General features: G+C 46.2%; 2 protein-coding genes and 3 long non-coding RNA genes across 9 annotated transcripts in view; 4 read left to right on the forward strand and 1 right to left on the reverse strand.

Annotated features, from left to right (window-relative positions):
* Window positions 1-6,226, forward strand: part of LOC310900771 (uncharacterized protein) — a 332,787-nt gene extending 326,561 nt beyond the window's left edge. For both annotated transcript variants that reach the window (XR_014585372.1, XM_083839210.1), the window contains one exon: window positions 1-6,226. This exon is cut by the window's left edge and continues 3,307 nt beyond it. The gene's annotated coding sequence lies outside the window, so the exon portion shown is untranslated.
* Window positions 6,227-40,835: 34,609 nt separating this feature from the next.
* Window positions 40,836-44,157, reverse strand: LOC310900161. Its single transcript, XR_014584879.1, has 3 exons — window positions 43,927-44,157; window positions 42,891-43,117; window positions 40,836-42,762 (listed from the first exon to the last, which is right to left on the reverse strand). It is a non-coding gene; the product is annotated as an uncharacterized lncRNA (long non-coding RNA).
* A 72-nt stretch (window positions 44,158-44,229) lies between these two features.
* Window positions 44,230-51,608, forward strand: LOC310900160. Its single transcript, XR_014584878.1, has 3 exons — window positions 44,230-44,351; window positions 44,950-45,036; window positions 49,711-51,608. It is a non-coding gene; the product is annotated as an uncharacterized lncRNA (long non-coding RNA).
* Window positions 51,609-75,450: 23,842 nt separating this feature from the next.
* LOC310899834 lies at window positions 75,451-102,762 on the forward strand. Its single transcript, XR_014584704.1, has 3 exons — window positions 75,451-76,004; window positions 100,743-100,898; window positions 102,071-102,762. It is a non-coding gene; the product is annotated as an uncharacterized lncRNA (long non-coding RNA).
* A 51,371-nt stretch (window positions 102,763-154,133) lies between these two features.
* MDGA2 (MAM domain containing glycosylphosphatidylinositol anchor 2) lies at window positions 154,134-486,421 on the forward strand. Of its 4 annotated transcripts, XM_083839870.1 has the most exons (18): window positions 154,134-154,199; window positions 191,141-191,464; window positions 253,087-253,226; window positions 280,488-280,662; window positions 314,506-314,702; window positions 318,413-318,545; window positions 334,582-334,851; window positions 352,679-353,008; window positions 365,887-366,180; window positions 407,761-408,030; window positions 430,362-430,510; window positions 451,278-451,455; window positions 458,653-458,673; window positions 464,011-464,166; window positions 465,197-465,355; window positions 472,064-472,194; window positions 477,787-477,892; window positions 478,320-486,416. In XM_083839870.1, the coding sequence occupies exons 2-18, from the start codon at window positions 191,419-191,421 to the stop codon at window positions 478,406-478,408; spliced, it is 2,844 nt and encodes a 947-aa protein (XP_083695996.1). In that variant the 5' UTR covers window positions 154,134-154,199; window positions 191,141-191,418; the 3' UTR covers window positions 478,409-486,416. The 4 variants fall into 4 exon arrangements, with proteins under 4 accessions (XP_083695996.1, XP_083695997.1, XP_083695999.1 ...); XM_083839871.1 differs by lacking the exons at window positions 154,134-154,199; window positions 191,141-191,464 and adding an exon at window positions 238,515-238,886; XM_083839873.1 differs by lacking the exons at window positions 154,134-154,199; window positions 191,141-191,464; window positions 253,087-253,226; window positions 280,488-280,662 and adding an exon at window positions 300,687-300,722 and having other exon boundaries at window positions 478,320-486,421.
* Window positions 486,422-487,587: the final 1,166 nt, after the last annotated feature.

Below are 487,587 nucleotides of genomic sequence, written 5' to 3' on the forward strand. Positions count from 1 at the left end.
ATCTTTATTTCTTGGCTGAGGTCAGCTGTGGCTGATTCACTGTGGAAGAGATGCCCGCGATATCTCAGGACTAATTCATAAATCACAGCAAGTGCCAGTTCCAGGCATGGATGGAAAATCAAGAGTGCTGTGGCAGAAAAGATAATGTGAGGATATAACAAAAGAAAGTTTACATAAAATGGGATAAAAATGCATGTCCTGGGGAAAATCCAGCAGTAGAGTCAGAAGCCACACAGAGAAATGTTGGTCTGGAGACATGAATTTCTGGTTCAAAATTAAGGCGATGAGCTATGTATCCTCTAGAAAACAGGCAAAATGCCTCATGTACTGCAGTGAACTCTAAGTGATCTTAAGATAATCCCCCCAGTTGGTGAATTCATTACAGATTTTTTTGTTTACTTCTGCAGACAAAACATGAGAAGGGTATATGGGGTTGGTTAGACACAAATTTTGAAAGGTAGTTATGGACAACCATTCAAACCAAAGCCAGCTGGCCATATCTGCAGGCTTATATATGCAATATATAATATTTTAAATAAATATTTTACGTAGTAAAATATATAAAATATCTCCAGATATTGCTTCATGACATCAAACTCCAGTCTCCAAAGCGAGGTCGTTGTTTGCTAAAGAAAGGTACACGTTTGAGGCACAAACCATGAAAACAGTGACAGCAGATGCATTGCTATCTTTCAGAATAATAAAACAATAGATTGAAATGAGATATACCAGACAATAAATATTCAAATATTTAAATTAATATTTAATATTAATAAGTGCGACGGGCTGTAATTATGTATAAGGCAGTACCAATTTATCAATCTGGTCCGTGTAAGTCATTTCCTAGCCAGTAGCTGATTTTTTCCCTTGTGGTTTTATGACTCCATGTGATATAACAGGTTTTCCTAGCACAGCTTATGGAAAAAGGCACTGGGGGTCAGAACATCATGTCAAAACACTTTGACTCTACTTCCATATTCAGAATAACATGCTTACACTAAAAATAGAAATAGCAGAAACTCAGCAGAAACTCAACATAACATCTTTGTATCTACAGAGTCTTAGAAAACAGTCAGAAGACCAGATCATCTAGTATGTCCTCGTACCCTAAAACAAGATCAGCCTTTTTTAGACTGAGAGTTAGTGCACTGAAAGACATTTCCAGCCTGTCCTTAATTACATACATTCACTGTCTCCTCCCACCACAAACTATGCTTCCACCTGTGCATGAGTCAGGACCAGTAGATAAAAAAATACAAAAAATGTGAAAACCAGCAATGGAAAGGCACAAGTCGGGGGGACACCCATGTGTCTTACCCAACAGCTAAAAGCTGCCATCTGTCGAAGCATGAAACTGAGACATGTTTGTCAAAGTGTTTATACACTTCTGAATGCAATAGCTTTTGGTCCTTTAATGGTCTTTCTAGAGGGGCAGTGGTAGGAGACAGCTTGTGCTGGAGATCTTCTGTTCTGGTGGTCTAGCAAACCATAGGAATTAATTCTGTTTTAGATAAGATATACCATGCTTCACTAAAATGGCGGTATCTCACAATTCCCTGTTACATGCCGCTCCTGCTATTTATCCACTCTCCCAAAAATATTTCATTGCAATTGCTCAGGACTTTGAGGACAAAGGCTTGGGTCCTTCTCTGTTGTTGGTTATCTTGGAAAGTTGTTAGTTTGCTCATACATAAAATGGAGCGAACACTTCTCACCGGTGCAGCTCATAATGAGGATTACGATGAAATGACGTGGAAACGGGAATAAGACGGAAGGAGGGATCTTACAGTAAATTTCCCTTTCTGTTCTAGACATAGGAGAGCAAAAGAGAAGCAGGGCAGCTCAGCCTGCTATATGCAAAAGCTGGAAGACATCAGATCTGTCTGTCAGTTTTAGGACCTTTTCTGCATGATTCCCATAGTCTGCAGTAATAAGAAGAGCCACCAGCAGCACTTGCATCTATTCTGGGCAGTGAATTCTTACGCATATATCACATCTAGTTATTTTTTCCAGCATTTTTAGATGGTTCAGCAGATTTACAGATTTATCATCTTCATAACATTCTTATACAACTTTCCAAAGCTACAGAAACCAATAGCAACATTTGATGGCCGTGAAATCATATTTATGGGATCCATTAAAAATACCGTATTGGTAGTTAAATCTGGAACCTGACATAAGTGATGAAAGTATATTGGAGAAGTCCCTGTGGAGCAGCATATGTGGGCTCATGCTCGTAGCATCAGGAAGCATCTGTCACAAATTTCAGCCCTCCCATGCAGATCTAATCTGGCATTAGTGATCAGGATCCAAGGCACATCCAAGGAAGAGTGTGCAAAGATGGGCTCCTAAATGAGTGGTTGTATTCCCACTGTACCAGCAGGCTTTGACTTGCATATTATCTAGGGACGGTACTGCAGGTCAGAATGGTCTTTCCAAGCCAGAAGGGAGGCTGTCTCAGAGTGCCCAGCAAAGTGGATGTCCTCAAGCAGAGTTTGATGATGACATTCCCCGTGGCCGTGGCCATGTCCTGTGCAGCCACACTGCCATTGGCAGGACATGGGTTCCCCATGTGAGACTCCCCAGGGCTTACAAAGCACCCCGCAGGCTCCTATCGAGTCCAGTGACCACTGGCAGGACAGTCAGTCATTTTAAGGAGGATTTCACAGCCAAATGACCTCCCAGCATCAGTCTCAGCCATACAACTGCACAGCTGCAGCTCTACAAAAATGCCTTCTTGTTTGTAGGATCGCAGAGGACTTTCCTGTAGATTATGTTTTCTGTTGGATCAGATCCAAAAGAAAGTGCTGTACATATTGATCTGCAGTAGGCTGCAGCAGTCATCTTTAAATATGGCATAAGCACTTTTTTATCTTCTAAAGCTTCTGTTTTAGTGATTCCTCAGATAATCAGAAAGCCCATGTCACTAAGACAAGGGCTCCCTACCTTATTTGCTGCTTCCTGGGAGCCAGAGGCCCCCACATATGGAACTAAACTTACCAGTCAGAGCGACCTCCAGAATGACCTTTCGTTGCCTCTTAGAGGTCATTCTTAGACCTCTGCATTCACAAAATCTTGGAAAGCTGGAGGATGGAACCAGTCCTTCAAAATCTCCCAGCCCACCCTCTGAGCTGGGACTGATGCAGGGATACCTTTTTGTCAGAGAAGTCCTTCCTTTAACAAAAGTGCAAAGGAAGGAGATCTACTGATGTCTTCCACGGAGGCTCACAGCAGGTCCTCTCCTGATGGGCTCCTATTTCCCTGATGGCACAAAGCAAATGGCTCTATGACCTGATTCCTTTCTGCACTTTGCTGAGGAGCCACAGCAGGGAGAAGTTTCTGTTTTACTGTAATCACTGCTCTTATTCCCCCTTGCTCTAGTTGGGAAGTTGCTGGCTTTCTAAACTATCCAACCCTGGGCAGCAATTTCCTGGGCTATTAGCTCTGGTAGCAAACATCTCACTTGTTTTCCTGGGGTCGAGTCAGAATATGCTTTCAAAGCACTTGCCAAGCACTTTTAGTGGTACCAGATACAGAGCTGGTCCCCTGTCTGCAGACACCAGGCAAAAGGCTGCTTGTGGCCACTGCACATCTTTGCTTTTGGCCACAGAGCACCGACACTGCCACAGCATAGGCTGCCAGAGGCTTCTGGACTTCATTCTCACAACACTCTTGCCCTTGGGGGAATCAGCAGTATCAAAGCCTTTCATCTTGGCAGGAACACCCCAAAACTTGCCCTTTACAAACTGTGCTCTGTGGCAGAGCCATCCTCCCTGCAGCACCAGGGATGGGTTTGTGCGCCGCATAGTCCATACATGGAACATGCGAAATGCTGGGAATCCATTAATAGGATGAATCAGTCCTAGTGAGTGGGTCCTTCACACATCGTGGACTAGTTATTTCATTAATTAAAGAGTGGTGAGTTAATGGCACCTACTTCCTCTTCTTTCTGAACCTGTTTCTTACCAACATGCTGTTTGAAGTGGATATATTCTCCATATATTTGTATTAACCTCCAGGACAAATCCTTCTAGAAAGTATTCAAAAACATTAGCAAGGGACTGAACACCAATATGTTTGCTTTCCCCTTATCTATATGTTTCTGAATCCTTTACATTGCTAATGTGCTTTTAATTTATTTTGCTTGCTTTGTTGGGCTGCAGCTCGTCCTTTTGTTCCCTGACAATAACGTCAGCTCAAAATTCCAGCGCCTCCCTTGGCCTCTGCCAGGTATTGACATTTTCCTCACCTCCTCAATTATTAACCACGTTACTGTTGCACCAAATCAAGGTCTTAGACCTTTCATGCGATGCCCTGACAAGAAATGTCCACTTAATTCTAGACTAAATAGCAGCCGGGGTTGAGCCTGGTGGTACCTCCCATCCACGCACAGAAGCTGAAGTGTCTGCAGCCTGGAAAAAGCTTTATTACTGTATATCAGCCTCAGAGCTCAATTTGAGCACCAAAGCTCACACATTTTATGATACTGCATATTGTCTCTACTAAAATCTCATTATATCTTTGTAGTTACCTCATCCCACTGCGGAATAATGTGTGGTGTTAATGGCACGGCAATGGTAATAAAATGTCCCTACAATGATTTAAAGCAAAAACAATCCCCCTTCCAAAAAGCCTTCTAACTGGCACTTACTTTTATGATGGACTGCTCATTCACTTATTAAACATTTATTGTTTCCTCAATAAAAGTAATCTTAGATGTATTCAATTATTAATATAAATAAGGCACAAAATTGGAAACAGCAGCAATCTCATTTTCTTTTTTGCATTAATCTTCTCTCTTATTCAACCATCACAAGAAGAGAAGGAAAAAGAATCATTCAGACCGACTGAAAAACAAATACAGTCAGCATGAGAAAAGCAAAATTCTTATCTATGTCTGTGTCAGGGAAGAAAAAAAAAAAGGAAAAAAAAAGAGAAAAAAAAAGAACTCCTTGGAAACCTAAAATATTTCCAAATATGTGATGGGGTATTGTCAGCTGGTGTGGCTAGCCTGAAAATAACTCATGAAAACTAAGACTGCCACCACTGTTCAGCAAGGACTGTACAGTTGGAATGCAAAATAGGAGTGAGACAGCTCAATACTGTATGTCTATAAACACACACATGCCCACGTATGTATTTATGCCGATGACACCAAGCTTGGTGGTGCAGTTGGCATGACGGAAGGAAAGGATGCCATCCACAGGGAGCTGCACAGGCTTGCGATGTGGGCTCCATGAACCTCACAGAGTTACACAAGGCCAAGTGCAAGGTGCTGCACGAGGGTCAGGGCAATCCCAGACATGAGGACAGACTGGGGGATGGATGGATTGAGAGCAGCCCTGTGGAGAGGGCCTCCAGAGGAGGCCACAAGGTTGCTCAGAGGGCTGAAGCCCCTCTCCTATGGAGACAGGCTGAGGGAGCTGGGGGTGTTCGGCCTGGAGAAGAGAAGGCCCTGGGGAGACCTTACAGCGGCCTGCCAGTGCCTAAAGGGGCTGCAGGAAAGCTGGGGAGGGACTCTGTGTCAGGGGGTGTGGTGATGGGACAAGGGGTGATGGCTTTAAATGAAAAGAGGGTAATTTAGATTAGATATAAGGAGGAAATTCTTCCCTCAGAGGGTGGTGAGGCCCTGGCACAGGCTGCCCCATCCCTGGCAGTGCCCAAGGCCAGGCTGGATGGGGCTGGGGGCCCTGCCATGGCAAGGGGCTGGAATTAGATGGGCTGTAAGGTCCCTTCCAGCCCAAACCATTCTGTGATTCTATCATTCTCTCTGTATTACATCCTCATGCATGCACATTTTGGGCACTGAAACAGGCTCCCCAAGGCGGTGGTAATGGCACTGAGCCTGCCAGAGTTCAAGAAACATTCGGATAATGCTCTCAGACATAGGGTTTGAGTTTTGGGTGCTGTTGTGTGGAAATAGGAGTTGGTCTTGGTGATCCTGTGTACACACAGATGTATTTAATCATAGAATCATAGAACAGAATCTAGAATCATAAAGGTTGGAAGAGACCTTCCAGACCGTCTGGTCTAACTGTCTCCCTGCCACCAATGTCACCCACCAAACCACGTCCCTAAGCACCACGTCCAACCTTTCCTTGAACACCCCCAGGGACGGTGACTCCACCACCTCCCTGGGCAACCTGTCCCAACGCCTGACTGCTCTTTCTGAGAAGAAATGTCTCCTCACTTCCAACCTGAACCTCCCCTGGCACAACTTGAGGCCGTTCCCCACACCTTCCTTTCAGGTAGTTGTAGAAAGCAATAAGGTCCTGATCCTTCTCTCCAGACTAAATAAGTCTGAAGTGTTTGGATGTTAGCACAGCGTTGGCTTTATGTTATAATTTCTTGCACACAGCCTGGATGTTTAGAAATTTAATTTCATATAAATCCCTTTGGATCACTATTTATGCGCTCACAGCAAGTGTTATGGGATTCGTACCTATCAGCACGTCTCCAGGCACCAGCTGAAGCAGCATCTGTGTCCACCCAGCCTGAGGTGAACACAGAACCCTTCAGGTTGGCTTTGTCCATGGCAATGAAGGAGGAGCGAAGTTCCCATTGACAGCCAACTGGTGGATTTGAAACAGGTTTACAGACAGTTGCTCCTATGAGATGATTTTATATTTTTTTGTCATTAGAGTTTTTACTGCATTTTATTAGTGACATCCTGCAAAGCAATAGCTTTGTGATCCTGGTGCAGCATCAAGGTAATCTAAGTTATAAATTGTAAGTTCTGAGTCTTGTACTAGGCAAATATTCAGGTTTTATTTGAATCTTTTCAGGCTCTTTGCCTAGATTTTACTGTGATTTGGTGGTTTGAAGTGAACTTTTACCCCAAAAGTAGCTAGAATAAAATTGTTTTACATTTAAGTAGAAAAAGCTATTTGTTCATGATTTGCCCTCTGCATTCTTCCTTCCATTTTCCAAAAGTTTCTTACAAAGAAAGGTACTTGGAGTATAAGAAAAGAAAAATGTCTTCCAGCTCTAATATTTCTGAAGTACTCAAACTGAGAAGAAACAGTGCAATATGAGAAACAAAAAGTAAAAGGTCATGGGCTTTTTTTTTTTCCTTTCCTTTTTTTTTTTCTAAGTAGCTGCATGCCAGAGAATGTTGTCATCATATGGAAACTGCTGAATTAAATGAAAAATTGTCCTTTAGTTGGCAACTGAAGATAGAAAATGAACCAACATGGAAACCCAGTGATTTTCACTGTTCTAAGTATCTTGTAAATCTGTCCTCATTTACTTTGAGGTAAAAAATAATAAGTAGGAAGCGAATATGCAGATAGTTAAACAAGATGGCTGAAAAAATAATAGATTTGTCAGAAGCTAGGAGCCATGTAAAGTAATAAAAAATTATAAGCTGCTCTGAGATTTCACTGATTTTTTAAATTTGAAAATTTTGCTTAAACAAACAAAGATTATATTCTATAGCAATTAGAAAATAGCTTTAAAATACAGAGGGGTTGTGAAAACTATCTTCTTTTTTTTTTTTTTTTTCCCCTGCTGGTGTTAGCTGCTAACCGTCAAATTCCTTCTCAGATTCTTACATTGAAGTAAATGATCACAGCCATACTTATTAAGCACCTGCATAAAGAGCCAGAACTAGCATTTTATTTCACTAGCATTACATTAATTATGGGGTAAAGTCTCTCTTACTTCCAAATCAGACATCAGTTCATCAGGATTTAACCAAGTATTTAATTTTACACATTGTGAATAAACCCGTGAGTCAATGTAATTACTTGACAGCCATGAAAAACCAATATACCCTTCTGGTAAACCTGGGCCTCATTTACTGTTGCAGACCAGACTGAAAGTACAATGAACTCCTCAAAAAAAATGCCCACACCACATTTTGAGATAAAACCTGGAAGTTTTACGTATCACATCTTAAAGATTTGGTTGATAAATATTATGTATGTATAAAAAATATTTACAGCTACCTAGCAGAAGTAATGGCACTGTGAAAGCAGAAAGGATAGTAAAGACCAGCATTGTTTTTCCATATAAACCAGGTGGTTTGCAAACCTGTGGGAGCTCTCTAGGATATAGCATGACTACTATTTTTATTTTTTTTTCTTCCTACAGGGAGACAGCTCAGTGACACAAACCATAAAAGCAGCATCATGTGTCAGCTTCACCATTATATCCTGTCTTTAGAGGAAAGACACCATCAGTCCCAGCTGAAAGGGCTGCCCAGGCAGGTCGATAATGTGCAGGATGTGACCCTGCACAGCGCCTGGCATGTATGGATAGAGCAAAAGGAGCAGCCCCTGAACTCGGGAGTGCATCAGCATTCAGAAAGGACAAATCCAAAATTACCCAAACCACTAAAATTGCTCCCTGTGTGCTCATGGTCATTTACTCTATTAATGATCAAATGGTTACAAGCACCCAGTTGTGGCGATTACACTGGTAAATATACCCTTCTTGGCCTGCAGTGATTTACACATTGCCAGTAGCACATAGAATATCTATGGCTGACTATTATCATTCTCATTTTGCCACTATTTTATCAGCATTTGTGTATCATTGTATCACCTTTTTTTGACAAGTCCATATGCAGGTGGAGATGCAAAAAGGGGAAAAGAAATGGAAAAGATAAAAATCTGTTGAAGTCAAATTGAGTTTTTATATTAGAATTGACTTAATCAGATGCATCCTCTATAAGTATTGGGGGAGGAAAAAAACTGGTGGAATGGAAAGTACAACTTTAGCTATGTATGGTCACCTTGTTCAGAATTTAGAAAAAGAAGATCAGAAATTAATGAAAACAGTTTTGAATGCGGAAAATGCACCATACATCATAGCTGTGAATTGTGAACACATTTGCTATTGCACTGTGTGCACAAAGGTTCCTCATTCCCTACAAATGTTTCCATTGTCACTAAGAATATACTTAGCTTGTAAGCTAAGGAATATCCCAAATTTCAGAATAATGTACTTTCAGAATAATGTACTTAGATGCAGAGAGGGGCGTAAAGAAGCAGGTCATTAAAAAAAAAAGTTTCAGTTATGAACAGCAATATTTGTAACAGTTTAAAATTATTATCAATGGATGGATTGCTTTGGCATCAAAGACACTGGACTTAGAGGAGACCACCAGAACAGGGATCACAACGCAATACACATTACATGTGAAGTCTGGAGTCACTCCCCAGTTAGCCTATTGCTTGAAACAACTGAAGAATGTGCAGAGGGAGATGGGCTAAGGTTCCTCTCAAGAGAATTTAGTATCCAAGCAGGAGGGAGCATTTTGCTTTAACCAAAAAAAAATAAAAAATGTTTATTTAGTATCTGCTCCATAGAAGTTACATATCACTTGATTTCATTTTGCAATAGATAATTTTATTATTTATTAATATTATTTTTTTAATCATCAGTCATGGCCTTGGAGTTGAGTACATTTTGAAGTGGTGATGAAATTCTTCATAAAGACAGAAAATCTCTCCTTATCAAATTGCCAGCACCAATTGGATTACCCTCTCTTCAAACATGTCAGGACACTTGACAAATCTGGAGGCACAGCACACCCTGATTGGCTTTGAAGGAAGTATTCTCTGGGGAACGAGTGCTCTATGGGGTGCAATATTTTGAGGGTGAAAAAATTTCACAAAGCTTTTCTTTTTTTCCTATGCTAGAACGTGATCGTTTCCTTTCTTTACATGAGTCAGGTATTTGTGAAGGTGCAGCTGATGGCTGGCTCACGCTGGGTTATGAAATGATTAAAACAGCCTTGATTCTTTGGGCAATGGTCAACCAGCAAAAAAGCATGAAACTCATGGAGCTTGCATTAAATTGCAGCTATAAAAAAGGTAAGATATTGGAATCAGTATTTTTAAGCATTCTTTGGAATGAAATAATAATCTATTTCAATGACATAGCAGGACTGTTTGAAGATGTAGTGGACCTGTATATTTTCGTTAACACTGTCATCAAGTGTTTCAAATCATACGAACAAGGCTGGAGAGACCAGTTCGGTGTAATTGAATTCAAGCAAAGCCTATACTCTGAAGAGGCTGATTTCAGGCATGGCAGGAGAAGAGTAAAGCTATGGAATATTTGTCTAATGGGTTTTCAAGGAAATGCTGGTTAGGCTGTTCTTCAAGGATGAGAGAAGACTGAAGGCAAAATGTATTGCCCAGTATTGATTGTTTGACTGATAGTTCAGCACAAAGAATCAAAGCACATTAAAATAGTTACAAAACTGAGCAATACCTGTGTTAGGGAAATAACAGAGGAGTGTGAAATGTTTCTTTATTACAGCTGAGGAAAAATGTACTTTGTTTCTTAGTGTAATTAGTTCAACAGATTATGTCTTAGTAACAAAAGAATCAATGTCTTTGTCTGGTCTTCATTTAGGAAGAAAAACAGACAAGCTGCGATCCACCTTCCCAAATATCAGTATGATTTTATTTATTTTCCAGTTTGTGACAGTCTGCAGAGGCAAACAGTCCTGTCTGAAGTTAAAAAAAATAAAAATCAAAATGAGCAATCCAGTCTTACACTACCAGATGATGCTAAATTCCCAATGAAGAATATTGTATCCATTTTTTCAGACCTCCTTCATGATATCCTTGACTAAAAATACCAGAAATTATGGTCTGAATCTTCTTCTCTATGTTTTTATCCATAAATAGTTATAAAAAATTTCTCACCCATCAAATAGAAAGGTGTGTTGCTATGGTATGCTAAATATATATTTAAGCCCCTGAGCTGCGTTTATAGTAACTTAAGCATGAGGCAAGTTTCCCAGCAGTTTGTGTTGCTGAATGGACAGGAAGATATGGTCAGGATGTCCATCAGGAGGGAGCGTGGAGACTAACGACCTAGTTTAATTAAAATCCAAGCAAGTATTTTGGTCAGGACTTGGGATAAGGCCTGAATGAACCTAGAAAAGAACTGGATAGAAAAATACATGTGTTGCAGCACGAGAAATTCTTAGATACAGATTTTACAAAAAGCTTTATTAATATTTACATTTACCTGGGCAAGGAGATAAGAAAAAAGCAACATATAATACATGTCTTTCCCGTGTGAATAACAGCCTAAATTCTGAGGTGTGAGTGGTAGCCAGCAATGATCTCAGGGACACTCAAAACACAGCAGCAAGCTGTTCCCTGCCTAGCCTGGATCAGAAGTTCAAAGGACAGGGGAGAAAAAGAAGACTTCCAGCCCTAGCATTCAGCAGGACCACACTATCCCCTCCATGCAGAGGTCAGTGGGAAGCGAGCACAGTCTGCAACACATCATTTAAATCACGATTTTGGTCTTCGTTCCCACCAGCAATGTCCTCACGTGCTTAGTTACCTCATTTTCACTAACAAGGAAAAGAGCTTTACAGCAAACAGCAGTGCAGAGGCAGGGCCTGGGGAACCTTTGTCCTGCAGAGGTGCAGAGGAAGAACACAGCCCCACAGCCAGGCAACTGAGTAGGTTTTGAGTTTCGTTCTGAGGAGCAAAGAGAAGTTAAACAAGCAAACAAACAAACAGCTTAATGCTTCTGCTGATATAAATTCTGATCCAGAGGCGCACCATAATTGTTTTAATTTGTGCAAGGCAATCTGCTATTTTTGATTGTTTCATTGGTAGGACTCGGGTAGATGGTAGACCAGACCTCCATCTAGACTATGGATGATATAAAATAATGCAACTTCAGCTGATTTATTGCTAGTAAGAGTATGAGCACTGGAAAGAAAGTTGTTCTTCTTCCTCATTATATAAAATACTGATTTTTTATAATACATAAAACAGCTTTTATAGGTATCGACTGAGAAAGGACTAGCACGCAGGACATCAGGTTAGTTCTGTTTTGTACTTTATTTTGCAGTTGTGGGTGGGAAGCCCAATAAAGAACATGAGGAAACGCATGCCAAAGGTACCTCAGAAGGACGTCTGGTCCATCGCTCTCTGTCCTTCTCACCTCCAGCAGGACTGACTCTCTCTACATCTTTCCTGACAGATACACACTGGATATTTTTCCTGGTAATCAGTGCTGGAAGTTCTACCACTTCTCCAGGCAATTTTTGAGGAATGATTTCCATCCTGCCACTAGACTGCTTTTCTAGTGTTTAGAAATATACTATGTTTGTCTAGCTGAAGAAGGGGTAAATGACAACCTCTTTCTCCAGGGATTTAAGCAGTATATATATACATATATATATATATATATACATACACACACTTGGGTGGGATTTCCTTCCTTATGTTTGATTTTAAGAATAACAGCTGTTCTTACATGAAATTCAGCACTGAATGAGCCATCCAGATAATCTACCGAGAGCAGTCCTCAAAGCCCCAGCATTGCCTTTGCACCCTGCTCAGCTCTTTCGTGGAGGTTGCTGGTGGGTGCCTGGTCTCCATCCCTTAAGTGTAGTCCCCTAGAGAGGGGTATTAGTTTGCCTCTAAGGTTTGGGTCTATGAGCCGACCTTCGGGATCTTTCTCTCCTTCTCCACGGTAGAGCATCTAGACCCTCTGGGAACCCTCAATAGGCACTTCACAAAAATCTTGATTTTGAGTGTATCAGGCATCCTTGTTGCCAGGGATGCTGATGAAGTTTTGCTAGCTTAATCAGCTGAAGATCTGGCATGGATCCTGTAAGATTTGGAACAAAGCCACACTTCTTCACCTGCCTTTGGGTTTGCAGAACCTTCGTGTCTCTTTCTGTAACTGCCTTTCACTGAGTGCAGACAGCCCCGCGCAACAGAAGTGAACATTATCATTCAGATTGAAAAATTTCAGCCATGCAATGTGATTTATTGCTTTAATTCTCCCACAAACTGAAGATTTTCTGTTCTATTTGGAAAAAGAAGGATCCAATTTGTTCCGAGAAGAAAGTGTAACTGGAGGACTGTAGTTCTAGCTGAAAAACTGTAGGAACCAGCAGTTTGAGTTTGCACCATCCAGAGCAAATGCAAGACTCTATTGAGAGAACTTGTACCTCCAAAAACTTGTTATGTCCATATCATAAAACATGCCTCAGGAGATGCTTTCCATCCGGCCTGTCCCTGGCAATTGGGCTGCATGACCATGGTCACACAAGAAAGCAATGATGTATCGTCATTCCCTTGCCTGTGGCTCTTGGTGTCTGTGGCACAAACGGGCATCCATAGCTTTACTTACCGTGAGGAATACACCCGGAGCTGGATGGTTCTCATTGAGAGCAGTACAGGAGAATTACCAGTTCACTAAGGGCTGGCTTCCAGCAGCCATGAGAGGTGGGGTGAGGCAGCAGGACTACAAAACAGCTGGGAATCCTGGTCACTCACAGGCCACTACACATAAACCAATCTCTTTATTAATATTATAGTGAATAGGTAATATGGAATAAACACTCGGTACACACAGAGACTTTTGGTGAGTAGCATTTCCTTGGCAAATGGCACTATCAAACTTCCCAAGAACTTCCCCAGCTGATTATCTGATCTCTTACTGCAATGATTCTAGCAGCTGTCAAAATCAAACATAAAGGGGCTTTAAACCACCTTTTTAAAGACTGAAAAGCATTTTCATAGATTTAAGAGTCCTTCAAACCCAATTATCGAATCAAAATGCAGTTGCAGCCACTCTTAACATCTCTTCAGAAGTATAAAAACATCCTTGTATAACTAATCACTCATCAGCTTGCATAGTAAACCCTTTCCCAGCGTGTGCTTTACAACAGCCTGTATGAATTAAAAATAAAACGCGGTCCTTAGCATTCACCTATAGCCACAAAGAAGGCTATAATATTCCCCCAGCTGCAAAAACATGGGCCCTGATCCCACAAGCCCCACAAGCGGGAAACTCTCAACAGATGAAGTCAAACGAGACTTTGTCTGCACGCCCACAGGCTGCAAGCCCCATCAGCAGGTGTGGAGAGATATATAGGAATGAATACATACATCAATAGGTGTGTGTAAGTGTATATTTATATATGCGTGCATGTATATACACATTAATAAGTAGGCAGCTTACACTATGATGTGATTAGCAACCATGCGGGTACTTACTAAGAAAGCTTATGTTTTTTTGATGCTAGATTCCCAGCTTGGAGAGGCCAGACAGGTCCCTCCTCGCAGAGCTGGAAACCTGGTTTAAAAGCTAGAACAAGCTGCAACTAATACCATTTTTAATAGCCTAGCTTCCCTGCTGTCAGTACAGCTCCACGGATTTACACCGTTTGATGCTGCCATCCCCTGAATGCTTACTCTAGGGAAAAGCCTTAGCATATTTCACATGTTTATTGCTGTCATATATTACCACAAGCAGATTCACAGCTGGTGTGAATTGTCGTCGCTCTGTGAAGTTAACATCCAGGTCTTTTCATAAATGCATATACATGGCGCTATACATCACCTCTGTCTTCATGTATACATATTTATATATAGCACATAGGAATAAAGATTCAAGCACCAAATCCACAGCTAGTATCACTTGGTGTAATTCCCTTAATCCGTATCATGAAACTTGCTAATAAATATATATCATCGTACTGCTGTTTTCCTTATGTTTCTATCTCAGTATTGATGGAAGTAAAAATATTGAGGTACATAAAGGGCCAGATGCTCAAAATACAGGATACCAGTGGACCTAAAAGTATACTGTGGCACCACCACCTAAATTATAAGATACTTTGATTAATTTCACAGCAGGCTGCTTTTTGGTTTATTTACTTATGTTATTACTGTTGGGTCTCTCCTCCTAACATATATTAAAATCAAAATAAGAAAACAATTTCTTCTCTTATTCCTTCTTTTAATTACTTGCGCCTGCAAATAATAATTTTCTCATATACGTTTCCATGCAGCTTCCTTATGTATTTCATTTCCTTCCTTCAATTTGCCTTACTCTTATGTTTGTTGTAACTTTCCATTTTTTATGCTTTTATGATCCTAAACTACCATCACAGCAAGAAAATAAAGTTCTTATTAAAAAACATGCAACTTCTGCTTACTGACTTAACCTATGTGAAAATCAATAAAAATTAAATTCTGCACATAAAAATATTATTAGAATTTTGTAGGGTTTCTTTAAGGCAAAATTTAATTAATAATGCCAGAGTCGTTTTGTGTGTGTGTGTTTTTACTTTTTTTTTGGGGGGAAGGGGAATTTTTGTTGGCCATCCAATAAAAATTGGGGGAAAAAAGTTTAATGAAGTAATTATTAGAAGTGCAAACAGTATAAGAAGAGACATTTGTTTTGCAGTATAAGGAATTTTTGCCCATGGAAGGAAATAACATAAGGTTAATTGAGGAGGGAAAAAGAGCTGCTGGGCAATGCACAGGCCTGGAAAGGTGAGGAAAGAAGAAACCGGCGTAAGAAGTGATTTAATTCAGTGCAGAGAACTGCATGCAAAATAGACATAAGCAGCTGGGTACCAAACATGATCCACGTGTTCAGAAATTATGCTGAGAGAGGCTACAAGGAGGACAAGGTCAGAGCAAGTGCACAAGAGACTTCCTCGGAAATTGGTTGTTTTTATTTGGGGAGTCACATTTCCCTGGAGTAGTTTGGTATTTTTTAATACCAAATATTTTTGATTTGTCAAAAATAACAAGTCATATAGCAGCTCCTTGAGTAGGCCCTGCTGAGGGCCAGGTGATTCTGTGATTCAGGAGGGCATTTACTGTCAGGAAGAGCCAAAGAGAGAGGAGCCAAAGGGACGTCCAGGACCGAGGGTGTTCAGCATCGGCATGGACGGACTGGAGAAGCTTGTCTCTTCCCTTTAGGGATAGACTGACCTGCAGGGAGAAAGAAAAAAAAAAAAAGGAAGAACAAAAGGAAAAAGAAATGTATTTGTCTCCATAAAACACTGCTTTTGTTGTCTCTGAATCAATTACTAAATTTTGGAAAGATAGAGGATTTGGGTTGCTTCCCTGGGCTTTGTGGTTCGTTGCTCTCATTAACACTAACTCTGCCCTGCTCTAAGTCGAGTGACTTTGGCAAAAATACTGCTGATTTTCATAAAAGTCAGGGCCTGTATGGACACCCACAGATTTCCTCCCAGAAAAGAGCTCTTTAGTCACCATGCTACAAAGGCCAGAAATTGAAAATCAAATTACTTTCTGCTCCAGGTAGCACAGTAGCTGATCCTGGGTTTAGAGTTTCAAAATGCCTGAAGGATTACCTTTGCCATTACTCTGAGCACTTCCTTCAAGTGATGCTGGTCGATCTGAGACCAGACCTCATGCCAGGCTGTTACAGATGGTGGGTGAGCAGCTTTTTGTCTGGGGGACAGCAGAGGAAAGTAGTTTTGCTGTCATTGTTGTTGCTTGTTTTTCACGAAATAAAGGTTGGCAGAGAAATATTAAAGGGGAATTGCATCTGATTTCCCACCCACCGCCCTGTTTCAGGCTAGGTGGTGAAAAAAAAAACCTTTGGTCAACAACGCCAAGAGTAACGGTCCCATTCGGACAGCCTCTCACCTCATGGTCCCTCCACCCAGAGGCATGGTGCGCATGGATTTGTTTGGACCTCACAGCCTTCAGTGGCTGGCAAAAAATGTGCTGACTTCCTAAGGAGCAGACTAATGTTCCAGCTACTTTGAGCTTGCATTCTAATACATCTTTACCAATCATACACTAATGTACCAGCATAATAGACAGGCTCTTGGCATTTCTGCAAACCGCACCAGGCCTGAATGTAATAGGAGGGTCTAATTTCAGTTTTTCAGAGAGCTTTAATTCCGAGCACAGCAAGCACGATTACAGCACGTCAGGTATAATCTCATCCCATCAGGTGCAGGGCCCATCACGTGCTGTCTGAGAAGGATGAGGCAGGGTAGAATGGCCTTGGCAGGTTTTTGCTTTAGTGTGGGGTTCCTCCAGGATCCAAGCAAGCTCACAGAGAGCTGAGTTTGCTTTTGTGGCATCCACTGCATTGTATACCGGCACGTACACCAGGCAGGGACTGGGCTTTTGTATGTGAGATTCTTGTAAATACAGGCCCATTAGAATTTGACAACTTAATGAATGGGAAAGCCATTTTTCATTACACATCTCTGAATGAAAAATACCTCTCATTATCTTTGTAATGAAGCTAAATCAATGAGTGACTTTTCAATCCTAATGTTAATGGGAAACCCAATACCCTGCCTGAGCATTAGGTAAGCGAGTACTTTGCTGCAGCAGCTGCAAGCTGAAACATAGGTGGGGTGAAAACGAGTAGATGGGTGGAAAGAGGGTATTTCCAGTTGCCCAGGAGGAATTTAAAATTGTGGTTATCATAGCAGATTTTAAAACCTGCTTGTACATGTTGGCCAATTTTAAATGACGCATCAGTCAGTCATGCTCTAAAAAATTATGTAACTAATGTATCAGACCAATGTCTTCTTCCAGATCTATTTTTAAAAACTTCAGAAAGTAAGTTTTTAAAAATGAGCGAAAGTAATAGCTCCCAAAGTTCAGCTGAAGTCAATGACAAACTGTCAAAGACAGAATTTCATCAGTCACCGGTTGGGGGGTTCCCGTACTATTAATATTAGACCTCTGTGCCTCAGGAAAGCTGTCAATGCTGCTGTACTTGGATCTATACAAATACCAATTAAAGCCAGCGTATGTCCTGAAGAAATTATGGTCCAAGCAGGTAAAGCACTGAAGAAGAAAGCAAGCTGAGGAAAAACAGGGAGAAAGAGCAGTGGCTGCAAAACCAAGCAGAGACAGAGGCAAGCTTTTGCTTTGTCTAAAGACAGGAGAGAAGAAATCTTGTTTGTGTTGCCTGGAGAAGAGCCAGGAGAAACATTGGAGTCATCCGAGAGGGGATGGGAGGATAATGCAGCAATAAGGAGGAAGAGAATAGGAAAATAGGGAAAAGCAGATGAGAGAGGGTGAGAAGCATTTGAAAACCAGTCACTGGAAAAAAAAAAAAGAAAAAAGAAAAAAAAAGATGAATCTTAGAATCTTAATCATCTTTTTGTCATTTTCTCTCAGGAGAAGCCATCTAAATCCTGCTGAGAGAGGAAGGTCCTGGGACAAAGTGTGCAAGAAAGTAAGAAAGTCTTTTTTTCTTAAAGTTCCTTTTCCTTCCTAGGCTATCACAGCTGTATCAGATCAGCAAGCATAAACATGGAGTGGCCTGCGGTTTGCTCACCTCCACATCATGGTTCATTGGCCTTTGTGCCAAGGAAAAAACATCCGTTTGGCACCCTGCTGCAATGCGTAGTTTGCATGGCTACCGGAGGAGTCAGCTTCCATTCAGCTGGAATCGATCATGGAGTATTTGATCGCTGCACCCACCACCAACTGTGAGTGCATAGGTGTTCTCCATTCATGGGAAAAAGACATGGCCTCATAATTGCACTAAGAGAGTATGTTTTATATATATATATATATAAAGAGTATAAATTTGTCATCACTCAGCTGTTACATCCTGCTATTTTATAAAATGTGCATTAATATGTAAAAAATTGTTCTCACGTGGGTTTTCAATTTCCCACCTACTATAAAGCCCCTTTGTAAAGAAAACAGAGGGAGTACTTGGTACTTTTGGAAAAAATCCAGAGTTCTTTTAATCATGATGATTGTCACCGCTCACTTACATCAAACTGACACCAAGAGTGCAGCCCTGTTGCGTAGCCGCTGTGCCTGGGAACAATGCTTCTGGAGGAAAAGATCTCATTTTCCACCCGCAGCATGGCTTGTGGTTGACAGCTCCCTCTTCAGCTCAGCAGAGACCCAGACAAAGCCCCTCTGCCAGCAGGGGGGAGAGCATGAGGTGCGGGCATCAAGGAAGGTTTTCTGAGTTGTGTCCCTGCGTTGATGCAAGAGCAGAGGAGGGCTGGGCAGGGCTGGGAGGGATGGAAATCTCCCAGTCTCCAGAGAAGGAGGATGGAGGGGAGGGAGGAGAAGGAACCTACTCACACGGTCACACCCCATGGAAGTTGGGAGGTATTTCAGCAGCAAAAGTACTCACAGACAAGAAAGGATCTCTTGGTGAGGATGTGGGCTGTGAATAGCTGAGCAATAGCTATTCTCGGCTCTGCTGGGGAAAAAAAAAAAAAAAAAAGTGTTTCCATGAAGAAATGAGGAGAGGCATTTGAGAAGACAGTGTATGTTCTCTAGTGCTATGTGCCCAGGTGGTGCAAGTGCAAGACAAGGTGATGGCAAAGCCATGGCACTAAGAGGCTGGAGACTGTTAATGCGGGGAGCAGGAGCTGGGGAGGACATGCTGAAGCAGGGCTGGCTGCAGTCTTGCTCATGAACCAGTCGTGAAGGCTGGGAAGGTCAGAAATGCCTGCATGTACTGCCCACGGCTGGTGGCAACAGCGTAGGAGCTGATGCTGCTCCGCTAGGATGTAACACCAGGTTTAGATACACAAAGAAGTGACTACAAATCTAATACAGCCAGGCAACACCTATCCATCTGAGTATTTGGCTCTCTGACCTGGGTGCTCAGTGAGAGGAAGGAAAAAGAGAGTTATCCAGCCCTGTCCTCTCTCTCCAAGCATTAGCAGCCCAGGTAGAGGTTTGCTTTTCTTCTTCTTTTATTTTCTTTCTTTTTTCTCTTATTTCTGTGAGTTTGTGATTCAAAGCTGACCTTTAGCTATGGGCAAGGAGAGAGGGTGTTGCAGTATGGACAGTGTCTCTAAAAAAGAGCTCTTTCCTAACTGTTCGTAACAGGTTGCTTTGGAAATGCCACCTGTGGGGGTCTGGCCTTGAGGAACAGCAAGGAAAGCCTCAGTGCCCTCTGGAAACCCACCAGGCTGGTGAAGACTGAAGGTGAGAGCAGCCATCAGCCATCAGCCATGGACATGACAGCCATGCGCCGGGCTTTATTTTCCCTTTCCTGAAAGCACAGGAACTTTTTGCATACTTTCACGAGGCACTGCTCTGTGCCACCCCAGCTCCGGCAGCACCACACGTGCCCGAGGTCAGACACCAGCACCCCAACACAACAGCTCCTCACTTGCTCCTCCTTGTGCACCGCCGACTTCCCGCGGCTGCTGTTGCAACCAGCAACTACCGAACCGGCTCCTGCAAAGTCACCGGGGAGGATTTCATCTGCACGTATTAACTGAAGGGCAATCCAGCGTACTGGGGAGTCAGACTTTCCCCAGCAAAGCTGTGTAAATAGAACTCCAAAGCATTCACAGACATGCTGGGAAGTTTCCTCTGGGCCAAACAATATTTTTAATTCGTTGATAGCATTTTAATTTTTTCATGATGAAGAACCTCTAAAGGCAACCACATTGGAGAGTGAGAAAGGGTCAAGAGGCAATTAAGCAAGGAAGATCTTGCCTTTCACTGCTAGGAAAAACAGTTAATTAGATGAAACAAGTTAAAAAGAGAGAGAGAAGAGCTGAACTGTAATTTGGAAAATTTAAAAAGCTATCTATCAAATAAATTGATTAGCGGACTAATCATAATCAGGACTCTTGGATTAGCAGTTAATTTGTGGAATCAATTAATAGTGGTATTTTTCAAATCACAGTTGCCTCTAGAGCACAGGGAATTCATTGCAGTATGTTTTTAGAGATAACAGATGCTGGATTAGGGCTGTGGAGTGATTCCCTGACAACATAACAGCTCTGTCGTACCCTGTTTTCAGGATTTTTATTTTGATTTTTTTTGTGTATGTGAATGGGTGTTGGCTGAGTTGCTTTAATTCCTTCCTTGATGCCTCTGCACTTTCTCAAATTATTTACATAAGAGACCAAATTATTCTCACAATAACTTTTTAGTGCTCTCTGCTTGGATTGAAGGTTCACGTAATAATCTCCTCTCTCTAGGGCTAGCAGCAATTTCCTGCACTGTGAAATAATAACAAAAAACTTCCAGAAAACTTAGTGGGACTTTGCAGTCCTTGTGCTTGAAGGCAGCTGGGGCTGGGGCTGCTGTGAGAGCTGAGCACGGGGAGGCTGGGATGGCTGTCCCCATGCTGCTCACTGCTCCGGGCGGCACGGGAATCTGAAAAACCGGTGTCAGACTCGGGGTCGCAGGGAACTCACTCCGTGCAGGATAACTGCTTGTTGCTATCTATTAATTAACAACAGGAATCATAGCACATAACTGCATGAAGTTAAACTAAAGCTCAGACACGTTAACACATGCCAGTTCTGTTTCTGAATTATGAGGGCAGTAGGCACAAGTCACAGTGGGGGCAAGACCTTCACCCCTCTGTTTAGGGGATAATTCCCCAGTGTTGGTAGTTCTTTCTTGCAAGCATCAATCCCTTGTTAAACTGTTACTACATCTCCATGATGAGGACGATCCCCTTCCTGGCTGTCCTGGGCACTGCCCAGATCTGCAGAGCATTCAGACCAGTCCATCATGTCCACATTAGGCACCCAAGGAGATGTAAAGACTTGGAAGGTTGCGATGACTTCAACAACTACAAATTTCTATATTAAACCCCGCTATTTACCATAATTTCATTGGAGCTGACTGCCTACCTCTGCATGTCTGGTATTCAATTCCTAACAGGAGTTGAGATTTGGGCTCTCTAGAAATTCCCAGAGTAAAAGTTTTTCAGAGTAGGGTGGTAAGAAACCCTTTGCTCTACTCCTGGTGTCCCTCTCTGATTCTCTAAGACTGCTCCTGTTCATTGGAAGAAATCCAAAATTTAAGAAAAATAAAAAAGTATTTGAGGATAGAAGTAAAACTCAAAATTGCCTCACTTTGTCAAAAAGAGAAAGGCAGCAGACACAGATGGGTCCCAGTTAAATCCCACTTTGAAACTGTTGCTTAGTGAGGTCCCCAGCACAGCAGTTCCTGCAATGCCTCAGTCCTGACAAAGAGAACAGGCACTTGGAAGGCAGCAACAAGATGTTTTAAGAAAGTTCCAGACTAGAACAAAACTAAAGATGGCTGCTTCTCAAAACACTGTCTCACAACTCTCATTTTATAATTGTCTCATTCAAATTGCTTTTTCCATTCATAGTACATAAGGAGTTTTACTGTGCAAGCTGTTCAAATTCATATGCCTTCTTTTCTAGCGATAAACCATCCCACTGGAGTATCTCTTCCACACTTAGGACCAAAAATAACATAGAAATCCACTGCAAAGGATTTGTTAAAGTAAAGATGATGGCTTATCTAGCATCTGTATAATTATTTAGAGGAAATGTGTGTCTCTGTCATTTCACATCTGCTGATTCTGGTTCCTACCTCTTTCCTACCTCAGGAGTCCACTAGAAATGCTTTGAAAATGTTCATTTAAATTGATTTTTCTGTCCAGTTTTATAAACAATGAAAATATATGTAATATATATCTCCTTTGAGTAGCCTATTGTTCCCCCCATAGCAGAATGCCCCTACTAATATCATCTCTAATAAAACCGTCACACTGAAATGAGAAACAATAGCAAACTGCTGTTTGCTAAGTCAAAATAAAGGAGTAGAAGGAATCATACAGACGGTGATCAGGTTAGTTAAGATATTTATATATCTGCTTCAAAACTTGTGGTTTATGATCTTACATGGTGAAATTATAGGGAGTAGGACAGACATAACATGAGTGATTTAATCCATTTTGAGCTCTACCTTCACTGACGTGAAAAGAAGGGTATGTGATGAGGAAGAGGCAGAGCCATTTGGAATTAAGCTTGCACACACATGTCCACCTGAGTACACTCTGTAGGGCCACTCATGCCCATTGAAAGTCCAGCCTGAGACAGTCTTCCTAATCTTGGTGTTCTGCACAACTACGGATGGATGGAAATATTTACTTTAAAATGTTTTGTTGAAAAGGTGACCTGGTTCCCCCCCGGGCTCGTGAATAGCTGCACTACCTGTGTGCTGGAGTGGGAAAGACTGCATGGAAAACCAACCTCTCTGTCCTTCCCATAGGAAGGACACTTGCCACTAAAATAAGCAGAGTTGGATTGAGACAATATGTGTGAAGGCTCCTGTTTTAACACAGTTTAACAGTTTAATTGACATGGACACACGCATTAGTCCATCATTACTGACTTTAGCCCAAATTATGAATATATCAGCAATTTATTACATCTATGAGCTTGTCCATGAGCCCTAATAGCTTCAAGGAGAACTAAGAAAAATTTTATATCAGAATTTCCTGATTTAAATATACTGACCACCATAGTCCATAATTTATTCTAAAGAGTAATTATTCACACAACCAAATTTATGTCTCTTATGTCTCATTAGAATGTGTAGTGTCAGTTTCCAAATAAAAAATCTTGATTTTATTTTATTTTTTTTGTTTAGTTGAATAACCCCTCCATAAGGTGATCTTGGAGGTCTCTTCCAACCTAGATGATTCTGTGATTCTGTGATACCTGTGCTCTTAAAACATTGCAACATGGATAAAAGTCTGACGCCTCTGAAGATAATCAAGATGAAACTATATCATCTCCTCTGCTCATTGTGAAAAGCCTGCCTTTATTTCCGGGGGTCTGCATGCTTGGGGATGGGGGACTTATGGGGGGAGAATGGGGAGGACGTCATCCTTGCCATTGTAGCTCTCACTGTCCTTGGCTGGTCCTGTGAACTGCTGTGGTTTAGCAAAACATCCTCACATCTCTGGGTTCGCTGACACCATTGTCTGAACTAGCTTGGTGTTGACATTCAAGCCAGACCAGAGCTTTGTACTTACCCTATCCTGCCGGTTTTTGGGCCCTTCCTATCCAGGGCATTCTCTGCTCACTGCTACATTTTTATTTTTTCTTTCTACCGCTGCTAGTGGATAACTGTGCTTTTGTAGTGGTAAATTACACTGTGCCTTCCCCACTGCTTCTCCCAAAGGGGTTTTTATGTGGGACTTAAACAAAAATCCCCTAGCAATTAACGTTTGAATTAAACATTTATACTCAGTTATGTTGTCTGGGCCTGGTCTTTTCTTTCAAATTTCACTTCAGTCTTGATTCATTAAGGTGCTTAGGAATGTTTTGTAATAGTATGAATATGAATTGACTGCATGGAAATATACTCTTACATTTAAAAAAAGTGGTAGAATGAAACCAGGCTTTTGTTTCAGACCTGTGCGGCAATGTGTAATGTATTCAGGTCCCCTCACTTAAATATTATTTCTGAATTTTGCCCCGAGCTGAATTAATTCCCAAATAGAATATTTTTCAAAGTTTCCCATGTCATGTCAGCAGCTCTTTAAATGCACATATTTTAGATATATGCATTAGTTTCTTGATTATGAAAAAGTATTATTAAATATGTAATAAAATATTTATGCAGTATGACTTTAAAGCTAAGAATATTAGATCACAAGAGATTTCTCTAAATGAAATAGTCTGCATGTGTAGCTGGAGTCTAATTTAAACTGCCTAGCCTACTCAAAACTTAATATACGGGTGACACCTGATCTGAATTATTTTTTGAATACAACAATTGCAATATTATTAATTCTTTATTACATAGAAAATCAAATAAACCACTTCCATCCAATGAATATTGCTATCTGCGTGACTTGATTATCTGTAGAGTTTGTATAACATGATTGATAAATAAAATGCACACATGCAAATGTGCATATACACACACATACACTCATATTGTAAATGTATATTGATATCAAGGCCAACATTTAGTGAGATACTCTAACACCTGCTTAGAATTTAGCCTTTGAATTCATGCCTGGTTTTATGTGCATTCCTAGTCCCGTTGTGGTCCATTTTGGATTTTTATGAATCCATTTGACTGCACTCATTTATTCGGGCACTTCCAGCCGGGTGTGTGCATGCCATGCAGTGCTTACAGGTGATCCACCAGCCAAAGCATTCAAACGGACAACAACAAAAAAACAAAAGTGCCTATCCACCTGGGAAGTTCCTTTGCTGAATCTTCATTAAAAAAACATATTGACCTTACAGTGTAGACATCATACAGGGCTTGCAAAATGTAACCTGGCCTCAGGGTGGGATTCGAAGCCTAGAGCTGCTGGAAAACCTTCCTGCCCACTGGCAGGGACTCACGCTGGCCTTTGGGCAGAGCAGTGGCTGGGTGGCGCTGGGCAGCACCACAGGTTTGGCCAGGAGAGCAAGCGCTTAAAACCTCCCATAAGATTTGATGGATGAAGTTTTCTGTCCTGTTTCTTTATACATACAGGGCCAGCTTCCCCATTGATGTAAATCAGAGTAGACCCATTATCTTCAAAGAAGTGACACTGATTTACCCAAGGAGTAAGGCTGCCCAAAATGACTCAGACACATCAACCAAAGCCAAGCTATCACTAGCATTAAAAGCAGCTCACTGACTCCAATCCCTTCCTTCACCTCCTCAACAGTAGCTACTTTATATCTCTGCATGCACCAGCATGGTGCCATATGGTATTATTTAACCATTGTATAAGTAACCATTGTATATGTAACCATATTTAACCATATGGTATTATTTTACCATTATTTACCTAACCATATCAGTTGGATAGATACTTAGGGTGGGATTCACTTGTAAAAAAACACGGATGGTGGCGTCTGAGGTAATTATCAAGGCTCCCTTCAAAATCCATGGAGAAAAATGAGCATTTTTGGTGGAATCCCTTCCAAAGGCATGGTGAATTGCCCACTAGGGCACTTCTTCCACCACTCTGACAAGAGGAGAGCTGAGTGCGACTGCCATGGAGATGTGCAATGGTGGGCGAAGAGCCTTGCTCCAACTGCCAGGGATGCCTCTGCTTTAATCCACGCTGCACAGACCTATTTCAGCTCCTGAGTAATATATTCTGACAGTAGAGCACAGTTGTCAGATGTTTTGGAATGAATATCTGCTCCAGCTGGCATCAAAAACTGTAAAGCAATGTAGCCTTTGAGCCAAAAAAAAGGGCAATGTTTTCAGGAAAAAAAAAAAATACAAGGATGAACGTTCCATAAAGATGAGTTACGGTCTCTGGTGACACTCGGAGTGGATGAACAGAGTGATAGCATTGTTAAAACGCGAGCACGCAACTCACAAATCGCTCGGATCTGAAACACGGTTCTGTATTTCCACGGTGGAGCACAATGGGCAGAGCCCGGTGACAACATTTCTATTAATAGGAGAGGACTTGTAAGCAACAATCAGGGAGTTTTATCAGCTCATTGTCGAAGCAAAAAGCAATTGGAATATGTGCCCCAAGGGCTCGAACCGCATGGCTGGCATTAGTGCATGCAAAGGCTCATGCAGAATAGTTATACATGTTGAGAGGCATTTTTAAAACCTGTGTTGTAAGGTCTCCAGGCTTTTCGACTCATTTTGAAAACAATACATGGTAGCAGTTTTTGTGTAAGAATTACAAATCACGAAATCTTTCTCTGTTTTGATCAAAGGAGTGCTATTTCCTTTTTCTGGAAAGAAAGTACTCTGCTCAAAAAGAAACCACCTGTGCTTTCAAAAGTCTCTAAAATCCTAAAGCACACCTAAAGACTTGAGATTTAAAGAAAATCTCTAGATGAATCAGCAGAGGTCCCAGAGTCCCATGATCATAGAATCACAGAACCACAGAATCACAGAATCATTAAGGTTGGAAAAAACCTCCAGGATCATCTGGTCCAACCACCCCCCTACCACCAGTATCACCCACTAAACTATGGATTTATCCTGTATCACAAGACTGAACATCAGCCATGTAATCTGTCTCTTTGGTGCAAGAAAGGACCATCTCCAATCCTTTTCTGACAGATGTGCAGCTGTGCCAGAAGTGCTCCAAGACCCTCAGAGATGTGACAGCCTCCACCGGTCTGTTCCACCACTCCATTTCCCTTTACACCAGAAAGTTTTTCCCAGTGCACAGCCCGAATCATCCTTGCAGCAACAGAAAACTTTTTACTCTTGCTAGGAAAAGAAAGAATTATTTACTCCTTTCTTTCCTGTTTTTTTTTTTCATCTTTTTGAAAATCTCTGAACTCAACAACCACTAGCCGCTATTCATCCACTTTTGCAACCTGCTAGCGATGAGTTTCTTAATGGCTGTTTTAAGGGTTCATTGCCATGCCCCCATGCAGTGGGCCATCACTTCCTTCTCTCAAGTAATCCCAGCTGAGAGCAGACTCCTCCCTCCTCTGACACTGCTGGAAACAAAGTTTGCTCCTCCAGACCTGATTGCTTCTCTTTAAATATTAACAAGACACAAAAGCTTCTGGAGCTTAACCAGATCACCTATGAACTAAAAATAGCAACAACAGAGAGACCAGAGGATTACACAGCTCTCTTTAAGAAACCCAAACCTTTTTTAATGGCATGGTATTTAAAGGCTCTTAGGAGGACATCTCATGGGTTTTGCTTTGCTGCTGATCACCGCTTCGCAAAGCTGTGCTCAACAGCAGCTGAACCGGTGCAGAGTTCAGCATTTCTGATCTGCGTGAAGCATCAGTGAACCAAATCTCCCACACTGGAACCAATTACAGCACTGCAAAAAGAGAGGCACGGATGATTTGGCCAGGGAGCAGGCGAGCAGGGGCTGACTGTAATGGAGATGTACCAGCCTTCAATCAGCTTGAGGCCAGGCTCTGTGTGTTACGGCTATATGTGCACGAGATGATCACCCACAGCACATCAGTGAACTGGCTTACACCAGGACAGCAAGGCACGGTGCAATGACTTGGGGAGGAGAATTTGACAATTCTGAGTTCTGCCTGCTCCCGGGTGAGCCCCTCACCAGCTCTGGTGGTGTTTCATTTATCAGGACATGACTTTGCACTCCATTTTGCAATTCAGTAAATGAAGGGTAGAAATACCTGAACTATTCTGGACTAAGTAAGGACATTGTCCACAAGAAGCTCAAGAAGCTAATCCAACATCAAAATGAAAGAAAGAAAAAAAAAAAAGGAAAAGAAAATCTCATTACATTTAGGGAAAAAAATCAAAAACAAGTAGATTTTGAATGTTTCCTTTCTTCTGAACTCATTTAAATTCAAATAGTCCGTAGTAGGATCAGCAGTTCTTTCTTATAAATGACTCTCATTGACATCTTTTAGAAAACTGACATCTTTTAGAAAATTTCTGAGATTAAATGTGTCATATCCAGCACATGGCTTAGTTGTCAGAACTTGTGATCAACTTACACCTCAGGGAAGCAGAGTAAAAATGCTTAGTATTGCTTACATGCATCTGCTTTTAAAGTGATTTGGGCTCTTTTTCCAGACTGGGAATTTTTCTCAATGTTCTCAATCTCAAAGATTCAAGGAACCAGTGATTTAAATGGGAACAGTAAACATTCAGGAGTTTCCAAAGATGTTCTGTTCACAGTGTTTTGGAAGAAAAAAAGAAAATTGCTCTTCTCAGAAGCATTATTTAACTTTTTTTTGTTTGTTTTTCATTTTCCTTTAGAAGCTTTTTGCCAATATACTTCGTGAAATATGCAACTTTCACATTGATTAGGGCGCAGCATGTATCTGCATTACGGGAAAGCCTTACAAGCAGCTCCTGTTTAAAGCAGAGCTTAGATTTTCCTGGGACAAGTTTCAGCAGCAATGTTGCAGATTCGCTCCAGACTGCCAGTGTGCCCTAAATGTCCAAAGTTGGAGCCTTCTGGGAGCCTTCTGGCAAAGCCATGAGGGGGCTGACTGCCCTGACTCCAGGGGAAAGCACATCTGCAAGCTGCTGGTGCTGCCCAAGTTGTATTGTGCCAACAAGAACCTTGTTTTTCATCTTACCTGCTGTAAAGGCAGGATCAGTGCAGGATAAGAAAGCTCCCTTTTGTTCATGCTCCATAAGACCATCATGATAAATTACAGTGACTTGGAAGATACTGAGAAATAGGGTGGTGACAGGGGTATCAGACATGTAAGTTCCACCAGGGGAGGCAGAGAGCCTGCAGGAAAGGCCATCTATCAGTTACCTCCTATTAGTCTCAAGGCGCTTGAAAACATAGAGCACAGATTTCATTCTTGTAAAGCTTTTGGAGATCATAGAGAAGAGGAATTTTGGTCTTTGCTTGAATATAAATACGAGTTTCTAAATATAACCCCTACAGAGATTTTCATTCAGCATTTAGCAGTTAAATCAGGTTTTATGAAGCTCTCTTTTAAATTGGTAAATAAAAGAATTCATAGCTATTCTTATAGGCTTAAAAATATGGATCAGAGATGTGGGATATGTGCATACCATATTAGCATGCTGTGGTATTCTTATCTTCTTGCTGTTTAAATATTTAGGCATTGTTTGCTTCTATACTTGCTGTAGGATATTGAATCATCTATTCCACATTAACTTTTATGTAGCAATATTCCTGAAGCACAAAAGAGTTTCAGCTACAAAAAGAAAAAAAATATATTGATAACTAAGCTTCTTTTCATAAGTTATATTAAATCAAGGCATTTGGTGATAGCATTAATGATTGTGCCTAGCCCAGATTAGGTAAGAATTATAGCAAATCTCGCTATTCATACTGTCAAATGTGAAAATTTACTCACCCACCTTTAAATCTCCCTCTTAAAAATAACAAAAGAAAACAATTCCCAGGACTGTAAACTCCCCCCCTATATCCATGGCAGTGCCCAAGGCCAGGCCGGATGGGGCTGGGGGCAGCCTGGGCTGGGGGCAGGGGGCCCTGCACATGGCAGGGAGCTGGAACTGGGTTGGCTGTAAAGTCCCTTCCAGCCCAAACCATCCTCTGATTCTGTAATTCTACGATTCTATAAAAAAGCTAAAAACTACTTTATAACAGATTTGTCATGGACCAACGGGTGACCTGAGAAGAGCTGCCAGGGAGCTCCAGACATTTCAGCATACGGATTTAAGACCAGTAAAGAAGAGGGTCTGCAGACTTCCTGCCAAACTTGGTTGTTTTCAGACCATGGTATTTTAACTACCCTTGTGCATGCTGATTGCACATAATTTATTCAAACACCATAGCACAGTATTTCATTTTCAAGGGGATTAGTTATGAAGCAACATATTTTCCAGTATGGGAGAATGCTTTTCTTGGTAAAAAGAAAAAGTTTCTGACTTAGCAATCTGGGTTTGGTTTGCTCACTGCTTTTCAATTTATTTATTTATTTATTTATTTATTTATTTATTTATTGGTGGTGGTGGCGGAGTTGTTGGGGAACTACACATCCAAATTAATTAATTATAGTAATAATTACAATAAGGAATTGCAGTTGAAGCGTGATGTTTTTTATGTTTTCCTCATGGGGCCTGTGATTGCATTAATGCGTAGTGCTGCTGGCCTCAGAGGGAGCCTTGCAGGGGGCACGGCTGCTCAGCTCGGAGGTGAGCACCCCGCAGCAGGGCTTCACACTGAAATGCAGCGTGTGAGCCACATACCCCACTGTTAACACACCGGAACCAAATTGCTTGATTCGAACAAGTGCTGCACACAGATGAGGGGGTCCCTCACCCAGGACAGGAGGTAGAAATGTCATGGATGTGACAAGAAGGCAGGGCAGACTGGTTTCCCTTGCATCCCATAACAGGCCCTGTGAGAAAAATCTCAAATAATTTCCTTCAGACAGGATCTTCTGTGAAGCTATTTTATTCATGATTGCAATGGTGGGCGTCCTGTCAATCAGGAGCACATTTTAGTAAACAAATCATAACCTTTTATTCCCTATTACCCGACGCCTGATCACCTCCCCTGTTTCCTCATTGGCTGAGTACTACAGGTTTACAAGCTACTTGATGCTCCTCTATACCATATATGTACAATTTTTCTTTTTTTCAACCCTTTAATTTCTCCTTTCTTATGTTTTGAGAACTTGCGATCTTTGTTTTACTGTTCTCACACTGCTCGTCCTGTTTTTCTCAAGCTTCAACCTTATTTTGGAACAGCTAGGCCTTCTACTGTCCATTTGTCTACTTAGCATTTCTCCTTATTATGACTACACAGCTACCTTGGAATACAGAAAAGTAATTCTCTGCTGCAAAAACAGAACTTAGTTTCTCACAGCCCCACACCCCAGGCAGTGAACCGTCAGCCCCAAAAGGTGCTCGGCACTGACTGCTCTTGCTGGGTGCCACAGTCCCACGGGCCCAGGCCCCCCTGGGACAGCCCTGTGGGTGGGGGCACGTTGGCTGGCTCGTCTTAGAGGTCCCTGATTTGGGCTCCTTTCCCCTGCCCCTGTGCTGCTCTGGGCTGGCGGCCGTGGGCCTGGTGGGCTGGGGGCTCCCGCACGGCCTGGGGGCAGCCGGGCAGGGAGCTACGTGAGGCCTTGTCTCTCCCTGCTTCTCAGGGGGCATGCAGGTCCAGTTTTTACCATATAACCCAGCAAAATACATGCTATTTCCTGATTTTTTTTTTCTGACTGGTGATTTTTATTTTATTTTTCTGAATATTGGCAGTGCATTTGGCACCTAACTTACTGAACTCCGACTAGCATTGAATAAATTACCGGGAAAGAAATATTCTACCCCGAAGTGTTTATAGCCTAGGAAATCAATGTCTACTTTCTCTTTTGTTAGCAGAGGACCACGATGAGGTATTAAATCTGATGCACTAATTTGACTGAGGAAGGGCGAGCTGTGCAGGCAGAGGATTACAAGCGTGAGGGGAGAGGGTGAAACATTTTTCCAGGAGATTTCTCCGCTGCAGCATGCCTTGAGCAGCTCCGATCACACAAGTAGCAGTGAATTGCCTAAGCTCAACCCAGGGGGTTGCTACCCGAGCCAGTCAAGCTTGTCTAATTAGCCCCATATATTATATTTCCATCCATCAGAGGATCCCCCAGTGCTGCAGTGCCCATCTGCAAAGCTGTTGCTCTTTCACCTGAGCGCTCCCCAGCCCTGTGTGGGCTGGTGCCATGGGCGTCCCTCTCTAGCAGGAGCACGAGGACAGCAAGCAGGGCTGCTCACCTCTCTGTTGGCCAGGGCAGAGTGGGGGACATCATTTCCATGGCACAGGTGATGGAGCAGAACAGACACATTTTGCCCGGGGCACCTTCAGTCTGGTTGGGGTATATTCTGGCATTGGTGCAGCTGAAATAAAGCAAAAACAGTTTAACTGCTTGACCCTCTCCTGCTGGGCACTTGCTGCAGGTCCCCAGCAGACTGGTTGCTTGCTGCGGTGACACAACTGGGTGCAGGTTCATGAGCCCAGTGCAGAGGATTTGGAAGAGCTGGGTGGGTGCAAGGACACTTTCAGGGACCACGTAAGGTCTTTTGAATACATGGCAGAAACTCCATGCCTCTTTCAGCCCCTCCTGGAAGCCAGAGTCCTGCCCACCAGGAGTCAGTGGGTGCTCTGGACCAAAGAGGCCTCAGTGAGTCACCCACAGAATTACTTGGACACATCTACCAGTTCCCATGCTGTGATATGTTGAAAATTTTAATTACAGTGAGAAAAATCCTCAACATCAGAGGCTCTGGTTACTCCTGGATTTCAGAGTGTCAATGTAGAGATGGAACAAGTAGCCTGTACCATGAAGTCATGGCACAGGATCACAAAATACCACTAGTGTAGCGTAGAGATCATGGTCCTTGCTTAGGCCACCCAATTTCATTCACATTACAGGAATGGTTTCCCTTCTAAGAAATCCAAATCTATGAAGAATGCACAAGTCATTAAACAGAAAAAGAGCACATGATGCTTTTGTAAAAGGCAAGATAACATCATAGAATCATAGAATCTTAGAATTGTAGAATCATAGAATGGCTCGGGTTGGAAGGAACCTTAGAGACCCCCTGGTTCCAAGCCCCTGCCCCCAGCCCCATCCAGCCTGGCCTTGGGCACCCCCAGGGATGGGGCAGCCACAGCTCCTCGGGGCAGCCTGCGCCAGGGCCTTGCCACCCTCTGAGGGAAGAATTTCCTCCTTATATCTAACCTAAATCTCCCCTCTTTTAGTTTAAAATCACCCCGCCTTGTCCTGTCACCCTTTGCCCATGTGACATCTCATGGTTGGTTGAGCTATTAAGAAGCCACCTGGAATAGTTGCCTTCAAACATCTGTATTTTCGCTCTGATATCTCCAGTATTCAGGAAACAGCTCCCTGATGGTTTCATCTTTTCCTTCAGATCCACCTGCAACACTGGTGTTGCAAACAAGTACACATAACCCTATGGTTTTCTCCCTCAGATCATTAAGGCAGCTGAGACCAGGAAAGCCACCCCTAATCCTTACAGCAGCAGTTTTGGGCCTCTGTCCCGGTAACATTTCTGTATGTGCTGCTGTAGGGCTAGCCCCTGTAATAAACTGAAGTACTTTTTTTTTGCAGACTCTGAAGCCTCAGTTCAATGCTGTGTCACTCTTTTTCTGCTACTATCACTCACTCATAAACCCAGATAACACTTCTACTCGGCAATGACCATAAGGAGCCTGGTAAGGTTCCTACAACCTGTTGCATTGTAGTGAGCTTCATCCCTGGCAATGGAATGAGGTGGCGTCTACTCTTACTGACCTTCACTGCATGTTTATTTTCTCTATATTTGAAACAGATACAGCATTTAAACCTCTCACTCACTTTGTCACCTCTTGCAGCTCTTCTAAAGGTGCTTTCTGTATCAGAAACAACTGCTTTTCCTTCTTTTACCTACCCCATCCTCCAACTCCAATGTCTGGAAATATGGCTTTAATACTTTTAACCTCTATACTGAATATATACTTCAACTTATTTAAGAAAGTTAATCAGAAAGGAGACTTTCTCTATTGTGGAAAATTTCCTGATCAGAAATCCAAATGAACATTTATTTATTCATTCGGATACTCAGGCATGGAAATCTCTGCACTTTAAGTACAAACACAAAGATGTTTTTATTTTAATCTCACTTCTGCAAATTAACATAGTCATGTAGTTTTCAAAATTAAAAACTCAAAGGATTAAACCCAACTGGCAAACATGGCTTGGAAATCATTTTGTGTCCCAAATATTAAGATTACTAAATGCAGATGAAAGAGGCAATTCCAGAAGAAATTTCTGTTCCTTTACAACTAAAGATAAGCCTTAACTATATGTGCATGCAAAAATGTAATATGATTTATTTTCCAACAGGCAAAACTACTGTATATTGCTGTAGGTCACAGAGCAATGTGACTGGAGTATAAATAAAACTCCAGGGGCTCACATGCTGATGATGGCTGTAATTATTGATTAATTCTGCTTTAGAAAGCTTGAAAACAAGTCCATCTTGAAACGGACCAAAACATAATGCCTCTCTCATTGGAGGAAACTAAAACGTATCTCTCATTAGAAATGCCTGAGGTTTTCAGACTTGCCAAAGGATAAATGTCATATCTGGCAGGGGGGAAAAGAAATTAATACCTTCAACTTTTTGGAGAGAATTTTAATAAAGATTAAACTAGTCTAAAAAAAAAAATCCTAAGCAGGTTTTCTAACCTGAACACAGACAGGAGGCTCTTGTGGTTTTTAGAGGAAAACAGGCTTCTTTTCCACACTATCTTGCTAAAGTGATTACTAATTCATCCTTGTATATTAATGGCATCTGGAGGCAAGTACCCAGCTGTGTTTAGCACAATGCAGACATCCAGCCCAGGCTGGTCCCTGCCCCATAGACTCTGCAATATACTATTAAGATGAGAGACACATGACTTTTTTTAGGTCCTTTTCACCCCAAGTCTAACCATTTTACCCTGGTGAAAACTCTGTCTTACAGCAGACCACATCATCTCCTTCAACTCAGTGGGTTTATTTCAACTGGGAGTCTTGTCCTTTTGCTTTTAGACGGAATCGGTCAATGTAACCGTGCTGGGAATATTGCATGCCCACATGAACTATGCTGCATTGACTGGTGGGGATCAGAAAGACTCCTTTTAATTTGTTTAATTAAAGATTAGGATATGCCTGTAACTTCACTTTCTTGTATGGTGAAAACAGAAATTGCTTGCTGTCACACAGGGGACACTTAACATCTCGGAAGGACTCTGGAGTGCGTGTGCATCACACTCTGCCTTCACGGAATCACAGAATATCCCGAGATGGAAGGCACCCACAAGGAGCATCGAGTCCAACTCCTGGCTCCACACAGGACCACCCCAAAATCAGATCTTGTTTCTGACAGCATTGTCCAATATGCTTCTTGAACTCCAGCAGGCTCAGTGCAATAATCACATCCCTGGGGTGCTTGTGCCAGTGCCCAACCACCCTCTTGGTGAAGAACCTCTTCCTAACATACAACCTGAACCATCATCCGGATCACACAGAGGACACAAGGAGGTTGCCCAGACTTTTTTTTGGAAAAAGTTACACCAGAAGTGTTTAAAATCTGCCAAATGACTGGTATCGCCTGAGAATGAGCTCTGGGCTAATCCTGGATAGGGGCTTTTGGGCCATGCTTCAGCACTGATTAGCCTGGACATCTCTCTCACAGTTTGGAGAGGTTTATGGAGGTAACCTTCAATTTTATTAAAAATTGAGAAGATAGTGACCTGAATGTAGACTCAGCCTACTTGATAAGGTTTATAACTTCTGTGGTTACCTTGCTAGAAATATCTGAGCTAGCTAGGTCCATGCAACTGGTTGTATTGATGTATCCTTAGATTTCCATAAAGCGTTTCGTACCACCCGACCTTCAGATCCATAGAACGACACTTTATCAGCATGGGCAGTTATTAGTGAATTGAAGCCTTTCTAGCTGCCAAGAAGTTACTCTCTCACTGATATCCCTAATATTACATCTTGACCACGTTAATATTTGAAACAATAACCCTAAGTTCTCAATAATTAAGATTACAGATGACATTAATTAGGAGATTATTAAACTATAAATAGAATGAAAAACTACAACTACTAGTAAATTACAAATAGCACTAATGAGAAGCTATTGCAGAGGTGGTTAAAAAAGTTAAATACAAAAATTAAGCAGCTTAATACAGTCTAATAAATAGACATTGAGGAACAAAGAATGTATGCCATACTCTTGGTAGGATATCTGTTGAATTTCTGTGGAGGAGTTGATTTCTTTATTCCAATAACTAGAAAATAAATAAGGCAAATTTAGACATATGGCAGAACTTTTAAACAACGAGGTGATTAATCCTGGAACTATTTCACAAGAGCTTTGTTGAATTCCCCACCATTGCAAACTTCTAAAGGTACATCCTTTACTGATTAATACACTGTATTTTAAATAGGAAGTAAAACAAGGAGGACCCATTGGCTGTTATTCACAAAGCCAATTAAAACAATTTTTTATTTTTTTAATTTTTTTTTATTTTAGTTATAGGCTGGTGTTAATATCACAGAGACATATATCAGAGTTAAGAATCCCTCCACAGAAGGGTTCTCACACAGAGGAAGCCATTTAAGTGCCTAGATGGGTTGAGTAATGGTCCTCCAACTGTGGTGTGATTTGCTCTCCTTCAACCTACCCTCAGTGACTGCCAGAGCAGAATTTGGTATAAGCTCTCTGGTGAACATGAACTTTCCCTGTTTTTGTTCAGCCTTGGAAGAGAACTTTCTCCTGTTCTGTTAGCCACTATATCTAAGAAATATCTAAGAACCTGATGTATCTAACAACCTGATGGGATGCAAGATAAACTTAGAATAAGTTCACTGTCTTCTTGACATTGTTTATTCTTTTCTTTTCACACAAGAATATATGGAAAGCAAAGAAAATTCCCTTGAGAAAAACTCAAGAGAAAACATTGTCTTTGAGCAATCTCAGTGCAAACACATCTTAGGTTTCTCTGTCATTTCTGTAATCACCTCACTTTTCCATCATCATACACACTGCTCATAATGGTCCTTTCTTGAACATGAATCACTCTGATTTCTTTGTCTTCCATGCTAGAACTAATTATTCAAAGAGACTTTTTTTTTTTCTTTCTTTTTTTTTTTTTTCTTTCCTAAGCTTCATATATTTACCATCTCTGTTACTGACTGCTCCAGAGGTGCTGCCTTGAACTGTTTTAAGTGGGAGAGGTTGGCATAGTCACTTAGATCACTGCTAGGCAAGACACTAAATAGAAGATTTTGAAAATGAGTGCTGAAGAAAACATGGGTAAAATTTTTCAAATATTTACAGTATGCTGCTTTGAGTACAGGAGATCCAGACTCAGAAAGTGTGAATTGAACTTGGAAAGACAGTGAGGAGCTAAAAGCACAACTAAATGGAGCAGAGTGATCTTAGTCTATCACTTTTCCCACAGAACATGGCAAAAGCAATCATTTTCCCCTGGAATGTTTTACAGGAGGAAGCTGCTACAACCAACTGTATTATCTCTACCTTGTTCATGATTGATAAACCATGACCTTCAATGCATCGCTCATGAAAACAATTTCCCGTGAGCTAAACAAAGCTGTAGCACACATTTGTGCTCAACCTTAGAACATGAATGATAAATAATTGACCCACTTTGCCAGTGGCAGAAGCAATGTGTTCCTAGTGCTGAGCTGCTTCATTTCTCAGTCTCCAAGAGACTGGGCTCTGTGCTTCCGTGTGGCTGGCAAGGCCGCCACGCGAGGAGAGGATGGAGCACCCCATCCAGCCATCTGCCAGGATTCATTTCTGCTTGGCCTCATCTTTGCAAGCAGATGCCTGGGCCCGTCTGGTCCCCACGCGGCTGCAGTGCCTGCATGCTCAATACCCTGCATATGCCGTTGGCTGACATTTCCTCTCCAGCTCTCTTCACGGGACAGTGGGAACATTATTTCTGTCCTTCTCCAAAGACATCCAGTGCGACAGAGTGACTCATCGGCACGTAGCACAGCTATCTGGAGGGAGGGCTTCCCAGGATCTCTACAAAAATCATGGGGATTGAGGAAATGTCAGGCTTTTGTCTATTTTGGAATGAGATGTGGGCACTTACAGCCTGTAAATCCCTGCCTTGCATAGCCCTGGTTGTTAGTCTCATGGAAGGTGTAGTAACAATCTATTTCCTGAGACTGAGTACATTATGGTGTGTCTGTCCAACGGCCACCTGCTTGACACTGGTGGGTGGTAACTGCTGGCAACTGCTAAGTGACCTTTGAACATCACCTGCCAACAGCCTCCTTCCCTTCTGCTCAGCAAAGATCAGCACAGCTACAGCCACGTGAAGCATTTCTCACTGGAGGTGGCTGGATAAGGCTCCAGAAATGTCTGTTTCTAAGCTCTGGGTCCTGCCGCAGCTAGTATTTCCTTTCACCTAACTGGAAAGCAAATGATAAGGCAGGTCTTTGCAAGGTCAAGGCACCAGTGAGTCCAGGCACCTTCTTCAGTGTGTTGAAGGTGGCACCACTGTTGTTTTTGGTAGTGTTACAGCAGAGCCAATTTCCAGGTGTTACTGCAGTGTGGTACAAGGCTCCAGCACGCTAGTATTCATGCTTATCCTTTTCACATCCAGAGTTTTTTCATCTCTTCTGCGGTTGAAAATCTTTTCTTGTATTATCAATGGCATATTCTAATAATACCTGATGAGGAGTGCACAAAATGAGCTGCTTTTCCTCGTTTTCATAGACATTCTTTCTGGCTATTATTAGCTGTTATTATTCAGAGTACTCAGACATACCTGGATCCACCCAGGGATATAAAGCTCTGAAGAAAATACCATTGAAGTAAAAAAGAACCATTGTAGTACATCAGCATAAGCTTTAGAGCACACTTACATCTATTCCTAACTTATTAATGTTGTTAATGACCCATCTTTACCTTTTCTGACCCTTTTTTTTTTCCCTTTTTTTTTCTTTTTTTTTTTTCTTTTTTTTTTTTCCTTTTGGTATCCTCTTGCATTGTACATTAAGATTGTAAGAATACAGGTCAAAAGTGGTATTTTTTCTACTGTTCTTAGAGGAATAATAGCAAAACAGGACCACAATCGCTAATAACAATCATCATCAGCAGCTATGAGCAGGAAAGTTTGCAAAGGTTGATTTCCTCCATGACTATCGGAATCACATACAGCTATGCCCATCCACGGTCTCGTATTGCCTGTGACAGCCTTAATGACAAGAAAAGAAACAGTCTGATGACACCTCTGAAGCAGGTTGATACTAATCAGGCAGTTCATATTTGTCTCCTTCCTCCACTGTTTGTAACTAGGTAAAATACGTGGGACATTTCACAATTTCTGACAGCACGTAACAGTTCTGCCTCCTTTCTCTCGGTGCGGCTACTGACACAGGTCTTTCTACCTGATCCCTAAATTTCACACAAGGATGGGTATTGTCCTTGAGATGTCTGCTGCTTCTTAGAATTGTTTGCATGTGGCCAGTGGATTCAAAAGCACCAGGCCAGGTGTTACAGCCTGAATCCCGGTGCGGGTGGTGTAACACAGGGCTTTTCAATCCAGCCCGATGGAGTTAGGTGAAATTTGGTCCGATTTGCATACCTTACTGCCAGGAGTGTCTCTGCAAATCTCAGCCTCGGGGACGTATTTTTTATACTGCAAACGGTTTTAGGAGGAAGAAGCAAACCCTCATTAGAAGGAGATCAGGTTGACAACAGCGTGGACTGGCATGGCTACTGCCAGTTATGCATGATAGAAAATAGGAATTTCAATCAAGATGCCCGAGCACTGTTTTTGTCTGGTCCTATGCACGATACATGGAGTGTTACATGGAGATATCTGGGTCTGTCTTCCAGGCAGAACTGGTGAACCAGAGGGGACAGCTCAGAAAAAAATACATATCATGTAGTAGGAACAAAACTCCAACATCTGAAGCCTTGCTTCCTGTATTTCTTTTGATTTGTGCTTCAGAACATACCACTATCTTTTCCCTGTGTAAAGTGCAGGACTTGCATATTCCTCTGTGTTGGCTTAGTGGAGGCAGAGGTGAAGGTCTCCCTTTGGGGTCCTGTAGCCCATGGGTGCCTGAGCAGCACCCTTTGGGGTGCAAAAGGTGCAGTTTCCTCTGCATGGGGGTTTGGTAATCTTTTACTTTTTAAAAAGCACTGTAAATCACAGCAGGATCATAGTTTGATATTTTTAAAGTGATTTTTTTCCATGACCCAAGCAAAAGTCTCCATGAAGCTTCTCCTATTGACAACCCATCTGCTCCCTGCCAGTACAAACTAACAAAAAGTACAATACATGGAAAGGCAAGGCAAGAACAGCTAAGAGGCTCAGAAGTGCAGTTCTGACACCTGTCAGCGCCTGACCAGCCTGCCAGCAGCACCCCGCAGACCGACATTTCTTGTGGGGTGGCTGCCGACCCCATGCAGCTGCTGAGCAGCTCCGTGCTCAGGTCTGAGCATGAACCTCACCTCCTGATTCAGTCGGACAGTTTTTATTTCCTCATTTATCACTTAGTCTCTCAAGAGGAATGCAATCACGGAGTGGCCACAGCTATTTGCGAGTTCAGGCTGAATTCAGCAACCAGCTTCAGCCATGCAAAACGTGAACGCGAATCCTGGACATGAGAAGGCAGCTCAGTTTGTCATTGCTAGGATTAACTATTTTGATTATTTGTATCATTTTTGTGCAATCGTTTTGGCATAATTCATTACATGGCAGAAGAGTTCTTCCTCTTTCATACCCCAATGTCTAACCATGAGGAAAATCCATTCCTGCCAGATCCAAACTTCTCTCTTCAAATTGTTCCTACTTGCCTGTAGTAAGGGAACATTCAAAGGGCTTAACCGTCTGGGTGTGTGCTGGGCATCGCTCATCGGACCTGCCAGGGAGTGGGAAGAGGAGTAGCTGAGCGCGGCTGGCCAGGGTTTAGGGCCCTGTGGGGGGAGACCAAAACCTGCTTCAGCAGCCTGCCCGGAGGGCTGGGCTGTCGGCAGTCTTGCTCTGATCCTGAGCAAGTTGCATGACCTTCTCCTGCTGCATTTGGTGTCTGCGCAAACACACACATACACAGGAGAATTACAGGGAAGCTGAGGCAAGGGAAATCATTGCCTGTATTCACACATTTGAGTGCCTGAGATCTGGCCTCTGGGGAGCGAGGAGGCTTCTGTGCACGCTGTGTTTACCCCAGGCTGGCCACATTATTTACTGCAGGGGATGTTCACTGCATCCCAGCTGCTTCCCCTGGCAGAGGTGAGTGCTGCCAATGCCTGCCACTGGTGGCCACAGGAGCAAGCAGAGAGGACATGCTTCTCAGAGGCTTCTTCTTGGGCTGGTTAACCTGTCCTTCCCTCATGCCACAGGTGTAATGTCTTTACACAAGGCACTTGTTTCACAGACAAGCCTTGTATGAACAGTAAAAGACTCTGGAGACCTGTGCTATACACCCAGACTGCTGGTTTAATTTTCACCTGCCAAGCAGGAGAATAGACAGGTAAATATTTACACACAGAAAATTCTCTCACACCGAACTATTCGAGGAATTCAAAGCCCAGGAGAGCACTGCTGCCTGCAGAGTCAATGTTCTTTCCCTCTTAACCAGGGCATTAAGCTGCAGTTAGCAATTCTCTGCAATCAGCGCCAGAGAAAGGTGAAGAGGCACAGAGAGCAGGGTTTGCCAACGGCCTTCTTCTGGGCTTGCCTTCTGCCCAAGCACATCCATCCCCCTTTATGACCCTCTATATATCTCTATGCCTTCAGGGTAGAAGAAAATCTCTTGTGGAAGCCTGCTGGAGAACATCTGCCCTTTGAACCAGAGCGTCGGAAGACTTTAGTATGACCTAGGCTAGTAGGCAACAAAAAAATAACTTCAGAGGCATTTGGTTTGGAGCTGAAATTCTTCCTTGTGTGAAGGGCCCGGGCCAGGATTGTTCACCCACTCGATCTGGTATTCACTTCTGCCATTGTGTATCTGTGCAAGATGAAGCTGGCAGCTTTCAGCCTATCCTGCTGATACACCCCAAATGTTACCAACCCACCTGTGAACGGCACACTGACACCGAGCCCTTCTGCCTTGCATGTGTGCCCGACTAGCTGGGGGGTGGTTTTCCTTCCTCAGAGCTCCGGCTTCTGGAGGCACATCGTCACCTGAGCCTGGCTTTTGGACAAAGTCTGCAGATGGAAACCATGTTCCTCACAAGAAGAACAAGAAAGTAGATAAAAGGGAACCCCTGTTTGTTTGTTTGTTTGTTTGTTTAATTTACTATTATTTTTTAATCTCTTCAGTTTTACGATAATCCTACACCTTTTTAGGAGAAGGTAATGCACTTGGTGTTTTCCAGAAGGGAATGCACTTGGTGTTTTCCCTAAGAATTAAGAAGTTTCCCTGAATTTTCAGTTGTTCAAAACCAGACAAGATTGCTGATAGGAGAGTATTCACCATTGCCCCTGAGCAGTGCAAACCCCGGAGGGGACCAACATCGCTGTTGGGTGCCAGCCCAGAGGGGATGGGCAAAAGTGCCCAGCCATGACCTCTGTTGTAACTCCACTGTAGAAAGATGTAGGGCCCTCAATTTCAAAGCAAGGTTTGCTTTTTCCAAAGCGTTGATCCCTCAGCAAGCAGCCAACAGTGAAGCAGAGCCACAGGCACACTGGGACATGATGCATGATCACGCTCCCAGTGCGACTGCATGCACAGCACTTCCCAGCCTGCTCCACAAAGCTGAAGATCCTGCAGGTCAGAGCTTTTGCCCATTCAATTGAGCAGAAAGATTTAAGTAAAACAAAAGACCAGTGCCTCAGATAGCTTAAGGGAGTCATTGTCTACGACAAAGGGCTAAATATAGTCCATTTGTGTTTTATATTGTCATAAATATGCATGTGAGATTAAGGAAATGTGCTCGCTGGTGTGGAGCAGCATGGTAGGTGCATGCTTAAACAGCATCTGCACATGGATGTGCTACATCAATGCACAGTTACTTTGTCTTCATATGCAAGTGGGGATTTAATATGTAGAGAGAAAAGTGAAATAAAACTTGGGAAACCTATCCACGTCACTGACAGAAGAGTTTCACTCCGAAATGCTGTGTGCAGTGAATCCCTTTGATGCTCTGAGCAGAGCACCAAGCCCCACAGACCTTCACAGCAGAGCAGCAGGTCAGAGGTTGCTGCAGCCGTGGCTCTGTGCAGGCAGGGCTGTGGGGCCCCGGGCACACCAGACTGCTCGTTCCCCTTAAATCGTCTCAGTTCAGCAGCTATTTAAGTCCAGAAGGAGTCTGCGTGGAACTGATGAAGAAAAAATTAAAACACTTGAAAATGCTATTTTGAGGTTTACAGAACTTGAATAAATGAGCATATTAACTGTTCAATTATCTATGGCATTTTGAATATTTTGTCATTCAGCCCACTCTTACTCTTAGCTATGACAGCATCCCTGTGCAGGAGCTGGGTGATCTTTCAGAAAGGTGCTGGAAGTCCTTCTCTCCAGGCTGCTTTTCCGAGGCACTTTGACGAGCAGCAGCTAAATGAAGGTCACTCTTTTCTTTGTCTTGCCTTCACAGCTTTTTATCTTAGGGTTGCTTTAATGTCTGTTTTACTAGTTTCCAATATCTCCTGTGTTTTCTTCATTGTGATCTATAGGCTGGAAAGAAATAAGGACTGATCTTAGCTTGTATTAATGTTGACTACAAGTAGGTGAGTTATGACAAAGAGTTATCATGCTATGGTTATGGTGAGCTACAAGTTTCTTCATGTTCAGTTTTCAGAGAGGTTTTTAATCTCTAAAGATCTCCTGATCCTCTATTAAAGTGCATTCCTATCAAGGACAATTTTTGAGAGTTTTGTTACTGAAGTACCGCTATCAAGAACAAGATGCGGGACTTGTCTGATCAAAAGCAGATGTCTACATATATGCATATATGATATCAAATATATATATCTTCCACCTTGTCATCTAGATTTCCCTTAGAATTCATAGACTGAGGAATGCCATCACAAAATGCTTCCCATTGCAATGCAGGTGCTGGAAGTGGAAGAGCACCTTAAATATCTCCTGATCGAGGAGGGAATTGAGGCTGACAGGCTCAGATGGGAGCATCCTGAGAGCTGCTATCTGGTCACGTTTCCACTGCCTACCTGGGGAGTTCAACCAAACCACCACTGAGACGAGGATGTTGTTAACTGAATAAATCTTTGTTCTTGAATATTGCTGTTGCTCAAAAAAAATTATTTGAATAACACTGAAATTTCCACGCCAAGCTATTAGCAATATTTTCTGCTTATAAAAGACTTTTCACCCATAAATTCTTTCACAAATACAGATCTGTCTTATTGTTCAAATTTAATGTATATGAGCAAATAAGGCTCACAGAGGATCAGCAATTCCTAAGCAGATCGAAGGAGAAGATCCAGGTCCCACTTCAGTTTGTCCATCACACTGTGGAGCCTTACCCGAGGCTCAGCACCAACAGGAATAATTCACAGAGCATGTAATATTTGGTTGGTCCTCACCCACCCAGACAAGGGATAAATGAGACTTTCAGAGCTGCTTCTTGATTTTAATGAAAGACTCCTATGCTTTGAAGTTTTCATTTATCCTGATTATGAGCTGCCCACAATATTTCTGAAGATGATTCTTTGAGGACAGTTACACTGGAGTTGTAGCATCCTCTAAGACAAGTAGAAGTCAAGAAACTGCTTTCAGAAAGGGCTAATCAGCAATCTGTTTTAAAACCATCCTCTGGTCAGCTGTTGGCTGTAACTCACAGAAGGTGGGGCTCAGGCAGCTATAAAGCCTGCTATATGGCAGAGGCTGTCTCTTCTACAGGCTGGTAGAGATGGGTGTTTTTTCTTCTCAACAGGAACATATATTCCTGGTAAGCAGAACAGCTGAGCCACAGATCTTTTAGCAATCTTTGGAAGTTTATCTTAGCTCCCTCTAAATTCAGTTTGAAGACGCAAGGGCTGCTGGCGAGGTATTATCTGTGGAGATTTCTGATGAAATAATTGGCTTTCTGCTTCTTTGGGGGTCTCTCCCAGGAGACCTCAGCTGCCCTTGCAGCCTGTGCCAGCCCAGAGGTGGGTCTGCAGGGGCTATCCAGCTGCCTTTGGTGCAGGCAGGGAGGTGGCTGGGCTCTCACTCTCCTCCCATCTATGTCCCTAATAGGCGGAACAAAACCGGGCACAGTTTGTGCCAAACCAGCAACTGTCATGCTTCTCCCTTGGCTCTGATTAATTCCAGGAACTTACAGAGCAAGCCTTGAGAGGCTGCTGTCCTTTTATGTTTTAGATCCCCTTCTCTTGTTACTTGAGTTTTCCCAGTGCTGCTCATGCTATCTTTTGGTTTGGGCTGTGTGGCTGGTCGCAGAATGATCTGTAATTGTCTTTGGGATCCAAACTCTCTTCAAGGCAGGCAGCCCAGGGGATGCCTGGGGAGGCTGTCTGTCACTCAGCAGAGCTGTTTTGCTGCTGTAGGTGTTCCTGATGTGCTCCTGATGCCCACATTACCTGGGTGGTGAACATACCGGTGGAATAGGTACTGCAGATGCTCTAAGGAAACAGGTATCTCCCCCAGCCATGTTTAAAACTCAGAGCTTTAATGAGCTGCATGAAGTTTTTCCTTGTTCAAAGTGAGCCCCAATGTCCTTGTTCCACTAACATCTACTTTAATTAGCTCATTCATTTTCCAAGCATTTGCACAGGGGATGATTGAGGAATTAAGATAAGTAATTTTATGAATATTGCTATGAATAGTAAATGCTGTTCCTATTAGAATGGATAGTTAATAAAACATTTTTATTTCCTATTTTATGTTCCTGCTCTATTTTCAAATAAAGCAATGAAAAACAATTAGACGAACTAATACTTACTGCCAAAATGGGAAAATACTGTTCAGTTCATAACCAAAGAAGTTGTAATAAACTTGTTTTTGTATTAGTGAGTCAAATTGTTGAAGTGAAAAGATCAAATTTATAAAACAATATCCCAGTTCATTTTCAGCAGGATGATTTAACTACTGAAAACATGGGCAAGAGCTTTGATGTATATCTAAACTAATTTGTTAGTTAAATAATTATACGTAGAGTAAAAGACAAGAACAAAAAGGGGACCAACTGGTAAATATTTTTTTACAAGCAAAAGCATCTCTGGAGATAGGACAAAAGATGCGTATGGAAGATAATCACAGTTCTCAGATATCCTGAGATAAATTCAATTCTCACTTGTTTGTTTGCAAGTAATTTCATCCCAGACCTCAGACAGACATTTTAAATTATCTTCACCTGTAAGGAAGTCTGTATTTAAAAACAAAAATTACAGTTGTCATGAGCTCCTGAGGTTGGGAAAAAAAATAATCCATAAAATGAGTAAAATGTGTGTGCTTGTTTGTGGAGGGTCAGATGGAGAGCAAGGCAAGACAATAAAACAGCAGAGAAGCTTTTTTTTCTGGAAGCCACAGACAAAAATAATATATTTAAATTGGTATCTTATCTCTCAAGAGCCTGTTCCAAAGATCATTAATGTGAAAATAAAAGATAATTGAGGATATCACTAGACTACATTGATGAACACTAAATACTGACCTTAGAGCAGACATAAGGCAGAGCACTGTGGAAGAAGATGTTAGATCGGGGAGCCGATAAAAGGAGAGAGCTCTATTTTTAATGGCTGGGTCTCTAGCTGCACTGAACATTATCTAAGCAGTCAACTGAAGTACTCATGGGTGGTGGATAATAATCTCTGAGAAACAACTTCTTGGTTGCAATCTAGTTTCTACTGAATGAGAACTTTAAGTGGAAAACACTGTTGGATGTTTAATGCTGAAAGGCACTCTCCCTTGGTAAGAAGTTGCTGGCACACATTGGCAGACAGACAAAATCTAGGCAAGAGCCCCCAGGCATGGGTATAATGAAGCATCTTCTTTGGTGAAGTGGTGGAAGAAGCTTTAACCTGGGTCATTGCAATTACATTTATGCAATTAATACTGTAATGAGTGAAGAATGTGAAGGCAACTTGGTGCTGTGATATTTTCTCCTGCGTTAGCAAGACTTTCCCTTTTACAGCACGTGTATCTGCAAAGCAGATCCCAAAGATTATGCCTTTTGGGAGCAGCTCTCCAAAAGAAAAGCTCTTACCAGCTTGGAGCAGGCTTGGTGCTTAGACTCCAACAGTCTCCGTACCACCTACCAATAAGCTCTGCTATCTCAATCAAAGGGGAAAAAATCATTACCTGGGAACAAAAGTCTGCTTCTTTCCTCAGCAGTCCTCTGGTGTGAGCATGTGATCACTTAGTGAGTAACGAGGAAACAAAGTTTTGTTCCACAGCCAGAGCCGCAGAGAAAAGGACCTCAGTTTCTGAAAGGTTTTGGGAAAATGTGCTATGAAAAGACAGTCCTGGGCCTGCATCTTCGCCTGGGTACTGCAGCGCCCATGGGAGCAATGCAGGCAGCTCCTGTGCTGATGTAGTGCAGCAAACCCCATGCGGAGCTGCACAAAGCACTGCACCTGAACCATGGGCTGTGGGGGACAGGTCTTTCATCTGGGGGTGAGTCCTGAGTGAAGTAAACACCAAAAAAATCCAGGCAAACCTAAATGTTGAAGTTGGGGTTACTGGTGCTTCCAGCTAGTGCTGTTTCTGGTAATTTAAACAATGAAGGAACACTGCTGACTGCCAAGAACTGCAAAGGAGAAGAAAAAAACAACTCTAGTGAATTGTGTCAAACCTCAGCTTCAAGGCTGGAGTAAGTTGTTATGCCCCATAATGCTGCTAATTCTTTCCTATTCCTTAATCTTCAAATGTTTTTGGCGCCCAGCCAGTTCAGAGCGCATGTTGTAAATCACTGAAAATTATAGTATATGACTGAGTATATTTCACCTGTCAGATTCATTCTGTTTTGGGAGAGCTGGAGGAAAAAGTCCAAGGATTAACTTCTGTAAAAAGTCTCCTTTACAAAGTACACTGAAAAAAATGCCAATGGGTTCACGTGAAGCAGCTGGGGTAGATGCACAAGCTGCCTTGATGCAGCAAAGATCCCTTCAACCTGTCTGAGTCTTGGAGCTGTTGCTTGGCACTGCAGGACCTGGGTTGGGATGGGGTTGAGAAGCAGGTCAAAATGCAGATGCGATGCACAAGGGGACCACCTGCAGTTTTCTGCAGGTTTCAGAAACTTCTGGGCTCATTCCAGTGACTGAATCTGCCTGGCTGGCACTGGCAAATTGCTGTCTTTTGAAGGGGCTCACAGAACTTTTCCTTATTGCTACCCTTTTTGGCCCTTGGGTTCTGAAACTCTGAAACTTTCTTGTTTCTGACTTCAAATCAAGAGTTGCTTCAGCCCTCGCCAATAGAGTTCAAAGGCTTGTGGTGCAGCCTGAGCTCACCTGCCCAGTCCGGAAAGCTTCAGCACAGGAAAATGTCGGCAACATAATATTCTTTGGCTTTTTCATCTGCCCCTTAAACCTTTGTCCACTTTGTAAAGTGGATTTGTTTTTAATCCAAGACCCCAGTTGTAGCTCTCTTTCTTGACTCAAAGCTGCTTTGACAGGTGCTTTGGTTATTGAGTTCCCTCTGGACTTCAAACTCCACCATGGGGCATCATTGCTTTCTCGCTTTGGACTGGAGTTCTACTGTTTGGTCTCTAAGTCTCAAAACGCATCTCAGTGCATGCAGAAGTACTTGCGGTGCTCGGTCTTCAGGTGATAAATGCATTGGAAGAAAGAACAACTACTTGAACAGATCCTGGCACAATCCTAGGGAAAGTTTCAAGCACTGTATTAATACTAAACTGCCTTCAGCATGCAGTTTTGGATGGGAAGCAGTGAAAAAGCAACGTAGCCCCCTACTAGCAGAGTAACAAGAGGAATACTAAGAATATTCTCAGATGCTATTATCATCCCAGATGATATTAAATAGTGCAAAGCCCAGAGGAAATTACAGCACAAACTGGAGATGAAGCTAGCCGTCTCCCAGCTGATGGTGCTGTCTGCTCCACCACGCTCAGCCATCACTCATTAAGCTGTGAAGTATATATTTGTTGTATAGCGAAGGCAGCAGTATTCATAGAAGACTCGCAGAGTGTGCAAACTGTCACTTTATGCATAACCTTGTTAGTAATAACGTCTACTCACATTACCTGCTTGGCTAACCCAGGCAGGCTGCGAGAGCAGGAGATGAGGTTTCCACCCAGAAATCTGCAAGCACTGTGAGCCCTGCGTGGGGATGGACAAACAGCCTGCTTACAAGCAGCATCTGGGCCTAGTTACAGTGATGATCTCCAAAGAATCAAAATGGGAACACTATCCGCATGGAAAACTCTTTTTTTGTGGCAATTCCGTGAATACCAATGGCGTCATTTGTTGCACCAGGAGCTACAGTGCACGCATAATGGTGACCTCATATTGGAGGGCCTCTGAAAGGTCTGCAGCACAGACATGAGGCCACCAATCTTTCCAGCAAAGTGCCATTTCTGTGCAAGTGTGCTTTGCTCTGAAGGGGTGAATTTTGTTAGGTGTAGCAGTGGCCCATAGGGTGCTTGGCAGTGCAGAGGAGACAGGATGGCTCTTAGATTGATCTTGAAATTCCAGCAGACTGGATCTGGTTTTGCAGGGAATCACTCAGATGAAGTGAGCAGCTGTCCTAAAAGACCAAAGACAAATGCCACCAGGTTTTAATCCCCAGGCGCAGAAAGCCCTGGGTTGGAAATGAAACGTTATTTCAAACTCCAGCAGGTTTATTATGAAATAGTTGTCTTGGCCAGAGCAGTGAAGATCAACTTCCAGGAAAATGTGTCGGTCCTCATTTTAATTTCAAATTCTGTTTAACTACAGTGCTAATTACCATTTAAAGCCAAAGGCTTCTGTTCACATTTGAGAATCTTGTGAGCAGGATTTTTAAAGCCTTTATGATTCACCTTTAAGTAGCTGGCAGTCATCGTTGTCGCATCAAAGTTTAATTTGCTCTGCTCCAGTACAAAGTCCTCACTATTTGGTTGGCAAGAATGCTTGGGTTAATTACTCTCTACCGTAAAAAGGACAAATTAAATGTAAATAGCCAACAGGTCCAACTAAATAATGAAAGAAATGCCTGTTGCATAACACACTGGATTTTGCATCTATTTAAGCTTAGTTTATTCAAGTATAATGACGACAGTTGTATTTTCTCTTCTTTAAACATATTTATGATGTCTGCAGAAGAATTAAGATGGGGTTTTACTAACGAAGCCCAAATTTTATTTGCCTCAGAGTAATCCAAAGCAGCAATGATTCCAGCTGAGGCACCCGTGGTAGCTGTCTGCCAGGAACAGAAGTCATCACCTCTTCCCGGAGGGGCCACACCTGGGGTACCAAAGCTGTGCCACTGAGGGTGGGTGCTCCTTGCTGAAGGACGTGTGAAACTGTGCTCACAGAGGATATGGGTTGGCGACCAGTGGGTCGAGAGGAAGATCAGGCTGACTGGTGGTTTTACTTGTCTCTCCTGTTCGCGTCTCCCTCATTAAGTGAGCAGATAGATGAACAATGACGCTTTTAAAATGTCTGTATCCCTGCAAGTAAATACAAATGCTCCAAAACATTGCTATTCCTGCCCTCCCATTTCTTCTTAGAAACAGTCTTTTATGTTTTTATTATGTGCTTTAGCCTGCTTCTAGCACAATTTGCTTTCTCATGTTCCACGTGAGAACCTCTGAGGGCATGCTGAGAATTGCTGTAGCTCTGGAGACATAGATGCTCTCGATAATTTGTTTAAAAAAAAAATAAAATAATAGTGCTCTCCATTTCCTGTTCCCATTGTGGCCTCTTAAGTTCAACAAAGAGGAATCTGAACACCAGTGCAAGAAAATAAGCGTTAATGTCTGATATAGTCTTGCCTGAAATATTCTGAGACAAAACTTTTCAAAATAAAGTTTATTGATGCAAAGGAAAAGCCTAAAGAAAGTTGCTCTTCACAGCATTTTACTACAGCGTCAGGAGGTGATAAAAGTCAGAAGGACTTTTCAAAGGGCTTCATAACTTGAAAGGAAAAGGTATTGAGAATATTTAATGTAGCTGTTATGTTTGAACATGGTTCATTTATGCCCAAACGCTAGTCTCCACTTCTCCACAATCCCTGTAACTTCTATATGATGAAAGGGCATGCTGAACACCTATAAAATGTGCTGTTACAATATAGGCAATTCTTCTGGAGAATGACTACAATTTCTTCATTCAACACAGGTTATATAGCAATCAGGGAAATCATATTCCATTCATTTGGAAAGTTCTTAAAAATTGGCATCTAGCTGTATATTACTGGGGAAACTGAAAAAAAAAATAGAGTAACCTGCACTGAAGTATAATCAAAAACTTTGCTTGATGCTTGTCTGTGGTCCATAAAGCAGATATGCTGAAATATGTAATGGTCAAAAGTGTGAACCAGACAAAAACTAAAGGCTTTTGAGCAAGGCACCAGTGAGACTCATTTGGAATATGCCTGGCACGCCTCATTGCAGAAGGAAAATGCAAAACTAGCAGGGATTCAAGGAAAGAAGGTAAAATAAGATTCTGGCTTGAAAAAAATAACAGATTTGGTGAGCAAGGGGCTAAAAAGATGAGGACAGATTACCCAGAAAAAGAAACAAATGTCATGGGAACATCAGTATTTAGCAGATAACAAACGGCCTGGAGATGGTAGCTTGGGAAATTCTTACTTCCCCATCTCGACACTGCAGCGTGAAAACAGTCAAAGAATTTAAAAAGAAAAAATGTTTTTATATGCAAAACAAATGATTTCCCCATGGAACTCACCGCTTAAGTGAGTCAATGAAATTAAGAAGATGGCAAGACCTAGAATTAGTGGCTAAGATGAATATTAGGAATATCCAGAGTGGCTGCAATTAGTCATAACAAAAATGCTGTGGAAGAGATGAAAATTCACGTTCTACCACTCAAAGCAATCCCTAGCTATAAAGGTAAAACCTCATTTGCAGAGCAGATTATTCCTCATCTGTTTACTTCACACTCCAGCTTTCCTTTGAGGCATCTATTATAAATTCCTGTCATCAGAAACGAAGTGCTACTTTCATAGATCCACAGGATGGTTTGGGTTGGCAGGGACCTCACAGCCCATCTAATTCCAGCCCCTGCCATGTGCAGGGCCCCCAGCCCCCTGCCCCCAGCCCCATCCAGCCTGGCCTTGGGCACCCCCAGGGATGGGGCAGCCACAGCTCCTCGGGGCAGCCTGCGCCAGGGCCTCACCGCCCGCAGAGGGAAGAATTTCCTCCTCATATCTAATCAAAATTACCCTCTTTTCATTTAAAGCCATTCCCCCTTGTCCTATTGCAGGCTGCTGCTGTAAGGTCTCCCCAGGGCCTTTTCTCCTCCAGGCCGAACACCCCCAGCTCCCTCAGCCTGTCTCCACAGGAGAGGTGTTCCAGCCCCTTGATCATCTTTGTGACCTTCCTCAGGACTCATTCTTATATGTCCCTGTCCTTCTTGTGACCTTCCTCAGGACTCATTCTAATATGTCCCTGTCCTTCTTGTGCTGGGGGCCCCAGAGCTGAACACAGGGCTCCAGGTGGGGCCTCACGAGAGCAGAGCAGAGGGGCACAATCCTCTCCCTCACCCTGCTGCCACGCTGCTTTTGGTGCAGCCCAGGGTATGGTTGGCTTTCTGGGCTGCAAGCACACATTGCCAGCTCCCATCAAGCTTCTCATCAACCACCACCCCCAGGCCTCTCCCCACAGGGCTGCCCCCTATCTGCTCAGTGCCTGGCCTGTATTTGTGCCAGGGAGAGCCCCGGCCTAGGTGCAGGACCTCACGCTTGTTGAATTTCATGAGGTTTGTGTGGGCCTGCCTCTCAGGCTTTATGTGAGCTTTGATTGTAGTTCCAGGAGTCTGAGGTTTTTAGGCTTAGAAAACTCAACACGAGAAATACCTGAAAAAGTAATTTTCAGAATGTGTGAGTTGCAGGGAACATTTACTTTTTTATTTCTTTTCATGACTGAAGTGAAACTGCACCTTATATTTATAAGTAATTTTTTGCTTAGCCAAGCCTTATGAAACAAGAAGTTTGTACTTTTGCAGTATATGCTAAGGCTAAGGTCCACAAATTCAAACCGTAACTACATTTGGAGCTTCATGGCCAGGTCAAAAATTCATTTTATTGTAATCTCTGCATGCATTATGTCCCCTTCCAGTTACACTGGAGAGATCATTTCTGTTCTGGAAGGAAACCACAGTAAGACTGAGTTCTCTCCCAGACAAATCTGATTTGACTGGTTTAATAGTTTACCATTCCCATCAGCAGAGCACTAGAAACTTCAGCTGTGTCTTGACTTTTCCTACATTTAGTGAAATGAGCTTTCCACAGGATGGAAAATCATAATATTGTTTTTTAGTATTCTTGTGAAAGATTTCAATTCAGAAAAGACTGATTGTTTGGGCAGTTTTGGGGGAGGAGATGATTTTATTTTATTTTTTATTTTATTTTTTTATTTTATTTTATTTTATTTTATTTTATTTTATTTTATTTTATTTTATTTTATTTTATTATTTTATTCAGAAAGATGGATCCAAATCCATCCAATTCCATTCCTTCCAGCTGCCTTCCTCCTTCAATCATCCCTATTTTAACAAAAAGGGAAAGAGAAATAAAGTAAGGAGAGACAAGGAAAAAATGGAGTGGCTTCACGTGCTTGTGCCGCAGCCCCCAGCCAGCAGCAGTGGCCACCCAGCTTGGGCACAGGGTGCTGCAGGTCTGTCCGTCCTCACCTGGCTGTTGTCAGACTGTGTACCCGCAGTGAACTACCAGCGAGGAGCAGGTGCAGGACGTGCCCCCACCCCAGCAAAGCTATTTTGCAGCTTGGGCTCAGGGATGAAAGCTCTGCAGGATTTGCAGTGGGGAATAGGGAGGATGCAGTGCTGGCAGTGCCCAGGGCAGGTCTCCTAGCTGGCTGGGCGCTTTGCCACCCTCCCTTCTCCACAGGTAGAATTTTTGCTATATAATATCTTTCCTCCTTAGTCTGTGCAGAGAGGGGATGCCCGTATGTAATTTCCTTATCTTTCCTAGGTGTGCGGTTCCCAGCTTTATCATGTAATTTTCCCAGCACTGTTTTGAACAGTTCCAGATTCTTGCTAATAGTTTTCCTTTAGTTCTTGCTCCCAATTAACCTTTCATACTTCCTTTAATCCGGTAAACTGCACTTTCCACCATTTACATTTTTTATCTTACTAATTGAGTTTTTTCATCTCTATCTTTTGATTTCAAATCTAATTATATTGTTATCACTGGTGTAAAACCAGTAGGTTATTGATAACTTCTGTTCATTACTAAATTAAACTCTGCCTTATCATTGTTCATTGCTTAGCACTCTGATGTGGAAATCAACCTTCACTCAGCTTTTCAATCCTTTCCACTGTTTCCCAGGGTTTGATTTACTAAATAACTTGTGTTAAATTGTTTTGCCCAGCCTTCTTCAATAACAAAATTCAGCTGTAGCTTTGTCCAGGCTTTATTAAAAATACCTGGCAAGCAGCAAGAGATTAGCCTATCACTCTGTGAAAGGTTCAAGTGTTCCTTAAGTAAAACTGTATTTATGAGTGAATAGAAACATTTCTCCAAGATCCTTCAAAATCTTAGACTAAAAGCAAAATTTCTGTAGTGCTTGTGGCACAAATATCCCTCAAATGCATTCACATATATATTACCTTTTGTGTCGCAGTAAGACATCCTTAGAATATTATATATTCTTGTCTGTAAAATCTGAGAGCTGTTACATATTCCTTCCCTATCCTCTGCTGTAGATGAATTAACTGAACGCTAATTTGTGAGTCAATGTTGGCAGAGGTGACTGTAAAAATAAATAATTATGTGGTTTTTTGCTATAAGGCAAAGTTGATCCCAAGTTTTTCACATAGTGATAAAATAAATATTGGCTATCATGGACTGGTAAATGCTACAGGTAAGCTCTATCCAGGGGACAAAATAAAAACGCAACCGTCAACAAATATCTGAGACCTGACACGTCTCACTTGAGACAACACACCCCAGTATTAGTACCCTATTTATGAGATGTGAAGACTATGAACATAGGAAATCACAACCACATATGCTGGCTGTTGGTAGATTTTCCCACCCCACTGAATGCAAGGTGATTGCTGTCTTTTTCTTTTCTCTTTACACTCATGGTTCAATAACTGCCTTCACAGGGTTCATTTCATTCAAAGTGTACAGGGCAGATAATTATTTCACCACACTGTGTAGTAATGTTTTTTTCTCAAGAACTGAAGTGTTGCCTTTTTTGTGTTTTTTCTTGTAGTCTACTAAGCTTTTAAGCCAAGAAATCACTGTCATCTGATGCCCATAAATACCAGATTTCTGGACACACTTAGTCTCCAAGTAATAAACTGAGTTAAGTTCAAAACTTCCTTGGAAATCCAATTCAGGCAATTTTAAATCAGAGCAACATTGCAAAGGCTACACCAGCTGACCTGAAAAATCTCTCTTCCACAATGATTAAATGCATCCCAGATTGCATACATTTAGCTTTTGCTGCGAGAGACAAAGCCTCTTGTTCAGAACAAGTGCAAATCATGTATGGAAGGCACTCCAGCACAAAGTGAGGGTCATCTCACTTCTACAGTACAAAGGAGAAGATTATTATGAAATTTAGAGATTCAATTACTAATGGTGGAAGGCCATGGAAGTTCATAGACAGCTCTGGAGGGCAATATGGCATAGAATAAGAAATTAAGTTCGGTATCAGCTGCATAAGAATGAAAAAGAACTGGACATTCATGTTACAGAAGAACAAAATTACTAATGTGATGACCAGACAAAGAGATCAAGAGCAAAGAGGGCAACTACCAGAAAATTATTTCCAGCAATCACTGGACAAGATGAGACTGGAGCCATCTCATGATAGGAGGATAAAGACAGGGTCTTGTTAATCTCTCACAGAAGAATATTTAGAAGACAAGATGGGCCAATGTCAAATTTAGTGTAATTTTGCTGAAATCACTTGAGAAACTCAGGACATGTATGTAGTCCTGTGAGTCCACAGTTATATGGAGGCTGAAATCCTCTGCAAGGTGACAGTCATCCAGAAACAGGGTACATACCTTTACCAGGTGTCACAGACATTCACCCTGAGCAGTAATTAATGATATTGAGTTTTACAGATAATTTGTCTAGTATCTTGCCATAATGTTGTGACACCAGCAAATGTCATTCCTTCTGTAAGGTCACAGAAAAAGTTTACAACACCTTCCTGTGGATAACACAGCCTTTTTGCCACTAACTCCAGAGAAGCTATTATCCAGTTATTATTCTTACTGAAAGTTTAACTGGGCCTAAACAATTGAACATCCTGCTTTCCTTGTTCCCTAGCAGAACACAGTTTTAGATCCCAGCCGTTCCCTTTCTCCTTTATTCCTTGCAACAAAGCGAGAGTCCTGTATCACGTATTTTTTACACTGCATGTTTTAGTCTTTCCTGCTTCCCTGAGGACTGATAGATCTTTGCAAGTGAGATACAACAAATGAAATGTAAAAGTCCCTCGTGCTTTCTAATGTAAGCTGCAGTGCAAAGAGCCTGACTGAGCCTCTTATCCATCTCCTTAAAAGAGACGAAGAGTTGCTGTCCAGAGAGCCTTGAGTGAGTAAGACTTGGGGTCTAAGAATTACTTGAATCTTATTTATTTATTTATTTATTGGGGGACGATTTTGTAGAGTGGAATGTACAGCACAATAAAAGCAAATGAGTGTTCTTCAGTCTTTGACAAAATATAGTTCAGGTCCTCTGCTAGAATGGACTCAGAGCCATCCCAGATTTCAGGGCAGCTTTACCAATTTTCACCTGCTTAGCTTCTGTTGCTTAAAAATTGCTAAGTCCTTTGCTACCATAAGGCTTATTTTGGAAACAGTCAAGGTGTGTTGCTGTTTAAAGGAGTGCCATCACGCATAATTTTCACCTTCTTTAAATTCCGTGATGCTCTGCTATAACATAAATAAATGCCTGAGTACACTTGTGGAATATTCTGCTTTCTTAAGATAATTCAGAGCTCATGTACCTATAAATGCAATGCAGTTGTATGTGATTTGTTATTCTTCGTATTACATGTAGACTGCAGAGATTGATAGATTTACTCCACTCCTGTGCCCAGACCATGGATAACATCGTTAAACACAACTGGCCCAGAATTGGGCCCTGGGGGACAGAGCTGGTGACCATCTCGCAGCCAGGTATTGCCCCATTTACTACAGCCCTTTGAGCTCTGCCATTGAGCCAGTTCATCACCCAGCAGAGTGTGACCCATTTATCTCACAGGTGGACAATTTGTCCAGAAGGATGCTGTGAGGGATGGTATCAAATGCCTTACTGAAATCCAGAAAGGTTATGTCCACTGCCTTCCCGTCCTCCACCAAGCAGGTGACCTTATCATAGAACAAGATTAAATTACTAAGGCGGGACTTTCCCTTGATGAACCCATGATGACTATGCCTGATAACAGCGTTGTTCTTTAAGTGCCTTTCTATATCCCCCTGGACAGTCTTCTCCATAATTTTTCCAGGGACTGAGGTTAGGCTGGCAGGTCTGTAGTTTTCTGGGTCTTCTCTCATGCCATTTTTGTAAACGGGTATAGCATTGGCTAGTTTCCAGTCAGGAGGGACCTCCCCAGACTCCTGATTGTTAGAAATCTGTGTTAGTCCCACTAATTCAGTGATAATTCTGATTTTTATTGCCTGGCAGTTCCGGTCCTCCATTTGACAATGCCCTGGCAGCAAAGACCGAGGACCATTTGTTTGCCTCTGAAACTGGGCAGAATCCTTTAACTCCATCAATCAGGATATCCATTTTTCCTCTGATGTTCTTTGCCTGTCTGGGGAGCTCTAAACCACCCAGAGCTGGAGGATGTAGGTGGATTAAGCATGGTTTGCTGAGCCTGAAATGAGTGCAGTAACTCAGGTCCAGAGAGCTTCAGGAGCAGGTGGTTTTGCACAGGGCTGGAAATGACTCCCTGCCTCTTTGAAGATGCTCCAGGGAGCAACTCCTCCCTGCTCATCCAGGTCTGGTCTTCAACATCATTCTCCACCTTTCATCCCTGATGATGAGAACTGACAGAGCTCAGTAGCTGGGAATTACATGACAGACCAGGTTGGCAGACTAAGTTTAACACCTTTTCTTTTCATGCAAATGCATCAGCACCCACACACACCCATGAACCAGGGAAAGCTCTTAACATGGGTTAGGCATCTGAGAGTTACAAGAAAATTGCTACTCCACATTATTTCCTGATAGCATTTTCTGTTTTCTGCATAAGCTTGCCTGGGAACCCAGTTTTCCTTTAGATTTAAACTGGGACTTTTGGGAAAGGATCTGAGTCCTCTGCCATTTCTGACCTTTTTTTGGGTACCTATTTTGGTACTTCAGCCTTCTGCTATACTAACTAACAGACTCAGATCTTTATTTCCAGAAATAGAGAGCTTACTGGGCTTATTCCGTGCTTCATGATTAGACAATGGGGCACGTTTCTGCACTCCTCTTAAGGTGGGATTTTTCCAGATCCTTTTTTGGACACCTACAGAAAAAAATTTACATAATACTATGGCTACAAGAGGAGGAAAAAAAAAAAAAGCATTTGCTTTTCAGGCATGCCATATAGCGCAGAAAATTTATGATGCTATTGCAAATGAAAGTCAGGCTTCGTGACAAATGAGTCGTTATTAGCCTGTGAAAACTATCACTCAGTTTAGTTAGCCAGGGCATTATTAAGCTGAGAAGGACGTGATGGGACATTTACAGGCGCAGACAAATGGTTTGACATCGCACCCACCTGTATTGTTTATGACGCATACTTTGCTCGGTTTGGCAGGGTGCCATGCGGGCTGTGTTAATTTTAGCAGCAAGGACACTAAAGAGTGCAGACATTGTTAATAATGTATGCTGTTGGGGTCCTCTCTTGTTTCTGTGCTCCTTGTTGCAGTCCTCTGTGTATTCGTTGTGAGACGAGAGGGAGGAAGCCAGCAGAGAAGAAAAGAACTCCACATACCCAGTCCTTGTCCTCCTAGAAAGGCACAGGGCCAAATTCCCTGACTGTATAAATGGGGAAGGGCCTGCAGAAATCAATGCATTTTCTAAAGACAAGCTTGTCAAGAAACTGGCCCTACTTCTGCATTTGCCTGTTGCCTGCAGGCATCCCAGCCTTATTTTAGAGATGCTCAGTAGCTCCAGTTTTCACGGAGGTCAGGGAGGTGACAGACATTTCTGCGATGTACGACTGGAAACTGGAGCAAGACTGAGCTCCCCACTGCAGTTCTCTGCGGTGCCTGTCAGCACTGCTCAGCAAAGTGTCTCTGCACCTCCCTGCTTCAAATTCCCCATTTTTGGTGAAGGGCAGATCCATGATGCCGCTGCCTGTGGGCTCCCTGGATCATCTGCTTCCCCCCAGTCAGCCACATCCAGAGCTCCCCCTCCCACATGACATAGAAGCAAGCACAGTGTTTCCCTGTATATGTTAAGCATCTCCCTTTTTGTTGTTTGTTTTTCCCTTTTCCCAAGTTCTGGGTGCTCTGGATTGCAAGCCCTGCTGAAGAGGGCTGATCCCTCTTCAAGTATCTGAAGCAAATTTTTCTGCTATCACAAACAAGCAGTAACAGAGAAAGCACTGAGACAAATGTAGATCTTAATAGGAGATATTTAGTTTTTAACGTACTTATTATGACTGATTAATTAAATGTCTCATAAATACAGGGAAGACAGCTGCAATTCCAGTTTCTGAGCAAAATATGTCCACCTACTGTAATAAATCTCTTCTTAAAGCTTTATGGATCCTTTAACCTTTGAATTTGCATTGCCTTTTTTGTTACTGTCTCCAGCAATGAATCAATTGTCATGCCATTTTCCAGCAAATGTTATAACCCAGTCATTCACAAACTCCTGTTGCAAATCTACCTTCCTGCATACTCCTATTTGTTAATGCAACAACCTTCAGAATCATCCATTTTAAGAATAGCAGAGTGGGATCAAATTTTTGAGCATAATGACAATGTCAGTGTAGTTTATGAAACCATAACAATGTAAGGAATGACATCTGGTAAGCCCATCATGCATGTAATGTATGGTTAGCTTCAATGATTCCTCCGAGTTTTGCTCTCCCTGTAATGTATGGGTGGCAGTATGCCACTCAAAGGAAGGAGAAGCACTCAGCTGCCTTGAATATAAAGTGCAGAATATACTATGCTTCAGCGGGCAGGCTGGTGGCACAGGAATGCTGATGCAGGCGCCCTGTGGAAATGCTGCTGACAAACAGCGTTACAGGAACAGCCCTGCGGGTCCAGAAAGGAAGGACTGGTCTGGGGGAAGGTTTCTGTGTTTGTACAGAAAGGTCTCGGTGGCTACCGCGAGGCTGGGCAGTGGTGTCCACAAGGGTAAGCAAGATCTCTAGGATTTAAGTGCAAATAAACCTGATGTGGTCTGTGCCACCATCTTCTTCCCAGTCTGCCTGTCAGTGGTAGTTACAGGCTTTTCCATTACTGTCATATATGGGCAGCTTCCAGGCTTCAGTGTGTTTCTCCTGGCACCCCTTTGAGAAAGGGCAGTGCAGCTGGTGGGAAACGGAGGGTGGCCTCGCTTCGCCTGAGGATCCAAGGTTTTTGCAGCCAGGTATTTGGGCTAAGTGACCAACTGTGGTTTCACCCTTACATAAAGTAGAGAAAAAGTCCCTTTCAGATGTCAATTCACCCTTCCTGTCTTAGACCCACCAACAGGAACCTTTGAGACCCGGCCCTCAAGCATGCCTATTCAGGCACCTAAAAACGCCTGAGTCTGAGACAATGGCCCCAAATCCCACTGAAGCAACATAAAAATTGAACCCCAGATCATACATCTCCATTAACACCCCAGGCAGTTCCTACATCACTTATCTGGAGTCATCACAGAGAAACCCTTTGCCAAGTCAGGTTCTTCTGTTTCCATGCAGCAGCTCATAAAGGAGGTGCCTTTATGTTTAGAGCAATTGGTTTACTTGGAGTCGTGTCCCGGCTCTGGGATCAAGGTGACACCAAAAGCATCAGCAGAAAGAAGATGAGAAAATGCATGTAGCTCTGGAGATGGCTTTTTCTGGCATGGGGAAAACACTGTGCAGGGGCTAGAAGGCGGTGATTTCCAGATGTAGTTTTCAGGAATGTTGTAAACTGGGAGGCAAATGTAACAGGAACTCTGCTGAGACATTTCTGCCAAGAACCTACAATGAATGTGGATGTGATTTGGGTCTTCAGTCAAAGAATAAATATTTTTTTAAAAATACCAAAAGTAGCAAACATCTCTTCCTCCTTTCAACATAATTTCTTTTTTTGAAACCCATCAAATGTCATTGTTTGTGCCTTCCGAGATTACAGTGTTAAATTTGCCATACCTGTGGAGTGCTTCCAACAGCAAAGTGTGGCTTGTTAGCAATTGTAACCTTCAAATTTATCAAGAGCACTTTCAAGTCTCCAGTATTTTAAGGAAATTATTATTTTGTTTGTTAATGGTGCCACAGGCTCATAACTGAGGAATGCAAATAACTAACAAAAAATTAAATCCTTTCAGGCATTCCCATAGCTGGTTTTTATTTATTTATTTAATTTTAATATATGATAGTGGGTAGCAAAACACAGTCTAGTTCTCCAAGGTCTCACTGGCAGAGAGAACTCATTAATGTCATTCAAATAAATTGGTGTGAAATATGATCATCCCAAGCAGTACATTTATTTACACCTGCAAATCAGAAATAATACAGTTAAGATATATGAGGCAACAATTAGGGAATATGTCTGCAGGTATTCAAGGAAATATCATTCAGCTTCTGCTGCAAAAAATGAATATTTTATTGCCAGTGTATCTGTCTAATTGAATAATGAGGATACTAACGCTCTTTTACAGGTACCGCAGCAACGGAAATTTCAGCTAAATATAGAGCTACTTCCCCTGAAGTAGACCTGGTATAAAAGGAGGTTTTGTGTCTGCCCTATCCAGAAGCTTTCTCTTAGTTATTGCAAAGCCCTGCTGGTGCCCAGCAGGCTGCTCCAGTGGATGCCCTACTCCATGTGGGCTGCAACCCAACAGCACATTACTTCCAAAATGGGGAGCTTGAAATGGCCAAGGTGGAAGAGGAGACAGGGAGTGAGGGCAGGACAGGAGGCGGCTGGTCCTGCAGGGAGGGGTGCCTGGGGGGTTTCGGAGCCATGGATTATTCCTTTGAATTTTCAGAAGATATCTTTAATGGGGAAACTGGAAAGAAAGTTACCTTAGCAAGGGCTGATCCAATTTACATCTTTGCATGCACACAGTACCCTAGCTCCTGTCTTTTTTACCCCTTCCCTACGGTGAAGAACAGAGCACAGCTGAAGGTAGGGCAGATGTCTCCACGCTCCCACGAAGGCCCACCTCTGAAGACATCACCCCCTGATGCCCAGAGGGGTGTCCCAGCTAACTTCATCCTTGAACTGGAGCCATTCAGGGTGAGGGGAGGAAGAGAGAGGCAGTTCTGTGCTGTTGGAAGAGGCTGGACACAGCACCTGCCCCTGCTGCCATCCCACCTTCAGGCTTTGCTTTAAAAGAGTTCTTCAGCATGCACAAAGACCTTGAAGAGAGTAACTGAGAGGCCTGAGGTCTGCTGAATCCTCCAGGCCCTGCAACAATATACTGGCCTTTTAGTTTTCATTTTAGCTTCCTCACAAGCCATGAATCCCTAAAGTTGCAAAACCCTTCCTCTTCATCTTAAAGTTGGCTATAGCAAAAGGACGGGGAAAATTTTTGAACGAAGCCCCTATCAGAAGCCTGGTGGAGCTCAGGGGTTCTCAGTGTAGCATGGTGGGAACGACGCAGGAAAACCTTCTTCAGCACTGCCCTCAGCCCTCTTCAAAAGTCAGCGGTTTTCCTCTGTATGTGCCCACCAGTGGTCCAGGCTGCGGCTAGTGCAGGCTCTTATTCTATTAACGTTACTGGTTAATTACACTGTAAAGCCCCATGGAAATACTTTCAACATCAATACCCACTACTGCAGTTTCACAGCACAGTGTAGTGTGAGTCTATTGTGTTAAAATAAGAGCTTTTATGTATTTTTATAAAACAATACAGTAAAATTTCCTTAGGTTCCTGGAATCAGCTGAAGCGCCATTATCAGGGCTACATCTGGGGGATAAAACGTACAACTATATTAGGAGGTTATGATTACTACACATGTCGTTGTCATATCAGTCATTTAGCAGTCACATCCTAATAAACTGCTGTGAAATTTGTCATTTCAAAGTCAGATTAATTCAGAGTCATATAATAAAGTCATCACATCACACAGCTAAGTAATTATGTTCGAGCTTTGTCACTGCAATGAATGTCTGTGTGCCTAAGCACTGATGGTGACTTTTCTTTGGCTGCTGTTTTCTTATTGATGAATTAGCTAAACAGGCTCTTTAATAACTTTCCTCTGCAAAGGTATTTTAATAAGAATCAAGAAAGACAGATAGTGAAAAAAAAAAAAACAAAAAAAACCAACAAACGTATCTGAATAATATAATACCTACTGGATTCTCTGTGTTGTTCAGGAACCTGTGGATTCACAGCACTCATTACATATCAAAGAACTTAATTCATCTGTATATCCTTGTTTATGCACAGAAATACAGAATAAGTTGGAGAGTCAGCATATGTTGGAGTGAACAGCAATCTGTTATGGTGGTAATTTCACTGCTTGCTGTACCACAGAGGGTTGTGCTATAACACGGCTCATTATAATGGATGTACTTTATTTTGTTCAACCAGTCATGGTAAAAATATTTGGCTAATGCTTTCATTGCCTGCCATCTGTGTGGTCAGCAAGGTTGCCCAACAGCATCCAGAATGTCATCGCTTCAAACAGGCACTTAATTGAAATTTAATCAGACAGATCTTTTCTATTAATTAAATACCAGCTGATTAATGCGATGTATTTTGGTAAAAAATAACTGTGGCCCAGAGTGGGCCGTGCTTGTTCCCGGTGCGGGTTGCCTCCTCTCCCCACGGGCTCCTGCAGCCCAGCTTGGCCGGTGTGAGCAGGGACACACAGACGTGAATCTGTCCCCAAACAGCTCTTTGAGTGCTGCCAAGTCAAATACCAGGAAGTTCCATACCGAAGGGTGCATGCACGGTCCGGATGCAGCCCTTTCTGGAGGAGCTCTGTGCTTTGTGCATGATAAAATATTCTCACCCCTGTGCTCAGCTGAGGGGATGGCATGCTTTCCCTCTCCTACCTTAGCACTTGGGGCACATCGAGGTGAGGCCGTGCAGAGCTGTGAATCATGCCCGCTGATATTTTTTTATTCCAAATACGAGATAGGGGAGAACTGTTTCAGCAAAATACCACATCGTTGTTTAGATCTTTCTTCGTGGCCTCTGGTGGTAGGCTTTGATATGTTAGCAGACACTGGCTTATTATTTCTCAGCTCGTTTTTCTCAGCATCCTAAAAATTGCAAGCTTTGTCACGTATCTCAAATTGTCTCACCAAGCTGTGACGTCAGTCAAGTTAATGACCCAAACGTGAATTAATTTGACCAGTAGGTTTCTACTGTAGCTTCTACGGAACCTTTAATTAGTCTGTGGCAGCACCACTCTGAGGCTCGCAATGCATTTTTCAGACGCCAAATGATCAATCCACGGTTGGTGGAAGTCCTGCCCATGCTCTCAGCTGGTGGCTGAGCACTCCTGAGAATATTTGACTTTCTGTGTGAAGCAGGAGAAGGCAGGATGGGCAGCTGAGCCTCCCCCAAGACAGAGCCAGCAAAGTCGAGCCAGACATCAGCACTCAGAGGTACAGGTGGCTTCTACAGTCGAGATGCAGACCAAGGTACTGCCCCAAAATCCCAACTTCTGACACCAGCCAACCACTTGAAAATGGTCTAAAGTCCCACTGCAGAAGCACGTTTTATTTTATGAATGCTGTCAAGGGAAAAAAATAAATAATAAAAAAAATGTGTTCACAAAATGGAAAGACAAAGAATTCTAATAAATAGCATCATTAGAGCAAAAGCAATCATGCTGCATGTTTCTTGATCACCTCCTGAAAAATGAAAGAGAGTCTGATGGAAGAAAGCCACAGTTCTGATTAGTGTCATTCTCAAAACATCTGAACATCGGGAGACGCACTAGTAACCAGCAGCAATATTCCCAGGGCTGCCCTAAGATTGACATTGAAGAACAAGGTGCCAGGATGGTGCTATCAATCTAAACAGTAATTTACATTTATCATGAAAAATAAACCCTGGAAACAAATGGCAGCTTGCTACAATAATTCACCCAACTGATATAAACCTGAGGAGTATGCCTAGCAATTAAGTTTTACCAATCAAAAAGCGCTATAATGCCTATGAAAAAGAATGATTTAAAAGGAGCACCAGGCTGCAGCAGTTGTACGGTTTTCTTTAAAACATTCATTGCAAAGCTCAAAAAATATTTTCATCCAAAACTGCCAATGAAAATCAAGCAGTTAATAAAAAACACTAGACTTTGAGCAATTCTTTAGCCTACCAGACCCCTGCAAAATCCAGATCCTAGTTCCACTGACACACCATAATACTATGCATGCAAGGATGTAAAGGATAATTGATATTTGGGTCCATTTCTTCAAGAGTTTGCTAGAACAGCCTCCAGTAGGAAAAGCATTTCAATACAGTTCTCCAGACCCTACCTTCAGCAGGGAGCAGGCAGCACCCCGCTGGAGCAGGAGGATGTTCGAGAGCCCCAGAAATCCTGCAACACGAGGCTGAAGTGAGGAGCCCCCCTCTGCTGTGCGGGTCTCCTACCTGGTACTTGCTCATTAACCACTTCCATATTACCAACAGTTTAGCAGTAATGCAGCCCTTACATCTGCCTTCCTATGTGCCCTTGGATTTAATTTAGGACAGTAATTTCAAGCTACAGCTGGAACCATTACAAACTTCCATACATCCATAAACATTTTTCTTTATTTTATTTTTTATTTTCCCCAAGAACATTAAAACCTTCCGGGGTTTTACTTCGTACTTGGGGGTCCTCTTTTCAAAAAGTCCCCGTGGGGGATACAGACTAAAAGCTATGTTCCAGCCTCCTCTGAAGTCATGAAAAGGGACATCCAGATGTACCTGTAGTTTGTCCTCCTGGCTTGAAGCAATTTTACTCACCCTTATTCTGCTGATGAGGCTTTGTGCTTACAGGTTACGTTGGTCACCATCCAGTTAGCAGCCAGATAAGTCTGCGCTGTCTCACTAATAGGAATTCAGTGTTGCTCCTGGCATTGAGGTCTGGGGGATCAATAGCACTGCTGTTGCCTCTCCCCAGGTGCCAAGGGACCTGCAGACCCTTTGGTGGCACTTGGCCAGGTGTTCTCCACAGGGTCTCCTGCCTTTGCATGCATCTCTGAAACAAACCCCACTAACCGTGCAATATACAGACATGTTCTTCCAGGAGCCCTGTGTACAGATGAGAGGGAACCCAAGATCATTTTGGTTTAGACCAAAGCCACATCCACTGCAGTATCCTCTTCTTGATACGGTCGTTGGTGAATTTTCAGGGTAAGGGCAGGATGCTGTGAGATTTCCATCTCCTTGGGCCCAGCAGGTTGGTGACTGTCTGTGCTGGAGGCTATATCCTGATCAGCACTAATAAATAGAACATCCACACGCCTGCCAACTCTTTTCCACCCACCAGTGCCTTTTGGCCTCTATCACATCCTTCAGCTATTAAAAATCCTGTATTATAACCTTCAGGTCAGTGTTTGGAGCCCTGTGGCCAACATCTCATATCAGGGACTTGCTATATTATGAGAAGTGTACGAGGGAAGGTAAGCAAATGTCCTGCTGAGTGTGCAGCATGCTGGCGAGGACAGGTGTTGCGGAGGAGTGAGTGGATCATTACCTGTCTTACAGCATAAGGAACACAGGCTTTATGTCTGGTCCCAGGTCTCAGGGAGATGCAGCAGAGCCAGGAGCATAAATGCATCTGCTAAGCCTCAATTTTGTCCCTTTTCAGGAAATCTTTGTTTCTATGATATTTAATAAAACAGGTTATTTTATCACAACCTGCTTTGTAGGTCGGTTGCCTCTTCTGATCTTATTTCTCCATGTTTCTAATTAAGTTACCGTGAATCCCATCAGATTTCAAAGGGAGGGATCAAGAACCATTGGTTTTGTGATCTAGTTAATACCTGTAAATAGCAGCTGTTACACAATTCCCACTACGGAGTAATAGGTGGAAAGAGGAAGAGACTATAAAACACTTTTTACTTAAAGGCAAGAAGCAAAAAATGATCACCATATCCACTGAAAACTGAGTAGCTTTTTCTAAGGCTATAAATTTCTCCTTTTTACAAAAGGACCTGGCAGATGTACCCACTTTATCAGTTCATAACCTTTTTTTTTTCTTTTTTAAATGTCATTTATTATTATCATTATTATTATTTGTTTGTTCATTTGTTTGATTTGGTTATTTGGTTCTTGGACATCTTTATGCTTGCAATGCTGTTCTGCCTGCTGAGAAGGAAAATCTGGCATGGTGAAAAAGCCCTGAAAGTCTCTTCTGTGTCACCACCAGGCACAGAGGTCCAAAAGGGAAAGGACATTGCTGAGGGCATGGTGCAGGACCTGGGCACAAGGGAGCGATGTCCTGCTCTGTGAAATGCCCTTGATGGCCCCCATCCTGCAGAGCAGCACTCCCAAGAGCAGTCATATTAAAAATCTTATCTAAAAAGTTTTCTTATATGAGGAAAGCTTTTCACCAGAACCTAAGAAAACTGTTTTTAAGACAAAAGGAGAAGGCATTATTTTCTTGAGAACTAAAGAAATACCTGAAAACATGTTCTACGCCAGTACTTGCATATTATTGTCTGATGGGTCAAATTCAAAATTCAGGTTACTGGTTCAGCTATAACTATTTCCATCAATGAGGATGTAAGTATTTACCCCAAAATTAGATCTGTTCCTTTCTTTTTCTTTACTTTTTTTTTTTTTTTTTTCCAGGTGAATTAGTAATGATAAATTCTCTCTGTCAAACATCACCCTAATTGATTTCCTCTAACTGTTTACTCATCATTCACGAGCTATTTATAAAGGCAACCCGCAACTCTGCATCCTGTCTCTTGAGTTATTGCACGGGTGAATCTGAAGGAAACAAAGCCACGTGGCCTGCTCTGTTCAGTGCAGGGAGACGTATGGAAAAGAGAAGGGGGTATATAGAAAAGGGAAAGTGCTGCTGCAGCTCACAGGCTCAAATTGTTGTAAATGCATCAGGATCGGATTTAGAAAATGGGATGAGAACTTCAGGAATTCAGAGGAGCTTTCTGATTGTTTTTCTGGGGGTTTTTGTTTGTTGTTTGTTTTTTAAACTTTGTTTGTGTAAGAAAAAAGCGGGCTCAGCAAAGCTGGAAATGTTCCACCCGTAGTGAAACACAGCAAACGTACCATAATTAGTGCTGTGTGTGAGTTGGCCTCAATCACCAGACAATTTCTGCCCAACTATACAATACTGCACCTTCAGAGCACCCTGAGGACTTTCTTGCCTCCAAGTAATTTGCTGCTTTCTGCCCGTGACACTGTGTTACTGCCCGGGGTCACAGCTCCAGGTGATCCCTACCTGGCTGTAATACCTCCCCTTCTCCACCTTGGGAAAAGGCAATAGCAACCCTCCTAAACCCTTTGTCCAGGGAAAATCCTTGGGCATTGAAAAGAGACAATGAGGCTCTGAGCTGAATTAACACCCTGAAATATAATTTACAAGGTTTCCTATTAATCTCATTTTCAGAGCATTACCTTGAATTTTTGCAGAGATCTTTGCTTTTCGAATCAGAGGTGCTGAATATTTCTGAAAGAACTGAAGTCAGACCAATCACTGTTTTCAGTGCTGAGCACCGGAATATTACTTTGTTATACCTGTGATATGCAATTGCACTGTGATTGTGATTTTGGTACTCATAACCACAATCGGTGTACTTAAGTAAGAGGACAGACCTCACCCTTTTCATGATCAGTGCTGCAGTTATGAAGTTCACCCACCGTCCTGATCAATGTTCCTATACAGAAATGGTTCAGCCCGGCCAATCTGAGTGGGATCTTAACAACAGAAGAGATGGGAATGGAAGGAAAAGTCAAGCCAGCAGCACCAGGACTCTCTGCCTTGCTCCCAGGGAGGCAGGGACGTGTGAGCTTTCCCAGCAGGCTTCCTCATGCTCCCATTGGGAGCTTTGCATTTTAAAGCTGACTGCAGAGCTGTCTCATTCCAGCATGGCACATGCATTGCTTTGTCACCTGCAAATACCGATACTTCAGAGTTGATTTCCCATGCAAAAACATCAGTTGCAGGCTTGAGAAAGAAAGTGAACAAAAAAAGATCGCCTGACTTCGTTGCATTTAGCTGTGGTGACTCGCTCTGTGGTGAAAACAGGTTCTTCCACAAGCAGAAATGCAGGAGAAATCCTAGGAACTGGGGGGTGGTTTTACAGCTTTGTGCATTCCCACTGCCTCCAGCCATTGGGGGGATGTTCCCTGAATGTTTTCAGCAAGCCCTTGCAAATATTAATGCTTCTAAGACTAAAAATGGCTGAAACTGGTCACAAATATGAAAGTTGAGACAAAGTGCCCAGTAAAGAGAGGCCATGCATGCAAACAATATGATTCATTAACTTTATTTCCATAGGAAATGATGCTAGAAAGGGAACATTTTCTGGCATTAACCACTGAAACAAACAAACAAAAAGCCTTTTGATGAAATTTTAGTTGATTCACTAATTAATCTACTTTTATATTAATAGGCCTCTAACCAAAATCAGTAATTAAAGAGGATGTGAAATAAGAACAACTGTACTTGTTAAAAAATAAAACCCAACAAATGCTTACAGCAATAAACAAAAAGTATCCTCTATTTCAATGATAGATAAGCTATCTTGAAATGAAGGACAATCCCATACACAAGTAATCTATGTCTCATTGTGAGTTGTGCTTTGTATTCTGTGTTTTACATGTTATAAAATGTAACACAAATCGCAAAAACGTGCAGGAAGAAATTACTTCAAGAAAACTATTTTCTCTGTGTGGTTTTTTTTTTTTCCCAGCTTTAAATTAACTATAAATGCAGAGTAAAAGTCACCAAGCTCTTCCAAAAAAACAGTCCAAATTTCTGAGTAAATGGCAAATATTGCGAGCCTATTCACAAAAGGGATTTTCAAACAGAAATGTTCAGGGCACTGAATATTTCTTCATTTTCCTGTAGAATTTTCTGCTGTTTTGTAGCACGGATCTTGAAGCAAAATAGTACTTTAAATACATGCGAACTGATAAATGCATAGGAGCTCAGAGCACTCCCAACATGGCAGATGAATAATGTGAATTTCCCCAGTCTATGTCATTCATCGATCTTAAGACACTGGACAGCATTAAAAGAGCCATACTATTAATGCAAAAGTTAAAATATGAAATATGAAAATGTAAATTTTCATATGCATGTTAAAATGCATTTCAGAAATCCAATTCAATGGACAGTGCTTTGAGCCCTTGGTGAGATGAAATGGCTTTATGGACAGGAAAAGAAAAATAACAGAATAACATCAGGCAGTCCTTCTTCCCTTGCCTGGACACACCGAGAGCCATCTGTTGACTTGCCTGTTTGATAACAAATTGAAGCAAAAAAAAACTAGTTATGGCAATTAGGCTTGTGATGTTGGACAACAAAAAGCTTAAGCGTGTTCTTATTTAGTCTTGTGCCTAAGGAAGACTATCTGAATTGATTTTATTTGGTACTTTATCTTCCATTTACACAAAACCTCTTATAAACCCCTGTTCATTAACTCAAGGAACTTTTCAAAGAGCAGTGAAAAATGACCAGGAGAAACCTGCAAAGAAGCACCAGGTGACCTGGCGGCTGGACAGGCGCTGCCAGGAAGCTGTGCGTGTATTCAGCATGTGTCCTAGGCTTGTTGGGAGAAGTGCCTTGTATCTGTATTGACTGAAATAAAAATAAATAGCCGGAGACACAAGCACTCACCATTAGTTGATAAGGTCTAATCAGCCTGCTTTATGTAAGTCATTTCCCAGCAATTCCTTAAAACTGTTGAAAGCATTAAGAGACGAGCAGAGGAAGGAGCTCTAGCCCGGGTGAGGCGGTCGTGGTTCAGCTCTGCACCGAAGCTGTGTGTGACTCTGCATGGCCAGCAAGGAAAGCATCATTGCTATGGATGGGAAACCCAGGTTTCCATCTCCTGAAGCTTCCTCAGGATTGAGTCTGGTTTGACGAGAGATGTGAGAAGGGGCAGCAATGGCCGTAGATGTTAGTGTTCTCACTTTGGATCATGAGAACCATGTAAAGTCATTGCCACAGAAAATATGATGATGCTGAAAGTGAAACAGACTAAAAGAGAAAAACCTCAGTCTGATAAAATCAATAGCAGCCAATTTCTTCATCGCTATAAGATCAGTTTTAGATAAAGAAAGGGAGATGTTTTTGAAGCCTGGTCCAGAGCTGTAAGGTTATACACTCAGGTAGTACTTGGCAGGCAGATTACACCCAGCTGACAATGATGGCCCCAGTATTGACCATTGCCAAAGGGTAGTAACAGATTGTTTGTCTTAACATGGAGATTCTTCTCCACACTCTTCTAAAATGCAAGTTTTCAATGTGGTACGGCAGCAAAACCACAGCAATCGCTCCTGTGTAACTTGGAGCAGGACAGGAACTGCAATACAGCTCTGATTTTATGGCACAAAGCCTCTGGTTTCCACTTCTGCACAATGTATTATTATCTGAGAGACTTAGTATCTGAATGTGAGAGCAAAGGAAACAAAAATCAAGAGAAAAACAACAGAAATCAAGAATGCATTGCTGGGTGAAATGAAAAAGATCAATATAGCTGAGGTTGTGTAGTCTGGCTGAAAGTCTGCTTTAACAGTCTCGGTTTAACCGCGTTTAACAGGCTGAGGTGCCACTCAGGTGTCACAACGAGGTTATTCCTGTTGGTACCTCATGGCAGAACTAGAAACAATGAGATTAAGTGAAGGACACGTTTAATAAAATACAGGGAAGGAAATCCTGGTCGAAGCAAGGATTAAAATATTGGTCATTTAATTTCTGTTACTCTAGAACGTGACTGCTGTTTGAGTTTGGTTCCCTGTAACCCAGCTGTGAGGGGTTTTGTTCCAGTTCTGATGCAGGTGAGCTATTCTAGGACAGCAGGTGCTGTGCCGTCCCGTGTAGGGCTGCAGACACCGGAGCTGTCAGCAGGAGAGTTTCACCTCCTGGAACTTTATCAAGGATCAAATCAAATAAGAATGTGAGCCCCTGATGTGATATGAGATAAGCCAAAAAGCCTTTGTGTTTGCAAACTCCCATTGCCTTTCCTGACAGCTCTTCAGCTCTGCAGATTTTATTTATAATCTACACGAAGGGAGAGGGAAAGCACAGAACTTGTTTGGAAATCCTGGCAGAAATGGAAGTGTGTGTTTTTGCTTAAGCTGTATTATCTTTTATTTTAATCTGGTATCTTGCTATGAATAGCCTAATTCACTATGAAATCAGTACACTTAGTTATTAAACAAAATTAACCCCCTTTGAAATTAACTTTTACCTTCTAAATCTAATATCATGGGCAGACAGAAATTATTGGAAACCTCAAGTCTTCGGGAAATCACCTGCTAATCACGTCACTGTGCCCTGCAGGTCAGAGTTGCCAGTCTTGGAGACAAAGCCAATCTTTTAATCTCCATTAGAATGACTCGCGGGGAGGACGGCATTGCCGGGAAGGTGCTTCTGCAGGCGGCAGTGCAGGGGGTGCGAAGGCCTTGAAAGCACAGCTGTGGAAAGGAGCACGCTCCGCTCAGCGGCTGGACTCTCAGCTCGGTTCATGACTGTTCAAAGACAGGGCTGACAGCAGAGGGGACGTGAAAGTTCAGGAGCTGTTGCAACAGAAGTGAATGAGTCCACCCACAAAACCGATTTAAGCACACAAGTGTTCAAAGACGGTGGGATTAAAGATGTCTGCTGGATTTTGGATGAATATAGGAGTTAGGCTTCAAAACGTCAAATACAGGAGATGAAGTTTAAGCTAGTTTATAAAACCAAAAGTACCTCTCTGTGTGTCTCTGTACCTAAGTGCTTTTAGAGTTCTAACTCCAGTTATAGTGAACAGCGTATTAAAACTATGATATAGGTTCTGATAAACCAGTTATAGTCCCATTAGCTGCTGTGAGAGCTTTGAAGTTTCCGCAAGGTTGGTAAAGATGATATATTATTTCCAAGTAGTGATGAAAGGGTCGTTTACTTCACATTTTAAAATTATTAATGGCATTTGCAAAAATTAAAATAAAATAAAAATCCACCCTCTTATCACATCTATTCATAATGCTCATTCTGCATTACCTTCAGTTCTGAAATCGTAAGTTCTTTAGAGTGTTATTAACAAAACTTTAATAGGGTATTTCTGGAAAGACGTTCTGCCCTTCTCATCACCTGGCTTTTCCTGTTCAGCCTTCCCTGGCACCTTTTGTTCAACTTTCTGGTAAAAAACTGAAGTTATCCCTGTTCCTTTAGCAATGTGTTATCAGAAATGGCAGGTGATGTGTAGCTTTGCAAAAGAAATTAGTGGTAAGAGCTGATTAATGCTTACCCAGCAGATATTGAATCTGATTCAGATTTCAGACCAATTTTACAATGATGTTACCCTAGTGAGATTGATGGAACTGCTTCTGATTTACCCTGAGGTCCATCCCTTTAATAGAAATGAACTGACTAACAGAAGTATGGTCAGATTAAAAACCAGACAACGCGATTTATCAGCTACTTTTTTTCAGAGACACTGCTTTTGAAGTTTCTCACTTGATGTTCCATCTTGTCTCCAATTTCATTTGTGACCCTCTTCTTGAGTGGTCTCTGTATTGACCTAAGGACTTTGCTTCTTGGCACATTAATCTGACTGCATTTTCCCACAGCCTGTTTTTATAGCACTCCTTTTATCTGGATTACTTCTCTCACTTTGCAAAAAAGGCCTCATTTGGTAAAGTTTGCCACAAAAAGCATGAATAGATGTTGCAACTTTCAGCACTTATTCTTTATGTCCAATTTTATTATACAAGTGTTCTCATTACAACATAATGAATGACCTAGTGATAATGAAAGAATGACAAAGAAAACTCAAAAGCAGCTTGACAGATCAATATTTCGGGAAGCTTACATGATCCTGAGCATGTCATCTTCAGAATTATTTTAACAGCAGTGTATGGATGTGATACAAGGCCTACTAGCTGAATTTCCATGGTATTTTTGAGTGGGATAATGATGAAAGATGACTGTGTTTTTTCTCCCATAGCCTAGGAATGGATAGGTTATATCTAAGGAATTGAGTTGGGAAGGACACAGAAGATGAGGTATTGGCTTATTGTCAGGATGAGAGAGAACAGGAATGTGTCATGATGGAAAACAAACACCTAGCTTAAATGCAGGGAATTAAGGTTGAAATTATTACTGGAAACAAAACCAGGTCTTTATCCTGAAATTAAAAGCAGAACTGGTAAAATGACCAATATTCTGAAAAATTTTAATTAGAATCATAGAACCACAGGATGGTTTGGGTTGGCAGGGACCTTACAGCCCATCTAATTCCAGCCCCTGCCATGGGCAGGGCCCCCTGCCCCCAGCCCAGGCTGCCCCCAGCCCCATCCAGCCTGGCCTTGGGCACCCCCAGGGATGGGGCAGCCACAGCTCCTTGGGGCAGCCTGCACCAGAGGGAAGAATCTCTTAATTCCTTTCTAATCTAAACCTATCCTCTTTCAGTTTAAAACAGTTAGCCCTTGTCCTGTCACTGTTATTGAAAAAGAGGGAGAAATTTTTCAAAGTGTCTCCCTTTAGTCTATTGCCTATCACTAAGTAAGGCTGCCAAGAACCCAGAAAAGCCACCCATGTTTTGGTGAGAAGTAGCGTTGTGGTCAGTCAGGCTGGTCTTCTGGTCTTTGTCTGTAACATCACACAGCATTTCTTATAGTAAATTCCCCTGTTGTGTTTGGGCTAAGGTCAGTCTTTAAATAAATTATCTAATTCTGTTAAATGAGGATATTAAAAATAAAGTATTCTTAATCAGACGATAGAACTTAGATGCTTTAAATACATTTCTAGTTCCATTCAGAGAAACATTTTCCACCTACAGGAAACATTTCATTATTATCCTGATATTTTATTTGGCTTTTTTTTTCTTTTTTTTTTTTTTCTTTCTGATTTCACTGCAAGTACATGCTAATACATTAAACACACAAACAAGTTTTGGCAGAGAGTATGAGCCTTTTGTCCCTGTCTCACGAAGAGATTTTGGACTTGAAGATTCTCCTTTACAGGAGGATAAAGCAGAGACAAATTTCCTGAAAGCAGGAGAGTTAAATCACTGTGAAATTGGTATGGACTGACGTATGCCCCTCATACTCAGAAGAGAGGCAAACTGAAGAAGCAACCTTTCAGGAGAACACATTCATTTGTTGCCATGTGTTGACAAACCTTGATCACATAATAATAAAGGATTTGATTATTTCAAAGGAGGAATGCCCAGACAGTGCTACGATTGTTTCCATTCTCCTCCTGCTATACTGAAGGTTCAGATGCAGAGTAAAAAGCCCTGCCTGGTCTTTGACAACCAAAAAAAAACATTTTGACACAGACTCTGCCAGGCACCTTCAGTCCCTGCTGTGATTGAGGAGGACATTTCTTTGCTGCTGGCCTTGTCATGTAGCAAGCTGTGTCAAGTGCTGAGCATGTTCTCCCTGCAAGGGAGCAGAGGTCTTTCATCCTAATACTCTTCCCAGTTTCTCAATGACCTTTTCATCTGCTTTCTGTATTTTTTTTTTCCTCATACATTTCCTGCAAGAGATGTACTCCTGTAAAGCTGGGGGGCTTTTCTCAACCATGTTGTTAACATTTGGCTCTTTCTGCTGGGGTTTCTTTCTTTCCTTGAGCTGCGAATCAGGTAGATACTGTTTATCTTTTTCAGCTTCTGCCTTCCTGAGCAAAGTGAGGGCATTTGAGCATGCAAATCATGAAGAGGAAGAGATATGAGCTACAAACCTGGGCCCAAGGACTGGAGCAGTGTGTGCAACATCCTCTGAGGAGCTCAGAGTCTGCAGATTGGGGCATGCTGCAGAGCTTTGGTAAGGTGACAATGAAGACTGCTTGGGAACAGGCATGGAAACAGACTCAGGCAGAAGAAATAATGCAGCAGTGCCCTATATTCCACTATGTTGCAAATGAAGCTCCAGACAGCCTCCAGGCACTTGATGCTCACACCGATACTGAGGAAGAACCACGAGGACTCTAACCTCTCTGGGCTGAAGCATCTCATGGGACTTCACTGACCAGAGGTGTGCACTGGGTGTGTTAGTGGCTGTACTATAGACCCCCAACAGCTTCAGGCTCCTGTTGATCATCCATCATTTGACTATACAGAGATCTAAAATACTTCAGCAGGGTTATACTCCAGAATTTCCCACCCTGAGTGAGAACTATTTCCACACCTGGTTGACATGCAGATGTCTGTACTACAGACAGCTACAGGTGGGTACAACGAATTTTATCTTTATTATCAAACCATAAGTACCTTCCAATGCACAGGTGGTTTCTGATTTCTTTGGTGTGAATGCTGGTGATACATAGACCACTACGGTAGGTACTACACAGTTTGGTAAAACAGGAAAAGTACAGTTTGTCTTCTTTTCCACTGGTATACTACCTGCATATAGTCTTAGTTGCAGACTGGCTAGCAGTTATTTTGGGGAAGTTTGTGTTTCTAACCTCTGAAATAATTTGTATTTAAAAAAACTCCATCATGCATTTTGCTGTGTGTGATTTTCTTTTTCAATAATGACAATATTCCCCAGTAGCTCAAAACTGCTAATTTGCTACTAGAAATGAGATTCAGGAAAAGATATATCTAATTTTGAAGAGTACTTCCAAAGCCCTGCTACACCACTCTGAAAGTACAAAGGGTTTTAAAGTTCAGAGGCATTGCAGGACCCAGAGGAATTAATGACCTGAGGGTAAGCACAAGTAAAGCCCTCTGTGTTGTTAATGCTGTGGGTTTGAGGTTTCTTTTTGCTTAGGAACTTTAAAAGACATCTTCAGAGCCGCCACCAATAACCTGTTGGCCTTCTGCTCCCTCTGACAACGTTCACAGTATTAATCAAGCCATTTCAATTCTCACCGTGTGTGAGGTGGCTCAGCTCTCACTGCTCTGGGTCTGCGGGTCCTTCAAAACCCAGGTGTGAAAAATGGTTTCCAAAAATAAGCAAAAACTGGCTCCAATCATCACTCCAAAATGTGTCTCTGCAAAATTACACTAGGGAGAAGCAGGACACCTTTTCCCAGACAGACTGTGGTAAAAAGAGCCCTACAGCTGCAGAGTAACTGCAAAAGAACAATGGCAACTTATTTTCCCCAAACAAGAGTAGCCCTTGGGAATTTAAATTCAAGCCATTTCCTTTTCTTTAGGGGTGTGTATATGTGTGTTTCTGGGCAGTGAATTTGAGGTCAGTTCCAGAAAGATGATTAGAAACTCCATTCAACTCTGGATGGGTCAGCAGATAACCCTGCCTAGTCCAATGCAATCGGTGCTGGAGGCAGCAGGCAGACACTGATCACAGCCTCCCACGTCCCTGCTTGGGTTTGATTTAGTGATACTGGCCAAGTCTGCTGCCAGTTGTATGTCTTCATTGCGATTTTGGGACTAGAGCCCTTAAGTCAATTGCACATTAACATCTGATGCTGAAATTCTGAACTGTATTACATCTGCCTAAAGGAGCTACCTGTGGATGAAGTGGCTGGTTTCACTTCTTTATGTCTCTTGTGCCCTGGCCAATAAACTGGTTTATAAAACACTTATAGCACAAATGATGAGCCAGAAAACCAGCTCATGTTTGCATTTTTACATCCCAGCCTACAAGCACCAAGCAGATTCTCACGTTCAGAAATGAAGGACCACCAGGATGGTCAGCTCTGATCAACGGGTGGCAGAGGGGTGGCCACAGTGACCACTGCGGTGGCTCCGCTGCGCCTGGGGCAGAGCACAGCTCCAGGGAGAACTGGGCGCAGTTCAGAAGCTCTGAAGATTTGGTTACATCCCTTCTTGATCTGTTCCTAAAAACTCATGAAAAACAAGCAAGCAAGCAAGCAAACAAACAAAAATAGTACTTTTCCTACCAGAGCAGCTCTGTTGGCTTTTATTTAGTCATTGGATTCAGGGTCCTGAATTAAAGAGTTGATCAGGAAGAAGGATGTTTTTGCCCTTTCTTGAATCATTTATACACTGCTCAAGCTATCTCCAAACTTTCTTTTCTTCTGAGCAAGTGAATGCATTTAGTGTCTGTCTGTAAAGAGCCCTCTGATAGCAGCCCTGTGCAGACATTTCCATTTATCAAACTCCTTTCAGGGAGCAGATGCCCAAACTGGACCCGCGGTTACAGTACTGGACTCAGTAGTGCTGTGTACAGGGTGGGTATTGTTCCCCGCATTCCTGCTCCCTACTCCTGCACATGAAGACCGTGCTGCCCCCCCTTCTTTCTCCTCTGCTTGCACAGTGCTACTTGGTTTCATACCAACGTAGTTTGCTATGGCCAGTGAAGGGAGTACTTGGAGTGAGGAAGGAGAGACTGTCACCTGCAGCTATAGATTTCCCTGTAGCTATCTGCTATTTCCAGGAAATCCAGATCACTTTCTTATAGTGGTCTTTTCTCATCTCTGTCTCACATTGAGAAGGCAGATGTAGTTCACTGGAACGGCAAGGTTTCCTCCATCCAACAGGATCTTCTTCACAGGAAAAAAAGAAGACAATGCAGTTATCTAGAAGCTTGAATCTTAAAAAATGTTCATTAAGATTTGCAGAACTAATAGAAATATGTTTTAGTGGTCACTTTTTTTTTTTTTTTTCATTTTCAATGGTTATTCCTGCATCTCTTACAGGCTGCACAGATTTCAGGGAAAGCACAGAGCTGGCTTCCACATCATTCAAAATATTCATTATTTTTGCCCTTTTCAGCATCGCCTCATAAAAATAAATTATGGGAATTAAAATTGGGAAGGTGATGGTTTAATTTCTCAAAATTGAAATAATCACTCAGGCTTATGGAAATTGGGATGTCCAAAAGGAAATAGGGAATATAAAATGCAAATGTCAGGTGGTCAGAGGGAGGCTGTGGTGCCAGTGGGTTTGGCATAGCCCTGGGAGGTTTCACATCTCAGCACAGTGCCCACCGAGCCTAAACCCAGCTCTGTCTGTGGCTGTCACACCCCCATAATGACAGGCTGCTAAACTGTGCACCCAACAAAAAGCCCAGGCAAAAAAAAATAAAAAATAAAAAAAAAATCTCACCTCCAGAAGGATCCCCATAGGGTCCCTTTGGGATATCATGTGCCTGTTGCACTGTGGGGGCAGATCCTCAGAGGGTGCAAATCCAGGTGGATCCACTTGTGCAGTGGGGTCAGCCCAGCTCAAAGTGTTTGCATCCGTGGCCATTCGCAAAGGACTTTCACTTTCTTATCTTATTTTGCCTGTCCATGAATCGAGTTGACTTGATTATTTATGAAACAAAAGCCATCGGTAATGGATGAGATTTATGCACCGCACATTTTGCTGCATGATAATAATAATGGCTTAAAAAATTAAAATTGACTTATCTTGTGAAGGACGTTGTGTTGTCACTGGGATACCTTTCCTTGCAAAATTCCCACTTGGATGCTGAATGTGAAATCTCATATTAGATGGAAACATATGAGATGCTCAGGGCAGCCTCTTTGTCAATCCTGTCAGGAGCAGAGGGCTGAACTCTGGGTTCTCGGAGCTCAGGGCACCTTGAAATGTGCAGCTCCTTTTTTTTTTTTCCTTTTTTTTTTTTTTCCCACCCAATCCATTTAATATTCAAAATTAAGTTTGTCCAAAATAAGCAAAGAAATATTATTTTGAGGTATATCTGAGGGAAAAAGGAAAGCAAGAAAGTAGGTAGGAAGGAAGGAAGGAAGGAAGGAAGGAAGGAAGGAAGGAAGGAAGGAAGGAGGAAGGAAGGAAGGAAGGAAGGAAGGAAGGAAGGAAGGAAGGAAGGGAGGAAGGAAGGAAGTGGAAGGAAGGAAAAAAGCTGGTTACAAGAATGTAAAATATTGCATCATTAAGAGACGAGCACAGTGTATCTCCCCTGCTTTCTTTTAGGTCCCAATTCATCAGACAATTTCTCTTGAGTAAACACGTGCCAAACTTTATGCATGTGCTTATGTGCCTGGCTGAATACAGATGGACTTAATCATGTGTTTGTACGCTTTGCTCAGTGGGTTTCTTAATTAGAGAAGTTGTTTAAAAAAAAAGTCCTATGGTGATGGCATTTCCATTCTTTCTTTAGAAAGCAATGTCTTCAAAACCAGTGATATGAAATTGCATCTCAGCATGTTACAAAATATTAATTAAAGCCACACTCATGCAAACAATCCCTCTTTACCAATGAGCCCAAGGGGAAAGAAATCCAGGCACCAGCAAACTACTTGTTTGTCTGAGCACAAATTCTTTTGTAAAACATCTAAAAACCAATGGAGTGATCACAAAACAAATGCCACGACAAATTAACTGGTCTATTGACTTTTTCCTATGGCATTTATTACTGCTAGTTCTGTGAAGTATTCCCAACTTTCCTAGTTCCAACAACAGGAGAAAACAAACAAACAAACAAATAAAAAAAATCAACCCTTCAACTATCTTGCCTCCATTCACTGGGGGAAAAAAAATATGATCAAGTTGCTGTCCTACATCCACTAGGGCTCAGAAAATACCAAGAGAAACAATCTGATTCTGCAACCTCCTTACACTGTTTTTTTTTTCTACAGTTTTCAAAGCTTGAAGCAAACAACAAGTTTTGGACTTTCTGATGTTACAGACTCAAAAACTGCCAATGTGGTGGCTGTAAAGCCAGCACATTCAAAGGGCCTTGAGGGCCTGGGTGATTATTTCAGGTTTGCAAATGATTAAGGATACCAGTCACCCAAGTGCCTGATGCCAAGAAAAGGCATGAATTTCATATCATACATAAGCACATGATGTGTTTATTGCAGATTATTATTCTTTTTTAACCAAGTTTATATTTAAGTGCTTCACAGCTTGTTTTCTTTTGATTAACAGTGCTTTGCATGCACATGGGCATGTACACAGACATATTTTGGAAGCATCCACACTCCAGTTATGGATGTACTAAAAGTAATGGCTTTATTGATTCAAGCCTATGCTTAAATTAAGGGTATTTCTTTAAAATTACTCTCCAGATTAAACATAAAGACCATCATCTTTCTTTGCCCTTGTTGCCACTGACAACCCTTCAGCTCCTTCTCCAAAGAGAAGAGAAAAACTAGGTACCACTGAGGGACCACTGAGGCTCAAAATCAGACCACTTTGCCAGATAGATGGCAAGCAGCAGGACATTTGCTACAAAACAGTGAATGAAAATTACTAAAATCTGAATATAGGGGGAAAAAATCACAGCATTTTATTAAACATATATTTTTAGAACAGAAGGAGCTTAGATTTGATTCAGTAACTGAAAAAATCCTTCTGGCTTTGCTGAGCCTGTACAGATACCTAGGCAGGGCCCCTGTAATACCAGGCAGGAGGTAAAGAAAGAAAGATAGCATCCATTTTAATCCCCCATTGAGCTTTTTTTCTGATTAAATTTCTAAGAGAAGAAATGTCTGCTAACTCATTCTGTGTTGGCTGTATTGAGCTATGGTCTCCAAAATGTCTCAGTTTCTTGATAGTTGGTACCCGTGGCTCCTGTTCACTGCATGATGTGAACACTGGGACACCATACAATTGGCAGCAAATGGGAATACATAGTAAATTACCTGGAAACACATTCCTTCTTTTTAGAGATTTTTCATATACAATTGGGTTTCTTGAGTGATGTGTGGAATTCATTGGTGTGAGGCTCAGCATGCAAGAAGAGCACGTACAAATAGACAAAAGGCATACAAGAATAACATCTGTATTTATCCTTGGTAGGAAAGTCAAAACATTTACAGTTTTATCCAAAGGAATGTTTTGGAGGGATTATCAAAACATTTCACTATTATTGGCACATTCTAGCTTTATCAAAATGAGGGAGTTGAAATGATACCTTTCAACTCCTTCCTTCAGAAAATGGTGTCAAAATTGACATCTTCCCACAAAACATTTTGGTATTTACTGAACAACACAGTTTAGCTACAGAAGCTCTCAGGGGAAAAGAGTTTGTCCAGCTTTTCCTGAAGTGCTTTCCCTGAAGTCTTGCCCTCTCTGTGCCCATCCACTGGGGTATTCCCGTCAAACCCACCGCAAAGCTGAAGGGTCTGGAAGCAGACGAACATAGGCTTATGTACCACCAAGCATTGTCTAGGTGTACTCCAGGTCCTTCTACTTCCAAAACAGTACAGCGGCACGAAAGCAGTGGGTTGAGTGGATTAATGTTGTAGTTGTCTTTTTGTCCAGGCTAACCAACATGGTAATTACGCGGTGATACCCACCTCTTGGTACCCACCCTCTGTGGCACCAGAAAGAGCTGTGAGAGCATGGGTTGATGTCTCTGGCCTTGAGCCCTCAGCATGCCCAGGCTCCATCCCACCAGGTTTCAGGGCTGGAGGTGATGAAGGGAACAACCCAAATAATGCTTGTTTCCCAGAAAGGCATGGCCATCAGGATGGCTGTTTTATACCTGGTGACTGATTTAGTGCCCCTTATCACCTGGTTTTGATCACACCTCGATGGTTTCTTGGAGTAAATGGATGGACTTCTGTTGTTGCTGTTTCTTTTTTTCCAGAGGAGGCCCAGAGGAGGCCCCAGCTAAACAGGCCGAGGGGCCATGGCAAAGCGCAGGGGCCCCGTGTCGCAGAAGTCCTAGGACTGCCCATGGGCACGTGAAGGTGTTGGCAGCACCCCAGAGGTGCACTCGCAACCCGGACAGCCCTGAGGAGCCCCAACTGCTGCCATTCTCACTGCAGAAACTCACGGGTTTCTCCCCAAAGGATGCTCTTCAGCAATGCTTTGAGGAGCAAAGCGAATTTCCTCCTCAAGGGGGAACTGTTAAGCTGTCTCAGAGAGCAATCCCCAAGCCAAGATCTGTTACGCTCATCTCTGTCCGGGAGTCCGCTGGGAACATGTTTCTTCACCAAAACATACTGCTAAGAGATGCTGGAAGTTTAAAAATCAGTCTGCAGCACATCGTGCTCCAGGAATGTAAATGTGAGGGAAGTTCACTGCTTTTCTCTGGGCTTCCTCCACCACTGCAGCTTGTGAAGGATCCTCTCCTCCTGGACATGTGCAGCACCCAAATAACTCTTGAGCCACAGCAACGTGAGAGGAAAAGATGGAAATAAAGAGGAGTGGGGTTTTGAAACCCAACCTGTTTGTCACATTCTTATTCCTACCCTTTATTTTTGCTGATTTCCTCAGCTTCTGGTGGCAGCAAGGTGTTATTATTTCCATTTTACATGAATGACACCAAAGAGGACAGGGGAAAGTATTTATAGCAGAAAATAATAAGGCTTCTCCTTTGTTCCCCAAAATAGCAAAGGTCTAACACAAACCAGTCAAAAAGCCTGTACAATTTCTCTGATGCCAGACAGAGAAACCCATCATCTGATGAATTTCTATGCATGCCTGACCTGAATTCCATGTAAAAGTGCTGGGTGTGCTTTCTTTTGAAGCTGTTCCCTGTAAAACAAGGAAAGAAACAAGTTCATTCATCAGTTTGCCTTCTTTTTTAGGGTATGAATTAAAAAGATGCTTCCAGACATTGAGAATGTTCCTCCTACATGAGTGAGTAACAACTGCACATCCCTCAGGACTGGGGAAAAAAAAGAAAATCCCTCTTTTTTGTGTCACTCTCAGGCCATCAGCATTATCAGGCATATGCAGCTCTTTAAAACTTCTGCAGAACTGGGGCAGAAGTTAAGAATATTTTATTACTGTTTTTTTGGCCAGCTGTTTTCCGGCCTCTGTCTGACCCCGAGTTCATAAGAAGATTATCTCTGGAGCCTAGGATGGGTTAGGGAGGAATAGCCTATTGATATTATGTGCAATTTTATATCCCTGACATGATGTTGATACTAAAGCTATCCTAAAAGCTTTGTTTTAAAATAGGCTGTGTGTGCCCTGAAGTCAAAGGTGATATTATTGGTGAGAAGTGCAAGGAAACTTTTACCATCATTGTTTTGGGGGGAAGGAGTGGGGAGGAAATTGGTTTTTATGGTGGTGAGGAGTTCAGGATTGCAAAACCTTCTCTGCTCTTCAGTAAGACAACCAGTGGAAACACGAAGGCCTTCCTAAAGGGTGCAGAGCACCAGAGCAGGCAGCAGCTTGGTCTCCCCATGACAAGAGCAAGTCAAGTCCAAGTTTTCAGTTTGAACCAGGTCGAGCAGAAACTTGAAAATGTGTTTCCCATATATTGGTGGATGCGTCAGCTGCCAGACTAACGCCTGCTCTCGCTTCACACCTGGAACTTGTCAAAACTCATCTGTTCCTGGAAAAGGCTCTGGTTTTGGCAGATACTATCCACTGAAAAAGATGCTTTTGAAAACTCCCATTGAGCCCTATTTATAATCCAAACCTGCTCACATGAGGGTTGAGCTCTGCTGATAATGCATGGATTCAAATGAAAAAACACCGGGTTAACATTTAGGGCTGTGTCTCTTTCCCTTGCACAAAGCACTTCTTCTCCAGTTCTCCAGCTCACTTTTGTCGGGTTCAAAGAGGATAAGAGCCTTGTCACTTAGAAAAGGCCAGAAAAATCCAGGCTTCTTTTTAGTTTGAGTGTTAATAACCATATATTTTCCTTTTTAGCAATTATAACACTACTGATGTCAACTAGAGCACATCCACTGACTAAAAGCTGTCTCATTATTTGCTGTTTTCAATGAAATGAGTAAGGATGTGCCAAAATGCTCAGCAGCAGCCCGACTCACACAGCAGCGTGTGTTGCAGTAAGTTAGTTCCCAGGACCCCAGAAGACAAGGCTTGTGTCAAGAATTACAGGAGCTGAATTTTCTGTCTTTGGAAGAGCAAGGAAAGGACATGACCAGTGCATTGTTACCAGCATTAAGCACCCAGAAAATGAGCTGGTGTCAGAGACCCCAGAATGGGTGCCCTGGGGAGACCCAGGTCTACCCCACACTTGAGGGTCTGCCTTTGTCAAGGAGCAGAGTAACGTGGTAGGGAGCGACAAGAAGTGTGTTTGGCCCATCAGAGGTGGTCCATGTCCACCCAAAACTGTGCTCCCGAGGTGGTGGAGATGGAAAGGAGCATGGGAGAGGAGGAGGAGGGAGATGATAGTTCTGAATGTTCTTCAAGTCTCAATATTGCAATTTGATCTCATTATTTCATCAATAAAACTCATGTTAGAGTCAGAACTCAACTTGAACCAAGAACTCAGGGACTCCACACTGTGAACAATCAAACCCAAATACAAATATATTTTCTCTATAAATTTTTAACAAGAAACGTCACTTATATGCTTGCACTACTAACACCGACATCCCTGGGGGGAGGTTTCTTTCTGTGACTTCAGGTTAACCTGTGCCTGAGCCAAAGACAGACATTTGCAGTGACAGTCTGCCTGGCATCTCAAGGGTTGTTTCATTTTCCTTTTTTCTTTTTATTTTTTCCTCCTAGAAAAATGCCCTGCAGAGATCAGCATGCAGTTTTATAGCCAGGTATAAGCAGTCTATCAGGGAAAATCACCAGGTTCAGAATTAGAAAGTTTTCTGTGACTACCTATTTCCACAGAGCTATGAAATGACATGTTGAAATTGGGTTTCCATCGAAAAGAAACCAAAACCGCCAGGCCAAAGTCACTCTTTCATTAAAAAAAAAAAGGAAAAAAAGAAGTGCAATGAAGTCCAAGAGTGAACTTCCTCTATTTGTTTCTAGAGTAATACCAAATCCCTTTCTCACAACAAACCCAGTCCCCCGTTTGAAATTACAGGCTACTTGCTGGTGCTGGCTTCAGGACAGCACCGTCAGGACTTGGTGTTTCTGCTTGGCACTGTATAGGGTCACATTTTTATGTGATTATATGGCTCATTGAATGAGATTGAGGAGCAGTTTGCTCAGAAAGACTCACCTGGCCCAGAAGTTGCTGGACGGGCTTTAAGATCCCACTTTAAGTTCTTCATGCCAAATGCACAAACATACTGTGAAGAAAAGCTCATTTTATGGAGGTACTTGGAGCTCATGCTGTTGGGAGGTTAACTATGTGAACACAGCAGTGAAGGAATTTGGGCAGCTGACATTTGGTCATTTTTCCCAACCCTGCCTTGGTATATGCCCCTGATCTGGGGACACCCACTTTCTTTTGTGTCATTTAATTAAATGTACAATTTGTAAAAAGCATATTTAGGCAGACAGTATTTGCAGAACCCAAGGTATTTTGCAAAGCAAGGTTCTGATCACAGCCACCAACGCCTACCTGTTTTCAGGAGAAAGATACTCCAATGCCTTGGGAGATATTGTCATCTTTTTTCAAGCTCAGGTCACAAGAATTATTACGAAAGTCTTTCGCCACTGGGGGAATTGAGGTGTGGAGAGACTCAGTGACACCAGTGGCTGCAGAATCAAGAGAAATGGTGGAGTTACATCTCGCATCCAGCCTTTACACTGTGCAGCTTGGAAAGTCTTGATTCATTCTTTTATCGACCACAAACCACAGGATTCCCTTTAAGTTGTGGACAAAGCCAGAAAGTCTGAGCAATAAATGATACCGAAGTGACCTGGCATGAACGTACCAGCAGGTACCCTGTGGGGACTTCTGCCGCGCCTCCTGCTGTGTTTGTCTTGGTGTAGACATATACATTGCAACCTGCTCTTCAAAGTTTATTTGTCCGAATGCCTTGTAGATGCCTCGGGTCACAACAGTGAGTCCTTCAGAAAAAATGTAGGCAGGAAGGAGAGAGGAAGAAACATCAATTTAGCTTTCAGCTGAAACTCTACCCAGTTCCACTTTAACCGCGAGCCCTTCAGCAGCACCTGATGCCATTACATATGCATCTGCCTCAGCATTTTTTCAGTAGCTTTTTAAAGACACGGATATTACTTTGAAATCAGGCAGTCACAGGCAAGAGGCGTCCTGAGCATGGAAGACAAGAATCAGATTTGCTGCTTGTCTTATGCACCTATTTGAGAGCTGAGGGTTTTGGAAAGGGAGGGCAGGCTGGGCTGCAAGGTACAGATGTAGCCAACAGACAAAAAGCTGGCATTAAACACAGCAGAGGTGCAGGGAATATCCTCATTGCTTGCACACTGGAGGAGGTTTGTTGCTGCCCCATAGTTCTGCATTCACACGTTCCTCCCCTCCCTGACCCTGCAGCCCTGCCACGACGGTGGCAGGTCCCCCCCCCGCCCCGAGGGGCAAGATCTCCCCAGCCCACCTCAGAGGCTCTCAAACACAAGTGACAGTGAGCCTGATAGACCAGAGATTAGTGCACGTGGGAGGTGAAAACCCTCATGAAGAGCACGCTTGATATATTAAGCACTATCCACTCCCTGTTTTGAATAACAATTTGATTATTCTTAACTGTGTTGTGAAGGGAAGAATGCTTCTAATCCTGTTTAACCCTCTTTGACTTTTGAATTAGTTTCCTGAGCTTTTAGGATAATGAAAAGGCATTAGTGTCATCTGGCATCATTTCTTTCCTTCTCTTGCCACCTTGCAGCCCCCAAGCCTGGAGACCTGCGATGCTGCCGAGCATCCCCCATGGTGCTGGAGGCCCCAGGAACGGTGCTGGGTGCTGCTTATGTGGGGTGAAGAGGCAATGCCCCCCACAACCATCGTGCACTCCCAGCTGTTGTGACTCTTTGTGGCTTACAATTAGATGCAATTAAATCAACAAAGCTAAACAAACAAACAAACAAAAGACACTGGAGTTTGGAAGATCTCCACCCCCCAAAGCTAATCTTCCTGGGATTTGGCATTCACAGTTCTTTCATCTTTGTGAGCAGCTCTCATTTCTCTATTTTCATAAAATCAGAGAATCAGAGAATGGTTTGGGTTGGCAGGGACCTTACAGCCCATCTAATTCCAGCCCTTTGCCATGGGCAGGGCCCCCTGCCCCCAGCCCCCTGCCCCCAGCCCCATCCAGCCTGGCCTTGGGCACCCCCAGGGATGGGGCAGCCACAGCTCCTCGGGGCAGCCTGCGCCAGGGCCTTGCCGCCCTCTGAGGGAAGAATTTCCTCCTTATATCTCATCTAAGCCTACCCTCTTTTAGTTTATAACCGTTCCCCCTTGTCCTGTCATTATCTGCCCAAGTAAAAAGTCATTCTTCATTTTTTTAAGCACATTTTAAATACTGAAAAGCTGCAGTGAGACCACCCCAGAGCCTTTTCTTCTGCAGGCCGAACACCCCCAGCTCTCTCAGCCTTTCTTCATAGGAGAGGTGCTCCAGCCCCTTGATCATCTTCATGGCCCTCCTCCGGACCCGCTCTAACAGCCCCACATCCTCCTTGTGCTGGGGGCCCAGACCTGGATGCGGGGCTCCAGGTGGGGCCTCACCAGGGCAGAGCAGAGGGGCACAATCCCCTCCCTCCCCTGCCGCCCACCCCTCTGGTGGTGCAGCCAGAGGTCTGTGCAGGTCTTGACAGCAGTCAGAGCTTCCCAAAGTGCATGAGTGTCGCAGCTACACCAGGAGCGCTCTGCCAAAACGATCAAACTGAGCTTTTGGTGATTTCTTTTCAGTTTATAGGAAAGATAAGCGGCTCGTCACTGGGATCTGCCGCTATATCATTTCCTTATCCCAAGTCTCCCTGCTTGTGGTCTGTCCAGTATTGTTGTGCTTTCCATCTTCCCCAGGGAAAATTAAAAAACAGTAGAAATTGAACGGGATGTTTGAGCTTTCTTCTAGCTGCCGTGCCTGGGTAAATAATTTACTTTGTCAGCAGGAGACACCATTGTGCCCACAATCAATAAGGCTGACATAGGCAAGCATCCCTTCTTATTAAATGCTCTTCATCTGTTGAATTTGAGTCACAACCCTATTTTACAAACACACATCATATGCATGGATACATTAACAGTCAATACCTTTCCCCCGTTGTTTGTTAGGTAGATTGGGAGACACCGGGGAGTTTTAAATTTTATTCCCAGGCAGGGAGGGATTTTAATGTCGTTACTCACACTGAGAACTTCTCTGCTCTACAAATAGGCCATTGATTTTAATGGGGCAACTTGTAGTGCGAGGTGTTATTTAGTGTGATTAAGAGTATTATAATTTGATGACTTCTGTTCGTTACCATAATGGGATATGCAGATAGCGACAGGATAACTGGTCGTTGGTTTCCCACTGAAATGAAGAAAGAATGTGTGTGATATGGCAAGTGTCATCTGTTCTCCAGCTCTGGGAGGTGAGATTCACAGGAGAAGACAGTGAGGATGGCATTTGCTTCTTCTACGTAGCTGTACCTGCTTGTGGATCAACATTTGCGATTTCCAGAGTTTTGGAAAATCCTGAACTTTTCCATATTGTTTATTCTCTCTCCTGTAGGAAGTTTCAAACAAAATGGGCCAAGCTCGGTGGTTCCCAGCTGAGCCATAGTGCCCGGAGCTTGGGAGGCCTTTGGGCACAATAAATGTCACTCAGCTTTAAATGACCAAAATGAGCAGGTCCCCAGGGGACCCTCGGGAGGGACCTCCTTGAGCCATGCAGTTTTTGCTGCAATTGCAATTTTTAGCCCACAAGCAGGATTAGTGTTGTGGCAGCAGGTGGCCTCTTTCACTAGGAGAAGCTTTTCTCCTAATGGGGAGAATGGGCAAATCTATTATTTTACATAAATCTAAGAGATTTACACAGTAGCTCAACAGGTTCAATTCATTTGTCTGTGTCTTAACTTTTCAAAATATGGGAATTAAGGGCAATGTCTTTGGATAACATCATCTGTATTTTGTTTGTTTTGTTTTGTTTTTCCCCAAAACAAATTATATTTTGAAATGTTTCCCTTCTCCCCCGCCTTTCTATTGCCTTCGCACTGAGGTTTCTGATTCTGGGGAGAGCAACCACAGAATATTTTTAGAGGAAGAGCTAAGACGAGTCATTTACTCCAGCCATTCAAATGATGGGGAAAAAAATGGAACTTTCAGGGACTAATTACATAGAGATTTTTAAATCGTGGCTTCCAAATAACGTATAATAACTCATGCGGCTGCAAATAGGACAAAAAAATCTGCTAGATAAAGAACAAAATAGAAGGACTGGGAATATTTAGGATAGTTTAATAATGAATTAAGGAATTATTATTGTTCTTCCTGGGGATTTTATTTTGAAGCAAGGAACATTAAATGCCCCTGTTTCTTGCCTCATTTAACGCTACTGGGGTCCTCACTTGTTTTCTGGATGCATTCCCAGCAGTACAACCTATCATGGTAATTGTATTCTCACATTTATATTACTTTTCCCGCCCCCCTCCTCCCAGGACAAAATAAATGGCTCCTGTTGAGAAATCAAATGCTCTCACTGCAGAGCTCTGGTTGCAGCACAGCCCTGTATGTGTATATTATACATACATCTGTTTATTGTCCATCATTAAAGCAAGGCTGGGCCAGCCAGGCACATGCACCCAGCTTCTCTGGGCAGCAGAAGGAAGGTTTTGCAGCAGCTGCTGGGCTGGGCGTTACAAACGCCTGGTTTCACGGTAGCATCCCATGTGTCTGCTGTGGTGTTGCACCAGTAGGAGAGTGTTTTGGCACCCGCAGGACCTGCTCCTTGCGTGCTGGCATGTATCCCCCACCCAGCGATGGACATCATCTGAAGGACTGGGAGAAAATGGGGCCTTTGCTATGCAGTCACTAATAAGCAGTAAAATCTGTTGGTGTCCTTCATGCCTCCCCAGGTTTACTATCATATATAGAAGGTGTTACTAATTTTACTGCGAGCTTGTGTTCCTTCAAACACTTCTTGATGGGCTTGACTTGAATTTCAAATCCATAATGAAGTCTGGATCTGAGCTAATTAAACGTGAGCCGTGGTTTTGTTACCAAGCTGCTCTCAGATTGTCCTTGCATGAACCGTGGTGAAGGCCCAGATTCAACGTGGTGCTCGAGCACGTGCCCTGGCACACGCAGACATGCCCATGGAGGCTCCAACTCTGCAGGGCACAAGGTCTGGGCATTGAAAGCACTGGGTAGTTGTGCAACAGCATTTTTGATGAGCCAACATTATTGGTCTGATCCTCCAGAACTGAAGCCCTGGTCTGGTGGGATTTTCAAGGTTTCTTCCTTGGATGAGGGGCAGCCAGAACAAAACAGCTCCTTGAAGGTCTGCTTGCATGCTGGCTGCTACTTGCACGCAAGGAGCAGTATTTGTGCCACTCAGCAGGGAGGTAGGATGATGTCCTTTCCCATCACCAAGTACATGGACGCTGTGCAGGTTGTACGGAGGCAGCAGTTTGCTCAAGGACCCACAGCTTTGAACTCCTACTTGACAATTCCTTGTTTGCTTCCCTTCTCTCGGGCTGGAGGGGACCATTTCTGTCAGTGGTTCACAGCTGGGGCTGTTGCACAGGTCTTGCAGCGAACCCAGCCCAAGCATGCAACTGCATTGCAATGCCATTATAAACAAATACAGTGCTTAGAGAAAGTTGTTGCAGGCATTAGCAGAGTAAAGTGAGAAGTGCTGTTCTCTTACTTGCGCTTCTCATTTCTGAAGCTTCAGTCTGATTTGATTTATTTTGGCTACCTTGTGTCTCTGCTATGTTTAGAAAAACAGACTCCTTTTTAAAGCACTGTTTTAAAAAGATGTTTCAATCTTTTTTTGTTTAGATTGAATTGATATCACAGCTTGTTTGTTCCCAATGTAGGCAAACAAACAAATGCATTCTTTTGTTGCTAAATATTAAGAGTACCAAGTACAAAACAGATGATTAATGACTTGGATGCTTCCATCTGGCAAACCAAATTACTGAGAATATTGGACAGCACAAACTTCATAATAAATTGATTATTCCATCCTTGCTTAAACGTAGGGTAGAACACAAAACCGGATGACTGGTGAATGGACCATTCGTGCATGGCCTCAGACCCGAAACTTTTCTTCATTATTTTATTGTCCTGCTTGTAAACCTCTGAATATTTTATCAGTGCTAAACAAAGGGGGTGGGAACGGTCATTGCATAGCTGGGCTCCGATGCAGGCAGGCGCTGCAACAGACTGGATGAGCCTCTCGCATGTACAAAGCCAGTAATGGATTTCCTCTTTATTTCAGCGAGACTGGTATTTGATTTTCACGCTTTGTCTCCAAGCACATAACCGGACCTGATGTCACATACCAGCCACCATTGTTTGTAGATAGTTCCCTCTTCTATCAGCTAACAAGACTTACAGAATCGCAGCATGACACGTGGCGGGGGCTGGAGGCACCTCTGGGTGCCTCTGGTCCAATGCCAGCCCCAGCAGGGGGAGGTTTCCACCAGGACCCCAGGTACCTTTCTGCAGAGCTGCCTTCCAGCTGGGTGGCCCCCAGCATGTCCCGGTACCTGGGGCTGGTCCTCCCCAGGGCCAGGACTCTGCACTTCTCCTTGTTGAACTGCATGAGATTCTTGCTATGCCCACCTTGCTAGCCCATTCAGGTCTCTCTGGATGTCTTTGTCCCTCTGGTGAGCCAGCCACTCCCCCTGGTTTTGTGCTGTTTTTTGCTGTGGGTACTCTCCACCCCATTGTCCACACCACTGCTGATGTTAAACAAGGCCTGGTCCAGACCTTGGGTCCACTCCTTGTTGGGGGTGGGGGACAGCTGCTTTACAAACTGGTTTGGTGAAATGCTGATGAAACACCACCAGCATATTTTGCAAATAATATTCACATCCAGCTTTACTTTTTCAGTTTGGAACGGAGTTGAAACCTTTCTGAAGGAGTCAAAGCAAACTGTGCCAGCCTCTGTGTGCACATGTTCAACCCTATGTATACTCAGTTTTGTACGAGCTTTGACTGTTTTCTAAACGCTGAAAACTGAGATGACACCTACTGAGGGAATCCCAGGTTTCACCCCACACTTCCAATCTGCAAAACCTCCAGAAAGCTTTCTTATTTTTTTTTTAGCATTGCAAAATAAAATGAGTCAAAAAGAAATTCCAGAATGACTGTCTTTAATTCACTGCTCAGCATTCTGCCCATGCAGATGGATGCTTCTTCTTGATCAAGAAAAATAAAACAAAACTTCTTATTGTTGCTTGCGTTCTGTTCACCAGCTGCAGAAGGGCTGGAGAAGGATGGACACCTGTACCCCCCACCTGACAGTGGGATTGCAGGAGTGGGGCAGCACCGGGCACACAGATGTGCAAACCTAGGTGCAGTGGTGCAAAACAGCCACTCCTGTGCCACTGCAGGGTCCCGTGGTGTCCGTTATGATCACAGTTATATGATCAATTTGGAATAATATGATCAATTTAGAAAGAAAGAAATATATATATATTTTTTAAGTACTATTTCTCCTTCCCTCCCACTGAAAACAAAATTTTTATGGCTTTCTTTGGTCAGGCCTAAGGCAGGTTTTGCTATTTGAAAGTGAACTGCCATCAGCCTCTAGCAAAGACAAGTTGCGATCTCTGGTTTCTTCTAATCGGCCATGACTTCTGCCTCCATAAATATCTATTTCTCCAAACCAAGTAAGAAAGTCAGTAGGATTCATTTGATTTACTGTCCATTTTTGTACTACAGAAAGTCAAGGAGAATTTGTAATCAGGCAGACGATGTTACAGGGGCTCAAATCGCACAGATGAGCAAGGCTGGTAGAACTTCATCCCAAGCCTCACCTTGGGTTGCCCTACGTGGGTACCTTTTTAATCCTTAGTGGGGTGAAACTCCTGTCCCTGTGGGAATGTAAGTGACATTTCATGCTTATTGTGTGTGTGTGTAGGAGGCTCTTCAGGGTCTTTCCAAAATTTTTCTCTAGCTAGAGTGAGGTTTGACTGCACTGTTAGATAAACTTTCATCAGCCCCCCAGTGCTGAGGAGCAGAGCCAGGCCACGTCTCTTGGAGAGCATTTAGGAACCAGACAAGAGCAAGTGGGGGATGCAGTCATTGGAAAAAGAGCATGCTTTTGATTGTGGCTTGTTAAATCCATCACTCCAAAACAATTAATGAATGTGGAATTTCAGCAGGGAGGGTGAGGCTGTAGGCTTACTCCATGTACTTTTCCACAGTTAGGGTTAACTTGTCCTTGTGGGTGCCAGGATGGCACCCAGACATGTCAGGTCTTGTGCACACATATCCCACCGAGCACAGGCTTGGGCTTTCTTCTCCATGTGCAGTCTGCAAACAAGCGGTGTACTCTGATTTCCACCAGCCTTGGATCAGGCTCAGCACAACCCCAGAAAAACCTGTGAGCAGAAGGCGATACCTCCCATGGGCACCAGGAGGGTGCAGAGGAGGGGAGCTGCTCCCAGAGTGCTGGGAACAGCAGCGGAGAGCCATCTGCAAGGGTGAGAGGTCGGGTTGTGCCAAGAAAAGGTGTTTTCTGTCCTCTTTTTGCAGATTCAGAAGAGTTCCTGCTCGTAACAGCCAGTTCCCAAGAAAAGAGGGTGAGGTGGTGTGCCAGCTGCCGCCACGCAGTGCTGTCAGGCACAGCAGACAACCGCTGACCCCGGCTGCATCTGAGCCTGACAGTACTGCCCCTTCAGGCTCACGTCCATGCGTTGTGCTGGATTATTTCAAAGCACCGCTGTCGTCCTCTCTTCCCCATCCAGATGGCAGATGGATAGGACAACAGAGAGAGCTCATATCTCCTCCATCTGCTGTAGCCCAATGTCTGTTCCTTACTGCATAGACCTTGACAAAGCAAGGAGCAAACCTGGACAGAGGTGAAGGGCACAACCCATTCCCCAAACATGAGGCCATTTGGAAATTGTTCGCAAGTAGTTAAAAAGAAGCATAACCCACTTTTGTGCCCTTGTCCCTGACTCCCGTGAGCCCAGGGAGTGCTGCTGAGCTGCCCAAGCAGGAGCTCAGGGCTCTGGGTGTGCACAGCTCCGGACACCCGAACACATGCTGACTCCATCTGGCAGCTCAGATCTCCTCACATCGCGCTCTCCTGCTTTGCCTTCTGGTGTTATCCTGGTCACAGCAAGCCCAGGAAGCTGCCACGGGGAAGGAGGGCTGGGGGCACCTCCCGGTCAGGCAGCTTTCAGCACGCAGGAGCCTGTAGCAGAGCTGCCCCCGGTCAGCCTGAACACCACCGGTCTCCGCTGTTGCCCGCCCCGTGCTCGCAGCCTTGGCTGTGCAAATCAGGGCAAACCTTTACGGCTGGGGAGGCTGGCCAGGCTGTCGCACAGACGGGTCATTCAGCTCAGCCTTACCAAAACAATTCGGGATCGCCATTTCAGGGCAAACGGTCTTCCAGCTGAACAAAATGATGCATGGAACAGCTTCTTAGGCAGGCGTGGCCACCTGCTTTAAGACCAAAATGAAATCTTTAAAGAAGAGAAGCACTACAGAATGTCTCAAAAATGTGTTAACGTCTTCAGACTCTTCTGCAAGGTCAGCTGAATACGAAACCAAACCAGGAACTATCAAAAATCCATGCAATGTGCTCTGAGGTCAGTGACTGCTGCCAGGTAGTGCTTCGGCGTGGCAGGTCCTGCTCACCTGCTCCGCTCCTTCCCTGGCTTGTACTTTGCACTCTCCTTGCCCACCGACAGCTGCGGGAGTGCAACCATCACTGCGGCCCCTCTGACTCTCCCCGTTCTGCTCTGGCTGCTCCCAGTGCCACGTTTGTTCCCCTGCTTGTTTCATCCGTGGTTTTACCCCAGTTATTAGGGCACACCGTGCTCCCCGCAGCTGGTTCTCTTGGCCCGCTCTTCTCAGCGACCGGGGGCTTGAGAAACGCCACCTTTGGGGACCTGCAGCAGGCGAGGCACAGCAAAGGGACCTGAACCAGGCCATTTCACTCTGTCAGCCAGAATCTTACCAAGATGGACAAAACCACTAACCGCATTTTGCAGCGGCTCTTCTTCATGACTGTAGTCAGTAGGATGAGAATTACATCGATCCTAAAATAAACCCAGATTATTGCATATATTTGGTTTGTTTGATGAGTGAATCATCAAGCCCTTGATAATCCCAGCAGCACAGTTAGATTCATGCAGTGTTGCAAACAAAATGGGAAGTTCAGCATTTATTTGGATAAATGCCCACTATATTTTTTCCTTTTCTCCTCCTTCAAAGTCTTCTCCAGCAACCTCTTAAAAATCAATCCTTTTTTTTTTTTTTTTCTTCATACACTATTCAACCCATTTACTAGCATAAGGCTGCTAGTGCTGAGTTTAAAAACCTGCTGGGGGTGGCAGAGGTGCTGAGGTCTCTGCCAGGGAAACTGGGACAGGCACAGCTGCGTGGGGCTGACCCTGACCCCTCCTTCCTGATGCAGGAAGGCTCAGCCATGGCTTCCTTCTCGCTGCTAAATAAAAGGTAGCTGGGTCCCCTGCAGCAGGGAAACTCGGAGAGGAAAAACCCCACTGGGCTCATTTGTGGTTGCAACCAGGCTGTAGATGCAGAGGGCTCTGGATGCTTCGTTCCCCCTCGTTGCACGCTGGGCTGGCGCCTTGCACAAGCAGCCTCTGCCCGAAATAGGAACACAGATGATTGCTGTGAGATTCTTTGACGGGAAGAAGAGTTAAGATAATTATCTTTTTTTTTTCACAGCCTTTCAACAGTTCCACTGTAATCACGGGAATTGCTTAACTGCACACCAACTCGCTTTGCCAAGGCGTCGCCGCTATCTGACACCCCTGAAAGCTGTCACAGCAGCGCTCAGGGGAGCAGGCACAACATTTCGAGCTGGTGGCTCCGTGACGTGGGGACGCTCAGTCACCACAACGCCTGAGCTGGGGGACAGAGCCAGGGGCTGGCCGTGCCCACATCCCCTGCAAGGGTCCCCTCGCAGTCCCTGGGGCAGCACCGTGAGTCTGCTGGGACAGGAGGGTGGGCAGAAAACGTCCCCCCTATATTGCCATCATCCCATGGGGCAGGAGCCAGAAGTCCCTTCTGTCATCCACCACTGAAATGGCACCAGGGAAGCCTGGGAGGGCTTCCTTCCCGAGGCTTCCTTCCCTAGGACAGCAAGGGAGTAAGTAGCTTCGGAAAGGTACAGGTCTGAAGTACCCACTGGACCGAAGGCTTTTATCTCTACCTAGATGCAAAAGTGTTTCTCAGCAGCTTCTGCAGTAGTTGCAATAGGTTCTGCAATAGTTCCTGCACTAGTCAGAGTACTCGGTGGTTTCTGCAACAATTCTTGCAGTAATTCCAATACTTTCTGCAGTAGTTTTGGCAGTAATCCCAATAGTTTCTGCAGTGGTTTCTGCAGCAGTGACAGCAGCACAGCAAGGCAGGGAAGCAGCTGGGATAAGCAGCTCCTGCATGCTCGGGTCCCACCTGGAATAGTGCAGGCAGGTTTGCCGTGGGGTCTCCCTGCTCAGCCAAATCCCTTTATATGATACCGCTGCAGCTCCTCAGCCCCATAACACCCCCCTGAGCAGCAGCTTTTCCTCTGCCCTCCTCCCTCAGAGCTCCAGCAGATCCCGGTGCCCTGGTGCAGCTTTACAGCGGCTCCTGCCTCACCCATGGGTGCTCCCCTGGAAGTGAGGGGACGGGCTGGAGGTGAGGGGCAGGTAAGAGGTGAGAGGTGAGAGGTGAGAGGTGAAGGTGAGAGGTGAGAGGTCTTCTCCTGCCCCTGCTGGGCCCTGCAGGGACACTGCGCCCACGTCTCACCGCTCATGGTGCGGGGCCAGAGCATCCTACGGCTGGTGGCTCCGCCACGACACAGGGCTGGCCTGCCTGCACGTGACCCCTGCAAGGGAGAAGCTATTTCCACCTTTTTATTTTGTTGCCTAAGCAATCGCCCATTTGGAAGCGAAAATTTCAATCTGTGCTTTTTCGTAATGGGATCGAATTTGCCGTTTGATGGCAGCTGTAGATCAATACATACTTTCCCTGAAAGCAGCAAGACACTGCTTGCGGAAGGTAACGAGATTAGTTAAGAAGTTAAATACCATTACATCTGGAATTGTGGCAAATCGCTTGTGCCATGGTCTTTTGATTAGCCTTATTACTCAAATTGCCGCAGATCCATAGCCGGGTTCCCTTTGCATCGCCCATGACCGCCAGTCTTCCTCCACCGACAGCAGGACTGGTGCGCCTGTCGTCCCTGCCATGCGGGTACTGCTGGCCCTGCTCCTCGTGCCCCAGGGAGCGCCTCCCACGGCTTTGCTCACGATGGGCTCAGGCTGCCTTGCCTGTGACGAGTTTTTCGGCCAGCGACAGGGAATACTCCGAAGGTGTCCTCACCGACACTAAGGCCAGGTTCTGTCTGAACTGAGCTTGTTCTTTCAAACGTCCCTCCTAACGACAACAAATGCTGCAGATCAAAAGAGCGAAGGACCGCCAAGCTGGCCCGTTGCTCCCAAATCCAGCACAAGCAATTCCATCAGCTTCCCTGGGCTCTGGACCGCTTCCAGGGTCTGGGTGTTTCCAGGTGCAGAAGTTATGTTGGAAGGCCTGCCGGGTGGTTTAGGAGCCCCCTACCCTACAGTTCAGCAGCAGGCAGCGAGGTACCGGCACCTCACTGGGCTTGGCGGTGCCTTCGGTACTGTCTGCACTCCCTTTGGAAAACACAGGTATGGACTTTTTAATACAGTTATGGACTTTTTTTAACGCAGTAGCTGGCAACATCATCCTGGCCCTTCCTTGCTGTCGATCCCTTGCTGTTTTCCCTGCCGTTCCCAGTAGCATTTTGGTTTTCTGTTTGCAACCCACAAAGCTGCGTGCTGCCCTGCAGGCAGGGCGTTCAGCCTCTCCCCAGCAGCCCGTTCCTGCCCAGCTGAGCTCCCCCGTGGCCGTGACCTGGGGATTTGTGCCCCCACGGGAAGGCAAAGCCACCTCTGGCTCCCGGCCCTCTCCGTTATAAACCACTGGAGGAGCGCACGGCGAGCTGGCAGGGCGGGGAGGCAGCGTGATGAACAACCGAGCAGCAGCGAGATCACACCGTTAGTGATCTCAGGCTCTTCTGACACGGGATGCTGACATCCCCATAAATACTGCTCGGGGTGGTTCCCAGGGCTCTGGGCTGCTCTGAGCTGCTGTTCGTCTGGCATTCTTCTGCCTCCCTCCTCACACAAGGGCGACACTTGTGAGTGTGTTTAGGCTGAAGCTGCTGCGTGCACGTGGGTTTGCTGCAGGCAGAGAGCCCTTGGGTTCTGCCCAGACTTTTGGAGGTGAATAAGTGGAAGCTCTGAAAGAAGTCGAAGTAAAAATAAATATATTCTGAAGTGCTTGTTTTGTCCCACGGCTGTGACACGCAGCTGGTACAAGGGATGCATCCTAACACAGATTACTGTCTCACAGAGGAGCAAAACCAAAAGGAAGTGGTTTTGGGACTGATGTTGCCAGCTTATTCTGGAGACCAGGACAGACTTCTGCTTCCTGGGATATGTTGGAGATCCCATTTCAGGCTGATTTCCTGGGGTCTCTGCTTCACCACTTCAGTTAGCAGCTTCAGGAGACTGCACAAAACCAGAAGCCTGGCCCAGGAGACAGTTTTCATTTCATTCTGTTCTGAGAAATGAAGTCTTGATTTTTTTTCCCCCCAAAGTGAATCTTCAAGGCTGTGCCACTCGGGTGTTACTATGATTCACTGCGAAGCTGTTCCTGTTGCACCGATAGCACTGAAACACAGTGTTTCCCTGCAGCTGAGCCAAGCGTGTGCTTTCTGGTGGAAAAGCCTGGCAGCTGATGCCTTCCCACGGCAGCTGATCCCAACCCATGGCAGCTGATCCCATCCCATGGCAGCTGATCCCATCCCACGTCCAGCTCAGTTTCTGAGGGCTCAGAGGAGCGGGGTCAGTGCTCAGTGAGCACCGTGGGACCACCTCCGGTGCCGTTACCTCCGCCAGGGCAAGGAGAGCCCTGCGTGGCTCGTCACAAACCTTCCACAACTTATGGACACAAAACCCATGCTAAAGCTCATGGCATCTTAAATTATTGAAAATAACCTGAAAAAAAAAGGAAAAAAAAAAAAAAAAAGGAAACATTGGACAAATCCCCAGTCCCTCTTTAAACCCATTTTTTGGGCATCCGTGTAAAACCCTGCTTTTCCCACACCCCATCAGTGACATTTCTGACTTCAGAGGGGGCTGGAGATGTTTGGTGACCTTAATATCCCACTGTTTAATGAGATGCCCAATTATGCTGAGCCATAGCCAGCTTTGATGTCACTTATTGCAGACACCCAAGGGAGTTAAGTGACCAACTCGTTAGGAGCTGAATATATAGATCCTTAGAGTTGGGTTTTATTTTTTTTTCTTTTTTTCTTACTAGAAACACAAAGTCTTTGCACTGTTCCGATGAAGCACAGAGGATTAAAAAGGGCCGAGCAGGAGGGCTGAGCACAGTGCAGCGCTTCACACAGAGCAGGAGAGGCAAAGCAGGGGCTCTTTCACAGGCGAGGGCACAAGAGAAGTGTGAAAATTTTGGTCTCTGCAATTTGCATCTCCCCAGATGGAGCCAGATGCCATTTTGAGTTTCAAAGACAAGCCAACAGGATCAGAATTGGCGTTGCTAGATCTCAGCTGGTTCAGAAATATACCCTCAAACTTGAAAACAAGCTCGCGTCACAGGAGCTCACAGCGTGCAACGGGAGCTTCGCCTGGCCATGGCAAACGTCACGTCGGGAGGGAGCTCAGGAAGCTTTGCGGTTTTGGGGATACAGAAGTGGACACTGGGCACTGTGTGGGTACAGCCCCTACTGCCTGGTGCTACTTCACATAAATCAGCAAACAGAGTGCACCATGCCTGAGGGCCAATATATGTTATCTGGCATGGAGCCTCTGTGCCCGCCACGACTGGGACATTTAGGGCGCGGTGTGCTGAGCAGGTGGAGGTAAATCAAAGCTGCCACTTGGTGCTTGCACCAAAACAACTCCAGAGACGCCGACGGGAGAATATGAACAGAACCATTTAAAGGAAGGCCGCCAGTGGGATTGTTTTGGTGGGTTGCTTTTGGGTGCAAGGTGCCAGATCTGGCTATGCAATTTGTGTCTCTCTTGTTGCTTAGTTATTCAGGTTTTCATTTCACATGTGGATTTCTCCTTTTTCTTTTTTTTAATATATGTATTTATATATATATTTTTTCCATTCTGTTGCAAAGTTGAAACTGTCTAAGGTTGCTTTTTTGTTTTGTTCCTTTCTTCCTTTTTCTTTTTTTTTTTCTCTTTTTCTTTCTTTGGGAGTGAATTAACAGTGTTTTTCTGTAATATTGGGCTTACAGAAAGCTACTTCAAATGCAGCAGGAGCTAAGGAGGCAAAATGACGCTCCAGGACACTCCTGGTGAACAGTGACCATCCTGATGCCAGGTTTGCTGCTGAGTCTCTGAGAACAAATGCTGACAGAGGCGTGTGGCAGGAAGACCACCAAGAAATGATGGTACGACTTCAGACTCACAACCAAAGCTAAAAACTGCAAACTGTGAGCACTAACCAATGTCTGCCGTGCGGGAGTACATCACTGTGTACACAGGGCTGTGCTTTCCTGGGTGCGTTGCGAACGCCACCAATTTCATGTGTGATTGGGTTTTGGAAATGTGCTGAACAGAATCCATTTTCAGAGCTCATTTATTCATGATGAGGTTCATGCTACAAAATACCAATAATCTCTTTTGAATTATAAAGCCTAAATCTCGCCATACATGTGTTACTGCAGGTAGAACAGACTCCAGCGAGAGCATCTCACCAAGCTTTTTCCCTCCCAGCCCCAATTGTTTTCCTCCCTTCTTACCCAATAAATCATCTGTTGTGATCTTAAACCACTTCCTGGGCTTAGAGTTATAATCTTTTATTGACTGAAGCACTACTAGTGGTTCTTAGGATAGTAATAAATACATGCCTTCCAGATTGGCCCTAATTTATTGCAGAAAGTGTAAACCTCAAGTCATCAACTAAATCTCAGTTCTGTGTGCAGATATATATATATGTACAAATATATATATAAATGCTCAAAAGTAGTGACTTGGGCAGGCTAAGGTTGTAGGGATGACTTCTGCTCAGTTATAAGTAAAAATATAATTTTTAAACATAAAATATAATAAAATTCAGCTACTGCTATCTGATTATAGTTCAAAGTCCGTGTTCATTCAGGCTGTTTTCATCCCCACCAGCGGCACTATGCTGCCAGTGCCCACAGCTGACTCCATGGATGGAGGTACTCAGAGCCATGCAATCCTGCAGTTTTATTGATGATATAGCTTAAATAATCTAAATGTTTAAGTACTAAATGTTTACATCAAAATATATAATCATTTTAAAGTAATCTAAAAAAAATCATTATACCTATTCTATTTATACTAATCAGACTTATTTAAAAATCATTCAAAAATCCTCCCAACTGCAGAAAGTAAGAGGCCCATTCTGACACATACGTGCAATGTTTCCTGTCCTCTTAGTCACATTTTTAAGCAAAAGCAGTGGCAGGAAAATTTATCGTATATATTTCCAAAAAATTTAATTAGGAGCTTCAGGAAAGTTTCGGAAGTTATTGACAATGATATCTGTGTTACACGTGTGGCACTGCTATTTCAGGCTTTTTCATTCCTTTCCCAGCATCGGTTCCAACCGTCCGTTCCCAAGTCATCTCCAGCTGCAAAGACCAAACCGAAAAGTTCCCAAAGCCACCGTGTGTGCACGCGTGCATGCAGAGCCTCAGAGCTGTCAACCCAGGACCTCCACAGTCTGCAAAGAGACAAACTGCAGAGAGCTCCAAGCAATGTCAAGCCTCCCCAAGCAGCAGTGTAGGGACAGCTTTATCAGACCATTGGAGAAGGGAGAAAGAAACCCACCGGGATATATTTATGGAGTAAATGCGCCACAGGAGGCTGTTCCTTGGCTTTTTTTTTGTGTGTGTGTGTGTGTTCATCCCTTCCACGCCGTCTCTTACAGACATGGCACAGCCCCACCTGCGAAGTGCTCCCAACACGGATGATGTTGCTCCTGGAGAAGGACTCCAGCCGCTGCTGTTGGGATTGAGTGACATGGTATTATTTCCCTGTCTTCTGGAAAATAAGATCTCTCTCTGGACAGAAACACAGATCTGAATTCTGCATTCCCAGGGCTTTTCAGAAGGCATCAGACAATGTTAAACCTCAGGGCTATTTAAGCAAATACCAGAGAAATAATTACTAGCAATTCCCTGACAGCTTGCAGCAAGCATCCCATGAAGTCATGCAGTAAAACAAACATCTGATGCACAGAATACATGACAAAAAGCACTGTATTTATGATGTTCCTTTTTTTCTTTATTTGTCTTAGTCATATTTGAATGCAATGAATAAATGGATTTAAATAAGATTTCCAGCATCAGACATGTCTGTTTAAGCTTATTTACTTATTTGTTGTAGCACAAACTTGCTGTACAGGTGATGTTGCCATCTCCTCCCAGGGACAGGGAAAAAAAAGTCTCAGCCCGTTCTTACCAGTCTGAGCAGCAGTAACATTAACTCTGCAATAAACATTGTCCCATGCAGGCTTTTAAATGTCATTCACCCAGCACGCTAATCATCGTGCATGCCAGGGCTGTCTGAGTAACTGAGTAAACTCAGTAATTTAGGCAATACTGCCTGCATCCACCTGTGTGGCAATATTTTCTTACAAATGCCACTAATGACTTGTTAAGAGTTTTTAGTTATATGTATGAGAAATGCTGGCAACCGCACCCAGGCTTTATTGCAGAGCCCAAGAATACAATGGTGCTGTCAGGCAAAGCCTGGCAGAAAGCAGCACGGCCCTCCTCTGAAGCCCACGGTCATGTTTGTGTTATCCTGCTTTCCAGGAGAACCCACAACGGGTCCTGCAGACAAACTTCAGACCATGACGCTTGCGTCCACGAGCATCTGAAGCCTTGTGGGTGAGGCTTGCCGTGGTACCCGGACAGGTACCTTTGGGGGCTGGAGGCAGCTGGGACAGCGCAGGGAAAATGATGGCTCTGAACGTGGATGCTCAAGGAAATGGCAGCCAGGAGAGGGTCCCGCTGCTGTCACCGCAAATGTGGCAGGTGCAACCCAGCAGCAGCGTGGTGTGGTTGCAATTCCCACCCCAATATTCCCACAGGAGCAGCCCTGAGAGAACAAGAGCCCCATCAGGGACACAGAAGTGTATGGGGACAGCTTGCTGCGGAGATGTCCCGTTGTGCCTAACCAGGACTGGTGGGGACTGAGCCTTCAGGTGCTCAGAGCAAGCACACGCTTCCTCTCCTCTGCCAATTTTAGGCTTCACAGCATCCTAGGTAACTTGCAAGACACCTCTGAGAATGCACAGAGTAAAGTGAACCCCCTGATGAACCCCTGTAGATAGCTCTCTCTGCAAGGAGCAGCTGGAGCTGGGGAGCCTGGGCAGCCCCAGCACAGGGTGCAGGGAACAGGGAGATGCTGCTGGAGCCCCGGTGTTGTGCCCCACAGCCCTGGAGAAATGCTGGCTAAGTTAATCAGGGTATGTCTGAAAGGAAGCATTGCTCATTGATTTCTCCAGGGGGGAGCCGGCAATTTTAAAACTCTTCTTTGTGCTGTTTGAAGAGTCAGGCAACATTTTTGGCCGGTCCCAAGATGCAGCCAGGGTAGGAGAAGTTTTATCAAATGTTCCCTTTATTTCTTGTAGCTGGGCTCCAAAATCCCAGGCTAGCAACTGGTTTCTAAAGCACAACAATGATCTGCTGCTTTCAAGCCACGCCAGGGAGATGAAAGCACGAGGGCACCGGTGCTGTCAGAGCAGCTTGACTCCACCAGCCGCCTAAGGAAAAACAAAGGGGCCGTTTCAGGATTTAAGCAATACATATATTTCCTTTCGTTATGAATTGTATCAGAGTCCACCAGGAGCCTTTACGGTGCAAAAAGTCACTTCTTGGCTTCTTTCATTCCGGAAAGCCAAGCTCCAGCTGTGGCTCTGCTTGGTTTTGGGGGTGTGGATGAGGGCAGGATGCGTCCCACCAAGCCCTCCCAGCAGAGGAGAATGGAGGGATGCTTCCAGGGCGTTCTTCCAGGTTTCCAGGAGAGCGTTTTAAGTGTCCTTCCCCAGGAGGGTTTAAGGATGCCCCTTTTATTTGAAAAAAAATCTAGGATGGAGGCAGTCACTACTGCTGCTTTCATTTTTTATTTATTTATTTATATTTTACTTTACTTTTTGTTATCATTCAGGCTTCCAGACCAGAAAATAATCCACACAATGAGATTTTAATATGCACTTCTAAAACTCCCTGCCATCCAGAGCCAGCACGAAGCACATCATGCCGTGGGAAGTGAGGGAGAGGAGTTGTCACAGGACACAGAACAAAACTGCTCAGTGATGGAAACCGATTCCACTGGTGAAGACCTGGAGACTGCTCCCAGTTTCCCAATTGCAGCCGGCAAGCAATGTACAGCATCCCGACCTCTGCCAGCTGCAGCACAACAACAGAAATGCACGTTATAATCTCCTTCTAGGAATAAAAATATCCCACATCGTAATCTGCTTCATCCTCGCTGTTCATCACGAGGTTTAGGAAAGCAAAATGAAGTGAACAAATTTTAAATAAATAAATAAAGTGATTCACCCAGTAACCCGAGTTTAATCTGGAAATGACTATTCTGGGATCTCAGACAGAATTAAAGCAGAACACAGGAAGCACTGGACAAGAAGACTGTGAAAGGTTCTCCCTCAGAAACAGGGCTGTGGATTGGGATCCAGCTGCCAGGAGGACAGAGGGAAACTGTCCCTTTTCCTAGTCACATTCTGAGCACCACATAAAACAAAAGCAGAAGCAAATGTTGCAGAAGAAAACCACCACCAACAAAACTAAACAGGGAAGCAGGCACACAGAATAAACCATCATCCGGGATAGCCGGTCTGGGATAGGCATCCTCAGCAGCGGCAGCTTGCACCATCTTCAGGCATCTGCTCTGTTGTGAGCTTGGTTCCCAACAAGAGCTGCAGCCACCCCTTTTCAATATTTAAGGTCTGCTTATTACTTCAAATGCTCCTAAAAACACACATGATGAAACCGAGCCACAACCTTTCTTTATCTGTTTGTGATCACAACACTTAGAGAAGAAAAGAAAGATAAAAGCCAGGCGTGCACATTTGCATGTGCAATTATGCCCCCTAATTTGCTACTGTAATTATGATGAGAGCACATTAAAATCATGTAATTGCATGCGTAATGGATAATTAGGCATGTGTGGATACAATCTGATAGCTTGCACATTTAACTGTGGCAGTAGTGTAAATATTTTGCACAGAATTTTCTATGGGTTTAGATAGTTGGCCAGTGCAAGTGTCCTTGGTGTCCTACACGACACCGCTGTAGGTAAGGCAGTTATTGTGCACATATTCCTCCACGAGGAAGCAAAGGAATATATTTTGCTACATTTCCTCTATACGAAAGACTGCCTCAGTGGAAGGAAGGTGGATAGTATTGTCTCTTCTTGGAAATAAAACTGTTAAGTCAATTCCAGTGGAGCTGTTAGCTCAGCTGTGGGCAGTGCAGGGCAGTCTGGCTGTTGCCATTGCAAAGTGCTAGCATTTGTAGCAAAGTGCTAGCAAATACCGGTATTAAAAGTTTATTTACCAGCATGAAAAAAAGAACTGTAGAGCCTGTTTCTCCTGTTTATTTATTCTGGAGGATTATCGAATCTGCATTATCTCTTGTTTATCTGTAATTAGGCCAAACAAGGTTTGCTTCATTCATGTTCTTCTTGCACCCACTTTTCAAAGTGTCACCTTAATCTTCTGTAATTATTGACTACTTCACAGATCAAGTCAGATTTGAAAACCATTAAAAATCCAATTAATGCAAAACTTGAAAATTCCTCTCTTGCTGTGGGACTGCCTCAAGCCCTAGCTTTGTTTGCATGTGAAGTGTTTTTGCCTTTGACTTCATGTACTGCAAGGATCACTTGTTTATTGAATGGCTCGTCAGCCCCTGCTGCATAGCTGTGATACTAATTGGTTGCTTGAATTTCATGAGCTTCCTGAGCAAACATGTGGGATGTTCCAGTTCAGCCAAGTTTGATAAACTTCTAGCCTAGCTCACGTCTACCTGCTTCTGCCTCTGGCAGTCACAGAGCCAAGCAGGGTCTCCAAGAGCCACACGCCCCAGCCTGGATCACTCCCTTTGCTCACAGACCAGCCTGGGCCCAGGGAAACTCATCTTGCCACTTCAGCTCACTCACAGCTGGTGGCACTGTCCATCCAAAGGCCCCAGAGCCCTGTCTGAGTGCTAAGTAAAGCAAGCCCAGTGCTAACGGCCTCCTCCAGTTGTGGTGCCCGTGGTCTGAGAGCTGGCTTCTCTCTGCAATCGCTCCCCTGTCCCTCTGACTTGCCCAGGAGCAGCAGGCTCACCTTATCCCCTCTGCAGCCCTCTGTCCAGCCTTCATTCCCTTCTTGGTCATCACCTTGAAGCACAAAAATTCAGTTATCCCTCCCCACCTCCCCAGAAAATTTTGCCCTTGCTCTGGCCAAACCTCTGAGGCCCATAGCTGGCTTATTTCCAGAGGAGCCCAATTAGCAAAGATCGATATAAAGACTTAGATGGCGCTAGGAGGGGTCCCCTCGGACCTACACGTCCTGCTCCCCAGCTGATGAGGGATTTTGAGGCACATTTGGCTTATTGCTGCAGTGCCTGAAGGCTTTTCTCTGCAGTGAGGGCAACACCACTCTGCTGCACTTGGTCAACATTTTGGGAACTTCTTCACAGCCAGGCTGAGCAACCAGAGCAGGCTCAGCTGCCTTTTCCATCAGAGCAAGGCAGTAAAGGACTCAGGGACTCTTACTCCCCTCTGCAGCTAGGTTGAGAGCAAAGCCAGTTAGCCCTTAGCGAATGACTTAGATAAAATGAATCCACTCCTTGGCTTCGTCAGTGTCAGTGACAGATTGTCACGGCCCTTTTGTTGGGGTGGGCTGACCCCTGCCCACTGCCCACGAGCTCCCGGGGGCTGGAGGCGTTGGTTATCGCACACCAAGGCACGGAGCAACACTCGTCTCAGTTCTCTAATCAAACTGTGCAGAGTGCAAAGATTTCACAGGAAATCAAACATACGAACCCAAACAGAACGCAATGAAAAGACAGAATGATGAAGGTTGGGGAAAGAGCTGTTTAATCATTTGGTATTACTGTGATTTTTATAATGCAATCTATAGCAAGTAATTTTGTCATTACACATCTCATCATCACTTTAAATAACCTACTTCACAGAACAATGAGATTAATTAATCCCATTAATTCAGATTTTCTGGAAGACCCTAATGAATTTTCATCTAGGATTTATGTCTTCCTCATCCAATGAGACAGTGAAAGGACTGGGAATAGAGGAACTCTCCTTGGCAGGCACTTGTGTCCCCTCTTTCCTGACAGTACACGGCTTTTCTGTGATAAAGGAAAGCTCTGCGAAGGGGGTCTTGGTCCCTCCACTCATGCCCCATGGTGGTGAATGGGACCAATTTGTGTCAGGAGACCTTCAGCAGTAGTGAGAAGCTGGGGGAAGTGTTTGGGAGAGGGCCATCTGGTCCCAGAGCCGGGAGAAGCGAGGACAGAAGTGAGTGCACGGGGATGCAGGAGGACCAGGACCTCTCCCCTCACCTCCAGAGGCTGCGGCACCGCTTAGCTGCCGGCAGCACCCCGGTAACACCCCGTGAGGGTGACATTTCTGGGACAAGGTTACCAAAACTGGCCGCGTCTCTGGCATCTGACCTCCGACCCACCTGGTGGAGACTGACCCTGCACGCGGTGCAGCACAGCTCCGCCACAGCATCCCAGGGGACTTCCCCGTGCCCACCAGCCCCGTGCCACGGGCAGCGGTTCTTCGAGGCACCTGGATCCAGAGTGGCTCACTGAGCTGCAGCAAAGCCAGGAGCGAAGGCCCTTAGGGATGGAACGGGCAGATGGGAAAATCGGCAGGAAAAACTGTGAGCATCTGGCTGTTGCTTTGCGTCTATCTTGGGAGGCTTGCCATATTTCAGAGATACGTCTCGGGCAGATTTCCATGGGAGTCGTCAGCTCCCTTTCAGTTAGTGCAGTGCTTGGTGACAGGGTTTGGCACCTCACATTTACCTGGCGATGCTTCCCCATCCTCCAGCCACACCAGAGCCAAGCGCCTCATGGAGGTGGCACCTATGGGGGCACGAGCCAAAAGGCAGCTGTTAATGCGCACAGACATCCCAGAGGAGTCCATATTCACACAACAGAGGAAGAGCAAAACAGCCTCCATGCAGAATTTGCTGGACGTGGCACACTTGTTTAACCAAAGCTTTTATCACCGATGTTGAATTCAAGCATCTCTCTAGCAGTCTCAGCAAAGGGGTTTCCTTCCTCACGCACCAAGAGCGGCATTACGTTATATATAACATTGCTTGCTCAGGTTTGTGCTCTGATGCTGCTGTTCCCTGCCTGCATTTTAGGAGCAGCAGGTGACTCCAACCACAGCCAGGGCATTTTATATACTTGCAAAGAGGCAAGGCTTCTCTCAGGCAATTACCCCCTGCTCCCTCCAGGCACGAGCTCACATCCAAACCCAGTGTCCAGCCCTCCACGCGTGCCCTGGGCTGCAGAAAGGCCACGTGAGGCAGGGCAGTGCTGATCCCTGCTTTTGAGCACAATGAGAACCAACCTGTCCACCCAAGGAGGTGTCCCCAGCCCTCAGAGGGGAGCACTGCAGTCAACCTCAGGTGAAGGTGAGCAAATCAGAGTGAAGGGAAAAGTGAAAACCTTTCGGGGGAGATGCCTACACCTCCTGGGTTGGATTATCACTTTACCTGGCATCAGCCATTTTCAATTTGTCAAGAACTGGGAAGTTAACAATAGAGAATTGATCCCTCAGAGGATTAGTTTAATCCCACTGTGATAATCAATATAATAAGCACTTATTAGCTTTCTATTCAAGCTGATGCCTCTCTCCAGAAAAGCACACAAATCTCAAATAGTGGAGGAGCCTGCTGGGCTCCACCAGTGGCAGCAGATGCTGGGAGAGGAGGAGGAGAGCAGGACAAGGTGAGGAAGGGAGCATGCCAGGAGCACACAGAAGGACCCATTCCACGCTGTTCACAGCCCGCTTTCTTTGTTAGCATAGCTCATATCGTTTTGGATCAGGTGTGCCTTGTGTGCCAGCAAAGTTACCAAACGGGCAGGTGCCCCCAGGCCATCACTGAGGTGCTGGTTGTAACACATCTTCTGCTCACCTCCCCCTCCCTCCTTCTTGGCTTTGCCCAGGACTTTAATCCTGCAGCTGTAGACAAACTTTCTGCTGATGGCCCTAACCAAAGAGGCACTGGAAGGCTGTCAAGGAAAATCTCTTTACTTATTCTTGGCCATCAGCAATATCAGGCCAAATTTCGTCTTGGACCACACCTTGGTGTTACGTTGCATAAGGTTTGGAACTAGGTTACAAACGTAGGGTACATGGGCTCAGAAAAAGCCCTTCCTTCTTTCCCTTTCAGAGTCACTTGAACGGCGTATAAAAAAAAAAAAAAAAAAGTAATTTCAAAGGAAAGCCACATATGTTATTTTTGTAATGGAAAATGGTTGAGTCTTGTAATACAAACCTGGAAATGTAGTTACACCGAGACAGCACAGAAATGAGAGAATGCAAACTTAAACTGTTCCTGACAGCTTAGCTTTTTTAAGTCACATAGCATGCTCTTGGGGCAGTCTCTTAATCACAAAAGGCTAATGGGTGATTCAGAAATAGGTCTCATCACAGACACAGCTTTCCAAAGGAGTGCTAGTTTTCAGGTCCTCCCTGCCCCATGGTTTATACCAGAAGGATACATGCAGGTCTTCAAAGCAGGGCTTGGGACCCAACACTCATTCCAGCAAACTAATTAATTTAATCAGAGCTCTCACCTTCTCTTCACCTTACTTATTAATTTCAGTGAAACATATTGCTTCTTTCAGATATTTGTGAGAATGTAAATAAAACATCGCTTCACTGTTTACGCCTGTCTTGCCTTTTGAAATGCACCAGTCCAGTGATACGATGATTTTTCTTGCTAGGCTCATTCCTCATCTGGGGAGTTAATTGAATTGCCATTTTATCTGATTTCATCCTTCCCGGAAAGCGTGTCTTGCACTGTTACAATTTTCATGGCTTCATTACAACTTACACGTTTATGAGCATGGAAAGTATTAGCAACTCCTTTTTTATGGCCCACTGTTGAGGCCATGTAGAGGAGCTTAAGTTCTCTGCAGCAGAGCAATACCACAGATAACTGCCAGCACCTAAAGTGCTTCCCCTCCTTACTGTCCCAATTGCTTGCTGTATCATAATTTAAATAAGCTGGAAAACTGCATACAGCTCATACCTAACATCATCTTGTCGCAGACCAACCACAAAGCTGAGAATCATCTTAGGGCAAAAAATAACTGCTGCTAACACCCGACCTACTGCCAGATGAAAGCATTGCAGCTCTGAGGAGATAGGATTGCCCTCTCCAAGCACTCTATGCAAAATCATGCTTAGTGCACCTCTGTCTATGGGCCAACCAATGCTGCTCTTTGCAGGACCGAGCCCTTGCAGAAGGATGTCAAGGAGTGGGTTTTGCAGAGCTCCAGAGTTCTTCTAAATCTGTGCCCATCAGCCGTGACCGGAGGAAATGCTGTAAGGTGGCAATCCAGGGGAGCCTGGGCCCTGGAAAGGACTGACTCATGCTGACAAAGCAACCTGAAAATATTTTTGATTTACTCATTTTCCTCTGATCAGACTGATTCTCACAGAGGATAAGTACAAACGTGTCTGAAAAAGACTTTTTCAGCTTACTTCCAGGGTGAAAACTTGCTCAGCCACCATGGTGTTGTATCCCAAAGGTGCACAACAAATGTAACAGATTGCAATCAGTCCCGAATACTTCACCTGGAAAATGTGTGCAATTTGGCGTTATCAGCAATAGTGCTAAAGTCTTCATCAGGGGGCTCAACAGCTTCTTCAGGTGTCCTGGAAAGTTAAAAAGAGCTTTAGGACAAATTTATATGGAGGCCCTGCTCACAAAAAGTTGTGAGGAATTAGAAGGACTGGACGGAGAGATGTGAACTTCTGCAGGGCTTTTAACTGGGCATCAAATGGTCAGGTCAACCCCACGGGGCTGTGGGCTGAGACATGTGGGACAGGTGAAGGCTGAGAAGCAGACTGCAGGGTCAGGCAGACCCCGAGCCTTACTCGGGGTGATTTTTCAAGATCTCCCCTGGTGTTTGATATTTGAGTAATTAGAAATTAGTAAGTATAGAGAATAGTTCACGGAAAGAAGGTCTTACCACCCATGGCTGTGCATAGGTCACATACAAGCACCTGAGGCAGTTGTGAGCATTACTGTGAGATACAGCACCCGTACCAATATATGTGTGGTAACATACGAGGCTGGCTGCCGCAAGGATACTCTGTCCTGCCATAGTGCATTTTGGGCAGATCTCTCAGCCTTCTCCACCAGGCATTTTGCTGTGCTAGCGCCAGAGATGGTTCTTGTCAGGCATGTCAGACCTAGAGTCCTCCATGGCATCTAGACACGATTTTTGGTAGGAAAACCAGGTCATGACTTGGAAAACCTGCTCACACCGTGTCTTAACTGCAATTATACTGCTGCAGCTGCAGAGGTGATGAGAACGATGCAGAGAGAAATATGGGACCCCTTGTATTTTCTCACTGTGTATGGCTGAAAAAATCCCTATTGGTTCTCTCCCCCTCTGTTTCTTAATGTACTTGCCCCTGTGCAGCCCTTTCCTTCGTGCCCATCACCGAGGGCACTCCAAAGACTCCAGAGCTGGGAACCAAAGCTGTATCTTTCATGGGATAAATTTACATCTTATACTCTAAGTAACTCAATCCAGAGGCAGGCTGTAATCGCCGTGCATTATTCTGCATCCATACAGTCGTTCCTCAAAGGGAGGCGATTCACAACAGCCCTGTAACAGCAGCTCTGCAACTGGAGCTCGGGGGAGCTCTCGCTGGCTGCTCCAAGGGTGCTGCCCTGCGAAGGAGACACCCAGCATCGTGGCGGAGAACGTGAGAGATCCGAAACTTTCTCGACTGACTCATCAGCGGGTGAGATTAATCATTAAAGGTGCCCTCCCTTGTCAATTTGACAAGTGGGCCTTTCCCCCTGCTTTAATACGCTTTAGTACGCTCGTGTTTAAATTGTTTGCATTCTGTTTAATGTAATCATGTTTGCATTTTGCTTATGTTTAAATCATTTATATTTCATTTAGAAATAGATGCTTGTGTGGCTCAGGTTCACTGCTACCATAAAATCCCTGTAACTTGGCATTCGGTTCATTGTTGCTTTGTTGTCCGGTACCCAAAAAACCGCCTTGTCCTGTGACACGATCTTCCATTGTTCATGCCCACACGCCTTTGAAGGCTGAGATTTGCCCTCGTGCTCAACAGGAGAGGAATGCACAGGCCTCAAAGGAACGTACGAGGGCTGCCCTCACTACAAAACTTGGATATTTTTCTGCTAATGTAATGGCAACGGAGGGTTTTTTAATAGGAGCACGGGTGTGGTGTCCACAAGCAGCTCTCAGTTAACAGCCATGCCCAGCGCAGTCAGTGGGTGGTGCTGAGGTCTGCAACCACGGTATTTTCTCACAGGTCAGATATTGATTTGGTATGCTTAGTAAACAATACAAAATTAACATAAACTGTTTGCATCCCCCTCAGACATCCTTTCAAAGTCGAGTGAACCATGGCACAGCTGCCTCCAAGCCCAGTCTCTCCTGGCTCCTGGACTGGTGCAGCACAGCTCCTCCCTGGGCTCATGGTGAGGATGTGTCCCAGGTGTGAGGGCTTTTCAGAACCCCTGCTGCACAACAACCTGCTATCATAATGATTTATGGATTTTCAAGGTCAGTAGAGAGTGTTCTGATCAGAAAGTCTTGCCTATTATCTGTATCAACCAAGTCTCTTACCACGTGCTTGCACTCCTCAAATCCTAACCTGTGGCTCAGCAATAGCTTTAAGCAGGGGGCACCTGAACTCCGAGGAAAAATTGTAGAACTTCAAAATGTGCTTTAATTCTAGGAAAACTCCTTCAAGGGCTGATTCTCTCTTGAAAAAAAAAAAAAAAAAAAAAAGAGCAACATCTGTGTCCTGATTCTAGTCCAAATTTCTCTGTCAGGCTTTTCTTCCAGCAATTGGTGTTTTTTCCCTTACCTTTTTCTGCAGACTTTAAGATGACTCTCACAATTGTCTTTCTGTGCAGGAATCTCTCAACAGTGTTCACGTCAACTCTTAACCTTGCTTTTTTTTAAGTTGAGCAGACTCAGCTGCTGTGGAGTCTCACGGCAAGGCTCAGTGCAACAAAGCTTTAGGGCACAATTATTGCCATAACGAAGTGGCTCCTTTGGGAATAGGGAGTGGGCACGAGGCGTGCAGAGGGTCTGGAGTCGCACCTTTCCAGCACAGCCCTAATTCCTGCAGCGAGTGACAAGGCATGCTGCCAGCATTCAAAGCGCCATCTGTTTAAGGAAAATAACATTAATGGAGGAGGTGTTCACTGCAGGAATGACATGATTACTCAACTGCTGTTAATGAGGGCTGAGGAGCAAACTGCAGCCACACGCTGGATGAAAATGTTGCTGCCTGCTGAAGCCAAGACAGGGAGCTCCAAGATCATTTTCAAATGGCTCACGGAGATCTTCCTCTCTGTGACATGAAGGCACCAGAGCCAGAGAGCCTCAGGGTGCTGCCAAAAGGCCGTGGACTCCAACCCCAGTAAAAGCACATCAAGAACCATCAATATCTTCAGCTGACTTCTGACAAGCAGGACACACAACATGCCGGTCTGGAAACCAGACTGTGCTCAGGGTCTACTTTTTCTGAGCTGTTCTTGTATCAGGGTGAGGATAAAGCCACGGAGCACATGGGGGGACCAGCCCCACACTCACTGCAAGGGCAGGTGGTGCTGCCATCAGTGGTGATTTTCCAGATTTTACCCCAGAGTTTTGAAAGACTTGGACTAGAGCAGTCATATCACTGGACAAATAAGAAGGCATATGAAAGAAGAATAGTTCAACACTTCGTCTGTAATTCCAGAGTTAATCTTACAGAACGTCTCAGTACGAGGCTTGATGTGGAAGACCACAATTTTAAAGAAACGCTTTCAATTACTATTACTTAATCTGAAATCAATGCATTGCTTACATGAAATAGAATTAAAGATTATTGTACAGTTGTCTGATTTCATTCCTCAATAATAAAAATTGATCCACTCTGCTTCAAAATTAAGAAGAAAAAAAAAACCACACAAAAACATAGTTGTCTGTCTTTAGCAACACTTGTGTAAATACTTTACCTGAAATATAACAAAATAACTATTAATAGTAATTAATTCTACTAAAACTGTGGTCTTCTAGGAAACTGGGCCAAGTATCATAATATACATTACCAGGCAGCTCCTGCCCTGAGGATTTTACTTGTTAAAAAAGATGAGGAAAAACATGAAATGAGTATGGTCATCTTCTCGGAGAGAGAAACTGAGGCATGGATTCAGTGCACGGCTGTGCTCCTTCAGGGAGTCTACGGCAGAGCAAAACACACCCCAAACCATAGTGCTTTACAGACAAGGGACAACTATCCTGACAACTGTTAGGCCAACTGCAAACCTACAGTCCCGAAGCTGATTAATGCTTCCCAATTTAAAAGGCAGTGAATAAGTGCCTCTCTGTTGGATAAGTTTGTGCTGCAAAGTGCAAAGCCAGTTTTTTGGATAAGGATGCTGAAAAATCCCATGAACTTTATTTCAGGTCTTCAATGCTGATAAATATCCCAGGCTACTCTCCATGTCAGCCAGTGGGAAATGTAAATGAAGCATCACGAAGCCGATACATGTATGTTGTGGAAACTCCATGGCCTGAGTTCACTGTGGCTTAATTTTAACTCCTCTGAAGGTCTGCAGTCAACTACAGTTGTCCTAAGTGTGAATCAGAGCATCCACATGGCGAGATAATGAGCTTTGTCTTCATGCTTTGGGTTTCTACATGCCTGCAGTTTTGTGTGTTCCTCCACAGAAAAGCTGACGCTGAACTTGGCTGCACGTGCCTGGCAGTGGGTCTCAGGACAGAGGATCTAAAATCCTGATTAGGCAAATTGCTGAGCGTCTCATTAGTGTTTCCATCGCACAGAAGTGCTTGGGTTCCCCGAAGGAAACAAGACTATGAAAGGCGTCCCTTGGTGCCACCAGCAGCCCCTGAGAACGCAGCCCAGGGGGGGAGCAGAGCCTCATCGAGAAGGCCAACACCGTCCCCCTGGAGCCACCAGCCGAGGACGGGACGTGCTGAGGCCAGGCCGTGCAGCTGTGTCACGACATGTCCCTCAGTCCCTGCTGAGGAGAACTTACAGCCTCCAGCAGAAAGCAACATAAATACACCAGATCGATTTCCTTGAACTAACATAAATCTATGGAGTCAGCAAAGCCACGCTGATTTACTCCCCATGTGGAAATGGCCAATAAAGATGATGTTTAATCACTGTCTCTCTCCTGCTGTATGACACACGAATAATTCTCCGTGGCCCTCCCGCTGCGACCACCAGCTTGGGCTTGTCCACAGCCCCTTGCCGGAGCCCAGAGGTGAGGAAGAGCAATGTTGGCGCTGCCCACATGGCTGCGACCTGCTCCAGAGGGCAACTTCCCTCGGGGCGAGCCTCGTTTTGCACTGTAATTGGTCTCTAGCCTCCCGCCCATGCCCATCGCTTTCCCTTTTCTGCTGTGTTAAACACCTTTCTGCCCGAAGCTGGGAGTGCCCCAGGCAGCACAAGATCCTGAGATTGCACCGAAATATTACCCCACATCTGCTCTCCTTTTTTTTATATATCAAATACAAAAGCAATCTTCCCTTTCACGGGAATCCTCTGCTTTCTGCCTTCTTACGAGTTTGGTGTAACGCTCTGGCTCTGTCATTTCCCTATTCACATCTTTGGTTTCACCCTGTTGGACACATGTTTTTAAACTCAGTTAATTAACCCCAAATAAAATATTATCAAGGAAAAAAAAAAAAAAGGGAAAAAAAAAAAAAGGGAAACCACCAAGTCAAAGGAGCAGATTATAATTGTTTTGAAACTGTGTACACATTTTGAATAATTTTCCTTCTACAGAGTGACACCGTAAAGCACCCAGTGGGAAGGGGCACACCTGAACACAACCATGCTCCGCCAAATTAGCCTTCCCTAAATGAGAGGGAAAATGCAGGAGTGTAACACCTCTCCGGGGCCCGTACCTGCTTCTGCCACCAGCCACAGCCATGTTTAACCACGAGTCCACACACTCAGCTCACGTTTTTTGTAACATCTCCATGAATTAAGGCACCTCCATCAGTGCCACGTCCTGTGCTTTCAGACGAAGCCAGCTCTATGTGCCTCGATATCTCCTTGACTAGCCACATGGCAGCAATAAATACCTTACCTACACTTCACAAGAGGATGGCTAATGCTCCTCAGCACCTGATGGAGAAGGCATGTCTCTTTGGGGCTGTGTGAAAACCCCTCTGGGAAGAGGCACGAAAGCTAAAAACTCCCTTGTCGTCACTAGAATCTTACCTGGAGTAAAGTCAGCAGCACATCCATTATATTAATAGTGAAGACAGGTCCTTCATCATCTGCTTGTAGCATGGTTCTTACAACATCAAGAGGTAACAGGGCTGGAAATTGGTGCAATCAGTTCCCAGAACACAAGCGGTAACACAGTGAAGGCAAATAACAATAACACAAAAATAAATTGCTACAGTTACAGCTGTTTTATTTCTCTCATATTGGTAGAAATTTAATATCCCACTGGAGCTATTTAGTTGCTTGTTTTAAAGTTAACTTTGGCCTTTAGGAAAGAAATTGGGAAGAAACTGAGTAGATTTGTCCAATATCAGAGAAACACAAATCTTCCCTACTTAAGCAGACAGTCAGTGGTCCTGCTTCTCCTGCAGCCAGCATGGAGGCTGTCCTGCTGAGCATCACTCATCTCATCTCACATGCTCTACTTAAAGGAAGTGAAATCACCCTTTTATGAGAAAACCGTCCCACGTTCAACACCGTTGTCCAGTGTGCAAACTAAGAACCAGATGCAGTGGTGCCGCTATTCCTCCTTGCAGGGCGAGGGGCCCTGAGCTGCGGGGGAGCAGAGCTGTCCTACCTGAGCTCCCCAGTCCCCAGGAACCCATAGGTGTGACACCCTGCGGGATGTATACCTCCAGGGACACAGCTCAGCCACTGCTCCGGCTCAAAGGTCCAGCTAACCCAGTGTCCTGTCCCTGGTGGACAAAAGTGGATGCCCCTGGAGGAGTAACATACAAGGAAAACACGTGCTATCCCTGCCCGGGCACCCCGTTCTCCAGCCATTTGCAACCCAGGAACCAAACGAGAGTCCTGTTCCTGCATGCAGTGACCCTTGAGGAATTTCTACCCCATCAGTAAGTCGTCTCCCTGTAAAGCTGTGTAATCTCCTAATGGAGTTGCAAAGTGGCAGAGACAAGTGGTGCGTGCTGCCTCAGAAAGATGAAGGTCTTGAGAGGTTGGGTGTCCTCACAGGACAGCACAGGATGAAGACTTGGGCCCCAGTGGTGGCTGCGTGAGGCAGAGGAGCAGAGAACTGGGAAGCAGCGGCACTGGGAGTGTGTGAGAATGGAAAACCTTTAATGAGACTAAAAATCAGTGTGTTTAGAGAAAGCGCAGAGGTGGCTTGCCCATCAGTTACTAATACCCAGATGTGACACATTTTCTGATGAGAGGATTCTGTCATCCAAAAGGAAAGGGAATAATGAAGGATAATATTTAGCAGCTGAACCTGGAAAAATTCTGACTTGAAATGAGGTGAAGTTTTTAACAAGGAGAGTAGTTAGCCTCTCAAACAATTTATTTAAGCTGACAGTGACTCTGACACCACTTGAAGGTGTTGAATCAAGGTTGGAAATGATTGTGGGAGCTCTGACATCCGCAGAAGTTACAGGCTCGAGGTGCTGTTTGGGGCAGGGGCCTCTGACAGAAGAGGGAGACCAGAGCTTGGCTGTTTTCATGACCCATCTCATAAGCCAGAACAGCTCCAGCTGGAGATTTACAAGTAGCAACCTCACTGATCCCCCAAATGGCACATTTTTAGCAATTTTAAACAACAGGGAGGAGGTTTTACACAATGCAATAAATATTTAATTCTTTTTAATAACATTTTATTCACTGTAATAGCCTGCAGTGCATCTAAGGGGCTTGAGTTTTTGGGAAAAAAAAAAACAAACACTTGAGTTTCAGCTGTTTAACAATATCCAAGAGCAGGGCGATATCTCTGCTGAAAAGTTCAGCTTCTCGTTAGATGTCACTGTACTGGCACATTTCCTAGAAGCCTTGCCCAGCTGGCTGCACTCAAGATTTGAGATACTTTGTCCTTCAAACCGTGGTATCTTTGGGTTATTTCTACAATTTCTTAATTAAAACTAACTAGTATTGATTTGCGTAATGCAAAGACCTGGCTCCTATTTTTGCCTTGCTTCTCCGTGCAGTTGAACAAAATGTTACTTAGAATCAAAATTTTACACTCACTGATGTGTAGCAGGCACATACCATTAAAAGAGTTTTACCAGGAAAGATTATCCATCACTTTAAATAGGTCATGCATACACTTAGCATATGTTACATTAATTTTCTTACATGCAGCCAATCAGATTGGCTAATTGAAAATTTCTGTAGTCACAACCAAAAGGAAGTCATTTCTTTGGTGATTAATAAGCAGGCAGCTTGGGAAAAGAGGAGAAAAAGGAAGCAGGAGCATGAAAGAGGAGCAGACCTGGTGGGAAGTTCAAGAAGAGTTGCATTCTGCAGTGGGCCCGCCTGTTGCTGGAGTCGTTTATATTTACAAATAAAGGTGCCGTCACCTCCATCTCCATCTCCACCCTGCACCCGGCAGCCTCAGGCAGGGCAGGACCCCTCAGCATGTTCTCCCAGGTCCTGCCATCAGCTTGGGAACCCGAGTGCCAAGGATGGGGACCCGTTTCAGAGCCGAACCCCTCCCAGGACTCACCAAGGGACCTGTGTGAGGAGAACAGGCAGCACCAAGATGCCATCCTTGGGGGCATGCTTAATGCAGCATTAGCATTAATTCAGCACGGACATTTATTCTTGCTAATCATGCCCTTGGTTTTCTTCAGCTGGGGTTTAACTCCTTTTAAAGGCCAGGTATTTTTAACCACTGCCCTTTCCAAATGCTTCACCAACATATCCTTGTTTATCAAATTCGAGGTCGGAGCAGGTTTTGGTGAATTCTTAAAACTGGCACAGCAAATGGCTTCAGCCTCGCCTGCTGACACACCACCACGTTACATGCCTGCTTCCCCCCTGAAATGTAGGAAGCACTCCCCAGTCACCCTGGAAGAAGTGGGAGATGAATCAATTCTTCTGCATTCAGGCACCTGTAGCCAACTGTCAGGGCTGGGCTCCGTCCTGCGGGAATGGATTAAGTCTCTCCCTGGCAGCTGGGCTCCTGCATCCGATGGCACCATCCCGGCTCTGTAGGCGGTGGTTAGTTTGGCACGGGTGTACCCACAGCAGCTCTGCACACTCCCCAACCCCATCCTTCCCCTTCAGACTCTGAACTGAAATGCTGCAATGATTTGCAGGGCAACTCGGTACGGGGATGGTTTTTTAGGGCACACTGTAGCACTGGTGAAGGATGCTCCTTGGCAGGACAGAGTTGTGCAGGGGTGGCTGAGGTTGTCTTTGATGTCTGCAAGCCTCCTGGGCTCGGTCACTTGTTGTTAGCTGCTGCTGTGGGTTTAAAAGCTGGAAAGCCCCATGCCTTGCTGTGTGCACAGCTTGGGGAGCCAGGGGTCCTGCAGAAGCATGGGCTGATGGCTCCAGCAAGCCAGCGATTAAACTGTGTTTTTCCCTTTAACAGCTGCAAACCCAACCTGAATAAAGCTAATAAATAAGTTCCCTTCCAAGCAGAGCATCTCACAAAAAAAAAGGTAAATCCCAGTCTGCATTTAAATCATGCTCATTTCAAGGAAATTACCCCAAGAAGCCCCTGGCAGTGAGGAACTGCTCCCACCCACCAGATCCCTGAGCACGGCACTGCTCTGGCATCCCCCAGCACACCGCACTCGTAGCAGACTGGGACTGGTTTCCCTGTAACAAGTACAGGTCTAAATGAATCAAGTTTATTTTGAGATGCTTTCATGAGCTGCTGCTTTGCATTTCCATTGCCAGCCGCTCCCTCTGAAGCTTGCCTTGCTTCAGCAATAATGTCATTTGGATATTAATTCACCCAGTGCCTATCAAGTGTCTCTCTTCATTAGCTGAGTACGTCGTCCATGGCAAGCCTTTAATTAATGAAGCCACAATTGCCCTTTGCTATGTGTTTTTCATCTCCTCGGGCCATGCAAGGCAGCACCCAGCTCGCACAGTGCTTGGACATGTCTCCTGTTACCTCCATGGGGAGCTTTGCCTGCATCGGCCCAAGGGAATGGGAATATCTGAGAGGGCTGAGCCCGGGGTGGGAGGTCGCAGCTGGGGGGAGTGCTGTGTGGGGAGGGGGCCCGGGCAGCTCCTGCGTACCTACTTTTTTGGGACCACAGACCTGAGCAGCTCAATGATACCCACCATAATAGACCCTCAGGTGACAGCTTCGTCATGCCATTCCGAAAATATTTCCCTCTGTTGCTGGTTACTTTTTATGCTCTTTGCTGGCAGGCGCACAGCTCCCAGGGCACCCCAAACTAATCCTCAAGTTGGCTTTGAATGCAGAGAGGTCTGCCCCACTGACCAGTGCCCACACCTTGGTGAAGGGCCCAGTCCAGCCATCTGCATGTGGGCAAGAAGATGCCCTTCTGCATCTCAGCAAGAAGGGCAGCTGGTGGGCAGCGTGCGGCAGCCCCCTACCAAGCTGGTCAACACCACTCCTCTCCTTGGAGCCTTTCCTGGGGGCAGGTGCTGTGACATCCACATCCCAACCAACCTCCCTTCTCCAGCGGCCTCGCACCAGCTCTGCTCCATGTTCCACCCAAAGGCTTGGAGCTTGTCCATGTCCTGCCTGTGGAGCTCTGTGGCTTCTGGGCACAGGCTGGGACTACAGCAGCGGAGCTCCAGGTGAGAAGGAGGTGTGAGCCAAGCCGAAGCGGGCTGGACATGGTGATGGATGCCCATGAAAGAGCCCAAGGACTGGCCATGGAGCAGAGCCCAGGGGACGGAGGCAGCGAGCGCTGGGCACCAGCCGGGAGCATCACCGGCCCCAGGGAATGACAGACAACCTCCCGTGTTGTGTCACACTCTTCCTTTTCAAATGATTACTCCACATGAGCTGAGCCATTTTGTGCTGAACAAGGCTGTTGGTTTCTGCTGCTCTCAAGTAGCACAGGTGTAAATATGCAAGATACACAATAATAACTGCATTAGGGCAGCTCTGGGGTGGCAAGTATTAAAGCTCTTTAGCTTTTCCCCCTTTAGGGGATTGTTTAACAAAAACAGACCCACTCACCACTTTACTCCATCTTTATACTAAAGGGTATCAGTAGACCAGAAAATTATTTTAGATTTCAAAGGAGCTTCATTTCTGGAAGGTGCCTGAGTTTTCTCATCCATAACCATAGAGAGGGAAGGTTTCTGAATGGCAATAACAATCTGTTGCTGCATTCATTTCCAGAGAGATATAATACAGTGAAAGACATCCTTCTGACAAGACTCGTTGAGGAATAGCATGCTGAAAGCATTCAAGGCAACCGAGGAAGAAATGTGAGCCAATATTTCAACCAGGTTCCTAAATCATTGCATTTTGGCAGCCGCATCAGCGACACCGAAATGAAGAGGAAAACAGACCTGAAATCGGTGGCAGGTTTAGGCCACTGCAAATGATTTAAATAGCCCCCTTCCACGATTCCAGGTATTTATGCAAGTCGGTGTTGTTGAACCCCACATTTTGTAACAGCTTATTATTCAGGGTTGCATGGCTGCTCCTTGCCCTTTCCAATGAGGGGAGGACAGATGCGAGGGGGCTCCCCGGACCCCAGCCCCTGGGCGAGCAGTGGTGCACGGGCTCCAAGCCTCTGCAGGCTGCTGGGGAGAGCACAGACAAAAGTAAAGCTCTCACGTGTCCAACCACGAGAGCCTTGTCTTAAAGCTCCTGAGATCGTGCGTGGTCATCTAGAAGCTTTCACCCAGGTAAGCCTGATTTCACAGGCCCTGGGAGCAAGCTAGCTTCTCGGCACAGTCATGGTTGTCTTCAGGTGCTAACAGCTCAAGAATTTGGTGGCTTTGACACCTATTTAATTTCAGCATAATGAACATCACTTTTATTATTTAACCTCCTTGTATTCTGCAGTAGATTTAACGTTGCAAGGAACAATTTATCAGTCCTGGAGGGGCGTAATATGCCCGAATGCTGTTACAAATGGTAGGAGAAGGGCCGTGTTCTGGCACAGCCCCTCTAATTTATTTAGGTACTTCCATGGCCTCCATCACCATAGTTACCTGAGAGCTATCATTAATGAATTCATCACCGTTAATGTGCTTTGTGCTTTTACCCTGGGAGGGGAAGAAATATTATCCCCGTTTTGTAGAGAGAACTGAGGCAGGAGGAGCAGGACACGTCCAGGTCCCTGGGGAGCCTCCGTCAGGAGCGAGGCTCAAAGCGAGTTCAGGGGAGCTGTGGTATGGGGGTTACTCTGTGCACACGTGTCCCTTTTCTGCTTCCAAGGACACATACCGGTTGTTCTCTGGATACCCAGTGCCTTGAGCTGGTGGAAGGGGATGGGGAGCAGGATGTGGCCTTCGCTATCCATGAGGAAATGGTTGGCGACCTGCTACGGAGCTTGGATGTGCGCAAGTCGATGGGGCCGGATGGGATGCACCCGAGGGTACTGAAAGAACTGGCGGAGGAGCTGGCCAAGCCGCTTACCATCATTTATCAGAAGTCCTGGCTATCGGGGGAGGTCCCAGTTGACTGGCGGCTAGCCAATGTGACGCCCATCTATAAGAAGGGCCGCAGGGCAGACCCGGGGAACTATAGGCCTGTCAGTTTGACCTCAGTGCCAGGAAAGCTCATGGAGCAGATTATCTTGAGGGTCATCACGCTGCACTTGCAGGGCAAGCAGGCGATCAGGCCCAGTCAGCATGGGTTTATGAAAGGCAGGTCCTGCTTGACGAACCTGACCTCCTTTTATGACCAAGTGACGCGCTTGGTGGATGAGGGGAAGGCTGTGGATGTGGTTTACCTTGACCTCAGTAAGGCTTTTGACACCGTTCCCCACAACATTCTCCTCAAGAAACTGGCTGCTCGGGGCTTGGACTGGCGTACGCTTCGCTGGGTTAGAAACTGGCTGGATGGCCGGGCCCAGAGAGTTGTGGTGAATGGAGTCAAATCTGGTTGGAGGCCGGTCACTAGTGGTGTCCCCCAGGGCTCGGTACTGGGGCCGGTCCTCTTTAATATCTTTATCGATGATCTGGATGAGGGCGTCCAGTGCACCCTCAGTAAGTTTGCAGATGACACCAAGCTAAGTGCATGTGTCGATCTGCTCGAGGGCAGGAAGGCTCTGCAGGAGGATCTGGATAGGCTGGAGCGATGGGCTGAGGTCAACTGCATGAAGTTCAACAAGGCCAAGTGCCGGGTCCTGCACCTGGGCTGCAACAACCCCAAGCAGAGCTACAGGCTGGGAGATGAGTGGCTGGAAAGCTGCCTGGCCGAGAAGGACCTGGGAGTACTGGTTGATAGTCGGCTGAACATGAGCCAGCAGTGTGCTCAGGTGGCCAAGAAGGCCAACGGCATCCTGGCCTGTATAAGAAGCAGCGTGGCCAGCAGGTCGAGGGAAGTGATTGTGCCCCTGTACTCGGCTCTGGTGAGGCCGCACCTTGAGCACTGTGTTCAGTTTTGGGCCCCTCGCTACAAGAAGGACATGGACGTGCTCGAGTGAGTCCAGAGAAGGGCGACCAAGCTGGTGAGGGGTCTGGAGAACAAGTCTTACGAGGAGCGGCTGAGGGAGCTGGGCTTGTTCAGCCTGGAGAAGAGGAGGCTCAGGGGCGACCTTATCGCTCTCTACAGTTACCTGAAAGGAGGCTGTAGAGAGGTGGGGGTTGGTCTATTCTCCCACGTGCCTGGTGACAGGACGAGGGGGAATGGGCGAAAGTTGCGACAGGGGAGTTTTAGGTTGGATGTTAGGAAGTACTTCTTTACCGAAAGGGTTATTAAGCATTGGAACGGGCTGCCCAGGGAGGTGGTGGAGTCACCATCCCTGGAGGTCTTTAAAAGACGTTTAGATGTAGAGCTTAGCGATATGGTTTAGTGGAGGACTTAGTGTTAGGTCGGAGGTTGGACTCGATGATCTTGAGGTCTCTTCCAACCTAGAAATCTGTGATACTGTGATGATGAGCACAGGCAAACCACAGCTAACGGTGGTTCTCTGCCCTGGGGTGACGGCTGCACCAAAACCCTGCCCCTGCACTGCAGCTTTTGCGAACAAGTGTCACGGTGGCATTTCCGATGCACACAGTAACATCGGATTTTTGTGTTACCGCTCTGGAGCACCGGTACCTTCACAACAGAGCTTTAACTTCTGTAATCCACACTTCTGCAGAAATCTCTGACTGACCAGGCATCGAACTCAGCACCAGCGCATGGTTTGTCTGAGTTCCCTACGGCAAAACGCACCGGGCAGCCCTGGTGGGCATCGTCCCCACATGCCCAGAGCTTGAGCAATATCTCACATCACGTCACCTGCAGGCACGGGTGATTTTAGTCTATTTTCTGGGCATGAGGCTTCACTTCCTTGGAAAACACCTGAGGGAATGAGCTCCGACTCTTGCCAAAGGAAAAAATATGTTAGCTGTGTAAGAAGGGATACTCGTCTGGCCCAGACCCTGCGATACCTCTTTAACTTTGCATCTGGCCTGCCTGGAGCAGGGGGTTGGGCCAGGCGACCTCCAGGGGTCCCTTCCACTCTAAATTACTCTCTGATTTTATTAATTTAATATCTGGGCAAATGTCACCGGCTGTAAAATTGTAATAAAGGTACTTCTCACGTGTTGTAAAAACAGTAAGTTAATCTATTAAAGAAGTACTTCATTATTTCCAAGTCCTATCTGGAAGAGTGAAGAGAAACACTTGCACTGAGCAGGGCGTTAACCATGCAGTTCTTCTGGCTACCAATTTTGCATGCAGGGGGACTTTGAAGAACTTCACAGACAGCTGGATAAACCAGGGGAAGTGGGCAATACGATGTCTCTTTCAGCTCATTACTAAGAAATGCAAAATCATTAGGACCATTACAAAGCTCTTGTTTATCTGTCTCATGTTGGGCTACTGAAAGGTGCCCTCGCCACCGTGACCTGTGCTAAATGTCTGGCTTTATAAATCATCTCATTCCTTTACAATAATCTGGTCCACTTTGCTGCTAGCAACAGTTCTTACCTAGGCAGCATCCCTGTGCTTTATGAGCAGGCGCTTTGGGAGGTGTTTGTACCACTTACCCTTCCCTGGTCTCTGGGCTTGCAGCAGGTTGGCTTACCCTGCAGATGCTTTTCTCCCTTAAGCTCCATAAGGAGACAAGATCCTTAGCACAAGCACGTGGTCTAGATGCTCAAACATTTTGCAAATATTATTGATGCCTAATTCTTTCTCTGATGTCATTGATGCCCGTATAAACAGGACCTGGCAAGGACCTGTCCATAGCGATCTCTGGCTGTCACCTCTCTGTCCCAAGAGGCCTCTGCTTGAAATATGCAGAGAGTTTCATAGAACCACAGGATGGTTTGGGTTGGAAAGGACCTTAAAAATCGCCCAGTTCCAGCCCCTGCCATATGCAGGGCCCCCTGCCCCCAGCCCAGGCTGCCCCCAGCCCCATCCAGCCTGGCCTTGGGCACCCCCAGGGATGGGGCAGCCACAGCTCCTCGGGGCAGCCTGCGCCAGGGCCTCACCGCCCGCAGAGGGAAGGATTTCCTCCTTTGGCCAGCTCCCTAGCTGGCTAGTAATATAGGTATTAATCACCAGCAGCATTACCTTTAGTAATAATTTCCCGTGGGAAACAAAGTCAAATGCTTTACTTATATCAGATAGCCCGGATCTGATGCATTTCCCTTATCTAAGAAACTGCTTTCATATCAAAAAAAAAAAAAAAAAAAAAAGATACAAAATGTCTCTGCTGTAATCTACCAGTGATAAGACCACGATGTAATTTATCCTGTGGTGTACCCTTTGCTTCCACATCCTTAATTAGCCTTTCCTTCAGGAATTATTTGCAGACTGAGCAGAACTTGGATTTCAAACCACCAAGGCTGGAGTTGCCCACATTATTTACCCCTGACCCCTGGCACTTTTTTGTAGTATATGTCCCATGCCAAAAATCCAAAGCACTGACACTCAAGCTCTCAGTTTCTTGGTGAGCCTTGCTATTGATAGTGATTTCTTCTTTTTTATATTACTGAAGGTAGAGGATAGTCCCCTGACTTGCTCGCATGCAGCAGCTGGCGGTTGTTTTGCTGTTTGCATTTTTCAATTTCTGTTGAATCATTTTCATTTCCAATATGTAAATGGAGGGTTCAGTCTCCTGGACATCCTTCTCCATACTGAAAACAGGCAAATTCATTCAACATTTGGCCTTTTCTCAATTATGCCTAATGTTCACTCTACTTTGCCCTTTTAGTGCGTGCAATCAATTTGCTGTAACAGGCAGTTGGCCGCTCTGATTTTTCTTCTCTACTTTCTGATCTCTGAGGCAAAGCGTGCCCTTCCAGACATCTCCTCCTGTTTCCTGAAGAGTCTCTGGTCGCCTTGCAGCTTCTCTGAGGCCGCTGTATGGCCCGGGCAGCCCATGCCTCAGCCAGCCAGTGGCTGGAGGAACGCGGAGCTGGGGACAGGGCTCGACTCCTCTGTATCCAGCCGGCTGAACGCAGCCTCTCTACCTGCTGTGCCGGTGGTTGGACTGCTAACGGGGCTACCACAGAGCATAACACAGTCCTCTGATTAACATGGCCAAACACAGCCCGTACAAAGAAAATAACGCGGACACAATTTGCCAGCTCCTACGCGCAATTCGTCTGCATGCAGTATTGATTATGCTATGTGAAGGAGGAATTAGAGAGTGCACCAAAAGAGTTACCAAGGAAGAATGAAGACTTTGTAAACCTCCCCTCTTCACAATTAGGTTCATTTCCCTTACACTGGAGACCAACAGCAAGGAGCACAATAAGCCTATGCAAACTAACGAGCAGGCTGCAGAAGGCAGCGGTGGGAGCCCTCCTCTCCTTGCCCTGGCTGCAGGATGAGGAATGAACAGGTAGGAAAGTCTACGTAAATACAAGAACTTAGCACGTACTTCTGATTAATTAACACATAATTCTGTCTAATTAATGGCCATTAAATGTTATAGAAACTAGAAGAATTAACAGGATTCAGGAAAGGACTGGAAGCTGATACAAATACTATGACAGCAGAGTACAATTTAATCATGTATTCATGAATGTCTGTATGCATTTCTGTGTGTATATGTGTCTAGAGTATATACGCCTGTGTTTGTATATGTGCACTGATATACTCACCTCTGCTTTGTAGACCCAAATATATGAATATATATGCATAGGAATACATACATAAATGGCACATCAAGAGGATAAATGAATATTTATGAATGACCTTATCCTAGCACAGAACCGCTCTCTGGTTGGCATTTAAATAATTTTCTTCACCAGATGTGCAAACTGAAGGAAGGACGGACAAGGGCTCCAAAAGCAGCCTCAGACAGGGGCAGCTCGTGCCTGTTGACTGCTGTTACCACTGAGGACCTTCCTACTTCAGAAGCATAAATGACCTTAAAAAGCAATCGACTTTCTATCCAGAGCCCATCAAAAGGAAGCACACCCAGCAGCCAGGCCTCAGACCACTGCACCCACAGGATGTTCTCGCTCCTTAGGGCAAGGTAGGTAACCGTAGCTACCTGCAAGGGAAAAATGACTGGAAACATCAAAGGAGTGAGACGTTTGTTTTGCTTTCACCGAATATCACAGTGCTGCAGATCTGCCCTCATCTATATGAAGGGTTATTTTCACTCTCTGTTCCTGTTCCACAAAGAAAAGGTAAGAAAACTTTAAGAACTGCAATGCTCAAATAGTTTGCTTTTCCTGCACACATTCAGTCATTCTGGCATCTGCAAACCTCACCGGTGCTGGAGAGGCCCTGCCAGACCTGCTGGCTCGGAGCTGCCCGCTGCGAGCACAGGGACACTGGCACATCACTCATCTGGTCAGCGGATGCTCACCATCAATCACCAGCCCTGAAACGAGTTTCTCTCCTTTAAAAGGCTGGACAAGCTCATTCCAGGACCATTTAATGGATATAGGACATCTCGGGCATAGCTCCCCGTGACACTGTCCCTGTTGAAGGGGCTGGCGGTATATATAGGACAGAAAAGGCCTAAGCAAAATGATTACACTTGGATTAGACTAAAAATGGGTCTAAGAGGGAGGGAAAACAAGTGCCCAACTGCTGTTCCAAGATCAGGGCTCTCATCTGGTCTCGTGAAAGCCCAGCAGCTTTCTCAAAACTCACCACCCTACCGCGGGATTCATTCCAATTATTAAATATTAACTCTGGTTAAACCAAAGAGATTCCACAGAGATGATTCATATCGCAAGACAAATATCATCTCAGTTTATGAGCATACTGTCCACAGTAATTAGGAAAGCTACTTGTTTCTGTAATTTGAAATTATATTCAGTAAAATCTCCTAAGATGATGGCATTACGTTCACCAAAATTTACCACAATGAATTTCACCTCACCTAGTTAAAGGCAGATTTTTTTTTATTATTATTATTCCTTTTTTTGTTTGTTTTTAAAGGAGGAAGAAAAATGTACATTAGGGGGACAACTAAGTCTAAATCTGTGATCCTTTGCTTGTTTGCTTCCCTGCCCTGGTGTCACCTAAGCTCCTTTGGTCCTTGTTGTAAAGGCCTCCCATGCACAGAGGTCCTGAGCAGGCACAGAGGTACCCCAGTCCTCAGCAGGGCAGAACAGAGCAAAGCACCTCGTGCCTAAGGCATGCCCTTGCTGGGACAAGCCATGCAAACACTGCCCGGCTCCCTGCAGGATTTCTCTGGTGAAGGGCACTTCAGGCACCCAAGCATGCTGCCTTGATGTCCACGTGCCCACAGCTCCAGCTTTGCACCGTGACACGTCCCCAGTCTCAATAACCTGCCTGCTCCGCAGGTCACTGACTCCGTCCAGCCATGCTCGTCTCACATAATCCTGTGTTTTCATCCCATTATCTGAGCCAGCCCCATGAAGCCTCTGGTTTCACACCAACATATATGGTTGAGTGCTTTGCATTGCTTTAAAGTGGCAACGGGAAAGTGAATGCTGAGTTGGGTTTGTTAAAGTCTTGGCCTGTTTTCTAACACTTACTGTATTTTAATCTTGGATGTAGTCGTGTAGCTGCCTGAGGCCAATGAAAGGTGCACCTTTTTGTAAACTGTTTAATGTTCTGAGCTTCTTCCTTCTCCCTGTTGGGAAAAAGGAGAACAAGCACCTCTTATCATATTTGTATAATTAAAGCAAAAAAGAAAATCACAACCTCAACTCTCAGTCACAACTGGGAATTCACAAGAGCAGAATGCAGTCAAATACAATTATTTATCAGCCCTAGCTTGAGAATAGCTTTTATGAACATCCTTTATTATCCTTTCAATCAAAGACAAAGGAGGCAAAACATTCCTATGGCTAAGTCACTCTGTCCTTCAATACCTCTCTTACGGTTTTATCCTTATGTGCATTTTCACTAGCATATTTTGACCAGGTTTCTGGGCACTGGTGGCTTTTGTTTGCTTGATTGTTTTTCTTCTCTTTGGACTTAGGTGTGAATGTCAGCACTTGCCCTTTGCTCTGCTCACAAAGCTGAAGCTGTGGGAGCTGTTTTTCCATCCTATTAGACATTGATGGTGAGATGGTGTTGACTAATCAGATGCGGACTACTGAGACCAATTCCAAGTTTCATTGCATAGAGAAAACCATCCTCAGTGCCTTTTTTTCTTCATCAAGAAAGACCGCATAAAAGCAACACCAGAGAACTCACATAGCCCATACAATTTCTTCCCATTGTCTCTATGCAATAGTCATTCAATATTTCAGTTTCAGTGGAAGATGCTATGGTACGGTGTCACTATTATCACCCAATGGAGACCTGCATTGCACCCAGAAGAGAGAAATGGAGAAATTCGTATTCATTGCTGTGAGAGTCAAACTACAACCTTTTAAAGCGCCTCTTGTTAAGAGCCTTCCCACATGGTGTGGTGCTAAAAGTGGTACCTGAACTAACCCCACAGTTTGCCAGCTTTTCAAAACCTGTGCTAGTCTAAAGGAATAAGGAAACAACATATGTTGGAGCCCATACTGCAGAGTTCTGTATGTTTCCTACCTGTAGCATGCAAACCAATTAAAAATGCTACCTCTCTATGCAGATCATGCTTCATTAGCATGTGTAAAGTGTGAGACAGAATTCAAGATATTCTGAAATAACAGTGAAGGTTGAATAACAAAATAAAGATAGCAAACTATGAGCCCTTATCCTCTGAAAGTTGGCTGAAAGCCTAAATGTATCCCTTTCATCCCAGCAACTGGTTTGAAATTCCTAGTTCAAACTGAAAATAGTCAAAACCACCTCCCGAGGAATGGAGAGATGACCCAACAGAAATCTGATCCACAGCACATACCTTTAAAAGTTCCAGTAATCCTCATATAATTATTGTATGGTTGACTTTCTTTTTTCTTTCTACTCCCACGTGTGCACTTCAATAGAAAAACACTCTTTATTTTTCTGTTTTATGAATTATACAGTCAAATATAAATAATAGATATGTTATTAATAAAATGGCCAAATATGTATTCCCCTCAAAATGCATGAGTTTGAATAGAATGTCAAACAGATTACTGGATGAATATTTGATATTTTAATTTATTGGGCAATTTCTTACAAGAATAGCTGAAGTCCCCTATTAGACTTCTTACCCCTGCTCCTGCAATGCATCTGCCACCAATTTATGCCTTTTCCCTTCCACTCCTATGAAGCTGCCTCTAAAGAAAGACCTGTGGTTGCCAGAATGGCCCCAAACTACCTTCATGCTGATACTGTGACCACCTGCCAAAGGCCCTCAGCATACACCAAAACAACGTTTGGGATGCTCCAACTTTCCTGGGGACTTCGCGTATCTTCTTTTTGGAGGGTAAAGCTAGATATCTATTAAGTGGTGCAGTCACAGATCTGACACTAAGGTTTCTCCAAGGATGAGAGTAACTCGTCTTTGTACAGCTTTTGCCTTGCCAAAGCCAACCTGAGCACTTGGCCTTCCTTTTTCAGGCTGCTGCCATTGTGTTTTTTTTCTTCACTTCATCTTCCCACTTTGGTCCTGCTCCTGCATACCTAAGGACCAGGCAGAAAGCAGAACAACCCTGGGAACCCCACAGCAATGATTTAAGACACAGAGGAAACACGCATGTAGACATAAATTCAATAAGCTAATGATCTTGATCTGCCTGAAATTTTATTTAATTTTTCCATCATATTAAGAATGGTGCACAACTTTTTCTCAGCCATGATATTCTGATTTTTCAACAAAACGGACAATAAATTTGACTCAAGCAGGAGAAAAACAGCAGCCACTAGGGCTTCTATAGGGGGTGTATCCCCACTTCTGTTGCTGGCTTTCTGCTCTCCCCACTGGAGACACAGTAAAATAAGTCAGAGAAAAGGATGGAGCCCCTCCAAATGGGAGTAACTTCATGTCACTTCCACTTGAGCTGAAGTGAAGTGGGTTTGTGGTTCAGCCCAGATCATTTCCAGTTTTCAGCCCACCTTGCTAACCAGTTGGCAATGATGCAGAAGGGAGTATAGAAAATAATGGAAGGGGAAGAAAAGTCTGACTCAACTGAAATAGGAAGAGAAAAGCATATTTTCTGAGCCTAGATGAAAAAGGAGTAATTTTTGTCTGGAATTCACCTGCAAAACTCATTGCCATAAGCTATTACTGAGGTGAAAAGCCTTTTATTCTTAAAAATTATTAGACAGGTGTGTGAAGTACCTAATAAACTGGATATAAATTAAAGGACATATTTTTTTTCAGAAACTGATTGCATATTAGGCAATTACAACCTTTTTTAAAAGCAAGGAGCCATTTCTATCGATTTCACCTAGGCCGAGCCTCTAAAAGCATCTGGTCCCAAATTCCATTCTATTTTAGTCTCAAATTCCTTTCATTGGCCTGAATCAGGAAAAAATAATTAAAATTTCAATGTGGTAGAGTTTTGCTATGTTTGACATAAGTTCCCGTCTGACAAGAGCCAGTCCAGGAGCTGTACATCAGACCGACCCACTGTAGTATATTTCCTGTGCATACAGGAAAATGCCTCTAGGCGCAGGTATGTTGGGCTTTCCTAAGCCCACTGGCCGCCAAAGCGCAGCAGATGCATTTGTTGTATTTTAGGAGGTGTAGCGTAGCCCAGGCAGATATTTCCAAGAAGCTCAGCCCCAAGGGCTTGGGGCAGCTGGGTAAGTCGCTCCCATTTCTCCAGGTTGGCACAGACCTTTGCCCGTTAACCTTTACAAACCCCACTACTCCAGACACTGCACATTTCCTTACCATTTACATGAAGTGTTTTAAAGGTCTTAAAATGTTACATGGTAACTGTACCTTTGTCACATATCTCCGGCAAAGTCCAGCTCCCTTTGGTACTGTGGAGCCATCTGAATGGGCATCCAAGGGAATGGAATATTACCACCACTACATTTCGGAAAAAATCTGAAACATTGTCTAAAACTGGTTTCCAAAGCAGAGCGTGGACTGTGTGGTCCTCCACAAGGATCACCTGGGGCCATGGCAAAGAGTTTTGGGTGCTCAGCAGCAGTGTGCCATGCCACCAAAGCTCATTGTCCTCATCTGGCAAGGTGAGGGTCGAGGTCTCCGAAGGGAAGTCAAGAAGGTGATCCTTGGACTTGTCCCGTGGCAGGAAGGGATCCAGCAAGTCATGGACCCAGCATGGGGCTCCCCAAAGCCTTGGGACTGCTTGTGGCCACGCTGATCTGACCTTTCCTGTAGCAAAATGACCTTTAGAGCACATGCTGATGAAGCCATAGCTGTCAGATGTGGTGGGTGCTCAGACTCTGCCTCAGCAATGGCTAGCACAAAAATGGAGTAGGCTACGTCTGTGTGCCTCCATGAGCTTTTTAATGCACTATGTACAAGGCCTAAGTTAGATGAATAAATAAGATGAAGATGTTGAACCCTGAATCCGTCACTTGGTGGCCAGTGAAAGTCTGCGTGGCAGTTAGGGGACTTGCAGACTTAGGCAAAATATCAACTGTGAAGAGGAGACTCTGTCAATCCATCAGTGAGAGTCACTCCCCGGAAGGGCATTGTCTCCATTTATCAACATTCAAAGGAGAATAATAGCTCCTCTGCTTGGGTGGGGATGCAAGCAAGCTCATTCACTTCAAGAAGAAGAGGATGAGATGGCATCCAGTTTCTCACATGATGTGCTCCAAGATGAGAACTCATCTTTTCCCTGCATTTGTACAGCCTTGAGCACACAGGAGCACAAGTCCAGGGTGACCTCCTGCTTAGAAGTGAGCCTGGCCTCTTGCTCTCCACCTCTCCCAGCCGTCCTCACTTGGCATCAACATATGGCTGGGAAATAAAGTCATTTGAAGTTATTGCATATCCTAAGCTTTTTTCTCCTTTCAAGCTTGTCATGCTAATTTCTAGCCTCGAGTGCCCTTGCCAGCCATGAATCTTAGCTTAAAATCAAAGCATTTCAATACAGGCTTTCTCAGGAGACGAAGCCATGTTTGCTACCAGAAGATTTCTGAGGCAACAAAGCACATTGCACAGTTGTTGAAAGCCTGTTTCTCTGGGGCTTCTTCAAGCTAATCACGGCAGGCACTGGTGTTCAGTTTGAGTCAAAAACAGAACAAGCCAAACAAACAACATGAAAAATTGCAAGAAGTTAGAGGTTCGAGGAGGGGCAGGCAATCAGGGACACAAGAAGTGAGGTCTACAGCAGGAATGCTTTAAAAAAAAATCAATATAACCCTTTAAGAGGAGGTCTTGGTTTGATTGCTGTTCTTTTGCATGAATAGCAATTACTGGGCCCGAGATGTGTGAAGTATTTCCTGTTATTACACTGCCGCGCTGCTGCCTGATGGGAGCTATCATTTTAAAGAGGATGATACCAATTTGGGTGACCACACTTCTGAAAATTACCATTTTTCCCCCCTTTTAAGAACGCTCTATTTGGCATTAGAAACTTCAGCAGGTTTCTTTAGGTCCAGCCGAGAGCGGAGCCAGCTGCAGGCCTCTTGGTGCTTGGCAGAGCACGACGGCCCTGCCTGGGGAAGGTGCAGGATCAGCGGCATGGTGGAGGAGCTGCCACGGCTGGTGGTCGGATTGAGTATTTGTCATTGAGTGCAGGGCCCAGATCTCCTTCGTTTTGGTCCATAGCTGTACCAAGGGAGGACAAAAAAGAGATGATGCTTCTCACGGGGGGGTCACAGAAGAGAGTCCTTGAGGCACCCAACCCAAGAGTACACCGAGCACGCTGTCCCTGTGACTGTGCAGCACTCAGGCTTCGCATTTGCAGCTCACGTGGTGCCTGTCCCAGCAGTGGCACAAGGAGACTTGGGGAGCGCTGTGGCCACCGGAGAGCAGTGCAGTGCCCGGCCTTGAGAGCTCCACCGCACGGCACAGCTCCAGCTGGAGCCTCGCCTCCGCAAACAAGTGCCGTGTGTGGTACGTGTGTGCCCCTGGGGTATCTGCAGTACAGAGGTGGTGAAAAATATAGAGCATCTACAACCCACCTCTTCACCACAAGCAACTCCACATCCTCCAGAAGGAAAGCACAAAGAAGCAAAGGCCACATGGCTTTGCCCAGACAGGACCATGCTGAGATACACCAGCCTCAGCCATGCACACCTAACCGCCCTCTTGCTAGCAATATCAGGCCGTGGGGCAGCCGCTTTGCTAAGTGATAACACACTGATTTGCACCGGCTGGCCAGCTGGTCCCCTCGCTCAAAAATCTTCCAAAATCTGACGCAGTCACGCAGTGCTCACCCTGCGGAAATTTTATTAACACTTCCACCAGACACCTCTAAGCTCCCTGTCCGTGGCCATGAATCGGCGGCGACGCTCGCAGCCTAATAGCCCGGTGAAAAATTAATTTGCTCATCCTGCGGTTCCCAGGAAGCGTCAGACCCGCAGAGCCCACCCCATAGCGCCTCCCCAGGGGGTTTTACCCCATGCACTCCAGGAGCACTGCGCATGGAGGAAACCTGTCTGTGTCCTGGGGAGGGGCCCGGGGGCTCAGAACCCCCTAACAGCCCCCAAAATAACCTAAAATAAAAAGTGTACTGTTTTTGACCCTCAACCACAGCTGGTTAAAAACTGCAGTGGGTTTAACTGGAAAGGGAAGTGCTGCCCTGCAAGGACTTGGGGTGAGAACACGAAGCCGGAGCCCACAGTGCTTCCTCCCTCGGCCCGTGGCCAGCAGAGTGCACTCAAAGACATCCTGAGCTCATGCAAACCTCTCCTGCTAATAAAATCCATCCTGTCTTTAATATGTAGCGGCTGTAGTGAGGAGCTACTGAAACTTAATTGTTTCCCCCTGCATTACGAAGAAGAATAGAGACACTCCGATGGGATTTTATTTTATTCAGGGAAATAAACTCAGTCTGATTGTGTTACTTTAAATAATTCCCAGGATTCATTTCCATAGTGCAACAGGGGCAACTTCACCAGCAGGAGTGTTGTGCATTAATATTTCCCTTTAACTTAACAAGAATTCACTTTTTTTTCCTGCTGATAAGGCACAAGACACTCATTATTTTTTGAATGTCAGCCTTATTGGAGTTATCTTTGTGCAGTGGCTGTTTGTAAAATAGCCAGGCTAACGTAAGGACTGCATTTTTAGCATTTTGTTTCTTATTGACAGGATGTCCAACTTCTTCCATTGCCTATAATTTGATGCTTGTGGTCACAACGTAGCCAATACATTGAGCAGCCCCATTTGTCACTGGTTAATTAAACGTGACCCACTTCTTTCATGCCGTCCTTCCCTTCCTCTCCACGGAATCGCTGTTCACATGCCAGTCAGTGTTAGCGCAGCAGGGCAGAATATTATTTTGATTATTTGATACAATAGTGCTGCTTTTTGCAGCCAAAACTGCGCGCGCACTTGGGCACAAACAAGAACACACACGTCTTGCTGGTGCAACAGCATTGCTGTTGGAGGAGGACAAAAGCAGGCAGTGGGATGTGTCTGCCCACAGCGGGTGTAAGTTAATTTGGCTGGCCCATCCTGCGGGACTTGGTGCATTGGTGTGGCGGGTAGGAGCACTGAGTTTATAAGGATCGACAAGGGCATCTTCACTCAGGGCGATAGGGACCTCGAGGGGGATGTCCTGCAGCTGAGTTATGGATTAACCAAATGTTCCCAGCTCTGGGGACAGCGAGCATCCGCGTGGCTGCTCCTCCCTGCCGGCGGGTGGAGCGGATGGAAAAGGGCTGCGAGGCAGCCAGCCGTAGAGCATCTCACAGCCGGGCGTGTGGTTCTCTGCCAGATTGACACAGGCCCTGCAGGCGTCTGAAGGAAAACCAGTGGACCCAGGCAGGGCTTGTTTCAGTCACTCACAGTGCAGGGACCCAGAGGGGATTTTTTTTTCCTTGGTGAGTCTGGTGCTTGCTGCACAGCACAGCCCTGCTCCTCCGCAAGGAAAAGGGGCTGTGGCTCTGGCTACCAGCCTGTTGCTCACTCATAGTGGATCACAGACATGTAGGCATTCCTTCGTTCAGGCCACCTCTACCGACCTTGAGATACAGACAGGGATCTAACTGGAGCATCCTCCATGTCACCATCAGGCTGCCATCTCTGGGCACAACTGCTGGTCCTTGGAGCCTCGGAGACCTTCCTCTCTTCGCAAGGATGATGAAGACCTCATGGGCATACAGCAAGCTGAGTTACCCAGGGAACAAGCACACAAAAAAATAAACCAACGTAATTTAATTGCATAGAGTTGCTGTTCTTGTTGTTTTCAAGTGTCCTGTGGCTCACTGAGCCCAGGAAGGCTCATGCGTGGTGTAGATGGTATTAGCACATCTGTACACCACTACAGCTTGATGCACATGAAAGCTTCAAGTGTGCACCAAAGTTTGAAGAACACGGCAAAACCCTATTCCTATGGCAAGTATTAATGGTTTTCATTTACAGTCTCAATTGTCTTTATTTCGGAGACTGAAACAGAACAAGTGATGCATTACAGAAGGAATGAAAAACCAGAGGGGCATCACCTCGATTTGAACTCTTTGTCCCAGGAGGGTAAACCTGAAGCCACGCTGACAAGGCATCCCACCCTTACGGCGGTATAAAACTGCCCAGGTGTGTACCGAGATGTCTCCAGACCCTGAGACAGATAAGTACATACCCACGCATCGCTGCTTCTCTCCTCCTGGACAGAGTCTGGTGTGGCAAAGGTCTCAGGGAGCTCCCTCCCAACAAACCAAACACCACTGAAGCACTTGGGGAAATCGGTTTGCTTCTTTCTAATTTTTTTTTTTTTAATGGGATTAAACCTTTTACTGAAAGTCAGTGGGAAGCAGTATTTTTCTTCGGTCGCCTGGGCTGTGCTATGGCCCTGGGGAAGATGGACCTTAATCTAGATTCTGCAGGGCAGTGCTCAGTGGCAGGGCTCCCTCTGTGTAAGGCTGGAGGATAAGAGGGATGCACGGCAGTGACCACAGGGGCACTTCTGCAGCCATCCTTCAGGACCCAGAGCAATAGCCCAGAAAGCAAATTTCAGCCATGAAGCAGTACTCAGACCATGAAGTGGCATTATCCTGGGGAGCGTGGGCACCAGAAGTGACAGCATTTGAACTGAACAAATGAGAAACCCACCAGGGAGAGAAAGCCCGAGGCACACAATAACATTTAATTTGACCTTGGACCATCTCCCACCAGAGGCTCAAATCATTTCATCCATGTAAATTCTTCGATGCCTGGAGGATTCTGCTCAATTCACACCAGTCCTGAGGAGCAGACCTAGCCTGAAATTAGGTAGTTTGCTATAATTTATAATAGTTCTGAGACTTAAACTGCACCAGTGAAGATAACAGGTGTGTCTAAAGGGTCTGTCACACTTAGTTATTTATCTAATAACTCCATCCCTTGGAGTTTTGGCCCTAAACATTGTTAAATGAGCCTGTTTCAATTTTCAGAACAAACTCCATCTTATCAAGAGAGTGTGAACAAGCACAAGCAGAAACCTCCGGAGGATGTGGGGCTACCTCTTTGAACCAGCCTCAGGGGGCTGGTTCACTTCCAGCGTCCGACCCGAGGAAGGCAAAGCCTTGTGGATGTGGCAGCTGAACCCCATGGGCTCAGAACAGAGTTGGGCAGAGCCTGCACTGCCCGAAGGACGAGCATTTGGTGTTGGTGCTCTTCGCTTGTTCCTCTGCAGAAACGGTGGGGGAATTTAGTGTGTGCGTCTGAGAGAAATGTAAAAATCCTGTAAAAGTGGAGGAGCTCTCAGTACCCTGCAACCGCAGCAGCTGGAGCTTTAACAAAAGTACCACACAGCGCGATGCACAGGCAAAGCTGACAGCCAACTCTTACATGGCTATGGGAGAGCAACGTTTTCGCAGCGATACATGCTCCAATGTCTGTGTCGCGTGTAACGGTGAGGCTGGCACTGATTCCCCACGTGCGTTTCCAGTTCACGCTGGTTGAACCCATCCTGCATAATTCGGCTTCACCCTCGGGGCTGTGGGTGGGTAAGGGCAGTGCTCCCACCTGCTCCACAAAGCCCCTTGCTGGGCACTGTGGGTGCTTGCCCCAAACCTTCCGCGTGCACGGGCTGCTCCCTGGGAAGCAAACAGCAGAGCGATGCCAACAGGAGGGGTGGGCAATGCTGTGCCGCAGCGCGATTCCTGCTGCACCAGGGCTCCGACAGCACCGCCGTGCCTGCGGCCGGCACCTGACAAATGCTTTCCTTCCCCTTTCCGGGCTCTTCATTCTAGGATGATTTGCTAGTTACGTATAATCTGTTCGCGCTCCAAACATGCCTTCCGTGCTATGGGCAGTCCCCATATTCAGCAGAATTATGAGACCGAGTTAAATCAGTTAGTTTCGCCGTGGTTTTGTCGGGTGTTGGAAATCTCCAGGCAGCGTGGCTGATGAGGAGGGGCTACAATAACATGCACAACTCACTGACACTGCCAAATTACTGAGAATCTTAATGATACTTAATGGTCTTCTTTAGTCAAATCTCAATTATTTGTGGACTTGCTCCCAACAATGAGAGAGAAAATAATTTGCTTTTGTCTGGTGTTGGATGAAGTGAAAAAGGTGCTAAGAAAAGAGCTGAAACACTTCTTGCTTCTGAAATAAATGGCCGCTGAAGTGGTGGAAGCATTAAATTCCCAGAACTTTTGTTATTCGAGCAGTTAGCCTAATTCAGTTTGATTTCTTTCATTTTATTTTATTTACCTCGCTTCCTCCTGCAACAGCAGAGGGGCCTGTAGCATGCACTCAGTGCTGTGTACAGCCGCGCGCCGCCTCGATAGTGAGAAACGCGAATCAGCCCGCTGCGGGGAGCTTCGCTGACGGCTCCTCGTTTCGGGGCCACGAAGAGCGCAGTCAGCTTTATTGACATCGGGATGTTTTGCATCAGCCAGCACAGCAGCATTGCCAGCAAGGCAGCAACAGATCGTGCTCTGCCCGCGACCGAAACGCCTGCTCAGGTCAGCAGAGCCCCAAGGCGCCCACCAAGGGGCTCCGCAGGGGGGGGACGAAGCTCCTGGTTTGCTCAGGGGACCCCAAGCAGGGGTCCAGGGGCTCGCACCAGGCTCGGCCTTGCTGTGCTGCTCCCCCAGCCCTGGTCCGTGGACACATGGCCCAATCCAGCATGAAGTCTCCTTGTAGGCCTCTGGCTGCCCTTTGCCTCGCTGGGGTGTCCTTGTGGCTTTGGGAGCAGTCCCCTGGCAGGGAGCAGAGGACAGCACCAAAACAGAACCTTGCTTTGGGGTTAGAGGCGACAGACGAGCTCGTGAGCCTTTTTGGTGATACGTGAAAGCTGGAGGGGAGCGTGCAGGCAGCCAGCAGGGACCTCCCTGGCGACACGCCTTCCCTCCCAGAGCAAAGCAGGGCCGGGGCTGGTGGAGGCCTGGCCTCGGCAGCACCATGAGCGAGGGCAGCCGAGATCCACCTGGAAGAACTGCTGGCTGCCCTCCTTCTTGGCACATGTCTGATGTAAAACTGCTTGAAATAACAAACACCAAGCGCTAACAGCACACAGCGAGAGGGGGGAGGAGACGGTGACCAGGGGACGCGTGGCACAGTGCTTGTTTCAGTCCCAGAGGGGGGCACAAGGGGCCCGTGCAGCCAAGCCCAGTGGGGACCAGCCCAGTACACAGTGCTCAGCCCCTGCCACCTGCCCATGGGGCCGCATCCTGCTTTGCTCTGCCACCCAGCGTCGATCCCCCAGGAGCAGCCCTGCTGCCGTTTGGTCTTGTAGAGAGCGATTTGGGACACTCAGCAAACCGGCTGTCAGGCAGCTCTGTCTGGGCGAGTTATTTTAATTACTCCTTTTTCCTTCAGCAAGCTTCTATCTAGCATGATGGCCAGGTCTAGGTGTGCAGCTCGCCACCATCAAGCAGATCTTTGCAACAGTTGTAACATCAAGAACAAGATACTTCTAAAAAAAGCCGTGTCAGACGATACTATTCATATCATTTGGGCACTTAACCCACAGAGATTTAAGCGCCGGTTTAATTTCAGCCTCTGAGTTATTTCCACAAATTTCAGCCGCAGTGCTTTTGTGGGAAGGTTTACTGGGTGCTTGGCCTCCGCAGCACCGCAGCCCGAGCTTCCATGGAAGCGTGCCAGTGATGTGCCAACAAAACGCTGCGTCCCCTCTGACGGCTGCTCCACAGGGTACGGCAGCAGCCAGTTAACGATCTCAGGCTTGAAGATCAAATAATGCATCTGTGCGGTGATGATCTCGGAGTTAATCGTAGAAGGGCTGGAAACAGGGTAAGAAAGGACCACTCCTTTTGAGCTGTCCGACCCACAGCACAGCCGGCAAGGGACGTGAGGGAGGTCTGGCCCTCCTTCCTTCCAGCCCCAGCGAGATGGGGCAGGGCTGGGCCCCGAGCTGCTCCCACCAGGGCCTGCCATGAAGAAAACATACGTCGTCCTCACAAGGTCACAACAGCTTCTGGAGCAGGCCCAGGTGCAGCGCTGGGAGTCTGTGGGCTGTAGGAGAAGGAAGACCAGGGGAGAAACAGCAGAAGGGGGGCAGAGCCCTGGGTGCAGGTCTGGGCTGGGCGGGCCAAAGCCCAGGAGTGGCAAAGCTAGTGCTTTGGGGACAGTTCTGCAGGCACATGGCAGCACGGAGAGGGCTGGAGGTTGGCTTCAGGTAGAGAAAAGAAAAAAGGCAACTGATGGCTCAATGTAATCTACTGAAGGCCACACTGCAAGTGCAACCTCTGCAGATCTACCGAGGCAGAATCCCCAAATTCTCCTTGCAATTGGAAGACAGGTAAAGAGGGCTCTCCACCCTCCGGCAGTGCCTGTGCTCCTGGATGGCCGGGCCTACTGAGCTGAGCCTCCCTGGGGTCTGCCAGGGAGGGACTCCCCTCATGCCCTGCCTCCTCATCACCGAGTGAGCCACGGCCAGGCCTTGGCAGTCCTTCACCTCCTCTGGGAGCCATGGCCAGGCCTTGGCAGTCCTTCACCTCCTCTGGGAGCCATGACCAGGCCTTGGCAGTCCTTCGCCTCCTCTGGGAGCCACGGCCAGGCCTTGGCAGTCCTTCGCATCCTCTGGGTGAGTGGATCCTCCGCACCTGGAAGTCTTGGTGCAGGTGAAGCAGGAGGAAACCCACACTGTGTTGCGGCCATGTCCTGCAGCCAAGTACGAAGCTGCTTGGTGATGGTCTGCTGTTTGCTCCAGTGCGTCACCAGAGCAAGGAAGCTCTGGTGTCCTGCATAGAGCAACCTCTGCTGACGCCCACCTGGGAAGGGGCTGTACCCAAACAACCTGGCCTGAGGTGTGGGTGCAGCTGGAGGTTCCCCCTGCATTTGCCAGTGTTGCTGTCTGCCTGCCTTACCAGCAAAGCAACAGCAACATGGATTTCAGTATGTGGCTACACACCAGGCTGGATCTCTGCAAGCCTCCCCAGCCTTCAACCAGCGCATGGAGAAGGGCTGCATCCTTCCCTCCTTCCACCTCCTGCCTTCTCACTGGGTGAGAAGAGGGAGCAACCCCTGCCAGAACCGAAATCTGGCATGGAACCGAAATCCGGCCCCTTGTGTCCGGCAGCATATTTCTAAATGATGGGTTGGAGTGCTGTGAGAGCAGGATGGGTGCTCCGGAGAGCAAGGCACTGGGTCATCTCAGAAGGGCAACACCAAGGAGCTCTGCCCCTGTCACCAGCAGCCAGGAGAGCCCCAAACACGCTGGAAGAGCCCAAGCATTGTTAACACTGTCCCACCTCATGCCAGTGGGGTCACAAGAAATCCTGACAGTGCAATTGCTTCTTCCAGAGCACATCACTTAGTCCTGGCCTTGAGCACCAACCCTTAATTGATGCAGGCAGTGGAGGAAACAATGTAAGTGGACATGCCCAGATCACTGCGCTTCAAGACTGCAGGCTGAGCCCTGTTTTGCAGCTCATGGGTGTGTTAGTGTGACGGGGCAGATCCTGAACCTCCTTGCCCAGATTAAGCCTGGATTGCCTTGGGTTCTCCTGGTCTTGGTGCAATCTTTGTAGGGACCAAGCCAGAAGGAGAGAGCACAGAGGCAGCCACTTCCCAATGAGGCTTTGGCTTGCTCTGGTAAAGGGAGGCAAAGAGAGACCTTCACCAGCACCCATGGGACCCCAAACTATACAGACATACTCAGGCAGCTGGAAAAGGTGCTGGGACCAGCAGAGTATCTCAGCGGCTTGATGGAGGCCAGGCACCAGCACTGGAGGGAGGTACAATGAGGTGGACAGAGGGCAGCAGCTGGGTGTGCTCAGCCTCCCCCTGGAACTTTGTCCCCTTTACACCCCCTCCCTGCGTTGCCTACAGGCACAGCAGGGTCTGGCACCCCCGGGCTGGTGACTGCCCCCCCGTGCGCCTCGAGGACGCACGGAGCTGGGGAGTGCAGCGCTGCTGCTCCCGGGTCCCCAACGGTGGTGCGGAGCGGAGTGGGGCTGGGAGGATGCCCGGGGGTGCCCAGCCAGGGGGGTGCCAAACCGGGGGGTGCTCAGCCGGGGGATGCCCAGCCGGGGGATGCCCAGCCGGGCGGTGCACAGCCCGGGGCTCTGCCCGGAGCCGGCGGGGGGTGCTCGGTGCCGCGGCCGTGCCATCCTTTCCCCCCCCTCTCCCGGTGCATCCCGGCGCGGGGCGCGCAGGCAGGGCGTGCTCAGGGCGCCCCGCACCGTCCGCACCGCGCAGCGGGGCCCCGCGGGGAGCGCCAGGAGCGCGGGGGCGCTCAGCCCCGCTCCGCACCGCCCCGCACCGCCCCGCACCGCCCCGCGCACCCCGGCTCCGAGCGGAGCGCCGCCCTGCGCGCCCGGCGGCGGCGGCGACGGAGCGGCGGGGACCCGGGAGGCGGCGGCGGCGGCGGAGAAGGAGGAGGAGGAGGAGGAGGAGGAGGAGGCGGAGGAAGGCGCGCAGCAGCGAGCCACGCAGCTTTGACGTCGCCGGGCTGCGGCTCCCCGGCTCCGGCTGCCGGCACGTAGAGCACAACGTGACGGCCCCCGGCCGCCCTCCGCTCACACGCAGCGCTCCCGCACCCGCACCGCACCCGCACCGCACCCCGCCATGGGCCCGGCCGCCGCTCCGCGGGCGCGCTGAGGGCTGCTGCGGGCGGGGAGAGGAGGAGAGCGGAGAGGAGCGGAGGAGAGGAGCGGAGAGGAGCGGAGCGGAGCGGAGCGGAGCAGGGCAGGAGCGCGGGGCGCAGCGCCCACCCCGCGCCCCATGCGGGCCCCGCGGCGCTGCGATGGCATCTGATGGCCGCGGGGCGCAGGCGGCTGCGGCGGCCCCGGGAGGCGCTCGGCGGCCCCGGGAGGCGGCGGCGGCCCCGGGAGGCGCCCTGAGGGGGCTGCCGCTCTGAGGGGGGGGCTCGCCCCGCGCCCCCCGCTGCGCAGGAGGAGGAGGAGGAGGAGGAGGAGGCGAGGCGGAGGAGGAGGAGAGGAGGAGGAGGAGGAGAGGAGGAGGAGGAGGAGGAGGACCGGAGCGGTGCCCGCCGCCTGCCCCCGCCGCCCTGCCTGCGCGGGCGTGCGCGGCTCGGCCGCAGCGGAGCGCGGGGCTCCGGCGGGCGCTGCTCGGCGCTGCACCCCCCCCCCGCCCGGCGCCCCCCCCCCCCCCGGCGGGCTGGCTATGTGGATGCTCACGTGAAGATGGATGTGGCCATCGGGCTGCTGGGGCTGCTGACGGTTCTGCTGGAGGGCAGCTCCGGGCAGGGGGTGTACGGTGAGTGCGGGGCCGCGCCGTGACCTTGTCGCCGCGATCGTCGCCGAGATGGCGGGGGGGGGGGGGGGGGGGAGGGGGGGAGCGGTCGGAGGGGTCTATGGGGCGGGGGGGGGGGTCCCCAGCGGCCGCGGGGGCGGCGGGGCCCCGCTGAGCGCCGCGGGAGGCGGCGGAGGCAGCGCCGTTGCCATGAGACGGCGGCACCGTGCGGCGAGAGCCGGGCCGGGGGCGCGGGGGTTGGGGGGGGGGGGTCCGGGGGGGCGCCGCACTTGTTGGCGGCCAGGGCCAGGGGGCGAGCCGCAAACTTGCCGGTGCTCCGCCGGGTTGGGAGGGGGCGCCCCCCCCACCCCGCACCTTCCCGTTTTCCCCCCGGCGGTGACTTGCAGATGGGGGGGGGGGGGGGGCTGCGCCGAGCCGGCCCGGGGCGCCCCCTGCCCCGCTTCCAGCGCCGGCCCGGGGGGGGGCGCAGCCGGGCTGGGAGGCTGCGGGGGTCTTGTGTGTATGTATGTGTGTGTGTGTGTGTGTGTGTGTGTGTGTGCGCGTGCCCCCCCCCCGACCCGCCGGGCTGGCCCCGTTTGGAGAAGCAGCGGGGATGGGGGCAGCGGGGGGAGCCGCTCGGTGCTCGGCCCCCAGCCCAGCCCAGCCCCAGCCCAGCCCCGCGTTATGTAAGCGGCGGTGCGGGGCCGCGGGAGGCTCGGCGGTGCGGGGAGCCCACGGCTGCGGCTCTGAACGCACCGCGCGACGCCCGCACCCCCTGCCCGTGCGCCCCTCACCGCGCCCAAACCCCTGCTGCCCACCCGGGTCGAGCCGTACTTTCTGCCCGCCCCCCTCCGCTTTTTTTTATTTATTTTTTATTTATTTATTTATTTTTTATTTATTTTCCAAATTTCGGTGGGACTGAGGATGCCCGAGGGGCTGTATCACCGAGGGGCTGTATCACCGAGGGGCAGCTCGCGGCGCCGGGGCTCGCCGCCTCCCCCAGCACCCAGGCACAGGTTGTCGGAGGCGCTGGAACAGCGACTGCTGCCGCGGATAGCGGAGGGCTTGTTCGGGCAGCGCTGCTCCGGGGGGGGGGGGGGGCTGCAGGAAAGGGGGCTCCTGCCCTAGGCTGGACGCCGGCCCCGAAGCCCAGCGGGGCCGCAGCGAGACTTTTCCTCGGCGTTGGTGCGTTTCCATCCCGCACGCCGCGGCGCCTTGCTTCGGTTGGGGACGGTGGCAGAAGGGCTGGTGGGAGGGCGGGGGGCAGCGCTGCGGGGTCGGGCGTTTGTGGCTGCACCGCGTTTGAAGCTGCTTCGCGTGAGTTTGTGTTCCCTCCGTGATCCCCACCAGGGCCGCTGTGATAAGGGGTGGTTGGAAGGTGGTGCCCCGAGGTGCGATAGCAAAAGCGAGCCCTGGCTTGGGAAAGGGAACGTGCTTAGTCCTCGTTGCTTTGGCAAAACAGGCTGGTGCTACCCGAGCAAGTGTCGCGTCCCTTATTGAAGACCCCAAGCCCTGAGGCTGTGTCTCAGCCGTGGGAGGAGCGGTGCCAGCTTTGGGCCCGGCTGGGATGCGCTGCCCACGCTCTGCCCGGCTGCTCCGGGGCTCCGCGAGCTGGGGCTGCCACTGTGGGAGGCGGGGAGCAGCCCTGGCACCGCTGTGTGCGCGTCCGCCCGGAGCAGCAGCCCTCGAGAGCTGGCTGGGGCCTTTCTGTATTGAAACGCAAACCCAAGGCACGCGTTTCTATCCCTAGCTCGTACAGAAATGGAATTAGCATCCCCCGATGTCCAGCTATACATCTCCCCGTAAACTTTCCTCTGTTGCTTCTGAGTAGTAAAGCTGTGATTGAAATTTGGCTGCTTTTACCGAGGAACCTGAGGGAGAATTTGACACACTGAAACCGGGAGCAGTGTCCCAGGGCTGCAGAGCAGGTCAGCGATGGAGCCAGGGCAGGCACAGCTCAGGCCCCGTCCCCTGCTCCTGCTTCTTCAGGGGCTGGGGGGGAGCAGAGCTGCTGAAATCCCCGGCGAGGCTTACAGCTCCTCAGCTCTGCTTCGCCCGGCTTGTTTTCTTGGCAAAATAAGCTTTAGAAAAGCCCAAGCGCTGTATGCACTTTTCCTCCCGTTTAAATTATGCATGACTTGCATGGTTAATAAAGCAGAAAACATAAGTGTTCAGAACATGATGGTTATCCTTTCACCAAACTTCAAGTTACAAGAGAATAAATGCCTAAATGAGAAGGCCGACGTGGGCACAGAGTGTTTTTAAGCAGATAAGTGGCATCTCATCAAAGGTGTGGGAGTGCTGTGAGACTGGAGAGCAGATTTCCCTGGTGCCGAGCTGCCCTGGCTGGGAGCTCACCAGGTGCTGGGTTCAGATGCCGGCACGCGGTGTCCCCGGGGTCCCCGAGAGCTGCCACTGACCCGGGGGGGGTCCTGGGGAGCAGGATAGATCCTGCCAGCACTGCCGGAGTGACGGATTGGCACAGGGCCCTGCAGGGACGGATTGCTTCCCGCATCACAGCCGGCACCTTCCGACTCCGGGATGCTGCTCCCAAAGGCACGGGTCACCACAGTAATGGGGGAGCCGCCGCCGGGTGGCCCCCCCGAGCAGCCCCCTCTGCCGCACGGCTTCCCCTGCGCCCCCACCCCTTGCAGAGCTTTTTGTCATTTTTCCATGACTTTGCCTGCCTTCCTCCCCCGAGCAGGAAATGATGAGGGCAGGTTCTGTAAAACCCGGGCGTGTCGAAGTGTGGGCAGTGTCCGTCCGTCCGTGCACCCCTCGCTGTGCTCTGTCACAGCTCCTGGACTGGACAGGGCAGAACACCCCACCCGCAGGTGGGGATAGCATTAGGGCAGCTGTAAATGCCTCCTGGAGGCAAAAGATCCCACATGCAATGAGCATCCACGGTGCTCGGATGTGCCAGGAGCTCCCCGGGGCTCTGCCCCACATCGGGGTGTGGGGCACGGTGCTGGAAGGGGCCGTGGCTAGGGGAACGACCTGGCTTCTCCCTGCGAAGTAACGTGGAAGCATAGGTATTTATTACGTTAAATGTCAGGCAGGCTGTCCTGCTTCCTCGTGCCAATCTGGAGCTGTGATCCAGCAGCGTCGATTTTCAGGGCATTTGTGTTTTTTATAAGGAAGCAGGTTTGGGAACAGGGAAGCTGAAACCTGGAGCCGCGCCTTCCCTGCCCGCCGGCAGCTTGCTGCGGGTCTGAAGGGCTCCGCGGGTGCGTGGGGAGGGCGCACAGGGTCACACGGGGCCAGGGAAAGGTCTCCCGGCCCCTCCGGCTGCTGCTTCGTGATGAGGATGATTATTTGGTGGTGCGCTCGGCTCCCCGGGGGATTAGTGGCTGCTGGCTGCGGGGCGGGCACTGCCTGCACCGCTGCCGACCTCGCCTTTCCCTAACCCTCCCTGCTCCAACAAGTGGATTGGAAGGGTGAAAGAAGGGAGGGAGGGAGGGAGGGAAAAAAGAAAAAAAAAGAAAAAAAAAAGGAAAAAGCAGTTAGAGCAGGAGCATTTTCCCCGCTAGAAAGGACGGTTGGCCGGTCCTGCCGGCGAGGGCAGCGGCTGGGTCAGCAGCCCCAGATGTCACCAGCGGCGCGGGGACAGAGGGCATTTCCGCGGCGCTGCCCGGCTCGGCCGGCCGTGAATGGGGTCGTTGTGTGGGCCGCCCGAAGCCCGCACAATCCTGGACATTGTGCGAGGGAAGCGCGGCAGCCCCGGGAACAGGGGAGGAATTATGCGGTGCCGCAGGGGCCGGCGTTTCTGAGCAGCTGGGCGCTCCTGGCTGCCGGCTCCGGGAGGTTTTGCGGGAGCCAAGCGAGCGGTGAGAGCGTTAACTCTTCCCTGAGCCCCGGGGAGGCATCTCCTCCTCCCTCGCGCGCTGCAGATGTTTACGCTGGGATTTTGGGGCCGAGATGGGCTGGGAAGAACGGCGGAGCCAAGGCAAACCTCGGAGCTGGGGAGGCGTGGAAGTGGCCGTGCTTCCCTTGCTGGTGGCTGAGCGGTCGGGACTGAAGCTGTGCCCGCATGTCGTGGCCGTGCCGCAGGTAAGGGGCCGGGCAGCATCCCGCAGTGCACGCCTGGGCCTCTGGGGCTCTGCTTTTGCCCTGGGATGCAACAAATTGGGGTCTAGGGGTGCGAATGGATAGAGGGGTAAAAATGGTCCATAGTAAACGCGTGCATTTAGATCGGCAATGGAGATTGAACCACACTGGGCCTGACTCCAGGTGTGTCCGGGTCTCCAGTGGAGAAATTTCCATCAGGTTTAGTGTGTCCCAGGACGTGTGACAGCCCTGAGTGTCCCCCCAGCACGCAGCGAGTTGTCTCTGTGCTGTGCTGGATGGCATCGCTGCCTCTCGCCCTCCCGGGAGCAGCTGATGCTCTTGGCGTATTTGGTCAGAACGTTACCTTTGAGTCCATGCGAGGGAGATTTGGAAGAAAGCTGGTGGCAAGGAAACAGTCTTTAAGCAAATAAAACAAACACTCTCCTGGCCCGGAAGAGCAAAATCCAGTTTAATTAGAAGCAGTAAGATCAAGTGCTGGGGAGGAAGGAAGCAGACGAATGATTAAAGCTCAGGTCGGTGCTGTTCAGCCTCCTCAACGTTTTGTGGGTCCTCCTTTGGATGAGGGACGATCTGCTCTCTCCACATGCATTGCGGTGCCAGCCTCTATAGGCACACATATGTACGTGCACCCTGCCTAAATACAGCAGCAAGCGGAGGGCGGTCACCCTGCTGCTCCCAGCCAGGGCTTTTCGGGAAGGAGGACGTCCTTGGGAGGCAGGCAGCAGACTGGCGGCCAAGCTGGGAGCTGCCTCCTCCCGTCAGTGCTTCTCGCATCCCTGAAAGGCCGAAGGAGCACGTGGCTGCCTCAAACCTCGCCGTCCCGCATCGCTCTTGGCAGCATTCGGCTGGATGTTGGCACCCGTTTGCCCCCGTTGCTCCTTGCCAGCATCACTGGGTACTGGGAAGGTTTGTGGTGTGGAGAGCAGCGCCTGTGAGGAGGGACTGGAGCTGCTCCGGGCGTTGAGACCGACTGAGGCAGTTAAAAAAGGAGATAAAGGAGATAAATGCACGGTGTAATTAGCTCAGGAAGGACGAGGCAGGCGTGGTGAAGCAGCTCCAAGCAGCCACCTAAGGTGCTGGAGGAGCCAGCTGCAATCATCTGAAGTTAGCAAAGCCCACAGTGGAAATAAAGCTTAGGGTTTTTAACAGCTGGGGTAATTAGCTGCTGGAGCAGCTCACCGAGAGATGTGCTGGGCTCCGTGGTGTCGAACGTCCTTAATGTACAGTCAGATGTTTCTTCTTAAACTGGTGAGCTTAATATAGGTGGGAATTGCTAAGGGGAATGTCTGGCTGGTGGATGTGTGGGAGGTCAACGCCGGTGAGAGCCGCTGCCTTTCCTGGCCCCGGGCTCTAGGAACCAGTTAATCTATTTTTAATATATCAAAGCAATGATCAGAGTAATATATGTTACTTAGCAAATGGCCTGGACTTTAATTATGTTATTAAGACGTTACATGATTAAAACACCGAGTACCCTTCAGAGAGCAGTGCATGAAACATGCTGGTGGGTAGCTCAGCGTGGGAAGGGGAGGGATGGGATCGGGGACGGGAGGGCCCCCTCTGCTCGTGCCTGTGCTGGTGACCCCTGCAGCACCACTCTGCTCTCCCTGCGCTCTCTGCCTCTGTTTGGGGTGCTCACCCCGATCCAGCCATGGCAGGCACTGTCCTGGAGGCAGCAGGCACTGTCCTGGAGGCTGCAGGCAGGTTTCTGCAGGCAGCCCCCGCGTGCTGGCATGCCCCCGTGCTGCAGGCACCCCACCGCACGTTGGGATTTCATCTTCGGGTGTTTTTGTCCCTGGGGCCGGTGCCTGTTTGCATGGCCGTGGGACATTTGTCATGGTTTCAGCTTCTTTATCGCAAAACGGCTCTGGCGTGGCTGTTTGCAGGCTGCGTAGCAAGTGTGGGAGCCCAGAGCGGCCGTACCCTGGCTATCGGTGTGTGCTTGCAGAAAGCTTGGTGTCACCCAGGTGGGACACGCTGGGGATGGCACCATCTCCATTTCAGCGTGAGCCGTTCCGAACTGGCGAGGTAAAAGCTGCCTGTCCTTGATGCATCAGCCCGGGAGCCTTCAGCCCTCGGGAGGCAGCCAGGAAGGCTTTGCCATCACCTTGAACGCGAAGCTGCTGAGACTTTTATTGCTGGCATCGCTCCGCTGACTGGTTCTGGCTTGTGGGCTACAAGGGGTAGGGAGCAGAGGGGGAGGGAGGTGAAAGCCCTGCACTGAGCCGACCAAGGAGCACCCATCCGGCCGTTCCAGCGGGGGTGCTGTGATGCTTAATCCAGGTCTGGGCACGGGCAGGAGCCGTGTCTGCTCCTCCTGCACTGGGCAAGGTGCTGCTCTGCAGCACCGCTCCCGACGGCGTCCTTGCGTCCACACAGCGGTGCTTGCTGTTAATTCCTGGGTTAATGTCCCACTTCCCTGTCTCATTTCTTAAAGCGGAGTTAAACCTTTTTTGGTGCAATTCTTGTTTTACAAGTATTTGAGCCTGGGGAAGTTCAGTGTTGAACTTGAAAGTATTTCCCTACTAGCGAGATGACACGACATAAGACGTTACTGGAGCTATGATGCTTTGAAGTCCTTCGCAAGCAGTCTGGGAGGAGGGTTTTAGAAAAGTTGTTGATTTTAGGTATCTCCGTGCAATTTCTTGAGAAGTTTCTTTACTGCCTCCATGTCGCGATGGTCAGTGCCGCCGCAGGAGTTAGGCAGCTTTGTTCCACCAGGGCTGCAGAAGACCCTGACCCTGCTGGGATGGGGACCTGGATGTCCACGTGGGGTGACTCCTTCCCTGGTCCACCCCTGCTTTCCTCAAATCTTTTTAGGTCTGGTGGGAGCCTGACAGGCTCCCAGGTCCCTCCTGCCACCGTCCCACCTTTTTAAGCCGCCGTGATTGCATCTCCATGGACTTGTGCTCTGGTTTTCTCCCGTGCCCGGAGTTGTCCTTTCCTGCTACACCCGCGATGATGTGCAGAGCTACCTTGACACAGTAGTACAATAACCTACTTCTGGGGAATAAAAATTCAGCTCAAGTGCTCCTTCTGCAGCGGCGTGTGGTCACCCTTCATTCCCGGGATTGAGATTATGTGTTGGCTCAGCACAACTGCAAGGCTGTGGCAGCTGAAGTCGTTCTTTCCAATTGCTTGATCATTTACACACTGCTTCGCTCCAGCTCCAGCTCTTTGAACGCCGACCCGAGCATTTCACTAGCGTTGTACACGGGTCAGTCAGAAAAGCACATGCGGGGGTCGTGTGTTTCAGGTGGAACCGTGCCATCGGAGCAGCGTTTGGGGGATCAGGAGGTCTGCTCCAACCCGTCCCCAAACCCCACCGTCGGGTCAGGCTGCTCAGGGCCCTGCCTGCTCCCGTTTTGAACATCTCTGCAGAGGCCCGTCCTCACCGCTCTGGGGCCTCATCCCGCTGTTTGAGCAAGCCCCTTGTGAAACTGCTGTGCCCTGTACCCGGTAAGAAGCTCCCGTCCCGCAGCGTGGGCCTGTTGGTGTGGCCATTTTGCCGCGCAGCGCCGTGAAGGGGCCGGCTCGGCCTTCTCCGGGGCCATCCACGTGGCATGTGGTGACAGCGAGTGGTGTCTGCGCCTTCCCTCCTGCAGGCTGGGTGTCCCGAGTCTTGCTGTCCGGGCTCCTGCTGCTGCAGCCCAGGACGTGGCAGGTTTTGTCACCACCAGGCCTTTTCTGTAGCGGTGCTTTCTCAGCCTGTCCTGTCCCGTGGAGTTCCTCTCTCCGAGCTGCATGGCTTTGCATTTGTCTGTGCTGAAATTCAGGTTTTTCTCAGCCCGTTTTTCCAGCCTGTGGGGGCTCCTGCTGCTTTTTATTTTTATTTATTTATTTATTTATTTTTTCCCCCATCCCTTCCCTGCGTGCCCGGGCCATGTCTCTGTATTATCCCCTCCTTCAGGGTGCCACCGTGCTCTGAACACCTCCCCTAGGAAGAGGTGACCCTCTGAGCACGAAGGGACAGAGCCCACGGGGCTGTGGCTCCTGCCCCATCCCTGGAAGCACAGCCTGTTCTGTTCTGCCAGCTCCCCAAGCTGGGAAAGGTGGAGGAAGGACGCCCGCTGCTCATGAACCCCATGAGGACAGCACATCTCAGAGCAGCTCAGGGGGCTCCTGGGGCCAGCAGCTGAGGAGCACAAGGGTGTTTCGATGGCAGGTTTTTCCCCTGAATGCCTGGCTCCGTAGTGCACCGCTGTCAAGCTGAAGATCCTTGTGAACGCACCCGCAGCACGATGGATGCTCTGACCGAATGTGCTTGGTGGGCGTGAAGCAACGGAGAGAAGTGGGGCACTTTGCGTGCTGTGACTGGACCAAGTCAGCCGTTTGGAAAGGTGAGCCAGTCTGGTGGACTGGTTAAATGAATGTCATTGAGATAATGTCTGCAGCAACAATGCACACGCTTTGTCCAGCCCCTCCAGCCTTAACGGCCAGTTATCTTGTAAATGCAACCCCTTTAGGAAAAGGGTTTGCAGTCGACAGTGGTATTTAATAAAAAAAGTGGCTAAGTACCTGAGAAAATAAAGGATTTACCTAAGAGACATTTATTTCCTGGAGGGAAGGCTGAAGGAACTGGATGCTGCCTCCGGCTGCCCACCTGATTAGGGGCTGGTTTTCTGGAGGCGGAGGCACTCGGCTCTTTGGGGTGTTGGATTGGTTTTTTTCTTTTTCCTTTTATTTTTAATTATGTTGATGGGATGCAAAGCACTAGGGCGGCATTGCTCTGCAAGGCTCAGTAGCTGTTCTGCCACAAGTTTTGCCCCAGCGTTCAGCCTCCTCAAGCGATGCAGTGAAGTCCCCCTTCCTTGCAAACCTGCTGCACTTCATCCAGCAGAGACACAAGATGCAGACAGGGGGGAAACACCACGATTCGTGCATCTGGCACCACGCAGGCACTCAGCTGCCACTTACAGCTCGGTATTTCAGTGTTCCCCCCCCCCAAATCCCTGCCACTGGTACTGGGGAGGACTTTGTGCATCAGCCACCTCCCTCAGCCTCCCCCCAGGTTTCACAAAGCCTCGCTGTGAGCTGCCCAGGCACAAAGCTGCCAACGCAAAGCGGGTCGTGGGCCTGTTTCCAAGGGGCAGGTCTGCAGCCCCTCAGCTGTAATTAATTGTGGTCATTACTTAAAGCCAGGCTGCTTGTTGCTTTTTCTTCCTGTGGGGCTGAGAGCAGGCTTGGAGCGAGCTGGCAAAGCTTGGGTGCCGCGGTTGCTCTCCTCTTCCAAATGTGAGTTTTTCCTATTTTTTTCCTCTTCTTTCGTTAAAGTGACTACTTTCCTGTAGGGGAAGGAAAAGGTGCCGGGGGGCAGCTGGTGCGTTCCCAGCTGTGCTGTACGGGTGGGTAGAGACGTGGCTGGGAGGTGGCTTCTTTGTAGTGTGGCTTGGCCCTTCTGTGGGCCCTGGAGCAAAGCTCCTGGAGCTGCTTTGTGGGTCCGTGGAGGTGCCCTGGTCCCACCACTGGGCCTGTGCCTCCAGGTCTGATCTGCCCTGTGCTTCTGGGGGTTATCGTGTGTGGTGTTTGACTGAGCCCTGGCAAGGAGGAGGTGAAAATGATGCTTTAAGGAGAGGTGGCTCCCTGGGATGCTCCTGATCTCACCTCGCTGAGCTTAGACCCAGAGCAAGGAGAAGTGTGCGTCTTCTGTAACTTCTGAGGGCTGTTGGAGCTACCCCAGGTGGTCTGTGTGTTTCCACAAAGTGGAAATGTGCTGGAGCTTGTTTTGACTTGTGGCTTTTTTTTACCTGCACGAATGTTTTCATATCAAGCAGAAAGGAGTCCTGAAATAGGCATCTCACACCAAAAAACTTGAACTGTTTCACTTAGAAAATGTCAAAACATTTAAATGTTTTCCAATTATTCAAAAATGCTGTCAGGAATTTGTGGGATGTGTCAGGCTTTGGAATTTACATTTTTTGGTGAGGAAAAAGGTTTGTGTGGGGGATGGAGGAAGGAGCGTCCTACCTGAGCTTGTGTAGTGGTGAGCCACGGCTGGTGTGCTGTGTCCCATGTCTTAGGGCAATGGCAAACAAGCTGATCTCCAACCATATGCAAAAAAAACCTGTTTTTTAAAGTAATTTCTCTTTTCTGAATGTCTGTACATGTACTGTTGTACTGACACATGAAGTGACCTATTTTAGATGAGTAATTCTCTTTTAACTACCAGGCTGCTCTTGCAGGTAGAGGTCAGATCTAATTCATGGCACCAGCTAAGTTTTGTGTAGCCCACAGGGTCCTGCTGTATTGCAACACCAATTAATTGATTATCGGTTAATCCACGGTACGTGGCTGTGAATGGTAATGGGGACGGTGGGTGAGCAAATGCTTTCAGTGACCCTTGGTGTTCAGGAGCTGGGCTGCCTGTGTCAGCAGAAAACGGGGCTGAAATGATCAGCGTGTACAAGTGATCGCTTCCCGTGTTCGCGGGGCATAACTTCACTCGTGTTGGCATTGCTGCCTTCTCTGTGACCATTCTGTGACCGTTCAGTGGTGCCTGCCCCAGCCAGGTGTGTCCATGCAGGATCTGCTTCGTCACCTGGGCCAGAGCTGTTCACCTGGGAGCAGTGAGTGCTCGTCTTCCTCTGGTGGGCAGAAGCTCTCACATTCCTAATTAGCTTAATGCATGTGTTTTGCCTTATAGGAAAGCTTAACTTTACCTCAGGCACCTGAACAAAAAAAAAACTTCACTGTGGAGGCTAAATATACTCATAAAGGGAATGCTTTGTTGCCCACAGCTACTCTGTGCTCAAATAAGGAGAGCCCTCAAACTGCAGGGGCTTTTAAGATGTAAAACCAATACCCTGCAACTAAACTCTTACTAATGGGCTCTCCTCCCACCCAGCACTCGCGGGAGCCCCATGAGAGCCTTCTCCCTGGTGTAAAACAAGTCGGAAAGGATGGAGTGGGTTGTCTGGGTATCCGTGCTGCAGGGGCTGTGGCGTGTTGTGGAAGGGGTGCACAAGCTGAGATCAAGTGTTAGAAATGAATGTGTTCAACTAAGGAAGACCTGTAAACCCATTTCTGCCTTGCTTATCAGGCAAGGTCTGGACTCCTTCTCCCCCTGGGTGGTTCTGGATGCCTGTTGCAGCCGATGTTCTGGGCGTGTTGGTGCCTGTGCTCTGCCTGAGCTGCTCAGGTCATGGTGGGTATGGGCAGGGAAGCCAGAGCTGGGTGCTCTGCTGGTGCACGTGGATGGTGTTGTCTCCCTGGTGCTGGATGAGGCGGCTGGTGGACCCACAAATGGAGCAGATGGGGATGCTGTGATCTCTCACTCGGTGTGAAGCGTGGCTGCACTGGTGTGGAGAGCAATTGCGGTTCTGGTGCAGGGAGCAGTGCTCAGATGGGCAGTTCTTGGGGGTGGTAAGTGCTGGGCCTGGGGCTGCACCTCAGTCCTTGTACTAGGCTGTATCCCCCCTGCCCCTGCTGCTAGAAGCACCCGGCAGCCTTGCTGTGCATCCCCCTGATGTCTCGGTGCGGTCACCTTTGGTTGACGTGCACCAAACCAGGAGGTGCTGTCCCTGGTCTGTGTAACTGCGTGGCTGCGGTGGGCTTGGAGCAGCGCTGACCTCCCCTCGGTGGTCTCCTCCTGCCTGCTGTGGGGTGGCTGTGCAGGCAGGTGGGAGGCTGTGGTGATGGGGGCAGCTGGAGATTAATCTGGGGGTCAGTCGCACTCCACTGTTGAGTTCCACAGCTGTAGCTAATACAGGAATAAATTAAATCCTAACAGTCAGGATTGGTGTTAAACCTGCTCCACAAACTGGCCATGCTGTGAAATATGGCCAGGCAGGGCCTTGTCTGGCACTGCCCCTATTTAAAGCCTAGCTTGTTCTTAGGGCCTTGTGTTTAAAAGGGGTTAAAAGTATCTTTAACTACTCCAGCCCCAGGAAGGGGGACAACTTAAGAGGCTGGACCAGACGATCTCCAGAGACCCCTTCCAGCCTTATCTGTTCTGTGGCTCTTCATCAGCACTGATCCCAATGGGAGCTGCAGTGCCTGCAAGGACAGCCCTGCTTTCCTGCTGCAGGAACCTGGATGTTTCTTCTTTTTCTGTTTCCTTCCTGTTTTTCTTCTGAAGTTGGCAAGTCTGGGTAATGTCCCTGTTCCAAGTGGAAGGCCAAGCAAAGCTAATGGAAGCGCATGTGTTGGCATGTTCCCTAATGCAGTGTAGGATAACTGAAAAAACTGGCTTTATTTCTTACCCTATCAAAACACTATGGTCAAAAGTGCCTTGGGAAACTAACTTTAGCCACATGCTGTTATGTACTCCTTGAGCAAGAACTGGGAAGCTGAAGTCTCCTTGTGAGTGTGCTTGTGGCTGCTCCTGTCCCAGGGCAGCAGTGCTGAGCTGGTGCGGGGACACCTCTGCTGGGTGGGGAGGATAAGGCTTGGTGAGACGGTTTGTGTTGGTGTCAGCCAACCAGGTAGGGAAAAACTCATTTAAAAGCAGTAAATCTACTGGTGTGAAGTGCTCTGCTCCCACTAGGGCTCCGTAAGCTGGCATTCTGATGTAAAATCATGCGTTCCTAGAATTATTTGTCCATTTCAGAAGAGTGCTTTTCATGCTTTTTTCTTAATGTGAGATCCCTGGGAGCGTAGCTTAAGTGTTGGTGTGCTATCCCTAGGCTGGGCAACGTGGCTCTGACATAGGTGTCTGTGTCAGTACTTGGATGTGCTCGCAGCACAGGTCCTGCAGGGTTTGGTGCGCAGGGGTGAGGCTGAGAGCCAGCTCGTGGCGTGGGGCTCTTCTTGCACACTTCCCGTCAAGTCTAAGAGGGGCCGAGGGCTGCACATTGAGGAATCCTGGTGTGGGCAGAACCCTCCAGGAGTTTTGCTTGTGTGCTTGGTTTCTTAGCCAAAATGGCCTCTCATACACCTGTGACCACTCACCAGTTGTTTTGCTTCTGTAGGAGTGACTGTGTGCTCCTTTCTTCTGGAGCTGTGTGTGCCTTGGTGGTGGGGGCTGCTCCCAGGTGAGCCCCTGTGTGGTGTAATGCTGCTCTTGGGTCCCTGCCTTCCAGGCATGTTTCGGGTGTTGGATGTTCCTTGCCCATGTTCTCTGGCTACGTATGCGATGCCATGGAAATCAGGAGTGTGTAAGAATGTGTGCCTGGGTCAGTCATACTACAGGTACATGGTTTGGCTGGTGGAGCAAGTGAAGTGTGATAGATAACGTGGGTGATCTTGTGGGGTTTTTAGAGAAGTGACTTAAGCTCTTGCAGCCGTGGCTCCCTGATTTTTGGTAAACACAAGATGTTGATCAGAAAAGCTGTTGTGCTTATTTTGTGCACAGAGGCTTACTATGGCCAGGTCTTATGTCCCTCACTGATTTCAAGGAGGTGGCTGTGTTGTGGAGGGAAGCATGCAGTGCCTGCCAGCTGTGGTCCTGCTGTGTAATGTGCTGGTGTTCAGCTCCTGGGGTTCATGCTGAGCCCAGGCAAAGCTTGGTGCTGCTGTGAGGACTGCAGACTAGAGGCCCCCACATTACTTCAGCAAGACCTTACTCTTCTCTCTGCCTCCTGTCTTGGACGTATCTCAAACTCCGTCCTTGAGCTACCTGGTGGCCCTTTCTGTGTGCTCAGCACCAGAGGCTTAACCTGTGCTGCCCGAGGAGTTTGCTTGTGGTGTACCACCAGCACAGCATGCAGCTGAGATGCTGGTGTGCTAGAGAAGTTTTGAGTTTTAACTAGCTTGAAATCGCTGAAGGAAGAACAAAATCATATGCGGGATTAAGATCGCTTTGGCACTGATTTTTCTCAATTAAAATTTCAAGTTTACAGCTGCTCACTTATGGCAGGAAATGCATTTTACCACTTTAGAGTGTGGTTGTCATTAACTTCCTAATTGCAAGACTGTTATTACTCATTAAAATGTTAATAAAATCTACCTAAAGTGCTGGGGCTTAAAGCAAAACTCTTGAGAGCTGTGCAAACCTGGTGCTTTAATGGGTTGGACTCGTACTTGTGCCTGGACCTTAGGGCAGTGCTGTGGATGTGCCTGCAGAGGTATCAGTCCTTGGGTGGCCCTGGGCAGGGGAAGCACTCTCTCCTGGAGAACTTGGGTGCCTGCAAGGAAGCCTGCTTACCTATCTAAAAGCCGCTTGGAGTGTGATGCACAGGTCAGTGTAGGGTGGGAAGACCTTGAGAGAGATGGAAGTGGAGAGATGTGCAAGTAACAGGCTTTGGCGGGGGCAGAGAAACAGAGCTGTGCGTCTTTGAGGCAAACTTACTTGGCCTGCAGAGCCTTTAGGGTGGTGCTGTGCTGTTTGTGCATCACCTGTCACAGTGGGATCACAGCTCCTGGCAGGATTTCCGGGTCTTTAGTGCAATGTAAATAATTAGCATGTCCTTATGAAACAGCCATGGTAGTATTTAGTGTGTGGGGGACAAAAAGCAGAAGTATTAATTAGTGTAAGAAGCACTAAATGATCACCTTACTCTCTCAAAGCTGTGGCCATTGCAGGACATCTGACACCAGCAGCTCATTTTAGGGTGAATGCCATCAGCTCGGCTGCCCTGGCCCCATTCCTGTGGCTGGTGTAAGGAAAGAGGGGCAGGGACAGTGCAGCCCCCTGCAGGGTGAGCCCTGGCTGTGGGTAACCCCTCAGCACCTTCAGGGTAGCTTTGAGAAGGTCCTAGGGAACACTTTCCACTGGCTGTATATTTAAAAAGATCAAAAAATTGGAAGGTTGGGAGTTATGGCAGGCTCTCAAGGCTTATCAGCCTGTCCTTTTTAAACAGGAAGGTGAAAATGAGGTTTGCAGAGGAAAGAAGTGGGAATCAAAAGAAGGATGGTGATGGCTTTCAGAATTGTCTTGGAGTATCTCCTAGATGCATCAAAGAAATGCAGAGCAAGTCCTCAAAAACTCTCAATGGAGTGAGAAGTGGGAAATGAGGGAGCAGTCTGGGCATCTGATTCAGGTGCTGGGGGGTTAGTGCTAAGCACATGCTCTAATTAGCTTATTGAAAAAGACTTTCTCATGCTCTTCCAGGGAAAAATGTGCTATGGACATGTGCTGACAGTGGAAAGGGCTCTGAATTATTCTTTGCATTGGAAAAGCCCCTCTTTCAATTTATCTTATCTGAGCATCTCTGTGAAAATGTTCCCTGGTGTGACTAGGGCAGTCTTGTGCCTTAGTGGTACGGTAATGTAATAATAAATCAGCATGGGTTGGGTAGAATATGGGGGATAAGGAAAGCAGTCCAGAAATGGCAATGCTAAGCTTTAAGTTATTGAAAGAGTTATGAAATGATGAAACCCAAATAAACCTAAATGTAAAGCTGTCATGTTGCATACCTCCAGGTATTGTGTTCCTCAGGGGATGAGAACATATCTTATCCCTGCGATAGGGGGAGTTAACGTGGGTCAGGGGCGTCGATTCAGAGAAGTCATCTTCTGGGTTTGCTTGTGTGTTTTCATTTTAAGATGAATCCTCAGGTTCATCTCTTCTTTAGTCTGAGGCTGTTTTCTGTGAGTACCAGCTCTTCTGCAAGCATTTCAGGGCTATTGTGTTGCATTGACTCATTTTGCTCTCTAGCCTGGCACAGGCTTACACTCCTGTGCCATGCCCAGCTGAAATATCCCCTAGACTTCTCACCCTGCAGGAATTGCAGTGGTTTTTGGAAGAACCTGGTTCAGCCCTCTGACTTAAGAGAAAATTTCGTTTTTCTTCCTGGTGCAGAGTTGCCAACGAAAGCTTTCAGGACAGAAATATGTCCTAACCTGGCAGGTAGTAGTAAATGTAGAGGCCTCCAGAGCATCGTGATCTTCCTGGGAGCGTGCAAGGAGGCACAAACCAATGCAGTGCTTAGGTTTGGATGGAAAGCAGCACTTTGGGTTTTAGCACAGTTGTGGCTAGGTGATTTATTAGCACAATGTCCTAGGAAAATGAGGCTTACTCAGCCATGCTGTCTGTTCCTCACCGCTGGCTCAGAGCTGGAAAGCTCTGACTCAGCTGGTGGTTGCCTCTAAGCACACAAACCTCAAAATGCCCAGTGCCCTCCTGCCCTGGGAGCTCCTTCCTGCACAAGTACATGTGCACCTGGCTCCCTTGGATCTTAATGACAGTGACAGGTTGTAATAAAAAAGGCACTTGAATCTGTACTTCATCCGGAGACCATGGTTCATGGGAGCTGTGGGAGAAGCCCACTGCACGCTTAAATTGGCTGTGCTATTACAGTAGTTCTGGCTAGACCTGGTTTCACTAAAAGCTGTATTCCTTCTGCTGAAAGTGAGTATGCTTTAAGTTGTCATCCCCATCTGCATGAGGGGATGGTCAGTGGTCTCATGTATTTTTTAGAAGTTACATGACTCTGAGTAAGAGTTATCGCATTATGTGTAAGAGCTCTTAAAATGCTAGAATGACTTAACTAAAAAGAAAGTATAGGTGCTCCATTAAGAAATGTTGCCGTGGTTTGGTATTGTTGGTGAGGGTCTTGATGGAGGCAGAGGCACAGCAGGAGTTTCTCATGGCTCAGCCATGTTTTCTGCCCTGTCCAGCGTGCTGAAATACCTTGTTTGTCTTTAACCCAGATGTCTTCAGAGACCTTTCCAATGGTTCCTCACAAACAGCTGTTCTGGCTGAACTGAGGAGACCCAAATTACAGGGCAGGAGCGAAGATGCAGGAGGAAGCATCCCCACATGGGTCCCCTACCTTGCCCCCTGCAAAATGTGTTGCTACACCCTGTTACCTCTCCCTTACCATCAGAAATAGTCATGTGCAGTGCTTGGCCCTCTGTTGGTGCTCTGAGCTGGCTGTGGGTGGCAGCTCGGGTGCTGAGGGCTGCAGGGAGCACACCTGGGCACTTGCTCAGCACCACGGGCAGGATTTGTTCCCTGTGCCACCGCGGGGCTGTTCCAGATACAGGCCTGGGCAGGATGTGGCACAGAGCAATAAAGCAGCACCAGCAGTGAGGGGAGCCGGAGCTGTTATTTTTGCCTCAGGCGCGTTGGTGGTTACTGCTGGTGAAGGGGGAGAAAGTGGTTTGTGGCCTAATTGAAAAGCGTGGCTCAGCGCCCTTCTGGAAACAAATAAGGGGGTTAACTTCCTGTGGAAAACACTTCTGGGTTTGCAGATATAAAGTAGCGAGAGCTCTGTCTCTGAGGTTTATTGTTAATTAGGGCTGTTGCAATGAGAGCCTCAGGCTGTGGAGGAAGCCAGGCCAGGGATTCACCTCATGTACACAGGGCGTTTGGGTGGGGTGTGGGTGCTCGGTGTCTGCTCAGCCCAGAGCCGGTCCCATGGGGCAGGCAGAGCAGGCCTCTGGGAGCAGCACTGTGCCCGAGGCACAGCACTTCAGGCTGCCTTTCCATGGCTCCCCATGCCACGTTTTGTTCATCTTGCTTATTTGGGTCACCCAGAAATTCACCTTGACCGAGCCAGCAGAGGTCTGTGCTGTGTTACTTGTGCCAGGCCTCACCTCGCGATTAACCCTGGCGTTTCTGTGAGGCAGCCACCCTACTGGGCTACCACATGAACCCCTCAATACCCAGCAATACTGAAACTTGTAGAGACGGTGCAGGCATGAAAATGCCAGTCCCTGCACTACTACAGGGCTGGTACCGGACCGTGTTCTTCCAGTGCTGGCCTAATGGCTGTGGGAGCTGGGGCTGTCCCCTGGGAGAGCAAAGGCAGCTGGCTCCCACCTCCTGTCCTCCCTGCAAGGGTCTGAAAGTCGCTGCTTGCTTCACCCAGCCATTGCAAGACACATCTTGGGAGCCTCTACTCTGTTTGCACCACGTTTGGGGGTTAAGCTTAACCTAATAACAGCACTGTCCTAAGATCTTAATACAAAAAATGTCCTTGAGACAAGTAATGCTGTGAAAGGTAAAAAAAAAAGTGTATTTTGATGGTCTATGACAAATGTGACTCAATCCATGGTGGAACTGAGGGATTAAAGCAAGGACCACGTGGTGCCTGTAATGAACAGTAACATTTATTTGGCTTTAGACTTCCCTGAACCCAAGTGGCACCTGTGGCACTACTCATGTGCACACCTTCTGTACTGCGCAGGCCACAAGGGATTAATTACTGGAGCAGGCACGAAGGCATCTTTGCAGGTCCTTTTCCTGCTCTCCCCCGCTTGTCCCTGCGCATGTGGAAAAGGAAGAAAAGCTTGCTGTGGAGCTGATGTGTGGATTTCCTCAGGCTGACCCCAAGGATCAGAGCCCTGCACTGGGGAGGCGGTGGATGTGGTACCTGCAGGGGTGCTGTGAAGCCATATTAAGTACACTGGGGCTGCCAGTGCCGAGTGAGCTCTCTCCCTGTCTGGCATCTCTGGCTACTCATCTGAGTCTGAGAGCCTGAATGAGCTTGGAATGGGTGCTGGGTCTGGCACAGAGCCCTGCTGCTGCACACCTTCACTTGCACTAGCAACAGTCTGTCTTCAGAGCCAGGGGAGCGCCTGCTCCCATTTGTCATGCATTTTTTTTGCAAGTGTATCCCAGTAGGCACAACTGATTGCTGCATTATAAATGTCTTGGCAAGCAATGCCGTAGTCCCTTTCTGTTGTGTAGCACAAGTCCTTGAAGACCTGGAGCAGGGAGAGCTGTACAATGTGCTGCCGCATGGGGCCCTTTTGTATGTAGATCCTCTTATTTGCTAATGGGATTTAGATTTAGACTTCCATCTAGCAAACCTGAACACTTGCCCTAAGGTAAAGCAGCCTTTTATACCTTGCAAAAGCAGTACATTAAATGAAGTGGCAAGCAGGTGGAGGCTTTACATACTGTGTTGTCTGTAGTGTCAATGCAGAGTACTGTAAAAATGGCATGTAGCCCTGCAGCAGGGACCGGCTTCTCCTTGAAAGGCTTCACTTAATCCGGTGACACTGGAAAACACGTTTTGTTCACTTGCAGCCTTCAAACTCGGCCTTAGTCTGTTCCTGCTCCTTGCTTCAAGGACTGAGGTGGGAGAGAAGCTACTTAGCTACTGAAGAGGAGCAGCATTCCCAGGAAGGTACTGACTGCTTGTACTGCTTGCTCAGCCTTCTTTCTAGAAGACTTGCTCCTTCCCAAAATGCTGCCTGGTGAGCAGGCAGTGCCCCAAGTCCCTTGTACCTGCTCTCAGCCCAGTAAGATGAGCAGGGATCAGGTCCTGGCGGGGCTTGCTGAGCTGTCCCGGCATGTACCTGCCCCTGAGGAGCACTGTGAGGCTGCTGCTGTCTCTTGCTGCTGTTTTCCAGTGGCAAGTGGGCAGCGGGCTTTTCCTTGGGCTTTGCTAACTGAGCTAGCCAAGGGTGGGATATGTATGGAGCAAGGCTCCTCCCTGTTCTTTCTCCATCTTATTGCATCAAATGTGTATCTACTTGCCTGAATTCCCTGGCAACAGTGGGCTGGGAAATCCTTACAGATCCTCCATTTTCCCCAAGTTCTCAAACAATATTAAACCTAGAACCAAAAAAAAAAAGGCAGCTTCTGGTGCCTGTAAGGCAAAGGGCAGTGTTATGTTGTCAGGGGTCCTCTGAACCTGTGTGTCCTTGTGAGCATTGCGTGGGCAGGCAGCAGTGGTGGTGAGCTGGAAGTCACAACATGACAGAGGAGTAAGGAGAGCTGAGGAGTAAGGCTAAATGTGTACATGGTGTGTGCAGTGTATGGAGAGTAACTGAGGCATTAGGTGTGTAGAACTGCATTGTTTGTGATGTAACTGGTGGTCGCACATGTAAAAGTTGGGTATGTATAGGATTGTGATGCTGAATGTTGGTTTGGAGGAGGTGCACCAGGATGTGGGGCTGTGCCCCCACTTAGTGCTGGAGGACGCATGTCCCCCCGCAGCAAGAGGTGGGGGGCAGCACCCCAGGGACAGCACAGCTCAGCCTGCTGGCTGCAAAGGGCACCCCAGACATGCTTAGAGCATCCCCTGGGCTGGGGAGGCTGTGCAGTGATGTGCTGGCTGCATCTCTGGTATGGGTACAGTACGGAGGGAGGGGTGCTAATGTGCAAGGGCTCCTCACAAATGTGGTGGGGCTCCTTGCATCCTTATGAACTACGTAGGGGTGTTGCCATAATGCCCTGAGCTGGACAGCTTAGGAGGAGGTTTTCCATGTGGGATCAAGCTCCAAATAAAGCTTAAAATGGGGAAAGGAGGCTGGAAACCTTTGGCTTGTTTTTGGTTTTCTGGGTTTTCATGTTGAGAGTAGAATGGTTCGGTGTGGAGGGACCTTCAGGGATGTAGTGCAGTGGCCTGACCTCTTCAGGGCTAAGCAAAAGTTAAAGGATGTTCTTGGGGGTGCTGTTCCCTTGTGCTCTGTCACTGGTTACCAGGGAGAGGAGACTTTTCCACCTTTTCCCTATCAGAAGAGACCTTTCTGATGAGCCTTTCAGAAGGAAAGGAGGGAGGATGGGTTTTCCCTTCTGAAAGACTTTTCAGGAATCCAGTGTTGTGTAAGGCTCTGTGTGATGTCTCATCTACTTCTTTGGGGCCTGGGGAGTCACAGGAGCCCTGCAGCTCTGCTCTTCATGTGTCAGGTGAGAGCTGTGAGAATCTCGTTAGGGTGCTTCATTAATTGTTTCCTCACTGACTTGTGGCATGGCAGAAGCTAGCCCTACACAGGCACATTATTTTTCCCCTGTATTCCTGGCAGTGGCAGCTAGGTTTTGTGGAGCTGTGACATGCTCCTTTATCACAGGGAAATAACTTTCATTTTGTGTGAATTGAATAAAAATGTGCGGGATGACATCATGCTGCTTAAGCAAATGGTAATGGGGAAAGTTGCACGAGTTCAGTGTGCTGGCTTTTTATAGCGCATGAATGAAATTGCTCACCAGAGCAGCTGCGAGTTGAAGACTGTTAACCATACATATTTCAGGTAGATCAGTTCTGAAAAGTCCTTTTTAAAGTCTCCAGGGAGAGAGCAAGAAAAAAGTCAAACCGAAGATTATTTTAAGGCACATTGTTTCTCGGTGAGGAGTGCAGGGCTCTGAAGCTCAGGAGACTGAACATTAAAATTACCCTCCTGTTACATAAGAGCTAAATAAAGAATACAATCAAGACTTTATAGGAAAATAGTTCAGATCATCAGGCGGCGTGTGAGTTACTTTGAGTTCTCACAGATCCTTGCCCGCCTCAACACAGCCTGGTTATTCTGGGTGCCTGTTCAGACCCCCTGCTCCCAGCAGGGCACCCGTCACCCTGTTGGAAAGCCACCTCTTCGTCCTGCCAGGGGCCCTCAGGAGCTTCTGCGGCTGCCAGCTTGTCTTTGGGGCTGTGGGTTTCCTTCAGCAGGGCTCCAGTGCCCCGGGCCCTGCCTGTGTTGGTGGTGCTGCTTTGGGCACAGCCGAGAGCCCCCCGGGAGGGCTGCAGGTGGGGTTGTGGGCTCCTGTGGGTCTGCACTCCCAGCCCTACAGGGTCACCCACGGGTCCCAGCCCTTGGACCAGGGTCTGTGGTGGGGCCTGGATGCCTTCACCCAGAGGGGATGTCTGAGTTTGATACCTGGAGGTCAGGGCAGGGTGGGAGGCGTGCTGAACAGCTAGTGTGGCTGCTTTTCTGGCACCTCTCCTGGTGCTGTGTGGAGGTGCTGAGGCTGAAGGGCTTCAGACTGCTTTCTGTGATTGTTGCTCACGTATAACGATGGGATGTTGTGCCTGCGTGAGGGATCCCTTCTGTGCTATCGTGCAGCAGGTGGAGCAGAAGTTGTGACTTACCCCTGAACCAGGGCATGAACCAAGAATGGCCTGCCTTGGTCAGACCCGTGTCCTGTGTCATCCCTTCACGGGAGCTCTTGGCAGGTGGGAGAGGACAAGCTCTGTTCTGGAAGCAGCACCTTCCCTGGGGGCTGCATACACATCCGTGCATTCAGGAGGCTGAAGTGAGCCTCTCCTCCTGCATGTCTTTGCAGCGCTTTTGAAGCGCTTTCTATTTCTGGCCTCCAAAATACTCTGAGAGCAGGCTGTACGACTTCATTGTGTGGCGTGAAGTAGCAGGCACACTATTTTGTTGCTGCCTCATAATTCTTGTGTTATGGAAAACAGCGCAAGCTCGCTCTGCCAAGTTCTCATGATATTAATGATTTTAAAAGACTCTGCTGCATCAGGTGAAGCTGAACGGAGGAACAACTTCTGGTGCTGCTGCTGGCGCTCTGCTTTGCAGTGTGCGCATAGCAGACCCGGTGCTGGTTCTTCCAGCAGGTGACAGAAGTGCTCGTGCAGCATACCGGGTGGTTTGCGGTCCTCTGTGTTTGAATGGGACTGTGTTCTTCAGCAAACCTGTGTTCTGGCAGGAAAATATGCATGGAGACTGATTGGGAGCAACTTGTGAAATCCTCTGATATCATTTCCAGTGCAACGTGAAGGCCTTAAAACGCGTGGTTGTTTGAGGAATTTCCCTGCGGTCAGAGTTGGAAAACCTGATAGGCAAGGTGTGCTCTTACTACAGGTTTGTGGTTTTTGGCATATTTCTGTTCTGGTTTTAAATGATCTACAAGGTTCTTTTGCTTTTTTTAATCAGTTCTGTTAGTTTTCCTCAAATGAAGAGACGGAGTGAGACTCCAAACTGCTCTCAGGCTTGGTGTCTGTGTGCATGTCCCACCTCTGAACCCAAGTTCTGCAGTTGCTGATATTCTTTGCAAAGTGCTTTGAAGCCCAGGCAGGAAAAAAAGAGTAGCTATAGCTGCTGCTAACTTCTAGGAATTTGCTGAAGGGCTAGCAGTATTTTTCTCTTCTACTCAAGACCCTGTCAGCTCCATTTGAAAGGCTCGGGATGGTGGCGCAGATAGCATCGGGGCTTTCAGTTGCTTTTAAAGGAAATTTATGGTTCTCCTGATAGCACGGAAGAGCTTGACAATGTGACTCTCACGGGTTTGAAAAGCAATAACTTAAAATTTACTTCTAAGAGCTCTTGATGTGTTGGCCCTTCCTGTGGGTTGAATACTGTCCGGGAAGCGTGGTATATCACATGCCCCCAGACCTGTCAGCTGGGACTTGATGGAGGTGGTGAGAGCTTGAGGTCAATGGAAATGACTGGGGGAAAAGCTGGAAATAAGAGCAAGGAGTAAGATCCCGAGAAGACTACAGAAGCAGGCACAGCACAGACCCTGCTCGGGCAGAGAGGGGTTGCTTGGCTCCTCCTTGGAGGTAAATGGATTTCAGGAAGGGCGGTGTGTGGGGAACCATGGGGAAGCAGCAGTGAGGTCAGGCTGGAGAGCTGATAAACTTGCTGAGTGAAATATTGGTCTCCAACACGGGTGGGGTATAAAAAGCCTGATGTTAGTGAATGAACAGATAGTGCAAAAACAGCCCAAGTTTGACCCTTAATCCCTGGAAGCACCAGCACTATCTGGGATCTGAAAGATGGCAAAGGGCCTGCAAAGTACTCCGGGTGGGATGTGGTTGTCAGTAAGTGACTTGAGCTCTGAGGAGTGTCCACCTCACTTACTGTGAGGCACAACATGCCAGCAGAAACCTGCTCTCCGGGGCCTCGCTGTGCAATGAGGATGCTCATTGGGAACCCACTGTTAAGCCACTTGTCTCTTGAAACAAGGGGAGAGGGAGAGGAGATCCCTTCTCTGCCCCTGCCAGGAGGAGAGGGACATCTTGGTCTCACTGCAGCTCCGTGTACCAGGCTGGCTCCTGCTCCCAAGCCCTTCCCAATGTGTGGTTTGCTGTCCTTAGGCACTTACCCAACACTGATGTGTCCTGCAGGGGTCAAACCTGTGGTGCAGTCGTGCAAGTCCCCTGAGGAGAGGACGGAGTGCTGCTGTCAGCCCAGAGCAGCCTTCTGGCTCTTGAGTCAGGGTTTTTAGCTGCTGTGAAGGAAAAAAAGGCCGAGCCTACCAGTTTCTGCTTCGTGCGTTTGCTCTGTAAGACTCCTCTCCACACTGCGATGCGTTGTGGGCCTGTGCATTGGCAGTGGGCAAAGGTGCTGAATATTTTCCAGGAACCGTGGTATATCACATGCTCCACGTGGTCAGTGTGGCTTCTAGAGAGGTTTGAGGTGTAGCAGGGCAGGAAACGAGCACAGTGGGATGCAGGTGGGGAGACAAAGCTCAGCCCAAAGGAGAATGGGTTGCACAAGTGCATTACCCCAGCTCAGGTGCTTGGGTCCTTCACAACAGCATTTGGGCCCCACAGCTGCTCCTGATTTCCAGGCTCCATCACCAGCTGAGCTAGGTGTGCCCAGGAGTGCTGCTGGCATGGAGCAGTGTGGGTGACAACCCCCCTGTGCAGGTGAGGACCAAGGAATGTCCCCTGGTGATGCAGTGAATTGCCCAGCTGGTCCCTGCAGAGCTGTGCCAAAGCTTTGCCCACAAAGATGCTGTGTCTGGGCTTGCTGTGCTCTCTGACCTGCTGAGCAGGAAAATGCAGCTTTGGGGTGTGATTTTGGTGTGGAAGCAATTATGCAATAAGTATTGAGACTGCTCTGGCAGCATTGCATGGTTCCTCTAGCTCTAGTGCTGAAGAGAACTAATCAGAAAAGTAATTGTGACATTAAACGACCGGTGACGGAACTTATGTTTTCCCACCCACAAGCTTCTGTGGCTTTCCAAAGCCGCACTTCTCCTGAATATCTCGATGTGGGAGCTCTGATGCCATTTTTCAGCGTGTTATCTTCACTTTTTGAATCATTTCTAACTTTCAGGAGGGTACTGGCTTGTCTCCTGGCATATGGAATAAGTGGAGACATTTTGATAATCATGGGGGGCGGGGGGGATTATTTTCTTGAAATAGAAGTGTTGACATCTGCTTCAGAAAATAACAAATGTTCAACCAAAAACTCATTAAACACCCCTTGAGTGCAATGGCAAAACCATAATTGCACATCTCGCTTGACATCCTGAGCCTGCATGCAAGGATCACTAATTATTCCGTGGTTTTCCTTTTAGACGGGTGCCGCAGTAATGAATGGTTATCAAAAGGCTCCCATTGTTTTGTTTGAGGGGTTGATCCCAACAACCTTGCATTGCTGCTATGTGAAATGCTGCTGCTGTATTTGTGGAGATGCTGGTGGCTGCTTCAGCCCTGAAACAGGATGGTTGTGGGGCTGGTGTGAGTGCCTTAAAGGTATCAGCTGGGACTGGGGAACAAGCAGCTCCACCAATGCTTACAGCTAATGGCAGTGTTTTCATTTATTTATATAAAATATGTAGCTTACCTACTAAAATACATAGCTGATATACCTAAAAGCATTAAAGCAAAAGGATGAGAGGAAAACTCAGAAAACTTTGCCTTCATTTGGAGCTGGGCATCAGAACAGAGTTCAGCTCTCATTTTTTTCCCCATGAATAATTTATTCACATGAAAATTGCTCTTGGATATAGCTGCAGCTGAGAAATGGGAAAAGAATTTGAAATAGTACAAGAGTTCCCTCTTATTAAAAATGTTCTTTTTTTGCTGCAACTTTTATTTGGATTTTTCATATTTAATGGGGATTAAAGCAGAGCACAACAACATGAATATTTTGGGTCTGAGTAAATGGATCTGAAATTGTAGTGGTGGTGTTTCAACAACACCGAAGATCCAGCGGTGGTGATGACAAATACTGTTTCAGCTCAGCCCAGATCATTTTTTCCCAAGTTTGGCAAGTGAACCAAAAAGTCAATATTTGCCCAGCTCTAGAACTGGGTCAAAAAGATTAAATGATTTCTCTGATGTGCAGTTGGTGGCAGTGCTAGGAGCTGAACATGCACTGAGCACACCCAGCTCCTCCTGCGTAGCTAAACATTTATGTCTTGGTCCCTTGGATTGAAAGCTGAAAGTGGATGAGTTTTTTATGGCTGTATTAAATAATGCATTGACCACGTGTGTGTATACTCAGATCCTGGGCTTGTGTGAGGCTGTGGGTCAGAACAGGCACCTCCATCCCAGAGGTATTGGTGCCCAGCACCTGTGATGGGAAATGTGCTGGCGCATCCTCCCTGCTTATCTCTTACCTCATCTGCTCATTTCCATGGCTGTAATGCTTCTAGCTAAGCGCAGGGCTGTCTGTATGAATAACTTAGGGACTCTGCATCTTAATATTGCCTGATCCAAGTATGAGCTGTGGCAGCCTGGAAATGGGCAACCTTGTATTTTGCTTGGTGGGGGAAAACAGCACCGAGCTGTCGGGCCATTGAACAGACTTGTCTGCCTTGGTGGTCTGCACAGCGGCTTCGTACAGGGCAGGAGGTGGCAGTTAAAACTAGGATCTTTAGGGACCGAACAGGGTAAGGCTGTGTCCATGTATCAGCGCTGCCCTAGCTGCTGGTTTGCTCAAAACCTGCACTATTCCTCTCGGATAACCCCATTTTGTCTTGCATCTAGGCAGGCTCTGCTAGGATGACATCTTCCCTATCTGGGACTTGTAAACAGGCTGTCTCTTAGGAAAATATATTTTTGAGTGGTATTTTATGGGTTTAATTTGCACCGAGTGGCTTATGATAGCAGCAAAAATAAAACCCTCTCCCTCAGCTTGCAGAATAATGTAGATACGTGGATGTCAGCTTGGTCTGGTGCTTTCCCACCATTTCTCAGCGGCAGACAGGACGTGGCCCAGCACTGCCTGCCCCCTGCATGTCACAACTGGGCCTGGGTGCTCTTGAAGGAGCCTTCACTTAGCACAGGTGTTGGCTGAAATGCTGCAAGTAATGTTGAATTACGTACACATAAGCCATAAGGTGGGTCTGGTAAAAGCCCTATTGCTTAATGTGCCTTTATGTCTAAGCTGAGAGAAGTGCAGGTTTTTGTTTTCATCGTGGGTGCTGCTGGGTTGGCGGTTTGGTGGTGAGGGCCGGACGGTGTGCGCTGGAAGCAGCCGTACTGAGGGCTTCAGAAGGGGGAAACCCAATTCCCTTCTCTGTGTGTGAGTGTTTGGCCCTTCTCTGTGCAGTCTGAAGACTTCTGTGCCTGGAAGAAATAAAGCAAACAATTGTTCTCCTTCAGAGCTGGTGGCTTGGTTTTGATAGAGGTGAAGAGTAGAGCCTGCCTGCTGCCTGAGCCACTGCTGCAACCTCCTGAGGCTACGCCTTCGCTTCTGGCTCTGTTGGGCTGTCTCATGCAATGCCTCGGGCTGGACCTTCTGCAGGTGGTTCAGAGCCCTGCTAAGAAGCTCTTAGGTTCCTGGAGCTGCTCCTGCATCTCCTGTTGGCTCGGCAGAGCCCAGTGACAGCCACGCGTGTTTGGTATTCAGTGTTCGATTAGCAGTTGGAGTCCTTGCTTTTAAAGATGCTGGGATTTTTCAGACTTCTATTTTATTTTTGGCTGTGATAACAGTTGCTAAATATTATTGCTTTGACTTGTACTTCTGTGAGACATCAGTTCTCAGTATACGTGGCAAACCACATACACAGTAAAAAATTTTTGGCACTTTCAGAGACCCCAGACCTTATATTTGGGCTAACAGCAGCCTGTCCACAAACATGCTTAGACTGCAAGCGAGGCGAGTAGCGCTGGTTTGAGTGAATGCTCCCGTGTCCCCGCAGGTTATCTGTGCACATCCGCGGCCACTCCCTGTAACCTCATCTAATCTCTGCACATACAGAGTGGCATAAATTGAAATGATTGCCCAGCCTGTGACAAAGTCAGGATTTCCTCTAGAAATGAAAAATTAATTTCCATGGATTTTATGGTCTGCTGTTGAAACTGGCTCCAGCCTGTCGCGTGGGTGCCAGAAAGCCATCTTAAAGCTCTGAAATCAGCTTTCCAGAAACTCTCCTGCTCCTATATAGGCTTTTGATATTAAATGCGGCCAGAGGTGGCCTCACTGCACAGCGTGTCCCGGCCCATAGTCCAGAAGGGTGATGCTGATGGTCCCCTAAGGAAGTGGGAGTCATCTCCTGCCAAGGCAGGGTTTGGGTTCTTTTCTGCTGTCTGTGCCCTTAGCGCCGTGGCCTTTTGGGCCCTGGGCAGGGCCCGGGCTCCCCCCAGCATCTTTCCGGGGTGGGGGAGCTGGAAATGGCTCTCCCAAGAGCTGCAAAGCTTCCTCCTGAAAGCCACGAAGTCTGCCCAAAAGGAGCACAGAAACCAATGTGCAGGCCTTGTAAAATTAGAATCAATCTGCACTGGTGGGCTGATAATGGATTTTATATTTCGAAATGCAGGAGTAACATGTCTTGCCCATCCATCCATGTGAATACACTGAGCATGGCAAACCTGTTTGCTGGCCCAGCAGTTGCTTATAGCTGGGATAATGACAGGAGGTTCAGAATAATCTTGGCTGTTTGTTGCCACCTCTGCTTCCTCTGAGCCCTGGTGTGAGTTGGTGGCCACTGTTTGGGTGTGCTGGGGTGAGGGGGGGGGAGCTTGATCTCATTTGGAAGCCTGGATGGCATATTGGAAATAAGTGGGGAGGGGGTGTGAGTAATTCCTGGACTTGTAATAGCCAGAAGCAGTCAGCAGGAGGCATAAACCCTGTTCCCAGAGGGTTAGTGGTAGGATGAGGGCTTTGGCTCGTTGCTGTGTGCTGTGCAGTGGAGCCCTGTGTGCTGGGTGGCTTCTGGTGTGGTCTCACCTCTGGGGCTAATGGGGAGCCCAGGCAGCCACGCAGCTGAACCCTTACAGTTGCACTGAAAAACCCAGAAACCAAAAGCAAAGCCCAAGCTGTAACTCAGACAGAAGTGGGAGGCTGACATCTTCCTGAGGCTGACTCAAAATTGCAAGTTTTTTTTACATAACTCCAGACAACAACAAGCAAAAAGAAAAAAAACCAGCCTGCAAGTGCAGTCTTTCCATCTTTCCCTTAATGCACACTAATTTTTCTCTGTGTGGCCTTTCCCCAGAGCTTATGTTGGTTGCTCCTTACATCTGGGATAAGGACAGCTTTAAAAGATGATGCTATGCAACCAGGCTGGGCTGGAAGGGGGAGCTGGGGGATGCCGTGGTGTTGGGGAATGCTGCCACGTGGCTGTGTTGGTGCACCAGGAGCACTGACAGGGCCTGGGGAGCTGCAGGAGCCAGGCAGTGTGTGGGAGCATGTCCACGCGGTATGCAGCTCTGGATACCAGGGGTCTGAAGGCTGGGGGTTGCTCATCTCTACTGCATTCAGCAGTAAGGTGCAGGAAGCTGAAAAATCCAGGTTATTAGATACAAGTTATTAGATCCATCTATATGAAGATGGGGGAGTTTTTCTATTCCTGTCATTCTTGGAAACAGCAGACAATTTTTGTTCAAATTTCCAGGAAGTGAAATGAAATTCAGTCTGGGAGAGACTGAATAAAAATGACTTGTGTGGATGCGTGTCATCAAAATTGTGTATATTTGCAAGTTTTAATTGTATAAAAATAAACACCAACCTGTTCATTATAAGCTATGTTTGGCATGTATCTACACATCCATGCCTTATACAGCCATTAGGGAGTAGCCAGCCAGTGAAATGGTGAGAAAATGGAGGTGCAAGCACATGCCTCGTACGTACCTATAGATGCAACTTACATCATTTATTCGCACATTTGCATACACTTAAAAAAAATACTATCAAGGCCTCAGGAAGCTCTATGAGTCTCCGTAACACTTATCTCTCGTCTATTTTAAATACAGATTTGCATAGCTGAGTGCTGTGATTTAAATTGCAAATGGCAGATGCAGGAACAAAACCTGAGCTCTAAGAGCGTGCGAGGTGCATTTCAGCAGCATCAGCTTTGTGTTCTTGCCCTGTTGTGCTGAGCTCCAGCTGCCTGCACCTCCTCTGCCTGCATCCCTTGCTGGCCTTCTGCAGGTTGCCCTTCGCACAACAACTTTCCAGCCCTGTGCTCATCTCCACTGCTCCTGCACTGGGAATATGTGGAACAGCAAAGGTTACCCTCTGAAGTTTGTCTCCCAAAATTTATGGAGTAGTGAAGCTGAATTAGACATGAGCCATAAAACTCTGGCATGGGATGGATGGATCAGCTCCAGTGTAAACTAAGGCTGGCTTAGTCAAACCGGCCATCTGCCTGCGCTGAATTCACCCGCTGGTGCTGCATGCTGCTGCTGCGCAGGGGCTGAGCTCTGCCTGGCTCAGATGGCTGCGAGGAGGATGTCTTCCTCCAAGCAGTCTTCTCCATGGCTTTAACTTTTTCCATGGTGACCAAATTTTGTTCTCTAACTTGTTCTGGTGTCAGTGTGCTGGCCACAGCCTGCCCCCAAAGCTTAGCCTGCTAGGGCAATGGGTACGGCTCCCCTTTCACATGGGGTTGGGTGGCTGCAGGGACGTGCTCGAAGCTCTGGAGCCAGCTCAGTGGGGGGATGTGCTGCTGCTGCTGGGGAGGGCTGGCTGGCTTCCTCGGGTGCGCTGAGCTCCGTGGTGCCTGTGGGTGGCTGCCTGTTTCTCATCTGCGGTGCTGAGCTGCCTCCTGCGCTGCTGGCAGAGGCACAGAACCCAGCCATGGCTTTGGTCCTCCCCGAGCATGTGTTCGCAGCTCTGGTGGCTGGTGCCATCCTCCAGCCGTGGCAGTGCTGCAGCCCTCAGTGCAGGTGGCAGTGGTTTAATGGTGTAGGGGGAGAGGATCCTTCTTGTTCGGGTGGTTTAAAGCTGCCTTGGCTCCTCCGTGCAGTGTGAGCGGGTGCCTGGGGATGTGCAGGAGGAGAAAGCTTCACAATGGGGGCATTTCTGTGTTTTGCTGTAGGAAGAGCACCGGAGGAACCTGGTCCTCACTGACCTGTGTCACTGCAGCAGGGCTGCTCTGGTTGTGCACCCCCTTCCCACTCTGGGCTGCGGGCTGCAGATGTTGGGCGCTCGTTTGCACTACAATGCCTGGTGGAGGAAGGGCTGGAGAAAATAATCCTCTAACCTTGAGCACGGGGGGCAACTCTAACGTTTTATTGGGTCACAAACCGATTCTAGTCTTATGGTTGCTTTCCCAGGTGAGATTTGCTCTGCTGGCACTTGAGCCTTGCGTTGCCCTGGGGGGGGGGGGGGGTGTGTCCTGGAGCTGGTGTTGGAGCCCATGAGTGGGGGAGCTGCTGGCTGCAGCCTCCCCCCCTGGGGGCGTCAGTGGAGCTGGTGGTGATGGGGCATGACGGGGCCTTGCTCAGAGCTGGGGTGTGTGGCTGGGTGCAGGGGTACAGCACCTGAACACCCCAGGACCTCCTGTCCAAAATCCCTCAAAGAGGGTGAGGGTGCAATGCAAGGCAGAATGACATTTGATTTGGGGAGATCATTTTAGTACTTCTTTGATGAAAAGCAGTGTACTGATGGCAATCTGAACCTGTTCCCTCTGTACAATAGCACCCAAATCCAATAGCTGCTCTCTTCAGGCTTTTCAACACCATGCTGACAACTGCAGATATGGGACACAGATGCCTTTGCTCATCTGCAAATGCAAAATTTCAGCTGGAAGCATCTCTGGCATCCCTTGGTTGGCAGTGCCAAGCAGCACCAGAAGTTGGTGTTGGTGCAGGAGCAGACCTTGAGCAGAGGGTCCCAAGGACTTGCTCTTCCTGTTCAGAGCCCATATATTCAGGTTATTAACTATTCCATGCCTTTGCCATTCTTCTCAGCTTACGCTATGTAATTATTTTTGCTATAAAAATGTTTTGTTGTAGCGTTTGCAAACCTTCGGTCGCATCTCCTAATAACCCAAGCTTAAAGCTTTGCGCTTCACTCTGGTTTGAAGTGATAATAACATGTTTCTTCCCAAATGTGCTTTGTGTAACGAAGTTAGCAAAGTAGATATTTTACATTTGAAAGTATTTTCTTCTGGAGGCGAAGGGGAAAAAAATTAGACTGCATCTTTGTCCTTGACTTGTCCTCAAGTGTTACTGAGAAATGTTGTCAGTTCCACTGCGTGAGGATTGTTTTCAGGGAAATAAATGTTTCGGTGGTGGCATTATGTTCCCATTCGATACACCTCTCATTCTGTAAGCTGCTGAAGGAAGAAACGGGGACACTTCTATCTCATTTACAAAGCACAAAGCTGTTTCTAATGTGACGGGCTGTTACAGGGCTGGGGGTGGGAAGGCTTGGTTCGGATCAGGTACTGAAGCCTCGATGTGCTTGGCTGCCTGGCTGCGGTGTCAGCAGAAGCGAAAGCAAGGCGGGTGGTGTGCTGGGGGCTTGCCCCAGCCCCACGTGGGCACCTCGGAGGTGGGAGATGCAGGCCCTGAGGGCTTCTCTTGCCTTCTGCCTCTGTTAACCTGCAACTTCACTGACGCTGTTTGCTGACAAATATACGTACGCTTGGCTTTTTTCAAGATCAGCACTCTGAGATGTTTTTGTCACCCAGCTCAGCACCGCCTGTGTGCTCGGTTCAGACCCGCTGGCACTGCTGACGCAGGCAGGTTTTTGCTGTGCCTCCACTGGCGGCGGCCTCGGCTGCCTGAGGAGCCCCTGGTGGAGCTGTGCTACCTTGGGGTGGCTGCAGAGCTCCGCAGGAAGGGCCCAGAGCTCTGCTGCAGGCCAGGTGAGGTCTGCTGGGACTACAGGTGAGAGAAAGCACTTGATTTTGATTAGGCTGAATGTTAGCTATGTGTTAAAGCCTGTTTATAACAAACAAGAAGGTCCTCAATGCAGTGAACTTTCAGGAAACCAGCACCCATCCAGAGCTTACTGCAGGCAGTGGAAGATTTCTGTGGGGTTAAGTATTTGAGGTTAATCTGCCCCCATCTAATTTTTTATCTCCACCTGAGCCTGCCAGCTGGGACTCCCTGGCACAGGTAACCTCTGTCCTGGCCAGCTGAGAATGAGATGTCCACCCAACATCTTCAGCTGGTCAGGTTGCCTTCCCTGCCTGGTCAGTGAAGGGATGCCTCCGAAGGCCTCCTCTAAAGGAATTTCCCACTGGAGACCTTCTTCAGCAGCACTTCTCCCTTTTTAAATTACCCAGATGAGGAACATCTTCATGAGCTACCAAAAATCGAAGTGCAAGTGAAGTGCAGGCTATGTATTATCCCCTTTGCTGAGGCCTGAAAAATCAGATTGCTGCCCTAACTTGTGGGACCAGATGGCAGTTTAGAAATACAGTAGGGCCGCTTCTGGTAATTTGGCCAAATTTCAGTTTGGATCATTATATTCTGCTTACCTAAAATCTTCCTGTTGCTTTGTTTAACTTCAGCTGGCAGCCAAACCGCTCATCCTTGGCGGATGAGAAGGATGCCTCTGTCTGAGGGAGCAATACTGAAGTTTTAATCGCTTAATGTTCCATTGAGCAAAGTCAGAAGATTAATGAACGCTTGAGGTACAAACTGGGATTTGCTGCTCTTCAACAAAGGACAAAACAGATGCCAGTGGGCTAATGCAATGAGCGTGTGCTCTCTGTGTTTGTGGGGCTGTTTCTTTAGAAATTCCTGCCCTTTGTTAATGCAGTGGTATGATAAAACACAGCTTGATTTACTTTAACAGCAAATTAGTTAATGACCCAGGTTTTATTTTGGTTTGGATTTTAATTTGACAGTGCTAATCAATCATAATTCACAAGGGTATACATGTAGCAGGCTTTTTTCAAAGTCCACAAATCCCCTGGTCCTGACCTGCGTGAACAAATGCTGCCGGGCCTGTTGATGAAGTCAGCTTTGGCCCAGAGTGGGTACACAGTGTGCCATAAAACTGTTTGCTGTTATTGCTAAATGTAATAAATTTCATAATCCAGAGAGTATATTTTAATTACCTCTGCGGTATTCCTTTTAGCTCGCGTCCATCTGATTGCATCCAGGTAGCAAATGCAGTTGTACCTCCTGGCGGCTGACAGGGGACAAAGTGCTTGGAAATGCAGTTCTCATCAGCCAGTGCTACCTGAGCTTGTTCATGGGACAGGAGTTAGCTTGTAATGCACAAGGATGCCCTTCTTCCTCCTACGTGTGAGGGTGGGGGATAGGGGAGGAGCGGTTACTGTACATAAAGAGCAAAACCAACTGTCCCAAACCGTGCTGCTCTGGGGCAGCCCTCGTCCCCAGAGCTCCTGAGCAGCTGCAGCTATCGATGGGCTCTGCCCTCAGGATGCTGCCTGAGCTTGGGTTTGCTCATTTCACTGAGGCATGGGGTGGCAGGAGGGGAAGGAGAGACGGATTTGGGGCAGTTCTAGCCACAAATGGGCTCAGTGTGACTTCTGTTCTCGTGGGAGGCATTATCCACTTGTCTGCTGAGCTGTACCTGCAGGAGGTGGCTTGTGTCTGTTGTGCATCATAAACATACCCATGAAGAGCAGATGTTTTGCCCCTCAAATAACTCGTGCAGCTTGGATCAAAGGTGTTTTGTGAATACCCTTCAGGGAGGGCAGATGCAGCCCACTGCCACCCTGCGTGCCCTAAGCACTGCTGTGTGCATGCTTGGGCTGGCGCTGCATTCTGCAGGGATGGCAGCTGGGGCCCTTGGAGCTGCGCGGAGAGCTGTCCTGATGCTGCTCTGGCTGCTACAAATACCTGGGGAGCAGGGGGCGGCTGGAGGGGCTGTGGTCGCAGTGAGCAGGGCGACCAGCAGCAGTGTTGCTCCAGGAGCTGGCTGGCCATGTCTCCGTGGCTCCCACCCTCGAGCGGAACCAGGATCGTGCCCCAGAGCTTGTACCCTGCGTGTCCTCCCCTGCTCCCCACAGCAACTGCTCCTCCACGGCACGATGGGGTGCTTTTGGGCTATTTTCACTTCTTTAAAATAACTTCTTAGCTCAGAGCAGAGGTGTGGATTTTTAATGATTTAGTGCCCTGTAATGGGTGTCCCTTAAGGAGACTTTCTGCAGGTAATTTCTCATATAGTTAATGGCTTTGCAAATAAGTCAGCCTGGGTTTGGGCTTGCCCTGAATTTGGGCCTTGGACAGGGTGCTGGAGATGGCAGAAGTGAGGAGCAATGGCAGTGCAGCATGGAGGTCACCTCTTTTGTTTGTGAGGTTATTTATGAAAAAATGAGCTTATTTAGTTTTCAGGGGAGCTTGGTGTTTGAGGTGAGCCGGGCTGGTGGTGCTGCTGTTGGAGACCAGTCCCTGTGGCTGGGGGTGCTGAGACTCAGGTCTCTGATGTCTGAAATGCCATCTTATGCTGGAAAAGGTGAAGTATTTCAGGAATGGCACCCAGCCAGTACAGACAAATATAGCATCGTGGTACTGTGGCACTGTTCGTCTGCATATGCCAAAATATTTTACGGAAGAAAATCAGTCACTTCCCCTCTTTGCAGAGGAGAAAATCGAGGTGGCAGTGTGTGTCCTGGGCTAGCGGCAGGTCAGAGCCGAGGCTGGGGCTGAGGCTGCTTTGCTCCCAGACAAGGTCATCTCTGAGGGACATCAAAACGTGTTGGACCTCAGCCTGGCATAGACATTTTACCTGAACTAGGAGCTACAGCTTGTTGAGAATCTGATTTTTTTTTCCCTTTTTTGATTTTCTTCTGCAAATCATTTTTTTGCCACTTTGGGAGGATTTTTAGCCTAGCTGGGGGGCAGATGGAGTCAACTTACTGCTTCCCTGCAGAAGAAATACACCAAGCTTCGCTTGTACCTGGGAGAACTTTAATGACTTAATCATGAGATGAGCTTATGCCCATTAAACACGTGTTTGAGGGCAAAGGACAGTTGTGTACTAGTTCTGTTTCTGTTTTAAATGAAAGCTATATAAAGGATGTTTTGTGGAATAATAAGGTTGCTAGAAGAATTGTCAAGGAAAAACGCATTTTCAATGTTTGAGTAAAATTTTAACGAATTTTAATTTCATTTAATTAAATTTAATGAATTTTTGCTGGTGGTTTCAAATCCATTGCATGCCGAAACTGCAACAGAACCTCCTCAGGTGAGGAGTCCTTTGAGCAGGTCTCAGATTTAAACACATCAGTTTCCTTTCTTGCATTCCCCCAAAGCATGACCAGTGCTAAATAATTTCTTCATTTTCAGCCTCATAACTCCCTAGACAAGCTTGAGAAATGGGCCCACACGAACCGAATGAGGCTCACCAAGTCCAAGCGCAAGGTGCTGCACCCGGGTTGGGGCCATCCCAGACATGAGGACAGGCTGGGGGAAGAACTTGGGAGCAGCAGTGTGGTGTCCCTGCCTCTGTGACATCCTTGCAGGGGGTTGGAGCTGGGGGATCTTTAAGGTCCTTTCCAACCCGAGCCATTCTGTGAACTCAGTTTGATTGTGTTGTGTTAATTTGGTGATTTGATCATTTAGAACTATTTAAATGTGTTCGTTTTTGTCTTGCTTATAACCACAGTCGGATCATTGTTTTGTTGCATTAGCCTGGAATTGTGCTTGCTTGCTGTATATGTGCTTGTTCATCATTTCTTAAATAAAATCTATTAAAAGGAAACAGGCTATTCTGTCAAATTGCAGTGTGGGTTACAACCTCCAGGGCACAGGCAACTTTGGCTGAGGAACCAGTAAGATGTTCAGCTGTTTCCCAAATAATGCCTGTGGGGCTGTCTGTATGATTTTTTTTGCTGACCTCAGCCTCACTTCTGTGACCAAGCAGACCGGACAGGAACCAGCTCTGAGCCAGGAGCAGGGTGGTGGGGGTGAGTGTGGGTGCTGGCTGAAGAGGAGCCACCTGCGTCTGTGGACTCCCAGTTAGTGCCTAGAAAATCATGGCCTGGGAGATGTGCCTGATGTGCTGTGTGAAAGCTCATGAGAAATCCTCTTGTATAGCTTCTATATAAAGCATTGAGCACCTGGGAAGATTACAGATGCTACTGGTTGTCCAGTTCTTGAGCACCGAGTCACATCTACTCTGAAGCAGTGGCTCAGCTGAACTTCAGCATAAAACCTTCCAATGGCAGGGCAGCAGGCTTGGGTTTTCTCCACAGACTTTTGGTCACATCAGATAGCTGAGAGCAGATGCAGAGTATGGGAGGGTGGTCTGCTGTCCATAAAATGGAACGGGTCAACATCTCTTTAGTTGGCGGTGTCTGTAGCACCTGGACAGCATCCTCTGCAGCTGGCCATAGGCATAATGCACAGAGCGTCTGCTAGAAGCACAGGATTTTCTCCTGACTTGATCCAAACTGTAATGTTGACAAATTAAGACTTACCCTTTTATGCAGAAGCCATGCATAACAATGAATGTTTTGAGTTGTAAATGAATATATACATTATCTGGAGAGCTGGTGGTGTGCTAGGTGCAGGAAGGTACTTGAATGATTTTATGGTTGTCATTCTTTGTAATTTTCTACTTGGTTATTAACATGAGTGAAGCACATTTGTTCTGCTTGCTGATCTTTTTATTACGTCTCGACAAACGTACGCTACAAAATTAGCAGGGAGTCCAGCGCAGTTATTTTTGGTTTCTTTCTGACACAATTGGTCAAGGAAAACGAATAGCATTTCCCAATAAACTCTTGACGAAAGCAGAGGGCAACTCCTGCAGAAACCTGAACACTCATATTCCAGCAGTTCCTGGGAGCTGAGAATATTTCAGAATTACCAACTGGGGTACTTAAGTACTTAATTCCCATTAAACACATCAAATCAGTAGGTGTTACACCCCTTTACTTTAAAACTTAAACAACGTGGGTATGTTGTTTAAGCTGCAGCTAACACAACATACAAGCACGTTGCTAATAGGATTTGGAAAAGCAGATACCCAAACTGCTGATGGAGACTGGGCACGGTTTTTTAATTGAGTGTGCACTCAGAACATCCCCTCAGAGCAGCTGTTTTGTGGAAAAAAAATATATAGAAAAGGGATTTAATTACAGTGATAATGTCTCGTTTGCGGAGGTGATGGAATAAATGGCATAGACTGCCCATAACTGCAGTTCTCCCCTGAGCTTCTCCATTACATCTCCTTTGCTACCTAGGGATGCTTTTTCTGTTTCTCTTGTGCTTTGGGATTATATATAGGACTAAAAAAGCACAAGATGAATGTCTGCATCTTTACCTTCAACGATTTCACCCATCATCCTCTGAGGGATGTTTCTGTGTTGTAATTTCCTTATGCATCTGCCAGGTGGTTTTTTACTTGACTTCTCTTGATTTTAATGACTGTTTGACTCCCACATCCCAGTCAGATTCTGTTATCTGTAAAATGCAGCTGCAGGCATGCTTTTTATATAGTTATTTTTTATATATATACACAGGCACATATATAGACACTTTTAATATGTGCTCTTAAGTCCTGTTCCAAATGAATTGCAATTGAGCTTTGATGTTTTCTCAGTCTGACAAGGAGTCAGCAGACATGCAATAAGAAAATATTTGTTGATGTTTGAAGATTATCTGCTGATATCTGAGCTGTGCTGATAGGTTGTGAGCACCCTGGTGGTGAATGTGCTCTGTTCCAGGTTTGTGTTGATGTCATCCACCATAAGGGAAAACTGGGATCCTTTTTCTGACAAAAGTGGGAATGAAGATATACTGCTAGACTGGCAGAAGTCAATAAAGGAACTCTATAGAGTGATTTATTTCAGCTGGGAAACTGGAATGGCAAGAGGTTGAAACATTGAGACTTCTCTCATGGAGTATAAATCAATCATTCCCTGCGGATGTGGACACTAGCAAGGAGAGTCCTCTGGGCTCACCTGTACTGCTCTATGGGTGTTGTCGTGTCCCTGCAGTGGGTATGTCATGGAACAGACACCCACAGTCCACCTTCTGCGTGTTGTGTACGTGCCAGCCATTGATTATTAGTATTACATAAATTTCTAAGTTCTTAGATTTGAACTGGTAACCTCCAGGTGTAGAAGTCCAGCATGCTGTAACAAAACGCAGGAGTCAAAATGCGTAACGATAGTGGTAAAGATAGCGGTAAAGCCTGTGGTTTTGAGCAGTTCCTGGAAAAGCACGTGGGCAGTCTGACTTCCTTCAGCCCCTGGCATACTGAAGAGGTGCTGGGGAGAGCATGAGGCCCTCACGATTATGCATCAGGTGAGGGTGCTAGCGGCCTTGGGTGGCCCAGTCAGATCTGTAGGTGCAGTTCATGTGGCCCTGATGGCCTTCAGGATGGCTGGGAAGTGAAAAGGAGTGTGTTTGTCTAACGTTTCCTCCAGGAGCTATGCCTATAGGAGTCTGTCTCCTCACCATACAAGTGCACCACCACCACCCTGTATGGCTGTAACCATAAGCTGTCACCGAGGCTGTACTGGAGATGTAGTGCTGTGAAACGAATAATCAGCTTTCGCTGAAGTCCCTGGGAAGAAAGAAGGGGGGAGCAAGGTGTCCTGTGCTCAAGGCACAACAGGGAGAAGCACAAGACAAACCTCGGAGGCTCCTGGCTCTTCCGTGGCAAAACACAGAGGTTTGGGTTAAAGCCCAGAGCTAGGGAGAGAAGAAAACAACATCCTATAACCTCAAATTTTGTTTACTGTTTAAGACTCAAAGTTGAGCTTGGAGTTTTGGCGTGATTCAACTTTTTCATGATTGGCATGTTTGATTTAGATGCAGCAATACAACATCTCCACCCCATCGGCCATAGAGCGTAAGTAATAAGGCGCAGACGAGTGACCTCCTGCTGTCCTGATCTCGCAGCGGGTGGCTCCTGGGTGCCTGGAGGGGGACACAGGGCAGGTGGCAGCTGTCACCCCTCGGTCCGAGGTGTCACCCCCTTCCCATGGGCATCCTCGGAGTGCTGCCAGCAGCTGCCTGGTGCTGGGCTGCTGGGAGGAGAGGGGCTCGGGGTGCAACGGGGAAATGCACCCATGTGGCTCCTCTCAGGGCTGGTCTCTTCACTAAATGCTGTCTGCTTCACACAGGCTGCGACTCACTTGTGCCTGATTATGTTCCCGAGTTACCCTTGAAATAGCTCTGCTTTAGTCATCCAAAATGTGAGTTACTGTTAGCGTTTTCTTCGGTGCTGCAGTAAAAGTGATTGCTCTTTCAAGCCTTGACTTAATCTGCATGCGTTCAGCTTGGGGTGGGAATCAGCGTGTCTAAGAAGCGTGATGAAAGTTATCTCAATTCCTGATTTCTTTGACCAGGTCAAAGTTGGCAGACTCCTGGTTCAGTTCCCCAGTCTCGGGGGCCTCACGTACCACGGACAGCCATCAATAATTTCAGCATCATGCTGCCATTTCCTGAGGGAGGCACTAGGCCGTAGGTCTGAACTAGTGTCCTCAGCTGAAATTTGCAGGCCTCTGTATAGATGGAGAGAAGTTTGTTACATCCACAGAACAGTGAGTCCTCGTAAGTCACTTATTGTTGGCTCCTGAAAGGGTAGAGGCCACTGCGATAAGTAAAACTGTTGGTTTGATTGATATTTCTAGGTCCTTTTGTGTCACTGTTAGACTGTACATGGCCGCGTGTCCCACGCTGTGGTGGCTGGACTGGGGCTGTTGTGCGGCAGCAGTGGAGAGGACAGTGGTGGTTTTCAGGTGAGGGCAGCGGAGGTCTTCTGCTGTGCCTGACCTCAGATGTCTGTCACGCAGGTGCATGGCCTTTCACACGTGCCCTCCATCATGGCTTAAGCTTTAGTTAGGAAGATATTTTGGGGTATTCTATGATAAGATGGGATTTGTTCATTTTTATGGAATCAGATAAGTCAGGCTCCAGTACAGTGTTTATCCTGTATAATTTTAAGCATGCTAGGAGGGTGATGTAGGGTATTTTGATCGATTTTATGTTTTGAATTATTTCAAAACTCATTCTGAACTCTTTATCTGATTTTAAAAAGGAAGCACGTTTTTAATGGATTATTCCTAATAGAAACATTTTGACTTTGCTACTCAGAAATGAGGTTTTATTTCCTAACACGTCTCTGTTTAGTATCTAGAAACGAAGAAAACCCCGCATTTGCAAGTAAAGCCTCTCTGTCCGATCCATTTTTTTCCCCTCTGGAAATTCTGCAGCTTCTCCCCTTTGCTCTGGCAGAGTTTGCTCAGCTGACAAGCACGAAGCCCATGTCCTGGCTCATGATCCCTCCTCCAGCATCGCTTCGTGCTCCTGCTTGCATTGTGCTGTGCAGACAGCGTTGCTGTTATTTTAGGGAGAATGCACTTCACTTTGGGCCTTTGTAAGTGCAAGAAATCAGAGTGGGTCGGGGATATACTGCCTCTTGGTATGAGAACATGACACCTTCCCCACCCCCTCCCCACACTGAGTCCTGTTTTGGTGGAGGAGCGGTGACAACAGCAATTGGGGTCAGGGCTGTCACGCTGGCAGAAGTGCTCTGAATGCTGGAGAGAAGAGTGCTTTCCATGCCCTGCTCTCCCTCTCAGCTTTTCTGAGGGCTGCCAAAGAAAAATCTGCTTTCTGTGCTTTTTTTCTCATGAGAGGAGCAAAGTCTGATGAAGATATAAGGCAAGAAAGAGGGTTGGGAGGAAGATCAGTCTCTAATTTGGTTGAACAGGGCTGTGTCATATACGTGATGTTAGAAAGGACTTTGGGAGTGGTGGTGAGCCTTCACAGAGCTGTGCCAGCATGTAGCATTATTGTTGCAAAAATGGGGAAATTGGAGGGTTTTGGGTGACCCTTGGGAAGAGGCCTCAGCTGGGGACACAGGGCTGCAGGTTCGGCTCACTTCTTGTTGGCCACATCCAAGGGCAAAGACAGCTCTGCAAACTGCAGCATTTTTGGTGACAGTTTTGGTACGAAAAGAGTAAAAATAGTGTGTGACGCTTGGGAGCAAATGATGAGAGAAACTAAAATCAACATCAGTGATGTTGTGGGGCTAGCTAAAGTAGGCAGAAGCAAAGAAATTCAGAGGTAGCTGCTGTCCTTTGCTCTGCCTTTGCCTCCACATACAGGAGATGCACTTGGATGCTGGATGTAGTACGATACTGAACAGGGGAGATTTAAGGGCAGAAGAGCATCCTTGAACCTGAGCTGCCTTGTTTTTGTCAGATGCAGTTAAATCCTTAACAAGAATTTAACAGGCTTTTGTATTTAATTTCCTTTTCTCACTGGGGACAGGTATCAGTCTGTGTGACAGCAGCCCTTCTGCTGGAGCCCGGTTGGATGTGAAGCAGCTGCAAATTGCCCAAAATTGCAGATGTCAAAGGGATTTATTTTATACTGCTTTGTATATGTGGTACGAACAAGTCAATATTAATAAAAAATGGCATTCCCTGATAGCCAAGAAACCTGCTGCTGTCGGGCACCCCACTTTGTTAGGCACTGTGAACAGTTGTACATGTGCTGATGCTCTAAAATATGTTGTAGTGTCCCTCGTGTCTGGCTCCCAACAATCCTGTGTATCAGTAGCTTTGATTCGTCCTACTGGAGGGTAGGGAAGGGGGTTTCAAAACTCCTCCATCTAATGTAGTTCTGAGCAGCCATGGAGACCTGGCTTTGTAGTGAGATTGCCTCCAGGAGAATCAAGCGCTTCCCAAAGATGAGATCTCTGCTCATGAAGCTACACAGAAATCTGTTCTCTGGATGTTGGGTTCTTGTTCAGCCTGGCGCAGGCTCCTGGCCTTTTTTATTCTCCAAACCCTGGCAGCGGAAGGGGTCTCCTGTGAAGGCAACCAGCCCGTACCTGCTGATGGGTAGCCATGCTGCCTCGTGTGGGCTGAACCCCTGTGGCTGGGCAGCGATCCAGGAAGGCTGCCTGTAACTTCAGGACAAATGCTCTGGGTGTGTTTGTGCCTCTGGGGACAAACTCAGGTAGGAGCAGCAAATGTGAAGCTTTAATTGGAGGTCGTGAAGTTGCAACCTCTAAAGGCTGTGTCTAGCAGTGATGCTGTGAGTGCAGAGAGAAGCAACAAAGCCGGTGAAGGGACAGGAAAACAAGACTTAGTGACTGAGGGAATTGGTTGTTTAGCATGGAGAAGCAGAGACTGAGGGGGGAGAACTCTGCGGTCTTCAGGGCTGCAAAGAGCCTAATCAGGGAGGCTGGGTAAACTTCAAGTGTCTTTACATACTAGAGGCCCAGTAAAGCTTGGTTTGAGGATTCAGGTGATGCTGTTCACAAGACATTCCAGGATCTTACTGCACTTGCTGCCTTTTGCTGTTGAATGGAAATAATACCAGGAGCCCCCTGTTGCTGTTTTTCTCCTCTTGCAGCAGAATGTTTGCATTTAGCAGCAGTTAAAGGGAGGCTTAACGCTGCCCCCTGACACACGCTGCTGTGCCCTGGACAGCACTGGCTGGTGTATCACATCCAGTAGAACAAAAAGTGATTCCCAGCAATATGACCCCAGGAAGCCAAACCAATCATTTTAATAGAACTCTTCAAGACACAAGCAAACTCCTGCTTGCACCTTTCTGATATGAGTCGTGTACATCTAGTGAGAGCTGAGCAATTTTTAAACATGAACTATTTCCTACAAGGAGCTTTCAACATGAAAAGTAAAACAAATTATTCAAGTTCAGGTTACTTTCAGTAAATAGTAAGACAAAGGTAACGTAGCAATTAAAAGCAAAATTTCTTGTTTCAAAGGGGAACGCATTAATTTTTCATGTCAAAATGAGCCTTTATTTTTAAAGAAACAAAGTCATCCCAGGAACAAAAGCAAAACATTCAGTCTGGGACGGTTGAACACTTAATTTTGTCTGAAACTATTTTTACCACAGTCTATTTTGCTGAGAAGAGCAGACCAGCTCGTTCCTGTGTCCCCAGTCCCTGCATGTGACAAACTGAAGCCAGCCCCAGCTATCCTGCTAGGTCTGTCGGTGGATGATGAAGCTTGCTACCAAAGGTCATCCCTTCTCTTGCTGCTCTAGGTCTTAATGCAGTTTTCTTCTTTGCCCTCAGACTATTCATGTTGTCCTTTTAATTTTCCTTCCTGTTCTTCATACACTTGAAGATCCCTCTTTTGCTCAGCTGGAAGAGGCCTTGCACTTCCCATTTACTTTGTTTGTGGTGCTTTTGCACCAGGGCTGGGGGATCCCACAGTGCCTTGTCTAAACCCAGGAGGCGCTTTTATGTCTCTGGGAGATAGGTGGTAATAGGGCGAGAATGTCTCTGAAAGCGGGACAGACCTCCTTGTGTTTTGTGGTAGCTTTTTGTCTTTTTGTGAACTCATTGTAGAGGCAGTTTTCTGGCCAGGTTGTGGCCAGTTTGAGACTGAGCCAAGAAGGGCATCCAAGAACAAGGCTTGCTCCAAAATACTTTGAGATGTAAAAATATCCACGTACTTCATCCCCGTGATTAGCAGCCTGGTCCTGTGCCACTCCGACACTGGGTCAGCTAGCGCTGAACGGAGTGCTTCAATGCGTTACTTAGAACAGACAGCATTGTCTCCATTACTTATTACAAACAGCAGTTTTACTTGTAATTTCAAATTAAATTTTGGTTTGTTACATCAGACTTTTCATCATGCTAAATCACATTCTAGAAATTGTCTATTAGACTTCAAAGACATCTTTATTGGTTTACTCATAATCTTTTTTCTGGTGTGTGTGCAAAAAATGTTTCTTCAGTGTGGCCTGCCAGAAGCTGCTGCTGCTTGTAGACATGCAGAAGCATTTCTATGCATTGATTTGAATAAAAAAATCCCTCTAACTTCCTTTAGGATATATAGAAACATAAGATAGTCTGTTAATAATATTTTTTATAAATAAAAAGCTAAGGAAAACTCTAGGTATAGAACTTAAAAATGTACATATTCTTTGAGGTTAGAGCAAGCACTTTGAATTGGGAGCTTTCACCTTTGGTCCCTTCTGCTGTGGGTTTACAGTAAGGTCTGTGTGCTTGGGATAAAATCCTGCTACAGCATGCTCCAGGAAGGGAGCAGTGCTCGCCAGCTAGGGAGCAGAGCTGGGCAGTGAGCACAAGTCCATGAATACCTTGGAGCAGCACAAGGTATTTTTTACAGGCTGTAAAAAGCGGGGGGGTTGGGGAACAACAAAACAAAATAAGGATTAAACTGAACAGTTGCAACATGCTTGTAATAAAGCATATCTTCTACAAGAATTATCTAGGCTTTCAGTGTAAGTAAGCTGTTAAAAAGAAAAAAAGAGAAAAGACTTGCAAATAGGCTAATGTGACTCAAATGTGTTGTGTGTGATAGTCTGACAGTGCCAGCAGCCACCGGGTCGCTGTGGTGGAGCCAGGATGCAGCACCGAGCGTGAGGCGCCAGAGTGACAGGCGGTTCTTCCTTTATACCAAGTTAACAGTGTGCTTTGAATAAAATATTTCACAGAAATCTTGAACGATTCTGCAGGGAGGAGAATTTGACAGTTAATTTCCTTTTTTCCTGAGACATTTAAGAGTGTGGCTTCTCTTTTTTCGTAAGCTTGTTTTGGGGGCCGCCTTTGCGTGTGCTGCTTCTGAAGCTTTTCCTCGTGATCACAAGTGCCAGGACTAGCTCTGTGCCGGCTGCTTGGAACTCGCTGTGTGTTCTTGGTGACTCCCACGTGGCTCTCGGGCTGCTGTTGGTAGCTGGGACCCAGCGTGGTGGGCTCCCGGGGGGGCCCTGTTCCAGCAGGGGGTTGTGAGCCCTGTGGCAGGGGCTCGCTGTGGTGTGCGTGTTACCTGGGGGCTGACCCCAGCAAACTCGGTGCGCAGCACTGTGAGACCCTTTATTAAGCACAAAACTGCAAACCTGTTCACTTCAAATTGGCAATTGTATTTATAATACTAGATAACTAAAACCTGTGCACACAAATCAGACTATTTCACTCAGCAGTGGCATCACAGGGAGCTTGTATATCAAGTTTCATCTTCAGTATGATGCCAAAAAGCTTATTTTTCTGTGCCTGATTTTTTTGATTAAAATGTTATTTCTTTGCACAAAGCCATCAACTTGCTAAGTTTTCTTAAAGTGGTGACAAGTATGTAACACCAGTTGGTTGCTCCTTAGTCATGAGCCGTTTATAAGGCATTTGCCAACCCGGTGCATAGTTCCACCTGAATCGATGTTTTGTAAACAAAATGAATTAGTTTTAAATAGTAATATTTGGCTAAGATATCTAAAACTGGGATGCTCTACTGGAGAAGGTCTCTGAAATAGCTTTCTGTGTGTGTTTTATGTTTGTTTTCAAGCCTGATACAAAACATTGGACTTCTCGAAAGGCCATCAATTTTTGGGTATCTCAGCAGAAGTCAGTGGTAGAGCTTCACCAAGGAAGCAATGGGTCTCTTGTAACTTCTGGGTTGTGGGAGCCCCCAGCACCTGTGAGAAACTCTTGGTCCTAATCGAGGCTTCTTAGAAGTGGCCCCTGAGGCCTGAAGAACCCCTCCACACCTGGCATGGAGGGCAGGGAGCTGGCAGCTCTGGGAGCAGCAGGAGGTGACCCGGTAGGCCTCGTGTCAGCAGCCCAGCACTGGGGAGAGGTCCGTCTCCAGAGCCCAGAGCAGACATCTGCTGCTCCCCAGTGACTGCTGAGGGGTGCGGCCTCTGCTCCCTCTGCAATGGAGGCCTTCATGGCTGTGAGGAGAGCCCGACCCGGCCTTTGGGTAGGGAGCAAGTTGCCTGTGGAAACCCTTACGCCGTGAGGGGAATGCGGTCGTGAATGTCCAGGGAAGAGCTTGCTTACATGCTTTCCTACCTGCTGTTTCTTTCCAGAGCTACAGCCTGGCAGATGGAGCCTGTATTAAGCCCCTGCCTCTCTGCTGCCTGGCTCGGAGGCAGCAAGGCAGCTGGCCCGCTCTCCATGTGTCCCTCTGCCTTTTGGCCACCCCACACAAACACACACTTGAACCTGGAGACCCGTTCTAACCAACAGAAGAGGCTACCTCAGGGCTAAGGAAGACTTCTGGGACAACCCGCTGCTGTGTAAAGAGAAAACATGACCCCCATGTCAGCTGGGAAACTGTCAGCTCTCTTTTGGCAGCGACCAGGTGATGGATGTGCATGGCTCGGGGCTGCTGTGGCTGCGATGGTCTCAAGGTCAGCAAGGCTGGGACAGGGGCACTGCAGTGGGAGGAGGGCCAGGGGACAAGGCACGAGGACCTGGAGTTCAAGGCTTTGATAGTTTTGCTGCTTTTTTCACCTTGTGGTTTGGGGAGCTGTAATGGGTCCCTGGAAGTCTGTTCCAGCTGTGCTTTTGGTCTTTTTTTGGACAAGGAAGAAAAATGTTAGTATTACAGCAACAAGCAAAAGCTAGGTATGAGCTTTGCAGGGTGGTGCTGGTGCCCCTGCAGTGTGCTGGTGGCTCGTCTTCCCTGGCAGCACATAGAAGAGCATTGGAGGCTGTTGGTCTGGCAGGCGAGAACAAAATAATAATCATGGAAAACTGTTAACCTGAAAGTTTTTTGACTGACATCACATGGGGCAGACTGCAATCCCTTCTGATATGCTCTGTATCTTAAAACAAGCAGAAAACCTTTATTTTTCCAGGAGGGCTTGAGTCCTTGAGACAGTGTGAAACACTGCGAAACCACTCTGCTCCTGATCTGATGTGAGCAATGTTGGAGTTCTCAGCTTGGCTCTGCTCTCCTGCCTGCATGTCTTTTCCTTGTGAAATGCGGGCTTTAGAGGCAGTAGGTGCCTCTTCTTGCCAAATCTTGCAGAAAAATCTTGTGTATTGAAAACTTGGTGGCATAATTTTGGCTTATGGGGTAGACAAGTCTCTCTGATATAAGAAATAGTGATTTTTTTCAGGGAAATACATTGTCTTCTGCACATATGTAGTTTTGGGGTGTGGAGAGGATTTGTGGTGATCTTCATTTAGTCCTAGCTGGAGTCACCCTGATGTTCCCAGGCAGTTGTCAGGGCTGGGAGCTCAGGGACCTCATGCATGCCTACCACACTGCTGAGATCAAAAACTAAAGAAGGAACAAGCAAGGTCTGGTCTGGCTGATGAAAATGAGCTGGGTTCCCCATCCTGTGTCATCTGCCACTGGCATATACTTCAAAGGAGGAAAGCAGAGGTTCATGTGTCCTAGGGCTTTGCCTCCCCCCAGCTGCCAGGAGCCAATGTTTTGGTTAAACAATTGCAGATTCACAGTGATGGCTGTGGTACATTGGAGACAGGTATGCAAGGGGAATACTTTTGAAAGGTTTTCCAATATCCTCCTTCAACAATGATCAGCTTGATGTCATGGTGATGAGCAAGTGCCCAGAGTGTTGCAGAAAGTGCTTCTGTGCTTCCTTGCAAGAGAACCCTAGTAGTGTGCTGAATCACTGCACGAGAAGCAGCAGCTCTTCTCACCAGAAATAAGTGTAACGAGAAGTGTTACAGGATGAAAGAACCTTCCTCTGAGCAATAGGCAGAAGTCTTCATGTGATTCAGTCAGATGTGAAAATGGCATTACCAAAGAGGGGGGAAAATACACATCCTACCAAACCCACTGAAGATGTTAAGGGAACTGTATCCAAAATTTTTGGGAAGAAAAATGGTTATTTTTGCCTTTACCTGTTGATTAAGTTTTTTTGAGTGCAGGAAGAGTTGTGTTGAGAGCTGCATGGTGGGTAGGCAAGGTGGTGAATTGCACCCCCTGCCTGTTTTAGAATGGGCAGTGGCCATGCGTTGCCCAGAAATGTGTGTGGGGGGAAGAAGCTGTCACCACTGACCTGCTGCGGTTTCAATGGGCTGGAGTAAATCCAGGTTCAGTCCCTGCATGAGTCCCCTGCTTATTGCTGAGGCACTGGCAGAGCACCTGTTGGATGGGGAGGGTGGTGGGGACGCTGCAGGGTGGGTGCATGCTGTGGCACTTGCTGAAATTAGGGATGGACATCATGAGATGGGACCAGGGCTTGGGACCCAGCAGTGGGGAGTGCATGTGCTCACCATCTCCTTCATCTTTCTCCGGTTCTGAATAGGAAGTAGTGGCAATTGCCCCAAGATGTGGTAATTGCAGAAATGACTTTGAATTCCAGTAAGCAAGGCAGGGGGTGGTCCCATCTGCCCCCTAAAAATGCGTCACGTCACCGAGTGCTTGTGGTCCTGAGAAGGCAGCAGGACAACTTCAGCCGATCCCATGGCTCGAGCAGTTGGCTCTGGGGGAGCGCCTCTCAGGAAGCGATCGGGGTGGCCTGGAGCCGCCTTAATTAGCTTCTCAGTGAAGAACTGAAGGTTTTATAACCTGTTTTTAAATCATCTAAAAAGACAGCAGGTAGTAAATTTTGCAGTCTCTTTCACGTTTCAGTGGAAATTAGGAAGCTCTCGAGTCCAACCACCAGTGACTCGCAGAAGGCCAGCGCTTCCCTTCCGCTGTGCATTTTGCTCTGCAGCTCAGAGGTTCCCAGACAGACGGTGGGTGCTGCATGTGTCCCTCCCTGCCCTCCTCCCGCAGCATTTTGAGGGGCGGGTTTAGTAGCATTTACCAGGTTTTCCTGGGAAGGGGAAAAGCGCTGATGGAAGCCGGAGGAGAGGCGAGACACGGCGTCGGTTGGCTGAGGCGGCAGCAACACATCCCGCAGGTTTTGGTGCTGGACGGGCACCAGGGATTGTCCTTTGTGTGCATCTGCCTGACTCAGCAGAGATCTTCAAGGGCTGGTCTGTCCCACTGACTCGCACCAGCTACCCCTTGGCAGCAGGACCTGTGTGCACGTGTGTGCGCGCATGCCTGCAGGGCCTAGGATCATCTTAGAGAAGGCTTCTCTTAACATTGTTATGCCTCTTAAATAATGTTATCGCTCTGGAAATGGATTTAAGTCAAAGACTCACCCACCCCTCGGGGCTGCCTGCACCCGGAGGAGCACCCAGATCCCGACGGTGGCAGCACGGTGACTTGCCCCTCTGCTGGCAGCTGTTCTGGCAAAGGAATATTTTGTGATATTTCAATGCTTGTTCTTGTTGGCCCTCCTTGTGTGGTAGGCCGGACAGAGGATGGTGAATGAACCCTCAGGTTTAGCACCAGAGCAGTCCGTGGAAAGAACGAGCAGTACTGTTGTCCTGCCACACATCCCCTCTGCTGCAGCAAGGCAATGAAAGCGCTACACCGGGAATATTTCTCATTTAGGAAGCTGATAACAGGAGTTTGTGGCACAGGATAAGCTGCAGGCATCTGCTCTGCATCTCTGAGCTGCAGAAGGCGCGAGGGTGCAGAGCAGCTCTGGAAATAGGGAGCAAGGGAATTGCTGGAGCAGGTATTTTTACACCTGACACCTCAGCCTAGGCGGCTAGGAAAAATATGTTTTGGGTTAAATTTGTCAAGCCTCAGCAAATAACTCATTTCTCTCAACTCTGGAACAGGGCAAGTGTTTGAGGTGAGATGATTCTCTGAGTGCCCTTTCAGGTGAAGCTTTTCAGTGCTGCCTGGCTGAAGATTGGCACCCCACCGCTTTCCTATTGAAATTCAATCGGGAGAACCATGGGATGCCGGCACTTCTGTTCCTACCAGTGTCACCGGGCTGCCTTGTTTGCTGCGGGTTTGTTGCGGGGCCTGTGGGCTTGTCTTTGAAGCTATGGCAGAAAACTGCTGCTAGGGCCGTGCCTCCTCTGAAAGTGGTTCGTGGACTTTGGGGGCACGCGGGAGCGTGCAGATGTGTGGGGCTGTTCCTGGCTGGGCTGCAGGAGCAGCAGGGCACGTCCTGGCTCCCTTGGGGCTCATCGGGGCTCTGCTGAGCAGAGAACCTGGCCGGAGCTGATCCTAGATCATGGCCAGCAGTGAGATCCGATGTTGTTTACTCTGGGAAGGTTGTAACTGAGTAAGAGCCAAGTACACTGCGTTGTCTGCACTCGCATGCCTTTGTTACTGCTCTCTACCGGTATTGGTTACCCAAAGCTCCGTGTCTGGTGTGTCTGAGCCTGCTCTCAAGTCCTGCAAGTCCAAGAGGGCACAGCACGGCTGCGTACAGCAGCCCCTTCCCTGGGGAGGCTGCTGGCGTGGCTTCCCTCTTCAGCCTGGGGGCACCTCTAACCGGAGGGGCGGCTGTCGCACGGGAGCTGTGGACATACGGGTGACTCTGCAGATCCCACGAGTGCTCTGCTTCAGAGGTGAGCGAGGGCTGTGCCACCAGGCTGCAGGGCTGGGGGCAGCAGCTGGGCTGGCCGTGCTCCCAGTACCAGGAGCGGGGTGCCCCCCAAGCTGGGGCAAGCTTGCACTGGGGCCAGCTTTTGGGTGGAAATAGGTGCTGAGCTTCCTGGCTCTGACCCGTTCTCAGGACTATTTTAACAAGTATTTTATAGTGCCATCACCGTTTGAATACTGAAACAGATAATTGCTTATCTGGATGTCGCAGATTTCTACTTCCATTAGCAGAAAGGAGCCTTTTATTAGCTCAACAATATAGGTTATTGCTCTTCTACCAGACAAACCGTACCGTGGTGAGTCTGTGTAGCAGTGCAGCCGTGTTCCTGGTGCCGATGGAGGTTACGTTTAACCCGTGGACACCCACGGACACGGACATTTAACCCATGGACATCACGTAATGCCCAGACATGGGCTGCAATATGTTGCAATGACTTCCTCATGCCAGGGAGCCACAGCAGCTGCTGTGTGCCTCTGCCTGACGTCCTTGGGTTCAGCTCCCTGTATGTACATGCAGGTGTTCAGCAGCTTCTCCACAGTGCCCTGAGACCATGTGTTGGGGGAAAAAAAGGGAAATGAGAGGAGTCTGAGGTGCAGAGGACCCTGTGCATCCCCAAGGGGCTGGCTTTTGACTGGTGTTCTCATGGTCAGCTGGATTGTAAGAGAAAAGTAATTCCCCAGCTGGTCCCAAGGGTGTAGATCAGGTGCAAGGCTGTAACTCATTCTGCAGCTTGAAACCATTTCTTCAGCAAGTTTCCTACCTGCATCTTCAGCTTTTCCATGGTCACACTTGGAGCTGGCAGCCAGAAACTGGTGAACTCCTTGTCCATTGCATCAGGTGGCTGCTGGGGCACAGCTGTAGCAGACCAAAGGTGGGATGCTCCCACTTGGGCCACTGCGGTCATCAGGTGAAATGCAAATCCATCACATGTAAGGTGGAACTTGAAGATCAAACATTTTTCCTCCCCCTGCATCCTGAAAAGCGGAATAATCATCTCAAATGTGTTCTTCCAGTAAATGTAGATTAGTTCATTATTTTTAGCCCCTTGAGACTTTTAAAGTTAATCTGTGGCTGACACAGTTTCTATTTTAACACAATTATTAAATGAAAGAAGCTGCTAGTTGTGAGTTAAAGCAGCTGTGTGCCAAGGTTAATAGTTAATAAACTTTAACCAAACAGCCAGTTGTGGCTATATCAAAACAAATATTAATTATGCATGGAGATACTGCCACTTGACCTTTGTGATCCGCTTCATGAAAATGTGATTGAGTACAGAAGCGTATGCACAATAATTTGCACCATGAAGCCTGGAACCTGCTATTTCTATCAAGAATTGTTCCTTTCCTGGAGCAATCTTCAATCCTTGAACTTGTCAGAGGGGTCCAGGACGGATTTGTAAAAACCAGTTCCCTTTGCAGCTGCAGTGCCTCAGCGATTTGAGCCACCATGCTTCTGTACAGGACAGCAACAAAGTTAGAGTGGTGTTTAAGGTATAGTTACACTGGGGTTGGAAAGATGCTATATGAGTAAACAAACGTGTTTTTGCATTCCTGCAACCTAGACCTTTTAAAGCACATGCTTTTCATCACCATTTTTTTTACCCTTGCCACAGCGGTCCCCAGGCTGGTGCTTTCAGAGCTGCGCAGCCCCCAGCAGGGCAGCACCTCTGGAGTGGACGTGGGGGCCCTGCTGCCAAGCGAGGCGACAGCGGGGCACAGCCCGAAACCCAGCGCTGGGTGGGAGGACAGGGGCTGAGATGCTGCTGGTGGCACAACCAGGACATGCCGGGAGCACCTTCCTGGTGCAGAGGGCTCCTGGAGAAGAAGAGTTTTAAATGCCAGCTGTAACTTTTTTGTGTTTCTTAATAAAATCACAGCTTGGGGACCATTGCACCAGGACTGAATACGGAAGCACCAGCAGGCTCCAGGTGGACATCTGCTGTGGAGATGCAGTGGCCCTGCCAAATCACCTTCTGTTTTGCAGAAAGGCTGTGCTGCTTGTATTGTGCCTGGTATGAAACCCACCAAACCTGTGTGCGTTGCTGTATAACTTCCTTAAAAACAATTAACGAGGTCCTGATCTCATGTAAATGATCTCAACTTACCAGAACTCCATGGATGAGCACCCAGAGGCCTCCTTAGCGTGATTTTGGTTGTGTGAGGCTTGGAGACTAAGGGCTTGAAACCTTTCTGGTATTGTGACCGCAGTGATTAATGTGTTCCTTTAAGAAGAGCTCTGAGCAGCTGAATTACGGTGTTCTGGAGCAGTGCTGTGAAGGGCTGTGCTGAGCTGTGCAGGTGTTTGCTGTAGCACAGTGACCTGGTTCAGAGGCATCCTGCTGCAGCATGGCAATGCTGGGAAGGCTTCCTGTGCTGCATTAGTCCTTTTACCCCAGGGGGATTTGTTAGAAATACTTGCTGTGGGCTCGGCACTGAGTGCTGGTACCCCGGCTGGCGTGGGGAGCCTGTGTGTGCTGCTCCTTCCAGAGGTCGGGGGATGAAATCAGCTCTCCCTGCTGAAGGATGTGAGGCTGTGTTTTCAACTGATTTTAAGTATCATTTGGGATCGGTTTAATTTTGGCCTAAACTAGCATGCCTCATCAGCATCAGAGCTGTAATAGTACTCATAAATCTTTTCCTGAAGAGGCCTCAAAGAGAAACTTATTCCTCTTGGCTCTGATTAAGGGCTTTCTGGCATGTGGGGACACAAACTGCTGTCAGGTGGCTGGGCTTGGGACTGGGGGTGGAGGGCACTGGCCCATGGAGCTGCATCTCCATCAGTGGCATCCCCACCACTGCATCCTCACCGTGAGCACAGATGTTGCTGCAGCCACTTTGATTTAGAAATCCCTCAGTGGGGAATGAGGGGATGAGGTTTTCAACCCCTTAAAAGTTCCCATTTCTCTTAGCCCCGCAGATGTAGGGAACAGCTATAGTCATACTCAATGCTTTGTCCCTTGGCTGTGTATGTGTTCTCGTTCTTGTGTCAGCAAGCACTGAGCCAGTGCCCTGGGTGTCTCTGGGAACTGCTGCACCTTCCTGCACGTCGTGTGGAGCTGCGTGTACGCTCCTGACAGCTGAAACCACACCTGGAGAAACACGGGCCATGGGAACAGTTCCTGACAGACTCAGGCATCAGCTCATACCACAGTTGGCGCTTGGCTCCTTCTGCACCAGTGCCATCCCCCTGCTTCAGCTTTCATGTTCCCGCTTTGCTCCACGGCCCCACAACTCGCCTTGGTGAAGAGCGAGGTCTTCAGGCAGCTCCTTTCCTCAGGGTTGCCCTAAGCACGGCTGTGCTGTTCAGTACCTTGTTGTACAGCCTTAATGTAGTGGCAATTTAGGATTGCCAAACTGCTGCCTTTGAAGGGCAGCGATGCTATTTACCCACTGAAGAGGAGCATGCTGCTGTTACCGAGCGGTGCTGAGGTCTTCACTTGGCCTGTTCCTGCTGCTGCCCTGCTTTGAGGCCTCACCGTGGTGCAACCTGCGCTTGGCTGCCTGCTTCCTAGGGCCTGGAGGGTTTTGCAGAGCACACCACCAAGGATTCACATTGCTGCATTTTTCCCTGGTTCTGCTCTGATTGCAAGGCTTATTTAAGCTTCTTGTGTATGTTATTTTGGGGTTCCAGTTCCCTCCTCCAAAGGAATTTGCAAGCCTGTTGCAGGTCTCTGTCTGCGTGGACCTGGCAGCAGGACTGTACTGATTTGTCTGGCCTGTTTGCTCTCTGCTTTGCCATTGGAGATGTGGCTGTTAATTAAAGATGCCCTCTGCCATCTGAGCAGATGTCTTGATCTCCTCCCCTGTGGTGGGGCTGAGCAGCAGCTCCCAGCACTGCCCAGGTCCTGATGTGGGGCTGGCTGCGGCTGCTGCCTCCCTGCAGAATGAGAGGCTGGAAAACTCCCCTCGCACCCCATGCTAATGAGCATAACGAGCATTCAGATGTCTGAGTAATCCTAATCCCAGCTCTTGTTCTCTCTGGTGGAACAAACCCCAGCTTTCTTGTGCTGCTGCTGGCCTGGAGCTGGGCCAGGGGCTGGGGGCTGCTCCCACCCCTGCATCCCATAATTGCTGCATTCACCGTGCCTGGCCTCATCCTGCTGGGGCTGCTCTGTGGCAGGGCAGGGCACATCCTGCCATTGCACTTCTCTTGCTACTTCTCTCCCTGCTGCTTGCAGCTTTTCCTCTTCGTTCCTCTTCGTTTTGCGTGTCCTGTTGAAGAGGAACACACAAACTGTTTTTTTCCTCCTTCCAGTGTCCTCCTTTCTGTCCTGCATGGAACATTCTTCAACTTGGCTTTCTTAGCCATAAGCGGAATAAAACTTTTCTCCCTGCTTACCCCGTCACTTAGAATAACAGCATCCTCCTCGTGCTGTGCTAGCTTTGATTACGTGTATGGCATCGTGCTTGGGCCAGGCACGTGGCTTCTAATGGATATCTGTGAGACGTGCTTGTATGTGAGGAATAGCAAACTTGGCTCCTCATAAAGAAAAACAAAACAATTGCAATTTAAACTTGAGACAAAATCCAAAAAGAACAAGGGAGCTCACTCATGAGATCAAAAAAACAAAACAAAAAAAACTGGTACCCTAAATAATGATGCAGAAACCTCAAATACTGTGGATTTCAAAGCAAATTATTTTCTGCACAAAGAGCAATTCTTGTTCTCACTTCTCGCAATAAATCCCCAAAACATCAGTAAATCGATAGCATGGCGCTTGTATGAAGCAACAACGCTTTTTGTGAGATCAGCAATGGTGTGTCGGGGTGAGGGAGATGTAAAACAGGTCAGGAGCCACCGTGGCGTTAAACGTTCACAGGGGCACATGGCTTTCAGTAGGTGGTGCCATGGATTCCTCTCCCCTGGAGCGAGGATGGGAATGCTGAGAGGCTGGCCTGAAGCTGGTACTCCTTTTGATTAAAAAGCTTTGGTGTTTCTGTGACAAAGAAACGTCTGACTACGTAGTGGAATTGTACTGCGCATCCATTTAAAGCAAGACCTGCTCGGGTTTCTCCAGCTGTGCCGCACAGAGGATGCGGTCTCGCTTGGTCTGCGGATCTCCCTGGAGGCCCAGCAGCACCGCTCCCTGGAGTTATGGGTATTTTAAAACGCAGGGAAGGGGAGCGCTGCTTGCTGCACGTGGGGGGCCGCTCGGATCCCCGGCTAATCGTGGCGGTTTCGGATCCAGCGGTTTCTGATGGGAGCTGCAGAAGGGGCTGGTTCTCCATCAGCTGTGGCATCCCTGTGGGAGGTGGAATCGTTGGGAGAAATGCCCCAGCCAGCCTGTGCTGCTGCAGGAGCTGGGGCCGCGTGTTCGCTCGCCGCCTCTTCCATTTGTTTGCATCACGCGGCGCAATTTAAAGAGCGTGATCTTTCGTTTTGCGCACAGTCCCCGGTTGAAGACCTTTGGTTGCGCCTGGCATGAGTACGTGCTGCACGAGGACAGTGCTGCTGGTGAGTACAAAGGAGAGGCAGTCTGAGTGCCGAAATTAACTCTGCTCAGCGAGATGGAGGGCAGGCAAGGGCAGAAAGGGCTGCTCGGATGGGGAGGCAGGGGGTTGAGAGAGGATGGGAAGAGGGAAGGGAAACCTCTCCTTGTCTGCGTGCTCTGAAGGGGATTTTGGAGTGTTCCGCATCCTATCCTGCACCACCGTCCCTGTGTATGGGGACGTCTCACCTTCCCCAGGGGCTGCAGGTTGGGGTTTCTGTGGCTGGGTCTGGCTCGGCTGTGCCACGGCCCCATTGCCTGACCCCGTTCTGCAGCACATGTGCTTGCCTGGCCCTAAAGGGCAATGGTTAAGCGAGGTCACAGCGAGCACTGAGGGCAGTGTGAATGTGGCTCAGCATCAGGGCTCGGTAACTTCTTGAAGCACAGGATCCTGATGGTGTGTCAGGGCACCGGCTTGTCCTGGGACTTCCCATCCCTTGATGGGACGGTCTGCTTGGCAGCTCGGCTCGCCAGCCAGGGTTTGCTCACAGCTGCAGGTGAAGTGATGAGGAATATCCGTAGCAAATCAATGAACCACGTAGGAGCTATTTATGTGCCACCAGGATCTCAGAGCTGCTCCCATGCACTCCATCCTTTGGTGGGTGAGCAATAGATCAGTGGAACTAACCCTCATGGTCCCTACGTAGGAAGATGGTTTTGACTAAAGGGGTATGTTTTTTTCCCTGCTTAACTCACTACTCCTTGCTGTGTTCTAACTTCATTCCTGGGCACCCATCATTCCTCATTCTTGGGGTACATTGGCCTGATATGTTGGTGATGAGTGCAGAAACAACTGTTTAGGGGCTAGGTAGAAGCTGTAATAGGAGAAAAGCTGTGGTCTGGAGAAACAGGTTGAGGAGCTGTGCAGATGGGGTTAGAAGAGCCCGTGGAAGTGACATGTGGGTGAAGCTCTTGCTGGCAGATGTGTCGGCAGAGGGCACTACTGAAAAAGAAACACGATTGTGAAAATCAGAGGGTGGACTTGTTTGCAACCAGATGGAAACTTCAATAAACCGTGGCAGTCCATCCGTCTGGCAGTGTTCACTTCAGCAGGAGTTGGATCAGGTCACTGCTGGCCTCACAGCTCTGCTAGAAGAAGCTGCACATCTCAAAGACATACCAGAGCAGAGGTCTCGTTCCCTGGTGAGCTGCTGGCTTAGCATCCCCTGGGCTTCCACCTAGACATGGCAGCACATTATAAAAGAATGCTGCTCTCCCTTAGAAACGTACCAAATTCTTGTGGTCTGCTCAGGTACACAAGGAATTTGAGGAGCTTGATCAAAGGTGATAGTTTTGTAGCTTCCTCTGAGGATGCTGAGACGAGACCTGTCAAACTAGAAGGTCACTGGCGGCACAGCTGATCACGCTCTGGCTCCTAAGAACTGGGTTATCCCGGAGGGCTGAAGTTGTCTTGGCACGCTGCTCGTTGGCATTATATATTCAGATGCTCAAGGTGATAAGCCAGAAAATAGGAAATCTTCAGTGGAAGATAAATGAGATTGCAATGAAATTTAAATGAAAACAATTTTGGCAAAAGATGTCTGCGAATCCCTCAATATAATATGCAGCTCTCAGACTTAGGAGTCAATTTATTCTGAAAATATGGGAGTATAAGAAGTACATCCAAGCTTTAAATAAATAAATAAAGGAAATAATAAAACATCCAATATGTGCTAGGAGGAAAAAATGGAAAAAATTGAAGGAACATTTGTTAACAGCTTCATTGCAGGTAATGCTAGGTAAACAGATAACAGCTTTTAGAAAGTGATACTAAGATCTTAAAGGAATGAGCAATTTGCACTGCAGAGCAACAAATTTTAATGGGTCCAGGAAAACCCAGCAGCATAAGGACATAATATTGAACTCTACCCATGAGTCCTTTTTTCTATCCCTGAAAACCACAGATGGTATCTAGATACAGACAAACAGATACGAAGCGCTCCTGTGCAGCCAACCCCTACTTCACCTCAGAACAGTTAACATTATCTGATATGTCTTGGCATCAAAGGAAAGAAGCAAGCAACCCATGGAGATGTAGATGGAGCTATAAGAAGCAGCAGCAGAAAAAAAAAGGTACAGACAAATTATTTCCCTTTTTGCAGAGAATAATTGAGCCTGGCTCTGTAGGAGACAGAGGTTATATCTGTAAAAGATGATGAAAAGCCAGGGTTGATGCTAACACCGCTGTTTCATACTTAGTGACCTAATCCATGATTGCAGCTGATTCGGGTCTCTTGGGATCACACAAATTACAGAAGCAAACCAGGAAACATCTCCCTGACCTGTGGAAGGGACTGCTTTCTCCCCGATCTGTAAGTTCACTTGATAATAGTTCTGTTAGGAAAAGGTTTATAAATGTCAGAAGGAAAATGTGAGCTGCTTCTTTCTGACGAGCACAAAGACTTTTAAAGGGATTCAGAACCGGCAGGACATGGGGGATTAAAATTAAGTCTAAAGAGGAAATAGTTGGGATCTCAATAAAGAGCTGTGTATCGGCCCCTTTGGGCCATACTTACGGCATCAGAAATGCAGATACTGAACTGTGGGGAAACCCCATTTAGCATGGTGAGGAGTGGCACCTCTGTCCTATGGAGGCTGTAGGTGCTGCTGGGGTAAAGGGAAGGGGCCAGGTGCGGCCATATCTTATTTTTCCTTTATGTTGCTCATGTTAAAATAATTGTTCCTTCTCTTTAGCGGGACACGGATCTCCCTTGAGTGTTTGCCAGTAAGATTTCCACTATCTCCAATTAAGTGTGTGTCCAGGTGTGAAGGGGTAAAGCCTTGACAGTAATCTCAGGCTACAGGGAGCATGTAGTTTCACTATGCTGATAGAGACAACTCGGCGTGTAGTTGGATACTTGAGAACTTGGAAGGTGCATTATCAGTTGGTGCTTGATTTATTGATTGGCTACTCTGCACCTTGCTAATTGGAGACAACTGGCTTGTCAACACTGCTAAACAAACATGGGGTCAAAGTCACTCGTCCTTCAAGGCAAAGATAAAGTTGCACTGTCAAGGGGTTTTGGTCCTTGACATTAAGGAAGTGAAGCTGGTAAAAGGCTTGCTCATAAATGATGGAAGAACCACTTTGCTAAGTGGGTAGCGATCAAAATGTACAGGGAGGGTTTTTTGAGAGATTGCTCAGGCTGTGCAGTCTCCTCCTTCCTTGGAGGTCTTCCAAAACTGCCCGGACACAGTCCTGGAAAACCTGCTCTGGGTGGCCCTGCTTGAGCAGGACTGGGCCAGGAGATGTCCAGAGGGTCCCTTCCAACCTCAACCGTTCTGTGCATTTGTCAGAAGTCACAAGATCCGTGTTTGCCTTATGACGGAACATCTCGAGTTGTACTGACAGTAGTAGCAGTGTTCCTTGTGGGAGGCTGGGAAACTTTCCAGCCAGTCTCTGCAAAGGATACTTTTTTGATGGCTTTGTGGTGCTTATGGATCATTATTAGCTCCCTTAAATCCTTTTTTTTTTGTCAGAGTAGTGGTATAACAAAATGATTTTGGTCCACTCAAAGAAGTTGGCAAATGGGAATCTTAAAACTGGAGCTGTGAAAATTAGGTCAAAATATGCAGTTTCATGTCAAAATTCTGAAAGCAGAAAGACCGCTTTTCAGTCTTGAAGTAAATCAGGAATAATTTCACTTAAACTAGTGGGCTGACAGGTGCATAGAAATAATTCCACATAATATACACCAAAAATACGTGGTCTCCTGAGGCATTTTCTGAAGCATTTTCCCTTCAGCACCTTCCAGCTGCACATTGCTTTGGGTTCAATTTATTCAGTCTTAATGACTGACCTTCCCCACGCTGCTGATGGACTGTTTCCCTGCATCCCTCCAAGCTGAGCACTGCAGGCCTGTTTGTCACGACCAGAACTTCTCTGCTCTGTGCTGGTGGAGCCCCCGTTCTGCTAATGAGTCTTGGTTGTGTGGATTCAACTTTGTTCCACGTAAAACATAATAAATTAATATTATGTGGATAAGTGCCCAAGACTGTACTGACATAGCTACTTCTGGCTTAGGCACGTTACCAGACAACTGAGAAGTGCTGGTGGCAATAATTCTGTCTGGTCAGAGGATTGCTGGTCAGTCTGGGATCTATAATGAATTAGTTGTTGCGAGGGAGGTTTTTACTAGCGTTCAGAATGAGCAATCTAAGTGCGCTTAATTTTTGATCTAGGTCAGGCCTGGTTTGCAGAAGCCGGACAGTTCTCCCTGGGGAGCTGTGGTGGAGGTGGAACCAGACGTGCAGTCACTTCGTTAAGGGCCTGAAAGTTTTGGGACTGGGAGGTCCTACATCGCCTGTCTATAATCACGTCCTCAGGGCATAACAGCATCCTGTTGGTCTTCTCTTTTCTCTTCTGTTTATCACGTACCTCCCTATTGCAGGATTAAGAGACTGAATTTCTTTTCTGACTCTTTGTTGTTCCTATTTGTTTGCTTGCTGTTACAGCCACCTACAAGACACCACTCGTTCCTGCCTCTCCTCCCCTTCCCTTCAGCATTATTCTGGTGAAACAGCAGGTTTATATCTTAATGGAAGCTAAAGAATAATTATAGTTATGTAGTCTTGCGATGCTATTAAGTCATATGACAAAGGCAAAGAAATTCATAACAAAAACGTCAAGGGAGAAAAATCTGTCAGCTGCGTTTCTTAAACTGCCTTATCTGGTGTCACACAGTTTATTATTTATGTAAGACCAGAGCTGTGCCTGGCACTTCAAACATGAATGAAAAGACCCGGGTTATATTTAACATAAAACAGGGAGCGTGTGGATAGGCAGCAGTATGTACAGGGGAAAAACAGATGCCATTTTTCCTGAAGCAAAGGAGGGGGAACACACACGCTTTTAGACTTTCTGGTGGATTTTGTTTTAAGACAGATCTGCAGGAGACCATTATTAAGGGCTTTGATTCTGTGCGTGTACCTTTAGACTAGGACTTGTATAGTGAGAGATGAGGAGTTCCTGAATTAGAGCCTGGGACCATTAGGCACGGAAGGGTCCGTCTGATGTCTATAAATATATCAGTGTGTCAATACGGAGTGGGAAAAAGCGCAATCTAGGTAAAAAGGCAGCATCGGCACATGCACAAATTGACCAGACCGGGTGTAGATAAATTTATGCTGGGACTTCCAGAGGTGCTGCCCAACCACCTCAGCCATGGGCTCTGGAAAGATACCCCAGTGGTTTTCAGGTGTCCCAGAAGCCTCAGGACTGTCCACGTGTCGTGTGGGACCTGCATGTGAAACCTCTGAAGGGTTTTGGTGTTGGACCAAGCAGTCGGTGTTGCTGCTGTATGCCGTAGGCTGATCCACCACCGCCGATCTGCTGTGAGGAGCAGTGACCCTGGCAAGATCTCGCCAACCCCATTTTAAATGTGAGCAACTGGTGCAAAGCTAATCCTAAGAGAGGAGAGGCTTGTAGCCTTCAGACTACCATGCTGCCTTTTTTTCCTTCCTTTTTGTCCTTTTGTTCTTTTCCATTACTTCTGTCTGCACATTTTTGAAATAGGAGAAGAGACTCCATCCTTTTCTCTTGGTGTGGGGCACCCCCCTGTTCAGGATGGATTTAGTCCTTTGGAGCCTGGGCTCAGGCCCGTGCAGGAGCTCCCAAGGAGATGGGTTGCCTTTGGTCACGTCTCCTGATTTCAGGTTCCATCCCTTCCTCCTCAGGTGTGCTGCCAAGGAGAGATGGGGGCCTGGGGAAATAAGCCACTGATACGGTCATGTTCTGAGGTTTGTTTGAAGAGAAGTTCAAAATCCCTTCCTTTCTCAAAGAAATGCCCTAGACAATGTAACCTTCATTGAACTGGCATTGAATCAATCGAGGAAACACTAAAAAACCAGGATGAAGAAGCCGTTGATGTAGCTGATGAAGTTCCCTCAATACAGAGAGCCCTGAGGATCGATGCTGCATTCGGATTGTGAGACTTGCCATTTTGTGCCATCTCTGAAATTCGCTGGCACCTCTTAATGGTGTCCGGTGGAAAGAAAAAAAAAATGCTGTTTCCATGAAGTGGTAGGCATTATGCTGTGGGTTTGCAAGCAGGTAGGACAAGTGACTGCCTGCTCGTACAGAGCAGAGGTGCAGTAAAAGCTTGTTCGTGTGTCCTTGGGAGCCAGTAGCTCCAAGAAAACCAGGCCTGTGTTGTTCATGTAACTGTTTTCTGTTGTTTCACAAAATGGCTAGCTTCATTGTGAAACATCCTGTGATACGTATGAGCAGGCTTGGGGGCAAGAGGAGGCAGAAATCATCTGTCAGAAACCACCAGGGATCCTGTGACAGAGCTCACATAATTTGGATCAAAGCTCGGGGACTGAGAGCAAGTAGCGGAGGTGTCGCTCCCCCTCGGTCCTGCATCTGCAGCGTGGATCAGGCTGATGCCAGAGCCTGCGGCATCTTCTGATGCTTTTACTGATTTAATACTCTATCTTTCTAAAGTTACAAAAAAAAATTCTCGTCTGCCCTTGTCTTTGAAATAACTTTTCTCCCCTCTTCATTAATCAGGAAAGCTGTTACAGCTCTTGACAGCACTCTGGAGCAAAACAAAAAGGCCTAATTCACTAATAGGACCTAATGCATAGTTAAATTCTGCAGTGAGTCAGTCTATTTATCAAGACAATTCAACTTGAAAATTAGTCATCTAGAAAGATTTTGTTGGCGTTATGGAGTGGGCATATCTGCCTGGAAAAGGGGCGTAAGTGCTGCGAGGGCTTTGAGAAGAACAGTAACCTGACGCTTCTTGGTGAGATGGATTTATCTGAAAGTCAAGTCACTTTTCTGCTCAAACGGTTGAGGAGATCAAGGTGCGAAGTGTCCCCTGATATATATTCAGATAAATTTCTCTCTGGTCCATGGGAAGAGCAAGGCATTTGCAGTGCCCAGGCAGTTTCCAGTGCTGCTGAAGCTCTCCTTGCAGCGTCCCTTTGGTAGCCCAGATTCTGGAAGGCTTCTGTCATTGCTGGTTAAAAAAGCACAGAATGTGTATTTTAGGTAATGTTTTGTGACAACTTTTTGTGTCCAAGTCTAGAGTTGCTTTCTGTATTGTTTAAACCCTTAAATTAGGTGTGCACGAATGCTCTAGATCCATAAGAGGTCTCTGCCCGCACTGATGCAGACAGCCCAGGCTTTGCGTGCAAGCGCCTAGAGCAGGGGATGCTCTGAGGGGAGGGCATTCCTCGTGCTCTTGCAAAAGGAACAAAACGACCAAGAATGGAGAAATAGCAGCTCTGTCTTCGCCTGCTGGGAACCTCTGAGGAATGTCGTATTCCCCTGTGCCTCCAGAAAGCAGGGTTAAAAAATTTTGGTTAAAAAAAAAAGGCTATTATTTTGTCTGCCCCACTGATGGACTCCATGCCAGCTGGAGACAGCTCAGCATGGAAGCTGATACTTGTATTGGGTGTGGTGTAAAGGACCGTAATGAGGTTTGCGTGAGTGCCGTTGGCATCCACCTGAGGGGGCTTCAAGATACAAGGGTGAGATGCGTGATGCAGGCTTCACAGGGCTGATAGAAGTCTGGTGAATGGTTAATATGCTGTGGTACTGTTACGACTCAGATATGGGGGCTTTCAGGAAGGAATTATCTGAAGGTTGAAGTCGATTCTGGCATGCAGTGACTACTTGTATGGCAGATGGGTACAAAAAAACACCCAGATGACCTTACAGCTCATCTTTATTCACGAGCATTTGAAAAAATGGTAGCTTGCATTTAATAGGGATGCTGCCCAGGTGAACAAAATGGTGTTACACGGTGATCCAGCTGGGATCTCTGCACCCAGCTCCCCAGCTGGGCTAGGCCAGAGCGGTTCCTCTGAAACAGCACTGGACTGATGCAGAGTGTGTGCTGGAGAAGTCATCTCCAGACCAATTGCTCGACTGCTTTATAATGGCCCAGGTGGTTGAGTTTGCCTGATACATCCCATTACAACATCTGAGTTTTGATAGCATGTAACTGAGTGACATTTTCAACTCTTCAGGCTTCAATTTTCCCTTTAGAGAGTCCTCCAAGGACTCAAGTTTTCAGTAATATTTCAGCTAATATGTTTCGGTCATTTGACAAAATGAGAGCAAGGAAAATGATGTCATTTTGTTCATCTTAAAAGATATTCTTACAGCCATTTTCCTGAGACAGCTCTCATACCTCCAGGCTTCAGAGCAGTGCCGTGGTACTTAATGGAGGCGCATGAGGAATATGCTTTTCTTGTAAAAGATGCTTGTATTTGACCAAGTTACAAGCATCTGAAAATCTCAGTGTGATCAGGGGAGACTTATGAGAGATTTTTCCAATTCAAATCTAGAGAGAACAAGTGTTGGAAGAGTCATGGTGAGCCCATTGAGGATGAAGGGTAAGGTGGTAGGACCTGAGAAGAAGCTGGGAGGTGTTTGGAGGATGAGCCGATAAGGCATGGGCATTTGGAGCAAGGTTCCTGGCTATCTGTGAGCCAGGTACTGCAAAAACATGACGTTCGTCTTGGATTTGGGCCCAAAGGAGGTGCACATCGGCACAGATGGGATTTGTTCAGAAGCACTTGGTTGTCTAATCTTTATTGGTTTTTGAAGGAAAATTAGTTACTTGGATACATCTAGGTAAGTGTCTGCGCCTTTATGTGCCTTTAAAATTTCAGCTTTAATCTATCGCAGTGAGATGTTCTTACAAATAATATCAGGGATATTATAAAAAACATATCAGGGATATGAATACCTCTGTTGTGGAAAACAGGAGTGTGGAGAGGAAATACCAGCTAGGGCACAGGTGTGTGAAGGCAACATGGAGAAATGGGTGAGAAGTTCTCATTCCCTGAATGAGTGCTTGTGGAAGAGCAGCACGTGGGCATGTAATGGGAGGTTACTGTGATAGTTGTCCACAGCAACCAGGAGAACCCAGCTCTTGCGTAATGCTCAGTTTGGAATAAGAACTCTTTTCTTCAAATGGATCCTGTTATTTTTGTTCACTTCTTTGGGATGAATCTGAGAAAAGGATGGCCAAAGCCCAGGTATGAACTCTGTCTGAGTAAACGAGCCTTGGGATAGCATTCCAGCATTACAAAATAAACCACCTTACTGTTCAACAAGGCCCTGCCAAGCCCGGAGGAGGTAAACCCTGGTGGACCAGCTTCTATGGGGCAGCTCCTTACGAAAGATGCCTGCTTGTAGTTGAGCTGGAGACATCCCTGAGCTGCTTGGGCCGTGCTGCCCCCCACTCAGATGATTTCTCCATCCAAATACTGTGCAACTGAATGCCAAAGGGCCAGGTTGAGGGGTGGACACAACGGGAACAGTAACGTGCCAGGTGCTTCTTGGAAGCTTCTGGGATTGCTGTAGCCCATGTGTTGGCTGCCTTCTCGCAGGCCTTGTTTTGTCAGCTCCAGCACTTATCGTACGTTTCTGTTCTGGTTGTGTTCCTGATCGAGGATTAGGGCTGCTCTGTGCTAGATGCTGGATGAAGAGGTGATGATGGTCGGTGTCTTAGAGGCCCGATGAGCCATACGACCCAGAAGTAAAGCAATAGAGGAGCTGTGGGCTTTCTGCATGGGGTAACAGAAACCACAAGCCCAGTGCCCGCACTCCGCCTATCTCAGATTTGTTTAATTACACATTCCAGATACTTCTCTACTTTCCTTTTAATTATTGTTTCTACCAAGACTTCAAGTACCTGCACCTAAGAATAATTACATAGCAGCCCATTAGCTAATGCTCCCACACTTTAAACACCATGAAAACTGCAATATAGCTGCTGCTTACCTGCAAGGCCGCTCGTTCTGCGATTTCCGTCTCTGGAAGACCATTACAAATCTGTTTGTTCCTCCTCTCCCCTTTCTCCTGTTGTTGTTGTGCTTTCTCATTTTTCATCTGCATGGCTTTCTCTGTTGAAATGAAATCGTAATTGATGAGCTGAGGAATGTTTTGGTAAAGTTAGGGCAGGATCAGGTGCGCTGCTGCCTTTGAGCATGGAGCAGACTCTGTGCTCCTGCACCTTGTTGCCTTGGGCTGAATGTTACCCATAGCAAATAATGAGAGAATAAATCTGGAAAGAAGACAATCTTCCCCTCCCCAAAAAGAAAACCCAATGTAATCAGTGTTTCTACTCTTCCCTCCACTCCTGTTGAACGTGCATGCTTTTACCTTTATCTCTGCGCCTCTGTGGCTTTATAGCAGTGCCCACCACTGAATTACCTGTGTACCTGGTTGAGCACTGTGTTTTTCTCTCCCAGAGCGTGAAATCTTTCAGCTTCCTTCCCTGCCCAGCTGTGATGCCTGCTTGCTATTACATTTACAGGGAAGCAGTTAAATGCAGGTGTGTAGATTCCAGACATGCTCAGCAGGGCGACCTACAATTTAATTTGTTTGAAGGAGGTATAAAACTTCTGGGATAAGCTTTGTTAATAGAAAGGTGCAATCATATCTTTAAAGGAAACACTTCTCCAAAAATCAATGTGATTGACCTCCTTTTCAGCTTTAATTAAGCCAAATCTTCCTTCGTGATAGCACACCAACCTGTTTCACTGCTTGCTGCAGACACAGGGGTTTAGCCAAAACCCTTCTATTGCAGCTGGAATATCTGATAAAGGCTCTCATCCAGTGTTATCTAGAGCAGTATGAGTCAGGAAGGTACTTCCACTCCACAAGTTTTTACTTTTATTTTCTTTAAACAAATGCAGCTGCCTACAGGAGAAATATGTTGGCGGGCTTTGTAGCATTGGGATTTGGGCCAGAGCTGGAAAACCAGTCTGAGATATTTTTCCCTTGTAAAGCAATCAACTAAAGAGAACAAACTCTCCTTGAATAATTGCCATTGAGTGTGGAGTCATCATCGTAGGTGCACATGTCCTGGAACGCTGCTTCTCCTAGTGCAGAGGCCGAGTGCGTACCTTCAGGCAATTCTCCAGGCAAACCGGCAATTTTTATTGACCATGGGTTATGAATTCCTGAAAGATGCGTTTCCCAAGAGTCTTGGAGAGTACTGCTTAAAGAGAAGTTAGCGTGCATTTACTCTGAGGCTCGGTAAGGGTTATAGGGGGGCTGCCTGGTACCACGCTTTGCTCAGCAGTGAAGAGCTGTGTTGGGCTGAAGTCTTCTGCTCTGTGGGGAAGGGGAATTTCAGGCTGTAAAACATGGCAGTGATGCAAGTTTAAACAAATGCTTGAAATCTGTGTGCTTGTGCAGGAAGGGGATGCACTCAGGCTAGCAGTAGCTAATTTGGTTAAGTCTCAGAGAAACGCATGCAATAGTTCTTCCAGTTTCTCTGTATTTTATTGCAAAATGCTTGTGGGCCATTTCACTAGAAGTTAGTTTTCAATTTAAGGGAACTATATGTATTTACACTGTGTGTGTATATAATACCCGTTACAGTACAGACGCTGTTGTTACATCCTCCACTGCTGTTGTTAATGGAGGGGACGAGCGATCCTCACCGTGCTGCAGCTGGAGCCGTGCCACCCTGGGCACTGCACCCAGTGGCTTTGGGGAGACTTCTGACCTGTAGCCGGCGGGTTACTTGGTCCTCTGCCAGATGAACCCAAACCAGTTTGGTTTCTCTGAGCGCTCGTGCATCCGAGTAGCTGGTGAATGCCAGGCTGTTTTAGCAAGAGCTCAGGAATCTCTTCTCAAACTGCGCGCCGGAGGCTGCCTGTCACAAGGGTACAGTGTTAGCTAATGTGTGGGGAATGGGAGATGTGATGGTAGAAAACACTTGGGAATATCTTTCTGGTAGTGTTCTAGTCTATATTTCACAAGAAACTTGATCGTTTGCACTTAGCCCAGTAGGAGAGCTTCCATAATTAGCGGCATGCCTGTTTTTCATATTTATATTTATTTCAAACTACAAAAATGTGTTTTGGAAGAAAAAAGCAGAAGAATAGCTGGCATCCTGAAGGGAAAGAAATCAATGTGAACCAGCCACTGAAGTAGGTCAGGTGCAGACTCCTGGGTGATCCCAGGTGTGTGTGAAGCTGGGAGGACTGGGGAGAGCCCAGCGAGCTGCAGCCCTCGGCTCGGGTAAGCCCCCGGCAGTCTCTTCCACCTGTGCCCTGCCTTGTGAGCAAGCTTCCAGGGTTGTGACCGATGTCCAGAATAGGAGACTGGTGGAAGGACCTCAGCCCAGGGCTGTCAGGGTTTTCAGGGCGCCCCTCGGGGCCTCAGGGCAGCCCCGTTCCCAGTGATGGTGCTGAGATGTGACCTGTGAGTATGCGGCGGAGTTTGGGGTCGAGGGGAAGGCCGGGTGATGAACAAGCCCCTGCTAGGGAAGAAGAAATGGTGAATTCTTAAAGTAACGACAGGTGCTGTTTATTTAGGAGATGACTGTGTGGAAGTGCAGCTGAATGTGAATTCCTGCCTGAGACCTGAGGGATGGCCGAGGTCATGCAACACATGTCGGCAGCTGCAGGGCGGCTGTCTGCAGGCTCTGCTAGCCCCACAACAACGGGATTGCTGTCAGACGCTTGTCTGTCATTCGCTGCAGTGACACAGCTCTCGGAAAGAAGAGAAGTAATTAAAACGTGACCTAAACCACCCTCAGGCTGCGTTAGCAGAGGCGTTATATGCTGGGGGATCTAAAGAACAGCTGAGATGCCCTGGAAAACAGGCTCAGGGTGCTGCCAGCTCTGCCTCCGTTCTCCATGGCTTGCGTTCCTTGAAGCAGCAAGGTGGGCAGGGCACGGGGACCATGGGGAGGGACTGGCACTGCAGGGGGTGTAGGAACGGGACCCATCCTTCTCAAGGTAACGCCTTCAGCGGTGACCCCAGGAGCTGGGTGACGTGGTGCGAGTCCCTCCTCGCATCCGTCAGCGTTCGGCTGCAAGGCTGCACGTGGGGAAAAGCAAAATTGTGCCTTGATTTGTGTAGCAAAACTGTTTCCGCAATCACTTTTTTTCAATGAAAGTTTCTGTTCTGCAGCCCCAGTCGCAGCACAATTGCACAGATGCCCGCAAAATCTCTGAATGTGCTTTTTCCTCAGTAAAAATAGTGGTGCCCTTCCTTTGCTCCTCTCTCAATTAGATACTACTTCGGAGAAAACAACAGACCAGCGCAGCATAGCAGTAATGCTCAGTGTGAACCCCCCTCCGCAGCTTCCTTACAGGAACGAAAGGTATTTCTATATTAGAGACAGAAATCTCCGGCTTGCAGTGCTGTTCCTCCATAAAGCATGCTTTTGTCTTTTGAAAAATAGCTGCTCAGTGACACAGAGCTGAGGGGCTGCAACCCAGACCTGGCTGTTGTGATGCCTGGGAAGTTAAAGCTGTGGGAAGATTTGGCATTCAGGGCTGAGGGCTGTGGAGGATTGGAGGTGACACTGTCATTTACAGCCTTGTCCTCTGAAAAGTGAACAAAGCTATAGTCTTGCATGGCAAACATACCGGAGGGGGGTAATGAAACCATCTATTTGTTATTCAGAGCAGGGTCAGAGCTTTCTCTGCTTATTTAGGTCTCGTCTTGCTGGGGAGCAAGCTAATGCGTGCGCTAATGTAGAAATGTGCTGAAGCTCCGAACAGCATGAGAAAGGACAGGCTCAATGAAAAGCTTATCAGTTGTCATTAAAGTTTGCTAATGTGGGAAACGGTGTGCTCGCCGCATGTACCTCCCGTTATCCCACACCTGCGGGCAGTGTTCCCAAAGCGAGGTTGTGATGGATGGGGGCTGTGTGCTGGGACGCAGCAAGGCAGGGGGCTGGCTGCGAGCTGGCTGTGCCCTGCTGCGTCTCTGGTGGCCTTATTTCAGCCTTAAATCACAAACCTCCCAGCTGTGCTTTTCCCTGCAGTAATACTGGTTAGCCATAATTCTGCCTCTTGGGTAGCTGGGTGAAGTCCCAGGCCCTGTGGTTAACTACCTATGAGTTTGGTTTTCCTTACTGATAGTATTCCTAACGGGGTCTTCTATCTTGTATCGCAGCCTGCATGCACCTCGCCCACTTGTACTGAGAATCTTTGAGGGGACTGCACGTGGTTTAGCCACAGGTAGGGCCGCCTGCGGTGAGATGGATCTGGTCTTGCGCTAAATCTGCTCTCCTGCTGGTGCTTGTCTGCTGACATCTGCCATTGCTAAATGCCAAAAGGGAGCTGAGCTTGTGGTGGGAGAAAAAGATGACTGGGAAGGCAAGGAGATGGGCTTTTTTTTTAAGCCTTTCTGTTCCTTGAGCTTGGCTGCTTCAGCTCAGCAAATTGCAAGGCGAGAGGAGATCCAGCGCTCGCAGCAGAAATGGCACTGAAGTGGTGGTGTAGACGTTTCAGCTGGAGGGCAACGCTTGTGCGAGAGCAAATCAATATAAAACAAAGCAGGAAGATGTTAGACTGCAATTAAGGAGGAGGCTTGTAATCAGGCTCTGGGGAAAAAAAAAAGGTGGTAGCATGGAGGTGAAAAACAGCTCTGGACTTGTATGATGTTTGTGTGCAGAAGGGGCTATGTATGGACACATCTGTAGCATTAATAGGTAGAGCCCAGGAGAGCGAGGTCCAAACAGCTTTTATTCCCATTGCCTTTGTATTTAGGTACTTGCACTGGAACTTGTCTTGTGCATCTGGTGTGCCCCAGTGTGGGTTTAGGCTTCTGCTCTTTCCAGCTCCAGCATTTCTGCTCAGAAGGCCCTAAACTGTGTCCTATATGAAGCTGCCAAGCCTGAGAGGCACTGCACATCAGCTCTCCCATTCCCCAGGAAGGGGATGCTGGGGTACTGCTGGTAGGTTTGAGTGTTCACAGTAATTCTGTCTCTCCTGTGTGCTCTTAGCTTGTGTTTCATTGGGAAACTTGTCTGGATTCCCATTGATCAGTGACTCCAGTTCTTTTACCCAAGTCTTCATCTGGAAAACTGTGAAGTTGCGCTGCTGTGAAATGAACCAAACACGGCATTGAAAGAGGATGTGTATGGTATTTTTAATGAGAACTGCCTTATTCCTGAGAGGAAAGGGTTTACCTTACTAGAGGAAAATACAAAGTCAGACTGTGTTTCTAGAGCCTCCCATGCAAGTCAGGTCATGAAAACCTGACCTCTGAGAGGTACATCTGTACCTCCTGGTCACCCATTGCTAATACACAGCTCAGAGTCCATTATGTTCAAAATAGCATCTTCTGGCATTAGCTTTAATCTCTGCTGTAGGGTAGATTTACTTTTGTTTGTACTTTTAACACAGCCTTCTCTAGCCCTGCCTGCTCCTCTACTTGAATTAGCCCCTAAATTAGTCTCATTCTCCTTTCCCTGGGAGTAGGATATTAAAGTTAGGAGATGGGGCTGAAGAGGCTGAGAAAAAGATTGGGTATTTTGCCTCCTGTGTCATTAGCTGGCCTTAGCAACAGGCTTGTAATCACCTGTTTGTTTTTTTTCTGCACCAGAAAGCAGCTGTAACCCTGCTGCTTTGTAGCCTGGCATCTGCTGATATCCATGAGGAAGCCCCTCCGATGAGGAGTGGTGCCGGTGCCTGCCCAGCGCGGAAACCTCGTGGGCACGCAGCAGGTCGGTGCGCTGGCAGGCACCTCGACTGCAGCCCCCCAGCACCAGCTCAGGGTTCGATCAGCAAACCAGGAGGTATTGCAGATAGTTCTCCTAAAACCCCGATTGCTCCCTGCTGTGCTGTTCCTTTGCTTTCAGCAGTTTCCCGGCTGCTGCTCCTCTTCGGCAGCATCGTTCCAAGCACTCTCGGGGCCCCTGCTTTATTTGCAGTAGAGGTCGTTTTGGCTTAAGTCGCCTGGAGGTTTTGGGGGCACACTAATAAAGCCTTGTGGGAGGTGGTCTCATTTTACTGCTTTGGTTATTGGTGCTCTGCTTAAAAGAATACCAACTCTCTGGTCTGCCAATGGAGATAAAATGAATTGAAAGGTCAACAGCAGCCTTGGTGTTCCCATTTCTGTCTGCAGAGATTTCTCTTGTAGAGAAAAGGCTGTGGTCTATTGTGTGTTGCTTTGAGAAGTGCTGAGAGGGCTGTATTAGGAAGAGTGTAGAGAAAATGGTTTGACACGCATGCTCATGAGTTTGCTGGCATCTCGGATCTCAGAACAGGGAGGAATGAAGGCAGCTCCACATGCTGGGGCATGTCTTGGTTGTTTGTCAAAAAGATGGTGCAAAGATTTTGTCCTTTTAGAAGTTTGTGAATGGCTTCTGTTATACGAATGATGAGCTGGAACTTAGAATTTGTTTCTTTGGAGAAGATGAAGGGTTATGGAGAGTGAACACGGGGTGGTAACTGTGGTTATGGTGAGTGCACGTGGGGTGGTAACTGTGGCAGCTATGAAACGTCTGAAGCTAAGGACAAATCCCGAGTGCCCCCATATAGCTGAAGGTATCCTGGCTGCACAGCATGATTCTGCCTTCCACGCAAACGGGGGAGATGCAAGTATTGCCCAGTGCTCCTTGTTTCTTCTGTAAGAGGGGGCTAAAAATGAGGAAATAGGTTTTCCAAGAAGTCCAAACTGAAGTCGGTGGGAGCTGCGTGTGCTCTGCACCTCTCATCTGTCTGGTATGACTTCTCACTCAGCCACTGTCTGGTCCTTCTGCAGGTTCAGATCCCTATGTGGGGTTAGGGTTGGTTGTAAAATTGCAACGAAGTGTAGCGCTCAGTCCAGGCAATGTCCCCTGGAGACTCTCAGGTACTCTTAAACCTGTAACCAGCAGCAGCTCCCAAAATGACTCGTGTTGGAGCAGATCCACCAGCACCCTGCTCTCCGTGGCTGGGAAGCACACCGGCCACCAGTCTTCCCTTCCAGAGTACCTGCCCTGTTTCCTCCCCCAAAGTCTGACCCCTTGGGGAGCACGGATCCGCAGCACTCAGAGCTGTACCTCCTGCTTGTTGTGTGGGACATCGCTGCACAGCACGGACCCCAGCTGGAAATGGCTACTAACAGCAGAAAATCTCCCAGGGGGTTTAAACACGAAGGTGTGCAACAGCTGGAGCAGCCCCCGAGTGAGGAGTTCTCACCTCCCACCCTGCCGTAGTCCTGCCCTCACACCAGGACAGTCTCGCTGCTACTTGCCCATTTCTATGGCTGAGTTGTTTCTGAAGACGCTGTAAAGAAGCAAATGACTACAAACTGTGTCCTTTGTGAGAGCAATGTAATTGCCTGGTTTGGGGCTACTTTGCTAGTCATCCGAGGGACTGAGGGTGGGAAATACAGCAAAGTACAGACCAAATTTCTCAGCCACGTATGGGTGGCATTTCAACGTAAGTGTAAATTGAGTCTGAACTGAGCTGCATGAGGCAGGATGCATTTTCGTGACAGAAGTGGGCTAAGTGAATTTTAAGAATCAAAATGAGAGGAGAAAAACGTCTTGGGCATATGGTATTTGGATGATGGGCTAAAGCAAAAGGAAGGTTTCCAGGAAAACAGAGATGGTTATGTTGCTCTGTCACTGAGAACTTTCTGAGAAAGCCTTTCTACTCAGGAAAACACCAGTTGGGGAAGTTTTCGTGGTTTTCTCCAAGGCTTCACAGACCTCTTATTGAAACCGGGATTTGCTGAGCGATGTTTGTGTGTAGATCTAGAAGGCCAGTTGTGTTAGGTGAAGTGAATGCAGGTAGCTGAGCTAGTGTGCAAGAGCCACGAGCCTGTAGGTTGGGAGTGTGGATTCTGGGTGTGGGAAGAGCATTACTAACTGAAGAAACCTTGACCTGCTGTAGCTGGTGGCTTTGGAGCAGGGGCGCTGGGCCGGGTGGTCTGCCAGTCCATGACCCAGGGGTCTATCCCCAGTTTGGTGAAAAGGGAAGGACAAGAGCCATGTGGTCTCCTTCATTTCCTTCTACCTTCTTGGCCTTCTTCCCTCCCAGTACGTGTGCTGCCACCCAAGCCGGGCAGCGCTTTCATTATAAGCTGGAAGGTGTCCCACGGAGAGACGCTGTTGGAGTAACTGACACAACGGAGATATCAGCATAAAGAAACAAAGCATATATCCCTGCCAAGTGGGTTGCCAAGGCTGCAGGAACACAAAAAACGGGTGGCTTTATCCAATTTTTTTAGTGGCACAAAATAAATCAGAAGACAGAAATAAACAATTAAATGTGGATGAAAACATATACTGCGTGCCAGCGAGCAAAATGATACGTCAAGAAAAAATGTTGTGTGAATTCAAGCCCCTTGGAAAGTGTGAAACTATTAGGTTTTGGGTAGCTGATCATTTGGTTTGCCTTATAGGATGGGAACAGAATGAGGAGCTAAGCTGCAGCTTTCTCATTTTCCCCACGATTTACAACAATGAGTGCCGGGGTGACGGCGTGCAGGCAGGCACAGCTGGGCTGGCATCGAGGCTTTTCCCCCGAGCGCAGGACCAAAGCCTTCCTTCAGCTCAGCGCACAGCAGTGTTAAAACTCCTTGCTACAGCTCCTTGCGTCCGAGCACAGATTCAAAGCGTGCCCTGAAGTCCCACATATTTTATCATCTTCCTGCGGCCTTCAGTGAGCCTCCCAAGCAATCGCAGGTACAATGCCACGTGGCTTCAGGGTGGGCTGTAACCCGATTAAAGGCAGCGGGCAGTCTGTGCCAGATACAACACTCCTTTAAGATCTATGAGAAGCAAGCAGCAACGTTGTACTCAATTTTGCATTAGTTCAATCTCCTTCCATCGTTGTCTCCTCCCTGCTTTCCTCAGCAAAGCGCAGCCGAAGCACACCTTGGTTTTCAGGGAGCTCTGCCTCTGCTCGCTGCTGCTTGCTGGTTTGACTCGGGCTGTGAGCTCTAAATCCTCTGTTTTCCTGCTTGGCAGAACTGGCTGCTCTGAAGACATTTAAATTTGGAAGCAATGCTAACAGTTGGCCTCAGTGTATCCAGTGATTAAAAAAAAAAAAGTAAGATAAAATAATTATCTGGTGTTGTGGAAGAAGCCAAGCCGTAAGGAGGATGGGGGAGCATAACACAAACATGTTAGCATTCATTGTTCTGTCTGTCTTGTTTCATGTTCAGGTAGCTGTGTAAAGTACTCTTGTTCATACAGAAATGTATCAAAAAACACGATCTCATGTAGCTTTTTGGGGGAAAAACATGAAATGTCTAAGCAGGAAGTTACTGCTGAAAAGTTGTGGTCTGTCTTCTGAGAGGTGACGCAGGCAGACTGCTACACTTTGAAAATGCGAAATGCTCCATTTGAAAATGCAGCCTTGGATAAATACGAGGACGGTCTGAGCGCCCCAACCCTACCTTGCAGCAGAGCGGAGCTGTCCTAGAGCACTCGCTGCGTATGCAGAGCCCTGGCATCTCCTGCAGGCTGGGCACTGCTCCTGGCAGATTAAGCTGCTTCCTGCCTTTTGGCATGGAAGCAGGAATACGCCGGGTACTTCGCTCTCTCGAGATCAGAAGATTACCTTAATGCCGAATGCTGGAAGCAGGACAGATTGTTTTCTATCCAGCAAGTAGACTTGACCAAGGAACTGGTATTAAATCTAAACCCAGAGCCACACTGGCATTTTAACGTGAGCCTGCAGCTACTCATGTGTTTGTGCAAGCACGCGTGGATTTTGCATCAATATATATTGTATCACGATGCAATAACAAAGTGCACATGAATAAATGATTTATATTCCATATATATTCTTAATGCTGCATCATCTGATGCTTTCCCTTTATCTTTCCATTTCTTTTCTTTCAATCGCTGTTTTTCAAGACTTCTTGTTTTTCTCAAGCTTTTTCTTGCTCCCTAGGATTTCTTTCTATGAGCCCTGCAGAAGTGCAGATCTTTGCCCAAATTTTGCACAAAGCATTCTCAGGGCGTTACTGAGCATTTGAGGAGTCTCATCGGCGTCTAGGAGATGGCTCCTCTGGCTTGCCCTTGGAAATGCTCCCAGGAGAAGGCAGGCTTGATGTGCAAAGGGCAGCGTCAGAAGGGTTTCCAGCGATGATGGCAGGTCCCATGGCTCTGTGAGCTTTCTGCAGCTCAAAGCACGTGGACAGAGGAAGATTGAGAAGCAGATCAGGAATAAACCATCCTGCGGCAGTTGTGGTTGGAGGTGGGAGAAGCAGGGGGGGCAGTGAAACAGTGGTGGCTTCCAGCCTGAGGAAATGGCTCCTGCTTCCTCACACGTTGTACCTGGGCACCGGCGGGGCAGGACTTTTGTTGCTTTCAGGGCTTATTTGTTCATTTTGTTCATATATATATATATATATACACACGTATACATATAGGATCAGGATGGTTTGATTTAATAAAAGATAATCCTGTAGATCAGTGCAGAGGTAAATTTGTTCTCTGTGGCTGTAAATTTTGGGGGCTTTTTTCAGAAATGACAGTTCTCCATGTTAAAAAGAAAAAAAACCACAACAACAAAATAACAAAAACCCCCACACAAATCACAGGTCTTTATGAGCTTCTAGGACCAAATGACTTTTGACATCTCCAGGAGTGCTTGCATGTTTGTCTCCTACGAAACTTGAGGGCTACCACCCCCCATGTTACTTATCAGTGAGAAGTGGGACCACTCTTCTTCCAGGGTGCTCTGCAGGAGCTTTCTCAGCACTGTGCAAAAACCAGTGTCAGTGCCAGCACCATGTCAAACTGTGCTATGGTAGTGATATTTTTTTGTCATTTTATGTGCACTAAAATTAAAAGAATGTCCATAAATAAAGGGTTATGTAAGGTCTAATGACGTTATCTTTCTCATTTACCTTTGGCTTTATTCAGCATCTGTAGTGCTGCTGGGTTTTTATATGTCCGTGTGAATTTAAGTCAGGGCTGAACTTCATAAAATAAAATAATGGCCAAATGTTTAAAGGCACACGTGTGAAATGCACAATTACTTGTGGTTAGGGTGAAATAATTAATCTTTCCTGAAATGTGGGACAGCCTCCGTGGTATGGTGACTTTCCAAACAGCTGTTAATTGAGTGTTCACTTTATTCTTGAATTATTTCTCTTCTCAGTTCCTTCCTATCAGTGTGCAACCTTGTATTTTTTTCAGGAAAAAGCAAGTTTTTTTTTTTTTCAGAGTGCAGTACTAGCTGTCAAAGTAGGTCTGACTTGAGGGTACAAGGTCAGAACTGTCTAAAATCAGGCCCCAAAACGAGCCGCCCTAGTTCCCCGTCTAGAGATGGAGCTGTGGTGGAGCAGCAGCTGGTCCTGAGGTTCTTTAGAAGTGGCGTTGGAGCCTGGTCTGGAAAGGATGCAGGAAAAGTTACCGGAGACCCAGCTTGGCCAGAGCTGCCTCCTGAGGGCCCTGCAGCGTCCGTACTGCAGCTGCTGTACGTGCAGGTGGAAGAGCAGCGGCTGCAGGGCTGGTAAGGAGAGCAGGGCTGCAGAAGGATGACTTTGTGGCGTGGCGGTGTCCGTGCAACTCGGAGCACTTCTTCAGCGAGAACGTAGAAGGCTAACCGACAGCTGAGGATGTTCATTGCACATCTGTCCCCGTGTCAGTCCGTGGAGGAGAGGTGACCCACAGCCTGCTGTTGTGAGGCTTTGGCACAAACTGGAGCCCTTCACGCCTCGCACAAACGCACCACGCACCCCGTGGAGCTCGGGCCGTGCTGCCTGTGCCGTGGAGGTCTGATGTGACCGCAGATCATCTGGATGCCAGTTGTTCCCCGTGCGCCTTCCCCTTGGAGAGACTGGAGACAGCTTCAGCTGACGTTCTTGGTGGGACGGGGCAGCGTTAGGAGAGCAATGGAAATGGTATGGAAGTTGAAATACAAGCCCCCCCAAATTGGTTATATTAGAAGGATGGATCTCAAGAGCTGGTTATTTTATGAATAAGAGGACTAAGCTGAAACTGTAGCCCAGTCCTCTTACAAGGCTTATCCTGACGTGCAGAGCTGCTCGGCTTCTTGATAAAGCACTGAATTGTAATGGCATCTGTATCCTGTAACTTTAGTGTACGTTTGCAACTGCTTCAGTGAGCATCTTGGGGGAGGCAGTAAACACACACAATTCACCACCACTTATGCTTGGACAGGAGGTATTGAAAAGTCGGGCCCCGAATTGGTCTGTCAAGTGCTGCTGCCAGAGCAGCAATCAGGCCCTGACGTGTTCCCAGCAGAGGCTGGGGGGTGTCTGCCTCTGAAGTCAAATATTTGTTTTTATTTTTACTCCAGAGCTAAGCCAGATGCAGATTTGATAACAAACCACTAGTGCAGAGACCTGCTGGGGAAAAAAAATCCTCTAATCCTCTTTTTAAAGCTAAGAGAAAACTTTCCAGGGTATGCGCTCTACAAACAAATGGGATGGCACGAAATGGTGCAGGTGTTACGGTGTCGTTAAATCTTCCCCACAAGCAAAGGGAGATCCTTGCTGAAGTACTACAAGAAGTCAATGCTTCGTTGTGTTTGAAGTTAGTGTTTTTACAGAGGCCTGTATTTTGGTTGTCTGAATCTGAAAGTGTGACCTGAACGGTGACACCTCTCTGCTTTTTTCGTGGCCTCAGCTAGGCCTGTGCTGTCTGTCTGCTTAAAAACCGCCTCGGAGGGGGAAAGGACCTCTTTTTCATATGTGCTTCTCCTCACCCAAGGTATCTGAAGCGAAGTGAGCTCTGAGATGAGCGCCCCGCGGCCCCTCGGAGTGTCACGGAGCATTAGTCTTCCTGGACACTGTACCCGTGGAGCGGAGCTTAAAATAGGGCGAGGGCCGGGCTGCCTCCCGCCGCGCGGCGATGGGATGAGCGGGGAACGCAGCCCCTGGCTTCTCGTTGTGTTATTCACAACATTGGGGAGGCAGTACGAGAATAAAAAAGTCTGTGTGTGTCATTCAGGGTTAGGAGGAGCTGCAGGAACAAAGGGCAAATCGTCAGCAGATGTTCCTGGTTGATCTGGTAGCTTGGTTTTCTCTCATTTTTATAGTTGGACAATCTTTTGGGAGAGACTAGACGTAGAATTGGTAAAAGCTGAAATTTGCCTTCCTGCTGTTTGCCCGAGCTCGTGGTCTTCTTGCACCCACCTGCCTGCACCCCACTCTGTCTCCCAGAACACCTCCCTGCAGACACGATTATCTCAGCCAGGTGTAAGTAACAAAAATCCTTACCCAGAGGGTTTCTCCTGATTGCTGAAAACAAGGCTTAAGCCTGCTTTCTCCTTCAGAGCTGAAGATGGCTTGTCGGAGGTCCGAAATAAACTCTGAAATAAAAACCTCAGATGCTGGCCTTTACTTGGTTGATGGTCTTAAACCATTCTTACTACTGGGGTGCTACTATAGAAAATAAACACATTTAATTAGCCCAGAATTCAGCATATTTTTTTGTGTGCGTACTCTATCGTGCACATCTGGGATGGTCTGCACAGCTCCCTTGTGGTTTTGTAGGATGTAAGGAATAGGGATAGCCCAGGTTTGGCTGGAGAAGGTTACAAAATCCAGCACAACTGCTTGTTTTTCTCTTCCTGCACAGTCTGTGCCTCTCTGCTGTGCAGGAGTGCTAATCTCAGTGCTTTAGAAGCTGAAGACAAGCTGTGAAATAAACTATTTTTGCTCTCCATGCCAAGTCTCTAGGATCATCTAAAATAGGAGGCGGATAATTTTCTGCAATTATTAATCTAATGAGAAAGAACATTAATAGTTGAAATCTCTAAATGCTTTGTTTACCCTTCAGTTTCTCATGAATGCTGATTAGAAAAGATGTTTTTGGGGGTGTTTGGGAGAAAATCATTTTCCAGTGCTGATAATTTAATCCAGAGATTAAATTTGACCCACTTCTCTGCAAGCCATTATTTCATCTCAGGTATTTATAATCTAAAGTCCTTCCTCTATTGTGCTGTGTTTCAAATCCTCGGTGGATTATGTGTAAATGTGACAGATGCATGGGGTGGAAAAGCTAAAAATGTATAATTTTTTTTTTAACCTGCTGGGGCGTTTTACCTTTCTCAAATTAAGAGATTAGATAAGGAGAGCAGGTTCTGCTACTGACACGCTCGACAGGTGAGTATTTATTTATGGTAGTGCAGCTTCTTACGTGAGAGCCGGCACGTGCTGTGTGATGATGCTGGCAGGCCATGGGGCCAACATTTGTTGAAGGTGCTCAGCACACCTTCAGCTGGCCCTAGACATTGTGATGCTTTGGGGCACAGTGCACTGCTAGGTATGCGTCTTACAGGGTATGTACAGCCTAGAAAGGATATTTGTTATTATGGAAAATGCCTAGGAAATGGTTAATGGGTCGTAATGGAAGAGTAAAGGAACAGAGTCCGGCTTGGTTTTAGCTAGCAAGTACTTAGAAAACTTAGAAATAGTCGCAAGAAAATTGTAAGCGATATTTTCCTGGAATGTCACTTTTGCCCAAGTATCATGAGTTTTATAAAGAAAATAGCAAAAAAAAAAAAATAAATTATTTTTAAAAATTTTATTTCCTGTGACATTATGAGTTTTGGAAACCAAATATGCTATTTCAGGTAAATACTGTCGTTTTAAAAAGTGCTTATGGGCCACTGTTTAATGTCTAAGCCCTCAAGAAACTGCGTTAGCAGTAATATGCAACACTTCTAAGAACAATATAGTCAAGATATAATCCTATAAATGCCACTAAAAGCCTTTTTTTGGGTAATATTCATTTTGTGTGAGACTAAAGAGTCATTTTACACCTCGAGTTTGACTTTGGGAGTATTAGAAAGATATATTTGATATTACAGCCATTTGAATAATGACAGGAAGGTGCATGCGTGTTTTTTTGTTCTATAGGATAACTTATTTCAATAAGATTTAAGCTATTTTTCGTTGTAAGAAGATGAACCACGTAAGAAAACAGCAGTCAGTGCCTGCTGTTTCTGGTGTCCATCCAGCTCATCCTCTCTGGAGAGATGAAGAGCAGTCCGTGCCTGCTGCTTTGCCCTGCTTGTCACTACGTCCGGCCCTGGCCCACAGCCCTCATTGCAAATAGCACAGTTTCGAAATGCTGTTTTCTGATGGTGCATAACCATTGCACGTGGTCTAACTTTTTGGCTGTGAATGAATCTATAAATACCCACACGTTATTTATACATAAAATAGAGCACAGGCTTGTATCCGTGCACAAACGGAAAACATCTCTGGTTTTGAACCGCTGCTTACAGAACCGCCGCTTTCTCGGCTCTTCTGAACGGGCAGATAAGGTGTCGAAGAGTTCTTGAGTCTGAATGGGATCCCTGCGAGGTACAAGAAGCAGCACCTGCTGCTCTGAGCACTGGCAGAGCACACCTGAGCAGCTCCGAGTGGCCGCCTGCGTCCGACGGAGCCGTGGCTGGGTGGGTGCTGGCAGGGCACCATGCAGTGAGGGGGGGCCGCCCGAGATCCCTCCCCAGGTCTTAGCTGGGCTGGGTTGTTTTGTTTTATTTTTAAGCTTGTATCCTCCTCCTGCCTGTGTGTAATGTGCAATACGTTGCTTTATCCTTTGACGCGTGAGCTGTTTTGGTGCTACACGATCATACACATGTGCGGCCTTCATCTCAGAGCTCTCTTGTTTTGTGGGTTTGATTCAGTTAACTGTTTTCTGACAATTTAGGGGTTCATTTTTTCAGAGCTATGCTCTGGCTTCTCTGTAGATCTGTTTGAAGCTGTACAAGCACCCCTCATCCCAGCTTGCCCCCCATAGCTCGCTCCCCAGCAGAGGAGCAGCCCGGGAGCGCGCCTCCGAGCACAGCCAACGCCTCGCCGTGCAAGTAGGGCACGTGGTTGTAACCCAGAAAGTAATAAAGCAGGAGAAAGGTAGGTTTAGATGAATTTCCTAATGCTGGTTTTTTTTTTCAAACCAAAAACGAGTTTTTGCTGCAGGGCTGTGTGTATGGAACAGGGCCGGGTAGAGGTGAACCTCTCTGTGCAGCTTGGTATTTGGCTTAGAGCAAAAGTATTTCTATAAATCCCTTGTTTTGGAACAGCACGATTATTATCCTTTTCTGTAAATTGTACAAGTTTTCGGTTTGCTTTCATCCTACAGATATTTCTTACTAAACATTATGACTAACTTATTGATAAAATTCTGTGTTTCTTGGAAAATACTGATTTTTTTGAAGGTGAAATCAAAGTTTGAGCATGTAGCTGTAGCGTGGCATTCGCTCGGTGCAGATGCACAGGTTAGGGGCGTTATCCGTGGCATTTACCTGGCCACAGAGAAGCAGTCTTGTCACGCAAACCTAATTTCCTTCTTCCGCAGGGTTATGAATGTAACTAGCAAAGCTAAATTCACTGCGAGGCTGAACTCGGATTATTAGGAGTCGTTTGACCTAGAACTAAATATCACTCTAATTAAAAGCGATCTCTGCAGCCTACCAAAATGTGATGTACTGGGAGGCCAAAGGACTGGCAGTCAGCCTCTGTAGGTGCCCTCGTTGCTCTGCCCATGCTCAGTGGGTAAAACTACCCAAGGAAGCTGCTGCGCCAAAGCCAGAGGGGGGCACAGACCAGAAACTTTCAGGGAAGCAAATCAAAGTTTTCAGATTCACTGGCCTGGAAAGGGATGTGCTGACTCGGCTTTGTTTTACGTAACTGTAGCGTGTCACAGGCCTGGCTTTAGAGTGTAATGAGGTTCTTTTTTAAGATTTCAAGAAAATTAAATGGGAAGCTGTATATTTCCCCTAATATTTCCATTTTCAGTTGTCTGTAATCTCTCCTCCTTTCAAATAATGCTGGTATCCATGTGTTGAAGTGCAGGCTAGCCTTTTGGCCTGAATATGGGGCTTCACAAACAGGCATCCCCTTACCTGCAGACCTGGTGTTTCTTACAGCAGCGCATTGAAATGGCTTTCTGCATCCTTGTAGTAAAAGGCAAATATATTAGTAGAGGGGTCGCTAGTATTTGCTTAATGTATGGTGAACAGGGACCGCTCTGTGTGTGGGGATTTTCTTCAAACCCAGCAGAAGAGATGGAAGAAGCCACTGCTGAAGGTGTTCCTTCCTTGAGGCTCCCCCTTCCTTCGCTGGCTGTGGGGTTTGTGGATGTAACTGGGGCCAATACAATAATATTAATTATATATATTGATACATTAATATAATAGCAATATTAATTACTATCTGGTGGAAGGTGTCCCTGCCCGTGACCAGGGTTTGGAATTAGACCATCTTTAAGGTCTCTTCTAACCCAAACTGTTCTATCATTAATATATAATAATATACATAATTTTATATATCTTAATACTTTTATATAGTTTATATATATATAAAATAAATCTAAAGTTCAGGTCATGTAACACTTTCTTGCAGGACACTGACAAAGCCAGAGCAGAACAGGAGGAAGGTGTGACCGCTTGCACCCACAGAGGTACTTACAGGCAGGGGTCCCCTCCAGGGGCTGTTTGAAAAATAAGCAGTTCTGGTACAAATGGAAGCAGTGAGCAGGGCTGGTTGGAGCTCTCCTGTGAAGCAAAATGACTCTAAAATTATTTGCTTTTAGTGCGGTCTTCAAGGCAGACCTCGGTGCTTTTAAAGGCTGTTGGGGAAAGGGTGGGGAATGCTTACAAAAACTGCCCTAAAGATTGGTCACCCACAGGTGTTGTGGGTGCACAGAGAAGTTGTTTGCATGTTGTGTCCTGCAGGAAGAGTTCCAGAGTCTGCTTAAAAAACAAAACAAAGGAAAAAAAAATGTTCAGAGCCACAGCTTAATTTGGTCATGCTCCCATTGACTTCAAGCCCCAAATGCTTAATGCGCATGTATTTCCTCTAAATAATCTTATGTGGGAAAAGCAAAACCAAGCCACCTCTGATAAACCTGAGATATTTAAATACCTGGGCAGATACTGGGGGACCTCTTTAAAAATAAGCAAAACATTTCAGTCGTGTTTAATTTAAACATATTCAGCTTGAGAAATGTTCTTAGGGTAATCTGGTGCTCTGGAAGTTGCTCAGTTGTCAATAGCATTTTAAAACTACTTCTTGCTATTTGAAATAGGCCGAAATAGATAATCCCATTAGAAATGGTACCTTTTTGGTGTGAGTGCTATTTAAACGGGAGTAGTGCCCCCTTCTGAGGCTGGTGGCAGAGCAATATGGAAAATCCAGAAAGAAGGAATATGAGAATCCAGAAAAAAGGAGTATTTTCTTCTAAATTTGTGCTGGCAGTTGACCCTATCAGTCTGAACTGTAAATGGAGGTTGGATCCCAGCAGGATGGGAAGTCAGTAGTCAGGTTATGCCACGAGCAGAGCATTTCTGCACGTACCACTGGGCGGGAGCTGGGCCACTGCTGCCCTGTTTGCTAATGCTGTGCCTGGTCTCAGGCAGCAGTCTGATCTTCGGGAGGGTGCTACTGCAAATGTAATTTTTGTATCTATGGGAAATATCTATTGTTACCCTAACTCACCATCCAGATGCTACAACCACTCTAAATCCAGGTGTTTGTGATGAATTTCTCTGACGTGACTCCATAATGTGACCCCAGACCCTGGTGCAGGGGGGGCCACCAACACGGAGCCAGCTGCCCCTATAGACCCTGCCCTGATCAGAGTGTGGTGAGGTGTGGAGCGTGCTGAGCCCCTGCTGGGTGCTTTGAGATCTCTGTTCCAGAGACCTCATGGGCCCACGTCTTCTAGCTCCTAGAGACCGTCGGTGCTGACCCTCCCCAAGTTCAGGTGGCACATTTACCCCTAATAGCCCTCACTCGGACTTTCTTCCATTAATTTGATGCTACACGATAAGATGTGCATTAAAAAAACAATTCATCTAATACATCCCCCAAAAGCCCACAAGAAACAGTAATATATCAGTAAAATTTACTGAGGTAATAATTTGTGAAGCTCTTTATAGTCAATCTTGCATCTATTAATTATGTCAAGAATGTTGTCCCCTCGTATACACCCTTATAACTTAGTCCTGCAAGAAACGCTTACGGAATCTGCTTTGCAGCCACGGTGCGGAATGACGTTACTCACTGCCTCCCATCACAGGCATGAAGGCATTGTTTGACGTAAAGGTTGGTATATTTGCCAGCAATAGTATTTTTGCTTAAAAGCTCAGAAAAGTACAATTACTGGTGATTAAAAAGGCCTAATAGCTCTTCTACAGGAATATTTTATTGATTAAAATGACTAAATATTGCAGTTTTTATATTTAATCTAATGAAGCATTAGATTAAAATTGGACACTGTAACCCCAAATCTTAATGTCCCTCTGTATAAAAGAAAGATTCTGTTTAGTACCAGTGTAAGTGCAAGGCAGCTTCATGCCGCTGAGAGCAGGCTGTAAGTCAGTGGAATTACTCCTGATTTATGCTGAGAGAACCTAGCTCGGTAATTCTTAACGATAAATTAATTGTATGCATTGTGCTTAAGCATACAAGCAAACATCTCTGTGATTAATTTGAATTTATGGTTCAGTAATACATTCAGAACATTATCATCTTTTCTCGTGATGGATCACCAGGATAAATTATCTCCTAGGTTTATATATGTGCATAGATATGTTTTGTTTGGATTGTGACAAGAAGCGGCATTAAACTCGGTTAAGTAATTGCACAGCAGGGTCCAGATTTGGAATGGGAGCGAAGTATCCCCTAGCATAAGTAAATAAGAGCCGTGCTACCCTTTGGAAATAGAAGTTTTATGTATGAGAGAGTAAAAAAAAAAAAATCAGGAATGACAGCTTATAAAAGTCAAAACAGTGTTTCTCTTCTATCCTGCCAAGTGAATGTAATCAGCCATCTTAGATGTTTTTTCCTTTTATTCCTTCTTTAAAGAGATGTAAATTTTTCTGTTGAATAAGAATTACCTTTGGAAGGGCGACAAAATACATTTCAACTTGCCACGATGGATAATAAGACCATTAGAGCAACAACAGAAAATCAGATTTAGGGTAACCTGCAGGCGAGCTGGGAGAGGCTCCAGGGGCGCGCGCCAAGCTGCCGCGGCCGGTGCCAGGGGGGAGGACGGGCCCTGCAGGAGGGCTCCGGCCCCTGGCGTGCCTTGGCGCGCGCGCCGGGGAGGGCTGTTCGGAGGGGTGGGCTCTGGTCAGTAACGTATAACCCGGGGAGGATCAGGGGACGATAACGGTTGTGCTGAGTTACCAAATCCAGTGTCATTGCAGGCAGCTTCTTCACAGAGCTGGCTTCGTCAACAGGCCGAGCTGCAGCCTGAAGGTTGTTGTTCTTCTGGCTCCGTTCCCGTTTCTGCCGTTGGGATGGGATTCCAGGACCTTCTGGGATGAGACCTCCCCATTTACTTCCTGAGCTAATTTCCAACTAATTTATTATAGTTTGTTCTTGCACGGTGGAGGGAATTCCTTTTGGTATTCACCTCCTGTACTTGTGGGCAATAACACTATCCCTGCTCAGCTGTGGGTTGGGAAGCTCGACAAGTCGGAGCAGTCTTTACCTTTAAGATAGGCTGTCCCTTCTCTTGAGCATCCAGCTCAATTATTGTATCATATTATGTCTATTTAGTACCTGTTTTATAGCTTTTATCTTGGTCATTCTGGCTTCTAACTGGTTATCCTGAAGGATAAGGGTAAGGTCAGGCATACGCTCTTGTTGACCTCTGGTAGAAACTGTGGGTTTTGTGCTTGTATTTTCTGCAAACAGTGGAAATTCCTAGCTGGGTCACTCAGAAATTTCACAGCAGTTGGATTATAATCCCTCTCTCCATCAATAGTCCATGACAGTTGGGTTAGCTTTGGGATTATTGAAACGAAACACCAAAGTGAACTGAGCCAAAGTGAAACATGTTTCAGAGAAGTTGCGGAAACTGGCAGGGAACAGTGCCACTGACCGGGGACGGTGGTCTGAATATCATAAAGTAAATCCATCCCCCTTGGCGGTGGTGGGGAATCCAGTAACCATGTGGTGTTTCAAAGTATGTAGCACCTTGTGTGGTCGTTGTCAAACTTGATTGCCTCAAAGAAAATACGGAGATACATCAGCAATTCTTCACAGTTTGATGGCATCGTTCCCACCCCATGCCACTTTCTACAGCACATATATCAATATGAGGAATTAATGTTATTCAACTAAATTTTAATAACATGACCTTACTCTAATTCTGTTCTTTCATGAAAAGAAAGTTACTGGTTTTGCCAGGGGGGAAAAAAAAAAAAGCTTTAATATTACTAAGTCAATATTCTTATTTGCTTAAAGAGAAATTTCCTTATTTTAGGTGAATATTCGATCTGTAGCTTTTGATTTCTTAACTTTTCTTAACTTTTTTTTTAATAATCCCAACACTTACCTTTGTGGTGGGGGGAAGGTGTTCCTCTGACAGAGTAAATGTTGGTTGGCTTCCCTCAGAGCTGGCTTGAAGGAAGGATGGCACCTCACGGGTCAGCAAAGTATGATTTCTGCACGCGGGTCCCCACCAGTGAGTAACTGTAGGGGCAAGAGCAAGGGTGGTTGAAAGCTGTGCTGCCTCCATTTTCTCCTTGTGGTTGTCTTCTGACAAAACAAATTAAGAGGAAGAAAAAAAGCACCGTTAGATTTGTATTCGTCAGCCTCATTTCAGCTGTTATTGTCTAATAAATTCCAACTGAGCTCTCATTCACAGATGTCACATTCTGTCTCGATGGCAGGTGATCTGACTATGGAGCACGCTTTATTTGTGACAGCTTTAACAGAAAAGACTAAAGGCTCCATTCATTGTTCCTGCACTCTTTCGTACGAAGCTGATTGCTTTTCTTCATTGAATTACCCTGTGACTCTGGGTGAAATTCACAGCAGACACGATACAAGCCCTGGTTTCTCCGGAGCTGTGCCTGGTGGCACCTCCCTGGCGCAGCCGGTACGAGCGTGGTTCGAGAAGTGCTCGGAGGGAAGGCAGCGATGTGTAGCGCCGAGCAGCAGCCTGCTCCGTGGTGCTGCAAGCAGTGGGGCTGCCGAAGCTGCTGGGAGCTCTGTGAGGTCCTGGTTTACCTCCCACCCTCCTAATGATCCCTGAGAGAGGGTTATCAGCGTGTTGTCTGAAAGCGTAAACAGCGCTGGGTGAATAACTCTTGCAGTTAACTTTGTAATAACCAGCTCATTCACAAGGCCTGGTCTAGAGCCTATTGAAGTTAATGAGAGCTGTTCTGCTTGCTCTTCTTTTTCTGATTGCTAATTGTGTGTAAACAGCTTTCGGTCATCACAAGTTTGTTTATTTGAAATTATTTGCAGATTAATTTTGGTAATTCATTTCTCCTTGAGCATGCAGGGCATTCAGCGTTTGAAGCAGATGATTTCAGTCATTCACATTTGCAGCTTGCACCCATGGTCTGCTCCTCTATCCTGCCTGAATTGAACTGTTGTGAATTTTCATTCACTTACTCAGAATTTTCTTTTCCTTCTGTTTGTGGCCAGGTTTATGGGATCTTTTGACCTGCTATGCTAAATCTGGTCAAAGCTCAGTCCTGCCCAGTGTGTCTCTTGTTTAAGCACCCACAGATGATCATCATCAATGAGCATGCAAAGCAATTGTAGGTTTCATATTCCTAAAAAACTGCAGCGTTACCAGTGACTAACAGTTATCCTCTTTGCAGCATCAGGCAATGAGCATTGCTACATAGGGTGTGAGGTTCCCACTCCATGTAACGTGAGTGAAGAGCAGGCAATCTAGTTCAAGGCTTTTTAAAACTTTGTAAAGGATTTAAATATTTATCAATACGTATGTCTGCTTTATTTTAACATTATTCTGATATCAAACCATGTTTTCTGGCTTCCCTTTCTCAAGTTCAAAGTGATGTGGAATAAACAAGTGACACTGGGGATTCTGTTTTGTGCTATTCTAGTAAATATTTTGTGGGCCACAGTCATTTGAAGACAGGCAAACGCTCAAATATTGATGCGAGTGAAAGGAGGAAGGGAGGGCTGAGCTGCTGGGTGGAAGCCCCCGTAGCACAGAGCGGAGCTGGAGGGCAGTGCTGTTCTTGCCATGGGGTACGGGGCCCAGCTGCTTGGCCCTCGTGGTCCCACCAGGGCTTTGCAGGACCCCATGGAGCTGCACATGGAGGAGCCCCTTGCACAAGCGAGCTCTTCTGCTAAGGCACGTGCCTTGTGATTCTCAGAGGGGAGAGTGCTCTGGCTTGCAGAGCTGAGACGTGGGAAATTCTGCCACCAGCTTTGTAGCCAGAGCTGGTGGAGATCGTGGGTAACAGCCAGATGGAAGTTCTCTGTTGGACGCAGAAAGTTGTACTCCTGTAAATTTGCTTAACTCATCCTCAAAGGCAGTAATGGTCTAGCATTATGCAGCCCAAAGGGATTTTGTGCCATCTGGCTGCAGCTCATATCGAAGTATCTGGGCAGAAATCCTTCTAGACTGGGCTTGCCTATGCAAAGATGTACATCCTTATGCGTCATCTTATAAAATATGGATTTGGTGCTGGCGCCTGTACCATTCAGGTTTTTGAAGCTCTGTTTCTGAGGATAAGTTGAGTAGATTTCAGCAGTGACTTTGAGCATTTAGATGTCTGATGGGGAAGATGGGGCACAAACAGCTTCCAGGTACGCAGAATTGGTTCATAAACGGATCTGGTAGTATCAAGGTTGTCAGAAGAGAAACCCTGAACACACAAAGGTAAATATTGGCTATGCTGGCTGAAATACTGCTCAGAAGCACGCTAGCATATTGCTGGATGGCTTCTGCAAGGTAAGGAGTGGAGGCATTGGAGAGCAGGGTCAGCCGGAGAGCAGGCTCCGTGTAGCGGCATTGCAGGGTGAGGGATGGAAGGATGTGGGGCATCAGGGAAACGTTGTAAGAAAGAGAAAGGACTCAGGTAATCTGGTATTTTAACAGAAAGAATGAAATTCCTGCTGTCAATAAGTACAAACAGAAATACTGTATCTGAGCATCTCAAGGTTTTTCTGTATTAACACCTAATATTTATGACTCCGGTCCTGAAGGGATCTATGCTCGTGCTGTATGTCACGTGATGTTAATTGGCCTCCCTGCACCAAGGGAACTGAAACGAAGAAAGGCAGGAGTGGGAGCAGATCACAGCATAAGGACAGGTTGGCACCACATTCGCACGTTTGTGCAGCCCGAGAACTGAGCTGTGCCATGGAAATCTGTCTTGCCTGGGTGGGAGTCAGGAGGCACTTTCCCAGCAGAGCAGGATGCAGCTCTGCAGCGCGTTGTAACGCTTGGAAAAATAAAACTCATGAGAAACCCACGGAGATGGGGCTCTTCCCTTTGTGAAGCTTTGATCCTGTAGCCACTAGAAAGATGGAAAGACCGAGTTCTCTCCCTGCTGAGCCTTTCCTGAGGTCCCCCACTGTCTGTCTGGGGGAAGGCATGTGGACAGGCAGAGTGGTTTTGGGGAGAGCCTGTCCTGCTGCTGCTGGCACGCTCCTTGGGATGGGCCTTGTCTCTTCCTGCCCACGCTACCAGCAAGGCTGTCCTGCTGCGGGATGTCATTTCTGTACTGTGCTGGGGTAACGTCCCTGCCAGCCCGGGGTGCCCGAGGACTGGCGTTAACAGTTCGATAGAGGAGGATTGCTTTTCTGAGAGCCTTTTTGAATGGCATCTTTATTGCAAATGTCAGGCGGGTTTTCCTTCTGGGGAGAAACACGGGCAAACACATGTTGAGATCACATTTGTTCATCATATTAAATTGTTCAGCGTTGCTGGGAAAATCAATACTGCCTTTTAATATAGAAAGCCCTGGACAAGTTGCCCCAGGTGAAAGTCCACGGAAAGGGTATTCCTTCGGAGAGGCGGCTGCCGGCAGGAACCAACGCAGGTTGTCTTCAGCTGGCGTGCAGAAGCTGCAGTTAAACAACCGGCGGCTTGATGGCTGAGTTTCCAGCTGCTCTGGCCAGTTTGGAGGCGTTGTGTCACCTCGGTTCTGCCTTTCAGCCTGCCTGGAACAGAACTGGGTCTGTTCACCACAGGCTTTGGGTGTTGCAGGTCCTGTGGGAGAGCGGAGCCTGCAGAGCCACCTCCGTCAGCCCCTCGGTTCTGGGTGGTTTCATGGTCTGAGCTTCCCAGGCACTGCGAATTTGAGCTTGGGAATCTCTTATATAACACTGTTATGTGATGTAGGAAGCTTCTGCATCACAAATACATCTTCCAGAATCTGAGCTGCTTTTTAGAATCTGAGTTGCTGGTTTGCAGCAGATGTCAGTCTGGACAATTTTTTTTTTTAATTTTTATTTTTAGTTTAAGAACAATTTCATTTAGTTTAGCTTAATTGATTCAGAGTTGAGTTCAGATAAACTACCGAAGTGTAGTTGTAGCCGCGTAGGTGCTTGGTACAGCTCAAAAGTCGATGCCTCTTCCCATCCCTTCCTTACCTGATTAATGGTCTCGCTGGAATATGGAGCATTTTCCAAAGCCTTTATTTTCATTTTATAGAAGGTTCATAAAACCTGTGAGCCAGAAGCTGTGGACTGGATGCAGTCACTTTTCCATCTTGCTTTGGACAGCTTTGAGATGCTTCTTCCCCCGCTCCCTTAAGCCACAACACGCGAGCGGCTCCCAGCTGAGCACCGGTGGTGATGCGGGGCAGGAGCGCGCTGCGGCCTCTTCCTGCCGGGGCCAGCTGCCAGGGGGATGTCTCGGGGGGGACCCTGCAATGTGCTTTAGAAGAACAACCACCTCCTGCTCTAGTCAGGTCTCATCTGAATACCAGCAAAACCATTAGTTTGTGGCGTGGTCTGCAACTGCAAACAGGCTGAGGACCCAAAGGGGGGCTTGCAGGTGGAGCAGGCCGAGTATCCTGTTGCCTTAAGCTGAGACCTCACTGAAATCCGATGGGAATGTACTCGTGGTGCAGGTGAACGGGGACTTTGTCCTGATGCTTATACTGCACGTACAAGGCTGTATTTCCTGCCTGTTTATGCCAGTTTTACTTCATTGGTGTTTATTTCCATTGTAAATCATGAAAGAGCAAGTCCTCTATTAGTCAGTAATTTAAAATAGAGTACGTAGTATTGTCTGACCCTTACAGTAATTTTAAACTATTGCTTCGTCCCTGCTCTGTGTGCAAATAAAATGGTAAGGAGACGTTTATTAAAAAAAAAACAAACAACCGAACAAAACAACTTTGACTTAATTTTTTTGCTGTTAATGTGGGCAGAAAATTCTGCTAAACAAAAATTTGCTAGAGCTGAATCTTTTCAGCTCGAGTTTCATTTAAATTAAACCAAAAAGGCTTTCCTTTTTTTTTCTTCTTTTTTTCCTCTTTGTCAGCAGAACTCTTTGATCTTCCCTACTTACATAAGCAACTTCCGAGCTGGGTTGGGGTGGGATCGGCGCGAAGGCAGCTCGTGCTCGTGTGCTGCCCTCGGCCCGGCCCTGTGGGTGCACCCGTAGGGACGTGCATGGCCCTCGGCCCGGGTGCTGTGAGCCCACCTGGGACAGCCCGCTCCCTCGGCCTCTCCTGCGAGCTCCTGGTCCCGTTCGGGGTTCAGCTCGTGGAGGACCAGCTGCCGAGTGTTTCAGCCTGGAGGTCTGCTTGTGCCGAGGTCTCCCAGAAGAACGGGGGCAAGGATCTCGTTTTGTTTCTCTGGGTTTGCGTGGGTCTTGAGTGGGGACATCCAGTGCAAGGAGGAGTAGTTTCACCTTAGTATATGCACAGTGTGGGGGGATATACGTGTATTCAGTCTCCTAAGGTTTCCTCAGTTTGATGAGGAACTCAAGTAGTCGCCGGTGGTGACGCATGAAGCAATAGCAGTGAGGAGATGAAGGAACAAGAATGGATTATGGTTTCTGTGGATCTCGTTTGGATGTGGTTTTCTTACTCTGTGGTTGGAGCACGTGTGTTCTGGAGGCATCCACAGGACCCGTGTCACGGCGGGGGTCTCCAGCCCTGCCTGGCCCTCTCTGTCCCCCTGAGCCGCGCTGTCTGAAGGGTGTCAGCCTCTCCCCGCTGCAGAAAGCATGCCAGGAAAGTGATGGAGGCTGGCTGCCTTTGCCATGGGGTTTCTTTCTAGGCTTGGTACTAATGCAGCTAAACCTCATGGCATATTTAGGTTCTTAAGCTCTTGGCTCCCAGAGAGGAGTTGGGGTATGGAAATCCCTGGTTTCATTAAGCAGGGTTCCCCTGCTCCTTACCCAAGCCTTTCATCCTCGGACAGACCCTTGGCGTTGCTCCGAAGGGAAGCAAACCCCACAGCCCCCCTTATTTTTTGCTCCCTCTGCAGCTCCGTGCAAGGCGTGACCCGCCAGGACGTCCCCGTGTGCCGCCAGCTGGCGGCTCCCCCAGCGGGGCAGCAGCGCCCTTTGATGCATTATTTCACACCACGGTTTAACATCACTTGATCAAAGCCTTCGATGTTCCTCGAGCGACGTTTTAAACCTTGCTTTGCGTCTGCCTCTGTGTAGATCGGGTGCTCGCGTGTGTGCGGTGAGATGTGCAGCCCTTTGGATCTTGTTCTTAACATCAGACAGACGCTCAGGAAATCGGCTATAATTTAAGATATAAAGCTATGAAATGGTTTCATGACTTATGAGGACCTAGATAATGAGGAGGATATTAGGCTGCCATATTCGTTTTTTTTAAGTTCGAAGAAGAATGTATGCGATCATTATTTTTTATTACAAACATTTTAAAGCATATGTGGATATTTTCATTACTGAGCGCTATCTTTAGCTCTTCCAATTAATTTCAGATTTCAGGAGTCCATATAATCTGACAGTTCGCTGTGCTGAGAAATGTATTAAGGACAGCTTATGATACACTAATTAGGAGTGCATTTAAAGAGCCAATAATCTAATAGTTTTGAAGAAATCTGCTTATACTTTTTTCCATTTTCATCTTGTATTTCTCAAGCATTTTGTTTTCTGAGATCACAGCCACAGTCTAAGGGCAAGATTGTCAGCTGCTGTAAATCAAAGCACTCCCAGCCAAGTTGCTTCGGTGCTGCTGAGTTCCTCCAGCTGAGGATGCCGTCCCCAAAGCAGGGCCCTCCAGAACTCATCTGCTGCAGCTTCATGCTTCTTCTGTGAAGTTTTTCCACCGCCTGTGCATTGAAGTCGCTTCTGCAACCAGAATTTATTGCTTTGCCTGGGGAAATATGCAAAAAGAACTAGTAAACTCTTTTAACCAAGGCCTTGTTCACAAGAAAATACTTTGTGATAGATGTAAGGAGAGAGATGTGATGGAAACTACCATGCCTGTCACCAGAACCCGATTCCACTGGGAAGTTTCGCATGGAGATACCAATTGGTACGTGACTCTGGAAATGATTTTGTGGTGATAAGATCCACATTAATAGTGTAATATAAAAGGATGCCATCCGTATTTAGACAGCAAGAGAAGGGACTGGGCTGAAGATCTGGAAAAGCCTTCAGGTTTTCCCTGCGGTTGTTGCGGTGCTGGTGTCCTCAGAGGGATTCGCTCCCTCGCTGTTAGCTCCAGGTCTCTGTCCACACAAAAACCCTGGCAAGGTGATGCTGCTTACCCGTAACTCATTTGCTGCAAATGTTTTAAGTTCTAGTTAAAACGTAAGAAACATTTTGATGGAATTCCTTAAGGGGGAAAAAATCAGTAAGCTGACAAAGTGTAAGGTTAATCCCGGTGTTTTGGATTTCCAAGTGAATTCAAAACTTTTATTTTGATGAAGGAAGGAAAGTTTAGAAAGCTTTTTGTTTTTCTGACATTCATATATACATATATATTTGTTTTTCTGACATTCATATATATATATATATTTATTTTTCCTTCAGTGATGCTGAATGGTTTGCACTCAGGAGGAGGAACGAGGGGTCTGAAGTTGTGTATGACCGGGCTGGGTGACCAGAGGAGGTGACCTTGCGCTGCTGGGCTCCGCGGGCAGCCAGGCAGGACGAGAGGAGAGCACCCCTGCCTCCTGCGTCCGTCCACTCTGCTCCCCGTTAGGCGCACAGCTCCTGGCTGTCACTTACTGACCTTTGTTCCTCACCAGCTCAGATGTGAATCCTGTCCTCAGAAACCCTAAATCCTGCGTCTCAGTTTCTTTTTTTTTTTTGCTTTCCGCATCTAAACTTGTCATCAGAGCGACTGCAAAGATTTTAAAGCAGAACAAACACAACTGCGCAGTGACTGAACATATGCAGCAGATATTTTTTTTTTCTTCTTAAGAAACCCACACCCGGGAGGCATGGAGAAGTTACTCAGCTTCACCCTTTATAGGATCTGTCACTCTGCTTGGGCTGCATCTATCGGACATCTGGTGCTACAAGTAGACAACCTCATGAAAGAAATGGAAAATGTCCTTTTTCCATATGAGCTGAACCGAAGCTGGGGAGGGGACTGCTCGCAGGATTTGCAGACGCAGTCTGTAGTGAGGGCTGATGCTGGCTTCCCTCTGTTCATAAAGGACGGGGGCGTTGCTGCATGCTGCTCAGCAGAGCTCAGCTGTAAAAGGAGTTTTTAAACTTTTTGGTTTTGTTCTTTTAAGGTGCAGGAATGGGTAAAAGCATAAATTTCAATCTTACTGCAGAGGAGGTGTTTGAGTTTGTCGTGATGTTTTGGCACATAAGAGTTCATGAGTAACTTTCTAGTAATTTTTATGAATTATTTCTTCAAATAGTCTTTTGCAAATAGTCTAAACTGCTCTTGGGCCAAGACCTTTAGTGACAGTGAGTCTGAAAGAGTCGAGCAGTCCGAGCTGTGCGATGGTGGCTGCATTACAGGTCATTACAGGCCGTAGACTTAAAGGTTTAAAAAATTGAGAGGTTTAAAATCGAGAGACAAAAGGTTTAAAAAATTGAGAAACGCTCAAAAAAATTGGGCATTTAGGTATGTAACATACAGGAAAGCCACGTACCCAATGTGGCAGGGGGTATTACTGACAATACAGAAGCTGCAAGGAATACCCTCGTCTTTCCCTTATCTCCCTGCTTTTATTCCTATAGCCTGAGCCCCGATGCTGTAGTTTCACTGGGCTGAGCCTGTGGTGACTGAAGTAGAGCCGAGCTCTTCTGCCCGATAACGTTTTGCTTGCATTCATCTGCACATGCCCACGCAGCAGAGTGGCTGGGGGCTCCTCCGAGCTGAGCGTTGGCCCCCTGCAAGTCGCTGCGAGATGGAGGCAGTGGATGCGGCGCTGCAGGAATGCGCTGCTGCTGCTACCGGGAGGGTTGTGTAACAGTCTGAGCAGCTCGGCACCGGTGATTAATTTTGGCTGGGAGAAATGAGATACATTTCCCACTCTAAATGCTTTAACAGGCTTACGCAAATTTTGCATGAAAGGAGCGGTTCCATAATGAAACTTAATGGCTAATTGCACTCTGTTAATAAAATCGGAGATGTCATCAGCCACCGAAAAGGGACCGGTAAATCATATAAACAATAATACACAACCTAATGTTGCATGAGCACCAAGGTGGGAGTTTAATAATTTTCTTCGTTAATTTTTATTGATTTGTTGATCATTCATTGACTTTTATTGAAATAAATCAGAAAGGCTGACACCTAAGCGCTGACTTAACTCTGGGAACAAGCTGCACGTTCAGTGGCACGTTAGTAGTGAGCTATCAGTTGGGCTTCCTGAGGAAAGGATACCTTCGGCGAGGTGATTTCTTTTTCTGCGGGTCTGTCTTTGAATTCGAGTCCCAGTTAGAATGTGAAGTCCTGGGCCAGTCTGAAGCACGTTTGATGGAGCAGCATCAGCCTCAGGCACTGCTGAGCTGCTGCGTCTTGTGCAAGGGGTGGCTGGGCTGGGAGGAGTGCCCTGACCGGGCTTCTGCCGGGAGAGCAGCAGACACCAAGGAACCACAAGGCCGAGGAAGTAGGGACTGATGGACAGAGATGTTGGGAATCCTGCAGTACCAGGAGAGCTTCAGTCAGAGCTTGGCCTTGGGGGACAAGCCGCTGCAAACCGGGCTGTTGTAAATATCTGCTCCTTAATTCCTTGTAGCTCCTCCATGCAGGCTCGTGGTGGGTCCAACAGTCCTGAGCCACTGTCAGCTGAGACAGAAAGTGACAAGTGTCAAACAGCATCTGGGGAACTCGGCCCCTCTATTTCAAGCACTTCTCTGCATCTTGCCTTTGTGCCTGCGCAGCCAAAGGGAAGGAAGGAGAGCAGGTGCTCTCTTGCTGCCGCTTGCCTGGGCTGGTGGCACGCTTGGGCTGAAATTTGGAACCGCGCTGCTCTATGCTGCGAGGAGACAGGGTTTTCCCTGGGCTGCCTGGAAAGGCTCCCCGAGCAGTCACAGCTTGGGGCTCCAGATTTTCTCCCCGGGAAGACGAGGCTCAGGGCTGGCGGGGCCCCAGTGCCGCTCGCCATGCGGGGACCCCAAGGGAGTGGGCGTGCTTAAGGGAAATCGCCTTGTCCACCCTGGAGGGATTGAAGCGGCTGTTACCGACGTGTTAAACGCTGCGTGGGGTTGGTACTGAGTGGGTGACCTGTGGGAGTTGGGCCAACGTGTTGGCACCTGAAGTGGGTGGTGGTGGTGGGTCCTTGGCCCGAGGGAGCAGTGCCTGGCTGACTCGGTGTCCCCAGGCAGGTGCCAGCCCTCTGGAGAGCTGCCCTATGTTAAATGTGCTTTTCCCCCCTTCTGTGCTTGTCTTCCAAGGAAACCCCAATACCATCGCTGGAGTGCAGAAGGTGGGGGCTGTGTGAGCTCTCGGTGACAAAATTACACCAAGGGCCAGTACAAGGCGCGCATGGAAAGGCACGGCGACGTGCCCATCTGCGCTCCCTTCTCAGAGCTGTCACTAATTTTAAACACTCTTTGGAGCTTGTTCAGCAGATGAGAACTGCAGCACATGGCTCACCTGCTGGATTTCTCCTCTCCACAGGCACGTTGTTTTCTCCCACCTGCTCCCATTTTGTGTCCCCCAGAAGCATTTTAATCCTGCTCCTGCTGTCAGGTTTCCTTGCTTTGCCCAGGGGAAACTCTGTCCCCTCTCTCAGGGAAGCTGAAAGAGTAGGTTGGTCAGGAATGAGGCTGTGCTTTGTTCCCTCCAGGAAAAGTCTGTGCTGCTGCTTCTAGTCCCTTGAGCTCAGCCTGCTCCTGGGTAGGCAATCTGGCACCCAGCTCGTGCAGCTCCGCAGCGCGATGGGCATGGATCAGTTCAGAGCAAACAGAGCCTCACAACAAAGCACGCAGGTGCCCTATAGACCGAGGCAGGGGCTGCTAAGCTCTGCGTATGCAGATTTCCTGAAAATCATTATAGTTATAAAAATACATGGTTTTGCTTAGTATGTTATGCTAGTGAGAGAAACTCAACTTCCTTTATGCTTACCTTTAAGGGTGAAGGCTAAAACAACCCACTTAAACTCTATCAGTGGTACAGCTCGGGATGTGGAGGAGAGGCGCAGTCATGGACGTGCTGCTTGGAATGGGCTTGGGGATTTACGGTACAGGCTCCTGCCTGAAGTGGGACCGTTGGCAATGCTAGTTGAGAGCAGCAATGGCATGGCCTGGCCAAGGCTTCAGCCCCTGAGGGGGGCATTTCCACAGCCTGTCCGGCCCTTCTTCCCAGTTCCCACTCGCTTGCACGCGCGAAACAAGCGTGCACAGAGCTCTGCTGTCTTTTTGCTGGCGTTGAAGTATTCCTTGAGCAAGTAGAGATGGGCGCTTTCTGCCCAATGAGAAGTTCTCAACCAGAAACATTTCCAGACATCCCACCAGCAGAAACTACCACTTGTGACGTCCCCTCCAGGCCATTTTGGGGAGCTGGTACCTTTGGTGGGGGGTTGCTGATGGTCAGGTAGCACCGCGAGCTCCTGGGCTTGCTGCGCTCGGGCACCGGGGAGCTCCTGGAGTACAGGAGGTGATAGAAAAATGAGTCACTTTCTGGGCTCTTATGCCAGCTGTATTTTTTTTAAACTGCATTACTCTTTCCTTACTGAAGCTAAAAGGAATGACACAAGTTGTAATAGTGCCTAGAATATACAAAACCTGGCGTAATAGGTTTCTTGCTTTATATAATGGAACATATTCCCGTCATTCAGCTGTTACTCCTACACCCAGTGTTTCAAAACAAAGATGTGAAAACTAGGTGTGAGACATTGAAGTACAGGAAACACCATTTTAATTCAAGAAGTCATATTTATCCTCCTGAAAGGAGATTTGTTTTCTTGGTAGTTGCTGCTCGCTGGGACAGATTTGTGCTATCTCACAAGAAATGCAAATTGTTGTTTAAAAGCTGTTTATTCTTGCTTAGCGCTATAGAGTGGCATTTTTTTGTTTGCATTCATGTTAAGGTTGTGCGTTTTCAAATTCCTCTTTCAACTGTCTTTCTTCAGTCAGCGAAGCCCTTCCTGAGGCCCACGTTGCATTTAGGGAAATGTTCATCCTGACGGCAGGGCTGAGCCAAGCCAGGACAGGCTCCCTTTGGGGAAACGTGATCCCTGCTCTTGGCAGTCGCGTGGGGTTGGTAGCACCCGCAGCACATCCCCCTGGTTTGGGGCATCCACAGAAGTATTTTTATTCCTTTTGCCTAGGTTGACTGATCAAGCATCGTGCATGGCTTTTAGAGGAGCAAGGGACCATGTTTGTCAGGGAGCGTAGTGATAGGACATGGAGCAATGGTTTTGAATTAAAAGAGGTGAGATTTACATTAGATGTAAGGAGGAAATTCTTCCCTTTGAGGGCGGTGAGGCCCAGGCTGCCCCGAGGAGCTGTGGGTGCCCCATCCCAAGGCAGGCTGTGTGCATTCTGCTGGGCCCAGACGGACTGATGCCTCCCTCAGCCAGTCCTCCCGGGCCGTCCCTTCCCCCACAGCTGGTGGCTGAGGCACCCAGCAGCTCCCACACAATCCCCATCCCGTGTCTTTGAGGTTAAGCCGTGCTCCGTGCCATTGAAATCTTTCCGTCCTTCTCCCACCGCCCACCCGCAGGTGGAGGAGGCCAGCTGCAGTCCTGTCGGTGAGGTGCCCTGGCTGGCCGCGTGGTGGCTGGGCATCGCTCTGCCAAGTGCCGGTGCTGCCAAGCTGTTTGCTGGTGGCCAGCCAGGACGGGATGAGCTCCAGCCTTAGCTGGCTCCAGGGAACCCGGGGCTTGGAGCTCGTCCACCTGTGCTCTGAGGACCTGCTCCTGGAGGTACGTACAGGCCTGCGGAGGAGCCAGCAAGTTTTGGTGTGCCAAGTCTTAGCGTTAAGTCAAAGTACAGACCTGGGGAAAGGCGTTTTAATGTTCTTACTGGATGCGAGCCCCAGTCTCGTTCTGCTTGGTTGTGCTCCATTGGTTCATCAGCAAATGGCCTGTTACAGATGGTCTGCGCTACGGACCTTGACGCGGCTTTGAGCAGCACATTGTGTGTGCGTGGCACTGAGCGATTAATAGGTCCCGGCACCTCTGTGGCACCTCTGTGCCCCAGAGGGCACGGATCTTCCTTCCCTCACTGCTCTGGCCGCAGAGAAGGTGGGAGGTGGAGGCAGGCTAATTCTCTGCTGTACCAGCAGCAAATGGAGCTTGGGCTGATAACAGCAGGGTAGGAGAAGGAATGTGGACAAGGGGAAGAAGGTCCAGAGTTGACCTCCTTTGATCATTCTTGGTCCTTGGCAAGGTCTGGTGCCTGCCTGGAGCTCCAGCCTCTGCTCTTGATCCCCTCCTGTCTGTAAGTGCAGTAATTATCACAACCTCAGCTTAATGAAATTTCCAGTTTCCTAACTGGAGCGCAGCCTTTGCCATGGTAGTGACATGGTTTAGTGGAGGGCCTGTAAGTGTTAGGTCAGAGGTTGGACTCGGTGATCTTGAATGTCTCTTCCAACCTAAATGATGCTGTGATTCTGTGTTGTTTTGGGACCCGTGGTTATTTTCTGTAGCGCTATACACGTGCAGTTTCTTTAGGGCTGACTCCATTTCTGTGGTGCTGTTTCTCTCAAACCGTCCTAACAGAGTTTTCTTGGTTAAATAGACATTTCTGAAAGATGCTTTGTCAAAGTATACAAATACGAGTAATCAGGATTCATCTTTAAGAGGTGATTTTTAATACATTTGATTTTCATGTGTATGTACTATTCACATTGGGTAAAGTCAACATATTGGCTGTTCTGAGCATGCAGTAATAAGTAAGACATGTTTACTGCTAGACGATAGTACTGTTGAAACAGGTCTGGCAATATCATCTGTTTTGTGATGCCAGGAACAACAAAGTGTTGCTTCAATTAAGCCCGTCACTTGCAGATCATTTCTCTTCTTATTTTGGAAGATTCGTTGAACCCACTGCTTGAAATCTGTAGGTTGCAAACTGCTCAAGAAGCAACTCAGGGAGGAGGATAGAGTGTGGGAAGGTTTCCCTCCACACTTGCCTTCACAGTTCCCCCCAAATCAGTGCGGTCTTGGAGAGATGCCACTTTTGTGAGCAAGAATGGAATCCACCTGGCGTGTTGTGAGCTAACCAAGACGTGGTGGTGGTGTCCTCCTCTGAGCGTGCTGGAATAAGAGGCTGGGAAATAAGAGATGACAAATGCAAGGGGCCACTGCTTTAACGTAGAAAGAGTGGAATGTGACGGAGGAAAAGTGGCCGTTGTGCTGAGCTTTAGTTGCCAGTGTAAGGATGTCAAGCAGAAGTAAGAGTTAGAAGGCAGTGTGTCTCTGACATTTTATTTGCAGCCAGGACCCAGTTTAAAAACAAAACAACCCAAAGAAACTCCTCAGAAATCCCATCTGGAAGCCCTGTACCATTCTTAATTCTGGCACTCAGGCAACTCAGTTTTAATTTCCAAGTTCAAGAGAGAGAGGCTGCTGCCACGAGTACGTCCCATGTGTCGCCTGGCCGAAGCAGAGTTGCCGACGTCGTCCTCAGACTTCTGGGAGAGGAGCCTCCAGCCAGGCGCCGTGGAGAAGAGCAGTCCGTCTGCTCGGATTGAATTAGCTGACCCCTTGAGGGGCGACAGAGGGAGCGAGAGTTCAGGCAGGAGATGAGTTCCTGCAAGAGCGTGGAGGAAATTATTCTTAATTCTTCGCCTGTGCAGAGACGCATGATTGCGACCCCGCGGTAACCGTCGCATAGGTGGCCCTGTGCTCCTGCGGCAACGACAGCGGTGATGGTGCTGCGGGGAGGCCTGCCTGGTGGCTCGGCTCGGCTAAAAGGAGGAACAGTTACTGCAGGAGATGTGTGCGCATCAGGAGAAATGTTTTCTTCTCTGATATTCCAGGACGATCTGCAAAAATCCTGAATAAACGTTTAAGGCCAAGTAAGCGCTGGGCAAGAATTAGCTGTTGGATGGGCAGAGCTAGTCTATTACACATTTTAGGAATTATGCCCTTCTCTGAGTTTCGCAGAAAGCTTGCATTAAGAGATTTTTGTACAGAATGCTCCATATTTGTGCTCCTACAATTGACTGAAGGCTGAAGCAGCACCAGTGAGACTGGAACCCATCTGATTTGGGGCTGCTGCAAGGCACGGAGAGCCTCAGCGTTACCGTTCGTCCCAAATTTAAGTGTCTCTGGCCACAGTTACTCGCTGGTGAGCAGTTCCACGTCCATAAACAGGTTTGGTTGAGACCTTGTTGGAAAACGACAGCGAGAGAATTCTACTCTGAGCAATATCAGAACTCAGGCTCTTTAATCAGCAGCTCTTAATTATTTACTTCAGTCCTAGCAATGAGAAGTTCTTCGTGATTTGTGGAACTTGCAGGATTACTTAAAATGTAATTAAAAATGATACATGTGAAAGAGGAAACCCATAATGCTTCTGTTAGAAAAGTCTATTTATCATGAGTAATCTGCTTTACCCCCTCCAGGAAAATATTTATCCCAGTCCTACGGCAGGATCCATGCAGCCACATCCCTGCGTGTGTGCAGAACTTGCTGGAGATCTGGGTGTGCTCCAGAGCTGGGACGTTAAATGGTCACTATATACGTGTGGAGGATGTCCTGCAGAGCATCAGGGCCAGCGTTAGTCCCCCAGTATGAGCTGCTGTTTTGTCAGCCCTGGCTGTGCCTAGGTGTAATTTGGTTATCCTGCCCATGGTTTTGCAGCGGTGCTTTGCATCATGAGCCTTTCCACGCAAAACCAATTAACAAGAAATTAACAGAGTGAAGTCCCCAGTGAATTTCATGCAGTTCTGCAGCATAATAAGGAGGAAATAATTTTTTATTTTTATTTTTAGAAAGAGAAGATTTAAAGTAACTGCAGATGTTCGCAACTCTCAAAATTGAGTTTTCCAATACTCATATCAGCTCTTAATTTTGCTAATTGCAAATAAAATGACTGGGAATCTCAGTGGTATTACCATGATGAATGTATTGCCCTGTGGCAATGGTTCTCATCAATGTAGAGTGTATTACTACAGGTATCGTGGGACTTGATGTGTCCTTTTCCAGCTGGAGGTTAGGTGATATTCACTTGGCGGATAAGTTTATTATCAGACCAGCTTTTTTTATGTTTAGAAGTGTAGTACTCTTTGTGGGAAATGGGAAATGTTAGACACCTAGCTTTAATTACATAAATATTCAGGGTATCAGCTGCATTCTTCATTTTGGGTCCTAGCTGAGATGAAGGCCAGGTACCTAATGCGGGAGGCCTTCCGCTAGAGGCTGCCTGCGTTGGTGCTGCTCTGTGCGGGGCCTTGCTCCGGTAAGGGGCATTTGAAATTGGTTGTGATGTTCCTGGTCTGCTCCGCATTGTGCTTAAAATATCATTTCTTTAGTATTTTCTAATAGCTTTATGGCTGCGTGTCACCTGCAGTACCCTTAGTAGAAAAGCGATAGCAGGGAGAGGTCCGTAGTTTGAAAAGATGTGTCTATCAGTACGAAATACTTCCTACCTACTCTCACTTTATGCACGTGGTAGCATTTATCATGTATGTCCTGTTGCTGAGCTGGCCCTGATCTGTCCTTGCCCATCAGGCTTGCAAGAGAAGGATGAAGCCCACTTTTTTTTTTTTTCTCCTGGATTGGACTGTTTTTGCCATGTTGCTTGATATTTGCCCATATCTCTGCAACTTAAACCACATTTCCAGAGTTCGGGAAGCCTTCTTGATTGATAGCACTACCATCAGAAGGCTCTGAGCTAATTAAATCACCCTGCCGCTTCCCAACACTACTGTCACAGACTGACCTAATTTTGACACTACAAAGCTTATCAGCAGAGTATCTATTGAGTTAGGGGAACCATAATGCTGTTTCTAGGAACAGATAGATTTTTTTCCCCTTACAACTCATTACAGTGCTGTTTATTGTTCCTCCTGGTGGGCAAGTATTAAAAACTTATGGTGTCTACCATATGGTCTCTGTCTGTTGGTATCTGTTTCTGGAACACTAGGTATGCTCTGGGTGGGGATAAGGCCATGGTAATTCTCCGGACATGAATACAGGCTAAGATCTCCGTCTCTTTTAAAGATTTCTTTCCTATGTAACATGATTTGGAATCATAACAATTTGTTGCATCCCACGAGCAAGCGTGCTCTGCTGTGCTGCTGGTGGCAGCGAGCTGCCTGAGGCCACCTGAAGCTGGCAGCGCCCTGCTTTGTGCTGGGGACGTGCAGGGACAAACTCCTGCAAGGGTTTTGTCCCTATTTCTTTGTTGCTCTTGGTCTGGTGTGTGCATGTCCAGCGTTGTAGATCCAGGATGAATCCAAACTTGCCAAAACATGGAGGTGGCTGGGAGCATGTGAAAAAGGAGGAGGAGAAAGGCTTTGCGTTCTGCTTGTTGCTGAAAGACCAGGAAGGAAAGTGGGACAGGGAGCCCGGAGGGAAATGCATCATCAAGGGTGGGAAAGCAAATGATGTAAAGTGAACGAAGGCAAGCAGACCAAGAGCCCTCTGGATCAGTGTTCAGCCACCAACGGTGGGCTGCCAGTCACCCCCAGCTTCCAGCAAAGCAGCAATTTGGGGGCTCCCCGAGACAGTGCCGAAATGTCTCACGGATTCACCTCGCTGCGGAGGCCGGTCCCGTTTCCTGACGGTGAAGTCTGAGATTAAAACAATATTTTCCAATATGTGCCGTGATGACCATTTATTCATAAAATTCCAGCAGTTGAGCTTCTCCAGGAAATATATTGAAAATTTTGTGATTAAGGTCGGGAGAGGTGCTAGCACGTTGAACAAAAAGGCGGGCAGGGGCACTGCAGTCATCCGAGGTCTCCTGTTTGCACCACAGCTACACAAACGTGCTGCCAGGCACAAAGCAACTCCTTTCTGAGCATTTTGCTAGCTCTCACTTTTTATTTGCTTGGTTAGAAGAACTCTTTTCTACTTGCTCCAACGCTTATTCAGAAAATAAATTTTATACTGCATGTTTCAGGTGGAAGTTGGCTGAGCTAACATTTCTCACAGCACTGGCTTTGTCCTTTTTTTTTTAATTTTATTAAATGTATCTAGATACCTGAGTATGTATTCAACTTCGGGAGTTTCTAATTTTGTCTTCACAGAAATTTTATGACACTTTTGTTTTTTTTCTTCCTGGCTCTTTACTGTCTGGGGAACCTGTTGCAAGTTGAAACCAAATTGCTTGTGTGGGTGTGTAAGTGTGTGCGGGAGAGATGGAGAGGGGGAATAAATTGAAATCGCTGGAAAAGAGCAGCCAATAATGGGGACCTACCCAACATCAATATATAATGAGACATGGAGAAAGGTCAGATTGGCACCGTTTTTCATTTGGAAGAAGAACTCTCTCGGTGCCATACAACTTATTTGCAGCAAAAGCACGGTGGTGTTCTTGGTTTGGTCGTTCAGCTTCTCCTTCCCACCTCCCGCTCAGCTCTGCGTCGTGCGCACGTAGCGCCAGGACAGCCGCGTGATGGATTCTTCCGTGCAATATTTACTGTGTATAATCACAAGACAAATTCTTCTAAAATGCCACAAACAAAATAAATGCCAAGTATATATTACTTTAATGTCTCGTCTGGTATTAAATCCTTGGAGGCATATTTCAGAAGCAGCTGTAATGAATATTCCCGTGGCATAGAGGAAGGTGACATTTCATAACGACTCAGTGTGTTCTGAACCATAGGACATTAAAACTTAAAGAAGTAAGAATATTTTTGATTTTCCTTTATTCATTTGATCTCTTCTGAAAGAAAGGTATACTTTTGCCGTAGTCAGACCCAAAGGGATATTTTTTTTTGGTCTATATTGCCTTCCCGGTGGGTATGGGTATCCTAATGGATATGGAGCAGTGGCACAGACATTAAAACAAAGGACGCTCCAAATGTAATTTGAAGTAATATGAATATAATATGAATTAAAATGTAATATTAATGTAATATGAATTTAAAAGGCAGCAGGATGTTGGCATAATGTTGCTGACTCTTCTAATTTTATCACAAGTCTCATGATCCGTGCTGAACCTTGTTTTACCTTTCTGCTCATGGCTCTGCTTTCACGTTTCAGTATTTTACGATTTTTGTTGTGGGACATTGTAAAAGCCCCCGCTGTGGACCAGGGCCCTGTTGTGCCATGGCTGTGTGCGGCAGGATGAGGAGGATGTTCCACGTCCCAGGGCACGGGATGCAGCTGGTGCCGGCTCTGCAGTAGGCTCTGAAGCACAATCCCCCGTTACAATGGCTCGAGGCACGTGAGTGGGAGCAGCTCTCCTGGCACAGGGAAGACTGCCAACCGCTGGGCATCAGTGCTGCTGCTCTATCTAGGAAAACAAATTTAGACTCAGCGAAGTATTTTAAGGTCAGAGAACGACACAGGGGACTGACTCCTGACCCAGGACACTTCTGTCATTGCAGGGGGGGGGTCTGACGTCTGGTGGGCGACCAGGAGCACGGGGAAGCTTTCTGCTCCCGTGCTGGGTGAGCTCTGAGCAGCCCCCCCAGGCTGGGTCTGTGCTGCTCTGGCAGCCTTCTGGAGCTGTTGCTGTGTGCCCTTGGACTTGGGGGCACACCCGTGGTGCGGGAAGCACCCGTTCATTGCCTGCAAAAACTCTTCTGCCTGTGCCTGTGCTCTGCAGAGAGGACAGCTTTCAGAAATGCTGAAGAGGTTAGCCTAGGCCAGCCTTACCAAAAAACGATCTAACTATGGTAGACTGAGATGGACAGGAGCAACTCGAGGTAGCTGGGAGTATCAGGCTTAGTCATAGTGGCCTGAAATAATTTTCTTCCTGTTCTGGAGCTGCCCTGATGCTGTCCTGCTCAGGATCCTGTGCCCGAGTCTCATTTTCTTCAGCTTCTGGAGAGCGAGGGTCAGAGATTTGAGTTACCCGCTGTCTTGCATCAAGCCTAGATGGGATTATGCCAACGGGGGCTTGGTGGGGTGCCGGAGCGATGCACCGCTGGGGTCCCGTGTGTGCCTGCCGCGGGTGTCAGGCGAGTGACTGCATGCCAAAGAGCCAGCAGGGCGGCGTGCTGGGCACCATGTGCAGCGCCGAGAGTGGCCCAGGGAGGCTGGAGCTGCGGTTCAGAGACCACGTGCAGAGTTTGCACCCACTGCCTGGTGGCGGGGGTGGCAAAGGGCACAGCGGAGGGGACATGTCTGTGGTCGGTCTGCTGAGGGGCTGGACGGGGCCAGGATCACGGGTGTAAAAGCACACAGTTGGTTTTCACGGCAGGAGCATGCAGCTGGTGCGCGGGCGCTGGGGAGAAGCCCTGCCACCGGTGGCTCATGGCATCATTATTCCGGGTTGGTGCTTGCTCTGCTCTCTGGCTTTCTGTGGGTGGCTTCAGGGTTTGGTTAGGGCACCGGCATTTGTCCACCTTTACCAAGCAGGAGCAGCACATGGGCAAGGAGAGAGGGTGAAATGCCGGGCCTTCAAAACTTAGCAGAATCACAATTTCTCTCTTCTGCTGCTTAGCATTTGTTATTTCATTTGGCAGCAGGACAGCAATGGGATCTCGGCTTTCTTCTATTGATCCACACTCTGAAAAATATTAGAATTGGGAGTTTCATGTTTCAGAAATAAAGATAATCTTACAACCAGGAGACGTCCTTGGGAAAAATGCTAAAACAGAGCTGTAATTTGTACACGGAGTGTTAGGAACAGCATTGCTGTATTCATATGTGTACAACATGCAAACCAGCATACCTTGCTGTAGTTTGGTCTGCGTTTACAAGAAAATTAAAGTAAGGGGTCTGCAGGAACTTAAACTGCAAGCCCTGATCCCTCAGACAGCCACTGGATTTCAGGGTTGACTTAGAAAAGAAGCAGTACCAGCCCCACCGCTTCTCCTGCTTAACTTTAGTGGTTTAATTAAGGCATCTCATTTGCATAATGAGCGTGATAATACATTTAGAAAGATATATAATAAAAAGAACAATAACGGAGAGCTCTTTTGGAAATTGAAGAAAAATAGCCCAACTGCAAATGAGCTCGTGAAGGCTTCGCCCAGGGGATCGCTGGCTGTTAATAAAACCCTGGCAACCTCCTCGGGCGCGGACGTGCGCTGGGGAGGCAGAGGCCTCTGCCGCGTGGTGGGGGTGCTGGGCTCCCACCCGCAGCTCCTGGCCAGGCCTCTGCTTCGTGGTCAGGGTGCTGGGCTCCGGCCAGGTCCCCGGGGGCCGGCGGTGCTCACCTGCTTTCTCTCTCTCTGGGTCTTGCAGCCCCCCCCACCGTGCGCATCGTGCACTCGGGCCTGGCGTGCAACATCGAGGAGGAGCGCTACTCGGAGCGGGTCTACACCATCCGCGAGGGCGAGACGCTGGAGCTGACCTGCCTGGTCACGGGCCATCCTCGGCCACAGGTGAGCCCCCGCCGCCGGTCCCTGCCTGTCCCGCAGCCTGCCCGGGCTGCCTCACCCGCTGCTCGGTGCTAGGCTGGAGCAGGGCTCGTCCGGGCTGTGGGTTGGGTGTTGGGGGGCTGCAGGAGAAGCATCAAGAGCTAAAAAGGTTATGGCCTTTTTTCTTTTAATTAATATCTGGGAACGTGTTAAACCCAGCAAACTGATGTTGTAACGTGGGGTCCCGGTGTGTGAGTGCTTGATATTTGTAGAGGTTGGTGGAAGGAAAGGAAATACAAACACGGGGGCAGGAACAGCTGAGCATAGATGGTGTGCACCAGAGCGAAGGGCTGGAGCTGGGGGGAGCTCGCCGTGCACCTGCATCGTGGCCATCGTCCGGACCATGGCACTGTGGTCCTGCAGAAAACGGAGGTTAATCAGAAAGCAACTACCTTTTCCCAGGCCTCACTGTTTTATAGCATCAAATTCAAAGCTAGAGAGTCTGGTCAGCCTGTGGCACAGCTGCCTGGTGTCCCCCCATCACCGCCCCCCTCTTTGCCCTTGTGGGCACTTTGTGGGGTTATTTTATGTGAGGACCCTGGGCAAATGTAATGCTTAATTCACCCCTACTGTGCTTTTCTGTTTCCGTCTTTTCCTTCAGTCTTTTCCGTGAACCAAGCCCACTGTCTGCTCCCTTTTCTGCTGTGCCTTCTCATTTTGCTCTGCTGCTGAGCGAGCCCTGTTCTGAGAGCTGAGGGTGCACTGGTATTAGCTGGGAGAACCAAGTTTCATGGTGCACATTTTTGTGTGAGATTTTGAACACTCGAATGCCTTGCAAGGGTTTTCCCTGTGCAGTGGCAAATTAAGCATCTCTGTTGCAACCCAAAGGACGGGGATATAGAGCCCCAGCAGCAGGGAAGTGCCGCTCGTCAGGGTGGGAGCTGGGGAAGGGGAATCCTCTGGAGACGAGTGGTGTTGCTCCAGGAAGGAGGGATGTGCTGATCCTCTGCCATGTGCTCCATAGCTGTTTCCATTTTAATGGGAAGATTTAAAAATAAAGGAGGTAAAAGTGCTTGCGGAAGTTGGGTGGGAGCACTTCCTTACAAAACAGAAGTTTTTTTACAGAACTTTTTTCCAGCACCTCGCTCCCTTCACAACCCTTTGCCTTGAGGGGGTGGTCATGGTTAGGGAGCGAGGTGCTGCTCGGCGTGGGGAGGATGGGATCTGCCCAGGCTAAAGGATTGCTCCAGTCCCCTCTGAAACATTTGGCTTTCAGTGCCTTCGAGTTCTGTTGGATTCCTTCAGCCTGCCCAAACTTCTCTTATTCGGGCTTATTTAACTTCTTTTTTAGATGCGAAGCAGGTGCTTTTTTTGTGGAGATAAATAGCACACTTATGTGCAGGCAGAAAAGACCAGAATAAAGGTAGATTGATATTTCAAGTGTGCTTCCTTGGAGAATGTTTCTTTCCCAGAGCATCTCCCCCGGCAAGGGGGAGCGCCTCGTGGAGCAGCAGACACCGAAGGCCCCTCTCCAGCCTGCAGGCCACAGGTGGCTTCAAAGCAAGCAGGGCCCTTATCTGTCAGTAAATGCTTTGGACCAGCCATGAAAGGTGCTGTCTTAAGCACTAACAAAGCTTATGATGCTGCTGCATCAAAAAAAAAAAAATGCAAAAAGCTGTACACCCAAAGCTTCTTATCAAGAAAGCAACCACATGGCTGCTTTTTCATAAAAATCTCTGTTTTCTCATCTGGGATTCAGGATAGAGAATTGATTTCTCTTCATTTTACCTGTTTATAGATTTTCTTTGTCATCCAGCACCTCAGTCGGCTCTCTTGTGCTCCCTTTCGTGTTACAGCTCTCTAAGACTTGCAATATTTTTTTTCAGATTAATTGCCTGAGAGCAGGGGGATAGTTTTGGTAGTCTCAGATGGGTGATTCTGCAGCAAAATACAGGAGGCTTGCCAGGGCTGCGTCTGAACATTAGCCTTTTTATCACCTTCCTATTAAATTTCCATTCAATTTTAGTGCTCCAGAAAGTAACAACAACAACAAAAAAAGGCTGAGACACTATTGTTTCTTTGCATTGCTGTGTTTAAACTTTGGCACGCACCTTTATGGGTTCTGTAGCCCCTTGGATTCCCTTGGACTCGTTTCCCATAAAATCTGCCTGCTCTTAAACAAGCCCGTGATGAATCTCACCAATGTTTGTGTTGCTTTTGTCAATGGGGCTACTGGGGAAAAGCACCGATCAAGTTCAGGCAGGAGATGGGGATGGATGTAAAATCAGCACGCCGGAGCCCGCTGTTTCCAGCTGCCATAAAACTACTCTTACCTGTCAATAATTACTCCTGGGTATTTTAAATACAGCCAGTGTAAGGTATTTTTTTTATATTGCTTGTTGGATACATCCTGCTTTATGGGCCTGGATCTTCAGGGGAGCTCTGCAGCGTCTCCTTTGTGACCGAGAGGCAGCGGCTGGCTGGGAGGGATGGTGCAGCATTTATTCTTTAGCAGTCCTCTTTTATTTGAGCAGAATCGGTCTGGGAAACTTGACAAGATATAGTTTGATTATAGTTTGTAGAAATTATTTTCAAAATGATAAGTTATATTTTTATTTCATCAGACCCTAGGAAGTGAGGTAATAAAGCAGGTAATAATGTGTCTATTTTAAGAATACTCTTCAACTTGCGTGTGTTTCTCAGACTTTTTCAATTATTATTGGCAAACACAGAAACTCATTTGTTTTAAATGCTGTTAGTAAGCAACTCTGTGCCAGGCATTTATAAAATCCCCCATCAGTTTTCATCTACTCCTGTCAGGCTGTTGCTGTGAACGAGTATTAAACCCTCATGTGAATAGTAAATAAGGATCAAAAAAGTTATAAAGGAGTCTGAAGCAATCCTCAGTGCAGCAGCAGGCTCCTTAGCCCAGCCTTGCCTCTTGGGCCCAGGGTGGGAGCACTGAGCTGCTCCACGCACCCTCGGGTGGGAGGATGCTTCTCTTCACCATCGGTGACGGGGAGCAAAAGACAGATGCTTCTCAGGGAAAATCTGGGCTGAGAAGGGAAGTGTCCCGAAGTGTGATGCTCTCAGTTGCTTTCAGCTGGTTTCTACAAGCAGCAGATGCAGTGACGCTGCACAGGATGGCTGCTAGAGGAGACGTGGCAGCACAAACACAGCAAGTGGAGAAGCTGAGCTGGGTAACCTGGTGCTGGGAGGAAGACCAAAATTTACCAAAGGTGCTTGAAAGCTCAACCGTCTCGTGGATTTGGCTCCCCATTGCTGGGGGGCGTCTGCCCAGCAGTTGTGCCTGTGCCATCAGGGCTTGGTCTTGCACATGCTCGTGGGCCTGCAAGGCAAAAACCGTCTGGTATGGAGAAAGGAGGAGAGAAAGCTTGTGAAGGGGTAAGGGTGTTGAGGTGAGATGGTCGGTTCATGGAGGAAAGCTTCTTGTCCATCCTTTGGCAGAGAAAGCCATGCGCTGGTGGAAGGAGAAGACAGAGGAGGAAGCTGAGGGGAGTGGAGACACCCCCTGGGTCACCCCGCGAGGTTACTCCTGGTGGAGAGGTCTTGTCTGAGGTTCCTTCAGGACCGCCACTGCATATGTGCACCATGTGCAGTACCACTGCTAATACTGCCTCAAAGGTGTTGTTTTTGCCAGATGATTTGGACTGATTAATTGCCATCACCTGCTTTGCTCTTTTTCACCACCTGCCCGGTGCCCAGGAACATGCCCTGTGCTCAGTCTGTGCCCACCGCTGTCCGCTGCTGCTCTTCACACTTCAGTGGCAGCTGGACAGGGACCACGGGGACTTCTTGCCTGGGATAAAGGCTGCTGGGTGTTGTGTGGAGCAGAAGCACCACGTCAGTGTGACAGGGACTCCTGGAGCAGGACCAGCACGTTTGCACCGGGCCAAGCAGCAACCCGGTGCACCTCAAGGTGCCTCCCGTGCGTGCCACCCGTTGTCCTGCCTGGTGTCTTCTGGTAGTGCTCAGGCCACTGCAGGCAGGGGCATTAAAGCTACGTGGAGGTTGCCAAGTCCCATCCTTAAACCCACGTGCAGTCCCCACTGCATGGAGATGGGAGGTGAATTTTGGGCTCCAGTCTGAACAAGCGTTGTGCTGGCTCATGAGCGGAGTGCCTGCTCCCGCCTGCTCCCAGTTCTGCTCCGCGAGGTACAGAAGCCAAGCAGCAGTGCTCGGACAAACCCACCACACCGAACATAAGGCTTGTATCCGTAACAATATTCCTTTAGGGTCCTCAAAGTGAAACTCCGGAACTGTCTTCTGCAAACCTCCAGGTCTAGGGACAGCATTTAACACTGGGTGCAAACGCTAAAGCAGAAAGTTCTGGTCCTGTTCAAAGCTGAGTTTGGTAACAGAGCATCTCAGAAACAGAAACTAGAAGTTTGGAGCTACAGTCAACTACACCTGCAGTATTAGAGGGACTTTAAAATCATGCACTCTGCTTAACAAAGACTTTTTTTTTCTTGTTATTGGAACCAATTAGCATTATTCACCTTCTTTCCTGATCCTGAGCTCACAGTAGGTCTCCACAACTGCTGAGAGGCAGATTAAAAGCCAAGCGTCTAATGGTTAGAAGAATAAAATATGTGAACTTTCCTGCTCTGGATCCCCTGAAGGTCTCAGCCAGATGGCAGGCAGGTAAGTGCCAGACCTGGCGATGGGCTGAAGATGCCAGCACTACTGAGTGGATCTTCTCAAGAAGCCGAGCCTGGGGGAGGTTCAGCAGGACCCAGCTGAGCCCTCTGCCTGGCTGTAGAGGACGTCAGGCCTTGTCACCTGACATTTGTCTTCTTGTTGCCTTCCTCTTGGCCCGAAAGGAGCGTGGTGACTGTGCGGCTTAGAGAGGTGCCTGTGGGTGAGCTTCTGACCGCTGCTGTAAATTGCTGGGAGCAGAGGTGTCTGCAAAGGCTGTGTGCTTGGCCATCCCAAGCACTGGCCACCTTTCTCCTCAACCCTCACCGTCCCGTGGACCGTCCCCAGGACTGCAGACCTTGCTGATGCTGGGGGACCGCTGTTACCAGCACAGTGCCCGTCTGGTTTTCCTTCCCACCGTGTTGCAGGTCCCCTTGGATACACAACGAGGGAAGATGAGTCTCTCAGAAGGCTGTAGATGTGGCTTTCATCTGTTTTGCAAGGTGGCCGCTGACCATCCAAGTCATCCAAGGGCTGGGAGGAGCAGCCCTATTTCTCTCCTTCGTGTCAGTGCTCCTGTGTGCTTTACGGGAGTGCACGTTTACTCCTTTTGTCTTTCCAGGCGTTGCTTTTACCTTTCCAACCAACCGATGTCGTTCTGTAGCGGGCTGACAGCTTGCGTGTGCCTCTGCCAGTGATGTGCCCCACGCCGGGGGGCAGTGCCGCTGCCCTGGGGGCTGTAACCCACACGGTTGTGCCCGCTGCGCCTGCCCAGTGAGTGCACGGAACCCACACGAAGGTTTCTGAGGACCTTTTTGAAAGACCTTTTGAAAATACGCCTTCAGTTTACCCCGGTTTCCCACCTGCAGCATCCTCCATACAGGTAGTTACAGGCAGGTGGAGATTCGGAGACGCGCACAGTGCTGGAGGCGCTAGGGGAAGCAGTTCTGTAATTTGGTTACATTTCTTCAGGTCTCATCAATATCAATGAGCCCACTGGAGAGAATAATAGAGGGCTGCAGTCAGCACTGCAGAGGGAGGGAATTACAGACGCTTGTGCACGGTGGCTCCCCAAAACATCGCCCGGCTCCTGCTCACCCCGACAGCTCTGAGCACCCCAGCACTCAGTGCGTGCCCACCGGTTATCTGTGCCGTGACTGCGCAGCGTTTGATACTGCTAGTCACAACCTGCAGCATTCTTATACAGAGCGCTCATTACTTGATCTATTAAGTGCACCATTAGTTGCCATAGAAACTAATTTTTCTTGATTAAGTTTTTAAAATGCCAGCAGCCACGCTCAGGTGAGGCTAATGGTGGGTGGGCAAATGCTATTTTGTCATCAGTTACTGTGTTCAGGATAGTACCCAGAGGTGGGTGGTTTCTTTATTATTATTATTATTATTTTGTAACAGAATCCTGCAGTTCCCTTCCTGTTTGGGACGCGGGGCACTGTGAGCGATACGGCTGCGTGTCGGTGGGCTTGCTGGGGCTGTTTGTGTGTGCTGCAAGGCGAGGAGCCGCAGCTGAACCCCCCAGCCCCGTCCTTTCAGATGCCAGCCTAGGAACCGAGCTCTGTGCAGTGCTCGCCTGTCAGCTCTGCAGAGGCACCTGAGGCTGTGCTAAGGTTGCTTACCCCTGTGATGCAAGTGGAATATTTGCTGCTTTATCCAGCTGATAGCTGACATTTTATTTACTCCAGTGGGGCTTTCCCATATGCGGAGGGATGTGGCTTAGGCTCACCCTGCCCAGCGCCCCGTGGTTGGTGCAGCCCGTGCTGGGGGGGCAGCGACTGTGCCTGTCCCAGGGCAAGGAGGGACACGGGGCTGGGGAGGAAGCAGCACCTCCTGAAGGAGCAGGGGCTGCCTGTTAGTGTTTTTTTTGTTTGTTTTTTGTTACTTAGTGATTTTTTCTGCGTCTTTCTGATCCGTGTGCTGTCAAACCTCGGCTTACGTGACCCCGTCACGTTCTGAGATGCACAATGTGCTGTGTGGAGGGAAGGGTCCCCGTGTCTGTTCCCCAGCCTGGGCTGGGGTTTTGTGGGCGGCTGGAGGCAGCGGCTGCTCCTGGGGGGTGGGAGGCACCCCACAGGCTCCTGCCCTATGGGGTCACCCATGTCTGCACCTGGGTCTCAGCGCGAGGGGTGCCCTAGGTGAGGCTGTCTCACGGGCCACCAGCGCTCCTGGCCCTGCTCGCCCTCCCTCTGCCTGCATCCGTGGGTGTAGCTGTGCCGGGAGGGGAAGGGGAACCTTGGAAAGGGGCAGAAGCCGCGCAGGGCTTACTCTGTGAGCAGTTCAGTGTCGTGCCTTCCCTGCCACGCGTAGCGGCTGGGTGAGACAGGCGTGCACGCCCTGCTCCGGGGGAGCTCGGGCATTTTTGCTGCGCAAGGTGTATTCGTGAGCACCGAGGTTCCTTCTGCAGCACCCTGGCCTCCAGGAAGAGCAGTGGTGGCTGCCAGGGGCCGTTCTCGGATCACGTGCGGGGTGTGGGTCCCTCGGGGCGAAGCCACATCCGGACTGGCTGGCCGTGCAGGGCTGGCCTGTCTCGCACCCATGCTGTCACAGCCGTTTTCCACAGTGGGCGGGTGACGGGGTTTGTATTGCAGGTCTGTACTGCAGACGAAGTAATCGATTGATTTTAATTATCCAGCACTGTGGTACAGTGGGGTTTGATTGAGCAAGCCTGTTGCTGAAGGAAGCAATAGGCAAGACAGGAGAACTGTGATATTTCAGGGCGAGGGATATATTTTTTTCCTCTCAAGCAAGGGGTAGGAATAAGCCAAACTTTGTGTTTATTCCCCCCCTCCAAAGACCAAATATTTTCCTTGCAGGCTATAAGTCGTTCCTTGTATACGTTTGATTCCAAAAGCTGCTATGGCTGGAAAAAATAGCTTTTCAGTTGGCCCCAGCATCTGTGCAGAGGTTGACTGCACCCTTCACGCAGAGCAGCGCTGTCGGCCTGCTGGGCGCTCAGTTAGCGACGCGCTCCGGTGCACGAGCACCTCTGTCCTGAGCAGCCCGGTGAAACGCCAAGGGGCTCCTGCTGGTTTGCCCTCCGATGTATTCCGGCTGTGGGGACGCTGTGATTTCTGTCCTAAATGTTTATTTCTCCTGTCAGAGCGGGGGAACGCTGTGGTGAGCACCGAGCGCGTGTGCAGTGCTCCACGGAGGTGTGGACTCAGGTGCAGCACTTCAGGAAGAAAGCATCAAATTAACCGGTCGTAGCATCAACGGCAAAAATGGCATGGAAATTTTAATCACGTTTCTTTTAGTGCTGAAGAATGATAGAAATACATGCCCTTCACAGCTAAACGTGAGGTTTATTGAGTCAAACGTTTAGGAGGGGGTTTTCAGCATAAAATGCAGGCTAATTTAGTCGTGAGTCAGGCTGGGTTTTGTCAGGTGTTCACTGAACATTTGTAAAGTCTTTCCGTGAACTGAGGAGTGTTGCATGAAATCATCATCAATTTCCCTAATAAGAGTGCAATTATTGTAATAATGATATGCAGAAGGCAATGGGAAAGCAGCTGTTCAGGGTAAGGAACCCCCTCCCCACAAATCGCTTTCTTTGGCCACATCAGCAGTTAGTTAATAAGAATTCCTACCAATTAAAACAGAAAATGTAGTATCCACTTTGCCTCAAAGGAGCCTTTCATGTTTCACTTCCAGCCGATCAAAGAGAACATCACATGTTTTCCTTTTTTTCGTTTGTTTTCTGAAACGCTGCTCTTCACATTTTAATGGACGGAGAACCAGAAAACGTTAATTCTTTCTTTGCGCGCGCTAATAAGGTGAAGGTAGGATCCTGCTCTGAAACATTAGAGGAGGCTTCGCTCACCGCACTAAGTGATTGCTACGTCATGCATTTCAAATAATGGGGGTGTTCCCGTGAAGTGCCCCAGTTGCGTGCCTGCTGACGGAGCCGCCTGGCTGCTTGGCAGGCAAGAACTGTGCCTGGCGGAGCCGGGAGAAGGCGGCGGCAGCACCGCGCTCGCCGACCTCCCGTGGGCAGCGGGAGTTTCAAAAGTTGCCTCAGCCTGCTGCTAAACTTCCTTGTTGATATCTTTGTGTTGTCTCAGTGCTAAATCTTACAAAGCCTCAGCCGCGGGAGGAAAGTCTTCATTGACGATGGCTGGAAAACCTTGAAGCGGGAGCAGGCAGAGGCGGTGAAGTGAAAGGAGGGAGGTTCAGAGGTGCTGAGACCCAGCCGTTTCTGCTGACTGGGGCATCAACGGGGAAGGGTTGGCCTTCCTAAAAAGCAATCTGGGAGAGAAAACAAACCACTTTCTCCAAATTATGCTTTGGACCTGAAGCCCTTGCCTAGTGGCAATCTCACACTAAAAACTCAGTGAAGTCGTTGATCCCTGCTGGTGCCTGTGAACAGGAGTGTCACACAGAAAAGGGTGGGTGGAGTTGCCCTTGTAATGTGGGAGCTGTGCAGCCTCTTCTCCACCACGCCAAGGGGTGCAGAAGCGTTCGGTGGTGACAAGAAAGGCACAGCACCCTCACTGCCCCTGTGCACCCGGGCTCTGAGCCCCTGCGCTCGATGCTGCGGCAGCGCCTGCAGGCGGCGCGTGGCCTTCCCTGCGGGGCTGCGCTGCGCGCTCTCGTCCTCATGAAGACAACAATTGTTCCCTCTCTGGGAGTCCAGAAGCCTTCCCAGCTTCGTGGCAGGCCGTCCTTCTGAGCAGGCTTTCAACTTTAAATGGAGCTGCTTTTTGTTTTGTCTCAAGCTGGCTTTCCCCTGGAATGGAGCCTCCCTTGCTGCGGGCCTTGGCACCGGGAGGACCACCTGCTTCCACACGCAATTCTGCCAAACCTCTGACACCGGCACTTTCTGCTGGTGGGTTGTTAAAGTGGTTATTCACTCGGGTCTTGGGGCTGGGTCTTTGTTTTGAGAAAAATGTGACTCTTCTTTCCTGTGTCTACATAAATGTTTGCCAAATGTCTGGCTATTCTTTTTTTGTTCCCACGAATTCACATCCAGACCTGAGGGCTTATTGTTCATTATTTTTTCTGCTTGTTTCATCCTTTACTGTGGCTAGTAATTATTAAAATGTAATCCTTTCTTGAATGACATCAATTTGATGTGGTAAATCAGTCGTATGCTGCAAACAGCACGTAGCCCCACTGAATATTTTGTGAATATGCCACAGGAAGAAATGTGTTTTAAAGCCATTCAACCTATCGTCTCCATGAAGCTGGATTAAAAGACATGTGGTTTGCAAGCTGATGAAGAAATTAAGCTCCTTGGTGGGTTTATTCTGAACAATTTGACCATTCGTATCTTGCAGATTCTCCTGGTTCCAGGAGGCTGCTGTCTCTTGACAAGAAATATGTTTGCAGGTTTCTAAAAAGGGCCTGGAACTGGTAGAGGAAAGAGGTCACTTTAAATCAAGATAAATGCAGCATCAGGGCAAGTGAAGTATAAATTTCAGTCACTCTCTCTTAGATGAGAATATTGAGCTTACGGCTGCTAAAGCACCAGCAATCACTGAAATGAGACTATCAGAGAATCACGCAGAGTTGGAAATGATATCCAGGCTGGTGATTTTTACCGTACCAGCTTCAGACTGACCCTTGTGGAAGCTTAAAAGCTGCCAAAAATCCCCTACAGAAAGTTTCTGAAGAACACAGAGCACGAATCTCCCATCGTCAGAATGAGAAGAGCAAAATTTTCCAGCTTACTGAAATATGAATGTTTCTCCTCTAAATGGATCGCCTCTTTCTTCTCTCCTTTCCTTGGGTCTTTCCCCCAGCCTGCTCTGCAACCATTGGTTTCTGGCTGTCCACCCTCAGCTTTTGTTTTCCTTTTTCTAAACGGCTCTCAAACAAAGGTAGGAAGTTGGCTGAAAGGATGGACAAATCGCCTTGGGAAGCTGCAGAAGTAGCTATTTTTTCCATGGCTGTTGAGCATACTAGTTTCATTGTCAAAAATGAGGCAGGTGGTTTTGGAATAAGGTCTGTTTCTGTGAGGTCTTGCTCACTGAAAAGCGGAGAAAGAATCTGTTTGTTGAACAAAGAGAGAATTTAGTAACCCGGGGAATCTGGCAGAGCGTGCAGATCTGCTGTGGCTGAAGCAGCAGCACGTTCTGGTAGCCGGTCTGTGGAAAGATAACTCCTAAAGAAACGCTTGAACATGATTTTTCTGGAGCAGAGGGGGAAATCGTTCCTGTTCCTTTGGATATCGTACAAGATGTGTTCTGTATCTGGGAATAAAACCTGGGAGCGGCGAGCTCCTGGTCTTTTCTCCCATAGCAGCCAGAAGTGTTCGTGGTTGGAGAAGGTGTTAGTTTTGCTGCCCATCTGAGTTCTTTCCCAGTAATGAAATATGTTTGATCTGAGAGTGCAGACACGTCATGGTGCCCCCGAGGAGGCGCGGTGTGACTCCACGCTCACACTGGTGCCTTCTCTGCTCGACTCCAGCGTTTGGCTCTAGAGGCGATGCCCTTCAGGGGGACACTGCTGGAAGACCAGCCTGTACTTCCGTGACTGGCAGTTCGTTCCCTGAACATCCAAAGCTTAATTCCTCCTCAGAGCCTTTTCCTTATGTCCCTCTAAACTGAGTGCCTGTGTCTGGGTGCTCTGCGCAGTGCCAGCGAGCTTACCAGGGGGAGAAGCAGGCGCCTTGTGCCAAAGGATGCTCTGTAATCGTGGCCTGCTCCTCAGAGGAGCTGAAGGGCTGTTGTAGAGCTTCGTGCCCCCTCCCCAGCCTTTGTAGTCAGCTTAGGCACATGCATTTTTTGGGGGGGTTGTTGTTGTTTTTAAGAGACTGCTTTGTATCGTAATAAAGAAAAGAAATCTGAACCTGAAGAAGAGAAGCTGAACTTCAAATAAGCTTAACTGTTTAATCTGTGTGTAAATGTTTGCCTTTCCAGCCAAAAGCAATTACAAGAAGACTCAGCTGTCACTGTCCTAATTCATTTGGTATTCGCCAGGTACCAGGCCTCATACTGTACCGCAGGGTGCACAGCGTAGAAAAAGGTGGCAGCCACTGGGGGGGAACAAAACTAAAAATGTCATGGAGCTGTTAAGTGTGGCTACACTGATTAGGAAGCACCTTCCAGGTAATATTGCTAGACTTTGTATTAACCATCGTCAGAGCATTTCAGGTGCATGCGCAAGACTGTTCCTTGAAGCACCATGGAGCTCTTTGAACGGGAGGTGCCTGCAGCATTAATAACACCAAAATCTGGCACGATAGCAGGAAGGAGCTGCCATGGGGTATCTATCGTCAGTTGACATGCCGGCACCTTTCAAGTGCTAATTTAGATACAGAAAAGCTTAGACCAGAGATGCTGCACAAGACTGAACTTAATCACTTCAGGCAGGGCTGGGGTAGAAAAAGGAACTTCCACAACGGAGAGAATACGGAGATCGGGAGAAGGATGGAGGAATGGCATGTGAGGAAATGGGGGAGCGGAGGGGCAGGCGCTGAGCTCTGCTCTCTGGGGACAGCGACAGGACCCGAGGGGACGGCATGGGGCTGGGACAGGGGAGGGTCAGGCTGGGGGTTAGGGAAAGGTTCTGCACCCAGAGGTGGTCGGGCACTGGGCAGTGCTCTCAGACACGGGGTCTGATTTTTGGGTGGTGCTGTGTGGAGTTGGACTTGGCTGATCCCTGTGGGTCCCTTCTAATTTGGGATGCTCTGTGATTCTATAGTTGGTTGTCTTAGAGGTGGCTCAAAAGTACACAGAGCTTTAAAATTCCTTTCTAGGGTGCAAAAGCTATCCACCGAGACGAACAGGAACAACTTGTGTGCGTTTTGCTCTGTGCTGTCTCCGGTGCAGGCTGCTATTGTTCTGCGTAACAGCTTCATAATTAGGCACCAAAGAAAGTGTTTCCCAGATTATTCTTGTTAGCATTTTTATTACAGAAGTTCTGCTACGCTGGGTGACTGCTCCTTCTTTCTGAGTGGGTTGACTCTTTCTACCTCTGCTTGGAAAGCAGAACCTTGGTGTAGTCTTGATAGGTCCTTGTAAATAATTACAGCAACATTACAGGCTGAATCCTCTTACTCTTGCAGATTTCAGGATCCAGGAGATAAAAATAACAAGTGAGTTTTTTTTTTTTCTCCCTGTATGTCTATCAATCAAAATGATAAAGATATTTATGACTTGCACGTTTTAATGGTGTAATTAGATATAATTACATGTTCAAATGATTACACATATGAACACTAATTACATAATTGAAGACAATTATGCTAACTAGGTAAATACATAATTAACTAAAAATCTCTTGTAAAATCAAGGAAATTTGCACGCAATCCAAAGAAAGTAAAATCACAATAAAAAACAAATAATAACCCTTCCAGGCTGACAACCCTGAGAGCCAGCCAGCCGTACAGTCAGAGAAGGCTTTGCCATGTAACTTTGGGTGGATGGCAGCTTAGTTCGGATGCCTCCTCTGTTTTGTTGTTTCCTCGTAAAAAGATGTTGAAAATTAAAGCAACCCAAAAAGCTGTGCTATAATTGCTGTGGTTCTCTTGGTCTCTGGCAATGATTTTCTGAGCCCTTAGGGTAGCTTTTGGTGATTCATTGGGGTGTGGGCTTTTTGGGGAGGAAATGTTTTATGTTCGTAATTGTGGTGGCTTAATATAGAAGGAAGGGAAAGCTCAGAGCTAATTGAGCTCAAAGCTTCTATTTTAATGCCGCAGTGCAACTTTAATAGACCAAGAACCACGCGCTCATGGTGGCAGCAGAGCCCTACTGGGGCTGCCGGGTGGGCTCATTGCAGCATCCCCACCAGCCTCCAGGCACCAGCTTGCCCTGCGCGCCCTTTCCAGCTCCAAAAGTGCATTAGGGCTTGAACAATAAACATGCAGTGCGATGTCCAAAGCCTCATTAAACTCCTCAGTGCAGAAGTGCTTTTGGGGATGGATCGTGTCTGTGTACTGGGGAATGCTGAATAAATGGCTGTAGCACCTTTTCCTTGTGCTATCAACTTTTCCAGTTTTAAATACTCACTGGTTTGATGGTATCTTCCCTTTGGAAATCTCTGCACATTGTTGCTTGATATTGGGGTGTTATCCTTAGCTTTTGCTGAACAAATTTGCTCCCTTACCCCTGTCCTTTTATTCTTCGTTGCAAGCTGAACTAGGTTCTTTTTTCAATTAATGTCTGTTCGCAGTTCTGTTGGTATGTGGGAACTGTTCCCGGATCCCTTTCCTTGGCACTTGTGGGAGTCATTTAAAGGTATGCCAAGAAAACTCAACTAGACATGAATGATGCTATTTGTGATTACTGGATTTTTGATCCATTTTCTCCTTGTTGGGTTCTGATTAGAAAATAAGACAAAATCTCAAAGTCAGTAGGATTCAAACACATGCTCGACTTCATTTCCCTGAGCAAAGGTCTTGCGGAAGCCTTATCAACTCTTCCAGGTGCAGGACTGAGGAGACTCAGTCCTTTCCTAATGTTGTTTAACGAATGTTTTTGAGACTCTTTCACTGGCTGAAGGAGACTTTGCCACTTCCTCATCCTATGAGACAAACACAAGTTATGTACACAGAATAGACATGGAAACACAGGTATTTTCTTGTGTCTATCACTGGGGCTTTCAAACCGAAACCCAGGAACTTCCACGCTGGCTGAGCTGTCCCTTGTCCTCTCCTTGTCCAGCACCTAGGGTCTACGGGCAGGATGTGTTCAGTCTTCCAGCCTCTGGCAGTCTGATGGTTTGGGATTTCCTGATCGAAAGGTTGCAACCGATGACTGTCTTAACTAGGCATGGATAGGTATAATTTCTGTGAGTGGATATCCTCTTTTCTTGAATCACTTTAGACCCCTGGCCTTTGTGCTGTCATGATGGTTAATAATTCTTGACTGCTACCCACACACCAAAATGATAAGTTGGATGTGGAAAGAAAAATGTGTTCTTAAAAAAAAAAATCCACTTAAAAAAACAAACTTGTTTGATAATTTCAGTCATTGCCTCCAATTTCTTATTTAATGAGAAATCATGGGCTTGATGCAGTATCTGTGGCTTGTGCTCAGCATCTGCTGATCTTTTCTCCTCTTAAACCCTGTTGATAGCATTTCATACTAAGCCGTCTGCTCCACTGAGCTGCCAGCTCTCTCTTTTCAAGATTTCTTCTATTTTCCCTTCTCTCCCTGCTACCCACCTTTCTCCCAATTCTCCCACCTTTCAAACAAAATAAAATGTCATTTCCTTTCTTTGTCATCACAGCTAAAACAAGTCAAATCTCAGGATCTCACACTCAGTCTTCGCTCGATGAGTTTTCCAGGTGTCATTCAGCATGCGTGAGCGTTGGTTCCTGTGAAAAGAAAATGCGTTACGGCTAATGTTACTGGATCCTAGAGATTGTGGCTTAATTCAAAAAGCTGTCTGGAAATGAGGTGGGTGTTCGTGTTTAATCTCAGAAGGATGCAATGCAGGCAGTGCTGTAGGAAACGCTGGTAAGGTCCAATGTGGTTGTAAAATTAGGACCTGCTGGTCATCAGCGTTCGGTATTTAGGCGGGATTTTCCTCAGTCTCTGCATGCACCAAGGCTACGTATCAGTGGTGTTTGAAATACAGCATGACTTCCCCGGATTACGATTTATGAAGTTTTTAAAATGGGAACTAGTTTAAGTAAACAGACTGATATTGCATCGCAGGAAATCAATAACCTCGGTGCTATTTGCAGAAGACAATGCAGTGGAAAAAGAGCCATTTAGGCCCGGTGGTTTATGATGTTCAGTTAAGTGGATTTAATTTGCTAAAGCAGAGGTGGGCCAAAACCGTGCCTGAGTTGGGGCAGTAGTGGCTGGGGGCACTCCTGTTCCTGCAGACCCGAGCTGGGCTGGCAGCGCCGTGCGTGCTCCCACAGGAGGGGAATTGAGCACCCAGGACGCCGTGTGCTGAAACCCCGGGAGGCACAGGCATGCTCTGGCTACAAGGCTGGCCGGCCGCTTCGCACACAGCAGGAAACGAGTGTGTTTTTCTGTCCTGTTGGCTCAGTCGTGCTGGAAGTATGTCGGTCTGTCTCGTGGCATTCTCCATCTGCACAGAAATAGCGTTCGATTGCAATTCTATTTTCGCTGCGCGTGCAGCCGTGCTGGCGTCAGTAGCTGCTGCTTTTGTTTTCTTATTTGCATATATATTAATTTGTGACACTTGTCAGTCAGTTTCAAGGCTGCACGTCTGCCCAAAAATATCTCCCCTGATCATTGGCGCAGGCAGTAGTCAAGATTTGTATTACTGAAAGACGAGAAGAGAAACATTTCCTTCTGCCTTTATCGGTTTACTTGTTGTAAGTCTGACAGCATCTGGGCTGCGCGCTGTAAAGCTGGCTCTCCTGGCTACCTGGGTTTCTCCCTGGGGTCTTGCGGGGAAGTAAAATGGACAGAGGTTAAGAGAAGAAGTGTAATAGTAATACCTGAAAGGATGGTTAAAAAGGGGGGGGGGGGGGGAGCATCAATTTAAAAATGCCTGGATTTCCAGATGCCTTTGTCACTTTGAAATGCAATTCTGTTATGAAGACTGACTTTAAAGTAGAAAACCCCTGTTTCGTAGACAGTTTTCCCTTTCTCTGTTTAGACCCCAGTCTCCTGAGTTAATGACAAGCATGTTTTTATGCCTTTTTGCTCTCGAGGGGGACGAGCAGTTCTGGGAACAGAGGGACTGGTGGCTTTTGGCTTCCCAGCACTTCCTCTGTCCCCAGACCTCCGTCCTCCACTAACGCCCCCCACATCCCGTCCCCCTCTGGGCACCAGGAGCTGTGGGACATGTCACTTTGGGGCTGGCCTTGTGCCCATGCTCACTTGGGTGAAGCCCCTCACTGGGCTCCGAAAGGTCCTGCTGGGGAGACTAGCAGCCACCTAGCACTTAAGACTCTTTGCTTAAAAAGCTGGGCTAGAAGAAATTATTTAGGGTAAGGTTATAGGTTCCCATGTCTGTAGATGCTGTGAGGACGGTGCACTGGTCCCAGCTGTGGCAGCTGAGCAGAAGTGCTGGGTGATGGAGGTCCAGCAGCAGGTGAAATGGCTGGCGTGGGGCTACAGAGCTGGTTCCTGCCGGAGAACGGAGTTCACATCCCTGTGCTGAGACCCCAGCACTCCTGGAAGGGTCCTTGGGCACTGCTGACTTTGAGCGAAATGTCTTGGATAGAACATGCCTTGCATAAACACCTTAGGTTGGATGTGGGGGAATCTGTCTGATGCCATTACTGTCGGCTTGACTTTGCCTCTAATGGCGAAAACAGATCTGGTGTCAAAGTTCAGTCCCTCACGTATGTTCTCAAGATGTTGATTGCTTTTCCCTGACTTTTCACTTGATATTTAAAATGTCTGAGCTGATGTGACACGCACTCTGGAGCACATTTCTGTGACTTTAATGAGTACCGTGGCTTTGCTCTGTACCCTTGCCTGTTCTTCAACACCTTCCTGGCGGTCTGACCCTCAGAGTGGGGCCCTCGCCTTAGGCTGTATTCTGAGGGCAGTGGTAGCAGTTCCAGGTCGAGATAATGTAAACTCCTCATCCATCTGATTATTTCCTGCTTTGTAGCACCAGATATCTCTCAGCTTTGCCGTCCAGCAGTTGGGAGCAGTGGTGGAGCTGGCACGGGGCAGGTGGCTGGGGGAGATCCCTGCTCCCTGCCCTCACGGACCCGGCTCCTTTCTCTGCAGCTCATCCAGGGACTGACCTCCAGACCGCCTGCCCTCTGCCCACAGCCTGCTTTGGTAGCTCCCGTGAGTTCGCTTACACCAGACTTTGGTTCTGAAAACCAAGTTTTGTTTGAAAACGAGGTCTGGGCCTAATTGAAAGTTGCCAAGTGTCTTGTGTTTATTTGCCTTCGAACCTTTGGGGAAGCAGAGTGAATGAATTTCCGTGCATTGTAAGTTATGAGGCTGTATTTATGGCTCTGGGTATTTAACATAGTATACCAGCGTTGGAAGGCCAGCATAAAAATTAATAACTGAGAATTCAAATGGGGCCGTCTGCCTCGTTCTGCCCTTAGATTATGTTCTTTATTATGAAGGTGAAGTTATATTTCATTTTGAAGCAAGTTAATGCTGCTGAATAAAAATCTTGAGAGAATAATAAAAAACATATCATTCACACATCTTTGGATCTTTTCATGAAACCCATTGAATAATTCATTTGATGGACAGTGAATAATTTCTCATCAGGAAGGCCTAACCGTGCAAGGCCCTTGTATGTCCTGCCACTGTTGACAATTTTAAGACGGTACCGACCTCAGTGGAAACAAGGCTCTGTGAAATTGATTGCACTCAGCCCTTCTCGGTTAATGCTAAAGGTGCTCCGTTGCCATGCAGGTTGGAAAAAGCTCCCTCTTTCAGTGAGATATTTATAGTAAAATGTACATTGATTATTCGGTATGAAAGTGCAAATTTTTTGAAGCAGTGAAAGCTCTTAAAATCATAAGGAAAAACATTATAGTCAAAGTAAGATAAATGGCTGCAATTAATCATTTACCAGGTTACTCAAAGATGTTCTGAGAAAGTATATCTAGATGTCTCCCCAGACACTACCTTTTCACAAAGAAACCCAGACTGCTATAGGATCTTGCTTATCTAAAGATCTTGCTTTAGATAGCTCAAGCAGCATCTTATAGCTATCAATAGCACGTTGCTTTTACCAAGTAGTTGCAATATTCTTTTGTTCAGGATCTGCTCAATAATTTCCTATTAAATAGTTCACTTAAACTTTCTTCATTTACGTGCAGTCAATCTTTAGGCTTTCAGCCTTTGAATGTAAGCCTTTGAATGTAAGCAATCCTTCCTCTACACATTAAAAGTCAGCATTCCTACTCTCGGTGTTGGGGCATGTTAGCTATGCTATACCTGGGTTTGGGTGTGACAACTTTGACACAAGCCTTTTCACAACAATGAAGTCAGCTTTGCTGCCTTGCAACTTGTAGCATCGGAACAACTGTGTCAAAAATGTCATTTCTTTGAAAAATGTGATTTCTTTCGGCCTCTCTTTCCTTACCTTACTCCTCTGTGCAGGTCTGGAGTCCCCTGTCTGGGCTGTAGCACATCACTGCTCCCCTGTGGCCCGCCTGAGATGGGCCCTGCTCCTCAGTTCATGGGCGCTGAGCTGTGGTGCGGGAAGGCTCCGCAAATGCCTTTGCAGCATTTATGGTAGCATTTCTGCTTTCACCTCTGAGGGGAAAGGTGCAGCAAGTGTAACAGTGGGATCTTCTGTGCCAGAGCTTGGCTTTGCTGCCAGCTTTGGGCTTTATTGGGCGGCTATTCCTTCACATCTGGGAGCTTCCTATTAGTGCTAATAGCAATTAGAAATTAATTCAGACTGCTCAAGAGGTGTGTTATCCCATCGTTACACATATGATTTTTCTGTCATCAGACTTAGCAGCAGCACTCCAGCCTGCCGTTTTCTTCAGCGGCTGTTTGAGGCCTGTTGGCACCCTGTCCCACCACAGGCGGGTGGCTCGGCCTGCGGGGCCGGGAGGCGGTGGTGGTGTTAAACCATTGCTGGGGACGTTTCTCTGTGCGATGAGCTGAGTTTCTGTGCTGTTGGGGGAGCTGCATTTTGTTCCGTGTACCTGTGAGATGAATCGTTTCTGTACAGGAGGTCAGTTCATACAAAACTCCCAAGTTACACCGATGGGCCTTGGGAAGCTCCTGGGTAAGTTTGCTTCAGGTATAATATAGGAAATATCTGTCTTGCAGAAATGCAGGAAGTTCAGAGGTGAAGGGATAGTTAGCCTACATATAGTTTTTCTCACATTATCAGATTTCAAGGTGTCTTCAGTTGTTCTCCACTCCTTGAGCGTTGCAGGTTAGCATTTTAACGTCAGAAGCAGTCCTCAGTGCAGCCTCTAGTCACAGCATTGCCATGACTGCCATGGTTTGGGCTAAAGTAACCTATGGAAAACGTATGGAAATTCTTCTTGTAGGACCTGGTTGCTTATAATGTCATGGGTTTGGCACTTATGTTCTCTGTAATTAATAACCTCAATTTTTCCTGTGTTAGAAAATACTAGGAACTTACTTTTCCTCGTGTTATAGCAATTGAGCTGGAAAATAATTTCTTCTGTGATCTCAGGCACTGAATCAGAACTGATCACGTGCTGCATGTTAGCAGTTGTTGTGATAGATGTTTTAGATGAGAAAAAAAATCATGCTGCTTAATGTTAACCCAGTGAAGCGTTAGCGTGTATGTAAATATGAGCACCCAGGTTCTCCCCTGGAAGTCGCTGGTCGCGTACCTGTTTCCTGTGGGCAGTGCTCAGCTTTTTCTCCGGTGTTGCCGTGAAGTTTGAGCAGTCCTGGTTCTTGATTTCCCCAGGTGTCTGCATCTCAGCTTCTGCAGATTTGAAGACATACATTTGGAAATCAAAGAATCTTCAGCCCTGTGTTTGGTTCCTCACTGCTTTCTGGCCCTGCCCAAGGCAGGGAGTTGTCGTTTCTGACAGGAAGGATGCGTGCTTGGGATCGGCTGTGGTGCCACTCGTAATATGGCATGTAAGAAGTTTTGGACAATCAGCACCACTTTTACCTGAAGTCCTTTTCATGTCCGCTATTTCAGATATTGCCATATGAAACAAATAGGCAGAGAAGTTTTCATAGCACTGTAGCATACTGCTAGCCCATAGCGATGTCTATTCCAGTAAAGTGGGATGGTTTGTACCCTCTGTCTCACTGGGCACGCTGCATCATGCTGCCCCTGTTTTACTATGAATCAAAACTCAACACCCCCCGCCCGTGTTATTTATCCATATGTGTCGCTAATCCCGTAATTTAGGCATGCAGACGTGGTGAGGATGAGCTGGTGAATGCCTGGAAGATTTGCTGGAGTAAAAGTGGAGTCCTGCTGAGTAGTGGTGGGTTAGATCAGTGCTGTGTCTCCTGCCTTGTGGGCCTGCTGCAGGGACAGCCGTGGGTTGCTTTAGGTGACCAGGGGCAGGACATCAGGGAGCCCTGGGAGGTACAGATGTGGTCTGACTATCCCCAGAGTCATAAATTGTCCTTGCAGAAGTGTTTCCCCGGACACAAATGGGACAGCACCCATCCAAACCAGGTGCTGTTGGAGCAGCCTGGTGATTGATGGCCGTCATGCCAAGGACTTTGAGCAGTTCTGCGCAGAAACCGTGGAGCTGAACAAGTCAGAAGTAATCAAGCCTTTTGATGCCGAGCAAATTGCTCCTCCACTCTACACTGGCATAAACGTATAAATGCATAAACTAGACTCGCCTGCACGCAACCACCAGTAATCAGTACAGCCAGCTATTTAAGGCACAGGGCAGAGGGGAGGAAAAAAAACCTAAACTTTAAACGCTTCAAAAAAACTATTTCTCATGATTATCAAGAATCTGACTCTCAGGAGTTAGAAGAAATATGTTGGAAAGCAAAGACCCTCCAGTTCTGCATCTTGTTTCTCACCGATAACAGCTTTCTAGCCCTGTCCAAGGTAATCCAACTCTCAGGAGTCAGACTTGATGATCCTTGTGGGTCCTTTCCAAATTGGGGTAATCTGTGAGTCTAAATCACTCTCGGCTGTAAAACCTGTGCCATGTAAGTGTGGTACAAACCTCATCCCTGCTGCTCCCACGGTGGTGGCTGACATCTGCCTTGCAGTCATTTGGCTCTGCAACAGAAAGGAGGAGCTTGGTAGAAAAAAAGGGCAGTTTTGGGTTAAAGCATGTTCCATGTGCAGGGGGCTCATATCTCCACTGTGTAGATGGAAGAAGGTCAGGGAGTTTCATACACTGAAATCTGCTTCAGACAGTTTCTTTTAATTAAAGGGGCAGAAGTCACTTTCTCCTTCCCAGCCTAAAAAGGGCCGTCACATAATGTCCTCTCTGTTTATTGTGAAGGTGTGTGCTTCTTGCTTACAGTAGCTGCTGCCCCAACCATTGCTTTCCTGAGAACAAAATTAATCTGGTGGAAAAAAAGGCTGAAGGGATATTTTTTGCTCCTCTGGGGTTATTTTTAAGATGACTTTTTCCAAAGGCTCAGATATCTTTGGGCATGAAGAAATGCTGCACACATCCCAGTGAAGTTGTGCAAAGAGCTCTCTTACAGCTGTTGGCATACAAAGGAGGACTTTAATCTCAGACGGGGATTTGGGGATTTTAGCAGTGATCAGGAGATTCTCCTCATCCTTGTTTTCTCAGCAATGTCAGAGGGCAGTGACTGCAATCAACGGCAGTGCGGTGCAGTACGAGCCCCCAGCCCTGGCACTAGGTATATTTTAAGGCATGCATTTACTCACCCTTTCTGTGTTAGACATCAAGGTTGCAGTATACGAAAAAGACTGTTAAGACTTTGTTTTCCATCAGCTGTTTCCAAGGAAGAATGAAAAGATGCCTTGCTAAATCTATTGAAAATATTGAATGGTGACTTAAAAAGCAACCTCTAGTACTGCCAAAGCATCTCTGATTAAAACAGTGCTACCTTTGGGGCAAAGCGGTGTTTGAGCAGGTGCCTGCTGTGTATCGTGGCCTGGAAATCTCTCTTCTTTTAGGGTTACTTGTTGGAATATATATGTATGTGTGTATATATATATATATATATATACACATATATACATATGTATTTATATAAAGGATGATTCCCTTGCACTTGGTTCTGCAGCAGGCACTGGCTGCTCCTCCCTTCACTCCCTGTGTCTAGCTGATGAAGGCAGTCACTCAGTATGTTCCAATCCAAACCCTAAAAAGACAGATATTTTTTTAGGAAATTGATGCTTGGTTGCCTTGATTGTATTGCTGATTTTCTTTCTCTCTTTCTTTCTTTCCTTTTTTTAACCAAGAAGAATATTTTGTTTCAGAGTAAATAACTTTATAAATATTTTATTGTTTATTAATTAATATTTGCTAATTTAATGTATATATACAATAATACATATAAATGCTCTCTTGACAAAGACCATATTTAAAACGTGTTTCATTTTTTTAACGTCAAATGTGTTTTTCTTATCTGCTGCTTTCTTTTGGGGCAGGAGTAGTTGGTGGAAGCTGAGAAAAGTCAGGCACAATATTATTGAAATATTTCAAATATGTATTTTTAGTCGAAAAATGTAAAGTCTGTGATTCCTACTCAAGTTGCAGGAAGGCTCAGTGAGAACATGGAAGCTGTACGGTGAAATATGGCTGAGTGTCCCAGGGCATCTGCTTAAGCCAGTAAAATACTGTCGAAGCTAGTGATGGTTCAGAGAACTTATGGGCATGTACAAATCAGACAAGTACATAGGTCATGGCATGACTAGACGGGTCATAACTTTGTCATTTTTTAAAGACTGAATAATTTTTAAATGAATTGCTCATAAATAGTCTTTGACTTACGCCTGTTTTACAAGAAAAGAGAAAAGGAAGGAGGGATTTGCTAACTAAACACCAGGATCGTATGGCAGAGTAATGACAGCGGAGGGGTGGGATTTCCAAATCTGCAATAGTAACAGCGAGTGTCTGGGAAACTGCCTCCTCGGAAGCAAGTGAGTATCTGTGTGATGGATTATCGTGTATTAGTCATATTAGTTATTTGCGTATGCCATGGAGTGGTAGATGCAACTTTTCAATTAAAAGTTTGCATTATGAGTAGAAATGGCTTTGACTTCTTGGTGAAACAGCATTTATTGCCCTCCCGCATTATTCACACTGTGAGTAGACACACAGAGCACGCAGGGTTACTTCTGCACTGGAAACCAGGGGGTTCTGAGCAGAAGAGTAGGGTATGATTGTCAAACACTGATAAAATGCATCTGGATGAGCAATTGTTTTGTGCCAACCTGTGTGAAAATATTGCACTATCTGAACTATGTAGACATTCACTTAATCTGCTGCCTTTGAAAATACATTTTTAAATTTTATTATTTATTTTAAGATAATACAGAGGCTTTCTCAATCCTCTGCCATAAAGAACCACGGATGCTTGTTTGGGATTTGAGGCCAATACCTGCCATAGGGTGTCCTATGAGCCCAGGGTCCCCCTTTGCCACCTCTCCCCGTGCTGAAAACAGGGGAATGGCGGTGCTGTGGCAGCAGTCGCCGTGAAGGTCATAGTGGTAAGCAGTGCTGAGGGCCTGGACAGCAGGTGCTTCGTCTCTAAGGATGGATTAGATAGATGGTCTCACTCTCCTAAATTCACTAGAGGCCAGCCCAAAGCCTGCAGTGGAACCTGCAGTGGGTGAAACCACCGTGGACCTCTCCGTAAAAAGGTCTCGAGGCTCAGCCATCTGGCATTCCTGTGCTCGGCTGTTTGATTAATGCATTAGCATAGCGTCTGAGAGTCGTCTTCGGAGTTCATTCAATAAGTTACAATGCGGTATTGATCAGCGTGTTTTCATGTGTATGTTGAGTTAAAGCTAAGGTAAATAATGAACTGAGTGAAATCAGACCAGTGACATTTCTGGGGAATATCTTTTAAGAGGAAATCGAGTCAACTATTCTTTTCATTCTTCAGGCATCTCTACATACACTCCAGAATGATTTACTTATTTATAATTACTCTTCCTGCCACTGAAACATACGTGTATTTGTATTTTTCAAGCTGAAAAGCCTACCTATGTTTACAGCCAAACATGTTCCTGTTAAAATGCTTTCTAAAAAGGAGAAGATAACTACATCAATGCTAAAACTTTGGGGAGTGGAAGGCTTTTGTATTTATAAAAAAGATGAAAGTGATAGTACCTGAATAAATGCTTCTCTATATATTTAATAAATTACATAATTTTATCAGTTACATAGATGCTGATAATATAAAGCCTTATTTAGATTATATGGTCTATGACAGGACAAGCTGTATTCCACTTCTTGAAACGTTTTGTGTGACGGGAATGGGAGGAAGAGAGAAGTCTTGCCATTACTTTTTTTCCAGCTAAGAGTCAAATGGAGGTGTTTTTATAATTCTGATTACATATAGGGAAATAGAGCATGCAAGAGATTCAGTGAGCATCTTAAATACTGTTTTATGATACTCAAGCATTTGAAAATATATGATGAAATTGTGTTCTGCAGCTCATGAAAACTGTTTGTTCCAAAATTATTCTGCAGCACATTTATATGGATTATTTAAAAAGCCCAAGAGCCAAGAGTTTATAATAGAAGTACAGACAGATTGGGACTGGTAAATATAGCAGTGCTAATAGCGTCTCTCTTGCATGCAGGCTGAGTGTTGTAATGTGGAGTTGAGCATATTTGCTTTATCCCAGAGCAGCAAAACCATGTGAGAGTTATACAGGTCACCTGGCAAGAGGGCAAAGCCACTCAGGCTTATGAATTTAACAAGTCAGAAAGAGACGAAAACATTTCGGAATTATTATTTTTTAATTTCAGCCTCTGAAGCCCACACCTGCCTTCACTTCAAGGGGAGAAGAATTTACATAGGCTACAGCTGGTCATGATTTTTTTTTAATTTTGATGCCTTTTGTAGAAGACTTCTGTCCAGGAGAAGTTTCCAATGAGAGGAAGGCTGACCTCTTCCTCTTCAAGCTCCTGTGCAGGTTATGGGGTCCTGACCCCAGTCCTTGGGCCAGCACTGGCTACGATGCAACTTTAATGCCTGTGCACCCTGGGGGAATGCCCTCCCTCCAGCCAAGGCAACCCTGGCCAGTGTCCACCAAGGTGGACCAGACACCCTGGGGCCACCTTGGTATCCACCATGCGCCACCCAACTTCGTGCACGCTCAGGAGGGCTGGAGGCACAGCGTGTCCAGCGTGGGTGCTTTGGAGGCTGCAACGCCTTGTACAAACTGGGCCAGTGTCAGCTCCAGGTGGCTTGGTAGGCAGCCTGCCTAGCAGATCCCATCAGAGCAGCGTGTAAATGTTTCTTGTATGATCATCTGATCATCTCTGGACAATCTTTGGGGACCACAGCTTGGGAACTAATAGCCAAATATTTATACTGTCTTGTGTCATTCTCATTTTTATGAATGATTGTAGAAGATTTGGCCTTCATCCTGGAACAGAATTAGCGGATGGGGGTGAGAAGAGACAGCTCTGAGAACCTTCAGATGAGACATTAATTCATATTTATGCAAATATACCATTTGTGGCCTCTATACGTGGGAAAAACCTACTGCTTAAAGCATAGGTTCTGGTCTGGAATCAAATATTGTTTGTCCTGGCCACCAAATCAGTGTGATCGGACAGAGCAGGAGGTACCTGGGGACTCTTTATAGATCTGGTGCACTGCACACGATAGCTTACTGCACCGAGTGCTACAGGCAGGGGCTCAGCGCATCCAGCCTGGGTGTTGGCACTGTCCGTATCCACCTAGCTGTCACCTCCCATCAGGTCTGTAAGCCTAACAAATGTAGCTGAAGGTGAGAATCATTTGACAAAATGTGGGTACCACAGCAGTGCACAACCTAAATAAAGAGGGGTCTTTCAAATGAAGCCTTAAATTTGTTTCTGTGTATAAATGATCTGCCACTGCTGATGGTTCCACATACTAATGTGGTTTGTCTGTAAGTTTATTTGCCATCTTCCTCTAATACAAATTATTTTTTTCTACTTCAATTCCTTTTTCCTATGACTCTTGACCCAGGCTTTTCTTCTATTCTAATTCCTTTGAAAAGACTCCCTTCCGCAGCAGCAGGGTGGTGGCGGTCTGAGCCTCAGTGGGAGGTGGAGGAGGAGGAATTCACTTTATTCCAGGGAGTTTCACCTGGGGCCTGTTTTTTGGTTAACGTGACAAGTCACTGATGTCTAATTTTTGCAGAGGGTTTGCATTCCCACTGGACGTAAAATGCAAAAGCCTTTCAGTCACTGCTGGTCAGCCCACATCACTGCCGGAAGCGGGGGGTTTAGCAGATTGGGTGGTGACAGTGGATATTATATTAGGCCCATTGCCTGGAGATTTCTTTACAGCCAAGTGTGTCCCTTGCAACCTTCTGGAATAGTTGAATTTTGCTTGTTCACTCAGTGGGGCTGTGCAGCATTTACCGAGTCAGTACCAGAGGGTCTTTGTGTTTCGCTGCGGGACCTGAGCCTCTTGTGCACGGCTGTGTTCGGAAGGCAGTTGTGGTTGTAGTGGGCTGGCGTGGGCACTTTGATGGCTCTGACATTGAAAAGCTCTCTTTAAAAAGTCTTCACATTTCAAAAAAGTAATTGTCAAAGAATTTGTAATTGCTGTAAAAGGCATTTAAGAAAACGTGAAGAAATAGGTGTTCATCATTTGTGGTTTCAAGCGACTGCTTCAGATTGGATTTTATGGTTGCCAAGATAACCCATCAGCTGTTTCGAAGGTGCTTTCCAGTGTGCCCTCATCTTTCATGAATATGATTTCAGAAAAAACTATTTGTGTTCAGTGCAAGAGTACAGCCGGCTTTTTTGGTGAGCTTTCTTTGTTAACGGGGAGTTTTTCTGCAGCCATTCCAGCTGTGTCACTGAGGGCGGCTTGAGTTGTTCTCCCCATCTCTGCTAGTGGCATTTGCTTTGTGTGGTGTTTCCATCAAAAGTAATCAACTATTTCTAAGACAGGGTGATAAAGACAAGATTACAGTCTCAGGGCTCTTGGATGAAGTGTTTGATTGTAAGTGTGAGCTGTTCAGTTTTCCAGAGAGGTTCCCCAGGACCTCCAATGTAAAGCACTGGCTGCTGTGCGCACGGTTCCCAGGTCAGCGATGAGATCTAGACTCTGCTCTTTTTTCCAAATTGCAGACTTCAAGTAACAATCTTTTTTGGTGCTTGCTCAGATCAGGTGGACCAAAACAGCAGGAAGTGCCTCTGACAGATTTCAAGACTCGAGTGTCTTCAATGAAACCCTGAGGATAGCCAACATCCAGCGACACCAAGGAGGCCGCTACTACTGCAAGGCCGAGAACGGCTTGGGCTCGCCGGCCATAAAGTCCATACGGGTGGACGTGTACTGTAAGTAAACCGCTTGGGACCTTCTCACCATGCTCTCTTAGAAGGAAGTGACTAGTTTTTCTGAAGTCTGGTCTAGAAACCAGAGCACTTCAGGGCAGATTCTGCAGCTTTTATGTTCAGAAGTCTTGTGGCCGCTCCCACTGAAGTCAGGTGGGGCTGCTCTTGTACAGACATATCTTAACAAACAAATAAATAAATCACAATACTATGGTAAGAAAGAGGAAGCTGAGGTCCAACTCAGTCTGCCTCTATATCAGAGGAAGATTTGTCAGCAGCATGCATGGGGTGAAGATCTAGCACATAGTACAGCCCTTAATCTCGTGTATGTTGGCTGACCTTGCTGTCAAAACTAGTAAGAGAGCAAATACAGATGCTTTTTTGTTGCTTTGCTTTAATTGGTCACTAGGGCTGATAGAAAAATAGGAAACAAATGAAACCTTCATACTGCAATGAATGTATCCCATGTGCTTGAACAAAAGAAAATAAAAACGAAAAAAATGCCCATCTGACCTGCACAAACTCCAGGGTCAGATGAGGCACAGCTCCAGTTTATAGTCAGACAGCTTTTCACTATAGGTTTAATGGTAAACTTCACGTTTAACTGTAATTATGTGATTGGATTCAGCTGTGTGAAAGTGAAAAGATCTGAAAGCCCTCATGCAGCTGTGGTTTTGTGCACACTTCAAGTTAAGAGTCTAGTTAAAAGTCTGTTTGAAATACTTCAAGGTGGAAAATCTTTGCGATATGCGTTTGGAGACTCTCATATAAAGAAACATGTTCACATGCACATACGTAGTTAAACTGAGTCCTTCAAAAAGAAGCTTGTCTTGTGACTAGATAAGCATTGGGCTTTTGTTTTTCCCAATATACCCTCTCTCTCTGTCAGATGAACTTCAAGATGTTTGCTACTTCAGAGACCCAACTGGTGGTGATTTCTGTGGTTCAGTTATGGGATGGTGGAGAAGGGCAGTTGCCTCTTGGGGGATTTTCTTGCCTTGCAGAAATTTTCATGAGGCTCCCTTAGCCTCATGATTTGCTTACCAAGCTGTAACTCATACTAGTGCCAAATTTCTACATCTTTTATAAACAATAACCAAATGAGTAATTGCTCATTAGGTTGCTGAAGTCCAATAAATATGCAGACAGACCTTGCTGACTGCATTCAAGCACACCAGGCAGAGCAGGTACAGCACTCGGCAGTGGTAACAGGGCTGGCCTGAGGCTTGCAGTGTGGATGAGGAGGTGTTCAGGGCTCGGCGGGGTGCTTCGTGGTCCCACTGCTGTGGCTGACCCCGTCTTCAGGCTGCCTGGTGAGCCGCCACCTCCTCCAGGCACGCACGGCTGCTAAAAGTGTTCCGTAGGTTGGCTCCATGTAGCTGTTTGATTAAAGTCCTTAAGAACAAAAAATTAAGTCTCTTCTGGATGGCATTTAAGTACCTCTTTCTTGCCCCAGTGCCCATGGGTGAGATTGTCCTTCATCCTTAATTTTAGGTGTGGCTGTGAACTGGTGGTGGCAAGAAGCATGGTCTCGAGGCTGGGGTGCTGTGTGATCTGAACAGGAAGGGTTTGGAAAGGTTGTTTGGAAATTCTGGTTTTTCTCAGCTTAGATTGAGACTTCCTTCTGGTAGACATCTTTTTCCTCCCATCGTGTTTTGTTTAGCTATTAATCTGTGTTCTTGGATTTGCTGTCTGGGATTTATTATGTTTTTGTTGGTTTGTTTTGTTTTGAACATCATATGCTGCTTCTTAATGCACCTCAAATACAGATGTATTTCTGGAACATGACAGACTTCAGGTTCCAGCTGTGATTAAATCCTAGGTGATTTCCCATCATATGCAGGCTGATATTTCACCGGGTATTGTCATCTGTTAATGGTCAGATATTTGTAGGCAGGCATCGCTGGTGCAGTAAGCTCAAGGTACCGGTGTAGATTGGATCTAGCTGTGAAGAAGATAGGAGAGAAAACCCTGTACACCACAGAAGTCAGGCAAGTTAAAGCTCATAAGAAATCAAAGTATTGGAAAGTGCAGTGCTCCTGCTGAAATTTCCAAATAGCTTAAAATAATCATGTTTTATCAGTGGATATTTTGTTTTGATTTTCTGTTCATTTAAATACCTGCAGGAGGGAGCCAAGAGGCTGGAGCCCTGGCACAGGCTGCCCAGAGGGGCCGGGGGCTCCTCGGGGACAGCTCCAGCAGCCGCCTGGCCGTGGGGCTGGGCACCCTGCTCGGGGGCCCTGCTGGGGCTGGGGGGGCACCGGGGCACCCAGAGGTGCTCCAGCCCCAGCCGTGCGGTGATCGTGCAATGCTTTATACACCGTACGTTGTGTCAGGGGCTCTCAGCAGGACTGTTGGGTGTGGGTGTGTTTTCTTGAATAATTGCCCGTGAGAAGCTTTTGCTTAGAGACCCTCCAAATGAACCAGAAAGGTCCAGAGTAGTCAGCCATTGTTTTGTATCAACATATCTTTTATTTTGTTGTTAATGAATGTTTAGCAGGATTATGTAGAGAGAGGCAATTTTCCTTGTGGATTTAGGTAACTTTCAAAAATAGACCTTTGAAACAAGACTATACTCACTTTTTGAACACAAAACTTTATCAATGGAGCAAGAAAAAATGCTTTTAATTTTGCGATAAAATCACAAAATCTCTTTAAGTAAACAAAATTTTTATTTCTGAAAAATCTATGGATGAAAAGTCGCCACAAAGAGAGAAAACCATATTATAGTTGTATTCCACATTAGTTTTGGATCCAAGAACACTTTTGAAGAGCTAATTTAAGTCTTCAGCCTCTAATTTAGGATTTGAAAAGGCGCTATATTTGTATAGCTTGGAAATGAATTGTTGAAAAAAAAATCCACAAAAAAGTCTTTGCCTCCTCATTCATCTCCATTACTGGTACGCTGGCTGGGTGGGAAATTTTAATATCCACACTGGGTTGGAAAATATCACTCTCCAGTAATTTCCTGGGTTTCATTTTCCCGTTAGCTCTGGCATTCAGCAGCACTGGTAACCCCGCTTGCTGCTGCTGCAGTAACTCATGGTACGGATAGAAATGGTGGCGGAGCCTGGCCTTGGTCAGTGTGAGGGGAGAGGGGAAGGTTACTTTATTTTTATGGACTTCTTGCAGTCTTGAAAATACTTTCAGGTTTGTTTTCACAGGAAGGCTCCATCAGAGGTCTGCCAGATGCTTTGCACAGATCTGCAAGTGTCGGGTGGCTTATCCGTTAAAGAAGTCTCAAAATATCGTTATCAATCACCAATGATTTCAGACTCCAACCAAACCTTCTGACCATTTGGTTTGTTGTATGGCTCCTCGGGCACTGGGGCCGCATTCCCAGTGTGCAGGGAGGTGCTGGCTGCAGAGCGGCCCCAGAAACCTGCCTGCAGTGGGGCACCAGCAGCTGGTGCTTGGACTCTTCCGTGTGTTTTGGGTCTTACCCGTGACGTGCCTGGGAAATAAGGGCATAATAATGCCCATAATTCTGATTTACCGTTTTCTAAAAACTATCCGGCTATTACTCTGAATTATATATGCTGCTTGAGGGCATTTCTTTTATTGCTGGTTAGGCATTAAAAAACAAGAAACAACCCCCCCCGACATTTGATAAGTACATTCATGGGTAAGGATCAGAAGTAAGGAGTTAAACTAAACACATGCAATTGTTCTGAAAAATAGCTGGGGGTAGAATTCCTCTGCTGGACTGAAGGGAGAACATCTGCTTGGTGAAGAATGAGTAGTTCGCGTTGTTTACAGCCAAGCAGGCAACCGTGTGTCCCAGCGGGCTGGTTTTACTTGGTTCTCATCAGACATGCCTGCTAGATTGCTGTATCTCAGAGAGCCCAAGGAACGTCCTACAGAGGCACCATTCCCATCGTGGTGCATTCAGTCGTGACACTGCTTTTAGTGACGTACCAAGGAAAGGGAGGAATTTTCTTGGCACTTCTGCAGGTGAAGATGCTGGCACTGTGCCTACTTCATTTAAAGCTGCCAAGAGTAACGCTAAACAAGGCTATGATCTCTTCTGTTCCTTTACCGTGCACAGATCTAAGTCAAACCTTCAAAAAATGGCAGTCCTGTTTGGTCTGCTGTCAAAATGTTTCAACGTTTAAAAGTGGAAGGAAGAAAAATGATGAATCCGAGTTGCCAAAGTTCTCATCTCATCTGCTGCTCTTGGAAACAGAGGAGCCCGTGCCTGTTCCTGGGCAGGCACAGAGCTTCCTTTGAACGCTTTCCAACTCCTCATCAACTTGGTTTTCTTTGCTAGTTTCTTCTAGAAAGATCTCCTTTCTGCTTTCTAGGCGGGGTGGGACTGGTAAATAAAAGAGTAACATTCACTTTCTTAGAAGACAACTTTCTATCCTTACCTTATCTGTCGAAGAAAAGAACATTTTGCTCTTCTGGCTTTGGCTGAAGATCCTCTTTTCTTGCTTCATGTTGAAAGCAAGGCACCTGCTCACCTCTGCAGTATATTCTCAGGAGGAAGGCGTCCATTCCTGCTTAGCCACCAGGAGAAGAAACTGCTGCAGACATCCAAGCTGTGTTCATCCTAGGCTTGAACTCTTTTTCTTCTTCTTTTTCTGGAAGTATCCCTTTAAAGTGTATCTTATCTTTCCTCTTTGAAGAAAAAGCTTTTGTACTTGACTCCTAGGAACATTTTTGCTTGAGTTTTGGAGGACACTTTCCCCTTTTATAAGGAAGGAAGCTTACTGTATAAATTAAGTCGTTTGATTTAAAGAAGCAGAGCTCTATCAGGGCTTTTATGCTTGTTCCTGAAGGACAATTTACCAGATTTTTAACAAAAAGGAAAAAAAAGTACTAATTGCTGCATTGAAAATGTATTTTTTTTAACCCTCTTACTTCACAGATCCTTGCTGGACACAAGGCCAGACTGCACAACCTGAGTAAAAGAAATTGAAAAGAATTTTAATTTATGTTGAAAGCTTTCTGAAATGAATTCGGAAGTCAGGATGAAGAATGTGTATCAAACAGATTCAGTGCACAGATATGGTGAGATTTTATTGTGCAGTATATGAGGGAGATACACTGGCAGTAAACATTGCTTGTTGAGGAAGATCTGCAATTCCAGGATCAAGAGGTTGATCTGGGGCTTTAGGAGGAACAACCCTTACTTTTGTTCACAGATCCACTTAAATCCACTGCAGCTCTGTTTCCAGGACCCATCCCTTTACACCGGCTGAGTTAGATACGTGTTGGTGTGCGTGTAAACTCTCACTGTGCTTAATACGTGGGGTGGTCGTAGGTATCTTGGGTCTCTGCTTACCATCTGAGTGATTTCCCCCATTATTTCACCAGTTCAAATCTAACATTCCAGTTTTGTAAGGTTTGCTCATGTGGCTTCTGCTTCTCTGACGGTTCTCAAGGTGTGTGGCCGCAGCAGTTGCTTGTGCTGTCCATCATCTCCATTGCCACAAGGAAGTTTTTATTGTTGACAAATTCAGTGTCTGCCCTAGGCTACCCATGAACATCACCAGACAGCCTCAAGACTTGTTAGCAAGGACCGGGGGTGCTCAGGATCATGTCCTAAGCTTGTGATGGCAGCGAGGATAAGATCAAAGCAAGATCAAGCCTTGGACCCGACTCCAGGCCCAGTCTTCATGCCCTTATATTGACAGGGATCATCTCAATCTGAAGAGCACAGCTTTCAGAGGTGCATTTCCTTGCACCAGTGCTTGTCTGAGCCCAGAGGTTTTGTGTGACACAGCTCCTCCTGCGGCTGCAGCCGTCCCCCAGGGGTTTCTCTGCGGCCCCGCAGTCGGGGTGGCACCTCTGGGGCTGCAGGACTGAGGCGTGCTCCGTGCTGACAGATTATTTCAGCAAACAGGGAGCATCACAGCTTCCCTGGCTTGGGACGACACAAAATGCTGCTGATAATGTGTGTCAAATGACACAAATATCAAACTGCTAATCTTCAGCATTGCAGTGCGTCTCCGAGTAGCGTGTGCCATCACAGCTCTGCGCCAGAAGTGTTATTCAGAGGGAGCAAGGGGCTGTAATTCAGAGCTCACGGCACTGGCTTCCCTTCTCAGCCTGGAAGAAGGTATTTCAGGGAAACGCTGAGCTCTGTGCAGGGGGATGTAGTTGCATCGCCCTGTCTCTGTCATTAACGTTAATGGCAGTCATATTGCTCGGCCCCACATGCAGCAGTCCAGGTTCACCCCTAATTTCCTGCCCATGGCACAAATCTTGTTGTTAGCATGCAGAATCAAATTTTATGTCAATAATTATTTAATTCCTAACAATTTCTTTGCTGGGCCACTGCAGAAGTACTCTGCATCGTGCCCTAGCAGGTCACTACCAGAGCATTTGACGGAAAGCCTTAGCTTTGCTTTATTTCTTCCTTAATGGCATAGAGACACACACAGCTAGTATGATATGCTTATTTATGTAGAGCAAAACAGTCCAATTTATTCTTGTAAGGTCGTCTGCAGTGCTGTAGGAGTCAGAGGGGTGGGTGTGATGAAGGTAACCGAGGTGAGGGAGGTTATGAGAAGCTAATGAAGACGCAGGGCTGGGAACGGGGAAGCGACTTAACCGAAACTGCCAGCTGCTCCTCACGCCGCCCCTTGTGCTCCGTCCTTCTAAGCCTTCCCTGTTCACCACGGTCCCAAGAAGCCAGAGAAACCGGATTTAAATTTGGTGAGATGAGGAGGAGGCGATGCTTTCTGCTGGAGTGCTATTTTTGTTCTGGATAAGATAATGATGTAGTCTTGTTGAATTACCAGGAGGCTGCCCTTCAATTCCCTCTTGCTACAGTGCTAGTACGTGGGCAAGTCCACCGGGCACCAGGAAGGAGAGAAAATGGGGAAACTTCTACAGAAAAATATCCAGAAGCAAGCTCTTTTACAGGAACTCTACTGAAGCAATTCCCGCATCAGTTCACAGGGGGGATTTGTAGCAAAACCCGTTGTATGCACACAGCGTCATTGGTGGTAAAAGCGAGTGTTGAAGATGGTGCTTTCTGGTGAGCCTTACAGTGTGCCCTTATAATTGCCATGTTTGTCTTTTGGCATCCCATGTTTTCCAGTTTCTGTTGTATGAGTGTGCTAAAGAAATTGCTTTCACAAACCTGAGGCACTCCGCTTTCTCCATCCTAAATAACCCCCAGATTGTAAGTTATATAGGCACTGGCAGCATCCCGTTCTCTAGATCTGCATGTTGTTGTTGCTGCTAGAATGCTTTTTAACGTGCAGAAATGTGCTTTTAGTGTGCAGAAAACTCACGTAGGGAGAAGAGATCATGCTTCCTGTAAAACAATAACACATGCATTCCTGTAAAGCAATAATACACACAGCTCTCCAAGACTTTGCAGAAAATCTGCAGTTGCCTCGGCTGTTTGGGGGGCTTTCAAACGCGGTCTCCTGCGCCTGCTCAGGATCCCTGTTGCTGGCACAAGCGGCTGGCGTGGCACACGGTGGGCTCTGCAGCGGGGACGCTGCCCGCCGGGGCTTGGCTGGCACCTTCAGCCCACGCATTTGTGGAGCATCTCGTCTGCACTTTCCTCTGCAGATATTTATATCAGTCTCCTGGTCACAGCAATTAAGATAAAATTCGGGGAATGAAAATATAGTTTGGCTGCTTCATTAGTTTCTGCGCTGCCTCTCTGACTTGTGTTTGCCTTGTTCTGGCTGCAATGAATCGTGTTCTTATTGCAGTGACATTTTTAATTTCCATCTCTGGTATCTGGTGATATTCATTGATATGTTGTTTGATCTTTCTTTCTGTCCTTTCATTTATTAGAAGCCCAGTGACATGCTTAAATCCTCATACACATGGTTGGATGACAGATCAGAAATAATGAATGCAAATTTTTTTTTAAAAAAGGAGGAAAATTAATATAAGGCAATACCATCAGCATTGTCATATAAGGACAGCAAATATATTCATCTTTCATCACTTTTTTTGTATGATACAATAAAAGAAGATACTTGGAAATGAGATATACAAATGGAAAGCATTTAAAAGCTTTCTGATATGGATAATTTTAATCTTTCAACATGATAGAAATATAAATGTCATCTGTGGGGCTTTGCTTATGCCCGGTCTGAGGTCAAATTTGCGTGCTGTGATGCTGGGGGCTCTGGGGGGGCGGTGGGAGAGGGGCAGTGGCACAGTACTGGGGGTCTGGGCTTTGTCTGGTGCTGGATCTGCACAAGCCTCCTGACAGCTGAGGTATCTGACGGTGGAGGTATCTTCACCAGCCCCTGTTCACCTCCTACCTCGTAGGAAGCACGAAACAAAGACTTGGGTCCAATCCACACGCAATACGTGGATTTTGGAGCTGTGGACGTGTTTGGAAAGTGAGAGCAAGCTTCACTGTGAAGCAAGGCGAGGAGTGCTGCAGCCTGCTTCTGTCGAGCAGCTGCATCACCACACTTGCACGCACAGTGCTCTTTGTGGGAGCAGCAGAGACGCTGCAGAAAGGTGGGTGGTGGTGTGGACCCGTCGGTGCTAAGGCACGTCGGGTGCTGGCAGGGCAGTTGGGGCTGTGCTGCTGCAACTCACCCAAGGAGGTGTCATTGGGGCATCAGGCAGCAAGCGGCCAGCCCTTTGCTTGGTCTCTGGGGCATGGTCGCAGCGGGGTTTCTGCACGGTGAGCAGCTCGTGTGAGCCAGGAGCAACTGTGAAAGCCGTGGGCAGACGTACTGGTGCCCAGCCTCACTACCTGCTGGTTTCTGCTCCCAGTCTTTTTGGCTCGGCAGCACCATTTTGAAACGCTCCTGCTCTAACAGACAAAAAGGCACTGTGCAAGGTGCTTGGGCTCACTGAACCTGCTGCGGCCATGGATGCTCACCAACACCACAGGTACCTGTGCGGGCTGGCCACCACGCAACTGACCCAGCCACAGCTGGCATGGGAGCACGAGGGAGTGGTGGAGGAGGAAATCACTGACACCCAGTGCTGCTGAAGGATTTTTTTAATATATGTATGTATATAAATTAAATCATCCCCTTGGTGCAGAGTCACTGCTGCAGTGCCAGGGGGTGGCTGAGGACTCAAACCCCTTTCTGAGGACTTGGGCGGTGGCTGCAGCAACAGAGCGGTGTCAGCAGTCTTTGAGCACAAACCCAGGAGAAGGCCAAAGCGCAGGAGCACGGAGAGATGTGTCAGCTTGCCAGGACTGGGGCTAACATCACGGAAGAGCTCAGCACCTCTCATTTTAACTGGTGAGTAGTTAATCCATTTGGTACAGCCGCATAAACTGCCGACAGGGAGCTGGTGAGCTGAGGAGTCTCGTGTCACTCGCTGCGTTATTTGTGTCCTCGTGCATGGGACTCGAGATGGTGCTCACCCATAACTGCCACCAGCCCGTGGATCTTCTCACCACCACCTCTCCCAGTGCTGCTGTCTGGTGGGCCATGCTGGATGTTGGCATCTCAGGGAAATCATGGCTTTCCCTAAAACAAATTTGAAATGGGGAAGGTTTCTTCTCGCTGTCGTTACTTTGGCCATTGCTTGTGCCTGCGTCTTCCATTCCCCTGGGAGAATCCGCCTGTCCCTCTCGATCTTGCTCATGAATCCTTGCTGGACGGTTGGATACAGAGGAGAGCTGCCTAATTATCGCCTGAGGAGGTACAAGATTGCAGCGGAGGATGCATCTGGGAGGCTGAAGGGCAGATGATGATATCTCACAAATAGATCAGAGGCTGCTTAGCGGTACTTGCCTGAAATTAGTTTCCTGCTATGTCTGTGCACGTTATCCATGAGGGTAGGGAAAAGCACCCAGGCAAGGGTGGGAGTGTTGCAGAATTTCAGTGAGAAATGAAAAAATCCATGATCTACCCTTTATTATCCAAAAAGCAGTTTGCCTGAGGCATACAAGCAGAAATGCCTTTTGTGAAGATTTGTCTTTTTTTTTTTTGTAATTTCAATGCACATGTAGACTTTAAGAAGTTTTCTGTAACTTTTTATCCTTTTTTCTTTCTTTTTTTTTTTCCCTGAAAAAGAACATGCCTGAAGATTGTACTTTTCTTTGCACAGGACCTGGTTCATTCTGCTTTCTATATAGCTGTCACCCATGCAGGTATAGAGGTTTCTGCTTCCCCTGGAAGGCAGTATGTTGTGTTTTCCAGTAATATGCTGTTGCTTGTTTCAATTGAGGTCTTGCTCCCTGGCATGGGAGAGCAGGCTGGGCTCCCTGCTGCGGGGTTCGGCTCTCGTGGAGTTGTTGTGAAACAAGATCTGGAATACATTTACATGGGAGCCAGGAGAGCTGACCCAAACCGGGCTGCCGCTGGGGTCTCCGAGGCCATCCCTGGTGGCGCTCATCGTGGCAGCTCAGACTGCTTGAGGTGCTACTGGTAGAAATCACGTTTGAACCTTTCCTGCTCAGCCTAGCAGTGAAAGATGTTTTCCTGATGGATACAAGAGGTAAGAAGCTGACAGTAAGCGTCTTTAGGAAGGTTAAGCAAAGCACAGCGTGGTGTCCGTGGACGTTATTGACCGTAGCGGGCTACGGCAGCAGCAAGGAAAAGCAAGGAAGGACGTAGCTGTGTATTGTGGAACAAGTGAGGCAGCTGTGCCATAAAATATTAATGCAAATGTGGAGCACTTACAGTAATTTCAATACCTTTTTACACCCCCAGCAGTCACACTATTCAGACTGAATTAAATAGCTTTGCAGTGACTGTTAAATGTTATCAGCTCCTTACTAGCTTGTGTGCATTTTTATTTTCTACTATGAAAATCTTTGTACAAACAAAAGAAAAAAGAAAAAAGCAAGCCTGATGTTGTTCGTGCTGATGAAAGGTTGTATTTAATGCTTGTAAAATGCCAACAAAATACTTGCATGTTCAGAATTGAGCCAGAATGATAAAATGCTTTGCGTGCTTCATGCACTGCAAAATTCCTGATTCGTGGCACGCTTCTGATCAAACCCTTTATGGTAATTTTTTTTTAAACTTACATAATTGTGCACATCTAATTTTTTCAGCTGTGTGGAAACCCCTGCTTTGCCCAGCCATGCAGTTTAACCTCTTGTTGCTCCTTTCATGCTTTGCCAGGCTCTGCACAATGGCCTGTTGCAACTTTCTGCTCATAACAAACACTTCTTCCTTTAAAACTTGGTGGGAAGTTGAAATACCAGGAAACAGCCCCAAGGCACAGCCCGAAAGCTGGCTGCTGCCCCAGGCACTGCGTCCCTTTGGGGTGTGTTTGAGCGGAGTCCCGAACAGAAAAGGAGGGAGATGTTGGTTCCGTTCTCCTTCTCTGAGTTTGTGCTCGTTTTTCTAAAAGCGTTTCGCTTCAGGGTGCTTGACAGAAAGTTGTTCCAAGTGTGCTAAGACCACGTTATTCAGAATGAGGGCAGCATTTAGATGGGTTTCTTTGTCCATTTCTGTAATGCAAATTGTCTATGTATCTTCTGTTTTCTGTTTGAAACATGCAATTGAAAATGCAGACCCCAACTGAGGTAGGTGGATATGGAGATTCCCCATCGGGTGCTAATATGGGAGCTGCCTGGATGCTCCTGAGTGCTGGAACTTGCTGTGAACACTTAATGCTGGCCCGGGGAGATGGCATGGCAGGGTTGTTTGCGTGTGATTCTCACTGCCTTGTCCAGCCATTTCTGATCCCCTTGAGGCTGGAGGCCTGTGTCTGTGTGCTGCTCTGCAGGGCAGACAGAGCTGGTTAGTAGGGATGGAGGGAAAATGGTTATGGAGGGGAGGAGCCTCCCCAGAGTTTCTGAGATGGGAAAGCAGACGAGTACTATAGCCCAAGAACAAAGGTGGTGCAATCCCTGCAAGCCCCTGGGTCTCTGTGTGTGATTTTCTGGGCTTGTTACATTTCCAGGAGGGCGCTGTTTGCAGGAACGGATTGCTGGTCTCGTTTTCTAAGAGCTGGGGACTCGCGCTGAGGAACGGCAGCTGGCAGTCAGGAGCCCCAGTAATGTGGCAGTCAGCGTCTGCATCCCACTGTAATAACAGAAGACGGAGTTTTCTGGGTGCTGGCAATGTAGAGCAAGCAGGAGCAATGCTCACGTCTCCTGCACTTGGCTGCACCTGTGGGATGGAGCACGCGGTGAACGACACCTCTCCCAGCTCTGATGGGAAGAGAGTGGGATCGGTACGAGTTTATCTGCGCTCCAGTACTTCTGTTGCCAGCCATGCCCGGGGTGAGGCCTGCATTTCCCATCACCTGCTCGCTCAGGAAACACGAGCACCAGAGGAACACGAAACCGCGGCAGCTGCCGCGAGTGCCCTGGAGGCGCGCAGAGGAGCAGAGCGGTGGGATTTGGCTGACAAGCCAGACTCCAGGAAGGAAAGAAGAGAGAAGCAGCGGAGAGAAGCATTTCAGCAGGCTCTTGGAGTGCAGCCTCATTATTTCCTTTCATTGCCACAGCAAGCTGTTTCGGGTACTAATTGCAGCCCCATCAGCTGAGAAGACCACCGCGAGGCTTCGAGGTCCCGCTCCACCTGCCGTGCCTGGCAGCTCCGCTCACGGTCACCTTTTACAGGCCAGGGGCTGGGCTTCGTCACAGCCCAATTTCCCGCTTCTCTTGTTTAAAAATCATTTAAAATGCAGCTGCTATTTTAAGCCTTGGCAGCCTGCTGATGGCCTGATCTGAAATGATGTTGGTTTGCCTAATAGCTTGGGATTTTTATGCAGTAGGTGTTGGGACTGCAGTGTCCCTAATAGCATATTTTAGAGTTCTGATGGATTTTTAAATAGCTTTCCAGTGTTAAGGCAGGCTTTCCTGTAATCTGCATTTTCCAGTAAAATAGGAGCCTGGTTACCTACTGATCCGTAGTTTTCAGGATATCTATTCATGCCCCTTCTTTTCCACTCTTTTTCACTATTTTTTGCCTTCATTACTCCATCAAGCTCCATTTCAGCCTGCACTGACAGAGACCCCTGTCAAAGTAAGCTTTGTTTAGAAAAAAAAATCTTTACTTAACCCTCTCTTTGAAATAAGGGAGAGTAAGGCCAGAGAGCAGCTATGGGTAAGCAAATGTGCCAAGGTATTAAGTGCTTTGTGGCTTGCTCACAGGATTTGGGGGGATGCTTTTTTTCCCCAGATCATTTTCAGTTCAGGCACACAAGTGTCAAGTAGGTCACTGGGGTACAATGTATAGGAAATTCTATTGCATGCAGGTTTCCAGAAAAAAATCCATTGCTGTTCACATTTCCTTTCCTTTCGTATTCACATTGCCTGTGTTTACTGAAAATGGGAACATGTGCTCCTGTGATGCCCTAACACTGTGAGATGGGAAGGGACACCACCCAGAACCTCTAATGGGAAGTAAGAGCATGTGTAGTGTCCACATTTAATGTGTTCTGTTTTATCTTGCTCCAGTGTGCCGGAGGCACTTCTCATATATTAAACTGACAGTGGTTAGGGAAAAACTGTAACTCTGCATAACCAAAATTTGAACAGCTGATCTCAAATGGCTTCTCACTGCCTCTTGTGGTGGCCTGGATACTGCTTCCCACCCCGGAGTGCTGTCTTTCAGTACATTTCCATGCTTTAAGGCCTTCTTTGACCATTTGTTTTTTGCAAATCCGTAGGTGCAATTATGGTTTGGTTTGTAAAACATCTACAAAAGTCCTGTATTGCTTTTGTGCTGGTGGGGCTCTGGGAGGCCTGCGAGAGTCTCAGCTGCAGGGCAGCTGGGAAAGCTATCTGAAACCAGAGCCAGGGCAGCCTGGGATTACCCAGCAGGATTTTGACACAGTGACCCATGATGACAATTTCATTAGTTAAAAACGGGTATGACCCCTTACTTGTGCTCTGGAGAGAGGTCTCCAGCAAACGGGGTAGAAGGAGCTGGTTCCTACGGCCCCATTCCCCTCATGTTCAGCCTTGGCTCTGCTGCGCTCCCTCCTGGCGTGTTTGGCCCTCACTGCCAGAGGTTGGTTGTTGAAATGGAGCAAGAGTGCCAGGCAGCTTTTCATGGTGGTGCCTCCCGGGTTCGTTATGCGTGGTCTCCAGACCCTCTGGAGGCTGGCGTCCGTGCACGTCGAGGGGCACCAGGTGACACCAGACTGAGAAGGACCGCGCCTCTGGGAGGCGGCAGCTTGGCACTCGGAAATGGCCTGGACAGGTTTGAAGAGATCCAAAACACAGGCTGCAGTTGGGTAAGAAGACAGTAGGATCTCCACTCTTACCTTTCGCAGAGGAAAATAGGCGGCAGTGGACTGCAGCAGGAGGGTCTGCGAGTTGCAGCGACTCTGAACGCAGCGATATTGTGCTTGGCAGGAGGCCTGGGGACGTTGCTGGTGTGGGGGAAGCAGCCCCACGGTGCTGGTGTGGCCTGGCCTGGGGGCAGGCCCAGGGGAGTGGGAAAGGCCGGAGGAGTGGCTGGTGGGCCGGGAAGGTTTCTGGTGAAGGAGTGAAATAATTTGTGAGGATCGCTCTGGGTGAAGAAGAGAAGCACAAGGAGGGGTAGGCAGAGGGCGGTTAGTAGGAGCCTTTGGATGGGCAAAAAAGAAGGGGAATATTTTTTCCAAGAGATCCCCAGAAGATAAGACAGGCAGATTGGCTTAAGTTGCAGTGAGAGATCTGGGTTAGACAGCAAGAAAAGCTGTCTGATGGCAGAGATGGACAGACAGGGGACAGGCAGGGCCCCGGGCAGAGCGCAGGAGCAGGCAGCACGGGCAGTGCCCGGCCTCCTCCGGACACCGGCGGGGGGGCCGGGGTGTGACGTGGTTTCCTCACAAGACCTTCAGTCCGAGGTGGCTTCTCTGCGAGTAGGAGAGCGCAGAAAGTCCATTGGAACACACATTAAGTAACTAAACTGGGAGAAAAATACATCCATCATATTGGTATTATGTTAAGTATTATTCTTTTTAAGAAATGTATCTCAAAAGAGTTGCAGATAGACTGCTGGTGTTAGTCTTTTTTTTTTTTTTCATTGAAACAGCTGCTTTTCAAAGCAGAAAAATTCAAATCAACTCAGAGGCCACTTTATTTTTGCATACATTTGTCAATACTGAGAGGAATTTGCGTGTGTCATTTAAGCTTGGACTTGAATTCTTATGTAGTTACAGTGCTGATTGTGTTCATGCTGGATCTGGGAAACCTGCTGAAATAAATTACCACAGAGTTGGGCCCACTGTGTTTATGGAACTGCACAGCCCAGCACCAGTGCAGTCTGCAAGGCTGAATGGCACGGGCTGATTTTAAATTAAACTGATGAAGATGAAATGTGTTAAAATATCCCAACAGAGGGCTTATTTGCCAGCTGTTTGATTGTTTTCCTCTGGCATTATCTGTGAAGCAATTACACATGAATAAAAACTTCTTGAGATGCTTTCAAGGAAATATTGACCACTAACATTTTAATTAAGGCACATTGAAGCAGAAACATTTGAATCAACAATATGGACAATAGCAAAGCAGGTTGGGTTTCAAAAAAGGAGGCTTGTTTACCACCCTCCTAATAACACATCCAGTCTGTACCCTTGACTGAAGTGTCACTATAAGCTAGCTACATACGTTCATTTTCCCCTCTTTGTCTTAAAAATAATAATACAAATTGGAAGGAGAGACAATTTTAAAATAAGCTTAGCCAGTCGTTTACATCCATAAACAAAACGTGTCTGTGCATTGAACTGGTGCGTGGGCGCTCGTGGAGTGGCTTGGGATGGCTCTCAAGTGCGCCCACCTCCTCACTGGTCACAAGCTCAAGCTGGGGTCTCTGCCATCGCCTCGCTGTGCAGCATTTCTCTGGCACTGCTGCTGAAGGGAGGAGAGGTAAACTTGGTCTGCGTTCTGCTGGAGAGGGAAGGACGGACACAACAGGGGTCTTGGGTGCATGTCCGAGGTGCTACTTCAGGCTGGTTCATGCCTTTGCTTCAGTTTAGTCACAGCCCAGTAAACCTAAAGCAGTGGTCCTGGGTCTGATGACTGTACTGAAGGGTTCAACAGGAAAATCTGCCCTTTCCTGTGCAAGAAGGAGGATGTTTTTAATGCTCAGGAGTCGTCCTGTGTCCACCTGTATTCCTCCTGAAAGCTGAATGCTGCTGCACACGGCAGGGTCACGGGGCTTGGCCTGGGGAATTTCATTGCCACTACATCTTACACTGACGTAGTTTGCCCCTCAAAAAGAAATATATCATTTTCAGGAAGCCCTCAGGAAATTTTCTGCCCAAATGTTTTTTTCTAAGGTATATGTGTGATGGTGGGGAAGATAAATAGCCCTCATGCCTTCAGTCCTCTGTCGAAGTGCCGCTGAGCCTTGTGCTGCCCGTGCCTCACCCGGTGCCTGACTGCCCAGCCTGGCCGGCCGCACTCCCCCGGGGCTGGGTGACCCCATTTTGGTGAGGTGCTGCCCTCCCCTCCTGCAGCACCTCCAGGTTTGACTCCACAAGCCAAGGAGGATGAAAGTGAAGCAAGTCTTGGATCAACTACTTAGGCCTTCTGAATTAAATGGAGCAAGATGTTCTGCTAAGGTACGGTAGCATTTAGCTTCTCGGGTCACAGAAGAACTTTTGGAATTTACCCATGATAAACGTGGATATTTATAAAAGAAATCTTGAAGAGAATTTGGGACCTGCTGCTCACATGGGATGTTTCTCTTTCGTCAACAGGATCACGATGGTAAAGTTTTCTTGGGAGTGCTACAACCCCTGATTGTTTGTATGTGGTGGGATGTGCGCCCGGGTGCAAATGGCCTTGCCTGAGCCCCTGGTCCAAACTGCTCCTCTCAGCAGCAGTGGGAAGGATCGGGCTCTTCAAGAGTGCAAGGAGTTCATCCTTCTGCAGACAGGGAGCACGGTTAGGTGGGTCGCACTCACCTGCCTTTCCCTGCTGTTGCGGCCCCAGCCTGCGTTAACCTGCGCGCGGTGCCGGCGCGGCCTGGAAAAAGCCTCCGTGCGACAGCCTGTTAGCGTAAATGGCAGCTCAGCGTGTCGTGGATGGCATTTCCCTGCTTTTTTAATAACTCTACAGTAACTCTTATACTTAACAATTAGACACCTGGGTCTAAGAAGAGGAGTAATTTATGGTGCTTATACTTTTATGGAGTATTTAGAAGCAAAACAGCTGTTTATAGGCAATCTGCACTACCGCTGCTACTTGGCATGGCTTGCACCCTCCAGTGGGTTCAGCGAAGCAAGCATCGCTTCAGCTTAACTCTGTGTTGGAGAGATGGCAGCGTGCAAATGCAGGATTTGTTGTGGGGAGCTTAGGGGCATTAAGGAAAGAAGCAGTTTATTAACAGCACCTGGAGATCACCTTCCTGCTGGATAATTTATTCTGTAGCAGGAGCTCGGCTGGGTGGACAAGCCCCAAGGAGGCATGCTTTGCTGAAGGGTTCGTTTGCTACTTCTGGGAATTGGGGGTTAGCTTTTTAGTAAGCAGCTCTCCAGAATAGACGAGACTTAAACCAGAGCTGGAGAGTCTTACAGCGCTGGTCCCTTATTGAAATTTTTGCTGAAAATGGGCTTCTGGAGACGTTGAGTAGAAGTATGGAGTTAGCAGCACTGGCATGTAAACATCTCAAGGAAATCACTTCATAAAAGAGAGGCGGGGTATTTTTGTTCCTTTTTTGAAAGAAAGGACAGCTCTGGGCATGTGACAACACTGCCCCTTTAAACACAGGAATTGCAAACTGCATCCTAAAGCTTCTTCAGTGGGTGCCATTTGAAATTCAGCCTACGTTTCCCCCCGTGCCTCTCCTTCAGTGTGTGCTGTTATCCACAGTATCTTCTTCCTTACTTGAGGAAATACTCCAGGGTGTCAATCATTTGGGAATAGCAAATGTTGAGCTTTAATAACCTACTTGAGGCTGTCCTCGGTGTGGAGATCAGCAAGGGGCTTGGAGTCCAATCAAAAGCATTCAACCACACCTGATTCTCATCTGCTTGTGATACGGGTGATTTGGTGATGACCTGATTTTTACAAGTATAGTCATTATTTTCTGGGCTAGACCGTCATTGAATTTAGCTTTTTAAATGAGCCATTATGCATTAGGTATGGGCAGCGTAGATAATAAAAAGCAGCTGAAAGTGATGATGTGTTTAGGGTTAATCAGTTAACTGGGATCTTCTGGAACCAAGCAGTGACCTTCCTTATTGCTTTTTTATGGGTTTTGTGGATAGGGAACACAGGCAAAATGCATAAGCCATCTTAAAATTACTTCTTTGGAAGTCTGGTCTAGAATATTAAGGAGTACGGGTGTTTTACAGGAAACATTAGCTTTGTTTGCATGACCACTTGATCTCTTACTTTGGTTAAAAAAATAAAAAAGGAACACTGTTATCAACATTTCTAATTTTGTTAAATAACATATATGAAAAATACTAGCCACGTGCTTGGGCTATGATTCTATTTATTTCCATAACTTAATTAAGGAGGAACTCAACACAAGCTGTCACCTTGAGGAAAGTCAATGCTAGTCAAAAACACTTTTTTCATAGGGTTGCTTTTTTAACCCTTATAACTCAATGAAATCGGTATCTTGAAACTAAACTTTGGAATAATTCACCTGGCTGTGCATGTGAATTAACCCTTTATTAAAATGCATCCAGTGATACCTCTAAGTGCTGCTGCTTCAGCCTTTCCGCAAAGTGTTCTGTCGCCACCCTCACCTCCCACTCTTGAAGTTGTCAGTGGCTATACTTGCTCGTGCTACCGCACTCTCTCTCTCCTTAAACAGAAAAAGCTGAAGGAAACCTGAAATCCCATTGAAAATAATGCAACAGCTTCGTGAAGGTTCCGCTGCAGCCCATTGGTGTTTGCTGGACATTTTTAAGGCTAATTACTATTCTCAAAGATTTTAAGCACATTTTTTGTTAGTTAATAGAGGAAAAATAAATCTAAAATACCTGATTAATTCTATGATTAGCTGATCTATTACTCAAAAGTATATCCAGGTCTGTATTTCTTTATTTTCAAGGATCTCTTGCAGATGGTCCCACAGAAAACTTCGGACATGGTACTGAGCAGCATGCATGTAGATGATTAGCTTTGGGCATGGGGCTCAGATAGGATGATCACCAGGGATGCCTTCCAGCCTCAACTATTGTTTCTGACTTAACGCAGAGTATATATTGCACTTTGTAATCTATTATAAACTAGATTGAGCTGTAGATTGAGAAAAATGTGAGCTATCTTTAGAGATTTAAAATGATACCACGTGAAGCAAAGATCTTGTTGCTGTTTTTATACTGGATCAACAGCTTTCCTGTGTCTTTCTCTTCACCGATTACTCTGATCTCTCCAATTTCCTTGAATGGGAGGAAAATGAAAGGGCTGAGATACAGGGCAGAGCAGAATAATGAAAGCCAAACTCAGGTCACTTCTGCGAGGTACCCAAAAAATGTTATTCACAGCAGATCAAAGGGATTATAGATAGCCTCCTGTCTTACACGTCTTGCATGTAGTAACATCAGCGGATCACACCTTAAGCAGCTGATGGACCAGATCCCCTGATTTTTGCATGGCATCAGAGAGGATCAGTCCTGTGACCTGGAGGGCTGGTGGGAGCATGACGTGTGCTATTCAGAGAGACAGACCATCTCTCAGGTTCAGCCATGGAAATAAGAGGAATTGACATCGTGGCTTTCCATCTTCCCAGACATGTAATCACGCAGTACATCCATTGTCCGTGTAAGTGGAATGGGTGAAAGAAATAACTTTATAGTGCCTGCGTCCTTCCTGTCCTGAACAGGCAGAGATTGGGCATGCTAATGAAAATTTTCATTAAGTTTGATTCAGGAGTAAGTGAATGGAACTTGCTAAGTTCTAACTTGTCCTGGTTCCAGTTAGGACAGAGTTAAGTAGCTCATAGTAGCTGGTAGGGTGCTATGTTTTGGATTAGGATGAGAAGAGCGCTGATAACATGCTGATGTTTTAATTGTTGCAGAGCAGTGCTTACACCAGGCCAAGGACTTTTCGGCTTCTTGCTCTGTCCTGCCAGCGAGCAGGCTGGGGGTGCAGCAGGAGCTGGGAGGGGACAGACCCAGGACAGCTGACCCAAACTGGCCAAAGGGGTATTCCATACCATCTGACGTCATGCTAAACGATATATAGGGGTGGCTGGCCGGGGTGGGGGGGCCGGCTGCTCGGGAATAGGCTGGGCATCGGTCAGCGGGTGGTGAGCAATTGCATTGTGCATCACTTGTTTTCTTACACATTATTATTGTTAATACTATTATCATTATCACTATTATTATTATTATTGTTATTATTATATTCCTTATATTCCTTATATTTTTATATTCCTGTCTTAATAAACTGTCTTTATCTCAACTCACCGGCTTCACTTTCCCGTTTCTCTCCCCCATCCCAGAGAGGGAGGGGGGAGGGTGAGCGAACGGCTGTGTGGTGTTTAGCTGCCAGCCGGGTTAAACCACAACATAACTGTAAACCTCTTCCATGTACTGTACTTGCCTGTCAGGCACCTTTGCAAGCCTCCATGTGAAGCGTTTGCTCCCTCCTGGCCTGCACCCTGCCTGGGCTTTATGTAAGCCTGGCTGAAGTCACATGCAGAAAGCCCTAATAAAGATGCAATTGCTGTCTTCTTACCCAAAGGAGGCAGAGCAGAGCTGGAGCTGCTGCAATTACTGTTGTTGTCACTGTACCCTTATCATCCGTGCTGGGGTGGTGGCACAGAGGAAGACAAATTAGGGCAGCACACCTTTTTCAAGGTAACCAGGCTGCTTCTGCTGAACTCACCATTTAAGGGAGCTCATGGCACGTGGAAATTGTTGCCTTGTGTGCTCAGGTGCAGCTCACCTTGCTCATCGAAGTGACCCTCTGGTTGTGTTAATTTGCCTGTTTCTGGTTCTGTGGGGTCAGAGCTCCCGGCCTGGTGTTTCGGTTGTGTGTGTACAAACCGATACCAAACGGTGGTGGTAGAGATAACAGCTGTAAGGAGAGCATGAATACAGATCTTTTTTCTTCAGCTTCAGTGAAGTCATTTGTCAACCACAAGGTCATTCCCTTTGGTTTCAAAACTCTTGCAAGGAAAAACTCAATTTCATTTTCTGAATGATCTTTGGCTAATTAGTATTGACTGGGTAGCTACATGTTAACAGACCAGCGTAGCTGGAGCTGCTAATGTCTGAGCTTGGACTTGTCCCTCTTTTTTTTTTTTTTCTTTTTCTTTTTTCCTCTCTCTTTGAGCTATAAATGCACTTTGAAAGGATTAACATTCTTGGGAAGCTGTTTAGTAAATACTGCAAGCTGTTACAAACTGAGAAAAAATGGTTAAATATCAAATTTACCATCCTATGACTAGTCAAGCAGTCAAACATCTCAGAATAAGGTTCCAGATAAGTACTGGTTGGAATATAAGTTTTTCCTTAGTTTAAATCTCCATCCTCCGGTCTAATTTGCTTTACATGTGCCCATTTCCATGGGACATTAGCTGTTCCATGGCAGTTTCATAGCAAGGAACCACCTAATCTTTTATTCTCCCTTTGAAATTCTAGAATAATCTGGAAAAAAAGCCACAGGGTTTGTAGAGAGCAGCTGAAGACCCCTAAAGTTAGTTTGTCTTTGGCCAATATTAGTTTGGTAGGGCATCCCTGAAAGTCCCTTCCAACAGCTCATAGTTAAGTGATGGCACTCGGATCGATTTAGGCTCCGGTGCTGCTGGGGGTTTGTGTTGCACCACGGTAACCTTCCCTCTCATTGCCCTGCTCTCCTGCAGCTTTGGATTTCTGTTCTGCGGCGTCCAGAAAAACGAACCCCTTGGTGCAAGGGAGGAACCCTTGATACTATTGTGCGTGTTTTTTCTTTTTCTTTGCAAATCATAACTAAAACACTGAACAGCACAACTATTATCTTGATTTTCAGCTTTTTTATTTTGTTTAAAAAGATCGATCCTGGCTTTATAGAAGAATTTCCTATTCATCAAGTGAGTCCTAGTCTGTTCTGTAAACTCTGCAACGTTTGCACTGAACCTCTTGCTGTCTGTTCAACTCCTGGCGAGTGACAGAACAGCTTGGACCCAAAGCCTTGTCTCCCTCCCCTTCTCCGTAGCGTTTTACAATGCTGCCACTGCCCAGGAATGGAGCACCAAAGTCACGATTTTCTTCATCAGCTTTAACAGCTGTGCAATAACTGCAAGGCTGCTGATGTGGCATAGCTTTGGGATATTTATGTACGTATTCCCTGGAAGAAATGAGATTCTCTTCGGGTCCATCCTGCACAAGTGCTGTGGCATTTCGGTGCTTCCCAGGACCGCGCTGAGGGATGTGACTGCCACGTGCAGTCTGCCTGCAGATCACCTGCACCAAATCAGCTGTCTGCAAGCCAGGGCTTGCTCTGCCACACCTTCATTTGCAATCATTCCCTTACTAGAAGGCTCTGGTTTTAAGTGGCTGTGGATCTTGACTATAAATATGCTGCACTATTTGAATCTGCGGTTTGCTATCCTGAGCAGTGTGCTCGTTATCCAGAATTACAAACTGTTTCTTTTGTGTCTACTTGTTCCTTACAAAGTGAAGGATACAGGAAGGCATAAACCAAGAAGCAATAAGAACAAACATTCAAAATTATCAGATAATTCTATTAAAATTACAGCAATTTCAATAAAAGCAAGTGTAGCAGAAAGGAAATGCAAGGGGGGGAGCCTTTGGCTCCACAGAAGGTCTCTCAAACCCTCCTATTACCATTTGTCATTAGTCTGATTGCATCCCAGAGTGTTCCTGATACTTCTTTTTTTTTTTTTTTCTCTCCAGCAAATAACATATTTATCATGGGCTATTTACATGTTTGTAAGTGTAGGACTGCTGCCTGTTTACAGAAATTCAAACAAGCCTCACCAAACAAAATAGTGAGTGTGGTTCAATGGCAGGGCAGAAACTTGGTTTGTGGAAGCTCCCTGGGCAGCCAGCAGGAGCAGCTCAGAGTGCTAACCACTGATGCTTGCAAGTGATGTGGAAGATGTTGGTGCTGGTTTGTGCTGAGAACTTTGCGTGGCATTAGGGAAACCTCAGCAGGGATGGAAACGCGACCTCGAGGGACAGGCGCTGCAGCAGCTGAAGGCCCCAGGAGCCCCAGGCACTCATCAGAGAGCAAAACCGACTGCAGGGCAGTAACGGTAATATTAATTCATTTGTTGATTTAAAAGCACGTGGTGTCATTAGGGCTCACTGGCTGCAAACCCATTTGTGCCACAGCATCTGCCAAACGCTGCCGCGTGTGCCCCTGCAACGGCCGCGGAGGCGCGGAGCGCTGCGGTCTGCTGCAGGTGGCCGTGCCAGGCACCTGCTCCTCGGAGCCCACGTCAGGGAGAAAGGGCCCTACCTCATCCACCCAGAGCATCCGTGTTAGTGAGACGGGGCTAGCTGGTGGCAGCTTAACCAAAATAAACTCTTCAGGATAAATGACTGGAGGCTGAAAATGCTCCAGCTGCTGAGAGCTTTCTCATGATCCTGCCTGCACCTTGCCATTGCTTGCCCTCATCAGTTCATTGTAGGGCCCTTCTGAAATGTGGGATCGTTTGCAACAAGAGTCAGAGGCTGAGCGCTGTGGAGAGCTCCTGGCCTGGGCTGTCACCTGGTGCCAGCCTGCCTGGGACGAGGCTGGCTGACCAGAGCCGAGCTTTGGCCGGAGCTGAAGCCGATGTTGCATCGTGCTTTTGTCTGCGCTTCTGTTGAAGGTTTTGCTGGATTAGGGATGCTCTGAAAGGGGCAGTTTGTAAAAGATGCAGAAGTTGGATTATTTCTCAGTTAGGTTAACATGTGTACATGCACACGATCGTGCCGGTTATTGGTGAACGCTGCCGTGAGAATAATAAATTTTAGTTCTGTTACAGCACTGCCGCTATTCAGTTTGAGGATGTTTCAGCACAGAGAACCTACAGACGTAGTTTTAATTAAAAAGAGATAATTGACAGAAGAGGACAGATGGAAAACAAAGAATCACAGGAGCGGTGCTGGTCAGGTAGGAGCAGGAGTGGCCGCAGCACGCCCACCTGCCTTGCTATTTCTGTGTGTGCCCAAAGACACGGACCTCTTGCAGTAAACACGCTATTATAGCTGACTAATATGTACTGACAACCTTGCTTGTGAAAATTAAGAAGTGGAGATTAAATAATCATGCATGCAGGAATGGAAATGCAAAATTTATATTAGGATCAGCCAAGGAAGATTTATATTTTCATGTTTAGCTCATTTCAATGATGTTTAATTAGCCCTGAATAGCTGCTGAGGAAGTACCTTGCGGAATTTGTTCAATATAATAATCCCGGCATCAGTATTTTTGAACCACGGAAAAAAAGCTTACAGTTAATTAGAGTATTAATTCTGTAGCATTACCTAGCTGCGTATGCAGATTTTGTTTTATTTTCATCCTTGAAAAAATCTAGCGAGAGTGCTGAAAGGTTATTTGAATGCCTTTTATGCTATTCCTTTTCTAAATTAAAACTGTCTCTAACACATGATAATAGCTGTAGTTAGATCAGTCTGAGATAAGTACATGTCAGATGAGGTTCAAGATAATTGATGCTGTAAATATCCCTCGAGTGGAAAGATAGACCACATTAATGGCTTGAACGTTCAGTCTGTTTGCAGGAATCTGATTTGAGACTTAATAGAAATAGGCTGAGATTATACAAAGCGCTGAGTTTATGGCTTACGATGTCTTTCAAATTCGCTATTGCTATCTGTAAGTATTCTCCCTCTGCCAACTGCATGCATCTGGAAACTTCCCTGATGTATGGTTTCTTTTGTAAGCTCCTCCTCTGGAGAGTGAGGTTTTGTTGCTGTTCTAAAAAACCATAATGTGGGTTGTTCTGTTATTACCAGAAATCTGCTCCTTTGTTTAATTTCTTTTACCTAAGGAGCAAAATGTGTGGAGGAAAGCTCGCCCTTGGGAAGCTGTCCTGGGGAGTCGGCACCTGCAAGGTGACCAGGAGAGCTGCAGGAGGCACCTGAGCAGCTCCAGGTCCTCCACCTGCATAACCATGAATTATTTTGTATAAAAAGGGTAGCAAAACTAACGAATGAAAAAGCTTGGTTTCCTGCAGATCTGCGTCCTTCCTCCCCACACCTCCATCTCCATTCCCTTTCTCTAGGAAACGCTGTTCCCCGTGGACTCCCCACGAGCTCCCTAACGATGGGCTGTGCAGAGGGCACCCATGGGTGCCTGGCTCCATGCCAGCTGGCCATGCCAAGCTCACGGTGAGGTGTTTCTCTCAGCTACTCCGAGCCTTGCTCCACTGCCTGCTTCTCCCTATGTGCCTACCCCAATATTATGAAACATGCTGGAGGTTAATTATCTTTGGGATCTCAATCCCCACTCGAAATTTTGCTCAAAGAGGCTAAAAAGCTCAGAAGGTTTCAGGGAAAGGAGGTTTGGCAGATGGGCAGTCAAATGCAATTACCTCAGGAAGCAAATCTTAGCACCTCTTTGGGATTCAGCTGCATTTACATACGGTAATAACGTTTCGGTATTAATTTTTGCTGATGATGCAAAATTGATGGGCATCCTCAGTATGGAAAGAAGAAGACGTGGACTAGATGATCTCCTAAGGTCCCTCCCGAGGTGGATGGGATTTTTGCATGTACTCCTATAGCGGACAGGCTCTGGTGTTTCTTTCAAGTCATTGAAAAGGCTCCTCTTGTCTGGAGTCAGTTGTGGGCTCTAAACATTCTGGGCAGGTTCCTCTCCCTCTTCCTCTTTGCTGTAGGTTTGTTTGATTTGCCTCCAAGGATATTTTCCTGTGCCCTCCTTTCTTCATCATCCACTTCCCACTATTTATTTCCTCCAGTCCTGCTTTTCTTTTTTTTTTTTTTTATTTCTCTTCTCCTAAAATGCGTGTTTTGTGTTCTGTTCAAATAAAAATGGAAAAAAATGTAGGGTTGTCTTTAAGAATAGAGATTGCAAGGAAGTATGCAGAGCACTGCTGAGATTCCTAAACCGATGTTTTTTATGATAAAGAGTTTAAGGCTGGAAAATAAATGTGAACCTCAGAAGAGGTTCCCACATATGCAGTGGGAACAAAATGACACTTCTGTTACATAGGTATGAACTGTCAGATATTTATAATTCTTTGGTTTAGCAAAATGGTTCTGTACCTGTTTCAGAACATATGAAATCCAGAGGAAGGCAGTAAAAGAGCAGTGGAGTATTACCAGGAGCCCCCGCTTTCCAAGGGGCTGCTATTTGCACTCAGTGCTTCCAGGATGCAGTTTTTAACAGAGAGGTAAACTTTGTGAGTGGTCTCTGAAAGAGTTTTTCTAAAGCTGGCAGCTGGACATGGATGCAGTCTAGAACTAGACCCTCCTAGCCCAGTTGATATTTATTACTTAAACAAATTTTAGCTTCCTTTCTTCAAAATAATGAAGGCACAAGCATTAATTCATTTTGAGATTATGCAGCCAATAATTACTTAACATATTAAAAAGTCATATTTGTGACAATTACTCCTAGTAATGGGTCATGCATGTCAGGAGGCCTTTAGCTTGAGCGTCTGTTTCTCCTGGCCTGGTTGGTAAATTGCTTTTTCTTCCATAATCTTCTGTTTCTTTAAAGGTATAGAGAGAATTAAAAAGCAAGGTTTCCTCTTTTAAAAACCAAATGGTTATTGCAGTTTTCCATCTCGAGCAATTGTATGTATTGGATACGAATTTGTGCTCCTTGGAGCAAAGTGTCCAACTCATGTTTATATGTTGCTCCAACTATGTTTATAGTTGAATCTTTGTTCAAAAAAAGGAAGGTTAATCACTGGGAAGCTAAAAATCTTGTAGCAGTCATACTTTATGAGTTCTTACGTAACTGATTTCCTGTTATCTACCTGTGCTTTCAATCCTTGTAGTGTAAGGGTGGCTTTAGCTCTTGTTTCTTACGTGCTTTGTGTGTGCATTTGGTTCATCAGCATCTTCCCCAGCCATGTCCTGCAGGATGGGGAACCGAATTTTGCCGACACGTGGGGATGGTCTAATGCAAGGGGAATGAAAGGATAGTGTAAATAACTCAATTTGTTGATTCAAACATGCTTGATTTAATAAAAATGTTAAGTAAATTTAAAAATTTACTTTTTATAAGTAAAATGTTTGTAAGTTTTATACTTGTTTTTATAAGTACAAGGTCTTGATTATTTTCCGTACTGAATTTGGGCTTCCTTCTGTTTACAGCTCTTGCTGCTTGTTTTATATCTTACCAGTAGCCAAAAGAGCTCTTTTGTGCCTGCTGTTTTCCCACCAAGAGATGCTTACATCCTATAATAAAATTACCATTCAGTCTTCTTCCTGATAAATACATCTGTCTCTTTACATCTTTTACTGGAAGCCAAAGTAATGGGTACTTTCTCCAGTTCATAGGTACTTTTCTGCTGCTTTTCTCTTTGCCCTTTTATTTCTTAATGTTTCTTAGGATGGCTGACACCTGATTAGGATCCTGTTCTCAGGTCACCAATTCTCTATACAAAAGAAAATTGTATCCCTACATCTTCCTGCATGCAGTGAACCCAGCAGTCCCATCTATTTCAGGACTGTGCTGAGTGCGTACGTTTACTAGGTTTGATTCTTCTCACAGACCGTGCCAGGGTACAGTCTTGCAGTATTAGCCTTTATTATGGGTTCCTAGATGTATATTCTTCCATGTGAGCATCCCACTCTCATTATTTGCAAAAGCCACCAATCTTTATTTTGTGTAGGTCTGTGCATGTAGAAATTCAGTTTTGTAGCTGATGTTGCTTGTTTTCTGCTGCTTGTGCTAGAAATGCAAAACCCTCAGTGCCGATGTATCTGCTGTCCAGGGACTCCAGTGGTAATTTTGTCTCATAAATGCTGTACATTGGCTCAGTTTGGGGTCCTTGGATAAACAAAACCGGTGCTGCATTCTTGCAGGGCTGTGCATGCCATCCGTCTAGGGTCATCTGCACATGCTGGCATAAACAGTTCATCCAGCGGGCGTAGTTTATGCAAGTTTCATTGAGGTATATTTTTAATTTCATCAGAAGAATAACGTGTTTTCTCTATAAGACTCCATTAGCTAGTGTTCATTATATTTTTCCTCTCGGGTCCTTCGTGGCTGGACTCCAACCCTCAGCAGAGCATGGCAAGCAGAAATGGTCTCAGGCTGTGCAGGGTGCTGCTGACTGCTAAGGTCATTCTGTGTCTTGTTGTGTTGGAGGATGTTAGCACCCTTCCAGTCTTCTAGCATGTGTTTGATCTTCTCAAAATGCTATTGGAAGTCGATGTAAGCTCATCGGGGGTCTGCCAAGGTCACACTCTGTGTCTTTTTGGAGCAAGCAAGGAGGCTTGGCTTTCTTAGAGACTCTGGCCTTGTAAATGATGCTCACTTCCACTGTCGTAACTCTGCTGCACACGTAGTACAGCAATGCAGATGTGTAAGAAATCTCTTTTAAGGGGCTGGGGAAGGAAAAAATATCTCATGCAGAGCTCCGGGTAACTGAGCTCCCCTGTTTCTGGCATCCCGCCAGCTTGTTTGGAGCTCTGCTACCTGCTAATGGATGGCACGCACGACAGTTCATTACTCTTGCCACAAGTACGCAGGAATATACCCATTTGGTGCATTTTATGCATTTCCTGAGTCAGGTGTAACTGCTTTATATCATACAGTACTACCTAACACCACAAGCCTGAATACTTATTGATAAGTACTGATATGTTAGGTCAAAGAGGCTAAAGTAAGGAAAATAGGGGGAAGAACTTCATATTTTTATATTTCAGAATAACTTACAAGTTAGGCAGGTGGAATATATGCATCACTGTTGCCTCCTCTATGGGTGTCTTGATGAAGCAGTTTCAATCAGTTTACCAGATGCGTGTTTTATTTATTATTATCTTGACTTCCAAATATCGCTTGCTTTGAAGACCTGAAGACAAAGGCTGCTAATTAACAAATGAAATCAGCAAGCTGTGTAGTCCCAGCAGCTGAAAAAAGATGGAATAGCAAATACAGGCTGTGATCCCGCTCCCATGGCTGTCCGTGTGAAACTCCCTGGAGCTCAGGGGAGGGCTGCAGGAGATGGTTGGTCTGCGTTTCCTGCCCACAGCCAGAACGATGCCTCCAGTGCTGTACAATTCGGCATGCAATGGACATCAACAGCAGCTGCCACACTTCTGTGCACCTTCTACACCAAGGTCTCTGACAGTTGTGCTGCAATTCCTTGTGTGTTGAGATTAGGCCTATTCTGAAGGTTTTATTCTGGGTTTTCGGTTTACTTGAGAGCTCAAGAATGCATGAAGGGAATTTTTCCGGTACATCGTTGAGCATGCATTTGCCATCTGGGCTTCAGAAAGAGTTTGGTTCAATTCAAAGATTAAAGACTGAAAAATTGAACCTAATGGTGGCATAAACCTCTGTGGAAAACATACTTCTGTAATTATTTTCATTTTGATTAATAGACTTTAACTGCGTAACACCCATGAGTTCAGTTTAATATGCAGAATTATTAGTCAGTTAACTCTTTATAAATTGATCAACCCCAAATGAAAACTTTAAGATTTTTTTTCCTTGTCAAGCACTTCAAAAATTCACCATGTTGAGCTTTCCAATGCTAAATCTTTCTCAGCTGCGTTAAGATCTCTGTCTCCGCCATGAACTCCTCTCTTTCCCAGGCAAATTGTGAGCAATATCTGAAGTCAATAGCTCCCCTACCTGACTGCAGAAGCCCTGATTGTTCAAATGCTTGTAGCGAAGAATGAACACCCACAGATACTTACACATATGCACAGAGATTTAAACAATGTATTCTAGCCTATATTTGGAAATTTAAATATCAATTAGTAACAATTCAGTTGGACATTGAAGCTGGAGTTCTGGAGAGCTCCGACAAGTGGGCATTAATGCCACCGGGATCAGGTGACTTTAAAATAGCCCAAAGGCTATGAATTTGGCAGTTACCTGCCTCCATTGTAATAACTCCACAGAATGCCTTGGCAGTATTATAAAAAGCGTATTTTGTATTGTGTTTGCAGCTCTCACACTGTCTGAGCAAAATACAGTCTTATATAACAACCTCCTAAAACATTCGTCTAACCCTGCACAGCAACAGGGCAGGCAGTTGAACGATCAGTGAAATCTCACAACAATTGCAAGCATTATTTTGTCTCCTATTAGTGCTTCTTTTGCTGTGATGCAGCTGTCAAGATCTTTCCAGCACTGCTGATGGAAAAATCAGTCATGTTCTGCAGTGCAAATTCTGTATTAATTGACCATTATGAAATGCTTTGGCAGAGGGCTTGCTACATTTGCGTTTCCAACTTCAACTTCTTTCAGCTTTCTTTACACTCCTGTCAAAGTCCATCCCCTGCCGTACTACAGGGCCATGTGGAAAGAGGGTACCTGCTTTAGGTACCAGAGGGGGTTAGTTCACATCAGCATGCACCCATTGCAAGAGAGCAGACAGCATGAGGAAGCGATGGCATTGCATCTCTTGGTATCTCAGAGTGATTTAGGTTGGAAAGGACCTCCAGTCCAACCCCCTACTCAAACCGGGGCCAACTCTGGGGCCAGTCAAGCTTCAAATGCCTCCATGGACGGGTACCCACAGTGTCTCTGGAGCCATGTCCAAGCACTTGTGTGATTGCACAGGGAATTTGCCTTCCCAGAACAGTTGAGGTTGGAAGGGACCTCCAACATCATCTAGTCCAACCCCCCTGCTCAAGCAGGGTCACCTAGAGCATGTTACTCAGGATCACATCCAGGTGGGTTTTGAGTATCTCCAAAGAAGGAGACTCCACAACCTCTCTGGGCAGCCTGCTCCAGTGCTCCGTCACCTGAACCATGAAGAACTTCTTCCTTCTTACAGCGATGAAACCTCCTGTGGTTCAGTTTGTACCCGTTGTCCCTTGTGCTATCAGTGGCCACCACTGAGAAGAGTTTGGCCCCGTCCTCTTAACATTGTCCCGTCAGGTAATTGTAGAGATTGATAAGATCCCCTCTCCATCTCCTCTTCTCTAGGTTAAACAGGCCCTGCTCACTTAGTCTTTCCTCACAGGACACATGCTCTAATCCTATAATCGTCTTCATGGCTCTGTGCTGGACCCTCTCGAGAAGTTCTACGTCCCTCTTGTACCGGGGAGCCCACAGCTTTCACTTACAACCAGGAAGAGTTTCTCTTGGTGCAACTTACACCCCTTGGCTCATCATTTTTCTTTCTGCTCTGCACCTCTAAGAGGAATTTATCTGCTCTGGTCGTGTCGCAGTAGTCAGTCAAAGACAGACTTTAGATCACTTTTTCACCTTTCCTTTTTGAGCCTGGCCAAACGCAGATCCTCAGCCTCTGTTTGTATGTCAGCTGCTTCAGCCCCCAGTTGTCTTGGCGGCCTCCTCTGCGCTCACTCTCGTATGTCCGTGTCTTCTTCTTTGTAGAGATAGTCAAGTCCTAGACACATTGCTCAGGACATTGTCCCACAGGTGTGCATGGGAGGGCAGGATCACTTCCCTGGACATGCTGCTCTCTTGCTGTTGCAGCCTGGGAGGTGGCCGGCCTTCATGGGTGTAGAGACACCCACATCAGCTTTTCCACCAGGACCTCCCGGCCTCTTCTGCAGAGCTGTTTTCCGTCCAGTCAGCCTCATCCTGCCGTGTGTTGAGGTGTGGATTGCAGCCTTGCACTGTCAGGCTTCACAGCCACCTTGAAAACCCCATGTTTAGGCTTTAAGTGACTCAGTCTGTCTAGTCCCGAGTAACTTCATCAAAATGACACCGAGTCAAGACTTGAACCTCTGCATATTTCATCTAGGAGGATGCACCTTCATCTGAGGGGGAGAGATTCAAGGAGCTGTTCCACGGCTTAGGGCTGGAAGCCCTTTGCTAGCCACCATCCTTGTTTGGGGCATAAGGAGGTGCTTTAATAAGCAGACACTGCAAAGCATTCATGCGTGAAATGTTCTGTTGTTCATCAAAACGTAGGGAACAGGTGTTTGGGCCTAGGAATTGAAGCAAGCTAATTTCCTTCTTTGTATTTTCTATTGCATGAGTAGAAGATGGCGTTTCAGCAATCCCTTCCCTTTTTCTAATGCTACTGTGATTTAAAATAACCTTTAAAACAAAAATGAAATCTCATTAGAAAATGCCATCCTAATTTGGAACAACAGTTTCATAATTTGTTTCTGTGATGTTAACTAAAATGTTTTGTAGGGTAGAATGAACGTAACATTTACTTAAAATCCATACACCACTATAAGGTATTATTACTTGAATTATTCCAAATTTTGGAACATGTTTTGTTTCTAATTAATCAAGAGACTCTCAGGCTTTGTTCTTGTTATGCAAATTAAAATGTAAGCCTCTAAAGAATAATTTTAAGTGCAGACTGTTTTTCAATGTGGACATTTGAAACATGCTAATCTCTTCAAATTGTTAATGATGGGCTTCCTTTATTAATCTTTTTTTTTTGTCTACCAGACCTCTAATTTTTCAAAACTATCAAAAATCTGAATGTTAAAAGAGCTGCTGCACTGATGGCCTGTCTGGCACAATATCCTCTGGTGGTTACGGTTGCGTTCAGCTGGCACTTGGGGAAAGGACGTGGGAGCAAAATGCAGGTGATGCTTCCACCCCAACAACTGCCCTTGTTTTCAGCACCGTTGAAAAGGGACGGAGGGGTGGGTGCCTTCAGTCATGGCAGCGGTCCCGTTGGCGCTGGTGGTTATAAGGGTTGAGCACCCTGGTTCTGCATTTTGCTGAATTGTAGCCTCAAGTAAACCTGGTGAATTATACTTGGATAGGCACTCACCTGTATCCACCCTTGCAGAAATAGGGTTGCATTTGTGGATGAGTAATTAGTTAAGAACTGCTTAAGGTGTTACGTAGCCTTTATTTTGAGGAAAAAGCGCTGCTGAGGAGGTTCTGCAGGTGTTCCAGTCGAGGCTGAGTTGCACGTGGAAACACGCCGTAGCTGTGTGCCTGCAGGTGGGCTTGGTCCTCCTCTGTGGGTAATGGCACCGGTGCTGTGCTGTAACTGCTGGCTTTGGGCAGCAATCTGCGTTGGCTGCCAGCTTGCTGGGCGGCGGAACTCCTCCCGAAAGCTCGGTGAGGATCTGCTGACCCTGTTGGTTGGGGCCAAGTGTTTTTAGCTGGTGATGACAGCCATTGTTGTTGTTGCTTTTTTTTCTTCTTGGGTGTAATCATTCCTTCAAACAAAGCTCATCGTAAACAACAGTAAACCCCCGCAAACAGGAATTTACTTGTTCCTGGTGGAATAAAACCCAAATTAATTCATTAAGTGTACTCACATTCCAAGGGCTATCTCTATTTCTTCCCTATTTAAGATGAATGAGTTCTGTTGTGGGGATCTAATTTTCTCTGTGATGAAGCAGTGGGAGTAATTATATGATATCTGTATTTTAATCAAGAGAAGTGTGTTCCAAAGCCTAGGATGAATTTACCTGCCTGAAGTTAAATGCATGTAACTGAAAGAAGGGAATGTGCGTTAAATTACTGTATTAAATTGCTGCTTTAAAGGAAAACAGATGCGTTCACATGATCGACATTCCAGTGGATCCTACCATTAGGATGCAAATGAGCCTGACTATTTATTACCAAAGCTTGATAAACTATTTTTTTTCTAAGAGATGTTTAAATTAAAATCATACATAAAAAATCAGTAGTGGGGATGAAAACTAGGTGAAACCTAAATATTAATGGAAACATGTCAGAAATATGATTGATACTATCATAGTATCACGTGTATTGTAATAAGCCAGGGTGGTGAACAAAGATCCAGTTTTGCTAGGTGCTGTACGGATGAAAACAAACTCTAAAACTGGATTCTGCTCAGGAAGTTTTCAAACGTACATTTATGGGTTTTAGAGCTGCACTGCTTCTATTTTGCCATGACTTGTGTACAGGGCGGTACATGTGCTTCCCTGCTCACCGCTGGTGAATGGTAAGGATCGCGGTGTTGGTGGAGCCTGACTTTATCTCCGTTGTTTCTTCTGCCTCTCCAGATTTGGATGACCCGATAGTGACAGTCCACCAGAGCATCGGGGAAGCGAAGGAGCAGTTTTACTATGAGAGAACTGTGTTTCTCAGGTGCGTTGCCAACTCCAATCCGCCTGTTCGGTACAGCTGGAGACGCGGCCAGGAGGTACTGCTGCAAGGCTCTGATAAAGGAGTTGAGATCTACGAGCCCTTCTTTACACAGGTAGGAAATGAAGTTACAGTATTTATCCCTCCTTCAAGTGCTTGCACCAGGGACTTTGTAACTGGACGTAGAGCTTGTCTGTCTGCACATCTCTGCTGGGTTCGCGGGGTGCTTGGTGGGCATGCCCTCCAGAGAACCACAGCCTGGCACATCCACCCATGTAGTTTTTAAAGAGCTACTAATATAAAAGATGTCTTTTTATTTTTTGATAAAGAAATTTGGAAGTAGGAAGCTATGGGAAGATGCACAGTGAGTGCTGTCTGCAGGGGCCCCTTTGAAGTCATTTTGCTTGAGCCTGCCAGCCCAGTGCTCTGATTTGACTGCTATTTCCTAATCTTTTCCAATACAATGCAAAGTGATTCTGCACAGAAGTTACAGCCTAAAAAGCTTTTCATGAAGGCTAAACTCTAAGGCAACTCCCTGTTTTATTATTATTATTCCACCTTCCACATCTTTGAATATAAGGTTTTTGTTCCAGACTTACACACTTTAAAGATGATGTGGCAAAAATGGGAAGAAGTGCTTTTTATAAGTGTTCCTACTGTTACTCACAGCCACGAAAGCAGACTGCGCTATCAAAAGAGTCTGTCAGATTAGATCAGATTAATTTATTGTTAGCACACTTACACAGTCTCCGAATAAAAAGGTGACATATCCTATTGTCTATGGAGAAGTGTGTGTGATGGTACGAGAAAAAAAAAGAGAAAGAAGAAAAGAAAAAAAGAGAAGATGTTATTTTGGAAACTCTCAAGCAACAACAAGTAAAGACAAGTGAAAACTGCCTGGTAATTTGGTCTTCATAGCAGAAAGCAAGCTGCAAATTTCATAAATAATTTTCAGCTAATGATTTGAGAGCACCTTCAGTTTTTCTTATTATTGTGCTTGACAGCTTTATATTGCTACCATGGCTTGGTATTCTACTGAGAAATGTGTGCCTGGAACCTTGCAGAGATGAGAATTAGATTACATAGTCAAGTTATCGGTCTCCTAAAAGTGATGAAATTATTTTTAATTTAACGTGTATGGATTCAGTTTAGCAAATGTGTGGCTTGTTTCTTTGGATTCAAGTGTGTAAACGAAAGTATCTTTATGCTTTAATTAAAAAGCGAGGGACTCCCTTGAGGTGGTCCTTTTAGTCTTATAATATCTCAATATGGAAATGCTGATTAATACCTTTCCAATCATCTAACAAGAACATATCTAATAAAATGTGTCACAGGAAATTAGATTCAATATTAAAAAAAAAAAATTATACCAAAAAAAGATACCTAGCTTACGGGGAGCGTTCTGCCTAGACCCTCTGTCTGGGCCCAATTAATCTGAATAAATCAGATTGTCATGTCGATAGTCCAAAGCTTATCCATAACCTTTTTATGTTTTTTGGAGGTCAGGTTGAATTAAGTATATCTTGTCTGTGTGCCTGCAAGGTCTGATATGTGTTTATAAGAGGAAAAGATGTAATTAAAGGTTTAAGAATCATAAATGTCTACTGCACGTCTCTGCAGAATTGGTTCTGCTTATGATATGGTAACAAATGGTAAGAGCTGGTGTGAAGAGGGATAGAGGGGATATATCTTCAGAGCACCAAGAGGTGAATTTGAGGTGACATTTGTTTGTTGGTTGCTTTAAAGCTGGATTATCAATCTGAAAATCAAAAGAAATGTGAGGGAAAACAGTAGCACAAATAATTTTTCTAAGTTATTGTGCCCCAAAAGGCCAGTTTTTCTTTATGCTAGTTTCTTTGTTTTATCAAATCGCAGAAGTCACTTTAAAAACTGGGCAAATAAAAAAGAATTCTTGAACTTTAAGCACAGATTTTTTTTGATGAGTAAGGTAATGTCAGCTGCTTATTTTAGCTGCCATGAGGGGGTCGGGAAGGGGAAAGAACAAACGTGCAGTCTCATCTGTGGGAGTGTTTGAAATACCGAATTTTTTGAAACTGAAATCTTGATGCAGATTTTTTTCCTAAGAGTTTGCATCATCCTCATTGCACATTGTAATTGCACAGTCTGAGCACAAGATTAAATTTGCTGTATTTACAATAATTATGCAATTAGGCATAATTAGACTAATTATTCAAACCAATGAAGAAAATAGATATATATTTTTACAAATCTCTGCAATCTGGGAACATGATCCAGAATGCCATTGTGAGTTCAGCTCACAAGTTCCACTTGGAGTCCGCAGCTAAAGACCAAATCGGTGGGATGTAGCTGCTCTGTGTTTGAGTCTAATCCAGAACTTAATGGCTTTGGTAGCTGCGTGTCCACTAACCAGGATCAGGCCCTTCTCTAGTCCAGATGAATCTCTTTGTAAAGTAGGATCTTTTTCTTTAGGAACACCCATTCAAGGCTTCAGCCGTGCAAACACTGAATCAGCATGAGCTTGATTTTAATCACATCATTTCTGTGGGACTGATTGTACATACAAAGCACTTCAGTTCCAATGCTCCAAACATCTACTGAGCTTGATTTAATGAGTATCTCTTTTCTTTTCTTGCTAACTGTATCTTCTTCTTTTGTTTTTGTTCATTTGTTTTTGTTTTGTTTTGGTTTTGCTAGTGCTATGCGTGCATTTTCACAGACGACCACATATTTCCCTATATGCGCTCATGATGTTATTAAAAAAGGCAATATGTTTCCCAAGCCGTGATGAAATTAGGAGTGGTAGCAGCTTTATAATAACATAATAATGAACATTTTTCATAGTTTCCTCTTTTGATGCCTTATGAGCTGGCTCAGTGTTTGCCTCCCAGGGCTGGGGTTGTGCTGCAGCCTGTCCTAAGCACAATACCTTTTTAGCTTATCAGCATAAACACAGGTGAAGTCTTGAAAGTGGGCAGCTGGAGGAGGAGGTTGAAAATGCAGGGAAGTTTTTTATTTTAGTGCTAGGATGAATAATATGCATGTATAGCTAAATGGAGACGTATCTGATGTTTCTGCAGCCCTCCACTGTCGCTCTGTCATGTGCGATGCCCCGCTGTGCTCTGCTGTACTCACCTGCTTTCTTCTTGCCTTTTGTGCTCCGTGGCATCCCTGTGTGCTCAGTCTAAGAGGGGATGTTGTACCTAACAGTCCGTTCAGCTTTCTGTTACTGCTGTTGCTAACAATACTTCAAGATTTTGCATACGTATTTCAGCAACTTTTTCTCCCGAGTTCCCAGCTCTGCGGTGCCCATTTCACATAGAGCTGATGTGGAAATCTCATGTTTGGACACTACAGTTTTCTCTTGATCACATCAGAAGGAACTCCTTCATTACACGTCCTATTCAGGTCCCTGCTCCATCATTTACACCCCTGGCTAAAAATAAAATCCATCAGGAGCTCATTTTCAAAGGAAAAGCAGCAGGATTTCTGTAGCTTATGATTCTTTTCATCAAGCAGATTGTACTTTACGACGTATTATCCAGAATAATGCTGTGACTTCAAAGACTGCCAAAACAATTTCCCCCCTTGCCACTCTCTTTTCTTCTGCCTTTAATATATAAGGTGGGCTATGGCTTTAGGCTATGCCAGCCCCCATTCTTTCTGCTATTAAAAAAAAAAAAAAAAAGAAAAAGGAAAAAAAGTTTTCTGGACCATTTCAACATCTTCTTACTAATTGGCCACATCTGCACCTCCCGCCTCCTGGAAGTCATCCTGAGTGCACCCTGCAGCTCTCCTCGCTCCTCTGCTTCAGGCTCTTCCTAATGCTGTCTCTTGCTCCTGCAGGGGGAAACGAAGATCCTGAAGCTGAAGAACCTCCGACCTCAGGACTACGCGAATTACAGCTGCATCGCCTCGGTGAGGAATGTCTGCAGCATTCCCGACAAGATGGTGTCCTTCCGACTCTCTAACAAAACAGGTGAGCCTCCAGCAGTGACTGTCCCTGCTCATTTAATGTTCCTTTGGTGGTCTTTTGGGTTGCATGGCTTAGTTGTGTCACTTACAATATGTGTCTGTATAGTAGGAGCTACTGCGGTTGGAACTATTTAGGACCAAGCTGTAGAAGTCAATTATTTCAGTTGTTTTTCCTTTTCTCAGCAAAGTTAAGATTTGAAGAAAATTTCGTTTATTGGTATCAATATTTATCACTTTCTAGGTTTTATATCACGATTTATATTTTCCTCCAGTGTCAGGAAGTTTTGTTGGTGTGAATAGACTCGACTTCAGAGAAGGGATTGCAGCGAGGTAAAAGGAAAGGGCTTCTCAACCAAGGCTGGCACAGAGTAGAACATTCCTTTACAAGTCCTCCAAACACTCTCAAATGCTTCTCGCAACATTTTGCTGGAAGCTATTTATTTGTAATCAACAAAACATTTTAGGAAAATAAATCAACCTTTTGATATTCTTACATTGGTTTAAACCATTGTTTTGATATATTGATTGATCTGATATATTCTTACAGTGAATGAAACATTGACTTCTTACATTGATTTAAATAAAAACATTTTTTTCAGATTTAATTGCTTCAAATGAAAACATTCAAGCAGTCAAGTGTTGAACTGCTTTGCAGCAGGTTACCTGGGCATTTATCTGTCTCTGACCAAGGTGTCTGCGTGTTATGGTATTTCTTGTGCCTTTGCTCTTTTCTTTGGACTTGGTCCTAGCTGAGCAAATGTCCAGTTGAGCATCTTCCTCTCTTCAGTGGTTGTGTCATTGTTGTGGATCTGGAGAGTCGCGTGCCAGCTGGTGATCACAGGAAGTGCAAGCACATTTTTGAATGCTGGTTTCTGGCAGGATGGAAATTATAGATTTTGAATCTCTTAAAGGTTTTGCATCCAGGATCAGCAGATGATGTGTGTCTGAAGTGCTTTATAGACTTCAAGCCAAAGAGCAAAGTCCTTGGCTTAGGGTTTTAAGTAATTAGAGATTTCAGAGAAGTGTTTTCTGGAGAACTGTTCTGCAGGAAAGGATGTAACATTTGAAGACTTCAAGTTAGATTATGCTGGGCTGTGCCTTAATAGTGTGTGCCTCAAGGCACTGAAAACAGGTAGCAAATGAACAAAACAGTTGAGGTATTAACATGCTGAGTGCATCTAAGATGAACTATGAATTTTATTTGCACTTGCACATTTCACGTTATTTCTGCTCTCATGGATTTATTCCAAGGAGTTGCCTTCAGCCTTTTCTGAATTTCTGATTTGACAGCAGGGACTCCAGAACTGTGTTATGTACCGTTCCTGTGCACAACCCACTGCAAAGCAAATTAACAGCCCAGCTTTAAAGCTGCCACTGGCAGTAAGGGAATTACAATCAGCTCCAAAGGTACCTAGCAAAACGTATTGGAAGCACTCATTTTATTCTCCTACTAATTTTGCCAGGAAGAAAAAAAAAAAAACAAAACATCAAAATGTGAGGTTTGGCTTTCTTTACTTGGACTGACTTCATACCAGGAGAGATATGAAATTTCATCTGCTGTGGAGTGGCATAGCTGATAGTTGAGAGCAACTTTCCTCTCCACACTAGTCATAACTTTTCCACTTTCTTGCATGAGAATGAAGGATGAGGGTTGTAACCTGCAGTCTGGTTGCTCAGCAGAAGTTGTAGGGCTCTTCTTTTTCCAGCTATAGAAGTTGTCTTGTCTAGTGCCTGCATATTGGCCATGACCATTATGTTCTCACAAGCAGGGCTCAGCCTCACTGAAGTATTTCCTTCACTCATTTGTAAGAGGGGATGATTTTATTGGTGGTGCCTGAGCAGTCTCTACCATGCTGGACCTCAGCTGCTACAGAAATTTGTTTACACTATGGTAATGGTGAAACTTGAAATAACATGGCCATTCCGAACTGAGTATAGGTGATCTTGATCTTATTTTGCCACAAAAATGAATTATTTCCACCTTACAAATGTCATGCTTATTTTGGGAGAAAGTTTCTTCTCTGGGAGGTAGTAGCGGTACATTAACAGGAGGAGCTCTTCAGGAATAGTTGACAAGTAAATAAACCTGAAAATGCATATTCACACTTCTCGTGAAGAACCTCGTGGCAACTACCATCAAGAGCAAGATTAAATAGCTATAGTAATTACTGCAATAACTCATTAAAGATGATGACTGATATGTTGATGACTCTGGGACAGAACTTTCTCATTTGATATGACATCTGTTGTAGCTATTTGTTAGAACTTCACCTTGAGTAACTTCATAGAAGTTACGTAAATGATAAATGCAGAATAATCCAGCATAAATCCACCTTAATGAAAACCAGAACCCAAACCCGATACTCTGCTATAGAATAGTCCTAGCCTGTCCATCTGTTTTTAATTTAAGGCTGAAGGCACATTATGGAGATGTCTCTATAATGGAAACAATAAGGACACAAACAGAAGCGTCTGTATGGTTTGCAAACATGCGTGATATTTCTGGTAATGGAGGTGACTCCAAGTGAGTTTAAGTTCAGCTACTAATTATGTGACGTCACAGTAAAATTGCTGGCAATTTCCTTGTTCTGCATTTATCGGGTCTGTGAGCAGAGCTGGTGGGAGAGTTGTTGAACTTTAGTTGGCTGTTCTGTTTGAGAGAGGTGAGTAAGGAAGGTAGCTACGAATACAGCAGCTGTGGGTTTCCACCTTGTTTCGGCTGTGATTTGGCTCACTCGGTTCAGAATTCTGTTGCATGACGTGGAATTGCATTATTTGTCAAGCTCCCTTTGATTGACTGAGTTGAGGGTAAAGTTGGGAATGTCTTTCCTTGCCATGGATGCGTATTCCAGGTTGGGCTGCTCAGGGACATCGGCTGTCCCAGCAGGCAGATGGAGTTTGCGGGGGTCTGTGGACCATCTGCACAGAGCAGCTAACTCTTCGGGTGATGGACACGGTGGTGGGAGGCTGCGTGCTGCAGGGAGCACCTTGGCTCCCCACCGGCCCCGACTGATTGCCACGGCGTGCTTATGCGCGGCAGGATGTCGGCACGCTGCAAGGAGCGTTTGTCACATATGATGATTGTTGGCAGGCTGCGAGTGAGGAAGTGGCGCCCAACAGATGTGAAACAAAACCAACGTAGCAATTACTGTGTCCCGAGAAATTCTTAACACTTTTACGGTATGCTGCTACTACCCTAAGTGCTGTTTGCTTCCAGGCCACTGAGGCTTTCACAGATGACAGTCAAGTCACCTGTTTAAACTTTTTGCTTGATAATCTTCCCGTAGTGTAAGAGAGTATGGTGTCAGAGATGCATGAACACATTTTGCCTGTTTCTTTCTCTGAAACGCTCGAGTGTCCCCACCCTCCCTTGCCAAGAACTGTAGGTGACATGGGGATGAATGTAGACATTCATTTCAAGGAAAGCATGCAAACCCGAGTGCTCTGCTGCTACTATTTATGCCACAGGCTCTTTCATACATCTATACTCCTGTTCACACACCAGAGTTAAGAGACTAATTTGAGGAACACCAGGCATGTCTTCGGGTGAGTAGTTGAGATTTCTGTTCAGTGCAGCCTGCTGGATTGTCCCTGTGACCTTTTTGTTTTCTGTGCTCACTCTGTCTTGCTGATTGTTTGATTGTGTGTCATGGCATCACCAGAATAACAATCAATTACTGCGATATAACCAACCCAAAGAAAACTTCCTGCCTACCTCTTGAATAATTAGAGAAGTAATTAAGCTGATGCCGTCAGATGAACACGTATTCATCAGTATACTTTGGACATGCTGTAGGTTTAAAGTGTTACACATAGGAATAATTAGGTACACTCACACCCCCTTCATTCAACAGCAGTGTCTTAATTACATCGGTTCTGCATGAGGATGTGGAGCCTTAGACACATCATCGTGTGCCTGTAGATACTGCAGGAGTTTGAGTGCGTCGGCATCGGTTTTCAGACACGTGGATTTCTTTGTTCCAGTGCAGACTGGTTTAAAATACAAAAATAAAATGGATGTTGTAATGAGAGAAGCTGAGATTATCTCAGAAGCATGTGACTATGCATATGCTGAAGCCCAAGAAGACAATTAGCACTAATATTGTACAGCAGCATGCAGAGGCACTTGTTGGGCCCAGACCCACTTTGTATCTAAAGACAGCTATTACTCTGCAAGTGTATTATCTAAATAGATGAGAAATTTGAAGGGAAGCAGAAACACTCCGAAATGATTCACCTGCTGTCAGATTGCTGGTGAGTGGCAGGAGCACAAATAGAAGGCAAGATGTGAAGAAGAACAGCAAAGGGACTAATTTTGCAGCTCTCATTTGTTTTTAGTAGACTGAGTTCCTTTAAAATCAGCACATAGAAGTTAATTTGGGTAAGTTAATGCAAGAAGGAGTTCTTAAAAAAAAATAGGAAGAAAAAGCAGAAAGGCAGCTGCTTTGCAACAAAATCAAGGGGTTATTCTGACAAGGAGGAGGAACCCTGACAACTTTCTCAGTGTATGTGCTTGAATTCAGGCTGTCGGAAGAGGAGCAGCTGCGAGAGTGGGTGTCACACTGAGTCATGACCTCCACACTTTCACAGTTTCTACGTTTCCAGTTTTTGTTGCCTCACTATGTCCCCTGTGTACCCAGGAAGACAGTCTGGCTGATCGGATTCTGGCTCCTACACCACCCTTGGGGCTTTTCTTGAGGTTGCTGCTGTCCCATCTCTCCCCTGAAGCCTCAGAGGGTTCTTGCAAGGTGCTGATGTGTCTCTTCCCCATTCAAGTTTTTGAGACAGTCACGTGTCTCTTCCCCATTCAAGCTCTTAGAGCTCTTACTGTGTTTGTATTCCTGAAATCAGCGACATTTTCCCTCCAAATACTCCTCACAGTTTGGAACAGCAACAATCATGAAAAACAGCTGGCAGCAAATGTTTGTGGGGTGGGGGAGCACAGCGCTGCAGGTCCATTCTTCTCATAGGAATGGTTCCCTGGGACCTTTCTTATCACCTGCTCCCACTTACAGGTGGTTTGGGATCACCCCCGTGATTCCTTTGTCTACCTTTTCTTTCTCTTGCCTCTTTTGGGTAAAACCTTTGATGTGATCTCCTATAGTATCCTTATAGCCAGGCTGGTGAGAGGTGGATGATTAGTGGAAAATCGGAGGAGTCTTTGCGTTTGAAGGGTGGCATGGTGTCCAGCTGGTGGTCATTTACTCAAGCCCTCCCTTAGGGATCAAAACCGGAAACAATATTGTACAATATTGTTATTAGTGACCAAAACAATGGGACCAAGTGCACTTTGAACCAGTTGTTGGATGATGCCAAGTCTGGGAGGGCCAGGGGCTAGAGAACATCACATATGGAAGAGTCTGAGGGATCAGGGTTTGTTCGGCTTGGGGAAAATGCTTGAAATTCGACCGTATAGGGCCTGGATGGCCTGGTGTGATCAGCATTGCTTGAAGCAGGAGTCAGAGCAGAGGCCTCCAGAAATCCCTTGTGATGGAGATGATCTATGGTTCTGTGAATAAAATAAGCACATTAAAAGGAAAAACTATGCTGTGGAAGTTGTAGCTTGAATTTAGCATTATCTCCTCTCCCCAGGACATCCCTGTCTGTGCAAGAACCAATGAAAGCCCAAAGGAGCTGTCACCCTGCCTGAGCCTTGAGCCCTGCATTGGTACGGAGGCACTTGGTTTGATGATGCTCAGCAGGAGCAAGCACAACGTCCTTTAGAAATGTAGGGATTATATTAGTCCAAGCATTAATTATGCTCTATATCAAGCATGAATTATTGACAGATGATATTAAAATCTCTCTCCAGCTTGTATGTGACTCACTATTTAATCTATAGAGTGGGGAAAGGTGACTTGAAATACAGCAAACTCTGAATCTCGCATCGTAATGCTTGCATGTAATAATAATTATGAATGGATCCTTTTAAGAGTGTTCATTGTTTCAAAGTGTTAAAGCATGATGCTTTCCCATAAAACCAAACATCTAGCTTGAAAGGTTTATTTCAAACATCATTAGGATATGTAAAGAGTAGAAATAAATAGGCAGCTTTCAATATCAAAATTCTGGGCTTCCTATAATGTTTCTTCTAATTTGATTGAGTAAAAGCAAATAAAACATTGATCTTGAGCTACAAAGCAATTTCAGGGCCATTGATTCATTTGAAAATGTGTATTAGTTTGAATTAGACAGTTAAGGCTGTGTAGTACAGGTATCAGTACAGTATCATTAATGTTTAATGTTGAGGTTGATTTCTGGCAGCTTCTAACATAGAAATAATCCAAAACAGTAACTTTTTACCAAAAAGATGGGTATTTCAATATGTGATTTTTCAGTTGCATGACGCAGTTCATTCACATAGCAGCAGAAGCTGGCACTCTGTCTGGGATTTGGTGGGAATCAAATTGAAAAAAGCTTAATTCACTTCTAATCCCTCCATTAAACAGTAGTCTGTCATGACAAATTTGCTTTGTTTCTCTTCATTCAGACAATACATCTTTAAGAGAATTATCTGACCTTAAAAAATATTTCTCTTAGCATCCCCTGGCGTTCTAAAGATTGCTATAGTGACACATGGTCCTGCACTACAAAGGCCTGAAATCCTCGGATAAGAAATACAGCCAGCTGCATGCTCAGAGCTGAATGCTGAAGGTAGATGGTATTAATGCTATAGTAAGAAGGAATAATAGAAAATAAAGCTGGTAATGACCCTAAGAGGTCATCTATTCCTATTCTTGATGGCAGAATGCACTGGATCTAAACCCTGTCCTACCAGTGTCTGTTGGACCTGTGTTGAGGAGCTGCCAGCAGCAGAGGTTTGGCATTATTGGCAGGCAGTCTGGCCCTGTGCTTGCACGTCCCAGCTGCTGAAAGCGTTATCGGATGTCCAGCCCAAACCTGCCTTTCCGTAACTGCAGCCCATCACTCTGCTCCTGTCTGCTGTGGCATGGAGATTACCATCTTCCTCCCCACAGCAATGTTTTGTGTACTGAAGGTGAAGGTGGTTATCTTGTCCTATCTCTTCTGTTGCGTAATGGACCGAGCTCCTTATTTTGTTCCCCATGAATAACATCCTCCGCGCCTCACACTGTTCCTGTTGATGTTCTCTGTCCACCTCCCTGGTGGAATTCAGTGCTTCAGGGCATGTAGGATGCTCTGCACCCAGCCTCATCAGCGTGGAGCTCGATGCAGGGCTCTTTTTGTACATTTCCCAGCAACGTTCCTCTTTATGCAGCTCCATACGATGGCTGCTGACTTTTGCTTATGGTGGATGGCAATCTGAACACAACACTGAGGGTCTTTTCTCTGCATCACCAGTTAGTCAATCACTCGTAATCCACTAATTGGATGATTGTTACTGTCGAAAGACAGGATTTGTCTCGCCTATCTAGCATGCTGAAAGCTTCAGTATCTGTACTGCGCTGGCTGTTCAAGGAGCACTATACTCAGTGGAGGGAAACATCTCCGAAGAGCAATTCGTCCCATCTATTTTTGGAGAGCAGGAACTGGGCTTTAGGGGTGCTTATATCTCATCAAGATCCGTGACCTCGCATTGCACGCCTGACATTCCAGTGGTTTAAATTAGCAGAGATTTAAACCTACATTGGTTAAATGTAGGCTTGCATCTAAATATAGTGATGAAGGGGACAGTTTCATGAGCGGGTTAAGCTGATTTAACACTACTCTGCTGCTAAAGGGAGGATCCTGCCTTCCCTTCATACCCTCTTGATAAAATGTCCACAGAATGAATAGTTCATACAGTGTGGGAGCTGTGAGCTATTGTAGTTGTCTCCAGAGCGTAACCACCGAGGAAGTGCTCTGAATAGCAAACGTATCCGCCTCCCTTCCTCCCTGTTGGAGCTATCAATGCCACATCTGTGCGTGAACGGCAGCACGAGCAAAGTGCGAGTCATCAAAGTGCTGCTGCTGCTCGATGAAAAGCAGCCAGGCAAATTGGGAAGAAAGACGATGAGTCATCAAAGCTGCGTCCCCATTGGTTAAAAAACAGAAGATTTCAGAAAAAGTTGGGGGAGGAAAAAAAAAAAAAAGCTATTTAGAATGGAGGGAGAGGAAAGGGTTACCTGCTCCCTCCCTGGGTCTGGCACTCCAGGCCAGCTTTTATTCACATATCTGCACCCAGGGGTGTTGTTATATCGGGTAAGGGCTGAGCCCAGCAGAAAATGGACCTCGCTAAATATAATCTGATTCTTTGCTTTATTTCTTTCCCGCAACTCTCCTTCCTGCTTCCCCTGCAACATCATAATTTTGCATTCTTGATAGTATGTCTGTAACTGCGTGTATAAAGTCAAAAAAAGTAATCTCTTCCCTTGAAAGTGCTAGAATTTTAAGGGGAATGATGAAATGAGAAAAATAGCAAGTAACAAAAAAATAAGATTGATCTGTATGCTGAGGAGGTGCCATATGTTTTATGTGTCTAAATGCAAAGTCGTTGAGAACTTGCAGGTTGTTAGAGTGTTTTGCTACTCTTGCGCATGCAGATTGCCTGCAGCAGCTGAATGAGAAACTGCTGAAGTCCACAGCTCTAAGACCAGTCACTACTTGACACAACTTTATAAAACCACATTTTCACTGTGGGGATGACTGAGCACTCTCACAGCTTGCCCAGTGAGGTTGTGCAGTGTCCGTCCTTGCAGATCTTGAAAAGCTTGCTGGACACGGTCTTGGGCAACCTGCTCTGGGTGACCCTGCTGGAGCAGAGAGCTTGGACCAAGTGGCCTCCAGAGGCCCTTCCAACCTGTGATTCTGTGATGAATTTCCATCCTACATCAGCAAGGAGCTCAGATTTACGTGTCTCTGCCTATTTTTCCCCCTTGACTTTGTTGAAGAACTCATTGCTAAGCCCAAGGTGAACCGACCCAAGAAGCCTTGATTCTTCCTAGCAGAGTGTGGAGCTAAGTTTGCACAGGCTGAAAGTGCAGCTGAACTGCTGGCACGTGTAAGTGGATGTTTGCTTGACAGTTTGGCCCACTGGAGTATCTTATTCTGGCTGGGTCAATACACGCTGGCACGTTCTGCCAGCAGGATTTCTCTCGTTTGGGAGACCAACAAGAGGAACTGTCAAACATAAGTCAGAAGATTATGGGTCTGTCGGTAAAAAGCAGGAAAGATAAAAGCAGAGAGGATGGGTGCATAAAAGCGGGTTTGGTTGTTTTTTTTTCTGAGAGGGTATTGATGAAAAGAAAGGACCTACAACGTTGCAGCATGCTGTGACAGTGTGGTCAATAAAAAGTGTATTTTTACCCAATAATTTAAAATCTTGACCTCAGCTGGGAATTAAATATATATATAGTTGAACTATACTGGGTAAGTGAATAAGAAATGATGCTCCTAGCACATTGGGGACCTCAGGTGTTTTCTCTTTTTGCTCTGACTTGCAAGGGACTGTTGATAATGTGTATGTGTGTTATGAGCATATGCGTTGTATTCCTGCAGGAAATCAAGCCTGTAAATTAAACGGATGCACATGCACACATATATATGAGAAAGTGTAATTCAATTATGTTCTATTACTTTGGTTCTGCATATGAAATAATTCACAAAACTGGAGGAAATGATATCTTCTCATTTTTATTCATCATAGATGAGTGAGTTGTCAAGGACATAACTTTCTGCTCTACTTCGACATGGCTATTAAATTGTTAGTTTACTTTTGTATTTCCCAGTGATCCTCAGAGCCAACTGTGACACTTCCTCAGCTCTGTATACCCGCTCCAGATACATATATTTGCCTCATTGTAATTATAACACACCTTGGCATCAGATTTCTTCTGTGTGCTACATCAGCGTCAAATGTCTTTCTCCTCTCGGTGTAGACCTGTCTCAAATACCCAGCCCCGGCAGCAGTACAGACTTCTCTGCTTTCATGTTCAGTTAACATCAGTACTGGGTCAATAATTAGATGTTTCCAGTCTCTCTGCCAGTGATCCCATGGCGGCTCTCTTCAGTGTTGGAAACACTCTGCTGTAGAGCTAGGTTGTCATGTCAGAGGTGCTCGGTAGGCTGATGTTGTTAAGCACGTATATTAGGGTGCTAATGATAACTTAATGACTGCTAGCTTTGCGCTGGATCTGGCAAACTTTTGCTCAAGCCATTAATCAAAAGCAGTGCTTGCCGAGTGCTGTTTTATTACTCTGTGAGGATCGGTGTATGTCGTGGACACCTCTTGTAGTTAGTCTCTGTCTGCATGTCAACAGTGCCCAACTTGTCTTGTGTGAACATGTTAATACTAACTAAAAACAAATTGATTCAGTTCTGATTTTAATTCTCCACGGGACTGGTCTAGCTGGGCCTCGGTTTCTGCCCCGCTGTACTTGCAGTGGCGCTCTGTGACGCTCTGCCATGCGCTGTGGCGTTCACAGCCAGGCTCCGCGGTGCTGTGAAGTACGCGGGGTGCAGAAGCAGTGCTTGCACGCGAAAGCCTCTGAACTGAAGTCCCTTTAAAAAGGCTGCAGCTGCAATATGAATGGGACCTGAGCGGCTTCCCTCGCCATGAGTAGTGCCTTGTTCTTCGCAGGGAAGGGCTCGCAGCGGCACTGCGGCTCCCTTTGTGCCCTGGCAAACCAACCATGACTTGGAAATGTGGGACTGGCGCTCGGAAACCCCTGCTTCTAAAGCACGGCAAAGACGCAGAGCTCTTTTGAAAACGGAGCCGTTCTCATTACGGTGTCCAAATAGGATGTTTGGAAAGCTTGTTCCATGCGCTCCCCCGTGGAAATATTTACCAAAGCTTGCTATTGTTGTATTACAAAGTTAATTATTCCTATCAGAGAGTTGAAAGGTTTCCGCTGGGCAGGTTGCCTGGCCGAGCCTGCGCTGGTGCCGGGATGAAGGCTCTGGCTGGGAGATGCTTTGCTTGCCACACCTGGCTGGCCCAGTGTTTGTCTCATGAGTGCGGATGGCTGGTGGTCCTCTAAGGGAGACCTAAGCCAGGGTGAAACCTTGGAAGTGGCTCTGAGCTGGTAACACACTCCACTTAGTAGGGACTGGTTTTGACGGGGACGTTTTTGCTGCATTAGAAATTCTGCACAAATTTGTGATTTCACACGTGAGCACCGTCGGTGTCTCCGCCGGTTTTGGTATTGGACAGTTGTGTTGGCCCCAATGCTGAACTTCCAAACCAGTGCTGGATATTGCTTAATTACACAAAACTGAGGACATCAGCCCTGATCTGTGTGTCAGCATATCTCCATGACCCAAACGTGATTTTGTGGTATGAAGGGATGGAGCTCTGGGGCTAGGAAGAAGGAGAAGAAAAATTTCAGACAGTTTGGAAAGATGAGCAAGAATGAGGATAAAAGTAGTAAATAAATGGCATAATGCATGATTAACCAAATTCAGTCATACAGCAGTGGAAAATAATAAAATACATCCCTAAATTAAACCTTCTAATGGAGTTTTGAGGGATCTCATCAAGATTTAAGCAGAAAATGAGGAACTTATTCCTAAGGCAGGAGGCAGCTGCTTCGCAGAGGGAACTTGTGGCTGGTGTAGTCAGGCATCTTTCCTTTTGATTGCACATCTACCTGCTGGGTTCTGGGGGCTTTGAAGCACTTCGATCTGAAAGTGCCTTTCATGTAAGAAGAGCCCTGTGTAAATGTGGCAAGCAGCCAAGTAGCCTGCTTGGTGAAACTAACTTTTTGCAAAACTTGAATAATAAAATGAAGATTGGAGGCATAAATCGCTGGCTTACTGGCATGGCAATATGCTTCTCTTCAAATGATCCCAGCTGAGACCGTGTGGAAGCTTTTTAGTGAGGAGGTGAGGGTCTCCACCAGCCTCAACGCTTATCTCTTTGTGCCTATCTAAAACTGAACAGGCATGATGTCAGTACGGGCTCCAGCCTTGTGTCAGGAAAGCAGGGCGGTCTGTAGAAGTGGAAGGGAGCGTGGCTCACCCTCGTATTTCTGCTGCCACAGATGGTGTGGCTGCCGCTGGGTGAAACCACTTGTGCGCTGGAGGCTGAAGCGAAACTCCCCAAAGCAGCACCGAGAGCAAACACAGCTCCGGCATCTTTCAGACTTGTGCCAGGAGCTGCACATAGCGGCTTTTTCAATCGTGTCATTTTAATGTGAGTCAGATCTCTTGGAGAAGTCTTTATCTCCTCTTCCTTCTGACTCAGTTGCATGATTTCCTGCTATCTAAACAAATATCGCAGTTTGGGTTTGGGCTGGGGCTGCACCGTGGCTCTCCTGGCTGGGTTCAGTCATGCGAGATGCTTTACAAGCGCACAGGGTGCATAACCACGTGCAGAGCCCACTAGGATCACATCTCATTCTGTCCCTAATGAGAGCCGCTGAGAGACATTTCAGAAGAGTGTATAAAAGCAGTGCAGCAGACAGATATGTGATAGTCTGTCCTCCTGCTTGACCAAAAAAAAAAAAAAAAAGCCCTGAAGCGTGAGTTTTAATAGTCCTTCAACAATATTTTGGTATAATCATCAACTATTATAATTGCTCTGGATCATCTTGTCATCTTTATAAATGCCTGCTCTATTTTTTAATCACGTTGGACTGAAAATGTAGCATGGCAATGAATTAAACAGTTCTGTTTTGTGCTGTATGCGTGTTTAGCCCCCAGAATTTACCAATAAATGAGACAAAAAAAAACATTTTAGAGAGAGGGTTATGCCAAAATTTCAGTCTCCTGAAGTGTGCAAGGATCTGAGAGGGTTTGCAGAAGCCCGGGATTGTCTTTTGGCAGTACTTCTTTCTGTCATGAAACTAGAACAGGGAGAGATCCCACCGGGCAGCGAGCTCCATTTCCCCAGCCCAAAGCTGAGCTGATCCTAAACCTTTGGTCTAACAGATATTTGCTTGGGAAATCTGGGGGAGAGGGATGCGGTGGCAACCCTACGCAGCCCAGTTCAGGGCTTACTGTCCCTCCTGTTACATGTTTGTTTGTTTGTTTTGTTTTTTTCTGTGCCTTCACCGCTGCTGTCAGTGCCCCAGCTCTGCATTGCCCCTCTGTGGGAAGGGGCAGCTGCTTGCGGCTGTGTCGCTGCAGCATCCTGTGGGAGCAGGTGGAGGCGTTCCTGTGGTCTGGGAGGGGAAACATTTCTGGGTGGAGTAATGCAGCAGAGCTACCCAGCGAAGCAGACCTGCAGAAAGCCTACATGCTGTTAATTAACCCAAGTTTATTAATACAGGTCATCCAGTGGGTGACTAAACCAGTGCTTTAGCCCTGTTCTTTTCCGCATCCACGTTTGGCACAAAAGCAGCTGCACGTTGACTCCCACCCCTGCCCGTCCCTGGCTGAAGGAGGAAAGGTCAGTGTTCGCTGCACCGAGAGCAGAAATGAGCTCTTGGAAATGGGAAGCGTTGGGCTGGCAGCAGCGCTCAGCACGGAGGGACACAGTCCAAGGGACCTCCAGGAGCCTTGCAGCCTCTCCATCCCCCAGCCGGAGTCTGGTAGCATGCGTGTGACATTCAGCCAGACCAAATTCTGTCACTGCTGCACCGCAAAGCTGAAAATAAGAGGTTCTGTGTTGTTGGTACGCTGCCATAAAGTGCTGATTGTCTGTAGGACTTCAAGCGAGGAAATATCAAAATAATAGATCATTGTTCCTGTGGTTTCATATTCTCTTTGCAATAGACATTTGACCCTTTATATGCTACAGTGAGTTTCATTTGCAGGAACCCTTAGTATCTCTTCTGAATTATTTAATATTCTCTGCTTTAAAGCAGGCTTTTCATGGTAGTTGTTGAACGTGTTGCTGGATTTTTGTTTGTGTTTGCCTGGTGGGGTAGGTTGTAGTTAAGTGAAATGTGTGGTGTAAGCAAGGAGAAATTGCTGTATGCAAACCATAATTTTCATGTACTTACTGTTTTGAGTGCTGTGATGAAAGGGATGTATCACAGCATTTTTATCAACATCAGCTGCTATCTTTGTCTCTCTACCTGAAGGATGGCAAAGGGCCCCCTTTCATCTGGAGGCTTATGAGGCTATTATGGTAAACAGCAGCACCAGGTTGGGTTGACATTGTTGGAGCTTTCATCTTTTGTTCGAAGTTTTGAAGCGTTATTTGTGGTTCTCTTGTTCCCCGTCTCATGGCTGGATGTTCAGTGAGAGCAGAGAACAGCTTCTTGCCAGAGTTGTTAAAGAAAAGTCATTTACCAGGGTGGGGAGGGAAGGAGCAAGAGGGGCCAGCTGAGCTCTACCCAAGCCCCACGTTGGGTGACGACCCTGCAGGTCTGAGCTCGGCTCGAGCTGCACACCGGGTGCCTGGATCCCTGCCTCCGCCACTTTCTCCTGAACAAATACTGCTACAGCATGGCATAGGACGTGCCGCCCAGTCTCATATCTCTAATCCCCGAAGAGGAGTCCATCAGCTGGCGGATGCATCAGCCGATGGCAGAGATTGAGGTCGGGGGCTCACACTCGGACACCTACACAGTTAGTGGCCGGTGCTGCTTGTTTGCTGACCATGTTTTTAGCCAAGCACCCAGCCTTGTTGCCTTTATGTCGGTTACACGAGCCCAGTAATTGACACTGGAAAGTGGCCGTGGGATCTTGAGCCTGGAGGAGCTGGAGGAGGAGGCTTTGCCCGTGGACCTCTGTGCTCCTGCTCTCCTGAAGTGTTTCCCTGGCTGGGGCATGGCCCGTTCCCGCTCTGCCGGGGGTGGGTGTAAAAGAAAGAAGTGCTTCCCCTTCGTGTGCTGCCGCTTGTGAATGCAGAGAGCCAGCTCCTCCTGGGCGAGTGCCCAGTAAAGAAAACTCTTATTTTGTAATCGACTTGTACTTGCCTTTAGTGATTATTATATGCTTTTAATATCAAAATAAGATTCACATATAAAGCAGAGCACACAGAAATATCTCTATAGTAACAGTGATCATGATATGTCATTTCCAGATGTAATATTTTTATTTCTTTTTATTTTTATTGTCACCTTTTCTGGTTTTCTTTCCCTAGATTTTACGCGAAATTTCCATCCTTCACCTTTACGCACACGTTTGCCTAGCGCTGCTGTTTTTCTGTGCTAGCAATGTGGGTGTAGGCTTTGGCTCATCCTTTATGCAGCTTGGAGTATTCCTTCCAGCAAAGTCCTAATCCGGTAAGGGTGGATCCCTCCATAGAAATTGCAGCTCAGCATCTAAAATGGAGTGCCCTGCCATGTCGCTTCCTACTGAGCATTTCTGTTGCTCCCTGTATGTGGTGTGCAGGTATTTCACGGAAAAGAAGAGGCAAGGAGAGAGAATTAAATTTAATCACCAGCTCCTCCCTTCTGAGAGCAGCAGCATCTTGCCATTAGCCCGTGCTGTGGTGTAGTTCAGCTGGCGCGGTGGTGGTGCTGCCCAAAGGCCCTCGGCCCCCTGCCCACTGCGTGGCAATTAGCGGGGGCCTAATTAGCCTGCACCTCTCCCACCTGCCAGCGAGGGAGGGGATGGAGCCAGGGCCGTGCTGTCTGCTGGGGCTGGGGCTGCCGGGCGCACAGCCCAAGCAGGATAAAAGGGTTCGAGCTGTGTTCTCCTGCTTCCAAGCGTGCCGGGGGTGTCCCACGGGGTGACCCCTGCCTCGGCAGACGGGACTCAAACTCTACAAATTCCTCTCAGTTCGCTGCCAGGTCCCGGGGAGTTCATCGGGGAGGCGGGCGGATTAAGAGGGCTGGTTTTCAATGGAGAGGATCTGACTTGAAGAGAACAACGTGGTTTCTGTGCCAAAGAAGATTGTTACTAATGCTTTTCTTCCAGGGTTGAAAATCCAGCGTGCTGGCACCTGTCCCATGCATTATACATTACTTCCCGAGCACGGCCGCGGGGCTGTCTGCACGTAAATCCTCGCCCGCTGTTTGACAGCGAGGGACAAGCAGGTGCCTGAGCAGGGTGCGGAGCAGGGGACGCGTGGAGCCAGGTGGAGCAGGAGGACGGGGAGCAGCCTTCTCGGAGGATGCGTGGTCCTCCTAGGAGCGCTGCAGCTGAAGCCTTTGCTGATCTTACTTGACTTGAGTGTGCTCGGCCGGACTGAGCAATGGCATAGGTATTGCCCCACTCCACCTTCCTTTTCCTCTTGTGTTTTGCAGCATCCCCTTCAATTAAGCTTCTTGTGGACGACCCGATAGTGGTGAACCCTGGGGAGGCGATCACCTTGGTCTGTGTGACAACAGGAGGGGAGCCAGCCCCCAGCCTGACGTGGGTGAGGTCTGCCGGCGTCCTGCCCGAGAAGACGGTCCTCAACGGCGGCACGCTGACGATACCTGCCATCACATCGGAAGATGCTGGCACATACAGTTGTGTCGCCAATAACAATGTTGGAAACCCTGCAAAAAAGTCCACCAACATCATTGTAAGAGGTAAGCTGAGCTGGCAAACTAGCAGCCTTTACGTTGGGGGGATAAATTGAACCCTAATCTGATGGGATGGCTGCATTCACATAGTGGCATCATACATTTCCAGACGTATTTCTGGTCAGTTCTAGTAATGCATGAAGTGAATTGGTGCTGGCTTCAGGTAGCCACTGGCTCTTGTGCTGGGTTCCAGCCCCCTACTTGGGGCTGTGCCTGGGGTGAAGTGGTGCCTCTTTGTACCATGCAGATGCAGCAGCTCTCACTCAAATCAGGGACAAATGCTTGCCAAAGGACACCGTGTCGTTGCCCGTGAGTGGGAAGGCTTGCCCTTCCTCTGCACACACACTTTTAGCAGAGCCCTGAGAGCAGGGGCTGTGGCAGAGCTTCCCTTTAATGGGTCCTGGAGACATCATTTCCTACCTCATCCTTTTCTTCCTTCCCGTCAGCTGAGCATGTTACTGAAATTAAGGCTGTTGTGCATGCTGTGAATCTGCTGCCATCAGACGACAGCTCCCTGGGTAGGAGCTTTAGATTAGTATCTATGCTTTAATTATGCTAAATAGCAGGCTAAGTGTCTGTCTTAGATAAAAGTAAGAGAAGAGTGCTTTCAGAGCAATTACTGCCAGGTGGAAAGAAACTCTCCCCACTTGTTTACCACTTTCTGGGTAACCCCAGGAACATGGCCAGTTGGTTTGAAGGCGGAGTTCACTTGGCTGGTAGGCATCATCCGAGTGGATTAATCTACCTGAAGCAAACAGTTCATCTGAAACTAATTTTCTATAATCTAATCTATGAATGCTACTGAAACATAAACTCCCACGCTATAGGAACTTTAAATAATACCATGTGATTAATCATACTCAGGAGAAACTGCTGTATAAGGAGCCAGTGGTGTGAATGTTTTATGAGAGCCATAACCCCTGTTCAGTTCTTATTGCCCAACGTATTATGCTCTTCAGCAGGACGGTGAATTAGAAGCTATTTCTGTTCTGGGGGTCAGGGAGAGAGCATCACATCAGCTTAGGTCTGCAGGAGTTTATCAGAAGTCCACAGATTTATTTGTAATATTGTATTTCCATTTGAATTTTTGACATTTGGCTTAGGGGTTTTGTTGTCAAGAGGCAAAAGCAGTGTTGTTTCAAGAACACAGCATCAACATTAATTTGCTGTGATTTACAACGGTGATGAGGTTGTGATGGGAAGATGTGAGTGAAACACACGCTCAGAATAAGCGAAGGGAGAGGAAAGGCTTTGTGTGAAAGAAAATCTGAGTATTTTAATTGACCCAGCAGACAGCACCAGAGAGCCCAGAGGAAAAGCCAAGTCCCTAGCTCCCTGCAGATACAAATTCCATGAGTCATAGCATAATAATGATATGCCCTCACATTTTTATTTATAGAAGCCCATGCCTATGAGATGCCTAGGAGCTGCAAGATGTTGAACAAAATATCATTAAAACATTTGAGGAAGATTCTTTTTTTTCTTCTCTTCTGTGTGGCTGTTAATTCTGAGAAGCAACCACCACAAGGAACATCACCCCATCAAATCAGTGAAGTGCAGCCCCCCGGTACATGGCTGCATGCTGTGATTTTTCCCCTTCACTATTATTTCTGTTAAAGGGGAAGAATTGTCTTTAAAAAATCTTTTTACTCTGGCCTTAGTTGATTTATTTTTACTAAAAGGGATGCGGAGTTTAGCAGTGAAATGTGAGAGAAATTTGCACCCAAGTTTGGATTTTACTTTGTGTATATGTTTCTTAGCATTTTGCCCGCAGCTCATTGCTTCTCTCTCTTTCATCTCTTTTTTTGTTGCTGTTTATCAGGATTTTCACACAGCAGCTGAGGAGAAAAGAGTATTTAGTTGAAATGGCAACTAAGCCTTGCAGGAGAAGCAGTTGGTAATTGGAGTTTGCAGCTTCTCTCAGGTTGGACTACCGATCCCAGGACTAGACAATAATCCCCTAATCTTACACAGATAGGAATGTAAAATTGTAAAAAGTGCCATCAGGGCTTGGATTAATTTGTTCCCCTTAAAACTTACTAAATTTCACTGTGCATTTATCCAAACATGCCTTTATTGTGTGTGCTTCATCCCATTGATGCTACCTTATCTTTCAGCAGCTCTTGATTTTTTTTTTTTTTTCTGGGCATTTTCTTGTCTTTGTGGCTGACTGCCCAAATTCGTAAATACCCATCACGCTTTTCTTTGAATCCATTATGAATGATGCCATATGACTATCATACATTTAATAAAAGAAATCTAAAATCAGAGAGAATCCTTCAGAAAGAAATAAACATAAATACATAAGTGTCCAGGGTGCGAATAACTGGCTCCGGTGACTGCCATGCACTGCTCCAGCAGCAGTGGGATAGCAGGTGCCACTAGTGGTATTAATTTGCACCCTCTTAATATGCATAAGCATTTAATGTGTGATCTCTTTGGCTGTTATTCATTTTTCTCTTCTTCCAGTGAGCATTGGCATGGAAGATGTTCTGAAAGTAAAATAGACCAAAGCTGCCATTGCAGCAAGGAACCCATTTAGTCATAGACATCTTTGGATGTTGTTTTTTTCCTCTTTTTGCCTGTATATCTTACAAGGAACTGTAAGTCCTTCCAACAAAAACACGTTGCATGCTTGCTCGTTGGTTCACGTGAACGCAGGTCCCTTGCAAAACACCAGGCATTGCACACATCTGCTGGGGAAGAGGCTCCCTCGTTCGCCACCTGCTCAGGCAGTCAAAGTACCACTTGCAGATGAAGTGAGGTACTTTATAGGTACCGCTTTCTTAAGCAAGTTGTGAGCCACAGTTGGCTTCCTTTGTCACCATTCTGCTGAGCCATTGGGTCAGTGCCTTTCTCTTCCACCCATCAGATAACGTTAGCAAAAGTCTTGCTGAGATGAAGAGCAATGTGTGGAGTACCATCATGTCATTTCTTAAGAGGCATAGATTTAATGTAATGTCTTCCATTTCCTCTGTTTGCTTTGAGCGGGAGCTCACCAGAGGCAGATAAACGACGTGGTGCATGGGGCTTTTCCAGCTGGCACAGCTGCCTCTGCAGTGAGGCCACGTGTTGTTTACCTGGTGAAGTCCCCATCTAGTGAGAAAGTCCGCAAAACACAGCCATTTTGAAGAATGCCATTATCAGTTTAACTCTACCCAAAGTTATTGCAGAATACTCCATTCCATCAAATACGTTGTCATCTGTCAAGGTGTCCGGGTCAAAACAGAGAAGGAAGAAATACTACCTCATTTCAGCAGAGCTGGCTGCTCACCAATTCTAATTATGGAAGTTTCTCAGTATTTCCTTTAGATTAATGGGTTCTTTAGGCGATTGCAAGTCTGCTAGCATTTGAGTGTTGGTGGGTATTCTCCTCAGTGGCATCTTCACTTCCTGCTCTCAGACTGATGAATAGAACAGCTTCCTTTACCATATTTCTAGACAAAACCATTACAAAGCAGAGGAAGCTCTAAGGGGATCTTGACTCCTCCCACTCAAGCGAGAAAAAGACTTTGCTTTTGGAGGTATTTCACTTCTTCAAAAATTTCTCTTAGGATCGTAGAAATTCTATTCTATTCTTCACTGCATATTTGAAGAAGATATCACAAGGCATTAGAGTAGAGAAAAGGTAATATTGACCTCATAATCTTTAAGACAGTGCATAAAACCACGATTGTCACAATACCATTCAGTTTTTGGGTGACAACTGAAAATGTCAAAAGAGGCAGGAATCAAGATAATCATATGCCAACGGCTTTTGGAAAATCGTACAGCTTCAACATGACTTGAATCAGTACTCAAAATTACGAGAACATGGAAGAAAAAATATTCCAAAGGCACTGTGAAGGGGAAAATGAAAAAAAAAAATAAAATCTCTCTGTAAGTACCAGTATGGTACTGAAGAACTAAAGGCTTTTGCTAACAAAGGTTGTAAGGTGGCTCCTCCATCCAGGAAGAGAGCAAAAATGCTGGGTAGCATCTTTGAAGGACACCTATGCATCAAGTAGAAGCAGAGAGATGTCTTACAGGTCTTCAGATATGCAGCACTGATATTATTTGGAAGGGTGTCAATGTGCACAAGCTCAAATTTGTTGCCTCCTCAGCAAGTTCTTCCTTTACCTTCTTTAAAGAGACTCCTTTGTCTCTTCCGCTGCAACTGCAACTTATTTTAATGCCAGTTGACTCTGACTCTGTGACTTTTCCTTTCTGTGAAGTGGAAACATAATGTCTAGAGTTAATTTTTCAAAGGGGTGGGATTCCCTGTCAGTTTAAATATAAAATAATAATTTTAAGTGACCTATGCTCTACATTAACAGAAAAGCTTTTGCTGAACAAAAAGCACTCTGGAGAAATACAATTTAAGGCTGAGATTGCTGGAAGTACCTATCTCATTATGTCTTGAAAAAAAAAAAAAGACCCAGATTGTGAAATAAATGATATTTTCCTTGCTTTTCTATTAGATTTAGCAGAAAAATGTGCACTGAAATCTGGTATTTCCGATGTCTATTCTTGTACTTCTGGTTTCTCTTCTGTTTGCCCACCACAGCTCTGTTTATCCCAGAGTTTTTTCTTTGGATTTTCCCTTCTTGGCTTAGAGCAATTGCGTGACATAAAGTCTAAAATGACGTCTGCGCGGTTATACATCAGCACCTTTGCTGTCACCCCTGGGAGATCCTCAGGTGCCGTTAATAACAGAAATGGGAGCAGGGCTCCCCCTGGGCTGGTGCCCAGTGCCAGAACAGAGCTATTGCTCACAGGTTTTATGCAAAAGGTGGGATTTGGGTCTTGGCAGTGCATATAAACATATTAATGAGGGCATATTAAAGCATATTAACAGGGCGCTGTCCAAATGCCTCCTGAACACTGGCAGCCCTGGGGCACCAACCACCTCGCTAGGAAGCCTGTGCCAGTGTCTGACCATCCCCACGGTAAAGAAATGTTTCCTTATGCCCAGTCCGAACCTCCCCTGGTGCAGCTCTGTGCCATTCCCTCACGTCCCTGACTGCTTCCCCTCCCCAGGGAGCTGCAGAGAGCAAGGAGGTGGCCCCTGGGCCTCCTCTTCTCCAGGCTGGACAACCCAGGTGTCCCCAGCCTCTGTCCCTCCGGGGAGTCAGCAGCACCTCCCGGGTTGGTATCACCGGCAGGCTTGTGAGGATGCACTCCTCTCCTGCATCCAGATCGTGGATAACGTCGTTAAACACAACTGGCCTAGAACTGGGCCCCGGGGGACACCGCTGGTGACCATCCCCCAGCCGGGTATCGCCCCATTTACTACAACAAAACACTGCCAGCCAATTCTGATTCTTCAACCAAGAGGTGTGCCCTGTGGCTGGGGTTGGAGTCAGACAAGATTTTAGCCTAGAAAACCCGATCTCGTGGCACATCCCGCGTGTTGCTACAGTCATAAGTTACTGGTGCGCTATCCTAAAAGTTTACAGCTCTGAGAATGAATGTGTGAAAAAGTCAGGCTTCAGAGTTTAATAAGTCCATTTATTTTTATTATCTGCAATAGTACTCTCAGGCATATGTGCTCTCTCCCAGGCTGGGCCGTATTGTGGACGAGTTCATAAAACGGTTCCATATAAAAATGTAGATGGTTTATTGATTCTTCTGCCCTTTCATTAGGACTTCTCGGAGTTTTTGTGTGCAGAAATCTTATTTTTAAATAAGTTTGCTGCTCTGCCACATCCTGTGCTGCCTGTCAGGCACCACTTTTCTATGAAGGTACAAGAGTGATAGAGTGACATTCGTTTGGTCTCTCTCCTTCTGGCCCTGGCAGTGGGGCTGCTCCAGGTGCCCGTGTTCTTTCTTCAGTAGAGAGCAAGGGAAAAGAGTTATCCTCACTGTCTCTTGGCTAGTAAATATGGACTGCTGATACACAGTAATTTCTTGTGCGTGGGTGTGGTGTTGTAGTTTAATATTGTATTAGACCTTGGCTGATTAATACATGATGAGGTCTGTGTAGTCTTAACAAAATCAGCATTTTGTTTTGACAGAAATAAGTGAGTTTTTCAAAATTTTGTCTCATCCTGAAGGAAAAGAGAGAAAAAAAAAAAGGCACATTTTTTTTCTTCAATCTGACTTTTTGATGACCTTGAAATGCGTTTTAATGTACTTGCTTGTATCGCATCAGACAACTGTGAATGAGGCTGGTAGGTCTCTGACAAATAATTTTGGAAAGTTCTATAGGATCCTGATTCATTTTTTTGGGCATTGAACAGTGAAATAAAAGGGAAGCGTTGATGGGAAATGCATCCCGCCTTGGAACAAATCCAGGCTGTCATGAAGCCCTTCGGTAGAATAAAGCTCTCGGTGATGGGGACAAGGCAGTGCCGAAACCTTGGAACCTGGGCTTTGCTCTGGGTTTGCAGGAAAGGCAAGTACTGCGGGCTGGGTTTCATTTGCAGTGTGAGCAGAGAGAAGAGTGAAGATTTGCAATGGATTGCTTTTTGGCATCCAGGAAGGCTCAGCAAGGCTTTTTTTTTTATTATTTTTTATTTCATTTTTTGACAGCTTTGGCACAAGAACTAAACTTTATAAAGGCATTGGCCCTGGAAAACGCCCAGCTGTAACGTTCAGAGGATTTATAATTTGTTTGGCAAGTGCACAGCCCACTGGGGATTGTGTCAGCTTCTCTGAATTGTTTAATTTATATCCCAATTCTTCCCTGGCCTGCGATGAGACTTGCAAAGTTGCAGTTTGCCTGCGAGGTGGGCGGTCTGCGGGACAGGATAGCCCTGAGCGCACAGGTCGGGCTGTGACGGCACGCGGCTGTGCCTTGGCAGGCTGTAACACCATGTCATAGGAATGCTCTTGGTTTGTTTCGCTTTCTTCTGCTTGGGGTTTCAAACCCTCCCGAACGCCAGCTGCCAGTTTGTCACCACGTTATCAATCGGCTCTGTAATGGTGTGACACCTCTGGGGCAGCTCCCAGGGGCCAGGAGTTTTTGCTGCCCCCATCCTCGGAGACCTTCCAGCTCTGAGCTCATCCATCCATCTGAGCCGTGCTTCGAGCAGGAGGATGGACTAGAGACCTCCTGAGCTGCCTCCTCACCTGAATATCTCTGGGGACCTGTACAGCTTTGGTCTACACCTCCTCTTGCTTCAAAAAGGAAAAGCAGTAAAAGAAACAGAAGCTAGTAACTGGAACACAGGTAAAAAAAGACATGGCATCTCCAAAATAATAAATCCTTTTCTTTTAAAAATTAAAAGCATTTATAAAAATAGAGACAAAACCTGAAATCTCTCCATTGTATTTGCATTTAAATTGGAAATGTGAATGCATCTGGTCTTGTAAGAGCCAAATAATTGCTTGATATTAAAAAGTTTGGAGATGCTCTAGTAGAAGATGCTTGACAACTTAATTGTTCTGATAGCTCCTGAAAGTTAAAGTTTTAAAAAAAATTTAAGTTAAAGCCGTGTTGACAGAGGAAAAATAAGGTGTTGGTAAAATGCTGAGAATGTGTCTTTTTTTTTTTTTTTTTAACAGAACTGTACTTCAGTCTTTCTTAGTATAGGAAGATAAATATAGGGAACATTCAGGCAGCATAATTTGGCCAAAATTATCTTGCAGAGTCTGAAATACCTTATTTAAGAAATTTGAATTTTGAGAAGAGAGGTCAGCATTGTTGCATACCCTGTAAAAGCTCTTTTCTGTGCTCACGCTATTTTTTAAAGTTCTCCTTATGGCCCAAACAAGGTGCCCCTGCCTGCTCGCTCAGCAGGAATGGCTTCACCTGGGGAGAGTTCTCCTGTGTGAAAACATCAAACAGCACTCCTTGCAGCTAACGCAGGTGAGGCTAGCTCTCTGCAGAGCTTATGAGCGATTTTATTTGATGTTAGACTGATTTTTTTTTTTTTTTTTTAATTTTGAGTGAAATGTACAGGCCTTCTTTCAGAATCAGGAAGTTTCCATATCTTGCTGAGATATGGACCCAGCAGTTGTGGGGCTGTACGGATGAACCATGAAGGTAAGGGAGTTTTCCCTGCTAGAGGAAAACTCAACCACCAGTGTGATGCTGACCTTGGCAGACCCGACGGTCCCCCGCCAGCCAAGACTGAATATGAATAATGGAGTACAAAATAGATGCAATTGCTGTGGAGGGAAGCTGGCAAGACTTTGAGTATTTTATTTCTAAAAAAGCTGCAGGCTGGTGCTGTGCAGAAAATGCTGAAGGATCTGCCCCATCCCCCTTCCTTTCAGCCAGTTTGGAATCTCTTTAGGAGGCAACGGGTGGAGCCCATGGTTAGAGAGACAGTTGTCGATCTAAGAGTTTCTAGGTCCTGTGAACTGGCAGAAGACAAAGCCAGTGTTGGTAGATTTATACCATATATATATATATATATATAAAATTTTTTCCTTTATCTTTTTTCCTGGGGCAAGCAGTTGTTTTTGTTAGCTTTGCTCTCAAGACTGACCAGGAGGAGTGACCTTTCTTTCTGCGAGTCACTGAAACGAGCACTGATTTGGTCCCTGTGGTGCAAGACCAGGCCATGTCTGCCATGAGTTATCTGAGACTCAGCTTAAAGACCCTGGGGAGAGGATGGCTCTTTGTGGGCGGCGGTGCAGGACAGTGTTCAAGATCTCCCAGAGACAAAAAGCTGGATGGAAAGAGGTGTCTGTTGCCGCACAATTATGCTTTATTTTTTTTAAAGGCAACGCTGGCATTGCGGTAGCTGAATGTCAGAATAGCACAAGAAATCAGAGGTGAAGAGTGGAAAGAGGAAACAGAAGGGCTTGTGGAAACCTGAGCATATCCGGAGGGAAAAGCTCAGCCACCAAAGGCTGCTGCTTGAGCAGCTCAATTTGCTGCCGGGGTGCTGTCTAATTAGAAGTGCTCAGCGCACAGTGACAGTGAGGAACTGCAGCTTTTCTCTTCCTCATCCATTATATTTAGTCGTCAGCAGTTATACGAGCCTTTAACCATATATTTTAACCTTTCTTAATTGCATCTATTTTCTCCACTTGGCAGTGAGGTGGTTTGTAGAAACACAGCTGTGGCTGAGGATCCCATATCTTCTGAGACAGAGTTTGTTTCTTATGAGGTGGTGAGACTCCACTGCACAACTTCGTACAGCTTCAGACTGTTAAACGGTTCTGGCTTTTTCAGTGTCCTTTGCCCCTTTGTGGTGTAGAGGGGCACTGGAAGAGCCATGAATTGTTCATTACTGCCCCCGTTTCTGGTTTGTTAAATCTTAGGTCTGTTAGATTGTAGATTGTGGACTCTCCCTGCCAGAATTTCAGAAACCACTTGGATGTGGTCCTGGGCAACCTGCTCTGGGTGTCCCTGATAGAGCTGGAGGATTGGACCCAGAGGTCCCTTCTAACCTAAGCCATTCTGTGGTGTTTTCTTTGTTTGGATGACCAAAGAATGGCTTTACCCAAGGTAACCCCCGTTTTTGGTTTTAAAATTGTGGCATTTTAACCATATTGTACAATTCTTCTTTATTCAACTCTGAGTTTGGACTTAAATGTTTCTCTGCTCTTATTATTCCCCCAAATCCATTAATCTTACTGTCCTCGCTTTTTGGAAAATTGACTTCTTAAAGCACCAGCCGGACACAGAGGTTTTGTCCAACAAGCTTGCAATTTCAATAACTGAAGCCTGCTAGTAAAGGTTTGTATTCCTTATTGTCCAAAAGTTATATTCTGCTCTAAACGCACAACCACCAACACATCATGAGGTCCATTTCATTAGACCAAATTTTCCTAGCCCTGACCTGACTACTTGCTCAAGGCCTTCATTGAAGCGAGGCATGAAGCTCGTGTTTATGTTGGGTCTTAGCTTTGTTCGACGTGAGGCGAAGCTGAGACATTGCTTTGCATCAGGGGTAGGTGTGGCAGTGATAGTCACAGCAGAATGGCATAGGCTTAAAAATGATTCAGTTTGCAGATGTTGTCTCCTGTTTGTTACTGAAATTTTTCATATATGGTTACATGCTCATAACAGCGCTGAGTATGATGGATGGGGGTCATCCATCAGAAAGAAGTGGAAGTGATTTTGTGCAAGACACTTCAGAGTAGGCTCCTCTGTGCACAGAATCAGTGTGCAGACTGAGCTGATGTGGCAACCTAGATAAACTTTCATTATGGAGAGCTGATATCTGCAAAGCTGATTTCAAGGAGTGTGTTTTTGGTCTTGTAGTTTAGAATTAGGCTAGAAAACCGTAATTCTGAATGCTTTCCTTTTTATGCTTTGAAGCAGGACTTGAGTTTGCTTTCAAAAGTTTAGTTGTTTGGGGAAAAAATTTAAAAAATAGAAATAGTGTTTTCAGTGCTCCTTGTATGCACAATAATTTCAAAATGTATTTTAATGTGACAGAATGAAGTTTAACAGATTACAATGAGATATTCACCAGTGATAAACAGCTTTTGGACAGTTGTTGAGCTGTCTCTACCCAGCTTAGCTGTTTGGTCATGCAGTTTAAGGCAATGTCCTGTAGAATACTAAAGACCATGAAACAATGCTGCCCGTGGCCAAAATGAACAGAAGGACTCTGTGCTTCTTTGGAGGTTATGGTAAGAACTTCCTTTTACTTTTATTGATTTGGTAGGGGTAGATGTGTTATTGAAGAAAGAAATATTAGAGAAAAATTTCCATGAGTCTATTTCTTCTGTGGGAATGACTTTTCATTTAGTAGAGGTTCATTTATGTTGAGCTTTCCATTTAAAAAACAAACCAGAGAATACAGACTGTGCTGCAGTTTCCAAGGCGTAGTCAGGGTCCAGATTCCTTTGTTTCATATATATTTGTTCACTTAATCATTCAGACACACAAATCTGAGACCCATCCCAGTGGTGTAGATGTAGATGTTGGATGATAGCTTTGACAAATATGTATCTAAGAAAGCAGCCAGAGTTATTAATATTTATTGTTCACTTGAGTTGCAAGGGAGCGTGCTAGGATGGCTCCTATCTCACAGGACACCAGTGGTCCAGACCCCCGGTCAGCTGCTAATTACGTGGTCTCCCAACTTAAGCACGGATCTTTTTCCACCTGACAGAGAAGATCAGCATATTAGTCCAAGTTTGTGATTGCTTTGGAATTGGTTATTTGTATTGTAATACAACAAAGCTCAGGTCACAGAAACATTGCATCAGAGTAATGTCGTAAGTTGAAATGTGCCATTTTCTCAGCTGTTTGGGGTCTGAAAGAGATTATTTCTGGGGAGGATAAATAATTCAGAATTACTGCAGGAAAACATCACTTCATTTACTATTATACATTAGCGTCTGCCTTTAACCACAGTGAGTCAAATTACTTTTTTTTTTCCTTATTTCTCAGCAGTAAGATACCTATTACTTTATAAAGATCATGCGTTAATGATGAGATCGACCAATACAGATCCAGGTGCTTACACCATTTATATTAAACACGTTAATTCTGTACGTTGAACTGTTGTGTTTAACCAAGTACTGTCTCTGTTCATTGCCAGAATTACAAAGCCATTGCCTTAAAGTTGGACAAGGGCAGGTAACTGTGTCTGTCACTGCCACAGCTCCATTCAAAATCAAACTGAGTTGCTCCTTGAGGGGAAGGAAGTTGAGTTTCTATTTTCCTCTGCAGAATCTGGGAACCAGCAGAGACTGAATATGTGAGCACTAAAGTGCAATGAGAAAAGTTGGCTTCTCAAGATGCCTTGACAGATTAGGGAAAAGGTTTAGGTTTACGAATGCATTTCACAAGTCTTTTAGGGACTATCTAAAATCTTTGTCATAAGGTTGTGAATCTTTTGAATTGCAGTCATATGAAAGCAGGATTGCTTTTCCCATCTGTAAGGCTCCAAGGAGATGAGGGGCCCGGTGTGATTGAAGCAAGAGCTGGCGATAAGGCTTGGCTTTCTTTACCCGCTGTCTGCCTCATATCTTTCTTTCAAGGACCAATGAATCATCCCAGTAATCATCTTTTGGTACAAAGATCACAGCAGTAACTTGTAGAGTTACATCTCAGTCTTTTAAAGCAAACAGCCAGTGTCTGGATTAACAGACTGGAGTTTCTAGAGAATGAAGCTGGGTTTGCAGCTCGCTTTCCAAACAAGCTGTTCCCCTGGTGCTTTTTGTGTCTTCCTGTCCTTTGTGGGGAAGCAGAAGCCGAGGCAAAAGGCTTAGTCCAGCACACAGAGGAGCCATGGAAGCGACCATCATTCACAGTGGTGAGCTTTGGATCAGACCTTTGGCCGTTTTCTCACTGGCCTTAAAAATAAAGTGAAGAATTTTTCCAAGTAGCACAATCTATTTTTGCGCAAGTGAGAGGGAAACATCAAAGGGTCAGTAACATCTGAGCACAGGAGAGGATTGCTGTGTTGCCTGACCCAGGGGATGCAGCTGAAATGCAGAACCCCGAGCAGTTTCAGAGGATCTCAGCAGTGAGTTGGATCTGGAGGTGCAGATACTGGCATTTATTTGAAAAAATGCCAGCTCTGGGTGCTCAGAAACGAGTGGTGTACTGGGTACTGACTTCAGTAAACATCCAAATGTACTCGTGGTGCTTCAAGACCCAAGCAGGTCCTCACGTCTGCTTGACACGTTATCAGGAGACACTCCCATCTTGTTCACTGGGAAGAGCTTAAACCAAAAATTGCTTGCCAGCCTTAACGAAACGTGGAGGGGAACAACGAGAATTAGTCAAAGCCACTTCTGGTTGGTCCGCCGAGACTGAACCTCGTGTGGAACCCAACTGCTCAGTCAAGGTTAAAATCAGTGATTTGCACCGTTCTGCTGCTTAATATTGCTGCACGCAGGCTGCACACAGACACAAACAGCAGCAAACGCAAAGCTGAGCGTTCCCCAGTGCCCCGTGTCAGCCTAGGAGGCAGTCAGTGGCCAACAGCTCTTCTGTCAAAGCCTGCAAATAGTGCAGCAGCTGATGTATTCAGGTACGGTGTTTGATGCTGTGCACATATCATGAAATGTGCATTTGCAAGATAGGAACGTTTTGATGGATTAATGGAGCATCTTGGGTTGATCGGGGTGGGGGTGGGGATATGGCTTAACCTGATGAATGCAAATAGGCCTTAGTTGAGATACTGAAATGAATTTTATTGCTTTGAAATGTAATTAATGAGGGAGGGCAAAGACAGTGAAGAGTTTTGTGAAGAGTTTGAGGATAAAAATTGTTTCATCTTTGTTTATTTGATCACATCATAGTTCCTTGGGGCCTCTTTGGAGAAAGACTGGCACTTTCCTGGGCACGTTCTGAGCCTCAAAGTGGAGTTACAGACCTATTTGCACATTTGCTGATGTTTTCTAGCCCTGTGTGTTGATTATGTTACGAAATCTCTGTCGGGATGCAGCTGTAGTTAGCATGCCTGCAGCATCACCTCCCACATTTTGCTGGTTAACCTTATCTCTCTTATTCATATATCTAACCCCGCATTTGTGACTGAAACCTTCCAGCAATGCTTCAAACATAACTGAGAATGCAGTGAAAACCTGGAGTCCAAGTCCATTGTATGTTTTAATGTAGTTGATGTTATATAGGGAGATGCCTGCAAATTACAGTCCAAGAACCTACATAAGAGGAAAATCCAAACCTGTTCATTGACTACGAATGCAAACCCCTGTGGAGAATACAAACAGAAATGTGTTTTCTGTTACCTACTGGGCTTGTACCAGGCTCAGCTCAGGTGTTCCCAAGAGGTCAGTATATGATGCACAACGTAGATTGATGAGGTCTGAAGTCTTTTTGGCAACCACATTCAGCTGGTGCAGATCTAAGACTCCATAGCATCCGTCTGGAAGAAGCAGCTTTGGATTCCCAGGACTGCTGAAGGTGCGGTGACTCTGGAGGGGCCTGCTCACCCTGTGGCCTTTTTCCAAGGGCAACCCTGTTTGCTCTGGGCCTGGGGCTGGCTAACGGGGCCCTTCACTGCTGCAGTAACTTTTCATTCAAAGACAGGGTCATCCTGGCCCCTTCTGTCTCTGCCATCCAAGAGTACCCTGAACTCTGACTTACACAGTCCTCTTCTCCATCCCAGTGTACCTGAAAGTGGTTGATCCATTCTGAAGGGTTTCGGACCCGGTGGGTCAGGAAGCTTCCAGTATGCGGAGTGATTTGGAGTTTCACCAGTCTGGAGTAGGACATCCAGGTTCAATTTCCCCTTCCTAAGAAGGAGCTGTAGCTCCAAAGATGCAGTAGCACCGTGGCTGCTATGGCTGTTTTCAGGGCCTGGGGGGGAGGGAGGTTTGGCATTACCAGGAGGCAGTAGCAGTGCTGCACCTCGTGGTGCTTCCATCGTTGAAAATGAACAGTGGAACAGGCCTGCTGGGAATCCCTTTGAGAAGCACTCATTTCCAGTTGTTTCTGGGCCAAAAACTGAGCTACTTGGCACTACCGTGTCTGGGGCCATTCTGGCTGAAGTCCCGGGTGCCTGTGCAGGGTCAGAGGGCTGTGGGCCCATCGTGGCACCACGCTGCTTCTGCTCCCCGTGCCCTCCGGCCCTGTGCCTGCAGCTGCCAGGTGCTGCTGGGCACCTGCGCTTGGCTTCCTGGTGACAGCTTCCAGATATGGATGGTGAATTTCACGTGCTTTGATGGCACGTCAGAAATTCCAGCATACACGGGTTAATTGTGGAGATCACTATGTTTGTTCTGGTGAGAAGTGAAATTAGGGACTTGCGGATGCGGGTTGTTAAACGATGCTGCTTAACTCTGTAAAGACACTCCATTGTAAAGTCAGATTTCTGCTGTTTTTATTGGCATCAGAAGGAAATGCTGATCGCTGTGCAGGTTGTTGAGTCTTGGAGGATGCGGTTAGAAAAGCAGTGCTCTGACTTTCAGCTACAGGCGGTGTTACACAGTCGGATTGTTTGATGTGAGGAGCTCCTGGCTCTTCCTGATGAGCGTAGGGTGTATGTTGACGTGGCTTATGGGACTTTTTCCTCCAGTTCAGAATTTCTAGAAATTTCCTTAACTTTTTCCATGCAGTACACCGAGTCATGGCCCTCCTCTAAACTCCTTGTATTTAGATGTACAAAAAATATTCAGGTTAGGTATGTGCTCTGCAGCAGTTCTTTGGTGTTTAGAGTTTGCTGTAATGAAGGGTCAATGAGTGTTAATGTGACTTTTCTATTAGACCTTGCTGATCCTTTACAGGGAGGAGAAACTGCAGCAAGGAGTGCATGAGCACCCAAAGCAAACAAGAAAAATCAGAAATAAAAATAGTTTGTTGAAGTTATTAGCAAATATTTCTGGTTGAAATGTGCTGTTCATCATGCCTAATATGAGTTGTTGTTTTTTTTCCAGTCTGCAAATTATTTGCATAATATATTTGCTGGATTTTGTGGATGTAAGCATTCTTTGTTCTTCTGTTTTCAAACAAAGAAGTTCAGTTTGTCTTCCAAAGTTATTTACCGTGACAGTTTCCAACTGTCATACAATGTGTGGTTCCTCCTCTTGAATCACAGTGTGTTAGTTCCCCGAGCCTGGGGAACGGGATGCAGCTTTTATAAGGGAGCGAGAGATGCGGAGTAAAGGCTAGTGCATTTTCTTGCAAATTTATTTTTGATACAATCTGTGCAATTTTCAAACTTCACAAATTCTCAAAAGCACATCAACCACTTGGGTTTTTGAATGCACGGTTACATCTAAATAGCAGCAGTTAGGCAGACACGTTTCATGCCATACCTGATCATCACAGCCAGTGCAGAAGTCTCTTTGTTCTCTGATTGAGGGCTAGCTTCCTCAACAGAAGAAGTTCCTCACATCACGTGCAAGAGGGTGTCCACAGGTAGCCAGATGCTATGCTGGTTTTCCTGCGTTGAACAAAACAAGCCAACCAAACAAAAAAGAAACCGCAACTAATTAATTAACTGTTAATTCCTTTCAGAGCTGTGGAAGTGCTAATTCAGCAAGGCATTTGTAAGCTCCAAAGAGTTGTTCTGTTCAAGGAGCTACTGAGCTAACAAAATTGAGTCTGAATTAGCGTTTTCACCACTCGCAGAGATGGAAGGAGCCAACACACCAGACTTCCTTCGCATGCTTGGTGCCTTGTACATCTGTTTGCATTTGGTGCTGTTACGCTTCCTGCACGCAGCACGTGCAAACTGTGTATTACCCAAAGTATGGGATCCAGACATGGAAATTTTCAGCTTGTAGCCTTCACCATTTGTAACAACACCACACTTCATTGGCTGTAAATGCATGAATACAGGAGAGTGCTGCTAGTATGTCCTGATCTCAGTCAAACACTTCTCACCCGGGGCACTGTCCATGGGAGGGCAGAGAGAGCAGGAGAGGAAAACAGGGCAACCTGGAAAACTTTTCGATAGACCATGAAGTCAGCACAATGAGAAGAAATTCTGGATTTAGACATTGGTCTTCCAGTACTTGTGTTCCACCTCGATACTTGCTTGTAACATTTCCAACTGTTATTTTGCTTGTGGGGCTTTCTGGTTGGAGACAGCATATAAACATGTACGTAACAACATATACATGCATACATACTGAAGCACACATATATAGGGGGATAGGGGTCTTGGGATTACATAAGTAGCATTTTGTATTCAGTGCATCAAAACATATGTGTATTTGAAGAACTTAATGGCTGACTCTGAGGCACTCCTCCAAAAATAACTATTGAACCAGCTCTGCTTTATAGCAAACAATTTGCTGGTGTAAACGGTGATAGTTCTTAATAGCTTTATAGTCATTAAAAGGGTGACAAGAAAAATAAATGAGTAGCAGTATTATTTTGCTCTTGTATAGTTGATGAGGGGAACGCTAGTGAAAGATGCTTGTCTTGCCAGGACGATAGCGGGGAATTGTGTTCCCCGGGGAGGCTGTGCCCTAGGTTGGCATGGGGTCCTCAGTGCTGAACCTGCCTGTGAGATGGCCTCAAGAACCGTGCCTGCCTTAGGGCTCCCATCTGAAACGCTGAGACTGCCTCATTTCTGCTTTATGTGGGTTAGAGAATTAATTACATTTGTATGGTTAGCTTGAATAATCATGGATGGAAATAGAGGTCCTTGTAAGTGGTGATGATGTTCTCTGAGTTGCACGTGCAGCCTTCAGCCTCGGGTTGCTGCGGCGAGTACGGGATGGGCGTTCCTGTTCTGGCGAGACGCAGCCTGAGAAGCACGCCCGCGGTACTCACCATGGGCTCTCCCCTGAAGTTACATCCCAGAAGAGCATCTTTCTGCCTTTTGCCATAGACTGCCAGCTAGGACCTGAAGATGTACGCTCAGCCCTGTCACCTTTTGGAGCCAGCAGCAGTTTCAGCACCTGAACCAGCTGGTGCGGGCAGCAGCCCTGTGCTGCGCTGGGGTACGGCAGCCTGCCCCCGGGCAGCCGCAGGAGCAGAAGGAGCCCTCCAGGCTGCCCCGGGGGATGGCACGGCTGTAAGCCAGGGCAGGCTGTAGCCTCGGGCATGTGCTTACCTCTTCCCGTTTAACCAGCTGGCACAAAGCTGTTTTACATGGTCATGTTTGTTTCCAGATAGACTGGAGATGCTGCTGCTGGTTGTATTAGCGATGCCAGATGGACATCTCTATTTTCTCTGTGCTCCCCTACCATAGGGGTGAAGAAGGGCTTATAAAGACATCCAGAAACAAAGATTCATGAATTATTTCAAGTCCCAATTTTTTCATTTTGGAAATGACAAATATTTTAGCATTGTATGTTCTGTGATGATATTTGGTTAAGATCTCATCCTACAAAAAAATAACCATGTGCTGAATGCGTGCATGGGAGGCTTTAGTGACTTCCTAACCCTCATCAGTAGGTATAAAGTGACTCATGAACATATGTCTTGGCAAAGTCTGAAGGTGCAAAATTGGTGCTTTATTAGACTAAACTGCTGTTTTGTTTTTTGTTTTTTTTTTTTTTCATATTTCAGCCTTAAAAAAAGGACGTTTCTGGATCACCCCTGACCCATACCATAAAGACGACAATATCCAGATTGGGCGAGAGGTGAAAATCTCCTGCCAGGTGGAAGCCGTCCCTTCGGAAGAGCTGACGTTCAGCTGGTTCAAAAATGGACGTCCCTTGCGAAGCTCCGAACGGATGGTCATCACACAGACTGACCCCGACGTGTCGCCTGGCACCACGAACCTGGACATCATTGACTTGAAATTCACGGACTTTGGGACATACACGTGTGTGGCGTCTCTGAAAGGAGGCGGCATATCGGATATCAGCATTGATGTCAACATCTCCAGCAGTACAGGTAAGGAGGCGTTCTCTGATTTCGGTTTTAATTCTGTATAGCCAAGGGATGGCTTTGCTTGACCCATGGGAAAAAGAGGTGGATATGCAGAGCACTTCTTGTCGTGGGGATATTCAAGCAGGACCTAGGTCAGGGGCTGAGTTCCTGTGATTAAAGGACAGAAACTGAGTAAGCGGCACGCGATGCTCTCTCCCAAGAGCACACTAAGGTCCAATTTACTCAGATATGCCTGCTCTTATTGTCAGAAAAATTATTGCTTCTAAAAAAGGACTTTGGCCTTTATTTTGGACTTTCAGGCATCCGGAGTCATGAAAAAATAGCTGGTAGGAAATTACAGGGAGAAGTAGGAGGGTGTTATGTTAACCGGGCTGAATCCATCCAGCTGCTCCCATCGAACAGCGAGTGCCAAGAACAGCGGAAGGAGCTCTCTTTTTTCTTAAAGATTACGCATTGCTTGGTGGTGAATCATGCTATTCCCAACAGGGAAAAAGTTTAAGATATCTATTATGCATATCTCCAGATCAGTGACTGAAACGTCTCTCTCTTGGATGAGCTAAAACCTTGGCTGTTACCTTGACTGATAATAAATGTTTTGTTGTGGCTATCGAGTAGGAGTGTGTAACACAACACTAGTTGTCTGCTTTTCTTTATCACTTTGCTAATAGCTGGTTTGTAACCAATATATTTCTCAGACCCCCCACAGTTGAAATTAATTACTGAGGTAGTCCATGTTAAAATAATAAAATGAAAAACATTCTGAATGCTGGATTTTTTCCTGCCAAAAATTACTTGTAACCAAAAATAAGGGTTGCTGGTTGATTTCTACAGGGAAAAAACAACCGAGAAACTTCTGTTTTCAGAACACTATTTTATGTTAAAGCGCAGAGGCAGAGTGTTAGTATTACAGCTGCTATCCATCCTGTCTTTTATGTAAAGCATTGCTGTGCTTTTCTTCAGATTATGCATGTTATTCACTGGGGTAAGGCATGTGTTGTGTGCTGTTTAGAAGTGAGACAACAAAGAATGCATTGAAAAGCATTTTTATAGCATGGAAAGAAAATGTTTAATAGACATCTTCTGACCCCTTTTTACCAAACACATTCAAGTGTGTGCTTTCTACTTTCTCAGAGAGATTAATTGCACTCTGTTTCATCAAACAATATATCCATGTTTCTATTTTCCAACTCTTACAGTATCAGTTATGCTTGACAAGTACATATCATGTCTAAACAATCTCTCACAACTGTCATGATAAATTACTGTTTAGATTTTAATACTTGAACCTGCCGCCCATCCTCAGTAAGATACTGGTGCTGGTAGGAGAAGTGGTTTGCTTGCTGGCGTTACATTTCAGTGAAGAGCTGGAACTGCAGTGTGCAGGCTTTCCTCAGGACCAACGAAGTTGTATAATTGCAAGCTGTCCTGTTTTGGTGCTGAGCAGAAAGCTTGGAAGACCTCGTTTACTCCATTTCTCCTCAGCTGACCTGTAGTTTACAAGTGTTTCGCATGCCCAGCTTTTTCAGTGGCATGTGATTGTGGTCCTTTTATGTGACAAATAACTGCGGTCCAAAACTATGCTATGGAGATTTAATTTAGCTCATATCCATCTCATGCTCAGTGATCACTTCTCCAAGTAAGCATAAAACTTGAGTGTATGTGCAAGCTGAGAGGTGCTCCTCCACATGGTGGCCTTGTGGTGGAGCAAGAGCTGCAGGGGTGTGTGGTCACAGGTCCTGCTCGAGCACCACGTTGCTTCTGACACGTGTCTGGGAGGTTTGCCTGCTGAAAGGTTTTCATTGAGAATATTACATACGATACGGAGCTGAGATAGCTTGACTTGTGATCGAGTTAGGGAACACTTAAGCAAAACGGACGTAGGTAGGTCCACGGGACTGGATAGGAGGTATCTAAGGGAGCTGAACAGTGGCCCTTCAGGGCCACTTGATCATTTTGAAAGGTCATGGTGACTTAAAGACGTCCAACAAAGACTGGAAAAATGTACATTTTAGCCTGTCTTCACAAAGGCAAGACGGAGACCCAGGGAAGCACAGGGTGGTCATCCTCACCTCAGTCCCTGGGAAGGTCAGGGAGCATGTCCTGAGACATGCAGAGAGTTGTGGTCATGGATGCAGAGTCCAATTTCGTGTGCATGTAAGTGAGCAAGCAGTCAGTGTTTACACAGCTCACACCTCTGCTGCGTTTCCCACCCTGAAACGTAATGCAAACATATTTAAACCTCGAGAGACAGGAGGAAAAAAAAAAAAACAAACTCATTTAATTTAGTTTAGCTAGTCATTATTTTGTTATTTAATTGTTTATTTTGGATGTGGCTTATTTTTCAGACATCCTTGAATATTTTGCTTCTTTTTGCAAAAATTTATAAGTATAAATCAGAAGTATTTTTTCTTACTGCTCGACGACCCCTGAAATGTTCTTGCCATGTTTCGTGGACTTTTAATTGACTTCCCAGCAACTGTGCTGGAGCAGAGCAGGGAGTCGGGTGAGATCTGGGGAGGGCGGTGCCCGTTGCAGCGCTCCAGGCTGGGGCTGCCTGGCGGAGGAGCAGCTCCGGGGGTCCCAGTAGGCAGTGGGGGGGATGTGAGCAGCACTGCTCCCTGCCAGCCATGGGGGCCAGTGGATACTGGGTCCAGTTTGGGGCCCCCGGTAACGGAAGGACTTCAGTAAACTGGAATGGGTCCAGCCGAGGCTGTGCAGATGGTCACGGCTAGAGCCCTCAGCCTTTGGGGAACGACTGGGGGACCAGGACCTGCCCAGCCTGGAGAAGAGCCAGCCCTGGGGTACCTGACGGCAGCCGTGCCCTGCTGGTAAGGCAGGTGTTGAGGGAACGGAGCTGGGCTCTTTGCAGCAGTGGGGTGGGAAGGTGGGAGACAGTGGGCAGGAGCTGGAATGGGAGGTTCAGACTGGATCTAAGGAGAACCTTTTTCCCTTTGAGGACAGCGAAGCATGACACAACAGAGAGGTTGTGGGATCTCCATCCTGGAAGGCTTTGGAGACCTGACAAAGCAAGACCTGACCTTGCACCTGGACATGCTTTTTGCTGCTTTGTGGACTAGACACCTCCCGAGCTTCCGTCCCACCTCAGTTATCCCATGAAAACTAGGGGCAGAAACGCTAACCAGCAGGCTCACGGACAGGGGAACAGCCCGTCTCTTGGCTGGAAGGACCATTTTTTTCAGGCTTATTAATGCATATCTTGCTATCAGGTAAAGGACTGAGTAGCAAAGAGAGGATTGTTGTAGGGTAAGTGCCGAGTTTGCATGATGGATAGCGACTGCATGCAAAGTCTGCTGCCTGCTTGCTAGGGTGAAGTGGACAGCGATGTTTGTGCAGTCATGCATTTCCCATCTGGCAGAAAGTAACCGCCGTATTATCTGTACTTGCTGGGGAGTCTTTGGGGAAATTGATGGGATTATTGGAAACATCCATTAGATGACGGTACCTGTAAGCCCTTCAAAATTTCCGTAGGCAGTGATGAATTATGTCAGCTCTTACACTCTCTGTCCTGTAACACTCAAGAAAATCAGAAAAGGGGGGGAAAAACAGCATTTGGAATTCGCCTTGTTTAGCATCTTAAAAAATATTCTGCCTATCGGTGTGACTTCATTACCTGATTAAGTGGAAGCTGAAATAGTTTCAGTGTGCGTTTGAAGGTCATTGCTGATTCATCAGGAATCATTACTGCTGTGGTAATTATGAACATAAGGCCTAAGCACAAACACATTTTCCAAATGCCAGAACTTGCATGGACGTACTGAGTACTGTGCTGTGTGTCTGCTTTCTAGTCTCGCGAAGAACTGTCTCTCCCTGACATCCGCGAGTTCCTCCTGGAGCCACGAAGTCGGGCAGGGGAGGCTGCGTCACCTCCTGAGCAAGGAAGGAAGGAGGCAGCTGGGTCCCCTCTGCCTCCAGCAGGTTGGAAAGGGACATTCGGCTGTCCAAGGGAGCTGTCAGCCTCTTGGCGTGCTTGGTGTTACCCTTCTTTTAGCAGGAAGGTTTTCCCCTCTGATAGTTTGTACTTTCAGCAGGAAAGGCATATGAGTGCCTCGTATAAATGGACCTGAAGTAATCCCCTAGCAGTCTCCCGACTACATCGCTGTAAAGTAGGTCACTGAATAGTGGAAATGAAGACTCAAATGTTGTATCTTTCCCTGTAAAAGCCCTGTCATCCATAAAACCAGCCCAGGGCAAATGTTACTGAGAGAAAGAATGGCTCTTCCGTGTGTGCATGTCATGGGAATCTAAGGGCTGTTAATACAGCAACAAAAACAAAAATAAAACACACAAAACGGTCCCAAGGTAACCAAAAAAGAGAGATGGGTCAGAAGAGCCTGTTAGTCGTTGTATGTGATCTTTTTCTCTGCCTTAAATATCATATTAAAAGAAAGAAAAATAAGGCTTTAGGTCACGTATGGTGTGCTGTGTTCAGTGTGGGCTCTTACTCTGTCTTCATCCCCCTAAATTCAGTATCAGTACAGTAGGAGATGTAACATCTGTCACTTCTGGCTTATTCTCTTCTCGTCATCCCCCTGGAGGCAGCACTGTGCAGTGAAGTGAGTTGTTCTTTCAGGGGGGTTATTTTACTTTATTCAAGGCTTCGCTGCTCAGCACTGCTGTTAGAAGGGCTGGATGGAGGAAATGGCTGATGCTTTTAGGCAGCAGGTAGCGGTGACCTTTCTCTTCCTAAGAGAATTCTTTCTGCTGTTTCAGTCCTACCCAGCGTGGGTACAATTAGATATTCGACGTGGTAAATCTGTCATCCCAATTCTTCGTCTCTGGGTGAATGTGAAGATGTGCAGAGTGCGTACCACCCCGGGTAGTCATGCCAAGAGACCGATTTTGTTTTGCATAAGTGCTTCCAGATAGGCAGAGTAATTCCTGGAGAACCGCTGTATATGAGGCCACGCATCTGCCCTGCAGCGCGGTGATTGGGGCTTCCCTGGTAAACTAATCGGCTGTTAAATAATGATTAATTAAGTGTCCAGGCTGATGCATTAGAACATGTGGCCTTAGTGAAGTGTGTGTCCTCTGGTCATCTTGCTCCTCCTCTGATGATACATAAATATCTTCATTTCAGTGCTAAATGTTTATTAAAATCAAAGTGCAGCCTCTTTGCATAACGAAAAATGCTTTCTGTGAGATAATTAGTGGTCCAATTAAGATATTTGTAAACCTTAAGCACTGTCCAGAGTGATCGTTCACGGGCAGCCCTGAGATATTTCAGGGGTACTACCAGCAAATAGGCAGACCTGGCATTATCGCAGCAAATTGATTGGTTTTGTGGGCCATTATCTTCGGAGTTTATCTTTGAAGGGAGTAGGTGAACAGAAGGGACAGATAAACGCCGGATTCTGTTAAAAAGCTTTTCTTTCATTGTTCTATTTTAGTACTTAATGTGCAGAGATTTTTCTCTTTAATCTCATCCCTGGGAGCCGCAGTCCCTTCCCGTAGCGCAGCTTGCAGCACGGCCAGCCGAGCTCCTTGGCTGCGTGCTCCCGCGGGCTGCCTGCCGTGCTGCCGGCGTTTCCGAGCCTCGCGGTGCCAGCTCCCGGCTCCCCCGGGACACCCGATTTCTGTGGGATGTGCTCATCCACCGTGGACTCGCTCCAGCTCGGTTTCTGGAAGTAGGCGTCCTCCTCGGCGGCCGCACGTGGCAGAGTCTCCTCGCTCTCCTCCGGAGGTCAGCTCACCGCCTCGCCTTGCCTGTGGCTCACGGAGCTCCTCAGCACGACTCCCACGAGATCACTGAGAGCTAATTTTGGCTAATTTGCTGCTGGCTGGGTATGCTCTAGGCTTAAAGAGAGCCTCTTCAGAATCTGACTGCAGACTGAGGTGGTGCTTTAAGGTGTTAGAGATGTGCTGAGCTGAGTATTGATTCTGGAATTATTTTACTGTCTAAATAGATCTTTTGTGCAAGTGCCACCATGAAATCCGTGGTGGCTGCTCATGTCTTCACTTGCAATTGGAATTGGCTTGTGCCCAAGAAAGTGTGGGCCGTGGTACTTTCTCTTCTCCCTTGCATGGGTACAGGACAGCACACAGGCAACCGAAACAATGAGAAGAGAAAGCAACTTTGAAATCAAGGCACGATTTCCTTGCAGTTTGCCTTCCACATGAGCAACTGGTAGGTCCTCTTCCACTTTGCTCACCGCTGGAGAGCCTCTCAGCACGTGCTTCCTTCTTTTAAAAGAAATATGTGTCAGGGGCAGGCTGAGCACTTTTATTCTCTGTCCACAGAGATGTCCTGAGAATCTGAATAGCTGTCACTTGCTGCTCTGCAAAGGCTAAATGATCCTGCTCAAATACAGCTTGTGTACAGCTTGGTGTCCTGTAGCAAAGCTCAGGCTGTCCTTCATACCCGCCTGCAAAACCCCTCCATCACACAAGGAGTGTGAATCACGGGCAGGGACTGCAATGCATGTGTCTTGCAGAGGATGATTAATATTAGAGATTCAGACCTTCAAATTCATAAATATTAGAGAAGGAGGATATGCAAATAATTGCACCTTTATCTTCTAGCCAGTGTAGATTCTTCAATATTGGTTGTCCAGGCAGGTTTTAAATTACTTGAACAATGTGACTTCCAACACTTATTTTGAGAAATTATCTCCGAGTAATCCCCAGTATGGATTATTTCTTGATATGCAGCTCAAACCCTCCTTTGCTTTGCTTTATCCTGTAATTACTAGTTATTAGTCCATTTTAAGCAGCCCGATCACTCTAGCCCACAACTCCTACAAGCACAAGCAGCCACCACATCCCCATCACTGCTTAGGTTGGCAGTCATCACTTCGGGGTTTCCCTTCTCCTTCCTGAGGCTCCCAAGGAAAGACAAAAATGAGGGTAACCCCTGCATCACCCGTGCCCGCTGTAACCCTAGTGAAGTGCTCAGTGACAGTCTGTCCTTCCCCAAGTCTGCCTCGGGTCATCTCTCCAAGGCCCTCTTGACCTTCTCACATTGTCTTCTGCACCTTCACATGGTTTCTTGTAAGCAAGTTCTGGCTTCTTCCTTCCCTTCTTTGTTGCTGCAGTCACAGGGCAGCTAATTAAGCTATCTGAAGGTTTAAAATAGGGACAGTAAATGGGCTCATCAGGATGTCAGAGATCGAGATTAGACTACACCTAGATTTTATCTACCTGGAATACACAGTGAGTAAATATATTAAGTGTATACATTTTGGCTTTTTCTTTGAACAAGCTGCTTTGGTCCTGTCCCTGGGCTCCCATAGACGGTGACTGCTGGACCAAGGATCCTACAAAATTGCATTAGTACCACCACAGGTCAGACTGCAGGGTTTAGCCTGCTTTCCGATCCCTCGTTACAGGCAGCCAAATCTGCCTGGGGAGCAGTGAAAATTAAAAAAAAAAAAAAAAAAGAAAAAAAGAAAAAAACGGGACAAGAATACAGCGATACTTCTGCCATCTGACCTTTAGTGAGTCAGAGACTTTCGGAGGCAAAGGTTGTCTGAGACCATTTTATTTAAAGGCCAGGAGGGGACATAGATCAGCAGTAGCTCTGATGTGTGTGCCTCTGCCCCTTCCAAAGGATACCGGTACGTGTTTTAAACTCGGTGGTACTTCAGAGTAACCAGCGCTTTTGTTTCTCAAGCGATAACCCTCTGCTTTAGGAAACAGGTTTAAGCGCTAAGAGCATTAACTTATTTAAGCCACTTGCTGCATGAATAAGGTTGAGGGAGCTGGGCTTGTTCAGCCTGGAGAAGAGGAGGCTCAGGGGCGACCTCATCGCTCTCTACAGTTACCTGAAAGGAGGCTGTAGAGAGGTGGGGGTTGGTCTGTTCTCCCACGTGCCTAGTGACAGGACGAGGGGGAATGGGCTAAAGTTGCGACAGGGGAGTTTTAGGTTGGATGTTAGGAAGTACTTCTTTACCGAAAGGGTTATTAAGCATTGGAACGGGCTGCCCAGGGAGGTGGTGGAGTCACCATCCCTGGAGGTCTTTAAAAGACGTTTAGATGTAGAGCTTAGGGATATGGTTTAGTGGAGTACTTAGTGTTAGGTCGGAGGTTGGACTCGATGATCTTGAGGTCTCTTCCAACCTAGAGAAATCTGTGAATCTGTGAATCTGTGAAAGGTGATGTTTGTTGTTTCAGATATCGGGTATAGCCAATTTATTATTCCACGCAGGCAGGAACAGAATTGACCTTTATTTGCAGCAGGCTCTGGCTGGTGCTGCAGGAGACGTGCTGATGCCTCAGCAGAGGGCTGAGTCCCTGCCGGCCGCTGCTTGTGCCACAGCAGCACCTGCTGGGAGCGGGGTTTGCCACAGCCAGAGGCAGCCGGGCACAGCTGGCAGCCCCCAGCCCCTTGGTGGCACCTCTGCTGGCTCCTGCACCCTCGCTTGCACACCCGTCTCCTGCGCTTTTTGGCACCCCTCGCTCCTGCAGCTCCTGGCACCTCCCCGCTCCTGGGCCGTGGGCAGGGAAGCAGTGCTGGACGTGATTATTTTCTCCTCTGGTCTCTACCCTTACCATCTTTTTTATTTTTATTCCTTCCTTCTTTCTCTGTGGGCATTGCGTTGATGTGAGTTTCTTTTATGACTTTTTTTTATTTTTAGGCTTTATTGCTTGTGCGAAGCAGTCGTGCGTGGTCGGGCTGCCAGCGCCTGTCAGGCAGCAGGTGCTCAGCCCGGCACCCCCCATTATTTTTTGACCCCGTAGATAATTTAAGCCAAAATTGACAGCGGAATAAAGACCTCAGACATAATTAAGTACCTGCAAGTTTGTGAAAATAAATAGGTGGGTATAAAAAGGGAAAGCCTACCAAACCCTGCGTGGAGGTTTGATGCCGCGCTTCCTCCTAATGAGGTGAGGCAGCAGGGGATCGGCAGGGGGGACCTGGGGCCACAGCGGTGCCGTGCAGCAGGGGAGCACCCCCGTGGGAGCTCAGTGTCCTGGGCACTGCCAGGCAAGTGCCGTACGTGAAAGCTGCAGCCGGGCTTCTGATTTACAGCACTGCCCCTGCGATGATTTGTTTTAATAGGTGGCCTTGCTTCGCCTCTCTCCTTCTTTGCTTCCAGTAACAAGAATGTTAACAAATACAGTAAACCATAACAGTCTGTTGGCTGGCTTATAACATGACGGCTGCTGGTTGTGTTGCAAATGCCCCAGGAGGAGTCAGGTTATTCTGAGGTATCTTTCCGTGTTGGGTACTGATACAGCCTGCCTGCAAACCTCATGTTTGAGGTGGTAAAAAGGTACCACAGGTAAAAACCTGTGGTGTTTACCTTGGCAGCGTGCAGTTTTTGCAGTAGTCTTTTGCTCTCCAGAAAGGAAACTGCATTGGAGAGGGTGAATGACTTGCTCACTGTTGCACAGGATCTTTTTTGCATGCATCGTGTTCCCCCCGCCCCAAAGACCCATGGCCTGCCGTTCGCTCTCCTTCCTCTCAGAAGCCAGAAGCTATGTATGACCACGTGAAACCATTTCTTCGTGGTGTCTTCTTTACATGAGTCATAGTTTGAGCGTCCAAACTTCTGAATTTCACCCGCCTCTACTTGTCAGTCTGTGTCCTGCATTTGGCAGGGTTCTGCAGCCAGAGCTCAAGGCCGTTGCCTTTCTACACCCATGCAGTGCAGCTGCGAGGGAGGCAAGTCTTTAGGAGTCCCCAGCTGCACTGACACACCTCTGCCCTCCTTCCTCTCTAGGTCCACCTCATGGACACCCTAAACCTGGCTACTTTCCTGCCCCAGGTCACTGTGACAAGCTTAGTGAATGAGTTTTTTAAACCAGAACATTGTAGGTATTTGGGAAACAGCTCCTCAACCTATTTGTATCCCATTGCTGTTTCTGGGATTTGATCAGCTTCCACAGGTGAAGCTGGCTTTGCTGCCTCCTTTCTCTTTTTTATCTTCTGGTGTGCGTTGCCGTCAGAGGCAGTGTTCGCACAGGGGTGCTCGCTGTGCCAAGCCCTGCTCCTGGCCCGGCACCTGAGAAGAGAAGTTACAGCCCTTGCCCGGGTGTGCGATTTGAGGCTAAGACAGACTATGATTTTGTGTTGCAGACCCGTTGCTCTTGTGGCAGTCTGGAACTTGCTGCCAGCATAACGCATCAAGAAACGGGCCTAGAAGGGCCTGGAGGGGCAGGGAGCAAGAGGAGAGCCAAGGAGGGGGCCTGCAGCATCCATACAACTGGGATGAGCTTTGCTCAAAGATCCAATCCCCGGGAGCAAAGTAAACGTTTTAGGGGTGGCCCGGACAGGACAGTGGGTATTTGGGCAGAATTGAGAAGCCACAAGCAGGTGAGCTGGGAAAAAAGTTCAGAAGGCGGCTCCTTGCGCCCTGCAGGGAGGCAGTACACAGTGTGCTTTCAGACCTCTTTAAACTGTACTTTCCTTCCCAGAACGGTGACTTTTTCCCAGAGGAGCCTGTGCATCAATTGCTTTAGAAAGTGGCCTTTCGGCATCTATTTGGTGTGCTCGCTTTCAGGAGGGAAGGCGGAGGCGCCCCCCCACAAGCACCCAGCCGATGCAGGCCCAGCACAAACACCGAGTACCTCAGCGCAGAAACGTGGGATGTAGAAATAAAGGTGAGGGAAGGGCAGGCTGGTGGGGAAGCCCGGTCAGAACGGCTCGGAGAACCACAGCGCCTGTCCGAGAGCTGGCTGTGCTCATCGCGGGGTGAGCCCAAGCTGGCACAGCCAAGCAGCTCCAGCCCTTCTGCAGGGCCCGTGCCCAGGGGCCTTGCGCAGAAGCAGGTGGGAGCCCCACGGGTGTATATTCACGTCGCCACCTCGATGCCCGGTACCGTGCGTGCTGACAGCTCCCAGACTTCTGCCTCCCACTTAACCCTGAGGAGTGCCGTCCCCAGCGGGGCGCAGGCTGTGTCTGCACCACGTGGAGCCCAGCGAGGGAGCTGTATAGCTGGGCACATCGTGCTGCGCCTCCTCTTCTGGCAGCTGGCATGTGAGGCTCTGCAGGAAGGTCAAAGTTACTGCCACCAAGAACGATTCCAAAAGCTCCAGGACCCATTGTTTTTGTCCTGTCCCTCGCTGCCTTCATCATCCTCTTCCCTCTGTATTTTTTTCTGAGGCCTCTGCAAAGACTGCTTCCATGGCTTTGGACCTCCTTCGCTGGGGTTGGCCATCTTGTGTCCTGCAGCTCCTCCTCGCCAGCGGCATCTGCAAGGTGATCGCTCTCCAAGTGATCCGGGGCTCCTTGGGATCATAATAATCAAATAATGGATCTTGGGAATGTGGGAATGTTTTATTAAGCAGTTCTTTTATTCTTTCTTTTTTTTTTTTAATATATATATATAAGATAATTTTTCCTTTACTCTCCTGTGGAAAACAATTATTTCCACTAATGCATGTCCCATCAGATTCAGGTAGAGTTCTTAAAACCTTCAAAGCAGCTGAAAACAGCATTTTGAAGCCTACAAAAGTCTCTGATATAAACTCTGATTATTAGTGGCTTTGTCAGATGTGTTTCTCCAGCAGAGCTGTTTCTCGCTGGTACAAGTCTTTTATTTCTGTCTCTGGAGGCCTGAAAATCGCCGTTGGTTATTCTGCCTGCAGATGGGAGTCCTGGTGCAGGCTGCATTTTGTCAGCCCTGGCGTTCAGACAGGGTGCTCGAGGGCAGGACGGTGTGGGAGGCGATGCTCCCAGGAGGGGCTGGTTTTAAAACACATGGCTCTCCAAGTGACTCAGGACAGAAGACCTGTAAGAGTAGCCAGCTTTCAGAAGGCACAAAGGGAAATGGAGAGAAGGCAGTGTTCAAATCAGGCTTTTTCATATCTTCACCCCCCCATCCAAGCACCCACAGAGCCAAAGGCAGCGCGTGTGATCTGGAGGGCACGAACAGCTTCAGCGCCGGCACTTTGATTTGCGTTGTGCTAAAAGAGAGGAGGAAATTGGATACAAAACCAATATAGGTATGATGAGATGGTTACGATAATTGAACATGGCAAAACTGTTCTCATCAGGCCTGTGGAGCTTGCAGCACTCTGTAATTATTAAATGCAATCACCTAAAACCCAGCGGCAGAGGAGCCGCCTCTGATGGGACCAACTGTGGGAACTCATTGGGATGCCCGGCGTGCAAACACTGGCGGCTTTGCAAGGGGTGACAAGCGATTTCTGTTCTGGTCGAGCTCCCTGCACAGCAGTGTCTCTCCTGTGGTGAGCAAGGCCTTCTCCTGGCTGCCAAGGGTTGGTCGTTCAAGGCCGGGAGTGGTAAATCAGTCGCTGGCGGCAATTAGGAAGCCTTGCTCTTGAGAGGCTGCCGAGGGTGGAAGGATGGATCCTTCGGCACGGCGGCGCCACGTGTTGTGCTCACAGAGTTACCTAACTCCTGTGGGATGCAGTTCTTCACATCTTCCTTCTGGGTTTGTTAAGGCAGATGTCTTAGGAAAAACACCGCTTTAACGAGCTTCCTGTGACAGAAACATGCCAACTGCCTTTTGCTTTCGGGCTGTGAATTCTGAGCTGGTTTCTGAATTGGCACGGCTCTTCCTCTGCCGTTATGAGCTGGGTAAAATCGGCAGCCAGGCTGTTAGAAAGAAGTGGTTTCAGTTGCAAATACCCATAAAAAGGAAAGCCGTAACTACTGGTGATAAAGGGCCGGTCTGCTGAGCACTGTTAGGGCATTTTGGCACGGGGGGCACACACGTGGTGGTGAGCGAGTTTCAGAGCTGGGGCAGTTAAATCTTACTTTACTTCAGGCAGCTGAGCACCTTGCCTCGTAAATATAGTAGGATTATAGTGGCTCCTGATATGTGCAATCAATGTGCACTGCTCTATGTGTATGAATGATTTCTTGATGTATGATTACAACTGTGTAAGCGAGAAAGCCATCTGATGCTTCCGTAACACTAATTGTCTGAACTGTCTCTTTTTCTCCTTTGAAGTCCCACCCAATTTGACTGTTCCTCAAGAAAAGTCCCCCCTGGTCACTCGGGAAGGGGACACGATCGAGCTGCAGTGCCAGGTGACGGGAAAGCCCAAGCCCATCATCCTGTGGTCCCGAGCCGACAAGGAGGTCGTGATGCCGGACGGGGCGATGCAGACGGAGAGCTACGATGGCATCCTGAGGATCGTGAACGTGTCCAGGGAGATGACGGGAACCTACAGGTGCCAGACCAGTCAGTACAACGGGTTTAATGTGAAACCCAGGGAAGCCTTGGTACAGCTCATCGTGCAGTGTGAGTAGACCCTTATTTTCTTTTCCTGTGGCTTTGCTGAGAAAAAGAAGTTGATTTATTTGTCCCCTAAGTAAACAGCAGCGAAAGTCTTATGGTTGTTACATTTTTGATGCTGTGTTGTTTGGCTCTGCAGCTCCCTGAATTCATGGTTTTAATGTAAATACAGAAGTAAAAATGACATAGAAGTCCCATTTATACTAAAAAACCGTAGGGCCATGATTATTTCCCAATGCCTAGCGCTATATTTCTTGACACAGGAACGAGCACATGAGGTAGGAGGACATACTTCTAGAAATGTGGATCTGATACTGACCTCATTTGTTGGGAGCGTAAAACAAGGGGGAAAAAAGAGCAAGAGCTGTTCCGTCTTAGCTGATCTGCGTGCAGGTCTGCAGAGCTGCTTAAGACTCTAAATGTGAACTGTCAGCATCAGGAATGGGGGGGGAAAACTTAAGAGGAAATCAATTAATTTGGAAATGCTCAGTGTTTATTATTGGAAAATGAAAAGCCTGAGTTGATATGGCTTATGGGGAACAATGAGCTGTTGTTTGTTGCTGTGTAAAAGATGTTTACTTGCATTTGTCTGTGGAATTTTCAGTAGTTATATACTTGTGCAGCCTGTACTTGTTCCAGTTTCAGATGCCCAAATGTTATGGCAGATTTGCTTTAACAGCGCTCTGTGCTCAGCACAACTGACCTCGTTTGGGGCCTCCAGTGCTGAGGTACTGCAATATACGTAGTTATTGCTAATAATCAACTGATTTGTTTTTTTCAAGGTCTGTTGTATAACAAAATATTAATGCACTTGATTACGTGTTGTGGTATCTGCCATGCTTTCATCGGAGCTGCTTACTGGTGCACGTTTAGCTTATCTTTTTGTCGGAGCACATCATCTCTTCTGTTTGTCTGTGCTGAGTCCGGCATGGCTGCAACATCCTGGTTCAGGCTGGTCGTGATGCTGGCTGCTGAAAGCCCCTTTGAGTAGTTCGGTTCATGTACCGATGCACATGTGGAGGGCATTCGTGATAAAGTGAGGGCTCCAGTGGGAAAGCTCTGGAGGTAAATCTGCTCCAGCAGCTACAGACAGCAAAGCCACGAGCAGCGGCGGGGACAAGTCAGCTGCCCCATCCCCACTGCCTTCCTTTGCCACTCCTATGAGAGAACAGGGCTTTCTCCTCGCTGTCTTTAAGAGCATTATGAGTCAAGAGAAGCTCAGTAATTTTCAGCTTTGCTTTTTTTATTATTATTATTATTTTATCTGAAATCCTCAGAAGCTCAATTCAATGGAGGATACTGAACAGAAGCATTCAGAAGCACTCTTGACATGGCTGTGTACAACAGCTGGGATGTGTCCCGTGGTTTGCCTGGAAGGCTTTATTTCAAGTCTTTGAAAGTCATAGAAACTCTCCTGTTTATCCAGCAAGCTCTGCATCATTTATCCTGCTCCATTTCAAAGCTTTTAAGCAGATGCTATTATTTTCTTCAGCAAGGAGGTAATCGTGCATTTCATGTTAGAGGAAGGGACGGCTGGGTCTGGGTCCTGGGGACTGTTTCCCAGGATGCAGACCTCCCACCACCTCCTCCTCTTCAGGCCCTGAGCCAGGCCTCGGTGGACCCAGGGGACGACTGTTGCTGACTTCCAACAGCATCTGTCAGCTGGTGGATGCGGTGCTCGGGTTGCTGGTATTTTACTGCATTTTACTGGAGGAAGGAGCTCTGGCTTTATTTATTCTGAGCACTTGATTAGAAGCAACAGTTCCGGTATTCTGAAAGAAATGAGGGACAAATTGAAAATGGTTATAATAAATGGAAGCATAACAGGTATTTACATGAGAGTTTTCTTTAATCTGTCCTTGTTCAGATTCCTACATACTTTATTCAGATCCCAGTGAGTGAGAATTTGGAGGCAAACGGACAAAGCAGATGTTGTGCAATGCTTTGATTATATTTCTTGTGGGAGAAAAGTATGTGTGTTCACATTGACTTCAGCATCATTTCCATAACTAGCATAGTATTTATTCAATTGTCATAAAAATCACTTTATTTTCAGTAATTTTATAGTATTTTTATATGCTTCTATTAGTTAGAAACAGGGAAAGATATTTAATGAAACATTTCCCTTTATATTCAACTCATTGATTTCAATTTGTGTACGGTACGTGGGTGTGTGAGCAGATGTGTTTGTGGACCTTTGTAGCTGCATACCGTCCCATCCTCTCTGGTGTAAGGAGAGTTTCTGCTGTGGGAGAAGGGCTTTCTTTCTAACCAGGGTGGCGTATCACTGTTCTGCTCCACAGGGCTAACCTCTTGGTAGAAATACTGCTCCCGGTCGGTTCAAACTTCAGAAAGATTGCTAAGGATAAATGCAAAGATAAAGATATTTTTAAATTTGACCCACTCTTAGTTCATCCTACCAATTTTAATAGGCAGAGTTTTGCTTTTTCTCTCTTCTCTCCTGTTTTGTTCCTCTCTCTTCCCCCGTTTCCCTTTAATACCATGCTGGGGCAACATGACGTTGGCATCCCAGACTGTGATTTTTCTATGAGAAATGGCTTTTTTCTCTGCCGTGTCATAGTTTGGCCTCAAGTCATAGTTAAAACATTTGATGTTTCCTGTTGGCTGTCAAATTATAAAAATTCTAATAGGGAAAAGCACACAAGAAACAAACAAAAGAAAACAAGAGGTAAAGGACAACGCAGCTCTCTTAGCCCCCGTCTGCTGGACAAGATGTGGTCGGTGTGCTGTGCAGTCCACTTCAAAATCTTTGTCACATCCTGAAGTGATTGTTCAACAGTAAAATACAGAAAAGGTGCTCAGTTTGAGGACTAATTGAGAAGGTTCACGAGAGGAATTTAATTGAAAATCATAATGATCCGGTTGTTAGGCACCTGTGCCCCCTGCATGGCTTTGGAGAGTGAAACACCCGCAGAAGGCAGCGGAGCCTGTCCTAAGGAAGGTATCTGGGATGTTTTTTCTTGTCCAAGTTCCCCGTCTGTAAAATAGAGTTAACATTTTCCTACCCTAGAGGTTGCAGAGTTGAGATTCTGAGGACGCAGTAGTAATGAAAGACATGCCGTCCCTGACTTGATCAATAACTCCTGGATCCTTCGGTTATTGCTGTTATTGTCCTGTACTGCTTTCTCTCAGGTATGTTGTCACTCTCCCCAGGCTGTGGGGTTTGCTGAATTTGATCTTCATTGTTTGTTAGATTTTGTGAGTCCTGCTAGCTTTTCCGTGAGAGATTCATTAGGAACATGGAATACGGCACCAGGAGCAAGAAGAGCTAAGCCCAGAGGGGCGGGAGTGGATTTTTGTTGTCACTGCGATGTCCGCTGCCCACGAGGGAGTGGGAACAGCACAGCGGCGTTTGGTGCTGCAGGACGCTGCCTGCAGCAAAGTGCTCAGAGGTGGCCAAGGCTGCTCCAGACGGAGCTCTAGCTCCTGTTGAAGCTTGTGCCCGCTCTCAGGCAGCCCCACCAGGCGGGAGCCTTCCAGCCATGAGCCCAGGAAGGTCTCCGGGAGGTGGCTTCCGTGCCCTGAGTGGGACGGGCGAGGGGATGCTCCAGGCATGTGCTCCTCGGTGTGGCTGCTCCCAGCTCAGTTTGAGAAGGGCACGAAGGAACAAGCAGAAAGCAGGAGTTAGGTGCAGCGCTGGGGCTCGGAGCCCTGCGCCTGCCTGCAGCACTGACCATTTCCTTGTGTGCAAATTTAGATAAAATAAATAAATAAATAAATGCCTGCTGTTGGCAGACAGGATGCAATCCAGTAATAATTTAAATGCACCGCTTTTACTGCTGGAAGAAAACACTTGGGAAATAAAAATGCCATCAGGTACAATATAATCAAATGTTTACATCGTGTACCTTATCAAGTGATGATAGCAGGAAGGACAGAATCATTTTTCACAGTGGACATTGCTGCTTCTTGGGCTCGCGTTTTATATGCCGTGGTTTTACTTAGGTGCTACATAAAATATTGTTTATAATATAAACTGTTTTCCAAATGCATTGGTCTCCAAGTACTTGTAAAGCCTCTTAAAACATCAAATATATCTCCTGGTAACCTGGTTGGCAGAGCAGTCGACCACATTGTGATGCTCTGAATTTCCCTTTCAGTTTGGGTTCTGGTTTATGTATGTCATTCCTCCTCGGTAATAAATTCTGAGCAACTAATGAAATCACACTGAAGGGGAATGTCCTTCAGGGATTATATTTGAAATGGAACAGAGCTAATTAGCAAGAAATATGAGGCTGAATTATGATCTCAGGTGCATCATTCCAAATCTGGAGTGAATCAGTGGGGCATAAATTAGTTGTTCTGGTTTTACATCAGCAGGGACGGCTCAGAGTTGGGTCCTCTTTGTTTTGATTGTGGAAGTTATTTGCAGGTGAGGATTGGAAAAATTGTTTTTATGCTTTAGACAGGCAATTTTGCAGCTCAAAATTTGCCATCTCTGTGACTGTCTAAATATGTGCCTGATGAAATATGTATATGTAAATATATATTATATTAATAATGAAAAATATTTTTTATGGAAAACAAAAAAGAATTAAATGTTCTTCATCCCAAATAGAACTAGAAATAATGAGCTTAAAACTCACGGAGAGACGTGGAGATTTAGGGAGGGAACCATGAGAAGCTTTTTAAAAGACAGGGCAGCTGACGGTCACAGCCACCAGCCGGGAGACGTGCAGACGGGTCCATGGACGCCTTGTGGCCTTGGGAAGCCGGATAGGCAAAGCCCTGCAGGAGGCGGGGAAGGAAGGGGATGGGACTGGGGAAACGGCTCTGCTTTGGGGAAGTGCACGGCGAGCTTTAGCTCCGGGGAGCTGTGCCCCGTGTTACCAGGGCCACGACAGCAGCTCACTACTTAGGAAGATTCTTGCATTCAAGTCCTTCATTCACATTGTTGGGCAGAGGTAAATGAGTTAAGGATGCTGTGTCACGAGTGAGAATCAGCACTGCAAGCCAAGCTTCCAGAGGGAAACCCTCTAGATTTTCAAATTGGCCTATAAAATTTTGAAAATGCATTAAAAAGGGGGTTGTCAAGGAATTTCTGTAGGTGAGAAGCAACTGAGTAGGGACAATGTCTTCATTTTTGAATAACCACCGACACCTGTGTTTAAGCACGTTGAAATGACAAAGGAAATCCACATCTTATGTTTTACATTCATATTATTTACATCACATACTTTTTTTCCCTTATTTCATGATTGTACATTTGAGTAGAAGAAGCTGATTAATATTCAGGGCAAGTTTATATAATCCAATATATTCCTAGACTGTTTGGTTTGTTACTTTCTGAAGTACTTCCTTTGCAGGTCACTGGCTAGTAGCTATCTCCACAGGTCGGGTTTGATTCTGATGGGAGACAGGACAAGCTAAAGGAGGCTAGAACTGGACCTTGCTACTTATATCTTTCTGTGCTGTTTTTAATGTTTTGGTTTTCTGCGTGTGTGGTTTTGTGGTTTTTGGTGCATGTTGCCTGTCTGCGCCTAAAAATTATCTGTCCTGTCATGGTACACGTTTAACGTATCAGATACGGCTAACACTGTCCTTACCATTAACCAGCCGGTAAGTCGGTACATTTTCCAGGTCCTTGGTTCTTAGACTAGAACATTTCCAGAGAACTCTCTTATGGAAAACTCTTTTTATATAAAACAATTGTCAATAACTCTTCGAGAAGGTTCTCAGTGAAAGATGATATAGAACAATTTCAGCATAACACATAAGCAATTACGGCTTTGCGTGTAATTTATCTGAATGTTGCAAGGCAGGAAATGTATGTGGAAATAATGGATGGCTTGATCAGCAAAGTGAAATACTGGGAGCTTTTTGACATTTAGCAAGGCCAAAGGCAATGACCTGGAGTGGTAATGAATATGCAAACACTGGCAACATGGAAATTGTAAATGCAAATGAGATCACTTGAATTTTCCCTTGTTTAATATTAAAGCTCTATATAGAACCTCCTGAGATGTTCCTTCTTCTTCTTAGAAATTCCAAAGGACAGAGCAGCAGTGAGTACCCCAGAAGTTAGAGCATAAACATGGATGTTATTGGGAAAAAAAATGAATTACTCATTGATTCTTTTGAACAATTGGTCATGTAGAAGATGGTCTTATACACAAAGAATTTCATAGCAGCATCTGAGAGACACAACAACAAAAAGTTGTGTTTTTTTCTTTGTTTTTAAGAAATGAGAATGAGAGGAGGAAGAGGGTTAGTTGTAAATATTGCATATCTAAATTTAACATACATAGAATCAGAAAGGGGTGTCTTTGAATGCCCTACATCTCATGGATATGGCATCAAGGATCTGAGTAGTCAGACGGATAGTCTTGGGAGGACTTTAATCCTTTTAATCCATCAGTGCACAGTAGTTCTTTCAGGTCTGTTCACGGAAACTTGCTCTCTCTTAACCATGGTAGGTTTTTGCTGACACTGGCATATCGGTACTCCCAGCTGTTTTAAGTTAACCCCAGGAGTGTAGGATGTCCCCCTGAAAGGCAGGAGAGGGAGGAACAGCATGAAGCAGAACAGCACCTGCACTCCGTTAAGAGCCTTCAGCGTGCATAAGCGGTAGGCTGAAATGTGGTGGAGTCTGGGTGTGTTTAATGCTGATGGAAGAAGAAAGCTGTCCCCCCAGAGCACATGAGTGCTCTGCTCTTAAATGTCATCAAGCTGGGCAGGAACCATCCAGCAGGAATCATCCTTGGAAAGTCAGGGAACTCCTGTACGTGTCTTTGCCCTGTTGGACGCTGAGAGAGGCAGGCATCTTTCTGCGATGTTCCACCTTGCTTCTTCCCAACGTGGACTCTGGGGTTAGGACTGGTATTGGTTTCGTGATTCCTATGAGGACACACAAAACTGGAGCTTCCTTCCTAATCCTGCAGCAGCAAGGGCAGGGGGTGCTGCCTGACCAGGCAAGGTTGCCTTGCCTCGACAAGGCAAGCAGACGAGCAGCTGGTTCTGGTGGTGGTCCCCTTGCAGACACCCTGTTGCAGATAACAGGAGGGGGAAGCCGGCAGTGCCCACCTTCATTCCGATGTCAGCTTGCACAGCTGCCGGGCGCGCAGCACCTCCCCGAAGAGATGACGGGCTTTCTGCTCCCTCCCCAGAATGTCTGTTTCTTAGGAGGGCTTTCTCGTGGGGTTTTGAGAGCAAGTGGGCTCAGCTGCATGGGGAGTGAACTGGGAGCTTTAGTGCCTGTGTGCGGTATTTGCAGGAGCAGTGAGGTTCTCTTCTGTCTTTGTATCGTGCATTGGGCCAGGTCCGATTCTGAAGGAGTTTTGTTGTGATATGAGGACAGAGAGAGCCCACCTCCACAATTAATAATGAATAGATAGGAAGGGCGGACATACACAGTGAGCTACAATGAAGACGGATTGAAGGAAATCTGTGAGTCTCTATGCTAGGACTTGTGGTCTTCAGTGAAATCATGAGAAATGGTCATGTGGAACAGGCGAACAGCAGAACAACGAATGTCACATATAGAAAATGCCACAGAGGTCAACAAATATTGCGAAAGGACTATAGCACCCACAGGAGGAGAGAAGGCAGGGAGGGCTCCCGAGCTCAGAGGGCAGTGCCAGGGCGCGCGTTGCCCTGCGCCCCCCAGCAGGGCCACGGCCTTCCCTGGGACCAGAGCGGAGACACACCTCCTGACACCAGGCACCACGTTTACAGGCAAATCTCCTTCTCACCCATTGTTTTCTAGGCCAAAAGTATTAATGGATTATACAATTGATTAAATGAATTCATGGAAGGAAAGCTACTAGGCACGCACAACCCCAGCCTTGGGGCTGCCAGCCCGCAGGCGGCTGGAAGCAGGCTGTGCGTTGGGCGCTGCTCTCTGCCCTTCTCCTGCTTTCCTCTTCTCTAAATGTTTGCTGCTGACCAGCAGCAAGTGGAGAAGAGTGCTCTAAGGGTTTTTTTTTGCTTCGATCTAATCTTAGGTTTTATCCTGTCTTTAGCATCTTAAGCTATTTGCCTCCCTTGGTCCTCTTTACTGCTTTGTTAGTAATTTAGGACGCTCTCCAATAGCGCTCTTGTTCTGTTTGTGAAAAGCGTTACACAAAGTTCAAGCACAAATATGTGCTTTCGCCAAATAAAATCCATAACAAAATCAACAACCAAGCAACAGAGAGGTGAAGCAGCATAATTCGGTTGCCCAATCAGCTTTTTTTTTTTTTTTGCCTTTTTTTTTCTGTTGGCTCTTTTTAACTGAAGAAGGTGCAAAGTAAATATACTCCTCTTTTTTTTTTTCTGTATAATTTAGGTGACTTATTCCCTTAATTAAATAAATCCGCATTTTAATTAAAACTATGATTGCAAAGTGAAGTATTTAAAGTTTAGGGTTTTTGGATTGATATATGTACCTAACTAATTTTGACTATGAATGCTGGTGTGTTAAATCAAGTATTTGGTTACATGATCATTTCTTTTGCTTGGTAAATAACTCCTCTAGTCTAACGTTTGAGTGTTTCTGGCTTTAACACTCTCATGACGTAAAGTCGTCCAAGGCAATTTACGTACTTAAGGACTGGTTGTTCCTTTCTGTGCATTCTCTTATGGCAGATTTTTTGTTATTATTATTCAGACGTTTTGTCCACTGCTGTTAAGTTGAAGTTTTGCAAATCATTTTGCCTGTGGAGAAAAAAATGGTGTCAGCAGGCACATTCCTTTCACTCAGCAGCAGGAACGAAATTAGACCTCAATTGTGCTGGTACATAATCAGTTTTTTTCGTGATGGAGCTAGTCCAGAGGATGCTGGACTCGCTACAGCAGTCACCGAGATGCTGTGAAAGCCAACGGGATCTTGGTTGCTGTGGGGCAGTGCTACTTTTTCAAAGAGCTTTCCTTGAGTCATTCCCATCAGGCTTTGGAAAAATCTGTGTTGAATGTTGTGTGTGAGATCTTCCTCTACTCTTCTCCTCCCGTCAAAAAATAAAAAATAATAAAAAAAAAAACGTTAGGAGTTAAATGACTGAGAACAGTAGGAGTTTTGCCAGCAGCATCAGTGAGTTAAAGGCTTCAAAGGAGAAGGGACATGTAGGTTGGACATCTGTGTCAGTGGCTTAGTAGGGTGTGGGTTTTACCCTCATGCTCCCTGCATGGCTCCCCAGCTCCACCACCTTCCTAGGGAGCCCCATTCTGCTGGTGCAGGGAGATGTAAATTGCACAAGCAGCAATGCACACACCTCTCTGACCTCAATTTCTTGCTGTGGGGACCACAGCCACCTGCGCTGGGCGTCTGTGCAGCCTGCCGGCAGCATTAGTAAGCTGCACAAGTTGCTTTTTGGGGAAAGTTTGTGATTGAAAATTCCCAGTAACGGGATTTCTCATGCTCTCTTTCTTATATTCAGAAGCTTTCCACATAATAAAAGAGAAATTTCACACCTTTCATTTATTATTGGGTCGGTAAATAAAAATTCTTTAGAGTAAACGAAGAGGAGGCATATCATACCTTTTTTTTTTTTTAGAGCAACTGTTATTTCTGAGTAGTCCAGGACCTTGAAAAGATACTCAATTACTCAAACCATTCACAATTAATACATATATGTCACTTTTTCAGGGTCCTTTGTAGCTATTTGCTCAGTCCATTCATACAGTTTCTTATCAAGAAGGCTGTTTTTAGCCTCCCCTGTTTTAATCAACTGTTTCCCTCAAGGTATAGCTGCTTATTCAGATTTATTTCATCACTCATATTTATTATTGGCACAATTTCTCCTTTTGCTGTGTTAGCAACCACTAGTAGACTGGGTCTGTCCTCGTCCATCCTCCCCGACGGCAGTCCTCCCGTCCTGAAGCCTGGGCACAGCTGAGCCCCTCTCTGCCTGCCGCTGGGTGCAGCTTTGCTGTGCAGCCCTGGGCTTCCGTGGGAGGCAGGCACAGCAGTGCGGCACTGCTGATTCCCGTTCGGCTGGGGTCTGTTGCAAAGCCAAGGTGTTGTTTTGCAGACCTCCTTCCCACCCATCGCTTCTCCATGCTGGCTTTGTCACGCTCTTTTTCCTTGTCCAAGTACCCAGCCTGGACAGCACCAGACACGACAGCTCCTGCCAGTGGCCTTCGCATCTGGTCACGAACCGTTGGTGAGGGCTCAGAGCTTGGCTGCCTGCTGAGCTTTACAGCACCCTGTGCTCCTGTTTCCCCCCTGTACGGGGTCACGCTTCTCTGGTTTGTGTGGCAATGCCATGGCAAACAGCACCAGATGCCTAGCTCAGGCCAAGATGTAGGACATCAGCAATTTCTCCCCCACCACCTCTCTCTTACACTCTCAAAGAAGGTAATTGGCTTACTTTGACATGATTTTCTGCTGACAAATCCCTCGTGACAGTTACTCATCTCAGCGTTACCTTCCAGACACTCACACATCAATGGATTGTTTGTTGCAGTGTTTGTGGGAACTGAAATGGAGCTGTCTGGGCCATAGCTTCCCAGCTCCTCCTCCCAGCCCCGTTTTCAAGGTAGGGGTTGGGTTTGTCATTGCATAGCTTTCTTGTACCTCCTGGTTCCCCCAGTTTTCTCTAGATGTTTCAGCGGTCCTTTCAGGCTCAAGCTTATTCAGGCCCTTCCAGTACGAATGTGCATGTAGTCTTTACATTCTCCTGAACTCAGTTCTTCCTGCTGGGGTGACTTACTTCTGACATCTGAGGAGAGTCAGCTCTTTTATAAAATCCTGATGTGCCAAGGCAATGAAAGAGTGTGATTCTTCTGTACCAAATGTTATTTGTATGACAGCTTGATTGAGTTGTAAACCTCAAACAAAATAGTTGATCTTTCTAATTCACTGCAAAGAAAATGTTGATGTTGCAGAGTACCACCAGGAAAATGAGAGTAACCACAGAACTGACTTCATGTGTGCTTTTGTGTATGTCCTGCATGCAGCCCTAGGCTGGCTTTTCACTTTCCAGATAGAGGTTATAGCCTCGATCCACTCTGATGCTGTTTTTCCTTTCATAAAAGGTAGTTGACTGCGATGTCAAGGTCAACTCACCGGCAAGTTCTCTCTGTCCTATTCATTGCCTCAGCTTGATTTGAGGCTGTCGTAGCCTTTTGTCTTTAATCATGTAGAGACTAAAATTCATTCCAGTCTTTCATGGAACCTGAAAGGCCCCAGTTTTGTGACTTCTCAGTCACTGACTGTCAAACAGCCAAGACACCTGGACTTGACCTTTCAGTTCCTGGAGGTGCTGATCATGGAAATTCTCACCATCTCCCTCCTTGCTCCTACCCTTCCTGTTTTGTTAGGCAATTTACAGGGATAAATTGCCTGAGGGTGAAGTTCAGCTTGTGGATGAGACCAGTTAAATGTGCATTTTGTCATTTTAATCCTTAGTGTCTGACTGTATGGGCTGGAAATTCTCAAGAGATGTGTAGCGTTACAGCTTACAGCCCACACAACAGTTAGCCAACCAATTTCTTTTCCTAATTACTCGTGTAACAGACCTTTTCAAAGAAAACCACTCATTTTATTCACACAAATGCTCAAATGCTCTTTATTCGAATGATCTTGCTGCATTTTGAATACCAAAGCTCAACATGAAAGAGACCACACTGGTGTGCTTTTTATTAATTGTATATTGTTTCAGCTTTGTTTGAAAAGCAAACTGTCTCCTGTTTGTATTGGATTGAAGGATAAAGAAGGCAACAGTACTTTATAATCTACTGAGACATCCCCAGAGGCCTCGTGTATTTTGGATGTATTTGATTCTAATATTGTCCCTGAATTTCTTTAGTGTATCCGTTGTTTAGTGCATCCACAATTATACTTGCATTTTTCTTTGGACCAGAAAATTTATATCAAAAAGAAGAAAGCAAAATAAATCCTGTCTTAAACAACAACAACAAAAACTTCATCTTATTAAATTTAATATCATCAACCCGGAATGAGTTTATTTTAAGCCATTTTCTGCTGTGCTGATGTGTACCTTTAAGACACAAAAACAGGTTTTAGACCTGTGACTAGCGGTGTTCCCCATGGGTCAGTGCTGGATCCAGTCTTGTTCAACATCTTCATCAATGACCTTGATGAGGGAATAGTGTCCGCCCTCAGCAAGTACGCCGCTGACACAAAGCTGGGAGGAGTGGCTGACACGCCAGAAGGCTGTGCTGCCATTCAGCGAGACCTGGACAAGCTGGAGAGATGGGCAGGAAGAAACCAAATGAGGTTTAACAAGAGCAAGTGTAGGGTCCTGCACCTGGGAAGGAACATCCAGATGTATCAGTACAGGCTGGGGGACGACCTGCTGGAGAGGAGCTCTGCGGAGAAGGACCTGGGGGTCCTGGTGGACGACAGGTTGACCATGAGCCACCAGTGGCCCTGGTAGCCAAGAAGGCCAATGGGATCCTGGCGTGCATTAAAAGGAGCGTGGCCAGCAGGTCAAGGGAGGTGATCCTCCCCCTCTACTCTGCCCTGGTCAGGCCTTACCTGGAGTACTGTGTCCAGTTCTGGGCTCCCCGGTACAAAAAAGACAGGGATCTTCTGGAAAGAGTCCAGTGGAGGGCCACAAAGATGATACGGGGCCTGGAGCATCTTCCCTATGAAGAAAGGCTGAGAGACCTGGGTCTGTTCAGCCTTGAGAAGAGAAGACTGAGAGGGGATCGTATCAATGTTTATAAATACCTGAGGTGTGGGAGACAGAGGGATTTGGCCAACCTCTTTTCAGTGGTTTTTGGGGACGGGACAAGGGGCAATGGCCAAAAAATGGAGCCCAGGAAGTTCTGCACCAACATGCAAAAGAACTTCTTCACGGTGAAGGTGACGGAGCACTGGGACAGGCTGCCCAGGGAGGTTGTGGAGTCTCCTTCTCTGGAGATATTCAAGGCCCGTATGGACACCTACCTGTGTAGATTTCTGACTTGGATATTAATTAAGCAAGGTGTGATCAAATCTGTGACTCTCTTCAAAATATTACTTGGTTTGGTAATTTCTGATGTCACAATTTTGGATCCATCCAAGCATCCGATTTGCTGTCATACTTGTATTTGACCAGATTGAATTTGTTGATCAAAAAAATGAAGTGTAGGATCAGGAGCAAAAGCAGTCTTATCTTTTCTTGGCTCTGCACGCTGTCACCAGGACATGTCAGTTATGAGATGAAAAGTTTTTAGAAAGGTTGTTGGCCCTCTCCTTTGAAGTGATTCTCTTGCGTGCAGCTAGCAGTTGCTAAACCTTATGGAGCTCTAAGCCTAAGATCCTTTCATTGCTAATATTCCTCTTTTCTCTTTGACACACTTGGTCTAACCCATGAGAGTTTGATCCTGGATCAAAGCATCGATGTGTTACAGTGTGTAGGCAGCACGTAGACATCCTGACAGTGAAAAAGCCAACTGGAATGGGAACATTCATGTTAAATGTTACAAATAAATAAATGAGAAACATCTTCCCTGGTTCTGCCATTCATGCCATGTCATACAGTTACACAGAACATATCCATACATATCCAGTCATATCTCACTAATCCTCTATTCAAGCTCCTTCTCAGGAGCTCAGACAGCTTTGTTTCTGAAAATTGGTAATTAGCAGTTTATGTCTCCCGGATGCATTATTCAGAATGATTGCCATGACCCATCTCAAAACTTTGTGGCCCTTGGAATATTACTTAGTCTGGGACTGGTCCTTCAAAATGCCTGCTTGAAAAGAAATTTTGATAGTTGATTTTTTTTCCCCTTTTGTTAAAAGAGGGAATTAGCAGTTTATGGATACTCTAAGGGCCTTCTTGATTTTCTTTTCAAATCAAGAAGGGTTTCTCAAAAAAAAAAAAAAAAAAGAAAAAAGAAATTATCCATGTCTGATATGTAATCAGTTCCTGTCAGACTAGAATTCAACAATGTATGCTTGCTGATTGCATCTAGCTAAAAAATGTCCCTCAAAGATCTCTGTATGCCAGTGCATGTATGTTCTCATAGCAAAAAATACCATCTTTTATCATGTGGCATACCCAAGGCCATATCTACGTGCACTTGCCCTGGGTGCTGTGCCATGCATTACAGTGCAGGATGAGTGCGTTTGGCACGCTGAGCTGGCATGCAGAGGCTGATGCTGTTGGCATTATAGGAGGTAGGAAAATGCCCAACTACCTGTCTCCATTTGCATTTTGAAGAAACGCTTTCTGTAATTTCCTTATGACTGATACATATGCAGTCTGATTTTGTCTTTCTTGTAAAAAAAAAAAAAAAGTGGAAAAAAAAAGTGGAAAAAAAGTATTTATATATATTATAGATCATAGAATCTATGATTCTTTATATATACAGTCTTCTGCGTCTGGCTGCTGTATATCTGGATGCTATTGTTGTTCTTATTTTTCTCTCTCTATAAAACCTTTCTGTGTCTTGTAGGTAATTTTAACTAACTTATTGCTAGTGACAAAGAACCAAAAAGCTCAGGCATGCACATTACATTAAAATAATTGGACATACAGAATACAGAGACTTCATCTGTGTCCCCATTTGAAAACCAGTGCAGAAGCTACATTGGGCATCAGCAAATCCATACAGAAGAGAGGAGAAGAAAGTGCAAGAGAAGCAGAGTTCATTAGTGCTGCTGCTTATGCAGTGACTTGCTTTGTCAGGGGGTTATTTTTAGGCTGAAGTCAAATTCTCAAGGGGTGTGGAGCAGCTTAGGCTTTCCACTGTAATGCAGATGAGTTGAGTGTATGCTGCTGGTGGTGTACCTTCGTGTTTCCAAAACTATTTTTGTGTCCAGAAGTAAGTCAATACTTGGAAATGGTCTTCAGTATTGGGTAAAGCTGTCTCAGGAAGGAAAAATCAGATGAGTAAGGTAAGGATGTGAAAGCAAAAATTACCAGAATAGAATTAAGGAAGCCTCACTTTCGGAGTTGAATTTTGCTTGGATGGGGGTTTGGGGTGTCCAGAATTCTACAAGAACTGATTCATGAGGTCTCAGGTCCTGCAGCAAAGTTTTTTAACTTCTGACTGAGTCAGAAGCAGAAAATGGCAAAGGTAGTCACTATATTAAAGATAAAGTAAAATGAATATGATCCAAGCGAGAACAGGTTTGCACGCCTGACCTCGAGTTTATGCAAAACTTTCAAAGGAAAATCTTAACTTAAGTGAGGAAGTTAAAGGAAAAGTAGGGTAAACTGCAACATTGGCTTGATGAATATTAGTGATGTAAGAAGTGATGGTAAAATAACTGAATTTTGAGGTAAGGGAGATGTGCAATATCTATTTGCATTAACTCTGCAAAACTGTTTTACGTATTGGAAACTGTGATTTCAGTTATGTCTAACAAGTGACCAAAATGACTGGCTCAGAGAGAAACAGCAACAGATAGTGTTTGAAAGAGAAATATTACTCTGAAGGGGGGGAGCGCCTCAAAAAGCAGCCCTGGGGACAATTATGTTTAACGTCTCAGTGATGGGGATGGCACAAAAGATGGGCATGTTTTGATGGATATTGCTGGTGCCGTGCAGTAAGGTCCACATGCCACAGGGCATTTCCAGGTACTCACTGAAGCTGTCCTGTGGTAGCCAGAAGCAATTTATCTGCACTGCTCTTGCACTTTGTCTGGGCTTTTATTTCTCATTCTCAAAAGTAAATTTGATCAAAGCCCAGCAGTAGACAAATGCCAAACTTGCATCATTCTCCTTTAACAGAAGTCTGCCTGCGAGGTATTGTTCATGAGGAGGAAAATAGAGTTACCATATAGAAAGGACCTTGGTGATTTCAGAAATGCAAGAAAGTTTTGTAGGTTAAAATGAAAGTTACTGTTCTTGGAGACCAAGACAGAGGTATTGCTTACATTGGTTGTTCGATAGTGTTTGGAATGGATATAGAGGAGGGTTTGACGGGCTGCAGTAGTTAATCCAGAGATCAACAAAGTCTTGCTGGCACGGCAACCTGATCCTAGGGTGTGCTGGCAGGTATATACCCAGTGGAAAGAGAAGCATCTCTGATCCTGTCTGTAAGACAGCGTCAAGACCTCATCTGTGTGTTTGAGTGTATGTTCGTGATGATTGGACTTGAAATGGAACATGTGCAAAGGAGGACTTGATGTTACAGGACAAGACTAAAATAATTTGTCAGGAAATACCAAGAGATGCAATTGCGCTGTGAATGTAGATAGTGGGGCTGACAGAAACGGAAAATAAGTGCTTAAAGCTATAAAATCCAATGTTGATGCAAGAAGATAGAGGTCTACCTATCGATCAAATGCATGAAGGTTTTTAATAATGACAGCAGTGAGATTTATCAGAGGGTTTGTACCTAGCTGACTATGATAGCTGGGCAGTGGATTGGTCAAACAAGATACTCTTGTGTTTGTGCATGCAGCACCTATTTGTGAAATTCTCACACGTGGTTACAGTCAGAAAGGACTACTGTTGGTGTGCACGAACACTGCAAGAAACCAGGGTTTCCTACAGAAGAGATCAGCAACACCAAAGACTTGGTTCCTTCTGCTTTGCTTCTGCAGTTGTGCAACACATCTGTGCATTGTAAAATGCATATAAAATCATAGAATCACAGGATCATAGAATATTGGAATTCCTGTATTGGAAGGGACCCACAAGGATCATCAAGTCCAACTCCTGGCTCCACACGGCACCACCCAAAAACCAGACCATGTGTCTGAGAGCATTGTCCAAACACTCCTTGACCTCCGGCAGGCTCGGTGCGGTGACCAGTGCCCTGGGAGGCCTGTCCCAGTGCCCGACCACTTCTGGGTGCAGAACCTTTCCCTAACCCCCAGCCTGACCCTCCCCTGTCCCAGCTCCATGCCGTCCCCTCGGGTCCTGTCGCTGTCCCCAGAGAGCAGAGCTCAGCGCCTGCCCCTCCGCTCCCCTCGTGAGGGAGCTGCAGGCCGCCATGAGGCCTCCCCTCGGCCTGCTCTGCTCGGGGCTGAACAAACCAGGGGAACTCGGCCCCTCCTCACACGTCTTGTCCTCCAGACCCTTCACCATTTTGAGATGGGACTTGTGAGTTACAGATCATGGAAGCTAGTCTGTATCTGCGTAATGGACTGGTGGTTTGGCTAGCCCATACCTAGTGGGAAAGAGAGACAACACCTATGGGGTAAAGTGGTAGAAAAAAGGAAGAAACCACAGGGCATTCAGGAAGGACACGCTACTACGTTTTTCATAGCAATGAGGTAGAATAAACCCAGCAATGCTACTAACTATGCAGAGCTCCAATATACAGCTAACACAAGCCCTGGCGGAGTTCAGAAAGGAAATGAAAACAGAGAATAACATATTTCTTCAATAACCTTGAGAATTCAATTTTGGAGATAAAACAGAGCTTGATAAAATTGGTTGAGAGGCTAGATGAACTAGAACAGTAGAAGAAACAGCTAGAAGAAAGAGAATATCGATATATAGATTTACTGAAAACAAAAAGGCAATTATGTGTAAAACATTGGGAAAAAAAAAACTTGGAAGAAATAACATAAAATTTTATGGAATCCTAGGGGAGGAAGAAAACAATTAAATGTTGGACTTTATTCCCTTCTGCATAAAATTGCTGGACACAGGAGACAAATCTGGCTGCCCAAAACACAGCCTCAGAAACAGAGGCTATATTCTTTATTTATGCATTTGTTTATTTATTTGTGTATGTATTTGTTTATTCAAAATTGAATCTGAATACAAATCTTGGTCCAAGTTTCACAAGCAGAGCCCATTTCATTCAATAGGCAGTGTCTTATTAGCAGTCTTCCCGATGGGGATTAAATTATTCACAGCAATCATCCCTAGGAAAATACAAATGAACTCTTAAAAATACGTTCTCGTGCTGTTATATTAGTGCAGATCTTCTCACAGTGGTTTCATTTCAGAGCTAGTGTCTGTTTTAATGCTGGCCATTAAAGTGCAGATCATTTGGCCTCAGCCTCGTTTAAGACGTGGGATATTGTGTGCTTAGTGCTTTTTAGGAGCTTTTGGGCTCATTGCTCATGTGGGGCTTGCTCAGGGGTTGCCAGCAGGTGGAGGGAGGGCTGAGCCCTTCTGCTACCTCCTGTGTTAGGTGCTGGGGTTTGGGGTGGTCATGCTCTGCTTTGGCAGCATCGCAGCTACCGTGTCATTTTTGGGGTCTGCAGGGAGGGAGTGACACACTGTGGTGTGAGCTGCGGCTGTACTGGGAGGATGCTGGTGGAGAAAAGGGGGGTGACTCATGCAGCAAGCTATACTAATGCAGTATTTGGATTTGAATGGTGTTTTTTGTTGTTGTTTCTCCTTGGCATCTGTTTTTTACCTGTCTCTTCCCAGTCTATTGACCCTGAGAGCCAAACGTGGGTGGAAGGAGGGATCTCCTTTTTCCTCATGTCCCAGGTGCTGTTTGCTGGCCAGGTTGCAGATGCTTAGAGGAGGGGAGACCTGAAGGAGGCAGTATCCAGCAAACACTCTGGCCTTAACTTTGTGCAAGGACATTTTTCATCACGGGGAACAACCAAATAAGCCAACCCAAAGAGCTTACCGTACCGTCACCAAAAATTAATCCAGTGGTAAATACCTCCCGGCATTTGCACATGCGCCAAAATGGGGTGAAAGGATATGGGAGCCATGGGGGAAGGAGGAATGGGTCTCCCTTGTCTCTCACAGGAGGGAAGGCAGAGCTGGTGTGAGACTGATTGCTTTTAACAATCCTACCTCCTTCAGGGAGCAGGCTAAGGCAAAGGATTTTTAAAAATAAATGTGCGGAATTGTTTGAAGCCCATTTTCAATCCATCTTTGAATCAGAGATACAGTAGGCACCGGCATACATAAATTTTCGCCTACACGATTTATTCAGCTTGGTTTCTTTCGGATCTGATGCAGGACGGACCTGGTAGGCTCAGATTTGCATGTGAGGGGCTGGGGATGGTCATACTCAGCCCCCTGGGAGATCGGGGGCGGCTGGGTAGGGGCTGCGGGCACCAGCTGTGGCAGCAGTTTGCTGCACATGCTGTCGGGATCACCAGCGCTCCTCTCTCGGGGCTGCTACACCACGTTGCTGTCCCCAGTGAGCCTTGCTGCCTCCATCGGTGGGACTCTCTGTCAATGTTTCTTCATTTGAAATAGTTTATTCCCCTTTGAATCCCTGAGGTGAATAATGGAAAGGAGAACTTTGGGAGTTTTGTTGTATTGGTGCTTTCTCTGGTGTCTGTATGTTCCAAAATAAATACACAGGTCAACAGCAATGACCCGAATCCAGCAAATGGCTCTTTGTTGGGCAGACCTGCTAGATATACCACTCAGGACTGACTTATTTTCCTCTTGGTAGAAGTGATCCTTGATGGATACTGCAGGTTTTTAGGAATATCCAGTGTACGTATCCTGTCTGCATTTGCTTTGTTTTATTTTTAGGGAGCCTCACATTTCAGTAGAGGGGGCAGCAGATACATTTTCTGCAGTGCCCATTGTGTTTTCTTTCTCAATTGAATTATGGTATGTTCAAAATCACAAGCGGAGCTGTCATAGCCCCCAGCTCATTAGATGATCTAATATGATGTTTTCAGCGAGCTATCTTAACAAAGCAGACACTGTCTGTGGATTAAAGTGTCACAGAAGCTTTAGAAACTGATTTCTGTGCTGGATTTATTATTATTATTATTATTGTTTTGTGTTTTTGTTGTTACTGTTTTTCAATACTGTTCCAGGAAGACCCAGCCCAAGCCATGGACTAATGGTCAGACTAATATTTTTAAGTCTGTGTTTTACAGAGTTCAGAGAAAGGATTTGATCTCATGCTAAAGTCCTTGTTCCTAGGGCACATTTCCTGACGGCTGTTTATACAAGTTATACACTTGTATGTATGAGTGTTTATACAAGCAGGAACAAGCAGAAGCTCCTAGGATAGGATCTCAGCCCGGCAGCTTGCAGAACCTTGGCTTTTCCACTCCTGGTGTGTGCTTCCAGGCAGTGCCTGAGCCAAAATGGTTGTTTTGATAAGATCCTTTCAAAACAAGAAGAGCTATTCAAACCCAAATGGCTGGAGGTGGAAACAAGTGACTGACATCTTCTAAACCAAATTTTCAGAAATAAATGCCTAGATTTTGCTCTGAATTAGCATATAAGTATTAAAATGTTCTTAAAGCTTTGGGGGTCAAACTTGTTGTTTATTCGTGTGTTTCCCTAGGGCGTTATAACCTTAAAACTGTTAAAAGGCAACCATTCTGCAGTGTTTTTCATTCTGATATAGAGCAAAAAACAGCCTCAAAACATGGCATTTTTTCCGGACGGGAGCTGTTGTCTGCTGGGCAGGCCCATTAATTCGGCGCTATCTGCGAGGTCCAGCAGCCTGCACGGCAGCCTCGCCGAAAGCTGCCTAAGTGGCGTCACAAAGTTTTCTTTGTCCTTAAGAAAACGCAATTACATTAAGAAATTGCTTTGAGGAGTTAAACAGCAGTGAAATCTCGAGGTGACGATTTCCCCCCTTTCCGTAAATGCCACCGTGGTAAGAATTAATTAGCGGGGACATTCCAGGAGTACGGAGATAACCGAACTGCTCCGTGCGAACCAAACCCAACCGTGCGGGGAGGAGCAGGGGCAGCACAGTGACAGGGTTCGCTCCGCCTTTGTGTCCCCATAGATGCCATGGGACTGAGGAGCTGCGGTTGGGAAACGGAGGGTCAGGAGAGCAGAAGAGGTGTAAGCTGGCTGTGGGTGGAGCAGGAGCTGCAGCCCTGGTCTGTCTTGGTGAGCTTGGGCATGGACTTTTGGTCTTGCCAACAAAGGCCGAGCAGTTATGGGCCTACATGAGAAAGTCTCTGGCTGTGAACTGAGGAGAAGCGAGGTGCAGGCAGGTAGAAAGGAAGGAAGGAAGGAAAGAAGGAAGGAAGGAAGGAAGGAAGGAAAAGAGAGAAAGAGAAAGAAAGAGGGAAAGAAAGAGAGAAAGAAAGAAAGAGAGAAATAAAGGAAGGAAGAGAGAAAGAAGCATATAGCTGAATTAAAAGTATGAGACAGTTCCCAAGGAGGGAAACAAGCAGCACAGCTTCCATCGGGGGCATCTACAGCTTGTGTTTTCTTTATTAAAGTGGTGTGCTTATGGTAGGGTGTCAAGTCCGCCGTCGTGCCACATGCATCCTCCCGTGACTAACAAAGCCAAACTTGAAAGTCATTCTTTCTGTCAATGAGAACACTAGTAGAATCCTGATTTATTTATTTATTTTAATTAATAGGATATGAACTTAATATCTTCCTTTCTGCCCTGCTTCTTTGACACTGGCTAATGGATTCAGCACTCCTGGCTGGGCTTCGTCCCTCTTGAACCCTCACCATCAACTATTTTATGCAGTTATTGATTGCAGCCCATCCTGGAGCAGTAATCTGGTTTACCACGGCAAATATCCACGTGTTAAAACCAATACATAAATTGGTATTGTTCATGGCACTTGCGAGAACTGAGCAAGTTTAAAAGTTGGTTTAAAGGCGGTTCTTTCCTCCACGTTGCCCAAAGGGGAAGCATTTCTCATGCTACCTGCTCTCTGTGGAAGGGCCACGTCATGCACACTGAGCCATCCAGACCTGTTCTGCGTCTTCCAGAGCAGGTGAAAAGAGTTGAGAGAAAGTGTTTAATTACAGAAGTAGTATGACTCCTGGTAGTCTGGTGCTCTATTCATACACAAAACATGAGTGGCTTTCCTAAAGGATGGACAGAGGCAGACATTGGCAGTCAGATGTAAGATACAGTGTGTGATGGGGAGGACAGCATCCATTTACTTTCAAGCTGGGGAATGACTTCAGCCCATCTTGTCCCTGGTGCTCATTCTTTTTTTCAGCACATCAATATTCTGGGCTGTTAGTAAGCAACTGCCGAGGCACTTTGGTATCCATCTGCCGGGTCTGTAGAGCAGCAGGGAAGGAAACCAGCACGTGAACTGATGGTTTTGCTGGACTGAGGACAGACCCTGCCGTGCAGAGGATAGGTTTTAGCACTGATGCATGAGACCACAATTAGAAACATCTGCTGGGCTGCTTTGGCCCTTGCTGCAGGAGGTGCCCTCGGTTTCTCCTGTCCAGAGCTCTCTGCCATGCCCCAGTACGCTGCCGTTCGAGCGGTCTCCACTGTTCACTGGGGGTTGCTCCGGTATATCCCATAAGACCCAACAGGTCCCTGCTGCACATGCTGCTCTTCTGCATTCTCTTTATTTTTCAGTCACTTGTCCAGTGCTGGAGCAATGTAGGCAGCAATTACCCAGGTAGCACTGAATGTAGGGTTTGGATGGGGGAGGCAGATGTTTCACTACATCAGGAAGAAAATTGTAAATGTTGATACTCCCTTGAGGCTGGAAGTAGAAATGAATCCTGAATTTCCAGTGAAGGCACCAAAGAGCTTTGCCTCGGTAATAAATAAAAAAAATAAAGAAATCTGAACTAAATCTGCATGCTTATGGGAGGAAGTGATTTTCCCTTTCATCCTATAAAACTACGTCTGATGCCTTCATCTGCAATGACATTTCCTCTTGTGTCCAAGGATTTTCACCCGTCACATACCTCCAGGAACAAGTGTGATCCACAAAGCAGATGGGATCTGGGGTACTTTTGAAGGAGTGAAAGAGGTTTGCTATGTCTTCTTCTGAAGAATTTCACTATATGAATATTTCCTGTACAACTGCTGCGACCCATGTAGGGTACGTTTTGGGGAGCCACCCTAAATATCAGTCCACAATGTGAGTCTGTGGAGCAGGAACTAATCTATTGTTTAATGCAGAGTCAAGTGGCATGACGGGAAGAGGCTGAGACCATCAGCACATAGCGCGTGCTTTGATTAGCACAGCCCAAATGCTCTGCACATGGCAAGAGGTGAAGGGATCACCAAAGCACCCTGAACAAGGCAGGTCAAAATATATTTGAGTATTTGCTGAGGTTCCTGAGCCATTTACATGATAGATCCTTGTCTCTCTCCCTACTTGACATGATGATTTTGATCTGTTTTCCACCATACGTTGATGTGATAGAGTGTAGGTGAGCTCTAGGTGGTTGCTGTTTTCACCCATTTTGAATATCGCAGGTGTAAATTACTATTTCTAACTGTGAAAGTCACAAATATAAAGCTGGGAAGTAGGGATGGGAGCTGTGCTCTTGCAAGTGAGAAACAGAGGGTGTTCAGGGTGCCCCTGGCCAATTCTCAAGGAATTTTGTTCCACCAGCGTGTGGGAAAGTGATTCATTTGCCTTGTCCCTAAGATATGCTGCTGCAGTTAAATATCTTCAGGGCTCAGCAGTGCAATTCCCACAGTAGGATTGCAGAGATCAGATTTAAGCTTCTCTCCCATGAGCTATAGGCACCAAACACATTATTTCTCCACCTATTCCAATTTTTGTGCCACCATTTTAAGATTTACAAAACAGAGGGCAAACAATTCAAACGGAGTAAACGCACCCAAAGCTGGTCATTCTGCCTCAGCTGAGGGCACCTTGTCCTGCTCTTGTTGCTGAGGGCTTATTCTCCTCCTCTTGCTGTCTTCGTTGGCCATGAGGAATGGTCCAACGGAGAAATGGCTGCCTTGGCTCAGATTAGGCTTTCTTTATTAACCTCTGCTCTAATAAATTCCTTTTCTGAGCCTATCCTACAGGAGTATCTCTGAGCTGTTCTCTTCTGGCACTAATCTCTCACCAACTTATTTTCTTATACTTTCTTTTAAACTTTCCAAAAGTTGCCTTTGCAACCTGAAAGACAATTTGTCCTCTAGTTCAGAGCCTATTCCCTCTCATTTTCAGCGGCTGTAACCGTGTCCCAGGCTCAGACGGCTCCAGGGTTTGAATTCCTGACCTCGGAATTTAAAAGCATTGACCTTGGCTGCTTAAGGAGCAGGGCCAGTTTAGTCAGCTTCAGCACGGTTCAGTCTCTGTTTGTTATATGTCCCAGCCTCTAAAGGAGATGAAAGCCAAACCTGGCCCAAAGGTACCAGCATAATGTGCCTTAATGCTGGGACATTCACCCGTGAAACCGCCCAAAGGCTCCCAAGGACAGAGCCGGCCTCGGCGCGTAAATAAATACATTTGCTTTCTTATGGGTAATTCTTTGCTGTAGTTCAACGAAAGAAAACCCTATTTGATTATAAAGTGACCTTGTTCACAAGAGAAATAAAATGCTGAGGTGAAGAAACTGATACCTGTTTCCAGCCAAATAAAGGTTGCTGCAAACACTGAAACACTGTCTAGAGCAGCAGTAAAAAAAAAAAAGGGGGGGGGGGGGTGTTTTAAGTCCATACACTTGTTTTATGTTCACATTTCTATATTTTCTGCTCTACCAGGAGCATCTATTTACCTCCCCTGTCCAGGTAAAAAATGCTTTTTATTGCCACCCATTGTGCAGAAACCTCCCCCAGGTGCTTATGGATGTACTCCGCTCCTCGCTTGGCGTGTCTGCTCTCTGCCTCCTCTCCTGGCGTGTCTTTTCAGATTTATCCCGGTTGCATTTTGTATTTGTGGAGTGCCAGCAAGGCAGCAGCATGGCTGGGGCGCTCCTGCCGCACGCTCCGGGGGTGAGGGGCGCCCTCGGCGGCTGTGCCTCGGCGCTGGGTGTGCGTGGTGCCATCGCCGTGGTTGTGGGACCTGGGCCTGCTGCTGGCTGGCTCTGATGGGATGCGCCTCCCGTGCCTCCAGCTGGAAAAATTGCAGAGATCTGTGCGAGCGGGCGGAGGAGCGAGGCACGGTGTTCAAAATGCACAGCTAAGTCTTTTAGTCAGGGCTCCTGTGCACTGCTGGCCTGGATGTCGCCGACTGATTGTGTCAATGCTGTATGTCAATAACTCAGCCTGATGGTAACGAGGAACAGGGGATCCATCGCTTCCTCTCTTTGCTAGGCATTTGGTTATGTTTTGGTCTTCCTGTTAAAATCTGTGTTTTCTGCCTGCCTTGAATCTCCCATCTGCATATCTGGTCTGCTTGTTCCTGTTTCCCCTTCCCTTCCCGTGTATTTGAGCTCCCCCGTAGGGCGCAGCATTTTCACACTGTGGGCGTGCTTACAGTGTGTGACCCCATCACTTCTTTATCTTTGCTTCGAGAAGCTAAACAGAGCAAACTCTTTGACTTTCTCCTTGGTAAGCCGTTTTCTCTCTTCATCAGATTATTTTCTTGTCTCTTGCTCAGACTCTCCACTTTTTAATGGCCTTTTAAGCACGTGGACAGTAGGAGCCATGCCGGCTGGTGTTGCTGGTGCTGCCCTCAGTGCTGCGCTCACCACTTTTCTCCCACTGCCTCTTCCCCAGCTGCTCACTGCTGTGCTGGGAGACCCTGAACTGCTTGCCCATGACGATTACTCCTTTCTCAATGTGACCTGCAGCTTTCAGAGGCACACGGAAACGTTCACTGGAGCAGCTCCAGTGTCAGACCAGTCACCACTGTTAGACCATGCCAGCCATGACTGCTTTGTTGTAATATTCACGTAATAATTGTGTGACGTGGCCTTTTTACCAAGGCAAGGCTCGTAACCTTCCAAGTCACAGATTAAACCACTCAGTACTAATATTCCTGGAAGTTAATTGTAATCAGCCCACGTACTGCATCCCCGGTGACATCCCTCCGCAGTCCAGGTGTGTCCGTCAGCCGTGTGGGGCAACACTGGGGCTTTGCAGTGGTGTGCAGTGTTAGGGTGTGCGTCCTGCAGGGATCTCTGCTTTCCGTTCAGGAGCTGGAAAAACTGCCCTGCCATGGGAGACTTGAGTAGCTCATCCTATTTAATTTAGTCAAGAAAATAAAATACATGAATTAGTTGTATATGTAAACTTTTGAGTAGTCAGTTTCCAAAAGCAAGCAGAAGATCTCAAAACGAAATGTATTTTTTGAATCACTTGGGCAACTGAGATATGCTTATGGAGTCGGATTCATTGCCAGAAATCTCTATATTGAGCTGGGATGTCTTCTGAAAAAGTCTGTATCTTCTGGCACAGCACTGGGCTGTGGATCTGACACAGAAACGCTGGAGTTAAATTCTGGAGCCTGTCAGAGGCACGGGGTCACGGCAGCTACCTCTGCTCGTCCCTTCTGTTGATAGACACCATGGACCTCAAACTGTATCCTGACAGTCTGTAGACTCAAGGGGTCCCAATATGTTTCACGCCTCTAAATATTTCACCCCCACAGGCAGCAGATGTGCTGATTTGTTAGCCACCGGAGTGACTCGGAAGCTGCCGGGGCCGTGCCTTGCGAGGGGGAACCCAGCGGGGCTCCCGCGGGGCGCCCGCGCAGCCAGGCGGGATTCAGCTCCACCACTGCGGTGCCACCTCTGCGCTAAGCCTCGCAAAGCAGTTAATATTCGCCCCGTTCTTGTGATTCTGGGTGTAGATGCCTCTGTATCATTCATTTCCTCTTTGTCAATATTAACTGATGTGTTAGTGATTAAGTTCAGCTAAGGCATTATTGCATCGTCATTAATCATGACTACATCTGTCATAGAAGTCATTAGAAAGAACCCGTCGCAGCTATTTTTATACCCCATTTAATTTTCATGCAGGGATCGCATTTTAATTCTTGCAATGTATCTTCACAATGATAAAAATTTGCATATCTTCATTCACTGAAGAGGATCTATTAGCGCAGGCACAAACAAAAACCCTGTTGCTACCACGGGGTTTCTGTAGGAACCGGATTCCAACGTCTACGTGTTTCTGCCTACACACATGTACTACATTAAAAGGAATCACTTCACAGGTAGAATTACTACCCTGGACAATTCTAATTTGTTGGAAATTAAACATAAGTGGTTGATTCTGGCTGCTACATGACATAAATTACTAGCAAATTGCTCTGTAAGATTTCATTATAAAGTACATGCTGTTGTGAATGATTTGCTGCTTTAGTCCCAAACTTTTATTTGTGTGCCAGTGCTTGAAGGACAATGGCAGAACTTAACTTTTGTTTAAAGCCACGAAAGTCTGGAATTGATGCTATTTACTTGTCTTACTTGACCTTTTAAATCTTCTTTTACTTTTATCCAAAAGCCAAGTGCAAGACACTTTTCAAAATGCACTTGTTGAAATGCATTAAGGCCTTGTATTAAAGCTGCACAGTATTTGTAGTAAACGCAAACCAAACTTGAATTAATGGAGCTTTTCCTCAGCTGGTGCAAAACGCTGAAGCGCTGCTGGCTTTTGCTGAGCAATAGCAGTGCTTAAATATAGCTCCTGTGAGAATAATAGTTCTGAAATGGGATGAGAGTTCCAAGGGGAAGAATTTATATTCATAAATTGTTAAGGCTAGAAAAAAACTTCATCGCTATCTTCATAAAAGTTCACTTGGCAAATCTTGTTTTAAATACCGTTCTGCTATGCATGAAATAAGCCTGTGGCTAGCGAGTTGCACTGAAACTTGGAGGCTTTGCTCATCGCCCTAACATCACTGAGCCCCAGCCATTCTTCCAGTATCTGAGTGCAGGATAACTCAGACACCTCTCACGGGCACCTTTATATTTTTGAGACTTATCCAAAGCGCAGGAGCCATTTTTCCTACTCCATGCCCTGCTCCTTTGCTGTCTCTTTCTTTGGCCCAGGGTGGTAAGGAGGAACTCAAGGGAGAAACAGAGCCACAATGGTCTGTCTGGTGAGATGGCCGCAGAGAGAATGGTAACAGACCTGGCATCACTGCTCTGAGCTCTCGGAGGTATTTGGTCACAGAGGCAAAGCAGAAATAACCCGGTGCTACGCTGTCCCTTGGCTGTCCCTGGCATGGCAGCCTTGTGCTGGATTGGCCTCAAAGCCCGATGCTCTCGCTGTTACAGCAGCTTCCCAAGTTTTCTGTCCGCCGTGGATCCTGAGCTGCTGGTAGGAGCTGGAGCTGGAGCTGCTGCTCCTGGCCCTGAGCAACCCCCTGGACTTCGGGCCTTCAGTAGCGCAAGCAGCAAGATCGGGGCGCATTCAACACGCTGCAGGCTGGAGAGACTGCGAAGCAAATCAATGCACCCGTTAGGTACGAGGGAAAGAGAACGAAGGGAGGCGCTGGGGCATGCAGGCCATGCTGTGCACCCCGCAGGTCCCTGCAGAGGGCCGGGGTGCCCTGCGCCCACCCGCGAGGCTGCGGCACTGCTGGAGGCGGGTGGGCAGGGGGTGCCTGCCGCGGGGAGGGGGTGCTGTGTGCCGTGAGGGGTGAGGTGCTTACAGAGACAGGGCAGCCTTAAAACCCAGTTGGTTGTACGAGAGGGCGTGCGTCAGGATGGCTGTCTAAGCCTTGCCATCCCAAGGCTTTTTGGAGAATTTGTTGGCATTTCTGGCTTTGCGCGACGAGCTTTATCTACCAAAGGCAATCTGTTCTGCTGGGAGAATGGCTTTCTGCTTTTAATTTACTTTTGCTTACATAATGAGGCTAATAAAGAAGCACTGTTTTCCGCATCCAAGAGGAGTTCATTTTGTGGTCCTCTGAGGGAAGCCGCAAGAACTCACTGCAGAAGCAGAAATTACCTTAGACGTGTCATTTGAAGCCAATGGTTTTGGTCGGGCTGTCTTTGGTAAGGAGTGCTGATCCCACTATGGGTGTTGCAACGAAGCACCGTCGTAATTTAGGTTCAGTACTAGGAAGAAGTGTTTCCAAAGGCTGTGGGTTCTGGTAGAAGCCTGGTTTTGTTGCAAGAACCGTAAGATCTTCTCCCATGAAAGACTTAGTCACCGGGAAATGACCTTTCTGCAGAAATGTGGTTTAAAGCAGGGTGCCTACCTGCTTATTATTTTGTCACCCGAGATTTCTGCTGAAGCATTTCTCCCCCCACCCCTTTCAGTAGTGCTTGTTTATAGTGCCTGGTTATTTGGGGGTTTTGAGAATGAGCAGCTGAACAACACCTAGCAGGGCTGCTCTTCCCTTTCAGTCATTAATATATATGTCATGTACCATTGTCGTCCTCCTTTATCTCAACCAGATTTACTCATTTTAATGCCACTTACCATGGCAGGCCTTTTCATGGCAAGGGAGCCGGGCTCCTCCAGCGCACGCTGCCCAGCACCACAGCCTCAGGCTGCTCTCGCTGCCTTCCCAGGCATTTTTTCCACTGATATGGGAAAAAGCAGGAAAAGTCTCCAGCTAGCGTCAGGTGTGAAATTAAGTGCCTACAGTGAAAGTAGGAATATATCTTTTTTTTTTGGAGCTCTGAGGAGAAAGTTGCTCGTAATGAATGGAATGACACACCTTACCGAGCCAGGGAAAAGGGAAAAAGGTGCAAGAAACAGAGACCATGGGACTGCTGCTGAAATGATAATAACAGTTCCTGTGTCTAATCAGGCCGTTATGTTGCCGTTTTCTTTAAAGTCACATTGAATCTCAAGTTTCTCTCCAACCGAGGAGCTTGCATTCACTGATTAAATATCCGAGAGGCTGTGAAGAGATGTGAACGGGGACACAACATCGTTTCAGCAGCAGGGAAGGGGATGGTTTTATCAACAACCCTTTGGGTAGTGTGGGTCTGGCGGAAGGCGATGTGACGAGACCACCCCGAAACGCCGCGGAGTTACGCCGTGGTAGGACCCTGTTAGGTGATGGTAGGACCCTTTTAGGTCTGGCTTCGAGCTCATCTCCACGCACGTCAGCCCTTCGGTAGCTGCGGGAAGTCTGCTCCGTGGAGAACAAGAGGCAGATGGGGGAATCTTTCCCTCATGTCTGAACTTAAAATGAGTTTTCTGGGGTCTGACGGGTCTTCAGCGCGTTTTTTTCACAAGCTGTGGCTCCACTTCTAAGCCACGTGTCCGAAGCTGGGGAGCAGCTCCAGGGGCACTCAGCTCCCGGTGCCTGCAGCCTGCCCAGCACCTCGGCCTCACGAAACGGTGCCATCCAGCTTTTGTTCTGCACCGCCGCGTTGTGGTGGGATTGCAGTGTCTTTTATGGGTCCATAAAACACTTGGAGACCAAGTGCATGGCTGGCAAAACTAAATACAGCACAGACCTGCCTGCAAAGCTGGCAGATTTTGTTTGTGTACAGTAACTTCTCGGCTTAAAAATGCTCCACAGCAAGCACAGAGCCGTTCCCTTCCCATCTCTTGTCACCTGCCAGTTCTCTGCGAAAGGGCCACCAGTGCTGGCACCTGCTCTCCAGAGATGTCCTTGGTCCCGGGGAGGGGCAGGAGAAATTCTGGTGCCACGACTTGCCTGCACACAGCACCGAGGCAGGGACAAGCACACGTGGCTTAGGGAGATCTCCGCTTGCGTTCTGAGTAGACTTGGCAAATGAAATAAAATGCCTTCAGTCAGTAACCTAACCGTACATGCATGCGGAGGAGGGAAGTGGTGGTGTTGCCAAAGAAATCACGGAGCCCACGCCTCTTAGGGCAGGTGCAGGACCCCTGTTAGATGCTTCCTTCTTGAAATCTTTAAAATGCGAAGGGTTGCTGTGGTATCATTCAAGATTTATTTTTTCAGACATTACCATTTTTACTTCCTAAAATATAATGAATAGCAGCACAGCCCATAAAAGATCATCAGCGGAGTAGGCTTTGTTGAAAGACTGGATTATACCAGCTTCTTGGCTTTTTACAGAAACTCATCGTTATTCAACAGTCCCATTCTTGCGAGAGCTAGTCAAATAAAGCAAATAATGATTTGCAGATATGTGGGCAGATTAATGTTACAGCTTAACTCCTAAGTTATTTCGTGTTTGTTTACTCATTTGAATATTTTTCACTTGCAAAAGTTCCACGTGTTCTATCACAAATATTGAATCTTGTAAAACTCAGCGCCGCTGCGTGATCCTTGCTGCTCGCTCTGAAAATGCATTGTCCTGTCAAGGAGCCAAACCAGGACAGAGGCATCAGCCAGGAAAATCCCAGCCACTGTCTGCAACCAACAGATGCGACTGGAACCACAAAATCAGATTTGTCTAATTCTTGGGAGTGATGAGGAGGCTTCCATGAATGTAAATCCTTCTGCAGACCACCGCTAACGTGCACTGCTGCAGCCGGTGCAAAAAAAAAGATAAAAATAAAAATAAATAAATAAATAAAAGGAAAGGAAGAAAAAAATTTACAGCAAAATCTGCCTAACTCCAAGTCCACCTACTATGAAATTCAGCCCTTGTTAGACCTGAAATTTAAATTAGCTGGAAAGCTGCAAACTCCGTCTGAAGCTGAGCCTGGCCCACGCTGTCCCCTGCGTGGTGAGGTGTGAGAGCCGATCTGCTCCCGCAGGCGAGGCAAGGCGAGGTGCACAGCCCTGCGTGCCAGGGGAGGAAAGCAGCTTGTGTCGTCTCCTGGCTTCATGCAGCTGCCGTCTGCACCCAGGAGGTGAGCTCGCTTCTCCCCACGCTAAGTGGAGCTAGCCAAACTCATCCGCACGCGGGTTTCTGTACTGACGTTATTACCTGGCACGGCAAGACGTGGGTTTGGGGTGTCCCACCTCTGTCACAACCCAGTGGAAGACCTCAGCCCTGCTCTGGTTCTCCTCAGCTTCCCCACCATGCTCAGTTTTAGTATGGTAAAAGGAGTATGGAAAGCACCTGGAGTGGTGCCCGTGCTTTGTGCCTCCTGCCACCTCTCCAGCTCTTGCAGAACGCCAGCTCGGGGTGCGTTGTCTGATTTATACTGCTAGGTGGCCTGGAGCACACAAACTGCAAGTTTTTTGCTGTGAGCATCTGTTGTTAGACCTGCTCCACAAGAGCATTCAAGTATTCGATTTCTTTTTTCCAAAGAAAACCACTATTGGTTTTACTAAGATCAGCTGAAGACTAATTAAAAACTGATGAGCTTTGGTTGATCTTGGCTAAGTAGAAAATAACAGTTTGATGGAAAATAAATCCTTAGGGAAAGTCAGTTTTCCATTCAGATGTGTTGAAGAGAGTTTTTGTTGACCACTAGCAGTAGAAACTGCTATAGAACATTAATTTTACAACAAATATGGGAAAAAAAAAAAGATAGGTGATGTGTGCAGCAGAGTGTTTCTCTGGAAGGAGGTAGATTCAGAAGTTTTCCCATTTTGATATGTTATTTCCAACAAAGATGATTTTTCTACTTGAAATGTTTCACCCTTCTAATGAATTGCCATCGTTTTGTACTTAAATATTATTGTAGGAGTCTGGAGGGACTCACTGCGTCACCCTAAACTGCACCTTGGGGCCGAGCGTTGCCCTTCCCTGGCCTCCTTTGCAGCGAGGAAATACCAAATCAGCCTCCCTGCCTCCAGAACTGCTGGAAAGGCGTTTGCTCAAAGGCTTAACCTATTTGTCAATTAAAGCGTCCTCTGCAGAAGTTCAGCTGCATTAGGACAAAAAGCTATTAAAAAAAAAAAAAAAAGCTAGGAAATGCAAGTAGATTTTTATTTGTCCGACCCTTTGTACAAGGGTAGGGCCGATAAATTTGGCAGTATGACCTAAAATAAATAGATCCAATTAACTTGGTGGCTGCAATGCAATCTTCAGCTTCCTCCTCCTGGCTCTCAGAGCGTGTGCGTGCTCAGGCGATGATGCACCTCCCGTTCTCCTGTTTCCAAAGTAATTACCACTTCTAAGCTGAATCTGGTAAGCACGGGGGATTGCCAGGCTCGGAGGAAAATATTTTTGCACTTGTTACTGCTGTCGTACGTCATTTATGAGCATGTTAGCGGATAGTTGGGATCGCGGTTGTGGTGGTGCCACGACAGCCGTGTTACTCCGTGGAGCAGGTCCTGCCCTGCAGCGTGAACGTAACCGAGGCAGAGACACGGCGCTGGATGCGTTTGCCCAGGGAGATGGACCCGGCAGCACAGCGGGACTGCTGCCACGGTCAGCACGGGGCTTGGTGCACTCGCAGCCAAGTGGGTAGGATTTCAGTAGGATTCCAGTCATCCCCTTAGTTTTTTAACATATGTATTTATTTTTCAGAGTTTGAAAGTTGATTTATTTATTTTAAAATACTCCTATTTTCAGTTATTAGTCAGATTTTCTTGTAGAGAAAATATTCCTCAAGTAGTTCTGCCACTGACAAAGATGTTTCCTTTTACTTTTGCTTTTTATTTTTAAATAAATAATTTTTTAATATATTTTTATTAGTCTCACAACAAGAAAGGGATCTCTGAAAACTGCTTCAAAAGGATTTCTGGCACAAAAGACAGAAATTAAGCAAGAATTCTCAGTCAGATCTTCAGCTGACCATCTTCTTCTACCATCAGTAGTTGCATCTCTGATACAGTGGGTAGTTTTTGTGTGGTTTTTTTTTTTTGTTTGTTTGTTTGTTTTTTTCCAGGGGTTTGTTGGTGTAGGGAAGATGCTGCCTATCCTAATAAGCTCTTACTATCAAAAATGTGATTCAGAAAGACACCTCATGGAATCACAGAATTGAATCATCGAATCATTAGGGTTGGAAAAGCCCTCCAAGATCACCTGGTCCAACCACCCCCTACCGCCAATATCAGCCACTGAACCACGTCCCTAAGCACCACGTCCAACCTCTCCTTGAACACCCCCAGGGATGGTGACGCTACCACCTCCCTGGGCAACCCATCCCAACGCCTGACTGCTCTTTCTGAGAAGAAACGGCTCCTTATTTCCAGCCTGAACCTCCCTCATTTACCACTGTTCCTCATGACTGCAGTGGTCCCAAGATAAAATACCTTGTCCCTCCGGTGCATGGGAGTCTAATAAGCCCCTCTGGAAGCCTGGGCTGTGGCAGGTGCCGACGGCGAGCATGGTGTGTTGCAAGCTGGGTTTTGCTTCGAACAAAGCCTGGTCAGCAAGGGCCTGGCCAGGGTTTGGCCACTGCTTTGGGCCATGCTCAGTGCCAAAACGTGCCGGTGCCGGTTCCTGTGCCTGTGCTGGCTGCAATCCTGCGGTCTTTTCCCATACGCAAGCAGGAGCAGCCGGGATGCCCAGCAGCCACCTCCCAGCACCAGCACCACTCCCGCGGGAGCATGCTGAGGCTTGGTGTTCATCCCTTGGTCCAAACGGTTCAGGAAACTTCGGTGGTGTCACAGCTGGAAAGCAAATTTCCATGCAGATAGTGGCTTCCTTGGCATGCCACGGGTCATTGTCTGTGCCCAGCGCTGGTTTGGGAATGCACACCTTCAGGCTGGTTTTGCAATTCTGTTTTAATTCACATGTAGGAGTGCAAATGATTTTTTCCAAACATAACATTTTCATTTCGCTGAATTAAATCCATTACCTGAGGTTGTAATAGCCATCTCCCAGCTTCGGCTGGAAAATTGCTGTTGCCGTTTTCACAGGGATCGCAACCATTACGTATGCACATGTCCTAAAGCTCTCTGGCCATCTGATCTTCTCGATGCCCTGGCCGTTAGGTTTCGCTCTGCCACCTCCACATTGAACTCAGGAGCTAAGTAAAACCACAGGTTAGACTATAGTGTATATTCCAGAAATATTATTTCTGGTCAAATTCATTGGAATTTTCTGTCTGGTTAATGGACAGACCCAGATGTGTCAGACGAGCATTGTGAGAAGTTTTCCATGGCATCAGATAAGTATATTCATGATTCTTTTTTGCCCAACCCTTCAACATTTTTAGGATCTCTCATCTCCACAAAATTGAGCCTACGCTTTATGTCTTCATTTATTTAATGCATTTGCTTTCTGCAGGTCTGTGTGGGAATAAATGGAATATTACGTCAAGTAATCTCAATTCTGCCACCAAGCCCCACACTGGTCTGCTTTAAGCTGTACCACTATTTATTGTTCATAGGGATGATTGTTATTTTTTCAAATGGCTTGTATTTGATTTTTATCTATCCAGAAAAATACAGTGTTGGTTTAGCTTAAAAAAGTTACATGCTGGGTTTGAGATGCTCCATTATTCAGCTACTTCTGGAAGTTGTTGGAGGCATTTTCATGGAGATCATGCCCTGCCTGTGTAAAGGGATAACAGCGGCTGTAAATCATTCAGGAGTTATAAAGGCTGAATAATTTACCTGTCTAGTCTTGCGTAGTGCTTCCACCGTTCTCATATCTGAGAGCACTTTTATATGCTGCCGAGAAAGGACTGACCGCTGCAGGTGGATAATTATCCTTCGTTCCTCCTACCCCAGATTGGCAGCACCACGAGAGGAGCAGGGCGCAGGACAGATGGGTGCGGGGTGCTCAGCATGGCACACGCCAGCAGGGTAGCAAACCTGGGTGTCAGAAGGGCTGAGGGCTGGCAGGACAGGCACCAAGTGCTCTGATTTAGGTAGTCCTTGATGGGCCAAAGGCAAAGGCAATGCTGCGGAGGCTCCCAACAGAGCCGACGGGCAGCTGGAGGAGCTGCTCCCTCCCCTGCTTCCCAGGAGAGGGGCTCGGGGCCTGAGGACTCGGTGGTTTCACGGGGGGGTTGGTGGTTTCACCGGGGGGTTGGTGGTTTCACCGAGGGGTTGGTGGTTTCACCAAGCAGAGGCACAGCACAGCAGGGCAGGCAGGATGGGTGGTGCTGTGGCCGCCAGCTCCCAGCCACACTGCGTGGCATCTCCTTTGCCCCCGGGGAGATCGGTGGGCAGTGTTTTAGCAGAGCCGGGTCGAGAGCAGTTTGGTGGTCCCAGCTGAGCATTCATCCAAATCCCCCAAAAGCGAGCACTGCCTGAGCGGGTTTGCTCTCCAGCCCTTGACATCAGACTGGCGGCTTCTCCACGGTAGTCAGGAAGCTGATTTGAATTTATTTCTTGGTGTTGTTTTGTTTCCTGCCCTGTTAAATAAAACCAAGCCGGGACCTGGAAAGCTTAAAGCGCCATTTCATTTTAGCTTTCAATTGCATATGAAAATAATCCCCGGAACAGCTAGAGGCGCCCAGAAAGAACAGCTGGAGGATGGAGAGACGTGGGAATAACGACTGCGGAGGGGTGGAAATTGTGCAAGGCTTTGCCAGCATCGTAATGAGCCCTGCAGTGCAGATGAATAGAGCGATCTTTCCCCAGCATGGCTCAGCATCCAGCGATCTGCTGGAGGCTGTGTTCCCACCACCGGCTCTAACAGCCGCTCGTAGGCGTATCGGCCCTGCCTGGGTCCGATCCTGCTCTGACTGCCTTCATGCCTTTAACTTCCAGTGCAAAGCATGGCAGCGAGCTGCCCGGATGGCTGCAGAGCTTTGCCTAGAGAAGTAGTTCCTGTTACTTGGCTAAACCTGCTGCACCAAAGGGGCTTCACCAGGCTTCACATATGCAACAAAACAGGACACCGGCTGAATTCCCAATGCTCTCGAGCCTTAGCACCAAGTCCGTGGAGCCTCTAGGAGCAGAGCTTCTCCGCGCAGCCTTGCCAGGGCAGTCTGCAGAGCTGTAAATCTACCACGAGCACACAGGCTTATTTTCTGCTTAGGTTCAGAACAAATGGTGCTGGAGAAGGGTAAAACCCATTAAAATATTTGACTAGGCATTATATATGATGTATTGACTCTGTTGGTCTATACAAGCACATTTCAGCTAGCAGACTTCCATGCATCTCATACTGATGTATTTACACATATTTATTAATGAATCAGTGTTTGGTATAAAAGCACACAAGCCCCATTGCAAACAGCATAATGTGTAACATCTACTGTGTAATCTATGGAATACTTGCTGCCATGCCCAGATAACAGAATGCTGCCTCTGTTGGAAGTTAAAGAAATACCACAGACTTTTCCTGAGAGTAATCTTAAGAGCCTGGGAATAATATATCAGAGGCACGGGCGTAGACACAAAATAAAATTTAAAAAATTGACTGCTTAGTACAGCCTTCGTTACTAGGTACGATACAAATCCTCGCAAGTAACTTTCCCTCACAGGCAAGCACGCCCTCAATAGCTTAAAAAAATAAAAGAAAAGGAAGGAAGAAAGGCTGGCTTTTTAAGCCGGAATGACTCTGACTTTGCACCGCACATCCCTCAGGCGATGAAGTAATTTACAATATGTTTCAATCAGATATTGGAAGCGGCACTTGCTTAAATCGTCACGGCTCCGCTGGCATTGTAAGCGCGCGGTGGCTGCAGCCTGCTCCAGCCCTGCTCCCGGGCTGGGACGGGCTGGTCTGCAGGCGAGGAGGACATGAGCAGTGCACGCATTTATTTGAAAGCTGTTCATCTTAATCAAAACGTGCCGGCTTTTTCTTTTCAGCAAAACGTTTACTCTTTACCCAGATCCAAATAAATACTCAAAAGCTGCTGATCTGGTATATGAAACCCAGTAAGAGAAGCAGTGTTGGAGCCTGGCGACTGCTGCTGCAGGAAATTGTGAGCCACGGAAAAAGCTCAGTCCCGGTAGAGTGTTTCTATGCAGAGGCTAAGAAAAGGCTGATAACTTGTCTTGGGTGGATTTGTTTTGTCGCTGTGTAATAAAAGACATGATGGGCATCACAGAGGCTTTTCCGGCCTCCCTGTCTGGGTTCGAGTGCTTCAGCAAGGAGAAGCGTCTGTCTGTCTTGGGGACAGACCGCGCAGAGGTGCTCCCACATGGCTTCCCCGCGTCTGCCCCTGCCTCGTGTCCCTGCTCCCGTGGTCGCCCATCACCGCTGGCACCCTTCAGGGCTGGGTTCTCACGCCCACAACACGAGGCCAGGTGAAGATTCCTTGCCCTGGGATAAGATGGTGCTACCTGAGCTGATTTCTCATTTTCTGGTCTTGTTCCCTCTGGTGCAAATCCTAGCCCAAGAGCATGTAAAGGTTGCTCCTTCTCTGTAGTGGACAGACACCATTGCTGGAATAGCATTCCTAGTGGGTGAGTTAAATAAAAAGTGGCCACCAAAGCGACAGAAACTGAAACAGAGGCATCAGGTTTTATTTATTCCTGTTCCTAGAGTTTGGAGAGAGAGACAAATTAATTTGCTTGCTTAGGCTAGAATACAAATTGGAGAAATGAAACTGGCAGGTGAAGTCTCTGCTCAAGGTCACGCCGTCTAAATAAATTCACTGAATTGCAGGTTTTCTCCTTAACACATCTTGCTGTACAGACCGTGCTATGATCCGCACCATGGAGAGCAGCTGTCCAGTCTGAAACAAACAAGCATCCGTGCTGCCATTTCTCTTGATAGCTGGGGAGACTTAATTTTCCGTTTTGTAATCCTTACGACATGAAAGTGCTTGGGCTGAAAAATGCATTAAACTTTTATATAAAGCCTGTTTTAACTTCAGACTGTTTGCTTCCCAAAGATAATTGTTTAAGAGAATGAAGTGTACTCCCTTTGCGGATTTTCCATATATTTTTCAAAAACTAATACTGGAATTATGAAAGATAGGAATAAGTACAGCAAAGTAAATTAAATCAAATTGCTGAAGCCTTGGGGAAGAGCTAATGCAAATGAATTAAACACATACAAGTTCCAAACAGCTACGCAGTAAGTTTCCTTCTGAGTATCTTTATTCTCAGAAGAGATACCCAGGATGCTCCCACCTTCGCTAGCTGTGAAGTCACGATCTTGTAAAACCAAAAAAAAAACCAAAAAACATAAAAATAAACTGTTAGCACTGCCTACAATCATATATTGTAGTTTTTATCCTTCCTTTCCTTTTCCATTAAAGTTATTACCTGTAAAAGTGTAACTCTGAAATGAGCAACCAAAGTTAATTTTCTTTTTCTGTCACTGGGTGTCATCTGCTCATGAATAGATGGAGAGTCTGTAGTTTAAAGACTGTTTTGACCTTAAAGGCAGGGGAAAGTTTTATTTAAAAGCTTTTTATAAGGCTAAAGTATCTTATGAGTAAATAAAGCAGGGGAGAAAGAAAGAGAGGACTGAATACCAATATGACAGAAGTCATTAAAGCAGAGCTGCCGTGGAGAGGTGAACAGAATTATTGTTCACTGAATAGGGTGCATCGAATGGAAATAGCAAAACAAATGAAAAGAGATGACATTATTATGAATTGTAGACAAGTTTTGAATGTTCAAACATGAAAGAGGTTCCAAAAGCAATAGGAGAAAATGATAGCAAAATCATTCATTAAAAGCTATTTAACAGACACACAACTTTCAGAAAGTTCCTGTCCCCGAACTCCCCGGTGCTGGCTGTGCTCTGCCTCTTCCCCGGGATCAGCAGAGGATGCTGAGGCAGTCCTTGGATCAGAGAGTGTTTGACCACCCCTATGTTGTATTTATTTGTAGGATAATCTGCGTCTGGCTTGAAGGTGGTGAACATTTTACCGGCTTTTAAAAGAATATTATGTTGGCTCTGGGAGTAAAGGTAATAGGGCTGAAGAGATTTTGGGTATGGAAATCAGCATTATCACCACCGAAGCGGGAAGAGCCTAATTCTCCGGGAGGAGAAGGGACTGGACTGTAGTAAATATTGGGGAATTTGAGTAGTCATTTCTCTGGGATCTGTAAAATATCAAGACTCAGAAGATATTTGGAAAGAACAAGCAATAGTAAGGCAGAGTGGTTAGAGGGAAATCGAGGGAGAGTCCGTGAACGGCAGGTTTGGCTTGATTAGCTGAATAGCTCTCCCTTGTAAGAAAGTTGAGATCTGGCACATCTTATTTCTGTAAAATAGCTCTTATCTTTAAGCCAACAATTCCCTGCAAAGCTACTGCCGTGGGAAACTATTAGCGAAGCTGGATAAGGTGGAGGAATTGTAAAGCGAGGGCAGATGAAGGCACTATTGGGTCGTGTTGAAATGGCAAATAGGCTGGAGAGAGAGGCTAGTGGAATTTCTCACGGATCGATCTTCCTTTGTATTCTTTATTCTGTACCTGGGCACAAAGAACAGTCACGCGCTGATGAAATTTTCTGATGACACAAAATCGGAGGGTATTACCAATGGGAAGAAGGCTTGCGGTACTGAAGATTTAGAATTTCTGGTCTGTTATTTGCTGTTATCTGTAGCTGTACTGCAGCCCACGTACCAGCTAAGGATCTGGCCTAAGAATTACCCACACCCACGTGATACCTGACATGCAGTTTACCGCGTGAGCTGACCACGTAAAACCACAAGAAGGGTCAGGCTGGGATCGACGGGGTTTGGGATTGGCAGTTTCCATATCACTATCTTCTTCATCAGCCGGGTGTTAACGGAGTGTCAGCTGGGGTGGTTGTCCTCAGGGCTGTTTGTCTGCCACTTCGTCACCCCGTACCAAGCTCTGTGTCCTGTCTCTGATGCTGTTCACCCCTTGTGCCTCTCTGCTCACTTTGGTCCAGAACTGTGGAATTGCTCTCCCAGTCGTTCCACATACAGCTTAGGTTATGTTACGAGATAAGTGGTAATTATTGTGGGGAGCTACAAATACGGTAGCTGGGTGTCGTGAGCTCTGAGCAGTGCTGTCTCCAAAGCTTACTTGAATCTCAAGCATTCTGTGTTCATCGGGATGTCTCCTCTAAGCGAGAGGTGATGAGCAGCAGTGCACGTGCAAGTGTGGTTTCTAAATTACAGGAGCTGAGGGAATCTGTTTACAGTGTCCATTAAGTAGGGAATTAAATATCGGGAGTCTGAAGGTTAGTGGTATCTCTGATGGAGATACCGATCAGTGAAGGACCTAAGGACAAGATGCTCTTGAAGCGATAACTGTAAGAGCTCTTTCTGAAGGGAGCGCCGCGTGAACTCTGTGCAGATCCTTCTCTTGCAGCGCTCATTGGGCATTTTACGTTTTCTGCCTGTGAGACACACCTTTTAACACAGATGCAAAGATCGCATGTATTTTACTCGCACAGGAAGCTTTCAGGATTTCTTCTTTTTCATAGGCTAAAAAGTGGGCCGTGTTTTTAAAGAGGCAAAATGTCATGTCGCTGCTTGCACCCACTTGCAGACGTGAGACGTGAGCGTGCTTCCCATGCACGTTACCTGTTCGAATTAGCTGTGTGTGGTGGCTGTGGCTGGGATGGGGCTCACCTCTCCTTTGCTTACTTTTTTTTCTCTTTCTTTTCCCTTTAATTAAATTATCCTTGTCTCAACCCATGAGCCTTTTTCTTTCTCACCGTAGTTCTCCCCCCTCTCCCTTTGAGGAGGTGGAGTGAGAGAAGTGCTTGGGCTGGAGGTCAGCTGCCCAGCAGGATGAAACCTCCACACCGTGCCAGCATCGTCCTCTGCAGGTTGCCCTTCTTTTTTGCAATGATTAAGTTGTCGAAAGATAAATGAGATGGTGAAGTTAGGTTTTTGCATACACTGTATGGTATCTATATTTTATTTATTTTGTATTTTGCTAGAATCAAAAGTCTGTCAGAGTTTGTAACCACAAGTCTATATTATTTAAAATGCAGTTTAATTGAAGTCATGGGAAGATGGCCCGTTCTGTGCTTACTGGAACATCAAACCTACCACCCGAGTGGATAGCAGAGCTACCCATACGATTATATAGATCTGCTGAAGCCTGAAGGCAGCTGCTGAGGGAACTATGTTGCTTCAGCGATCCCTCTGCTCTCGCTGCAAAGTTGGATCCACCACTGAACACAGAATTGCTGCTCTGAACCCAATGCCAGGGCAGTTGTTGCCTTGTGCACTTTGCCTCCACTGAGTCAAGGTTTTTATTTCTTTTCCTCCCTCTTCTCCTGGCAGAAAGCCCCACGTCCCAGAGCTGGTGGTTCCCCTGGGAGGCTGGGCCTCGTGTGCACGTGCCTGGGACCTCCGAAGTGATGGCAGGGGTGAAGCAGCACAGTGTCTGCTGGACTGTTTGGGTTTCTCTTCAGGCACTCCGTAGAAAACATGAATAAGCAGAAGACAGTGCCTTGGGTGCACACGTTGCTGTTACCTATTAAGTTTTGCATTGTCATTTCTGGGTTCCCCTCTTGTGAATGCGGTGCTGCAGCCTTCCCACAGTTAACGCTGCTCCTCTCGCTAATACAAAGCTCCTGCCCTCCCCTCCTGTCTCCCGCAGACCCCCCCGCCGTGGAGCCGACCTTCCTGGAGATTCGGCAGGGCCAGGGCCGGAGCATCACCATGAGCTGCCGGGTGCTGAGGGCGTACCCGACGCGGGTGCTGACCTACGAGTGGCGGCTGGGCAGCAAGCTGCTGCGCACGGGCCAGTTCGACGTGCAGGACTCCACCGAGTACACCGTCAGCAGCCTCTCCCGCGACAGCTACGGCATCTACAACTGCAACATCATCAACGAGGCGGGTGCCGGCCGCTGCAGCTTCCTCGTCACAGGTAGGCTCGGCGGCATCGTGGTGCTGCAGTGCTGGCACGAGTGGGGGCCGTGGACTGAGTGCTCTGCGGCTTCGTGTGTTGTTGGGTGCTGCTGCTTCTGCTTCAACTCGTGCATTGCCTGAGATAAGTCTTTCAAAGCAGGTTCATAGCTGGAGGGCATCTGGTTTGGATTCCGGGGAGGTTGGTAACAAAATAGGAGATTTAGCTTATTTCACTGGTTCAAGGATAACGTTTTTTACATGTGAAATGTAAATATCCTTCCTCCACGGGCATCTGTCAATATGCTTTTGAAATAGTCTTGAGAGAGTCATCAGGTAGCAAATTTCATCTGTTTGAAGTTTGCAATAAGGCATGAATTTCCTCTTCTCTGTTGGTACGCTCAGTGAGCAGGCAGACCCCAGTCCCGAGGAACTTCATGCAACCCAGGTACAGAAGGGTGTTGAAATGTGCTCCTTGCCTCAAAAAGCTAAAGCCCCGTGACCCTAATACACAAGATCACAGACTCGGGGCAGGTGTGCGGCCCCTGCCACGATCTACCTGTGCACTGGATTTGGACATATTTTATACGTATTTTATCATCAATATCCCCTATTGGACCTGAAAGTTTAACTTGGTTTTTAGAAACACAGGTCTTAATTCTTCCTCTGTTGGATGTTAGTTTCCATGGCTTGAAGCCGCAGCTGCCTGGTCCTGCAAGCACCCCCTGCCCGCAGCAGGCACTGGGCCCAAGCTGAGGTCCTGCTGTAGCTGGAGCCACATCAGCTCGAGGCTCCCCATCCCTCTAGGCTCGTTGACCAGACTTTGTTTAGCATCACGGGAGGGAGAAAAGCTCTTACATGAGGCATCTCCTCCCAAGGTCTGAGGTGGGACAGGAACCCCTTGTTCATTTCCAGGCACCTGCTCAGCGTGGGCACTTTCCAGAGGCCGGCATGGGCAGCCCCAGCCTCCCTAGGGATGCCGGAGCAGTAGTCCCATTGCAGCGTAAAATCCCTCCCATCAGCTTCTTGGAAGGAATAGTAGGAAAAGAAGCCAACAAACAATGACTTCAGAATATGCAAAAGAGTGCTATCCTAGAAGAAAAGATGGCCCATCTCAGTAAGGATTTTATTCTTCTTTACTGACCTGGCTCCAGCTACAACCAGACCTGAGCACAGCTCCCTGAGCCCTGCCATTGTTTAGGGTGATGGGTGTTATTACCAGTTTCACTGCTAAAAGGGCAGCAGAAAGGTCATGGATTTAAGTGATGTGCCACAGGGTTCTTCAGCTCCCTGCCCCTGGGGAGTCTCTCAAACACCTCTCAGGGACCCTGCTCTGCTCAAGCCCTGGATGTCAGGGGAGAACCACTATACACATCTGTCCTGGGAGCAAAGAAAACATTCTTGATTCAGCTCCCCAGCATTTTTCAGCTAAACTCAGTTTTATTGGGGGAAAAAAAAAAATTTGTCCTGATTTAACGTGAATGCTTTTTTTCTCTTTTGGATGTAGTCGGTTGGCATCTTATTTGCAGGGATTACACCAGGGCCAGCAGCGTGCGGCACAACTGTGGTGGGAAGAGAGCAAGTACCCGGTGACTGATGGCTCTACTTCTTTCTAAATGTAATCAAGCCTTTGGCTAAATTATCATTCAGAGCCTGCTTGGAGGTATTTTCACAGCCACCGGCTTCTCCAACTCTTTGGAGTTTAATCCAGAAGGTGGCTCTGAAGGAAACCAGAGAAAAAATCTTTTTCCTCAAACGAGTGAATGCAGTTCAATTTGCTGTTCATCACTCTTTGGACCCGATACTGTAGAAACCTATTCTAAGGCAATTATTTTGCCAAGACTGGGGCAATTTGAGTGGCTTTCTGTGATTTATTACCATACCAAAGCAAGGCACATAACTGAAAATTAGTACTAAAATGGCTTTATGATACACTCTGTCTCTCATCCCTCCTGTGCTTTGCTCATTTTTAGTCCATACCATTATGCGAATTTATGCTGCGTCGTTGCGTTAAAGATGCTGAAAGTAACCCTTTGGGTTATGACTTCCGTGCTTTCCTCAGTCCTTTAAGGTTAAATCCCACACGCTCATATTTAGTAAATATATTCTCTGACACACGGAGTTGAAACTGCTCCCAGGGAACGGCAGCAAATGTGTTCTGCTCCCAAGTCTTATCAGGATAGATGAAACTAAAGCACTGGGGAACGGAGAAAGTGTAGAAGAAAAATGACGAAATGGTAAAAAGGAGGTTTACATTCACCAGGAATGTGATTACAGGAAAAAAATAGGTCACTTCTTTGACACACACACAGAGAAAAAAGCCAAATAAATAACCCGTGGCAGGAATCTGGCAGCAGTGGCGCACTTTGGGTGTAACCATGGGAGTCGTCGTAGCCCATTTTCCGCTGTTTTTATTTCCAGGTTTTCGTGTAGTAGCAGAGTGCTGCAATGCTTACGTTGCAAGGGCTGCGGAGAGGCATTGGTATGCTAAGAGAAGGCTTTTCAGCACAGAACTGAAAGCGCCTGCATGAAAAGATTTATGCCGGCCCTAGAATTTGCAAAACCTGTTTTTATTGCACTTGGATTCGGAGCCAAATTTGAGAAGATGCAAGCTAAATAAATCACATGTGGAAAAGGGAGTTGATTTATACCGGATGGGCCAACCTGAGGCAGATTTAACCTGCTACTGTCTTAAAAATAAATGAGAACATACAAGCAAAATTGTGGGAAAGCAAGGATGAGTTCACCCTGCTCGCAGCTCCACAATCTATGTGTTCTGTTCAGTGGTTGATGGGGCACATAATGCCCAAAGAGCGACAGAAAGAACATTTCAGTCAGTGTGTGATTAAAACCCTGCCAAGACTGGAAGCAAATTGAAAAGAAAAAAAACCCTCGGATGCAGAAAATGTCATGAATGGCGCTGACTATTCGTAGGGCTTCGTGCGTGTGGAGGAAGGACCCGGGAGCAGGAGGGTGCTGGTGACGGAGGCAGTGTCACCTGCTGGATGCCGCACGGTGGGCACAGGACTTCTGTCCCCTGGGGAAGAGGAGTGTGGGAAGAGGCACGTTTTGGGATATAAAGCTGTCTTCACCTCCCCTGTGCTCTTCCCAGTGATGTAGTGGTGGGCTCCACTGCTTGGGGGCAGCCCTGGAGCCTGCCTGGGCCAGATCCTGCCCCTGGGCACCCCGGGGACACTTGTGGACGGGAACTTGGGCCTCCTCGAGCCAGGGGAGGCTGAACTCTTTATTTTCCAGACTCCTAAGCTCTCAAACACGCAGTGGTGTTGCTGGCGGAAGAGCTGGTTCTGCAGCAGGGGTCGTTTAGCAATACTCTGTGCACCCGGGGAGCTGTTTAGGATTAAGATTATCCGTAATTGAGGTTACCTGACGAGTGTCAGCATCGCACTTTATCTTCAGCGGCTGATAACTTTGGCAAGCTTTAACCACTTGCACTGAAATCTGTCACGCTGCTGCCTGCCTCGGGCTGCATTGTTTACAAAAATTGCTGTCCAAAGAGTTGCTTTGAAGTACGGGAAGCAACATTTTGTTTCATCCAGGTTAAATTCTTGCAGCTGTTTAACTGCAGCTCAGCGTGTTTGAAAGGGCCAGAAACACACCCTTGTACGATCCTTCGCTCAGGTTGCATTGTGAAATATGCCTGTAGGTCTGGACTGACAGTGCTATATACGATATCCGTGATGCTGTCTAAATTAGGATTTATAGTGCTGGGTAGCACTAAAGAAAGCTGCTAATGTCATTGCATTGACATTGTTACTTTTAGGAACTGATTTCTGACCCCACAGTAGAGCTCCATCAGACTCATTTGCAAAGACAGTTTTGGATGCTTGTTTTGTGTTGTTCTGTTTTGGTTGCCCTTTGTTTTCCCCATTAAATGTTGCATTAATTAATGAGCCAATATTTAATTATTTACTTATCCAGTCCTACTGCTCACTCTCAGTGCTTCTGGCCGACACTGATGTCGGGCCAGTCACGTAGGGTAGAACTGTCGGCTGCCAGCATGCCCACAGCTCTCCCTTCCTAGGGAGCATCCCTAGCGTGCTGACATTTCCTTGGAAACTACTGTCAGGGGCTCACGGGCCAGAAGCTCTTGCCGTTGTGTTATTGAGGCATGCAGCTTTTACCCACAACAGGGTCCAGCGTGGTGCCTTTGCCGTTTTGTAACCCTTTGGGGCCGCCCCTGTGCTCGGGTCGCCGCCGGGAGCTTTGCTGGTGTGAGCAGTGGTGAACGCTGCCGGTGCTGAGCTAAAGCACGCCGCGAGCAAAGCTGGGGCCGGCACCCTGCCCATATCCCCCAGCAGGGACACTGCGAGCTGGGGGTGTCCGCTCACGGATCCCCCATCTCCTGCCTCCCTTTCCCCCAGGCCACAGGGAACCTGAACGTGAACGGGCACTGACCCATCCCGTCTGCATGCCTGCGGCATCCGTTCCGGTAGGAGCTGCGTGGTTCCCAGGAGCCCCGTAGGGACATCCTCACTGGATGTGTGTGAGAGTTGGGAAGTTTCTGCCCTTGTGAGAGCTGGGAAGTTTCTGCCCTTGTGTTTCCTCTTTGCCCTCGGCACCACACGCGGTGCCGCTGGTCTGTGCGGCATCGTGCCGAAGTGGTATCAGCACTGCCGTCAGCCTTTCCTGAAAGGCAGGATACGCGAGGACATCATTCTAAATCAAATGGCAGGCACTTGGAATTGCAGGGTGTTGGGCTCTTCTCCGTGGCCCCATTAGCTGAATTAAACAGTGTTCTGCCGTGTAAAGTTTTATAGCTTCGCTAATCCTTTCTTGTTAAGGAAGGCCTTTGCTCTGAACTAAGGGACAGAAGTCTGTGTCGTTTGTAGCTTCCCATTTTATTTTTTTTTCTTAGAAATTCTTAGGGAATCATGAAGGAGCAAGGGATAGTTCCAGAGCTTATGTTTTAGGACACTGTCCTGTTTTACCTGCAGCACCAGCTCCTCACACGCCGTTTAAGAAGCAGTCCAGGGCACTCCATTACTCTAACCTAGGGACAAAACCAGGTCCCTGGCAGAAATACCTGCAAGTAAGGTTTTGACCCATTTGAGGTGTGTGCCATCCGTTTTATCCTAATTTCTGAATGAAAATATGGCCCAGAACTGAAGCAAACGCCCATGGCCTGAGTGCTTCTCCCTGCCAACGTCCTCCGTAAGTGCACGGGGACGCTGGCTGCGCGGCTGGCGCTGTGTGGTACATCAACGTCAGGTGCTGATGAAAAATGAAAACCAGAAAAATATTTTTCCTTTTCTCTCTTCCCATTCTACCACTGCTGAGTGTTTCTATATGAGTAATACTAAAGGCCATTTGGGACAAAAATGTGTGCTCCCCATTGGTAGTGTCCCTTTAGTTTCAAAACTCAAGGCAGGATGATCGGTGACAGTCACAGGCATGTTACCCGTGGTCTTTGAGGAAGCTGGCATGGGAGAGGCAAGTGCTGGAAATACGCTTGTTCTTTTCTTAGAATAACAAATATTCTCCTTGGTAGATACACTTCTGCTTCTCTTTTACACATCTCCCCCAGTGGGAATTAAGGAATTATATTTACTTTGTTCTTTTAAATATTTATCTTTTTTTTTTTTTTTTTTTTTTAATATGTGACATTTTTCCTCCAAACCACTTAGTGTTTTTATTTTTGGCAGGGTAAAACCCCGGCTTGACTGAAGCCTAAAGAAAACTGATCCACTTCGGTGGATTCAGAATTTCTCATCTAGAGTCAGCACCAGGGGGCTTGGGGGTTTTCATTTTTAAATCCAAATCTCCCCTGTTTATGCCCTCTACATATCTGATACTGTGGTGTTTCCCCAATGTCTTCTTGTGCCTGTCCCCTGCGTCCCCGCTGCTCGAGCGAGTCCCCGCACGCACAGGTACGCGGGAGCCCTGCAGCAATGTGCTAGCGCCCGTTAGCAAGCTGCCATTAATTTTTAATCTCAAGATCTTCCCTTCAGTGTTGTCATTCCTGTTTGTTTATTTCGGCTTTTCTGTTTGTTTCCAAGTTTGGCTTCTGTCATTGTCTCACCCCGCTGAGCGGGGGCTCTCCTCGTGGCCGCAGCGCGGTGCTGGCAGAGCAGGTGCCCGCCGGCTGTCTGCCACGTTACCAGCGGGTTCAGTTCAGCCTTTTCTCTCCCGTAGAGCATCTCTTCGGCCCTTTATAGCCTTCTCGTCCAGATTAAGCCAGGGACACAGAATGGGGAGGACAGGAGGGGGCTGCAGAAGCTCACCCTCATCCCCCGGCTCTCACCACTCGCCCACGCCGCTCCCCGCTGCGGTCTCACCGCCTGGCCCAGCCTGGCTTCAGAGCACAAATAACAGTCATGAGGTCAAAATGACCAGACAAATATACCAACAGCACACTCAGACATCTCTTAAAATATCCCACTGTCAGGTCCTTGGATGGTCCTGTCCTCCCTGTACTACACTGCAGTTCTGTGCTCCATCTGCTCCCTACCTCAAAATCCTCTGGTTTGTCCTCTTAGATGGCTAGTCACGTTAATTATTTGGCTAATTCATTATAACTTTGTAGATATTAATTTAAATAAGACAATTTCATATCATTAAAGTCCAAACCGTCTTGGAGCTTGCGCATGTTGCCTGGGGACTTTTCGGTAAATAAAGCGGTCCTTGGCCTCTCATTCCCTGGCACACTCACGTCTGATTTCGCGTGGCTTGGGAACATGCGGCACTAACCTACTTATTGCTTTTAGATACTTCATCTGCCTCGAGATTAGCCATGACATTTTCCTGAACCGCTGAGATACTTCTGGTAGTTTGGCCCTGGGTCGCTCAGCGGCGCGTTCCCGTCTGTCAGGAGGCACTCAGATACTTTGCTTTAATGGGCAATTTTCTGATGGTTATCCTTTTGAAATCTGCTGGAGTGCAAGGCTGAGGCTAAGGTCCGATTCCCTTTGCTCTTTATCATCTTCTCTTGGGTAGTGTTATTGAGAGCCTCGGATTGAATTTTCATCTCCTTACTGCAGATTTACAGCCTGAACAAAGATGCTATCACGCTGATGTCTGTTTTTGAAAATTGCTTTTAAACCATGCAAAAGTAGAGAACAGTGCTTCCCCCCCGCCTTTTTTTTTTTTTTTTCCTTTTTCTTTTCTTAACATTTCAGCATCAGCAAGACCAGCCGTCTTACTTTCCCGTTGTCTTCAGCAGGGTGCACGAGCGCTCGACAGCACCGGGAGGTGAAGCAGCTGCTGGTGCCCCAGCAGGGACTCCCTGGGGGACACCCGTGTAGCACCGGTTGGAGTTTTGCTGTGCTTTGCACGGGGTGAGCACACTGCTGAAGCGACTGCATCGCTGCCCAAGCCTTGTGCCTGGAGGAGAATCACACGGACATGATCGTTTTTGATTATCACCCTAGTTTGGGATGTATCTGTTCCCCGGAAAGTAAATGTCCTTTTAGCAACACCGTAGTGACGGAGGGATGATTTCTTCCGTGGGCTTTGCAGAAGAGGAGAGCCCTGGGCATGGTCAAACCACGCCACTTCGGTGTGTGCCGACCTGGCAAGGTGGCAGCAGATCACGGCTGTCTGCAGTGCAGCCGGGCTGGGTTACAGCAGCGGTGACAAAGGCTCAGCCTCTCCCTGCATACTTAAACCAAGCACTTGTACCACTCTGTTCGGCTTGGTTATTACTTGAACTGGCCCAGTTCTTCCCTCTTGCCTTGCAGGGGCATTTGTGTCTTGGAGGAAAACTAAGAGCCAATGCTGCTCTGCTTTTATGCATGATTGAGGAAGAAGCTTTACTGAAAACTCACCTGTATTTAGTGGTGCCACTTTCTCCAGAAAACCAAACTAAAAAATCAAATCTGATTTAGAAAATTAAAAAAGAAAAAAAAAAAAAGACTAAAAAAAATCTGTGCTATTTTCCTGGGAAAATACTGTGTTAGCACAGCTAGAGAATTTCTGTCTGCTCTTTGAGGACTCCATGTAAATGAGCGTGTTGTCAAGAGCACGACTCATGGCTGATCTGCTAAAAAGGAATCAGTAATGTTGGGCAATCCCTAAATGCCGAATAAAGAGGGAGGATGTCAGGCAGAGCATGGCCCCTTCTCCTCGGCAGGGACCGAGGGCTTTGCCCAGGCTGCCCGGCGCCTGGCCGAGGGTCAGGCTGCACAGCCCTGCTGCTTGGGTCTAAAGGCTGTTGGTTATCCAAAAGGTGCTCTTTTCACAGGTGAAGCTACAGGAGCATTTTCACCATGAATATTTATTTCCCAGAGCCTGCACATCTTTCAGAAGGAAAAAAAAATCAGTTTTTACAGTCAAAAAGAGCTACCTTTGATATTTGCTGTCCTGAAAAACTTAAGATGCTAGTGAAAGAGAAACTTTTTTATTTTTTTAATATAATCCAACCAAGTCACTGTTTGGCACACAGCAGAAATGGCTTTTTAACAGAATTAAGAAGAAATGGGGGCCTTCAAAGATAAGTGAAGAGAGGTTAAACCCAGTAAAATGGAATATGTTTTCTGAAACATTGCGTAGTTCAAAGAAAACCTAATCAAACTTCAAAACAGCTTCTTTAGCGCAGGAAAACATCAAGGCTTTTTTCCTCAACTGCAGAATTCGTGTCTGCACTAATCTAAATAATGTGTATGTGTCCAGCAATGAGGTCCCATTAAACCCTTCAACAAAGGGTATTTTTTTCCCTCAATCAGTTTTGTGCCCCATGAGAACACACGAGTGGCAGGGCCCTCTGGACACAGGAATGCACTTGCTGGAGTGGCTGGGGTTGGTATTTGGAAATTCAGCATGAAATATGCCGAAGGACTGTGGACAAAACATAGCTAAATTAAATACAGAGCTCGATCCAGGGCAGTCACCAGGTTGGTGGCTTCCTTGTAGGAAGGACGTGGCCATGGGCCCCCCTGCTGTGGGAAGCAAACCAGCCGTACGAGGGGCACACTGATTGCACTGAAACACACGGGTACAGAGGAGAAAAGTACATCGCCTTCAGCCTGCCTTCTCCCCAAAGCCAACATGGAATTAATTGGTACAGGATTCTTTCTTTTTTAAGAGCAAAAGCTGAGGAAAAATATTTTTGATTTCAGTCAAAATTTGCTTTCCGTTTTCCATTAAAATCATAATCAATATCATAATCAAGCTTATAACAACATCATTCACTTAATCCTTACAATGAATTTTGTGCATCTCTTTTCCTTATTGCATCTTTTATCCTGCTCTGATTCCACTGCTGGCTTCTGTGGGGTGGTATCGTGGGGGGCGGAGACAGGAGGCACCCCGAGAGCCCTCCAGCCCCGCAGAAAGCCCCGGGCTCCGCCGTGCCCCGACTGTGCCGCCCTTTGTCCCAGCAGCAGGGCAGGGTGCCAGATCTCGCTCTCCCCGAAGCCCTGCACAACGCTGATGGCATTTGCTGCTCCCCCCAACGTGACCGTATTCCTGTTTCCTTTCAGGTTGGATGTTGTGGTGCCAAAAAAGAAACAAAACTGTTTAAAATACCTAAGCTGAACTTTTTTTTTTTTTTTTTTTAAGTATCAGAAAAAAAAAGGGTGGTAAAGATACTGCACTTGTGCTGAAGATTTCCCCCCAATGTAACAATATTGCCGTATAAAACCATTCCAAGCCTCTGACAGATTATGATTAATCAATGTAGGAGATTACCTCCATAGAGCAGAACTTTTTTGGCACTAAGAAGATATTGATAAAACATCTTCAAGCCTGAGTGTGTCCCAGTATAGACAAGCCGTAAGAACACGCACCATTAATGAGGCTGTGTTCCGCCCAAGTAAGGGATTTTATGTCCCTTCTGAAACCTTCAGACGATTTTTTACAGTTAGAACTGGAGAATTACTTTAAAAGTTGCATTTATGTATGAATATGCAGCGGAGTTGGCTAAATGCATGGTACCGGTGTTCAGACTGCCAAAGTGACTGGGGTCAGCAACTCAAGGACAAGTTACACGCTTGAAACAGGCAGGGCACAGCGTGACACCGAAACGTGGCAAGGGAGAGAGGTAATAGAAAAAAAAAAAGCGAGAGAGGGCTTAAGTTGGAGAGCCATGACCTAAAATCCTGTCTGAAGGCAGACTTCACCTCTGGATAATGCGCTTCGCTCTTCTTGAATAGAGCGCAGTCCTGAGCACTGCTGCAGCTCGGCTGTTTCAGAGGAGTAACAGACAGGTTAAATTAACTGAAATCCTCAGAGACCTTTCATCCACGCCGTATCGCTGGCTTCCTCATGGCAGCAGGATGCAGCATCACTCTAACAGTCACCTGTTTTATTAAATCAGGAGCTCTCATCTCGGGGATATGCTCCTGCCCATCATCCGGAGCACAAAATCCGAGCATAAACCGCCTGGTTTTGGAGCCCTGTTCCTTGGGTGCAGGGCGTTCCTTCCTGAGGCCAGGCGTAGCCGATCGTTTGCTCACAGGCAAGGTCCAGGGCTTTAGCTGAAAAAAAAATCAGTACCTGAGGATCCGTGCTTCTGGGGGGCTGGCTGTTGGCCCTCTGGGCCTGGCAGGGGCACTTGGGCCTCGCTGTGCTGCAGGCGAGCCACGTGAACACGTGCCGAGGCCTCTTCATTATTGATATAAAATAGTATAGACATCTAATGTCGTCTTGCAAATTCACCTCGGTTCCGTTTCGCCGTAAAACAAAAGTGAGAATAATTTTGTGTGGAAGGGCAATGCAAAACACAGTGAAAAAAATACTGGTATGGTTACACCTCCTTCTGCATTAATTACACGGTGTAGCATGTAATATTATAATTACATCCAGCCAGTTAAATTCTGGGTCTCTGCAAGTCCCACTGAATAGACTGAAAGACTGTGGGGAGGCACTGTAACATCTTTCCTTTGCCACTTTTCCTTTTTGGGAGCCCCAGGTGCAGCAATGCCTTTGCATTTGGCTCATTCTCACTCAGGCTCATCTGGAATCACTTGCCTCTGTTTTAATCTCCAGGTCAACCCCTACCTTGTAATTCGTTTTCTAGGTGACTGGTCCTACCATTTTCTAACAGTACAATGACATCCAGTTCTTGCCAAGACTTTCTTTACAGATCTTTGAAGATGATGCAGGTTTATAAATGGAGAAGATTTGTTGCAACTCCATATTTTGAAAACATGTTAGCAGCTCGTGGTCTCATTTCTGAAATCAGCTTTACTGATTCCTGGTCTGAAAGTTGTGTTTCTTGAGTGGACAGAACTTTATACAAGGTTGCTTTAACCTCATTGGGTTTGAAATCAATGATTTTGCATTTGCAAATGTTTTTTTGTATTCTTGCTTTGTGAGCACACAGTTTCCTTTTGTGAGAGCTCCTGCACATACACAGAACTTATTTGGTGCTAATTGGCTACCAAGAAGGCTGTGCAATAATTCCAAACAATTTAACCAGTCCTGTTTCCTTCTGACTTCTGGGACCATATCGAAACCCAGAGTGGGACTGGAGTACCCAAGCTCCACTGCGTTGCATCGCACGCTCTGTGCTGCCAAGTCTTAGCCAGCAGTTCAGCCATGGTGTTAAAACTAATTCAATTAGGAGTGAAGGGGCATTAATGGAGTAATTACCGGGCTGCAATGCCCAAAGCAAGGGGAAGCCCTGTCTGCACACATGCCCTTGGGGAATCCAGAGGTGGCCGTATTTTTGTCCTTGGCCATGGCAAGCGCAGCTCTGCTGTCTCTGTTGCTCTGGGGTGCAGCAGCTTGCCAGGCAGCGAGTCTTACGCAGGGGCCACGCATGAGCCAGTGCAAAGGTGCCCAAACCACTGCCAGACAGGACTGTTTCTTCCAAATCCTCCTCTCTTAGAAGGAATTAGTGTCCAAAACAGTGTCTGGAGCTAACTTGATCCACCCACTTCCTCTCTGCTTTAAAGCAGACGGGCTTTGTGGTGTCAGATAAATGCGCCGTGATAGTATCACTTAGGTGCTCTTACAGAGATAGCAGTGATAGCGAGCTGGAACAGAGGTATGTTTGTTAACTGATGCCAGATTACACATGCAAGCCATTACATTATTTGCATTTTCATGCTTTTTTTTTTTTTTTGTGTGTCACTGTGTGCAGACGTGTTCATAACTGCTGTTCTACTGAGTTTTTTTCCTGCATGCAAATAGCTTATAATTTGCCAGGTCCGCTTACATCAAAGCTGCGGATGCCTGGATACAGCAGGGATGTGCAGGGCAGCAGTGACTGAGGGCAGAGGCACCAATTCAGCGGCGCTAGAAGCAGGCAGAGGCCGTCTCCATCTTGCAGACAAGTGCCTGTGCACAGCTGGGGAGCTGAGCACCCTCGGACCCATTTCTTCTGGGCTTTTGTACTGGTGGCTTTGTTACGATGGGCACAGGCGGGTGTGCTGCCTGCTGAGCTCCCCGCGTGCACCAGAGGTGTCCCAGGTGCTCTGCGGGTTGTGTGGGTGCTTTGCAGTTCTTGGCATTGGAAATAAGCACAGATACATACCATGGGCAGGATCCTTCGAGCTTGGGCAGAAAAGCTCTCAGTTTTGGTGAGCAGACATGAGTTTGAGGTAGGGCCTGGATGGGCTGAGCTCCGTTAGCAGCCGTGAGCTGTTAGATTTCAGGATGGAGAGAGCTGCCTTTTGGTATGGCAGAGTGAGTGGGTTGACTTACTGTTAGAATTAATTTATTTCCTCGTGAAGACATCCATACAAACTACCTCTAAATCCTCACTGTCTGTAGCACTGCTTCTCTAAGGAAGATTTGATTACAAGCTGACTATAAGTTATTAGCTTTCCAGTAAGTCTAAATGAATGTTACAGGCTATAAACTGACTGTATAAGTTATAATCTCTCATGTAAAGCTTAATGATGGTTGCAGTAACATTTTTATCTTTCTCAAGGACAGGAGAAAATTTCTTACTGTGTCACTGATTGCAATAGCCTCCTATCCCAGTTCCACGTCTCAAGTCAAACTGGCGGTGTGGTATTTTATTTCTGTTCCCCACCCAGTCTGTGTTTTCCAGCGTAGTCTGTTTTCCAGCATAGGAACAGTCATGGATGGCTGGGAACTTCAGGAAACAGTAGAAGACCATATGCCACTTTATATTCTTGCCTGTGTGGTCTTAAAATTCCTTCTGAAGTATCAGTGCCATTTAAAAAATTATTTGTCATTCATCTGCTGGGCACAGCAGGTATTTGATTTTAATTAAAGACCTTGGAGACCGTGGAGAATGTAACAGTGCTACTGAGCCCGGAGTGGCTCCGAAAAATGTGCAACAGGAAAGACAATTTCCAGAGCACACGGAGGATCGGTGTTGTTTTGTTTCCTGCTGAACTCGCTCCTGCTGGTGGGGAATGCGAATGAACAGGAGCTTTGCCAGCCCCCCGGCAGCAGGTTGTGGCACTGCCCCAGAGCAACCCGCCCCGGGCAGGCTGAACAGCAGGCGTGCAGATCAGAAAGACAGTTCTCACTGTGCTCACAGGGGTTTTTGCCCATCTCCTGGTCCAAAGCCCATTAAAGGCAGTGGGTGCTGAGCCGGTGACTGCCTTCTTGACAATTAATTTCCCGACTCAGCTGAAGCAGGGTTGTGAAGTTTGGGATGTTTATTTCTCACAGGTCGGCAGTGTGGCAAGTGGTGCCAAACGTGACCTTTTACCAAAGGTGGCGAGGCGCTGTCGCTGGGTCTCCAGCGTGCTTTTGCTGTCAGCTAGGAAGAGGCAAAAAACGACGTTAATTAATTACAATCTGAGGCCAAAGTCTCACCTTTAAGGAGCGGAGGGAGGGGCCATTGAGGTTCTCACAGTGGTGCAGATTTATTTATTTTTGATCCAAGACTTCCCTAGGGGAAGAAGAAGAGAAAGAAGTGAGTCACCCAAGAAGGGCAAGGAGGGTGAATGCAGCAGGGGGTTGCCCCATGGGACAGACTTCTGCCGGCACGTGCTGCTTGGTTTTAGGTGTGCTTCTGGGAGCTGCGGCTTGAAAGCTGCATTAGCTAGGCTGCCCAAGGAAGCAGGAAAAGAGTGCAAGTCATTTTGCCGGGCAGCACCACCACTGCACCGAGTGTTTAGTCCCATGGGAAGAGAGGAGAGGTGCGGGAGAGCATCGTCCCCAGGCACATGGTGTTGGGAGCAGCGGGCACGTGGTCTTCTGTTCCTGCAGGAAGGAATTCCCCACAGCAGCAGCCTCACCCGCCTGCGTAGTGGGGATTATTTATTGCTAATGCTCTTCATTGGCTTTAGAACTACTCCACACTTAGAAGCTCTTCAGGCCTCGCCTTCCTGCCCTCTCTGCCCCATTCCTGTCAGACCAGCAGGTTTCTGTGTTAATTTTCTCATACAAGGACAAATCCCTACTTCAGAGGTCAGCTGGAGCTGCAGGTACAGGTGGTAGCACCGAGACTCCCAGGCTCTGTATTTGCCTCCAAACAATACCTGTCCCTGGACGTGGCTCTTTAGGATGGCTAAGGGAAGGCCACATCTGTGCTTTTTGCCATCAATCCACAAGTTTTGGCCGTGCGATATCTCAGAGATGTTGTGCAGATGAAACTCCTAATGTAGTAGTACAAATGGAAAGATCTGAGGCTTTACAGAAGGTCCCAACTGAGAAATATTGTCCCCAGGTAAGTGATGTGAGGATGATGGTGGCTGCAAGCAGGGAAGAGGGCGTCTGTAGCTGCATCACTGGAGAAAGAAATCAGCCAAGCTTTTGGTTTTTAGCTTTAGGTTTTGGTTTTAGTTTTTAGTTTCATTAGGGAGAGACTGCCGTGGAAGAGAGGGATGTGAAGTGGTGTGACTTCTGGTGTGAAGCAGGTAGCGTATGAAATGCAGAATACAGAAGAAGACTGCAGAGGGAGCCTGTACATGGTGTGACAGAACAGAGGACCGCAGAAAGCCCCAGCGGGGGCCGATCTGCAAAGCAGAATGGGCGCTCAGGAAGGGGGAAGTTGATTTTGTTAAAGCTGTCTTGAAATTTGAGGAGAAAAAGTGGAGGCAGCTGGTCACAGGCTGGTTTACATGTGACCTTGAATAGGAGGGGTTCCCACAGGGACTGAGGCGATTGGAGAATGTGTTTTCACTTCTAAGAGCAGTTTTGGGAAAAAAATAATGTATATATATATTTATATATCATAAAGAGACACTTTTCCAAATGTTGAAAGCCATTCCTTTGTGCTGTGCATCCTGAGCTGCTTGTGACTCAGGCACCTGTCGGGTTGGGACGGATGGGGACGGGCAGGAGGGGCAGTGGCAGTGGGAAATCCGAAACGGGGCTGTGGGGAGCGGGAGGGATGAGCCTGTGGTGGGGCACAAAGCAGCTGCAGGGGCTGCTGAGGGCGAGCAGGTCAGGAAGGTGAAGACGTATATTCCCTTTCATGTATGCAAATAATGAACAAAGTATCTCTTCTTTCTTATTGAAAATCCTTCATAAAATATATATCCTGCAATAAAACAGCACAGTAATGGGCAGCATTTTTCATAAACTTTGTTTCTCGTAGTGTTTTACACAGTTAAATATATTGTTTTGTTTAGGATTTATACTCTTCATGCATTTTAAAGATAGAAAGGTCTGGAGCTGAATTTGCCAGATGGGGAAGCATTTGTAAATCTCTGATTTTATTTTATTTTTCCCTAAACATTTATAGCTGCTGTTATAAAGTGCAAGACACCCTGATCATCGCTTATATTGAACTCCTTGTCATGTTAAGTTAAAGTGCATATGTGCTACCAATATGGAACAGAGATGGCAAAGATGCTGCATTCACAAACCGTCTAACGCCAAGCAAATTAGCAGAAATAGATATGAAGATAGGGGGAACATAAACAGACAACGCAAGGAAATGATTCCTTCAGTGCTGTCTGCGTGTCTACTAAAGCTGTCACTGCTACTGGTGCTGTGCCTGCACAGTTACTACTGTTTGTTTCTGCCTGACAAGCCAGCATAAACACTAACCCGGCACTCTGAGACTCCATCTGGGGTATGTAGTCAGCTGCTATAATTAGGGAGAGAATGTCGTTGTTCATTTTATTGCCATTGCTTGAAATCAGTGGGTTGTGTTTGCATTCATTACAATTTAGATTTGCAATGCATGTTCTTGATTTCTTATTTTACTTTGGAAGGCATGTATTGGCAAGTGAAATAAAATAATTCGTTTGGGAGCTTATTTCATTTTTCTAAGGGATAAATGACCGAGTGAGGTGAAAACAGCCAGGGAAAGGTCTCCTGTGACCTGTCAAGGAATTTCTTTAGAAGGTACCAGCTCAGGACCCATGTAAGTGAGTGCATCAGTTCCCTTCTTAGGACAGCACTTTGGCTTTTGCTAAGATCTCAGTGATGCAGAGGGACGTAGCATGGCTTCAGCAGTAAGCAGCGACAAAGAAGAGGCTTTTCTGTTCTCGTTTGTTTTCTATGAATCAGTTCCCTATTGTCTTCCATACTATTTTTGGCCTTATGCTAGCAGAGAGGTAGATAATATTTGAGATGTACTGCCTGGAGGAATTGAAATGCTGTGTGCAACAAGCTGCACAAGAAATGCTGGTGACTGCAAAAGGGCTCTGAGTGAGAGGGGCTGTTCCTGGGGAAGAGCCGTGCATTTGTTTGCCACGCTGGGACTGCTGACAGATGATGCTTGTTCCTCTTCCTGATCCAGCCTCGGATTCATTATGAAATAAGTAATTACTGAAACTAAGCATGTAACTTGATGACTCATATCCATCAGAAGTTAATGATGTTTTAACACTGTCTGTTACAGTAACTTCTTTAATATTGATTAGCTGCTGTCACCGAATCCATACATTAAAAAACATGCATGTCTTCTGCTGGTTTGGTCAGCGTGTATGTGTGCAGCTATTGCACATGGGTTGAAAAACTGGAGATTGTTTAGAAATATGGCTAAATGCATCAGTGCAGCTATGTTCTAGTGGTCTGCAACCTCTTCTGAATTAATGAGCTCCTGGGGAAATCCTGCTGTAACCCACACCGGGCTGGCAAGTAGGAGGAGGGGCCGAGGTCCCCTGGTTTGTTCAGCCCCGAGCAGAGCAGGCCGAGGGGAGGCCTCATGGCGGCCTGCAGCCCCCTCACGAGGGGAGCGGAGGGGCAGGCGCTGAGCTCTGCTCTCTGGGGACAGCGACAGGGCCCGAGGGGACAGCATGGGGCTGGGACAGGGGAGGGTCAGGCTGGGGGTTAGGGAAAGGTTCTGCACCCAGAGGTGGTCGGGCACTGGGACAGGCCTCCAGGGCACTGGTCACCACACCGAGCCTGCCGGAGGTCAAGGAGTGTTTGGACACCGCTCTCAGACATGGGGTCTGATTTTTGGATGGTGCTGTGTGGAGCCAGGAGTGGGGCTTGGTGATCCTTGTGACCCTGCGGGTCCCCTCCAAGTCGGGATATTCCATGGTTCTGTGACTCCAAACATTTCTGTGAGTCAAGCAGCAGTGCTTAGGGCTCTAAGTGATGATGGTGCTGGAGCTGCTGAGGTGTTTTTGCAGATTGCTTTGTGTCCTGTTCTCCAGCTCCGTCTCAGGGACGCTGCTGTTTGTCGTGGTGAGGATCCATGCTGCACTGCCCCCAGTACTGATGTGGCCTCATTAGAAGGTGGCTCAGATAACTGCTCAGTGCAGAGAGATACTGTCTGCAGGCAGCAAGTTTGTTTTCCCTATGAATATTCTAGTTTAAGTTTTCCCTAGATGGTTACCCATTATACGAAGAACACCTCAACTGAGTCAGTGCTCACAGTCAATGCATCTTAGAAGTGAGCGTATTCTTGTCCCACCCAGATGTTTAGGAACAACTGCTCAGAAAGGGCCTTGAGATGTGTTCCTTTGTGCAACACTAATTAATCACAGTCACATCCTCAGATCAATACTTTTTGAGACCTGTTATCACATCTACCTGAAGTCCTGTTTCAGACTTTCATACAATTTAATGCGTAGCAAGTTGTGGCCAAAGATATTATCCAGTGGCAGGGGACAGAGCAGGATACTGTCTTAGAAAGCCTGCCACCATCCATAGCTGCTGCCTGGAGGTGGCTCTGCAGGTAGGATATTCCCCTGGGTGCTATCTGCCTGGGATGAAGGAGAGATGCAATAACGCCCAGTAAAAAGCCATTTGGCCCCTTGAAAGTAGACACAAGAAGGAAAAACTGCTGTTCACCAGAAATAATCACAGCCCTCCACAGTGTTTCTGCACTTCGGAGGTTTCAGTAGGACTGGGATGCGCTCTTGAAATCCAGATGAAGGCGATGGTGAACAGGGTGCTGGGGCTTTTTTCTTCACCCTGTGCTAACCTGAGGAAGGAGGTGGCTAAAATCCTGACCCACCCCGTGCCCAGAAGGGCAGTTTGCTGTAACTGGTAACTGTCAGCTTTGTAGGCAGATGCATTCGGGTTGATGGAACAGCAGCAGTGAATGCAGCAGGATGTGTAATTGTGCTGGGTGGCCTCTGCCAGCGTGCTGGGGAGGAATTCACACTTCTTGTAGCCATGTAGCCTTCAAACACAAACAGTCGGTCTGTTTGTGCATCGTTGTCTCACGCAGGTGCCAGCCCAGATGAGCAAAACCACACTCGGCATTACTGCTCCTTCCCCTGCTCCAGCCCTCTGCCATACACAGCCACAACCTGCTGTATTGTGCACATGCAACATACTCAGAAGGTAAAAAAATAAAAATAAAAGTTTGTTAGTGGTGGGAAGGAAAACAAATATTATACTCTGCATTAAACTGTGCCGTGCCTCCTCTGCCTGGCAGAGCCCCAAGCACCACAGTTACTCGCACTCCAGCAGTGCGAGCACAGAGGGAGGGATTAATTAAAGCTAGTGCATGTTAATGGAGCTCTAAACCTGACTGCAGATTGCCTTAACAGACACAAAAAAGTGCAATGGCATAAACCTTCCTCCTTCGGGACCCCCAGGAACAGCGGGGCAGTGAGAGGCTGCCCTGCCCAGGGACGAGGCCCTCCTGGCTCTGCTGTGCAGAGCTCTCCTTAGGACCAAGGACGGTTCTCACTGTTTTTCCCCAATATAACTCAATTGATGAAGATCTGGGGGTCCCTTCCTGGGCTGCGGGAGGCCAGTGTGCATCAAAATTGCATTCAGATGGTCAGTTTGTCACAGGTACGGCCAGTGAGCTGGAGCCTGGTGAGATTTGGTCTCAGAGGCAGGCTGAGCCCTGCCTGCCTGTCCTGAGAAGTTGTAATAAATCCAGCTGCAAAGGCTGAAGGGAGCGAGGGGAGGGTGACTTCTGCTGCCCGTGCTTGAAAAGGGCAAATGATATGAGCCAGGCAAATGTTTCCTATACTCTGAACAAAACAAGGGCGGTTGCTTTTGGAAGTTCAGGCTGGTGTGACTGGAAGAAGAAGGGCAGATGGAGTTGGAGCTGGCAGCTCCAAGGGATGCCCAGATGGGCTATAAGCAGCAGCAACCCCACACTCTGCGTGCTTGAGACATCTCTGCTGTCAGGACATACATGATAACCTCTGGCAAGCACAACCAGGGCTTGGAGCTGGCTGCTGAGCTAATCCATAATGCAGGTGGTTTCCTCTAGGTGACCTGCTGTCTCCACACACCCAAGTCATGCTGAGCCAGGGGCTGTTGCTAGCTCTGTCACACCCTTCATCATCTCTTTATTTCTGTGGTGAGGGAGAATCTTTGCTGGACGACATCTGCTCTGGAAATGGAACAGTTGGATGGTGGTGGGTCTTGGTGACGTGAGCTCTTCCATGGCCAGGTACACTGCCTGCGTGCCTCGTAGCTCCTGCACCATCAAAGGCAACATCTGATTTCTGCACACGCTAAAACTCTGCCCAGCTTTCTTGTACTTCTGAAGTGTGCAAGTTAAGGACTTAATGTTGTGTTGTTAAATTTTCAGCATCTCCATTCACACCAGAAATCTCTTCTGTTAGGAGGGATTTAGAATAATGCAACTCTTCATGAGCCCTCATTATTTCTCAAAAGGTGACTATGTTGTTCAAGTGCCTGTATTGTGACAAGCGTCTAATTATGGATCCTTTTTGTAGACCCCCAGAGATGCCATTATGTCCACCTGCAGTAGAAGGGGGAAGATTATCATTTGCATTCAGCGTGAGGTTTTTTTCTATTATTTCCACTGCACATAAATAAGGAAAACAAATCTTACCAACCAGTGATCCTCTTTTCATTTATCTTACATTTCATTTTTGAAAGCAGCAGTTTAGCTTTGCTTCTTTTCCTTGGAGTATTGTTGCTTGCTACTTCAGCACTAACATATCTGCTCTAATCTGCTCTAATTGAATGTGCAGCCTCATTGGGCAATCTGGCTAAACTAGCTTGGCTAAAAGGGCCTTTCATCCTCTGGAAAGAAAGGCATGGCTGGAGAGGATAACACAGCCAAAGGTAAAAGATTACTCAGTAACCACAAGATATTGACAATCCTTTTCCTTTCTCTTTTCCCTTTTCTCAATACCTTTCTGATGATTGAAGTTCTGAGACATCTAGGGCAAACGCTTCGCATCCATATCTAATAATACCTTGTGTATTTTGGCATACACTCCTAATACCCGAATTTAAGGAGCTGAGTAGTGAATGCATACACCTTTCCTAGGTCTACATGAGCAGGTAACTCACATCTCCTGAGGCCATCCTGTGTCTTTCATTGCATTTCATAATTACTTCCACTGGCAAAATCCCCACAGAAAAAGAACAGAGGTATGAGCTTTGGGATATGGAAAGACATTCTGCTTCTGGTTTTGTCTAATGCCAAGTCTCTTGTAGACCTTCATGGGAGGATACAATCTGCAAATGTTTCTGTTTTCCATGCTTCATCTCCTTTTTGCATAACTCAGGTGATAAAATGCCACATTTAACACAGCAGAACCTGGTTTGTGTTTGCCATGTCCTGTTCCCAACAGTAGTGCTCTCAAACCATAGGAAGTTCAAAGAAGGCAGAGCCATGCAGGGCAAGGATGGACCTGTGCCGTGAACGAGTCAGTTTTGACTTGGGGCTTTGATCCAGTTGTATCTGTCAGGACAAAAACTGGTGATTAATCAAGCTTCCTACAAGTCCAGCTGTTAAAACTTGTTTTGAGTCAATCCAAACTTTTTTTACTTTAAGAAACTGAAGCAACATTGTGGTGGTGGTATGATGAGCTATAAAGAGATAAATGAAAAATGACTTAAAAAGCTAATGAGTGTCTCTCTGGAATGTGTGTGCTCTTTCACTTCTGAAACACGTTGTTCCTTTAGGCCAAATCCACTGAGAGTTCTGGGGTATGCTGTAACTGTGAATTTTAAGGAACCATTGTCCCCTCAAAGGTTTTTGGGGCAGCTCTAATTGCCCCTAACCCTACCAAGTCTTCTGGGAGCCTCTGTGGACTCCACTGACTTGCCTGTGCAGCGGTGCCCGGTGGTACAGGCTCAAGGATGGTGCCTGCAGCTCCAGCTGTGGCTCTAGCAAATCCTGTGTCTCTAACAGTTCCCGTGTTACATCTGCCACCCTGGTTAGACATCTCAGGTACCCCTGTGCACCTCAGATGCCACTACATGCCTATGGTTGGGCAACCAGATTGGGCACTCAGTGTCAGTTTTGCTGTTTTGCACAAATCACTCTTTATGGGACACCCTAGGGGCCACAAAGGTACTTTACCTGTGAAGGTGTCACTGGTATTCATGGGTTTAAAAGAAACTCAAATTTAATGAATTCAAATAGTGTTTTGTCATATGTTTGGGGAATCGTGCTTAGGTTTTTCACCTTTATAAAGAAAGAAGGTTATAACAGTATTCAGTGAAATGCTCGTGGAACCAAGGATGCACTGTGAGATGTCATTTTCCCCTTTGTATCTGTTGTGCAGATTGGTACGTTCTGCTAAATAACAAACATAATGCTGTAAGTCTGCACATCTGCACTGTTACAAAAGATGGCTTATGTACATTTTCACTTGGGAGGTGGGAGAGGAGAAGATGCGATGAAGGCAGCAGTCGCTGGAAATATCCATCTTGTATTTCCCAGCTCACGGAAGTCATTCTGTATTATTTGTGCCAGGTACAGCAGCTGTCACTGAGTCTTTCCCTGCTCAGTTCAGTGCAGCCTGTTTTGATATCTCTATTTTAATCAGCTGGGCCATGAAAAATTAGTGCAGAGACGTGTTACATCGCTCCAGCTTGGCTTTGTTAGAAGCTCAGTGATTTTTTCCCCTTCCCTGCTCACACCTGGGCCAAGAATGCCATTGAGGAATCAGTCAATGATAAAGGCAAACCATTGGCATGAATCTTTTAAAAAAGAATAGAGGCTGATAATTCCAAAATGTGTTTCTGGAAGAAGATGTTTAACAGAATGACTCAAAATGCAGGGAGATGAGGGCGGTTACAGGCCGGGTATCAACACTTGGCTCCAAAACTGCCTGTCTGATCAGTTTGTTTTCTTTCTTTTCCCTTTTTTGTTGCTGTCTCCTGCAGGCAAAGCCTATGCCCCTGAGTTCTACTACGACACTTACAACCCCCTGTGGCAGAACAGACCCCGTGTTTACTCCTACAGCCTCCAGTGGACCCAGATGAACCCCGACGCTGTGGACCGCATCCTTGCCTATCGCCTAGGGATCAGGCAGGTGAGGAGAGAAATTGGTTCATGCGGGAAGTGCCTTTTGATGTGCTGACCTCTGTGAGGGGTGCCTGGCCTTATTTTACTTTATTCATTTTTGTTTATTTTATTTTACTTTACGTTATTTATTCATTTTCCTCCCTCTTTTCACATTCTGTGAATCGGAGTTGTCTCTCCTCCTTCTGGAAGATCTGCTGCCGTCTTGCAGGAGTAGTCCTCTGCCATGTGCAGATCCTGGAAACTAATTTGCGCGTTTCCAGTGTGAAACTCAGAGATTAAAAAGCAGTTCCTCAGGTTTGCAGAGGCTGCAGCTCAAGATACACTGGAAAGATTGCATAAAAGAAGCTTGCAATGAAATCAAACTTTTTTATCTTTATGTATCTATATATCTTATATTAGATCTTCCATGTAAATTAATACATACAGGAATAGCTGTAGGTTTGCTACCAAAACGTGTAGTGATCCTTGAGAACCGACATCTTCCTTGACCACATTAAAGCTGATCACAGATGGGTCTTTGTAGATTCGCTATGAACTTATCAGTGGGATTTGGCTCCCTTAAGGATGTGTGGGACCAACCTGCTTGCAGAGGAATTGATACTCATCACCATTAATTCACCACTTCACAATTTTAAAAGAAAAATATCATCTCTTCTTTTAAAGTCATCACTACAAAGCTTGAGTTTTAATAGTCAATTAAATTGAAAGAACCAATTTGTGCATTGCTTAAACTCAATTACTAAATTGGAACACCTCTCCCTTACTCTGCTTCATGGGGCACCTAATGTTTGTTCACGCTTGCGCTTTCCTCCAGATAAGTCCATACAAAATCTCACAAGTCTATGTTCTGAAAAGCAAAAAATGTTGGTGCCATACCATTTATCCATGATCCTGTTTAGGGTCTGTCCATGCGAAACTCTGCAGATATGCCAGACGCTGATGTTGCCAGCTTGATTTTGGGCATTGCTAGGCTTTCTCAATGAAAATATGCATTGTTTGAAATGATGCTTCTTGCTATGGATGCCTCCCTGGCCACCAAGCTCACCTCTGCATCGCCTGTTACCCACTGGGCTGCCAGCCTTTGGCAGAGCGAGGTGAGCACAGAGAGGAAGCTGTGCCGAGCCATGCCGTGCCGTGCCGTGCCGTGCCGTGCCATGTCACGCACGTCCCCAGCTCCCAGCCCGGGCCTGCTGCCATTAAATGAAGATGTTTCACTACACAGCTGGGACAATCCGCCAGATATTGTTTGGGTCTTGTTTTGTACCCTCCTGTTGAGCTTGCCTTTCTTAAATAATACCTGAATTGATTGATTGAGAAAGTACACGTTTGGGTGTTCAATGCCTGAGATAATAGTCTGTGCGGGGAGAATAGAAAGCAGGGATTAAGACCAATTCTTGAAGATGTATACAGATATTGAAAATCTGAGTGCAGAACGTATTTTGTTATCCCACAGATCTCCTGCTGGGATGAGCTTAGCAAGCAGCAAACCAAATACCCAAGTTGAGCACATTGTTGATGCTGAGCGGATGGGGCTTTGCACGGTGCAGTGGTGGAGCTGGCTGGGACAGGTCCTGGAGCAGCTCTGACACCTGGCGGGTGCCGTCTCAGAGTCTGCTTCCGCCTGAATCTGACTCATTTGGAATGAAAATCAGTGACTTTTAATAAATATTTATGCAACTCTTTGCATCATTGGGTACAAATCAGTTCTGTTACTCCCGGTACCCAAGAGGAATTATTAAATTTAAAAAAGAATTTGCTGAAGTAAAAAAAATAATATATATAATGAAATTAGTGACATTAGGTTTTTTAGCTTCTTTTTTTTTTTTTTCTTTTTTTTTTTTCCATTTCATTTTAACTTACTTTTAATTATCTATTTTTGGTGCTTAAAATTAGTAGTTACTTTAATTACCACAACAATCCACTCTCAGGTTAATCAAAATATGTTCCTTTCCTCTGTCTGAAGCCACATTTAAAATTTGGGTAATTTAGAAACTAGCGAGCCATCCGGACACACGTCCATTACTGCAGTAATTCCTCCTAAAACACGGGTGATAATTAAAGTTGTTACCTCTTCTGACACCTGCCGCTACTTGTTACCAGCACATTGCCCTCTGAAACGTCTGCGTTTAGATAATTTATTTGAGTTAGCAGTGCATTTTTGACAGGGTTTTGCTATTCTTATTTGACTGCATTTCTAAATATTTTTATTTTCTAATGCATTGCAAACACTGCCGGTGGGCTATGTCAGGTTGGTGTGTTGGCGTCTGCTTGTGGTTAGCTGAATGGCATTGCCTTTATCTCATCAGTAAATTGTTTTTGTATTAAGAATGATAACATCTGAGTCCAAGCGCCTGTTTCTCTTTACCTGACTTGTGTATCGCTGCTTCACTGAAGAAAGGATCCAGGCAGTATTTGGGGAATACTTGTAGGATCTGTGGGATTTTCGTGGGACTGGGATGGATGAGGTACAGAGCTGTGCTGTCTCCTGGCCAGTGGAGCCAGATGTGCTTGAGGGCCCCAGGCCCTATGAAAGCACACAGACAGCAGCTTTTACACTCACTCAACAAGGAAACTCTATGGCCGTTTAGCTGGTGCCTCATTTTTTAGCAGTTACTACGGTTGAGGTAAGGAGGATCAGAACCGCGCGCGCCGGTCGGCGGCTGGATGCTGTGGCACCACAGGTGGGGCAGATTCTGCAGCTCAGCGTCCTCAAAGCCAAGTAAAGCCCAGCACCGAGAGGCCACTGTCCATGGGCTGTGTCAACTAGAAAAGCAGACAAGAGCCTGTGCTTTTTAAAAAGTACTGTTACAGAAAGAATTCCCCAAATGCAACAACAGAAGACAAAAGAAAGCAAAGTGCTCTAAAATAATTGCTGCTCCTCCTGGATCCTCCCAGGAGGGAGCATCCACCACACGCTGCCATGCCATCAGGACACACTCGACATAGAAACTGCCACTATCACTGTGTTTCATGGGCATTTGTAGCTGTAAATAAAGACATGGGAGAGACCTATAAAATTCTCTTAATGGAAGACATACAGGTACCTTAGCTCTGCACAGCTTGCCTGTCTTCCCCGCCTTGCTGGAGAGAGGCAAAGAGAACAAAATTATTTTCATCACATACCCTTCCCTGAGCTCAGCATGGCCCAGCTCCTTTGCTTCAGCTCTGTTCCCCCTGCTTTCTGCCCGTGTTGCACCTTTGGCACTGGAAGCTTCTCGCCAGTTTCTAGTTTCTGTTGCCAGCAAAATTTCTCAAAACTTTGCTCGTCTGAACTGGTCAAGGCAGAGACATCTCCACCTCTATAGTCCTGCTACATGCCAACCAGCAGAAATATCTTCCTGTTGTTATAATAAGCTACTAATTCCTAGCAGAACAATTTGTCTTTTTAATAAAGAAAGAACCTGGCTATGCCGTACTTCATTATCAGGCTTCTTTGCCCTTTAAAACTTTAATTATTAAGCACATCCTTTGCATTGTTTTTTGCAACTGTCTGGCAAGTGCAAAAATGGATCTAAAGCACTCAGCATTGTATAAAAACTCTAATTTTCATAAAATGAAATTTTAAAATGTTAATGTTACAGACTTTGAGCTTTTTCCAGGCTGGCAGTGAAGGAGAACACATTCCTGAGCCTAGAGGAGCACATCGTTCTAGTGCTTCAGAGCATCCCTAAAAATGTTCCCACTGGTGAAGGGGAAATTTGAACACAAATCTGAGCAGAAAAATAAGAGATGCATGGAGCAGCAAAGCAGGTCCCTTTGAAATGCTCATTTATGATTACCGCAGTCTTGTATGAGAGTAGGTTGGAAATTAGCGATAGAGAAGGGCACGGTCAAGAGAATTAGGTAAGAGCCTATGGTCACTTGTTGTCAAAGAATGTGGGCAATACATCTTGTGCTTGAAAATACAGATCTCACAGCAGAGAAAGAGCAAGTGAACGGAATTCATCTCAGCAATCCCGACTTAGTCATGGGGGGCTTTGAAGGTGATGGAGAGATGGGAGGGATAATCAAAAATCTTGGAATTACCTTGTAACTAGAAAAAGTTGAAATTGAGAGTTTGGGAAAATGATCTCACTTTACTGCTTTGAAAAACCTCCAAAGAAATCAAACTTTGACTCCAGACTGCTCGCATGAAGTAGCTGCAGATTTCTCTCTGTTCCCAAGTCAAATTCACTCTGAGTGAATTACAATAAAAAGGGATGACGGCATAAACAAACCACCCACCTCACCTTCACTTGCATTTGAAACAAGCAAGTCTGGGAAGACTACTTCTTGTCAAGAAGCCTCCAGAAGCACTTTTTTTTTTTTTTTTACTGTTACCTGCTCTACAGCTTCTTCCACAGGACCACGTCCATGCAGCAGTCACACAGTCTGGTTACTTTGAAGACCCCTGAAGGTCCCATCTGTCTGGTGCAGTCACCAAAATAAGTAGTAGTATATTAAAAATACAGGGATTTGGGCATCTTTGCATTCTGTGAGTACAGTGGCCAGCCACACAGCTGAGTGTGTGCAGTGGCTTAGGGCTCTGAGCTCCCTTTCTTCTTAGCGGTGCTCAGTAACCCAGCACAGCACAGCCTGCTGCACCTGTGGGACCGCTTCTCTTCTGATGGGGCTTTCTTTAATTTTTTAACGTCCCTGGAATAGGGCTACAAGGCTCCACCTCGTCTGAGTCACCAGAACAGTGTTACACATTTCCGTCCGAGCCTGCATCCCGTCACATACGTTGTCACTAGCGGTAAAATACAGGCACGTCTCAGGCACAAGAGGATAATTTAATGGTAGGAAAGCACGACACGGAAGAAACTTGTTCAGCATTTTCAACAGAGGTTAAAGAAACGCCAGGGGAAACCGCAGTGTGAGCGCTAGGAAAGTTCTTTGAGAAAAGTACAGAGCTTGGTTTAATGCCAAATCAGGGAAACTAAGAAAGTCAAAATTGGGAGAGGATAGGTGCCATCAGGGGAAGAGGCAATCACAAGGAAAAATAAGTGTCATTTTTCTGCCTGTACAGTGAAAATGGAAATAGATGAATGGAAATCATGTATTTACTAAAATAACATACTTAGAATGAAAGCCACTTATGAGAAATTTATGTATTTTCGCAAACTCAAGGCCCCCACCTGATGGGTAATCGTTTTGCAAACGTTCCTTCTATCAGGATCGTGGTGCTGTCATCACGAAATCAATCTATTGCAGAGGGAAAGATGTTTGCAAGCTTGGTATTTTCTTTTGTTATGCTACAGAAAATTTACAGTAGCAGTACATCAAAATGTATATAAAAATTTGATTCCGAGCCATTCAAAAATAAGTACTCACATCTGTAGTAATTAATTTTAGCAGGGGAAGTGGGAGAGTTGAAAAGGCTAATTCAAATGTATATGGGAATATTTCTAATGTTTTCATGAAACATTTTAAGCATTCTTCTGCAGAGGGAAATAGCTGTTCTGAGGATTTCTTCACAGCGTGAATTTCCTTCAGGAAGTCTAAACGAGGCTTTGCTGTTCTCCTCTTGTATCTGCACTTGTGAAATTAGAGACAGAGAATTTAGCAAAAAAAGTAGTGCAACATTCAGAAGCACGATTCTTATTGATTTTCTTGGGGTTGGTAAATTAAATTAGAGAAGCAATGGTTGTTTTACAATTTTCAGTTTGCAATGCTGACGCTTGTTATGCTTGTTCTTCACAAAACCGAGGGTTGTCTTTCAAAACAGCAAGCTGAGGGCTGTCCTTTGAGATTTGTACCAAATTCTTTTAATTGTCATTTAAAAAATATGGCTAATTTTCCCAATTTTCTGAAAGATAAGGCAAATGCTTATGCATATTTTTGGGAAAAAAAGAAAAAAGAAAAAAAGAAGTAATGTCTTAAGAAGTCAGAGGTGGAAGTTAAACATATAAATACATCTTTTGCTGTCAGGTGCTGATGTCCGGACTCTGATCCCACGGTGTCCTAGCTGACAAAGATGCTCCTGTCTTTATCCACACTCCCTGTCTTGGGTGTTGAGCTGTGGGTCCCCAGAGCTGCCGGTGCGCTTGTGTTGGAGGTAGCTGGCTGTGTTTGCTAGCAATGCAAACAGAAATCCCAGGCAGAATGTGGCCATTCTCATTACCACTAAATTTGCACCATAAAACAGAACTCCTTTTCCTCACAAAAAAACTTACAGCAAAATTTGATGTAGTCATTGGATCCACGCAATTGCTGCCTGCTGGGACTGCCTTGGTTGGGTTTTTGTTATATAAGCAGACTGAAATAAACTCTTGCTATTTCATTACCAATTTTAATACCTAATTTGCATTAACTTTTTGGCCTGGGTTCCTAAAGAAACAAGACCCAGAAGACTGTCCTGCCTGTATCTGTCCATCTGTCCCACTGTCACTCTCAGAGGTTGCTGAACCCAGCTCTTCATCTGGGTCAACTGTGACGGGGAGTAGAGGTGCAGCAGAGAAGGGCCCCACCAGTGCTCTGACAGCATGTGGATGGGTTAAGGAGAAAGATGCCATTATGGGAAATCTGAAGGGCAAGATCACATTAATCAAAAAACAGAAAAAACTTGTTAACGGGGCAGAGTGTATGAACTCTCTGACTTTGTAGCCAGGTCTGTGGAAGCCCCTGCTGAGCCACCTTATGTTTTTGGTGAATATCTCTAATCCCTCTCTTCAGGATGTCTCAGGCATGCCTATACTTCTCTCCCTGTATATTTATACATTGCAGGAGCCAGGGAGCTCCGTGGCCAAGTCTCCTTGACTTTTGCCAGCAACGTGCAAGCAGTAATTTCCTGAAGAACAAACCGTCCCTGGGCAGGAGGTGGTCACCACGCTCGTGTGCTCGAGGCAGTGACAGGAACGTAGCCTGAGGCTCTCACTGCACGTTTCGCTTCAGTGAAAAAGGGTAGAGACATGCTCGTACTCCGCACTGTGAGCTCTCACCCAGCATTGCCCGAGCCCATGGCGCTTTGGTCAGTGCATGGTTGTCACACTCGGTTCTCATTTACTCTGGCTCAGCAGGAAAATCTGCAGTATGAATTGATTACTGCTGACAAATGCAGTGCATCAGTCAAACTTCAGGAAAGATGCAGGAGAAAATGGATTGAATTGAAGAGCAATTTAGTGAGAGAATTACTCAAGCTAGAGGAATTTATTTCTGTAAACAAGTTACTTGCTTTTGACTACATTTAAACACTTGAGGTAGGGTAGAGGCTCCCTTTGCAGGTGTACCCATGCGTGCACAGACACACGGCTCTGGCTGTGAGGGGTGCAGTCAGCGCCGTGCGTGGCTGAGCAGCACGTTTCATCCTCAGCGTGCAGCCGAGGGGGTTTCTGCAAGTTGTTGAGCCAGGTGGGCACCCCTCCAGCACAAACTATATGTTACAGGATGTAATGCAAAAGCGTTTCAAAAAATACCTGTGACAACAGTGGTTCTGATAGGGTTGTTTTCATATGATGTCATACAGTGGCTCATAAATATTAAAGGATTTGCAAAATAGAGCAATGAAACTTTGAAAACTGAAGATCTACACAAAAATCAAGTCATATGTCATCAGGCAAATGCATGACGAGTGAGAGTTGTGTCTGGCATGCAGTATCCTTTTCAACATAGTAAAAGATAGCATAAATAACTGCAGCTATAACTTAGTACATGAAAGGGCCTGTGAGTGTTACAGACACTTAATTCTGATGAAGGAAGCATTTTCTTTAGTGAAGATAGTTTCAGATGCCTAGGAAAGGTTTTAAACTAGAAGAAGGTAGATTTAGATTAGATATAAGGAAGAAGTTCTTCCCTCAGAGGGCGGTGAAGCCCTGACACAGGGGGCTGGAACCGGGCGGGTTTTAAGGTCCCTTGGGCACCAGCCCCAGCCGCAGCATCCACACACACAGGAGGCACTCGAAGACCTCCACTCCCAAGATCACCAAGTGCCCCCAAATTAAATAATGCCAGAACTGGGCTCTCAGACCGGCTGCAGAAGTGTTTCTCACTGAATGAGCTTCACCTTTTTCCTTGTGGTAGCTCCACGTGTGTCCTTACATCTTCTTGCTCCCCCACGTGCCAGGCCTGCCCTAAGGACACCCTCTGTGTTCTCCCCGTGTCAGCAGGACACGGCCCCACAGCCCTTATTTCGTGGGCTGCAATGAACCCCTTGGCACCGCTTCTCTCTGAATTTAGGAAACCGAAACATAGAGAATGGTCAGAAATACTCAGTGCTGGTAGGGCTCGCCTTGGGAAAGGGGTTTTTACCTCTGCATATTTAAAGGCAGCATCTTGATTCACGCCTAGAGGTGCTTCACTGGAGTTGCATGGACAGCCTGAAATCTGGGTGTCCCATGTCACCGAGAGGGACACCGGGACCCTCACGCTGGGCTGTCCTGTGCAGTGTACCTGCAGACCCACCTGTGCCTTTGTGTGGTCCCCAGCGGATGGCTGAGGGGTCCCAGCTGCCTGCCGGACACTGGGGCATTTGGGGCTGTCTCCCTGCCTCCCTGTCTCACACCAGAAATTCTGTCCTTGCAGAAACAGATGCATGCAATTTCAGAAGAAAAAATAAAAGGTTAAAACATAATTTTTACCAATAAAAATAGCAGTGCCATTAAGAAACCAAACTGTTTCCTAGTCCACAATGATGTATTGTTTCTGTTGGCACAACTGAGACCAGGAAGGATTTCTTTGTTTTTGTGAGGCCTGTGAAAATTTTATTTCCATTTGGAGAAAAGAGATGGTAAATGAGATTCATTCTTTTTTAAAGAACGTAGTTATATTGGCAATTCCTTAAACAGACTTTGCTTGCTCCTAGATGAGGGACATTTAGCCAAATCACAATGTATTAGCTAGCATATGTACTAAGTAAGTGTTTTCCTCAAGTAATGTGCATTGCAGAAACTATATAATGCTGGGATGAGTGATCTGGCCCTAAAGACAACTGTTCCATCCATACTTTTGCTGTTAGAGAATTCTTTATTCTCTGAAACATACATATATTTAAATCGAATACAAACCATATTGCCATTCAATAAGCAAATCAGCACCCTACTGCAATGCGTCTGTGTTTTGGAGCTAATTTAAAACATCACAGTTACATTTTGAGAACTTCATTAAAAATCTAGTGGCTATTTCCTTTCCTCTCATGCAGCGATTGTCTTAAGTATTTAAGAAATGGTTTGTTGAAACGTTCTTATCTGACAGTTGAGCTCTTACTTTTTGGCAAAAAAAATCATTCTTACTTAAAAACTTAAGCAAAATCAGTATGTTCCCTTTCCTTGAAAATGCACATTGGCATCACGCGCTTGTCTTATTGCATTATTACTCCTTGATCTATTTATGCAGAGATTCATGTAGGTTGCTTAAAATGCAGTCTTGTTTTTCCAGTTCATTTACCAAGACAACCTAGCGTGTTCACTGTGCTCGCTAAAGAGTAAAGCTCCAGCATGCCATGCTTTAAAAGGGTTGGGTTTGTCATCCTGATTGCAGCCACATTCATTGACTTGTCACTATGTAATTATTTTGTATGGAAAAAAAAAATGTCATTCATAAATAGCTTTTAGAAATCACAGGAAAATGAATTAGCTCACTAGTGACAGGAATGTGCTGTGTGCCGTTCAAGATCCAAGCAGGGAAGGTTGTGGCACTGTGGTATGCTCAGCTGTCATTATCACTGAAATACGAAATTTGTCCTGGGATACTTTCCCGATCACGGAAATGCAGTTGTTCTTATAAGCGTAAAGTGTTTAGCTTAAACTTAGGGTCTAAATCCTGATGCCACTTTGATAATTCTCTCTTGTTGCCCTGATAAAAGCAATGCTCTGGCTACGGCAGACAGACTGCTGTTTGACATGCAGAAGCACATCCCTGCTGCTGGCGGTAGCGCTGCTGGCAGCGCCCAGCTCACCCCCGCTGCTGTGCCCTGCGCTCTGGTGGGTGAGAGCGGCAGCTCCTAGTGTGTGAACTTCTGGTTCGCTCTGTCACTGAGAGGGAACGAGAAACTTACCCTTAAAACCATCCTTAACGCGGTTTAATAATTAACGCGCCTTTTGTGAATGCCTAACAAAACGGGGATTAAAAATTGAAAACCTCTTTTGAGAGCTGCCTAGCAGTGGTGCGAGAGTAGGAAGGCCTGTGCCACTGGGGCGGGGAACAGGGCAGCTCTTGTTTAATCCCATAGACTCGTGTGAATTCATCTGGGACTTAGCCAGTTTTAAAGTCTTAAAATGGATTCTGCTGGTTTATATCACACTTTGGCCTTTCTCTAAGGAGGGAGAGAAAGGTATGTACTTGAATGCAGTGTCACCACATTCAAGGTTGTGTCTGATCTGAGTCCACGCAGATGAGAAGTCCACACTGTGACCTTTTCCTAAGAGCAAGATAATGCAGCCTGCTTTCAGTCAACAGGTGCTTCAACACTTTCCGTTAAACTCTGAAATTGTGCCTTTACTTGAAGGACTTGCAGCGGTACACCCTTTAGAGGAGAGATGCAGTGGATTTACTGGCACCTCCGGAGGGTCCCTCACCCAGTGCGTGGGGGCAGCAGAGCCCCGTGACACTGCACTGCAAGAAGCGAGGACGAGCCTGAATTTGTTCTGCTGAGGCGGGAAGAAATTACTTAAACTCTGTGTCTGGCAAAGGCAGCAGGGAAGTTCTGCATTTTGCTGTAAATCCTTCTTTATTGCAGTGAGTGGACACTCGGCTCCGTCTCCCATGTCCCTGCGCACTGAAGAATTGTGTCCCCTTGGGGCACTGCAGACCAGGATCTGCTCTGCCAGCAGACAGAATCCACCCTCAGTGGTACAAGCCAAGCATGGTAACACCTAAAAGGGTTAGCGAGGGTGGGGATGAAGATCGTGCTTTAGGGAGATCAGTGCTGGACATTACAATCCTGGGTGCATTTTTGTCACTAAGATCCACCAGAAGAAAGGTTGTTCATTTGAAAATGTTTTTTATATTTGTCTTGTTAGCACTGCTCATATTTTCATTCAAGCTCTGGGTAACTTTTTTACAAGAAGAGCTCCAAAACAATAAGGAAAACAATACCGCAGACAGGCAGTTGGTATTAATTTATCTGAATAGAACAGAATAGAATAGAATACAATGCAGTGCAGTGCAGTGCAGTAGTGTAGTTGGAAGGAACTTTCGAAGATCATCTAGTCCAGCTGCCTGGCCACTTCAGGGCTGGCCAGAAGAGAAAGCACATTAATGAGAACACTGACAGCCCTGGGGGATCAACCACCTCGCTAGGAAGCCTGTGCCAGTGTCTGACCACCCTCACGGTAAAGGAATGTTTCCTAATGCCCAGCCTGAGCTCCCCTGGCACAGCTCTGTGCCGTTCCCATGTTCTACCATTGGTGCCCAGGGAGCAGAGACTCCTATTTTCTCTGCACTTGCCTTCCTCAGGGAGTTGCAGAGAGCAACGAGGCCGCCTCTGAGCCGCCTTCTTTTCAGACAGGACAGAGTGTCCCCAGCCTCTCCTCACAGGACATGCCTCCCAGCCCTTTTACCGGCTTTGATGCCTTAAGCACCAGTCAGAAAGCACCAGGTCTGCTGCACTGCGCAGGTGAGCTTTGGTGCTGCCTGTGAGCTGAACAGAACCACTGGACCGCAGGGAAGGAAAGGTGGCAGTGGGGGTGCTGTGCTCTGGGAGCAGCGATTGCTGGTCCTGAAGCATCAATGGAGAATGCAGCCAGCAGCAGGTGCAGCCTCCCATCCACAAGACCCCATTGGCACTGTGAGTAGGGTTAGCTGATGCATACACTTGATTATTAATGCGGACTTGCTTGTTTGGTTTAAGTCATGGAGTGAGGATGTATTCAGATTAAAGAATAGTAAAACTGAAATGTGTGACACTGGCAGAGTAGCTATTTTGCTTCTGTGCACCTCAAAGACTATAAATCCTTCTGCATGTAGCAGGTATGGAAAAAGCAGTGTAGAGTATAAGGAGTTTCGATTGCTCAGAGTTGCACACACAGATTCATAAAGAATTGAAAATCACACGGCGTTATTTGTAACTATCCCTCTCAGCACTCCAGTCGGAGGATGGGGACAAACAACCTTGTGTGTCTTTCCTCGTGGTGACTGCATAGTTTTGGTCACCCTCCACTGGCTTCTGAAGGTGCTGAGGTCTGCCAAGACGTTGTCTGCACACACGGAACATTTTTCCATCTCATTAATAGCTCTCTGGAGAATATTCTGACATTAATGTCTTTAAGCTTTGGATTTGGCTTTGGAATTGGCGACTCAGATTCTTCCAAGTTTTTGTATTTCAAAGCATCCTTCACGTGTCCCCGGTCAGACTCTGGAGCTGGCCAACACTCCAGTAGCTGCTTCCATTAAACGTGCAGTCATGAAGTGCAGTTCAGTAACAGGGAGAGTCTGAAGGTCATGAAATAAATTAGCAAACACAGAGCACAGCATACGCCGTGTTAGGAGCACAGAAAAAATCAGGATTTTTTGCTAAAAGGCCACGAAGCCCTACATGTTGAATTTCCTTGATGTTCTCCTATCTGTTTTCAAAGTGCATACCAAAATGGTCCCAAAGGCCACTCAGCTTCTACGCAACAGAGAGTAACATCTGCCTGGATCAAACCCACATTGTGCACTGAACTTTTGGACCTTAACTTAAAGCTCTCGCTTCACTCAGCAAATGTTCCGCTTTGCCTGGGTGTGCCTGGCTGTAAATATTTTTGTGCTTTTCTATCGCAGCTCCTAAGTGGGTGGCAGCGGTGGCCTTGGCTGCAGCTCCGAGCAGCTCTCTGCTGGCAGGGTGCAGCTGCTCTGAGCAGTTCTGGTGCCATCGAGGCATCGCGTGGAGGTGCTTCCTTTCCGTGACCGGCCTTTCACTGAAGACAGGTCCAGGTAGATTTTTATAAATGAGACCTGTTAGTGTATCCCGCGCTGCACAAACATTCAGGCAGCGATAAGCGAGTGCTTCCAAATCTCTGATATTTACTACCAGCAGGATGAAAGCAAGTGAAATAAGTGAGACTTTCCTGGAGAAGATGTGAAGTTCCCGTGGCTCCGATTTCCGTGCTTGGTGCACTGCTCCTCCGTGGGCAGTAGCCACATCCCCTACACTGCTGCAGCCCAGGTGACCTAGAAAACCAACGACTCCACTTTAAAGAAGACGTAAAAAGTTAGCCTGTACCTATATGCCCGAGACTAACTTGTTCAAGCTTGTTATATGAAAAATTAAGCTTCCTCCTTTTCCTTTGTTTTCAGTCTGCGGAAGACTGCAGTCCCAGTCGGTTGCTAATGAGCAAGTCTCTTCAGACTGCCCCGAGCAGGTCACTTCTCTGCCTTGCACATCTCCTTTGGTCACGATTTGGCTTTATTGTATTTTTAACTTCTATTTTCATTCAGCAGCATGCAGGTTCAGACATATTCAAATATGTATTATATGCTCTCAGAGGGGGTTTCTGATGAAAGCTGAACAGGCACTGGCTGCAAAATGGAGCGTAAAATTTTCTGTCCGTGCCATAGCCCAGTTCTTTTACCCATACATGCACTGGTATGGATCCGATTTGCCGTAAAGGAGAAAGTGAATACAGGTAAGGTTTTATTGCCTTTCCGATCAAAGAAAGTTGCACCTAACAAATACAGTTTGTCCCTGCATGTAAGGTTATTAAAGGTAAAGAAACACTGAGAAAGACCTTACAGCTCTGAATACCCTAAATTGCAGTTTAGTTAGCAAGGGGACCGAACTGGCCTAATTTAGATTTTAAAAGATGTTTTTATCATCAGTCATTTGTATCAAAAAAAAAAAAATTAAAACAGAAGGCAGTGTAATTAGCAAGTTTTTAATAGGCATTTGTGCTGTGTTTTGATTTTACTCCGTCAAAAATGACCTCTCCTATTTCCTGGGTTATCCTGTCTTTAAAACTTCAGCTGTAATGCGTAATTAAAGATAGCTTAATTGTTGGATCCTGTAGCTTCCAGACCTCTTGTACTATCTCTCCTTAAATTGTTCCCATTTGTTTCTCTTTCAAATACCAAGCCATAGTTTTGGATCATGGACAGCTGTTTCTGGCATCTGAACCACGCATCCATCAATTTTGTAGTCCGTGAAAAACACACTGCGTCTTTGGACTCCAAGTTCCTAATTAATAACAACTCAGGGACATTTAGTTCCTTAAAAAAAGAAAAGAATTTTTTTGTTGGTTGGTTTGTTTGTTTTGATGATTTTCTGTGTACCAAATATAGCCAATTACACAAAGATGTAAACACAAAATAAATAAAATGAAGGGCAGGAGAAATACAGAATGGTAATTTAAGGTAAAATAAATAAAATGAATGGCAGGAGGCATACAGAATGGTAATTTTAGGTAAAGAAGGCCAATCACAAGCCCGGGTCATTACTGTTAGCTAGTGGGCTCAGCATGTCCCTGGCCCCAGCAGGCAAACCACACGGCGCTGGCCTCTTGGTCCCCCTTGCTGTGGCACTGGCTGGTGTCCGTGTTTGCAGGGGAGCAGGGAGCTGGTACAGACTCAGCACAGAAACAGATGTGGGGTTTTGACAGTTCCAGTGATCACGTGAAAATATTAGAAAAGAAGAGAGATGTCATCAATAGCAATATTTCATGATGCACAGTGGAAAATCAAGTGATGATAAGTGTGGCAGAGCATGCATTGCAGCTGGCCTTGTTATTTTTGCCTGAATTATAGGTATTTGTCACCGTGAGTCATTTCAGGGCCGTAACTACCCTTTGAAATGAAGCTGACACAGTTGCCACCTATCTGATAAGGTTTGTGTTGAAAATGAGATAGCTCTGATTACGTTGCTGGGCAAACGTGTTAAAGAAGAGTAACCACTGGATGTCTGCAGCAGATGAGGCAGACGCTGCGTGGAAGTGCTCCTCTGCAGCATGCAGATGGGTAGCAGTATTTGCCCGTCAACCAAGTATTTCCCGTTGCTCTTTTATATATGTGACTGCTAAAGAAAACTCCTTTTTTTATCAAGAAAAATCAATTGTCAACGTTATTATAAATTGTAAAGAAATGACTTTAAGGACTGCAAGAGCTTTTTTATCGGAGTATGCAGTAGATTAATACACATTGCATTCGGTTGTCGTTAATTAAAGAGATGCTTGTCTGACTTTTTGAGTCAATAAAGAAATTTATGGCTGAAATCAATAGGCCAAGTACAATGGACTACAGATGTGTTTATTTTTTATAAACATAACTGTGCATATAGGCAATCAATATTTAATCATCCCATAGGATTAATTTCTCAGGAAATCTATATGTTCAAGTCTTTTAGAGAATATAGTGTTGGCTGGTTTCTCAGTAGGAAACAAGGAATAAGTACCCTTTTATTGACAGCAGAGAGGAGAGGGTTTCAGCCTGTTGCAATAAAACGTTGCCACACTTTTACACCCTTTCTCTGATGTCAGGGAAATTCATTTTACTTTTCTGTTAGCTTTAGGGAACAAAGATTTCTAAATATTCTAAGGTAACCAAGATAAATGAAGAGTCCCTGTGAAGCCTTCTGTGCTCTGGATGGACTGAATGTAGGTGTGCTCTGCTAAATTAATTACAGGTTCTTTTACAGGCATTTACAAACCATTGGAAAACTGTTCTTTCAGTTTGGTCAAAGCAAATTCCCAAATGCATATTACATCCTTATCTTTGTAAGGATATAATAATTTCTCTGCTTCAAAAATTCCTTTTCAATGAACCCCGATTCTCCCTAAGTTTAGAGCTCCAGACACACAAATTGACATCCAGGAAGGAGTTCTACAGGGATGTTTAGTTCTGTTCTCTCTTTGAAGTGTGAATCTTCATGTTTTAATATAAAAAGGCACAGCCTGGACATTGGAGAGAGGCTGTACGCCCCACTCCAGTGTCTTTGCTCCATCAGTAGTGTTCGGTAGAGGGTTCCAATGAGGTGGGCGATGCCCAGGTGGCTCCTGCCCACTCGGGGGGGCTGCAGGAGATGCCCAGACCTCTGGAGGCAGAGAGGCATTGTTGCAGGAGCAGGGGCAGAGGGCCAAGTTGTTCTTGGTGCTGGATGGCCCAACGCTGAGCGAGCAGGAGCTTGGGTGCTGCTCCAGGGGTCTGGCTTTGCAGAACTGCCCCGGCTTCATGCAGGAAGCTTGACCTGCCACGGAGGGATCTGCATCCTATATTTCAGAGGGTCTGGACTGTTTCAGCATTGGTGTCTCCATATCATACAGACCTTCAGAACTGTTGTGCCAGCCCAGGGCACCACTGCTGTGAATTGGGAGGAGGGCTCCCCTCGAGGACGGCAAGGTGGGCGACCAGCCTGGTGTCTGGGGCTGGCACTGGTGTCCCCGGCCCTGGGAGGGATGTCCCCGGGCAGCCCCTTCACCCTCAGCCCCCCGCTGTCCTTGTTCTGCTCAGGGTTGAGCTGAACATCACGGGAGCTGTGTGGGTACGGGTTTTCTTTATTCATTTCTTCAGCAGCTGAGCTGAAAAATCAGGCAAGGGGATGTTTTGTGTCAAACCTAGTGACAATTTTGAGATGTTTGTGGAGGTTTTTTTTTTTATGGTTTCCATGGTAAAAACAAGAATTAGAACAGAGACAGTGCTGATTGCAAGGCGAAAAGATGTGTGTTGCTTCCTATGGAGAAATACCAATATCCAGTACGGCTTAGGATGCATGGTACTGAAATGAAAAATCAAACTGTTTTCCTTTCAGAATGAATAAAGTAATAGAGTTGCTTTATTTGCTTTTGTGGGTAGTTGTAGAAAAGGGTGATAATCCAAAGCAGCAACTGAATTTGATATAAATTAATGACTAGCTTTAGTAATAGAAAACTTTAAAAATGTATTATTAATCATTAAAAATATTTGCTGAAGTATGTGTTTCAGTATCCCCATATCCGAAGGCTACGTGTAATAGGGAATATTTTTTATGGTAGACCTCTGTAAGGAGTCAGGAATACCTCAAAGCAACAGCTAGCTGACTTCAAACAACTGCCAGAGAGTCGGTGGTAGCTCACCCAACCTGTGGCACAGCATTGTTAGCACAGCATTCACACGTAATTGGCAGCCAACCTGTTGGCATGAAGCATGAAGCACAAAACGCTGATGATGTCTGTTCCAAGAAATGATTTTTTTTGTTCTGTTGTTTTTGTTGTTGTTGTTATTTGTTCTTTTATTTTTAATGTTGAAAACTAGGTAATGTTCTGCAGAGTTTTATGTTCCTTTGATTCTCAATTTTTGTGAAAGGGACAGGTACAATCATGACATGATGTTTAGTGGTATGCAGCTCACAGCTGACATAGTGAATTGTTAAAAAAAGTCTTGCAGAGTTTAGAAAATGTAAATAATGTGTCTAAAAAATGTAGAAACATAAACCATTGCACATTTAAAATATAAAATCATTCTATCTGACTCAGGAGGTAACAGTGAATTTACAGACGTTCACAAACAGCTGGGATGTGCTCCAGCCAAAGGCTTTCATTTTCTCCACCTCGAGCACCAGCTTTTATCCGAGAGCACTTCCCAGTTCAACTGCGCAAGACGTGGCGAGCATCCATCCATGCGGGGCAAGTGAGAAGGTTCATATGGGCAAATTCCCAATGCACTGCTTTAAAAACACAGTCTAAACCTTATCATAAGTATCCTTATTGTCTTCTCGGCAGCACACCCCTCGCCCTGCTCTCAAGGACAGCAGCCTCCTCGAGACAAGGCTTATCGATTGCTGGGAGGCTCCCTGGCAGCCTGGGGAGCCGCGCGGTGCATCATGCATCGGTCCCACTGCGGGAAAGGTCCGGACGCCCTTCCCCTTCATTTCTGCAATGTTTCATACAGTCTGTGCTGCGAGCACGTAGCGCGGGTCACAACTCAGTGGCTGCTGTGCCTCGCGTGGCCGAGGGGCAGAGCGGCGTCCTGGCACCTTCACGCGCCTTTCCGTTCTCCGTACGTAAATTTGGCACCGCTCTCCTGGAGCACTCGGGTTTCGGTGGCTCCTGGAGGGTTTTTGTGGTCTGGGAAGGTGGGTGTGGGGGGTGTAAAACAAGGGCTGCTGATCGGCGGAGGGCAGAAGGAAGGTATCTGAGTGGCGTGAGCCTCCATGCCTGCCAGTGCTGGCTTTGTGGGCTGTGGGGTGTCAGAGTGACACACTGCGCAAAGCCCAGCTGGTACCCATGGCTTGGCCTCATTCACAGGTAGCCAAAGAAGAAACAAGGCAAAAAAACCTGAATTTCTGTTAAACTGCGCGCACCATGGGGTTCATTTTTTGTTGGTCAGTCCTTATGTACGAAGAGCTATCAGAGATCTGGCATCTGACAGAAGCTGTCAAATCTGAATGTTTCATGAGCTCCGCTTGGATGATCTTATATAGATATAATATAAACGCACATATCTGCAGTATCTTTATTATCTTTAATCCCTCCTTGTAGTGTAGTGGCCCTGGGAAACCACTGGCAGAGGAAGGCTCCACCGTTCCAGGCTATGTACAAAGTTGTGGTGGATGTTTTATCAATATCGTGCCTTACCAAGGGGGGTCTTTTAATGCTTTCAACAGGGAAGAGGCGATGCTAGCTGGGGAGACAGAGGGCTGGTGCTGCTTGGGCAGCTGGCAGCCCCCAGCTCCCCTGTCTCCCCCTGCCCCACGTGCTCATCCGAAAGCTTTCTGGTCTGGGTGCTGGGTGTCAGAGGCAGACTGACGCCCTGTGCACGTGCAGAGTTTGTATTGAACAGATAAACTTTTCCTCACAGTAACTTGTTTTTACATTTTTAACCTCATCTGAGATTTTTTCCCTAGCATTTCTCGTATGCAAGGCTTAACCCCTGCGGGGCCAGCCATGAGGAGCCACCTGAGCCTGTAGCACGGCATACGGCATGTGCAAGAGCAGAAATAATGTCACAGATGTGCTCAGCATTGGTTTAACCCATCCCTGCGAAGGCTCAAATCGCAATAAGACGCACATTGACTTCAGTGGCACCAAAATGAGGACAAAGTTCCACATTCCCAACTTTCTCAAGGATTGCTCTTGCTTTTTGCTTCACGGTCTGGGTTTTATTTAATGGGCATATAATTGTACATGTGTGACATGGTATGATTATCCAAGAATTGACATCTCTTTCCCACTGCTATAAATTGAAAGCTTGAAGTCTCTTAATATTGCTGCAAATGTCATTTATTTGGATGAAATGTGGTAGATTTAGTAGTAGATTTCAGTGATTTCAATGTGCGTTTTTATTGCATCTGCAAATTAAAGTTTTGGGATAAAAATTTTTCTGTTTTTAATAAGCGTGAAGCTCTGCATTGATGAACATGGGATAACTAAGAATTTCCGGGCACTCACAGATACAGTGTGCTTAGTGAACTTCTCATTTTAGCCGAACTGCACTTGTACAGTTGTCTTGGGATGTGTGGTAAATATTTAATGATTTTTCCTTTGTTTCCTGGAGATAGTGTCTGTAATAAGCCTGAGTACCTGCAAGTAATATTGAAATGTCAAGTCACTCTGCTGCCCAAAATGTGCGTAATTTCTACTTGTCTATGAACCAGTCAACACAATTGCAGAGACAAAGTGGCACTCGTCTTGTGATGCCTTCTTAATTAGGTATTTTTTTCATTTATTGTAAAGGCATATAAATAAAAGAAACTATAGATTTTGATGCTGAAAGCACTGCAGTCTATAAAGCACAGAAATCTGTGCTTTGGGTTTTTTTGTTTTCGTTTTTTGCTTGTTTGTTTGTTTAATAACACAGCCTCTTGTTTGCTCCTATTGTCTTTCATTGTTCTCTGAAATCCATCCATCTTTGAGACCACAAGGATTGCTGATAATTGTGCACTAGCCTATTTCTTTCTCACTCACCGAAAGTGGTAAGTGCTTGGAAATCAAACTGCATTTCAGTCCTCCGGCGTGCTTTCATTAGCTCCAAACTACGCCCCAAATGCCAGCCGTGGAGCCTCGCTGCCTGCAAGGGGAGGCAATGGGCGCCGGTGGAGCGGGGCCAGCAGCACATGGGCAGCTCTGGGCTCCGGGGCCCCCACCTCAGCCCGCTGTGTGCTGCTGCAGAAAGCACCTCTGGCACCGTGCTCAGCCAGTTTTATTTTAAAATCATGGAGGAAACGAGGCTGCCAGGCATGGGGAGCCAATTTACTGCTCAGGCTTGAAGGGACAGCAGGACTCATGGGGAGCTAGTAAGGTCAGCCTCTGGAAGGTGATGAAATGAGCTGAAATGAACAGCTTTTTAAAATATATATATATATATTTTTTAGTATTTTAATTTATTTATTTACAGGAAAAAAAAAGCTTATTAAACATTTTAGGAAGTGGGTTTGAAACTTAGGGGCAGATTTGCAAAATACTTTAGGCTCCAGAAGATGGAAGAATTCAGTGAGTGTTTGAAAAATGTCTCAGCATCTGCCTGACGGTGGGAGTGCTAATGCACCGCCACAAACTGGGCTCTCGGTCCTTTGCTGCAGTCTCTGAGAAATGTCGGAAATCCCTGGGAACTGAATTAACGCCGTGCTTCCCTGCTGAGTGCTGCACGGTGCCGGCAGGCGTCGCGCTGCCCGAGGCTGGCGTGGGACCTGCGTGGCAGGGGAGGAGCTGATGCTGTGACAGTGGGAACGGCAGCGGGGTGGCCTCACTGATGGTTTGGCAGTCTGTGGTCTCCTCTCTCTCTTACAGAAGTGCCCGGTAGCAGGTTATTTCCAGGTTAGGTCCAGGTTCTTGCCGTAACTAATCCCCCTTGGTTGTTTGAAGGTTTGAGAAAACACCCGGGGCAGCACAGGTCTGCGGCTGCTCCCCTGCTCTCCGACGGTGAAAACAGCATTTATCCCAACAGCTCTGACATTTCCATCCTTCTTTTGATTTTAGGCTGGACAACAACGTTGGTGGGAGCAGGAAATTACAGTGAATGGAAACATTCAAAAGGGAGAATTAATTACCTACAACCTCACTGAGCTGATCAAGCCAGAGGCATATGAAGTCCGACTAACGCCCATCACCAGATTTGGGGAGGGGGACTCAACCATTCGGGTCATCAAGTATAGTGGTAAGAAGATCTTTGTGTAAGAGGAAATGTGTTGTGGTGCCCTCCGTGGTGCCTTTAGTCTGCTGCTACAGCTGCACTGTGTTGCATAGTGTGTATGAATTGCCAGTCCAGCGATGAATTGCCAAAATCATATCAGTTTCTATAATATAAAAGTAAAAATATAACAAATTAGTGTTATCTTCATGAAATTGGTCTTATTGAAGAGTTTATTCTTGCTCTGAACACTTGGTAGGGCAATGAGTTTTGAAAAAAAAAATCTACAAAACAAGTACTATTGTGAAGATGTCAAATTGGTGTTTTGATATTATCTAAATACTCTTTTTTTGTCAGAATCAGTATGTTTTGAGAAATGTCTATTTGAAAGTGAATGATTAAGAAGCAAAAAGACTATTCCTAGTCCAATGCAAGCAGAAAAGGGTGTCTCTATATTTTCTTCCAGAAGTTTTTCATGAGAAGGATTTATCCACTTCAACAGGAAAGATATAGTACTCCTTCCGTCCTTAGGAAATGGCCACAAGTCACTCCAGGGGAGGTTTAGGTTGGATATTAGGAAAAAAATCTTCACTGAAAGGGCTGTGAGGCATTGGAACAGGCTGCCCGGGGAAGTGGTTGAGTCACCATCCCTGGAGGTATTTAAAGAACATGTAGCTGTGGTGCTCAGGGATGCATGTGGTGGTACTCTCGGCAGTGTTAGGTTAACAGTTGGACTTGTTTTAGCAGTGTTTTCTAACCTAAATGATTCTGCGATTCCATTCAGTCTCACAGCATTATGAGGAATTAATTCCTTGAGCTCTAAAAATAACTAAACATACCTTTCTGAGAGCAATTATTTAAGGAATAACTGAATTACTTTTTTGTTTCTCACTCGTAAAAATTACAATGGATAGACAAGACATATCTTAGAGAGAAGGTAGTTCTGTTGAAGACATCATTGTGCAGTGATGCAAGTATCAAGGGAACAAATTACATTAAACAACCTCAAATACAAATTCTAAATAACACAGTTGCACATTTCACTTAATGGCAGATCTGCTAACAATGATGATTGATGAATCTTAAGTTTTAGCTGTTGTAGTGAAGTGTTTGCTAAGAATGTTTCCCAAAGCTCATCTCGGCAAATGCTCAATTAAAACAACTTGTTTACTAAATCTATCTGCTGCAACTCCTATTGGACCTTTGCTCATCATTTGGACTCTTTACTCAAGTAAATGTCCATGTTCCAACTTTAGTGGAGGGAAGCTGGTCTCCCTGGGGCTTCCTGCATACACGAGGGAAAGACCCAGGGTCTTCTGGATGGTGTTCAGGAGCAGAAGCGTCATGCAGACATTTGGGATTTCAGCAATCCCAATCTCTGTGCTGGCTGTGATAGGTAGGCTTGCATCACTGCCCTCTCCTGTGTACCTTGAAATTTCTCCTGTGACTTAAATACTGATCAGTACCCCATCCACTGGACCAGCTCCTGCTAGGAATAAATAATAATAATAATAATAATAATAATAATAATAATAAATAATAAGATTTAGCTCACTCAGTCACTTCTGCTCCTTTTTGGTAGCAGTTGTACACTGGTAAGTCTCAGGAGGTTGACTGAGGTCTTGGCCATATCTCACAACCACACTGAATTTGAGCTGTTAATGAAACATTATGTCATTTGCATTTCTAGCCCCAGGCTGGCAGGAAGAACATTCCCGTGCAACATAAAAGGCATATTTTGTCTACCATAGATTTTTTTCTGCTAGAATCTGCCATTAGCACAGATGTGAATAGCATCCCATCTCAAACATGCTGATGGGTGCCAAAGCAAAATCCAGCTGCCCAGAGAGAGGAAGCCATCACGTTGTGCCCACTTCTGGAGCAGTGCTCAGTGCTATGGCTCTGGTGTCGACAAAGTCACAGTGTAAGAAATCATGCGCCAGATGCTAAGCGATAGGACAAACCTAAAGTGACTTCCTTTTGAAGAGGGGTTCCAGAATCGACGAGGCTTTGTGTGCTTCAAATATGCATTTTATCTCAGCATTCGTCCAATGACTATAGTGTCAGCAAGCTATTGCCAAGCTAATTTTAAGGATGTTATAGTTCCAGCTATAAAGTAATGATATCGCATACATTATTATTGTGCAAATCCAATAGTTATAATCTGAAATGCTGGAATCTTAGAAAAGCAGTTAATGGGCTAGCAGCATGCACAGCAGCAGGCCAGCATTGATGTAAGAAATAATTATAAACATTACCCAGAAAATAAAAGACATCATGTGAATGTTCGTTAAAAGGAGAATATAATTTTTTACAGTTTCTCCCATTACCGTTTCTTTTTTTTTTTTAAATTGAGACCTTAAGCAGGGAGAAAAACACTAGAATCTTCCTATCTTCATATTTTCAATGTAGTTTTAAGCTTGTGTGCGTGCAGTTTTGATCAATACTCCAGAAGCACACTGGACTTCAACTATATCACCCCATGTTTCTCACCCCACTGCTTTAGGAATATTTTTTTTTTTGAACATGTAACAGTTTCTTATCTCACAGTATTACTGACTTGCTGCATTGGAGGCACCAGTGGATATCATCCCATCAGAGCAGGTAACCCAGGACCACATCCAATTCCGTCTTAAATATCTCCAAGGACAGACACTCCACGATATCTCTGGGCAACCTGTGCCAGTGTCTGACCACCTTTAGTGTATATAAGCTTTTTGCTTGTTTTTAAAATGTAGGCTTGTATTGTATTGCTGGTTAGGATCCCCATTGCAAACATGCTTCTCCTTAATTTTTTAAACTTTAAGTAAGCTAATAGGATTTCACCCCATTTTTAAGTAACGCAGCCAGTGTGAAAAGCAGATCAGACACATGATAATTAGAGTTGCTAAAAATGGTATCAGTGTCTTTTGCCTTTGCTGAATGCATTCCCTTTTACACTTGAGCCTCATTTTTTTGCACGTACAGGATGGATAGGCCATGCACTGCCTAAGAGTTATTTTGACAGCTGAAGTTTGTGTTTTGCAGTATGACAATCATGGGTAGGTGCTGCCCAGAAATGATTTCTCAGGCTACTAGTCTTAAAATGTGTAAGAATCAACTTGAAATTTCTAGTGTCTTGGTTGTGTTTGCTGCCTTACCAGAGAGGAGTTTTCTCCAGATTTCATCCAGAGGATGATTCATCCTTAAGACATGCCCGTATCTCTCCAGTGACTTTAGAGACATTCTTAGATGAGGTGTCTAACTTTCAGATAGCTCAAGTTAAGTCACATTAGTCCTACCTGTGAAGTCGTTTTTACCTCCTGTGTAAGTCAGGCAGAGCACATCACATTTTAAATTGAAACCTGCAACTGGAGATTGACAAAGAAAATGCTAATATATAAAAATAAGAGCTTCCAGCGTGCTAGCCTGCTGGTAGCCATCTGAATGTCTGAAATAAGGAGACTATCAAAGTACTATGATAGTAGGAAAAATGTCAGTAATGAGCTCTTCGCAGTATACCTTGCCATCCCAAGCTAGAGCTGTAAATACAAGAGAAAAACTCCCTGGTGTCCAAACCCATTAATCAAAAACTTATACGTGGTGGAAGCGTTTCATAGGGAAGTTCCTTGCCTGCCATGAATTATTCTCTCCTCCACACACAGGAAGGACGGGAGAAAAGAACAATCATCACAGTTGGAGCGACATTGATAATTACAGCCAAACATCACTTGACAAATTCTTTAGTAGATGCATATGTTACTCTGCTAGTGAACACAGTCTGCCAAGTAAATACAAACAGGGCAGTTTAAGTAGCACTAATGAGTGTTTTGAAGGCTGTACAGAACAGATAAGTCTTGTAGTAACAGTTTAAATATAATCTCCATCACTTTACATAAATCTGTGTCAGCCTATTCGATACAAACAGGCAATAAAGTCCTCCAGCTACTCCGATCAAACCTCAGCACTCGCTGTTTCAGATATGCACTTGTGGATTAATATTTTTAAATTAAACCAGTAGTAAACAAGCACATTAATCTCATTTCTATGAAAAAAGCCAAAAATCCAGCATTGCTACTATTGGTATGTGGAATCAGCCCCTCATGACAGTGGCAGATAGATGGTGGTTGCCAATCGCTTTGTCTTCCAGCCTATTTTCATATGTATTTAGAAACTTATTTTGTCATTATTGTCATTGCTATTTTAGTCATTATTGTTGTTGCTATTCTTATATTTCTGGAACCCGAGGGGAAAAAAAAAAAAGACAACAAATATGACATAAACGGAAGGATTTATGAGTTCATACAGATACAAATATGGGGCTGTTTTATAGGTAGTATGTTAGGTTAGTTGCTGTAATGGGAGGAAGAAAGACTTGTCCACATAGTGTCAATGTTTATAGCGAAGATTGTTTTCCACTATGCTGACCAAGTGCTTAGAGGTACGGACCCCGATCTTGATTAAAGCTTTTAGGTTCTGGCTGTAATTACCATAAGTAGACAGTGTCCAGTGGTAGCAAACAGCAGCTGAGCATCCAGCATGCTTCTACTGAACTCTAGCTTTATGCTTTTCATAGTATAGTTGGCAGCTATTTTCTTTAAAGGAGGGGCATAATGTCTCAGTCTCTGAACAAATTATGTGAACAAGAGTCTGTGTTGGGAAGGATCTCTGGAAACCGTAACTGTCCGTATAAATGCAGTTACACCCAACGGAAGGGCAGGCGTTAAGGAGGAACCATTCCAGCCACATTTTTCTGTTATCACCTGCACATATACAAATCTCAGAAAAGTAAAATCATCCAACAAGCTGAAATTCCAGTGGGTTTTATTCCCTGAATGATGGGGAATAGTGAGGAAGACTAAGGGATAATCCGTCTTGGCTCTACCCAAGCTCAAATACTTTATGACACTTTGTTCTCCTCCTGAGGTTCTCCTCCAGCAAAACCTTCCCCCAGCGCAAGTGAGGACCAGCGGAGCAGGGCAGTGATAACCCTCTGAGGTGCAAAGACTTTCTAGACGATTCAGACTCAATCTTGGGAATTTACTCCATCAGTCATCCATTAATTTATGGCTAATTTAACCTGCTGTCTGTGTGTTGTGCACACGACAGCCTTACCTTGCAGCAGAGAGACCTAGAGCCATTACACTTTGCCTTAGAGCAGCTCAGGGTATTACTGAGAGGAGTGGGCTTTCTGGTTTTTTGTTTTGTTTTGTTTTGTTTTCCAGTTTATGATGTTAGATAAGTAAGTTCAGCCTAACTGCTTTAATTTGTTTTTCTGCTTTTGTCAATCAGTTTGAACTGCAGCTAGCTTGGCAAGAAGCCCTTTTTGCTCTGCTGTGAACAATCGGAATAGCGTGACTCAAGGTTACACACTGATGATAGTTTCCATAAAAGCCCGTACGTTTAGTTACAAAGCAAGCATCAGTAAATGTAGTTTCCAGCAATTTCAGCTAATTCCAAGTTCAATCACTCAAGAAGCTCACAAAATGAATGTTTCTTGGAGAATGAAAGGTAATTTGTTCGTAAAAGCTGTGAGGTTATCTAATATAATGTAATGACTAAGTTTCTTAAGAAAATTGCACTGGGACAAATCACTGTTCATTTGTTTTAGTGAAGCAAGATAAGATGGCAGAGTTGCTAATTTAGAGCTGTTTTAAAAACTTCAGATTGAATCTAGAGCTAAGTAGATAGAATCCATGGCTGGGGTCAGAAGCCAAGAGCTCATGACTCTAAACACGGCCTGGGAATGGCAGCAAGACATGGAGCAACCCTTACATGGAAATCTGGCATTACCAGATGTACACAGGATCTGGAGATAAAATTGAATTTAAATTTTTCTGTCAATAACATTCCACCTGTGGGCTTAGCATCCTGCTGTTTTCCACATGCATGAGGGCTTGTAGGAGAAGGGCTCTGTTTCCTAAGTCACCCATCCTCAATTTTACCTTTCCGCAAAGAGGTAGCACAGAACTGGAGACTTCCCTTTTTCCTTCAGACCTGATTAGCATTGTACAGATTATTCTGGACCTAACCTTTGGTAGCCAATCCCATATTTAAAATATCTGTAGGCACAGTTGAGGTTTGACTTTCATCTTGTTTCATCCTCTGGCTGTTAGGTGAACATGAATTTAGAGGGTTCTGTGATTTTGCTGAGGGTCTATCAAACAAGAGTGCAAGTTTTATCAGCTGTCCCAGAGATTCCCAGTAGTCCTGCCAGCTCACACAAGGCATTGCACAGACCCATAAAACAACAGACAGAAATAATATTTTTCAGCAATATTATCTCAAGGCTTCTCTGCAATGTTGGATTTTTTTTTTTTAATGCCTCCTGAGGTGAGGGGTGGGCATGGAGTGTCCCTGCCAAGGGGCAGGGAAGGGTCAGAGGTGGGATGTAAGGTGAGGGGGGAGCTGCTCTGCTGCTTCTCCTTCCCCAAGAGCACCTCCCCAGGGAGCAGCGGGCGGTGGGCTGGGGTCCTCCAGCGCGTGCTGCCTGTGCTGGTGGCCCATGAGGACACCGAAGGACTTCGCGTTCCTTTGTCTCCTGAAATTTCTTTAAAATATATTCCCTGGTACAAAAGGTTTTATGAGGCAGAGGGCTTGCACGTCTCTCGCTTGGTTGTGTCTCTTGGCCTAATGAGATCAAACATCTTCTCACAAAATTACTGTGCTTGTTTCCTGCTGTTTAAAAAGAAAATTCTCATTTCTGAGAAGAATGCAAGTCCTGTCCGGTTCTGAAGACATCTTAAACTGAGGAATAGTACTTTTATTTAATAGAAGACTAGTTCATTATGTTACGTATTCATGATCATTGATAAAATCAACTGTTGAGTTAGGCCTGATGCAGAACCTTTGCTTCTGCTGAATTCATCCTTTCTGTAGTTGCTGGGTTCCGATACAACGGCATCACCCTGGAGTTTTGCTGCGCAGCTGTCCTCTTCCTTACAGTACCTGTGCTAACAAGCTAGCTTAGGTGCTTAATTACAGCACCCCCAAGCTGCGGGTGCTAGTGATGGAGCACACACATCGTGGATGAGGGAGGCTTTTCTCACTGCAGCCACTGCCTTCAGCCTGTCACCGAGCTACAAAATGTGCTCAAAAAGGAAGGTATTGGTTTTGCTGGCTGTCTCAGCGTGGGACCCATAGTCCGGGGGAGGAGAATGATCTGTGGGAAATTTAGGATAATATGTGTGTTGATGAACTGCAATTTCCCCTTTGTACTAATTTTATTTTTTCTCTATCTTCCAGCTCCAGTAAATCCACACCTACGTAAGTATTTCTTTATCTTTTTTACATTTTTTTCCACATGAAGGACTGTCCTTGTACTTGTTGTCCCTTGCAGTTAAAATGTAAATGCCAATGACTGCACTTCGGATTGCGCCCCCACGGATTGCATTGTCCGCTTTAGTTGTGCATGCAGGCTGAGCCCGTGGCTGACGGTGCCATTCCTCTCCTTCTGCCGAGGTGCTAAAGAATCAGTAGATGGAGGGAGGAAAAATTATAGCTCCAGGTCATCTTTCTTTCACCCTACCCCAAACAGTTCATCTAAAGGAAAAAAATAATATTCAAAAAATAAATTCCATTTCTGGGGCACAGCAGCTCAGTGTGTATGGGTGAAGGTGCAGTTTGGTCATAGAAGCAGCTAAATGCCTGACTGTTGGAGTACTCAGTAGGATCTGTGTCTGATCCTCGCCGGGCGTGTTAAAATGTTAAAAGAAAAGTAAGTTTCTGAAATTTTCCGAATTCATTTATCCTTGCATGAGAACTGCATTTGCACTTGCTGAGGTATTTCAGCTTGAGCAGCGGGGCTGGACCCGATGACCTCCCGAAGTCCCTTCCAACCTTCCCTGCTCCGTCATTCTGAACGAGTTATTTTGATACTTCCAGATGTAGTCAGGAGCTCATCCACAGCTTTAAAACAAAAAGAGGACTGTTTTTTTCATGCAGTGCATACATGAATCATGGACCTCATTTGCACAGAGAAACGTGGAGACCAAAGGTGTGACGAGGGTGTGAAAGTGCTGAGACAAATTCACAGGAGGCAGCTCCACAGGCGTGATTGCAAGTGCAGACTCTAACTACATCCTCGCTAATGTGCTGCTGCTTGGGAGCACAGGGATATTGCAGGGGAGGAGTGACTCTTGGTACAGCTGGATCCCACACATTTAATCCACAGGCACCAAATCCCTACCGATATCGCAGACAGGAGACTGGGCTGGAGCTGCATGTGTGAAACTAACTTATTCCTTACAGTCTCCCCATCTGTCCACTTCAAGATTTATTTCCGTGATATGCACGTAGCAAGTGCGTATTTTGGCTGTGGGAACATACTCTGCCATTATTCTTGCTTTTAATCACATATGCAAAAAATACTCTTGTAAAGGGAGTGGGCTAGCAGTTATTGCTGATATCGTGCAGCCACAGACAGGCAGGAAAGCAGCACTGGGCTGTGTGAGCATCCTCTCTGTCTCTCTCACACAGATAGCTAAGCCTTACTGTAAATTTTAAAATTATTTGCTGAAGATCTTGTGCGATGCATTAATAATTAATCAGGGCTCAATTCAAAGCTCACAGGAGCTGAAGGAACCAATCCCATTCTCTTAAATGAGCAGGAGATGAGGCCCGTGCTAATTAATATATTAAATATATACTCTATGATGTTAAGAAAGAAAAGCATTGCAGTCCCAAGTGCTTCACGCTATAATCTTCCATGATTTTAAGATCTGAAATTGTCTCATTTTCAAAATGTCTCTGTTGCACACTTAAAAGCCACAGCTCTAGTAGGCACATGGCACAGTGCAGGTGGCATCCAAAGTGCCCTTGAGATAGAAACTGAGTTAGCTCAGGGGAGGGAGACTTCTGACAACCTGCCCACCATTTCCTTTGTCTGCTTGTTGGGTCTGCCTCTCTATGCGCTGCTGGTAATGGAAAGTTTGCCCACCAGGAGCTATCGTTCACCCAGTGTGATTTCCTTCAGATGACCAAAGAGATGGAAAAATCCTGAAGGCTTGCTTTTTTTCCCCAAAGACTTCTTGAGTGAAATCCTTTGAAGGGGAAGAAATCTGCAAATGGGTTCAAACCAGTAAGCTGGAGAAGAGAGGTTCTGTCTCCAATTACAAATCCAATCTCATCTTTATCCATGCTTTTTACAATCTCATTTTATTTCACTGAAAATACAGAATGAATGAGGATTTATATATATATTATATAACATAAATCAGATTGTTTCTTTTCTAAACCTGTTGGGCTGAATTCTGATTCTATTTACACCACCATGAATGAAGAGTAAGTGCTATATTCACCTGGGACAAGATATCTGTATTGGAAACTGAAGTCACACCTTGCTGCTTAAATTCTGGAATAATCACATTGCATAGGGCAGTCATTTTAATGAGATTTCTGCAATACAAAAGCGAGTAGCGTTGAATGACTTAAACATTGAGATGTAGCCTTAGAACTGCATTTTACTTTGTAAGGTATAATATAAAACATTTACCGTAAACTTTTAAGAATTTCATATGAACTAGTACAACTGGATGTTACACTTGAATACTGGAAGAGATTAGATGATAAAGAGTCATATTCAGCTTGAATTTTATGGAACATGAATTCCTGCCGCAATGAAGAGCCTTTCACCTGGAGAAGAGTTTCAGATTTTGCCCTAATTGGCAATAACATTATGAATAACCTGCGCTGGCATGTGCTTTGACAAAAATTCACCGCTGTTTTTAATGGTAATTGGTACTATCATTGGTGCTTTCAGCAACCCGCAGTGGTCTGAGCAGCGTCATGAGCTGGAGCACCCATGGGTCCCTGGGGAAGAGCCGGCTGTTCCTCTTGCTCTTGGTGTGCCTCTTTAGTGAACAGGTCAGGACCATCCAGGTCTATTTAAATGCCCCTATTTCTTGCATAGGGAAAGTACCGAGCTAATCCTGGGGAACTATTTCCCATTTTTATTCATCTCTTATTTTTTATGAAGTGTTCAGTGACAAGAATATTTAGCACTAACCTTTTCCAGTGTATTGCAAATGGCAGAGTCCCGTGGGAAACCAGCGTTTTCATAACAGATAAATGGCAAACTTTTACTTGCCTTCCTTCATCTGGCCTGATTTTTTTTAATTTATTTTTTATTTTTTTTCACTCAAAGAAAAGGCTTTTGTTCTGCTGATGTGGAATTTCTTAATGAAGCTCTGAGGGCATGGTGTGACATGGAAATGCAGCTTTTAAGGTACTGGAGGGGCAGTGGTAGAAACTGCTGAATGGCTGGAAATGCTTTGTCTTTATCCACTTTGCTGCAGGACTGCATATGGTAGTCAGTGTTTTTGTCCTTCAGTTACTTTTTTGCCCTTTAATTCTATCTCACTGTGCAGAAACAGCACCTTTCGTGCTGTAGAAAGGGTGTGCGTAAGTGGAGGTGGAAGCCCAGTGTACAGAAGATAGCGTAAACCCAGCCATTCAGAGCTTGCAGCATGTAAAAGGCGTTGTTGGAGATGAGAGGCACAGCTGGCATTTTGCTCGGAGGGCTCCGCTCGTGTCCTTGCGTCTTTCAAGAGCTTCATCAGGGTCTTTGCACTCTCTTCCTGGTCTTCGGGACAAAGACGGAGGTGTCGCTCTACATCCATTCAAATGCTTCCCTCTTCAAGGATTTGGGATGCAATTTGGATGCACAGGTGTTCATTGTGGCCTTACTCTGTGATATGCTCATCTCTCAGGAAGAACCTCTCTTTGTATTTCTTCCCTGCAATGCTTACGGTGGTGCTTCTGTGTTGAATGATTTCGCCTATTGCCACTTCTACATCATTCAAAATTCGGGATTCAGAAGGCACTTCTTCCAGGATCAAACCACGGGGCAAGGTCCTGAAATTAGCTCCTCATCATGTTGATGGTTCTCAGTCGCTTTTGCCAGTTAAGGAATTGTGCCTCAGGAAATGAATTCTCCTGGAGGATCTAATAAAGATGATGGATTTATTGAGAAATCAAGTCAATCTGCTTGAGGTGCTAATGGGCACGGAAAGTTTCTGTGGACTGCATTTCCGTGATAGCCTGTTTTTATGGAGCAGTGGTTATGCTGACTGCTGTGGAGTAGGAAGTTTGTGTTGCTGTGCATCAGCAGAGTCAGAATGAGGAAGACTTGGAAAGCTCTCCTAATGCGCCTGGTGGTTTGGGTTGAATTTCCAAGCCTGCTTTTTCAGTCTGCAGTGTTGTATGATTTTAAACAAGCTTCAGAGCAGCATCCTTGCTTAGCAGTACATATCCAAGCTAAGCGCAGGTCCCTCTGTCTTTGCTGATTTGCAGTGAAGCTCCAGTGGCTTAAGTGGATTTATAGTTTACTGAAACCTCAAACCTGCAAACATTTATACACCTTCTCAATTTAACACAGATGAATAATCCCATGACGCCTGGTGTTAGAGTTCCTCATAACAATGAATATAAATTGCACCCCTATAAAGAAGGCTGTAGCTGACACAGTATGCAGACAGCTGCATTCTCCCTAGAGAAGAGAGATTTGCTCGTTTTCTCAGATAAATCAATTGCCTTTGCTGGAAGAGTAAACTCAGCAGGAACTGTTCATGTGCATAAAATTAAGCTTTTGCACATTTTTCTGCATGGGGCCTTATTCTGTTCAGAGATGAAAATTGAACCTTGAAGTTTTGATGTGTTTGGTTCCTAAATGTCTGATGATGGGACTTTCCCATCCCATCCTAACCTGGCAGGTAGGATCACTGGAATGCTGAGTCTTACAGACCTGTTTCACAACAGAGAGGGTCCCCGTAGTCCTGTCTGGGGTTCTTGGTGGGTTTTTGTTGATGTTGCTTTTTCTTTAGAAGCTTTTAGAACTTGTCCTCAAGACAACAGAGATCTTAGTGAACAGGCTAGGAGATGTCCTCAGGAGATGATACAGTCACCTGTCCTGCTTGTATAGGTTCAGACAGACCTAACCCTTCCTCCCAGACATTTCTCTAAATGATAATTATAATTCAGTGCTGAGGACTTGATGCTCATTCTGAGCAATTCATTCACTTTCCTTTTTTTAGAAAGATTTTCTAAAATCTTTCTACTCTAAATCACCTTTCCTCTCATTTTAGCCATTATTTGCTTTCCCATCCCTACCGAAAACTCAGAAAAATGTAAGAGAGGTCACTTGGAGGCCACGTTTTTCCTTTTGAAAGGTTGTCTCCCACTTTTCCTTAATGGCCCTAGCCAAAATAACCAACTTCTTACTTTTTTTCCCCATACTTCATATTTTATGGAATATGTTTGTTCTTCCTAGCTTTTTAGAAATCCTAGCAGGGTAAGAAGAGACAATGTCTCTAAGAGCTATTACATACATCTGAATATGTGAGGAGAATCTAAACAATAAGACTTGAATATAATTTCAAGTAACACTAAGACAAATTGATGACTGATTTTTTTATTTTTTATTGGGTTCACTTGAAAGAAAACACTCAACACTAGAGAATGATGTAAAAACAAATGTACATGTATTTCTGGTACTGTTAATGAGCATCATCCTACAACATGTCCATTCTAATTGACAAGTGCTTTGACAAACACACCTTTAATAGTTTCCGTCACTAAATTTCTGCTCGTTTGCTGTGTTGGCAGGAGAGTTCCACTGTGGCTTTGAGGACGGTAACATTTGCCTTTTCACTCAAGACGATACAGACAACTTTGACTGGACAAAGCAAAGCACTGCCACTAGAGACACAAAATATACCCCCAACACTGGGCCAAATGCAGATCGGACTGGCTCCAAGGAAGGTAAGCTCCAGAGGTGCGCCTGGTCCCAAAAGCTATGGCCGTTTTCCTAATCATACCAAGAATGCTCATACTTCAAGGACTTCTAAAATAAACTGCCAGTGCTGAGGCATGTGACTGTTCCCTAAGCAGAATTCACTAACAATGCCATTAAGCATCTTGTATTGTTTCTATTGTGCCATTTTCAAAGCGACTGCTTTCATGTTACAGTCTGGTGGGGAAATATTCTAGCACATCTTGAAATTTTCTTCTGTTTTATGTCCTTTAAATTCTAACTTGGACTCTCACAATGAGATTTTTTGCTCCATTTTTACTTTGGGTGTTGCTAATCATGTAATTTTCAATCTGCTACCCCTGTTAACAGAAGTGTGCCATCTTGACTGTAGTATATATTTTCATTTCAAAAGTCGGACATACTGTGCTGAATTTATCAAGTACTGCAATAACTCATGCTATTTCATCGTATGCCCCCTGCCCCTCTATTACCAACGGGGAAAAAATCATACTGCTTTGTATTTGCTTGGTTGGATTAAGTAAAAACTCTCTCTGTTGTTGGCACAGACCAGATCAGAATAAATTAATATTGTCTCCTTGTGAGCTTTTGAACTGGAATTGACATGGACACGTTCAAATGTTCATTGAAAGGTTTCCATCAAATTTTTTTTACCTTATTTTAAGCGTCCTCCTTTCTCACTGTTTATGGGAACAAACTGCAACCTTGGGACTGAAGTCTGAACCCCATCATAAAGATTTTTTTCTTTTCTTGTGCATATACAATCTTGTATCGATTTTAAGTTGTTTATGAGAACTGACCTGCTAGCCCTGATTTTACTCTTTGTAGAAAACAACTTTGAAGCAGCTGTGGAAAACACGAGGGCTTAATGCAGAACAAACATGGCCTGGAAACCATGGTGATGTCAGATGAATGTGAAAAATTAATCAAGATACCTGATAGTCCTGGTGTCTTCCTGCATGTGTATGTGTTAGATTTTTAAGACTGCAACTTAACAATTTTCATTTGGACTTCCCCCAGGTTTCTACATGTACATCGAAACATCGCGCCCCAGGCTGGAAGGAGAAAAGGCCAGACTTGTCAGTCCCGTTTTCAGTGTTGCTCCAAAGAATCCTTACGGAGCTACGAACACAGCCTACTGTTTTAGCTTCTACTACCACATGTATGGACAGCACATAGGTAGGAGAAAGCCAATGGCCTTGTCTTTTCACTTTGGGAGAAATAGCAGCAGCAAAGTCCAGCTGTGTTAAAGGAAAACACAGGAGGACTACCGAAACCAGCTGCAACCAAGGCTGGCAAGAGAGGCTCCTGATAGCATCCTTATGGCCACAAAATGTTTTCCCACTAATCAGCATGCTAGCAGGAGCCCCGCTTAGGTTGACAAGAGCACGTCATGTACGCGTGGGGTGTTGAGCAGGGGAAATGTAAAGTGTGAAAAAATGGAGGTGATTCTTGCAAATCCTTTGCCTGGTTTTGAGTGTTTTGCCTGGTTACAGTGTTTTGACCCACTCCTTGCTAGATTTGGGGTGAAGCAGTTAGCAGCAGCCCTTCTGTGTGGGCAGCTGTAGCAGCACAGCCGGTGCCATGCGACAGGACGTGGCTCCGTCAGGGAAGTCCTGAGCAATTTGCTCAAAAGCTGGGGGAGTCTATCTTTGCAATAGGTATCTTTAGGTCTATTTTTAGTCCTAGCTCTTTTAACGTGGACATTTAATTACTTCACACAGTGTAAAAATAAAAGGTGTGGGAAAATATTAAACTATAAGCCAGAGCCAGTTTTTCTAAATCCTCTAAATCCCTGTGGAGTTCTCGGTGCTTTACCAGTATGTTGAGAGGCTTTCCTGCGCCAATCTGACCTGACTTGATGTATTTTTATATATATTTTCAAGGGCAAGCACATCCTCATAGTGCATTCTGGTGGTCGCTTGGGGAAACCTTCGCCTGCCTGCAGGCAGGGTTCAGGTTATAAATAGAGCAGACACATTCACATAGTTTTGTTGGGTGTCTCTGCACCGCTGAGCGCTTGCACACAGCCCCCGGTGTAAGTTCTTCTCACTCTGCATTGCAATAGGAACTTGCCTGTGTGTTTGAAGGAACTGATGGAGCCGTGTCATGCTAAGTGAAAAAAAATATATAAAATGATCTGCTTCTGGTACAGGACAATGAAGAGCAAAATTATGAACATCAGGGGTCAAAGATTTTTTCTGGAATACTTCTAAGTTCAGAAAAAGTATAAGAAAAACAGTCACTGACACTGACACCTGCCCTCAAACAGTGACCTCTGCTGCAATTTTGTTCTTTTTCCTTGGCTACCTTTTCTGTAAGTGTATGACCTTAGCTTTTTTGCTGAAATTGCCCTTTTCTGTGTAATTACTTGAATTGATATTTATAATGTCATCTGACGAAGGAGCTGACCTACAGGTGAAGATGGTGGCAATGATGATTAGTGATCAGTTACAAAGGACTTGTTCATGGAGATGTGGACACCTACTTGTCAAAAACCAGAATTGCTCAATATCACTTGTATTCTTTAACATTAAAAAATATAGACTATCATTTTAGCTAATGTTCAAAGTGATCTATTTTGAACAGCTTTGTACAAAACAAAGAAAAACAGTAAATTAATAGCATCAGCCACATGTTTAAATGCAGGCACATACAGGCTCACTAAATTCAACATTATAATTCCTCATAATGACCAAAAGTTATGAAGCACATGAAAATGCAAAATGCATCCAAGAAATAATTTATGAAATCAGCAAATATATATCATTCGATTCCCCAGATATGAACTCTATCACCTAAATTTTTATGAGGATAGTAAAAAACTGAAGAGAAAAGAAAAACCTCATGAGTGACGATATTCTTAGACATCAGTGATTTAAGCACATGGATATTTTAGGACTTGTCACATTGATGAGGTAACTGCTTGAATGAGTTTTTGAAGGTTTGTGGTCTTAGAAATTACTTTGGGTTAGGGAAAGGGTCATTATAGCACAATGATTTGCCCAGGCGAATCAAACTTAATCAGTGTTTCAGATGATGTATATTTGATAACCTTCATTTAGAAGATACATTTTCCATAGCAGCACATTGTTTAGTTTCTCTTTTAATATTTCTGCTGTTGAAAGTTATGTAGCTAAAGGTTTCTTTTTATTCTGGTGAAAGTTTGGCCTGTGGTTGATTCTGATCATATTTTGAACAGCTACTTTAAAGCTGAAAATTCATTTAAATGGCTTACTCTTCTGCACTCACCTTCAGTCTTCTTGTGCTCACCTTCTGACTGTGGAAATAATCTCTGCCCACAAATCTTTTGTGACCCCAAATATTTTGAATATACTGTATAACTCCATGTATTTCTACTCTAAATTCTCTTACTATTCTTCTGCATCATGCTGTCAAAAGAGGCTAAAATTTATTCCAAATGAACACGTCCAAAAGAACTTGACAAAGTTAGTGCTGCAATGAGGTCAAATAAATGAATAACCTCCAGCGGTTGCTTCCAACTGACATTGCACTATGCGTCTGTTAAATATGTTTTCCATATCTGTGAGTCCAGATTAATTTCCAAGTGTCCAGAGGACCTGGGGTCTTGGTGGGCACCAAGCTGACCATTCATAATATATATATATACACACACACACACATATATATATATATAAATATTTACTAACATATATTTATATGTATGTATGTTTACTATGAAAGTGGTCAAACCAGGCACAGATTGCCCAGCGAGGTTACTGATGATGATATCCTTGGTGATATCCAAAATTGGATTGGACACATTCCTGGGCATCTTGCTATAACTGATCAAGCAGGGGCTTGGAGGGGAGGGACGCTCTCCTAAGGCGCCTTCAACCTCAAAGTTCCTGTGATTCTATGTGAAAAATTTATGATAATGTTTTTTTCAGAGGAGCGCCATTTTATTAAGGATTAATCCCTCATGGATCATTCTAAATGTGACTACTAAAGCAGACTGCCTTACCACGAACTGTTAGAAGCCTTGACCTTCAGTGCTGTTCTGGAGTTTGTAACCAACATACAGCAGGTTCTTCGCATCCCCATTTGGGAATGAGCCCTGCCAGAGGGGGCAGCTATGGGCTGCAATACGCGCTGCCAGCTCATTCATTTCTTCACAAGAGCAGGATAGGAGCTGCCAACTGAGACCTCATATATGATCTCTGTGCTGAAGTGTCTCTCTTTTGAATAACCTTGAGCTGCTGATTCTTGACCTGACTTCACTCAAAATTGGAATGTCTTGCAGGGGAATTTGGCTTAAATAAATTCTAGCCTATTCCTCCCTTGTACCTATGGACCAGCTGTTCAGAGAAGATACGAGGCCATTAACCTTTGTTTTTTCATCCATAGTGCTGAAGCATTGTTCAACAGACTTTGGTGCTGCAAGTCAGCATTTCCACTGGGTTGCTTTATTATCCCTTGTTAACGATATCTGTAAGGTTTCAAAGCAGTACTAGGGTTATTATTCCCACGTCTCAGGGGTAAAGTGCTTTGTTTCCAAAGCAGTGTCTGTGCTCATCAAAATGTTTCTGCATTTCCAGAAGGGATTTGAAGGATCCCAAATAAAATGGAGAAGCAGCCTGGAATGACTCTCTGTTGCGGGTGCAGACTGATTTTGGAGATTTAGGGGAAAAGATGCTTCATCCTCTGTTCTTAAAGGAGTGACCCCAATGCCATCAATTTGAGAATATGGCTGTTGTATGACATTGAAAAAAAACAGCCTACCAGTTTAGCCGGCTCAGCTTCTCTACCTGCTGTTCAGGTCTTCGGTGTCTCTGGAGAAGAGGCTGAAAACTTCTGTAGCAATCAGGAGAGGTACTTGGGAGGTTTTGCAGGAGCAGAGCACAGATCTGAGATTAGCACTGATGCTATAGCACAGCTCTGACGAGATAAACAGGGACCTACATCCCATGCCATGGTGGTTAAATTCAGAACGATAAAGTGTTTCTTTACCTGAAATAGATGTCTCTTGCTCACAAGTCAGACTTTAATTCCTGACAGATCTCACACAGCTAGCTCTGAGGGTGCTGACTGCCAAGGAAAGTGCTTGTGCTTTTCCTGCACATGCTTCAAAAGGAGCAGATAGATTACTTCAAGCATAAAAAATAATAGAAAATCCCAATACTTGATTTACAGAAGAAAAAAAAAGCCATTGTTGGGGAACAAGAAAATGAAGTCACTGCTCTTGCTGTGTCTCTATGTTGAGACAGAAAGAGGTTGTAGCTCCATTAGAGTTGTCACTGTCTTTTTTAAGCAATCTGTGTATCTGATTTTTCCATCTATGCCCCAAAATGGAGCATTCCTAATTGACACTCCTAGAACAGTCATTTTTCTTACCATTAGAGAGCCATCACAAAATGAGAGGCGAAGCCAAACACGCTGTCAGAGCCCGTCTGTACCGTACCGATGAGCGCTCAAACTGCCGCCGCTGTGCTGCGGCCGGTGATGTCTCCGGGGCACCCTGCCCTCCCTTGGCAGGGCGCTGTCAGAAAATAAACTTCAGGCCTTGATTCACAGCTGCTATTCCTGCCTGCTGTGGCAGGCCCCTACTCACGAGTCCCTTCCTGACGCCTTTGTCTGGGATGGTTGTGTCGCTGCAGGTGAACTCCTACTAGGCACACCTCCATGTGAGCCACGCAGCCAACCCATCCTCCTCCACAGCATCACTTTTGCAAAGGCATATAACTTCTCTGAAGCCTTACTGGCAGAAAATGATGCATTTCAAGGCAGGGCATTTGGTGCAGGTGTCACTAGTTGAGCTTTCAGCTGCATTTTGGGCAGGTGTGGGCATTTATCTGCCCACGAGGGACAGGCATGTGCCTACAAGCTAGCCCACATGCTGGGCAGTGGCTGAGCGAGGCTGGAGCAGGAATGGTTATTTCATGTTTTAAGTAAGACTGCTATCACCCTGCTATTAATTTCAAGAAATTATGTGCCACGGAGAGACTGAGTGTGCTGTGAACAATCTTAAATCTCTGTAAGCTCAGCAGTGATGGAATTACATGCTTTTCATGCCTAAATTATTTAGTTATTCCACACAGGCCTGCAGCATGCGCTGTATCAGCCTGCACAAATGGGTGAAATAATTACCAGCTATTCATCCCTTGTTTGATACTGGCATTGTTTTTTGTCTTTATGAAAAATAACTTTAAATATACTGCTATTTTGTAACTTCAGGTAATATTGTCTAAGACTGCTTTTTCTCGTACCTTGGACCCAGCACAGTTGTTGAAGATACTTGGGGAGAAGCAAATGGGAAAGAAGGGAGAGCTGTGTTGGCTGAAAGGCTCAGACCTCACCCAAGAGCTGCTGTTTCAGAGGGGCTGAGGAGCTGCCTGCTGTAAGCAGCACAGCCCAGCCCTGCCACGTTATTGCTGGGTGGGCTGCAGGGCACCAGGAGAGGATCCTGAGCGTTTCCTTCCTGCAGACCCCGTCAGGTAGAGGTGTTTTTGATGTACCCAGTAGCGTGCGTACAGGCAGAGACAGACCATCCCTGTTCCAAGCCGTGTCTCCTTTGTGCTGCTTCTTCACCCTTCCCTGCACTTGAAAACCGAGTGCTGCAAGAGGGCGATGCGGTGCCGCCCGGCCGCTCTGGCCAGCACCACTTCCCCACCTCGCTCAAAAAAGATGTATGGCCTCAGTCTGGGCACCCTGGTGAAATAGCCGTGATGAGAATATTTGCTGCTCCATTACCCGTTTAGCCTTATGTTCTTCAAGGCACTGAGCTCTGCTATTGCTAGAAATAAGAACTTTTTATTAGCAAGAGCTGAGTCACTGTGCAGCTGCCTCAGATCTGAGAAGTCTCATTGCAAATGTAATTTGTATCAGCTTCCCAGCTGCCAGTCCTAACACCCTAAAAAATGTGGTCCTGCGTGAACTTGGCTGAACATTCTTAAATGGAAGCAAACGTGGTGATTTACATCATACAGACACCGCTGCCCCACACACCTGCAAACAGAGTGGGGAGCAAGAGGGAACGAAATCTCCAAACCATGAGTGACTGAGCCCTGCTCGGTCACATCGGTGCTGGTGCACCAAGGCAGTCTGGTGTGTGTTCACGGTCCAAGGCCAAGAAGGGAGCCAGGGAGATGGGCACTGTGCAGGAAAGTGCTGAATGCAGGCAGCCTGCTCCCTCTTGCAGACAATGCCTGTGCTGGAGCCAGTAACTTAACGGTCAGCTGTGGGGAAAGACCCAGGGCTATGGTTTGTGGTTTTTTTCCAAGGTGAGGGACAGTTTTCCTGAGGTTATTTGAACTCAGAGGATTGTCTTGGATTGTCTTGCCCTTCAAAAATGGCGTAGTGTCCTTCATAATGGCAAAAAGGGCATAACATCTATTTCTGAGATAGATTTTCCAGGATCAATGGCACTCTATTATTTAAACCATGTACAAACAAGAAGTTGGGCAGTCTTTATAAGCAAGAACTTCTATTTTCTTTTCCTTTTCTTTTTTTTTTTTTTTTTTTTTTTAATAAGGAAACTGCATTGCTTATTTATCTTTGGGTAAGGAGGCTATAAATGCACTAAAGCACAGAAAACTCACCCCGGGAAGCCCCGCATCCTTCCCAAGCTGCTGGGAGCAAGAGGCACAGCTCTGCCTGCTAGGAGCCTCGGCTGGTTTCTGTGCCATCCTCTGCTGAGAGCTCAGTTGATCAACGCACGGTTTTCCTGAGTTTAAAAGTTTTCAAATACGAGCCAAGACCCCTTCCACACCCACTGCCATCCACTGCAGAGGTCTGTCCCAGGCTGCATGCTGCGGAAGGGCAGAGCCCCCCAGCACCCCTCTTTCTTCAGCCCAGCGTCTTGCTCCACCGCAGCCTGGCCAGCTCGGGTTCCTGCCTAACCACTCAAGTTCTTGCCCTCTCTTCCAGGAAGCCTGAACGTTTACCTGCGGTTGAAAGGACAGACCACGATAGAGAACCCATTGTGGTCTTCAAGTGGAAATAAGGGCCAGCATTGGAACCAAGCCCGCGTTAACATAAACCCCCCGACTTCGTTTCAGGTAAGGAACTGGCCTGTGCTTTGCTTCGTGGTGCAAGACCTCACACCAAAACTGGAGTATTTGGTTTGCTGTGGAGGGGGACATCACGAATGGGGCAGGCGTACGGTGACCCTTGCCTTCTGAGACAGGATTTCACAGCATCATTTCAGCTCTGAAAGCTGCTTTATGGACAGATAATTGCCTTCCTTGCTGCAAATAGGTGAGCACCACAGAGCTTAATAATGCACACTTCAATGGCAGAGCAGCAGCTATTTCCTAGGAGAGGAAATGCCGTTCGGTTTTTAGACAATGCTGTTAGCTGATGATACATGTATATATATATTTATTTATTTTAGATTAGCAACCGGAATATGAAATTTCTTCCTGCGAAAAAAATATTTAGGGTCTATGGTAATGTCTGTGTTAGAAGTCTCTTGGTATACTCATGTTCTCCACGAAAAAAGGAATGCTCCAGGCCTCTGCTGAGAGGGGCCGAAGCAGCAGTGCTGCCTGTACAGGGCAGCGCTGTGGCAGAGCTGCTCGCTTCATTCACTGCACGTTATGACAGGTTTCAGACGTCTCTGTTTGGGTTTGACAGTGAGATGCTGACAGACTGTTACAGGCAGCTCTCATTCACGAGCTGTTTGTAACTGGCACAGACCCAGAAGCAGGCTGCCACCAGCAGGCCCGCCTGTGTTTGGGACATGGGTTGTGCACCACGATGCCTGGCTGCCCGGGTGCTCTGTCCCCTCTCTGGAGCACCCAGGTCCCCCCAGGGAGATGGTGGCTTTGGGGAAAAGCAGACATTGCATGAGATTCAAAACTGCTATCTGAAACCTGTGGGTTGGGGTTCAGTGTAGGGGTAGCTGCTGCTCCTGACCCTTTGTTTTTATTTCCGTGCGCGAGAGGCAGTGAGAGAAATGATTTGGCACAGGTGGTGACAGAAGAATTGCATGGGAGGAAATTAGAAGAAAATTATTGGAGAGGGATATGCAAAGTGTAGCATGATGTGACGCTGGAGTTGAACAGTGATGGAACTGGGCAAGAAAAGCACAGAGGAGAGGATGAGTGCTGAAGAGCATGGCAGGGAGCTGCTCCGAGGGGGTAAAGGCAGGGCAAGTCCAAGCAGAATGAACAGTGAGGGAGAGAAAAATGATTTAGTATCTGAACATAATAACTGCAGTGGTGAGGGGAGAGAAGAGAGGGTCGGGGAAGCTGAAATGAAGTGTTTGCAGGTGTGTCCGCGAGGGATTCATGAGACTTGAGAGGGGCTCTGGCAGCAGTAAGGGAAGGGTGGGGGTGTCAGCGCTGGGCAGAGGGATGCCAAGGGTTTGGCACCAGCAATGAGGAGAGGAGGAGGGCGATAGGGTGCCAGCTGGGGGGCAGCTCATCAGCCCGGAGAGGAGGCACAGTTTGGAGGAGGGGCGAGCTGAGGTCTCTGCCAGGCGCAGGGCAGCCTGAGGCCCGAGCCTGCCGCTGGCCCTGGGGATGCGAGCGTCAGCCCTCGCAGGGGCCCTGGCTTTCAGAGAAATAAAGTCACTGGGGTCACTTCTGCTGCTGGCACACCTCCCCTCGTATTTCTTAAAGCCATATTCACTGGTGCCACTACTGGTACAAAAAAAATGGCAGCTCCTCTTCTTGGCTGTTTTTCACCTTTCACGTTGTTTTTAAAGGCTTTGGCATAAAATAGATGTAAAGCCATGAAGCTCTGCACAAATATAACAAATAAATGTCAGGGTGGTGGGAATCTTAAATTACTTTTTTAACTGCCCTTGCATCACACAAACTTTATTTTCTATTTAGGAGTCTAAATAGGAAAGAATATAAACCTCCCAGTTAAATTTAAAGAGAGTGTATTGAAGTGAATCTTTGCAGTAAAACAGTACACTGACACAGAAATTAAAACTTTTTATTGATTAATTTGTATGGGGAAGTGCTGCCCAGACTTGTTTATACCTCCCCAGTCCTCATGGCAGATAACAGAGCTTCTGTCGTGAAGGGCTGAGAGCATTACAGCGCTTTGAGTCAGGAGAAGCTCTGCATAAAAGTTATCTCAGTGCCAGCACCAGCTCAGGAGTTGGTGGAGGAGCCTCCACCGCACTGCCCCCAAGTGCTGCTGCTTCAACAAGGCTCTGCAGGTGTGTGCAGGACTGAGCATCCCTTCTCGTCCCACCCTGGCCGCTCACGTGAGGCCATTGGAAGGGGCCATCTTGCTAGCGATGGTGAGGTGGTGGTGATGATGGTGGTGGTCACCATTGCTGCCAAATTCCAACCTGGACCACTGAAATCTTCAGCCCCGTACAGGCAGTGAACTGGTGCCCAGAGGCAGCCTGTGGCTGTTGGGAGAAGTGACATCTGAGATGTGAACCTAAAGCTACACCCTTGCCATCATGCTTTCTGGATGGGGACATTCATGGGGCTCATCTCCACTTCTCAGGAGATTTGCCAGGAAAGAAAAATCGATCTGAAATCATGTTGAAGAAGAACAAGCTGAATCCCCCAAAGACTCTCGGGATAGTTCTGGGGGCACTGCAGGGATAATTTCCATTTCCCCAATAAGAGAGCAGAGCAGCCGTTGGTGTATTTGTAAGCCCCACTGTTCTTCTGCTAACTGCAGTATTTTTAACAACAGCTTTGTGAAGTCACAGACATGCAGATAATAGGTTTTGTGGGAGACTGATAGGAGATCCTGATCATCTGGCACCTCCTGCAAATAGCTGTGAACTGCGGGCTGGATGGTGCCTCATGCGCTGCCAATATTCATCTGCGGTGATTTGTTCGGAGCGTGTGGCCAAGCTGGCTAATAGCAAGCCATCTTTGAGGCCTATAAAACACACTGCCAACTGCAGATTTTAATTAAATGCTCACCGTTGTATTTGCATAGAATCGTTTTGTCTGGAAACAGTGTTTTTCATTGTCAGGAAAGATTCGACTTGAGACTCAGCTGCAGGTGATAAGCCTTCTGCCAAGGAGCAGGAGGGCAGGCTGTGCTTTGGGGGAGAGGAGGAGGCGCTCTCCTCTCGAGCTGGATACTCCCCCTTGTCAGAGGCAGAGTGGAAAAATTGTGAGATGGGTAATTACTTGAGACATTGTTTTCAGACATCAGGATAAATTATGGAAAAGCTCACTGTTTTCCCAATTACAGTTCCCTGTTGCACTAATATACACCTCGTTACAGTAATTAACCTACAGCATCGCACTTCAGTGAAACACTGATGGAGTCACCTGCTCCAAACGCACCGCTTTCACATTTATTTAGTGCTTTCCGTGCAGACCTTGCCGCCTGCCTTAGGACACCCCAGGCAGGCTGTAAATACACGCCTTCATCTTGGCAGCTCTCTGCTGCGGGGTCAGGCACCTGCCGGCTACCCAGGATGGGATGGGTCGTGGCCCAGGCTGAGGGACGTGCTGAAGGGCAGGGAGGAGAGCTGCCGGTGCCATGCGATGTCTCGTGGCATCAGGCTCCATCGCCTCGTGCTGCTGGGCGATGCTCCTGCAGCCGGGCTGGCTCCAGGCAGAGCGGAGCCCCTCTGTGATTTACAGGGGCATCTTCCTCCACCCCGAGAGTGTACTCATCATTTATAATGAAAGTTATTCATTTCAAACGAGCGGCTCTGCCTGAACTGTATTAATGAGCAAAGAAATGTCAGAAGCTGCCAGAAGAAGGGGCTTGGACCTGTGTCCTGCTGAAATCAACGGACACAGAGAGAGCCCATCCGAGTGCCCCAGCCACCTCCCTAATGCAGTTAGTTCATTACCAAGTGTAATTTAAGCATTTTGCTCCAGATGGTATTAATATTTTTTGTCAAATTGGCTCTACCCCCAAGAGTTAATTTCTCCATTAGTACCACAGCAAGCCCTTACAAAACTCATTGAATTTCATGCATATATTGTTGCAGATTAAAGTTTAAAAACTTTTCATCTGAGTTAACCAAACATATTTCAAAGGCCTGAGGGGGCGGGGGGAGGAAGGAAAGGAGAGAGAGTTGTGCAAATGGTGCTGCTTGGGAAATGCATTCCGCACGTAATTCCTTCATCTCTTTAGAATGGCTTTGAAGTTTGCTAGTGAATAAATTCCTTGCTTCACAGAATGGGTCCACTCCTCTGCAGAGCTAATTAAGCAGCAGCATGGCAGGACAGCATCACATCGTGTTTGGGAGAGGAAAGCAGACAACTTTGTTTCTTTAGTACGACAGCAATGTGCAACCAACCTTACAGCAAATATACTGCTCACCTTGCTACAAGGCGTGCGTGCCCGTACAGGCAGCATTTCCCTTCCCAGGTGTGCAGCTGGGGTTTCAGAGTAGGAATATTTGACAGAACATGACTCGTAGTCCCCTTAAAGCACAAGCATCCTTTTGGCAAAAGTCAAAGCCCCGAAGAGGAATGAAATCTCTACCCTGACCCTCCCTAAGACAAAATAATGTCCTACAAAAATGTAAATGCAAGACCATTCCTAGAAGGGATCAATGCTTCTGTGCACAAGTATGAGCCACTGAAAGGAGTAGGAGAGAGGTGGTGTGGCCACTAGCATCGGTTCCTGCCATGGCAGGAGATGTGGGAGGTTAAAATCCACCACAGCTGTCACAGGAGATCTCTGGGACCTTGGGGGTTACGAATCAAAGGCAGTCCCCCAACCCCTGAGGTAAATTGAATCCTTGTTAATGGATGAAGGAAGACCAGAACGACTCCTGAGAGGTTTCTCACCAGTTTTTTGTGGGCCAGGAAGCATCTCCCAAGGGGAAGGGTGCAGGGGAGGCAGCTCCCGTCCTTATGCAGGCAGAGAAGTGCCACCACAGTGTAGGTGGGGGAGCCTGGTGTGGGAAATGGGGGGACTGGCTGGGCCGTTTTTGAGAAGCAGAGGCCTCATTTTACTGTGGAGCTCTCCTGGCCCCTGGGTGTGTTTTCGCACAGTTTGGGGTCAAGGGGATGCTCAGTTCTTTGACATGGAGCAGGCGCTGTTCTTCAAACTGTGCCTCTGCCGTTTGCTTCAAGTGGCAGGAGATTCTGAGGAAAGCACCCTGAATCTCTTTAAATCTTTGCATTTAATCCCCTTTTTTTCCTTGCTGGGATTTGCATCCACCAGCAGTGCTGAGGTGCTGAGTGCACATACGTGTCAAAGCCTACCCTTTGTGTTTCCCATTGTTGGTGGCCTGAGTTGTCTGTTGTCTGAGATGTCCTTGGTGCATGAAGTGAGACCCTAATGAGAAGGAGAACCTCCAGAGCATCTCTTCCTCTCATTTTGGCACAGAGACACCATGGAAGAAGACACCGAAGTATGTCGTGGTGGGAATTGTGAGCTCTGGTGTTTGCTCGCTGTCAGAGGCTGGAGGCAGAAGGCAATTCAAGAGCAGGAGACTCCTGTTTTTTCTTGCAGTCTGCAAATGCCCTATCACAAAACTGAATTTAGAGAACTAAGCATTTTCCTTGAGCTAAGCTCACATCCCGTGTTCACCTCACAAGGATGTGTGAGCTCAGTGGTCATTTTCTGCCCCATACAAAGTGTTTGCATTATTCCAAGCCCCTCGGTGCAGTTTAAAGCTGTGCAAAATGCAGCTATATGTTTTCTGCTTGTCGTGCTATCAGCAGTTTGTTCTTTATAATTTTTTGCAGCTCATATTTGAAGGGATCCGGGGCCCAGGCATTGAAGGTGACATTGCTATCGACGATGTATCAATTGTGGAAGGAGAGTGTATGAAGTCCGACCAGCCGGCCAACAGTAAGTGGCTCTTCTACACGCTGGGGAGAGCAAATTGCTTCTTGAGCTGCAAAATTGAGGTATCTCTAAAATGGATGTCCTGCAGGAGAGCAAAATACTGTTGGGTTAAGTTGGAGAGGCTTACATTGAAAAGTTTTCCCTTCCATCTGCACAGCAGAGGAAGGAGCCCCTGGTGCAGGAGGGCCCCAAGTGCCTGGAGCATTTGAGGTGGCGTGGCCATCCAAGGGCTGCGCTTCTGGCAGCTTCGGATGGTTCCAGATGGACAGACAGACAAAGCAATATTAGAAAAATGGTTAGGGGGTCGGAACAATGTGAAATTAATAAATGGAAGTATCACGATTGCCTGTAGACCTTCTTTAATCCCTCCACCCCCATGTCTGCATTATAACACAAACCTTTAATTCTACCTTTTTCCCCCTTTTTGTAGATTTACGATCAGGTGCTGTTGGGACATTAGCGCATATACGACTTATCGCAGTTATCATCCTCATGTCTGTCTTAAGTCATCAGAGGTGACCTTATCCTGGCAGAGGCTACAAAAGATTCACCAGGCACTGGCATGAAGAAAGAGTCTTTGTAAAATGGACATTTAAAAACAAACTACCAAAGATTCCTCCACTGACTGACTCAAAAGTTAAATAAATACATAATAAATAAAAAAAATTAAAAAGCACTGGGGACATAAAAGGCATCACGGGAGTGTAACTCACTATGAACCACGTGTGAGAACGAGATCTGGCCTAAGTAAGGAAGAGACCTTCAGGTGCTTTTGTGGTCAATAATGAATACAGCATCATCTGGTTGAACTCTCGGAAAAGAGCTATAGAAACCCTTGTCAAAGCACAAAGTCATGGCTGGTTTTGTTTCAAATGAATAGTTTGCTTGTTACCATGGAAACCTAATGGCCTGCCAAAAAAAAAAAAAGGAAAAAAATGGAGAGAGAGAGGAAATAATAAAAATAAAACACAGAGAGAGAAACACCTCACTGTAAACAGGGTATGTGAAGAGCTGGCATTCATTTTCCCTTCAAGAAGGTTTTTAGCATAGAGTTAAATAAATGTAGGCCCTTTTGCCTTTGGCTGTCACCTCCCCTAGAGAATAACCCTAAATCAGAGCTGTTTTAAGACATTTATGTTTCATTTCTCATGGCTATGCTTGATAACTGTATGCTGTCTCCTTTTGCATGCATTACTATCCAGGATGTGCGACCTGGGCTTACATATTACACAGGCTTATCGGAGCTTGCTTGCGGCCACTCGAACACCCCTCTCCCCTCCCCAACTAAGTCATCTGTTCTAATGAAGTGAAGAAACCAAACCACCGTCTTTTATAAATTGCCATGGAAACCAAGTGCCTTCAATGAAACAAGCCTGATTTAAAAATATATATATAATAATAATAATTTCAACACAGAAGCTTGCACTGCTAAAATGTGGTTTGTGCAAACTATTTTCTAAACAAACTACGGAGCCTGGGTGTGCAGACTGCAGGCGAGGAAACGAAGCCGCTCCTGGAGATGGATGGACCTAAGCTGCTGCGTAAGCCCTTTCGGATGAGATATTTGTTGTTTAACCTTCCAGACAGCCATGGCCTTTCAGCTTATTATCCATTAGAAAATAGCTTCCGTTGGTCCTGGAAATGGGAGCAGCACTTTTGATTTGTTTGGTTTGTTTCAGGTTATCAGGTGGGTCAACCAGAGGAAAAGGTGGTTAAGATGCACTTAGCGCCGGTGGTCAGAGGCAGAAGGGGTTTTCCTGCCCTGACCTCGGCAGGCAAGGCTGTACGGGCCCGGGGCGCGCGTGGGGACGGCGGCGCGGGGGGGACACGAGGCCACGGCCACACTCCACGGCTGTGGGGGCACAGCCTGGTGCTGGCGACGCGCGGGTGGCGCGGGGCCTCTGCCCGCGCGGGCAGGGAGGGGGGTCCTGGTGTTGTGGCGAAGTCTAAAATCCACTCTTGTGACAAAAGGAAAGCTGTGCACGCGGTGTTGCAGCTGCCCGAACACGTACCGTTAGCCAGCCGGTTTTCCACTGCATTGTAAATTTCCCTGACAGTTGGTTATGACAATTTGAAGACCTTTTTCCTTAAATTATCTCAGCTTTTAACTTCATTTAAAAGAAAAAAAAAAGACTTTTGTCTAAAGAAGAGTATTATTATTATAATTATTATAATAATTATTATTATTATTCTGTGTTCTCTCAACACCCTAGGATTAAAAAAAACTGATATGCAAGTAATTGGAGTACAAACATGAAAACAAACAAACGAGTATAATATTTGCAAATATGAGTATAAAAAGCACAACGAGATGCAGTAAAACGTTGACAAGGCTTGATTTTTTTTATTCTGTAGAGAAATGTTTGTGCAAATTCAGTAATTCAACTGAAGAGATAATTTTACAGCTATGTTCAATAAAGCCTCTTTCCAGGTAAGGTATGCCGCGTGGTACGTGTGTTTGTTGAGCTATGTGCACGTGCGCCCCGGACGGGTGCGACTGGGATGATGTGGTTTTTTCCTCTGACAAACTGGTGCTGTCTGAAGATGTAATGGTCCGTACTGGTGGTGCTCAGGGGAAGGAGCTTTCTGAGGACGCTGTCAGAGCTGGTTTGTAGGTGTTTTGTGGTGTCTAATACCCGTGCTGCAGTGAAACAGCTGCTCGGAGGACAGTGGGAGCTCGGAGCCTGGTTGGACTGTGGGGTTTGACGCTGCAGGTGTTTGTAAATAAAAGAAATTTCCCACTGGAAGCACTGGATTTTAACTGTGGACCAGAGAACTGGGTCAGGTATGGTGAGACCCTGATGCAGATTTTCTCTTAGGAGGTCAGTGTGCCTTGTAATTCAGGATTTGTGGACGTCAGACCTTCACGAGCATCCTCCTTGTGAAAGCCAAAGGACTGTGGTGTCATCCGAGAGACTCCTCTGTGGGCGTTTTTGGCGTGGCTGTCTCCGGAGGGGCCAGCTTTGCACACACGCTGCAAGACAGGCCGTGTCCGGAGCCCTGCCGGGAGGGAACGTCGCTTTTGCAGCACTTTCCCGTTACAGTTCCTGCTGCACCTCTGGCAGTCATCAGAGCTGGGCCCTGTGGCCCGTGGCCTGGCTCGAGCAGCAGCTGAGGAAGCTGTCTGTGGCAGGAGGTCACCACCACCATGGGGCCAGGCCCCACCACGCCGGGCCTGGCCTGCGTCTCCTCACGCTCGCTGACGGCAAGGCTGCGGCTGGGTTCTGTGACACCCACTGCGCTGTCCTGATCGGGTGGAATGGGGAGCGTGGAAATAAAGAGTGGCCATCTGTCAGTCATTTTGAGGTAAAGCGTGAACCATTCTGTTCCCTTTAAAATGTTTTCCCTCAGATTTATCCCTCCCAAAAACCAGACTGAAAGTAAACTGAAATTTGGATGCCCGTTGTTCGGCGCAGGCCCGGAAAAGTGACTTTGAAGCTGCTGCTCCTGGCCAGGGACTCTGTGGGCAGGGAGGATTTGGGAACTGTGCTGCTATGCCTCGTTCTTAGGCAGCCTGGAGATGGCCACTAAATTGGAGATTGTGTGTTTTGTGGAGATCACAAGCTAAAACTGCAAACTGAAATCCCTGTTTCCTCCTCATGTTTTGATTTTTCTTTCCTTGGTGGAGGACAGGGATGAATATTTGATGGAAGTTTTCAGCTGACAGCCAAACACCAAAGCTGTCTTTCAGAGCAGGATAGGCTGTTTTTTCCAGAAAAAGGACAAGTCTTTGTGTGACAGGAAATTTATTTGCCCTGCCTATTACAGTTCTGTTCTGCTCACTTGGGTGCAGAAGAAGGTGCTAAGAAAGGCAGGTTTTTCTCCTTCAGATGTTGGTTCAGTAGTAGTGCTATCTTCCTTTACATTCCTAACATAAGGTACTGAAAAGACAGGTTTTACCTTGGGCCACGAGCAAGAAGTACAGACTGAGACAGATATTTGCTATTCTGGATTTGTATGTTCCTGACATATTTTTTTAATGGTTCCTTTGTGTGAAAGTGGACTTACAGCAACTACAACACCTGGCTGCTGGGATCAGCTGCCAGGCTTTTTAGGGAAGTGGCTGTGGGAGTCAGCTGGGTGTTCCCAAGGCAGAGGTAGGTGGACCCCACGACGAACTTTCCAATGTATTTTATTCTTTCTCAGGGTGATCTGGGAGAACAAGGACGTTACTGGAGTATTCCCCTTTTGTCACCTCCAGCGAAGGCATGCAAGTTCATTTTTTTCACAAAGCACGCAGTTTGAATGGGAAATCCCACACAGAGTTGCCAAGTGCTTTGATCTCACTGTGCTACTTCTCCAGCCAGCCCCAGCTAAGCTTGGATCCTGGATGGGACATGAGGGAGGATAAAAGAACAGAGACTACAAGGGGGAAAACACATCACAAAACATTTTACAAATGTACAATTGATTTGAAGGCAAGGAGCAGCTCCTGGAGAGCCCATCAAAGTGATGATAACTTATGCGTATAAAAATAAAAGCATTAACTACTGGATAGTACAGAGAACAGGTTCTTTACACTGAGCTCACATCATGTCAGCCAGTTTTTGGAAATGATTATCTAAGTGTATGCTACTGTCAGGCCCACATAAATCCTTGGAAATGTGAAATTCCTTCATGAAATCAGAGGCTTTGGAGGAGGAACTGCCAGCTCAGCCAAGGAGATGGGAGAGGCTACTGCCTGTTCCTAGGCAGAAATGTTGACCTCTGGGGATGCCAAAGCAGCTTCCTCCATGACACCAAACACTTGAATCTCTGCTGCATTCACCAATGTAAATATCATCATTTAGTCAGAGCAGCTCTTGGGGCAGTCAGAATCCCCAAACTTTAAAACAGAGCTGATCAGTTAAAACATCAGCTTTTTGTTCAATGTTGGTTTCTATTTTACTGCCTTGTGAGGTCAGTGAAATCCCTTTGTAGTGAGCAGTTTAGTCAGAACAATTGGATTTATTTTTTTTTTCCCACCCTTGGTGGAAGAGGCCACACTGGTTTAATTTCTGGAGGATTTACTCACTAGTATCATGCATCAAAGGATAATTGAAACACTCTTCCTCCCCCAAAAGAACTGCTATCCATCAGAAGAATGGATTTCTAGAGCAGTTCAATAACAAAAGTAGTCTCCTATCATACACACTATCTGCCTGTATATAAAGAGGTTGGATGCCAGCTGGATTATTTCTTGTATTTTCCTAGAAAATAATAAAAACCTACAAATATATATATATTTCAGATTTTTTTTTGGAACCTGCACCACAGGCGCATGCTCCATCATTTATGGCTGCACCACCACAACGCAAGTCAGTCCCAGCAGCACAGAAGGAATTAAACTCATGTTCTAGCCACTGGGTTTTCCTTCATGCCAAGCATATCGCTGCCGCACAGCTCGTGCAGTCCTGCGGTCGAGGGATGTTTACTCTTCAGAAGTGTTAGGTCATTTTTTCTAAACCCCGATCCCAGCATCTCCCTGTAGCTCCCACAGGAACGCACCCCAGCACACAGAGGCAAGGAAAGCACCCTGCAGGACACAGAGTGGGGAGCGACATGCGGGGCACGCTTTCTCATCAGTCTTAAAAACCACTGAAAAGGTGGAAGGGGAATGATGCATTTGAGTTTTGCCCTCTGCATTACTCATAAGGTCATTGCAACTCCCCACTGTTGGGAGGTTTGTGATCCCCACTTCTTGCTGCCAACATAAACGTGTTCATGGCCACTTTGGTGCCATTTGTTCTTGGGCCAGCAGCATTAAGTTTGTGGCGTTAAGCTCCTCTCACTCTGTACTCCCAACCACCTTCAGGTCCCCTTTTCATTGTTTTTGGCCAAGCTAAAATATTTCTATCTCTGGTTTAGAAAATATATATAGTTTAAAAAAAAAAAAAAAAAGAATAGGAGCTATCATTAACCCAAATACAGGACACTTGGGGTAATACATCCTGATGTGACTTACTAAAACATGACAGTTCACCATTGTATCTGTCAGATTAGTTAGCCTGTATTACGAGTTTCATATTATGGGAAGGATGTTGTATTTTTTCCCCAGAACACAATGTCCACAGCCTGTGAAGCAGGCATACAATTGATGTGAGCATGTCTGCACAGCGGGTTTTCCAGAGGTTTCAGTGATGACACTAAGATTTTGCTTTAATAAAATAGCATCTTACCCACATTTCTCAGAGAAACAATCGTGATATAATGAGACTACTCGATTAAGGATAAACTGATCGAGTCAGAGGCAGAAAGACGCAATTTACTGGGGGGAGGGGGCAAGGGGGATGATTTCCTTCTACTATCCAAAAATATCCAAGTCCAGCAGTGAGCTCCCAATCAAATGAATATTGTGCAACTCACTGAGAGCAGCCCTAGTACTTTAATTATAAAATCTGTGGGAAACCTGACAAGAAACTGAAAAGTAAATAAGAAAATGTTTGCATTTCCTCTATAGATGTTTCCGTGCATCGTGGTAGCCTCACCTAACACGGTCTCTTCCAGCTGGCTCTTGACGTGGTCAGGTTTCCTCCTGTTGCATATGGCCTTATCAGAGCCTACCAAGGACCTATGACAGGTGACTTGCAACCGATTTCCTTCCATTTCTATTCTCTGTATATTTTTTTCTATTGAGAAGGAGACTTGAATGTTGGCAGGTGCTTGGACAAATGAATATTTATGTAGCTTTGCTCACAGTTAAGGTCACAGCTGACAACTGGAGAAATGTCACCACTGATGCCTCAAGACCCAGGATCTTTGCATGCCCCGAGTCTTCACTTTCTTCAGGCTAGAGGTTTGCAGTCCTCAGCCTATAAGGACAAAACAGGAACACTGCAACAACCATGACTGTAAAACCTATTGAGTGGTTTTTGACGGCTATGACCACAAAAGAGATTGAAGTAACACGTTTCTGTGAGTAAGATTTAGCAGCCTCAGCACCTTCTCAGGAAAGACCAGATGCGCTTCTGCTTGCACACTACCAACTGAAAATGGGAAAAAAAATCTCTGTGTTTGTGTAAATATTATATAAATAACTGTAATTGTATGTATTTAATGTATATATAATGATTATTACATTTTAACTATCTCAAGTATTGTATATAGCCAAACTTGGTCTCTTATTTTACTAGAACACCCACTGTAGATTTATTTTTTGTCATTGTTGTTAATGTATCTGGTTAAATTACAAACTGGTTTCACTTTTACCTCAAAGGGTATATGTTCTTTATGTATATTTTATAAAGAAAAAAAAAATCACTCAGTATTTTTGGTTACCTCTTCAATTGCCAGCAGTATTTTCTGCCTTTCCCTTTTTGGCTGTGTGCTGCCTTTGCTCCTGCCCCCCAAGATCCACTGCAGGGAAGGGTGGAGGGTAGCTGGGAGGGACTGGGGCTGGTGGGCAATGTTACTTGCTCAATGCATCCCTGCCTTCCTGAAATAGGTAAGAAAGGAGGACTGTCTCTCCTCAACCCACCCCTCCACCCCTTGCTTAGTATTGAAAGGTTTTGATTAGACCACAAAAAGACTACGCCATCCTCTTCAGTTCTGAGGCCTTTCCTTTTGCTTGGTGCCAGCAGAGTCACAAGGTTTTGCCTGGTTGTACAGACAGCTGAGGGTTGAAGTCCATTTCTTTGACCTTCCATAACGCCCAAACACTATCCCTGGGAAGCCAAACGAGAAACACGCATGAAGAGGTGTGCAAATCTCATGCCAGACCAAGTTATTTTAGAGCTGAGCCACTGTAAGAGCACTCCTCCCAAAGCTGACTGTGTGCTACAGATGTGAGGGGTACATGTGGATACCCAAAGACAGAAAGTGTAACCCTGCCTTTGTGTAATGGGGTGGCGTGGCACAGCATCCCCAGATCCAGCCTGGACCTGACGGTATGATGAGTCCAGATGCAACAAGGTCAGTGGCACCATGGTACGATGTGGAGGATGCCCATGTGGACGTGGGGCTGACGTCCGTTCTCTGCCACAGGCACGACCTCAGTGTTTCTATTTCTTGTCCAGCTTTGCTACTGAGGCTGCAGGCTAGGGCTGGAAGCCATCAAAAGCTGTGAGCACGCAAAACACGATCAGGCACACTTTTAATCAAGGGGTTTCCAGAGAACTGTAAGGTGAAGAATTAGAAGTGTTATTTGTTCCTAAAATACGGCGACATTAGCACAATTAAGAACACGAATGCTCCAGGTTTCACTGACTAGCTACTAAATATTTTTTAAAGGCCTAAGTAGACCATTAAATTTCTCTGTTGTTTGGTGTCCTGGTGCAAATCAAGGGCAAAATGCTGCTCTCTGATCTGACTGTGTTGTGTGTCCATGTCATGTTGCTGGAGAAATGAATGCACAAAGAGGAAATCATAAGTGGATGGGGAGCCCTCACTTGCGGTTCCTCCTGTGGCTATGTTGTGCTGGTCTATGTGGACATAAACTTTTTTACAACCTTTCAGAATTAAAAGTCTATTTTTATTGTAGGTGAAATGAGTAGGTAAAATTTCTGTACAATCTACAGAAATAAAAGCACATTTTGTTTCTCGTTACATTTTGAAAATGCTGATATTTCTTTGACCTTTTCAGGTGCCATGGTTGCCTCCATCAGTTCTTTGATTAGATTTGTGACTGTCAGCTTTTAAGCACGTGTTCAAATTAATTCAAAAGATAAAACTCAGAGTTTCCAGGCAAGTCTTGCTCTCCAGTGGCCTCCGCCTCAGAAGTGACAAACAGCAGCACACTGAAATTCACGGAATACAAAATGCTGGTCTCCTACTTTTCAGCTCGAAATGTTCACTATCCCATTGGACCTCACAACCTGAAACCCTTTTACGTGCCCTCATTCTGTCCATAGGATATCCTGTATTCACCCCAGTGAATACAGAAGGCCAAAGCACAGAAGGCCAAAGCACTTTCTTCACGTGATTTCAGACACACTGACCTGCTTCTTCTTCCTCTCGCGGTAATTATGTTTTAGACAGAAGATCCATATGGGGCCAAGAGATGATGCAAAGGCACTTACTCTGTAGTTTAGACACAGCCAGTACTATATATATTACTATTAGAAGCGTTGTACACAACTAAGTAAGGTGCCCACTGGCAAACACAGGTGCTCTGTGTCCTTGCCTGCAATTGCCACCCTGTCTCCATCCTGCCTACGGGACTGAGACTTGGACCTCACCGTCTGCATCCCCCTTGGTTCCATACATTTTTTGTGGAGGCTAAGACTCATGCAAACACCTATGCAATAATACTTGATTTTGGCATTGTTTAGTACCAAAAACTTAAGTAAATGTGTGGCACAGATTTTACCAAACTTTCAGTTTGTGGAACCTTTGTATCTGTGGGACCTGGGCCTTTTCAGAGTAAAATTAGCAAGAACTGAGTGGCAAGCCTTGTCTGTAGGACAGACAGTGTCAGTCAATATTTACTCCTAACCAGCTGCTTATTCCTGTGGAGTTGCTGTATCTGGGCATGAGTGTTGCAGCACGCTGAGCTGCCAGGGCTGTCAGATCTTTGTCCCCGGGGAATATTTTTTATTCTTGTCAGAGGTTTTTTTTTAGTATGTTCTCTCTCTTTTTTTTTTTTTTTTTTTAATGAGAGGAGGACAGGTGATGTATTTGCAAGGATTAATGTACTAGTGTAGTGGATCTTGGCCTTTCACAATTCCCATTGTCTGCTCCAATCCCACCAGAACACAATGCTTCTTTCATAATCATTAAAT

The sequence above is a fragment of the Anser anser genome (genome assembly GCF_964211835.1).
Source record: "Anser anser genome assembly, chromosome: 5".
NCBI lineage: Eukaryota > Metazoa > Chordata > Aves > Anseriformes > Anatidae > Anser > Anser anser.

Coding starts and splice junctions, on each gene's coding strand:
- MDGA2 (XM_083839870.1), top strand. CDS start 191,419: ATGGATGTGCATGGCTCGGGGCTGCTGTGGCTGCGATGGTCTCAAG. Junction 314,703..318,412: donor ACGAGCCCTTCTTTACACAG/GTAGGAAATGAA, acceptor TTGCTCCTGCAG/GGGGAAACGAAGATCCTGAA. Junction 430,511..451,277: donor ATCGCCTAGGGATCAGGCAG/GTGAGGAGAGAA, acceptor TTTTGATTTTAG/GCTGGACAACAACGTTGGTG.